The 574,219-nt window shown below is 42.5% G+C and overlaps 33 protein-coding genes and 2 long non-coding RNA genes across 68 annotated transcripts; 13 read left to right on the top strand and 22 right to left on the bottom strand.

The window, feature by feature from the left end:
- Positions 1-22,174: 22,174 nt before the first annotated feature.
- LOC146503758 (ubl carboxyl-terminal hydrolase 18-like) lies at positions 22,175-23,092 on the top strand. Its single transcript, XM_085184380.1, has one exon. The coding sequence runs from the start codon at positions 22,175-22,177 to the stop codon at positions 23,090-23,092; it is 918 nt and encodes a 305-aa protein (XP_085040506.1).
- A 29,494-nt stretch (positions 23,093-52,586) lies between these two features.
- LOC146503757 (uncharacterized) lies at positions 52,587-53,501 on the top strand. Its single transcript, XM_085184379.1, has one exon. The coding sequence runs from the start codon at positions 52,587-52,589 to the stop codon at positions 53,499-53,501; it is 915 nt and encodes a 304-aa protein (XP_085040505.1).
- A 5,422-nt stretch (positions 53,502-58,923) lies between these two features.
- On the bottom strand, positions 58,924-61,180 carry LOC146503756 (myelin-oligodendrocyte glycoprotein-like). The gene is made up of 3 exons (XM_085130919.1): positions 60,417-61,180; positions 60,217-60,303; positions 58,924-60,119 (listed from the first exon to the last, which is right to left on the bottom strand). The coding sequence occupies exons 1-3, from the start codon at positions 60,814-60,816 to the stop codon at positions 59,965-59,967; spliced, it is 642 nt and encodes a 213-aa protein (XP_084987045.1). The 5' UTR covers positions 60,817-61,180; the 3' UTR covers positions 58,924-59,964.
- Positions 61,181-104,934: 43,754 nt separating this feature from the next.
- On the bottom strand, positions 104,935-106,408 carry LOC146503755 (uncharacterized). The gene is made up of 2 exons (XM_085130918.1): positions 105,688-106,408; positions 104,935-105,603 (listed from the first exon to the last, which is right to left on the bottom strand). The coding sequence occupies exons 1-2, from the start codon at positions 105,953-105,955 to the stop codon at positions 105,218-105,220; spliced, it is 654 nt and encodes a 217-aa protein (XP_084987044.1). The 5' UTR covers positions 105,956-106,408; the 3' UTR covers positions 104,935-105,217.
- A 1,231-nt stretch (positions 106,409-107,639) lies between these two features.
- Positions 107,640-109,722, bottom strand: LOC146503754 (BOLA class I histocompatibility antigen, alpha chain BL3-6-like). Its single transcript, XM_085130916.1, has one exon. It carries the CDS (start codon positions 109,511-109,513, stop codon positions 108,500-108,502), a length of 1,014 nt encoding a protein of 337 aa, XP_084987042.1. The 5' UTR covers positions 109,514-109,722; the 3' UTR covers positions 107,640-108,499.
- A 6,571-nt stretch (positions 109,723-116,293) lies between these two features.
- Positions 116,294-121,851, bottom strand: LOC146503753 (cytochrome P450 2F3-like). Its single transcript, XM_085130896.1, has 9 exons — positions 121,225-121,851; positions 119,904-120,066; positions 119,624-119,773; positions 119,029-119,189; positions 118,690-118,866; positions 117,608-117,749; positions 117,299-117,486; positions 117,051-117,192; positions 116,294-116,907 (listed from the first exon to the last, which is right to left on the bottom strand). Exons 1-9 carry the CDS (start codon positions 121,393-121,395, stop codon positions 116,726-116,728), a joined length of 1,476 nt encoding a protein of 491 aa, XP_084987022.1. The 5' UTR covers positions 121,396-121,851; the 3' UTR covers positions 116,294-116,725.
- A 1,182-nt stretch (positions 121,852-123,033) lies between these two features.
- LOC146503752 (uncharacterized) lies at positions 123,034-126,218 on the bottom strand. Its single transcript, XM_085130924.1, has 2 exons — positions 125,275-126,218; positions 123,034-123,657 (listed from the first exon to the last, which is right to left on the bottom strand). The coding sequence occupies exons 1-2, from the start codon at positions 125,324-125,326 to the stop codon at positions 123,371-123,373; spliced, it is 339 nt and encodes a 112-aa protein (XP_084987050.1). The 5' UTR covers positions 125,327-126,218; the 3' UTR covers positions 123,034-123,370.
- Positions 126,219-126,434: 216 nt separating this feature from the next.
- On the bottom strand, positions 126,435-145,174 carry LOC146503751 (cytochrome P450 2F3-like). Its single transcript, XM_085130926.1, has 10 exons — positions 144,763-145,174; positions 144,420-144,582; positions 144,139-144,288; positions 141,491-141,651; positions 141,135-141,311; positions 132,825-132,966; positions 132,664-132,703; positions 128,475-128,622; positions 128,227-128,368; positions 126,435-128,095 (listed from the first exon to the last, which is right to left on the bottom strand). The coding sequence occupies exons 1-10, from the start codon at positions 144,931-144,933 to the stop codon at positions 127,914-127,916; spliced, it is 1,476 nt and encodes a 491-aa protein (XP_084987052.1). The 5' UTR covers positions 144,934-145,174; the 3' UTR covers positions 126,435-127,913.
- A 3,336-nt stretch (positions 145,175-148,510) lies between these two features.
- On the bottom strand, positions 148,511-159,305 carry LOC146503749 (cytochrome P450 2F3-like). Its single transcript, XM_085130898.1, is given in 10 exon segments — positions 148,511-149,262; positions 150,504-150,645; positions 150,752-150,939; positions 151,067-151,208; positions 152,418-152,594; positions 152,749-152,909; positions 158,214-158,363; positions 158,495-158,604; positions 158,606-158,649; positions 158,831-159,305. Coding segments are annotated over 10 exon segments (1,467 nt in total). The 5' UTR covers positions 159,002-159,305; the 3' UTR covers positions 148,511-149,080.
- LOC146503750 (uncharacterized) lies at positions 152,902-155,154 on the top strand. Its single transcript, XR_014868735.1, has 2 exons — positions 152,902-153,714; positions 154,565-155,154. It is a non-coding gene; the product is annotated as an uncharacterized LOC146503750 (long non-coding RNA).
- An 8,341-nt stretch (positions 159,306-167,646) lies between the features above and the next one.
- On the bottom strand, positions 167,647-173,569 carry LOC146503748 (uncharacterized). 4 transcript variants are annotated; one of them, XM_085130915.1, is made up of 6 exons: positions 173,461-173,502; positions 172,963-172,984; positions 171,073-171,331; positions 170,771-170,804; positions 170,440-170,626; positions 167,647-169,763 (listed from the first exon to the last, which is right to left on the bottom strand). In XM_085130915.1, the coding sequence occupies exons 1-6, from the start codon at positions 173,461-173,463 to the stop codon at positions 169,408-169,410; spliced, it is 861 nt and encodes a 286-aa protein (XP_084987041.1). In that variant the 5' UTR covers positions 173,464-173,502; the 3' UTR covers positions 167,647-169,407. The 4 variants fall into 4 exon arrangements, with proteins under 4 accessions (XP_084987041.1, XP_084987040.1, XP_084987039.1 ...); XM_085130914.1 differs by lacking the exon at positions 172,963-172,984 and having other exon boundaries at positions 173,461-173,569; XM_085130913.1 differs by lacking the exon at positions 173,461-173,502 and having other exon boundaries at positions 172,963-173,454.
- A 3,608-nt stretch (positions 173,570-177,177) lies between these two features.
- LOC146503747 (tyrosine-protein kinase receptor UFO-like) lies at positions 177,178-202,461 on the top strand. Its single transcript, XM_085130884.1, is given in 21 exon segments — positions 177,178-177,850; positions 181,038-181,248; positions 181,630-181,730; positions 181,821-182,003; positions 184,783-184,863; positions 184,968-185,057; positions 185,060-185,082; positions 186,830-187,025; positions 191,258-191,397; positions 191,499-191,643; positions 191,809-191,826; positions 192,615-192,744; positions 193,010-193,101; positions 194,870-194,965; positions 195,245-195,322; positions 195,770-195,862; positions 196,301-196,422; positions 196,997-197,106; positions 197,999-198,158; positions 198,812-198,948; positions 199,701-202,461. Coding segments are annotated over 21 exon segments (2,817 nt in total). The 5' UTR covers positions 177,178-177,687; the 3' UTR covers positions 200,149-202,461.
- Positions 202,238-219,673, bottom strand: LOC146503746 (galectin-4-like). Of its 5 annotated transcripts, XM_085130910.1 has the most exons (18): positions 219,331-219,673; positions 217,274-217,362; positions 216,773-216,977; positions 216,465-216,578; positions 205,154-205,177; positions 205,040-205,066; positions 204,889-204,924; positions 204,752-204,781; positions 204,602-204,637; positions 204,465-204,494; positions 204,315-204,350; positions 204,179-204,208; positions 204,033-204,068; positions 203,858-203,884; positions 203,730-203,759; positions 203,210-203,298; positions 202,954-203,119; positions 202,238-202,819 (listed from the first exon to the last, which is right to left on the bottom strand). In XM_085130910.1, the coding sequence occupies exons 1-18, from the start codon at positions 219,370-219,372 to the stop codon at positions 202,673-202,675; spliced, it is 1,194 nt and encodes a 397-aa protein (XP_084987036.1). In that variant the 5' UTR covers positions 219,373-219,673; the 3' UTR covers positions 202,238-202,672. The 5 variants fall into 5 exon arrangements, with proteins under 5 accessions (XP_084987036.1, XP_084987037.1, XP_084987032.1 ...); XM_085130911.1 differs by lacking the exons at positions 204,033-204,068; positions 204,179-204,208 and having other exon boundaries at positions 219,331-219,519; XM_085130906.1 differs by lacking the exons at positions 204,179-204,208; positions 204,315-204,350; positions 204,889-204,924 and having other exon boundaries at positions 219,331-219,519.
- Positions 219,674-224,349: 4,676 nt separating this feature from the next.
- Positions 224,350-230,760, bottom strand: LOC146503745 (galectin-4-like). Its single transcript, XM_085130927.1, is given in 17 exon segments — positions 224,350-224,693; positions 224,828-224,993; positions 225,084-225,172; positions 225,604-225,633; positions 225,732-225,758; positions 225,907-225,942; positions 226,063-226,092; positions 226,188-226,223; positions 226,338-226,367; positions 226,475-226,510; positions 226,626-226,652; positions 226,738-226,761; positions 227,211-227,324; positions 227,546-227,631; positions 227,634-227,747; positions 228,041-228,131; positions 229,666-230,760. Coding segments are annotated over 17 exon segments (1,125 nt in total). The 5' UTR covers positions 229,708-230,760; the 3' UTR covers positions 224,350-224,546.
- Positions 230,761-230,879: 119 nt separating this feature from the next.
- Positions 230,880-303,314, bottom strand: ryr1b (ryanodine receptor 1b (skeletal)). Of its 9 annotated transcripts, XM_085130879.1 has the most exons (109): positions 302,408-303,314; positions 291,239-291,358; positions 291,034-291,135; positions 290,044-290,064; positions 287,782-287,856; positions 287,607-287,685; positions 287,259-287,371; positions 287,073-287,172; positions 286,882-286,978; positions 286,710-286,784; positions 286,398-286,554; positions 286,112-286,276; positions 283,906-284,027; positions 283,619-283,805; positions 283,297-283,432; positions 283,111-283,206; positions 282,587-282,705; positions 281,818-281,951; positions 280,245-280,486; positions 279,967-280,159; positions 279,184-279,400; positions 279,003-279,107; positions 278,668-278,771; positions 278,487-278,570; positions 278,238-278,397; positions 277,948-278,095; positions 277,609-277,814; positions 277,073-277,247; positions 276,722-276,930; positions 276,296-276,642; positions 276,066-276,201; positions 275,746-275,906; positions 274,838-275,000; positions 274,659-274,745; positions 270,774-271,000; positions 269,963-270,407; positions 269,316-269,879; positions 268,972-269,172; positions 268,519-268,627; positions 268,285-268,431; positions 267,891-268,164; positions 267,635-267,752; positions 267,394-267,526; positions 267,086-267,180; positions 266,866-267,001; positions 266,598-266,781; positions 266,347-266,458; positions 266,104-266,224; positions 265,835-266,004; positions 265,432-265,652; positions 265,094-265,184; positions 264,871-265,011; positions 264,617-264,780; positions 260,602-260,680; positions 260,434-260,523; positions 258,939-259,091; positions 258,668-258,745; positions 258,486-258,561; positions 258,278-258,401; positions 258,069-258,184; positions 257,883-257,950; positions 257,564-257,685; positions 257,244-257,293; positions 256,438-256,498; positions 256,200-256,326; positions 255,994-256,102; positions 255,816-255,897; positions 255,501-255,631; positions 255,060-255,380; positions 254,663-254,903; positions 254,273-254,360; positions 254,096-254,188; positions 253,655-253,669; positions 252,151-252,321; positions 251,787-251,846; positions 251,545-251,679; positions 251,272-251,384; positions 251,053-251,149; positions 250,851-250,957; positions 250,710-250,761; positions 250,540-250,620; positions 248,140-248,239; positions 247,664-247,743; positions 247,445-247,521; positions 247,263-247,336; positions 246,837-246,854; positions 244,122-244,202; positions 242,080-242,168; positions 241,693-241,821; positions 240,451-240,555; positions 239,196-239,225; positions 238,406-238,424; positions 238,139-238,231; positions 236,739-238,045; positions 236,573-236,655; positions 236,161-236,362; positions 235,829-235,915; positions 235,331-235,585; positions 235,098-235,228; positions 234,667-234,709; positions 234,441-234,574; positions 234,293-234,353; positions 234,055-234,201; positions 233,816-233,950; positions 233,509-233,665; positions 233,145-233,209; positions 232,957-233,057; positions 232,728-232,779; positions 230,880-232,597 (listed from the first exon to the last, which is right to left on the bottom strand). In XM_085130879.1, the coding sequence occupies exons 1-109, from the start codon at positions 302,453-302,455 to the stop codon at positions 232,502-232,504; spliced, it is 15,327 nt and encodes a 5,108-aa protein (XP_084987005.1). In that variant the 5' UTR covers positions 302,456-303,314; the 3' UTR covers positions 230,880-232,501. The 9 variants fall into 9 exon arrangements, with proteins under 9 accessions (XP_084987005.1, XP_084987000.1, XP_084987002.1 ...); XM_085130874.1 differs by lacking the exons at positions 238,406-238,424; positions 239,196-239,225 and having other exon boundaries at positions 238,139-238,220; positions 302,408-303,312; XM_085130876.1 differs by lacking the exons at positions 238,406-238,424; positions 239,196-239,225 and having other exon boundaries at positions 238,139-238,220; positions 250,558-250,620; positions 302,408-303,312.
- Positions 303,315-306,083: 2,769 nt separating this feature from the next.
- Positions 306,084-323,140, top strand: rasgrp4 (RAS guanyl releasing protein 4). Its single transcript, XM_085130892.1, has 17 exons — positions 306,084-307,398; positions 312,910-313,085; positions 313,693-313,804; positions 314,008-314,070; positions 314,177-314,308; positions 314,469-314,610; positions 315,538-315,711; positions 315,851-315,967; positions 316,550-316,825; positions 316,919-316,999; positions 317,270-317,374; positions 317,504-317,613; positions 317,724-317,874; positions 317,980-318,016; positions 318,353-318,484; positions 318,583-318,776; positions 319,267-323,140. Exons 1-17 carry the CDS (start codon positions 307,382-307,384, stop codon positions 319,372-319,374), a joined length of 2,127 nt encoding a protein of 708 aa, XP_084987018.1. The 5' UTR covers positions 306,084-307,381; the 3' UTR covers positions 319,375-323,140.
- On the bottom strand, positions 320,341-329,663 carry hnrnpul1 (heterogeneous nuclear ribonucleoprotein U-like 1). 2 transcript variants are annotated; one of them, XM_085130886.1, is made up of 16 exons: positions 329,535-329,663; positions 328,769-329,048; positions 328,255-328,548; positions 327,739-327,931; positions 327,566-327,639; positions 327,121-327,260; positions 326,597-326,696; positions 326,398-326,510; positions 325,948-326,214; positions 325,626-325,748; positions 325,383-325,511; positions 323,180-323,348; positions 322,202-322,465; positions 321,835-321,983; positions 321,545-321,745; positions 320,341-321,241 (listed from the first exon to the last, which is right to left on the bottom strand). In XM_085130886.1, exons 2-16 carry the CDS (start codon positions 329,004-329,006, stop codon positions 321,125-321,127), a joined length of 2,571 nt encoding a protein of 856 aa, XP_084987012.1. In that variant the 5' UTR covers positions 329,007-329,048; positions 329,535-329,663; the 3' UTR covers positions 320,341-321,124. The 2 variants fall into 2 exon arrangements, with proteins under 2 accessions (XP_084987012.1, XP_084987011.1); XM_085130885.1 differs by lacking the exon at positions 329,535-329,663 and adding an exon at positions 329,435-329,456.
- Positions 329,664-329,954: 291 nt separating this feature from the next.
- Positions 329,955-332,479, bottom strand: opa3 (outer mitochondrial membrane lipid metabolism regulator OPA3). Its single transcript, XM_085130923.1, has 2 exons — positions 332,284-332,479; positions 329,955-330,895 (listed from the first exon to the last, which is right to left on the bottom strand). Exons 1-2 carry the CDS (start codon positions 332,423-332,425, stop codon positions 330,567-330,569), a joined length of 471 nt encoding a protein of 156 aa, XP_084987049.1. The 5' UTR covers positions 332,426-332,479; the 3' UTR covers positions 329,955-330,566.
- Positions 332,480-332,863: 384 nt separating this feature from the next.
- On the top strand, positions 332,864-347,656 carry ppp1r13l (protein phosphatase 1, regulatory subunit 13 like). Of its 4 annotated transcripts, none has more exons than XM_085130890.1 (13): positions 332,864-333,206; positions 339,313-339,393; positions 339,504-339,625; positions 340,001-340,553; positions 341,049-341,141; positions 341,255-341,343; positions 341,699-342,059; positions 342,149-342,609; positions 342,731-342,868; positions 343,434-343,567; positions 345,555-345,721; positions 346,272-346,465; positions 346,590-347,656. In XM_085130890.1, exons 2-13 carry the CDS (start codon positions 339,357-339,359, stop codon positions 346,623-346,625), a joined length of 2,385 nt encoding a protein of 794 aa, XP_084987016.1. In that variant the 5' UTR covers positions 332,864-333,206; positions 339,313-339,356; the 3' UTR covers positions 346,626-347,656. The 4 variants fall into 4 exon arrangements, with proteins under 4 accessions (XP_084987016.1, XP_084987015.1, XP_084987014.1 ...); XM_085130889.1 differs by having other exon boundaries at positions 332,864-333,272; positions 339,330-339,393; XM_085130888.1 differs by having other exon boundaries at positions 332,864-333,272.
- A 25,991-nt stretch (positions 347,657-373,647) lies between these two features.
- Positions 373,648-391,671, top strand: tmem91 (transmembrane protein 91). 2 transcript variants are annotated; one of them, XM_085130372.1, is made up of 4 exons: positions 373,660-374,209; positions 382,378-383,993; positions 387,476-387,622; positions 389,428-391,671. In XM_085130372.1, the coding sequence occupies exons 2-4, from the start codon at positions 383,559-383,561 to the stop codon at positions 389,581-389,583; spliced, it is 738 nt and encodes a 245-aa protein (XP_084986498.1). In that variant the 5' UTR covers positions 373,660-374,209; positions 382,378-383,558; the 3' UTR covers positions 389,584-391,671. The 2 variants fall into 2 exon arrangements, with proteins under 2 accessions (XP_084986497.1, XP_084986498.1); XM_085130371.1 differs by lacking the exon at positions 389,428-391,671 and having other exon boundaries at positions 373,648-374,209; positions 387,476-388,895.
- On the bottom strand, positions 390,825-398,647 carry exosc5 (exosome component 5). Its single transcript, XM_085130373.1, has 6 exons — positions 398,493-398,647; positions 395,940-396,053; positions 395,598-395,719; positions 395,341-395,481; positions 392,938-393,027; positions 390,825-391,967 (listed from the first exon to the last, which is right to left on the bottom strand). Exons 1-6 carry the CDS (start codon positions 398,626-398,628, stop codon positions 391,872-391,874), a joined length of 699 nt encoding a protein of 232 aa, XP_084986499.1. The 5' UTR covers positions 398,629-398,647; the 3' UTR covers positions 390,825-391,871.
- A 1,564-nt stretch (positions 398,648-400,211) lies between these two features.
- Positions 400,212-407,540, top strand: bckdha (branched chain keto acid dehydrogenase E1 subunit alpha). The gene is made up of 8 exons (XM_085130369.1): positions 400,212-400,532; positions 402,463-402,639; positions 402,747-402,833; positions 403,556-403,664; positions 404,528-404,689; positions 404,785-404,991; positions 405,091-405,232; positions 406,612-407,540. The coding sequence occupies exons 1-8, from the start codon at positions 400,419-400,421 to the stop codon at positions 406,952-406,954; spliced, it is 1,341 nt and encodes a 446-aa protein (XP_084986495.1). The 5' UTR covers positions 400,212-400,418; the 3' UTR covers positions 406,955-407,540.
- A 138-nt stretch (positions 407,541-407,678) lies between these two features.
- On the bottom strand, positions 407,679-410,955 carry b3gnt2l (UDP-GlcNAc:betaGal beta-1,3-N-acetylglucosaminyltransferase 2, like). The gene is made up of 2 exons (XM_085130370.1): positions 410,758-410,955; positions 407,679-409,167 (listed from the first exon to the last, which is right to left on the bottom strand). The coding sequence occupies exon 2, from the start codon at positions 409,078-409,080 to the stop codon at positions 407,815-407,817; it is 1,266 nt and encodes a 421-aa protein (XP_084986496.1). The 5' UTR covers positions 409,081-409,167; positions 410,758-410,955; the 3' UTR covers positions 407,679-407,814.
- A 5,835-nt stretch (positions 410,956-416,790) lies between these two features.
- On the top strand, positions 416,791-422,280 carry LOC146503735 (uncharacterized). The gene is made up of 8 exons (XM_085131219.1): positions 416,791-417,384; positions 418,565-418,777; positions 419,108-419,243; positions 419,716-420,254; positions 420,810-421,134; positions 421,185-421,384; positions 421,673-421,887; positions 422,024-422,280. The coding sequence occupies exons 1-8, from the start codon at positions 417,080-417,082 to the stop codon at positions 422,278-422,280; spliced, it is 2,190 nt and encodes a 729-aa protein (XP_084987345.1). The 5' UTR covers positions 416,791-417,079.
- On the bottom strand, positions 422,269-423,892 carry LOC146503734 (uncharacterized; the record flags this gene model as incomplete). The annotated part of the gene is made up of 1 exon (XM_085131218.1): positions 422,269-423,892. A coding segment is annotated over one exon (792 nt), but the record flags the coding sequence as incomplete, so codon positions are not given.
- An 8,688-nt stretch (positions 423,893-432,580) lies between these two features.
- Positions 432,581-433,831, bottom strand: LOC146503733 (uncharacterized). The gene is made up of 2 exons (XR_014868637.1): positions 433,202-433,831; positions 432,581-433,119 (listed from the first exon to the last, which is right to left on the bottom strand). It is a non-coding gene; the product is annotated as an uncharacterized LOC146503733 (long non-coding RNA).
- Positions 433,832-436,977: 3,146 nt separating this feature from the next.
- On the bottom strand, positions 436,978-445,495 carry napab (N-ethylmaleimide-sensitive factor attachment protein, alpha b). The gene is made up of 11 exons (XM_085130349.1): positions 445,262-445,495; positions 443,805-443,884; positions 443,593-443,709; positions 441,684-441,730; positions 441,449-441,526; positions 441,260-441,315; positions 440,589-440,673; positions 440,375-440,479; positions 440,214-440,282; positions 439,786-439,836; positions 436,978-438,193 (listed from the first exon to the last, which is right to left on the bottom strand). Exons 1-11 carry the CDS (start codon positions 445,357-445,359, stop codon positions 438,092-438,094), a joined length of 888 nt encoding a protein of 295 aa, XP_084986475.1. The 5' UTR covers positions 445,360-445,495; the 3' UTR covers positions 436,978-438,091.
- Positions 445,496-447,750: 2,255 nt separating this feature from the next.
- On the top strand, positions 447,751-463,042 carry bicra (BRD4 interacting chromatin remodeling complex associated protein). Of its 5 annotated transcripts, none has more exons than XM_085130342.1 (15): positions 447,751-447,857; positions 451,527-451,572; positions 451,676-451,721; positions 452,302-452,367; positions 452,630-454,699; positions 454,890-455,060; positions 456,392-456,991; positions 457,419-457,611; positions 457,707-457,804; positions 458,054-458,188; positions 458,290-458,342; positions 458,435-458,583; positions 458,672-458,766; positions 458,865-458,970; positions 459,101-463,042. In XM_085130342.1, exons 2-15 carry the CDS (start codon positions 451,532-451,534, stop codon positions 460,912-460,914), a joined length of 5,637 nt encoding a protein of 1,878 aa, XP_084986468.1. In that variant the 5' UTR covers positions 447,751-447,857; positions 451,527-451,531; the 3' UTR covers positions 460,915-463,042. The 5 variants fall into 5 exon arrangements, with proteins under 5 accessions (XP_084986468.1, XP_084986467.1, XP_084986466.1 ...); XM_085130341.1 differs by having other exon boundaries at positions 454,890-455,069; positions 458,868-458,970; XM_085130340.1 differs by having other exon boundaries at positions 454,890-455,069.
- On the top strand, positions 462,810-469,376 carry ehd2b (EH-domain containing 2b). 2 transcript variants are annotated; one of them, XM_085130347.1, is made up of 7 exons: positions 462,810-463,205; positions 464,324-464,789; positions 464,921-465,097; positions 466,065-466,180; positions 467,246-467,658; positions 467,764-467,928; positions 468,051-469,376. In XM_085130347.1, exons 2-7 carry the CDS (start codon positions 464,569-464,571, stop codon positions 468,597-468,599), a joined length of 1,641 nt encoding a protein of 546 aa, XP_084986473.1. In that variant the 5' UTR covers positions 462,810-463,205; positions 464,324-464,568; the 3' UTR covers positions 468,600-469,376. The 2 variants fall into 2 exon arrangements, with proteins under 2 accessions (XP_084986473.1, XP_084986474.1); XM_085130348.1 differs by having other exon boundaries at positions 462,811-463,205; positions 466,065-466,162.
- Positions 469,377-471,179: 1,803 nt separating this feature from the next.
- nup88 (nucleoporin 88) lies at positions 471,180-473,822 on the bottom strand. Its single transcript, XM_085130345.1, has one exon. The coding sequence runs from the start codon at positions 473,761-473,763 to the stop codon at positions 471,604-471,606; it is 2,160 nt and encodes a 719-aa protein (XP_084986471.1). The 5' UTR covers positions 473,764-473,822; the 3' UTR covers positions 471,180-471,603.
- Positions 473,823-473,864: 42 nt separating this feature from the next.
- Positions 473,865-481,978, top strand: psmd8 (proteasome 26S subunit, non-ATPase 8). Its single transcript, XM_085130350.1, has 7 exons — positions 473,865-473,976; positions 475,277-475,349; positions 475,448-475,550; positions 475,641-475,806; positions 476,270-476,370; positions 480,490-480,601; positions 481,174-481,978. Exons 1-7 carry the CDS (start codon positions 473,872-473,874, stop codon positions 481,309-481,311), a joined length of 798 nt encoding a protein of 265 aa, XP_084986476.1. The 5' UTR covers positions 473,865-473,871; the 3' UTR covers positions 481,312-481,978.
- A 4,307-nt stretch (positions 481,979-486,285) lies between these two features.
- On the top strand, positions 486,286-494,624 carry spred3 (sprouty related EVH1 domain containing 3). The gene is made up of 6 exons (XM_085184376.1): positions 486,286-486,904; positions 488,798-488,963; positions 489,122-489,290; positions 489,371-489,432; positions 489,560-489,718; positions 490,177-494,624. Exons 1-6 carry the CDS (start codon positions 486,894-486,896, stop codon positions 491,179-491,181), a joined length of 1,572 nt encoding a protein of 523 aa, XP_085040502.1. The 5' UTR covers positions 486,286-486,893; the 3' UTR covers positions 491,182-494,624.
- On the bottom strand, positions 494,280-507,473 carry dhx34 (DEAH (Asp-Glu-Ala-His) box polypeptide 34). Its single transcript, XM_085184364.1, has 16 exons — positions 505,062-507,473; positions 503,546-503,857; positions 502,905-503,159; positions 502,721-502,823; positions 502,226-502,443; positions 501,946-502,120; positions 501,483-501,676; positions 501,267-501,368; positions 500,913-501,173; positions 500,537-500,704; positions 500,300-500,405; positions 498,206-498,312; positions 496,749-497,018; positions 496,339-496,530; positions 494,971-495,115; positions 494,280-494,828 (listed from the first exon to the last, which is right to left on the bottom strand). The coding sequence occupies exons 1-16, from the start codon at positions 505,737-505,739 to the stop codon at positions 494,686-494,688; spliced, it is 3,429 nt and encodes a 1,142-aa protein (XP_085040490.1). The 5' UTR covers positions 505,740-507,473; the 3' UTR covers positions 494,280-494,685.
- Positions 507,474-507,589: 116 nt separating this feature from the next.
- Positions 507,590-519,311, bottom strand: st14a (ST14 transmembrane serine protease matriptase a). Its single transcript, XM_085184365.1, has 19 exons — positions 518,811-519,311; positions 515,974-516,133; positions 515,437-515,567; positions 515,281-515,351; positions 515,012-515,166; positions 514,806-514,841; positions 514,137-514,371; positions 512,176-512,315; positions 511,976-512,079; positions 511,731-511,840; positions 511,512-511,648; positions 511,325-511,429; positions 511,091-511,195; positions 510,884-511,009; positions 510,638-510,760; positions 510,306-510,486; positions 509,133-509,404; positions 508,704-508,840; positions 507,590-507,828 (listed from the first exon to the last, which is right to left on the bottom strand). The coding sequence occupies exons 1-19, from the start codon at positions 518,850-518,852 to the stop codon at positions 507,670-507,672; spliced, it is 2,529 nt and encodes an 842-aa protein (XP_085040491.1). The 5' UTR covers positions 518,853-519,311; the 3' UTR covers positions 507,590-507,669.
- Positions 519,312-520,195: 884 nt separating this feature from the next.
- Positions 520,196-571,599, bottom strand: aplp2 (amyloid beta (A4) precursor-like protein 2). Of its 9 annotated transcripts, none has more exons than XM_085184368.1 (18): positions 571,281-571,599; positions 543,775-543,948; positions 541,811-541,940; positions 536,760-536,872; positions 535,252-535,469; positions 534,841-535,037; positions 534,287-534,454; positions 532,540-532,673; positions 532,040-532,114; positions 531,566-531,724; positions 530,352-530,480; positions 527,964-528,063; positions 527,045-527,218; positions 526,314-526,349; positions 525,086-525,153; positions 523,958-524,035; positions 522,529-522,684; positions 520,196-522,265 (listed from the first exon to the last, which is right to left on the bottom strand). In XM_085184368.1, exons 1-18 carry the CDS (start codon positions 571,350-571,352, stop codon positions 522,164-522,166), a joined length of 2,283 nt encoding a protein of 760 aa, XP_085040494.1. In that variant the 5' UTR covers positions 571,353-571,599; the 3' UTR covers positions 520,196-522,163. The 9 variants fall into 9 exon arrangements, with proteins under 9 accessions (XP_085040494.1, XP_085040492.1, XP_085040497.1 ...); XM_085184366.1 differs by having other exon boundaries at positions 525,071-525,153; positions 571,281-571,598; XM_085184371.1 differs by lacking the exon at positions 523,958-524,035 and having other exon boundaries at positions 525,071-525,153.
- Positions 571,600-574,219: the final 2,620 nt, after the last annotated feature.

The raw sequence follows: 574,219 nt of genomic DNA, 5'->3' as shown, positions 1-574,219 counted from the left end.
TCGCCACGGGTCTCATTGTGTCTGCGCTCAGTTTGCCCTTAATGCTACTGTGAAGACCGTACGCTATGTTACCCAGGTACTCGAACTTAGGCCCCGTATTAGCATCGGCCTCATGTCGACTGGCTCGACTGTGATGTTCGGCGAACCAACGGTCTCTGCTTTCTATAGCCATCTTCACGTTTCCCAGTAGCAGGGCCGTGCGACGTACGTAAAGCAGCTGTGTCAGCATCTCGGGCACGTAAAGCTGCACCAGTCTGAAGCGGGTGTGTTCGGCGAGCATGTCCCGAAACACCAAGCGCGTGGCCTTTGAGATTTCCCCACTTCTGTACTCCACCACTGAGTCGGCCGCGTCGGAAATGTCAAACGGGCGACACAGGCACTTGTCGGCGTCGGACCCCGACTGTAACAACTTGCTCCGTAACGTCGGGTGAGCGTATATAGCCGATAGATACACCATGAGATACCAAGCCGTGAAGTATAACAGTCCTCCCGAAGTAACGCAGACCAAGTCGCACGTAAGAGTCGAGGCGACGGCACGGCGAGACCGAGACAGCGCCATGACCCCGCACGCGGCAAAGCTCAGCGCTAAAGTCGAGCTCAAGAGGCGATCGCACGAGCTATCGCCTTGACCTGCAAAGCAGGGCACGAGTCCGCGGTGTAGCGCTTCGACGATCGCACCTCTGTCGCCCTCCGTCATCACACCCAATGACACGAGATTCCCCAGTGGACCTAAGAAGTAATCATCGTAGTGTTTGCGATCCACGTGCCAATACGGGCCTGCTGTCATGGGCAGGAACCGTTGCAGCGTGCGTTCGGGTAGACCTCTCCAGCCCCTGGCCAACAGTTCAAGTAAGTACGCTGGGCTCGGGGCAACCGGAATGGCCAGCGCTCTAAATAACTGGTAACAAGCCCTGGTGGAATTCACAAACACGGGCCACAGCTCCGTCGTGTAGCATTTTCTCCCAGGCGGCTCGAACGTCAGTTGATCTATCGCGTTTTCTGCGACTCTGGGGAAACACAACAGAATAGCTAAAGTCACGTCCTCCGGGTCTTGCGCTCTGGCTTCCATGGCAATCGGAGCCACGTCCATCACATCCACTGCAGTGGATATGCCGGCGTATAACTCTTGCGTTACTTTGTCTGTGCGGCGCGAGAGCTTCTTGCCAGTGGAGTATCTAGCGTTTGCGTGGATTTTACTCTCGAGCTCGTGGTCGGGTTTGTATGTTTGACTGGACTGCGGCGACTGCGGCGGCGGCGATCCGTCGGACTTCTCGCGTGTTGGTGTAGATACGTGGTCATTTGCGAACATAACCACCAGGGCCTCTGCGTCCTGTTGCTCTCGAGGCTTGTACGCGTGGTATTTCACGGGATGCGCCACCGTAGCCAGGGCCCAGTTTACTAAGTTTTCATCATCGGACCCGGGGCGATTTCCTAAGTGTATGCCGTACAGAATCCAACATAATTCTATCACGGCTTGGCAAGCCAATCGCCTTCCCTAGACGCTTCTACGGCGGCACACTCTATTAGAAACGCACAGGAGGCCAGAAGACGAGGTTTGCACTGTCGACACTTTGTGTTCTCTAGAGCAGACTCGGCTACGCGGACAGCATGCACAGCGGACCAAGGCGTGTAACCCGACAGTCTCATTAAGCGGAGCACAAGGCGTGTGATCGCCGCGTGCTCGTTGCCGCATGCGTCTCCGGCTCCACAATCACGCAGATGCGTGAAGATCGGGCATCCTCTGGCGTCTTTGGCAACGCATTTGTAGTCGTAGAATTCTTGAGCCCAACCTAACTTGAGATCGTTGTTAGTGTCCAGTGTATCCTTGCGTTCCTTCACCCAGCCCGATCGCAAGATCACATGCAGCACGGGAGCCAGCATGGCATCGCATGCGAATGCACCGAACAAATCCACGGCCCAGGATAAATTGTCAGTGTCTGCTAAGCATTCGCGAGTCAAGCCTAGTAAACCGTCGTCGTTCTTCTGCTCTATCACCATTCTGTTGAGCTCGGGCAGATTGATGCAGACCAGATATGCGCACCGTAGCCGTAGAATTGAACCCACACATTCCTTGGGCGATGACAACCAGGTTCCGTTGGGTGGTATGTCTTGTAGATGTATGTCCCCTTTCAACGCAACCACGGTGCTGTCCGCCACGTACCACACGGCCGTGGATGACTTCGCCGCGGACTCACCAGAAGCGTGTTCGCTGATCCCCGCATCTACGTAGGGTACCATGGCTCCGGCTGTGGCTTGGTCCAACGATACACATATCGGCCTACCTTTCCATTCGTACAACCCTTGTCGTATCGGTCCTTTGCATAGTTCACAATCCACATCATCATCATCATCCTCATTCTCATCCTCATCCTCATCCTCCTTTGGCCCTTTAGGTATATCCAACACCAAGTAGTCACACTGACTGTCCATGATATCATTGCCTTATACAATCACATATACAACAGGGAGGTTATTAGTACATGACGGTAACGCGATCTCCAATACCACTTGCACTTCCACTGACAGGGTGCGTTTCCACTGCGGCATTTCGGTCAGTGGAACTGAACGCAACCCTGAGTTTTCACCAATTTGCGTATCTGACACACAAGCAAATGCCTCTCGTGTAACAGCGTCTTGGCAGAGAGCGATCCCACACCAACTAACGTGTCTAGTACCGCGAGGTCGCTCCGAACGTCCAAGTACAGGTCAGACATGTGAGAATCCGAGGCGCATCGTTTCGCATCCAGGTCCAATCTCTGTCGCATGTGTTCCAGCAGTACTTCGAGATCCTCTTTGTGAACACCCTGGTCCCGGGGAACGCGAGCCAATTTGAGGTTCAGAGCGTTCAGTTTCTCAGCGCAGTAATCAGCCACAGAGCGCGGCGCCAGGCGCTTCGACCTGTCGATTATGCGGCGTATGTACGCTCTGGCTTCACACCAGGGTTCTCCGTGTTCAACACCGGGTCTTCCCTCGGTGTAATTCAACAGTTCCATCACCGTGATGTCTTTGGACACCTTGGCGCACATTTCGCGCCACACTTGTATGTATCACACATACAGATCAGCGTATCTGTCTAATATCAACCTGAGCGCATCTGCGTCATTGTAGCAGATGTTCAGGGCATCGTGCACCGCGGCGATGTCACCCGTCGTAGACTTGCCGTGGGACGTTGCCGCGCAGGCTGCTCTCGTCGCGGATAAGCGTACCATTTCTCGAACTAGGTTATTGCGACCTAAGGCCGCTTGCACCATGTAGTACAGACGCTCATCGCTGCAGTCTACTTTGAGCTCGGGGTATCGCTCCAACACTTTCTTGAAACCCGCCATCAGTTCTGATACGGTTTTCGTGTAGTTGTCTAACGTCCTCTTGTACTTTTCGGCCGACGACTTGCAGTGAGCATCGTAGGCCTTACACCGCTGACACGGTACTTCGTCGTTTGACTTGCGCTCTCTGTGGTAGCTAGAGGTGTTATGTAAATTGGATGGTGGCCACTTAGCAGGCTGCCACACGATCTCAACGTCCCGATCCACACTTTTGTCCGGCTGATGATGCAGTTCGGATGGCGAAATGGTCATGGTCACGTCGCTGTCGCGGTCATCAAAATTGAGAAACGGTCGTCCACTTACGTTTGGCTGCCCGTGTGATTCAGCTGAACTCATATCATCATCATCATCGTCATCATAATCATAATCATCATCAACATCAACATCATGAACAGACCCTTGGTTGCTAACTGCCATAGACTCTTCGCGTTCCAGCGATTGTCCGTCTGTTATTGACATTGCAGTTTCCTCAACCGCCAATTTGTATTTATGAAACACAGCATCAATTGCATTAGACAGCAAGGGTCGCAGCGACCCGGAGTAGTCGAAATCAGCATGTCGCTTCCAAAGAGAAGCGGAGACGCCGGGTTCGGTCATGATGGTAGCGATAACCTGCCGGACGACAGGAAACACAACCCTGTGATTGTTCACAACGGCAGACCCCACAAACGGCCGCCTCGTATGCATGATAAATACATAACATATGTGTACACGTGCCTAAAGCGAGGCAAGCTTCAGCTTGTCGACAAAGAGTTGTCACATTTGTTTGGACCAAATAACACCGTGTTCCCTAAGCTAGATCCCATCTGGATGGCGAGGTTTCTAACTAGATGCAGAATGTTATACGATGACTATGTGAGCAAACACATGCGCTCGTCTAGCTCCGTGCTCTCTAGCGACGGATTGCTGCTGTACGAAGTGAGAACGTCCCGCAGCACCCGCACCGTGGCGGATGACCGCGGGCGCATTGTGCGACTTCACAACTTTGCGGATCCTTACGAAACCAGAGAATTATCGTGTGAAGAATGCGCTCGTTTTGAGGAGAGCACAGTCCTGTTTGACAACGCGGCGTTTGTGAAGCGTGCCGATCGAGCGGTTCTGTCTCTGGTCCTATGTGACGGCTCGCATCGGTCCCTTCACGAGCCGTCTGTCGGTATCTCGTGGGACGCGTATTTCACAGTGAAGGAAAAAGACATACGTGGATTGGAAATGGATTCTGAGTTTGTATACACCGCAGACGGCGTGTGCCTGTATATGATGGTGGCCTCGTGGAACACGTCGGTGTGTTTGGTGTTTGACAGCTCTTGTCGAACCGATACGATTCGGACATTGTGCGCTTTGGCCCTAGGCGATCCGGAGCTCGGGAGCGCTTTCACGCTGCGGTGCAACATACCAGAAGGAGTACGAGATTTGGACCTGAGAAGCATACAACCGTTGCGGGCTGCCGACAAGACCCTAGTTAAGCCAAACATAGGGCACGTCGATCAATGTCAGCGTGGGGATGCGTCGAGTGTACAGAGAGGCCTTATGTGTTTAGAGGAAATGGTCAGGGTGCCGGCGGGATTCTCGATCGTAGCCGAAAACGAGCTAGTTGTAGTGTTGAGACACATACTAAGAGACGTTGTCATCGTCGTGCCCAAGGACACTTGTTTGGAAACGAACCGGACCGCAGACTGCCCTGATTCCGTCATACCCGAGGGTTGTGTAACGGAATGGTTTTCGTGCAATTACTCTTCGTTTGTGATACGCAGAGGAGTCACGGGCGTGCCTCCGCTTGCTATATCCACCGCGCAGATGAGCGGTGACGCTCCCACGTGTACCAACGGCGCATCGGCTAAAGTGGCAACGTTGCGCGTGTTCCCAGCTACATCTTCCAATCGTGTAGCACCAACAACACGCCGTGGGTTTTGCGGTTATGCGTTTGACCACGCGGTGTGCCTGTTGCCCAGCTCTGTGTCAATTGTAACCCAGAAACGATTGGAGATTCCCAGTTGCATTGCTATCATGTATTCCATTCTTGCGTTCAGAGGCCTGACTCTGAACGACAACACAGAGTTGTCAAACACTCCGACCGGTCTTCTCTTTGCCTGGAATGTAGAGTTAGACGAAGCTAAAGTTATCATGGCGACTTATCTGTCGTTATCCAACTCGTTTGTCCTGCCTACCGACAGTACGTTTGAACTAAGGGTGGAATCGCACGGGAGCTTGATGAAACTACGCAAGATGCTATCCGCTAACCCCAGGCCTTTGGTTTCGACCATGAGACTGCATGTGCCGGGTACCGAAAGACCAATGGCACCTGACATAGAACAAGGTTTACTCGACGCACAAGAAGCACTGTACTTTGAAGGCAAAGAAAACGGAGACGCTGCTGCTGCTACTACTACTACTACTACTACTACTACTACTACTGCTGCTGCTGCTGCTGCTGCTTCTGCCATAACGGCCGAACACGCTCAGGGGGCAACGGATCGCGATGAGGACAGAGCGTCCGATCGCGTTCTCCCTTCGACAACAACAAAGCTGAGATTTGGATCGCACATGATTCCGACGGGACACTGTGTGTTATTTGGTCACGGTGTGGATGACAGCAAGTGCTTTGCACGTGTGACTGTTGGTGTGCGCACATTGGGTCTTTTGAACGTAAAGATATTGAGAGCGTGTGGGGTTTTTCACAAGAAGCATGGCAGCGGGAGAGCTGTGCTCCACATACCTCGGACAAAGGGGGTCGTTCCAAGACCCAAATGGCTGGGTGAAGACACAGTGTTAAGCGACGACCTGTGTGTGATCGAACTCAACGCACCGACGGCCTACCGGCTCCGTTGATGGAGCAAACGGGTTTCTTCTTTCAACTAAATTATTCCCCATCATCCCCTTACGAGCGAGCGCAACGGACCGCATCGGATGACCCGGAGGTGACGATGTCCAGGATAGAACAAGCTATATGCAGCGACACCGCCAGAGGCTACGAGGAACAAAGGCTCGTACGCCTATTCAAGTCTGCGCGCGCGAAATACGAACAATGTCTATTCGATGTAGTGACAGAAGAATGCAACGGTCCGTCGGCGTGTCAACGAGAGACGCTGTCATGGATCGTGGTGGCAAAGAGACAAAAAACCCCGGGGGTGCGCGAGGAGAAAGCTGTCATAGGAGACGGCGTGTTCTTCCCTTTGATCGACGTCGCCGTGGACTCGGACGGCGACAGGATCGAGGAAGAGGAGCTATTATCGTCTCCTCTAGCCGAATACAAACTCCACCTTTCCCGTAAGTCCCAACCGGGACGGCGCGCGATGGCCCGAGCCGACAGATCCGCGGGCGAGTGCGGTTGCGCGTACGAGGCCTGTTTGGACGAGGCCGTGTTACTCGGACACTGCGTCAGGGTGACCGAAACGGCGGGCGCCAAAAGGAACTTCGACGTGAGTGCGTGTTTGACGTGTTTCTACAGATCGGTGCATCCCTGCGTGCCCGATATGAAAGTAGGGGACATCGTGCTCGATTACGAATTCGTGGTGCACGGTAGAGGCCGGCTCCATCCAGTGTATGCGCTTCTTAGTCATTTGGCTCAGAGTTGCAGGGTCAACTGCTTTCCCTCGTATAGACTGATAATCCTGAGTAGACACAGGGGGGCGTCGGTATGGACTAGGGGCACGGACGAGACAAACTCTCGCATGTTGCGAGCCAACACGGTGGGCGCTTTCCTATGCGCCCAAGATCACAGATTGGCCACGCTGCTCGCGAGATGTTGCAACCCGACGCCTTTGCTGTGCTCGGAATTCTACAACGGCTGCGGCCTATTGCCTCGCGGAGACGAAGAAGAGCTGCTTCGGGCAGCGTATTCCAGGACCCTAGGACCGGTGTTTGAATTTGAACGGGTCGACGCTTTCCCAGGGAAAGTCACCACTAGCTTGGGCTCGTGGCGTTTTCTGCGACTGACGACGACGTCCTCAGATGTCAAGCGGTTCCCGGGTATAACTGTTGTGGACGGCCACACCATAGCGTTCGCCTCGGAGTCGCCCTTGTTCTACCTCAGAGGCGAGGGTCCTTTGGTGCAACACTTGGAATCGGTCGCGGTGATAGTGGACAGTAGCTCGCAGTACAGGACGGACGTACTGAGAAACGAGACACCCGACTGGCCAGATCCTACTGTCATACAAGACCCCATAAGACGTAGGCCTAAACACGCCGTCCTCGACGAGATGTTCATGCGGAACGGTTACAGGGACCCGTTGGACGTATCTAGTGTGGAGCGAAGAGCGTGGTCTTCGCTCGTACGCGCGCAATGGACTTTTGTCAAGCGCCGCGGTCACGGCAGCGTTGAACGCGACTGGGAAACCGAGTATCCTGTATCCGAGAGCCTAGTCAGCGTAGGGCCTAAGGACCCGGGTGTCGCTGCTATCAGATGGCTGTGCGGAGCGCCGCCTGAGCGTTTTTCCGATGGAGTGGCGGCGGCGTTGCAATCCGGGGACAGCACGCTGGGTCGCTTCGAGTTGCATTCCGAGATGGCTCGGCTCAAAGACCCGCTCGTTTGGCGAGGCTTCGACATCTTGTGTTCGCGTGTGATGGCCTGTCCTGCCGAAAAGCTGTGGTCTACGGGTCTCTGTAAAGTATCGAACCACGCGCTGGATGCATTCGGCGACAGATCCGCGGTTCCAGCGGCGCACCTCGTAACAATAGTACACTCGAACGAATGGTACGCGCGTCCTTTGGGCACCGGCGACACGGCCGTCGAGTCTAGCCTTCTGTCGTTTTCCGACGCGCAGGTTTGTTCGGGGGCGGAATTTGTTTACGCCTTGGCTCGTGTGATGCTATCCGGGAACGTACACGAAGAACTGGAGATTAGGTGCTTTCGCGAGGGAGTTTACGCGTACATTCAACGGTCTGTGGCTTGGTTCGCCAGAGCCGCGGGGCCGTTTAGGTCCCGTAACGTGACCATGTTTACACCAGAAGCCGAGCGTGACACCAAGCCATGGACGCACACCCTCCCCGCGGGGGTGGATGTTTTGAAGTCCAGCAGAAGCAGTTACATCGTATCTTGTACATCCCAGTGCGCCGAGAGATCGGACGTGAAAGCGACGCTAGCTAACACCGCGGCGACCGAGACGGTGAACAGCTTTGGTAAACTAGTGTTGCACGCGGATCGCAAAAGCATACAGCTCTCACGGCAACAGAGGGAAGCCGGACTGCATGTCGCTGTTGAGACCCTCTACTGTCACGACGCATCGCAAGGCGCCGAAACGGCGAAAGGCGACGACTTGGACCGAGTCTACATTTACTGCGATCGTTCACTGAAGCATTTTTGTGAATTCCACAATGTGCCTAAGGGGATACGGGGACCTGAACTGTGGGCCAGACCAATACCCTGGTCCAAGACCAACCCGTCGGCTTTTTGTTTCAAAGTATCTCAGTTGAAATACAGATGGGAGTCTGGGGTCGACGAGCCCACGCGCGTTCCCGTTCGCGCCGCCGCCGCCACCGTCCATTCTCAGTACGAGACGCAAATTCACAGGTGGCAACGGTGCGCCTCGGACGGAATGCTCGTCCCCAAAAAAGCTAGGTTTTGGTATTCGGTAGATCACAAAAGATCGTTCGCGAGAACGATCGAGCGCTCTTCGGGCAGCGAAGAAGAATCGCGTGAAAGCGAGAACTCCGACGGTCGCCCTCGGGCAGACCCGAGGCCCGAGGACTCGGATTCGGTGACATTGGGCTGCGAGTGGTACGACGAGGCTGCGGCTGGTGTGCTGGTACTCAATTCTCACATTGCCATCGAGTTTGCATATGCTACTCCGGCCACCGAGGGACACGTGTTCTTCGACCCCGTCCACAACAAGGATTACGCCGGAGTAGTGCAGTTGCAGGAGGACGGGAAGTTGATCAAGTTCTACAAGCCGTACAACTACAGATCTCTGACTCGCGACTTGTACACCGTTCTGATGTACGGATGCGGGCTAACGCCGGTGTTTGCGAAGGAGAGTGGGATCGCGCGCTCGGATGCCGCGGCTGACAATGTGCTGAATCTAGCCCTGTGCGCCGTGGCGGTATCACATCACATAACACCAATGGCCCGCACCCCGTGCAGAAGTGTCGCAGTTGTTACGCCGGGAGGTCGCGAGCAAGCCCTAGCAATCGCCAGAGGCATTAACCGTGTCGTGGTGGTGACAACGCCTCGTATTAAGCGAAGGGGAATTGTGGCGTACTCTTTCAAGCGGCTACCCGAAACGCTAGAGACTGAATTCAGAAACGTGGCTCTCCCTAGGGGTAAAACGTCAAGGTTCAGCAACTGTCCGTGCCCCACGGATTTCCTATGCCACGTCGGCGTGTCTCTGTACAGCAAACTGATGCAACATTGGCCGCATCTCGCCAAACGCGGTGACGTGAAACACCCTACGAGTTCGCGGGACCCGAGATGGATGGGCCTGACTTTGTGTCTCGCCGAATGGGAGAGGAAACGGTCGATAGCAGACAAGTTGACTCCGGGGGCGATAGAGTGTGCGCTTCGAACGCTCCGTCGACCACGCTAGAGCTTTACGACGTGGCCTGTCGAGGCAGAATAACGGGAACGATCGACCCCAGGCTGATAGATTTCACCTCGTCCTACAGCGAACCCAAGTCCTCCGCGCGTACTCCGGAGCAACCGACGGATAAACAAGTCGGCGAGTACACGCTGTGGCTGACGATCAAAGCGCTAGAGAGATCTCACTTCATGCTATCGGATCAAGCTCAACCGATCACGTTGTCGGCGGCCGTGGACGTCTACAGAGTGTTATTGCGGGACTTTGTGACTTCCACCCCATTTGTACATACTGTGTGCATGTCTAAGGGTGGAATTGTTGTTCTGTTGTACTGTATAACATGTATTTGAATCTAATGGTGATGACAATAAAGACAACAAAGAAAGTGAAGACACTAGTCTGTGTTCATGGCACGATGCTTTATTATTTTTTTTGCTCACTCGCTCACACATCGGATAAACATCATATCATAACATAACATGACATTACATAACATGTGAGAACGACTGGATGGTTCGAGTAACAGTATAATTTTAGCACTTACAGATCCGACAGTGAGTGGCTCCCGTTACTCATCCAGTCTGAGTAAGCACTGGTTAAAGTGTTTGTGTATTTATTGATTTATTTTAAGTAATTGTGTTTTATATACTTATTTATATATATATATGTCCAACTCAATCTGTGTTGTCCTCGTAGTATCCTCCGTAACACGGGCCTTTTCGTTCGGGGATGTACAATATCACATATAGCACTGCTCTCAGTATAACTGAGTGTGACATGTGCTCACAGGACCGGATCTATGTGTGTCGACGCTGGGCGAAAGTCGGCCGGCAGAACCAATGTTGGTTCTGTAGAATAAAGAACTGTACTGTGGACATGTCACCGTCCTCCCAATATCCGTGCCGGTGCACGCCGCCGAAGTCTACTGTAACACCGATGTCTAGCAAGTCGCCTTCTTTCACAGCTTGCGGTCTGGCGTGGTTGCTGTGCATTACCACCTTAATTATCAACATGTAACGCGACGCATGCTCTGTCTCTGTTGCATTTTACACCACTGGAAACATTTTGTTGTGGACAACCCATGGTTTCGCCAAACAGACCATCCCGCGGACCAGGCCCACAACAGCCACGTTCACATTAGCAGGCACCATCTACCAAGTCGCCTTCCTCCGTGGACGGTACGCTGTGTTACCGTTACCAGTATTAACTATTAATTTGTAACGCATACTGTACTCTCAACATCATTGCCCGTTGCGCGCAGCTGGAACACATTGTCTCTGGACACGCCATGTCGTCAAGAAAAACAACCACTCCGCGACCCAGGACAGCCAAAGGTGCATCAGCCGACACGGCACCGGTCGATATGCCTTCACCGACGCCGGCAAGCCAGGCGAAAGGAGCCGCGGGAGGCAGAGCCGGAAGTCGTCCAGCTCCCCTCATCCCCGAAAGGCTTGCGTATGTCTACGACCAGGCGCTTATGAAGGAGCACTACAACAGGCTGTTGCAGATCTCCAAGGCGCACCGTATGAAGTTCGGACAGAGGCGCAAACCTTCGACCGAGCGAATGAAAAACACCGTGAAGTGGAAAAGGCCAGCGTCGGCTGCCAAAACGCCTAGACGGCCAAAGAAGAGGACCGGCCGATCCGGCCCTTGAGCCCCCACGGATTTGCCGTTTTGCATACCACCCCATTTGTACATATTGTGTGCATGTCTAAGGGTGGAATTGTTGTTTGTTGTACTGTATAACATGTATGTAAATCTAATGGTGATGACAATAAAGACAACAAAGAAAGTGAAGACACTAGTCTGTGTTCATGACACGATGCTTTATTTTTTTTTGCTCACTCGCTCACACATCGGGTAAACATCATAGCATAACATAACATGACATTACATAACATACGGCGTGAACTCTAACACGGCGTGTGTGGGTTGAGCATCCCACGCGTAACTGTCACTTTCTGTCCAACTCGATCTGTGTTGTCCTCGTAGTATCCTCCGTAACACGGGCCTTTTCGTTTTCTCGACGAGAGCCTTTTGGTTTGCCGCTTGGTAGCACGGAGGTTGGAGATGGATCCTTTCTCCGCGGTCTCCTCCGTGGGCTTGGGGTCGTTGCATTGTCTGCCGTCGGCGAGGTCGCTGTCGTCCATCTCTTGCCGTAATACTGCGTTTGAAATGTACGTATCCAAGATCACACTGACCACTGTAGGTAGCCTCTTTTGCTTGTCCGGGTTTGTCAGATGCACTCTCTTGGCGAACGCCGCGTCGTTGGCGTGACGATGCACGTGCGTGGATAAAGTGGACCACTGATTGTGCTTAGTTATAGCTCTGTCAAAGAACATGATCACCAGAGTTCTGTTGTCGAACATAGTACCCAATACGCGATGCTTTAAATATGGGAAAAGGCAGAGGGAGACCATGGCCACCATCGTGTAGAACCCGGTGCGACTTGCGTGCTTCTCATTGTATTTGCCGGCCAGCTTTCTCATGAACCGGTTGATTTTACCCTCTTTGCAATCGAAGAGAGTCGACACGGCCACGGCGTTGCCGAACGCCGCGTCGCGAATAACACTCAGATGTTCCCTCGAGCACCCCAGTGGAAAGGCAGACCTAAACGCTACCTCTTTGGCAAGGGACAGGGTAATGTCCATCCAGGGCGAGCACAACATTCCGATAGAGGCGCTGGTCGACCCTCTATCGTAATGTACACGGCGGTACTCTTCGAAAAAGTCCCGGGTCAATAGCGTGGCGAAAAGCGCCACGGTCACCGGCAACGAAGCCGTCAAAATCATCTGGTTCAGGTCTGTGTTACGAGGCGGTGCTGTGTTCTGTCCGGATATGTACTCCAGGCCTCCGTATCCCAATTCCAGGCTGGGGTCCCTGAATGGCATGTGGTACGAGGCTCTGAATTCCACTTGCGGTTTGCGGAACACCAGCAGTTGTTCGACGGGGCACTCTGGCGGAGGCAACCTCTTACGTTTCGTCCAGTCCACCATGTCGCGCACCAAGGTACACCTCGGGCCGGAGCACACGTGTCTACTGCAGTGATCGCGACACACGTGTCCTAGGGCCTCGCTGCTGCTGAACGTGCATGCGTTTTCGACGCAATAGCTCACCCACTGGGGATCGTCTATTAACCCCACAGGTAGGAGGTTCGCACCCGGGTCCCCCGATCCCATCGCCGTCTTTTGCATGTGTGTGCCCTTCTTTTCCTGTCCTTTCTTTTTTTCTGTCTTGTGTCACGATTCCTCTGTGACCGTTGCATGCACGTTCGCCGCGATTGCGATGACGCGCAGTTGGTTCTGATCGCACTTTGTCCGTGTTTTTGTTTGCTTTTGTTACAGGCGAGTAGGGGCCAGAGCGCCGATCTGATCTTGGTAGACGAGGTGGGATTTGTCAGCTCCAAAGTGCTACTAGCCGTTCTCCCCAACATAGCGTTCAGGGGACATAAACAAGTTCACATCACCGGTCACGTCAATAACACCCCTTGGTTGAATAAAGTAGCAGACATCCGTGGGGACGACGGAGAACCCGCCTATCACGTTGTATCGCAGAGCTTCAAATGTAAACACCACGCCAGGGACCCGGATTCCACCTGCGTTTGCATGGGAATCTACTGTCCCCAGCACATTTCCGTAGACAACCATCTGAAGCAACTGATGAACATAATTGTGCCTAGGGGCTTCGAGAGCGAGGTGACGGGTAGCAGCAGCACGTCCTCTTCGGACACCAAGTGCGACACGACTACTCCGTTCGAGGCTTGCATCATAAACAAGTTCCTATCCAGCAACTGCGTGGAGTTGGAACGCATGGTCCAGAGTAGCGTGGCCAGGGCCTACATATGTATGGACCCGACATTCGGCGGAGGCTCCAAGTCCTGCGCCGGAGTGTGCTGCGCTGTGGAGCTAAGCGGTGGACAAATGGCGGTGAGTGTGGTCGTCTGCTGACAAGCCCGACACGAGCAGTTCGTCGAACGCGTAGTCGTAATCCACCTTAGCCCGTTGTTGTCGTCGCGAGTCTCCCTGTGTGTCACCCTGAGGCAAGTCGTCCGCGTGGAGGTCTAGCAGTGTACAAATGTAAGCGGTCACCCTGGACTCCGATTGTAACGTCAACGAGGTTTCGGTGTCCGCAGTAGAGCACGACACCATGTCCATCACCTGAGCCCACGTTCCGCACGTACACTCCAAACCTGCCAATCTCATCATCCACCCCGTGATGGCGGTGGAAATTATTACGTGCAGATCGCGTCGCCCCCGCTCTCCCTGACTTTGTAACACAGCCATGTATCTCAGAGCACCGCCGCGGATGCCTTCCACGGACGCGAAAGACGCCAACGTCATATTGTCGTAACTGAGAAAATTACATTGGGCTATACAAACGTGCACGAACCGCTTAGGCACTCTGTTGCCCAACGCCAGGGTTATAACGTCCGACAGTGTACAAGGCACGGTGGGCCCGATGAGCTCCGCGGCGTGACGGTGCTGCGCCTTGTACGTAGACGCCAATTTGTCGATCACTAGGATCCTGGCGGGGGAGTACGAGACCAGTTGAGCATACATGGTCTTAAGTTGTCCCAAGTCCATGTTAGAGTAGAACGTCATGTTGCGGCGGTATGCGGTGAACACGATCATGAATTCGTAGTGCGATATCACATAGTCCCACGGAGCAGCAAGCAACTGGCGGATGTCTCTTCTGCACATCTCACACGTATCGCAAAACATTGTGTCCGCAATCTACTCAGACCGACAATGATGTGTGTGTCGGTGTCCTTTTTTTTTTGTCCTTACAGGTGGTGGGCTTAGAGGAGTTGGAAATAGCGGACCTGGATCAAGTGACTCGCGTGTACTCGGCTCTGCTGTGCGCTCACGTCAGGCTATTGAAGGTGCTCATGCCCAGAGTCATGTGGAAGGAAGTTCCTGTGGTTATAGTATTCGAACAAAACACGTACGTCAACGCACTCGTGGACGTGAAGAACCTGATGGAACAATCGCTGTTGGGTTCGGGGTCTTTGATTAAATTCTACAGCAAATGGTCTCACGTCAACAACAAATACATGCTCGGGAAACACGTCAGCGCCAAGATCAAACTCGACATGGTGCTCAGCGTGGTCTCCGGCATATGCAAGGGTGCGCTTTGTTACTGCGACACCGTGATGTCTCCAGGATGGGCCATGCTTTCCGAGGCCACGAAGAAGACCAACGCTGTAGAAATGACTATGGGCTACACCAAGGGTGCTGGTTCCAGCAATCGAATGGGTTCGACTATGAACGTGAGCATGTACAAGCGATCTCGCAGGGGTGGCAATCTCCCCACAGCTATCACCTCGAGCGTGCTGGAGTCGCACGATGTGATATCGTTACCGGATCACAGGTTGACGGACAAAATGCACGCGGAGCAGGGCAAGTTGCTACTGGGTAAACTGAGAGAGGAAATGTCCATGGTCACCATAACAAAATCACAGAAGGGCTTGGATGTCGTGAGCACGGGCGGCAAAAGGTCCGTGGCCGGTCAGTACACCAGAGACGACATGATTTCAGCTTTCCTTTTGTTGTGTCACACCAGAGAAGAGTTACAACAAGGGGGGGAAATGGTCCGGGTGCAGGGCGAAGTGTATTACAGGTGAAACGATAGACTGTGTGAACCTTTTTGTTGTCGTAGAGTATAGGAACTACACTGCCTACTAATTCATATGTTACATCCAAATAAACGCTCGTTGAGCACATCGGGTTGGTCTTGTCGCGTTGTGGTTTGTTGTTTGTGTGTCTGACTGCAGGTCGGGGATCCGGGGAAGTGTTTTATTAAGACTCTTATAGTCCGAATGGCACAGACAGTAATAGGAGCCACAAGTATCACACGTTAATAACGACCACAAGTGTGCTCGGTGAATCGACAGCGAACGATATGACAACATTACGCCTTTCGTGCTTTTGGATGTCGCTGTGTGCCTTGTCCCTAGCTACGGCTCTCAACACAACAGGTATGTAGTCACTCGCAATGTTTAAGTGCAATGGCCTGTATTGCACACTCTCGCCTTTGCTTTGCTTGAACACTGTCCATTGCACGGCCAAAGTAAGGTTGTCACCTTTCGATCGTACCCCCCGCTGTGTGACTACTCAAATGTGTTCTCTTGTCATCAGATCCCAAACACGTAAGCGCGACGAGCGGACAAGATGTCGGTCTTCACTGTGAGAGTCTGAGGCGTACCAATGACAACCTGATCGCATTGTGGACAAAGGAAGGACACACCGATGACGGTTACGTGTTTCTCGTTTGGAATAAGCGTTCTGAGGAGACCAAGCAACACGCAGACTTCCACGGCAGAGTGCAGCTGATCGACCCATCCATGAACAACGGAAACGTTTCTGTGATTGTAAGGAACGTCAGTGTGGCTGACACAGGGTTGTACTCGTGTATGGTTCGGACAGGTGACAGCAGAGACCGTACAGAGCTTGAATGCCTTGTCGCCCTCACAGTCACAGAACACAGCGAGTCCACTATGCACGGAGAAATCACAGTCTCAACAGAGCTCCCGGATCTTTTCGACCCCACAACAGAAGGACACGGCGAGTCCACTATGCACGGAGAAATCACAGTGTCAACAGAGCTCCCGGATCTTTTCGACCCCACAACCGCAGCACACGGCGAGTCCACTATGCACGGAGAAATCACAGTCTCAACAGAGATCCCGGATCATTTCGACCCCACAACAGAAGGACACGGCGAGTCCACTATGCACGGAGAAATCACAGTCTCAACAGAGATCCCGCGCCATGTCGACCCCACAACCGCAGCACACGGCGAGTCCACTATGCACGGAGAAATCACAGTCTCAACAGAGATCCCGCGCCATTTCGACCCCACAACCGCAGCACACGGCGAGTCCACTATGCACGGAGAGCCCACACTCTCAACAGAGATCCTGCGCCATTTCGACCCCACAACTGCAGCACACGGCGAGTCCACTATGCACGGAGAACACACAGTCTCAACAGAGATCCCACGCCATTTCGACCCCACAACCGCAGCACACGGCGAGTCCACTATGCACGGAGAACACACAGCGATCGAGTGCCCTAAGAACCTTACGGTCGCAGGACACACCGATTCCGCAAAGCGCAGAGAACCCACAGAGGTCCCGCGTCATGTCAACCACACAGTCTCAACAGAGATCCCGCGCCATTCCGACCCCACAACCGCAGGACACGGCGAGTCCGCAAAGCGCGGAGAACGCACAGAGATCCCGCGTCATGTCATCCCCACAACCGCAGGACACGGCGAGTCCGCAAAGCGCGGAGATGGTGCGTATTCGCGTTCTACACTATCCACACGAGGCTCCGGTGTGATAGCTTTCCTGAGCGTGTTGGCGTTCATCCTGGCGGTCTAATGTTTTTGCAAATGTAACATAATATAGGCTTGCTACAGGAGCAGCTTATTTGAAAGTATGGCAATTGTGTTATCACCGTTCATTCTGTATCATGTGTTTAACGCATACTATTTGGAAATAAACAGTATTATGTTTTTTGTGCTCCCACGATCACTGTGTTCTGTGTCAGTCGGTCAACGTATTCTCACAATCACACTGGGGGGGGGGGGGAGGGGGGCCTCCGTATCTACATTACCCAGCCGACCCGGCTACATTACTCGGCCGACCTGGCTGCATTACCCAGCCGACCTGGCTGCATTACTCGGCCGACCCGGCTACATTACCCGGCCGACCTGGCTGCATTACCCAGCCGACCTGGCTGCATTACTCGGCCGACCCGGCTACATTACCCGGCCGACCTGGCTGCATTACCCAGCCGACCTGGCTGCATTACCAAGCCAAGTACAAGACAACCCACCCAAGAAACAAAGTCTCATCCAACACAGCTTCTCGAGTTACACCTCGTACGCAAGCTATGGCTGTGCACCATTACCTGACCATCTGGAACCTTGGACATTTGTGCGATCGGTTTAAAGACACGTCTTTCACAACCTTCTTGGGCATGACGCGTCACCACGCTCTGCATCAATACGGTGAAGAATTTGCCGATCGCCATCAAAGATTGTGTAACCAACTTAGAAGCGTGTTGTATTCAAAACGACTTATGGATACAACGCACAAGAACTCTTTGCAAGCGTGGAACAAAGTCCAGGGCCTGACGACTGAGGCTGCCTGTATAGAGACTACGTCTGCACTTGCTCAAGGGACAGGGGGTTATCCCACAGAAGGGGTCGTTTCACCTATGGCGCAGCTTGCCGTGTCGCCAGTGCCACCCAGAGCTCCGGTTAAGAGTCGTCTCGGGCTGAGACGACGAGACCGGTCCGCTTTGAACCGTGCGGGTGGCGAGGACCGTATTCGCAGAAACCTGTCGTATGAGTTTGAAGCCGTGAATATGTACTGTACGCCACGCAGGAGGAATAAGCAGTACACCTCGAAGGGGACTCGGGTTCCCGTCAAAGCCAGACTGGGAGCCCCAGTGAAACTTCGTGAACCAGCGGGCTGTATGTCTCACCGATGCGTGATAAGAAGACTGGACATTACTTGAAAATTGTACAACACAAGACGACTAATGTATGAAGATATTGTAACAAGTGCATATGACAGTTATTTGACTGACAACAAATGTACGACAATATTGTACCAACTGTGGCATGTAATAAAAAAGTTTATTGTCAACATTTAAACAGCAGTGATTCTGTTTGTTAGTGTTTGAATAAACATTGGGTTAAATGATTACAGCTCACATACACACACAAAGGAAAGAACACAGAAGTATTATGAATCACGGTATCTCCAAATAGGACGCTTGCAGTCACTTGCAGGCCGTGTAACACTGTCCACACTCATTTCCCTGTGACGACTGTAACGATTCGCTAGTAAAACAGTGGTCTGTTGGGCGATACTACACTGTGCTTGTAAAAACAGGACGGGCCAAACACACAGTTGCCTTTGAGAAAATATTTGCATGTAATATTGGACAGAATACTCGTCTTGTAGAGGCTGATAATCTCGTTCTTTTCGTCCTCGTCTGTCACCCAGCAGTTAGACGGTATGAAGTAAAAGGACACAATCCGACATTCAGGGCATCCCTTCACCGCATTGTATGACACAACATCTGTCTTTCTTCTCCAGCTTCGTATACAGTGCAGGCAGAAGCAGTGTTTGCAGTTCGGTAAGATGGCAAAGACGCGCTCCGAGGGATACTGTTTGGTGAGTATGACGTCCATACACACACCACATGTTCTGGCCAGGCTTTCGTGTACGTGGTGCTCAGATTTGACATACATTCCTTCCCTGAAATGACCAACCTCAGCCTTGTGTCCTTGCAAAGCCATAGTCGTTTGACATAAGAGCTGTTTCTGTATATTCCACTGGTGTCCAACGCGTCACCTTTCCTCAGTCAATGCAAGATCCTAGTATGCTGTTGGGCCGAGGCGGGTTCGGCATCATCGTGGAAACCTCCACTGTGCAAGTTGCAAAAGTTAACATGTTCCCAGAAATGGCAGACTGGAGCCTGCCATTCATAGAGGATCAGTTTTGCCGATACGCGCACATCGCCACTCAAGTGGAAGAAATCACCATAGGCGTGTCGATGAAGCACCCAAACATACTACGTACCTTCAGAGGATACTGGTGCGACATACCGCAGTATCCGTTAGGCGGCAGGGCCGTGATCGTGATGGAGAGAGCCCTGTTCTCCTTACAGGAATTCATGGCTAAGATGAACAAACTGCAGACGCCTAAATCGAGCACCTCCACCGACAGCGCCGCGTACCTGGCGCTGATACCCATTGTGGAATTGGATACATTGAGAGGACTGGAGTACCTACACGCGAGACACGTTCAACACCGAGACCTGACGTACAGAAATATCCTCGTGTGCCATCAACCCGGTAGAAAACCGGTGGAGCTGTCGTTTAAGATCAGCGACTTCGGCACAGCCTGCAACTACTCGACTCCAGACCAGCAACGGGGCAATCGAGTGCACACGCCCCCCGAGGTGCTTTGGTGCCTAAATTCCACCACGGCCAGCGATGTGTTCAGCTGGTATTGTGTCATGTGGGAACTGTACACAGGATCCCCGTTGATAGAATACAGGCCTGCTCAGACGCCGTCCGAATTCTGTAAGAAGACCTACGGGGATAGCCTCTCTAGACTCGTCGGCGTGTACACGCCTTCAGACCCCACGACTGCATTTCAAAGCAACTACATGAAAGCGTACGACGCCAAGACGCTGTACGGCAAGTACGGACACTCTAGGCCCACCACCGCAGCCATTGGGCGTACGCTGGGTGAAATGGGCCGCAACGTTCGAGACAAAGCTTTTGTTAACATGGGCGTGCTTTGCATCACCTTGTTTCCCCAAGAACGTAGCACGCCCGGCGAGTTGTTGAAATTGAACCGTTACACCGTTACCGTTATCACACACCACCTCGCCGGTTCATGTAATCCCCAGTAATATGCAGGTGGGCCAGTACAGAGCGACGGATGTCATCGTAGCAAACGACTGTGTTCCCGACCACTTGCACGTACTAGTACAACAAAAGAAGCTTGGGGTGCATACACACGCGAGCAAAAGGTACTACGGCATAGACTTGTTACGCTTATCGCCGGATTTGCAACCCGCCGCGTGGGATAGAGAAAAAGAAACAGCGCTGTCCGATCGCGTCAGAAAGGCATGCTCCGAAAAGCGTAGAGCTGGCGAATCGCTGGAATGTACTCTGGAGACGCTCTGCGCTGCAGATGCCGACCGCGTAGGGGCGTTTGTTCCGTGTGCAAAACGAACACAGGCCACCGCGCAGCCGGGCGCGGTGCCCGGCATGCACAATGTCACGGCGGACGCTGCCCATAGAGGCCAACGGCCGAGCGATAAAACGGGGGGCGACCGCTTACGGGTGTTGTTACCGCGGAGGACGCGCTTACCCGCGCACCCTCGGTCCCACAGGTGCCAGCTGCGTACAATGTAGCCGCTGCGGGAAACCATCAGTCGAGAACGCAGCAAGGTCAGATGACTAGCCCGTCTCTCGGTCAACCCAGTCGCGCCAAATGCCTTGTTCGTACTAAGCAGACCAAAGGCGAGTCCAACGTCACCATGGTCATTGTCACGAACCCCACGGAGGACGACGTTGCGTGTTTCGAACGCGACGTCGTGGAAAGAGCATGTCGACTGACAAAAGAACATCCCTCATTGTTTGCTGGACCTAGGGAATCCGTGTACAAGCAAGCTAAGGCTCATGGGCTATACGTGTTTCAATACGGTCAGTTCTTCAGATCCACCAAGATGATCAACTGGGTGTTGCAACAGGGAGAGTCCTTTTATCCGTGTTTGATGCAGGTTCTCTTGACATTGAAAGCTGCCGCCGAGAACAACGTGCTACCTACGAACATGGCAGCTGAGCATCTACTACTCGGCCGAGGGGCTGTGATGATCGACATAGTGGGTTATCTGAGCGCTCACTTTCCCCAGCCGGACCATCAACAGTTGCTAGGTGCCCACAGCCCGAGAATTACATCTGTGTGTTTGGAACTGCTTAGTAAGCACGAGCCGGGATCTTCCGCTGTGCCATTTCTAGAGAAATGGCAGTCTTCCTTTTCAAATAGCCAAGACATAGAGCGTTTGGTCACAGAGTTGAGCCGGCGGAATGTTGCCAGCGCTATCACAAGAGTTCAGCCCGTTGTGTCATCGCTAGCGCACACACACTTTACGTTCAGAGAATATTTGTCCGACGTACCAAATTGGGTAGGCTCGAGGGTCGGCGAGGCCAACTTGAATAAATGTACAGCTAAGGTTCTGGTGTGCGGAAACCCGACCCGTCTTCCGTTCACGCAGTTTTCCAAGACCGCGTGCCGCCCGGACTCGGCCCCCGGCGCGGCCCCCGGCGCGGCCGATGTGACACTTGACCACAGCGGACTCGTCAAAGACCTTGTGCGAAACATTGTCTTGCGAGTAAAGGCTAAGGCGCTACGGGATACCGCGTTCGCAGTTACCACTCTGGACTGCACTCAGGGTCTTACTAAGATCACACTAAGAGCTAGTGCACTTTCAGGAATCCCAAGCGTGGACGAGCTAAAGCAACATATGTTTGAGTCCCTCAATCTACTACGCCTGTACACTCACGACGTGGCAGCGCTGTTGGATTGGGCTCCTGTTTTAAAAATCACAAAACATGTCACGTTGACTCCCCTGTCAAACTTCAGCTCGTATCACTACAAGATAATTATACTACTAGTGTGTATCGATACAAAGGGGACCAACAAAGGAGCAATCAAGACACTGGACGAACTGTTTAGGGGTGTGCCACTTTACTGCACAACGGACTATTGAGCATTGTCTGCCGCGCGCACGCAGGATAATCAACATGAGAGGGCTGATCAACGTTGGGACTCACTGCGCTGTAAACAGCGTATTGCAGTGTCTGTATGTCACAGATGACTTTAGGATCACGCTGACCGGAGGCCTCTGTGGCTTTGATGATGATGATGATGATGATGACGATGACGCCGTCTGCAATAGAGCCAGCTACAACACCGTGGCGAGCGAACTGACGAGTGTCTTACGGGACATGGACCGTAACACTCCGGGAATGCCGCCGTGCGATCCGAATCCACTCGTGGACGCGCTAATTCGATACAGTGGCATGACATACGAGGTTCAACAAGATGCCGATACTGTGTTTAAGTGCGTGCTAAACGCACTGGCGGACGACAGCGATCCTAGATGCAAACAAGCATCTGACCTGTGGACTATACGGAAACGACAATCGGCAAAGTGTTCAACGTGTAACGCGGAATGTGTCTCGCACCATGTGGCGAACAGCGTGATTGTATATATTGGGGAAAACGAGCCGAATAAGCTACAGGACTACATGGACGACTACTCTGAGTCCTTTAGAGTGTCCGACTACCACTGTGGCACCTGTCAAGAGGAGACGGAACTGAACATCAATACGGATATCACAGAGCTACCCGCAGTCCTATGTTTCACCCTTGCCAGAGGGCAGCGGTGTGCGCAACGCGGAGAGCTTATGGTCAACACCAGTGCCATCGACGTACCAGAAGAACTAGACTGTAGCAGGATGTCTGCAACTTCACAGCCTACAAAGTACAAACTGTACGGTATGATAACTCACACAGGCCCCTACGAGTTCGGTCATTACGCAGCCTTTGTGAAAAAGATGTCCAAGTGGTATTTTGTTGTGAAACAGTGCCCCGTATTGCCCCTATCGTACTACAACGTGCCTGCTCATTTGTACATGTTAATGTACAGAAGAATCTAAGCGCACCCCGGCGGGCTGTTGTGTTTGTGATTGTACAGTCTGTACGTGTTCACTTTGACGAGATGTCTGTCATGTATATTGAGAATGTGCTATACGGATGCAAAAATAAACATGCAATAAAACAAGACAGCGTTTGTAATGTTTATTTGCAATTAGACACAATGTCAACATTTCATGGATGCGATCGGTAACAATAGAATTGAGCTGAACAGTCAACGGGCAAAATCCAAATGTATTTATTTTTGTATCCACCACAGTTAGAGGTCAGTCACATGAAAACTCTTACTGTCGGCCCAGTGTTACACGTTGGACAAACCCTGGTAGAACAGCCGCAGGTTGCATGGCCGCATATCATTATGTACACCCTAGGCTTATTGCACTCTACGCAGACAATGTCCGGCTTAACACTGCTCGCGTCCACCACACGACAAAAAGTCCATTTCGCTTTGCACACAAAACATGAGCGCTTCTTCGTCACCCTGACGCCCTGGTCGATGCATGCCGAGCAGCACATGTGTCCGCAGCTCAACATGCACATCGGCTTCCTTTCGTAACAGCAACAACACGCCAGCAGTTCAGCCCCGTGAGACCCTGCAGCCGCATCCGAGTCCAAGCGTTCTCCTAGCGTCTGCGCCAATTACAGCCGGCGGACCACCAGGCACGTTCGCTTGAAAGCGACCTGGATCCTGGGTAACAAATGCCAACCCCCATGCACGTGCGAGGTCTGGCGAGGTGATGCCCTCCCATGGTGATCGATGTGGCTCCCGGACTACAGGTTGCATTCGGCCCACACCCACGCCAGGAGCTGCCCTGCATCGAGCCATCTCTTCTGCCGTTAAGGCGTCAGTGTACTTGGGTTTTGTTTTCATAGAGTCCCACATATACGGTACATGTGCCTCCTCGTACCTTACAATACGTGCACCGAATGTAATCGCGGGGTCACTCAAGAGTTCTCGACGGCTGACAAAATAAGGCCACCTATTGTCAGATACGTCCTGGGCGAAGGCGCTTGCAAGTGATGTCGTTGCGATCGGCTCGTTCAGGGCGTGAGATGTTATCCAGCCTTCAAACCGTGCCTTTAGGCGTAACGAGTATTGCTCGAATTTATCTGCAGGGATCACCGCATGTATTAGAGTTAAAGTCGTTTCAATGTTCCTATGATTCAGGGTAAGCATACGCCATTTGCTCACGCGATAACGTCGCACGTACGAACTCACAGGAGGCGCTTGTCTCATATCAGGCCTCCCTCTGCGGACAACGCCGGCGATTATGTGGATCTCTGCAGACGACATAGCTGTATCTGGGATGTCAGCTTCAGCAATACCTTTTACCAGCAATGTCAAACACCCAAAGCAAGCGTGTCGCCTCTCAGGTTGTGTCGTATAAACCGCGGGACAGTTGTAGGTTTGCGGCCGGTGCTGTAGGTCGGCCGGTGCTGTGGGTCGGCCGGTGCTGTAGGTCAGCCGGTGCTGTAGGTCGGCCGGTGCTGTGGGTCGGCCGGCGCTGTGGGTCGGCGGCCACCATGTTATTTTGGAGTAGGAGTGGGGGTTTTAGGTGTAACATAATAAATAAAATATCACACTGAGCAAAGTGATCGTGTTTTGGCATCTGTTTATTTTTGTCATTGTTTCAAATACACACAAAGAGCAAAGAGCATTGTGACATGGGAACAAACATACACAGTTTCACAGCGTACAATGATCCACGTGTGTTGAATACACCAACATTGCCTACAAACCGAATGTCATTTCTTGTCAAAATATTTCCACAATGTACCGTCACTATTGCTCACACGGGTACGTTTCACGGCGGGCTCGCCATAATCAGAATGTGTTGCGAGGGGTGCTCTGTCAGAGCAAGGTTGCAGTGTTTGGCTGACATCGATTGTTTTTGCCAGCGACTCTAAATATTTGATCATGACACTACTTTGAGGACCAGGGCACAGTTTTTCTTTCCTGTGCACGGCTGACATAGTGGCCACGGCGGTGTCACAGGGGCAATCGGCGTTTGTAGTTACACCCTCAACCTGGCTCACATAGCAACGATGTGTCCACAAAAGTCCACGCTGTCCTCTAGATCACCGTCGTCGGACTCTACAGGTGCCACCGGGTCTTCCACAGGGCGATGCAAATCCACAGCGTGGTCGATGGACTCGTCTTCTTCTGTAGGGGCGTGTACACATCGGGCGACAACATGAGTTGTGTGTTAGGCGTGTGGCAACCCATGGCGATGTGATCCCAGAAGCCCGGAATGTGTGGCATGCAGACAAATCTGTAGGCCATCGCCTCCAGCATGGGCGAGTTCAGCCAGTACTTGAAAGCCATCTCGTCTCACACATTCCACGGACCGAGGTTGACGGTGTATTCTGGAGACTACGCGGGTGTACCGGTTAAGAACATGAGTTCGTTTTGCAAAACTAGGACTACGTATCATCAGGATCAAGTGCTTCTGACGAACGATACAGTGGACAGGGACTACCTCTTTGAACTGGAAGAAGATTGGGAGTGGAAGGATGCGTGTGATGTGTTCAATCGCGTTTTCAAAGATGACATTTTTACGGTCGACATGTTGAAACGAGATTACGCTGTGACCATGATCACAATGATCAGCGATTACCGACGCTCGGGGCCTTGTCGTGGGGAACCAGATGAGGGTAGAACAGCGCTTGCATTGCGGAGACACACACCTCTTACACACCGTGGACGGAGAGATGATTGTAGTGACCTAACCCAGTGCTCGCATGCTGCACCACAGGGGAAACGTTCACAAAAAAGAAAACGGACGCTATCACACCACTCTTCTTCGCAACGGGAGAGATCGCACGGATCGAAACGGAGATCGTCCAAGAAACACCGGGGTTCATCTTGTGATTAAATGTGTCTGTGCACACTACATGTTGTTGTTGTTGTTGTTGTTGTTGTAGTATATACTTTCCACAAAATAAAGCGTCACTGCTTCCTTACTACACGCATCTAGTTTGTTTCTTTGTTGTATGAAATGTAATCACTGTCTGGAAAGCGAAGAGCGGGCCACGGAGTTTCTCCGTATAGTACAGACTAACAACAAGGACTTGTACGAGAGCATGGAAAAGCACGGAGCGAAAGGTCCCCCGGGTACTATAACTCGTAAGATGACACGTTAAACGCTGACTTTCCGTCGATGCTAAGTTGCCCTGTCTGTTGCTTTCCACTAGAGCGAACCAAAGCCACTCACACCTTAACGGACGACGTGCAGTCAGCGCTGGGAAGCGGGCTCGACCAAGTATCGAAAGCCATCGCCGACTACAGCTTCTTACCCAAAGTCACCGAGATCCTGCCAGCTGTGGACCACATGTTCGCAGAACGCGTGATACTGACCGAAGAATACGAAGACTTTCACGTTGTGTTCCGCAAGGGCAATTCACGGCTGGCGGATATACAATTTACATGTTATGAGTCGCAGACAGCTTATCTACATGATAGAGAATACATAATTGTTTCGTGTGAAAATGCAATGCTGGACATGATTCGCAAGCTGCTCCATAATCCAGATATACCAGCGGTTACTAACCACAGCATTAGCCTTATACTGCTCTCACACAACATGCACATATACGGCCTGGATGACTGGGAGGCACGCGCGGTTTGCATGCGGATCGACTGACTGCTGAATGAGTACGGAAAAACGTGAGCGTGAAAGTGTGTGATGTTTGCTGTTATTAGCTGCCTTTGTAAAGCATTTCGAGTGTTGTACGTTGGAATTGATGGTTGTGAAATAAACAGAAATTACAACACACACAAGTCGATAGTCTCAGTTTATTCCTAATTTTATTGGCACACAGATACATACCCCCCCCCCCCCATGTACATAAACACACAAGTTAAAAAACTTAGACCGCACGTATGACAAGGAAACACAAAGAAACAGTATAGAGTTGAATCTGTGTTTTTTTATTTTTTATTTTTAGATACAGGAAAAACAGCGTAAACATTGAAGCGGTGATGAGTATTCCTAATACACAGGCTCTTATTGTTGCCGACACCGGTATCGCATTTCAATATCTCCTATGTTCAAGGACGCGGACGCTTCTTGATGGGACAATGTCTCTTGCTGTGGGGACACTTGATCATTGCGTTTCGGCATATACCGTACTGTGGTTCCACGGACAAAACTGTATCCTCGTACGAGGTGTGCCACATATCCTTTGGGTTGGAGAGCAGGGGCCAGTACTGGTCCATACTGGCGAGGGTGTACTGATACCCCAGCGCTTCAATGGGCGTGGGTATTAGCGTCATGTTGCTCGGCACGTTGCATGTGACTAGCAGGCCCAGTTTCTGGTAGTCTGTTTCCAACCACTTGTGAACAACAGCCACCAGGCCCGGTAGGTGTTCAGTGTGACATAAAGGAAACACATACTCCGTCTCATCGCAGTCCCCGGGTATCATGGTTGTTTTCTCTCCCTCCTCGGTTTGAATGTGCCAGCGACCGGTGGTAAGAAAGAGAGGACCTTTAGGTTGTCTGACTATAGTACAACATACGCCTGGAGCACCGGTGTATCTTAAGTGTTCCTTTGACACTTCGGGGATCTTAGGCCAGTTGTTGTCATTCCCCTCTTCATCCTGAGGCATGCGTATGCGTTCGGCGATGTTGCCGTCGTCCTCATCATCGTCCTCGTCCTCAGCAGGACCATGTATTGCCACCGTGTGGTAACATCCTGCATCTTTACAGTTAGCAGGCATGTCCTTTACAACAACGTCGGGGTCTTGCGTACTAGGAAATGCATTGGTGTACAAGTACAGATATTTGTCTTCATTATGCGTGAGATGCATGTGCAGTAAATCCAGAAAGACCCTGAGCGGGATGACCACTTTATCGGCAAACAGCTGCTCACCAGCGCTGTCAACCGTGAGTAGAACGTTATGGCCAGACTTCACGGTTGGCCATGTACTCATGAACGTCACACAGGGGAGACCTCCTGTGACGTCGTAAGTGATAGTAAAGGCATTTCCAGTGTCCCAATCCCGTCTGCCCTTGTCGCGATGGCAAGTCCTGGCAAAGAGTATCGGGCAAGCTGTGTGCTGACTAAGGCCACTGACGGCAGCATGAGTTGCACCATGCAATTTCCACAACGACGCATTTTCAATCACGAGCAGAGATGGACCGTAGACACGATCCGCGACAACGTCGTTCAAGCCACGGTCGACAACTACAACCCAGCGTGTTACACGAGATTAAATCCGCCTCCTACGCCCCGACCGTGCGTACGTACGGTTACCATTGGCACCCTTACGCATCACGCTGTGTCGCACTTCAAAATCGAAGTGGAGTGGTCGACGGAGCTGCCTCATCCTGGCGACAGGGCGAACACCAAACAGGTCATGTGTACACGAGGTACACTGTGCAAAACAACCATTGGGGATCTTCATCCACGTAAGGCATACAGGGTGAGAACAAGGATGATACCATGGGACAACCCTTCGACGTTGGTCGACCCTGGCGTTTTCACGCAAAAGTTCTGGAGTAACTGGAGCGATTATGCAACTTGGATTCCTATGACAACCAGATGTTGAAGACGATCCAACTGATCCACTTGTGTTTACCTCTACTGTATAACGCTATAATATATAATGCAGCGGTATACATGTGTTGTGTCTACAATAAAAGTGTAAACCTTGATTGTGTTATTCGTGTCATTTATTCCACGCTCACGAAACCCACACCGATAGCTGGTGGACATCACGGTATTATTTAGCATGGGGGGGGGGGGGGTTACAGGTCATGGTGGGGAGGGGATGCCTTTAAATTGAATCGTTTCAGGGTTGGAGGCTACAGCCTTTGTGCTACTACTACTACTACTACTACAAAGGTTGCAATCCAGCACAGCTGTCACACATCCCAGACATACAAGGTGTTAGTGTTAACAAGGAGAGCATGGACAAGCCGCTGCCGTTTGTCGACTATTTTCCAGACATATATCCCCAGCGTAGAAGCGTCGACATCGATCGCGAACCGACAGTAGTCGGAGTGTTACTGAAGTCGATATTTTATCACAAAGAATCATTGCTGTGCAGGGGACTGGTGATTCGGTCGCAATGCGAAACCGTGCCACTGTACACTACTGTCAATTTGGAGGTGACCGAGATGGCACCCGTGGTGGGTTACGACCTAGAGATGGATGCGGATGACAGCGAAAATTGGAACGCGGTGAAAGCTACATGGTCCAGGCATTTTGCAGCAGAGCCGATTTTCATCAGCGTCTCGCACGAAGACATCAAGCGGACAGTGAACGCCGCTGTCTTTCCTTTGAAATCCGTGGCGCGGGCATCTGCGTACATGAAAATTGTACGAGGCGCGCTGACGTTTGGGGATTTCAGTCCCGACAAGGGCTACTACCTAGCCAGGGATGGCAACATGCCGGCGCTTTGCTCAGATGTAATGTTTGGAAGAATGTATTACATTCCGGTCAGCAAACTTAATCGCACCGTGTCCCCGAGAGATCTCATCTACGACCACCGAGCATCAGAGATCGAGGCTAGAGCGTTCGACGCCTCTCACGTGAATCATTTCTACAAAGCGGCGTGTCTGGACATTGAAACCGTGTTCGCCGGGGCTCACCGGGATCCTGAGGTCCGATCGAACTCGTTCGCGTACAAGTTCCCTTACTGCACAGAGGGTACAGTGGACGACATGACTACATGCCGCAATAGGATGGTGTCGAATCTAAAGGAACAGCAAAAACGGTTTCCTCAACACGTTAAACGCGTGTCCATCCCCAGCCTGCCTTCGGACATGCCGGGGCAACAGCACGAGATAACGTGCGTTTCCATTGTGGTCCTAAACTCACACATGCCCAAGGCGTACGGGGGTCACAGGAAAAAGTTACTGGTGGCATACAACAAAAAGAAAGCCACGCTCTGTCCTCACCCCGAACTCGACCTCGACATGGCCAAAACCGCTGGTATAGACGATGTGCGTCGCGTGGAGTTTCACGCTTGCGGAGGGGAACTCGTGCTGTTGGAGAGAATGATATCCATATTGCGAACCCACCGCATCGAACTGTTGTACGTGTACAACGCCGAGTTCGACATACGCGTGCTGAACCAACGCGTGCACTTCTACACGGATCCCTGTTACCTGAAAACGCTAGAGCCAACCGCTAGACAGCGATGTGAGAAACTCAAACGAATGTGGACAGGCCTGTTTGTCACGAGAGCTCTCAGCGCAGACGCGGAGCCTGTGTTCCAGTTTGAAAACGTACGGTTTCTGGACATGTACAGGGAGATGTTGAAAAACGTGGGCTCCGTGCTTTCCAGCGGCGGCACGTTGACCGAATACAAACTGAGACAGATAGCGACGCACGTGGAAACGTTCAACAAAGACAAAGCCAAACTGGGCCACTTCAAAATGAACAGCTTTGGCATGAACGTGATCGACCTGTACAGAATGGCCGGCACGAGGGATATCAAGTACGCGTGTACCAGCATGAAGCTCAACGACGTCGCGCCGTACGTCGTCACGAAAGTCAGAGAGATACACAAGAAACCCGCCAAAGACCCGAGAAAACTGTACAAGGTGGCGGACGTGAGCTACGACAAAATGGACAAGATGATAAGCATGGGCGGCAAAAGCCTGTTTGCGGTGCTTGTGTACAACTTGGTCGATTCGCAGTTGTGCTGTAGATTGGCCAAGGTGCTCAAACCGGTGTCCGCTCTGTTCCATCGATGCAGGACTACGCTCAACATCGACGTTGTAGTTCACGGCAGAGGGGACATGTTTAGCGGTTTCGTACAGAGTATCCATTCGGTGCAAATACCACAACTGAAGTTCACGCTCGACACTCTCAGAGTGAAAGCGGGACCGGTTGGCGGCGAACAGCAAGCGAGACTGAGATGGGACCCTAAATCGCAAGTGTCCGACGGAGACAGCGAGACCTGGAAAGGAGGCGCCGTGTGCGAACCTCTCACCGGTCTACATTACTCGGGTCCGGGTATGGGATTGGAGACTTTGCGGGCATGTACCCTTCCATCATGTGCGCGCTCAACATATCGCCCGAAACGACCATACCGTGGCCCCCGGTCGATTTCCCTCACGATCTATCGGGTTGGATTTGCTACAGCTGGGAAGCCGAAGGGCACGAGTACGCGTCTCTGATTCTCAAGTACGACGAGAGCACCGGCTCGTACGTCAGGGCGCCTGGGGTGTTCGCCTCGTCGGTGGAGTATTACCTGAACCAACGCTCGGCGTTCAAAACAAAGCTTAAGGACCCCGCAGTCCGTTCAGTCGCGCGCTATCTGTCTACGAGGATGAGAATAAACAGGCTGCTCTAAATGTGTTACGATTCATGATGTCGGAGAGTCTTTGGGTCGCGGATAAAGCAAGGGGGGCTTTAGACTTCTTAATGGCCTCGGCTGCTAACGAATTCAACGTGCATTGTGACTTATGTGGTCGCCGAAGCGTAGTGTACACTCAAAACGACTCGGGATCGTCGTTTTCATTTCCAGAGTGCGAAGACACATACGTTTGCATGCCCTCGGCTCGAAATGTACAAGATCGCACGTATCAAGCGTTGTGCGACATCATGACCCTGATCCGATGCGCTTGCGCCGACAATCTGAGCATTCTGACGGAACTAACTAGATCGGACTGCGGACTACCCGACGGTCCGTTCTCGACTGACTTTCCACCTAGAGACCGCTACCAAGGAAGAATTGTGATTCCGCATTCGCTCATGAAATACTTGACGGCTCTGTATCAAGCCATGAGCGACTACGCGGACAGTTTCGCAAAAGTGGACAGCGTGACGCCTAATGTCAAGGTGCTACTGGAGAGCCCCTGTCCAAACATCGGTCTGGTGTCAGGATCTATCGGCGTTACGACAATATACGGCTCCACCGTTCGCGAAGTGTACAACGGACTGTTGACACAGCACCAGTCGGCCGACGTGACAGAAGACGAAGCTCAACATTACGGTCTAGTCAACGGTGCCCCACTCATTCCCCAGCTCATTCCCCAGCTCATTCCCCAGGTGTTGTTGAGACGAGCACCCTTGACGTTCGACATGCGTGGCGACATGGACCTACACACGTGGAGGACTTTCTTTTACAGACGACCCTCTGCATTGTATCGTCAGTGAAACCGAGGACTTTGGTGTTGTTTATGTTGAACGAATCACACACAGTTTACACATTATTATGTTCACGTATGTTTATTGTCGCATGAGAGCGGTTGTGTTGTAGGTATACCAAATAAAACAAATACACATGTCAATGAACAGTGGTCTCTCTCGTGGTCTCTCTCTCTCTCTCTCTCTCTCTCTCTCACACACTGTCAGTCTAGAAACAGCTCGGTCTCGCTCACAAACAATACGTGTTGATATCTGTGCACGTAAGACATAAGGGAGTCCATGGCCCGAAAACACATGCTGGGCCCATCGTTGGTTAGTACATAACCCAGGTGTTGACTGAATGTCACAAACCATGTTCTTTCGGCCGTAACTATGTCAAATAGGTAGCCGGGGATATTCCTGCTTAGGTTATACACAACAACCCCGGCGCGCGGATCGGATTGCCGTAGGCTGCCTACGATGCAGTCTAGCGTAACACAATCTGTCTCTTCTCCGTACGCCAGCCGAAACCATATCGGCGAATCCGTTAGGCTCCTCATGTCTTCGATCATCCTTGTCAGGGAGACGGGTTGATACGGAAGGTCCTCCAGCCAACAGTGGGAGGTCTCGCGGCACGGCGCCCCGAACAACCTGACGGGCAACTTACGGTCAGCTCGGCTGTGTGTAGTCGACACCGCCGACAAGGGTCGGGCGTTGTTAAGGCCATTAGGTCGTGCCAGTATAACGGGGCGGGTTACGGTCGAAACAATGCGATGCACGCACGTTATGGGAGATGAAAATGTTTCATTAGGGACTGTGTCACATTGAAATCTGCAGCCGGAGAGAACGACGTTATGGGTGACCATGGAAGGGAATGCTCGCACGGTCACAGAGCACACGATCGTGATAGCGATGTCACCGTCCGCACCGAGATCCATGCAGGATGCGACAGTGGACAAATAGACATCGCCCCACCAGCCCTCGTCGGCGTATGCTAGGAAGGCATGCCATGTTTCAGCGAGCAATGTCCACGGTCTCACAGTCCTGTCGCGCTGTGGGTCGAGTCGCTCGTCGCCGTCGACGGGCAAGTATTTGTTGTAGTCCGCCTGCGCCTGTTCGTGGTAGACCGAGCTCTCGCCGAGGGCTTCGTCGTCAAACTCAACGGACGGGCGTGCCTGGTAGCGGTCTGTCTGTCCGTGGTAGTCCGGGATATTGCTGGGGGCTTCCTCGACAAACTCGAGGACCGTTTGTTCGCGACCCTCCACGTCCTCCACTTGTTCTCGGTGCGCACAGCGGGGCTCTTTTTCACTGCTGCAGCACACAACGGAGCCAGGTGAACCTGGGTGCTCCAGTAGTTGTGGCACGTCCACGTAAATAGGCGGGCGTACGCCGCGATCACACCTGTTGCAAAAGGCACCGCATGCTGACTTCGTGCATAACACTGGTTCGTAGTGATAGCCGTCGTTATTGAGATAAATACTCCCCTTCCACATTCCCTTGCGGACAGTTCTTAGCCACCGACCACAGTAATAGGTATATATTCTCGTAGATAACATAGCTGCCAATGCTTCTATCTCAACCTCGGTAGCCCACACGCCAACGCGATCCATGCCACTCTCTTGGACATACTCGGCGTTTGTCAGTCGCATCTCTGACACGAGCACCGCTCTAATCGTCTCGTGGTTATCTTCGGTGCCAGAAAGAACTTGACTGATGGCCCGAAAGAAACAATTCCCGTCGCCTTTTATGGCCATACGTTTGCAGGGTTGGCCAAGGGGTAGTACGTCGATGGCCCGTGGTACCGTGGCATGCTTCACGTTAGTGATCCAAAGCCGCTTATTACACATAAACTGCTTAGCAAATGGATGGAGGGGATGGAAAACAAACGGATCTGCAGCTGTAACACTCAAAATTTCGCAATCGTCTTCCGTGCTACATGTAGCACCCGCACCTTCGTACTCGTCGTCCGTGCTATATGTAGTAACACCCACAACTTCACAATCATCGTCCATGGTGATCCTATGAACAGCGTGGGGTTCTTCTACTGTTAATGCTGATAGTAAATACACTGGATTACCGTAGTGTTTTCAGCTTCCATGGCGACAGTCTGATTGTCAGGGCTCTGGTTGGGATTGACGGGGTTCGGTTTCTCGTCTACAACACGTCTGGCGGAGAGCTCTTTAGTCAGTTCCCTCAGTTCGCGGAGCTCACGCAAAACCCCCGCCACGTCGTTGTTGTCCGTCGACTCGGAACTTCGAGTGTGGTTGACACGCTTGTACGGCGTATCCGTTGCCAACATCCTAAGCGTGTCGTATTGTTCGCTCTGGGACTCCGCTGTTGCGGATTTGGAAGTCTGGTCTTGCAGGGCGTCTTTTATGGCGGCTTTGATGGACTCCAACATCCTTTCTTGTTCTTTTTGCACAACGGCCTGTTTCTCCGCTTCCTCTCGATTGTACGCCATGGCTATGTTCCGTCTCTGTTCTTGAGTCAGACTGTCGTAATCCATCGGGCTTTCGGAGCGTGAAACACCAGGCTTGGGGTTTGCGTCGGGCGGCCCAGCATCTCCGCATCGTCGGTGGAACACATTTGTTGGGTTGTGGGGCTGCATAGCTGCGGAACACGGAAGGTAAACTGGATTGGGTTGCGTTTGATTGTGAAACGCATAGGGTTGAGCGTGTTGCATATCTTGCTGTTGAGGCTGTTGTTGACGCTGTTGGTTGTGCAGGAGCCTGAGTATCTCGTCCATCTGACTTTGCGTTGCGGCCATCTCGCCGGCGTTACGAGCATCCGAGGTCTGTTCGTGTTCTCGGTCAAGGGGTTTATCGTCGGTAGTGTCGCCTGCGCAGAGTTTGGTTCCCGTGCCTGTTCGCCTACTGAATTCCCTGGCCCCTCGTAGAGTGAACAAGGCGTCTTCGTCCGGTCCCTTTAGCAAACGAGTAAATAGGTTGTTCTGAACCTTCACGGCCTCTAGCGCGTCTTTCAATAGGCGCATTTCGGCCGTCTGATCCGCCACCATCTTACGCAGAGCCTCTGTGTCTTGATGGCCCACTCGCTCTGCAGATGACAGAGGCTCTGGGGGGGCGCAGGGGGTAGATGAGCCAAGGGGCTTCTCGCCAGCGTCCAGTGTGGCGTCTTTCCCAGAAGAGAACCCCATTCTAGTCATTGTCGACAGCAAGTCCTTTGCCGACACCTCCACGCAAAAACAACCCGGTCTCATGGGCCAAGAGACCAAACTGCACTCTTCCGTGACGGGCCCCTTTGCGTTATCCCCGACTGTACCTAAGCTAAAACCCATACTGGTTTCTGGTTGCACGACGCCCACCGCGTACTCCGTATCGGCCCTCGCCACGCAGCAATATAGAAAGGTTCTGTTTGTCGATCGGCTGTGCACGTGCCAGTAGCATTTGACCGAGCCGATCTCATTCTCGGTCTTGTGCATGAACAAGGCCCTGCCCGGTTGAGGGTGACAAGCTCCGGAGAAAGACAAGTCGTTTGGCACAATGTATTCCAGCCTAGAATCTGGGTATATCTCGCCCGAGGCTACGCCGTACACGCTGCACATGCCCACGATGAACGTGTCCGCGCCAGAAGACTTTATAGCCTGTATCGCGCCGTTGTATTGTGCGTCGTGCGTGCCGTAGCATTCTTTGCAAAAGATAGGAACGAACAGAGATCGGTCGCACCGCACGGGTTCGTCCGGGTATTGTTCCGGAGTTGCGTAGTCCACTAGGGTCATCGTCGATAAGTCGACGACGGCACGCACGCTGTCGTCCTTGCGAACCTTAATGTACGCCCGCCGGTCCTTGGTTGCAAATACGGGACCGAGTCTCGATCCCGTGGCTCCCGCCATGGCTTCATCCATCACGGCGAAGTGCACTGTAAAGTGTGAAGCGCGCTGGCGTCGAAGTCAACCTAGGCGAGCCTTCGTGTTAAACGTCACGTTGTCACCCCAGACAAATTCGTCGTCGAAGGCCAGTAATATCGTAAGAGCCACGCTCGATATATGCCGCACGTCAGTGACCGTACAGTACGGAGGGGTTTCTGTCACGGGGACGTCGCGGAGGTCGAGGGTTACTCCTTGCGTCTTTGTCAACTCCGCGATCAACTCCGTTAATCTAGCGGCTTCCGACACTCTGATCTGAAACAGCCGTCCTAGATACGTACCGGTGTAAAGGCCGCTGCCGAGTCTGTCGCGCGTGCCTTGAACAGAACCGGTTTTGCACCATTTACAATGTTCGCTATGTACTATAGCTATTACGTTCTCGCCGGCCGAATCTCGATGTAAGCAGATGCCGCCGGTCCGAAAGCGATCGCAACAGACCGACAGCAATCCACCCGACACCGTGAGCCTGTCACACTGTATGCGTCCGACCACGCCGCACTCTTCGACTTGCAAAGATGAGCAACCGTCCGCGCGACGATTCACCTCCAGTGACTCAGGCGAGGAGGTCGTGACACTGGACATCCTCCTCCAACCGTGCTCACCAAACACGTTCCATAACCACGACGACAACAACAACAACAATGACCAGTCGCCCCTCGGAACATTTGTCGAGTGCACAACCCTCCATTAGTAGATCTAACTCCTCGACGCAGCGACCTGTTTCCCGTCGAGACAGGTCTCGTGTAACTACGCCGCAAGATCCAGGGTATTCCGTCGCTATGGCTTCGGATCCCGTGTTCAGCTTGTTTCCAGAGCCGTCGGACCAAGGCGTTCTCGAATGTCAGCAAAACGGCGATGTCGATCGCTTCATGCAGAAGCAATATCCGATGTTATATGTCAAGTTAAACGCGGACCAGCAGCCCGGTATCGCGGACGTCGAGCTCTGCCCCCCAAAACAGTGTCGTCTATGCAAACTGGACCAAAACACCGCGGATGCGATCAAGGTACTCAAACCTCACGAAGTCAGATCGCCTTTGTCTAAGTCTACGACGTGCTGGGTTTTACAGAAAAGTCTCAGGTTGCTCTCCTCGCTACCTCTGCTCCGAGAATGCGATTTGGGTTTTACCGCGTGCACCGAAGTGAAAGGGTGAAGCAAGGTGGGTATGCAACTGTAACCTTCCGTCCGCATCCTCGGGTCGCGCGTCAACGAAGAGGTCAATCTCTCCCAACGACCGGTCGTGAAAATGTAAGGTCTGCGGTCGCCGCAGGAAGTGTCGGATTCGGGGCAGAAGCCGTTAAACGCGTCCGCTACCACCACGTCGTACGGACCTTGCGTGTCGATGTGAACGTCTCCTCCTCGCAAGTCTTTCATGTATATGTTAGAAATGTATAACCCCGGGGAGTCCATCGTATCTGGGATGATCGTCGATTCGCAGTACTGGTTCACGGATAGCAGTTGATGAGTGTTATGGCTGGTGGGTTTGCATATTACCCCTGTGCCCAAGGTGTACAGCATGGACTTCTGCGGCATGAGCGATATCCCGCAACCGGTAAATCGCAGACCTCGGAACATCAGATACGACAACCCCGAATAATACCTGGTGTCGTAGTGGTCTTGTATGACCTGGCGAGTCAACAGAGTGCTATAGTGTACTCCCAAGAGGAATTTGGCAAGGTAGTTGGTGACGCCGGTAAGTTTTTGTATCCTGACAGCCCACATGTACGTGACGAGCGACGTGGGGTGAAAGCTCGCGTCGTTGCTCTCCGAGAACCCTGCGGTGGGAACGAAGACATCTGTCACATCGTCGTAGCCTGCGCCCGGTGTCGTCTTTGAAAAGAAACACACACCGGTGATCTGGGGGACCGTGGGCATCTCACTGTTGCTCAGATTCAACTCCCTCTCTAGCCTGACAAGGTCTCCGTCCTGCACTATGGGGACATGTTGGACGTCGGGATCGCAATCCCGTGAACCTGTAGTCCTATACACCCTAGCTCCCATAGCAGGCAACACTATCCAGTACATGATGTTGCAGTAGTCGATGTCGTTGGCGGTGAATCTCGTCGGGTAGCCGCGGTTGTTTTCCCGTCCCTCTGCAGAGTTGAACGCGACCATGTAGGGGAGAACCGAGTTGGTTCTTTCGGCAACGATTGCATGAAATAGGAACAGCACGCCGTTTATGAGATCCTCCAATTGTACCAAGATCGTACGCTCCTGCGGTGTCAATGCAGAGTTCCTTTCTTTAGCCAAAAGCGCTATGTGTAGCGCGATCGTGCAGATGGGATCGGTTAACAGGGACCAGTAGTTTCTAGATGTCGGCCACTCTGCGACGTCAATCACAGCAGTTAGCGTGAAGTTGTCCGCGAACGCCTCCTTTCTGACTGTCAACATGTCCTGGATGCCATCACTACGACGTTCATGATTGCTTGTTTTTCTGTGTAGATCCACTGCGGTACTATACTACACTACACTACGAACGCTCTAGATTTCGCACAGGAAGAGCGACCGATCGCCTTGATCTGTGTCCTGCGCGGTCCAACGGGAAGTCGCTGTAGAGCCCTGGACATTTCATGGGAGCACTCATCGTAGTACATTAGTAAACTCGAATCACCCCCGTGTCGCTTCAGCAGTCTGTCCGCAACGACCGCATCTGTGGTGGCTTCTATCGCGTCTCGCTTGAGTCTAGACAACTTCAACGCTCTCCGCCGAAATTCCTTCTGGTTACTTGAGTCGTCCTCGTCCTCGTCCTCGTCCTCCTTGTCCTCGTCGTCATCTCCGCTGTCCTCGAATTCCTGATAATACTCGCCGCCGCCGCCCATGTAACCGTGCACAGTGTCCCTGTTTTGACACAGGCAGCAAAGCGCTCTGAATAACATCCACACCATCCCGCCGACCCGACAGTAGACGACGGTCACACGCTCGTATTAAAAAGCAGGTGTGATAATAAGTATATTTGAGGATAGAATTGTTAACCGGACTATATACTGGTAAAGATTAGAGGGGTGGTGGGGGGGTGATTAAAGCCATTGTCATGGCGTCGGAACGTGCGCTGGTGGAGAAACAGTTAGCAGAGGTGGCGTTGAGAGACAGGCCGTGTTCGCACGACCTTTACAGGTTTAGAAGGAACGAGCAGCAGTGTAAACGAGATGCGTCCCGCCTCGTCGACTATAGAGATTATGGGTTGATACCGATTCATCACGACGTAGAGTCTTGGATTTACGTGGCCGAGGATCCTCAGTTGGCAGTAGCCGTGGAAGAGATTGTCAACACGTTCAATCCAAATCTGTCCATAGAGTTGTTGTTGTACAACGTCTTGGGGAGCAACAACGAGAGTGCCACCTGCTTAGTTCGGTACTTGGTGAACTATTACTCCTCGAATCGCGTGTGCGAGCACATCAAGAATACGTTGCGCAATATGATCCGTTGGACCGTATTGGCGGGGTTCGTGCCGTGCATTTTTGTCCCGTGGCAAAGGATAAGGAAGATAGGCGTGGGACCGTCGAGCAGAGCGAGTCTGAATGCTTTGGTGTCCTCGGATATGAGGACCCTCAACAGACGTCGGAGATCCGACCGGTACTGTTCCTGTGCTCCACGACTGGACAAGCGGCATTGCAAAAGGTCCCTTTTCACCAGCGTGTATGACACGCTGAGTTCCCGCGAGGCCGTGGCTGAATCCGTCCAAGAGCTCCGTGCGCACGAACGAGCCCTACCTTCCGTTTTACACGTGCCGCTCGACAAACTGACCACCGCCCTCGAGCTGCTAATGAGCAATTGCGTTCCACAGCCCCAAGTGTCGGTGGTGTGTAAAATCGTAGGAGATTGGATAGATTGCGACGCTGGGCTGAGACACAATCCCATAAAGGAAACAGAGCTTAAGATGGCCACCGTCGGGCTGTGGGGTGTGATGAAGACGTTCGAACACGGCAGATGTCCCGTCGTTCCCGAATGCAAGGCCTCGTCGTGCGTGGCTTTCTTCGACGTCGAGACTGGCCTCGTCACAGCTGCGGTGGACGGCATTTTGTATCGGCACATACCGATGTGGGAAAGCTCTTGGACGGCCGGGGTGGCATAAAGAGGACAGTTTACTCCGATGCCGCTTGACGAAGGCGCCCTTGACCGAGGCCCTGTACCTGCTCCAGTGTCTCGGGTGGCTGCGATCCGTCACGTCGACGAAATGCAATTCCGTGAGGTACACCAAACAGAGTTTCTCTTTAGCGGTCAGCATTCCGCGTCGCTCTTGGGTTAGCTCGCAGCACAGCCTGTTGAGATGCACGTGGATCTTGACCAGTTTGGCCACTGTGTCCAGCGCGTGGGGCAGGTCCTCAGTCACATCTTTGACTTTCTGCGAATTGATAGACATGGAGGAAAACAGCTGATGTCTATTTTTCTCGCCGGCCACATTGACGGAGGAGAAGAAGAAAGGCGTGTGAAAATGCGTCTTTGTGTTTTTCATGCGTATCACCACCGTGAGCGGGTTGGCCGTGCCGTATATGTAGCACGTCAGATTCTCGTTGCTGACCGTGAACGGTTTGGTCGACGTGACGCACGTTCCCAGCATCAGCGAAACGGTGTCGAAAACGCCTCGGAAATAGGACTGGAGCAGATACTTTGCGTTAGACGTGTAGTTGGCGCTTCGGCTCGGATTCGACGAAAACTCTATCCTGGTGTTTTTGTACCCGTGTTGAGAAGACAATCGCTTCTTGTCCGAGACAAAGCGCAACCTGCTGAGCCTCCTGGTCTTCGTGGTGTTAGACTGCAATTGTCCGTATCGTCTGTGCCTCTCGGAGAACACCGTGGCATTGAACTTTTGATTGCCCACCGTGTTGACGTGTAACACGTGCAGAAGTACCCCGTTTGCCAATTGTACTACGCAGCTCCCCGTTCTTCTCAGAGTAGCGTTGGCACATTCGTTTAGACTGTCGCCAGCAGAGACGTTTTGCCGTTCACAGTGTTCCTCGAGGGTCGCCGCCAGAGCGCTCGGACTGGGCTCTGTACGGCTCAGGTATGCGAAGCCAGCGGCAAAAGGTCTCGTTGCACTCGAAGTCCAAAAGCCACAGGGCCCCGAGCCAGCAGAGTCGCGATAGTCGGGATTCGTATAAGCTGTTGTTGAGCGTATGTTGTCTGCTGCGCTTACGATGGTGCTCGGTCTGCCGAGGTGACACCGGACACGTCGTCCGTCGCGATACGTGTTCTCTGCGGTATCGGTCATGGCGCTTGGAGATGGGGTCGTGTCGCCCGTGTGCGAATAGAGCGGCGTGCAGTTCCACAGGGCACAGGACGAAAGAGTTTTGCGGTGTGGCGAAGAATCTTCGACGTTGTACAGCAAAAGCCGTCTATTCCCCGAGTACACCAAGACCAAATGAGACCAAAGCAATTCCACCGCTACCTTTGTGTCCACCGAAATGTCGGGCGACCTAGCTACGTCTCCCCATTCTCGAGGCGGGGAAGCCGAAAGATTGTCGATCAAATATTCCGCCGCTCTGAGCTCGTACACCAGCGTGGGGTCCGGTGGGCAACTAGCCACGCGTTGCAGGCGCGATAACAGCGATCGAGCCGTAGAGCCGGCTCGATCGTGACAGTCGGCCGCGAAACACAGCTTACAGTAAAGCGGCAGCAACGCGTCAGTGTACTTCACAACACACGGGCCCTTTGGCACTAGGGCGGAAAAGTGCCCGTGTCTAGATTCTCGGAAAGGAAGGTACGATCGGGCTAGAGGCGACCACACGTATGGACCGTTTGTCAATTCCCTGTGCTTTACCAGACATTCTATTAAGGCTTCGTCACACAGGTGAATTTCGCGCTCGGTCGCACGTTCCAGCTCGTCTACCAAGTATCTCAGAAAGCCGTCGTATTTCAGAATGCTCACGTGTCCCGCGGGCCGACGCCGGCCCGGATCCGACAAAGGTGCGCCCGAACAGTTCTTCGTCGCTACGGCCATTAAAGCTTGCTACGGCAAATTGTCAGATTGCGTGGAGCTCGAACGACCGACCGAACACGAGGCCAAGCGACCTAGGGTCGACACTCTGACCTCGAACGCACAGGCCACGCGCGACGGGAGCACCGCTCTCGACGCAGAATACAGGCGTGTGTATTATGAGCTAAGGACTAGAGCGCTCGGGGATATGCGAACGTTGGTGAGAGAATACGTAGAACGTATGAGCACACCCTCTGCCTCCTACGACTTCATGAACATATACGGTATATGTGCGTTCAATCCGCCCGTCGTGCTTAAACAGAACCCGTCCGAGACGGCCGTGTGTAAGTTCACGCGGGCTCAAGCGGGCCAGCAGCAGCACGACCGGCTCGTCTCCATCACCGGGATACTCAATCCGCTCGTGGCGTCCAGAGTTCAACACGGGGAGTTGAGCCTGAGTCCTTGTCAGGAGGCCGATTACCACAGAGCCTTGGAGGAATACAGCAGAATAACTCCGCGCGCCAAGATGCGACTACCGAGGGTGTCGCACTCGAATCTGGGCAGTACATTGGGCAGCCTGGAACAACAGTTTATCTTTACGACGCGAGAGGACCTGCACACTTTGGGCTGTGCGTATCGTAGGATTGTACTCATGGTAGAATTGTTGCATCTTAACACACTTCATTTCCTTCACGCTTGAGAGAGCGAGCAATGTGAATAAGCACACTCATGTCCAAGAAGTATTGAGTTTATTACATTTAGGTGTACCACAGTCCCCTCAGCTACCTATCCATCGTCGCCCATGAGACAGTTGATGTGCATCAAGTCCAGATTGCGCATAATCTGATTGCGCGCGGGTGTGTGTATGTGCACACCACCTCTTGGATCTATATAAGCAGTTACGTTGTACACTGTCAGTATTAATTCTTTGTGAATCACCTGGAACCTACACGTGTGATCGACCATGGAAACTTTGCTCTCCACCGATCCACAAACGTACACAGAAGAATGCGCCGCTCTAGCGCTCAATCTACCCGGTACTCTCGCAGACGACCCCTGCGCGAGCACTGTGTGGAATCGAACGAGGACCACGTTAACGTTCGCTGCCTGCTATCCACGTTTGCTAGCTTCTACCAATGAGTTTGACAACGCTGCTCGCGATTTGCTAACAACGGCCGGGGTATGGGGCGACTTCAGAGACGCCTGTAAAGCTGCAATATCGTTGGTACACCCGGACAAATTTCTGGATACCGATGTAAAGGTGTGCCGTACGTATGTGTGCGAATGTTTCCCCGAGCGAGCTGAGCGCCAGACGGTAGACTGGCTTACCCGCGAGACGTGTCAGATGAAGGAGATGTACACGTTGTGTCGCACATTCTACTTTGGAACAGAGAATGAGAAAATGCCCGCCGCCTGCAAGATTGTCGATGCTGTCGATGCAATTTCTGTTCACCCATACACAAAGTCTCGGTTGTTGAAGGAACTCGTCCGAGCGATGATGGTATTGGCTCACATACCAATGGCCTTCGGTCGTCTGAAGGGTATTTTCCTCAAAACCGTCGCGATGTGGTCCAAGTTCACTGCAAGATTAGAATATTGTGTGGATGTGACCCTGAAACTGTGCGGTAATGTGAAGCCGTACCTGAGGGTGAAACTCATGGCTTCGCTTCTTAGGGAGGTGTGGACGGCCGGTGGGATTACGCCGAACGAATTCCATCTCAACGATGAAAATCTACTGCTTTTGCAACCCGACCTGAGCTGTGACAATGTTTATTTTGCTCCAGACATAACTTTGGTGTGCAACCTGAAGAAACAATGTGTTGGTGTTGTACACAAACAAAGCCACTCCGACGCCAAAGAAACGGAGATTGGATATTTCAACATGTTGGCGTACGCTGTCATGGAAGCGGCCAGGAGAACAAACGAGCGTAACGATTCCCCCACCGCTTCTTCGAGCAAAGCGACGTCGCAATCGGCATTCAGACTCAAGTACGTGAAAGTGGACGGCGTGCCCTCCGACAAAGATGATGTGTCAGACTACATGGAAATATGCACCTTGAGCGCTACACCGGCTAAACTGTACGGTTTCGCCATGTGGAACGAAACGCTCTGGAACAAAACACGCCAAAGGCTCGAACATTCCGACTAGAGCGGCTATTGACAACAAACACTCGCGGCGGCCACAATGCCACGGATTGCAGCAACATGAGGATAGTGGGATATTGCAACACGCTGTATGTGACATGATGATTGTGTATGTCCTGAATAAAAAGAGAAACTCGATGGAACCTGTTCTTTTTCAATGTGTCTTTATTTATATCACAAGCACAGAACACCGAACATACACAGCAACAACCAAAACATCAAATCAAACACGACACTCCACTAGAACGAGTGTGTGGGTTTGTGCACTCTCAGTCCCCTCTGACTGAGAGCGAGAGTCCCCAATTGACAGTACTTATTCCAAAGATTTGGGATCCAACCCATACACCTCTGGTTGTAGGCAAACTGACTGTACCCTGGTTTTGTTGGTGTGGCAATTGTATGTACTCTCCCTGCGTGAACCCCCCCTCCACCCCCCAATAAACAATCCTCCTTGGATGTATTAGCCGTTGTTGTGTTTTGGTCTGATTTGGTTCTCATTCGTGAAACTAAACGTCGGATTGTATTATTACATAGTGCACACATGCACATGGTAACTTACTCGTCACCACCACGGAACATGATTCCAGTTTTGGCTTGCTATCCTTTTTTTTTTATGCTGGGGTATGGTGCCTTAGGCACAGCAGATCCAACATATCTACCGACAGTCCGCGAACTACGAAGGGTCCGCTGGTGACAAAGTGTCCAAAGAGGGTCATCGTTCTTCACACTCCCCGCAATATAGAGGAGGCGGCCTTGGTGTAATAGCCTCAATGTGCATGCTGGTGATTATGATGGCAGTCTAGATATATATATATATATATATATATATATATATATATATATATATATATATATATATACATACAGTTGATGTCTTGTGTTTTGTGTTATACTGAGTGCGAACTTTATTATTGTGTGTAAGAAACCAATACGCTCTCTTGGGGTGTATAAATCACTTTATTATATTATGCGTGATTAATAGTACATACAAGAATGATTAATATTATATTCAAATCACTTTATTGTATTATGCGTGTGATTAATAGTACATACAAGAATGATTAATAGTACATTCAAGAAGATAAAGGACGATGCGCATATACAAGATATATAAGTTGCGCATATACAAGATATATAAGATGCGCATATACAAGATACACAATCCATGACAGCATGCAAAAGCTACTCTGAAACCCCCAACCCCCCCCTCAAAAAAACCCCAAAACATAAACCAGTACCAAAGAATATAAAATCACTGCATTGTAGTATGCGTAATATAACCACATACAACACATAAACCAACCCAACAAAACAAAAAAAAATACACCATAAATGAAACGTATGTTTTGTTTTCTGGGGTTGGTTTATGGGGGCCATATACCAATACCAAGGAATATAAAAAAAATCACTGCATTGTAGTATGCGTAATATAACAGACCGCATGCAACATAAATGACCATCCATGCATGTGAACAAATATGTAATACAACATCAATGGCATTACACAAAGACTAAACGTCAACATATCCCGTACTGCGGCACGTAAGGCAATAAGCAGCTACAATCTCCTCTGTGGGAGTTGTAGGCACATGGAAAAAAAAAACAAATAAGTACCCACACTGGGAAGTTAGTGGGCACATCAGGTTGAAGTTCGAAGTGGTACACTACGGCAACCGAGGACACATTCGTTTACTGACAAACAGCATTGTTTGGATAGAGCTCAACAGTTAACAATGCCGCCCCGTCACTGCTTGCCAGTTTGCACACAAAAAGGGTAGCCAAATGCTCTTCCTTTACCGGGTTGATTGTTAGCATACTGGCAACACCTACGCCCAATACGGATTTGGCGATTGAGGACGGCACAGTTGTTTCATACAGGGATGAGTCGTCCCGCGGTAAGAACTTTGATTTATCGGAGCCTAACTGTGTCAACCAAAACGCACCTGCCCGTCGCAAAGTATGGCCGTTGGCTCACCAACGCATACGGGCACTCTGACAGTACTACGCTCAAAACGCAACACTGGCCGTATAAACATTGGCTTTGGTGGGTTGATGTAAATGTCATACACCTTCTTTTGACCATCAAGTTCAGTGCCAACGCGGAGTCCAGATGCATCCTCGCCCTCTTGTGTTATAGAACACTTGTAGTCGCACGCCATTCGGGATGGGTTGGTGACTGCATCCGCTGCCAGAATTCCGTTACCAACGAAGAATGGTTCGGGCTACAAAGGTAAATGGTCAAACCCAAACAAAGGAGATAACAAGTGTTACACAAAGCAGTGGAAATACAAACGTCACATTCACTCATCCCTACAAAAAACCAAAGCTGATGCATATGGTGGTATATTACCTTGTAAGCCGTTGTCCAAGTCAAAGGGGTCCATTGTTCCTTGGTGCAGTTGACACCTTCCCACTCAGCTTTATCCGCACAGGGAACCAAACAGAGTGTGCCGTGTCGGCAGTAGTTTATATCACCATCCTTCTGACCAGCCGGAATGTCATCGATGACACTGAGCAGCAGAGCGGCTGTTCTGTTGGAGACTTCACAACGGTACTCCTGTGCAGCGGCACCACCCATGCGAGGAAACACCAACAGACGAGCCGTCATTATGACAGTAGGCTGACCAGAAACCACGGTCCATGTCACAGGAGACCCCTCAATTGGGCACTGTAACTCGACGTACGCATCGCGCTGCACGGTCACTTTCCTAGTTACATCCGCTGACTTCAGAGGTCTTGGGGGCGCAGGGGCAGGAATGGGTCCTGGAGTCGCAGGGGCAACAGTGTCAGGTTTCTGAGCATTCAGGTATTTCTCAGCATTCAGGACATTCTGAGCATTCAGGGTTATGGCTCGCCTTGCTGCCCAGAGGGCCAGTCGCACAACATAGTCGTCGTTAATTCCTCCCTCTAAAGATGGTGGGTCCTCTAGAGCAGCTGATCCCGCTATAGCAGCTCCCTCTATAGCCGAGGTGCACAACATGGCAGTTGCGACCGTGAGAACCCACATGACGTCAGGCATCATGTAAAATCTCAGTGTTGAATGGGTCTCAATCACTAAGACTTCGTGAAAGTCAACCAGTTAACAACACTGTTATTTATGCATATGCACACCAGTTGAGTTCAAGACCAGCGAGTCCCGACCTGCAGGTCGGCGGCTCCCGACCCGCGGGTCGGCTGGGTAATGTAGCCAGGTCGGCGGCTTCCGACCCGCGGGTCGGCTGGGTAATGTAGCCAGGTCGGCGGCTCCCGACCCGCGGGTCGGCCGCTCCCGACCTACAGGTCGGCTGGGTAATGTAGCCAGGTTGGCGGCTCCCGACCCGCGGGTCGGCCGCTCCCGACCTACAGGTCGGGAGCCGCGCGATGTTCGCCTGTCTCCGGATCGGCAGACTCCTGGCGTGTCGCGCGCCGGCCGCAGCACCGATCCCCCAGTGTTTGTGCTCGACTTCTCATCACGGGTTCCTCGGTCGTCATGGCCCTTAAGACTTTAGGCGCGCCCCGGTCGTTTGTTCGGCGGCGGCCCCGCTCGCGCGATAGGTGTCGTACACCAACTTTGTGTGATCGCAAATGCAATCCCAAGATGCGCCCCACTGCAACAATGTCCAAGCTGATGTCTGAAGAAAGGCATTGTATGACATGCCCTGCAAGTGTTCGGCCAGAGCGTTGCACTCGTGTTTGTCTAAGAAGGTTCGGATGAAGTGTGACATTGACTCGGTCGCCATTTTCGATGCGCCTGGTATGAAAAGGTGTAAAGCGTATTTTTATAGCATGGGGTGGATGGTTAGTATGTGAGTGGACACCATCCACTAATACCCTACATGCGTTTGTAATGTAGTAGCAGCTGACTCTCGTCCAGTAACGCGTGACACCTAGTGTCGTCGTCTTCATCGTCCTGCTGTCCCATCCACATGCCTTCTTCCCCTGACGCCTGAGATATAGCGCAATCGGCGTTGTTGTGCGGTGGGTTTGTCGGACTCCTTCCGACTAAAGCGTGACTAGTGTCATCGGCTGAGCTGAAGTACATTTCAATACCTTCGCCGAACGTGTGAGAGAAAATGTCATTGGCGTCGCTGAAGTACATGTTATTAGCTTGGCGTAACACGTAAGGTATAGTGTCATCGTCTTCGTACAGCCGGTCCGTCGCACTCCCTTGCCTTAACTCGTGTGGCATGATGCTGTTAGCCCCCTCATCCTTGTCGTCGGTGTCATCATCATCATCATCATCATCATCATCATCATCACCACCATTATCATGGAGGACACTGTCGTCCTCCTCACCCTTGTTGATTAAGGCCCGTGAGTCCGCATAGTGGTCCAGAATGCAGTTGACAAGGAGCCGATGGCGCCTGGAGAACACATTTCCGTATTTATTTGCTGCACTTTGACTCATCTTGAGAAGTTCACTTAGGCTCACGTTCAAACTTTCTGGAAAATCACCCAACCAACCACTGACCAACTTGTAAACAGTCTGATCGACCACCGGGCGCTCTGTGCGGGCGTTAACCCGCGCCATTCTAGCACAGTCCTCGGTTGCCGTAGTGTACCACTTCAACCTTTAATAGTAGTATGCCTCACCTCGTGCGAAAGCTAACGTCTTGGTCATGGCTATTAGGCAACACGCTGCTATGCAGCGGACAGGCTTATATTTAAGCAGTTCTATGGTCAGGGCTCGTTGTGCGTACAATTTCATGGCTAAAGACCGGATACACGGCTCCGATGTGAATGCATCTGGATTCGCTGTCTCACCCACATGCTCTAGGAGCATGTACTTGCAAAGCACGCTGATCGCAGTCTCTGTGTACGTGGGGAATAGGCTGCCTTTTAGTGTCACTGTTATCTCTTGCAGTTTTCGCCGTACACCGTCCACTGTAGTACATTGTGCGTCGTCCTCGTCACAGTTGGGGTCCGCGGTAACCGCTTTCACAGGCCAGCGATACGCGAGACACACATGCTGTAACCCCACGGTCCTGAAAACGCTGTGCATATGACACGAAAGCATTAAACATGCCGCACGTGTAGATCTAATCTCGTGCAACAGGTCCTGGAGCTCGATCCCGTTTTGCAGTGACGTTACCACATGTCTGTCCAACAGATCGAGTGTGGCCGAAACCACTGTGTGCACATCCACAGATGTGCAGAGCGGTATGATGTATGCAAACCACGACACCGCAGCCAGTCTGTAATTGTTGTACCTCTCCAGGTTTATGCCATGTAGGCCTTGGGTGTGCACAAAAGCCGCTGGTGCGTGGACACGATGTAGACGAACTTGACTCACGACGGCCTTCTTCAGATCTTCCATGTCTGGCGTTGGAATGACAAGTTGCTCATCGTCGTCCTTGTCCGTAGCTGCTTGTTTTGCAGGGGCGCCGGAATCAAGTTTCCTCTTTCTTTGCAGCAGTTTCGCAGACTGCTCTGGAGGCCCTGTGGTGAGATCCATTGTAACAAAGCGTAACAGCATAGGTCAATAGTAATATCAGAACATGCACCACATCAATGTGTGCTACCGGCGCTGAATACAAAACGGTCGCTGCAGGTCGTCGGCTCCAAACCCGTGAGTCGGTGGCTCCAAACCCGTGGGTCGGCGGCTTCAAACCTGCAGGTCGGCGGCTCCGAACCCGCGGGTCGGCGGCTCCAAACCCGCGGGTCGGCGGCTCCGAACCCGTGGGTCGGCGGCTCCAAACCTGCGGGTCGGCAGCTCCGAACCCGTGGGTCGGCGGCTCCAAACCCGTGGGTCGGCGGCTCCGAACCCGTGGGTCGGCGGCTCCAAACCTGCAGGTCGGCGGCTCCAAACCTGCAGGTCGGCGGCTCCAAACCTGCAGGTCGGCGGCTCCAAACCTGCAAGTCGGCGGCTTGACACAAGCTAAAATCTAATACACACAACCTTTGTTGATCATACGGCTTGGGACAAATCATTGACCACCGTATACCATGGCATATTCCGCTCTTGTGGTTATGGTCGCATGTGGAGTTTTAGTTGTCTACACGACTGCAAATGACCATCAGTGTCCATTTCTCCAAATGTGCCCGGAACTGCCATTGGGCTTAAGATGCACAAATGACTTTGACAGCACAATGACCTGCACCATCCCACAAGACCTGGTCTTTCAAACGCCGCGGTCTGAGGCCGGACAAGAGATGGTGATCAATCCCGAGGAAGCATTCGTCAAGGCTACATACGGCAGACATACCAGCAAGTGTCTCTTGAAGAGAAGTGGTTCCGGATTGTCCTGCAGTATGCAATTCAATGGCAACCGCATCTTCGACCAACACCAGAGATGGACAATAGAACTTGTGTACAAAAGTGACATCGTTCAAATGCGATACGGGGCCTACAACCCGATCTGCTTCATGAAGGTAGACCCACCCTAAGCGCTTTCAGCGTCAGGCTCTACCATTACCATAGACCGATGGAGTCACAGGTCAATGTCCAGCATGTACGTGGACGTAGAGTGGCGGAAAGAAAACGCTCTATCTTTCAGAGAGATTCGAAGGTGTTTCAGGAACAAGAGCTGTCAACTAAAGGTTCCTGCCTCGTACGAAGATGGAACCGTGACCGCGAGAGCTAGATGGACACCCGGGATCCCAATGGCAGTTCAGAACTACTGGAGCGACTGGAGTGACACCATCACCTGGTCTCTAGGCTGAAAGTGGCGATGGTTGTCTTTTATTTGAATAATGCAATCAAAGTATTGTGTACATATGAATAACAATAAAGTCTTCAATGTCACAATGAACCCAATGTCGTTTGTATTTCTTTTGTCATATCAGGGTTTCGGTGGACTTGACGTTATTGTTACATTACACACAGACGCAATAAAAAGGCAGTACCACTGCCAATAAGTGTCCAGCAGGCTCCCACCCAGCGCGCTTTATATTGTCGACCTGTGGGGACGGCAGGCAGTAACGTGCTGTGCTGTGCTGTGCTGTGCTGTGGTAAATGGTAAATGGACTGGTTCTTATATAGCGCTTTTCTACTCTGTCCGAGCACTCAAAGCGCTTTATACAGCTAATTCATTCACCCAATCACACCCATTCACACAAGCACTTCTAAGCTTAAGTGCGCAGTATCTAACATTCACACACATTCACACTCCGATGGATGCATCAGAGAGCAACATGGGGTTAGTATCTTGCCCAAGGATATTTGGCATGCAGACTGGAGCAACCTGGGATTGAACCACCGACCTTCCGGTTAGTGGCTGATCCGCTCTGCCACCTGAGCTACAGCCACCCCCCTGTGCTGTGCTGTGCTGTGCTGTGCTGTGTTGCCTTGTGTTTGTTGATCATACATAGGGACGGCATAAGGGTTTCAGCATTACTCTCTACAACGATGAGATACCTAAACCGTTTTAGATTCACTACACCTATATACTCAGAGAGCTTCACAAAGGACTTATTGGAACGCCTCAGGAACAAGACGTTTGCTTTGTATTCCACGGTGATCAGATATACGGGTGACCAAACGCTTAGTGGTTTTGTTTATTTAAGAAGGCAAGGTACTATCAACAGTGTGGACACGTACTTAAATAGCATAGCATCAAACTGCCGAGTAGAGGTAACACCAATTCCTCTGTGTGAGTCCGCCGACACCTTGCTCCGGGAGTACTACTCGCTTGTGCAGCACGGCCGTGGTGTGCTCGAACAGCAACACGGAGAGGAATTCGATATCAGAGTGGTGAAACGGTATACGTTTGCCGCAACAGGCTACACTTCCACGGATCTATCGTGTCTGGTGGCCGACTTGGAGACATCCAACTATGTATCGTACATAGTATTATTACAGGAAGATACCGTGCGTGGGTTCATACATGCAAAAGATGCCAAGTGCTCGCGGCGCATTAGGAAATCATTATGCGGCAACCTGATTATTGAGCCAGTCCACGCAGGCACAACTGACGGGGACGCCATTGACTGCTACAAGTCCATAGTGTCCAATGGAAACGCAGCCGTTCTATGTGTGAAAGACCAAAGAACGGACGACGTGAACAACGTAATCGCTCCGATACACAGCTCTACTTTGACGGGGCAGTCCAAGCTGCTGGTTCGAAGATATACGGTTGAAAACAAACCCAGGTGTTCTGATGTTATTGTTATACGCGATCCACCAACAGGCACACCGATACTCGAGCAACCAGAGTCGCAGTTGCCCGCTGTGATTTCTGAGACTCAGAAACCGGAACCTGTATCGGCGAGTACTCTAGCTCGCCGCGCAACGGCTACAAAAAGAGCTAAACGATCAGCGGTCCGCCACAGTTCCAATTCCAACAGTCGTCGATGGAACAGTGTGTTTCGCAGAGAAATTAACTGGTTGACATGCCGTAAGCATGCCACCGAATCACAGCCCATTACCTCGACCAACATCGACACGTGCGAAACCACCAAGACTCTGTTCAACATCAACACCTGCGAAGTGCTTCTGCAGCTGTACCACCACCATTGCTCATTTGTCACTGTAGCGGATTGACATTACACGCCATGGACAAGTACGAGATTGTTGCACAGGTAGGCGAAGGGGCATATGGTGTTGTGTACCACGTTAAATGTCGCGTTACCGATCAACGCTATGCGTTGAAGTGCCATCGCAATTACAAAGACGGCAGTATGATGGACTCCACCGTCCGGGAACTGTCTTGTCTATCGGCTTTGAGAGGCCATCGTAATATAGTCGAGACGCTGGACTGTTTTCTTCACGATGGCGAGATATCAACGCTCATGCCCTACCTCCCTTTAACGCTGTTTGAGGTGATCTACCAGGGTCGCTATCACTCGGGCCTGTTGCCGATTACGTTTATCAGCTGTTTCTCTCTGGAGATTGCCGACGCTCTGTCTTACATGCACGGGCTTAACATGATACACAGAGATCTGACACCCGCTAATGTGTTGCTCACAGCGGACACGCTAACCGTGAAGGTGGCAGATATGGGCCTTTCTAGGTATGCTGCGAAGTCCATGAGTTCTGGGTTGGTAACAGAGTCCTACAGAGCCCCGGAATTATTTGACACAAAGAAGGAGCGTATCGCGCAGTACACCTGCGCTATCGACATGTGGAGCCTGGGCGTGCTGATAGTAGATGCCATGGAGTCGACGATGACCTTTCACAGTAAAAACTTTCCAACGTATAAAATCATCAAGGAAACTCTCGGCCGCGACGACCATGACGAGGAGAGCATCTGGAATCCCATGCGTGTAATGCCCACCCTGATGCGGTGTACGGCGGTGAAGAGAATCGCGTTGGCATTGCTGCAGTATGACCCGAAACGCAGACTAACTGCGCGGACGTTACTGGATGACAGTAGATGGAAACGGATCGCCGCCGCGATCACCGATGTTGATATTGACCGTGTGAAACGTTACGCTGGCATTCAGCGCACAGCCTGTAAATCCCGCTAGTGTGCATTTATGTTGCGATGTGGGGACGCTCATATGTATGTGTATATGTTTGTGCGTTCATCCAATAAAGCATCTCACTCCCTTTGTCATTGTGCAGTCATGTTTTTTTTTATTTGCGTGGAAGACAAGATTGTTATGCATACAACCAGAGTCCATATAATAACCAAATGTTGACACAGAGCAGACCCCAACAGCATCGTTGTTCATATGTAGAGACGCGCAAACAGTGGCAGGAACAACACTTTTGCGTCGAGTCCTCCGTTGCGGCTGGCGTTGGAACAGCACACGTTGACTTTGTTGATCGTGGCTTCTATGCTGTCAACTGTGAACATATACCATGGTAACTAACACGTAGTTTATATATTACACACACATATACACACACACACACACACACGTGTGGCATTCGGCTGGCTTACGTTTGGCTAATATGTCAATGCGGTAGTCGTCGTCTGTGCACACTAAGGATGAAAAGAGTGCATTGTTTTTCACTTGAAACCAAATCCAACAACCGCGGCGATATCGTGATATCGCAGCGGGGCATATGTGCGTACTACGTACAGCGAGTGGTAGTCTGCGGTGTCATGTGCTCGGGTTCCTCTGCCGTGCTCCCAGTGGCAGGATCATCGATTGAATCAGCGTCGTCCGGATTAGCGTCGAGAGACCGACTGACTTGCGAACAGGACTGATCCGCTTCAGCACTTCGCCGTGTGTACATGAAATACTTGTAGTTTACATTGCCGCGCCCCACAAACGTCGTACTGTTCGGGGTTATAAAACAGCCACCGGTCAGCCTTTGTGTTGGGCTCATAGTGTGGTTCCATATCTCTATTACACGCCAGATGTCGGGAGTCTCAACGTGAAACGTGTAAATTGCGCCGACTCCATCTAGTGGAGTGATAACTGCTGTGCTGTCCGTTACGCTACACGGCGTCCTTCCCGTTCCACAGCGCGCCTTTGACGTGTAATAATATAGGCCTCGATCGATTGGCCTTGCGATGACAGTGAATCTCTCCCCGCCTAACACATATTGCCCTTCGTCGTTGCAAGTAAGAAATCAAATGGTGACCTGGTACCCCAATCCAGTGTGTGTCACTTCATACAGATGGTGGCTAGCTGGCCTGACGACCGTGCAACCCGGTTCACGGCGGGTTTAGTGTTTCTGTTGACAGGAGGCGGTGGCGGCAACACCAAACGTCGTCCGCCGTCGTAGCAAGCAGCCTCTGACGTTACTTGTAAGTCTCCCATCATATCGCAGATCCCTCGAGGAGACGAGGCCTCTCGGTCGGCCGTTTCCAAGCCTCTGATCATGTCGTAGTGATCTTTATCTACCGAGCGCTCGATCGCCTGCTTTCTGCAATACAGCACGAGCGACTCCATGTTCGAAAACACAAAGCGATCGTGGGGTTCGATGCCAGAAGACAAAACATACTCCACACATTTCCCGTCCGGATCTCGAAACACAATCCGATCGGCGGACCCACTGCCAGAAGACAAGACGTACTCTGTGCATGTCTCATCTGGGCCGACCGTGTATTTCCAGATACACCCCTTGCCTTTAGTAAACAACTCGAACGTGGCTAGGTCGCCGTCGGGGCCATGCGTCAGGGCAATGTACCCCAGTCCCCGCTTAGCCATCGCAGAAAAGCATTGGGTTCTGCTTAGGAAGTAGGGAGTCGCACTGGCAACGACGGCACTTCGCCAAGTGGCAAAGACGCACCTGTCACGTTCTCGCATCTTAATCCTCAAGGCTCCTTTTCGGTTAAGCTGCTCTGCCATGGTGTGAAGCTAGATATATATATATGTATGTACCGTGGATACGCTGAGTCGTAGGATGTGCACGACAGGTTGTCCGATGAGTGTTAGTACTGTTTCATCGGTACGTGCGGTTTCGCCTACAAGGCGGCCATTAACATTGTGACTCTGATGCACATTCTTGTGAACCAGTTGTGTTTTACACGCAAGGTGAACAACGTCTCGTTGCGATCGTGTTCCACCAACCATCGAGCCCCGAGCGACTCGACTCGATCCCGTAGGTCAACGGCGTTGTTCTGGTCCATTATAAAGTCAAAGTATTTCTCGTACATCGGACTGAGGTACGCCAACAGCTGATCCCCGTCGCGAATCTCAATGCCGCACACGTCCCTTTCCTCACACGCGTGTAGCTCGCAGCCAGCGAGTTCGTTCGGTTCACCCTGCACGGGCAGCGGGTAGTTGGCATACAGATTATAGAACCTCCCGTTGCTAGAAACGCTAGCGTGTTCGCATATGCGGATGAGGTTAGAATAGGCCGACGCGGACTCCCTCATCGTTTGACCACACAGCTCCGGATTGCTGGTCCACAGCGATAGTGCCACACTGCGGTTTCTAGCTCTGATCGACCGGAATTTCATGTCCTCCGAACTACTTGTCACGTACACCAAATGGCCTTCGCTGGTTAACCAAAAGGCCCTGAGCGCCCTGAGTCGCCGATCGCACCCGCGTTCAAGATCCACGTCGTTGGGCAGCTCGCTCGTCATCATAATTCTGTTACGTTCGACCAAATCTCTATCGGTTAATGCATCCCCTCCGTTGGTGAAAATGTAGCCGTTGTCTGTAGGTGTACCCGAAAATAACCAGCAGTATCTGAAGAATATTTTATTCGGAAGGACAAACTGCATCAGAGAGGCCTTGGTGGGACACCTCAGTTCTTTTTCCGTGTGACACAATGCAGGACTATTTGCGAGAAGTCGAGCGGGACAGAGTTCTGCGCCGTCGTCGTGGACGAAATAATTGTAGCTTCCGTCCGCTGGACACTCTCTGGCCGTGGCGATGTTGCACCGTGGTGCGCTGTCCCCGTGCGCGGAGGATACCCAGTGGCTGTTGACAGAGTTCACCAGGGATCCCATCTTTACATCTCAAGTGGCCCCGATCGGGGTGTCGGTGGACTGTATCCGAATCAGACTGTCCAAGATGACGAGAGACAGCGAGAAGGAGCGGGAACACACCGAAACGATCGCCGAGTACACGCAGTTGCTCACGAATCGCACGGCGCAAGCCCTTTTGATACAGCGGCTCGGCTTAGAAGGAGCTCGGGTGAGAATGCGGACTTTGCAAACGACCAACGCCCTTAGTAAGCAGGACTCGCATTCTGTCATGTGCAGATTCGGCAGCATGATCGACCGAGTGTTTGAATATTTCCGAGTCAAAGACATGAGACTGGAGCCCTTTCAAATTGAACTCCTGCGAGGTGTGGTGTTAGGCGTTACGCTCACTCAACTGGGCGACAATCTCTACAAGTACAAACACGCATTACTGTCCAAACTCGGACTAGCTCCCCTGGGATCCGAGGCGTACGACCACGCGAAACCCACGCAAAGTCACTGGTATCACATAGAGAAGGACTTTGAGCGCTACGCAAATCCGTACACGCTTTGCCTAGCACCGAGGCAGTGCGGCAAGAGTCTGATGATGAGACTGCTCCTAGCGTCTGTGTTGTTGCACTTGGACATCAACGTCATGGTCCAGGCTCAAAATAACCACATGTGCACTACGTTGAGATTGGGTGTAGAATCTGCCATGGAAGAACTGCAGAGGTTGCCGTCATTCAAGGAGGAAGAGAAACCAGTCGGCGTGTACGGCAGTCCCGAGAATAGGATCTACAGATTTCGCGATGGATACAAGGGCTCGGCTTTTATCCACTTCCTAGCTTCTAGTAACGACGTAAGTATCGCTGTGTGGGTTTCGATGCCTTGTCGACTTGCCTTGTCGAAGCTTTCCTTCTTCTTCTTCTTCTTCTTCTTCTTCTTCTTCTTCTTCACACACCCACACGTGCATATATATATAAAAACCGGGTAAGTGGCGTACACACGGTAAGTGCTGTGTTGCTACAGTTGCTACACGAACATAACCTTCCAGCGCACCGATGGACTCGAACGCCGAGCCCGCTGTTACGGATGAGACGACACCTAGTCTACAGGAACACTGCTTCTTGACAAGAGGAGCGGAGGCCAATGTGTGGCACCTGTGGAATTCGTCTAGTTCGGCCTTGGCCTTACGCAAAGACGACACTGCCCGTGTCCACGCGGTGAGGTCGGACATGGAACGTACCACGTTCTGTCAAATACGTATCGTGCGAGACATGGCGGTGCCCGGGTTGAAGAATCGTCAGTGTGTGGCAGGCCACGACATAGAGCTCCAAGAACCTCTCGCCGATGTCTCGCTTGCTGCCGCTGACAGCGAGCTGGTGCGAATGTGTATGTCGAAGGGAATAAAATGTGCTGCGTTCCTGGAGCATTACGTTAAACGCGCTGACACCGAGGAACTTGACCTAGGCGAACGCATGCATTCGCTGTTTGTTTGCGCGACACGAGAAATGCTGACCAGGAAGTACGATATAATGCACCATTACCCACTTTTCAACCGGATGATGAGCATGTACTATGTGGAGAAGGACACCACGGCCCCCCCTTCGCTGCAAGATGTGATCGACCACGGAGGGCTGTTGGACAAGAGTGTTGGTGAACACGAGTCCTTACACGGACTTTCGGTCATGGGCTTGGACCACCTAGCCTTCAAACGTTGGAATTACCCTTACGTGAAAGACAACTCGCTAGACGTGACCTGTGGCGAAGACGAACCAGCTGAATCGACTCAGGTTACACCGGAACTAAAGTTCGAACCGCAGCCCGATCCCAAGTCCGAGTCGCTTACATCCGACTGCACCTTTGTGAACAGAGATTCAGTGGTGGAACGGGAAGTCAAACCGACCGATGGGGTACACCAATGCCCCACAACCCCCGCTTCACCGTTTCCTTCGCAGCAGCAGGTGGAACACAAAGGCACGATACACTGGTTCAATAACCACCCGGGGACTTTGACGGACAGACCCGCGGCGTTCCCTTACAGGTTCGCCATGCACGTGGGACAAGGTGTCACGTTCAACGATCTGATTCACTACTGCGTGACACGAGAACCACAGGCCCAGATTGAATCGCTGCCGCCGCGTAGAGAAAGGGGCTCTGTGAACCCAGTGCTGCTTATGGAGGACAATGTCGATCCTGCTACCGGGAAGACTACGCATTCTTACGTCGTAACATCCAGAGGACACCTCAGCGAGCTGACAACTCGGCCTTGTTACAATGAGGTCTTTCTGCCCGGAAGACCAGTGACTCGGTTGAATCTAGATGTGGACATGAAGTGTTGCGCGTCGTGTCACGCACGGTACACGGTGAAGGCCAACTGCGCGACGAGACGCAAGGTTAGCCGAGCGATGGCGAGTAGTTTGTTGTTGGTGGTAGCTGAGTCGTTACTGTCCATGGCGAACGCAACGCCAACGGCACAAAGGGCCCAACATCCCAATACACCTGATGGCGTAAGCCTGAAGGAGCTCACGAGAGCAATCGGTAAAGTGGCCGTGTACATCAGATCGTCATCCGTGCAATCTAAGTTGGGCCTTAGGATGCTATGGTATCTGCCCGTGGAACTGTGCAGTGTCCGTGGCATAGAGGCGTACAGGCCGTTATTGCAAGAAATGGAGAAGGTCTCTCTGCGCTGCGTGTTACTTTCGTACCCAGAGGAGACACGGGCCTGCAGCCTGTGCGAACTGAGCAAGGCGATATCGCAGAGCGCTTCAAAGAACGACGTTCGCTGTTTGCGACTGAGCGTAGACGCGCCTCGCAAAACGACAAGGCGTTCGGCCATCGACAAGGCTCCGTATTCCTTCAGAAAATCAGTGCGATTGCCCAACTGTTACAAACAGGGCACCGGATTCGAATACGTAGAAACGTTCAACGATCAGATCAATTTCCCCGGGTCCGGGTTCGACCATCATCTTTCTCTTTCTGTGGGACTTTCCTCCAATCCCATCGCCGACGATGTCACGTTTCTGGGTGACCGATTCGTGGACTTACTGAAAGAACGCCAGGGGTTGCCTGCAATCGAATTCGACGCCCAAGACAGCCCCGACGGCGAACGGGTGGAGAATGAGGCTAAACGACTTATGGATTTGTGGGGGGTGCCTGTGACTGTTAGGCAAACTGGAACGGGGTTGTTCTGCGTGCAAGCCACGGAGAAGTCGACGACGTACCCGTGCCCCAAACATAACAGAGTGCACTCTACCTCTAAACTCAGCGCTCTAGTGTTTGCTACACAAACCAAACACAAATGTTTTGTCACTTAACAGTAATAATGTGTTGGGTTTTTTGTTATTTACAACAAATAAAAGAATCCACTGTGGAACTACTCGTGTTTGTTGTTATTGACTACATGTCTGATAGCAATAATAAGTAAGAGAGACACACTGTGATATTACTACAAAATATACAGTTTATTCAATTCAGGAAACACAAAGGTACACGCATACATTGATCACAAAGTACATCATTGACATTAGAAAAAAATATGCTCTCAGCACAGATCATAAAAACAAAATAAGTAACACAGTAAGTGACAGGGCCGATGCTATATCGTTGTAACCGCATACTCATGTAGTACGAGGAAGATGTGGCATTAAAACGCTAATGCGTCTAACGTCGGTGTAACATGAGCAAATGGGACGAAAACGATATACAGCAAAGCCGACAACAGACAAAAGTAGTAGGCCGATGACAGCTACGATCGCGTGGATCCTGGCTCGATCTGCTGATGTAGAAAAAGCAACAAGGTCACCGCAAATACATACACACAAAGGGCCAAACGTAAATTGGACACAGAAAGGTTGGAGTGTTGTTCTCACCGTTTGTTGGAGTAGTGTCTCGATGATCTGCAGTTGTTAGAGTTTGCAGCGGTGTCTCTGTTGTCGAGTTTCTGACAAATGTTGAATCTAAACGCCAAAGCAAAGAGTCAACGCTCGTCACCACACTGTAGCTTGAGTGAGTTTGGCGCCACACAACACCCACAACAACAACAACAACAACAACAAACATTTGCTCTCACCGACTATAAGTTCGACGATCGCAAATTTCACCCGACTCTGTAGCTTTGGTACCAAACATCGGTATCTGCCTGCGTCTCTCTCCGACACATTCATAATCTTGAGGGAAATGTTCCTGTGTTTCATGGAGTCCGCGAACAACTGCGTCCTCCTGAGGTACGACGCGATCTTCATGTCGGGAACCTCCGTCTTGTCTCTGTATAGGTGAACGTACTCCACTCTGCTGAGCCGGTCGGATGGGTCAGGTTTGAGGTCAAGTCTGGACCACTCCACCGTCAAACCCCGGACATCGAACGTGGGCTCCAGGTGACACGGCAACACCACAGTGTCGCCCGGAGCGGCTACGGTGGGAACATTAGAACCAACCACCAGAATCTCACCTGGACAGAGACAGAAAAGCATACACCGTAAACTAACAGCTACACAGCTCCCTGTGTTTAACTCTTCGCAAGGTTACGTTTAGCGACATTGTAGACATAACCGGGGGGGGGGGGGGGTCATCGATGGCTATTCATGTTACTGCGATCCTGATATTATAACACACGCTTTGTGGTTGTCATGTATGAATAGGAATGCCATCGATCAACCAGCATTCGCTTGTTGTCGCTGCTTCACAATAAAGAAGAAGACCACGCTCAATGAGTACAGGTTTCTTTTTATTTAGTTCACATGTGGAAAACACAATATCAAGATGTACTACTACAGCATTCAGATGGAGTGGCACAGAACACCGCGGACACACAACATTAGATCAGGCCCCTCACGATACACATAAACGACCATTATATGAATGAAAACGGCCGCTAGAACTTGTGCATCTTGCCACGCCTGATGGTCTGTGGCGGTCCGGTGAATCGCGCCGGCGGCTGGGACGTTTCACATTCAGTGAGATGGTAAACCCTCTCGGCACAACGTGCCAGAGGTCCGATGGGTAACTCCATCCACGCCGGATCGTCGGAGTTCAACATGGGACTTCTGTATTTTACGTCGATAAGCAGTCCCTTTGTCCCACGCACGTTGCCTGTGGTGCAAATGTAGTTCTGTCCTTTGTGCCCACATCTATTCATATCACGGAGATAGAACGCAGTGAGATTGCCGCCAAGTTTCCGCAGCTGGGTTTCGTCTGACGCAATGACATTCATGATAGCGCAGGCACTTGTTAGGGTGATCACGGGACACAGTCTGGGTTCGTGCTCTGCAGACTTCAACAACGCAGCGTAACGTAAACTGTATACCTCGCCAGCCACGGTAACGCGGGAAGACTCTATGTCGTTTCTACTGTAACTCACAATGGTGCGCGCCGTGTGTTTCACCGGGGCGTCGGGCGTCGGTCTGTCGATTAGATCGACGTGGGACACTGCAGCAGTCTCTGTGTCGTCGCGGCTAGCGTTGTAGCGCGCGATGATATCGCGAAGGCCCTTGCTGACCTCTGCTGTGTCATTGGCAATTGCAACCAAGCTGTTTTCCGTTGCCGTGATGATATCGCGAAGTTCCCTGCCGACTTCTGCTATGTCATTGGCAATTGCAACCAAGTTGGTCTTCGTTCGATTAATTTGCTCTTCCACTTGGGCAACTAAAGTGTGCAAATCTGGACCTAATGTGGACGTTATCATAGCCAAGCCCAGGGAACGTTTCTTCCTATCCGTGCGTTTTGACGGCGCGTCGACCTCAGTGACGTAGTCGTCAGTCTCCGACGGGTCTTGTAGGCTTACGTTGTACCAGGATGCGTGCATGTCCACAATCAGTCTATTGCCCGCAGTCCAAGCGTACCAGGATACGTTGACATCCCTTTGCTTTTCCACTTCTGAGACGTCTATCTCCAAATCCAACGAAAACATGACATCTTTAGAATTTAGGGTAAAGTACAACACGTTGTCGTACCCAGAGGATGCAATCACGCCAGACCCAGAGTACTCCCCGGACATCTGTATGGCTTTCGCTAACCCTAAGCCCACCAGGCTTAGTAGAGTTGACTCTGCTGTGAAAGGTGTCGCCGTGACGTTTCTGCTGAGCGGTGGGGGTTTCTGCGGAAGCACGGTGTTTTCGGGATCGACAATCGTGTAGCCTAAGAGCCACGTTCCGTTTTCCGCTCCTAGGGGGAGAGGGCCATTGCATGTGGTAGTTAAATCTCCTCTGTTGAATACGCAGGGAAATGTACCCGACCAGTGCTGAGTGGTGTACTCCGAGCAGTTGTCCGATTCCATGGAGATCTGAGTCTCGTCCACGGCGTAATCACCTACGATATAGGCTGTCATCCTCCAGTCGCATTTCGGAGGACTAGACCCGAAACGCCACCTAACGATCGACTTTTGTGGATCGTACACTGTCACCTGTCGTATGGTAGGATGTGTGTTCAGACCTGCGAGCATGGCGGCGTGCAGGGATCCTCGGTCGACAATCCCGCCACATGCTCCGGCGATGGCAAGCACAAGAACCGCTACCGTAAAGTGTAACCGCGCCATCTGCGTTCGAGTGGTCCTAATCAAAACCTTGTGCGCTTATCCCCCCTAGGTAGTCTGTGTACGCAGAGCACAATTGACTCTGAAGTGTTTTTCGCCTCGGTTGGGAAGGGTTTATCTCTACCGCAGTTGGGAAGAAATCTACAGTGTGGGGCAGCTAGGTTTGTGCTGCAGGTTGGTGGCTCCGTGCTGCAGGTCGGCGGCTCCAAACCCGTGGGTCGGCGGCTCCAAACCTGTAGGTCGGCGGCTCCACACCCGTGGGTCGGCGGCTCCAAACCTGTAGGTCGGCGGCTCCAAACCCATGGGTCGGCGGCTCCGAACCTGTAGGTCGGCGGCTCCAAACCCGTGGGTCGGCGGCTCCGAACCTGTAGGTCGGCGGCTCCAAACCTGTAGGTCGGCGGCACCAAACCCGTGAGTCGGCGGCTCTGAACCTGCAGGTCGGCCAACCTAACGATTACACCGAAGAGCTGTGTGTATTTACAATATATAAAATATTGTGTGTAGTGTTGCAATAAATCACGCTGTGTAATTGTGGTGTCTTTCAACAAACAAATAAAAATAAAGACAACTTTCACTGACAACGCACCATGCCTCAAAGGTTCTTTATTTGGTGTTTTTTTTAAAAAAAAAACATGCAAATTACACAGCTCAACATCAAATAATAAAAAAAAAACAACGACACACAGACGTATGAGACAAAGGGTTGCATCTATCGTGCATTCACAGTATCCCACTTTGGCTCCGCTTTTGCCTTGTGTACGCCGTCCCTAGTGCGTGAGGGCGAAGAGTCGACGTGTCGGAAAATAACCTCGACCAAATCCGCCGGATAAGCGTGGAGCTGATCGCGAGTATGGTACTGTTTTCCTGGTGCACCAGGCGATGCTTTAGTGTGAGCCCTCGGGCCTCTCTGGGCCACTTCTAAATGTCTTCTTCCCACCATGCTAGCACACCTCCCGTTGCACATCAAGCCCACGAAGGGGTTGTTGGTCATCAGTCTCGTTCGCTTCCTGTACTTGGCCTTGTACTGACAATAATCAAGCCGCATCACATGTTTGTCTCCACGAGACACCTTCGTAACATTAGTTGTCAGCTTCCACTGACTGACTTTCCTGTTCTTGCGGAGCATCGCAGTGGTCACGCTCTTTGGGTGTTTGCCTACGTCATGATACAGCCTGTGAGAGACCCATCGTTTCCACACCATGCTCGAGTCAGGGTTCTCCACAAAGTACTGTAGCGAGGAGTTTCTTTTGTGGAAATAGTCGATTATCTCCGTGGTTTTAGCCACCAGCGAATCGGCCAACGTCAGATTCCGCGGCGTCTTAGCCGTACTTCTGGCCATGCTGTATTGCTCACACGGCGGACCTGCGAATATCACATCGGGAGGTGGTCTGGACCAGTCCTTAGACGGATCCCAGTCCAAGATATCCACAACGATATCAGCGCCGTGTCGACCGTCGACGTCTAGCCTCCGCACCAGCCACCCGTTATCCACGAACGGTTTACATATACTACCGGTGCCATCGAACAGACTCAACAGAGTCCGACGAGGGGAGACGTTAGGCATTGTGGAGAAGACATTTTCTTTTTCACTAATCCGTTTACGTTAACCGAACGGTTTGTCGCGGTGCGTGAAAGTGCACCGCAATGGCTCTGTTCTCGCTCGCGTTCGTCTGCTTGTCCATGTTGGCTGTACTGTCGACGGCCCACGAGAGAGCTGCGTATGTACACACTGCGTCTAATTTGAACACCTGTAAGCATAACGTCGTCGGCGGCTGTCCAAACCTGACGCATGTCATACTCCACTGCGACAACACCAGGAGGCCGATCTGCAGATATCGGTGTCCGCTGGGGCGACCTCATCTGTTTGCCGAATGTGGGGACGTGTGCCCTAATGGTTATCACGTAAGGGCGGCCGACCACCAAGATACCCTCATCCAAACATGTGCCCTGCACAAAACGTGTCCGTCGAATCAGCAAGTCGTCCTTCCCGGTTCCCTTTGGCACGATACAATATGCGGCCACCCAGACGATTACACACCTATGCGCACGTTAGTCGAACCCCCCGCGTCGACGGCATTAGTCGACACCTTGAACGAGCTGACTAAACTCTGGATGGCGGATCTGACCGAGGAAGAGTTTATGAAACTATGCGAGTACTTTTCACGGTCTACGATATCCGACGAGTGCGGCAAGATCGTCGTGGACCGTTTGTTTGCAGATGGGTCGAGGGTCGCCGAAACTTTGTACTATGCCCTAAACGCATTGTCTTTGCTCGACGCGGCAGCTAGAATGCACAAAGACATATTGAAACCGTTTATGTCACCCGGACTGGATCCTACCAGTGTTAAACTCGAACTGACACACGAAGACCCTTTAACGGTAGACGTTTTCGGCGACACGCTAGTCGTGCAGGCCCGCACAACCATACCGCTGGGCGCTGAGCACATTTTCAGACCCACGGACGTCAAGTGGTACAGAGTGCAACATGTCTCGCCTATGAAAACGACATCCCCTCTATTGGTGTCCGCGACCGGCTCGACCGTAAACCGCGTGGATCGCAGATGTGATATCGCCAAGGGTGCCAAGTGGAATAAGGACTACGCACGGGGCTTCTTTGTCTACGTGTTGGACATTTCGTTGATCATCAAGCCTCCGTGTGTCCGTGTATTTAGACACGTGGAAGTGGATTTGGAGTACAACGAGGTTGGCCCTGACGGCAACGTTACAGATAGTACAATCACGCGAGGAATACGTTTGAAATATGTTTGGAAACACAAACGACACGCCGATTGCCATTGCGCGAACACGTTGGACTACACGGACCGCAACGGGCCTTGTTCGCCCGGCTGTGTGCCGTTCTCGCGCGTGATCTCAGGCCTGCCCGGCACCAACAACAATTGGACGCTAGAGGTTTTTTACAATGATGGGGAATCTACGCTGGGACGGAGCAGAGTCGTACACGGATCCGTTAAGCCAAACACCGAGATCTTCTGCATCGTCACACCGGCGGTTTTTTCCTCTTGGCAAGGACCGACCACAGAAGCACCCTCCGCTCCCTTGGACCTGATACGATGCGATGTCACGCTGCTAGAATTTAACATTCTCACAATCGGGGACGCGGCCGTGCTGCCCACGGACCGAGACGACGTTGCGAGGGGATCTAAGTGCACCCGTATACCGGTGAGGTCACTCGAGGGGGCTCTGGCGAACGGCGAGCTGTGTGTTCCTAGCGTGGTTAAGCACGCTATTGCGATCATCGATCGCCAAGGGTGGAGGACTGCAATCGGAGTGAAACTCCGATTTCACAACGGCAGTAACGCTCTGACGAACCCAACCCAGGAGGAACTATCCGGTGTGCTAGACTGGCTGGCGCTCTTGAGGAGCGACGTTCAGATTGTCGTGATCGACGTGAACCTGGAGGAAGGCACACTTCTCGACTTGGATGTCGTCAGCACAACGTACGGATCTAGGTTTGACGTGAAACCGGGATTAACCTCTAGCGCATTGGCAGAGCTAATGCTCGCCAGGGGTATTCACGCCGCACTGCTCGCAGGACTGACGCCCAGGCAGAACCTCGCGGAAAACACGTTACGGACGCTGGGACATGTGGTGTCCCGACACGGTGCGTTTTTAGATCTAACCAACGTGCGCGTCCCATTCCAAAAGGGCTGCGATATGCTCAATCCCCAGATATGGCGAGCCGAAGGGTATTCCGAAGAGCACGAGCTCGTCGTCGACGTGTCGGACGTTAGGCGTCTGCAACTGTCAGGCCTCTATGTTTTCGATGAGCTGAGCAGATGCTCGAACAATCGAGCCGGCATAATAGTATTTCTGCCGTCTTCTGCGTACGAACTGGGACCCGATTGTGTAGGACCGCCTAATCCGACAAACAGATACAACGCACGCTCGGCGAACACATTCATGTACAGCGAACAAGAACTCTCGCTGCTCGCATTAGACATGGCCAGATGGGGTGTCTCTCGGTATGGCGTAGGCTACCTCGACTATACGTTCGCTAGGGCTAGTAGCGTGCCGCTGTTCACCGTGCTGGCCGACGCGGTCGAGGTAGCCGCCACCCGTTTCAGGACCTTACGCTACCGCTACACGAGGGACCTCGCGTTTGGCGACGGGGGGTTTTCGTCCGCAGAAGTTAACGGCGTGTACAAGCTAGAGGCAGGAATGTTTTTTAGATGTGTATTGTACGAAACTCGTCGAGTGAAAAGCTTCGTGTCGATGCCCGGTGTGCCCGGGTTGGAATTCGGGCTGTCTTCCGATATGAACGTAGGCTCCGCTTTGCCTATCAGCAAACTCACAATGGCCAGCGCCATTGTGAAATGAGCTACATACCGTACGGGGCCAAGAAGGTCCGTATGAATCGGAGCGGAGTTGTCGCGTTTGTGGACACAGACAAGGATGTCATATGTTACCACGTTCCACCGACAACACCCGGAGCATCGCTTCGAACCTTGCCCTTTGGCGTCGCCGTCAAACACGCGGAGCACAATCTACTGGGAGACGGGTGCGTTCAAAGCGTACCCGGCGACCGTCGGCACACTAGGCTCGCGGTGACATTACCCGCGCGGACTGAAACGGAGAAAGAGACGCTACTCGAAAACATAAGGGTTATACGCCGATCGATGAGCGAGCCCGTTTTGTCGCTCGAAGACACGATCTGGTTGTCTCACGCGGCCGACATTGAACAGCAGCGCGGGTCTGTCGAGTCAAAGCAAGAAGCTGGTGCGGTCGCAGAAATGCACGCGATTTCCCTCGTCCTTCGGTGTCTGCAGCGCTCCAGCTCGTGCCTCGCACTGGCTAATGCGGTTGAGAACGGTTGGCCTCAAGGTGGAACCGGGTACCCCGTAGACGTTCGGGGGTTTGAGGTGGAAGCGGGAGTGGTGCTAAAAATGATCGTCGTCGCGAACCACGGAGCGCTCACGGTTACTTTGTCCTGCGACCTGAAGCCGTTCGCCTTTGGTTCTCACGACACCAGGGTCAACAGACAAGCGTGCGGATACTACCGACGCGAACGCAGACCGTTGCTCGATCGGGTCACGTCCGAGATCGGAAAGATACAATCGATCAACACCCGTGTTGCACGCGTCATTACAGAACGGTTGTGTCACAATGAGACGTGTGGCGACGATGCCAGAGCTCGTGGGGGTTATGTGATGTGGCCAAAGGACTGTGTTTCTGCAACGGAACAGCTTGTCGCTGAGGCGAACGCCATGGTGGTGGCCTTTGGCACAGTTACGTATGAGGCTGAGGCGCGCTTACGAAGCAACGTGCCTCGTGTGGCTGCCGCCAAGAGTCGCGTCGCAGCGCTCTCTTTGGTCGCTACTGTACTGGCTTTATTAATCAACGTAGTGTGCATCGTGATGCTATATTGTGTGTACTCAGGCCCTCGATCCAGAGAACACCGATATAGAAAATTACAATGAGAGCGAACGATGCAATCGCCTTATTATTATGCTGCTGCGCGCTGTACGTATGCTGCAGTGGCACCGACGGAATCGCACCCAACACCACAACCGATGCTCACACAACTACGGAGGAGGAGCACAGGGTCATATTGACTACCGCTCAGTGGAAGATACGAAGAAGCGACCCGCCTATATGCATAACGTACAACTTCGATTTGGGTCTGGATCTCTCAAAGTCGCGAATCACACATCCTTCGTGTGCACAGATCGCATGCGAAGGACTTGTCGAGTATCACACGGGATGCGACTCGTTGTGTTGGAGTGGAACTTGGAATCAGGTCGACGCGCTTCTCCGGACCGCACTCCTCGGATACAACCATGCGGTAGAGTCCTTGGACGCCAGTTACAATGACCTAGCCGCGATACTGGATACTCACATCGTGAACAGGATGCCGGATCACACGGCCGAGTCGCGGACGCACGACGCCGTAGGCTCGCAGTACAACTCACCGAGAATCATAGATGTCTTGGAATATTACAGGGCCGCGATACAAGGAGGCCTGAGCGAGATCGCCAAAGTTCTACCTGCAAAGCAAACTGACACAGCGTCGCTTTTCAGCAGCAACAACAGTACTCACCTGCCAAATATGTTGGAAACGTGGAAGATCGGAGTGTACACGCTTTCCACACAGCTGACCACCATGGTCACAATCATCCAAGCGGCCGAACAGCGGCTGACACTGTGCGCCGAAGGCGTAGTGCGATCGGATATGACCGGCTGTGAGCCGAACCTGAGCGTAAAGTTTCACACGGACACTCCGGTAGCAAGCAAATCGGTGTCTGCGTCCAAACTGACTTTGGTCACACACCGGGAAACCTGGGAGCCTTTGTCGTTATCCAGGTGGTACATGTCGTTCGTCGACACCTCGCAAAACAACAGAGTGTGTTGGTTGACTAGTTCCGTGATAACAGACGGCGGCAAAAACTACAAAATGCCTTACTGCGATTCGAGGGGATTGTGCGACCCGTTGCAACTTGATGAGACCACAATCCCCTCGTGTGAGGTCTCTGTCGCAGGTACGCTAGATTTGCTGTGTCCGATACAATGCGGAGCACGTTGCAACGGACCGGTGTGTTACAATACGCACACGGAGATGTACAGTCTTCTCACGTCCCAGGAAACATCAGCCTCTGAGCACGGCTTCCGTCGCACCGCAAAGCCCAGATTGCTCACCCGAGCGCACTCCCTTTCGAACGCGGACCTACACCAGACCCTCGCCTACGTCCACAATATAACAGTGGAAATGGCGAGTCTGTGGCAGCGAGCTCAGGATGTGCACGGTCTTATCGAAGACACAAAAACTCAAAGCCTCAAGTATATGGACAACGTGGACCAAGCTATGCGGTCTCACTGCGAACAGCTGACAGTCGATTACCAGCAGTCCTTCGCACGTCTGAACATTATGGCTTCTCTATCTGTTGCATTTTCAATTCTGACGTGTCCGTTGTTGATTCTCCTTTGCACAAAACTGCGATCCTCGGATGAACTTACCATCGCGAGACGCAGGGATATCGCGGAATACCCACTGCTGTAAAGCGCGCACTCCTGCAGGACTTTCTGCAGGACTTTCTGCGGGACTATTGCGTCACACGCAGCACTCTATATATTAGCTTCGCACACCGTTGGACACGTCACAATCTCACGACCAGCGAGGGTTACCATGGCAAGCGTTGTGCTGAACACACTGGCGGTTGTGCTGTTTCTCGACCTCACGCTGTGTCGAGGCTCACCCTCGGAATCACATAGACCTTCGGACAACATAACAGCAAACGCCCTCGAGTCCCATAGACCTTCGGACAACATAACGGCAAACGCCCTCGAGTCCGTCACTTCTGGAGAGGAGCAGCTCGCGCTGACGGCGGGTACACCCCGGCCTGCTAGTGCTAGAGAGGCGCTCGCGGCCGTCGATTACGGACAGCCAACTCAAGGGAGAGACAATGCTACATGGGTACAGCTGGCATGTCCTACCGACAACCCGGACCATTTCACGGCTACGGCTTGGTACACATGCTCGAACAATGAGCTTCATGGGATCTATCGCATTGACAACGGCGGAGACGTGGTTACATACTCCAATGTGTCACATCTTGCGCCAACGGGAATGTACAATATCACATATGGCACTGCTCTCAGTATAACTGAGTGTGACATGTGCTCACAGGACCGGGTCTATGTGTGTCGGCGCTGGGCGAAGGTCGGCCGGCGGAACCAATGTTGGTTCTTTAGAATAAAGAACTGTACTGTGGACATGTCACCGTCCTCCCAATATCCGTGCCGGTGCACGCCGCCGAGGTCTACTGTAACAACGATTGACTCTAGCAAGTCGCCTTCTTTCACAGCTTGTGGTCTGGCGTGGTTAATGTGCATTACCACCTTAATTATCAACATGTGACATGACGCACGCTCTGTCTCTGTTGCATTGTACACCACTGGACAAATTGTATTGTGGACAACCCATGGTTTCGCCAAACCGACCATCCCGCGGCCCAGTTGCACAACAGCCAAATTCACATTAGCAGGCACCATCTACCAAGTCGCCTTCCTCCGTGGACGGCGCGGTGTGTTATCGTCACCAGTATTAACTATTAACGTGTAACGCATACTGTACTCTGAACATCATTGCCCGTTGCGCGCCGCTGGAACACATTGTCTGTGGACACGCCATGTTGTCAAGAAAAACAACCACTCCGCGACCCAGGACAGCCAAAGGTGCAGCAGCCGACACGGCACCGGTCGATATGCCTTCACCGACGCCGGCAAGCCAGGCGAAAGGAGCCGCGCGAGGCAGAGCTGGACGACGTCCAGCTCCCCTCATCCCCGAAAGGCTTGCGTATGTCTACGACCAGGCGCTTATGAAGGAGCACTACAACAAGCTGTTGAAGATCTCCAAGGCGCACTGTATGAAGTTCAAACCTGTCACAGATGAGCGTGGTTACCAAACCGCCAATTTAGTAACCCTCATATGCAGGTTACGCGAGAAGCGCCACGGTGCGGACGAATGCGAAGACGCCGTGAAAGCCTGTCTGCCTATACGAAAACATCATGTGGCGCTCCTAACGCACACCATGTTCGTGACCATGGTCGGAACTATAGTGGCCAGAGCCTTGGAGCAAGCCAGTGTCGGCGTCACTGACAGTCCCTGGTCGGATCTACTGGCCGACAGATACTACGTGAGAGACCTACTGATTCACGACTCCAGTAAGACGAGCGACATAGAATCCGCCGCCTACTCGGGTATGATGGCGTGCTTTATGGAGACGGAAGCGGGTTGTGACCAGCATGCCCACATCGACAAAAAAACGGTTCTCACCAAAATGGCGAACCAGGGATTCTATCACCACTACGCTCACAATCCTCATCACCCAGAGCACAGAGGCGGCGAGGAAATGAACGAGCCAGCTGTTATAGAGGCCGTTGTGGACGGGTTGGCCTGTATACTGGAAAGGGGAAAGCAAGAGGATCTCAACACTGCTGTAGATTGGCTCGGTAGGTACAACACCATCCGTTTTCCCTGTGAGATCAACCGCACGTTCGCAGGGTGCGTGCTCAACGCTCTCAAACAGTACATCACCGATACCGACTTCAAGCTGTTGATGGACTTTCGACACGCCGTCCACGCTCTAACGGGCACATACGTAGCCTGGGCGCCTATTACCATGGATAGGGCTATACTGTCGTGCTGCCCAGACATGAAATCCCTCACAAGAGGCCTTCGTAAGCTTGCAGTGTGAGCCGGTGAACGGCGAACGATAAAGGCCATGTGATTGTAACCAATGTGACGTCCCGCATGATTTTGAGAGTTTTACGCGATCTTGTTGTTGCGTGTAACCCATGATATTATTATTTGGGTTTTTTTTGTTTTTCTTTCATTGTGCCCATCAAGGCTGTATGTTCATTTCTGATTTGTTGTTTTCTTCTATTATGCCTTCAAGGCTGTATTATTATCATTTGAGATGTGAAGGTTTTACGCGATCTTGTTGTGTGTAACCCATGATATTGTTTGTTTTTTTTGCTGTCCTCTATCATGCCGTCAAGGGTATATTATCATTAGAGATGTAAAGGGTTTACGAGATTTTGTTGTGTGTAACCCATGATATTGGTTTGGTAGCATTCACACGATGTGTTGGCTGTGCGTGTGCCATTGTTGCTTTACTCTTGTTACCGTACATTTTTCCGGTTGTACAGTGTGCAGTTGCGCAGTGAATAAAAAGTCTCATTACTTCATATATTTTCATTGTGTGTTGATCTTTTAGTGTCTACAAGCTCAATTGGTTTATTTTTGATTCAAATGTGTCAAAGGCTCTTGTGTGTGGAAACTCGGGTCTCAGCCGACGCCTGTGTATGTATGCAATATCAGAGGTCACTAGCGGTGTGTGTGTGTGTGTGTGTAACAAAAACAACAAAGTGGTGTTAGCTGTTTTTCTGGATACCGATGCCATCGCCGGCATCAACATCACGGCTCGAGCGATCGAAGGTCCTCACTTCTATACTGGCAGCAACTCACTAAACGGCTTTTGGTATCCCAGCGTCGTAAGAACGACAAGGTCTCTAAGTACTAGTTGTTTGGTCGGCGGTTAGGCTGGAGTCACACGCCGTGCTTGGCGAGAGCGGTGCGACTATGGCAATCGCGACTGTACATCAACTGGAAAGGGAAATCCCAGGCCTGGAGGGTTGTCCACACAGGAGATTGCCCGGAAACGGGCCGGAGAGCGCGCATACGCTGCCAACGCTCCACATGCGCCTCACGTTCAAATAATACAAGGGGAACCCGTTGTGGTAACGCACACGGATAATAACCGGCGGTACAAGAGTCCATCGGAGGAACAGATACTGGCGGACGGTACCATAATGACACCGGTGCCCCACAGCTACGACACGTACAAATGTAATGACTGTGATGTGATTCTCGCAGGATACAAGAGTGGCACAGTGAATTTGGAAGAGCACATATGGAAGGGGTCCGCTCGGTGTCGATACATTAAAGCTAAATTCAGAGGTCGAGAGAACCACTTTGTCGCCTTGCACGGAAGTGTGCGATTCAACAAGGGTCTCGTGGCACTGCCGCAATATCTCCTGTGCTCAAACCAGGGCTATGTCACCGTTGCCGGTCGCAGGCACTGTGTAATATGTTCGATGGCCGAAACGACCGAGTATACCTTTGGGAACGGACATTACGTAAATTGCAGCCTCCTGTCCGAGATGATGGCCCAAAAGGCTAAAACTTTAGCTGTCGATGCATCCGGCACCGACGGCCCCGTGTTCCGTCACACGCGAACCGGGGAATTCAAACCCACGGGTGAATCTGCGTCCTGGACGGACCACGTGTTCCAGGCAGACCCCGCCAATATGCATCACGTATCGGGCACCGTGGAAGATCACTGCTGCGATGTGTGCGGCATACGAGTAAAGGACTTTGTCGAAAACGACACGCTGCTAGGCGAGCACATCTACCATGTGTACAACGAGGGCGGTTTTTGTCCTTACATCGAGGATAGATTCCAAGGGAAGTGGGCCAACCTGCGTCTCATTCTAGGCTACGAGCGTTACAGGAGAGGGCGCATCGCGTTCCCTGAGGCACTGGCTAAGAACAGCTACGGTTTCGTCGAACTCAATGGCCGTTATCGCTGTGTCATTTGTGCAGCGTCCGCTTACTACGGGGCACACTACACCTCGAAGCAACACCACAGGATTAATTGCAATGAGATCAAGGATTGTGTATTGCTGAAGCTGCGTTGTTGCAAACTGACCATGTAGAGCTAAATCAAATGTTGTGTATTTATATATATATATATATATATATATATATATATATATATATATATATATATATATATATATATGTGATTACACACGGTGTTTGTATATCCACTTGTGTGTGTACGTGTTATGTGTTCCTGAACTTTATTCATTCGATATTTCATGGACTTTGTGGACACGAAAGGCAGTGTAAACATAACAATACAAGTCGAACCACTTAGTTGCTGGTATAACGCGTAGGTGGTGGGTAGCACAAATAAAAAAAAAAGAACAACAGCGTCGCAGATTGTTTACATTTCCTTTTATTTCAGATACACGAAACACATTTATGGTTGGGGAAGGTACACAGTGTTCACCCAAATCTATAAGCACGCAGCCTACTAAACTTTGGGCCCAGGTCGGCCTACGTTTGTTTGCGAGTCAGTAGGCTTTTGAGGCCAGGTCGGCCAACGTTTGAGCGTGAGAGCACACACACTGTTGGCAGTGCGCTCCTTGTTGAATGTGAGGCAAATGTAAAATGTAATCTTTGTGTCATATCAATGGGCCCAAACGGCTATCGTTCTAACGCCATGTATGTCGCGAGACAGATCACAGAATAAAAATTCAAAAGAACACGACTCCTTTGTGTATTGTTGTTTGCGTGTGTTTATTTGACATAACAACCAGTTGGTTATACAGCATATCGTACAACATGCATTCACAGGTTTATTTCCACAACGCGTGGTGTGGTGGTAGAACTGCAAATAACTAACTACACGTGCTACAACAGTGTACAATGATCTGCACTGTTTACGCATTAGGGCGAAGCCGTAGTAGTCTGTGCGCGCAGACCACATGCACAACAGAATATAGGGAGACATGGCCGTAAAGTCGCTTTGTTTTCTACTGAAAACCCCCGATCTTCATCGCGCGGTGTCGAACAATGACCGAGTCATGAGGACTCCGCAGGACGACTGGCATGACGACGTGATATGTCCGACCGTGAGTTTACGCGGTGGCTGTAACAACTTGGCTATGGGAACCATCCATTTCAAGCACGTCGCCTCCCAGATCATGGACGGCGTTTCCTCGGGGCCAAAGGTTGGAGACGTGTGTGTGAGGTTCATGCCGGTCACACCCGGGGACGGGCAGCACTGCGGTATCGTGGACCTGTACAACAGTAACGTCGCGGAACCCAGCAGCGCGATGGCAAAAAGGTTGATGAGCGGGTACGTCGGTATGGAAGAGCTGTACATTCCTGCTATGCCGATACACTTGCTGGTGTCAGAATGGAACAAATCGTTGAGTCGCTTCCACGAAATGATCAGATGCCACGACGCTTCTTCCCGCTCAGCTCGCTCTCTCGAGACCCGCAGAGCTGCGGTGATGCGTAACGTGATGAGCATGGCATACAAAAACGTTCTGGTGTCAAGCGAACATCTTTGGCTTGCAATACACTGTATTGTAGCTAGGCCGCATCTGGTGAAAGAGGTGCTACAGCTGGTAGGTTCGATCGGATCCGTCCTCGGAGATATGTGTCACACGGGCGAGGTTCAGGCTACGACCGTGCCCCGCGACAAGGGCGCTCCGTCGGCTATAAAATTGTACCTGGTGGCCAAATCGTCTTCTTCGGGGAAGCGCGTTCTTCTAGAAGACCACGCGGGTGTCACCCTCACTCTCGTGTGGGCCGTAGACGAGGACGAACTCCTTTGCGATTACCTTCGGAATAGCGGACGATGCTACTACGTGCACATCGGGACCGAACACGGTCACACCTTCCGATGCAACGGATCTTGCGTGTGGCGTTACTCGGATCACGTCGGATTCCAGACGATGGTCGATGTAGCTGATACTGCAGTATCCCGCTGCCGGGACTCTGAGTTATCCGGCAACACAGCAGATTCCGCTAGACACTTAAGGCACGCCTGTTGATTGTGGTCAACACGGTATTAATTCACGGTGATAACACCCCAAAACGTAGTGTAGTACAACATCGCGAGAACAACCATGCTTCCCAGAGCGCATTTGCCCGATCAGGAGTTTGTGCTATCTGTCATACTGAATAAAAACATGACGACGTCGGCCATTCACCCGTTATACCTCCCTCCTGTGGTATGTTGGATAAATAACACGCACGAACAGGTCCGCTTTTGGAAGCTGAAGTTGTACACGGTCTTACGGTTACTTTCAACATGTCTTATTCTTATCACTATAGTGGCTCACGCTCTGCGTTTGTACAGTTGGGAGTTGCTGAGCGGAGTAGCTGCGATCTGGTCGCTATCGGTGTGCACAACTCTGATTTGGGGTTTGTACATCGGTGCCACGTGCGCCTCGAGACGAAACGACTACGACCACAGTAAAGGGCGCTTGTATCCCGATTTCGGCGTATCTAAAACATCTTCGTTTGCGCTGTGCTTTCAATTGATCGTGGTCTACACGTGCACGTGGCTGTATCGGAGGACCTGCCGCGAAGGCAAACCTACTCCCGCCGACGCAGCGGAGTCGCGCCTGTACGCGTGGACGATTGGCGTATTTGTGTGGATTAACGCGGTTGGATTAGTCCGGCTGTTTAGGCACATATAACGTGCGTTACGCACAGAAAACGGCAAGGGAGCGCGATAATGGGAGTTAAGGTAAAAATGCAAATGTGCGCCATCGGATTATGCAGCCTGCATGCCTTGTGGACACTGACAACCGCTCCGGCATTGGACGACTGGTACTACGGATATAGGATACTATTTCTTCTAGCAGAACTGAAAGCCATGTGGTCCTATTGCACCGTGGAACTTAAGATGCTAAGCGAGACGATCAGGCAATTGCAGTACTCTGCCGTAGCGACAACAGGCAACGCAGAGGTGTTAGCACTTTGCAGAGAAGATCGTGCATTGCACACCACTTTCGACGACCGACGTGAGCGCAAAAAGGAGATACCGATAATAAATCGAGACCAGTACAATCCGGCCCCTGTCGGTTGGGCTATCCTATCGCTGCTCCTACTGCTTTACAATACAGCTCATCTGGCGTTTAATCCAGTGACAGATTCATCTGCCCTGTTGTTTGGCATCCCGGCGATTGCGATGTACGTGGCGCTCATCAGATTCGCGCAGATAGTACTACTGCTACAACAATGAAACCGCCCGGATAACGTGTAATCCGAAGCCTGTGCTCACGAGGAACGCAGAGCAGCTCTTGGATTCCGCTACATTAACTCTACGGGCCCCTGGCGTGGGTGTTGAGTACTTTCTGCGAGTACGTGCTTACAGATCACCATGGCCGGTGACGTTCAAAAGTACAACAAGGAGGCCCTGTTTGATTTCATAGCATTAACTCTGCGTGCCCTGGTATTGGTGAATGCTATGATGTGGTTCGGTAAGTGCTATCTGTACGTACGTGCGTTCAGAGCGACACCAGCATCATGATGACCGGTGACGCACAGAAAGGCAGATGGTCCCTGGGCATCGCTTCCCCCTACCACCACGACTGCGGCACATTCACTGGACTACGACGTAGGCCCACCTCATTCGGCGACAGCGACGAAACCGTACCCCACTGGGACCTAAATCCCTGGTATCCTAAGACCCCAAAGGACAAAGTGCGATTACACCGCCGGGGTTTCGCGACGCAACCGCTGACATCTCGATGGTTACAAGCGTTACATTCAGAGGACACAGAGGGCTGTCGAGGGGATCTGCAGAACAGTAGCAGCAGCAGCAGCAGCAGCAGCAGGGAACCCTCGGAGGATTCCGAACTCGGCAGGCCATTGAGCACAATCGAAGAGAGTACCCACGTCGGCTCGGAGCACCGAGAGCCCACAGAGCAAACGGTGGTGGTGGTGACAAAGGACAGGTCTGTGGAACACCGCCTGAGACAGAAAGCGAAAAGCCATCGCAAAAGCCTACAAGCTGATCGGCCGTCTCACGGCCATCCTTATCCTTATCCTTATCCTCATCCTTATCGACAAGAAGTACTCGCACAGTTCAAATGACTTGCTACTACGCTAAGTGGATGGTGTATCTCGCAATGTGAATAAAGTACACTCAACACATGTGGGTTGTTTTCATGTCGTTTATTCTTGAGATCAAAACACACATACACACACATACATGCACATACATACATTTATATTGGTACCGCACAAATGCGTGTGTCACGAAAGCCAACGGTTTACATTCAGCTGTGCACAGAACCTCTCCCCGGTATGAATAGGACTAGTTGTGTATCCTTTACAAGCTCTAATAACTTGTCCGCAGGCAAACCCCTGGACGCTTTCCACTATGGTCAGGGCATGGCGTATAGTTCTCTCTCGCACAGTTCTCAGATATTGTTTTACGTGACTGTCGTCGATAACCGCTTCAACGTTCGTCTGGTTGAGTTCTCCGTTCGCGGCATCCGCTGCATTCGCACGACACAGGTCTGGTACGCGCTGGTAGCCGCCTCCGTTGGCTACCAGGGTAAGCATCGATAGCGTGCTATTTGGCGTGTAAGGCGACATGAGCTCAAACACATCGAACGCCTCGTCGTCCTTTATAGCACGTAGCAACTCTTCGATGCAGTCTCCTCCGGTTTCGGTGTTCACCCGCCTAGTGGCCAGCAATCCTCCCCATATGCCCTTATTGACGTGTAGATCATACCCGGGGTCCAAGGGCGCTTCTAACTGAGCGGCCACGTCGCGTTTATTTGGTAGCTGTACGGTGAATCGGTCGCCTTGTTGCAATTGCTCGTGGCCCGTGTTGATCAGTTCGACTTCGTACATGTGAGGCGCGTTGAGAAACGGCCTACTGGCCATGGAACTGTTGGCGGAGCACACGGCCACATCCTTTAGAGTTTGAATGTATTCCGCGTTCAGTCCGTGTAGCGTAGGCACATATAGGTCTCCGTCGCGAACAAAGTGGAATAACCCCCCGGGCAAGTCATTGTTTGCTGAATTGTATTTGTAACTGCCGAAAGGAACATCCATGGAGGGGGTTTTCCGCTCGGTGAGACCGTGCGTGTAGATCCTAGGGGTGCAACGATACTCGTATCGATATTGAACCGTTCGATACAGTGCTTTCGGTTCGGTACGCATATGTATCGAACAATACAACATTTTTAATTTATTTTATCAACTTTCCTTCTGATGGTGCTGTCTGTGTTGAGCGCTCAGTGGATCTGCGCTTGACAGTGCAGCCTAGGCAGAGTAGTCGAACACAGATTCACTGAGCGCAGGGCAAGCTAGCGAGACAGAAGTTAAGCTCTCCTTGCAACATGGCAAATTGAACCTCCCCCACCCTCATTCAGATCTGGCGTTTGGAACTATTTTGGTTTTCATGTGATGTATGACCCTGAAGGTAAGCGCGTCATGGACTAAAGTAAAACAGTATGTTGGATGTGCCACGCAATGCTCAATTACATGGGTGGGAACTAGTGTGTTAGCGCAGTTAGCTCGTTAATGTGTTGGCTGTCCAGCCCCACACACGGGGCGATCCGCGGTAGCTCGTTAACGGAGATTTGCCGTGTTGTGGCGTTAACCTCATTTCAGATTAACGAATATGACTGCACATTTACTCCGACATCATCCTAGTGCAAAGACAAGTGGAAGCAGAGAAAAACAACAAGCAGGCATGCTACAAACTTTACCGGAGTCAGCGGTTAGCACATGATTCTCCTTATGGGGACCTGATATGTTTAATATGCTGCTGAGAATATAGCCCAGAAGAAGCGTATATTATAGCTTTTATTTTGGAAAGAGCCATTCCTCTGTAATAAACTCTCTTTTCCAAAGATGAGTGATTCCTCAATCAGATACAGGGCTCGCAAAATCGCTAGCCCGACGTCCCGGGGCTAGCGATTTTTCCAGTCGGGCTGCCCTGCCCTGCCCGTCGGCCTATCGTAGGAAAGAAAAATATATGTCAATGCTTTTGCATTCTTTCGGAAATGTAGCTGGGTAATTATGTCATTGGCATCGCTGAGCCACTGTGAATATGTGACATATTGAAATCGGGTTTGAATTTGCGCTTGTTTTTTGCTTTCACTTTGCAATCCCGCGAACTGTGTATAGAGAGCGACAGCACTGATCGGTGAGTGATGATAATTTGCGCACCAATTCCTCTGACATCATCTTATCGGGGTGGCTGTAGCTCAGGTGGCAGAGCGGATCAGCCACTAACCGGAAGGTCGGTGGTTCAATCCCAGGTTGCTCCAGTCTGCATGCCAAATATCCTTGGGCAAGATACTAACCCCATGTTGCTCTCCGATGCATCCATCGGAGTGTGAATGTGTATGAATGTTAGATACTGCGCACTTAAGCTTAGAAGTGCTTGTGTGAATGGGTGTGATTGGGTGAATGAATTAGCTGTATAAAGCGCTTTGAGTGCTCGGACAGAGTAGAAAAGCGCTATATAAGAACCAGTCCATTTACCATTTACCATTTATCAATTGTTAGCTTACTATGCAAATATGACAAGTGAAATCTCCCGCAGCAAGCTTAAACATGTGAGAGGTTGATCGCGCAGAGAATCGCTGAGCGTTATGTGAGTGCGTGTGTAAAAGCAGCAGGATACATATTTTAGTTCTGCTGAGCCAAATAAGACAGGTCAGGGAAAAGAAATGACAGCCAAAGAAAAGGTTACCACAAAACGGAAACGTTATGACAAATCAGACTATGAGGCAAAAAGAAAGTGCAGCTTTATGGTTTCATGGACAAAATAATTTCTGTGGCTGCAATATGACTAGCTAAATAACCAGGGCTGCACATAAGTGGTCCGCAGGTGCGTATTCGCTGTCAAAATAAAAAACGCGCACAAGATAAGAAGTTGCAACGTGTGTTTGCATACATAAGATTTTCAGGAGGAGGACAGACATTTGTTTAGAACTCTTAAAGATGTCGAAGAAGCTCCTTTAAGCAGTTACTTTGGTGTTCCTCCACCTCCAAAGAAATGTCAGAAGGAGTCCAAACCACAAAAGAAGCGCGTATTCTCGGACAAGTGGTTGCAGGAGGTGAGCTGGCTTCAAACAAATGATGAACGCACAGAGATGTGGTGCAGAATGTGCTGTGAAAATTTAATAAATGACAAATTAATAAAAAGGCATGAACATTTTTTTTGTATCGAAAAAATATCGAACCGTGACACCAAAGTATCGAACCGAACCGAACCGTGAATTTTGTGTGTCGTTGCACCCCTAGTAGATCCGTATGGGTCGATGAACTCGTGTGGACGACATAGCTTGCTAGCTAGCGCTTTCCCTGGACACTTCAATCTTTGAATAGCAATCTCTTAGCCAGAGCGCGATCGCAGCTGTGCGGTCGCTGTGTAAGGTTAGGCCGAGTCAATACGATTGCCACCGCAGTAAGTACTTCTAGTGCAGTTGTACTGGTGCAACACTTTGACGATTTGAGCAATTTGACCGCGAGCGTATTCATGTCACAATCAGACAGAGGTCAAAACGACCGAGAGAACCAAGGGCACCAACGAGCAACTATGTATGTCTCCAAGTCATCTTGTGCCAACCGCTTAGGTGGTGTGTCGTTAGCCGCGAAGAGCCGGTCCGTGTGAACCGTGTTATCGGCGCCAGTGTTTCCCCGCGACGTCCCGGTTGAACATGTCAGGAGTATCATTTCTTCCAACGTCAGTCTGTGCCAACAATCTCCATCCATCTCGGCCTTGTAAACAAAAACAAAAAAAAACCCCACACAAGCACCCTTTCAGCACGAGTAGTTCATCTCCACTCTCTTACGATACATCACCAGTTTGTCGTTGTAAAAATCAACACGTCCGACCTTGTTAGCAAAGTTACAGTTTGTCATCTGTAGGTTTTCTCGGTTCACCACCCTGGTCAACACCACATACACCGAGGGTTTAATAGGCGAGCTCGCAAAGTACTTAGGGGGGTGGTACAGCACCTGACCGTGAACTGTACAGCCTTGACAGTCGTATGTGTTCATGGCCAACAAACACGTCAGCGGGTGGGTGGCCACCACCCAGTTGTGACAGCGCCACTCGGAGGGACTCACTCTGTAGACTGTGCCGCTCTGTGTTCCCCTCACGTGAAACACGTTGAACCCCTGACTCGTTTTTAATTTAATGTCGACTATCACGCCCTCGGTGTCGCTGACTTTTGCCTCGTTCGCCTGCCGCAGAGACTCTTTGGAAGGCAGAAGAGAGCTGGGCCTTCGGCCGCTTGCTATTTGTATCCCGTTCGAATCCATGTGCCATATCAGCCTCACTCTACAGCCGATCCAGAGTCGATCCACGGTGAGATAATCCCTCTCCGTGGGCCGAAACGCCCGGGCGGTACGGCGGTAGCGAGAACAGTTTCGGCAGTGCCTGAGCGGCCTGTTTCAGAACGTCGTACCACGCGTTAGGGCCTTGGCGCGAGGCGCCGCAACGTGTAACCTTGAGAAACCTGTCTCCGGTACGTACGTCTTTCGTGTAACGATTGATGTACGCCGCCGTGTACTCCCTCTGCTGTTTATCCTGATGAAATACACGCAGCCTGTCCGGATGGTACGTGGGGTCCATCGCGTCTCGTTCGCTGACAGTCGCTTGGCTAGTGAATATCCGTCTGGATTGCTCTGTCACAGTGTTGAATTGCAGATATGTCACAGCCTCGGCGTACTCGGGGTCTTGGAACTGCCTTCTGTTGACAAACAGTGGCGTGCAGTGCGCTAACAACGTCTCGAATCGGCAGTCTTCCCATATCCGTGTAGAAGAACCCACCGGCTGTAGCTGCGAAACGCTACCCGAGAAAATAACCAAAGGTCCCTTTCCTGGTCCGTAAAACAACTCCATGCAACGTAACGTACGTTCCAACAGGTCCGCGGTCATCAGGCCGTATTCGTCCACCACGATAACATTGACACCCAGAAACGGAGGGGCGTCTTTCATGGGAGCCTGCTCAGAAGGCTTGGTCGACACCCTTAGTTTTTGAAACAAAGCACTGCAGGTCGCACACGATTCGGGGCTCGCCGTGACGCACGAGTGTCGTTCGTTCAGGCGTTTGTCTTCCATTAGCTTAGAGTGGTACACTTTCGTAAACTTTGCCAGCGCGACGCAGTGCAGTTCCCGGTACGTCTCGGTGAACCGCTCCAGCGACAGGTTGTCATCCAGTAGTCCTTTTCGAAATCCCATGAGCTTGTGTAACGTATACACGTCCTTGATCGAACACATTTCCCCTAGGGTTCCCGCGGCCTTGTTCGTCAGGGCGCTAACGGCCACGCTCACGTTCATCTTGTTCAGCTGCGCGATCAGCAGCGAAATTGCATACGATTTGCCACACCCGGCGTCACCGCTGAGCAACGCCACTGTCAGCGCGCGTCCTCGACGCATGTGCAGGCGTGTCATAGCCCTGACCCACTGTTCTTGGCAATACCTAGAAAGCGCTAACATGGCCGCGCGTCTGTTATCCACATCGCTTTGCTCCGATTCCACGCGCTGTCTTTTCCGAGACAGCTCGCCTGCAGCGTTGCCCGCGGATCGATTGTCAGCCATGACTTTTGTTGCGATTACGGCCACGGCGAATCGAACACCACCCGTTTGTCTGCTCGGGCCGCACTTTCCTGTTGAGACTTATATGCGAGAGCTTGCTGGCTGGTAAATGCAGGGACCTGCCCTGCTTTGCCTCGGTCGTTTACCCGGCTCTTGCGTCTGAGAAAATCCGACAGCGAGTCGCTTACTTTGAAGGGGTCGTCTGCGCGTTTTACACCATCCGCAGGGGGGTTGCTCACATGAGAAGGGGCCTCTATGCCTTCGATGACCGATCGCAAGGCCCTACTACGGACGACCTGCGAGGATGACGACTGCGCTCCGAGATCGCGGCCCAATCCTGCAGTCAGAGACATGTACAACACACCTTGCTCCTTTCGAACCTTGTAAGCCCTGTCTCGCACGCGCTCGAATCGCTCAAAGGCCTTAGACACGGTGTCGCGGAACAAGACGACGTACGCTGTGTACATGGACTTGCCTGTGCACAGAGCCATGGTTGTCACGCCGCCTTTACCTGTGCTGCTTAACACAGTCTGAAGCCCGGCTAACACTTCGACGAGCGGGGCGTGCGCCCCGTACTCAAACAGCAGCCAGGCGAATTCGTCCGCGTCTATCCTGTCCGCGGAGATGTAGTCGTTTCCGTGGGTGCGGGTTCCGGAGCGAAAACCAAAGTGTTTTGCGTACCACTGCGGGTCCGTGTGCGAGAGCATAATGTTTATATTTTCCAGCAGCACAGTGAACCCGGTGGCCAGTCTACTACCCATTCTTATCTCGTACAGTTTGTGCAAGACCCCTGCCGGAGTAACGGGCTCTCCCGGTTTGAACATGTGGTCTTCGGGAAGAGTCACCGCTAGATAATGGCTGCCTACCCAGTCCAAGCGAAGCAGGGCTTCGTCCGCTTTGTTTTCGGCGTCTTCGGTAGCCGATGATGCCGTTTGTCCAACTGTCGACAGTTGGACCCTAAGGGCCTCTCGTTCTTCGCACGCCTCGTCTAAAGCTTGCCTGGTCGCCGCTAGTTCCTTCTTACACAATTCAAGGTCAGCTGCCAGTCGGTGGGATTGGTGCAGCACATTGGGGCTGTTTGACGTTGACTCGGACTCGCGCGCATCTCGCTCCCGGCGTTGCGTACGCTCCAACTCCAAGGTGTTTTGAAGCTCTAACAGTTCACGTTTCAGGCTGTTGATTACCCGCGTGTGACACCGATCGCTCTTCTCGCTCGAGTCTTCCCGCTGTCCTGGCGGCCCACATAAAGCTCGACTTCGCCTTACGGACATGTTGGTGTTGGTGACGAACGGCCTCGAAAACGAGATGCGCTGCGTAAAGCAGCACAATAATGATAATAATACTAATAATACTAATAATAATAATAATAATAATAATAGTAGTTAGAGTTATATGAACAAATAGCACCAACTCCGCAAAAGTCGAAAAAGCCATAACGTTCATTGGGGTCTTTCGTGTCAGACAGACAAGTTGTCATGAAATATTAAAATGTCAAACACACACGCGCACACACTGGAACTCAGGCATAGTTGAACATTTGTCACTGTTGTAAAGTTGTAAAAAACAAAAAGCACCAACACCGCCAAAGTGGAGAAAGCCATAACGTTTATTGGGGTCTTTCATGTCAGACAGACAAGTACTTGGTGAAATATGAAAATGTCACACACACTGGAACTCAGGCATAGCAATTGACAACATCAAGCAATATGTGTGAGTTTATATCTAACACTGCGCACAGAGAAAAGAAAGGACATTAAGATTCATCGCAGCATTATTATTACTATTCAGTGGCACAAAAAGTCACGGTGACACATCAAATCGTTCAAAGAATTATATTCTTAAACCCACTAACCCCTCGCTGTCTGTGTATGCATAGCGTAACAGTTAAAGTGATCCCGATGGCCTTCTTAGTCTTGTCTTCTCACAATGGCAAGCCGTTGTACTTTACATCAGCAGTTCCCTCTGCGTGTATCTCACAGGAATGACGATGAAGGTACAGTTGGTACACGTGTGGTCTTCCGTGTCATTTTGGGTTACCGCTCCGTATTTCTCGTCCAGGATAACAAATGATAGACTCGCAACTCGGGTCCGTGCGACAGGAGAGTAAAGCCACCAAGGCATTCATGTGATGATAATGTGTTAACTTCAAGTCCATTGGCCTCTTGACAACGGTTCCTTTTACTCCCATCATCTCTCCATTTTTAGTTTTTACACTCAACACACGAGCATGCAGTTTGAGTGAGTCCCTTTCGTGCGCCGTAAAAGCCCTGTCTTTCAAATGCACCCCGTCGTACCAATCCATGCCAAGTCCGTATATGCAAGGAGTCTGTAGAGAGGGCTTTTTAGATTTCCGTGCAACTATGTTGCGCGTTGTAATGTACGAAACCCCTTGCAATGTATAAAACCCCTCCCTGGGACTCGAGAATCACAAACGTAGCTGTGTCTCTTGTATCCTTTTTTTTTTTGCCTAACTCTCATCACCACTGATAATCATCATGACAATGTGTGACACAGACTCCCGGCACTGTTAACTTTTAGACTTCTGCCATTTTCTGGGTAAGACACGCGCTTTGCACCGAGATACGCTCGGTGCGCGTGTGTATCTAATACGTGGTGTTTTTTGTTTTTCCCATGTTACGTCCACCATCTAGGTGCTCTGTCCTGGGATGCTGCATGTATCCTCTCTTGAAGAAACATTGTTTCCACGTGCTCTATCGCTCGCCACTGTGTGATGTCTGCTGGTAGTTAAAAAAGATAAAGTGTAACAGACACCTTGTCCTGTACGACCGTTCTACATGTAAACCAACAACAATAAAAAAGAGACTTTGGTACCCTACACAGGCGTGAATTTTTATTGCTGTTTTTTTGCACACTACAACAACAACAACAACAACAACAACAGAATAGCACTACATAACATAACCAGCTGGTGAATTGTACAGGTTTGAACTTCTGGTGACATATTCCCACGGCGCTGCCATGTTGGTCACAACGTCTGTCATATCCGAGGGGTCAGAGTCACTGTGTTCTTTTTCGTGTTTCCCTCGCAGTACGGACGCCGTAAGTATCATGGTGACCACGTACATCGCATATATGATGATGTTGAACACCGCAATAGCACATTCGACGTTATGCGACCTGTGCTCGTTACTGGTGAGGGGACGATATAGCAACTCCATGCACCCGGCGATCACGGCCATAAACAGTTCCACGTTCATCATCACCAAGCACGCGTACACGGTCGTGGTGCTCCGTGCGACAGGGTTGGTAGAAGTGGCGGCCGAAGCGTTGACCTTCCGTTTGCTGTTTGCGGCGAAGTAACTTAGCACTATGCTCACCACCATGGCAAGGCACCCTAGGACGACCAGCGTAATCCCAGCGTGAACGTAAGCGTATCTGTGCTCTTGGTTACTGTCGTAGTCGTACGTCAGCTTGGACGAATGCGTATGGTCGAGGAAATACATGATGTTATTTGGTAGTGTCAGGAAACCCACGATGAGAGATGTTATCACAGCAATCGAGCTTCCGAGGCGGCCTGTGAATCTCGCCATGGACGAGGCTGCGGCGCCCGATACGGGCGCGAGTTTTGCCGCGAACATGTCTTTGCCGTTCGACACGAGCGACTTTAATGCGGGCATTCTCTTGCGGTTCATGGTCGTTGCGTGTAACGTGTCTGGCGACCATGCGGGGATTTTGTATCTACTGACTATTAGTACACCATATCGTCCGATACGCAACGCTTTGCCGAACTGACCGCTGTTAGTTTTTGCTCTACGCGACGATGTTAGGAAACGCGACGATCGAATTCAAGACCGTGTCAGGCTGCCTGCACGCAAAGTCGACAAATGACCATCGGTGGTACAAAGTGCAAGGCATAACGAGAACGCTGGACTCTATGGCTCAGCAGAAAAGGCGAGGAAACCATAACCTGATAAACATGGACGTGTTCACACGAGCGCTGCAAGACCGACACAGCAACCCCGAAAGTAAATTGGACTGGGTCGTCGACTACATCAAACAACTGAACGTCTCCGACTACAAGGCTTCAGAGTTTCAGGCTGGTGTGCTGCGGATATTTACGTATAACAAAGTCCCTAGTGTAGCGGCATGTAGACGGGTGTGGGATAAAACACGTATGTCAACGCACATCGGAGTGGCGGTGGACGCAGATTGCAAAGATGTATTCAACGGGAAAAAAACCAAACCCCAGGTCGGTCCGGTTTCCCAACTTGTCCTCACGCAACTAGAGGCCTTGCACCTGCGTCCGATTTGCGGAGGTTTAAGAGTGGCCGGCATACCTTCGCCCGACCGCTGCTCGGGCACAAAAAGGCGGTACACGTACCATAACCGCTGCGTAGCCGGGTGTAAGGGTATACAGCCAGACTGGGGGTTCTACACCGAAATCAACATGGTTGCGTACGACACGGTCACAAACACAGTGGCGTTGCTAGAGCTCAAGACCAGGCATAGCGACGTTCTAGATAAAGCAACGCTATGGCGTTATAACACCCAGCTGTGGCTGACGTGGGTGATGTTTTCCATCACCTACCCCAGCGCGGCTCAGCGCTCCACCGCCCACTTGGTCATAGTGAGACCCGGGACGAATTTGGTTAGAATACGGAGCTGTACCAAGCCCACCGTATCAAAAAGCATGAGGCATAAATTCCCTTGGCTGACATGTTTCTGCACACAGGTTCTCAACTGTCTAGCTCCTACTTGTGTGCACATGAGGTCATATAACAGAAGCGATACTATGTACACAGAGGACCTTTGCTCACAAGTCAACCCCGGAGATCTAAGCCACAGGAACATATGTTTCAACGAAGAAAAGAGGAAACTCAAACACGACAAAGTGCACGCCGACACAGCAGCCGACACAACGCGTGCCGACACAACGCGTGCCTGATCACTGACATGTGTGTGCGCGCCCGTGTGCGTGAGTGCGGCTGCTATAATAACGCCAGTCAGGCCCGACGAGTTGGATAGGACGTCTGACAATGGGACTGAAGAACCAGGCACTGCACGTCATGCTCGCGAATCCCCATCTGTCGCCGTTCGATGTGATAGAGCGACCCACGGAACGATACGACTGGATGTTAGTCGACCATTTGATAATGAGATTTAAGGTCAAGGTTAGCAACTACGTGGAAGGAGATCGGTTAGCGTCCATCGAAAACATGGCAAGAACACTGGCGGAACATTACAATAGAGACAGATGGATGTCAGAGTGTCTGATTCTGGTAAAGGACGGATGGGGAGCGCAAAAGCCGGCGGTTAGAGAAACCAGAGACCGCTACCCGCTTGCGCCCCACCTGGATTTCTGTAGACGGAACGCGGACGCTATAGACTATCTCACCTTGAAACTGCTACGCGACACCAACGTGGCAAAAAAGGCAGTGTTTCTGGTCACCGGACGGGACTGGGGTTCCCGTGACGTCTCGTGTGAATCCAACAACGAAGACGTGGTGCTTCATCTGAAAGATGAAGTCGACGGCGTCGGAACCGTAGCCAGACCGCCCGGAGTCCACGGGGCGTACGTGGCATCGTTTGCGAACCGACCTCTGGAGGGACACCTTGTGTTTCTGGGCGCTGCGTGCCGGAAGAGCTCGAGCACAGAAGCTGATACTCTGATGGTAGAACTAGCCAACGCTCTTCCGGGCACTGTTCTGGTATCCACGGCTGACTCAGACGTGGTAGCCGTGCTCACGGCTTGCGGGCGCGAAGGGCTCACATTGCGGTTGGCCAACACGAGCTACGAAAGCAATCGACCGATGCACAGCTCCGCGTTTGGCGACCTGCTAGCGGAGGCGCCCAGGGTTGGTGGTTTACGGGCAACTGACGTGGACTTCGAAGCCCGCAAGCCCAGATTCCGTACGCTGTACGACATTGCGGAAGACGACGATCACCTCGGGGGAGAGCTCGAGCTTCTGCACGGAGAGTGGGAAAGTCTCGTGGCGGACAAAGACCAAGACTCCACATTGCCACAAAAATTAGCTAGGTATTTCTATCTGAGTGGAATAAGAGGCTCCGTGTACGGCGAATTTCTCACAAGATTGTTCAAGTTAAATGCAACGGATAAAGCCGAAGTTGCGCGCAAGATACTAGCACGCCTTGCCGTGGGTCCGCGGAGGTCGAAATCGAAATCGGCATTCGTTGACACGTTTGAGTTGTTACCCGCGCGTCACGACGCCCTGGCCTCTGAGGGCTCTGCTGTGAATAACAAACGATGTGGGGGAGAGCTCACTGGGGAGGACGACGCGCACGTCGTAAGGTCAAAGCGACTTACCGAACGCATGAACAAACTTAGCAAGCTGTACATGGAAGGCAAGGTGCCTCGCTTCAGTCACGGCAGGTATCTGCGACTGACCAAAATGGGCTCTCATCTCTACGTTCGCGTCAAGCAAGACGTCGCGAAGTACCAACACCTAAAACATGAACTCCTCGTCCTTCTTATCCTGTTCGGTACAGATTACACTCGCACGTTCCGGGGACTCGGACCCAAGGGGCTTCTGAAGGTCGGTGCGAACGATCGGTTCGCGAGCTGGTGTGACGATCTAAAGGCTGCGTGGGATAACGAAGATCGCGCCGCATCTTTGGAACAGTACCACGTTCTTTATAAGACATTGGCTTTCATGGCTAAGATCCCTGACAAAACACAAGCCGGTTGGACTCCGACGCGATCGTCGCTGACGTTCAGAACCATGAAATATGTGTATGACCTGTGGAGCTTGACGCATCCAAAAGGGAGCGATGCTTATGGTTTCCGTGTAGACGAGAACAATGTTATGACTTTTGCCGAAACGGCGTAAGTTTGGGGTGGCTGCGTTGTGCTGCTACGTATTAAACTTGTGTGTTTATGTACATGGGGGGGGGGGGGGGGGTGTATGTATCTGTGTGCCAATAAAATTAGGAATAAACTGGGACTATCGACTTGTGTGTGTTTCTTTGTGTTTTCTTGTCATACGTGCGGTCTAAGTTTTTATATATATATGTCAAAGCGTTCTTTCTAAAAACACACAGACACACGCACGCAGTCTCACACACACACACACACACACACACACACACACACACACACACACACACACACACACGGATATCTATCTGCACATACAACAGAGAATAACACCAGACCGCACTAGAGGTCCACATGGCGACATTAAAGCGCACCATCGACGATGAGGTTATCGCAGCTCCGAAACGACAGAAAACACAGCAAGATACCCCGGACACCGTCGACCGGCACCCATGGGTATATGTTGATATAGGACCGAGCGGGTGGAAGATCGGACATTCTTTTACCGTTCAGTACATCACACCGACAATTGGTGTGCCGTGTCTGAAATTCACCTCCCTCACAGAGTCCGTCTCAGAGAGCTGGCCTTGCAAAGTGCACGCCGAGGCGCCCCTGGGGTATTTTGCAAAAGTGCTATGCATGCCCCTGAGAGGTGTGTTGGATTTACTACATGTGCTCCTAACAGGGAATATAGAGTTGGTCGACCACGTTGGTTATGACGGCGCTTTCCCTAAACCCGATATGCACAGTGACGGATGTTACTTTAACCTAGCGGCAATTGCCTCTAGGTTAACTGGTATGATGGTCCCGGAGCGCATGAACATCTCGGCGAGACACGGCGATATCCCACGGAGTGTAACCGGATATTGGGGCGTGTACAAGCAACCTAAAGGCCCGGTGTTCATCAGCAGGGACACATGGGTTGACTGGGAAAATGAGCCGCTAGAGTACGGGGAGAATACTGCAATCGAAGATCCAGTGCTAAAACCGCTCACGGGTGACGCTCGGGCCTGCGAAGACTTTGGGTTTGAGGAAGACTGTTGTGAACTAATAGCCGACACCCACCGCGTTGATACAGACTGTGGCATACGGTACGACGAAGAAGACGACAGTGGCATATGGTACGATGAAGAAAAAGAAGAAGAAGAAGAAGACGACGACATCTATGACATTCAGTCCGATTACACAGGGGACGACGATCCCACCGATGAGTCTGTGTTTCCCTTGTGTCACAGCGAGCAACTACCAAGCCTAATAACCGTTATACACAGGTGGTTGGAAGACATGGACCACAAAGCGCAAGGTCTTGTGGTGCACTGTAATGTACCTGAGTGTATAACACTTGTCCCACAGCCCACAAAGGAAGCTGGTGACGAATACACACCGTTCAATTGTGCTGTGCACTGGGTACATTTGACGGACGACGAAGTTGCGGTCATGAATACGGTCACCTACAACGGTATATGACAGAGGCTCACTTGTCAAATGTGATGTTGATGACGACTGTGATGATGATGATGATGATGATGATGATGATTTCAATGTACTTGCTTGGCCATACTAGTGTTCACTTAACAGTGTTTCAGTGTCTTTTTTTGTGTGTAATTGGGTAACCGGATAAATAAAGAGAATGTGTGCAACATCCCATCGTCTCCTATCTCCTGCTTGCTAATAATATCATTCAATGTAATAACTGCTAGAACCACAGACACATAGACAAAAAACTTGGGCAGAAATCAGAGTTGACATTAAGGTTTATTGGGGTTTGCTATTACCGTCGCATACACAATTTTGTAGCATACATTCAGAAAAAGCAGCTGTCACATACAGTCAGACTAGATCACCAGCATCGTACGCCACAGGCGAGATGCGGGCGCTTTGTAACGAGGATCGTTGGTGTCACACCAGAGCATGCATTCTTCGTGCTGTAACTGGGTACGATACACATCGCCCAGAGCGGGTAGTTTGCCCAAATGACCCTCTATGAGATTGTCAAAGTCCTCCGGGTGTTTACGGATCAGTTGCACCCTGCTATCCTCGAACTCCCGGTCCTCGTACAATCGCGTCACATCGTACGCCGCTGTCTTCTTGAACACCGAGCAGGCGCTCGGTGTTCAAGTCGGCCACATCCAAAACGTAGTCAATGTAATGACCTCCTTGGCAAAAGTGTAGCTCCTCAGCCGTGAATTTTTCTCTGATCTCGGTGTGTAGAACGTGTAACGCCATTATATCGTCTGAGCCTTTGTTTGTGAATCGAGATATGGCGTCCACCTTTCCAGGCCGTACGGCCTCCGGGTGGGAGAGTGTAATGTGGTGAGCTGAGGGCATCGTGTGCTGGTGAATCGGGTGGATCTGCGAGTCTCTTTATAAACAGCTTTTAAAGAGCTTTTATATCTGGCAGCCTAGGTGTGTGTCGGTAGCGCGATGTGGACGTTATACGGAAAGAAGTGTTGTGAGGCCTAGGACTGTGAGGAATGCGATGTGTGGTGTTTGCGTTTCTCCCCTTGCGGGCAATGCGATCTCACCGACTGACGTACATCTGTCTCCGACCGAGAGTGAGAGTGTTCGACTGAGACACATCATTTCGACGCGAGGGTTTCTATATTGACACCCAAAGCCTTCATAATATTACGATTGACAATGAAATATACATGCTTTAGGCACTATGAGTGTGCATGTCTCGAATAAACACAGACACTGTATGGGAACTGTTACGGGTTGTCTTTATTTTTATAACAACATGGAATCGTGTAAACTACTTAGACAGTAGCATCACAACACATCATCAGCAACATTATCATTATCATCATCATCATCATCATCATCATAGTAAGAAGGAGTATTCCGGTTAATCAGAGTAGTCGTATCCGCAGTCTGCGTCGCTGTCATCCACCACGGACAATTCTGCAGGCGCACAACGTTCTGTCTCACTGTAGCTATCGCGGGCCACGTTGCCAGCCGAAACGCGTGCAATCTTGCTACTCTTGTTACCACCGGAGAGCGAGTTGGCGGGTTCTTCCTCTTCCCTGTCCTTTCTCTTCAAAGAATAGTCCGCCCGACGGTTGTCGTTTCGATCGGCCTCCTCCCGTGTGTGTGTCGACGTCTGCGATGCAGGCAACGGGCTCGGCGTCTTGGCCGAAGCCGAGGGCAACAAAACCAGACCGGTCACTTGGATGTTTTTCTTCTCAATAGCGCAGATCAAAGACTCAAAGTCCTCCGCTCTCAAATCCACCGCCAACATTCGTACCCGGTTGATGTCTATGCGAGGCACCGTGAAAGACACCTCTTTCGCGATACTTTCCATCACATCGTCCACTGTGCTTTGCGTGGGCCTCATCAAACACTGGAGTTCCGACGAGTCGTCTCGGTGATACAGCTGTGTCTTTATGCAAGTATTGCTAAACACGTTGATCAGGTAGTAGCTGCTCTTGTTGGAAAATTTACAAGCAGCGTAGCTCTTGGTGCTGTTGGTGAACAACCTCATGTTACACATCGCCATCAGAGGGGCATGCACCATACCCTTTTCGTTTTCGTACAACTGCATCATGCTCATCTTACTATTGTTGCTGAGGAACACGACCCTGTTGTACGACATGTTCGTGTCTCTCATGATCTTTTCCACTAGCTGCCTGGTGTCCCCCAACATGTTCAGCGACGTGCGTAAGTATTCGGGCAGCCTGTAGTCTTTGGCGTCAAGCCATTCCAACGCGTTGAGTTCGAGGCGTGCTCTGTTCGAGGAATTGCTGAACATGGGACCTGTCACTTTCAAGAGATCGCCAAAAGGGGTTTTGAGCATGTTGAGCGTTTCCTGGTCGTCGCTCTTAGGCAGCTTGAATTTACAGGACATGCTCAGGGCTGTGATGCTCCTGCATACGGTCATCATGTCGCCGGACTTGGTCCCGTAGATGCACCGCGCTATCTCCGCGCACAGAAAGCCAGTCACCATTATCATCGTCTGTCTGACGGTAAGCGCCAGCGTCAGCCCGCACATGGGCAAGGCGCCGTGCACCGCCGTGACCTTGTACTTGCTGTTTGGTGACAGAGTCGTCTCCGTGACCATAGTGGCCGGGGGGGAATCCTTTGCGGGTTTCACATGTGCAACTTCGGTGAATTCCCCCGAGTTCAGCCTGTGATGATATCTAGCGTACATGTGCACGTCTGTCACGGTGTCGGCGCGGCGAGGCACGGGTTTGTACGGCGAGGCCAACGTAGCACGAGCACCTTTGTTGGCGGGGGGCGGTTGGAGACTGTACGCTGCGAATAGCATGTTACTCATCATTGTTTCTCCCGTTCCTAGGACGACGGAGGTGAATGTCCCGTAGGACCCCTGGGCCTGGATTCTCTTCTCTTCGGATCCGGTGAACACTCGGCCGAAATGAAGGACCGCTAACCCGACGCCCGTGACACAAAGACAGCTCTTGGTGCGCGTTCGCAGTTTGGACCACAGGTTTCTGCTCTGATGTCGTATGGCCTCGGATAACTTGGTCATGGAAAAGTTGACCGCGGTCATGACAGGTTCGTCGAACTCACTGTTGGCGTGACAAGGTAACATATTACGCAAGGTGCCGATGACGCTCGACTGCATGTAGGCCATGACATTGTCGCACACTAGGCATTCTGCTATCTTGACGGCCTTCTCGCTGATTTGTCCCCCCATCAACTGCAAGGCCTCGGTTTTGATCATTGTAACCCTGTCGCCCATCTGCGGCGCCACGAACCACAGTTTCCTGGTGTCACCTTCTTGCAGCTTCCAGCCCTGCACGCGGTTCAGAATGCTGCGCTCCGTCCATTCCAGATCACCAGAAGTCGACACGTCCTCGCCCTTGTCGTTCAACACGTACCCCGTGAACAACCTGTAGCAGGCAACTCTGGGTGTGCCCTCGGCGAGCGGTTTCCCGTCTGCCTTCTTCTTCGGCCTGCCAGATTGCTGCTGGTAGTAAGGGACGAACATAGGCTTCAACAGCGTAGCTGCGCACAGGGGGTGACAGAGGTTCGTCTCGAGAAACACAGACGATGCCACGCTCATAATAGTAGCCAGGTCGGTCTCAGGCATGTGGCTGCTCACGAACACCACCATGAGCTGAATGAGATACAAGAATAGCATGTGTTCGGGTTCGTGTCCGGGAGTGTGAGGTATCTCTTCGATGAGGTCGGCCTTGTTGAACAATGACAAAAGGCCTCGCAGTGGAGCCAGAACGTTTTGTTTTGCTTTACTTTTAGCGAAAGAGGCAAACACACAAGGCGATCCGCCGTCGTCATTTTCGTGTTTCTCCAGTCGTTGGCCGCAAGGCAGATCCTCCGGGTCACAGGGAGGATCCCCTACGGTCTGGGTGTACACCGCAAGGACCCTCTCGCTGGTGAACAGTCGACATAGCCCGCGGAAGAGCGTGCTCTCCAGATCGGCGTTGACTTTGGGTATACTCTGCAAGGCTAAGAAGTGCCCCAAGTGTTCGCCGTGTATCTTCAACACTTCAACACTTCACTATGCAAAAGGGATCTTGCTGCAGGCGTACCTGGAGTGTCTCAGTTTGGCGTGCCATTATAAGCAAAGGGAGACAGGTTCCCCGTCGACGTTAAGATCCGAGCTTGTAAAATGTTTGTCCGCTAAATCCAACGTCCCTCTCGTGGACGAAGTCAAGACCGTTTGCCTGTCTTTGTGGCGTACTCTGTCGTGCAGCCTGGTCGAGTGTACGGGCGAGTCCTCCTTATCAGACGAATCCGCGGTGGTGCAACTGGCCGGGTACGAGGGTGTGCTACGCTTAGCGCTGCTCGCCGATTTCTACAGTTTTCAAACGCAAGTGTTATATTTCAATCGGGATCAAGCTGAACACAAACTCAGGCTTGTGACAGTCGAGGCTTTAAAGTTTCTGGCCAGCCGGGGATGGTGTGGGACTCCGCCTCCTGGACTACATCGGTCGCCTCAGACGGAGCAGTCGGAACGGGCTGTAGGCAATACAGCCCCACCCGCAAACGCCACAAAGGGACACTGTGACGCGCAGGATATTAGCTTTCGTTCAGCGGAGCCCGTTTACCGCGGGGCGGACTACGGAGGCCGAAGAACCAACGAATTGCACGAGGACCACGGCCACGAAGCCAGCCTGATAAAATGGTCCAAGCTCGTGTACTCCGCGACGAGAAAGTCCTATCACACCAAGTTGATAAACGCCTTTCAGGTAGTTAAGACTCTGGGGCATCCAACGCTAACGTTAGCGTCCGAGTGGGAGCTTAGTTGTTATTACAAACTCGCGCTCGCGTACACGACGGACACCCCGTTGGAAACGGCAGCGGGCTGCATACCCAAGCTGCGCGAGAGCGTCAAGGCTTTTCACCTCGAGCAATTTCGACGGCTGAGGCAACTGCCCCCGGAATCGCAGATGCTCCTGTATGCCGTGTTAAACTGCCACATCAATTGGGTCGACCACAACCACAAGCAGATACTCCTCATTCCCGGAGCGCCCACGCCGTCTGTGCAGCCAAGAGTCGAAGGCGATCTCAGGTGTTCCAAGTGTCTGAAAAACCAAACGTTTCATTCCTCCGAAGTGAAAGGCAACCCTAGGAATATAGACGTCGAATACGACTTTGAGTGCATGTTGTTCGGGTCCTCATGTTGCGCGGCTCCAATGTTCAATGTGCCGCTTAGCACCAGAGACGTCAACACGTGCACATTCACTGACATGAAACAAATGTACATAGCCTGCCCCAAATGTACGCAACCGATTTTTTCTGAAGTACTAGTGGATATCGAAACGCTATACCCCCAGTGTGTAAGCTGCCAAACACTCGCTCGCGCCTAAGACATGGCCACAACAATGGAAACTAACCTCGCCGTAATGAAAGCCGTCACAGGCATGCTGTACACCGAGCTTCGAGATGCAATAGGGAGACATTACCCAGACATGTTCGACGTGAGGGCCTGGGAAATGGATTGTACTCTGCGGGGCTTAGGTACACAAAACAATTTGATGTTGTACCTAACCGTTATAAACACCATGGGCGTCAAGGACGAGTTTATCAATGAACTGATGAAAGTAGCATCACAGCAACAGGAAGGATTCGGTTCCTCCGCTGGCACAGTGAGCACCATAGCGCATGTAGATGACTACGACCTAGAATCCGATTCCACGTACGTGATGAGTTTGGCCTGCAACACTACACGGAGCTGCGTATTTGATCTCGAATGCGAGCATGGTGAGGATGTTGGAGACAACAGCAATGTCCCCGCGGTCTCTGATAATAATACAACACAGGACCAATCCAAAGCACACGAGGCGCCGGATGTGTTAGATGTGACAAGCATCTGTAAAAGACAAGGAGATGGACTGTCCCGGGCAGGAATGCCCAGACTCAGCCGAACAGGGCTTAGAGACTCTGACACCCGCATCTATCGCAGAGCAGGCTTCCGAACAGGGCTTAGAGACTCTGACACCCGCATCTAACATAAAGATCGACAGTGAAGAAGGACCAAAGACTGTCATGGATGATGATGATAATGATGATGATGATGATAATCACTGTCATGTGTTTGTTATAGACTGTGTGTAATCCCATTTGCAGGTAGTATATCTCACGTTGTTGGTGTTGCTTTTGTTTCACTGTACATACAATAAACTGTTTTTGTGTGATACCAAGCGCGTGTGATTATTGTACAACTTATGCTTTGTGTATCACGCACAACACGCCACGCTATTCCTTCACACATGGCATTATCAGCGTTGTGTAGTTGCAAACATGGATCTGAGTCAAGTGGACGACTGGAGCGGAGCGTATCATTTGACGGTGCGTTTGGCCCAACACACCTCTAACGTGCAACTCGTAGAATATTTTTGGTCGCACACGGTCAACATCGAGAAAGTGATACCAACAACGGTTATTCTCACAGAGCCGGGTGAGGATGGTCTCTATCGTATCCCACTGACCAAGGCGCAGTCCAGAGTCGGCAACTGTCTAATAATTCGGGTCGCGTACACAGAGAGCAAAAAGGACGATCGCGGTCTTATCACAGCCAAACACCTCACCGGCATGTACACGAACTCTAAGGGCCACGAAGTAAGGACGGTGAGCATCCTAGCAAGAGCACCGTGCGCATGGGTGAAACCGCACGTCCCGTCACACGTAATCGCAAATCCGTTTTTCGGGGACACGGTCGACGGTCATCGCCCGGAGTCGATCGTATCTAGGATATACTCCGCCGCGGACATGGAATTTAGGAACTTGCTATTTCACGTAAATGGCGAGGACAAAGACATGTACATAGCAGAACTTGTCAGAGATACGCTGTCTAGGCTGGCGGCTCCTTTGGCGTTCAAAGTCGTGTACGAGCAAAGCAGACTGAACCTAGAGCAACTGCGTCGCGAAACGTCACGAGTCGCCGACGGTACTTCTTTCATCGAACCCGAAAGGGACCTGTGGGGCACATCCGTATTATGGACACTGTCTAGCGACATAACACCCGTGGCATGTACGACTGTTAACCAACACGACCTACGGCCCATGCGCGCAGCTAGAGAGTCCGCTAAACGATCCGCTCTAGGTTGGGTGGAAGTGGAACTGACACGCACTGGTCTAGCGATATCGAAGCACGTATCGCAAGCCGTCGCCCGGGAGGTCATAGACGCTCCGTACTGGGCCGTGATACTGACGGCTTTGTGCTGCGGAGCGCTCGACGGTTGGTGCAGTGCGACGGAAAAACTGTTGGGTAGCCTTAAGGTCGACATGACAGTACGGTCGCGTTAAAGAGCTCTGTCAATGGTGCGGGCACGACTACCGCGATATGCCAATAGCCTGCCCCGCAGAACCCAAGAGAGTTTTGGCCGTGACGCAGATTGACAAAGTGCTCTTCGGTGACCTGTGTACGTCTCTGTGCGCTAGAGTGTTTTCGACACACTCGTCTTCCGAAAATGGACACGCGTATGCGAGAACCCAAGGACCAGGACGATGCCTTAATCACAAGCGCCCCTACACCACGAGCCTCGAGGAGGAATGGGAAAACGAGCACCGCAGCCGCCGGAGTGCAGCAGAAGAAGAGAGAGGATCAACGGCGCAAAAGCAAGTCGAATGCACGTCGGACCAAGAAGACAATCCAGACCTCCGCTGCGGACACGGCGACGACACGTCAACAACACACAGGGCACACTACAGCGAGCGAGGCGAGTGCCACAACCACGAGCAAACGTACCCGCGTGCGAAAAGACAGAAAAGACAGAACAAGCCGCCGAAGAACGAGCCCGACCCCGGCTGGTGGATGTGGCAAAAACGGTACCGAGACCACGCGCACGGACGAACAGGAGGCGTCCAGTCGCGAAAACACAGAGTCTGGGAACTGTACGGGGAAAGCTGGGAAGCCGCACAGGAGTCGAGTGAAAAATCGACCTCCGTTCAGTGCTGGCGAAGATTCTCGTGTCGCTCTGTTGGATATCATGTCAAGACTCTTCCATTCGGACACCCAGACGGACCCCTCGCCATCTGAGGAGACTGTCGATGACACACAAAGGCCTTCGCCGGCACACGCGATAACGAGTACGCTCAGGGGAATGACAGAGACTTTCGCCGAGTTGACTAGATGGTTAGAGTCATTCGAAACAACCGATGCTCGTGAGATTATAGGCTTCGATTTGGCTATGGAAATATGCGGTTGTTATGACATGACGATCCGCAGATTAGAGAACTGTGTAACAACGGGCTTGTTCTCGGAGTGTAGGCACATGAAGAGCTTAGCTGATATACCCCTGGCGGACAATGTAATAGCTTGTTGCACAAGACTGTGTGCAGAAAATATAGCCATCGAGACCACGGATTTCGACGCCATCACCGAGCATGCCCGCGAGAACGATTGTGGTCTCTGTGAGAAATTGTTGTCCATCGTGCAGCGATTGAAACCCGTCCCGTCACAAAATATACCCGACACCAGTGATAAGTTGACGCGGCGCTTCCAAGCGCTGGTAGAGTTGGTAATCCAGCTCACGACTGTCATCGTAAACACTACCGACGAACTCACACGTACAACGGTGACATGCAAACAACTAGAGGCCGATAAAACAAAGCTAGCCAACGTGTTATCGGCCAAAGAGGAAGATCTCCAGTCACAAGCTGAAGAGCACAAACTGACCTCCGATAGTCGAATTCGAGATCTGGCCGCGGAAGTCGATGAACACAAAGTCATGGTTCGGAAAGTGACGCAGATGCACGAGAAGTACAAGCGAACAAGCGAAGACGGCAGACAGAGGCTTGTGCAGGAATTAGAAAAAACTAAAAAGGACACCCATGACGTTAAGAGAGAGTTCCTTTCACTCGAAAAAGACAGCGACCGAGCTAAAGCTCATCACAAGGCGTCGATAGATAATCTCAGCCACAGGTTAGAGAAACTTGTAGTCGACAACACACAGTCGCTGCAGAAGAGGGAGATTGAAATCCAAACCGTCTCTGAGGAATGTGAGTCGCTGCAGACCAGCCTGAGTTGTCTGAAAAAACAGAACGTTACACTGAACAAAGAGCTAACAGAGAAAGTCAAATACATTTCCAATCTCGAGCGTTCACTCGAGATCGCGAAGGCCGAGGTTGATCACATGGAAGCTAAAGCAACTGAAATGGACACATTGGCATCGTCGATCTGCGTGTTGTCTACCGCACTAGATGTGGACCTAAGACGCATGCAGCCTAATGGCATACTTCCTGTGATCCGCGACAAGACCGAGGCGTCGGCATTGCGGCTACGACAGTTGCTTAAGCAAACTTGTGTGGTCCGCGAAGACACAAGAGACGCAATCACGCATGCGACATATAACACCGACATAGTGTTTGACTTGTATGAGAGTGTGCTAACGGAAGCGATTTGGTCACTTGGTACGGAACAGGCCCCCATGGATGTCAGCGTGGCTAGTAGGCGCCGAATTAAGCGTAAGCATGCCTCTGTCAACATAAAACACGACAAGCAAAGGAAATGTGAATCATGGGCCCAACCACTAAAGCCCAAGATCGAATCGACGAGCGTTGGGTCTGAATTAAAGAATGAAACAACATTCTCTGATCCCACTACGTGTATCGCTGGTAAAGCTGAGAGAAAGAGTGCAGGTTTCACACTGGAAATCAGTGGCCGATTCAAAAAAAAGTACATCGGTATACCGAGTTGTATAGTACAAAAGGTGTTTCGTGTGTATACTAAGGTCATACTTGTGAACTTGGGATCGGAGTCTCCGCTATCGTGTCTTTACGAGATGCTGGCACCTGATGACGACCCACACCGTGACACACCCAGTCAAACCGCATCATGTCATTGTGCACAATTCGCTTCCCTGGCAGAAAGATATCAGGTCAGTGTGCTGGTATGCTGGTCTCCCTGTGGCATCTCCGAACTGTACGGTGTGAATCCCACGAGCGAGGGTGTGTATATAATAGTGGTCGAAAGCGGCAAATCAGGCCTGGATTCAAGCCTCGAACTTGTGAAAAGTTATTACATTATGGCCGGTGGAAACAACATGGACAAATACACTTATAACCTAGTGGACATGGGGTCCCTGACTACAGACTTACCGGCGGACCGGCGCTTTATACATAATAGCAGCATGCTGTGCGTGGGACCGGTGGTCAATGTGCCTATCGAGCGTCATGTCACAAACACAGATGTCATGACGGTTAAAACCTGTAATATTGTGTTGAATGGATCTGAATGAAACTCACACAGACATTTTGTATGTACACATGGTTTATTGATGAATAAAACAATATCTGATACACGTACACCAAGGCTTCTTTACTGTGAGTACTTCCCAATAACCGATCATCCAACATGTACATGCTATATGTACATTCTCAGAACTTTTTTAACACAGTGGGCACAGACTTTACAGGTAGTATCACAAGAAACACAGCACACATGACCGCAATCCGACAGCCAACACTTGTCCTTTCCACATAATGTGCAACTCCTGGAGGTCACGCCTGTGGTTGTGATGCTTTTCTTGCCAACGTGTTGCTTGCAAAGAGGACATGTGATCAGCATGTCCTCTTTGTTTCCCAAAGAGGTTATGCACGCTTGGCAACAAAGGTGGCCACACTCTAGGTAGACATCACTTTCCTCTCGGCAGACCGTGCATTCGTAAGGGTATGTGAACATGTGATCCTCATCAGGTGGGGCCGTTCTCGTACCTACCGAGCATACGAAACAACTGTAAGTAACTATGACACACACACACACACACACACACACACACACACACACACACACACACACACACACACACAGAGAGAGCCTTACCCACAATGCACAGCTGATTGTGCTGCCACTGACAAATGGGTGTCTCGCCCGAAATGGGGACATCTGCTGCATCCAGGATATGGCCGTCATCGTAAGATGCGGAGAGTCGACAATCAATGAGAAACCGACCATCGTTCCTCAGCACATCGGTGACCGTGGACAGCGGGTCGCTGTAATATAGCACGGTGGGTAACGTTGGGTTGGAGTCCTCTTCGGCTAGATCATCGTCCAGGAGCGCCGCGCCTCTCGGTACATTCTGTGTAGATGATGTCCATGTCATGGTCAGTCAAGGCTATACAGGGAGAGTTGGATGACAGTGACATGGTGTCGTTCCACACCGTATCACAATGTATGTCATATCTCTTCAGCAGGTCTCGGATACACATAGGTTCATCGCATCGGATTTGCAGCAACTTAGTATCACCCGACTGGCTTTTGACGAGGAGAGTCACGCTGTGGGGCTCCTGCACAGGGGGATACATTGGAATGATATTATTATTATTATCATCATCATCATCATTATTGTTATTATGTAAACACACATAGCTTACAGTGGGTTAACAGACACCACGAAACAAAAATAAAACCACCTTACATGTTTACAATGCAGCTGAAAGATAGTGTGAGAATCACAGGCGGTTGTTTTGGCATCCTTTGTCCAACCCTTAGCAGTGACAAGGGCGTCGCAGTCATTCACGTGCTTGTAGAACGAGGTGCCAGAGCATGGAGTCGTCAGTATAATGTACCTATGTGACGCTGTTTTGCTTGCGTCTACATAGGAGTCGAGGATCGTATCAAACGAACCCTCCGTCATAACGACACAACTAGCGTCCACCCACAGATTTGTTGCTCGGCGTAGCAGTTGTTTCTTGATGACATCAGCCGACAGGGTGTTGATTTGCATGCACACTATCGATAAATGTTGAGTTGGTAATTGATAGGATTCTGTGTCCCATCTTGTCAGACTCCACTTTCTAACACCTGAATCCTCGGGCGACCACACATTAATGTGAGCTTTAGGTTCCCAGCACCATCGAATGGCTAATGTTATGTACTCCATGGTTGTCAGCCAGCGAAGAGTGGGGGTGGTGGTGGTGGAGAGACAGCCTGTGGTGGTGTTTTCGTTTGTTGCAGTACAAAAGAGTCTAGCTGAAAACACACTGTGTTACCTCTAAACTACGATACTTAAATGTATCTGGGGTTGAGCAGCTGACCCACAGCTCCGAGGCAGCCGACCCACAGCTCCGAGGCAGCCGACCCACAGCTCCGAGGCAGCCGACCCACAGCTCCGAGGCAGCCGACCCACAGCTCCGAGCCAGCCGACCCACAGCTCCGAGCCAGCCGACCTGGCTACTGTCGCTCTCGGTCGGGGGTGTAATCTCATTGTGATGAACGTATAATGATCGCATCGCACATTCTCAGTGGAGCATTGAAAATATGGCCATGTTAAGCTGGTTATCCTTGTGGTTGTTGATGTGCGCTCCAATCCTGTCTTTGTCTCTTGTCTCAAAAGGTTTCTAGTCACTCCTAAAACACCATTGTGTATGTGAATGTCTGTGAAGTCGCTTTAATGTTGTTTGTTTCCTGGCTGAAAAGAATGTAGTGTTATAACCTTTATGTGAATAACTAACCAAATGTGTTTCTCTCCTTTAGCTGACACATACGTAACAGCGATATGTGGACAAGACGTGGTTCTTCGCTGTCAGAATACTACAGCGAGTCCAATTACCCCGATGGAGTGGAAGAAACTGGTCCTATCTGATTATCGCCTGTACTTCTTTAGCCACCAACGTTGTTCCGACAACTATCAATGTGCTACATTTGGAGGGCGTGTGGAGCTGCTCGATCAATCCCTGAGAGACGGGAATGTGTCTGTACTTCTAAGGAACGTTAGTCCAGCCGACACAGGGCTGTATACATGTCTGATGATAACCAGAAATGCAACAATCAATAAAAGTCGCAAAGTGTTTGAGAGACGTATCAACCTCACAGTCTCAGAGTGCACAAAGGCTCCTTCTTCACACTCTCCACAAGCCAGAGGTCGCCCTGGTATAATAGCCTCCCTGATCCTGTTGCTGACCGTCATCGCCATGTTGTGTGGTGTAGTGTGGATCCGCAAAAACAAGAAACATAAGACCCCTGATGGTGAAACGTGTTCCAATGTATGAGTCTGACCACGTAATGAAATGTATCTGTACCAAGGTTTGTGCATAGGTGCTTGTTGGTATCATTTATGGAAAAGGAAAACACTGACAAGGGCAAATAAAGTACTGCAATGTGTAATGGTTGTCTTTTTATTGTCACATACAGTCAAACACCACGCTTTACACCCATGTCTACACGACCGAAGCCCCCGGTTTAGGAGTTACAATCTCCAACATGTCCAACGGAGAATCGTTCTCGCATAAGTGCACTTTTCTATAATAATACAGCAAACCTAGCATGTGCAATGCTATTCCCATGCGGTGCGCCAAGGTTTGCGCCGAGGTACTTGTTGGTATCATGTATCAAAATAAAGACGCTGCGCAGAAATTTATAATGGTGTTTTTGTTTATTGTGAAATACAGGTAATCACACAACACTCTTTATATACCAGTCATAATGGTAAACCTCATGTCTACACAACCGAAGCCCCCACTGAGGGAATAGACACAATCTCCAACAAGTTTTTGGGGTCGTCGGTGAAGATGCCGAAGACGTGCAGGTTGTACACGGCCAGAATCAGCGAGATGCTGGCCTTGGTGTCGTCGGGTACCGTAGGGCATCCAAAGAGGTATCTGAGCGCACGCACCTTCCCCGCGGTGGATTTATATATGTGATATAGCATATATTCTTCATCGGGTAAGATCAGCTGTTCCTGAACCATGATGTCGACTGCGTCATCAACAGTCGTGATTTTGTCCAGGAAGCTGCCTTCTCTGACTGCACGTTGGAAGCTAGGCAGCGTCGAGCCGATCATGCGCTCTGCAGCGTCGGTTAACTTCAATTGTGTCAGTTTTCGTTCTGCGGAGATATACACATGAGTATACAATCAAAAAAGTGTTTGTCGGACACGATGTTAATTACAACGAAAAAGAAGTACAGTACCTGTCTTCCCCCTCGGTCCCCGTTCCACCAACTCCTGGTACAAGTAGGGATTGATGTGACCGACCAATGACAGTAACACTTTGGCTCGGACCTCATCCTCCATGCTGTATTCGACTAGGGCTTGGAGGCGATGCACATAGTTTGGTATATCCGTCATATCTGGTGTGTCTGGGAGCTCACTCGTGTATCTGTCGAAAATACTTTTGGTTAGGTAAACGCACCGCTCTGCAATGTCATGTTGCCACGAGCTCAGTCGTTCCACAGCCATAACGGTACCTTATGTGACGATAGGAGTGTTTATACGTCAGTGGTAAAGTTACAATTACATATATATCAATACCTACTCTCGATTACTCGTACAACTTTAGGACAGCTTTATCCGACAATGAAAGGGGTTATCACCAGATCCACACAGTGGCCGACCCACAGCTCCGAGCCAGCCGACCCACAGCTCCGAGCCAGCCGACCCACAGCTCCGAGCCAGCCGACCTACAGCTCCGAGCCAGCCGACCGAGACGCAGCAGTAGCCATGAGTGTCCAACTGCCAACTGTTCTCCCGTAAGTACACCGCGTAATAATACAGCAAACCTATCATTCTAAAGCGTATCCACATTCGGGTTGATAAGAATGAGCGTGTACAAACTGCAATCGTACAGGCACGACATCATCGAAGGTTGCTGGTGCTATGAACCTGTAATATACAAGGAGTTCATTTATCATTACCCGGACACCGAGTTATCCAGGGCCCTCGAGACCCAGGACGCCGTTGAGGACATGTGGGCAGAAGGCGTGATCCTGACCGAGGAATACGAAGAGCTTGTTCTCGCAACCAATATGTCGTGTCAGGAAAACACAATTCGCAAGATGCTTAGTGATCCAGACATACCAGTTGCTACAAAGCACAGTATTGGCCTGATACTCATGTCACATAACATGGACATATACGGACTGACGGACGAATGGAAAGGCTATAAAGTGTTTCGAGCTACAGACTCGTAGACTGCGCACCGTAACCAGTGAAATGTATATGTGTCGCTCCCGATGTTATTGTGAATGTGAATGTTGACAACAGCAAATAAAATCAAGGTGATACATACAAGGTTTATGTGGTTTCTTTTATTAATGTGGTCCAGATCCAACGTTTATGGTCACAATTCATGTAGGTACACACTGTATGTTACACAAAGAACAATCTTACTAGGTTTAACATTGCTTTCATAAGCACCGTAGCCGGTGTTGTCGTTGTTGTATGTTACACACATCACAGCTCAATTGTGGACACGCTTCACTGAATCCCATTTCATCTCTGGCGTTCTGGATATCAAAACAAAAAGTCTGGATACCATGATAAAAGTGGAAACATACTGTTATCGTGTGGTGTTTTACACTGTTGTATTTGTGTTGAAAACTCAATCATACACTGCAGAGTTCCAACTATAAGTGTGCCCAATAGGGTGACAGTCGTAACAGCATACAAGATGATAGTCACTTGGACCCCCGCTATCTTTCGCTCGCCGATTGTACGCACTTGGTCACAGTTAGTTATGGGTTCTTCACGATTAGGTGTATCGGAGATGACATTGTCGGCATGCGACACAGTAAGCACAATGGTAGTCTGTGTAGCTGGTCTTTTGTTTAGTTGCCTAACTATATATATATATATATATATATATATATATATATATATATATATATATATATATATATATATATATATATATATATATATATTGGGATTATATATATATATATATATCAAGACGGCAAAGATTCGTTCTTGGCAGCCTACGGATTGTACATAGCTTTCTCTGTGGTCGTTATAGTTGGGATAGCCAGCTGCGTGTGCTGTGTGCTATGCTGCAGGATGTGCTTGAAAAAGAAGAAAAGGGTCAACGTGGACTATAACTTGCAGCAGCACAATCCGCAAGAAATGACAGGGCTGTAAGAAATGATAATGCTGAATATTGCGTGTTACAATTGGTTTTGTATTCCATATAAAGCATGCCAATGGTCATGAAGTATATTGTGTGTGCCATGTACTAGTACGCGATGGTACTCTTGTGTTTTCGTATCATGTTTGTATACAACGGAGGGCAATGCGATGAACATTGTAGCCTGGGGAGGAAGATTTAGTCTTATTTGGTTGTATCATACATACAGCCTGACGTATTACATGTAATCACCAGTGTCACTGTTTATATTGTTGTGCATGTACCCCTATGCAATAACGGGTCGAATTTTACACTATATTTTATGCTGTGTTTTTATACTGTTACATTTTGTATTGTTGTCAATGCACTCCCATGCAATCAGCGGTTACGTTGTTATACTGTTGCGGTGAAGAATGTAAAATAAAGCAGAGTCCTATGAAAACAATGTGTTGTATACACAGATGTCATGGTTTACGGTCTATGCTATTTTCTAGAAAATAAAGTGCAGTAACAATCAACGGTGGTCTGTTACCACCACCGTACAACACACGCATGTCGTCCGATGTTGTTAGCCATCCGAGATTCATTCGGTCCTCAGAAAGTCTCGACCACAACCGTTGCAGTTTCTCTGCTAATGTACAAGTTAGAAAAGAAACAAGCCATGGTCAGTTGAAAAAAAAAAGTTTAATGTTTTGTCGTAACACACGCAAACAGAATAACTGATACAACACTCCATCTGGGACACTTGCTGTCGACAGATACACGTAAACACTACAGTAGAGGTTTTATTGAAACATAGATCATTTCTTGAGACATACACGCATACGAGGCACTGTGTATCAAACTCCAGATGTCTCATCTTGTAGCCCGTTGTGTTGTGGTCAACGATCGGTTTGGTTTGCATTTTGTCCAGTCCTCCGTTTTTGTACGATACACGCCACCACCAGACACAAAGCGACAGTGCACAAACACGCCATTGTTGACATTAAGAGCAAAACAGCGTTCGGCCAGCCAAGTACGCGAAGAGTTTGGCGATCCCCCACTCGCCAGTGTTTGACAACGCGATACCCCGTTACTTCCTCCAACACCTCGCAGGTGAAGTTCCCCGTGTCAGATGGTAAGATATCCACAGCGATCCGTCTTTGAAACGTGTCGTCGTTGTTTGGGAGAGTGTCAAACACCTTAAGACCGTCGTCAGTATCGAGAACTCGGCCGTTTCTCATCAGCCTCATCGCAGGCGTGTTTGTGGAGAAACCAGAGGCCAGACATATCAATGTGAGAGTAGTGGCGCTTGCCTTCCGCGTAAACACGTACATGTCAGGGACGGTTGCCCTTTCTCTGAGTTCCTGTGTGCTGTATCCAACAAACCTGGTCAACCAGTCGATACACTCGCCGCGCAAGTACTGGATGTTGTATTCCGTGAATATGGTCGCACCATCGTAAGCGTACTTATCCACCCCGCCGACAAACCGCAGCCTCTCCTCAGTGGGGTTCGTTTCCCCGTAACATCCGTGTAACCACTGTAGAACATGTAGATCCCCCTCGGACACGGAGTGCCCCATCCGAGTCATCATGAGATCTAGTTTAACGCCAAACCATTTCTGCTCGTCGAGTAGACGCTGCGTGCCCTTATCCAAGTAGTCAGTAGTCAAGTGTTGTCTAGCCCAGTTTGTTGTGGGGGTTTTCTGTGGGGTGTCAGTGTCAAAACGGTCAAAGGGTTTACCATCCATTAAACTTATTGCTGTAAACTTGTGTGCACCCGGCAATCCAAGGTCTTTGGACAGCGCTGTACAAATGTAGATCAGCGAATGAGTTGCCGAATTCACTGTCAGTATACGTGTGACAAAGTACAAAAACACATACCGCACGGCCATCGTAAGAGCTACCTCAATCATGTGCGGTGTGCAAATGCAAGTGAGTCCACCAACGCTCCCACTGTTCGGGCAAATAAACTCGCCAACGTTTCGGCCAGCTCACAACAAAGCTCGCTATCCGACCGACAATCCCACACCGGCTGCCCCGTTCCACATCCACCGCATATACCCCAGCTAAGACCTAGCCATCCCCACGTGTGTCGGTCTTTGTGAGAAATGATCGCTGTAACTGAGAGGTATCTTACTTTATAGTTGTACAATGTGTGTGACTGTGTATATAAGTACAGCACGGTAAACGCAGAAGCGGGGTGCGCGTGTTTCGCCACAATGGAGTAAGTCAGTTTGTGGTGTTAGAAGAGCGGACGGCTGGAGTGAAATGAGAGTCCCACACATAACAACAACATGTAACATTTCATGTAGGTTTATTATTACAAGCAGTATGCCGATAACAAGCCGATACAATACAATACAGTTCACACTTTGCCCCCCGTTCTACTGTTCGGGGTACCAGAGCCTAAGAGTTGCGGCCTTTCGCCTCGCATCCGTGTCGTTGGTCTTGCACCACAGAAGACAATCGCTGCCGTTCAGTTCCGTCCGAAAGACCTCTCCCAGACGCGGCATCGCTGCCATCCGCTCGTTGACTAGCCGTCCAAAGTCACCGCGTTCGCCCTCACTTGTGGTAACACATAAAAGTTTGTCCTGCACGACTTCATATTCGCAGTCATCATAGGTGGTCTCGGGGTTGCGCCTGTCACCCCTCAAGCCAGGCTGCTCGACGACCCATCTCGATCCAAAGTAATCCCTGTAAGCAAGCCATAGCTGTCGAGCGAGCGCTTCTGCGTCCGCCGCCGCCTCGCCCTCGTCTTCTAACAGCAGGGTCATACCAGATCCCACCGCGGCCACTCTGTCCACGTACACGTACCAACGAGCCCATCCGACCAGCAAAGCCTTGAGTTTGCAATCAAGCCAAAAGTGCACCATGTGAAATCCGTCGAGGCACAGCACACTCAGGTCTCGTAGGTCCATAAAGTCTACGTAATTGGGCGCCATATCACCCCATTCCTCCGGGTACTTGATCCTCTCTATCATATTGCCAGACAACATGTGTATCTTCATGATGTCGTCGGCCCAAGGGCTATACACCGTCCAAGGCTTCGTCATTTCTCCGCCGGGGAACACCGACCTCGGGTGCGTTAAACGTATGCTGTGCACTTGCGGCATCACTGGCTTTGCTCTGCTGCTGCTGCTGCTGCTGCTGCGTTATACACCGACACTGTCACAGAGTGAGCTTCACTGTCTTGCAATGTTATATTGCTATCAACATTGTGATGCGATCAGAAAAAGACACACATCGTGTCAGGTTTTATTACAGTCGACATTTGGATATGATGAAAAAAAAACACAACAGCAATACAATTAAGCGTGAAGCATAGAGTGTGACACGACGACAGGCTGCTCGGTACAATAGCCGCGGTCCAATCTGTCGATTCTTCTACTGTTTGCGGGTAGTACCACAGCCCAATCGTCGATGCCTTTCGCTTCTCATCAGCGGCGTTGGTGTGACACCGCAGAAGACACTCTCCTTCGTGACGTTCGGTCCGATAAACCTCGCCCATACGCGGCATCACGGTCATCCGATTGTCAACCACTCGTCCAAAGTCACATCCCAGCTTTTCTAGTGCTATTCACGATGAATGCACAAAGAATGCTCAGCCGCTCGATGTCTTTTAGCGAAAGAGAACGATTTTAGAGGAAAACCCATGTACTGACACAATGAAGACCAAGTGTCATAGTCTGACTACTAGCCACTTTCCCCGTGCCCCACATCGACATACGTGGCTCACAATGGACTCGTTCGATCGCAACGACAAGAATAATAATAATAATAATAATAGTAGGATCCGCCTCTCCCAAACAGACCACGGGACGCTCGAAGAGTATGTACAGGAGGAGCGATCGACACGGGCAGCAACACAGCGCCCCGAACCAGTGCAGGGCTCACCCGAGAAGTACTGGGACAGATACAAAAGAAAGGCAGCGGTTCAAGCCGTCGCTCCGTTCGACAAGACGTGCATATGCACCGCGTGTAACGCTGCAAACAGCGCCCGCTACGCCTCCGATGTAGCCCATGAAACACCACAGCGCACAACAAACACAGCGAGACTCGTATTCCAGCACTACGAATGGATTTTCGATCCACCGCAACCAAGGAACCACCATCACGATTAATCGACAGTCGCAGCTATCCCCACCAACAAAGCACCTCGCCAAAGCGGTGGAACGGGACAGCGGACGTCGAGTAAACCACCATCACGACCATGTGTTCTACCATGTGTTTGTTTCGTCTGTCACACAAGTTAGTGTCTATGTCGACCGAGCGCCCCATCGAGAAATGCACAGAAACGGTCGCACACAGCGCACAACATCGGTGCGATCGACAAGCCCGATGGATACCCCAGGTATCCCCCAGGTATCCCCCAGGTATCCCCAGGTATCCCCGCGAGCCCCGCCTTTCCGTCCGCGGCCGTGATCCGCCCAGCTGAAACAGCAGCGTTTTCACGCAGGCTCTATGGCGCGCGGCCAACGGAGGCCGCTGTTAACCCTGATGCACCCGCCAGGGGGAGAGCGTCGGGGTTGGGGGGATGCGGGTCCCCCCCCGCGGAGGGACGGAGGGATGGAATGAGGAGGTCGGGGGATGCGGGTCCCCCCCGCGGAGGGACGGAGGGATGGAATGAGGAGGTCGGGGTCGCGAGATCCCCCCCCCCGAGTGGATGAGAGAGAGAGAGAGAGAGAGAGAGAGAGAGAGAGAGAGAGATCGGTGGTCGAGAAACACCCCGGCGAAAGCACAGCGTGTCGCGTGGCGAGACGATAAGAGCGTGGATGGCGGGTACTAAGTGTGTCGGGGTTTGGTTACGGAGGCGGCATCCAGGCGCGGGCTGTACTACAACAACAGCTCTGGCAACAAGGTGCCAACGTGAAAGAAGAAGACGAAGAAGAAGAAGACAATGTCACGCACCAGACCGTGGGAGCCAAAGAGCACAAAGGTCGGTACAGGTGGACCGCTTTCACCGGCAGTGTCATCATCGTCCTCCTCCTCCTCCTCCTCCCGCTCACCATCACCGTCGCCATCGCCATCGCCATCGCCATCGCCAGCGCGTTTGGCGTACGCGGGGTGGACTGCGGTTGCTCCGTTGTTGCGACCGGCCACGTTTCGTTATCGAGGGCTAGGGGTCGAGGAAGACCAAGAGCAGCAGCAGCAGCAGCAGCAGCAGCAGCAGCAACAAGAGGAGGAGAACTCGGAGGAGGAGGAGGAGCAGGAGGAAGAGGAGCAAGAGGCCGAGGGGGACGACAACGACACGACGGCCCGAACGCTCGCAGACGAGGAGCGCTACCGGGAGGATCGGGAGGAAGAGACCGAGGAAGAGGAGCAAGAGGCCGAGGGGGACGACGACACGACAGCCTGAACGCTCGCAGACGAGGAGCGCTACCGGGAGGATCGGGAGTCGGACGAAAACGATGAGGCGGCGGACCACCAAGGGTACGCGGCCACAGAGGATCAGGGTTGCGAAATGCCGTTGCAACTTTGCCAGGACGGCGGCTCGCAAGGCGAGCCGAAAGGCCGAGACGAAGACGAAGAAGCAGGCGCTGAACCGGGGTGGGGGGCTTCGGAGCTGTGGCAAGAGGACGCCGGCCGTGCTGCAGGTGGCGTTCATGATCTTGGGCGCGATCGCCGCCACGGCGCTGTCGGCGAAACTCGCGATGCAGATGTAGCCGATGATTATGACGAAGAAGAAGAAGAAGAAGAAGAAGAAGAAGAAGACGACAAAGACGAAGAAGACGAAGACGACGAAGACTAAGAAGACAAAGACTGTGGAGGAGGAGGAGAAGAAGAAGAAAAAGAAGAAGAAGAAGAAGAAGAAGAAGACCTCGACCCGCGAGGACGAGGAGGCCCCACCGAAGAGGCCGTGGCGGCGGCGCGAGACGAGGCCTCCTCGTTCATGGCCTACTTCCCGCCGGAGATCGAGGACTCAGTGATCGCCATGACCAACCTGGAAGCGGACAGGCGCAGGCCCGCCATCGACGGATGGAAACCCATGGGCCGCGTCGAGTTCCGAGCCTACGTGGGGCTGCTCGTGCTCGCCGGCGTGTACAGGTCCCGGGGAGAGGCCTACGAGAGCCTGTGGGACGCCGAGAGCGGCAGGTCCGTGTTCAGAGCCACGATGCCGCTCAAGACCTTTCGAGCCTACTCGAGGACGCTGCGCTGCGACGACAGAGAGACCAGACCAGCCAGGCGAGGCGATAGCAGCTACGACAAACTGGCCCCCATCAGAGCCGTGTGGGACGAGTGGTGCGCGAGGTTGCCCGCCATGTACCGCCCGGGACTGGAGGTCACCGTCGACGAGAGGCTGGTGCCGTTCAGAGGTACGTGGTGTGTGTGTGTGTGTGTGTGTGTGTGTGTGTGTGTTGCGTGCGGATGAGAGGAGGAAGAGGAGGGGGGACGACGACAACACTAGCTTTCTGCTATTGTCGTCGTCGGGTTCTGAGTTGCTGCTTTTACATGACTTTATCGTCCACGCTTGCACGTGTGTTCTCTGTCAAACTCACGTCCCCCTTCTCTCTCTCTCTCTCTCTCTCCTCCCTCCATCTCTCTCCATCTCTCCATCTCTCTCTCTCTCTCTCTCCATCTCTCTCTCTCTCTCTCTCTCTCTCTCTCTCTCCCTCCATCTCTCCATCTCTCTCTCTCTCTCCATCTCTCTCTCTCTCTCTCTCTCCATCTCTCCATCTCTCTCTCTCTCTCTCTCTCTCTCTCTCTCCATCTCTCCATCTCTCCATCAGGAAGGTGTCCGTTCAGACAGTACATGCCCAGCAAACCGGCCAGGTACGGGATCAAGATATGGGTGGCGTGCGACGCGCGTTCCAGCTACGCGTGGAAGATGCAAGTCTACACTGGCAAGCCCGACAAGCGCGGCCCTCCCGAAAAGCACCTGGCCACTCGAGTGGTCGTGGACCTCACCGAGGGATTGACGCCGGGATGCAACGTCACCTGCGACAACCTTTTCACCTCGCGCGAGCTCGCCGACAGGCTCTATCGCGAAAGAGGCCACACCGTGCTGGGCACTCTGCGATCGAACAGGCCCGAGATCCCCAGAGAGCTGCGCTGCGTCAAGGGCAGGGCCGTGGGCTCCGTCGAATCCGTAGTACTCGGCGGCTGTTCCGCGGGACGAGGAGGAGGAGGAGGAGGAGGAGGAGGAGGAGGACGAGGGCCCGACACGATTATCCTCTCCTACGTGGCAAAGAAGAACAAGAACGTGCTGCTCCTCACCACCGCTCCTCGCTACCACCGCCACCATCGCTCCGGTCCCGAGCCCCGGCTTTGCCGCCGCATCGGCAACAGCAACAGCATCGGCGTCAGCAGCAGCAGCAACAGAAGCAGTGACAGCAGAAGCGGCGGCGGCGGCAGCGCAAAACTGCCCTTGGTGCTGCATTACAACCGCACCAAGGGAGGCGTCGACAACCTGGACAAGGTCGCGAGCATGTACAGCTGCAGGAGAAAGACCTGCAGGTGGCCCGTGGCCCTTTTCCACAACATGGTCGACGTGGCGGCCTACAACGCGTTTGTGCTCTGGAGGGAAATTCACCCCGACTGGATGGCGGGCAAGCTCAACAAGCGAAGGCTCTTCCTCGAGCGACTGGGCAAAGCGCTCGCGCGCCCCATGCTCGAAGCCAGGGCGTTAGCGCGAGGAGGAGGAGGAGGAGGAGGAGGAGGAAGAAGAGGAAGAGCCGCGGCCCGAGGTGCTGCCGCCGAGGCCGACGCGGATGCTCGTACTACACGTGCCGCCGCTGCCGCCGGCAGCTAATAACGCTACGGTACCACGCGACTCCTCTCCGGTCAAGAGGCGAAGGTGCCGCGTGTGTCCCAGGAGCAAAGACGTCAAGACCAAGATCCTGTGCCACGAGTGCCGAGTGCACGTGTGCACCAACTGCGCCGTCACGTACTGTCCCAACTGCGCCGCTTCTTCTTCCCGCGCCGCCGCCGCCGCTCCCCAGACGCCACCGACGTCGTAATAACACGAGCGCCCCACGGGGGGCCCTGGCGACCCCAACCCCATCTTCATCATCCTCCTCATCCTCATCCTCATCCTTATCCTCATCACCATAACACACATATGCCCCGAGGGGGTCCTAGCGACCCCATCATCATCATCATCATCATCATCCTCCTCATCCTCATCCTCCTCATCCTCCTCATCCTCATCCTTATCCTCATCACCATAACACACATATGCCCCGAGGGGGTCCTAGCGACCCCATCATCATCATCATCATCCTCATCATCCTCATCCTCCTCATCATCCTCATCCTCATCCTCATCCTCATCACCATAACACACATATGCCCCGAGGGGGTCCTAGCGACCCCATCATCATCATCATCCTCATCCTCCTCATCCTCCTCATCAATACCATCCTAATAACAACACACACGCCCCTCGGGGGGGGGTCACCACGACCCACACCCCGAGAACAGGCGGGCGCACAAGGGTTAAAATGTGTTTCTTAAAGCTTTCAGCTTTGAGGTCGGTTTCACAGTGAGCGCTCTGTTTCTATACAGTCTTAAATTTAGCGCAACTAATCCCACAAGTTATCCACTTACTTTTTATAACCTTCTTCCATAAAAATGTAATTATTTAGAGCTGTTAGTTTTGGTGTTCATGAAAAAAACTGAAACAATCAAAGAGTGAATGTCATAAAAGCCAATACTAAGATGTTAGTTTTGAAGCAACGTCTCACACAGGAGAGCAATTTTAAATGAATTTACTTTGAAGTCCGTGTTAGACTTAATTAATTTTTTTTCTGTACAGTTTTAACAACAATGATGAGACCTAGTGTTTACATAAAAGCTTTTACAATTTTTTGATAGATGTGTAGTTTTTTAAAAGTAATTATTGGTTAAAATCAGTAGCAATCTTTATTGGATAGAGAAAAAAAATCAAATTAATACAAGAAAAAATAACTCAATAAAGAAAAGTAATACATGACCGAAAAAACACAAATTGCAATTGTGTTGAGGTAAAATATTTACATGTGATGGTCTTGTGTTCTACATCAGTGAGGTACTAGCAAACTAACTGTAAAATAAACATCTAATCACTGTTTCACAAGAAGCTGATGAAGACATCATTGTTCAAGTCCTTCAACCAGACTATAACTCTGTCTAAACAAATCATCTCTTTTAACGGGGTGCGGCCATGATATGGTATCTGCAGGGCACATTAATAAAACTGCTGTTTTCAGGAATGAGGTTTATACTGTCAGGGCCTCCAGCACAGGAAAAAGTGAAATCCTGCAGCAATGATACTATGAAAATAAAAAGCTCCATACGGGCCAGAGACTCGCCAACACAGTTTCTCTTCCCTGTAGAGATACACAATGGACTCTGATTAAAAATAATTTCTTTTCACTGTAAATATCAAGATATTTGGGAAAAAAATTCTTCTTTTGCATGATTGAACATGCAAAAGAACTGGATGATCAATAACTGTGTGTTGACTCTTTACCTGCAGAGAATGGCATGAATGCAGGACTTTTCTTAAAGTTGCCATTATTGTCCAAGAAGTGCTGGGGATTGAAGGACCTGGGAGTGGCCCATTGCTTTTCCTCTTGTAGCACAGAGTGCAACAGCAGAATAATTACAGTGTCCTATTCAAAACATATATCTTGTTAGTGTTGCTGCTTTCAACATTATTCTCTGACTTGATATACAATAGATTCTGTAATACACATGATATCTTGGAATTGAGAATACCTTTGGGATTGTATAACCCCTGAAGGATATATCATTCAGTGCGTAGTGAGGGAGGCTGAGAGGGAGATTGTCAAGAAAACGCTGCACTTCATGGATGACAGCAAGTGAAAAAGGGAGGGACTTCCTGTCCTCCATCCTGGGACAACGGCCTTTTCCAATAACAGTGTCAATCTCTTGCTGCATTTTCTCTGGACACAGCAAAGCAGAAACTATTACCACTCTGATCTGTTTTTACGCCCACCAAGGGACGTATTCCTAACCATAATGTATTAGTATTGAATGTATTATAAAGTAAATTCACAGTCTTACCTTGTTTTTGGGGGTATTTAATAAGCACGTTAAGAGCATATCTCAGGGCGGAGCTGGTGGTCTGTGTTCCAGCCAGAAACAGAGTCATTATTGTAGAGATCAAATTGTCATAGTGGAACTCAGTTGTGGAAATCTCCTTTTCCTGAGAGAAGAAAGTTGTCATTGTTTTTCTGTGCTTCTCTGTACTTTGATGTGTCTCTCTTTATATTTTTTCTCTTTCTGTCTGTGTGAGAGTATATTTGTGTGTGCATCTAGATCCGTTCTGGCTTCTAGCCCTTTGTTTCTGCACACCTGAGGTGAATAATCTCATCTGTTTGTCATCAGTTATTATCTTACCGTTATATCTTACTTTAATAGACTTTACCCATGTTCAGTGTCAATGTTCCCTCTAAGCTGCGCAAATGCGCACTGCTGGCACGGTCTCTGCGCACAGAAATTCTGCGTTGCGCACAAAAAAATCTAACCTGAATTGAAATTAAAATTAATACTTTAACAATTCTGTTTTGCAGTGTTAGTCAGTAAGTGACTGGCTGCTCTCATATGGGAACGATGCCACCTTATCCCATAGTCCAGCCAATAATGCGTATATGCGCAGCCAATCAACGTCATTGACAGGCTATGACAGCGTCCTTATGTGCCGACCAAAGCGGCGTGGCTGATGTGGAGTTAAGCCCCATTAATGACAACGTGTACAACCATTGGAGATGTGAGTGTGGCAGGATGAATGTTATTCCTCGGTTCAACCCACTTTCAGCCTGGCGCATTAGGGGCGCTAGTATAAATAGTGGCCATTTGTGTTACGGCCCGGGGCCTTGGAGGGAGTGAGACTGCCTTTTTGTTTATGCAAATCCAAGTGTGCTAGGACTCGTGGAGGATTGGCTGCTGGGAGTCCTGTGCCAGCCTTCTTTTATGCAGATCTCAATGTGCCAAGAAGGTGACAATTCACAGAGGAGTGTTTAAAATCATTCATAGCAAGATTAGGAAATTTTTAGCACTTTAGATTATATTAATTGCCCAGATTAATAAACACAGTATTTGTAGTTTTGAGCTTTCTTTGATAAATTATGCTTAAGTTTTCCAACCTGGTTGATTCGAATAAGGAAGGAGTCTATGTAGTCTCGTGGGGAGCTGGGGTCCAATGTGTCTTTGTGTTCTTGGATCTTCATCATGATAAACTTTCTCACTTCTTCATACTCTGCAAAAATCTTTTGATGGGGGCCAGGAAGATGGTCCATGAGTTTCGGAAAGAGGTTGTACATCTGTTGTAAAGAAACATAGCAACATACATTCTTGTGAAGAGACAATGATACATCTTCTGTGTTTGGGTCATTTTTACAGTATGATTTTCTATAGACGTATATACTCTTATACAAAATATGAAAACCAAATTAAAAAGCATTTCTATTTAATTTTTAATTTACCTGACCCACAGGGCTGCTGTTAACCTTTTCTATTTGAAATAATATGTTAAGAAGGCGTAAGAACTGCTTGTCTTCATAGCTGAACCGTTGACCAAAAACCAGGCAGCAGATCACGTTAGACACAGTACAGCTCAATAAGAATGTGGGGTCAAATGGTGCACCTGCAAGAGAAGGGGAATCATCTGTCTAATTAACTAAAGACTTCAGTTTAGTTATGACATGCCCACACTTCCAACTTTCCCACTGTTTAGTCAGTTTTTTAATGAGATTTGAAGAGTATGTTTGTTGGCACATGGCTTTCCCAAATAACAGTTTTCATGCATTTGAATGTGTTTTCTGAGATCAGTTATTGTGCATCCTGTTGTGTTAACAACCTGAAGCTCACAAAAACACTGTTTTAGTAGATCATATTGGGTTTTTTGGGTGGCTGTGGTGGGTGTCAATTCAGTACTGGAAAATAATAGGTTAGTGGCATTAGCCCACTGTGGTATGCTTCTATCTTGCTAAACTTAAGACTGATTATTTTCAATTAGTATAATAGTGTCCTGTAATGTTTAGGGCATGTGAAATGACCTTTCAGCACCTGAAACTATACCTTTTAATTTATGTATGTGAGCCCTCATATGTTCACTCTCTTCTTGGATCCATTCTTCCATCCCCTTGCGTCCCATCCCAAAGTCTCTTAGAGTGGTCAGTGTGAAGCGTCGCAGCTGACGCCAGCGTTCCCCATTACTGCTCCCTAAACCTGAAAGATTAAACCACTTACCAAAGTAATGGAAGAGAAGCCATGCTGATTTATGAAAGAATTAAAGCACTAGGAAACAAAATCACTTGTGCCTTGACAAAGACAACATATTTGAGTGATCATGCTTTACCATATTTCTTGTTAGGGTTGTGTAGTAATGGAGTTGGTGCTCTGCCTGTGAAGTCATCTGCTTGATCCACCAAGGCTTCTTTCACAGCATCATATCCTACCAGAACTACTGTCCGCTGCCAGCCTAGGTATACTGTCATCACTGGCCCATAGGTTTCACTGAACTAAAGATATGTAAAATGATTTATAATAAACTAATAATAATAAACTTTATTTATAAAGCACACTAAAAAACCAAGGGTATACCGAGGTGCTTGACAAAAAATAAAAAAGGAAAAAGGAGATGGGAGGGAAAAGAGAAAGGACATGGCACGTATATATTATAAAACCTTGACAATTGTTACGAACTTGCATGTTCATGTGTTTGTTTTGTGCAGGTGTTATGTCTTTTTATGTTAATTTAGCTGTGCCAGGGCCCTGCTCCGATTGGTGCGTGGATACACTGCATCGACGTGACTGGTTTCAGCTGGAGGACCCGCCCATTAAAAGGAGGCTGGAGTGCTACAGCCAGAGAGGTCCTCGCGTTTCTCCTCATGACCCAGCAGTATTCCTGTGGCAGCCGCTGGCTGCAGTGCGCTTGGAAGTTGTGGAAGTGGACTGGGTAGGAGTGAGCTGCCGTTTCTTTTGATCACCCGTTTTTCTCCTGTTTTGAGTTAGTTAAGGAGGTTAGACTCTGTCTTTATTTTTGACTTTGTTTTGGTAAGGTCAGGGGTGCGGGATTTGTGTAGATTTGTTTCGTTTATTGTTTTGGCCTTGGCTCACCCTGAAGTGTTGACACTCCCGTTTTGGTTCCTTTTTCTCACATTGTAAATAAATCACATTGAATCTAAAGGATTTGTTTCTTGTGGCTGCTTGGGTCTTGGGGGGGAAGCGAGTGCCTCACTCATGTTATTGCCTGGCCCTAGACGGGTCGTAACACAATAATAATATATAAAGTAGTTAACAAGCATAACGGATAAAAATGTACCAACGCACACCAAATGTTAACTAGGTGAAAAAGCAAGATTAAATAAATAAGTCTTCAGCCGTGATTTAAACAGTGGCATAGAGTCAGATGCCTGGATATCAACAGGAAGATTGTTCCATAAGACTGGGGCAGCTACAGCAAACGCACGGTCACCGCGAGATTTATTTGAATCATTTAAATTAAATAAATCATTTATTTAAATGAACATTCATCTTAAGTTTTGTCTAAATGCCAACATGCTGTTAAAGTTAAATTTGGTGTGTTTATAAAAAGTGTGCCAGTCCCCTGAATTTACGAGAAAAAATATTGTACAATTTAAAAAACCACACAAATATTTAAAAAAGTGAACTCTTACCTTAACAAAGCTTTTAAAAGGTGCTTTTTTGTCTATCTGTAGAAGGTTTCCTATGAGAGGAAGTGCAGTGGGTCCTGGAGGCAAATGCCAGTTCCTTTTGTGTTTTATATTAAACATCCACAGCAGAGCTAAGATTAAACCTGCCAAGATGACAGTTGCACAAGATTCCATCCTGCTCTATATAATATAAAAACTATAAAATAACACACAAAAATACAGCAGCAAGTCAAGGAACTAGAAGCAAAAAGAAATTTCAACAAGACTCAGGGTTATGAGAACTATGAAGTTCACACTACAGCTGCACAAAGAAAGCTACAAAGAGCCCTGTTGAAAGAAGAACTGAAAGACAATATAAATTGGGATTAAGACTGCAAAGTCTAACTAAGAGTAAAACTATACTAACAGAACAGGATAAATCAAACTGTAATAAAAACAGAACTTAATATGCCAGCAACCCAAAAGCCTGGCTCCAAGACCCAGGACAGTCACACACACATATATATATAGTCACTGTTCTTTAGGAGATCTGTTTATATTTAACAGGGAGTTTGCGTAAGCATGGAATATGACACTGGTGGGCTTACTGATTAATCACTCTTCTTAGTTAACCTTCAATTTATTATGTTTTTTTTGCTGTGAAACATTTTGTTATTCGGCTTGGACTCGGGCAGGGGGTCTCTATCTGTGATGCAGGGAGTGAGGCTGTGTTGTCTCTGGAGTGTCAGGGGTGACATGACACCCTAGCAAATTGGAAAAAGTAAACATTATTATATAACAGAAATAAACAGTCTACAACTGGAACAGGAATCTAACAAATTAGCAGTGAGAAACATAGAAAACACAATTTGTTTTGATATTGGGGCGACCGTGGCTCAGGGGGTCTGTAACCGGAAAGTCGCCGGTTCGATCCCTGGATCCCTGTCCTGGTCGTTGTGTCCTTGGGCAAGACACTTTACCCTACCGCCTACTGGTGTTGGCCAGAGGGGCCGATGGCGCAATATGGCAGCCTCGCCTCTGTCAGTCTGCCGCAGGGCAGCTGTGGCTACAACCGTAGCTTGCCTCCACCAGTGTGTGAATGCGAGAGTGAATGAATAGTGGCATTGAAAAGCGCTTTGGGTGCCTTGAAAAGCCCTATATAAATCCAATCCATTATTATTAAATGTTTTATTGCGGCTCCAAAACCAACAGCAGCGGCAGGCTAGACGACACACAACAATAAACACATTAAATGCACTTCTGAGCTATTTGTTCTTGCAATCATTTTTGATAGGTCTTTTGAGTTCTTTTGAATTCTTTTGAATTGAGTTCTGTCCTGCTCGGGGTCACAGACTTCTGCAAAAACTGTCTAATAGAGCTCTGGGTTGGTTTAGAGTGGTATACTGCAAGATGCTATAGATGCAGCAGCAGCAAAAGTTACAGTGGACACACTGGTATCTTCATTAATATCACACTCAAGTTACTGCGTTTTATCTTCCCATTGCACTGATGGGTGGACAGTTCTCAGGTGCTTGTGCAAGTTGTTTGTGGAGCCGGTTCTATATGATAACCTTTTCTTGCAGACGCTACACTCTGCCTATGTATTGTCAATAAATTGTGATGATGTTGTCTCTTGTTGTTGCCCCTGGCTCTCTTTCCCTCCCTCTCCCTCTTGCTCTGTTCCTGTGCTACTGCGAGTGTAACTACCGTATGGGCTCAAATTGTGGTCATAAATATTTTGTACTTGCAAATCAAATGCTTATTTGTGTACTGAGTTTTGTAACCTTGTAAACCAAAATATGTGAAAATTTTATGTTTTTTTAAAAAAATATAAAAAAAAAACCCAAAAACAATATATGCAGTGTTATCTTCATTTTAGATGTCAAAAAGTATTTTGAATTTTGAGAGGAAAAAAGTAATAAAAACAGAAACATTAAGGCATTGGCAGAGAGTGACGGTGACGTTACACTGAATTAGCAAACTGATATTACAAAGTTAAACAAAAGTTAATACAAGAGAGTGTGAGTGAAGAAAATAGTGTAGCGGATTGTTATCTGGTGTGCGGTCAATACAGCCACGGAGTGGTGCCGGGGTCGCGGTAGAGCTGTCCGTCCACATAGAGCCAGTCCACGGCGATGACAGCCCGGCAGCCTTTCTGGATAAAGCTACGTCAGACTGGGAACAGGACCTTGCGTCGTTCCAGGATCTCTCTGGGGAACTGGTCGTTCATGCTGAACTCCGTTCCTTTCAGCTCTCTGCCGTGACTCTTCACCTGCTCCTTCTGCTTGAAGTGGCCGAATTTGGCCACAATAGGCCGTGGTCTCCCGCTTCCTGTCTTCGGAGCCCCGATGCGATGCACCCTTTCAAACCCTATGTTTTTCACCGTGTCCTCCGGCAGCTTCAGGTGGGGTTTAATGAAGCTTCTCATGGTTGTTTCCGGGACCTCTCCGGCAGACTCTGGAATACCAGAAAACACAAGATTATCTCTCATGCTATGGGCTTGTAGATCGATAACGGTCTCTTTTATTTTTTTATTTTCTATGTTAACTGGATCACATTATCGGTTAGAGATTTGACCGAGTCCCGTAACATGGCATTTTCCGCAGCAAGTGTTTCCACCTGCTGCTGGCTGAACTCCAGGGATTCCTTCAGAGATTTAAATTCCCGATGTAAGATCTCCACCAGGGACAGCCTCGCATCAAAACTGGGCAATCGCTTATCGATTGACTCCAGGATGTCCATAATGTATTTGCCGGCAGGCGATGTTGTGACGGGGAAGTATGCCGGGCGACATCTTTAATATGACGGCGTCTCAACTTTGGCCGGGGAAGACGCGCTCTGGGCCTTCTTCATTACTAGGTCGTGGAAGCACCGGTCGATGAAATCTTGGAGAGCGTCTAAACTCTCCTCGTTGTCCTCCAGGGTGTTGGAGATCGTTGGACAAATGTGGTTAGTTAAATGACAATTGATTAGTGTATTTGGAATACTTTAAGTTTTAAAGCGTTTTTTATATTCTATGCTACCATTTGCTTTTTTTTCCTCCAAATCTCCGGCGTCTGACGTCACCTACAGCATAATTCGCTTACCTTCTCCCGTCACTTCCATCACTTACCGTCTCACTTCCCTCCTCTCACTTCCCTCCTCTATATTATTTTGAGCACAATGTTTCCTTGTTTATCTAAAAACAAATGAATTAAACTGTGTTTATATTGATATCCAATGAGTTCAACCCTGTGCATTGTGCAACTGAAAGAGACGTAAATACTAATTTAGTTTTTCTAAAGTGGGTTTGACCTGCAGCTCAGTAAAGCACCCCTCCGACAGCCAAACCCATCTGTTCTCTGATTGGATAGTGAAATTTGTGATTGACATGACATTGACTAATCAGCTGAAAGGAAGAAAAGTTAGGTCAAAATTTGTACTCGTAAGTTGAAACTTGAGTGCAGAGTTTCACTCTAATTTTTTTGCTTTGTATCTGTAACCAGACCTTAACAAAGAGAATTTGTAATTTGTGTAAATATTTTTACACACGCAAATCTTCTTTACACACATAAATTCTTATCTACAGATGCACAAACATACACATTCTGATTTACAACAACAACAAGATTAGGGATGGTGTACATGAGAATCCGACATCCACTTGGAGCAACTGCATTTCTGCTTCTGCGCATTATGTGGGTGTTCCACAAATGTGCAACTTGCTGCAGCTCTTCCTGTTAAATATTAACAATTTAAAAAAAAATCTCATTTCTTTTGGCTCAACATGTTGACCAAAAGCACCACACAGTATCAGTCAGAAAAACAAAGTTTATCAAAAATACTCAACAACAAGTATAACAGTATATTGTGGAAAACTGAAAGTAATTATTGAACGTGACTTTTTTTTAAAGTTTCTGGCCAGTGAAATATGCATTTTTTTCATATCCTGAACGTAATGGTAATAAGCCTGGTTTATGTGCATGGTGGGTGTTAAAGCAAACTTTTTCTCTCTGCGTGTCTCTCTTGCTCTCTAACACACAGACACACACACACACACTGACTCAATAAAAGAATATAAATGTGGTTACATACCTCGATGACGTTCAGGCATGTAAACAATATGAGTTGCTTGTCCAAAAAACATCCAGAAAAACAGTCATTGTCTTTTAGTTCCTGGAAACGATTTATCCAGTGCTGACTCTCATAAAGGCTCACCAGCCTTGAATATGCTGTTTGTGATTGCTGGACCCAGTAATAAAACTGTTTCGATCCATAATCCAATGCAAGAATCTTTGCATCTCTGCCATTATGACCCAAAACAGAGCGAATCCTGGCAGGTGTGCCCATCTTCTTTTCTACTTTTGCTATGAAATTTCCAGCAATGACTTTGGGATCATTGTTTGTTGAATAGGCTTGAAGCCAAATTGTAACTCTAGAAAAGCCATTAATGGCTCCATTTATACAGATTCCAAAAGGCTTCAGTTTGTCATAGAAGTCACCATGCCATGAAATTTGGTCCAGGATTAACATACGTGTGTCACATTAGGTGATTTCTGCGTCATTGCTCAACCCCATAAGGGTCAAGATATTTCAGTAAATGTCTCGCAGTACTCTGCGTGACAACATATCCTGTGTAAATGCAGTTCAGCTGGTGTAGTTTGTATCCATGGAGCCTCCCGTGTCCCTCCAGTTGATCAAAAAGAAATCGTGCCACCTCAGTCGGCTCAGACTCATTCTTTCTCCAGTACAGCCACATGTGTTTTAGGTTTCTTCTGAGTGTCTGCATGCTTATTACAATACTGTCCCAACTGCTCAGTAACAGAAAAATCTCCCCATGCCTCAATCCAAGCATAAAATAGAACTTAATTAATTCCGATAAACAAGCCATGTTCTCGCACTCTGATCTGCACTACCATCCACTTCACTATGTTTTAAGGCAAACGAATATATCATGTTCAAACAATAAAAGATATGTTATAACGTGAAAACTTTATTGTTCAAACAATATAATTATCTCGTTCGTACAATATTGTAATATTGTTATAACGTGATAATTATGTATAATGTACTAACATGATAGTATATTGTACAAACATGAAAAGTATATTGTTAGAACAATAAAGTTTTCATGTATAACGTGATATACCTCTATTGTTTTATTGCCTGGGTGTCAGCTCTACGCTTCCATAGCAAATACTTTGATTTAAATTTTAAAGCAAAATTTCACCTTGTTAGGTTTTTTTTGAGGGGGGGGGGGGGGGGGGGGGGGTTGTAAAGTTTTAACTGCAATGATGAGACTATTTACATAAAAACCTTAATGATTTGTTGATAGGTGTAAAGCCATTTACAGTAGTTATTGGTTAATAATAGTAGTAATATTTATTGCCTGTAAAAAAAAAAAACAAAAAAACAATACATGACAAAAAACAGAAAGCACAGTTATGATGAGATGAAAGATTTACATGTAATGGTCTTGTGTTCTACATCAGTGAGGTACTAGCAAAGTAGTGACCCTGAATGCATCAGAAACACACTGTGATCATTTAGGTAGTCTGCATGGAATTGACTTGGCCTCAAGCATGTTAGAGACATAGTTGGTGGTTCCAACAGTCCACTTTCCTTTCCACTTAGCGTTACAAGGTGCTGGGTCCTTACCAGCTGTCAAAGGGAAAGAGAGAGGATAATCTCGGACTCTCTTTGCAGGGTTCATGTGTGTTTACCCCAAAGAATTTTGTGGCGTAGTTAAAAATGTGCTATATTGTCCCAAAAGAGGTCAAAATAAACTCTGCAAAAAACCAGCTGCGTTAACATTGTGCTACACTTGTGGAAACTGAATACATCATTGGAGTGAATGTTATTAAAGCTACTAAGACTAAGATTTAGATACTAAGATACTAAGATTTTAATTTTGAAACAACATTTCAGACAGGAGAGCAATTTTTAATTAATTCACGTTAATCCTTGTATTTTCTTGTTTTCTACAGTTTCAACAGTGATGATGCAATAGGCGTAGGCTGCCGGGGGATTCCCATGATGCATTGAGTTTTTCCTTTCCAGTCACCTTTCTCACTCACTATGTATTAATAGACTTCTCTGCATTGAATCATATCTGTTATTAACCTCTGTCTCTCTTCCACAGTATGTCTTTATCCTGTCTTCCTTCTCTCACCCCAACCGGTCGCAGCAGATGGCCGCCCCTCCCTGAGCCTGGTTCTGCTGGAGGTTTCTTCCTGTTAAAAAGGAGTTTTTCCTTCCCACTGTCGCCAAAGTGTTTGCTCATAGGGGGTCATATGATTGTTGTTCTCTGTATCTATGAAGCGCCTTGAGGCGACTTTTGTTGTGATTTGGCGCTATATAAATAAAATTGAATTGAATTGAATTGAATTGATGAGACTGAGTATTTATATAAAAGTCTTTATGATTTGTTGATAGGTGTAAAGCCATTTATAGTAGTTATTTGTTCAAGATAGTAGTAATATTTATTGCCTGTAGAGAAAAACAGTCCATTAAACAACTCATTAAAAAAAAAGAACAAATGACAAAAAACAGAAAACACAGTTATGATGAGATGAAAGATTTACATGTGATGGTCTTGTGTTCTACATCAGTGAGGTACTAGCAAACTAACTGTAAAACAAACATCTAATCACCGTTTCACAAGAAGCTGATGAAGACATCCTTGTTCGAGTGCTTCAAACAGACTATAACTCTGTCTAAACAAATCATCTCTTTTAACGAAGTGTGGCCATGATATGGTATCTGCAGGGCACATTAAGAAAACTGCTGTTTTCAGGAATGAGGTTTATACTGTCAGGGCCTCCAGCACAGGAAAAAGTGAAATCCTGCAGCAATGATACTATAAAGATAAAAAGCTCCGTACTGGCCAGAGACTCGCCAACACAGTTTCTCTTCCCTGTAGAGATACACAATGGACTCTGATTAAAAATAATTGCTTTTCACTGTAAATATCAAGATATTTGGAAAAAAAATTATGTCAACATGCAAAAAAACTGGATGATCAATAACTGTGTGTTGACTCTTTACCTGCAGAGAATGGCATGAATGCAGGACTTTTCTTAAAGTTGCCATTATTGTCCAAGAAGTGCTGGGGATTGAAGGACCTGGGAGTGGCCCATTGCTTTTCCTCTTGTAGCACAGAGTGCAACAGCGGAATAATTACAGTGTCCTATTCAAAACATATATCTTGTTAGTGTTGCTGCTTTCAACATTATTCTCTGACTTGATATACAATAGATTCTGTAATACACATGAGATCTTGGAATTGAGAATACCTTTGGGATTGTATAACCCTTGAAGGATATGTCATTCAGTGTGTAGTGAGGGAGGCTGAGAGGCCCAATGTCAAGAAAACGCTGCACTTCATGGATGACAGCAAGTGAAAAAGGGAGGGACTTCCTGTCCTCCATCCTGGGACAACGGCCTTTTCCAATTCAATTCAATTCAATTCAATTCAATTTTATTTATATAGCGCCAAATCACAACAAAAGTCGCCTCAAGGCGCTTCATAGATACAGAAAAAAGCCCAACAATCATATGACCCCCTATGAGCAAGCACTTTGGCAACAGTGGGAAGGAAAAACTCCCTTTTAACAGGAAGAAACCTCCGGCAGAACCAGGCTCAGGGAGGGGCAGCCATCTGCTGCGACCGGTTGGGGTGAGAGAAGGAAGACAGGATAAAAGACATGCTGTGGAAGAGAGACAGAGATTAATAACAGGTATGATTCAATACAGAGAGGTCTATTAACACATAGTGAGTGAGAAAGGTGACTGGAAAGGAAAAACTCAATGCATCATGGGTATCCCCCGGCAGCCTACATCTATTGCAGCATAACTAAGGGAGGATTCAGGGTCACCTGGTCCAGCCCTAACTATATGCTTTAGCAAAAAGGAAAGTTTTAAGCCTAATCTTAAAAGTAGAGATAGTGTCTGTCTCCCAAATCCAAACTGGAAGCTGGTTCCACAGAAGGGGGGCCTGAAAACTGAAGGCTCTCCCTCCCATTCTACTTTTAAATACTCTAGGAACAACAAGTAGGCCTGCAGAGCGGGAGCGAAGTGCTCTAATAGGGTGATATGGTACTACAAGGTCATTAAGATAAGATGGGGCCTGATTATTTAAGACGTTGTATGTGAGGAGCAGGATTTTGAATTCAATTCTGGATTTAACAGGAAGCCAATGAAGGGAAGCCAAAACAGGAGAAATATGCTCTCTCTTTCTAGTCCCTGTCAGTACTCTTGCTGCAGCATTTTGGATTAACTGAAGGCTTTTCAGTGAGTTTTTTGGACATCCTGATAATAATGAATTGCAGTAGTTTTTTAGAGATGTTGCGCAAATGGAAGAACGCAGTCTTACATATTTGTTTAATATGTGCGTTGAAGGACATATCCTGGTCAAAAATGACTCCAAGGTTCCTCACAGTGTTACTGGGGGCCAAGGTAATGCCATCCAGAGTAAGAATCTGGTTAGATACCATATTTCTAAGCTTTTCAGCGCCGAGTACAATGACCTCAGTTTTATCTGAGTTAAGAAGCAGAAAGTTAGTGGCCATCCAAGTCTTTATGTCTTTAAGACATTCCTGCAGTTTAACTAATTGGTGTGTGTTATCTGGCTTCATGGACAGATAGAGCTGGGTGTCATCTGCATAGCAGTGAAAATGTATGCTATGTCTTCTAATGATGCTGCCTAGGGGAAGCATGTATAATGTAAACAGAATTGGTCCTAGCACTGAACCCTGTGGAACTCCATAATTAACCTCAGTGTGTGAAGAGGACTCTCCATTTACATGCACAAATTGGAGTCTATTAGATAGATATGATACAAAACCACTGCAGTGCAATACCTGTAATACCCACAGCATGTTCTAATCGCTCTAATAGGATATTATGGTCAACAGTATCGAATGCTGCACTAAGGTCAAGAAGGACAAGCACAGAGATGAGTCCACTGTCAGAGGCCATAAGAAGATCATTTGTAACCTTCACTAAAGCTGTTTCTGTGCTGTGATGAACTCTGAAACCTGACTGAAACTCTTCAAATAAACCATTCCTCTGCAGATGATCTGTTAGCTGTTTGACAACTACTCTTTCAAGGATTTTTGATATGAAAGGAAGGTTGGAGATTGGTCTATAATTAGCTAAGACTGCTGGGTCTAGAGATGGCTTTTTGAGTAAAGGTTTAACTGCAGCCACCTTGAAGGCCTGTGGTACATAGCCGATTATTAGAGATAGGTTGATCATATATAAGATCGAAGAATTAATCAATGGCAGGACTTCTTTGAGCAGTTTTGTAGGAATGGGGTCTAAAAGACACGTTGATGGTTTGGAGGAAGTAATTATTGAAGTTAACTCAGAAAGATCGATTGGAGAAAAAGAGTCTAACTTAACATCAATGGTACTAAGAGTAGCTGTAGATAATATTACATCTGTGGGATGATTATTGGTAATTTTTTCTCTAATGATAAAAATTTTATTTGTGAAGAAGTTCATGAAGTCATCACTAGTTAACGTTAAAGGGATGGTTGGCTCAAAAGAGCTCTGACTTTTTGTCAGCCTGGCTACAGTGCTGAAGAGAAACCTGGGGTTGTTCTTATTTTCTTCAATCAGTGATGAGTAGTAAGCTGTTCTGGCTTTGCGGAGGGCTTTCTTATAAAGCAACAAACTATTTCTCCAGGCTAAATGATGATCCTCTAAATTTGTGACACGCCATTTCCTCTCCAGATTAAGAGTCATCTGCTTTAGGGTACGTGTTTGAGAATTATACCCCGGGGTCAGGTACTTCTGATTAGAGACCTTAGTTTTCACTGGAGCTACAGTATCCAAAGTCGTACGTAGTGAGGAGGTGAAATTATTAACAAGATAATCGACCTCTGTTGGGGTAGCGTTCAGATAGCTGCTCTGCTCTGTGTTGGTACAGGGCATTGACGATGATAACAGTGGCTGGATTATATTCTTAAACTTAGTTACAGCGCTTTCAGAAAGACATCTACTTTGATAAAGTCCACTCTCCACTGCTGCGTAATCAATTATTGTAAATGTAAATGTTATCAAGAAATGATCAGACAGGAGAGGGTTTTCATGAAACACTGTTAAATGTTCAGTTTCTATGCCATATGTTAAAACAAGATCTAGAGTGTGATTAAAGTGGTGGGTGGGTTCTTTTACATTTTGAGAGAAACCAATTGAGTCTAACAACAGATTAAATGCCATGTTGAGGCTGTCATTTTTAGCATCAACATGGATGTTAAAATCACCCACAATAATTATTTTATCTGAGCTCAGAACTAAATCAGATATAAAGTCTGAGAAATCAGACAGAAACTCTGTGTAAGGCCCAGGTGGACGATAGATGATAACAAGTAAGACTGGTTTCTGAGTTTCACAGCTGGGGTGGACAATGTTAAGCATCAGGCTTTCAAATGAATTAAAAGTCTGTCTTGGTCTTTCATTAATTAATAGACTGGTGTGAAAAATTGCTGCCACACCGCCCCCTCGACCTGTGCTTCGAGATTTCTGGTAGTTAGAATGACTCGGGGGTGTTGATTCATTTAAACTAACATAATCATCCTGCTGCAACCAGGTTTCTGTAAGGCAGAGTAAATCAATTTGTTGATCAATTATTAAGTCATGTACTAACAGAGACTTGGAGGAGAGAGACCTAATATTTAATAATCCACATTTCACTGTTTTACTCTTTGGTTCAGATGTAGATACTGTATTATTCTTTCTTTGTAAATGTTTAAGTTGTTTGTTGCTGGTTTTTAGTTTGTTTTTTGTCTTTTTGGAAGCAGACACAGTCTCTATGGAGATGGGTTTTTGGGGGGGGGTAGCAGGAGGAGAGAAGCTGCAGAGAGGCGTGTAAGACTGCAACTCTGCTTCCTGGTCCCAACTCTGGATAGTCATATTTTGAGGGGTTTAATAAATTTGTCAATATTTCTAGAAATGAGAGCTGCTCCATCCAAAGTGGGATGGATGCCATCTCTCCTAACAAGACCAGGTTTCCTCCAGAAGGTTTGCCAATTATCTATGAAGCCCACATCGTTTCTGGGACACCACTCAGACAGCCAGCAATTTAAGGAGAACATGCGGCTAAACATGTCACTCCTGGTCTGATTGGGGAGGGGACCAGAGAAAACTACAGAGTCCGACATTGTTTTGGCAAAGTTGCACACCGATTCAATATTGATTTTAGTGACCTCCGATTGGCGTAACCGGGTGTCATTACTGCCGACGTGAATTATGATTTTACTGAATTTACGTTTACTCTTAGCCAGCAGTTTTAAATTTCCTTCAATGTCGCCTGCTCTGGCCCCTGGAAGACAATTGACTATGGTTACCGGTGTCTCTAGCTTCACATGTCTGAGAACAGAATCACCAATTACCAGAGTTTGACCCCCAGCGGGTGTGTCACCGAGTGGGGAAAAACGGTTAGACAAATGAACGGGTTGGTGGTGTACCTGGGGCTTCTGTTTAGGAATAACAGTGTCAATCTCTTGCTGCATTTTCTCTGGACACAGCAAAGCAGAAACTATTACCACTCTGATCTGTTTTTACGTCTACCAAGGGACGTATTCCTAACCATAATGTATTAGTATTGAATGTATTGTAAAGTAAATTCACAGTCTTACCTTGTTTTTGGGGGTATTTAATTAGCACGCTAAGAGCATATCTCAGGGTGGAGCTGGTGCTTTGTGTTTCAGCTAGAAACAGAGTCATTATTGTAGAGACCAAATTGTCATAGTGGAACTCAGTTGTGGAAATCTCCTTTTCCTGAAAGAAGAAAGTTGTCATTGTTTTTCTGTGCTTCTCTGTACTTTGATGTGTCTCTCTTTATATTTTTTCTCTTTCTGTCTGTGTGAGAGTATATTTGTGTGTGCATCTAGATCCGTTCTGGCTTCTAGCCCTTTGTTTCTGCACACCTGAGGTGAATAATCTCATCTGTTTGTCATCAGTTATTATCTTACCATTATATCTTACTTTAATAGACTCAAATTTGTTCATATAAATGGAGAGACCTCTTCGCACATTAAGGTTAATTATGGAGTTCCACCGGGTTCAGTGCTAGGGCCAACTCTGTTTACATTATACATGCTTCCCTTAGGGAGTATCATCAAAAGGCATTGCATACACTTTCACTGCTATGCAGATGACACCCAGCTTTATCTATCCATGAACCCAGATAACACACACCAATTAGTTAAACTGCTGGAATGTCTTAAAAACATAAAGACCTGGACAACCTCGAATTTTCTGCTTGAAAATTAAGATAAAACTGAGGTTATTGTATTTGGCCCTGAAAATCTTAAGAAATATGGTATCTAACGACATTGTTACTCTGCTTGCATTACCTTGGCCTCCAGTAACACTGTGAAGAACATTGGAGTCATTTTTGACCAGGATATATCCTTCAATACATATATTAAACACATTTGTAGGGCTGCTTTCTTCCATTTGCACAGTATCTCTAAAATTAGAAATATCCTGTCCCAGACTGATGCCTGACTAGAAAGAGAGAACATTTTCTCCTACCATATTATTTATTTGGTGTCCGTTGATGTTGGATAGTTTGTCATTGCTCAACAAACTTTATTAATGTCACTTATTTTTATTTTGTGTTATTGGAACTAATCGTCACTAAAGTGGAGTCAAATTTATAATTGGCCTGCTTGCATGTGGTTTATTGTCATAGAGTCAATTTTAATATGCATTTCAGATCACAATCATCAAAAAGGGAGTATCAATAGTAAGTAACAACAGGAACTCAGGGACCCTTTCAATAGAATGTGGGACGGGTGTTACAAATGAGTACTCTGAGTTTCTCCAAAGTTACCGGATTCCTCCCTCTATCTCAAAAAGGGGAAACCAGCCACCCTTTGAAGAAATGTCATTTTTGGTGCTTGTTTCCACAATGTTTTTTTTTTTTTCAGTCACTACCCAGAGCCCATGACGTCACATGAGCTCTGGGTAGTGGTCTATGGTTAATCTGGTTAATCTATGTCCCTCGCATGATGTGAGGGACATAGATTAACCAGTAAATCAAGTAAATCAAAGGCCTTACTTTTATGCTCAGCTCTCTCTTCACCATCTGGATATCATTTACATTACTGCAACTATCACCAAACCATCTGTCAATCTCCCATGTCCCTCTCCTCTCACTTGGGAATAAAACCCTGAGATACTTAACACTAGGTTTACTATCCTGCGCAAATTTGCGTAACTTCCCTAAACCCAACACCCCCTAAAATTACTGGCTTTTTTATTTTCTGGTGCAAGTGCCGAGGTGTTAATCACCCCTGCTGAGATTTTCACAGGTCGTCAGCTTGTTTCTCCTCCAGCTTTTGTTGTGCAAACCACCCATTATCCTTGAGGCCTGGCACATTTGCATTTGCTCACTCAGAGTTGCTCAGATCCAAGGCAAGCCAAACCTCTCTGTTACAACTTTCAGAAATGCCTGCCGTATACAAAATATCCCACACATTGACTGACCTGTAAATACAAAAGACACACATTCACACCTTCCTTGACTCTCAGCACAGATCTTCCATTGTGCCATTGTCACTGTGTATGTGAGGGAGTGGCATTGCTTGACTACAGCACAGTGCTGTGCATAAAAGCAGACCAACCCAGGCGGGAGAATCATTTCTTGTTCGCATTTCTGAGAACGCACATCAGGATGGCCTCCGTATCACTGCCACGCAAGAAGAACCTCTCCGCGCAACAGGCTTTGGCCTTGCTTCAGGAAATGGACGAAGCAGATTCTGATGGAGGAGAGGTTTCATTTGTCCAGCAGGCCACTGATACCTCCTCAGAAGAATCTGAAAAGGAGACGGAACAAGAACCCAACATGCCTCCACGGAAGAGGCCCCGTGGTACTGGGAAGCCCAGCCAGAGCCACACGGCAAAAGACGGAACTGTGTGGGTTGAAGAGGACATTGGAATGCCCAGTGCAGGAGCAAATCGTTCGTGCTTCACTGCACAAGCTGGACCCACAGAGTCTGCTAAAGTTTGTCACTGCCATAGTAGATATGATATTTATATAAACCCATTTAGAGTGAGGTTCATGTAAATTTACCATTTTCTATTTGTTTATCTTCCGACAGCGCAAGATTACAAGTGTGCTCCAAAGCTTCCTTTGCCTATTAGACGTGGGAATGCTGCAGACCATCAGAGAGTGCACGGTACATCAAGCCCGCAGAACAGAGCCGGACTGGAGTTTGTCAGTTCATGAACTGATGGCATTCATTTCAATCCTGTTTGTAAGAGCAATCATGTGTCCTGTTGGTGCCATTGTGGATTGCTGGTCAGAAAAATTTCTGGTGCCAGTAATCAAAGAGACAATGCCCCGAGATAGATTCATTTCAATTATGCAACACCTTCGATTTGATGACAGGGACACGCGGGCAGAACGGGTGAAAACAGACAAATTTGCAGCGATCTCCGACATCTGGACACGCTTCAACGAGAACTGTGCTACGAGTTTCACTCCAGGAGAACACATGACCATAGATGAACAGCTGTTCCCTACCAAGGTTCGTTGTCCATTCACACAGTATATTGCAACCAAGCCAGACAAATTTGGGATCAAGTTCTGGATGGCCACAGACTTGGACACCAAATATGTCTGCAGTGCATCTCCTTACTTGGGAAAGGACCCCAGTCGTCAGAAGGGAGAGAGGCTGGCAGAGAACGTGGTCATGAAACTGATGGAGCCGTTTTTGGATGATGGGAGAAACGTCACAACGGACAATTTCTTTACTTCACTGTCACTGTCGCACAGACTGCTGCAGCGCAAAACAACGTTACTGGGCACGGTGAATAAAGTCCGGCGTGAACTTCCTCAACTTGCAAAAGATACTGCAAAGCGAGAGGTATTCTCCACTTCAGTGCTTAGAAGTGGCGGTGTCTCCTTGACAATTTATGCACCTAAAAAAAACAAGACTGTGTGTGTTCTAAGTTCCATGCACCAAGACGTGACGATCGGTGACGACAGAAAGAGGAAACCCAACACGATAACAGACTATAACCACATGAAGGTATGTGAATGTGTGTACAATTTTACACCAGTGCTACAATGTTTTCTGATGTGTGCTATACAGGCCTATAGAAAAAAACATATACTCATGACTCTCTCTCTCTGCTTTTACAGTGTGGTGTAGACGTGTTGGACCAAATGGCGCGGATGTATTCCGTAAGAGCAGCAACACGCAGGTGGCCAGTAGCGGCTTTCTACAATATGCTGGACCTGGCGGCGGTGAATGCCTACATTTTGTACAAGGCATGTACAGGGTGGACAGGCAAAAGAAGATTGTTTCTGAGTCTTCTAGCTCAGCAACTTCGTTGCCGATTCATGCAGCACAAGGAAATATTAGCACAGAGGCAGGATGCTGAAGCTGCTGCAGCTGCTGTGCCAGGGACTGTAAAGACAACGCAGTGCCAGGTGCAAGAAAGCTGCAACAGGAATCGCAGCAGGTTTACCTGTGCAACATGCCAGAAATTCACCTGTGCCAAATGCAGGGATGATGGACACTGGGTCTGCAAACGCTGTAAAGTCTGAAACACTTTGAAATAAAACAGACTTGTGTACTCATATATTGTGAATGTGTGTCTTTTGTATGTAGGTTGTAACACAGAGGTTTGGCCTGCCTTTGATCTGAGTAAACAAATGCCAATGTTGCACAAACACACACACACAAACACACACACACACACACAGACACACAGCAAATCTGCAAGTGGAAAATCTGCATTGTCATTGCAAAAAAGTGGACAGTGCGAGACAAAAGCAGCTAAATAAAAACTGTACAAAGAGCACGGTATAGAAAGTGCACTATACAAACAATCTGGAAACAAATATGGACACGTGTATTCAAAAATATTGGTGTGTGTATACACACACACACACACATATATATATATATATATATATGTATGTATATGTGTGTGTGTGTGTATACACACACACACACATATACATACACACGCATATATATATATATATATATATATATATATATGTATGTATGTATATATATATATATATATATATATATATATATATATATATATATATATATATATATATATATATATATATGTATGTATATGTAGGTATATGTGTGTGTGTGTGTATAACTAGACTTTATGCATAATGCATATTATCTAAGGTGTGGCTATATAAAATACAACTGTGTATATGTGTTTATGGACAGGCATGCAATGTAGTGACAAGGATTGACAAGAACTAACATGGTGTATTGTACGCTGCAGGTAAGGAAGGAAAGTAGCCTTGCAGGGAAGGAAAGACCTGAATCTCTCATGGTTGGGGGTTGGGGGAGGGTGTCTTTGCACAACAAAAGCAGGAGAACAATGGAGCTGAAGACCTGTGAAAATCTCAGCGGGGTGCCAAGAGGTGTTAAGGTCGGGGGGAATTTACGCAAATTTGCGCAGGCCCGTAAATCTAGTAGTAGGAACTGCACCAGGGAAAAAAAGGCTCAGTAATTCTAGTGTTAAAGCTAACCACTAGCAGCACTTGGGTGTACTTTTCCAACTGAGAACCTTGACCTTAAACTTGGAAGCGCTAATTCTCATTTCCACCACTTCACACTGGGCTACAAACCATTCCAGTTCAAGTTGAAGGTCACCACTTGATGTAACCAACAGAACCACATGATCTGCAAAAGACACACCTCATGATCCCTAAGCAATTCTCGCAGAATCTACCAAGGGACTTGGCTGAATGTCTTTTCCAAGTCTACAAAGCACTGCTCAGTGGTTGGGCAAAATCACATGCACCCTCAAATATCCTTGGTAGGATAAAGAAGCGGTCCAGTTTTCCATGACGAGGACAAAAGCTGCATCGTTCCTCCTGAATCCAAGGTTCAACCAGTACCTGAAGGAACTCGGGCTGAATTCCTGAGGGGCCTTGCCGAGGAATTGTTGAAATACCCCCTTAAAGCTTCTGTTTCCTCAAGAGAAGACATGTCAGTGAGATTGAGGAGATCCTCAAAGTATGCCTGCCTCAACCACTCAATATTTTTGGTTACCATCTGCAACAATCTACTATGTATACTATATTAGTATAGCACCACTCAGTGTTGCCAACTTAGCGACTTTGTCGCTATATTTAGCGAGTTTTCAGACCCCCTTAGCGACTTATTTTCTAAAAAGCAACTAGCAACAAATCCGGCGACTTTTTGTGGTGTTATTGGAGACTTATGACGACTTTTTGACGTGAAAGCACGTATCGCTCTTGCACTCAACAAGCAGCGGGTGCTGTCGTGGGCACCTCATCCGTGCCAAAATGCTTACAGGCGGCACATAGTCCTCACACAGCAGTCGCCCCCAGCTGATGTCAGAGCGGGCGATATTCACCCCAATGCGTGCAAACTGCAAATGAGCGAAGCAGCTGCTGCACAATGGCTGTGTCCCAATTAAGGGTCTGCATCCTTCGGAGGCCATATTTAAAGGCCGATTACATCACAGTGACGCAACAAAGGCTGTCCCAATTCAAAAGTTGCTCCAAATGCTGCCGACAAATGCATCCTTCATTTTCCCGAATTTGAAGGATGGGTCAGGTGTATCCCTCGTGGCCCAACCTATCCCAGAATTCATAGCGTGTATGTAGGTGTGGATAATTTTTTCGGAAAAAAAAAGAAACAGTGGATGGCTGCAGCGGGGCAGCAGAAGAGTAAACTTTTAAAAGTAAGTACTGAATATTATGTCACTTATTTATGTGCAAATGTTTGATAACAAAGAACATTAAAACATTACTTTTGGCCACATGCAAAGTTCTGTGATATTAGTGATGTTAGTACTTTCAGCGTCAACTTGGTTTTGAAGCCTTTACTTTAAAGCCTTTACTTTGGTGGTGCTTGGGCTCCCTGTAGTGGTACGCGGGAATTAATATAAATAATAATAAATAATATACCATCATGGAGGTATGTAAAGATGACACAAGAGCTCCTGAGGGTATTCTGGGAACCGGAGTCAACCAGAAAACGGCTCCCCAAGCGTGAGTCCTCAATGAAGAACAGCCTTTCCTTATCGCCAGCAGTCACGGCCGCTACAGAGCACTGGTGGGTTCGTTTCCCTGGGCCTTAAAACTGCAAGGTGGCAGACAGCGCCGTGCTACGGGGCCAAACACTGATGGTAAAAACACAGCACTTTACCGTGGTGCCGTGATCCCAGCCACCATCGATGAGTCACAGGCCACCGGGAGAATTGGTGCAGGCGGGGGAGATGCCGTCGGTGAGTTGGGAACTATCTATGTCGAAGCTCCTGGTAGACAGGAGTATGCGATCCACTTCTGCCAGTGAGCAGTAATCCTTCGCAGCCAGCAGTGGAGAGTTGGCAAGGCCAGCTCGCACTGTTGGAGGAAGACGTGAGTGAAGAGGAATCCGCCATCATCTGTTCCTAGCAAGGACAGCGTGCTCTCCGTGAGCTCAAGAGCGGTACCATCACCCAGGCCTGAGAGAGAGAGGAGTTTCTTGGCCCACTCTGCATCGGAGAGGGAGTAGCTCAGCTCAGCACCTTGAGACCGGTGTATTTCCCTAGGGCGGGGGGATCCCGGAGGATGGTCATCACACGGTGGGTGGACAGCAGATCCAGTGAGGTCACCACATGATGGTATTTCGTGTTGTCGGCTGAAACGCCACAAAGAGCAAACTGAGCTTCGACATGCACGAAGCATGAAGGAGGGTCGTGAAGCCAAAAATCTGGCAGCTTAACCACCACAGCAAAAATAAGAACGTACAGCTCTGCTATCACTTCTGACATAAATGAAGACAGAAAACTACACAGCAATGGCGTTTATAGGGTTACTGAAGTTGGACTAGCTGGTATATAATGATGTGCTGTGTGATGGCTAGCTACACAGCTATGGGTAGCATAACATTGAAGCTGGAGGATGAACGCTAACTTTCTTTCCACTCGATAAAAGTTAATGTGAGGGTTAGATGGCAGGATCCTGTAAACGGACCAAACTTCAGTGAGGAGAACAACTGAGATAATCCATCCACAATGCGAGGTTAGTCATTAATATACTGCTGCGTGGGCTGGGTTGTAGTTACATCATAAGGTTTTAAAAACTTAGCTTTAAAATGAATAGTGATGATAAAAACCGAGAGAGGCTGACAGTGGTCACTGACTTTTTGGGAGGTCTTGTTCAGACTAAATAGAACAAGATGCACAAGAATTAAAACATGTTAAAAGCACAAAGCTTTAATAAATGCAGAATATTTTGGACCCGGAAGCAGAATTCACCACGTCATCACTTAAAGACCAGATATCCCACCAGCTGTGAATGTTTTAATGCAGCACAGTTGTTATTATTATGGCTCGTCACATTCTGTTTATGACAGTTAAAATAAATAACATTCATATAAGAATTCAAATTGTCTTGTGTAAACTGTATATGGTGTTAAATAGGCATATACTACTGTACTACGGTACTTCAAGAGCCATATATTTTATGAGATGGTCATTTTTATGGAAAGTTTGAGAACCACTGCTTTAAAATATATGCCATTCAATAGTTGATCTTAATCTTACAGTGAATTTAAAGATTTAATGGATAGTTAAAGTGAGTAATATACCAACAAACACAACAAGCTGAAAGTGAGTGAATGTTCCTCGGTTTTCAGTCCCGAATATCGCAGCACAAGCAGGATTCACTGCTTATTATCTGAATCAGTTTTCATTTGGTCCCTTAGCCAGGACAAGTTTGCCTTAGGAAACCCTGTCACAAACAAATTCCTCCAACAACATGCAAACCTTTCCATCACAAGAAGGTGACAATTCACAGAAGAGTGTTTAAAATCATTCATAGCAAGATAAGAAATGATTTTTAGCACTTTAGATTATATTAATTGCCTACATCAATAAACACAGTATTTGTAGTTTTGAGCTTTCTTTGATAAATTATGCTTAAGTTTTCCAACCTGGTTGATTCGAATAAGGAAGGAGTCTATGTAGTCTCGTGGGGAGCTGGCGTCCAATGTGTCTTTGTGTTTTTGGATCTTCATTTTGATAAACTTTCTCACCTCTTCATACTCTGCAAAAAATTTTTGATGGGGGCCAGGAAGATGGTCCATGAGTTTCGGAAAGAGGTTGTACATCTGTTGTAAAGAAACATAGCAACATACATTCTTGTGAAGAGACAATGATACATCTACTGTGTTTGGATCATTTTTACAGTATGATTTTCAAAAGACGTATATACTCTTATACAAAATATGAAAACCAAATTAAAAAGCATTTCTATTTAATCTTTAATTTTGCTCCCACTTTCAGTTACCTGACACACGGGGCTGCTGTTAGCCTTTTCTATATGAGAAAGTATGGTAAGGAGGCGCAAGAACTGCTTGTCTTCATAGATGAACCGTTGACCAAAAACCAGGCAGCAGATCACGTTAGACACAGTACGGCTCAATAAGAATGTGGGGTCAAATGGTGCACCTGCAAGAGAAGGGGAATCATCTGTCAAATTAACTAAGGACTTCACTTTAGTTATGACATGCCCACACTTCCAACTTTCCCACTGGTAGGTCAGTTTTTTAAAGAGATTTAAAGAGTATGTTTGTTGGCACATGGCTTTCCCAAGTAACAGTTTTCATTAGTGATGCGCGAATCATAAACGAATCATTCAATACTCGAGAATCACTTTACTGACTCGTGAGTCATGATTCACAAGCCCAACTGACTCACTGACTCATCGCTGTTGCTCTTAGCAAACTAATTTCATTAGTAGAAATATATCTAGTTTATAATTAAAATTGTGGGGAAAAACAACAGCCAGCTTCTTAACAAAAACATTTCTGCTCTGAATAGGAAGAAAAAACCCTGAGTAGAAACTCACATCAAGACAATAGGGCTTTGGAGCGTGATGTCACGAGGGTGGGCGTGGAAAGGATTTTGGCCTGATGCGCCAAGCGAAAAAGGAGCGAAGGCACACACAACAGCCATGGTTTGTATTTGCTGTGTGGTCGGCTGCAATGTTCGATCGCACGACCGGCAAGGGAATAAGCTTAAAAAGGGTTTGTCTTTTTATTCTTTCCCAACCTGGAAGCAACATGAGGGAGCTTATATGGCGGACCTTACAAAACGAAGGCGTCTAGCCTGAATAGCAGCCGTGAGTTGAGCTGATATCCAGTTCACTTCCATCTCCAGATATCTGTTGGTGTGCTCCAGACATTTTCACTCCGGTAAGTTTTATATATGTTTATATCACTCTTTATAGCTTAATAATATTATCGTTGGTGTTCTCGGAGGTTATAGAAATTGCGATCAAACATTGAATTGAGTGACTGTGCAGACATGCGTACTATGTAACGATTCGCTAATTCTTTCACACAACTGTGGGGAAGCCTGCCTATGAAATGGATCAAACAAATCCAGACTGGGTGCCAACGTTACACATGGGGCACTCTGAAATCCGAACGTGAGGGTTAGAGTTAGGGTTAACAAGATGCGTGAAGATATCAGGTAAGGACAGTGGTGGTAAGTCGCCTGGGTCTTTTCTCCACTGCTGTATTCCATATGGGTCCACATCTGCGATGCACTCTATTTTTTTCAAGTACCGCTGCTTCGCCTCTGGACGCAATCGGTCTCTATACCGTCCGTTTTCTTTTGAGCTGCTTTTAAGCATGTTTCTTGTCATCGTCGTTCCAACACAGTGTGTCTGTTTTGATTTGTGGACCCGGAAAATGGCGCCGCGCTCCCACAATACATTGCGGCGTGACGTCCGCTCCAAAGCCCTATAGCTCCTGTGTTCACAGTAGCATCGCTCTGCTAACATGCTAACAGCACATTTTAGCTACTCACACCCTCCTTCCTGTGCTGAATTATAGGGCGAACAAATCACTCAGGACTCACTAACCCCCTCCCTCCTGTGCTGAATCGTAGCATAAACGAATCACTCACTCACTTGCCCCCTCCCTCCTGGCTTCACAGCTTCTTCTTCTTGGTTGGCAACCAATGTTAAGGCGCATTATGATTCGCTGGCTCACAGCTCAGTGGACATTTAGATGAGAAAATATATATTTGACACATTTGAGGAAAATACTAATAAAATAAAATAAAAAGAAATAAAATAAATGTTCCCTTTAGAAATTTTTTTTGTTCTTTTTTGCTCCATAAAAATAGTTGTTTTTCTTTTTCAATCACTCATCTTAACAGTAGGATATACATGGAAAGAGAAACAAATTAAGTTTGAGTGTAAATTTTTTGCACTCTCTGGTCAACTGACTCAGTGACTCAAATGACTCATATATCTATGAAGCGCCTTGAGGCGACATTTGTTGTGATTTGGCGCTATATAAATAAAATTGAATTGAATTGAATTGAAATGACTCAAAAAACCCGATTCACTTTGGTGAGTGACTCATTCAAACTCGATTCAGTAGAATCAAATTTACCATCACTAGTTTTCATGCATTTGAATGTGAACCTGAAGCTCACAAAAACACCATTTTAGTAGATCATATTGGGTTTTTTGGGTGGCTGTGGTGGGTGTCAATTCAGTATTGGAAAATAATGGGTTAGTGGGATTAGCCCACTGTGGTGTGCTTCTATCTTGCTAAACTTAAGACTGATTATTTTCCATTAGTGTTATAATGTCCTGTAATGTTCAGGGCACTTGATAGTCTAGGATGATGTGTCAGTGCGTTTCTTTCTTTAGGACATTCTCACGGCAGAGAGTGTGTACATTTGGGGTACCCAGAGTTGCAGTTAAATATAGGTATATGGGTGTGGTCACTAGGGGTGATAGTGCTCCATATAGTGATGTATTTATTTTCACGTATCAGCATTTAAATTTTTTATGTAATATAAATTTAGGTACATAGGCTGTGCATAGTAAACTTATTTTCATTTATCAGCATTTTTTTAATGTTATATAAATATAGGTATACAACTTCATGTGAAATTACTTTTCAGCAACTATACCTTTTAATTTATGCATGTGAGCCCTCATATGTTCACTCTCTTCTTGGATCCATTCTTCCATCCCCTTGCGTCCCATCCCAAAGTCTCTTAGAGTGGTCTGTGTGAAGCGTCGCAGCTGACGCCAGCGTTCCCTGTTACCGCTCCCTATACCTGAAAGGTTAAACCACTTACCACTTAAGTAATGGAAGAGAAGCCATGCTGATTCATGAAAGAATTAAACACTAGGAAACAAAATCACCTCGCCTTGACAAAGACAACATATTTGAGTGATCACGCTTTACCATATTTCTTGTTAGGGTTGTGTAGAAATGGAATTGGTGCTCTGCCTGTTAAGTCATCTGCTTGATCCACCAAGCCTTCTTTCACAGCATCATATCCTACCAGAAGTACTGTCCGCTGCCAGCCTAGGTATACTGTCATCACTGGCCCATAGGTTTCACTGAACTAAAGATATGTGAATTGTTTAAATGATAAACATTCATCTGAAGTTTTGTCTAAATACCAACATGCTGTTAAAGTTAAATTCAGTGTGTTTATTAAAAGTGTGCCGGTCTCCTCAAATTACGAGAAAAATTATTGTACAACTTAAAAACCGCACAAATATTTAAAAAAGTGAACTCTTACCTTAACAAAGCTTTTAAAAGGTGCTTTTTTGTCTATCTGTAGAAGGTTTCCTATGAGAGGAAGTGCAGTGGGTCCTGGAGGCAAATGCCAGTTCCTTTTGTGTTTTATATTAAACATCCACAGCAGAGCTAAGATTAAACCTGCCAAGATGACAGTTGCACAAGATTCCATCCTGCTCTATATAATATAAAAACTATAAAATAATACACAAAAATACAGCAGCAAGTCAAGGAACTAGAAGCAAAAAGAAATTTCAACAAGACTCAGTATTATGAGAACTATGAAGTTCACACTACAGCTACACAAATAAAACTACAGAGAGCCCTGTTGAAAGAAGAACTCAAAGACAATATAATTTGGGATTAAGACTGCAAAGTCTAACTAAGAGTAAAACTATACTAACAGAAAAGGATAAATCAAAATGAAACGGTAATAAAAATAGAAATTAAGATGTCAACAACCCAAAAGCTTGGCTTTAAGACCCAGGACAGTCACATATATATATAGTCACTGTTCTTTAAAAGATGTGTTTTTGTTTAACAGGGAGTTCGCGTAAGCATGGAATATGACACTGGTGGGCTTACTGATTAATCACTCTTCTTAATTAACCTTCAATTTATTATGTTTTTTTTGCTGTGAAACATTTTGTTATTCAGCTTGGACATTATGGACAAAAACATTAAATATAATTTATGTTTTCTGACGGTTGATGTACTTGAACAGCCAAGTGGGTGACCCCTTGCCATTTTAAAACCCCTTCATCTCATACTTCATGACTTTTCTCAAAATGGGCTTATTCATCAAAAACTGAATTTTAGAGTGTGTGGCATCAAAAGAAAAAACTACATTTCATTTCTACCCCATATATATATACAACAAAAATCCCCTCTCACCCTTCCTTCCAGCTTGGGCCTGGGAGCTTCAGGGTCCTGCGCAGTACTTTTGCTGTTCCTGGGAACTGTGCTCTTCCTGACAGAGATCTTGGATGTTCTTCCAATCTTGGGATCTGCTGGAGCCACTCGCTTAGCTTGGGGGTCCCTGCACCGAGTATTCTGATTACCACTGGGACCACTGTTACTTTTACCCTCCATATCTTCTTGAGCTCTTCTCTGAGCCCTTGGTACTTCACCAGCTTCTCGTGTTCCTACTTCCTGATGTTGCTGTCATTCGTTATCACTACATCTATCAATATGGCCATCTTCCTCTGCTTGTCCACCGCTACAATGCCGGGTTGGTTAGCCATCACCGTTTTGCCTGTCTGCATCTGAAAGTCCCACAGAATATTAGTTTGGTCATTCTCGATCGCCCTCGGGGGCATCTCCCATTTTGACCTTGGGAATTCCAGGCTATACTCAGCACAGATGCTCCTCTATACTATGTCAGCCACTTGGCTATGGTTATTGGCTCCTGCTAGCACCTTGCACCCTTCTGTTATGTGCTGATTGCTTCAGGGACATCTTTACACAGCCTGCACCTTGAGTATTGCCTGGTGTGGTAGATCCCACCCTCTTAGAATCTTGTACTTGGAGCTTGTTTATATGCTGATATGATTAGTGCCTCTGTGCTGTCTTTCTGTCCAGCTTTGTCTAGCCACTCGTAGGATTTCTGGATGTTAGCTGATTCCTTCATCTGCCAGTAGTACATAGTAGTCAGGGGTCTGTCCTTCCATGATTGTTCCTCCTCTTGCTCCTCTTGCTGCTCTTTCATGGATTTCTGTTGCCTGAGGAATTCACTGAGCGGTCCCTTGGGGCCATCTTCCTGATACACATGGATATTCATTGTCTCATCCTGGATTGTGGTACTGACACTCACTGGTCCCCGGCCTCCTTCCTTCCACTTAGTGTACAGTGTCAGGGTGCTGGACTTGGGGTGGAACCCACCATGCATGGTCAGGAGCTTCCTCATCTTGATGTCAGTGGCCTCTATCTCCCATTGGGCCAGCTTATTATCCCAGCAGGGTACCTGATCACAGGCAAGCGAAGGTGTTGATATCTCAGATCTTGTTCTTATCATCATAGCGACCTTTGTGTGGTTTCTATTTGCCTATGGGATCCCCAGGTACTTGTAACTGTCCTCGATGTCTGCAATATTGCCTTGTGGTAGTTTGATCGTCCCAGTTCTGACTACCTTCCCTCTCTTCGTTCCCATCGGAGGAGGTGGCTGATAACTGCTCCATTCTGTAATTGGTATCCGTAGCCAGTCTTGTCAATTATCTCATTGAGGGGGTTCAAGACTATGCAGAACAGCAGATGGGGACAGAGCATCTCCTTGGTAGATCCTGCACGTGATGCTGACTTTTGCTATGGGCTTGAAGTTGGCCTCTAGGGTTGTATGTCACATCCCCATTGAGTTCCTGATTAAGGCTCTTAGGGTCCTGTTGATCTTGTACAGTTCTACGCATTCCAGAACATTCCAGAAATGCTCTGATGAGAAGATGAACAATTACTGCTGGTCTGAATTCAGAACAAAGTAAGTGACTTAATGGTAGTGATGTGCGGATCGATCCTGAAATATCGATTCCTCCGATACCAGTCATTTATGTTCTAGAATCGATTCTCACATTAAAATATAGATATTTTAGTAATTTAGGGTAAATTTGTAGTTTATCATTAACAGGAACATAGTGGAAAGGAACTATAACATTCTTATTGTCTACATTCGAAGGAACTACTTCCTCTTCCGCCTTTCATAGTCATGTGCGAAATACGGCTGTATAAATGTCTCGCAGCCCCTTGGCGTGCGCACTCATAACATAACTCATGATTGGAGTCATGTGCGGACGTATTTTACCTCCACAAACAGCTGAGATTTAGTTTGTGATACATGTGGCAAAAAAGTGAGGTTTTGCCGCAACACCACTAACCTTGTCAAACACCTCAGAGTAAATCATATCACAGAATATGACAAACGTATGTTGAGGCAAACTGAAGAGGAGGAGAGGGACAGGTGCTGATAGGGTGAGACAGACGTCTCTCGCGGAGTCCTTTAGTGCTGCGTGCAGGCAACGTGTTCAGTTTTTTATTTCTATATGATGAACTCTGCATTATTAAGTGATAAGAACTAGTAATCTTATGTCCTGTAATAATTATGACGCCATAATTTGCGATACAATAAATAAAATAAGTTTTTGTACAAAGTATCGGTATCGGATCAGTATCGCCGATACCACCCTGAATTTTACTTGGTATCGGATCGGAAAGGAAATCAGTGGTATCGCACATCACTACTTAATGGCTTTTCTGAGTTGCCAGAAAATTATTATTCTGAAAATCAAATAATCTATCACCATAGATTAATGTTTGTTTCACCATGTATTTATAAATGTGTTTATTTCCTTGCATTAGTTATGCATTGTTAATTTTTCTATTTTGTTTTTTCTAACACAATTCTAATTCCCTTTTTCTTCCTGACCCATGTGATACTGTGAATTTCCCCTTTGTGGGTTTGATAAAGTCTATATCTATATCAATGTGTGATCCAGTTCTTTTGTTTGTCTTTAATGTATTTACCCCTGAACGCATCAGAAACACACTGTAATCATTTAGGTAGTCTGCATGGAATTGACTTGGCCTCAAGCACTACTGGAGTTAGATACATAGTTGATGCTTCCAACCGTCCGCTTTCCTTTCCACTTAGTGTTACAAGGTACTGGGTCCATCCCAGCTGTCAAAGGGAAGAGAGAGGATAACCTTGGACTCTCATTGCAGGGTTCATGTGTGTTCACCCCAAAGAATTGTGTAGAGTAGTTAAAAATGTGCTATATTATCCAAATGGGGTCAAAATAATCTCTGCAGAAAACCAGCTGCGTTAACATTATGCTACACCTGTGGAAACTGAATACATCATTGGAGTGAATGTTTTTAAAGCAAATACTAAGATTTTAATTTTGAAACAACATTTCAGACAGGAGAGCAATTTTTAATTAATTCACGTTAATCCTTGTATTTTTTTGTTTTCTACAGTTTCAACAGTGATGATGAGACTGAGTATTTATATAAAAGTTTTTATGATTTGTTGATAGGTGTAAAGCCATTATAGTAGTTATTTGTTCAAGATAGTAGTAATATTTATTGCTTGTAGAGAAAAACAGTCCATTAAACAACTCATAAAAAAAAAAGAATAAATGACAAAAAACAGAAAACACAGTTATGATGAGATGAAAGATTTGCATGTAATGGTTGTGTGTTCTACATCAGTGAGGTACTAGCAAACTAACTGTAAAATAAACATCAAATCACTGTTTCACAAGAAGCTGATGAAGACATCCTTGTTCGAGTGCTTCAAACAGACTATAACTCTGTCTGAACAAATCATCTTTTTAATAAGGTGTGGCCATGATATGGTATCTGCGGGGCACATTAATAAAACTGCTTTTTTCAGGAATGAGGTTTATACTGTCAGGGCCTCCAGCACAGGAAAAAGTGAAATCCTGCAGCAATGATACTATAAAAATAAAAAGTTCCATACGGGCCAGAGACTCGCCAACACAGTTTCTCTTCCCTGTAGAGATACACAAAGGACTCTGATTAAAAATAATTGCAGGGCTCTAGACTAACTTTTTGTCACGGTTGCACTTGTATTCTAAGGTGCGCCAGCACAAAAGTTAGGTGCACCCAAATTTTTCAACCACATTGCTTACCATCACTTTTTTTTTCCGGGGGGGCAGCTATCCATACAGACAATATTGATTTGTAAATGACAATCTTGTCAACACAAAGTTCTTTATTTGGAGCACAGTTCTACAAGAAACATAAGTGACTGAAAAAGTGCTTGTGCTTTAAGTGCTTCACTGAGCGGAAATTGAAACTTAATACATCTCAAGATATATTAAAGAAAAGGAAATCTTAATTAAAAGGACCTCAAAGTGTCTGATAAGGCTTCAAAATGAACATCTCAATATCTGAACATCTAAACAGCTTGATATCTTATAGACTATCCTCCACTGCAGTCACGTGCCCCTCAGATGGCCAACTCCTGTAATTTGGCCTTTTTCCCATTTTTTTCTTCTGTGTTCGGGATGACACCTATAAACTTCACATACACGACATCATCACTGTATGTAGGGTTTACGTTCAAGCCATTTTTCTTGTGAAGAATTATTTCGGACTTAAAATAGGGATATTGTAACATTACATAGGCAATGTTAAACTTAATCATCATCTCGGCCTCCTCTGGTGACCGTATATGGCTCATTATCTTATGCCATCCCCAGACCAGTGTTAGACACAACCTGAGAGCTTGATGGCTCCGTGTCATAGCACTGGCTACGGACGGATCAGGCCTTAAGGAAAAAGTTATGAATCGTTCTTTTCATCTTTTGTCATTACCCACAGCTATATCTACTTGTATTGGGCCTAGGCTACTCACACCTCTCTATTCACCTGCACTTTCAAACGTACACACACGCAGGCCTACAGAAATATGTGGTCCACAGCTAATCAGAGAGGTCTCTAAATGGTTTAGACCATGATATGGGCATAGTGTGTGTCTCTTGTTGACCACACGGAGACTTTCAGAGTTGTAGGGACATTTTCTTTTACTCAAATGGCTGGTCACACCGGTGCGACCTAGGATTTTTTTAGTCACACCATTGAGAAATTAGGTTGCATGTGTGTCCAAACTGGTCACATTCTAGAGCCCTGAATTGCTTTTCACTGTAAATATCAAGATATTTGGGGAAAAAATTTTACGTCAACATGCAAAAGAACTGGATGATCAATAACTGTGTGTTGACTCTTTACCTGCAGAGAATGGCATGAATGCAGGGCTTTTCTTAAAGTTGCCATTATTGTCCAAGAAGTGCTGGGGATTGAAGGACCTGGGAGTGGCCCATTGCTTTTCCTCTTTTAGCACAGAGTGCAACAGCGGAATAATTACAGTGTCCTATTCAAAACATATATCTTGTTAGTGTTGCTGCTTTCAACATTATTCTCTGACTTGATATACAATAGGTTCTGTAATACACATGAAATCTTGGAATTGAGAATACCTTTGGGATTGTATAACCCTTGAAGGATATGTCATTCAGTGTGTAGTGAGGGAGGCTGAGAGGGAGATTGTCAAGAAAACATTGCACTTCATGGATGACAGCAAGTGAAAAATGGAAGGACTTCCTGTCCTCCATCCTGGGACAACGGCCTTTTCCAATAACAGTGTCAATCTCTTGCTGCATTTTCTCTGGACACAGCAAAGCAGAAATGATTACCACTCTGATTTGTTTTATACGTCCACCAAGGGACGTATTCCTAACCATAATGTATTAGGGCTTGTAAAGTAAATTCAAGGTCTTGTTTTGTAAACTTACCCTGTATTTTGGGGTATTTAATCAGCACGCTAAGTGCATATCTCAGGGTGGAGTTGGTGCTTTGTGTTCCAGCCAGAAACAGAGTCATTATTGTAGAGACCAAATTGTCATAGTGGAACTCAGTTGTGGAAATCTCCTTTTCCTGAGAGAAGAAAGTTGCCATTGTTCTCAGAATCAGAGAATCAGAACATCTTTATTGTCATTTTAACAAGTACAACAAAATAAATGCAGTCTCTGCCTTGTCAAGCAAAGTTTAAAATATAATTACAAATGAAATATAAAAATAGAGGCAGACTGTATTCAGTAATAATTAATAGAACCTTATTGCACATAAGCACTGTTGCACAGGATGTCACAGGATGTCATCCATTGCACAGTATTTGTCAGGCTAATTGTAGGTGATTACCTGTAATTCAGTACCCTAACAGCTGCAGGGTAGATGTTGCTATTTAGTCTATTGGGCTTTCTTCTGCTTTTATATCTATTGCCTGATGGGAGCAGTTCAAACAGGTTATGACAACTGAACAACCGAACATCTCACTGGCTAAGCTAGATCCACCCATTCCTGCCAAAGCCTTAAACGATGAAGGTTTTGCCCACATCAATCATTGCACTGCGCCCGTTGCATTACTAATTTACTTGTAATTACATTACAAACCACAAAAACACTCTCAACTTTTTCACATTTCATTCTCCAGATACACCACTCATCCTAGGTTTTCCTTGTTTGGAGGTTCAAAATCCTCTCTTAGATTGGTCCAGCCAATCATTCAGCCATCTTCCTCCCCGATAGGGGCCAGGTTCTTTTTTGTTGACAAAAAGGATGGCTGTCTCCGGCCATGTATTGATTTTTGCAGCTTAAATGACATTACAGTTAAGAATAAATAACATTTACACCTCATCAGCTCCACGGTTAAACCACTCCAAAGCGCCACGGTCTTCACCAAACTCAACCTTCTAAACCCATATCATCTGGTTCAGATCAAACATGGGGACAAGTGGAAGACAGCTTTTGAACACACACCTGGGACACTTCAAATATCTGGTTATGCCATTTGGTTTAACTAATGCTCCAACATTATGTCCCCACAGCATGTTGCTTTGAGGCTGGCTGAAAATCTGCTCCATGGTTTCCCCCAACTCCCGTACGTTTTTTCTTTAGCTACTGCTGGTGCTACACTCTGCTGGTAGCCAAAAGTCCATACAGTTGCTTAGGCAATGTAGGTGCAGGACACAGCTAAATTAAGAATATAATTTTTAGCACTTTCGATTTTATTAATTACCTACATTAATAAACACAGTAGTTGTAGTTTTGTGTATTCTTTTATATATTATGCTTAAGTTTTCCAACCTGGTTGATTCGAATAAGGAAGGAGTCTATGTACTCTCGTGGGGAGCTGGGGTCCAATGTGTCTTTGTGTTCTTGGATCTTCATCTTGATAAACTTTCTCACCTCTTCATACTCTGCAAAAACTTTGTGGTGGGGGCCAGGAAGATGGTCCATGAGTTTCGGAAAGAGGTTGTACATCTGTTGTAAGGAAGCATAGCACCATACATTCTTGTAAAGCATGTACTGTGTTTGGATAATTTTTCCAGTATGATTTTCAAAAGATGCAGGACAGACTCTGATGTATATATTCTTAATTAAACTAATTTTTAATTCTGCTCCCACTTTCAGTTACCTGACCTACAGGGCTGCTATTAAGCTTTCCTATATGAGAAAGTATGGTAAGGAGGCGCAAGATCTGCTTGTCTTCATGGCTGAAACGTTGACCAAAAACCACGCAGCAGATCACGTTAGACACAGTATGGCTCAATAAGAATGTGGGGTCAAATGGTGCACCTGCAAGAGAAGAGGAATCATCTGTCAAATTAACTAAGGACTTCACTTAGTTACGACATGCCCACACGTCTGACTTTCCCACTGTTTAGTCTGCGCTTCTCCGTTTCAAACTATTACAAGTTTGGTCCTGGCTAATCAACTTTTAAAAAGATTCAGAGCGTATGTTTGTTGGCACACGGCTTTCCAGAAAATGGTGTTTTCATGCATTTGACTGTGATTTCTGATATCAGTTGTGCATCCTGATGTGTTAACAACCTGAAGCTCACAAAAACTCTCTGTTTTAGCAGGTCATATTGTTTTTTTGGTGGTGGAGGTGGTAGTGGATGTCAATTCAGTAGTGGAGAATATTGGGTTAGTGGGATTAGCCTACTGTAATATGCTTCTGTTTTTCCAAAGTGAAGACTGATTATTTTGTGTTAGTATTGTAGTGTCCTGTTATGTTCATGGCAGGGGCGATTTTAGCCCAGTTTTGGAGGTGCTTCAGCACCCCCAAAATGAATCAAAGCACCCCCAAAGATCTCTTACTTTTTTTGGAAAATATTTGCTGTTTGTGGGACACACTACTAAAAGTATAAAAAGCATACAGTACTTAATTGAGATGGAACATTTTAACAACAAAAGTATAGATAACCCCTCCCCCCTCCCAAAATGGTTTGTTCCAGCTCGGCTCTCTCCTACTTGCTTTAGCGCCGTTGCTGCCAGAGCAATGGTGGCTGAGACGCAGCGGAGCAGAGGTGGAAGTGCCTTAGTTTAAAACAGGACATATTAGCTGCATTTAACTTTCAGTTACTCTTTATATAGTTAGGTAGGAGTCAGACCATGTTTCTTTTTAACTGAAAAACATTGCACCAGGTAACCTGCTGTGTTGAAAATAGGGCTGCCACGATTAGTCGACTAGTCACGATTACGTCGACTATCAAAATCATCGACGACTGATTTAATAGTCGACGCGTCGTTTGAAGCTTTGTAAGATCACAAAAGACGCAGGAACAAGTAGTAGAATTTAAGAGTGTAATAACGGACTGAAACAGAAGATGGCAGCACTGCATGTACAAGGATGCCAGCTGCCGTTAAACCCCGAAAGAAGAAGGAGTTTATTAAACTTCACCGAAACAATCTGCAAATTTCATTCAAATTTAATAAACTATCATCTTGTCTTTATTTTTAGTTAGCACATACCTTAAACACTTAGAGCTGTAAGCTAATGATAGTTATATGAGAGCAGATGCATGCTGGTGCAATAAGCTGTATGCTGTACATCCAATGGATGCATGATCTGATTAGTCGACTAATTGCAAAAATAATCGGTGACTAGTTGACTATCAAAATAATCGTTTGTGGCAGCCCTAGTTGAAAACGTGTTTTCCGACGATGTTTGCTCTGTAGTAAAATTAGCGATATTTGACTGCCCTGTTGATCTCATTGAAATGTATACAGCCTATTTAAAATCGAAAACTTAACATTGTCCGTAGCCTGCTGTTGTTACCACTGTCCTGTTTGAAATGTAATGAGAGAAACTGGTTATTTTGCCATATGTGCATGTGCCGATATTGAACCCAAGGTACTAACTAACTAACTGACTGGATGCCCATTAACCTTATAACTCCTGTTGTGTGTGTGTGTGTGTGTGTGCGTGGGTGTGTGTGTGTGTACAGATTGTCAGTCCAAAGAGGGAGAGAGGAAAGAGGGGAACATGAGGACAAAGTACAAGATCAGGAAGTACCAGGTAAGAAAACAGACAGGGAGAACTAACAGACAAAACAGTAACTGTTTAACTGGCAGAGAAAAAGAAAGACAAACAACTAATACAAACAACTCATACAATCTGGAAGTTGTGTTCTCCCTATATTAAAGCTGCTATACAGAATCTGCAAAACAAACTGGGTTGTCAGCCCTGGCACTGCATTACCATATTGAGCTTCAGTCAGAGGAAGTCACGGTTGCCAAAGACTTTATAAAGCTCAAGAGTGAGGCTGGTGCCATTCCAGATATGTTAACATTGTACAATCTTCTGGATAATCAGATCTTCCCCAAACTGAAAACTGTTATTCAGATTGCCCTAACAAACCCAGTTAGCAGCTGTAGCTGTGAAAGGTCTTTTAGTGTCTTGAGTCAGCTCCATACCTGGCTGAGAAGGACCATGGGTCAAAGCAGACTCCAGCACCTGGCTGTGATGTCAGTTGAGAAAGAGATGCGTGAGAGACTTGACCACCAAAATGTGATAGACAGATTTACCAACCTCAAGGTGAGGCGACATAGGTTAAAAGAAAAGAAAAAATCTGCAGAGCCATAGTAGTATCTGCAGTAAAGATCTTTTCATATATTGTATACATTGTACCAAAGGCCAAGTGTCTCCATTTTCTAATAATATTTTGTATATTTCAAGGACTCTTCTATTTTTGGAGTGTATTTTTTATGTATCTGTATTGTATTATACATACACTTTAGAAGTGAATCTCTGTCCAAAAAATGCACACAGTTTACTTTTTACTCACTATGAGCATCATTTATCATTTTCCCCAGTAATTAAGGTTAGGATATGTATTTTTTTTTTTTAAATTCCAATCCATTCTTCTTTGGCAGCATTTTAATAACCTTGATCAGATTTGATGGTTTTGTTACAGACTTTTCAAAAAAGTGTTTTGCTATTCTTTCAAAAATGTGGGGATTAAATTGTGTTAAAATGTACAAAACAGTGATGTCATGTTTTGTGACGAGGACCCAGGCACAGAGAGACTTGATGAATTTAAGAAACTTATGATTTAATAAAGAAATTTGCAGACTTGCACAGAGAGGGTAAAATTATGATGACTGATAATGGAGATGAAGACAACAGACGATGAGGACAGGGAGGAACAGGGGTTTAAATGCACCAAGGAGGCAGTCAGACAGAACTCGGGACAACTGGAGGCATTTAGGGATGCAGGGACTGACAGAGACGGGGAAGAAGTCTCATTGTGATGAGTAAAGTTTACCTTGCCTGCATGGGCAGCTCTCTGGGTGCTCAGTAGTGATGGGCAGATGAAGCTTCATGAAGCCCTGAAGCTTTTCATCCAATTGGTTCGCCCCAGCGCAAAGTGTCTTGAAGCTTCATTTGCTCTAGTAGGACACCTACTGGACGTAAAAAAAATATTAGTTGGCATGAATTGTGTGGACTTTTGCACACAGCCTGTAAATGTCAACAACAAAAGGAGTGTGTAAAACATGTATATTGTAGTGATGGCTGTATACTGTGTATATTGATACTGGCAGTATGGAAAATGATTATTTGGAAATGCTTAAAATGGAAATGATCATTTACTGTGAGGTGAGGTGTGGACAGTGGTTGTGCTTTTGTAACGTTGAGGTATGGACAGCTACACAGTCCTGCCTGTTCACATTTTATTCTGTAAAAACTAAATTTCACTGCTTTTATGATCTTTTTATACATAGCTAGGATTTAATGATTTAACAAATCTTTTAAATCCTTTGTCCTCCACAATGCTAAATGGCTGGGAGTCCTCAATCACCATGCGAACCAGGTCTTCATCTATTTGAGATTGTTCCCCTGAGGAAAGACAATAAAGACAAAGCACAAATATAAATATCACACACGTAACTTATTGCATTGTATAATATTGTTATATCATTTAGTAACATTACTGCATGCTATATTATCATGGCATTTGATGGTTCACCTGGTCTTGCTCCACAATCGGTGTTCCCCTTATTCTCATGCAAAGCTCTGTAGTGCCTAAGCATGGATGAGGTGTTGTTGTTATATCCCAGCTCCCTGGCACATAGCAAACACTTCACCTTGTACAAAAGTACAGACAGCTTAACATAAATTGTATTGCACCATCAGTATTATGAAAATACATCTTCTGTAGAAATTTACATACCTTGTTGGGAGGAATAAAATCAAAATGTTCCCATACAGGGGAGGACATCCTCCTCTTTTTAGCTGGCTCCATTCTCTCCGGACTTTCTCTCCTCACTCTCATAAACCTCCAAACTGTCTCTAACTCTCACTAACCACAACTCTCCATCAAACACCCACATTTTGAATGGAGTCTGAGGGGTTTATATCGCTGTCATATCTCGCGGCAAAGTTCGAACCACTTCCTGAACCAGTCACGTGGTACAGCTGGGCAGCGAGGCTTCGGACGTCATCATTTTCAGCTCCTCCCATAAATGAAGCAAGCCTCGATACGCGCATCGCGGAAACGCCCCCTCAATTACTCGACACAAGCTTCGAAGCCTCGATACAGAACGTCACATCACTAGTGCTCAGCACCCCCAAAGCTCTGATCCTAGAATCGCCCCTGGTTCATGGACAGGTTATTGTGTTTCCTTTTTGGTTATCTGGCATGATGTGTCAGTGACTTTAACACTGGTCCTTGTCTCTTTCTTTAGAGCATTCTCACGGCAAAGAGTGTGTACATTTGGGACAGCCAGAGTTGTAGATGAAAATTGGTATATGGGTGTGGTCACTAGGGATGATAGTGTTCCATATAATGTTTTATATATCAAAATATATATGTATTTGTTAGGGGTGCAACGATACACAAAATTCATGGTTCGGTTCGGTTCGATAATTTGGTGTCACGGTTCGATATTTTTTCGATAGAAAAAAATGTTCATGCTTTTTTAATTTGTCATTTATTAAAATTATAAATATATATTTTAACTCAAACGTACAGTTTTTAAATTTAATGTTGTTGAAACAACAAAGGGATAAAATAATAAATCTATCTGATCGAGAAATCACTCAACACATTAATGAGCAAAATGCAGTAGTTCCAACCCATTTAATTGCCCATGTGGCACATCCGACATACTGTTTTACTTTTGTCCATGACGCGCTTACCTTCAGGGTCATACTTCACATGAAGATCAAAATAGTTCCAAAGGCCAGATCTAAATGAGGGTGGGGGAGGTTCAATTTGCCATGTTGCAACGAGCTTAGCTTCTGTCTTGCTAGCTTGCGCTGCGCTCAGTGGATCTGCGCTCGACAGTGCAGCCCAGGCGGAGGGTCGAACGCAGATCCACTGAGCGCTCAACACAGACAGCATCGTCAGAAGAAAGGTTGATAAAATAAATTAAAAATTTTGTATTGTTCGATACATATGCGTACCGAACCGAAAGCACTGTATCGAATGGTTCAATATCGATACAAGTATCGTTGCACCCCTAGTATTTGTTTTCACTTATCAACATTTAAATTTTTTAATATGTTATATAAATATAGGTACTATGCTGTGCATAGTAAACATAGTTTGGCATATTGCACAGTAGCCCTTTTCACATCAGCTGAAACTATACCTTTTAATTTATGTATGTGAGCCCTCATATGTTCACTCTCTTCTTGGATCCATTCTTCCATCCCCTTGCGTCCCATCCCAAACTCTCTTAGAGTGGTCAGTGTGAAGCGTCGCAGCGGACACCAGCGTTCCCCGTTACTGCTCCCTAAACCTGAAAGATTAAACCACTTACTAAAGTAATGGAAGAGTAGCCATGCTGATTCATGGAATAATTAAAGCACTAGGGAAAAAAAATCACGTGTGCCTTGACAAAGACAACATATTTGAGTGATCACCCTTTACCATATTTCTTGTTAGGGTTGTGTAGAAATGGAGTTGGTGCTCTGCCTGTGAAGTCATCTGCTTGATCCACCAAGGCTTCTTTCACAGCATCATATCCTACCAGAAGTACTGTCCGCTAGGTATACTGTCATCACTGGCCCATAGGTTTCACTGAACTAAAGATATGTGAATTGTTCAAATGATAAACATTCATCTGACGTTTTGTCTAAATACCAACATGCTGTTAAAGTTAAATTCAGTGTGTTGATTAAAAGTGTGTCGGCCTCCTCAAATTACGAGAAAAATTATTGTACAACTTAAAAAACTGCACAAATATTTAAAAAAGTGAACTCTTACCTTAACAAAACTTTTAAAAGGTGCTTTTTTGTCTATCTGTAGAAGGTTTCCTATGAGAGGAAGTGCAGTGGGTCCTGGAGGCAAATGCCAGTTCCTTTTGTGTTTTATATTAAACATCCACAGCAGAGCTAAGATTAAACCTGCCAAGATGACAGTTGCACAAGATTCCATCCTGCTCTATATAATCTAAAAACTATAAAATACACAAAAATACAGCAGCAAGTCAAGGAACTAGAAGCAAAAAGAAATTTCAACAAGACTCAGTGTTATGAGAACTATGAAGTTCACACTACAGCTACACAAATAAAACTACAGAGAGCCCTGTTGAAAGAAGAACTCAAAGACAATATAATTTGGGATTAAGACTGCAAAGTCTAACTAAGAGTAAAACTATACTAACAGAAAAGGATAAATCAAAATGAAACGGTAATAAAAATAGAAATTAAGATGTCAACAACCCAAAAGCTTGGCTTTAAGACCCAGGACAGTCACATATATATATATAGTCACTGTTCTTTAAAAGATGTGTTTATGTTTAACAGGGAGTTCGCGTAAGCATGGAATATGACACTGGTGGGCTTACTGATTAATCACTCTTCTTAGTTAACCTTCAATTTATTAGGTTTTTTTTGCTGTGAAACATTTTGTTATTCGGCTTGGACATTATGGACGAAAACATTAAATATACTTGATGTTTTCTGACGGTTGATGTACTAGAACAGCCAAGCCAAGTGGGTGACCCCTTGCCATTTTAAAACCCCTTCATCTCATACTTCATGACTTTTCTCAAAATGGGCTTATTCATCAAAAACTGAATTTTAGAGTGTGTGGCATCAAAAGAAAAAACTACATTTCATTTTTACCCCATATATATACAAAAAAATCCCCTCTCACCCTTCCTTCCAGCTTGGGCCTTGGAGCTTCAGGGTCCTGCGCAGTACTTTTGCTGTTCCTGGGAACTGTGCTCTTCCTGACAGAGATCTTGGATGTTCTTCCAATCTTGGGATCTGCTGGAGCCACTCGCTTAGCTTGGGGGTCACTGCACCGAGTATTCTGATTACCACTGGGACCACTGTTACTTTTACCCTCCATATCTTCTTGAGCTCTTCTCTGAGCCCTTGGTACTTCACCAGCTTATCGTGTTCCTACTTCCTGATGTTGCTGTCATTCGTTATCACTACATCTATCAATATGGCCATCTTCCTCTGCTTGTCCACCGATACAATGTCGGGTTGGTTAGCCATCACCGTTTTGCCTGTCTGCATCTGAAAGTCCCACAGAATCTTAGTTTGGTCATTCTCGACCGCCCTAGGGGGCATCTCCCATTTTGACCGTGGGAATTCCAGGCTATACTCAGCACAGATGCTCCTCTATACTATGTCAGCCACTTGGCTATGGTTATTGGCTCCTGCTAGCACCTTGCACCCTTCTGTTATGTGCTGATTGCTTCAGGGACATCTTTACACAGCCTGCACCTTGAGTCTTGCCTGGTGTGGTAGATCCCACCCTCTTAGAATCTTGTACTTGGAGCTTGTTTATATGCTGATATGATTAGTGCCTCTGTGCTGTCTTTCTGTCCAGCTTTGTCTAGCGACTCGTAGGATTTCTGGATGTTAGCTGATTCCTTCATCTGCCAGTAGTACATAGCAGTCAGGGGTCTGTCCTTCCATGATGGTTTTTTAATATGTTATATAAATATAGGTACTATGCTGTGCATAGTAAATGTAGCTTGGCATATTGCACAGTAGCCCTTTTCACATCAGCTGAAACTATACCTTTTAATTTATGTATGTGAGCCCTCATATGTTCACTCACTTCTTGGATCCATTCTTCCATCCCCTTGCGTCCCATCCCAAACTCTCTTAGAGTGGTCAGTGTGAAGCGTCGCAGCTGACGCCAGCGTTCCCCATTACTGCTCCCTATACCTGAAAGGTTAAACCACTTACCAAAGTAATGGAAGAGAAGCCATGCTGATTCATAAAATAATTAAAGTACTCGGAAACAAAATCACTTGTGCCTTGACAAAGACAACATATTTGAGTGATCACGCTTTACCATATTTCTTGTTAGGGTTGTGTAGAAATGGAGTTGGTACTCTGCCTGTGAAGTCATCTGCTTGATCCACCAAGCCTTCTTTCACAGCATCATATCCTACCAGAAGTACTGTCCGCTGCCAGCCTAGGTATACTGTCATCACTGGCCCATAGGTTTCACTGAACTAATAAAAATTATTTGTTTTAATGATAAGTGTTGCACACTTGGACAAATGACACTTCCAGGCGTGCATGAGTTCAGAATGTTCTCTTTACTTGCTCATTTGCAACTGCAAATACAAAACACAAGCACTTCAGTTCAGCGTAGCTGCACTCTGCAGGCTATCTGTGCAGTAGAACACACAGGACCCCAAAGCTGCCCGATTCAGTGCCTGCGTGAGCGCCACCCGTGGGAATCATCATTGATCAGAATATCCTAGCTGGATTGCCAGTTATCACAGTATGTGTCAGAAATAGTAATAAAGAACTGAACGCATAATGTAACAATGATAAGAATGCATGAAATTATGGAGAGGGGGGGGGGGGGGGCAATATCTATTACAATACTTCCATCTGTGTCCACCCATTACATGAGTCCCACCCTCTCCCCTCCAAAAATGAATGTCATCCCGACAGCAGTAGCTTCACTGGGAGTCAGCCTCTAAAGATACTTTCTGTCCGGTAACAGTCTTTGGCATGACATACATCTCCCCCTTTATGTCATGTACCAGCAACAGACACTACTGGCCAGGCAATGTCTGTAAAGTCTCTCCGCCACTCAGGCGTGTTCTGTATCAGACTGAAGGTGTAGACCTATCACTCTACCATGTAACCTTTTACACAGACACACATTTACTGCTGTATATCTCACATACAAGCCAGTATCTTTCTATGTGTAGCTAGTCTGGTTCTGGTACTCCCTGTTTAACTCATGTGAACTATTAAACCAATACATGCAGTTGTTGCTCTGTCAAATTTGCTCTTTTTAACATTTGCTACTGTGAACACTTCCCTTTATGTTTAAACTGTCACCACAGTAAACTCAACATGTGACAATGAACTTAGTTTTTTTTCTTAGCTGTGGACATCATTTGTGTCTGTTTATGACTGATGGCTGACCTAAGGTGTCATACGTGAGTGTCTTGGGTGGATTTCTGCATCGAAAAGGATACTTTCTTGTGGGAACTGGCTGTGAGTTGGGCTCTCCCTCGTCTTCTTCATCAGATGATGACACCTGTTCTTGACTTCTTCTGTTCTCCTCCATAGACAGCTCACTTCGCCCTGCCTCCTCCTCCTCTGCACTTGACTCCAGTCCACCTTTTCCACCCTCGTCTAGGCACTCGCTGCTGACACCACCACTTGACAGTTCTCCGTTAGCTTCTTCTGGCTGGAACTCCTCTGCCTCTGCCCCAAGCTGACTCCTAATCTGGGTGGGTGATTCCGCAGCTGGTGTGGTGATAATTCCCCAGTCACCCTCATCCTCTGAACTGCTGTCGTGGTCACTCTCCTGCTGCTTTTCTTGGGTCTTTCCTTTTCTTTGTTGTTTGGCATCCTCCTTCCCATTCTTGTTTTTCTCCAGCTTCTCCTCCTGAATGGGGAGAAAGTCACAGGGCAGTAGGAGGTTCCTGTGCAGAACTCTCACTTTCCCTGGTCCTCTCTCTGGCTGTACGGTATAGACAGGGCTATCTTTGTGCTTTCTTTCTAACACAACATGTACTCACTCCTCCCAGTAAGACCTTAGCTTTCCGGGCCCACCCCGGTCTCTGAAGTTCCGTACTAGCACTCGACATCCCGGTTGCAGTTCCACTCCATGAGCCTTCCGATCGTACTGCCTTTTCGCTCTGTTCCTCTCTTTCTGAGCTGTTTCTGATGCCAATCTGTATGCCTCTTGCATCCTACTTCTCCACTTACGGACATAATCACTGCGAGAAGTACTCTGGTCACCTGGAACCAGGCCAAACATGATGTCCACTGGTAGGCGGGGGTTTCTGCCATAGAGGAGATAATATGGGGCATATCCTGTTGCTTCACTGCGTGTGCAGTTATACGCATGCACCACTTTGCTCAAGGAGTTTTTCCAGTCTGCCTTGGCTTCCTCTGCCAGGCTCCTCATCATGGAAAGGAGTGTCCGATTAAATCTCTCCACCTGACCGTTCCCCGCTGCATGGTAAGGTGTTGTGCGTGACCCCTGGATTCCACAGTACCTTTCCAGGGTGGCAAACAGCTGGTTCTCGAACTCCCTTCCCTGATCATGATGTAACTGGGCAGGGAATCCAAATTTGAGCACAAAATCTCCAAAGATCTTTTCTGCTGCTGTTCTTGCTGACTTGTTGGTGCATGCATATGCCTGTGCAAACTGGGTGAAATGATCCATCACGACTAGAATGTACTCATATCCTCCTTTACAACTCTCCAGATGCAGGAAGTCTATTGAGACCATCTCAAAAGGGTATGTGGTGACAATGTTGACCAACGGTGCTCTGGTTGGTTTGCCTGGACGTTTCCGTTTCAAGCAACTGCACACCTTAGTCACATAATGTTCCACATGTCTTTGCATATGTGGCCAATAGAATCGATCACGGACCAAGGCGAGTGTCCGCTCCACTCCGAGATGTCCCATTTCCTCATGGAGCTCCTTGTACACCAGCTGATGGAATTTTGTGGGTAACACTAGCTGAGCTCGAGCAGCTGATTTCCTGTACAGGATGTCGTCTTTGTCGAGGTACAGCTTACTCTTTTCCAGGCTTAGAACTGAAGTGTCTTCACCCCTGTCTCTTCCTCTCCAAGGAAGCCATTGTCCTGTCATAACATATTCTCGCACCCTGCCAATGACTGGATCATCCTCCTGTGCTTTCTTTAGTGTCTCTTTGGAGATCTGTGTCACTGGGGCCATTACTCGTTCATGCTCTACATCAGCACATGCTGTGGTTATGGTAGCTGGACACATCCATGGCTCATGTTCATGGAATTTCAGCTGAAGCGCCTGTGTCGCAGGTGTGATTACCTCTGGTTTCATTTCCTGCGAGCATGTGCGCATGTACTCCTCCATGTCTAGTGGCATCCGTGATAAACCATCAGCATCCCCATTAGCCCTTCCCGGGAGATACTTGATTGAGAAGTTAAAATCGGCTAGCTCAGCAACCCACCGGTGTGTTGTAGCATTTAGCTTCGCTGTAGTCAGGACGTAGGTCAACGGATTGTTATCTGTATACACTGTGAAAGAAGGTGCGTAATACAGATACTCCTGAAACCTCTCACAGATTGCCCACTTCATTGCTAGAAACTCTAGCTTTCCAGAGTGGAGGTGGTAGTTGGTTTCTGGAGCTGTTAGAGTTCTCGACCCATACCCAATGACAACCAGTTGGCCCTGCTGTCTCTGGTACAGGACTGCACCAAGCCCTTCTTGAGAGGCATCGCAGTGCAGCACAAATGGCCTTTCGAAGTCAGGGTATGCCAGGAGTGGTGGACTCAGCAGGTGTTCTATAAGCTGGCATAGCACTGCCTGGTGTTGTTCCATCCATGTGATTGGCTGGCTTGAGTGGAGTTGGTCTGATTTTTTCCGCTGTCCTTTGTGCCTGATTACCATTGATCTTCTGTCAGTAATCACTTGAATCTTTCCGGTCGATAGCAGCTGGTATAGTGGCTTGGCAGTGCATGAGAAGTTTGGAATGTAGGGGCGGTAGTATGACAGGAAACCTAGCATTTTCCTTAGGTCTCCCACAGTCTCAGGTTTGCGGTTTTTGCGGTTTTTTAGTGCTTGCACTGGTGCCAGTTCAGCAGGGTCCATGCAGTAGCCATCTTTGGATACAATCTTTCCCAAGAATTTCACCTTGTCCTTGAACACTTCACACTTTTTGGGGGTTAGCTTCACCCCGTGCTCTTGATAGCGGCGCAGGACCTCCCTCAGATCATGCAGGTGGTTTTCTACAGTCAATGAGTAGAACACACAGGACCCCAAAGCTGCCCGATTCAGTGCCTGCGTGAGCGCCACCTATTACAATACTTCCATCTGTGTCCACCCATTACATGAGTCCCACATAAGCATTGAGCTTTTTATGAGTTTTATACAAAAACACACTGCAGTAATTGCACACCCGTAATAAAGTATTCTGATTCTGAAATGTTAAGATGCTGTTAAATTTAGTCTGTTTGAAGACAGTTATTACTCTCCTCATATTACAAAATATACTATTGTAAACTTACCTTAAAAAGGCTTTTAAAGGGTGTTTTTTTTGTCTATCTGTAGAAGGTTTCCTATGAAAGAAAGTGCAGTGGGTCCTGGAGGTAGACGCCTCTTTGTTTTGTTTTTTACATTAAATATCCACAGTAGAGCTAAGATTAGCCCTGCCAAGATCAAAGTTGTAGAAAATTCCATAATGCTCTATAAACTTTCTTATCTTAACTGTTATTATGTTATCACTTGACAAGAAATAGTTTCAAATGCCAGACTCAAAGGCAAACAACTGAACTAACGCAGAAAATACATCAGTCTAGATGCAAAAGTAAAACAGAAAATGAACACTGACAGGGCAAACACAAGGTAAATAAACAGACACTCTGAGAAAGTTTGTAAAGACAATGACTTTCTTAACAATAATAATACATTTTTGGTTGTATTTGGTTGTGTATATGGGGGTGGGAATGCACGTTTGTGTCCGTGTGCGCCTGTTCGTCTGTGTCTATATGTCAGGTTGGGTCTTAGACTCAACCTCTCTGGGTACATCTCAGGCCCTCCAAAGTACGGAGGCCTATCTCCCCTCACCACACTTCCTGCCGGTGGCTGATGCCCTCAGATGTTGGTGTGTTAGTGGTTCTTGTCGACTGGGGCTGGGCACTCATGTATGTACCGGCTCACTCCTGGTGGCCAATTGGTGGGGCCTGGCGCCTGTGGTCCGGCTAGGCCCCTTCTGGGGGGTGGGGTGCCCTCAGGCCTCTGGCCCCTGGGCCTGAAGCTCGGTCCTCTCTGGCACAGCTGGCTGCCGGCAGAGCCCGCAGGCACGCCACTGCAACCCCCTCTGGCCTCTGCTCCGTAGCTGCTGGGTGACCTCTCGTTTGGGGCTCTACTCAGCTCTTCCCAGGAGGGTGGCACGGTTCCCCTCATTTTGGTGGTCCTCCTCGTGTCCTCGTACTCTGGGGCCTCTGGATATCTGGGGCCTGGATCTCCTCCATACCTGCTTCATGCCCTGGGGGACGGGGCTATGGCTCCCCACACTCCCTAGCAGATCGTTACATGGAGAAACCTTTGGAATACAAGCATGCTGATCCACACAGGTGTGCACACAGGTGTACACACAGGTGTTCATAGACGCGGACTACACCTTTCTTGGCTGCTGCCTCAAAGCACATTGTGCGCTGTCTATCTTGCGTGCTGCACAATATCGTTTAATATTTAGTATCTACTGTTATCTACTGCTAGCTAGTTTATTGTGATGGTGCTGTATTTATTATGTTGCGCTTTTTTGTTTGCTTTCTCTTCTGTTTTTTTTTTCTCCATACAGATGATCCAGGTGTTTTGTTTGTTTTTCCTTCTTTCTTCCCCCCTTTCTCACCGTCTCTTCTCCCTTCTGGTTTTCTTTCTCTCCCTCTCTTTCTTTCATTCTTTCTCCCTGTCCTATCCCCCAGTCATGTCTGTCCCATTTGTAGCAACTGAAAATAAAATAAATACATAATTATAATAAAGGTCAATCAAATGGACCAATATGGCAAGGCCATGATGATCCACTTGGTAAAATAAATCCGCTTGGCATCTTTCTTGGCCTTAAGACAACAATTCTGATGGCTAAAGATCCAAACGGGACACAAAAAAAAATAAAAAACAAAACAATAATAATACATTTTAATTTAAAAAAGCACCTTTCGAAACACTCAAGGACACTGTACACAGCAGAATAGAGACAGGGAAAACAACAACAGGCATAACAATTTACAAAATTATAAACATAAAACGTAGAGCAAATTTAAAATAGCAGAATGGAGAAGCAGGCTCGAGTAGGCTATTGTGAACGGGTGAGTTTTGAGTCTAGATTTAAAAAGAGAGAGGGAGGTGATATTTCTTATATCAGGGGAAAGGGATTTGCAGAGTCGAGGAGCAGAGCAGCAGAAAGCCCTTTGCCCCATGGTGGCTAGCTGGGGGGAAGCTCTGTAATAGGAGACTGTGAGCTATGTGATGTAAGGATTCCCAACTTTCCTCTCTTTTCTGAAGATTGGTATTTTAAAAAAAACTGTTAAGATTAGCTAAATGTCATTTTTTGCTTATTAACATAAATGTTTGTAAACCAGTTTTGCTGAAACTGTTTTTGTGTGAGAACACAATGCAAACCGTATGTAAGGTTCTAGAATGATTATAGGAACAAAATACCTGATCCCTGTGAAGCAAGAGAAGTTGGCAAAGCAAGTTTGCCTAGGAAATAGCAGCTGCCAGGGTGATGTGTAAGTAAGATCAAGAAAACTTTCTGAGAAAACTTGTGGGATTGCTAAAAATGCAAATCTAACACAAATCCCCAAAAAGCCTTCAGTTGATCCAAGATGCTCTTGGAATCATCCCTTAGTTATGCCGCAATACGTATAGTCTAATGGGGGCTTCCCATGATCCACTGAGCATTTCTTCTTCACTCACCTTTTTTACGCACTTTGTGTTTACACACTACTCTGCATTTAATCATTAGTCATTTATAATCCCCGGCTTTCTTCCACAGTGTGTCTTTCATCCTGCCTGCCTCCTTCAACCTCAGCCTTCAACCTGGCTGTTCCTTGATTAGCCTGTTTTTTTTTTTACTGTCAAAAGGTAGTTTTTCCTTCCACTGTCAATTGCTTGCTCATAGAGAATCTTTTGATTGTGGTGGTTTTCTCTGTATTATTGTAGGGTCTTTAGTCTTACAACATAAAGCACCTTGAGGTGATTGTTGTTTTCATATGTCATCCATCCATTCGCTTCCGTTTATCCTTTCCAGGGTCTTAGACTCAACCTCTCTGGGTACATCTCAGGCCCTCCAAAGTACGGAGGCCTATCTCCCCTCACCACGGGGACGCTGGAGCCTATCCCAGCTGTCATAGGGCAAGAGGCGGGGTAAATGAATTGCATTTGTATAGCGCTTTTCTAGTCCCTAAGGACCCTAAAGCTTCACACTACATTCAGTCATTCACCCATTCACACACCGGCGATGGAAAGCTACATTGTAGCCACAGCTGGGGCGCACTGACAGAGGCGAGGCTGCCGGACACTGGCGCCACCGGGCCCTCTGACCACCACCAGGCAAACATGGGGTTGGTATCTTGCCCAAGGATATTTGGCATGCAGCCAGGAGGCAGCCTGGGATCGAACCACCAACCTTCTGATTAGTGGCTGACCTGCTCTGCCACCTCAGCTACAGCCACTCGGGGTACACCCTGGACAGGTTGCCAGTCTGTCGCAGGGCTAACACATAGAGGCACAGACAACCATTCGCACTCACATTCACGCACAGATTCACACCTATGGGCAATTTAGATTAATCAATTAACCTGTCCCCACTAACTGCACGTCTTTGGACTGTGGGGGGAAGCCGGAGTACCCAGAGGGAACTTCAATGATAGAGATGTAATGACATTGCTATTTTAGCTGTTACTCAAACTGTTTTTTGTCTTTTCAGTCAGATTCATATCTACAAGAAATGGTACAACTTGTTCCTTTCAGTGTGGGTAACTCTAACAGGAAGAAGTTGTACTTTACTAATTGTCCTGGCTGTCAAACAGTAAAGTAATGCCAAGCAGTAAGACTGGGTATTTTAAAGCAGTCATAATATAATTTAAAAAAAAGTGATGCTTATGATAAAAAAAAAAATGAATGGATGTCTTGACTATAATAATCTGCTTGATACACACATTAAGCATGTGCATTTTCAGGTTATGCATATCCCCCTCTTGTACAGATTTGCTTCAAAATCCCTCCTCCCCAGACCTTGGCCTATGTCTGCACTGCTGCAGTTTGTTTGTTCTAGAGGGACAGACACAAATTCATGTTGACAAAAGGATTTAATGTGTTAACCTTTAAACTGCATTCCATGTATGATTACACTGTGCACACAGGTGAAAGGGTAATTTCCAAAAGCAGGGCAGAAGACACTAAGAGAAATGTGGACGAGAAAGAAAACATTCAGTGAGATCATCTTTTCTCAAATTTATGACACAAATCCAAATCTGAAAAAAAAGAAAAGAAAAGAAATACCCAATTTCCTTCGGGATCAACCTTCAGGATCAATAAAGTTTTATTGAATTGAATTGAAATCTGAGACTAATATGTTCTTATAAATGTCTGTGTGACTGGAATCAGACTGCTGACCCAGTTAATATCAAGTCATCATGGCATGGAAAAAGTGATACAACACAGACAGTGTTTACAGGGGTCAGGCTTATTTATGATTAACCTGAGGAGCATTGGCATAAAGCCAGGAAGCACACCTTTATTAATTGCTAAATTAGTCCTACAGATTACCCAACAGCTGATTAGTAAATAACAACATACTTATATTACAAACATCAATATAAGGAATTTGAAAGCCCTGTCAACTAAAAAGCAAATCCTCCACAGTCAAATGCATCAAAGTCGGAGTCTCCTTCGAAGTCGAAGCTGTTAAAGTGTGGGGAATCGACATCCTGGCTGCAGGCATGAAAGGAGCCCCCAGCAGAAAGCTCAGAGAAGCCCCCTGGGCTGTGGGCAATTTCTGGGGGTCTTGTGGCAAGGGGAGAGGAAGGGGAGCAGGAATTGAGGTAGCCCAAAGCAGAGGAGGCTGCTGCCCCTCCCATCAGTAAGCATACTGCCCTCACTGCCCGGGCATCACTGCTGTTGCCATGGCGAAGACAGTCGGACACACGGTGTGGTGGTGCCACAGAAACACTACGCAGAGGCTGCCGTGACACATTTGCTGTAAAAGATGTAAATGTTGTTAAATTCACACATTTATGTGTAGTTTGGCTTATTTACCAGCCAGACAGTATATATTATACTAACTGGCTACTATAATACTATTATACTACTACTGGCAACAGTGTATATGTGTGTACTAGACTTAGTATTCATAAACTACTTAAATTAAATGGGACACAGTAGAAATACAATTAAGCTATATTTTTCATTACTCAAAATTAGATCAAAACACGATTAACCCCAACTCTGCCTCTGTGTGCTCTTTGTTATGGCTTTGCAGGTGCTTAAGGACACCATCTGTCATGCTCAAAACAACAGAGCACTAAATTATAAAGGAAAAAAGAGAAACATGAATTGTCCAAATGCATCACATTTAGCAAATTAAATTAGTCAGAGCTTCAGTAATTAAGATGCAGTTGTAACTGTAATAAAGCAACAGGTGTGTAATGTGATAATGTGTAGTTTTAGGCATAAATGCTTCAGAAATGGGTATTGTCAAATTTCTGAATGTGCTTCCCATTTGTTTTATTCACAAATCATTTTATATCCATTAGTTCATTAATTAACCAGATTAGAGTTTTTGTTCATTTGTCTTGTTTTTTCTGTTTTGTGAAATTAATCAGCACCCTTCTTCAATCTACTGTCAAGTAATTACAAATGGCCTAAGAGCTGACCTTGGTTTTGCCCTCTCTCTCTGAAGGAGCCTCCCCGTTCAGTGACCCTAATCAAAGGGGGGGTGCCCTCACCAACCCTTGGTGACCCGGGGTCTTTATCACTGGCAGAGTCGGGCAGGGGGTCTCTATCTGTGATGCAGGGAGTGAGGCTGCGTTGTCTCTGGAGTGTCAGGGGTGACATGACACCCTAGCAAATTGGAAAAAGTAAACATTATTATATGACAGAAATAAACAGTCTACAACTGGAACAGGAATCTAACAAATTAGCAGTGAGAAACATAGAGAACACAAATTTTTTTGATATTAAATAAAACAGTGCTACCTAACTCACCTCTCTCACTTTCCTGATGACCTTCAGCCAGAGCCTGTGAGAGATAATGACATGTCATGATGTTTGAAACAGATCCAAAGTTTTATTTTTTATTTTTTTCAACAGCAGAGGAGAGGGTTTACTGTCAGCCTGATAATCACGTGCAGTAAAATTATTTGGTACCAAGTAGAGCAAAGGAAACCTAAATTTCAGAATGTTTGTGTGTGTAAATATGCCACCATGTGCAAAACAACTGATAGTGAATGGGTAAAGGACATCTGAGCTCCAGAGGGAAGGAGATAAAGAGAGAGCGAGAGACCTACGTGCAGTCGTCTGGGTTGTCTGAGAGCAGCAGCAGGAACTTGTTCTGTGGCAGGATAAGAGCAAAGCAGCAGTCCCTCCTGCCCCCTGGAGGCAACTTGGGCAGGTCAAGTATTTCTCGTCCCTCTGCAATTGACTCACAGCTGCTATGTAGTGCTACCACTTGGTCTGGAGGGGACTCTGCATCCCGACACACCAGCAGGTTACCCTCTATGGTCAGCACAAGGTACTTCTCCTTCCACTGCTTAAACATGAAGCCGCCTCCAGAAAAAAGAAAAAGAAAACAGTACAATAGGCTCATAAATAGGAGATGAATCAAAAAGTGCCAGAACAGCCAAAACAAGCTGAACAGGAGGTCCTTCTGACTAATCAGACAAACAACTCCCAGAAAAACAACTGTAAAAAAAATATAACTGTAGCAAAAGCACAGAGAAAATGTTATGTAACGTTCTGCCATTTATCATATCATCTGATGTTGTTTTTTCTGAGGCTTTTTAGTCTGGTGCTGTTTAGTCAGTAGTCTCATGGGCAATCGTGGCTCAAAGAGTTGGCAGTTCATCTTGTAATCGGAAGGTTGCCGGTTCGAGCCCCGGCTTGGACAGTCTCGGTCGTTGTCCTTGGTGATGGCCAGAGGGGCCGATGGCGCGATATGACAGCCTTGCTTCTGTCAGTCTACAGTGGCTACAACTGTAGCTGCCTCCACCAGTGTGTGAATGTGAGAGTGAATGAATAGTGGAATTGTAAAGCGCTTTGAGGGCTGTGAAAAGTGCTATATAAATGCAATCCATTATCATGGAATGTGATGGGTTTTTTTATGGTGTGACATCTGAGACCGTTTGATCTGATGTCTGACGATGGTTTCCTGAAACCTGAAGATGTCCTAAAATGTACACCATAGCACTGATCAATGACAGTTGATCTGATCTCACTCCCTTTGTTTGTCAGTGTTGTTAGTTTCGGTCATTACTGTTTATAAGGTTAGGGAAACTGGCATTCAGCTGACACTGAAGAAGTCACTTGGATGAGTGACGAAACATTTGTTGCACTGAAAATGTTACATCCAGATGAACAGAATCAACTTTTTGAGAATTCCTTACCTGGATGATTGAACATGAATCAAGATACTTCCGTATTAGTAGTAATATTACTGCTGGCATTGTATGTCCAGAACTATAACGTGTTGTTTGTTTGGTTGTATGCTTGTACTTTCACTAACTTTACTGAAAGTTTCACAAACAAATAACACAATTGTTTAATGAGCAGGTTCTTTGAGAGAAATGTTCTATTTTTGACAGTTTCAGTGATATAATTGGATACTTATTGCAGTGACATAAACACAACTATAACAATGTCCAATAAACTGTTTGGGGGGTTTTAAGAGCACAAACAGCAGCCTCAAAATCACACTGATCAAAAATTACAACAGTCAGAGAAAGTCACAGCATCAACTTATGAAAACAACAACAACAATACCAATAATAATACAAAAATAATGACACCTTGTCCTTGAAACAAGGCAGATCCATAATATCAAAAATCAATAGAAACAGCTTGAGTCAAATGTAATGCTTTTTTGTATTAAAAAGAAACTGAAATATTCTCATTTTTGGAACAATGCAGACAGTAGAAGGTGAGCACATGTTGACAGACAGAATCTGCTTTATTTCTCCATACAGCAAGCGAGCAAGAGAGGGGGGTATAGGAATTTTTGATTGATTGTTTGTTATTATGGCGTCTACTATACCTGGGAATACTAATATGACAACAACTACATTAATTTGACTGCAGATTTCAACCTTTAGATTAATATCCCTAAATTTTATTTGCGCTATTAGTCTGCATAAGTCAAGAGAAGAAGAAAAACATTTGAAGTACCAAAATAGCTACTTAACTGTTATCAACTGTGACGCCACTCTGAAATGAAAACAAGGGCAATAAAAAACAGATGTAATATAAGTAAAGAGAGACGCTGGCCAAGAGCCGGTTCATGACTTGGCTTGAAAATCATACTGGCTGGCTCTTAGGTTGACATTGCTCATGTAAGAGTTGGATTGGTGTTCTGAGACAGTGTTGTTTTCCACCGATTGTGAAGTCAGCAGCCATATAATCTATACTGGCTTTAAAAGAATAAACACTAAGAATTTATTACACCTTGGAGAAAATAAGCATAAGACAATCAGAAAATCTAAATTAAAGACATAGTTGGGTCATATTTGACAGCAAAGCAACTGAGATCTTCAAAAAGCCTATATAGTTACTAACGTTGGCCTAATTTACAGAATGAGCACAAAAGGACGCAGTAAACAAAATCAGACCAAAGCATTCACATCAAACTTTACATGACAACTGCAGAGGTGTTACTGTGGATAAAAAGATAGAAGCAGCCCTACCATATTTTTTGAGGAAGCCTCGATGAACACCTGCTGTGCTCATGTCTGTGGTCATCACAGCAACAGGAACTGAAATGAAAGGCAGAGCACTGATGCTGAAAAATAGGGTAAGAGAAAGAGGGAGAGGGAGAAGCGGGAGAGAGAATAATCCCCACTATTTAGGCCTTCCCTCTTTAAACCCATGCTGTTGTGAGTGGAATTGGAGCCATGCCTGGTTATGCACATATAAACATCACATGAGCATAAGAGGCCCAAATAATCATCGCAGCAAAGCATAAATCCCACCAAAAAGATGATTTATGGTTTATACTGCAACCATTACCAGATGTCATGTTGGACACCCTCCCTGAGCAACATACACACACACGCTTCAATTTCCAGTTCCACACAGAAAATATGAGAGGTGCATAATTGCTTATCATTAAACTGGTAAACCTGTCAAACCTGTATCTTAGCGCATCCCTGCGCCCTTGGATGGCTTCTGAACAAGGGCTCGGATCACCTCCTGCTCAGAGAGATTAAAACAGAGGGATTATTATTCTTGCACAGCTGGAAGCCTGTTGTTGCACTGCTGTGGATAGGCCCAACCAAGATTTTAATCTGTTCAAACCTGGGATATGTGGCCCCATCCAAGTAACCACCTCTAAGATATTACATGTCTTTCATCATCATATATCCAAGTGAGATTAAATGCTATTCACTGTGACATTCTGGGTTTGCTAATCGCTGTTAGAATGACGTTATGTAACAGGAGGGATCTTAGAGAGACGCTCTCATGCTTTGATGAAACCGGTCTTCAATAAATGGGTTGTAAGGTGGTGGTAGTCTGAAAGATGTGGGGGCTAAATACAGGAAGCAGATTTCAGCAAGCAATTTGAAAATAAATGGGCAAAATTATTTACACACCTTCAGTGTACATTGTATATTGTACCTTTAACACCTTGAATACATGAGGCTTAAATCTTTGACCTCTGGTTTAGTGATCTGCCTACAGTAATGTGTAACATGCCACATGGGATCACCAACATGCCAAAGCATTTGTTTGAAGTTGTTACTGCAGCCCTTGATGCGTGTCTTTAGGTTTTTGTTCACAGACATATCTGTCTCTGTTTAAAGTTTATGACAAGCACAGCTATTGAGGAGTTAGTCAAAGCCAGGAGATGACATAAAATCAGATAATCCCACTGGAAATTTTATTTTCCCATCAGACAGATCAGTCCTCCCTTTGAACTCTATGTGTGACAGAAAAACAGGATCTTACACTGTAGCACATAGATATCATTTGCTTTGCTGTCTGTTGCTATTTCAGTGTTCCTATTACTAGCTAATTTCACCAGTGAGCTGAAAATAAAACAGCAGAAAGCTCTCATTGCAAGGTTTAATCTTGTTGCGCACCTCTCCAAGCAAAGAACAAACATGAAGTAATAATATCTTGTGTTTTTGGCCTGGTTTAGTCAACTTTAAAATAAAAACTGACATCAGTACTGATAGAAGAATGTTAATTAAATTGTGCTTTCAAATTATTTGGCAGTGTAGAAAAAAATCAGCATATTAAGTATTGAGTATAAAATCTTTTACACTCTATGGCTGAAGTAAACTTTCACCGTCTGCTTTTTGTTGAGTCCGTCTGTCTTCAGTCTGATGGAATGCAGCTCAATTTGATTTAAATCAGGGGATTGACTCTACTATTTGAGGACATCGCCTTTTCACCCTGTTAAGCTTTTGTGTTGTTTTTGCACTATGTTAGGCATTGCTGCTCTGCTCAAATTAAATGTTTTCCCAGTAGGTTTTGTACATTTGGCTGAATCTGAGCTCACACTCTTGTATAGCTCAGATTTATCAGCAAATGCCAGTGTTAGATCCACTGACAGCTATACTCAAGTCATAACAAAAACACCAACGTGTTCGACCGATGAAGAGGTCAGTTTGGGTCAGGAGCCTAAGCTGACCGCCTTTAAATGATCTTCAGTTAGGTTTGTTCAGAGAGTTTCTCAGGACTGATTGTTCTTCCATGAATTCAGTTTGCAGTTGAACAAAATCACCAGCAGGGGGCATAAGAGCATTCAATTTCAGGCAGTCAGTCAGTCACTACAGTCTATTTTAATGAATCATCAGGGTTGAGTGGAGCAGTTTGGCTGTCAAGTCTGCAGTAAGGAGAAGGAAAAAGAAGAGGCCCTCAGCTCATTATCCGCACCACCGGGGGGATGTGTAGCTGGGAGAGTAGCAGGAAGGTGTTTCTCATGTCTTCCAGCCAATAGACACTCTTCTTCGAGACAGGTTGTTTTGTTAATAAGCATTTGAGATTATCAGGGATATGAGCTCAGCACTAGCCTACTACTCTGTGAGTAGCTGGGGGCCCATATAGTTGTTTTGCCGGTTAAAGTGTTTTCATAACCTAGACCATTTGCTTTTAATTCTTGTTAATCCACTTGAGCTTCGTTGTAAAGGTCTTTAAATCTTTGGGTCTTGGTGTGTGATGAATCAGAATTTTAGCGTGACTTGAACCTAAACACTCCTTGAGTCCTAGACTTGATGCCCCCTCCCCCTTTATATCCAAACATTCACTCCTTCCAGGTCCAACTAGCCACGAAACTTTTGTGTTTTGGAGTTGAACACCCCGCTTTCTTATGCAGGACCACCCTCTGCGACCCTCTTCCCTCCCTCCACTCTGTGCTTCTATCAGGGAGCAGTGAGAGCACCCATTGCTCAGGGCCCCGATTGAAAGGAGAGCAATATACAATGGGGTCTTTCTCAGTGGCCTCTCTGTCTCCATTAAAAACCCTGGGAACACAACACTGTCCGCAGAGCTACTCTTAAAGGGGCAGTCGGACTGAGTTCTTCGCAACCTGAGTGCAGCCCCTCTCATGTTTTCAGAGAAGAAGAAAAAAACTGAAATATACACAGCAGATCCAATTCATTCATGAATGATATGAGAACCCTGCAGGGACTTCTCTCACGCACCGAGAAGAATTTCCTCACGCACACACAGAACACACTTCAGACATCGCGATCTACAACAGTAAACTTAGATGTAAATCAAGGAAAGCCGCAGTTATTTAGACTACAGCTGAAAGTGCTTCAAATTGTATGACTGAATCCGGATTTTCAAACAAATTCCCAGACATCGATGGTGACTCTGTTTGTGTAGATGGAGTAAATGCAAACAAAAATAGTTTGAATATTTTTTCTGTAATGCGTTTAATGCATTTTTGCTGACATCCCGTTTGCTTTTGACTGGTTGGAATAACAAATCGACATGTTCAAATGCTTTAAACAGCAGCAAGATAATGAAGAATTAATTAAAATAAACCTGCTAAACCTGGATATGGTATTTTAATAGTAGTACTTTTAAACATTTATATGTTTAAATTATTATAAAACAGTATACAGAAAAACAATAGATGTGGATAAGTAATTTACTTAGACAGCGCGATTAAAAAAAAAATTTCTTAGGAAAAGAAGAAAAGTTTATTATTAAAAATGCAGGTCTGTAACATTATGTTTTCTTATTATATGTACATGATGCTGTCATGTTGCACACACTGAAATGCACATGCTTGTGTTTTAAACAGTGTTTCAAGCGCGAAACTTTTGATTTACGGAGACATTTACAACTTCTGGGCTTCCCTGTGTAATTAAAAAGCGAATGGGAGATTGGGCAGAGACAATCAGCATGCCGCAGTTTCTCACATCCTTTGAGAAAAGGAGGGAGACTGTGGAGAAGGAGGAGGAGGACGAGGAGGAGGGTGGAAAGAACTTGAGTTGAGGAATTTGAATCGTGTTTGAAAGGGGGAGAGGGATAAGAAAGCCAGGGGAATGTCTGGAGTCGCAGGGAACCTGTAGGCAGGATAGAGACTTTGGACAACCGGCTGCAGGAAAGACTGGTTTAAAAATACGCTCTTGGTCGCTAGAAATAGACTCTCGTTTGGACAGGAAAAGTTTAGAGCGTTTTTTCATGGTAGATGAAAGTTTTTGATGGAGACAGCCCTGCTCCGTTTGAAACCAACCAAAGCAACAGGATAAGGGAAACTCAAGAGTTTGTGGCAATTCAGAGACTTTTTAACCGCATGTTTCATAAAATGGGGAACTGAAACGCGAGGATTCGCTTTGTTTGGGTCTTGATTTGTGGATACTCAACATTTTCAGCACCTGCCAAGTCAGAGAAATTTTTTCTTTTTCTTTAGAGCAAAACGTAACTTTGAATCTCTGAGCTGCTGCGATGCGGTAATGGAGTCTGGTGATGTTTCCAGGATGACTCTTCTCCTCATGAAGCTCTTTTTCCGAGGTCATTTGTTTTCGAGAGAAAGTATGAATTTGTCTAAATGGTCGTTTGTGATTCTCACCGTCATGTTTTCGGTTTGGATACCAACATCTGCAGAATCGCTGACAGGTAAGGTTTAACTGAAACGGGGCGCTTTTTTATTTACCCAATATGCCTGTTAGTTGTGTGCAGGGGGAAACATCGTAAAGAGCAATTAGCACAGTCAGATCTCTGTCTCGTTAACTCAATTTGTTTTTGGCTAACCACAGCTGCAGGGGCGTTCAACATCTGGCCAACATAAAAAAGCGTTATCAAAAGCAATAAGGGATTGATATTAATTGTATACTATTATTATATTATATATACAATCAAAGTAAGTGAGGGGGAGTTTTACCTGACAGGTAACAACCAGTAACACTAACTGCTCAAGGGTAATGTTTCTGAAATCAGGTGATCAATGTTTATTCATGCTGGGAGTTCAAGCGAAGAAGATTTGGAATTTGATAGATGTACTGAAACAAGTGAAAGGTGGGCATTTAATGTAAATATCTTGAGACATGGGTGAATCATAATCACCAAAGAGAATGTTTGCTGAACGCCAAAGATGAAAGATGAAGAGCCAAATTTCTGCTTTCTTAAGAAATAGTCTTTCTACACTATACAGAATCGTTTCAAAAGTATGTTAATTATCTTTTAAAACAAACTTTACTGACTGTTTGGGAACTTTCAACTGCACCCAGTCGATGAAAACAGTATCCCTACAGGGACGTCCACCTGTCAGCTTATGTTTTGACAATTGCAGTCACTCTGTCTCTTGGGCACCTGCCCTCAGTATATGTATGACTAGCAGGCAGGGAGATTACTAGACACCGATGTGAAGAATGGAGAATTTTATTCGGGTGTCTCAGTTCCTATTTGGATGTGAGGATGTGAAGGATGAGGAGGGGTTCAGGGGGCCAAATGCTTTGGTTTGTGAGTCAGAGCTTGTCTGACTCAGACTCCAATCCAATGATGGATGGGGTAAGAGGGCAAGAGTAGAGATTTGGAGGGGAGGTGGCAAAATGTGTAGGATGAATCCAATGAATGGCATGAAAAGGAGAAAGGGCAAAGGTGCGCAGTGAATGGATTCCACACTGTTAAAATGCAGGAGGAGTAAAGCAGGGAGTGAGAGGAGGATAAATGTTTAAGACTGTGTCAGACATTTTGGTATGTGCACAACCAATGACATTTAACATCTGAGCATTCTCACAGAGTGGAGAGTAGGAGTAGAGGCAGGGTGGAAAGAAAAGATCAGGGAAAAAGTGGGGGACCTGAAGGGAATTCGGGGAACAATAGGGAGGCGATGAAGTAGTTAGGCACCAATGAATCAGTGGAGACAGGCCACACACAAACAGAGACACACAGTTTGTCTGTAGCTCCTCTCTCTGTCCCTGTACCTGCAATCTTGTAAAATGTTTACAAGGTTATTATTATATGAATTCAGCAAAAAAAGATACAGAGAGAGAAAATGAGGCTTCAATGGTTCAATGCACTGGAGGGGGAGGGGGCAAAGCCAGGGTCATGTAGAATATTGAAAGAGCTCAGCCAAGCTTAAAAAATAAAGGGATGAATGACTTTTAATGCCAGAAAACACACAGAGACAAAGAGGTGGGGAAGCACACACTCTGTCAAGACATGTTATAGTTAAGAGTAAAGTAAGTACTGCAAAAAGGTGCATTTTAAATCTGTTTTTGGTTGTTGAATTATGGGCATTTATGTGTTATAGTGAAATGGGTCTTTGGGGTCTTTGTAAAGGGTCAAAGGTTGAAAGGTGACCATGAAATAGACGAGGAGGGCGTGTTGACAAGCTTGAGAAAATCTTGCTTTTTCATTCTTGCTCTGAAAACCAAGTTTGCTCATCCTCAAATGATTTATGTTTTCTTTATCTACAAGGAGTTGCCTTGGCTTGGTTGGTTGAGTGGATGCTTTGCATTTTTATGTGATGCTGCGAAAGAAAGAAAAGAATTCTTGTATCACAAATCTGTGCACATCTTATGTGCACTTGCCAGTTTGATGGTTTAAAGAAAATCTGGGTTTTTAAGTTACGTATTCTAATTCATTATCATTGAAAGTTTCAGAAGGTAAAAAGAAAGAATGATCCTCCGTTTTCAACGTTTTTCTGACATCAGACATCTATAGGCTGCAGGTCTGTGAATACTGTTATGAAGAAGCTGTGATTATAATTACGTTTAGTTTGTGTTGGGCTCTCAGTTCTCAGATTTTGTTTAAGCAACATAGGCAACCTTCCTCTAACAAGAAGCCTTTATCTCAGTATCAGTGCTGACCTTCTCAGGTCAGCCTCACTATCAGTAAGAGCACGAGATAACCAGAGTCTTTCAAAAGCTCGGGTTATCATATCCTGGCAACTGCAAAAGTAAGCCTGTCACAAGCAATAAATATTTATCAGACAGAACCAAATGAAGACTTTAGTGCTGGACATATTAGCTGATTGATTAATAGGACAACAGCAATTCTGTTTATGATTTAATGTTCCAGACATTTATTAAACCAAAATTTGCTACTTGCTGTTTGTGGTGATTTACTACTTTTCTGTGTTTTGTGTCACTGTAATTTAAATATCTTTGGGTTTTGAATTGTTGTTTGGACTATTTCACCTTAATCTATTGGAGTTTGTCTTAGGCATTTTCTTTATTTTTGTTTTATATTGGATAGATGACATGATTAATGTAGTTAATCTAATTATGTGAATTAAACTACTGAAAGGTGTCATGCGCATGCATGCAGAACAATCACAGTTGAGTCAGGACCACTTTAGCCCAAAAAAAGAGTGAACCTTTCATTTCTAGCAATGACTGTTTGTGATAGAAAAATTATGTCCTATGAAAGAAACAGCAAGACAAACATGTACAGCTCAAAGCAAGCATCAACAAAGTGACAACATACATCACATTAAGGTCAAGCAAAAGATGAAATGAAGGCACTGGGGGTTACGGTGGGTTGCAAAGCAGCTTGCAGGAGCAGTACATGGTGTTGCCTGTATGATATCTGCCTGAAGAATGCACAGAAGGGTACCATCTGAGCCAGCAGTAGGTTTTTTGGGCTGGACTGAGATCAGCTGTTGATGTAACAAGACTGCAGACAAAGCTAAACATTGTCTGAAGTAATGCTACGCTCAGTTTGTAGCTGCACAGATTCTATAGAAAAGAGAAGAGCGGGAAATCTTGTTCTTTGAAGATACGTTTTCAGTTTTTGGACTGCAAAAAATTTGCATTTGAAAAATGCTAACCTGTTCTTCTGCTTCTTTCCTCTCTCAAAGATTTGGAGTTTGTAAAGAGTCCCACTACTGTCATCTCTTCACTGGGCAAACCTGTTACATTGCAGTGCAAATTGAATGGTAAAGGGAGTGAGGACGTGGAGTCCCCTGATGTGATCTGGCTGAAAGATGGTGTGCCACTGGAGCATGCAGAAAATAATCAATACCAAGTTCTCACTGGCAGCAACAGTAGGACTATCATAAGCACACTCAGGTAGGATGCAGTTTTGACTGCTAACATGTGGAAGTTTCTTATGTATTGTGAAGCAGTCACACCTGGTCTAAAAATGTGTTTATTTCCTGTTCTTCCACCCCGTCTTGTTTCTAGCTCAAACAGGGCTGTTGCTGGATTATGTCACCATGTTGACTTCCACTCTCAGTAGAGAACCAGAGAAATCAATTCTCAAAGAAATTATGCAATCCAAGGAAAATCACATTTGTCTAATCTGCTGTAACTTGAAATATTTTATTCAGGCATGACTGAATGTTAAATTTAGAAAGAAAGTAAACATCAGCTCCCTGTATTACCAGTTTTCTTTGACATTTTCTGCTCTTACAAAACCTTTGAAAATATTCCTCTTTATATACATAACAGAATTGAGAAAGTCCAGCTCCCTGACATGGGCTACTACAAATGCGCTGTTCTATCAGGAAGCAATGAGACCTTTTCTGATGAGGGTGGTATTCAGCTGGAAGGTGAGTTATTAAACAACCACAGCTACAGAAGTCTATAGATTTGGATTGTTTAAAGGAGTGGAGACCCTGACTCAGCTAAGTGTTTCTCAGGCCTTCCTCATTTTTCTTTGGAGCCCTACCACATGACTGTCATGGCGAATGTCTCCTTCAGCCTTCACTGTGCAGCCCACGGGCCTCCTGAACCAGTCAGGGTCATCTGGCTACAGGATGGGCATCCTCTGAATTCTTTGACGGATCCAGTGGCCCTCTCACCCTCAACCCTCAACCTCACAGGTATCATGTTTTACTCAGTCAAGCACAACAGCCTAGTTAGTCCAGTTTAAACAAACAGATCTCTCAAATCCTCATTTTGCACTGACAGTGAAATGGACAGGAGAAAATAAAAACAATAACAAACGATCAAGTTAAAATAAAGTTTTTAAAAAAAGAAAGAAAAACATTCTCCCCAAACTTGACATGTTGGCAAGAGAAGTGGGTCCTCATATTTTAAAAACTGAGAAGATTAATTACTTAAATGATTAATGAGTTACAAATGTTAATTTCTGCAGGTAAAAAATAATTAATATGGGAATTAAATATTAGACGAGTAAAAAGTCCTCCTTCAAGAGGTTGTGGTTCAGAGTTGAGTTTTTGAATCTAATCTATTTAGACTGGTTATAATGACCCGCTTCAAAAACTGCATAGCAACTATCTCCTGTGTTTGAAATACTTTCAAATCCTCCTTTCATGGCCAAAACAATACTACCGAATAACCACCCTCCCCAGAGAGAGCCAGGCTGGCACATTGCCAGTGAATCCATTGAGGACATGCCTTGTGGTTTTGTGGGTAAAAAGGAGCAGCAAGCACAGAAAGGACAATTGGGAAATTGGGAGATGGAAAATTGATGTGCAGAGGACATAAGGAGATAAAAGAAAGAAGGAAATAAAGGAGGGGGGTTCTGTTGCTGCTTGAATGCAAACTACAGATGCCTGCCAGCTAGCCTACCAGTGGTAGGCTGAAAAACAGAGGAGGCTGAGTCAGAAGGAAAAAGGGAGGAGTAAGCAGCGGTGTTCAGTTGAAGGCTCTGGTTTGACTCATCGGAGCAGGCTGCATGGTGTTGACTAGGACCCGATTGATGGTAACCTACACTCACAACTCTGGTATGGACAGCTGGCCTGGCAGACCACAGATCCAAACCAAGGCAAACACAAATAATCTTTCAAGGAGCCCATAAAGAGAAATGGAATGAAGTGCATTCCAACCAGCAAGAAACCAAGAGCCATACACGTGTGGCTTCATGATTTGAGAAGTCCTCTATAAACTGTTCTTCTTTTTTTCTTTTTCTTTTTTATTGTGTCTTGGGCAAAAAAAAATCTATTCATCAAAATAAATTTATGTGCATATTTGGTTTACTCCCCTGCTAAAGTCAACGCTTTCAACTTCATTATCAGTTTCATTTCTCCTTCAGTTCTAAACCATTTTGGTTATTCATGAACCATTAAAGTATTCACAATCCCAGTTCCTTTTAAGAAAGTTGAGAAATCTAATACTATTACTTTGTTCACAGAAAATGTTAGTCAAGCAAAAAAAAAAAGTACCAAAGCCACGCACTGCCTTTCCCAGCTGACACTGTTGGTCAATACTGCACAGATCATGAGGTTCCTCCTAGTAACAGATTATGACATTTCCAGCTGTTAAAGGATGTTGTTTTGTGGTTTTCTGATGAGGAAGGAAGGAGACACGAGCAAGTGGCACAATCTGGCTTGATGAGCAGTTCACTGTCGCACACAGCCAGTGGTCAGCCCACGCTGCCCTCCCTCCTTTCCCCCTCTCACAACCCCTCACTACAGCCAGCGAGGATCGTACCCCCTGTTCTTTTTCCGGCCACGGCACAATGGGGGCATGGTGCCGTCGGCGCAGGACAAACACACTGCATGATTCTGTCACTCTCAGCTTGTGGCTTATTGACAATGTTGGGGTGTTAGATAACAGTGATAAACTTGAATGTCACATGTTTCACTGTCTGTCTGTGTGTGTAGGCCTGTGTTGCATTACAAAATGCTCAATGTGTGAGCACGCTGTGAGTCACTTTGTCAGAGGACTCATTCTCTGCTGAATGTCAGTGTGTCATACTTATTTTCCCCCTTCACGGGAGCCCCAGCTCCTCTTGAAGGCAGCAGCTCAGCATATTACACCTAGACTTCAGCTAGGCTGCACTCGTTGTTCTCCAGCCTACAAAGCAAAAAGCATTTGCAACTCTTGAAACTTTTGCTTTATCATGAAGCTGCAGTTTTGAAAAACCAAACCTCAAATTACGTCAAATAGCAGTTAAAACCAGAATGTTTTTTTGTTTTTTTTGATGATCTTGTGGAAAATAATATTGGTTATAGTAGCTAATTGAGAAAAAAAATTTAATCAAAACTACATCCAAGTCCTAAAATTATTATGATTTATACCAGAATAAGCATATTTTTGATGTCTTTCAACCTGAATATCAGCAAATCTCCACCTGTGCTTTATATGGCTTTTTATTGGCTTGATCAAACTTAATATTATAGTAATTGATATTCTATCATTGAAATTCATACTACACTTTTTTTATCCTGCTCTTTCTTCCTCTATTTTATTTGTGTTAGTACACAGCTTTGGTCAGCTCTCGTTGCTTAAACATGTGCAACAAGTAAACCTGATTTCTGTATGTATTTACTCACATTAAGATTCATTGTTCACAATGGAATAAAGTTATTTCTTGAAATGTTTAGATAAGGTATAAAAGTTTAACACTGTCTTGTCTTGCCAAAGCTGAAGCAGCTGCACATCTTTTCACTTTTTTACACCACAAATCAAAATGTAAAATCTGTAAGTCTTTCCTGGATTAACGACCATTACACTCTCAGGAAGAAGCACCCTACTACCTAATACTACTGACAAACAGAGGATGTTACTGAATGGAAACTTTTACCCCCATGCTATTCTCACTCTAGTTATATTTTTCTCACATTGACATCACATGCAACTCAGCATACTGAAGTGTTTCCTCCTCACACCTGTGTGTTTCACTTCTCTGTCCAGGCCTGAACAGGACCAGCACCTTCTCTTGTGAGGCCCAGAACCGTAAGGGTGTGGCCAGCTCCCGATCTGGTACCATCACTGGTAGGTGTCAGCCCATGCAAGCAGTGTCACTTCAGCCATTGCTAGTTTATCTGCATATAATTATGTTTACATCTTTAATTTTGGGGGTTGTTTTTGTTGTTTAGTTCTCCCCAACAAACCTCAGGATGTGAGAGCTGTAGAGATCACTCAGTCTGCACTTCATTTATCGTGGGAACCTGGTTTCGGAGGTATCTACAGATAGTCAACTGTTCTGTTCAGGTGAGAAAAACTAGATGTAAATGTGGGAGATGTGAATAGCACAACTAGCTGGAATAACCACAGAAGCTGTTTGTTGTTTCTACCTGTTAACAATTGATCGTTGACTCCTCTGTTTGCTAAATCTCTAGTTCAGAGCCTTTTGCTAGCCTAGTTTTAAAGAAAAGAGATTTTGCTTTTCTTTTCTTGCCATAACTCATCCTCTACCCCTCCCAGCTTTATTCATGTACCAGTGGGTCATGTTTCACTCTGGGAAAGTGGCCTCTTGGACTTATGTAGGGCCGCTCCCTCCCTCTCTTTCTTTCTGTAAGTGTCTCTCTGCCACTATCATGCTTTGAGGCTGTTATAGCTCATAGCTGAGAGGAGGAAAATTTTCTCCTGGAGAAGGGAACACTGCAGCACCACCCCTAAACGTCTGGTTCTAATAAAGCTGCCCCTCATACCTCTTGATACTATTGCCCCCTCCCTTCCTCCATCTCTCTCTAACCCCTTTACCCTTGTAAGGGGAAAAGAAAAGGGGCCTACTTCAGGAGAATGGGGCAAAAAGCTGAATTTAACGATAGTTTGTGTAGTGAAGAGAAACATGAAAAGGCAATGGTTTAGAGAGGTGAAAGAAGGGAAGAAAGAAGGAAAGAAAGGCGTGGAGAAAGTTGTTAAAAGAAAACAGGAAAAGTCAGTGACAGCCGGTATTGTGGGTCTGAGCCATACAAGGGGGAATGCATGCTGGAGTGTGACTCAGGGCTGAGTTGTACTATTAGATTAAACACTTGTTTTGCAGGCTGGACGGTGATTCATCGAGCTTTCACAAACCCACACACATTCATACAGTTCTCCTCATTCATGCAACTGAAGACATCCTCAGATCCTCATGCCATAAGGAAAAAGACTTAAGCTTCCTATAGCACGTGACCTCTGACTGCTCATGTTTTTTTTGCTAATTCTCTAGTTCAGAACCTTTTGCTAGCCTAGTTTTAAATGAAAGAGATTTTGCTTTTCTTTTCTTGCCATAACTCATCCTCTACCCCTCCCTGCTTTATATGGTAAAACAGTACACATCAGCACCTGCTACAAACATCTGTTTGTGTGGCTGCTCATTTTTAGACATATTATTTATAATGTTTTTAACTCTACCTGTGAACTGCACCCATTTCAAACAAGTTTGTTGCTAATGAACAATGCTGCAGAATAATGGCCTACACCAGCAACTTTAATGTGGTTATAAAATTGCTGCAGAGAAGCTTTTGTTTTCTAGTGTTCCTCTTTAAATGTGTTTACCATAAAGACTTTGCAGAGACAGCAGGTTTCTGCCTGTGATGTCTGGTTGGTGGGTTCTGCTTTTAGTCTACCTTGCTGAGTTTGGCTTTTGTTCAGAGCAGCAAAGGAGCATTTTACAGCATTGTTAAAAAATAACACTTAATGACCCCACCACCAGCAGCAGCAACAAATAATAGCTTAAGAAACTGCAGACAAGAATTCAATTTTTTCCATTTTGTCTGCACAACCAATTCGCCTGTCTGTGAAGAATTTAAATAAACAAAGCAAAGCACAGAGATGCATACAAAAATTCCTTGATTTGTTAAAGAGATTGGCATGGCTCAAAGGGATTTTCTATTTTCTCCTTATATCGTTTTCAGTCATTGTTTGGACTCAAAAACAGCACATCATCTTCTTGTTTGCACATAAACCAGTAAATCAGATTAATAGGAACCGCTGATTACAAAGTATAATGTTTATCATCTTAATGTTCCAGGCCAAACATTCAGGAGAGTCCATCATAGCAGGCCCACATCAGCTGATCCATAATCAGACTGTGTCCATGCCACGATCCTCACACATCATCAAAGACCTGGAGCCTCACACCCTCTATGCTGTCAGAGTGGCATGCCATAGCAGCCAAGGCCCATCTGATTGGTCTCCCTGGGTGGAGCTATGTACCAAAGAAGGAGGTTAGTTTTGCAGAGTTGTTTGTTTTCACCAAGGATGTCTTGTCCGGATGTGCGCATCTTTTTATGTCGCTGTGTGTGAGATTATTTCAAGGTCAAGGCTCTGTGAACTGTAACCAGACCAGGACAGAATCTACACAGTAACAAAAACACCACTGTTTTATGTTTTATGGTGTTCTTGTTCTGTAGTAAGGGTCATTTTTCTATAAGTGCATTTCAAACAAATGGCAGCAGGATACTTTTACTGCTAAATGTGCAAGTATATGCTAACAGAATGATGTCCTCAGTCACACTGAACATGTGTTAGTGTTGTTTTCTCAGCTACGCCTATTCAATGGGACTAAAACAGTAATAATAAAGATGATGGCTTCATAGGGCCTAGCTGTTCTGTTCCAGGGTGACAAAGTAGATTAAAGCCCAATTCATAGGTCTGGAACTCTGACTTAAGTCTAATTCACTTATTAGGTCTGCATATCTGATACTATGTTATGTTTAAGATGTAGTTAATATACTCCAGCTGTGTTTCATTGCTGTCTTATGCTTTGGGCATGAGTCACTTTGACTGTTTTCTGTCTTGTCTAGAATTCAAGCTGGCAAAAGTTCCTCAGCAGCACTGCACTTACATTTTTACTGACTAAGTGTTTTAGCCCCACGACCCCTTTTTTCTGGATCTATTTTAAGGTGGATGTAATTCCCTGCAGAGTCTTTTGAATTATTTTCAACTTGGATCATTATAAGTCAAGACTTATTCTGAACTCTGATAATATGGAGTTAGGGAATTAGTTTACAGTGCACCATTAGTCATAATATTCCTTACTGTGCCCCTTTTCCTTAGTCTGTGTTCATGAAGGTCACCAGATGTGAGTGACTGTGAACCCAGCTTTAAATATAAACTCTTGAAGTAGAAGGCTGACTGGCGCTGAAGGGACAGAAAAGGCTGTGATGGGAAAAGGAAGGTAGATGCTAAATTCTCCTGAAAGGCTTCAGTTAGGATTGCAGCACTCTGTCCAAACTCTAATGCTAGCCTGTGTTTGAGTTTAGACTGAGGTGGGATTTTCCATGCCAGCTCATGCTTTCTGTATCCCTGGATAAATAGGAATGGAGAGTGGAGACGTGCCACAGGAGCAGTGATTGGGGGTTTCCATGAGGGAAGCTGCTTGTAATCTGTAAACACAGTATTTCTCATTTTCTCATAAATGGAAGACGCAAAAGGGAAGCAGTCCTCGAACAAGCAGAATTTTCAGTTCTTTTTTTTGAGCTAAAGCAATCTTCATTTCGTTTCACAGGAAAAAAAAATGACAACATATGAAACATAACATTTAGCTTTTGAGAAAAATAGTTCAAGAGGCATTAAGGGTAAACTGAGTTAGAGAATAATAGAGAGAGTTTGGCTGATTACAGCACAGCAATATTTTCCACATTTTCCATGTGCTTCATTGCTGAAGTCTCTGACAAACTCCCACAAGGTTTTTTTCTTGAGCCTGAAGTCTTCTGTAGCTTTCTGCCTCCTTAAATCATTCATAAATTGTGCATATCTGCTGAACTCTCTCTCCCTTTATGTCTCGTGTCCTTCATCTGGTTCCTCCAGAAGAACTGGGCTTGCTTTTACTCATTTATCTTTCAGCCAGTGTTTTCTACCTCATCCAACAAACATTGCTGAGGATGTGATTTCCTGCACCCCCGAACAAGCTGAACAAGTTTTTCTGAATCCAGTTTTTCAGCTTGACTCCTTCATCTTTCACCCCCCCCCCTTTTTTTAACCTCAGTTGACTTATGATTTTCCTTTCCAGAACACAGAGCGAGGCACTGTGGGAAAAAGGGAAAAAAGTGGTGGTGGTGGTGAGAGTAGGGAAGGACTGGATGGAAGAGCAGAAAAAAAAATGGGAGAAGGGGGTGCTTTGAGAAAACACTCATCTAGCTATTTTCCCAGTCTACTTTTTTCCCAGGAGGACGAGGGGGTAGGGCTGGTCAGAGGGAGAGGAAGCGAGTCGACCCATGTCACCCCGCTAATCCTAACGCTGCGATGAGATGAGATTTTACATTTATTGCATTTCTTTACATACCACAAGTCTATTTTATTTGTCTGAAAAGAACCCCAGAATATAAAATAAAAAAAAATCACAAACACACAGACAGAATAAACAAAGAATCAGTTACTAAGAAACTAAATGGTTGTTAATGGAGTCCTGACTCTCTGCACACACCTTGCATAACGTCAGTCTGTACCCCCAAAGAGATGTAATAAACAGTCACAGAACAGCCCGATTCACTGTCCCAATGGAAGTGAGTCATGATGACATACCCCAATGTGCACACGTGTCACGTTTAATCCTGCTTAATACTATTGCCAACAAAAAAAGCATTCTCAAGCATCAAGTGACTCTTTTTCCCAGACAGACAGCAGTCGGTTGTGCTGTTAAATTGAAAGAAGGTGGATGGCCTTAAAAGTTAAGGCATTTTTGATGACACTAACATTTGTGTTGCACATGTTTCCTGTGTAGAGCTTTCCTAGTTCTCATGCATGGGAACCAGTCAGTTTCTGGCTTAAGGATGACCTTTTTCCATACACAGGGCGTACAGCCTGTAAGAATGGAAAAAAGAATAAAGAATAAGGAAAGAGTCAAATCCCTGCTTTCAAACAACTTTTCAAAATCTTCCAAATCTGATCATTTGACACTTTCTTCACCCCAACAGGATGTGAAACAGTAAGTCTGCTGTGGATTCAAATCTGAACCTTTGCTGTAGTGAACTAATTGTGGCTCAAGAGTTTCTTTCTCAATCTCTTGCCAAGTAAGGGCTTGCTTTCCATTCTTTCAGAAGAATAAAAAACATGAGGCATTTTTGAAAAAGCACAAATAAACATCTCATTTCATTTTTTGAAGTTTGCAAATCTAATTATTTTTGTCCAAGGGAAACTCTTTTTTTTTTTCTTTTTTTTTAATCCTACATTTTACATCAACATGTCTGTTCACTTGAACTCGCCACTCCATGAACAAAGAACGGCATTAAAACAGGGCAAGCAATGAAGGAGAAGAAAACTTGGAAAGAAGACGATGGAATTGTGTTGGATAGAAGTCAGTTAAAGAGAGAAAATGAGAAGGAGAGTAAAAGAGTATGGGCAACAAAGAGGTGGAGAATGCAGAGAGAGAAAGTCCGACAGATGATTAAGCAAATGCGGAGCCGAACTGCTGGAACAAACTTGACTTAGAGTTTGCTTTTGTTGCCGCTGGCAGGAAGAATAAGGACCACATGTGGAAACAATCACCCGCCAAACACTTCCTGATAACATCATCCATAGGGCTGGGCTGTGTTTCCCAAACGCACGGTGACTTAGCTCATGCGTGGGTGTGTGTGGGTGTCCAGCTTGTTTGTGTGACTTTGGGAGCATACCAAAAGTGAGAAGCAAACACAAAGTAAGCTTTAAACACTAACACAGGAAATAAGCCTTCACTTCTTCTTATTGAAAGTTTTCTTGGTTTTCTGTCCTAAACAGTGCATCAGTCACATATGCGCGCACACACACACACACACACACACACTAGACACACAGTGCATAAATTCCTCACACTATTTCTAGCATGTTATTCAGCTAGATTTTCTCTCCAGTGGGTATTTTGGTAGCCAGATGCCTTTTTTCCCCTCTCCTCTCCCGAATGCCAAAAACAAAGCCAGACAAGAATGAATAAAACAATAACAGGAATGGCCAACAGAAAAGGAACTGCATGAAGACTGCAAGTAGACACAGGACTTTACTGAACCATGATGACAAAGAAAGACCCGAACAGCTTCTGAACTCGACTAATCACCCCTGTCTGCGGTGCCCTCAGATGCCTTTTTGTCCTAATAAAGCCAAATTCTCCACATTCTTTGACATCTTCTCCCTCCAGCTGCTAGAGTTATCCACACCCTAGAGGCTCTAAGCTGTCAAAACAACACATGCCTGGCTAACTCCAGTCCGCCGGACACAGGCCACTTAGCACACAGTTAAAGTACTGATGGTACACTTACAATAATTATAAATAAAAATGGCTGTGATTGTTTCCATGAGTCTTTACAAGTTGTGTGAAAGACACAAGTTAAGTGGACAGGTGCTCCCAGATGCACTGATTAATTCCACCTACCAGTGGGCAAGGTAACACAGAGGGATAAACAGGAAAACTGAGCAATCCTAGTCTGCAGGAGGGAGAGAGAAAACTGAGATGCTTCAGAGCTTCGCTGTTGTTTTTCTTTTTCAGTGCCTGAAAATCCACCAGCTAATGTGACTGCTAAGTTAAATGGGACGGAGGTACTAGTAATGTGGGAGGAGCCACCAGGAAAACTAAATGGGCAGCTGCAAGGTTACATGGTGGAGTACAGCACACCTGCTACTCAGCAGGTGAGGAACACATTCACAGTCAGCAAAGTTGCTAAATTTACAAATGCATAGAGAAAATGTCCATTTTTCTTAATAATGACAGACCAATTTTTTTCTTTCAGGTTGTCGTCAATACTGGATTGGGCACTGAGTTTGCAATCAATCTGTCTGTCCCCCTGTCCAATGTCTCTTTCCGAGTGTGTGCCTATACAGGGGCGGGTCAAGGACCCTGGGCACCCATTCAGACTCTGACACTCAACGTTCCTGGTGAGTAACAAAATCGTCATTTATTGCAACAGGTGTGATTAACGTATTATTCTTATAAAGCAATGATTTCATTTGATGAAATTGTGGTTGCTAAAATATACTTGATATGATCTGTTTTAAAAAGTCAAATTATTAACACGTGCTCTCTATTTTTTACACCAGCAGAAATGGGTGAATTTAGAGGTGAGCAATGACTGGATTTATGTACACATACAAACATTCTTCTGTCACCTCTCTGAGTAGCACACAATGACAGTGATAGTGGAAGTGAGCTCATGTTTTTTTTTCTCCATGACTGGTCTACTTCTTCTTAGTCTGTTTCACTGTGTATTTTGAGACAAAAGGGAAGGAAGAGAAAAAAAAGAGAAGATGATCTCACAGAGAAGGGAAAGGGGAAGAGGGGTATGGGGCTGAATGAGGAGAAGAATCATAAATATTTATAACTGGCAGGAGCAGTGAGCATCTCTGTTTGCTTTGTCTAACAGAGCTAGACAGACAGTTCAAACAACAAAATGGAAAATGAAAGGAGAAAAACAAGCAAGAAAAGTCGTCTAGGATGAGTATGAAAAGAAAGAGAAGTTGTAAACACTGGGTAGAGTTTGTGAGTGTTCAGCAGTAGATTGTGGCAGTGACTGGAGAGTAAATTTCAGTGTGGGAAAGGGCACAGCAAAGTATTTCTAGAGTGAAGAAAATGACTATATTTTTAGGAAAAGAAGGACTTTTTGATTTAGCTTAAAGAGTTTGCTTTGTCACTTTCTTCACTTGATTCATACCATTATTCCCAACAATTCAGCATGTATATTTCAGCATGCTTTTTGTCGTCTAGCTAATATAACTTACACAAATCATGTCTTCTTTCTTCTTTGATAAAATAACTTAATTACTGCTTTAAACTCCTAAATCCCCACTCCAAATTACAAGACCTACGCTACTAAACGCTCATCTGTCTCCATCCACACCCTTTCCTTCAGGTCCATCATCGCCCCCAGCCTTTTCCTGGCACTGGTTTTATGTGGTGATGGCCATTACCGGTGCTGTGTCCATAGCTGTGTTCCTGGCTGTTTACGTGGCCAAGCTGCGGCGCAAGGAGACGCGCTTTGGGTGCGTAGGGTGTTACTGCTCCTTGTGGTTGGAAGGGAGGGACTCAGTGACTGCGCCAAACCAAAAAGTTTCAATTTTTTCTGGGTCTCAGCCCGCTTGCCTGACTTGCACACTTCTAAAGCATTTATATAAAGCAATAACATTTGTTTTGAAAGACTAAAAATAGCTTCATGAAATGTAGCCCAAGTCCATCTTTTCACTTTTGTTCACTGGTGTGACCTGACTTTGTGTTTTGCTCTGTTTCTTGTGATGTATCCTTTCACAGAGAGGCGTTTGAACCCATGATGGAGAGTGGAGAGCTGGTGGTCAGGTACCGTGCTCGCCGCTCGTACAGCCGTAGGACTACAGAAGCAACATGTGAGTTCCTCTGTAGTCTGCCATGTTTGGCAGAAAGCTGATACTCTGTATTTGCATCCAACTGTCCTTTTGGCAGAAATAGGTACTCTTTATTAACAGCATGCCCAAACATGCCCTTAAAGAAAGAGACGTAACAGGAACCAGCAGTTCTGTGGAAGAAAAGTGTCACACAATTACAGCTCTATTCTCATTATTTCAAAGCAAGAAAAACATCTTTAGTTTGTTTTGGTTGATCAAAGCCAGAAATGCACTGACAGTTAATTCATTTCCCACAGTAATAATAGCCCTGGAGAGTTCAGTCAGCTGACATACACCATAGCAACAGTGAGCATTTTATATTACATAAGACAGTCTTTTAATAGGCCTATTAATTAGATGTGCAGTAAATGTAGTAATGAAGTTATGGCCTGTGTATTGAAGCATGAACATCAAAATTAAACTAGACTCTTCAGATAAGCAAATTAAAGTTAAATTTAACGTGATACTGGAGATGTTAAAAACAAGTTAAAATATCCGCTCCACATTTCCAAATTGGGAAAAGGCATGTGGTGTTGGGAAATAAAGTAACAGTGCCATTTAACTCAAACTGGTAGCATCATAGAAGCAGTAGTTTGTGTACTTTCCCCAGCCAGCAGTCCCTGCGAGTCCTCATGATTTGATATACCTGTCTTGCCACTGTAACCAGTACACACAGTATTTTAGTCCTCGTGGTCAAGTCTCAGCTTGCAATAGCCGCAAAGAGGCCAGGAGTAAGATAAAACTGCAGGGAAAAGAGAGAAAAAAAACTATTCAGTGAGTAAAATAAGAGGGGCCAAGATACAGAGATGGAGAGATATTATAGACTCAGAGTGAATGAAGAAAGTTGCACTGGGTAAAAGGGAAAGGATCAGATTGGAGAGATTTGGACAGAATTAAAGCTGTGGACACTGAGCCAGTTCTAAGAGTGGAGTCAAACCCCGAAGCTCTAGATGTTAGAAGCCTTGGCTAATAGCTGGTCACGCCAGCATGTGTTGGAACATGCCTGAAGACCGAGTAGATTGTTGTCCAACGCATGACAGATTGATGGTGTAGCAGCAGCTGGAGGGGATCTCTGAGCATGTTGTAGCCTTGTCACATCCTGGCCCAGATGTGAAAACAGAGCTAAAATGTGTAGCGTAGTCAGCCTACCACTATTGCTCAATGACAGCCAGCTGTGGAGTGAGTATTTAAACCAGCCTAATCCTCTGACCTCGTGTCCCTCAACCCAAACTGGTCTCTGCAGGATCACATAGACTTATAGAAAAGGGTAATAAACAAAACTGGGGTCACATATTCCCAACAGAGCTTTTAATAAAGTTTTTTTTTTTAAAGAATATTGCACTTTTTTTGCATTGCAATTGAAGCACTTTTACTTTCAGTATGTTATATTATTTATTAGGTCCTGGTAACATTTTCATTCACTTTTAATGGTTTTGTTTTGTCTTTTAGACATAAAACTATGTTCGACTTGCAACAAACACATGTACCTGAAAAAGTGCATAAAAAAGATAATGTATTATCTGAATGCAACTTCAAATATCGTTACTAACATACTGATTAAAATTGGAAAGACTAATGCTCATTTTGGGGAGTTTTACAAGTAAACACTTTGTTTTTGGCTTGCGGTTTTGGGAAAGCTAGCGAGGCTGTTTGGCAAAATCAGGCTGTTATTCTCTCATTTCTGTGTTGTTAATTAAATTGCTTCAGGCAGCTAAGCAACATTAAAATTCTTTTTCTCCCCTTTCTTCAGTGAACAGCTTGGGCATCAGCGACGAGCTGAAGCAGAAGCTCCAAGATGTGATGGTGGACAGACATAAATTAACCCTGGGAAAGACCTTGGGAGAAGGTAGTGCTCAGTGTTTTGTTATTTTTATATATATATATATATATATATATTTAATCACAGGCTTTGTTAACACTTCTTTATCAAAATTGGTACATGTTCATAGACTTGTCTGCCATAGCACCAATGCAGGTTTCTACTTATCTCCTGTCAGACAAATATGTTATATATTTGTATAGTAAAACGTTCTGCTGTTTAATAGCCGTATAAACTGTTTACAGTTGAGAAATTAATGAGTGGTGATTTTCAATTGCTTTTTAAACTACGTTTTTCTGTCTTCAGGGGAGTTTGGCTCTGTGATGGAAGGGCTGCTGACTCAAGAAGAGTTTGTTCTCAAAGTCGCTGTCAAGACTATGAAAAGTGAGTAGACAGTAAAAGTACTCAGCAATCACTACAATGAATCCCTTCATCTCTGGAACACAGGGCATTTGATAAGCAGCCTCCTGGGTCAAAAATTTACAAGTGTTCAGGGCAAAAATCTCAGTTTTCATCAGAAAACGGACAAAGTCAGCTTTTAGAAAATATTGGCAGAAGAGAAAGTTTTACCCCATATGATTTTTTTAATATATTTTTTTCAAAACTAAATTATGGAGGGACTCTAGTTGAGAAATTTAAACAACCTCAGTGGTTAAAAATGCTGACATGCATGAACTCACAGTTAAATAAATCCAGGGAGTCAAAAGGCCTTCTCAAATAGTTTATTTCTTATTCTTGCAAACTGTCAACCTTTTGGTTTTAGTGCCATGCATTACCTACTGAGTAACATATGGGTGATGTGGCTTCACCTCTGTACCTTCTTCTCCCCAGTTGCTATATGCACACGCTCAGAGATGGAAGATTTTCTTCGAGAGGCTGCCTGCATGAAAGAGTTCGACCACCCCAATGTCATGAGGCTCCTTGGTGAGTTGGCAATTTTGCTGCTTGGCATGTCAAAAGTTGGCAATTTTGAACTGCAAAAGGTTGTGTTTTTTCTAATTTACACTTAATGATACATAGCCATTTAGGTTTTGAAATTTCTGTCTGCATCCAACTGAAAACGCTGGAGGCATTTGTTGCTCAATGCAGCTGTTTTTTAAGGACGATCCACAAAACTCACAAAGAAATGTTAGCGATATACTGTGTATTCTGTGTAAGAGCCAAAGAAAACAGAGCCATAGAATAAATCCTTTGTGTTGCAGTTATTGTGTGTTGTTTCTTCATAGATGAAGACACTTATTTAAATACACAGTCAAGACTTTGGGGATTAAAAGTAAAATGGCGTTAATTTCTGAATAGACAGAACAGGCATGAAGTCTCTGTGCATACTAAGCTCTTTTTGTGTTTTGTTTGTTTTAATAGGTGTGTGTCTACAGACTGTGGAGAGTGAAGGATATCCCTCCCCTGTGGTCATCCTGCCGTATATGAAACATGGAGATCTGCACAGTTATCTGCTATACTCAAGGCTGGGAGACTGTCCTGTGGTTAGTCTGATTACAGCAAACAAATGCACAAAATCAGCAACAGACATGCACACTCACAGTCACCTATGCATATGCACACGTACAGTCCCACACAACTTAACAGCTTAATAAGTTCACATCTCTGTCAGCTAAATGGGTTCCAAAGTTCAACAGAGATTCAAAGATCTCTTAAACAAGTCTCCACCCATACTTTTTCCGGCAACACGTAGAGTCAGAGATTATGGAAACACAAGTCTTTATTTGAAGTGTTACGTATTAATACTTATTTTGTTTTTTTGTTTTGGTTTTTTAAACTGACTTACGCAGTAAGTCCCTGAAGAGCGAAGTTGGGTAACACAAGCCTAATCAAAACAAGATCCATACACAGTATTGAAACACCCATGCACAGTTTCCAAGAACACAGTGGAGCTGAACTCTATTGTTTCCACATGAGGAGTATCTGGAGCAAAGGAGTGCTCCATTCAGACTTGAAACACGATGGGCTCTGGTGCCCTCTATTGCACAGAAAATACACGTCAGCTTTGTTAGACAAAGAACAAAAACAAAACTTATTTCTCTCTGTATTATCCTGCAGTACCTCCCATCTCAAATGCTGGTTAAGTTCATGACCGATATTGCCAGGGGAATGGAATACCTCAGCAAGAAGAACTTCATCCACAGAGACCTCGCTGCCCGCAACTGCATGTAAGCACAATCTCTGCTTCTGCATTTTGCTCTTTCACTTCCTGTGGGTGTTCTCATTTGCTCTTTCGCTTTCCTTTTTTTTTCATCCAACATACAATGGTTGGAGAAGATCTCGGTAAAGAAGTAAAGCAAGAACTACAGACTTTGCTTAATATTAAACATGACTATTAGATGTCAGTTTTAGGCATTAGTCTCTTTTTTGCTAGAATAAAAGACTAATGATGCAAGCAAGCCTTGCCATCCACACTTTTAAGCTTAAATTTCAAAACTTATATTTTAACTACTGATTTTATGTACTGTTCTGATTTCATCTACTGTTTTTTTAATCAATTTTAAATCATGTTTTTTATTGTTTTTGTTTTTTAATGTCTCTGTAAAGCACTTTGAATCACCTTGTTGTTGAATTGTGCTATATAAATAAACTTGCCTTGCCTTGCCAGTTTATGAGTGGTATAAAACAGCGGTCCCCACCCCCGGGCCTCAGACTGGTACCGGTCCGTGAGTCGTTTGCTACTGGGCCGCGAGAGTTGAGGCTCAGGTGTGAAATGTAGGGTTTTTATCGGTTTTCAGCGTTATTTTGTTATTGTTTTTATCGTTAACTTGGTTTTCCTGGGTCTTTTCACGTGTGTTATGACTCAATCTTCTTTTTTTCGGTACCGATACTAGTTTTATTTTGTTGTATCTATCCGCGACACCTTAAAGGCCGGTCCGTAAAAATATTGTCGGGCATAAACCGGTCCGTGGTACAAAAAAGGTTGGGGACCGCTGGTATAAAACAAATGTTTTGGATGTTAAACCTAAATAAGACTGTCGATATGTAGATACTGTTCAATATATATAGGACCAACACAAGTGTAATAACTCTAGCTCATGTCTAAATGCCCTTTCGCAGGCTGAATGAGAATATGAATGTATGTGTGGCTGACTTTGGCCTCTCCAAGAAGATCTACAATGGAGACTACTACAGACAGGGCAGGATCTCCAAGATGCCTGTAAAATGGATCGCCATTGAAAGCTTAGCTGACCGTGTCTACACCACAAAGAGTGATGTGGTAAGTTCATCTTCTGTGTGTTTGTTACTGTGTGCCCTACAGTACAGAGCAAAGGCTTTCAGTATTAGAGAGTCTTGGGAACAAAAATACACCTTCTCAAAAAGTTAACAATGTGTTTGGGGAATTAAAGCCGTATAGTCAAATTTTTTTAGAAGACCTGAAGTACTCAGAAACAAGTGCTTTATACATTACTTAAGCATACCAGCTGGTCATGAAGACAAAATTATTTACCAAAATATCTGTAAATGTCAGTATATGCATAAATATGTCCTGACCAACATCTGTGAGTGATATCAACTTTAGCAGCTGGTAAGCTAATGACATATACAGTATTTTTAAGGGCCTAAGTGTCCATGCACATGTGCAGTTGTGTTTATACAGTGCAGCACTTAAAATGATCTGCATTCTTTAGTGCTTGTTCATATCACAGTCATGTTTGTCTTGGATTTTTGGACATCCCGCTTGTCCAAAAATCCAAGACAAACATGACTGTGATATTTTTCCATAGCCAGTGTTTGACCAGTGTAGACTCATGTTTCACTAATGTGTGACAAGGTGTGTAAAGTCTACAGGAATTGATGCTAAACCCTTCCTCACCCTCTCTCTCTTTATTTCCCTGTACGCCTCTCCATCTTTCTCTTGCTCCCTCTTAGTGGTCATTTGGAGTCACCATGTGGGAAATCGCCACTCGGGGTCAGACGCCATACCCTGGGGTCGAAAATAGTGAGATTTATGATTATTTGAGACAAGGAAACCGTCTCAAGCAGCCACCAGACTGTCTGGACAGCATGTGAGTATCCTTGACAAAAAACACTTTGCTGATAATGAAATCTTTTCCCTTTTCATTTCACTAGCTGGGCCCACGTCCTCATTTTAAGTTTGACAGCGTTTTAGTAGGTAAAAGTGAATGTTTTGACATGAATTGAGCTGCGGTTTGGGGAAGGCCTCGAAGGGGCCTGGCAGATCCCCATGCACTAAATAGAAATGAAGAAGTTAAAGAATTGAGAACAAGGAGGGAGAGAGGGTGGGGCACGTGAACAAGAATGAACAGCTTGCAGAACTGGGGGAACCTATATAGATGACAACTGGAAGGAGCGTGTTTGGAGGCGCGGTCCCACTCCTGAAATTCCGATACATAAGCTCCAATAGAAGTACCCTGTTTCCATAAAGGCTACACGCTTAAAGACTTCTCCAGTCTTTCTGCTTTTACAGCAGTCACACTGACATTATACATAACTGCACAGAAAGCTGAGGAAAAAAGAGGATTTTAAACACAGAATGTATTAAAATATAAACCAAAATTTAACATGAGCCAAACGGACCTTTTAAGATCAAGGGAGAAATATAGAGCTAATTATTAGAAATTATCCGATATTTAAAAGTATTGAATGCATACTCTTGTCCAGGAAAATAAATTACATAGAAATGCAGAATTGTTTATTTCTATAAAAACATTTGGTCACCATGAGATATTAAATGTCACTGTTCACTGTTATCATGCTAACAGTACATTCTCCACTAACATTCTTTTGTCTCCTCCAGCTATTCCCTGATGTTCTCCTGCTGGTTGCTGAGCCCAAAAGATCGTCCATCATTCGAGTCACTGCGCTGTGAGCTCGAAAAAGCCCTTGAGGATCTGCCAGACCCGCAAGATCCAGATGAGATTCTATACGTGAACATGGACGAGTCCTCCATGGAGCTCGGAGCCGTTGGTGGTCGTGACCCCACTGGACGCTCATCCCCTCTCTGCTTGAAAGGCCTGGAGTCTGTGACCACAGTGGAGGTCCACCACCCCAACCGTTATGTCCTCTGTCCACAGCACGAAACCAACCGAACCCTTTCTGACTCCATGGAGAGCCTGGACATGCCAGTATCATCTTCCACAGCCACATTGCCTCTACAGTCATCATGCCACTCCACTCCCAATCGCACTCCAACTGTTGAGCTGCTTGAGGACAGGAATGGATCCAAGAAAATGCCCTGGCAGTGACAGACTCACTGCCAAAAAATGACAAGACTGGTCACTGCCAAAGGGTGCTATCCCAGTACAAGTACAAAGAACAAAATCCAGCCCGTCGCTGATTCTTTCTAACAGGAAGAAGAAACCTTATGTGGCTCTCTATATATAGTTTGCACAGACATACTCATAAACAAGCAGCCAAATTCATTCCAAGGACATGAAGGACTGATATTTTATTTTCAACCCCTTTCTTATAAGATGACGGGTTGAAAAAAACCTTATAAGCCAACCTTGTCTTATGAAGTTTTATTACACTATCCAGAGCCAAGTGAGTGTAAAATTTCATTTGCTGTAGCAGCTGGGTACACCCTTACCAATAAGAGGGTGAAGAGGTCTACATTACATGTTACAATGCCACACACACTGCAGCAGAATCAGTGAAATGAATTCCCTTTTGCTTTAGCTGTAACACACCATTTCTGTTTAACTACCTGAATGCAAAAGAGTAATTAAGCTAAAAATAAATAAATAAATAAACCTCTTTGTAAAACCAGCTCAGACACTGCCAGACTAAACCCAGAAGCTTGAACTTTACAGTGAGTCAGCACTTGTATGGAGGACCTGTCACACCCAAGGAAACATTTTTTGAAGCAGAAACTCCACTCATTCATGGAACAAAGAACCAGCAGAGCCTGTTTTACACAAGGTGAATTATCTGATCAGAAAACTGGTTGTTTTTAAGGTTATGTTAATACCTACAATAAGAGAGTTTATGAAGAGGTTCAGAATGCCTTGCTTGATTGCCTTAACTTGACCCTATTTTTCATTATCTTACAAATTGTCAAAAGTGTCAAAATATGAACTCCATGGAGGAGGTTGTGCATGATGCTCACCCTCCTCTATGGAGTGCAGCCAACAGTTGCACAGTGTTGGCTGTACTCCATCTAAGGATTTATTCCCAATATACATCTTAAAAATAAATAAATAAATAAATTGCAAATAAAAGTAAAGGTACTTCATTAAAAAACATAGTAATAATACAGGATTTGCATTCATAGTGTGCCGCTGTAACAAAGTCTTGTATCTTCCCCAGGGTTTTTACTGTTGGTTGTGCATCAAGTACACTGAGCGATTTATAGTGTGAACAAAGCAAGTCTTTCCTCACTGACAGTTGTTACATGTGCATGTCCTGATTCACGTATGTATATATCTTTGCTATAACTCAGGAATCTGAGGATTTTCTAGAGGGACAGACGTACTAGTCAAATCAGGAGGACAGAGATGATTCAAGGTACAGGTGGATGGATGTGGGAAACGAATCCATTATCCATGACAATTGATGGGATAAACTCTTTACCTTTACTTTTTTATGTCAAGCACAGTGTTATTACACTTTTTTTTAAATGCTGATTTTTGTATTTCTACAACTTGCACTAATGTTTCTGTATCTGTGTGTGTTTATAATGTGTGTATCTTTTTGTTTCGGGGTTTTTTGTTGTATTTCAGTTATTTCCTATTCTTAGTAGCAGAAAACAAACCTGAGAGAACATGACACATTTGCAGTATTTTCTGTTGATGGGAAGAGTCTGGGAGACTGGAAAACATCACTAACCTTGTCATGTGACATCATCCTGCCACTTGTTTGGCACTGTAAATAGCAGAATCCAAGAGAAAGACACAGCAGTATGAACTTATTTTTTATGTATTTGCATTAGTTTATAATTTTGTCATTGGAATGGCCTTGACAATAATCTGGCACACATTTCAGGATGAGAAAAAATGTCAGTGAGGCGCTGTGTTTCTTAGTTGTATACATCAAAGGTACTTGTATATAAAATAGTATGTTATACTAGTAGCATTATGGAAATTTCCTCTTAAAAGGAAGTGTACATTTCTTGTAATAGCTTTGGTACTGTAGACTCAGTGGGAGTACCACATTGTTTCTGAACCACAAACAGTGGTGCTGAGGCTGAGGTACTGGTTTAAATTTCCATGTTCAGATGCTATACCACTTTGAATGCACATATGTCTCCTATTTTATATCTGTGTCTTTGGAGTATTTTGGTCCAAAAATGAGCTTCCAACTGTATTCCAGCAAAAACTGAAACTCCATCTTACATTCAAAGCCTTAAATTTTATGATTTTACCAAGTGCCTTCACAGAGCCAGTATTTTGCATTACAGTGCATGTGTGTGTCGACTGCGATTTTTCCTGTTGTGTTTTCTTGAATTGGGAGAAAATTGTACTATAACTGCCTTATATTGTCACTGTAATGATTTGTAAACAAATTTTATACAGTATATACACTATTTTGCATAAGAAATAAATCAGTTAATTCATGAATGATTCATGATTTATTAATTCAGTTAACATGGTATAAACAATACAGCAGATACTGAGTTGACATTTGATCTTATTGAGATATCTGATCTCAAAGCAGGTAAGAAACTGAGATAAGCAACTCTGTGGATGAGATATTTTTGAAATATGTTATTTAAAAAAATAACATTTTTTGAAAGATGCACAAAATTATTTATTTCTTTAGTGTGTGGTATCAGAAGTGGATGTAGGAGATCTGCACATCGCCTTCTATCTCCAGCATGTCGATCTCATTGAAGGACTGCCAGCGATGGAAAAAGTCAAACAGGTGCTGCCCGTTCACAAACACCTTAAACCTCTGGTTTCCACAACGGATTGACATCTGAGGGACAGAGAGAAAACTTTTGAATGCTGACACACAAAGTTGTCTAGAATTTGCCAAAATCACATTAAAATTTGCTTCTAAAATTCATCATAAGGACTTGATATTACGACTGCATGACTGATGTTACTTACATCAAAGTACTGGCCCTCCATAAATGGATTCATGCTCATTTCTCTCTCCTCCTGGCCCCAGTTTCCTCCAATCATACTGTTTCTTACAACAATTCCTTCCCTGAATCTCGGATAGATGTGGAAAGCGACATCTCGAGATCTGCTCACCAAAAACTTGATGCTTAATCTGAAACACACATCCATGAGCGTTAAACATTCATGTTAGCACTTTAGTACTGCACTAGAGATTTCGGCAAGTAGTCTTAAAATCACACACTTGTGTGCTCCATAGGGAACCATGCCTCTGATGACGATGGTCCTCTTAGGGAACATCCCTCCTGGGATGATGTTGGAGTAGGGCACAGGCTTAAATGCAAAATGAGATATCTTATATGAGTATTATAGTATTACACAGTAACACAGGTGGCCTCATAAGAGGTGTACAAAACCTGTTGATGGTGTCCTAAAGGTTACAGTCTGGTGTCTAATGGGATTGAAGTCTTGTTTGACAAATTCAGTAATTGTCAAACTTTCTTTGTTATGCATCATTTCAGAAACCAATAAAAGTTCAAGCTTCACAACCCACATGCTTTTCTTAGTCATAATAATAGAAAAGGTAAAATTGAACATTTTCATTAAACAAAATTCAGCATGTGAGCTCATCTTGTTTATGTTCTCTAAACAATCTATCTTCATTTGACTAAATTCACCTCATATTTTCAGATTTAATCTTTCAATATAATACCGTGGAGTCAGTGACTGGACTGAAAGTTGAGTGTTATGCAAATTTTACTTACAGGGTTGTAGACTGGCTGCCCACTCATACCCTGATTAGTAGATAGAAAATATGAGTAGGTTTAGCAAATGTAAATATATATAAACTGTGTATAAAAAGAACATGTCGATTTTTGTGCATTGTTCTCACCGGCAGATTTGAGCCTGGAAAGGTGCCCTTAAATAATAATAATAATGATATTAATAATAATAAAAAGAAATACAAAAACAAAATGAAAATGAAAGATAAATAAAACTTAAATTAAGATTTTTGTCATAAAAATTCAGCTTGCACAGATTATTTAAGTTATAGCATAATTTGATACCCCCATTCCATCTCCCATGCATCCTGGATATCCATCCTGCAAGGAATCAATCAGAAGTTTTAAAATTACTTTACTCTGTTACATATGTGTGACCTACATTTTATAATATAGCAAATGTAAATCTGAGGATTTTTTTTTTTTTTTACCCCCATGTCACCTCTTGGATATCCTCCTGGCTGAAATGTTCAAACATGTTTGTTTAATGATGTGTGTACTAGCATGTTATTTGAAAACCTACAGTGGCCTTGTCAAAAGCAAATATACAATATTCAGTATACTTACTCCCATTCCTCCTCCCATGCCACCTGGGTAACCTCCCTGGAAGTCAAAAGAAACACAGTGCAGTTCAAATGTGCAGACTTCCTCTCACTACAGCTCCAGTAATATTTAAAGAAACTGAATGTAAAACATGCTTCAGTAAAAGTAGCATACCCCCATGCCACCTCCTGGATATCCTCCTGGCTGAAAAGTTCAAATATGTATGTTTTACCATTTGCGTACTAACGTGGCACTTGAACAATTACAGTGATCTTATCAAAATCAAATGTTCAGTTACTCAGTACACTTACTCCCATTCCTCCTCCCATGCCACCTGGGTAACCTCCCTGGAAGTCAAAAGAAACACAGTGCAGTTCAAGTGTGCAGACTTCCTCTCACTACAGATCCAGTAATATTTAAAGAATCTGAATGCAAAACATGCTTCAGTAAAAGTAACATACCCCCATGCCACCTCCTGGATATCCTCCTGGCTGAAAGGTTGAAATATGAATGTTGAATAATATGAATTCTAACGTGGCAATTGAAAAATTACAGTGATCTTATCAAAAGCGAATGTACAATTACTCAGTACACTTACTCCCATCCCTCCTCCCATACCACCTGGGTAACCTCCCTGGATGTCAAAAGAAGCACGGTGCAGTTCAAATTAAATATATGCACACTTTATCTCACTACAGTAATATTTAAAGAAACAGAGTGCAAAACATATCTCAGTCAAAGTAACATACCCCCATGCCACCTCCTGGATATCCTCCCTGTTGAAAAGCAGGGAATGACTGTAATCATGAAAAAGCTGTGGTAAATTAATTTGGATCATTTTGATATTACATATATATACTCACTCCCATTCCTCCTCCCATTCCACCCTAAAAAGATCAAATAGGGAAAAAATGAATTAAAAACAAAATCTTCACAAAGTAAGTGCTATTGACCATAATAATGATTAAACACAGAAGATTGTGTTGTTTGAAATACAAGGAGAAATCTGGCATATTGATAGAAACATACTTATTCATTCATTCATACAAACATATTTATTCATCTGCTAATTTCACATTTGTAAAGAGATGACTTTTAAACCCAGCAAAACATGAAAGAAAAAAAGATTTTTCTGAATATGATGCAACATGTTCTGTTTTAATTATTCCCATTCCTTCATGATACTTATGCATGCCCTATTGGGTGTAACAGTGTTTACGTGGTATTATTCCACTTGCCACAAATGTCAGTGTAATGGGGAAACAGCGCCCCCTCTCGGTGTGGCTGGTTAGGTGAGGCTGGCTGCAGTAATCGTAGTAGTCTAGCCATACGTAAATTGTAGTAGTGATGTGCGATACCACTGATTTCCTTTCCGATCCGATACCAAGTAATATTCAGGGTGGTATCGACGATACTCATCCGATACCGATACTTTGTACAAAAACGTATTTTATTTATTGTATCTCAAATTATAGCGTAATATCAGATTACTTGTTCTCATCACTTAATAACGCAGAGTTAATCATATAGAAATGAAAATATAGAAATAGAAATAAATAAAACTGAAGTTATGCGCTATTTGAACACGTTGCCTGCCTGCAGCACTAAAGGACTCTGTCTCGCCCTAGCAGCACCTGTCCCTCTCCTCCTCTTCAGTTTGCCTCAATTAGTGATGGGTCGTTCGCGAACGAAATGGCTCTTAGAGCCGACTCTTTATCGCGAGCCGTCACCTGGGTTTTTTTTTTTTTCTTTCTCTCGCACTTTTTTCATTCCGCACGCGAGCCTTGTGCTTTACGCTGGGCAGAGGGGGGAGGGGCGGTAGTTACACTCAGTAGCACAGGAACAGAGCTGGAGGGAGAGAGAGAGAGAAAGAGAGCCAGGGACAACAACGTCACATTAGAAAGGTATAGTAATCATCCACAACTATTTTCGGTTGCAGATGATAAAGGATTCAGAAAGTTTATTCATGCGGGCCCATATTGTTGTGTTGGGCTCTTGAATAAAACTCCCCGCTCAAGCGATAACGTGGAGCAACAACCATCTTTATTCTAGCTTACTCTCGTGCTAATTACATACCACCATTTCCTGACTAGATGGTAAGTACTGCCGCCTAGTGGCGCATGATGTACATCAATATAGATTACACCACATCCCCCTTACTGAAGTTAGGCTGGTACATTCTTTTGCTCTTCAAACAAAACATAACTGCATAATATTTTTTTTTCAATACAGACATACCCCAGCATTTCAGGAAACATAAACTTGGTATTTTCATAAACACTTTCTTTTCTCTTGTAACATATGTCCAACCATTTTACCTTTTAAACATGCTATTCTCAAAACCACAACTTAGCATTTGAAATACAACTTTCCCCTTTCCAAACAATTAGCTTCACAGATCAAGTCTTTTCGGTTTAATCACTTCCCTACCAGACCGGGTTCTAACCACACCTGGTGTATGTGGTGCGCTTGGCTCAGAAACAGTCTCTGTAGGAGTGGACTGGATCTGTTTTGCTTCGGTTTGAGTCTCTGTTTGCGGGATCGGCACAAGATGACTGCGGTTCCTTCTGATTGTCCCTTGGGGTCCACTGATGATGTATGATCGTGGAGTTGGGTGGACTGATGTCACTGTGCCCTGTGCTTTTGCATCCGTGATCCAGACTGGTTGCCCTGGCAACAATTTATCCAGTTCTCTTGTTCTATGTCTTTTGTTAAAACATTCGGTTTGTCTCAGCCTTTTCTCTCTCTCTGCACGACAAATCTGCTGAAAATCAGGCAGACAGGGCTGTAAGGTTTCAGGAAGCATTGGCAAGGTAGTACGAAGCCTGCGCCCCATGAGAAGTTGAGCCGGGCTGTAGCCATTCGCCAGTGCTGTTGTTCTGTATGCCAGCAATGCCTTGTATGGATCGCTAGCTTTTTTGAGGAGATTCTTGATGGTCTGGACGCCCCTCTCCGCCTCGCCGTTGCTCTGCGGGTACCTGGGACTACTGGTGACATGCTCAAAACAGTAGTCCTTTGCAAAGTCTCTCATTTCTTGACATGCAAATTGTGGGCCATTATCGGTAATCAGTGCTTCAGGTATTCCATGGCGTGCAAACATTGACTTTAAATGCACAATCACATTGGCTGAACGAGTTGGGCTGAGCTGAGCAATCTCGACATATCTCGAGAAATAATCTATTACCAACAGATAGTTTTTGTCTTTTAGTGTGAACAAATCAGCTCCTAAATTCTGCCATGGCCTCTCAGGTAAACGTGTGGGCATAAGAGGTTCCCTCACGTTAACTCTCTCCTGTATGCACAGCCTGCACTTAAGGACAAGTTCACTGATCTGATTACTTAAGCCTGGCCACCACACTGCTTGTCGGGCACGTTCTCTACACTTAACTACCCCTTGGTGTCCCTCGTGTATTTTGTCCAAAACTGCATTTCGCATGTTTGCAGGTATGACCAACCTCGTGCCTCGCAGTAGTAGTCCATTGTGTACACTCAGAACTGCTCTTTCGGACCAGTAGTGTTTTACCACTCCCTGCAGCTGGTTCCTGTCCGGCCAGCCCTCTGCACAGAACTTCATGACTTGGGAACAGACGCTGTCAGACTGTAGCTGTTCACGGAGATCTGTAAGGTATTTGCTGCTAGTAGGAAGGCCCTCCAGCACCGCGTCAACGTAAATATCGGTGTCCTCCATAAGATCATTGTCTCTGGGCATCACGCTGCCTGCCAGCGGTAACCGTGACAGCGTGTCGGCTGTGGTGAGGCTTTTGCCTGGAATGTGCCTTATAGTGTAAGAATACCTCATTAGGCGCATGCGGAATCTCTGTATCCGCGGTGGAAGCAAATCCAAGGCTTGTCCTCCAAGTAGGCTCACAAGTGGCTTATGGTCAGTCTCAAGCTCAAAGTGTAGCCCTAGAATAAAGTCACTGAATCTTTCACAGGCCCAGGTGAGCGCCAGTGCTTCTTTTTCCAGCTGAGCATAGCGCTGCTCTGTGGCTGTCAATGATCGTGAGGCATACGCGACTGGTGACCACATGTCATTGTCTTTCTGTAGTAAAACTGCCCCCAACCCGTATGAAGAGGCATCTGCTGAGATCTTTTGTGGTTTGTTTGGGTCGTAAAGCTGCAGTACTGGAGCGGATGACAGTTCTTCTTTTAAACTGCTAAACGCGTTTTGTTGCTCATGCCCCCAGTACCACATGTTTTTAGTTGAAAGCAAGTCTCTCAGTGGTTTGTCTTTTTCGGAGAGGTTTGGGATGAATTTCCCCAGCTGATTCACCATTCCTAAGAAGCTCCTAAGCTCACTCACGGTGCTTGGCTCTTTCATATTCTGCACCGCACTAGTTTTGTCAGGGTCAGGACTCATGCCTTCAGATGACACAATGAATCCTAAGAATTTCACTGCCCTTTTGCCAAACTCACATTTTGACATGTTCAGGGTGACGCCCGCCTTCTCTGCACGGTCGAGGACAGCGTGGAGTCTCATGTCGTGCTCCTCTCTCGTGGATCCCCAGACCAGGATGTCGTCCATGTGGCACACGACTCCCGCGAGGCCGGCTGTCACTTCCGTCACCATCATGTTTTGGAAATGCTCTGGTGCACTGGAAATACCAAATGGCAAACGATTGAAATGGTACCTACCAAATGGCGTAATAAATGTGGTGAGGAGAGCAGATTCTTTGGACAGCGGTATTTGCCAAAAGCCCATGTTAGCATCGAGCTTGGAGAAATACTGCGCACCTGTGAGCATGCCTAGTGTTTGGTCTACAGAGGGAAGGATATATCTTTCACGACACACTGACTCATTTAATGGTGTCATGTCCACACAGATACGGACTTTCTCTTTGTCCTTTTTGGGGGCTACGACCATGCCGCAACACCAGTCTGTGGGCTCTTCCACACGACTGATTACTCCCAACTGTTCCATCCTCTCCAGCTCTGTTTTGACTTTGCCCAGTAGTGGCAGTGGAACACGCCTTGGCACTTTCAGTGAATAAGGTTTAGCGTCAGGCTTCAGCTTAATCGTGTATGGTTTTTGAACAAGCCCAAGCCCATCACATAGTTTGGGGTACACTTTCTTCACTGTCTCAAGGTCAACATTGTCCATTCGGGCAATTAGTTTCAGTCTCACAGAAGCTGTCCTGCTTAAGAGAGCTACACGCAGATTTCTGACTACATAGATTGTCTCTGTAGTGCTCCTGTCACTGTAGGAAATGTCTTCCTTTGTGGACCCAAGTACGGTCAGTGCTGCACCTCCTGGTCCATACAGTGGCTTTTCAGCTTTTTGCAAATGTTCATTTGGCTGCTTAATGTCTTTGAATGTCTCCTCTGAGATAGCTGTGACATCTGCCCCCGAGTCTAATTTAAATGTCATACTTTTGCCTCTCACGCAGATGTTAGCAAGCCACGGGTCTTCTCCTGAATCCAGTTCACCTAGGAAAAGTCCATCTGCACTGTCTGCCACCTCATGCACAGTTGTAGACCTACAAACTCTCCCGTAGTGTCCACGTTTCCCACAGTTGTGGCATTCTGCATTTTTAGCTGGGCACTGTGCTGCTGGGTGCATCGGTGCTTTTCCACATTTAGAACATGTTTTTTTCTCTTGTTTTGTCATTTGTGGTTTTTGTGGCTTGAACTGCTTTTGCTCTCTGCTTCTGAATTTATTTGGCTGTGATTTTCTGACATGCACGGCATCCACGGCTGTTTTGCCAGTGCTGCTTTCACCTCTTAGGTCAGTTTGCTGTCTTTTTATTTCCTCAGATTGTCTCGCCATTGTGATAGCTTTGGTTAGGGTCAAATCTTTGTTGAGCTGCATTCTCTCTGACAGTGATAAATCTTTAAGACCCACAACGAGCCTATCCCTCAAAAGTTCATCGTGAAGTTCCCCATATTCAGTTTTCAGCGAGAGCATATAGAGCTGTTATGAAGGAGTCAACTGTTTCTGATGGCTGTTGTACTCGCTTATTAAACTTTGCTCTTTCATAAATCACATTCTTTCTGGGGACAAAATGTCTATCAAATGCGTTTCTGACCGCATCGTACTGCTGGCGCTGCCCGTCTGTTAGGTCAAGTCCCCTTAGCACGTCGTCAGCCTCGTCTCCCATGCAGTAAACTAATGTGTTCACTTGGTTAGCATCCGTTGAACTGTTCAGATTACTTGCCATTCTAAAACGCTCGAAACGTCTGATCCACTTCTCCCATTCCTGGGGCTTAGCGAAGTCGAACGGTTCCGGTGGCTTGATGGTGAAAGTAGCCGCTGGTGGAGCTGCCATAACCGGGCCAGTTGCCGCCGGCAGAGCTGCTGCTTGCTCCGTCATGTTTGTCGCTAGCCGATCGCCAAGCTGACTTTCTTTTAAATTTTTCTCAGTTCACCGCTTAGAGCGAGTGCACTTCTGACACCATGTTGTGTTGGGCTCTTGAATAAAACTCCCCGCTCAAGCGATAACGTGGAGCAACAACCATCTTTATTCTAGCTTACTCTCGTGCTAATTACATACCACCATTTCCTGACTAGATGGTAAGTACTGCCGCCTAGTGGCGCATGATGTACATCAATATAGATTACACCACACATATGACAGCGAATATGCATGTTATTTTTGTTTTCATATTTTAATTTATATTTAATTGTGTTGTGGTTTGCAGTGTTTTGTGTTGTTTCACTTCAAATTTGTAAAAGGAAAAAGCTGAAAATTTAAATAGTTAAAATTTGAAATGTGAATAGTTGATTTTTGTATTATATGATTTATTTATTACATTTTATGTGGAGTGAATAAATAAAAGTATATTTACGGTGGCCCCTAGAGACAAAGCACATACAAACTTCAAATCACGTACAAACACGTACAAACTCCGAAGCACGTAAAAACACATACAAACTCCGAAGCACGTACAAACTCCGAAGCACGTAAAAACACATACAAACTCCGAAGCACGTAAAAACACGTACAAACTCCGAAGCACGTAAAAACTCAAAACACGTACAAAAGACAACAGACGTGCTCCAGGATGCTGGGCGCAGTGTTGAGCTTTTGTTACCTAGTGGCTACACAAGCCAGCAAGTACCAACGACCGGATTTGGTGTGTGGTAGTAACAGGTAAATGAACTTTTTTTTAAAACTATTTGAATATATATGAGTGCCTGTGTATAAATACACAAACAATACACACATGCTTTCAATTGTGTAATTTAAGTAATCTAGTAACTCTGCTTTGGAAGTTCAGTTCATGCTAGAAATGTGTTTTGGAGTTTGTACGTGTTTTGTCTCTAGGGGCCACCGCATATATTTATATATAAACATATGTAAATAAAACCACTTTTTTTTTACGTTAGTAATTCCTTTTGTGCATAATTTTATATTATTGTTAATAATAAATTAATTAAAGCAACAAAACAACCTGAAGAGCCGGTTCGGAGCCGAAAGAGGCGAACCGAAAGAGCCGGATCTCTAAAAAGAGCCGGAAATCCCATCACTAGCCTCAATATAGGCTTGTCATATTCTGTGATATGATTTACTCTGAGGTGTTTGACAAGGTTAGTGATGTTGCCACAACCATACATGCCAACCCTCCCGATTTTTCCGGGAGAATCCCGAATTTTAATATATTTTTTCATAACCAATTTTAACATATTTTCAGGTGAGAATGTAGCTGTGTAAACTTCAAATATCTGAGCCGACCGACACATTGTTTTCAAACCCCCGCGGTCTTTCGTTACTCGGGTTAAACATGATATACAAGTCACTTTGATAACTTAAAAATGTTGTTGTTTGGCTTTTCCAGTTTTTTATTTGTTCGTGAGGAAATCGGTTTGGCTGAGATTAAAGTTATTAAATTAAATTAAATTAAATTAAACTTTATTAATCCCTTGGGTGGGTTCCTCTGGGGTTTTCACACAGCTGAATAAACATCAAACAGAAAACTGATTAAACAGAAGTGTGAGACGGTAGAGAGTTCACGCCAGCGCCAGGTTATATTTTAGATAGCAAGGAACAGACGGCAGCGTTTCACTCCACCAAGGGAGCTCGTGACGTAATACCCGGCTTTCCGGGTCATCAGGTGGAAGCAGCCTCTGAATTTGGACACCCCCGCTGTTTCCGGGCTGGCCAATAATAACGGTGACATTTAACGTATTTTATCCAATAAATAAACACTGTAAAATGAATTTATCCCCCCCCCCCCCCTCCCAACAGCCTTTTTGGATGTCTCCCTAGTATGTCCACAACACCTCACTTGTATCGCAAACCACGTCTCAGCTGTTTGTGGAGGTAAAATAAGTCCACATATGACTCCAATTATGCTCAGCCATTGTTGTGAGTGTGCACGCCAGCGGCTGCGAGACATTTATACAGCCGTAATTTCTCAAATGACTATGAAAGGCGGAAGAGGAAGTAGTTCCTTTGAATGTAGACAATCTGAATGATATAGTTTCTTTCCACTGTGTTCCTGTTAATGATAAACTACAAATTTACCCTAAATTACTAAAATATCGATATTTTAATGTGAGAATCGATTCTAGAACATAAATGATTGGTATCGGAGGAATCGATATTTCAGAATCGATCCGCACATCACTAAATTGTAGGTGTATTGTTTCGGACACAATGTAGCTAAGTAGTACAGACACACAAAACATGTTTGATTAACTGATGGGCACTAGTGATGGGTCGTTCGCGAACGAAATGGCTCTTAGAGCCGACTCTTTGAAGTGAACAACGCGAGCGTGAAGTGTTTTTTTTCTTTCTCTCACCCTCTCTCTCGCCCTTTTTTCCGGTAAACTCCGCACACGCGGCCTGTACTTTGCGCTGGGCAGAGAGGGGAGGGGTGTTAGTTACACTCGCAGCAGCACAGGAACAGAGCCAGAGAGAAAGAGAGCGAGGGACAACAACGTCACATTAGAAAGGTATAGTAATCATCCACTATTTTCAGTTGCAGATGATAAAGGATTCAGAAATCATGCAGGCCCATATGACAGAGAATGTGCATCTTCTTTTTGTTTTAATATTTTAATTTATATTTAATTGTGTTGTGGTTTGCATTGTTTTGTGTTGTTTCACGTTAAATTTGTTTAAAAGGAAAAAGCTGAAAATTTAAATAGTTAAAAGTTTAAAATGTAAATAGATGTTTTTTGTATTATATGATTTATTTATTACATTTTATGTGGAGTGAATAAATAAAGTATATTTGTGGTGGCCCTTAGAGACAAAGCACGTACAAACTCCAAAACACGTACAAACTCAGACGCACGTACAAACTCCAAAACACGTAAAAACTAAGAAGCACGTACAAACTCAGAATCACGTACAAAAGATAACAGAAGTGCTCCAGGATGCTAGGGCGCAGTGTTGAGCGTTTGTTACCTAGTGGCTACACAAGCCAGGAAGTATCAACAACCGGATTTGGTGTGTGATAGTAACAGGTAAATGAATTTTTTTTTAAATTATTTGAATAAATATGAGTGCTTGTCTATAAATACACAAACAATACACACATGCTTTCATTTGTGTAATTTAAGTGATCTAGGTAGCTCTGTTTTGGAAGTTCAGTTAACACTAGAAATGTGTTTTGGAGTTTGTACGTGCTTTTTGGAGTTTGTATATGCTTTAGAGTTTGTACGTGTTTTGTCTCTAGGGGCCACCACATATATTTATATATAAACATATATAAATAAAACCACTTTTTTTTTACATTAGTAATTCCTTTTCTGCATAATTTTATATTATTGTTAATGATTAAATAATTAAAGCAACAAAACAACCTGAAGAGCCGGTTCGGAGCCAAAAGAGCCGGCTCTTTTTAGTGAGCCGAGCTGAAAGAGCCGGATCTCTAAAAAGAGCCGGAAATCCCATCACTAATGGGCACCGAGTGTAATAAGTGCTTAGTGGACACATGTCCAACACCAGTTTTATGTACTTTTCATTTGTTTATTATTGTGTAAAACTGTATGCTAAAGCGGAATGCTAATGGGATGTTCTGCCGTAGTGTGCTGTGCGGAGTGGTGTGTGGCGAGTAGTGATGTTCGATTCGTGAACGAATCGTTCAGTACTCGAGAATCACTTTGCTGACTCGTGAATCATGATTCACAAGCCCAACTGACTCACTGACTCATCCCTGTTTCTGTTAGCAAACTAATTCGCTTAGTAGAAATATATCTAGCTTATAATTAAAATTGTGGGGGAAAAAAACAACAGCCAGTTTCTTAACAAAAGCATTTCTGCTCTGAACTGGAAGAAAAAACCCTGAGTAGAAGCTCACATCAAGAAAATAGCTCCTCGGTTCACAGTAGCATCGCTCTGCTAACATGCTAACAGCACATTTGAGCTACTCGCTCCCTCCCTTCCTGTGCTGAATCGTAAGCGTAAGCAAATCACTCAGGACTCGCTCACCCCCTCCCTCCTGTGCTGAATCATAGAGAGAACGAATCACTCACTCACTCACCCCCTCCCTCCTGTGCTGAATCATAGAGCGAACGAACGAATCACTCACTCGCTCACCCCCTCCCTCCTGTGCTGAATCATAGAGCGAGCGAAAGAATCACTCACTCACCCCTGTCACTACCCGATCCGTACCGGAAACCCGATCGGTACCCCGCATGCGCAAATCTTACGTCACTTCCTCTCTTTGCCAACATTGCGACATTCAATATATTTGAATGATACGGTTAGCGCCCAGTTAGCTCCTAGCATTTCTCAACAGCTCTGCCTCCTTTTCGACTGCCCGGGACATTTAAACAATGGATAATCCGTATACAAACAAATCATGCTTTTCTCCTCAACAGAGAGCGTTCCCCGATTGAACAACAGCGCCGTAAAATAAGAAGAATGGCGCCTAATTACAGACTTAATAATATTGACTTAGCAATGTGTCACGTGAAGATTCAGCAGCCAGATTAAGTGTTTACTGACAATTGACAGTGATAGCGGACATCATCATCACTATTCCAGTCAATCCTCTCCACACAGACAAGCATAAACACACTTGATTATCACTAAATCAAATTTAACACACGTTTGTAATGACGCCAATTCAGTTTACAATAGGGTTCATTCGCTCGGTCAGCAGGTGGCAGTATCCTCGTACACTGGGGAGTAAACTGCCATTAAACGAACAGAAGAAGAAGAAAACCCCTGCACATGCGCGGTACGGATCAGGTAGACCCGATTTGTACGATCCGACTTTGCACATGCGCAGTAAGGATCAGGGAGTCCCGATCCGTAACTGTCTTTTTATTTTTTGTTTTTGTCTACATTGTACTAAAATGCTTCATTATTGCAAACATTTTAAGATATACTTAATATTCTTAACATTTTAACAGATACTCTGACCCATAACTATCGTAAAACGCTACGACCGGAAGTAGACACCATTCGCGCATGCGGGGTACCGATCGGGTTTCCGGTACGGATCGGGTATCCGGTACGGATCGGGTAGTGACAACCCCCTCCCTCCTGGCTCACAGCTTCTTCTTCTTCTTGGTTGGCAACCAATGTTAAGGCGCATTACCGCCCCCTGGCTCACAGCTCAGTGGACATTTAGATGAGAAAATATATATTTAACACATTTAAGGAAAATACTAATAAAATACAAATAAACAAAATAATTGTTTATTAAGCAATTTTGATAGGAAATTGCTTAATTTTAGAAATGTTTTTGCTCTTTTTTGCTCTATAAAATAGTTGTTTGTTTGTTTGTTTTTAGAATCATTCATCTTAGCAGTGGGATTTACATGAAAAGTTAAGTTTGAGTGAAAATGTAAATTTTTTGCACTCTCTGGTCAACTGACTCAGTGAATCAAATTACTCAAAAATCCGATTCACTTTGGTGAGTGACTCATTAAAACTCGATTCAGTAAAAAGAATCAAATTTACCATCACTAGTGGCGAGCCCTTTGCACTGATACAACACCGATGTTTCCATTCAGGAAATAAAGCGGCAACGATCGATCAGAGACTCTTTGTCTTCTTAAAAACACAACACAACGCAGAGTCGAGGAGTCTGTTTGGGCCGAACTGTTGCAGCGGGGTGAAGCAGAAACCGGTTACATGGGCACATTAGCAGAAATCGTTAGCCAACAGCTGCCACACTTGTTAAATGTAAGCTTTTGATAATTTTGGCTTAATTTATTTTCCCCAGCAAAGCCCGAAGCATCAATGCAGAAGATTCACAGAGCTGAGGACTCACCCCAATAAAATTAATCATCTGGATGGAAACATCTCCTGCAATCTGCAGCCCACGAACTTGCTCCATAGGGATGCGGTGTTGAAAAGTATGGAAATCAAACCCATTTACTTTAATCTGCAACAGAATAATGTCATATTGGTGTTACATTAAAGTAAAAGAAGCATAAATGGTAATAATATAACTGACTGACTATAACTAATACCTTATAATTACATTATAGTGAGTATAAACCATTTATTGAGTCTTTACTTACAGGATAAAATAAACGAGAAATGGTTTGCATTGTCTGTACAACAGTTTTACCTGACCTGATAGCCCTGAAAATTAACAATGACGACCATTTCAAAATGCTCTCCTTTTCGAAAAGGCATCCTGTGAATCTTCTCCTCTAATCCCCAGGATCCATTCTGACAGGTGTTGAAGACCACCTTGTCCCAGCCATCAAATCGAGGGTTGAAGTGTAGGGCAATGTCGCTGGATTCATATTCTCCGCAAATCAGGTTGATAAAGAACCTGCCAATGAAAAGAAAGAAAGAAAAAATAAATAAAATTAGTGCTGTCAGCGTTAATCTCGTTAAAATGATGTTCACTTCATAACTGCATTAAATCTCCTTTAACGAGTTACTGCAGATCGCCTCTGCCTGGGGCTGGATGGTTTCACCGTATTAGCGCGGTTAGCACGTTAATGCGTTGACTCTGTCCAGCCCCTTATAACTAATGATAACCACCTTGAGAATGGACTAAATATATTTAACAGCTATTAACTCTTGCAAAGTGCACAGTGTCACAAGTTTATGTCTTCCACTCACCTGGTAATGTGCTTAGGAATGGTCCCCTGGATATAGATGGACATCCCTTCCCTCAGCCCTCCATAAATAGGCCCTAGATAGGGTATGTTCTGTGCCATGGACAAAATATTAAGTAACTATAACACAGCAACACTGTGTGTTGTATGCAAGTCTATGAAGTACACTTACAAATGTCAGTCGTGTTATGATTAGATCAGCTAAATCAAATTACTTTGCAGTGCTTAATTACAGTACTCTAGTAAATATTAATCAGGCATTTCCAAACTATTTGGTTTGTACCAAATGTTGTTTTATTTGTTTCAGTGAAATCATTTTTGAAGCCAACAGAGGCCCAGCATTTCAATATTTAATACAAAAGCCTGGGCAGTACGGACAGCATTGTGAATCTATCTAGTGTTTATCTAATTTCGCAACAGTTCTTACACTCCCAGTTTGGCCTCTCTCTGTGTGTGTTACTGGGCATGACAAAACACATTCAGTTTATACATTATATACACTGTCCTCAGTAAGGGGACGAATACACAATTTTTGTATTTTTGACTGTATACACCACAGTGGACAAGTCTTAAATATGATCAGCCTGTCTCTGTTAAGATGCCATGTACACAGGTCTTTAAGGTGGCCGTGATTAAACCATTACTTAAAAAGACATTACCTTACCTAGCACGTGTCCAAATCACAGACAAACAGTATCCCAAATTCTTCATTTTTAGTTCACAAACACTTCTTATAATGACTCCTAAAATGTTGGAGCTTTTAGCTCTTTATACAGTAAAGTTACAGGAGCATACAAATAATAATCGGTCAGTTATCTGCCAGTTTATTGAAATAATCCCATTCGATAACACGTGAGAACAATAAATATATAATTTTCTGTCGTAACATTCAAACTGAACAGTAATGTAATGACACTCTTCAAGTTTTCACTAAAAAAGCTCATTTCTTCCATGTCTAGTTGGTTCTAATTCGGGCATAATCAATTGGATCCACTCTCCCTGCCCAGTGAATCCTCCCAATGCAGCGGAAACAAATTCTGTCGGCCATATCTACCTTGGCACAACACTTGTCTCCACAAACGAGGGCCTTGAAATACCCTAGAAATCACAAGTAAGTCTGCCATCTGAGAGCAAAGGGCTCTATTGGGTTTATATGGTACCTTGTATGTGAGTAGAAGGATTTTAAATTGCTACTATCAGAGAAATATGGTCTCTCTTTCCAGTCCCTCTCAGCAACGAATATTTCCATACTGCTTAAATAAAAGCAAGGATTACTATTCATCTCTGATTCACTTTGAGTGACTGTTTCGCCCCATCTATATCCACCTGTGCCTGTCCCTGAGCCTGGTTCTGCTGGAAGTTTATCCCTGTTAAAAAGAAGTTTATCCTCCCCAAGTGCTTGATCACAGAGGGCTATCTGATTGTTGAGGCCTGGCTGGGCGACAGCTGTCATGATTTGGCACTATAATAAATACAACTGAATTGAATTTAGCTATATATCCAGACCTACACTTCATTATCTGTCAGATTGTTAGTCTATCCTTCTACTAGTAACCGTGACCAGTACTATGGTCAAATAGAACTTTGTTTACTTATCCTGTTCTAAGCATTGTAACCTTTCCTAATCTCGTGCCTTCATTAATGTCCCCCACTTTAAATGTGTCCTTCTTTGGGAACCACTGGAGAAAACTGAATAACTAAAAAGAAGATCCAACTGAAAATACTAAGTAATTTTTGATTCCTCTGAACTGCTTTGTGGTGTCACTATTTTGGTTTCTCCTTACAAAAACAGCCGACCTTCCATTGTGATATTATCTTAATTCTTTAACAAAGTATCTTCAGTGATTGCAGTTTTCAGTTCATAAATTTGCAAAATCCTGTAATGGTAATGGAACTATGAGAACCTAAGGACAATTTATTACATCTTCTCAGCATAAAATTCACACAGTGCCACAGGCTCAAATATTATCATTGTTATTAACAGAACAAAAACAATGACGCTTGTTTAAGACCTAATGGAAAATCATATTTCAATGGGTATCAGTGCGTGCAGATACTTACCGGGCTATAGATTGGCTGATAGCCAGGAGGAGAAACAAACATGGCTGCAGTCAGTAAGATGGTTGAGCAGAACAAAGCAGGAGAATAACTCCCTGTGATCAAGCACTAATACCACCCAGACGCCTTATTTTATACAAGCAGTGAGGGAGGAGTAGATCAGGGTACTACACCCAGCCCTGCATCACTGTGTTTGTTTTGGAAGAACCTGATTCAAATAACCTTTGCCCCAGCAGAGGAGTGGCACTTGAGTGAAAAAAAACAAAAAACGAGAATGCGTATGTGTGTAGCTGTGCAAGGAAAAACCAAAATGATTGAGCAATGAGTATCCATTCTACAGGATGGTGATTCATTCTATTTTTCAAGTCTTCGTGGTAGATCTGATTAAATTCATACTCAATACATAACGTAGAATGATTTTTTTATAGAGTGCTTTTATGTGTGCAAAAAGTCTTTTTAAATAAAGTAGAGATCTATGTAGGAAGAAATTACCTCTGCTACATGCAGAAACCAGCTATTCCCTGATGTTCTCCTGCTGGCTGCTGAGCCCAAAAGATCGTCCATCATTCGAGTCACTGCGCTGTGAGCTCGAAAAAGCCCTTGAGGATCTGCCAGACCCACAAGATCCAGATGAGATTCTATACGTGAACATGGACAAGTCCTCCATGGAGCTCGGAGCCGTTGGTGGTCGTGACCCCACTGGACGCTCATCCCCTCTCTGCTTGAAAGGCCTGGAGTCTGTGACCACAGTGGAGGTCCACCACCCCAACCATTATGTCCTCTGTCCACAGCACGAAACCAGCCGAACCCTTTCTGACTCCATGGAGAGCCTGGACATGCCAGTATCATCCTCCACAGCCACATTGCCTCTACAGTCATCATGCCACTCCACTCCCAATCGCACTCCAACTGTTGAGCTGCTCGAGGACAGGAATGGATACAAGAAAATGCCCTGGCAGTGACAGACTCACTCTTAAAAATGACAATACTGGTCATTGCCAAAGTGTGCTATCCCAGTACAAGTACAAAGAACAAAATCCAGCCCATTGCTGATTCTTTCTAACAGCAAGAAGAAACCTTATGTGGCTCTCTATATATAGTTTGTACAGACATACTCATAAACAAGCAGCCAAATTCATTCCAAGGACGTGAAGGACTGATATTTTATTTTCAACCCCTTTCTTATAAGATGACGGGTTGAAAAAACACCTTATAAGCCAACCTTGTCTTATGAAGTTTTATTACACTACCCAGAGCCAAGTGAGTGTAAAATTACATTTGCTGTAGCAGTTGGGGACACTCTTATCAATAAGAGGATGAAGAGGTCTAGATTCCATGCTACATGCCCACACACACTGCACACACAAGCCATTTTGGCAATATAGTAAAAAACCAGTCTGTCACATTGATTGGATTTTTCTGTAGTCACAAATGTTATGTAAATATTCTTAATATTGCATTATAGATGTAACACAATGAATTCCTAACAAACACACCATTTCTGTTTAACTACTTGAATGCAAAAGAGTAATTAAGCTAAAAAATAAAAAAATAAATAAAAACAGCTCAGACCCTGCCAGACTAAATCCGAAAGCTTGAACTTTACAGTGAGTCAGCACTTGTATGGAGGACCTGTTACACACAAGGAAACAATTATATAAGAATAAACTTCATTCATTCTTGGAAGAAAGAAGCAGCAGAGCCTGTTTTACACAAAGTGAATTATCTGATCAGAAAACTTGTCGTTTTTAAGGTTGTATTAATACCTACAATAAGAAAGTTTATGAAGAGGTTAAGAATGCCTAGCTTGGTTGCCTTAACTTGACCCTATTTTTCGTTAGCCTTAAAATTATCAGAAGTGTCAAAACACGAACTTCATGGAGGAGGTTGTGCATCTGTTGGCTTTCCATCTAAAGACGTATTCCCAATATACATCTTTAAAAATAAATAAATAAATTGCAGTTCAAGTACACTGAGCGAGTCATAGTGTTAAGAAAGCAAGTCTTTCCTCACTGACAGTTGTTACATGTGCATGTCCTGATTCACGTAATGTATACATCTTTGCTATAACTTAGGAGTCTGAGAATTTTCTACATGGACAGCGTTTGGCGCTGTACATAGCAGAATCCAAGAGAAAGACACAACAGTATGCACTTATTTTTTATGTATTTACTTTAATTTATCATTTTGTCATTGGAATGGCCTTGACAATAATCTGGCACACATTTCAAGATAACAAAAAATGTCAGTGAGTCGCTGTGTTTCTTAGTTGTATACATCAAAGGTACTTGTATATAAAACTATATAAAATAGTATGTTATATGTAACCCACATAAAATGATTTCATACCGCTTTAAGAAATGATAGAGGTGAGGAAAGATGGACAGCCTACCAAACCAATCAGAATACAAAGCTTTCAGTTTGTTTCGACCAATAGGAAAGCAGGCTGCCGCTGTGTGTCCCGCCCTTCTCCCTGTGTCCACCTCTAGGCGTGTGTAGTCGTGTGCTGGGGGGAAGAAAAGAGTGATGTGCTGCAGTGTTTTGTTTGCTGAGACACTTAAGTTTTTGAGTTGGAAAAATTACTAGATATAAGTTTGCAACAAATTCTGCTGCACATAAGTTCACTGGTTATCAGCAATGTTCCATATTGAAAATAGTGGCAGTGAGTAAACAGTCGGATGCTACAGTTTTCTGGTGTTTTTATAGATCACTGTGTGGAGCTAAACTGTTAGCCTTGTTAACTCTAATTTGTTATCAACTGCCTGAAAGTTCATCTCATTCTGCTTCCAGGAGTGAGGTAACACTTAAAGTACAACTTATGTTTATTTGTATTCACGTTGAGACATCATATTACTGTCATTAAAGAGTAAAAAACGTGCCCTGCTACGTCATTTAGAGCCCCGCATGTTTGAGTAGCTCAAATGTGCTGTTAACATGTTAGCACAGCAATGCTACTGTGAACTGATGAGCTATTGTCTTGATGTGAGGTTTCTACTCATGGTTTTTTCGTCCAGTCCAGAGCAGAAATGTTTTTGTTAAGAAACTGGTTGCTGTTGTTGTTTTTTCCACAATTTTAATTATAAGCTAGATATATTTCTACTAATGAAATTAGTTTGCTTCTGTAACTGGGATGAGTCAGTCAACGAGTCAGTTGGGCTTGTGAATCATGATTCACGAGTCAGTAAAGTGATTCTCGAGTATTGAACGATTCGTTCATGATTCGCACATCACTATGAGAGACACCATACGTGTCTTCTATCGGTGAACACATATTGTGTATGCCTCAGTTAATTTTTGTCTGTTTGTTCAAATCAAAAGTTATTTGAACAACTTATTGTATAACTGAATTCATCTGAATTATTTTGATTAGTAATTGTTGCATATGCAATAACTTTATTTAATTTGCTTGGTAAGTTTTAATGTTTTCCTATTGTTTTTGGAAAAGTGCTTATTTTGCAATTTACAAAAAAGTGTTTTGACAATACATTGCGGTAATGGATAGGTTGTATAAGAGAAATTGGGGTTTTTTTTGCAAATTTGAGTATTTTAATTGCAAATTGATGTCTAATATGATCTCAACCCAAGCCTAAGTTGTGGATTATAGCTAGAACAGCATAATTAGTATTTGAGTTCCTCTTCTGAGACTGAGATTTCCTTCTTTTCCACCTGATGATCTGCTGCACCTTGCGGTGTAATGGTAAATGGTCTGTATTTGTATAGCGTTTTCTAGTCCCTAAGGACCCCAAAGCGCTTTACACAACCAGTCATCCACCCATTCACACACACATTGACACACTGGTGATGGCAAGCTACATTGTAGCCACAGCCAACCTGGGGCGCACTGACAGAGGCGAGGCTGCTGGACACTGGCGCCACCGGGCCCTCTGACCACCACCAGTAGGCAACAGCTGAAGTGTCTTGCCCAAGGACACAACAACCAAGACTGTCCGAGCCGGGGCTCGAACAGGGAACCTTCCGATTACAAGGCGAACTCCCACCTCTTGAGCCACGATCGCCCCACGTGTGGGTGTGGTAGGCCTGTATCACTCACACTTTCACACTCAGGTGGTTATATGTAAGACCACTGACTGAAATTTTCTCATCCCTAATTTCTTTCGTACCCTGGGAATTTTTGGACTATACCCCTTGGACAAGTTTTATTTAGGACTCTGAATAATAAGCTGCTGTGTAGAACATTTTCCACATGTGAATGGTGTGTAAGATCTTCATTTGAATGGACATTGAATTTGAGTCATCTGTTTTCTGTAAAAGTTAAGGAGTCAGTTACCAGGGTGCACCCAACATTGAGAGCTAAAAGCTAACACTTGGCCAGGGTGCTATATTAGTAGTTTTATGTGGTTTTACTTTTCTTTAATTTTTTGTAGTTTTCTTTTCCACAATTCTGTAAAGTGCCTTTACCCTGTGGTTGTCAGAACTTATGGTTTGGTTCACTAAAGCCGACTGGTTCTTTCCAGTCACGTTCCTGTCTGTGTCTCATTTAAACACACCCCGTGCTCCTATAGTCGAACCTATTGGCCCATTAATATAAACTATTCAGACTTGGTGGTCCATCTGCATCTAAAGGACAAAGGTCACTCTTTTGAGGATGCCAATGTTCACATTTTGGTCAGAGAGGTTGGTTTGAAAGAGGAGTAACAGAAGCCATTTATGTCCACTGTGAGCGACCATCTTTGAACAGAGGCGGTGGTTTACGACACCAACAGTCTGCCATCTATAATCCAGTTTTGAGATCCCTTCCCAGACGCCTTAATGCCCACTCACATCCTGGGCCATCTGACCTCAGGAAATCACATGATAGGGTGGGGCTAGGTTTCACAATGAGCTCACCTGAAACCTTGGCTGATTGGGACCCACACCCATTTTCACACCTTGGCTCATGTGATTAGTTAGAGGATCATTGTCAATGGGGTCCATTGTCCCTCTCGGTGGGTTACTCCCACAGAGCTTAAATCTGGGACTCTCCACCATTTGACTTTGAACTGAAGAAGCTTTGCATAAGAAATAAATCAATTAATTCATGAATCATTAATGATTTATTAATTCAGTTAACTGGATATAAACAATACAGCAGATACTGAGGTGACATTTGATCTTATTGAGATATCTGATCTCGAAGCAAGTAAGAAACTGAGATAAGCAACTCTGTGGATGACAAAGTTGCACAAAATTATTTATTTTTGGGGGAGGGAGGGGGGGTATCAGAAATGGATGTAGGAGATCTGCACATCGCCTTCTATGTCCAGCATGTCGATCTCATTGAAGGACTGCCAGCGATGGGAAAAGTCAAACAGGTGCTGCCCGTTCACAAACACCTTAAACCTCTGGTTTCCACAACGGATTGACATCTGAGGGACAGAGAGAAAACTTTTGAATGCTGACACACAAAGTTGTCTAGAATTTGCCGAAATCACATTAAAATTTGCTTCTAAAATTTATCATAAGGACTTGATATTACGACTGCGTGACTGATGTTACTTACATCAAAGTACTGGCCCTCCATAAATGGATTTATGCTCATTTCTCTCTCCTCCTGGCCCCAGTTTCCTCCAATCATACTGTTTCTTACAACAATTCCTTCCCTCACTCTGGGATTCATGTGGAAAGCAATGTCTCGAGATCTGCTCACCAAAAAGTTGATCCTTAATCTGAAACACACATCCATGAGCGTTAAACATTCATGTTAGCACTTTAGTACTGCACTAGAGATTTCGGCAAGTAGTCTTAAAATCACACACTTGTGTGCTCCATAGGGAACCATGCCTCTGATGACGATGGTCCTCTTAGGGAACATCCCTCCTGGGATGATGTTGGAGTAGGGCACAGGCTTAAATGCAAAATGAGATATCTTATATGAGTATTACAGTATTACACAGTAACACAGGTGGCCTCATAAGAGGTGTACAAAACCTGTTGATGGTGTCCTAAAGGTTACAGTCTGGTGTCTAATGGGATTGAAGTCTTGTTTGACAAATTCAGTAATTGTCAAACTTTCTTTGTTATGCATCATTTCAGAAACCAATAAAAGTTCAAGCTTCACAACCCACATGCTTTTCTTAGTCATAATAATAGAAAAGGTAAAATTGAACATTTTCATTAAACAAAATTCAGCATGTGAGCTCATCTTGTTTATGTTCTCTAAACAATCTATCTTCATTTGACTAAATTCACCTCATATTTTCAGATTTAATCTTTCAATATAATACCGTGGAGTCAGTGACTGGACTGAAAGTTGAGTGTTATGCAAATTTTACTTACAGGGTTGTAGACTGGCTGCCCACTCATACCCTGATTAGTAGATAGAAAATATGAGTAGGTTTAGCAAATGTAAATATATATAAACTGTGTATAAAAAGAACATGTCGATTTTTGTGCATTGTTCTCACCGGCAGATTTGAGCCTGGAAAGGTGCCCTTAAATAATAATAATAATGATATTAATAATAATAAAAAGAAATACAAAAACAAAATGAAAATGAAAGATAAATAAAACTTAAATTAAGATTTTTGTCATAAAAATTCAGCTTGCACAGATTATTTAAGTTATAGCATAATTTGATACCCCCATTCCACCTCCCATGCATCCTGGATATCCATCCTCCAAGGAATCATATATCGATCAGAAATTTTAAAATTACTTTATTCTGTTACATATGTGTGACCTACATTTTATAATATAGCAAATGTAAATCTGAGGAATTTTTTTTTTTTTTTTTACCCCCATGTCACCTCTTGGATATCCTCCTGGCTGAAATGTTCAAACATGTTTGTTTAATGATGTGTGTACTAGCATGTTATTTGAAAACTTGTCAAAAGCAAATATACAATATTCAGTATACTTACTCCCATTCCTCCTCCCATGCCACCTGGGTAACCTCCCTGGAAGTCAAAAGAAACACAGTGCAGTTCAAATGTGCAGACTTCCTCTCACTACAGATCCAGTAATATTTAAAGAAACTGAATGTAAAACATGCTTCAGTAAAAGTAGCATACCCCCATGCCACCTCCTGGATATCCTCCTGGCTGAAAAGTTCAAATATGTATGTTTTACCATTTGCGTACTAACGTGGCACTTGAAAAATTACAGTGATCTTATCAAAAGCGAATGTACAATTACTCAGTACACTTACTCCCATCCCTCCTCCCATGCCACCTGGGTAACCTCCCTGGATGTCAAAAGAAGCACGGTGCAGTTCAAATTAAATATATGCACACTTTATCTCACTACAGTAATATTTAAAGAAACAGAATGCAAAACATATCTCAGCCAAAGTAACATACCCCCATGCCACCTCCTGGATATCCTCCCTGTTGAAAAGCAGGGAATGACTAATCATGAAAAAGCTGTGGTAAATTAATTTGTATCATTTTGATATTACATATATATACTCACTCCCATTCCTCCTCCCATTCCACCCTAAAAAGATCAAATAGGGAAAAAATGAATTAAAAACAAAATCTTCACAAAGTAAGTGCTGTTGACCATAATAATGATTAAACACAGAAGATTGTGTTGTTTGAAATACAAGGAGAAATCTGGCATATTGATAGAAACATACTTATTCATTCATTCATACAAACATATTTATTCATCTGCTAATTTCACATTTGTAAAGAGATGACTTTTAAACCCAGCAAAACATGAAAGAAAAAAGATTTTTCTGATATGATGCAACATGTTCTGTTTTAATTATTCCCATTCCTTCATGATACCTATGCATGCCCTATTGGGCACATAAGCAGAAATCGTTAGCCAACAGCTGCCAGACTTGTTAAATGTAAGCTTTTGATAATTTTGACTTAATTTATTTTCCCCAGCAAAGCCCGAAGCATCAATGCGGAAGATTCACAGAGCTGAGGACTCACCCCAATAAAATTAATCGTCTGGATGGAAACATCTCCTGCAATCTGCAGCCCACGAACTTGCTCCATAGGGATGCGGTGTTGAAAAGTATGGAGATCATTCCCATTTACTTTAATCTGCAACAGAATAATGTCATATTTGTGTTGGATTAAATCAATAAAAGAAGCATAAATGGTAATAATATACATGACTGACTATAACTTATACCTTACAATTATATTATAGTGAGAATAAACTATTTATTGAGTCTTCAGTTACAACTTTTACATGAATAGGTTTTTACATTTTTACATACATAGAATTTGTTTTCATTGTCTGTACAACAGTTTGTCCTGACCTGGTAGCCCTGCAAAGTAACGATGATGACCATTTCAAAATGCTCTCCCTTTCTAAAAGGCATTTTGTGAATCTTGTCCTCTGACCCCAGGATCCATTCTGACAGGTGTTGAAGACCACCTTGTCCCTGCCATCAAATCGAGGGTTGAAGTGTAGGGCAATGTCGCTGGATTCAGATTCTCCACAAATCAGGTTGATAAGAACCTGCCAATGAAAAGAAAGAAAGAAAGAAAGCAGATAAGATCAGGAAACTTGCTGTAACTGTTGTAAAAAAAAAAAAAAAGAGCTTAATATGTTGACACAGTGAGGTATGTGCAGTTTTTACTCTGCCCGTTAATGGACTATGATCCTGAATCACTGCTGCCTCTTGGATATAAATGATAAATCATAACTAAAAGATAAACCACCTTGGGAACAGACAAAACAGTTTAACAGCTATTGACTATAACAAATTTTCTGTAAAGTGTATAGAGTCACGAGTTTATTTCTTCCCCTCACCTGGTGATGTGCTTGGGAATGGTCCCCTGGATATAGATGGATGTTCCTTCCTTCAGCCCTCCATAAATAGGCCCTAGATAGGGTATGTCCTGTGCCAGGGACAAAATATTAAGTAACCGTAACACAGCAACACTGTGGAATATACGCACTTCATAGCCCTGCATGTCCAAATGTCAGTCATATTATGATTAAATCAAGTTACAAATTACTCTGCAGTGATTAATTACAGTACTCTAGTGTTATTTTGAACTATCATAATAGTGTATATATTATTAGTGTAGTTACTAGTTAAATGTCAAATTAGGATTTAATGTAGAATAATATTTGATGCATGTAAAATATTAATCAGGCTTTTCTATTTGGTTTGTACCAAATCTGTAAATGTATTATTTGTTTCAATGAAGCCAAAAGAGGCCCAGCATTTCAATATTTATACAAAGGCCTGGGCAGTATGGGACAGCATTGTGAATCTATCTAGTGTTTATCTTATTTCACAACAGTTCTTAGTCTCTCAGTTTGGCCTCTCTCTCTGTTACTGGGCATGGCAAAGCACACACAGTTCATGTATTATATACTGTCTTCCATAATACTTTGGAAAAATACATAATTTTTGTATTTTTACCTCAGTATACACCACAGTGGACAAGTCTTAAATATGATTAATCAATCTATTAAAAAGCCATGTTCAACAAAAGGGCTGAAACAGGTGACCCTGAACTCTCCCTTAGTTATGGTGCAATAGGCCTATTCTGCTGGGGACTTTCCATAATGCACTGCGCGTTTCTTTCTTTGTGTGTTTATGCACAACTTTGAATGTTATCGTTAGTCATTATTAATCTATGACTCACTTCCAGTTAATGTTCTGCCCTGTCTTTGTCCCCTCACCCATAAACAGTCATGGTGGATGGGTGCCCGTCCCTGAGCCTGGTTCTGCTGGAGGTTTATTCCTCTTAAAAGGGAGTTTTTCCTCCCCAAGTGCTTGATCACAGGGGGCTATCTGATTATTGGGGCCTGGCTGGGTCTTGAAGTGACAGCTGTCGTGATTTAGAACTATAATAAATACAAATGAATTGAATTTAGCTGTATATCCTGACCTACACTCCCTTATCGGTCAGATTGTTTAGTCTATTCTTCTACTAAGAACCGTGACCAGTACTATGGTCAATTAGAACGTTGTTTACTTACTCCTGTTCTAAGTGTTATAAACTTTCCTAATCTCATGCCTTCATTAATGTCCCTCACTTAAAACGTGTCATTCTTTGGGAACCACTGGAAAAAACTGAATAACTAAAAAGAAGACCCAACTAAAAATACGAAGTCTTTGCTATCATTTTGTGGTGTCACTTTTTTGGTTTCTCCTTACAAAAACGGCTGACCTTCCACTGTGATATTATCTGAATTCTCTAACAAAGTATGTGATTGCACTTTTGAGTTAATACATTTGCAAAATCCTGTAATGGTAATGGAACTATGAGAACCTAAGGACATCTTCTCAGCATAAAATTCACACAGTGCCACAGGCTCAAATATTATTGTTATTAACAGAACAAAAACAATGACGCTTGTTTAAGACCTAATAGAAAAAACATATTTTTGTGGGTATCAGTGCGTGCAGATACTTACCGGGCTATAGATTGGCTGATAGCCAGGAGGAGCAACAAACATGGCTGCAGTCAGTAAGATGGGCGAGCAGAACAAAGCAGGAGAACTTCACCGAACACTAATACCACCCAGATGCCTTATTTTATACAAGCAGTGAGGGAGGGGTAGAACAGGGTACCACACCCAGCCCTGCATCACTGTGTTTACTTTGGAGTAACGTGCTGCAAATAACCTTTGCCCCAGCAGAGGAGTGGCACTTGAAAGAAAAAGACTGAGAATGCATTTGTGTGCAGCTGTGCAAGGAAAAACCAAAATGATGAAGCAATGAGTATCCATTCTACAGGGTGGTGATTCATTCTGTTTTTCAACTCTATATGATAGACCTGATTAAATTCATACTCAATACATGATGTACAATGATGTTTTTTATAGAGCATTTTGTAGTTATGTGTGCAACATAACTCTTTTGAAATAGAGCTGTATGTATGAATAAATTACCTCTGGTACACACAGAAACCTGATATCATAAAACAGAACTGTAGAGGTGTGTACTGTAAGTATGATTCATTAAATATCCAAACAAGCCTATCTGCTAAAGGCAAACAGAAGCACAAGTAATCCTTATCTCCCACTCAGGTAACCTCATAAATGTACGCATACATACTACATGGAGGCGTTAGCTTAATCCAGCAAGTGCTTTGTAAAGTAAACACACTGAATGGTTGTGTGGTTGAATGTAGACCCACACAAATTCATTCAGAGAACAAAACCGTCACAGTAATTCATGGGTGTGTCCTGCTTAACTAAGGACTTTTCATATCAGAATCAGAATTGTGTTTATTGGCCAAGTATATGTGCAGACACATACAAGGAATTCGGTTCCGGTAGATGGTGCCTCTCAAGCACAGCAATGTAAATCACACACACACACACTTATTTGGTTAAGTTAAAGTTTTTAAAGACACCATCAAACCTAAAAAATCTTTCATTTAATAAAATATAAACTCTAGCTTTTGCCACTTCAATGTGTAATTGCAAAATGAAAATCAGTGTTATCGCCCAAATGAAATGCATGAAGACTGCCTGGCTCATCTTACTGGAGAACAACCTTGTGAGACCAAATATGAATGAAATTTGTAACTTCTAAATACAAGGTAACATGAAGAACAAATCTGGGGAGATGTACATCCAGAAACACACCAAAGCTTGCACGGAAATAAGGAGACATCTTCACGTTCTCCTTAAAATAGTCTGTTTATTCTGTATTGAAACACAGGGTTCAGTCAGAGGACACTCAGTCAAGTGGAAAGTAGTGATCTCTATTCAGTTCCATAACATCAAATGCTTCTGATAGGGCTACAGTGGCAAATGCACACTTCAGAGTCATCAGCAACCAAAATACTGCTCTGTATTTGACATATAATAACATTAAATACAAGATGGAGAGTAAATGAGTTTTTATGTGTTCAGGAGGAGGCATAGTGAGACAGAACGGTCTGAGATCAATGCATCACACATGACTTTTTTAAATTGAGAAAATAATTCATATGTTGAATTCCTAAAAATACTGATCATAAAAACCTAACTAGCAAAAACAAAAGCTAACTTTCTCTTCTGACTGCAAACTGGGCATATAAACCTGTGTAAGACCATTTCTCTTCACCACTGAGGATGTCACAAACAGGACACACATGTCCAACAAAGTAGCAAGGGTCATTTAAATCCCTCAAAGCCCCAAATAAAAATAAATATATGTATCTATGGTTTAAGTAAAATATGTCTTTTCATCAAAAAGCGTCCAGGCAGCCTAGTCATTCCTCAGTTATACAGATGACACTTTGGCCAAGGTGTATACTTTGTTAGATACATTCATTACTTATTTTAATGCACTGACAAAAACTTATTTGTGCATAAAGTGTCATAAAACAGACTGTTGGCCAGAAATACAGACGGGCTAAAACGGTCGTCTTCAGCAGATCTGATCTGCATATAAAGAATAAATAACCTTGGCATCCTTATAGTGTATGTGTGTGTACATCATCGATATCTTATATGGCACGGAAACACCAGCAGAGATTGGGCACCACATACATTCAGGGATGCACTGTAAGACTTAAGAGTGCCAAGTAGGTTTGTCTGTACAGCTGATTCACACCGGTACATGCCACGTACTGATGTCAGTACGTTTTGTTATTTTGGCAAGTCAGTTCAGAAGTTTCTATTCACGATTGCTTCTCCGAAGACAAGCTTTGAGAGAAAAAGAGTGAGAGGCGGACAAATATCTTTACTGCCCTCTCAAGGATCTCAGAAAAATGACTGCGAGCTGCTTTTATTGCAGAAACACCAACAGTCAGACATGTAATACCAGTCAGCAGCAGCCATGTACAAAAAAAATCCTAATTTTACAAATAATATAAATAAAATATCTCAAAGAAAAGTGTTGAAACTGAAAATCTAAACGAGATTGCTGAAGCAGTGGCTTTGCTATAGGCACTAAAACGTTTACAGCAGTAGCGACGAAAAAGCCCCATTTGAAAAGACACAACTGATATGCAAGGCAAACTATGTATATTTCACAAAAAGGCCATGTAGTGTAGTCATAGCAGAATAAAAAGGCCCCTGGCTTCTTGCATCTTCTTATGCCTCTCGGTTATTACTCTCCCTTTCTTAAATAAGCTCCAACAACATTCTGCTGCAGGTGGTACAACAGTGCAGTCAAAGTGTGCATAGCTTTAACAGAGGAGATAACTGTGCAGGCAAAGGACAAAACTAAGACATAGATATGTTTGATCTTAAAATTTCATATCTTTCTCTCTCCTCTCTTTCTCCATTGGATGCAGAGTAAAGATGCATGACTTTATCCAAGCTGGTCCTCATACTGCTTCCTGAAGCAGTCTCCAGCAGGGAAGAAGTCCCAGCATCGTTCCTGGTACATCTTCCACACATATGACTCCTGAAAAATGGTGCAACGTTGGTGTATACCGACTTTCAAAATTAACGATTCCAAAAAATACTAAGGAAGCCTGCACCTTTGTTTTTGAAACATCAATATTTGTCTCAAATCAATCCCTATATTTACTCACCTGTCCTGTGTGTTCTGTTTCATCTTTATTGATTAAATACATCAAGAAGAACCTGAAACAGAAAGACAAATTAGACTTGACAGAAGTCAAAACCATTAGCATTAAGGGGTTAAACATGATTTTCAAATTAATACAATTAGCACAAATATCTGCTGATTTTCTATTTTAAATAACAGAGTATTATGTTTAATGGTGTGAAAGTCACATCTGTGTTTGTAATGCCACTCACATGTAATTGGCTAAGTTATGCTCTTCTAAAGTGTGTGTCTCAAAGCCATGCGGCGTCGTATCAAAGTAGTCACTCCCTATTCCACAGATGAAACACTTTGTCTAAAGGGAGAAAGGAAACTTTATGAGAAACAAAATCATGTCTAGTAGTTGAAAGAGAGATGTAGGTTGTTTAAAATTAAGCCTTACCTCCATGTCCTCTCTGACTTGCTCCTGCTGGTCTCTCAGCTCTCCAAATGCATCAATGATCAAACCTGAGAGACAGACACAGGATTTCTTACTGAAGACCAAAGTGTTAGAAATGAAGTCCCTTAGACCCTTAAAAATACCCTTTTTACCCTTTTCTAATTTTTGTAAAACAGAAATATCTTCTTCACTTGTGATACTGCACAAATAGCTTTTAACACTTTTTCAGTGTTAAAACTGGCTGTAAATGCCATTTTCTGTTTAGACTTATGCTTACAGCCATTTGTATACAGTTTGCAGTGAAATTGCAGTGCCCTGTGTCATGATGCGGTGGTTCAGTAAGTGTCCACAAACAACACAAAATTACCCTGGATGATAGCCAGCAGGATGACAATAACGAAGAAGAAGAATGTAATGTCAAAGACAACGCGGTAAAGCTCGTATTCATCACCAGCTGGGTCCTCAATTTCATCTCCTATGCCACCGCCAGCTCGCACACCAACGTACATGTGGAACAGATAACACTGCAGGAGGGGGTAAAGTCAGAGGTCAGTTTAGATAGCATCACAACTCATAGTAAAGCCGACCTCCAAAAAATCATGCTGGGTGTGTCCTGAAGTGGGTTTTTTTTTTTGCTTTGTTGTTTTTTTGTGTGGGGGTTGCCCTTCACTCACAGTCATCATGTCATCACACTTCATGTCCGGCTCATCCTCGTCTTCACTCATGTTGTAGAACTTGCGGAAGAAGTTAAAGGCCACCACAGTGTACAGGTACACCACCACGGCCAGCAAACCCACTGTCATCACCAGCTGCAGCGAAAGAAAGGAAAACAAAGGATCTAATGTAAAAAAAAACAAAAAAACAAAACAGGTCAACTGAAAGCCTGATTACGTATCTTTAGCAAAAGTGTAACCTGTTTGCCGTTGTGGGTGACGGAGGACAAAATCGTGCGCAGGGTTTTCACGCCCATTGCAATGTCAACAAGATGAGCAGCAAAGAAGAAGTTGTTGTAGTGCCCAAGCAGAGACATCAACATGTACCAAACCAGGTAGAGGAAAGTCTAAAAGATATTTAAAAAATGCATCAGGAAGACCGCATTCAAAGCAGATTCACTTAATGTTTTAATTACATAAAAACCTTCTTTTACTCACATTATCAGTGAAGACCACACCATTCTTCCAGATCTGGTATTTGATGTCAATAGATGTTATCCTGCACAACAACAGCCACATTTGCCCTTATGCCCTTTTTAAATATAACTCTGTAAATGATATTGATTCATGTAATGCGTGAGCTTACCAGCTGAACATTGAGGTGTCAGGTTCAGGCTTTTTTCCATGGTTCATGGCGCTGACATCAAGAGAAGCCAAGTCCATACCAAGCAGCTCCGCAATTCTCTCTCTGCCATAAATGTCCCCATATTTATCCAGAACCTGGACATCACATACAGATGTTGAGTTGACCGTCGTACTTCAATATATAACTGCAAAAATGTGGCTGACAAAAAAAGACAAAAAACTCTTACCTTTCTTTTCACAAACTTGTCCCAGTAATTGTTGGGGAAGGTTCTGCACAATGATACAAACATTAGCTATAGTGTGCTCAGTTTATCTTTAGAAGCCTCACACATTTCCTTTCCAGTTTTGCACAGATAAATATCTTCCTGACCTAAAAACCTGTTTGTTCTCTTTTTCTTTCCTTATTTTCTCATTGCCCAATCGTCTTTCACTCTTTATCAGCTCATCATCTCTCCTTGCTCTCTGTCTTCTATCAGTGATACTGTGATTTTACTGCACAACCATCTCTAGTGTTTAAACAGGATGCTTTGAAAAAGAGAAAATACCCAGTGAGTGACAGTTCTCTGGGCAAGAGTGCCTTGTTGTACCAACCTGGTACTAGCAGGTTCTACGTAATAAAGTATCACGAATGTATCTGATACTGAAACATGGGTCTTACGGAGTATTGAGCACCAGTCTATCCCACTGGCCCTTGATGTCATCGTCCTCAGGCTGCTCAGTGACATAGAGGCCATCGAACTCCAGCTTTCTGGCCAGTTCTTTCTCTCTTTTGAAGATAACCAGAGGGACCTTGCAAAGGTGGAGATGGAGCAGAAGATATACCGCATGAAACCAATGAAAACACACCTCTAAAACTTTTTTGGACTAAAGAAAAGCAAATCTCTCACACACCTTCAGGCAGTTGTAGCCAATGATACAGAGGAAGGAGATGATGGTGTGAACAATACCAAAGAAAGCCATTGCTGGTTCCATGTAGCCAGTGCTCTCTTCCAAAAAGTAGTACAAAGGGCCTTCTTCATCATCATCTTCCCCTCCGTCATCTAATCCTGATCCGTCTTCCTCAGCACCGGAGCCTTCAAAAATCCCAGAACCCTCAAAGAGACCAGAACCCTCAAACTCCTCCTCACCTGGTGGCGTGTCAGACACCTAGATAGTCATAAAAAACAGCAGTCCTCAGGGTCTCGCTAAAGCTTCTAAGAATAGTTTTACTAAAAATCTGAAAAAAATATTTAAGATCACAAATATTAGTTGGCGCTGATGTATAAATGTGAATATGCTTATTTTTATGCATGTAAGACTCCAGAACTAACAGATTCTAATAACTGAATTTGTAATGCACAGTGCCACGTCCCAGGTGTCATGACATCAAATTATTTAGTCAAAACAGACCTTGTAGAAGAGCAGGATGAAATTGAGAGCGAAGGCAATGAACAGGGCCAAGAAACGTAAATTGTAGAAGTTACGAGAAAGGTAGTTCTGGAAAGAAATAAAGAAATTAGCAATGCTGCTAATGCTGTGATAAATGCTGATAAATGCACATGCTGATAAGGTGTCCTCCATGAGTTACTAATCACAAAAGTATACTAGGAGTCATTTTAAAAATGTTCTATGTATGAAACTAATCTCTAGTACACTAGCTGAACATATCAGACTCATTTTCTAGTACTCATCATAGCAGTTAAAATACATTCAACAACGTGCTGAAAGAAAAAGCTGCTCACCATGAATTTAATCCTCTGAACCTCCAGCTCATTCCACAGTTTAAAGCCCTCCTTATCAGATTTCTTGTCCTTCTTCACTTTGGTCTTCACACTTATCTCTTCTTGTTCCTCAGGCTCTTCCTCCTTTACCTCGGGTTCAGGCTCTGCCTTCTCTGCTTTCTCTGCTTTCTCTGCTTTCTCTGCTTTCTCACCATTCTCGGTGCTTGGAAAGACACAAAGAAATTTAAGTTTTGGGAAAACAAAAATAGCTTTAGACTGTTTTTAACTGTTTTTTAATCAATAACATCTGGAAATTGTTTATAATTGCACACATGATAGTGAATTCAAAATATATTATGTTTAATCTCAAGGACACATTTTAAGCAGATCCTGCTTATTTTTGACATCAGACTACAACAGGCAAACGTCTTACTCTGCTTTCTCGGTCTCCTGAGGAGCCTCTTCTTCGTGTTCAACCTTTTCTTCATCTCCTTGTCCTCCTACTGCAGCAGCCAGCTGTTTAAATTAGTTGACAATTAATTAACCAGTTATTAAAGAGTGTACATATTAATAAACAACTGCGAGAGAGAACAACCCACCAGTTTCCTCTTCAACAGTGGAGTGCCCTCTGGAGTCGGAGGTTCTTCTGGTGTTGTCTCTCCCATGTCTCCAAGTCCCCCAGGAGTATTAAAGCCAGGCAACCGTCCACCTTCTCTGTCCTCACCATCCTCTTCTTCCTCCTCTCCACCCACGGCATCTATGAGGTCTGCCACTCCATCTGCATCTTGGACTTCCCTAGCACCCGGTTCAGGCGGTAGGTCCCCATGAACTTCATCTTGGGTGGGATCGGGCATACTGGCCAGGATCTCTGTGACTGTTATCTTCTTGGCACCCTCTACTAAGCCTCCACCAAACAGTGCCTTCCATATTAGTGTGAAGAAACCCTTGCATATACTATAGACAAAAATCAGGATGCCCATCAAAACAGTGTAGACGAATGTAACCAGGCCGATAATCATGTCCTTTACCGTCATTTTCCGAAGTTTGCGGTATCGACGCCGGAGGTTACGGAAGGTGAACATGTTAAAGAAGTTAACCACGCTCTTCAGAAACTCTGCAAAGGCAGAAGACTCTGGAGCTTCACCCTCACCATTTCCTTCATCTCCTTCTCCGGATTCTCCTTCATCTCCTCCGCCTTCCTCTTCTTCATCATCATCTTCTTCTTCTGCACCATCTCCCTCTGGCTCAGAGATAGATGCAGCAATGTTCATCTCAAAAATGGTGTCCTCACAGAAGTTCACAAACATTTCCATTTTCTCACTCTCACCACCCTCGTTGACCACATCAAAGATGAACTGCCGCTTGGACTCTCTGACTTGAGGCATCTCCCACTGATTGCGGTTCTCCTCACTGATTTCAAAGTAAATGCGTTCGATTTTCCTGCTGGCTCCCATGATCTCGATACGGCCAAGGAAAGGGCGGAAATAGTTGAGCACGCTCTCTGCTTGTTCCAGGAAGTTCTGAAGGCGAGTGTCATGGGGTACATGCTCCGACAGGTTTGTGAGCAGAACAGCAATATTGAAACCGATGTCTTTGGCTGGCTCCTGGAAACGATCAGCAAACTCCTCAAAGTTGATCATTTCATTCTCATCAGCCTCTGAGCACGAGAGGAGGAACTGGATTTCAGAGGGAGAGTATTGCTTCTGACTGTCCATGGCCTTGGAGAAGTCCTTCTTTGAAATAAGACCACGTGGATCAGTCACATAATCACGGAACGCATCGGATGCCACTATATCTTTGAGCTTGAGGAACATGTCGAAGAACTTAAGGATCATCTCCACATTGCTGGAGGACTCCACCAACATGTCAACCATTTGCCTGGCAATGGTACCATTCACCACATTGCCTGATAGCAGTACAAGCAGAGATGAGATAAGCACAATATAGAATGTATCTGAGAGAAAGAAGCAGACACGAATGATAGTGAGGAGTATCTTACCTTCAAGCAGTGACAGAAGCATCACTACCATGTCCTTCTGCAGATCTAAAAGCTCCTTCAAGAGACCAATTTGACTGGAGTCCTTCGATGGAGCCAAAACGTATATACCAGAACGCAAAGACACAGCAGAGAGACAAGCTTTTTAAAGTGTATTGACTAAAAAAAAAGCACATTTTTGTATACAATTACAGTTAAACTGAACATAATTTGCTTTTTTTTTTTCTTTTTTTTTTAAACGTAAGTGAAAGGCACTACCTCAGAGTGTGATTCTACTCCAAAAATGATCCTGGGGGTGCATTTTTGAATAAAGAATATGCAGTTTTTATATAATAAATTGTACACTGAATGTGATAGGGACGTGAGACAGAAACACAGGAAAGGGGGAGGGAAGAAAATGGCTCTTCTAACAACCTTAATTTGAAAAAGAGACTGCAGGATGGAAGACAGCCATATTTGCAGACGCTAATCTTATCACTCCTGAAGGCCTGCACCAGCTGATATGACAAACTTCAAATGTTTATCATAGGTCATAGTGGCTGTCAGGCTGGTGGAGATCTAGAGGGAAAGGATGTCATGCAAGCCAGCAAAAACTGCTTGCGAAATCAGAGTTGTACCGTTTTAAACAGCTTATCATCTACAGCAAATGAAACAGCTAAATGAAGAGAGACAATACAACACGTTAAGGCTTTAAAGAATAAAGTGAAATGAATCCCTCAAAGAAGAAATAATTAATTCAATCACAATACATCCGGAGACACTTACCTTACAAAGTGTAATTACAGTTTGGTGTGTAATAATCATCGAGGTCTAAATCTAGCACAACTAAGTGAATAACTGTAACTTTGGCTTGTTTAACAGTTGAGACCTAAAATCTACATCATTACAATAAACGCAAAGACAAAATATGAAGTGCTGCAGAGAAAATACACAAAGAGGCATATGTAGATGGTGCAGGCTATTAAGCAACTTATTAAAGAAAGTATTAAGCATGAGGGCTTTAAAAAAGCATGAGGGGCTTTAAATGAGATGGATTTGGTGTGAAAACACAGATTCTTACGCCGTTTCGCTGTCCAGGATCGGGGTGCATCTAACAGAGTTACACATGAAAATAAAACTGTTTTACATTAACATTTTTACTTTGTTTTTGGATTGTCTCAGCATGAATACTATCTAATGTTTTGTCAGGCAACAGCCTCCATTTCAATAACCAAGACAGCATATATTGTTCTGGAAGTTTTTTTGGCATAGAACTTCAGAACAATATCAGAATAATTTGTTTTATCTAAACCTGCCTAAACAAAGTACTTGTACAAAAGTAATTTTCAGGAGAGTCATATGACATAAAAAATGCCTTTTAATCAGTGGTGTCAGTAGCAATAAAACAGCCACATAAAATTAGATTAGTAAACACTGCAGCTTCTTGTAAACCCAAACAAATGAATGACAGTAGACACGTGTTATTGAAAGCAAACACCCAAAGCACAATCAAATAGCACTGTAGTTTAACTTTATCGTACAAAAATGTAAAGTAGGAAAATAGAAGTAATAGAAAGGAATAAGTGTATATTTTTTTCAAGTTGTTTCTGCCAACTTTAATGAAGTTCATATTATTCATCAGGTTAGCTGATTTATTTGGGGAATTCTAATTCCACATTAGACTGAGTGAGAATAATTAGCTTTGCTAATGTAGTAGCCATCATTTCTACAACTCTAAAAATGTTTTCATATTTCTCTGGGTGGAAATCTAAAATGTCAAACAAAGTTGTTGAATCGATGAACATAGCTAAAAAACGTGTAGGCACAAGACAAATACTGTATGCATGAAGGAAGATGATCTTGCATTTATAATTTAAATTTGGTTACAATCTAACTAAAACATAAAGACAGTTAGACTTAATATATAGACAGATTACTTTACCAGGGACAAAATTTGCAAAGGTTTAAATATCCTTTGATATTTATCAGACAGTTAAATATCAAAAGACTCATCAAAGTGGCAGAAACAATATGACTATAAAGGGAGGAAATGGTTAAGATTTTTTCTAAAGTTAAACCTGAGAGTAATCAAACAAATACATACTTTTCTCTGTAGGAACCATGAGAGAGACAGTTTATATAATTAGCATAACAAAACAGACAAATTGACAACTATTTTTATAAACAAGTACGTTTAGATTATTATAGAAAATAGTTGGGGGCGGGGGGGAGGGGGGGGGGTTGGATTCTAAATGGAAATTATTCCTGACACCGGGAAATAAAAACTAAAAAAGAAAAAGATTGAAAATTAATGAATTCAATGGCATGTTCCTTACCTGAGCAAGTTTCATCATCATGTGAGCAAAGACATGTAGAAAGCCCACAACAGCGTCCCACAATCTGCTGTGGGCCAGAGATTGTTGGTTCCCAGTACAGGGACCCTGAAAGTTAACACACACATTGGCAAATAAAGATAATATTCATGTGCGCTTACAAATTTGGAAGACATATTTTTTTCTTTGTAACCAAACCAAATATTTCAAAAAAATACTAAAAAGTCTGGAACACAACTGTGTTTTGAAAAATGCATATCCTAAGCAGGAATACAAAACCTGAATTTCTTCTAAAAAGTCAATTTACTCTGTAATGTACAAAGTTTAGATCCAGTGTTGGTCAAGTTACTTGAAAAAAGTAATCAGTAACTAATTACCGATTACTTCCCAAAAAAAGTAATCCCGTTACTTTACTGATTACTTATCTTCAAAAGTAATTAATTACTTAGTTACTTAGTTACTTTTTAAAAACACGATTTACAACCTGAATAGGTGATAAAGCGATAGATCTGTCAGCCCAATTCTACTTTTTCTGCATAATTCATCATACAAAATGTAATCAAATGGAAAAGTCTTTTTTTTAAACTTGTTTTATTACTTTTAATCTTTTAACTTTATGCATCAAGCAAAAATTAAATTATATGCAGCATTCTCTGACTGGAAGAAATTTGTTTAACATTTAAACCTATTTTCTGCACATTCCAGCACATAAAATAAAATATTTTTTTGTGTTTACACTCACTCTTTCAAATAGATGCAAGTAAAACACAGCAGAAAATAAATAAAGTCAAAGACTAGCGGTCCTGTTGCTCTATTTTCACCTGTAAAGCAGGAGCAGGGTAGGCGGAGGTTTACCCTGGTGCAGGTGTGCCACAGCGGTCAGTGGAAGAATCTGTGAGTTTCTCTGTGAGTTTCCCATTACGTCGTTGTGCACTCGGAGCTTGTTTACGGTTTTTTTCGGTGTAAAAATAAGTTTTCTTCCCACGCACAGCGGACACTAATGTTTTTGTCACTTTTTATGGAATCAAACTTAAAGTAAGGTCAGTACTTCCACGCTTTAAACGCTGCACACTCACTCAATCAGATTACAGTAACGCGTTACTGCCCATCTCTGTTTAGATCTGAAGGGGCTCTCCACTTAACCACTTTCTGGAGGGCCATGGCAGTAGACCCATATTTGGAATATCCCCTCGAAATCTTATCTTCCACTAAGATTTCTTATCATTCATGCAGCAAGATTTTTACCTGGATGTACTCAGTCAGGCTGTTGAAGACCTGCTTGGCCACAGTCATTGCTTTGGAGAAATTCCTCTTGCCAGGCTCATCAATTATGTCTTTTCCTGAGTAGTACCAGTAAAAGTCACTAATGGACTCCTGCATGCAGGAACAGGAGGAAGAACATGATGTTAGCAAGGGTTCTGGATGACTTGTTTAACTCTCAAAAACCTTAAAAATATCAGAAGCTAACTGTAATATCTAATTTTTATGATATACTGGACTCATATTAAGACTCTTGTCTTTTTGAGCTCCCAGAAGTCATTAATAAGAAACATTTCAAAAGCTTTATTGTATATAAGGTGCTCAATCCTCAGTCTTACCAAAATCAGGGTAAGTACTGTATATCTGACTGACCTGGAGTCGAAGAAGGTAGTCCACAGTGCAGATGATGACATTTATAGTAGTTGTGCTGCCTGTCTGAGTTCTTAAGTAGTTCTGAAAATCTGAGGATAAAAGGAAAAGAAAATTAACTGAATTGTCAAAATTAAAGAAGTCTACTTTTAAAAATTCAGGCAGACGATAATGCACCAGGTGCATCAAGTGCTGACTTTCAGCTTTAATTCAAGAAGTTTTATAAAAATTTAGCATTAACTGTTTAGGAATTACACAGTTCTATATACAGTGTCCCGTGGGGAGACCCAAACAGACGTGAAGAAGATCTGTCTAGAGCAAAATAAAGGCCGCCAGAATGATGTGGACCCAGCTGAAGAGAACAGCCCAAAACAGAGTTCGTTGGCGTGGTGTTGTTGTGGCCCTATGCTCCACCAGGAGTCTACAGGCTTGATTGTCACGGGTTGCCGGGGCAAGCCGTGTGTGAATTATTAACGGACCCAAGATGCAGACTGCTTAAGTTGTGAGCGAGCTTTATTAACAAAAGGGTGAAACAAACAGGGACGAGGTGGACGAAAACCAAAACTTAAGCGTAACCTAAACTGGGAAAAGCTAAGCAAAAACAAACCTGAAACCTTGAGACATGAACCAGAGATGCAGGGAGAATGCACAGGAAAATGGAGGGGAACAACACAAACGAACCAGCAACTACTAAGACAGAAGACACGACTTAAATACACTCAGAGAAACACAGGGAGATTACACACAGGTGGGGGACACAGCTGGGAGTGATTAACGTGACGAGACCAGGGAGGCAAACTGAAAACACTCACATAAGACGCAGACCTTCACAATAAAACAGGAAACACATACACGTTATGACACAACACACAAACTTAACACGGACTGGGGGTCACACAACATAGGAACATGAAAAGTGAAAACAGGAGAGTACAAAAACCCAGAATAAACAAAACCACAGAATAATAATAAACTAAAACGTAAACACGGAGTCACAGACTCCGGACCATGACATTGATGATGATGATATACAGTGTCCCATTTTCAGAGCCTCAATCAAAATTAATTTAAGGAAAATGAAGTAAAAACAATATCTCAAATTGATTTAAAGCTTTGAAGCTTTTCACTGTAATTTATATAAGAGGCCCAGTGAGATGTTAGTGCAAGTGATGGAGGCTATCATAAAGTTTAAAAACCAAAATAAACACATCAGAGAGATGACAAAAAAACTTTAGGAGTGTCCAAATTAGTCTTAAAAAGAATGAATGCAAAAGTGCACAATGAAACAATTATATCAGTGGTTAATAAAAACTGCTTCACAACTTCTAACCAATCTTTGACATATATATGGAGAGAGAGAGACAGGGGGAAACTCAACAAACTGGTCAGGAGGGCCAGCTCTGTCCTGGACTGTCCCCTGAAGTCCATCGAGCAGGTTGGGGAGGAGAGTCTAAGCTAACATCCATCATGGACAACACCTCCCACCCCCTGCGTGAGACTGTACAAGCACTGAGCAGCTCGTTCAGTAGTAGACTTTTAAACCCGCAGTGTAGGAAGGAGCGCTACCGCAGGTTATTCTTACCAGCAGCTGTCAGACTCTATAATGCAGCTTAACATCCTGTTGGTCATCTTACTCACCAGCTTGTTTGTTTACTGTACATTTTATACATAACTCTGTAGATTTGATACATATCCCTGTCCATTTTATAGATATCTCCGTTCAATGTTCACCTTGTGTCTTCCTTTTATATTTTATTTTTCCTTGCTGTAAGAGCTCTGTAACACCGAAATGTCTCCTCCATGGGATAATAAAGGTTTATTCTATATTCCCCGCTCATATTCAGCCAAAGGCAACCAGACCGTGCTTCACAATGCACATGTATAATGATGCTGAAAATTTCATTTATGAAATACAAAACTTAATGCAGAAAGTCTAAAAACAAGTACAACGGAAGGTGGCATCACTCTGTCTCATGGAAGATCACTAAATACAGCCGTGGTGTTTGGTGAATAGACTTGTTTTATTTAGTTCAGCCATGACTTACCATTATTGTGGCCCTCACAAAGAAGTTGAAGGAAGCGGAAGAGGTCACATGTAAATTCATCGTCTGCCATCACTTTCTCATCTAAGATGAATAACAAAAGGCATACTAATTAATCTGTGCGAAAGCAGGTTTCCACAGTCCCAGGACAGAGTCCCAGGACTGCTTTTATTCTGTTAGAATATAGTGGTAAACACAAGATTATGTATATTAGGAGTAAAGGTTAACGCTATAGAGGAAGTAAAAGAAAATGCTAGGGTACCTTTAGCTCACGTTTCTTTAACATTTTAATGTTCTTTTGCAAAACTTGAATTGTATCCTTTTTGACTTGATCTATTTGACTTCACCTTACAGAAGTTGTAGATAAAGATTCAGACCAGTTTTCTTTCTATATAGTTTATATATGTATATATATATATATTGTGGTTACATTTCACTGTGTGTTATACTTGTATAATTATGCATGTGACAAATAAAGAACCTTGAACCTTTAACCTTGAACCTATATATATATATATATATATATATATATATATATATATATATATATATATATATATATATATATATATATATATATATATATAAATATATATATACATATAACAAATTATAAACAAAGAAAAGGGAAAAATGCACCATTAGATCAAAATATCCAATCATTTTGTCTTCGTACAAGAAAATATAAAAACAAATAATTATTTAATTGGAAATTGTAATTTTTAAACACTTTGGAATTTTGGAAACAATAAATTGCCCATATGCGTAAATGCAGGAGTGAACGTGAGTGCGATTGGTTGTCTCTGTCTTAGCCCTGTGACAGACTGGCGACCTGTCCAGGGTTCTACCCTGCCTCTCACCCTAAGACAGCTGGGACAGGCTCCAGCACCCCCTGCAACCCTGAAAAGGATAAGCGGAAGCGAATAGATGGATGGATGGAAATGATTTTTTCAAATGACCAGTTATAGAAAGATTATAGAATTTAGTATTCAGGTCAGTTTACCTTCATTAAGCGCACTCATCAAATAGTTAAATATTGTAAACCAACTTTATATTGTTTATCTACACATTTAACACTGCTGGATTTAGATTTTATTAGCATTAAAAGTTAAACAGTAAGCACAAATGTTATTTATAGGAATAGTTCATGAGTGGACATCATTTAAAATGACATTATTATTATTGAGATTCATGTTTGAACTTGAAGAGCCTGTGACTGTGATGGAAGGTGAACAAATGTGTATTGCAAACCAGCTCAACATTTTTTAACACAAAATATCTGCACAACTCAGATGAACAAGAAGTGTCAGCCACATCACACTGTAGTGGACAATGAAAGTACACATAAAAATCACAAAATAACAGAAAAATACAGCTGAAAAAACAGGACATGGATACTGATGGTAAACACATAAACACAGATATAACTTCCACGGCACACCATCATGCAGTACAGATCTACTGAACTCTGTAAACTCCTGTTAGCTATCAGCTTGGATGTTGGGGGAAAATCAGGGGGGAATGCAGGAAAATGCACTTTAATAACCACTTTTTTCAATATTTTTGAAGGAACTGAGAAGACTTTCATAATTTCTTTGCAATAGAATCTAACCTAAACATTGCACTTTGCTACATATACTGCAAAAATATCAATTTCACAGTTCTCTAATAGCATGCTATCAGGTAAAAACAGCTTATTTCCAAAAGATGCACAAGCATGCTTCGATTTAATCATGAATGAACAACAACAAATCATAACAAAGCCATGAGGGGGATGCCAGGTTTTTCTTAAAACAACAGTCATGGACACATGCCTTGGGAGAAATATGTTATCATTGTGACTCATGTTAAATATTCCCATAGGTATACCAAGCAAAGAGGTAGCAATAAAGTCCGAAGGCTACCAGAACCAAATACATTAAAGGTATATGATGCAGCAACAGCTGGAACTTTAAAAAGACTTCATTACTTGTTTCTTACCAAATTAAACTATCACATCATATCATATGCTGTGCACAAGCAGAGAAGAAATGATGTACAAAAATATGTACAAATAGACGCTATAACAGGGAGATACTCAAGGACTGAGATTCTACTGAGCTGCCTTTGGACTGCCTCGTTGAGCTTTTTTTAACAACAAGCACAGTAAAACATTATGACCTGATATTTCATAAACAATACTACGATACCGATGAAGTACAGCAAATCAAAATGAAAATGATCAGAGGTTAGCCTGGCCATTTACGAAGTTTGTGAAGACCAGCCCGGAACGGGAGACGCAAACAAACTACATTTAAACTATGGAAATAAGAGCGACGCAGAGCATAAAAAGTTCCTACACTTTAGCTTCTAGCACAATTTGTGAATGAAATACAAAGAAATAGGAAGATAAGACGATCACATTTCATTCCCATTGATCTATACTGAGACAGAGATTGATGGAGTTACAGTAGATCTGTCATAAAACACTCAAGAAGGAAAATTAAACTTCACAGCCACTTGGATACAATGAATAAATATATCAACATATTCTAATCTACCACTGACCAAATGACTCTAAAGCTTAATTTTACTGGGCTCTTGAGTGTGAAATGAAATGCATATTAAGTTCACAGCAAGGAAAAGGCTAGTCAAAAGAAGAAGAGCTACAAGGGACAGAAAGGACAGAAAGAAGGGGGAGAAAGAAAGAAAAATATATGACAGCAAAGTTTCATTTACCACGTTCTAGCTTCTTATCTTTGAACCGCGAGAGCAGCAAATTGATGCGTAGGAAGGACATAGGCATGAGGAGTAAAGAGTTGAAACAGGCAAAGTGAACAAGATGTAGGGAAGAGAAAAACAAAGAGTCGGAGTGAGTCCAGAATTCTCATGACTGTCAGCGAATGACAAACATTTTCATACATTAACAGTCAAAATGCTGCGACTAACACACATGTGTCATGACTCCTTGACTCTGGACACATGAAAAGATATCTGTACCAGGCATACACATACAGGCACACACAAATGCACAGAATAAAGACTGACACTAAGAAAATATTATATTATATCACAAAACAAAGGAGGAGAACAAAGATGCAGATGTTTGTATGCATTGCATGTTGAGTTTGTGAGTGACCATTAAAAGCTGTCGAGCATACTCACTGGTGCCTTCTTCTGAAACCATCCCAAGTCCCTCAGCCTTGTTCTGTCTCTCAAAAGCGTTCAAGTCCAAAACACTGTTAACAGCAAACATTTAATCAGCTTAAAAAGTACAAAAACTTGCATATCCCCTCCAACGGCAAGCAGAAGTATAACATCGACGTAACCATAAATGTATTACAGACCTGCAGGTCTGCATCAGAGACTGAATGCTAAGGAAGAACCCCACATCCTTTTTATCCTTCAGATAGTCCAGCATCCTCTGTACACAGATGACAAGAGCATGATGACAACAACGCTCTAATGAAGATGTCAAGATGTAGATAGGCAGTAAAATAAATTTTGTTTCTTAAATCTTTTTAGCCTATAGACATAAATATATCATACTCATGAAGGCTCTTTACCTGCTGTACATCACTGTTGCCTCCATTGAGGATGGAGATTCCCAGTTTGAGTGTAGAAGAAACCATGGCTCCAGGTTCACCTGAAACAAGCAGATACCGCTCGTACAACAACTTGACCCAACCATGAATAGCGAAGCTGGATTCTCTTTGCCAAGATAACAACAGATAAAATGGTAGGAAAGGTTGCCTACAGTTTTTTTATAGCAGGGGAGTCGAATAAGTCTGAGGGAGAATGAGCTGTGCTGCCTCTACAGCATAAAATGAAGTGGGTGCGATGGGTTGTCCATGACGGACAGCAGTTTGAGCTGTTATCCCCCAAAATTTACACTTCCTACTCCCACTACTTTTTTATAAACAGGTTCATCTAAAACAGATAACGCTTGGTTCATAATTTTCAGACAAGTGTTTGTGTGTGTGTGTGTGTGTAAGAGTGTGCTACTATGTGTCTGTGTGCAGATCTAATGTGCAGCAGCTACCTTTACAGGCGCTGATCATTTGCAGCACCATCTCTGCAGCACCACGGTTGTGCAGACGGGACTGCTGGTACAAGAGCCTCTGTTTCTCCATCTCCTTTTCCTGTGCAGCAGAGTAGCAAGAAAATAGCTGTAACCCTGTCAACAGAGACTGCACTGCCCCCCGCACTTACACACACACACACACACATGTACAGGCACACATACACTAAAAACACACACATCCTGATAATCTTATTCTAATTATAATTTGCTATTGTATTTGCTATACCATTGGTCCTGATGTCATCCAGAGTTGCTGGTTAATAATTCGTGTTATGTAAGTAACACAACTTTTTACACTTTCATTTATTTTATCACCTATGAAACAGCTTCTCTTAATCTTTCTTTGTGTTAAGCTCAGTTAAGTGAGCAGATTCTCACTGTTTCCATCAGATAGTGGCCAATTTGTTTCAGTAAATGCTAAGCTAAACTATTCTTTTCAAGTGTTGAATGAACTTGTAAAAAAAAAAACCAAGCTGTTTTAGTGTTAATACTCAGGACTCTTAAAGACACATACAATTCTCTTCCAATGTATTAGTGTTGGAGACAGTTATTCCAGTTTATGATATCTAACACAGGTGCAAACATTCAATTGCAGCAATCATTTCATCCCAGATTGTAACACACACTTCACATATTCTTCTTAGGAAGCAACATCAGTTGCTGGAGTAAAACAACATGCAACCCCTGCTTCCAACAGAACAGCTTAGGGTTGTTCTACTTCACAGCCTAAACTTATATTTTATGCTACCTGGAGTAGCCTGTCTGTATGTGATGCTTGTCTGCTTTTTAGATAAACTATAAGACCCTAAACTGAAACTGAGAAAAAGTTGCTTGCTTGACTAAATATTTTCGAAATTTAGAGTTTTGACTTGTCACGATATGAAAATAAAAAAGACTGTTCGATTCAAGAACTTTGAAATATTTACTCTGAAAAAGGCTGATTGGTTATAAACACAATTTAGTTATACAGCAGCAGTCTTTGTCAAATTGTCAAATCACTCATCACCCTTCAGATTTATTTGAATTAGATTAATAAAGGTATGTGATGATATTTTAAAACTACTGAACACTAGACAAACAAATGAGTCTGCACATCTGCAGACACTGCATACTGTTTAATATAACATATTAAGATTAAAGTGAATAAAAAAAACACACAAACTTTAATGCTGCATGACGCAGTATTCTAACTCACACTATTCGGACTATACTTCTCTTTTTTATATTATTCTGTGGTACAGTACAAATACTATAATAATAGCAGGTAATGAACAACCATCCTGTTGACAAAAGAGGTTACATTTGACCCACCCACTGCACATCATGCACAGACCCCCACCCAAAGCACCCAAACCTCTACCTAACCCTCCCTCCGCCCCCCTCCCTCCCTCGTGAGCCTGAAGTGTTTTAAAAACATGAATGCACTTTTCTCTGGTTACAGAGATTCCGCTCAGCATAAGAGTATGAATAGAAAGAATGGAAAGAAACTGTGTGAGTATGAATGAATGTCTCTGTGAATGTAGCTGTTGTAGCGTATGCTCGCATGAGTGTGTTTGGGCTTGGGGCGGTATATGTACGGCTGACTGTGCAGGCTTTTACTGTATTCTTGGTGAGCACAGAGAGGGAAACTTGTTAGCGCTGTCCAATTCAAAGGAAAGACAAACAAAAATCAATTAGTTATCAGATGTTAGAACTCAGGTGAGTCTATATGGGTGAACACAGTCAAATTAGCAGGTGATTACATGAGTTGTGAGTCAGAAAAGGGTGGTGCATGTCTAGAAGACACTGACCACAAACTCTGAGACTTGCACAGGGGACCTGTTAGGGATCCTGTGCTATGGCTTAATTAATCGCCATTATCTGTTTCTTACTAAATTAAGTCTAAAAGGGGCAACATCACAATTTATGTATCAGGTTCCAAAAGGAATCACCATAGCTGCAACATCACAGTGTCGAAAGACCTTAGGCTTGGAAACTGTGATTCTGAAATTTTAATAGCTAGTACAGACTCACTTGTCTGTCTTCACCTGGGTTTTATTTTGAATTCTTTAGCTGCCGTCATCTCTACACTCGAGTCATGCAATTTAGAAAAAAAAAAAAAACATTCTTTCAGAATATTGATCCCGACTGGTGTGCAGAGTCCAGGAAAGGCATGCACAGGTCAGTCCACCACAACAGGAAATAGACACGTGGTGTGAGTTTACGAAAGGAAGACAGAAAGGGAAAAAAAGAGAAATGTAGCAAGAGTGGGGTGGGGGGGATGTGCCGAGTGTGATGTCATGGTGTAGTCACTCAGTGCGTGGGGAGCTGCTTCTCCGCTGACTCCCCTCTGCCTCCCTTCCCCTGGTCCCCCCATACCATCTCTGTCTGTCGCACCTCAAAGGATGGCTCCTCCCCCTCCTGTTCTCCCCCTTCGTCCTCCTCACCAATGTGGCAGCTCTGAATGCAACAGACAGAATGTCAGTGAATTATTCTCTTCTGAAGTTCAGCTTCAAGATCTATTCCCATTGGTGTTTTACAGGTCTTACCTTTGCCATAATATCAGCATATGACATATAGAGATGGTCAACATCAAGTTTACTGTAAAGAAATACCACAAAGCAGGAATCAGTAAGTGTCACTGAGGAACAGGTCAGAGAACTGAGGCAGAGGAAGAAAGACGCTCTTACAGCTTTTCTGTAAGAGCTGTGCGGCTGAAATGAAGAATCAGCTGATGAAGGGGGTCAGGCTTCGTCTCAGTCTCCTCTTCCTCTTCCTCCTCTTCTTCCATGGCTTTCTAATCGTTAATAGATAGGATAAAACATGACAGACCCTTTGTGTAAAGAATAGACAATATGCCAGTAATGAAACCTTAATGAAAGTGTAACTTACTGATAAGTCATCAATCATCTTGTCTTCAAACGAGTAACCCTCGGTTTCTAACCAGTTGCGTTTGTATGCATCCAAGAACATGTTGGTTACCCTGTGCCTGCAAACAATGAAAGATCACTGACAATTAGGGATAATTAAGATAATTAGGTATAATGCCTCATAAAGCCTTTTGATTTTATTGTCGATCATGTTTTGAATAAGTATGTTGTTAATCATTACGTGGTGATGTTGTACAGAGGCGTCATCCTGAAACAGGCCACCACAGCTCTGCGACGCTGTTTAGACAGCAGCTTGTGCCAAACCATTTTCTTTGACTTGAAGGGATGTTCAGTCTAATGTACAAAAAATAAATAATTAACTTGGAAAATGTCTCTCTTTTCTTAAGCTCTGCATTGCCTGCTGGGTTATAGTCATAGGATCAGAGATAAGGACTTTTTAAACGGAGAGCCAGTTCCAGACCTTCTTTTATTGAGGATGCCTGGTTGTACTCACCACTTCAATGTGGTAAAGGACAGCAGACACCTCTTGTACTCTCTTCACCACCTTCTCCGGATCCTCGGCATCTTCTGCTTTTCCAGACATCTCTTTATAAAGAGACATCTGCCAGCGCATTGCTGGGTCCTCCACCTAAAATATAACACGTCAATGTGTATAATGAACAGAATGAATAGATTTATACAGGAATGTGTTTATTATCTTCTTTCGGTTAGTAAAGAAATAAAAAGTCTGCCTACCTTGCCTTGCAGATGCAGGTTGTTGTGCAAGAATTCCCTCACCTCTTCATCTGTGTCTTTCTACGAGTTAAAGAAACCGAGATTTGGAGGACATTTACAATCCTATAGTTTAGTAATTAACAGCACGCAGCCTCTAAACAAATTTGGGAAGGAAAAAAGTAACAGAGATATATGACTGTGGAAAAAATATTATTATTATATATATAGAGAGAGAGATAAAATCATTTCTACCCATTTTGTGTCAAAATATATGCTAACAAAGAAGCAACGCTTTTGCACTATAGCGCTCAATTCAACAAATTAATCTATGAAGCTTAATCTATGAAGTTTTTCCCAAAGAAATCACATTAATAAGCACAAGTACCAGTGAGTATCTGATCTTGGCAAGGTTGATGAGTTCCTGGTCTGCAGGAGAGCACATATTGAGGCCGATGGGAAGCATCTTCTTTAGCGCTGCTACAATTAGGGAGGTCTGCACAGAGTAGCGGTCCCCCCGTCGCTTCTTCTTGGTACGCTCCTGCTCTGAGCTGCCAGACTACAGAGAGATTAAACTGATTGAACACTTTCTATTCCATGAAGCAACTATATGGCACCAATATAAAATCCCTTTTCAGAAAATGGTTTGGGGCATTTAAGGCTTTGGAGAATATTTAACACCTAAACAACATATTTTCTTCTATCAACTTTTCATGTCATATCATGTGCTTCATTGCTGCACCAGCAACAGGTGTTACACACAATGCAGCTTCACTGTTAGTACTGCAGTGACCGGACAGGGCACATCCTGTCCATTGGACATCACAGAGAACAGCACATGGGGTCAGCTCCATCGCCGTGGAGCTCTTCTCACACACTCCTATCCAGAGGCTGACAATGCTCATTACTGTCTGTTGTCTGGCCTCACAGCACCCTCTCTGCCCTTATTGTGCATGCTTGGTGTTGGTGTGTGTGGGTGGAAAACACTCTATGGGCTTTGAGAGTCATTGTGATGATCAGGAAACAGAATCTCACTACAGTAATGCCCATCTGATAGCCCAGGAGAAGAGGTTCTACTTGCACCAACCACGTAAAACATCAAACAGTGATTAGGTTTATTTAACAATTTAATGGTGTCAATGAACATGACATAATGTAACGAGTCCAGTTAGTAAATATGATGACAGTATTCTGGTGATGTAGCGAGAGCTAGCTTAATTTCCTGCAAAAGATCCAGCGACTGACATTTGCTGCTGGTGGACCGAGCAACAGCAGGGAATGGACTTTTGGTTTAAACAGCTACTGAAAAGAGAAGAGTCCCCCAGCGCAGGAATCTCTGACACAAAAGCTGAAAAAAAAAACAAGCATCAGTGACACAAGTAACATCACAGTAGCACGGGCTCCATAACTGTATCCAACAAGGATCATCGAAAGGCAAACTATTTACTGGTCAAAGAGAAACAAGGTGATGGTACTCGGCTACAGGAGTGCACACACCAAATTATATACGCTACTGCTCTGCCGAGCACCATGAAACCTTTCACACTACTGTGATCTACAGCAAAGAGCTTTCATCAAGCTGCTCCGGACCCCTACTCACACATATACAGACACACATAAAAGCATATGTTTGCGACACATTCACACTCACATTCTTTACTCCTAAAAAACATCCCTAATATATTTGTGTATAATATAATCTCACACTTTATTCATTCACTCATAGATGTGTAGTGAAGTCTCTCCTAAGAGGAAAAACCCTGTATGTGTGTGTTTGTGTGTCTGTATACGTGTGAATATTGGGATCTGTCTATTAGCAGTTGATGAAATGCCTCCGCAAACTCAGGGTGCCATGCGATCAGCACAGCTCTCGTGCACAAACACGGTCTAACCTCTCCATCTCCGGCCTAGTGGCCCAGCGTCCAACCCCGACACAGGATATATATGGAGAAAAAACAGTTAGCAACAATCTTACTACTACACTATATAATGCCACTTACACAGACGTGGAAAAAAAGGATATTAATATTTATGTAACAGCCCATCAGTCTTCTTGTAGAAACTTATTTGTGAAATGACTGAAATGAACACTTACAGAATAATCATAAAGCTACAGCAGCTTAAAGAAAAACAATGAAATAACAGCTGAGAAAACACCAAGAAGGGCTTCCTGTTACTTTTCTCTGCTTGTAATGGGTGGTGTTAGTGAAACATTAATTATTAGAGTTTAGTTTCTTAATGTGTTATGACTCAAGATATGGAAGTAGGTGAATCAAACATCTAGAGAACAGGCAATGTTTTACTTTTACATTTCCTTTGCTCTCAGACAGTACCTTGCTCATCTTGCTCTTACTGTCAGCAGTCAGGAAGGACATGTTGTTGATCTCATTCATCACCACGAAGTTCTGCTCCTCCCTCTTGAAGTTCTGCAATATATAACACAATAAAGATGCTAAACGAGAGACGGAATAAATGCATACATATATGATGTCAGAAAACAGAAGACTTACGTGGGATTTGGACCAGAAAATGAAGACCTCACCCACCATCCTGAAAAGCTCCTCTGCATCTGGGTCTGGACAAGTCAGCCACCTTGCCCTACAGACACAGGCAGCAATAGATAGTTCTTAAAAGTGAATCATGACCAGCAAACAAAAGGGTGAAATGAAAGTGAAGATTGTTCCTGTTGAGTTTCCTGTTCTAGTGTTCAGATTTTGAATTTATTATTTCTTGTAGGTTTAGTTCCCTGGTTCCATCCCTCTGCCTCAATAACAACATTGTGCCTCATTGCAAGACAAAAAAGCGTCATATTATGCTCCCCTAAATTTCAAATTTCAATAAAAAAAAGAAAACTGAAGCAGAAATGTGTTTCATATAAAGGTGCTGCTAATCTCAGCTACCTGTTGTTGTCCACGTAGCGAATGAGCAAAGGGTAGAGAGCGTACAAGTCCCGACAGAGTACAGCAAACTCATCTCGAATGGTCCCGTTTTCACTGTCCACCTCTGTTTTGCCCTCCATGCGCAGATGATCCTCCTCTGCCACCACCTTTGCTGCACGCTTCTTCAGCTTTTCCATGGTTGGGATAAAGTGGGATTTAAGCATCTCTGGTTTAGCCCTGCTGACAATTGGCTGAGCGAACACTGGACAAGGCACAAAACATTTGCCAGTCATCTCCAAATAATAGTTGTGTAACATGTGAAAATGTAGTTGTTTACACATTATGATATGCTGCAATACTATAGCTGTGTGTCACGTGACATTGTTTTGGCTCTCTGGTAAATCCTCTGGTCACTAACCTGCTAATCTTTTCATCCAAGAGGCTTCATCTATACCCAGGTTGTTAACCACAATCTTCATGATGCTACCCAGCAGCTGGTTGAGTTGCTCGGAGGTGACAGCGGTGCAGAGCTGGCCGTCCTGCTCGGGGAAGTTCTCTGGGCCTCTCTCCCACCAGCGCGGGAGATAGTTACACAGCATGGGCAAGGTGATCTCAATCACATGGGGCATTTCTGTGTAGCGAGCTCCAGACTCAGCCAGGTCATGGATCTCTTTCATCAGAATCTCCAGTTCTGGGATGTCAGGACACAGCTCTTCTACTTGATTGGGAAGACCAAGAACTAAGCGGGGAGAGAAAAGACGAGTGAAATCACATGAAAAATAACTCAGCATGAACACTATCTAATAGTTTGAAGCATGTAAAATGAATCATAAAGGTAAAAGAAGACAGCAAAACTCACTCGCTCTCTCTCTAGGAGTCTTGGTCGTGTAAACAGAAAATGAGTTGAATTCATTTAGCACTGGTTCAAGAAAGGCTACCGGCATAGCAGCTGCTAAGTGGGCCAAACACTCGCCAAGAGCTGGTCGCTGTCTGCAAAGGAAGGAAAAAACACGCATACTCATTAGATGTCTGTATGAAATAACACATGCAAAATCAACCTTTGAAAGAATACATGCACATAAAGAAAAATAAGTGTTACTTGTTATGATATCTGAAGTATAATGAAAAAAGTAAAACTAGTTCCAGGCTTTTTTTAGACCATGTCTCTACTCACTTCTCCACATGTGGAGTCTTCACAGTGCCCAAAGAGTAGATGCTGCACATTAGACGATAGCAGGATATCTGCAAGTCGTCCACTGAGAATGTCGAGAAGAGACTTCATTAGCTCTGAGTTAGGTCCAGAGTAACAAGTCATTAATGGTTAATTTAAAGGACAAAAGCATTCTACTTACTCATGACATCATCACCAAACTGGTGTTGGGCAATGTGGTCAAACAGTGAAGTGAGGACTGGCAGCAGGGCAGTGGTGGTGTAGTTGATATTCTGTGCGACACCCTTAACCTGTAAACAACACACAAATACAGATTTCAGTTCACAAGAAAAACATGAACACATTTGTTCAGTGAGCAAAAAAAAAGAAAAGAAAACCCTCTCTGACCTGGTTTCGACTGGACACCTTGCCCAGTTTCAGATTTTCAACCATCTTCTCAATGTCATCCGCAGCACTCTCAAAGAACTGACGCAGGCCGGCTTTCACAATCTCAGGGCCTGATTTCATAACAGTCCTTAAAGAATACACAGAGAAAAAGTTTTTCTAAAAATCTCAGACAGTTTGTTTCTATTTTCTCTTTGCTTGTGGACCAATAGGGATGTTTTATGGGTATATTGTGATCTACCTGGCATCCAGTGATCGTGAGAGAATGTGCAGGCAGTTTACCACTGCAGGGGCATCCGTTCCTGAAAACATAACAAAAAAGGTGCATTGTCAGTGCAATCCTTCAGCTCTACAAGAGCCCAAATTACTGCAAATGCCACAATTAGCTGTAAACCTGGTATACAGTTTGTTGGGAAACACTGAGCAAACTCACAATTACATTACAACGGTAAAGTCTGAATCTTCTGAATCACAAATGTTAAATACATAGCTGAAACAACAATAATTATTATTTAAGAAAAGAGCATAAAAAGTTGTTAAAAAACAATTTCTTAAGTGCAATGCCACCATCACAGTTTTATTTAGGCACGTTTAAAGTGGAAGATCATATTGTGCTGGTGAGACAAGCTCACCTGTCCACTGGCCATGTAACAATGACAGTCTGCTTAAGACATATGGTGGTGAAGGGGAGTAAAATGACAACAAAGCATTCATTGTCTCATATAAGCCAGGATGATAACACACGACAAAGCTGCAGTACAGTACCACTGGATATCTGACGCCGTCACAGACATTCATGCTAACTTTATGGATACCTTTTAAATCAAAGAAACTACAGCAAACATTAAAGCCAAGCAAAAGCTGAGCTAAAGACAGAGAAGAGAAGAACTGGTAAGTTAGGAGGAGGTAACGATGATTTATTAGTTTGATTAGTATGTAAAGTAAAAGTAGGGAGGAGGAAGAAGCAAAAAAATAAAATTAGAGAAATTACACAGGAAAAAAAATACAGAGATGGTGACAGGGCATGACATCGTGCAATTTCCTTACCAAAAAGAGATACTCTGTGCCTCACCAAAGCAGCCAACTTACAGAAGATACTGAGGTAGGAGGAGAAAAGAGGAAGGGAGAGAGGAAGGGAGTATAGTAAGGGGAAACAAGGCAGGAAAAATGTTTGAAGTACACATAAAGCAAAAGGAAAGTAAAGGAGATCGTGGATATCACACAACAGGAGAAAGATGGAGGGACACGGAAGGAGAGGACAGATACTATCACACTGTCCTAGAGGGAAAGGAAATGGCAATTTTTTCAGGGCACATAATTCAAGGTAAGATTGATTTTTTAAAAATATATGGTTTTATGGCACATACCTTGCAATCATCTCCTTCTCTTTATTTGAGGAATGTCCTCCACTGCCCAATACTTTGGCAGGAGTGGAGAGAAAGTACAGGCAGTGGTTCTTGAAGTACTGATTTACCAGCGGCAAGAGGATCTATAAAAAATAACCCAGCATAAAATATCCAATCATAAATAGTATCTGCTTAGTAAAGCTACAGAATAAAAGGCGTTTCTTAAAATCACAAATTGTGGCAATTTTTTCAGTCCCTACAAGCTTCAGCACAGGATTCTGTTACAACTATCATCCTCTGACATCCACGGAAAAAAAGTACGACGAATAAAGAAGCTCACCTTGGCAAAGAATTTGATTTCTTGTTCGTGTGGTGACTTTTCCACTCTACCACTGCTAACTACAGCCTCTGTTAGAAAAAATAAAAATAATAATAATAATTAAACCACTTCTGACTTTATTTCTGGTCTAAACAGCAGTGCACACAGTATAAGTACAAAAATCATCTATGTGTTCAATCACAGTACCAAGATGAGCGATGAATTCCTGGGCAATGTCCATCCATTTAAGAAGCTTCTGAAGGAAGCCATAAGCAAAACGCTTTTCAATGGAGGAGATGTCCTGTTCCATATCCTTTAGACCTCTAGGAGTGGAAAAAAAGATGGAGGAAATATGAATGGAATTGAAAGAGAAAAACGGATAGCTCTAATCTTAAACTCTGAGAGCTCTAGCTTACCTCGTCACAGCGTATCCATTAAGCTGGAGGAACTTGAGCAGGTCCTGGGCTTTCTCCCTGTCTCTGGCCTTCTCCTTAGCCGTCAATGTGTCATAAGGCACGAGCAAAGGATGAGTGCCACCACCTAGAAAGGGCACAAGTCATTTTTTAAATCAACATATCATTAAAAAGAAAACTCCCAGTTTACTGTAATAAAAACTACTCTTGCCTTTGGACTGTAGCTCCAACTTCTTCTTCCTGCCCCAGGTGTTGTGATAGTTTTCTGCTAGCTGTTCAGCCATAGACTATGCGGAAAGAAAAAAAAAAAAATTCTACCTAGTTCTTTAAAGGTATGTGAGCAACTTGTGTGACCTATAAATGCTGGGGAAAATCTGACCAGAAGAGACATACTTGCAGCTCTCTGGAGAGGGCCATTCCTGAGATGTCTACTGGCTGAGGGCTGTATCCGTGACTTGGATCATAAGTGGCCTGAAGACAATTTAAAAAAAGATCTTGTGTGTAACAGTGTCCATGTGAAGTTTTTACTCAGTTTCTCAGTAAAAGAGAAACTCCATTGTTTCCACAATTTAATTAGGCCAAGAGAAAATTCATTTAGCATGATCCACGAATGTTCTGTTTATACACTTGTGTAAAAACCTTGCATTCCTATATGGACTTTTACCTGAGCAGTTTGAGAGATTTTGCGCGTGGCGGTGGTGGCGGCGGCCTTTTTCTCGACTTCTCCTTCTCCATCCCTTGCTTTCTCTATGGTCCACTCCCATGCTAGCATAGCTTTGATGGATTCTTTAATGGGCCAACGATAAATCTCCTTGTCCTGAGAAAAGAAGGTAGAGGGCTTTACAATTAACAACTAAGCTATACTATGAATGTCCATAACAATAGAGATTGAAAATGTGACGTCATTCAAGGGTAAAACCGCAAAGAATTCTGGGAACTCGTGGCAAGAGGTACTAGCGCACGCAGGCTTTCAATTGAAATCAGTTACACAGCGATAAAAAGACACACAAAAAACTGTCAAGAAGCGGTTGTATTATTAACTGCAATAGCCGGTCGCATGACAGCCATGAAGCCGACGGGTAAAGAGATCGTTTTTTTTTATCGATTACGTCGTTGAAGAGAAATTATTCGAGCCATGTTTCTGAAGTAAAAAGAGGCGACAGGTGGTCTGGATTACAGCCATTCAAAGACCAAATATAACGTCCCAGAACATCCAGCTCACAGGTTAGTCTGCTCCAAACATTTCCACAAAGGTCAGTGTTTTGTAGTAGTTAATACGTCATTTTTCTTAACATAATTGGTGATATAGGTTACAAGCAAGTCTGGCGCTGAACAGAAATTGTGTGCTATGCTATCACTAATTGCCCAGTACGATTACAGCGTACAATATTATTGTCACTGCTATATTTCTGTAATGCGAACCAGAAATTATTTCCACTACTAATTAATTACCGTTGAGCTCAAAGGTCCTATTAGTAAACGGTTAATGAATGTGTATTTATGAAGACGATTTGTGAGACTCGTAAACTTATGATACGTACGATGGTCTTTCGTTCTACACGGTGCATTTCAAGGTCCTGTACCCATCCGTCGGTAAACTGTACCTGGGCTTGATGCAGTGACCTGAAGTTACTGAACTTCATGAGTGTCTGCACTCACTCCAAGAACCGTATCATTATAAATATGAGCGTGGTGAAAGTTGGGCAGCACGCTAACGTATTTTGTCCACTCTGTGTGCTCGTGAGGGTCTAACCCTTTCACTCCTTTGATTTTTTCCTCGTATCTTTTCTTTGCCTTTTCATCAAGTCTGTCTTTGTACGGTCCGGCATTGTTCTCCTTCGTTTTGTACATAACTTTTTTGGGGGGCAAAGAAAAAGCAAGAAGGTATTGGAACCGGAGAATGAACGTTTTGCGGTGCTGCAAATGCTTGCATTTGATGCGGTACTTGGATTGTTTTGCCACGAGTTACCGGCATGCAATGCGCGAAAGTCACGTGGTCTGTCAATCTCTATAATCATACAAAAATAGTCAAAAGGTCCATGGGTAATGAATACTAATTAAGAAGACCTGGCATCCTCATATTTAATGGAACACAAGGTTACTACAAAAGGTTAGATACGATTTCAAGCTTCAGACTACAACAAGTGAAAAATCATTACCTTTTCAGAGAATGTTTTGTATGGCCGGAGCATCGGGTGAGTCTTAGCATTCTCATCTAGCACCTCTCCATACGTCCAGTTGTTCTGAATCTGAAAAATGATTTAAGCAATTATTACAAGCAACACTTTAAAAAACATTATTGCTTACATTATTCCCTTATTACTGACCTTTTCAAAAGCCCATTTATCATGAGTGTGTTCTGCATACTTGTTGATGAAAGGATCCAGTCTCTCTGGGATGATAGTGCTGAAAATTTAGTCATATTTACTGTTATTCAAATAATCTAATATCTAAACTTAACTTCAGAATGTCACTATGACTTTATAGAAATTACAGTGTAGTTTCATGTAAGATGTTTATATGTGCCTTTTCAGTTACATTCATAACTGCACTTGAAGATTTGAGCAACACTTAAACACACACACCACACTCCACAGAATGCACAAGCTGTCCTATATATTAGGGGTGCAACGATACACAAAATTCACGGTTCGGTTCGGTTCGATACTTTGGTGTCACGGTTCGATATTTTTTCGATACAAAAAAAATGTTCATGCCTTTTTATTAATTTGTCATTTATTAAATTTTCACGGCACATTCTGCACCACATCTCTGTGCGTTCATCATTTGTTTGAAGCCAGCTCACCTCCTGCAACCACTTTTCCGAGAATACGTGCTTCTTTTGTGGTTCGGACTCCTTCTGACATTTCTTTGGAGGTGGAGGAACATCACAGTAATTGCTTAAAGGAGCTTCTTCGAGATCTTTAAGAGTTCTAAACAAATGTCTGTCCTCCTCCTGAAAATCTTATCTTGTGCAGGTTTTTATTTTGACAGCTAATGCGCACCTGCGGACCACTTATGTGCAGCCCTGGTTATTTAGCTCGTCATATTGCAGCCACAGAAATTCTTTTGTCCATGAAACCATAAAGCTGCACTTTCTTTTTGCCTTATAGTCTGATTTGTCATAACTTTTCCGTTTTGTCACTTCTTCACCCTGACCTGTCTTATTTGGCTCAGCAGAACTAAAATATATATCCTGCTGCTTTTACACACGCACTAACATAACGCTCAGCGATTCTCTGCGCGATCAACCTCTCACATGTTTAAGCTGCGGGAGATTTCACTTGTCATGTTTGCATAGTAAGCTAACGATTGATAAGACGATGTCAGAGGAATTGGTGCGCAAATTATCATCACTCACCAATCGGTACTGTCGCTCTCTATACACAGTTCACGCGATTGCAAAGTGAAAGCAAAAAACAAGCGCAAATTCAAACGCGATTTCAGTATGTCACATATTGACAGTGGCCGATGCCAATGACATAATTACCCAGCTACATTTCCGAAAGAATGCAAAAGCATTGACATATATTTTTCCTTCCTACGATAGGCCGACGGGCAGGGCAGAGATAGATTTTGGTAGCCCGACTGGAAAAAAGCCCCAGGAGTAGGACGTCGGGCTAGCGATTTTGCGAGCCCTGTATCTGATTGAGGAATCACTCATCTTTGGAAAAGAGAGTTTATTATGGAGAAATGTCTCTTTCCAAAATAAAAGCTATACTATACGCTTCTTCTGGGCTATATTCTCAGCAGCATATTAAACATATCAGGTCCCCATAAGGAGAATCATGTGCTAACGGCTGTCTAAATGACTCGGGTAAAGCTTGTAGCATGCGTGCTTGTTTTTGTCTGCTTCCACTTGTCTTTGCACTAGGATGATGTCGGAGTAAATGTGCAGTCATATTGGTTGTGTTCCCACTAGTGCTGTCAGCGTTAATCTGAAATGACGTTAACGTCACAACACGGCAAATCTCCGTTAACGAGCTACCGCGGATCGCCTCATGAGTGGGGCTGGAAGACGTCAACACATTAACGAGCTAACTGCGCTAACACACTAGTTCCCACCAATTGAGCATTGCTGGCACATCCAACATACTGTTTTACTTTTGTCCATGACACGCTTACCTTCAGGGTCATACGTCACATGAAAACCAAAATAGTTCCAAACGCCAGATCTGAATGAGGGTGGGGGAGGTTCAATTTGCCATGTTGCAACTAGCCTAGCTTCTGTCTCGCTAGCTTGCCCTGTGCTCAGTGAATCTGTGTTCGATTACTCCGCCTAGGCTGCACTGTCGAGCGCGCTCAACACAGACAGCATCGTCAGAAGGAAAGTTGATAAAATAAATTAAAAATGTTGTATTGTTCATACATATGCATACCGAACCGGAAGCACTGTATCCAACGGTTCGATATCGATACGAGTATCGTTGCACCCCTACTATATATATATATATATATATATATATATATATATGTGTGTGTGTGTATATGTATATATATGTGTATATATATATATATATATATATATATATATATATAATATATATATATATATATATATATATATATATATATATATATATATATATATATCCTATATATATATCCTATATTTCCACCAAGTACCTGCAGAGGGTCAGGCAAGTCCTGAGGAGTCAGTTGAACGGTAAGAGCAAGATCCGGGCCATCAACACAAACGCCCTGCCCGTGATCAGGTACCCTGCTGGGGTAGTAGGCTGGCCAAAGGAGGAGATGGAAGCCACTGACATAAAGACAAGAAAGCTCCTTACCATGCATGGAGGGTTTCACCCCAAGTCCAGCACCCTGAGGCTGTACGCTAAGCGGAAGGAAGGGGGCCGGGGACTGGTGAGTGTCAGCACCACAATCCAGGATGAGACAACGAACATCCAAGAATACATCACGAAGATGGCCCCAACTGACAGCGTGCTCAGTGAATACCTCAGGCAGCAGAAACCCAAGAAAGAAGAGGGAGACGAGGAACCATCATGGAAGGACAGGCCCCTGCACGGTATGTACCACCGGCAGATAGAGGAGGTGGCTGATATCCAGAAATCCTACCAGTGGCTGGACAAAGCTGGACTGAAAGATAGCACAGAGGCACTAATCATGGCAGCACAAGAACAAGCTCTGAGTACAAGATCCATAGAGGCTGGGGTCTATCACACCAGGCAAGACCCCAGGTGCAGGCTGTGTAAAGATGCCCCAGAGACAATCCAGCACATAACAGCAGGGTGCAAGATGCTAGCAGGCAAGGCATACATGGAACGCCATAACCAAGTGGCCGGCATAGTGTACAGGAACATCTGTGCTGAGTATAACCTGGAAGTCCCGAGGTCAAAATGGGAAATGCCCCCAAGGGTGGTGGAGAATGACCGAGCTAAGATCCTGTGGGACTTCCAGATACAGACGGACAAAATGGTGGTGGCTAACCAACCGGACATAGTGGAAGTAGACAAACAGAAGAAGACGGCCGTAGTGATCGATGTAGCGGTTCCGAATGACAGCAATATCAGGAAGAAGGAACACGAGAAGCTGGAGAAATACCAAGGGCTCAGAGAAGAGCTCGAGAGGATGTGGAGGGTGAAGGTAACGGTGGTCCCCGTGGTAATCGGAGCACTAGGTGCGGTGACTCCCAAGCTAGGCGAGTGGCTCCAGCAGATCCCGGGACTAACATCGGAGATCTCTGTCCAGAAGAGCGCATTCCTGGGAACAGCTAAGATACTGCGCAGGACCCTCAAGCTCCCAGGCCTCTGGTAGAGGACCCGAGCTTGAAGGATAAACCGCCCGCAAGGGCGTGCTGGGTGTTTATATATATATATATATATATATATATATATATATATATTACTGCTGAGTGACTGTCTGCTGCTCGTCAAATACATTATATTGCAATGTTGACCCTTATGGAGTGCCAGGACTGACATAATGAATTAATTAAATACACCATTAAAAATTTTATTAATTGTGGCAATAATTGATTAAAATTGGAAATAAATAAATAATTAATTAAATGTGTCAAAAATATTTATTTAATCAATTATTTCCCATTTTAATGAATTATTTAAAATTATTGACACATTTAATTAATTATTTAATGGTGTATTTAATTCATTAATTAATTCATTATGGCAGTCCTGGCGTTCCATAGACCCTGTGCTAGCTTGCATATGACAAATAAAACTGAAACTGGAAACAATCTTTAAAAAATCTGTTCAAATATGTAATTATAACTATCCGTCACTGACAAGCTACACGTTGACTCTCTTCCAAAAGCAATAATGCACTAAAATAACATCAAACAGTCTTTCTTTCAGTTCTCACTTGGTGGTCTCTACTGGTTTTGGATCAAAGTTGCCTTCAGCATCCACAGAGGCCTTTTTCTCAGTGTGAGAGGAGTAGCTGGCATCCACATAGTCAGGGGGGATGGCTCCAGCTATAGCACAGAGGCAGGGCATGGCAATCTTGAAGAGCTCTGCATCGAATTTCTAGAATTTAAATTCATATTAGAGAAGCCAAGTTAGTAATTCCTCAACTTAAACGATGTGCACTTATGGAAGGTTAACAACATCTCCCACCTTGTGTGCCAACGATTCGAAGATTCCCCAAAAGAGTTTTCGAGAAAGATGCAGCTCCTCCTCAGAAGTCACCCCAAAGTTCGCCCATCCATTTGGCAAGCAGTAGTACTTCCAACAGCGCTCATAGTGATTGGTCAGCAGCTGAAGCAATTCAATTAATATGTGATATAAAAATTAGATTATATAAACAAACAAACAGAACACTGTTACACAGAAGACTCACCTTGAGAGGCATCTTTGCATATTCATTGAGGATGGGTACGTCAAACACCAGCCGTCTAAGCAAATGCTGCAGCATAGAGGGTCGAAGGTATCTGTGGAAATCACCGTAAGTTTAAAACTATTTGAAAAGGCGCATTTCAGCATTCACTTCAAAGTTTGTAATTTGTTGTGAATTTGCTGTTATCATTAGATCTTTCTTGTAAAAGAGATAATGTCTCGAAAACCTCCCCAGGCTGAATAAAGGTTAAACAAATAGAAAATAAAGGCTTCCTTTTCGGAGTTATTCAGCTTGCTTATTTAGCATTTGCTATACAGAGAGGGTTTTTTTAAAATACTGACTTGCAGAGGGACATAAGACACTCCTCTATAACATCCCTCTGAGCCTTGGTAAGGGCTCGGCCACGAGACAGGCGATAAATTGTGTGGAGCATGGAGTCGATCATGATGGCCCGGTGGTCTGTTCCAGCAAACAATGGAGCACACTTTGTAAGAAGAGGCAGTACAGCCGAACAGAGGTAGCGGTTCAGAGCCAAGGCCATTTCAGTTGTGCTGAATGCCACCTAAAATCAGAGAAGACAAAAAACTGCTTATACTCACTGCATTACCTTAAGGACAGACCGATACATTATCTATATCAAAGGGAATCTATAGCAAATTACATCAATATGCAGACTTTGTACTGAAGTCTAGAATTTACAGAAGGAAATTTTATCTGTTAGGTCTGTGCCTTTTTTTTTCTCACCGTATCGAGAGAAGCTGCAGCTCTCATGTCAGGCAAGAAGCCAACCTCAAGCACATGAAGCAGGAAGTCCTGGTTATCAATACCGTACACTCTGTCGAGGAAGAGCACCATGGAGGCCTTGTGGTCTGGCACAAAACTGGCAGACATCTTGGGCTCAATAATCTGGCCATCTGTGGTTAGATAGAAAAAAAAACCCTTTATGAAGTAGGGCACCACATTTTGTAAATTATTACAAAACATCCATATATCAGCACAACTTTTTATCCAACCTTTGCCATATGCTGGAATCTGCACAGGTAAGCTGATTACTCCAACCAGGTCCTCTATAGGCACCAGAGACCTCAGGATGGCCCTGATTCTTAGAGCTTCACCCTTACCCGCTTGGATCAGCTACAAATAAAAAAAATGTAAGTTGTGCTATATGAAACTAACTCCTACAAATCAAACACCCACAGATCCACTCTTCCTGGAGGTTTGAGGGATAGAAATATGTTAAAAGCTGCTCTACTTACATGCATCTCTGGGGCACAGCGACCCAGCAGATCAATGAGAGCCGAGTAAAAGGACATGATGGCATTTCCCAGATGCACACGGTTCTCCTCGTGCTGTTCCTCGCCACCAAACCTGCCAATCCAGATAATGTTATTTTCTATAAGAAAATTTGTTGTGCTGCTGTGAAACTACACAGTGATTTGTCTAAGCTGTTATTTGGTGTTACTTTGTCAACAAAAATCTAATTCACTGCCACTGCACCAGCCCGTACATGAAGCGCCTGTCTTTCTTAACAGTGGGCCCATCTCTTGCCGGATCCTCTGATATCTTGATGGCCTCCTCCATTGCAGCCAGCAGGCCATTACCACCCTCTCCTCTCAGGGCTGGGCCAAAGCACTCAGGGCGACGGATGAGCAGACGCACCACAACGGTGGCATTCTCTTCCACACTTTCTCCTAAGGGGAGTAGGTTGTAGGAGGAGGTAAATATTAGTGGCGACTACTTACAAATCTCATCATTATATAATAAACAAAGCCAACCATTAACGAAGACAGCAAAGCGGAGGAAATCCAGGTATCTCTCTCCGCCACAAGGATTCCAGCCGATGTCAGGGTAGCCCTTAGACAAGAGCATTGGACACATCTGCAGTCCACAGCCTGCCAAGTATGTCACCACCTACCTCGTGTGAGTACCAAAAGGAGAGATTATCAGATAACAGTTCCACTACAGCCTTTTTTAAAAACATTTTTTCTCTCTAACCATTTCCAGTTCCTGCTCTTGTAAAGCCAAGGCCAGCTCGTTATTGTCAATACAGGAGGCTGCAGCCACATCCAGGGGTGTGGATCCACGCATGCCTACATAGGGATATAATCAGTGAGTTTATTCATTCATCACCTGGTATAAAGATCCCAGCACATTAAAACTCATTTAGAAACTTCTTACCTGCATGCTTCAGTGAGTTAAATTTTATTGTAATTGTTTCATGATTATTCAAAATAAAAAAGATTTAAAAATAAAATCTGTCCATAATAAGCCATACACAGTAAACAGTGTAACAGGGGACTCACCCAAGCCGATGCCGCTGTTCTGCAACAGGTAGCTCAGATGGTCAAACATAGAACGCTGGTTCTGTCGGCTGATACGGCAGAAGTAACACAGGAAACGACAGCAGCTGGTCACCATTTGGGGGAATCGAATCTCCTGGGCAAGAAAAAAACAAACATTTTTCTCAGATGCATAATGTCTGATGTGTGCTGTGTTATAAATGGCAGTCCTGGAAAGTAAAAGAGTTGAAGAAATCACAGTTACCTTCGAATCTCCTCCTCCACCTAACACGTTGACCATCACTTCCATCACAGTCTCATGCATACCCAGAGCTCTCATCAGATTGGGGTGTTGGTAGAACACCTTGTTATTCATGATATTTCTGAAAATAAAAAAACAGAAGCCATGCATCAGTGTTACATTACTTAATAAAATAACATCACATGTTCTATTTATAACTCAAAATGTAACAAACTAACTCTAAATTCCAAAGTATACACTATTTATCCCCCACACTAACCCAATGCTCTGGATCATAAGCCGCTCCTCTTCAGGACCCATCTGGACGATGAGCAGTGATCGGATCTGTCCCAAACACTCAAGTAGTTCCATGGTGTCCTGAACGGACACGGCATTGATGGCATATGCTTTGGGCAGTGCTCGGATCAGCTCGCCAAGACCATCGTACAGTCGGTGTAGAAGGCTGAACATCAGTCGCACCAGCTCAGGGTTCTGAACAAAAGACTCCTGAGCCCAGTGGATCATGGTGTGGGAGATCAGCTCCTGAAGGGTGCCTGGGTGAAATGAAGGAAGAGCGTGTTATAAACTCAATTTAACTCTTACCCTAAAGCTAAAAAGAAAATGCAGATCGGGTCCTTCAACTGTTTCACAGGTAATCTAAGTGTTAATCTTACTGGGTTTTGCTTCTTCCTCCACCTCTGGCTGTTCCTCCTCCTCCTTCTTCTTACGGAGGCTTTTAACCTTGTCTACCAGACTAACAAGTCTGCCCCTCAGTGAAGTGTCCACCTCCTCCTCCTCTGGTTCCTCCTCAATATGTATACCTATGGTAAAAATGTGACTACAGCATTAAACACCCATAAACAGCTTTTCACACCTGAAGAAATTCATAATTACACAAAAATGCTCACCACAGTGAAGCAAGAGGTCATTGTGGAATTCTGCCAGTGTTTCCCGCACGTCCTCGGGAACTGGAGAATCTTCATCCTCCAAGTGTTTGAAGTTCGTTAGCATAAGAACCTTAACAGAGAGCACATTATAGCAGCTATATCCGGATATTTTGTGTGTCTTTTGCTATAAATATGGTTTGTTTTGTTGTCGTCTGAACAGCACATGGGAAACTTAACAGTTTATCATCAGATCTCAAGAACTAATAATTAATTCATCAAGTACATGGTTTGTACTTAATCATTAGAATTAATCTTTAAATCCTTAAATCTGATGATAAACTGTTAAGTTACACTGTTCTCAGTGTAAGTTCTTACTTTCCAAAGATGAATATCAACTAAGAAATACCATCTAAATTAATTCAAACCTGGAGCCTATGAGACACATTCGTTTAGTGTGATAATATTAGTTATTACCTGGTCCTGTGGAGGCGAGCGGAACTCCCGGGTCTTGCGTGCAGTCTCAGCAGCTGACATGGTGAAGGCTCTCATTAGCTGGTTGTAACGGACACGTTGATTGCTCTTAACATCATGGACAAACTTGTCTGAGAATGCTACAATGGCTTCCACCCTGTGTCTCAGCTCGCAATCGCAGAAGTACTGCAGGAGTGTGCACATCTGAAAGAGCAAGGTGAGACAGGAACATAAGTTCTAATGCTTATAATTTAAAAAAAACAATTTATGATATGAGATCCTCTGACACAATTATCCACATCGGTTGTAAAACTGTAAAGCAGTCAGAGTTTAAACATCACAATGACCTGCAGTTTGACAGACTCTGGCAGCGTCATCTGTAGCAGTCCTTCCTCCAGACCCTCGTCTTCCTCCTGTGCTTCTGCTTCCACTGCCTCTGACTCCTTCTCTTCCTCTGCTTTCTCTCCATCTACTTTTTCTCTCTTAGTCTCTTCTTTGTCCTTTTCCTCCTCTTCTCCTTCTTCCTTGGGCTCAGCCTCTTCCTCCTCACCCTCTCGTTTCTCCAGCTCTTTTAGCTCCTCCTCTTCCTCATCCCCAACCCCTTCATCCTCAAGCTCGTCTTCGGCTGCTTCTTCCGATTCCTCCTCCTTCTTTTCCTCAATTTCTCCTTCAGCAGCTCCACCCTCTTCAGCTTCCTCCTCTTCCTTTCCACTGAAAACATTGGGATCGATCATCTTGAGAATGTGCTTGGTGTCATCATTATTGAAGATGCCCATAATAAGCAGTGTACTGATTAGCTTCAAGATTGGGACAAAGTGGAACTCTACACTGCCTCCTACTGGATCCCGCATGGCCTGGCTACCATCCAGCACAGCCTCTCGTAACATGTTAATCGCCTTTGTTTTCAGCTCCTATAGAAGCAAAATAACAAGTAAGTAAAGGCAGAAAACATTTACGATTTTTGGTTTAATGTACCTTGTCTCCTGTTTCTTACCTGTAGAGGAAAGACAGGACTAATGGTGTACAAATCAGGGTCTGTGCCAACAAAGTTGATGGATGAGAAATGCAGCTTTGGCCGTAAGCAGGTAGTGAGACCAACGCCAGGTAAGGAGTGGGCTTTTATTGCATCAGGATAGAGCTTGATGCTGAGGGTCTCTTCGGTCATGGGAACGATGAATTCCCTGTTGGTTCCCAAGCGTGCCCGTTTTGCTGATTCCAGATGAATGCTGATAAGCAGATCATAGAAGCCGCTGCGAAGAGGTCCAGGTAGGTAGGTGTTCTCAATAGCATAGAAAAGCTGGGATTCATCCACATGACTGCATAATGCATGAGCCACTCGGTTGTTCCCAAGTGCGCACACAGCACAGTAGAGCATGAGTGTATGATAGTGGAACTTCATCAGATCCTGACGCTCTGACAGCTCCAGGATATCAATACATCTGTGGAAAAAAAGTCAACTTCATTGCATTGCATGCATTATATGATCATGACAAATCTTTTGTAATAACTATATGTTAATCGCTCTATATATTTACCTTCCCTTTCTTAAATCACACTCTCATGATTAAAAAATGTATTTTTTGGTTTTCAGCTCTCTTAATGCGGAAAAAAAGAAAATAGCTTCTTCCTATGACATCTCTACATACATCGGGTATAACAAGTAACTGACATTTGCAATGATAAAGTTAAAAGATGTAAGGATTGCTGATCTGCTGCTATCTCAATTATTTATAGCAGGAATGTCATAAATGCTATATGAAAACTCTAAACTTAAGAGTTTTCTGCATCGACATTCTGTTTCTGACCTGTTCTCCTCTGGGATGTGCAGTGCCATCATGATGAGAGGTTCAACACACTCCACCATCCAGCCTAACCGCTCATTTACTTTGCCCACCTCTGGTTTGAGGAAGTGATTTGGCATACGACTCCAGATAACTGGAGTCAGCATCTGGACATCCAGCCTCGGGGGGCACTGAGGGACTGGATTGTTACGTTCACTGCGGAACATCGCAGCTGAGATAGGCATGATGTTCTGATATGAGAGATACAGTAGAGGTGAGTTTACTGTCATTTGAAGGAAAAAATTAATTCAACTAGATTTGAAAAATACAGAAATTCAGATGTGAAGGTACAGGTAAAAAAAAAAATAGTGGTTCATTTTATTAAAAACACCAAACATCATCATTAACACTAGGTTTACTATCCTGCGCAAATTTGCGTAACTTCCCTAAACCCAACACCCCCTAAAATTACTGGCTTTTTTATTTTCTGGTGCAAGTGCCGAGGTGTTAATCACCCCTGCTGAGATTTTCACAGGTCGTCAGCTTGTTTCTCCTCCAGCTTTTGTTGTGCAAACCACCCATTATCCTTGAGGCCTGGCACATTTGCATTTGCTCACTCAGAGTTGCTCAGATCCAAGGCAAGCCAAACCTCTCTGTTACAACTTTCAGAAATGCCTGCCGTATACAAAATATCCCACACATTGACTGACCTGTAAATACAAAAGACACACATTCACACCTTCCTTGACTCTCAGCACAGATCTTCCATTGTGCCATTGTCACTGTGTATGTGAGGGAGTGGCATTGCTTGACTACAGCACAGTGCTGTGCATAAAAGCAGACCAACCCAGGCGGGAGAATCATTTCTTGTTCGCATTTCTGAGAACGCACATCAGGATGGCCTCCGTATCACTGCCACGCAAGAAGAACCTCTCCGCGCAACAGGCTTTGGCCTTGCTTCAGGAAATGGACGAAGCAGATTCTGATGGAGGAGAGGTTTCATTTGTCCAGCAGGCCACTGATACCTCCTCAGAAGAATCTGAAAAGGAGACGGAACAAGAACCCAACATGCCTCCACGGAAGAGGCCCCGTGGTACTGGGAAGCCCAGCCAGAGCCACACGGCAAAAGACGGAACTGTGTGGGTTGAAGAGGACATTGGAATGCCCAGTGCAGGAGCAAATCGTTCGTGCTTCACTGCACAAGCTGGACCCACAGAGTCTGCTAAGGTTTGTCACTGCCATAGTAGATATGATATTTATATAAACCCATTTAGAGTGAGGTTCATGTAAATTTACCATTTTCTATTTGTTTATCTTCCGACAGCGCAAGATTACAAGTGTGCTCCAAAGCTTCCTTTGCCTATTAGACGTGGGAATGCTGCAGACCATCAGAGAGTGCACGGTACATCAAGCCCGCAGAACAGAGCCGGACTGGAGTTTGTCAGTTCATGAACTGATGGCATTCATTTCAATCCTCTTTGTAAGAGCAATCATGTGTCCTGTTGGTGCCATTGTGGATTGCTGGTCAGAAAAATTTCTGGTGCCAGTAATCAAAGAGACAATGCCCCGAGATAGATTCATTTCAATTATGCAACACCTTCGATTTGATGACAGGGACACGCGGGCAGAACGGGTGAAAACAGACAAATTTGCAGCGATCTCCGACATCTGGACACGCTTCAACGAGAACTGTGCTACGAGTTTCACTCCAGGAGAACACATGACCATAGATGAACAGCTGTTCCCTACCAAGGTTCGTTGTCCATTCACACAGTATATTGCAACCAAGCCAGACAAATTTGGGATCAAGTTCTGGATGGCCACAGACTTGGACACCAAATATGTCTGCAGTGCATCTCCTTACTTGGGAAAGGACCCCAGTCGTCAGAAGGGAGAGAGGCTGGCAGAGAACGTGGTCATGAAACTGATGGAGCCGTTTTTGGATGATGGGAGAAACGTCACAACGGACAATTTCTTTACTTCACTGTCACTGTCGCACAGACTGCTGCAGCGCAAAACAACGTTACTGGGCACGGTGAATAAAGTCCGGCGTGAACTTCCTCAACTTGCAAAAGATACTGCAAAGCGAGAGGTATTCTCCACTTCAGTGCTTAGAAGTGGCGGTGTCTCCTTGACAATTTATGCACCTAAAAAAAACAAGACTGTGTGTGTTCTAAGTTCCATGCACCAAGACGTGACGATCGGTGACGACAGAAAGAGGAAACCCAACACGATAACAGACTATAACCACATGAAGGTATGTGAATGTGTGTACAATTTTACACCAGTGCTACAATGTTTTCTGATGTGTGCTATACAGGCCTATAGAAAAAAAACATATACTCATGACTCTCTCTCTCTGCTTTTACAGTGTGGTGTAGACGTGTTGGACCAAATGGCGCGGATGTATTCCGTAAGAGCAGCAACACGCAGGTGGCCAGTAGCGGCTTTCTACAATATGCTGGACCTGGCGGCGGTGAATGCCTACATTTTGTACAAGGCATGTACAGGGTGGACAGGCAAAAGAAGATTGTTTCTGAGTCTTCTAGCTCAGCAACTTCGTTGCCGATTCATGCAGCACAAGGAAATATTAGCACAGAGGCAGGATGCTGAAGCTGCTGCAGCTGCTGTGCCAGGGACTGTAAAGACAACGCAGTGCCAGGTGCAAGAAAGCTGCAACAGGAATCGCAGCAGGTTTACCTGTGCAACATGCCAGAAATTCACCTGTGCCAAATGCAGGGATGATGGACACTGGGTCTGCAAACGCTGTAAAGTCTGAAACACTTTGAAATAAAATAGACTTGTGTACTCATATATTGTGAATGTGTGTCTTTTGTATGTAGGTTGTAACACAGAGGTTTGGCCTGCCTTTGATCTGAGTAAACAAATGCCAATGTTGCACAAACACACACACACAAACACACACACACACACACACAGACACACAGCAAATCTGCAAGTGGAAAATCTGCATTGTCATTGCAAAAAAGTGGACAGTGCGAGACAAAAGCAGCTAAATAAAAACTGTACAAAGAGCACGGTATAGAAAGTGCACTATACAAACAATCTGGAAACAAATATGGACACGTGTATTCAAAAATATTGGTGTGTGTATACACACACACACACACATATATATATATATATATATATATGTATGTATATGTGTGTGTGTGTGTATACACACACACACACATATACATACACACGCATATATATATATATATATATATATATATATATATATATATATGTATATATATATGTATGTATATATATATATATATATATATATATATATATATGTATGTATATGTAGGTATATGTGTGTGTGTGTGTATAACTAGACTTTATGCATAATGCATATTATCTAAGGTGTGGCTATATAAAATACAACTGTGTATATGTGTTTATGGACAGGCATGCAATGTAGTGACAAGGATTGACAAGAACTAACATGGTGTATTGTACGCTGCAGGTAAGGAAGGAAAGTAGCCTTGCAGGGAAGGAAAGACCTGAATCTCTCATGGTTGGGGGTTGGGGGAGGGTGTCTTTGCACAACAAAAGCAGGAGAACAATGGAGCTGAAGACCTGTGAAAATCTCAGCGGGGTGCCAAGAGGTGTTAAGGTCGGGGGGAATTTACGCAAATTTGCGCAGGCCCGTAAATCTAGTAGTAGGAACTGCACCAGGGAAAAAAAGGCTCAGTAATTCTAGTGTTAATAAATGATGGACAACATCTGGTCCAATATTAAAAGAGATAAGTAGGAGAATTACAATGCAAGATTGGACCGTGCTCCACTCCCAAAGACCACCAACGTGGGTCTGACTTACATTACCATACCTTTATAAATTGGTGACACTTTAAGAAAAGGCAGCTGCAAAAAAGAGTGATAATCGTTCCATCTGACCTTGAGTTTGCCCAACTCTAGCTGCACCATGTTCTGACTGAACGGCTGAACAAAAACGGCAGGGAAGAGTTTGGTGTTCGGCTCCACCTGACAGAACGTAGCGTTGTCACATAGCTCATCAGGATACATTTAAAGCAAAGAATAAAAAACACAGATAAATCTATTGGACTTTCCCTTACCTGGTAGAAAGTATTAATCTCCTTTCCATTTGCCGTAAAAGTCATTAGACCTGTTGCCAGATCAACAAGGCAGCCAATCACCATGTCCTCCTGGCTAAAGCGGGTCTGCTGATTGCTGACCAGGTCCCCTCCCCACACCATGTAACAATTACTGTGCTTCATGCTGCAAAGAATGAGCAAGAAATACAGTTGCAATGAAACTCACTCCAGTTAAACTCATCTGTCTCAATTGAAATACTGCAGCTGATCCAAATTCTTTACAGTAACTAACAAACCAAATAAAAGAAGTAGATGTAAGCAAAATAGACCCTAACTAACTTTGAATTGTATTTTCTTTATTTTATTTTCGGTCATACACTGTGAATATGAATAGAGCTTCAAATAATGAGTTCAGCATATGTAAAAGTAACCTCATGATTGTATTTTGTATAAAATATGAGTTTTTTAAGAATAAGAAATTGACTTTTTGCAGCAGCCTGGCGAGGAACAGCAAGTCATGCAAAAGTGGGCAATTAGCATGAGGGGGTCTTAAATAGACACGAGCTTAAACAGATAATGAACTGAGAGGCTGCATCTCAAAGTAAGATCCATAATTTTTTTTTTCACTGTAAATCATGTAAAGCTGCTCTAATGAAGTCCCAGAACAAAAATATGGAGCTGGAAATAAGCTTGATGGGTCCCTTTATTAATTTAGGTGCAATGGCAAATTAATATGAAGGCATATTTAATTTGTAATTTCTTAGTGTTGTTTGTCTTTACTTCTATAGCATTTAAATAAACAAATCTAGCCTAAATGTCATTATATTAAATTAAGATTAAATAAATAATACATAAAAAAAAATATATTTATAAGTTTTCCTCAATGCTTGGCCAGCAATAATCAAAATTTACGCACGAAAAAAACTAACCTGTCATGTATGTTGCCTCTGTCATCTCCCACTGTGACAGTGACACTGCGGACCTTGGAGAGGTCAAAGTTTTGATCATACATGTGGTAATCAGGAGTGACCCAGCCAACCCAAACACCAGACGGCTCCTGCCCAGCAAAGATCCTCACAGAGTAGTAATACTAAAGACGGGGTGGGGGGTGGGGGTTGTGGGGTGGGAAGAAGAAATCATATTATTTTATTATCTACTGATTACATGAAAACTTAAAGCCATCATTCAAATTGACAAAATCTCAGGTAATAATATGTGTAACTGTAGCAAATAATAATGTGAATCTCACAGTAGTGGTATTTTGGATGATCTCAGGATCATCTCTGTCATCAGGGACCACGTCTTCCACCAAACGTGGCACCGTTGGAGGAGCAGGAGGAGGGGCAAGAGGTGTCATGGCTGCCTTCTTGGCTTTGGAAAAAAATCTGTTGTCCACGGAAGATAAATAACATTTAAACCAGCAACCATAACAGTCCAGAAGATTTTCATTATTTTGCAGTGACAAACTGACAAACTTACCCTCTTTTCTTTCCCTTTTCTGACATTGTGTCCTTCTCATTTTCCACGGAGATCTCCTTAGGCACAGAGGGGTCCTTCTTGTCCTCTTCCTGCTCCTTGCGACTGGCAGACTTTTTCAAAACTTCAAACTCTGAGTCAGGTTCTACCACTGCGACTTCCTCCTCAGGTATAGTAAGGGCACGGGTGAGAGGGGTGGTACCTGCCGGGATCTTAAAGGTCTCATGGAACTGCACAGGCATGCTGAGTCTAAGGAACATCATATCAGTGTTGGCATTCTGCGACCCAAACGTCTTGTGCGTCAGCTTCAGACAGGGGGCGCTGTCCACGGTCCCGTCAACACGGGAGACCTAGGAGACAAAAATAAAGAAATCACTCATTTTGAAGTTCTAACTTTATTAAACTTTACACATGTCTCTGAATAGTTACCTCAATATGGTTGTGATCAGCAGGCACAGGCCCAAACTGGGGCAAACTTTTACTGAACCACATGGTGATGTCTCGCTTCATATTGATGGCAAAAGGTTCAAATCCTTCCTGCAGGCCACAAATGGCAAAATAGCGCAGGCTGCTGACATTTTGACCCAGATTAATCCTTCCAACCTGAGATAGACCCAGGGTACACACTGGTATAAAACCTAATGGGTAGTATGAAAGGGAAGAAATCAGTTAATAGTTTTTTCAAGCTGCTGCTTATAATGCAAACTGGCAAAAAATAAAGCACCGGTAACTTTTAGTTATTGGTGCTAATGCTGGCACTATAAAAAAAACAGTTCTCACCATCCCCAATTTCAATATCTTTGAAAGCCATCTCTGAGCCTGAGTCACTGATCAACATTTCTCCATTGAGTGTGAACATGATGTTCATCTCAGTCAGGTCTATCATACAGCCAACGACATCACCAGACTGCCACTGGCGGCCAAATGGTTCATTGCCAATATGCCATCGCTGGGCCTGCAAAAGGTTCCAAAAAATAAAATATTACTTATTTCCACAAAAACAGAGACATCATTTCCACCAGCTACAGTGTGCTACAGTAACCTTTTTTAGCTACTGACTAATACATCTTGCCTCAGGTTTACGAAACCTTGACCTTCTCCTAGCTATACAAAAATAATAAAGACAGTGCGATATTTTCTATTCCTACAACTTAAAGAACTTTCCTCCTCAAAGTTCAATATTTCTAATAGTTTGAGATCCACGTCACCCATTCAAAAAGATGTGAATGATTTAGAAAACATTTACACAATATAATTTTTTATAGACCAAGTTAACTGGTCTAAATTCAATTTGTAATTTTACCCTAGTGACTAACCTTATTGCCATTAAAGACGTAGGCCAATTCATCTGCTCCCAGTTCAGTGTCAGAGTGGACATTAGGACGTGCCCAGCCCACTCTCATCTCCCCCGTTGAGACTGCCTCAAACTCAAAGTACCACTTTCCTTGGGTGACAGCATACGACCTCTCTGCCCTGAAGATTCGCACCTTGTCCCCACGGGTGTTCTCAAGGCCATGGCCAGCTGCAGTGAAAGAGGGAAAACATGACAGATAAGAATAAGAAAGACAAAAATGCTAAAAAAAAAAAAAAAAAAAAGTGGTGTAAAAAAGATACTGTGCATTTAATCAGCGAACACATGAGGAAAGATGACTTACTGCTCTCCTGATCTGGAGGCTCAATGTTGTAGCCATAGCCAATGAGTGTACGGACAGCGTTGTTAACACTGTCTCGGTTGGTTTTCTTAGTTCTCTCATCCAGCAGGTTGTAAGGTACCAGACGAGGGTTACGCTTATTAACAATGTCCTGAAAAGTGTACAAAATGCAGCTTTATATAGAAAAGAAAAAAAATATGCAATGCGTGTGATTGTAAGTGATTGATTGTGTACTTTAAGACAGACAATCCACCAATAAATAAAAGATCCACTAAGGATTGGGAAATCATCACCTGGACAATGCTGTAGGTCCATCCTTGCCGTACTCGGTCCCTCGCCCAAACATTATGCCCATTTTCTGCCAGTTTTTCTACAAGCTGATTCTGGTTTGGTGTCAGCTTGACATGGCTGAGATCAAGCGGGGCAGGCTTGTATCCGTTGCTCATCACATAGCTAACAGAAAGATATGGTTACATTTAGATCTGCATAGTTAAAGTATAAAATTATGACGAAACAATAAGAAATATCTTTTGTTTTCATACGTCTTGGGAAGCTTGATTTTCTTTAGATTCTCCTCCGCTTTCTCATCACCCATACCAACATGGCAACCCAGTGCTAGGAGAGTCCTGTGGGATAATAAAGTAAAGACACAAGTTCACCAATAATGGGACATAAACATTTTCCTATGACCTTTAAATCTCTCAAATCTAACCTGCTACTCACTTGAGAGTCTCACCAGACATCTGCAGATTGTAGTTCTTCTCTGGGTCAGGCAGACTTTGGAAGTCCACCAGACAGGGGTGGAGTTTCTTGTTGTCATCCCTAAACTGGAGGGAAAAATCATAGTTTTTTACCCACAGTTTATAAATGTGTGTAAATTTATATATGTATATGTTAGTTCATGCTTTTTTTTTTGCTTGTGTAAAGCATTTTGAAGCATTTCTAACAGTCATATTAACTTTTAACAGTTAAAAGCTCTAAACCACTTAAAGCTGATGTTGTCAAACCACTAATCTCGTATTGTTGCATCTGTTCTGCAGTGCTGACACCATACTCACAATCCCATAGGTCCAGCCCTGCTCAATACGAGTGATAGCCCAGAGTTCGTGAATATTCTCTGCCAGTTTTTCTCGGATACGTTCCAAGTGGGGTGGCAAGACAATCTATAAAGCAAAGGAAAGTCAGAAAACAAAAAGAAACAAAGCCATCGAATACTGATTTTAGCTGAGGGGATTTTACCTGAATTGTGTCCACAGGGCAGGGGGTGAAAGATGTGTGAGTGAGGGACAGAGTAGGACCCAGAAGATTGCGCACACCATTAAAGTCATGCTTGTACTCCTTGATATGTTCAATACGCATCCTCTCTCTAGGCAACAAAGCCTCGTAGCATGGCGCATAACCAGGCGGGGGCATGAATTTAAAGTCCCCATGGCGACCACCGAGGAGGAACCAAGCCCTAAGGGGACAAAAACAAAGTGAGTCCAAGTTTTTATCTATACGACAGAGGTTTATATACTACTAAACTCCTTTATGACAATGGTTCATTGATCTTTAGAAAACTCAGTTCCTGAGCCTGTGTTTCCCTTCTTGTACTCATCAGTCAATGATGCATAAGCCCCATCTCAGCACTCTAAAGATTTATTACAGACAAATCCTGTAAGAGCTTTTATGTGACAGGACTCTGAAGATTTTACAGCTATTATTTGGAAGATTAGACAATAATCTAAAGAAATAAAAGAAAAATAATAATTATTAAAAATATAAAACTGGAGAAAGTCTGAAATATAATGCAATAATAATTCTTTTGTTACTTCCCCATTGTATATTATTACACCAATAGTCCAATAACTGAAATTAAGTTACAATTTAAAAAGTGACAAACTCATGAAAAACCATTAAATTAGCTTCTGCTTGCATTGCATCAACATGTATCACATGAATTTGCTGGTGTACTAGACCATTAACAAAACACAAGTAAATAGTGAAACAGAGGATTACGCTTTATTTGTATGTTAAACTTACTTGACCCCAGCAGAAAAGCTAATGACGGGAAAGAAGAGGCCATCAACATTAAAGTTTTCAAACATTCCCTGAACTGGGTGGCCATTAATACGGAAGGAGATACTGGGCACACTGAGATCCAGGCAGCAGCTTACAACATCATCGGCAGCCAGTGTATGTGCACTGGGCGAAGCCACCTGGCGGGCCACAGTACCTGAATAGTAGAGCAGGTAGTGAAGAGGTTGTATTGGTTACAAGAGATTGTAAATCTTCTTTTAAAGAATTTAAGGAAATCTTACCTGACCACAGATGCAGTCCATCAAAGCCATATGAGTAAAGGTCATCTCCCACACCATTACCACCCCAGCCTTCTCCTCCTCCAGGATAGGGGCTATAACCTTCAGTCAAAGCCCAGCCTACCCGCAGGTGACTCGCCTGTGCTGTCACAAAGGCTTCCACATGGTCTACCATCACCTCATAGTACCACTTCTTATACTGTGTTGACCCCTCACATGTACCCAAGAAGATGTTGGGCCTTACACTGAGTACAGAGGAGAAAGTACATTAGCATTAACTTTTATAGACAACAAGGGAAAATAACTAAAAACTAACAACGTGGAAATATTGCAAAGCAATGTATATTTGGAGACTTGTGCACCTTTAATTTCTGCAATATCCCAGAAACATTAGTGTTAATTAGTGATGCACCGATACCGATACTGGTATCGGGGCGATACTGTAGAATGTGTGTGTACTCATACTCGTAAAAGTTAACCGATACCATGAACCGATACTTGTCATTTCTGTTGTAGTTTTTTAGATTGGCCACTAGGGGGACATCCCAAGCTAAACAGGCACAGGGTTAGGTGAGTGAGAAAAGAGAAACTGGAGGCTGTTGTAGCTAGGGTAAGCAAAATGTCAGCAGTGTGGACCGGAACAGCCAACTTTAACTCAGGTTTTGGAAAAGCGATGAAAAATGTCAAGAGAAAATCCACGGGCAGTTAAAATAACAGAGGTTCTGACTCATTTTATCGCTCTGGATGACCAGCCAATGCCGGCCGTGGAAAACATAGGATTGCACCGTCTTCTCAGCATACTCGAGCTGCTATATGAAATTCCCAACCGCCCATACATCAGGGAGATAATGGTGCCAAAACTTTCTGAAGAGGTAAAGACAAGCAGTGTATGCGCGATGTCAGTCCTTGGTTTAACGGCACAGTGGACTGATGATCCACGGGCAGATGAGGAGTTCGTTTGTCAATGCCAAATACTTTCGTTATTTTGTTTGTTTGTTTACAATATGGACACTCTGCAATAATTTAAAAGTTAATTTTATTCTCAAACCTAATTTGTATTTATTTTATTCCAAACAGAAGTGTTTATTTATTATTCTGAAAGCCTGAGACAGTGACAATAGTTGGTATTTTGTTAAATTACAATGTGGACACTCTGCAATAATTTAACAGAAGTGCTTATTTTTCACTTGAAATTTTTTTGTGGTCATTTTTATTAAGATTTTATTTTTTATCGGCAGAGAATAAAATAAAACCTGTCTTCCAATTCATTGCATTTGTGTGTGTGTGTGTGTGGTAGAAGTATCGGTTTTTGTACTCTGTATTGGCAAGTACTCAGATCCAAGTATCAGTATCGTATCGGTTTGAAAAAATTGGTATCGTTGCATCCCTAGTGTTAATACTTGTGTCCTTTTATATTTATATTTATCTAATTGTATCTCTATTTCTACACTCCTTTTTATGCTATTCCTTTGTTGTCTGTTGTATTTATGCTGCTATGATAACTCAGTTTCCCTCTGGGATTAATGAAGTTTCCCTGATTCTGATTTTGAAAACAACTTAACAGTAGTTCAAGTACCTGGTGACATAGTTTACAATGCTGGTCTGTAGCAAGAGGTCACGACCTGGAAGTAGATTTTCAGTGATGAGGTTCTGGTTGGACCTCACAGCTACACCATTACACACACAAAGAGAGCGCAAGACATCCAGCACCTAAAGGTAGAAGCATAAACACTTTTATTAACTTAATTATCACTGGATTATCCGCTGGTTAAGATTACTAAAAACAGAACAGCACGAACAAAAAGGATTTTTATGAGTCAGATACATTCAGACATTCAGGACTGTCTTTACATTATGAGATAAACAGAAGAACTGCTGCCCATGACAGGAGAGAGACAGACACCAGCTAGCTACCACCAACAGGTAAAAATATATTTGCCTGGATTTTGTCTTTGCTTTCTCTTCTACTTTTTTTTCTTTACCAGTTTATAGATCTACTAACTGATGTGATGGCCCACCAATACCTCCTCCACAGGAGATACTGGTAAGAGGAGATAAACTAGTGTCTCCAAAGCACTTTAGCACTGATGTAAAACCAAGCAAACAGGCAGTCCTTCATGCACACACTAATTTCAAAAAGTGCACAGTGAGAAAGGATGTCGTGTCTGTGTGCCTACAGACATGCATCTAAATCTTGCATATTTTGATTACATCTGCAAATCCTGACAAGAAACAACAGCAAAACAGAGTTACCGTGTTAATGGGAAAATATTCAAATATGAGTGCATATCATATGGAGCTAATTTATTTTCCCTTTCAGTTCCTGGCAGTGAAATATAGCCTACCTTATGGTTCCTTCCATGTTTGTCCAAGAGAGAGATGATGGATTTGATGTGGTTCTCCTGGATGATGTTCAGAACCTCGGGGCTTTCAATTAAGACACAGTACAGCACCTCAAGAATACCTAAAAAAAAGGAAAAGGGTTCACATACTGGTAATATTTAAATAATATACAGTCTTCAGGCTAGCTGCTGGCTGGCAGAGATTTGCGTCTTCAAAACTGCTGGGTTTTTATCTTGCAGTATAAAGCAACTTGATGCAACTGTTGTTGTGAATGTTTAACCAACTCCTGATCTAGACTGGATGTACTGAATGTAAGGAGACTTGTGTATTTCAGTTATATTGTACTGTATCGAAGGTGTTATTAATCTGAGGATTTTCTAAGTGGAAATAACAAACAACACCCTAGGGCTTAATGCATTAAGCTGTGCCAATTATAAACAGTAGATCCTGCCAAGCCAATTAGTCAAAACACTTGTAATTTGTGGGTGGTGGATGTATGACTGAATGAGTAAGGTGCATTCCAAACCTGAGGAGGCCTCCAGACGATCCAGCTTGCTGACCAACCAGTCGAGATTGTCACAGAACAATGCACAATTTGATCGGTTACCCCTGATCAGAGAAGCTGTGCAGTGGAGACACAGAGACAAATCATTTTTTCTTTATTCAGCAGAGACCACGTGTAATTTGCGGTTTGTGTTTTCAGAGGTCGTACCCAGCAGCTCATAAAGGAGGTTGACAATCTCCTTCCAGGACTCAGCAGCCTCCTCTCCCGCAAATTCAGAAAAGTGGGCAGCAGTGTTGTATACGTTCAGGCGGTCAATGCACTCCAGCACAATGGTTATCATTCCCTGGGGTTGAAAACAAAAACAAAAGGATCAGGATTCATAATAATAACCTGAGAGTTTAGGTCATGTTTACATCCATTTAAACATATTTTGTATAAAAAAGAATATTCCCCTTTATTCTGAATATAACACTGAAATTATTTCTTGCACTCATAGTGCAAGAGGTTTTGATGGCAGCATGCTGATTACCTCCTCCTGGAAGAGGTTCTGCCGGTTGCGGAGAGAGCGGAGCTTGGTCTGTTTCTCTTCGTGTTCCAGTTCCTCCTCAGGTGGGCGAAAGTAGAAGATGAGATCCTGAAGAGAGAGGATGACCGACTCCAGAGGAAGTGATCCTGTCCCTGGTGACTTGTTCTTCCCACTGAGGGAGTCCAAGCCGCTGAAAGAACAAATACAATTTAATAATATGTTTATATGACTGCATCCTGCTGCAAAAAAGAGTTTCCACTCATCCACATTTTGAAAACATATAAACTTACTTGATGAACTGCCTGAAGAGGCCTGTGGTGCTGTAAATCATTCGAGCAGCCTGTGACTCTTCAGTCTGAGAGCGGGACACAGTCAAGGCATCGTCCATATGGCCCTCTTGGTGCAGAATAACCTGGAAACAGACAACAAATTACCACATGACACTGCTATTATTTTCCATTGGTGGTACTTATGTAGGAAAAAAGATTTAAGAACCTTAAAAAGGTTTGCCATTATCAATATCTACTTATTTTCACATTAAACATTAAAGCACAGATGCAGGTAAACAATACTAAAATCTGACAAATGTCTGGACTGCAGGCAAGCCAGCACCCGGACTCTTCCGCATTGATGGTGCTTTTCCAGATTACAAGCTGTGAATATGCAGTAAAGTAGCTCCATATCATCAAAGATCCAGCCTTTCTAACTGTGTGGTGATAACAAGAAAGATCTTCCACAAGCCAAATTAATCCAGATGTGGAATCCAGGTTTTACAAGAATTTTCAATTTTGATTCGTCCACAGAATAGTCTACCACTTTACCCCAGTCCATTTTAAATGGCCCAGAGAAGATGGCAGTGTTTTTGGATCATGTTCACATGTGGCTTCTTCTTCGTATAATAGATCTTTAACCTGATTTCTGGAAATGTTCCTGAGCTGAGCCTATGCACTGATTTCTATGGCAGAATCGTGTCTGTTTTTAATGCTGTGCTGCCTAAGGGCCCAAACATAACAGTCATCCAATACTGATTTTTGGTTTTATCCAGTGTGCACAGATTTCTCCAAATTCTTGGGATCTTTTGATGATATCATGTACTGGGTGTTTGGTATGCACGACCACAACTGAGAACAGGAAGGCAGCTCAGGGGGTAATTAGCACTGCCCAAAATGTCATTGGCTGCCCTCTCCCACCCCTGGAGGCCATTGCTAGATCCTCTGTCATGGTCCCCGCACCTCACCAGCTGACAGCAGTCAGGCGCTATGTTTTGTTTTGTTTATTCTCCTCTCTTGCCTCTGCTCTCTTTCTCTCTCGTCCTCTCTCTTTCTCTGCCGGGGCGGTGCTCATTACGGGCTCCCGCCCCTGGCCCACGCACCTGTGCTCACCGTCACACCTGCAGCCGATCCCAGCTGATTTGGAGCACTATTTATGACAGCGGACCTGTGTCATCTTTCGCTGGATCGTTGAGCCATCAGCGTCAGTCGTCCTGCACTCTGCAAAGTTTTGGTCGTGAGTACGTCTGAACCTGGAGACTAACTGTTTCTCTGTCTGTGTATAGATTCCCCCCGGACCCGTTTCCCTGTGCACTGTGACTGTGACTGAGCGTGAGCAAGAGTGGTAGAGGAAAGAAGAGGAGCTGTGTGTGTTTGCGAGAACTGTATGGGTATCTCCCCTCCCTGGACTCCTGCCCCTTTCACTCCCGGACCCTGGAACCCCGGCCCCTTTTCCCCAGACACCGTTGTGTGTGTGTGTGTGTGTGTGTGTGTATATATATATATATATATATATATATATATATATATATCACTGTGGAGAACACTGTAAATAAATTCACTTTTGATTTGAAGGAACTTGTGGTCTGCGCCTGAGTCCGCTCCGCTAACCGTGACATCCTCCTGTCTCAGGAAACCCAGGGCCATCACAGTGACCCCTTGCACCCCGCACTCCACCTGTTTGACATCACTGCCCTCTTGTTGATGCCTCAGGTCAATCAGGTCCCACACCTCTAGGCTCACAACAGTTGGTGTGGAGGATCCACAATTTCATTGCACATTTACAATGACAATAAATGGCTATTCTTTACATTCTATTCTGTGCTGACGATGATGAAACATTCAATATATTCACAATTTTAAGTTTAGGAACATGTTTTTGCAGATTGGTTATTCTGTATCTCTCTAAGATGCTCTTTGACCTGTTGTCAGTTAACATCAGTTGCAAAATATTAATTGAGCTGTTTCTTTTTCAAAGTAATTACTTTTCCAACCTTTTGTTTTCCACCTGCCAAATCTTTTGAGGCGTGCTGTTATCATCAAATTCAAAATGAGCTCATATTGTTCTTAAAATAACTAGACATTTGACATGTTTTCTGTGTTGTACTGTGAATTAAATATTTTTAAATTTGCTAATTATCATGTTTTTATTTATCTTTTACACAGTGTGACAACATTTTCAGAATTGGGTTTGTATCTCACTTTTATTCCCAGGATAGATCATTACCTTCCTTTTCATCATTCCCAAACGAGCAGCTTTAGCATCCAGGGCAGCATATGTGAGCCACAGGCCTGTAGACACATGTTGGACAAAGCACATGGACTCTCCATACTTAATCTCTGGAATGCCCATCCCCTCAACATCGCGCTTCTGAGCCACCTCCACCTTCTCCTGCTCGGGGGGAGAAAAGGAGAGTACGTGAGAAAAAAACTGAAGTCAATGAGAGAATAAATCACAGTATATTAACTATGACTATCCAAATGCACTGAGAAATTCAAATTAAAATGTTGACCTTTGAAGCACGGAAGCAGAAAGCAGACAGTTTGGTGTTCGCCTTCTCTGGATCGACCACCAAGAGGCCCTTTTCCTCATCAAGACACAGGTACCGGCCCGTCGTGATGTGGCGAATACGAAAAGACTGTCCCCACTTCATGTGGCTACCACTCCAACTGCACAAAGTTAAAGAAAAAAACTATAAAGAAGCCAACTAAACTGTTTCATTCACTCCTATATTTTGATTTTTGTTGCTCTTTCTTATTCTTACCTTACCCAGCAATTCAACCAACTAATGTGTGTCACATGACTCCCTTGAGGAGATAATCACCTGATTCTGAGGGGTTCCAGCCTCCACAGGGATCGAGCCTGACTGCACACAGTACCGCCTTCATAATGAGCCATCCTGTGGCAGAGTGGGCGCACACATACAGTATGTACATGGTATCACACTAACAAGAAGTTATTCTACTAAGAGCAACTTAGCGTTCCTATATTCTCACCTGCGCTTTTCTTCTCCTTCCTCTGGTGTAGCGATGGCCAGACATTCGTCCATGTGGCCATGGAAAAGCCTGAGAACATGACCTCCTGTTAAATAACCTGTGTAAAGGAACAAACATCCAAAGCGATTCTGTGTTATGTTTATTTTTACAGGAACAGGGAAGAGACAGAGTTTTTTAAAGCAGGTTTGTACCCTCAGCTAGTTCACAGCCTGAACTAATTGGATTCATGTTCCAAAGAGTCTGCATGAAGGAAGCGTCCACCATGAGATCTCCACTGGCGTAGGACAGATGCTGGGGACAGAACAGAAGAAGACGATTTAAAAAAGACATACTGTGCATATGTCTCCATCATTGTGCAAAACAAGGAGCAGTCGTACCAGGTATCTCTCAGAGGACACACTGACAAGGATGAGGTCGTCACCCACCCTGACCTTTTCACCTTCTGACCTTTGTTTAGAAGCTGGATGAATAGTCCACCAACATGCCTCACCTTCAACAAGAGTAAGAAAAAAACAGCTATTTCCAAAAATATAACAGATAACTTGTGTTTGGTAACAACATGCTGATACTGCACAATCACTGCTTATATCCTGTAGCCCAACAACAAAGTGGGTATAAACTGCTGACTATTTTTGTCAATAGCTTTCATGTTGGCAATAACAATAGCACCAGAGAATAATGAGCTAATACCAGGCCTAAAATGTATTCTGCTGCATTTCCCTTACCGGTGGAATCCTCTTGTAAGCCTACATCGAAGGCCAGCTTGTCCGTGAGGGACCGAGATGTAGTCAAACAGCTCAGGTACTGGAGAGATTTTTATAGAGGACATGACTCCAACTAGAGCATTTGACGACATCTTATACAGGTTTACATTTATTTCTTGCTCATTTCTAGCCTTACCATGCCTGAGTGGTGGTGTCTCAAAAGGATGGCATGACCATACAGTAAAGTGCGATGACCTCCACCCTGGGACGACTGAGGTGAGAAATTATAAAAAAAAAATACTTAACAGGCCAAATCAACACAAGTGACTGTATACTTGAACAAACACAGTGACCTGATGGGGGAAACAACGACACATTTTTAAAGGTTCAAAGGTCAGAAGAAACGATTAGAGGCTGGTTGAAACTTTCAATAACTGAAAATGAATGTACTAAAGATCTTTAAGCTCTATTCAGTTAAGCCTGTCCTTCATATTGTCATATGTAGCAATTTTTGTTGAATTCATTGATCCTGTATATGGTGCATAAACTTTTCAGTGAAAGTACACACCCTATTAGGATCAATAATATGTATCTTTTCTTTCAGATGTGTTCAATTTATGTAAACAATATATCTAGTTTAGTCACAAGTTTATATTAACCAATAGTGACCTGCCCAATTTATTTATTTAAACCCTAATGTCAGTCACCATAGGTTATAGTCTCAAACACAAGCGCAACATTTAATATTTAGGGGTGTTGACAGGAAGATAAGACTAAACCTTTATTAAGGGTTTAGCACCCATAATCCACTGAGATGAGTTAGGGGCCGGTATGTCAAGTGTTAGGATGCTAACAGCTCTAAACTGCATTAGCATTAGCACGAGGCTTGGTTAGGACAGGTCTTGTGTTGGCGATTGTGTTGTGGGCCTTATCCCCAAGTGCGTGTGTTAAGAAGGAGCTAGGCCTGTCCGCAGCTCTGGAGTGTCCAATTTCTCCATCCATCCCTGACATGTGTTGGTGGGAACCTCTGCTGGGCTACATGCCATTCTATTCTCATCCTCTTGTTCATCAGTAGGGAAGCCTGGCTCTTCCACATCTTTCAACTCCTGTGAAGCAGGAGCTGTCTAGACTAGTCTTAATGCAGCTAATAAAAGGCTTGAAATAGTTTCTCTTAAAGCTAGCTTAACTTCATTGCCTCAGCCGTATCAGCTTTCATTCACCTGTCTTATGAAAGATTCAACACTGGGTTTTTTTTCTTGATGTTCTAACTGATATTTTGATTGTATACTAATCAAAATGGCACATTGTAGTTAAATTGTGACAAGCATACTTAACTGGTAATCATCTAGAAATGAAAAAAATACCAAAAACAACCAAAGGTTTCTCTTACAAAAACCTTCAAGGATCAGAATGCCTTAATAGTAAACCCAAGTGTGTATGTTTATAGTGAATGAATCTTTTTCATCAATATGATAACATGTTGTGAATCAAAGGAGAACTGGGATGTGTTATAAAAATGGACCTGTTATGCTCATTTCCAGCTCTTCATTTTTATTGTTTGACTGCTAGAGTGGCCTCACACAGGGCTTTGGTTCAGCCCCTTTTCACCCACTGTTGTAGCTCCTCCACCTTTAAAGCCGCGCTCCCTTTAAGGCAGCTTTCTTCAGATTGTCTGGGTGGTTTTAACAGCATGTGGATGAGGCTTATGTGCTCTTTGCGAGAAGTGTCTGTTTGACATGACCATATTAAGGACATCTCCTCTTGCATCATACACATCTAAGTGTAGAAAAAACTCTGACAGACCAGATCCTGAGAATCCTGAGTGTTCTGTTTCCGGGGATTGTCTTTACATACGAGCTTATTATTTGAATGTTTGGCCATGTTTAGTATGAGCATCCACAACTGAAGTATATGAGGAAAAAAAAGAAAAGCATAACAGGTCAATTTTTAAGACTCACAAAGAACAATGATCTAAAACAAATGAGCAACATCAAGCAAGGTAAAATAATAATTATGATGAATGGGCTGCATTTTGCACAAAATGCAAATGACTGATGCATTGTGACGCCTTGTAACTATGTCTCATATTGTGGGATAGATTGAAGTTTAATTATTAGAAAAAATGCTGTGCTCTATTCTTGCTTCAAAACTGTGGAAAAAAAATCTAATCTTTCCCTTAAATGTTACTTTTTTATACTTAACAGTGCTGTTTTTAATAGCTCAGCACAGAGACAGTGGACTTGAACTCCACCAGTTGCTAAAAGCTATACACAGGTGTTCATGACAATCACCTACTTATGGTGAGGGCTTAACTGACACAAACCGAGATGTGTAAATGATACAGCACTACGTATTTCATTCACTAGGACACCCACTTGCCAACATGACAGGAACAAGGACAGTTGCCAGGTTGGTTGGGACACACATTACAGGAAATAACACACGTTAACAGACATACCCATTTGTCCAAATCGACTGCCTGCTTTGCAAAGAGCAAGAAGGGAAGGGGAGCGGGTATCAGATGGCAAGTAACAAAATCATAATAAAATAAACACCAAAAATAAGTCCATTGATGGTGGTTATGTAGGCTGAAGGAATTTGGTTCATAATATCTCCAACTGTGAACTTTTTAAATTCATTTTGAAAGCTCCATCTGTGATGGAGCAGAAAAATACCACCTACATATTAAGACAGGACTGGCACGCGCTACTAAACAGTCTGACCCACATAAACTGCAAATTTATTTCTCTCTGTCTAAAACAGAGACGTGTCGAGGATCTCTCAGTCTCAGACTGGAAACAAAGTGTTCCGAACCAGGATGTTTTTAAGTACACACAGAACGATGTAGTCAACGTATGTAGTTTCTTAATTCATATACTGTTAGAAACAGCCAACTTTGCAATAAGATATGAGGTAAAAAATAATTTATCCGTATTAATGTTAGCTGTTGTGCATCAAGTAAAACAGACTGGAAATTGTTAGAGGGTTGCTGCACCTATTTTTGTTGTTAAACTTGGCTGGGTACTTCTTGTTGACATGGTGGAAATAGAGTCAATTTCATATGCAGACTTTCAAAAGTGTTGTCGTTTTTCTTGCCATATAGGTTTGGCGGTAGTGGGAGACGACACAGAAAAGTTATGCTCAACAACTGCACACAACAAATTGCAAACACAATGACTTTAGCAATTCCAGCTGAATGTAACAACTTTTGTCTGGTGACAGTAAGATGGACAGTGACAGAGGCAGTAAAATTGCATACAGAATATACATATTTTTGCATTCAGAGAGACCTTGAAAATCTTCATAATAAAGTATATTTCTTTAGTGTGACTTTCATAAGTCGCATTTCTTTTAACACTCCATGAATCTCTTACATTTATGAATCACCCTCTCAATATATTTCTATATATCTTCTACTAGTTTCATTATTCCTGGTTATGACCCCCACCTCGGTCATCTCCACGGTGTTGGCCAGCATCTCCTGCAGAGCACGGACTGAGAGAGACTGCTCCAGAATGAAGGAACATATGGCCAGGTCTGGGGGCACATTCTGCAAATGCATAAACAATAGAGAGGTAAATTAAAGTTGTTTAAAAAACAAACAAACAAGTGGATGTACAAGGGAAAGGGAGGAATGGGTAGCAGAATCTCACCTGAGCGTTGGATGTGGTTTCTAGGAAGCAGAGACGGTTGCCGAAGCCCTCGCAGGAGAGACACAGTTTAATCTGTTCCTTCAGGACGGAGGCAGTGCACTGCAGAACTACCTGGTCATCCTGCACTCAGTAAACAAACAAACAAACTGTTATCAATATTTCTTGTTCACTGTTCTTTCAATTTTAGGATGCATCATTTTACGTGACTTATTCAACTACAGTTTTCTCTTACATGTTTGTTGCAGTTGTGCTTGCCAGGTTGTATTTCTTTTTTATTAAAAAAATGTTTTCACTTGATATTGCAGGCATTCTGTTGTACAATACTGACCTTTTATTGACTGAACTGAAATTCTCTGCAAGAAGTGCAAAAAAGGAAAACTTGCCTACAGCACATTTCAAATAGACACTTGCTATAGAGTACACAGTGACTGAAGTAAAAATGGCTAGTACACTTAGAGAAAAAACCTCTGATTTAGTATGTTTATAACTTTACCACTAATTAATCTATTGCTTTAAGTAGATAATCTATCACAGCAAATGCTAAACCTGCAATAATTGAAGTGCACTTTGAAGCTATGAAACTATTGCATGAATAAATAACAACTTTTCAAATTAATCTTAGTTTAAATCCATCACCACAACAATAACATGACTAAAATAGGTAGATCTTATGTACACGTTGAGAAATTTGAATTGTGAATGTGTAAAGGATTAATTGGATATGAGCTTTCAGCAGAATTTAAACAGCCCCTTTTAGTGAGGTATGGCACAATATTTAGATGTGCCTCTATTCCATGGGCAGAATGCTAACAGTGAGTAATTTGTTTGCTCCTCGTCAATGCCTGGACTCTCCAGAGACTGTTGTAAATACAGCAATAAACACCCCCTCGCATGTGAACCTCACACTTGACACTCAAAATTCTCAGCTGTTTCTTCTACTCAGTCATTATGTAAGTGGCTCCATCATTTAACCTGAATACTATCCCATCTACAGCTCTGGACGGATCCATGACTTTTCTCCCCTCTCGTCTAACAAGTAATGTATCATTCTGTCTTCTCATTTCTTGAAGTGCTCGCTGTCTCACCCTGGTGATTCTGCAGCTGTAATATGTCATGGCTTGCTGTTAGAAAAATAGCAGGGCCTTCGAAGCGAGGTCAAAGGCAGGAAAGGATTTTGCATATCTATGTTTATAGCTTAGCATATAACAGGAAAATGGAAAACGATGCAGAGCTGTGACCTCATAACATCTACTCATCTCTTATGCCCAGAGGCCTCGAGTGTTTCTTTGGCTGAAAAGTGACCCCTCTTCCTTTGGCTGAGCTATCATCTATCTCTCCCTCCTCAGCCTAGAAATGTCTTCTCTGTCCTTTCCTTGCTTTGCCTGCTCTGCACTTCAGAAAAGTGGAGCAATGTGTCCTCTCTCTTTCACTGCAGACATGAGCAACAGCACTCAATGCAAGTCAAGAGTTACTAAAACTGCACAGGGCTCGCACAGTTTTTTTTAACCTGACTTTTAAACCTCAGGAGTATCAGGAAACAAAATTGGATTTGGAAGATTTTTTTTGTCTCCCTTGTGCAACAACAATATCTACCTACACAGCACCAAGCTGAGATTCAGACCAGTACCTGCACGCACTACAATGACATGCATCTTTATCGACTCAGTATACCTGTTCTAAAGCCAGAATTACAGAACGAGAATAAGGCTACAAGGCCTAAACAGCCTGTCAGGGTTAAACTGTCTAAAGCCATCATGTTTTGAGGCCAGTGCACAAATACTCAAACCTCATTAAGATAGGGCTGACCGAATAAGACTCTGAAAGACTAAAGTTACCAAGTGGTTTACTGTTGAGTGATCAGGTGACAACCATACACACTGTATGTCCTACAATTATACAGCAGGCCTGCTCATTGGCTTCTAATCTATTTCAACAGCCGCTGCCCTCATGGTAGACAAACACAGCTTCTACCTCTGCAGTCATGATCTAAAAAAAAAAAAACAGGATTTTCTAGAGGACAGCAAGTTTGTATAGAAAGAATACTTTTTTTGTTTTCTTTATCAGTTTTTCAATTTGTGTTTTTTGTGTTAGTATTTTGTGAACGTGGTTGATGATGATTATTAGCTAATATTTGGGACTTTGGAACAGAATAAACACCAAAGCCCCGCCACAATGTGGAAAAGTCATTTGTGACACAGTGAAGATAAGAAACCAACTTTCCCCAACAAACCAATAGAAATGCTTCTTTAATGTATTTCACAGCTTTAAACAAAGAACCAACTGCACGAAGCACAAGACAGCTACCTGTCAAACTGGCTGGTGGAATGGAAAAACAGTCCTTGTGAGACCTTTGCTGGCACATGTTTAAACCAGTCATGCTGAATAACTAGTTTAAACCCTCCAATACACATTTATAATACTCCTAAGTCAAATGTATCAGCAGCTACAGGGCAGTGTCCTTCCAGAAGTCACACTGTGTGAATCACTTCCAATTTGACCACGTGAAAAGCTGACACACAAACCCACAGGCTTAGCTCACACAGTTATTAATAGAGGCAGCTTTAAGGATTTGGAAGATGTGCACCTGACAGTTAATTGTACACCAACCACAACTTCTGATTATTTGTTAATCTGTTGTGACCATATCTGATGGGACCAAGACAGCTAGGACTCACTGAGTGGAAGTCAGGATGTCATGATTATTACTCATCTGACCCACTGAACTTATACCTGAGCCACGTAAAAACATAAAACACATTTAATGCCTCGTGCAAATGCTGCTTGTAAGGCTACAGCCAAACCATGTTTGGACTTGGCAGCTGAAGTATCAGGATATGCGGATATTTGGGGTTAAAAGGGGAAGTTAAGACAAATGGAACGAAAATAGTAGACAGACAAACAAACAAACCAACTAGTGAGCATTAATAGCACCAACAGAAGTATGTATTGCACCAGAGATTTACAGCCACAAGCACAGATAGTGAAAGCAGACACCTTTATTCTCTAGGGCCCTCTAATGGTGCACATGCAGACAGAGGGTAGCCAAGGATTCCCCAGAAAAGCAGGCATGGTGCCCGCGGCAGACAGGAAGCAAACAAGCAAACAGATGCAAAATGGTGAGTGATATTTGTTCCCTCTAATCCTTTCATGATCTCCTAAACTAAGAGATTAGCCATAATCAGGGAACCAGGTGTAATAGAACAGCTGTGAACAAAGCTGGGAAAAATATTGCTGTGGCCGCGGCGGTGTGTCACTGTTTGGTTTGTTTGTTTGCGGACAGTGACTGTTTATAGAGGATGTTCTTAAATTACAGCTGGGGCAACAGCATCTTTGACACACCGCAGGTCCCCAAGTGAACGATATAGGCCTAGTTTATCTGGGATTTAACAGTTTATGGGTTATTTGGGACATCTTTACGTCCGATACAATGATGTCAATACTAGCAACAAAGTTATGTTACACTTCCAACTGCTGGTAAATTGACCATTTTCCACTAGCAGGTAATCAGCTTTAATTTAAGCTTTAGTTCTGCCTTTTATGCTACACTGCTACATCCATGCTACTGAAAACCTGTCCTTTAATCAAATCATTAGCAAACAGATAACATATTCATTCTTTCTTTATGGCTCTAGAGTTCTGTCCAATGCTCCCATTTAACGGTGCTGATGCAGGCCACCCCAGGCTATTGATTATATTCCTGTAGACATAAAAAGAGTGAGGGACAGCACATTACTCAATATGTGGGTGGAGGAGAGGAACAGTTCAATAAGCCAGAGGGGAGAATAGTGATGGGGTTTCCCTTTGAATACTGGGAGAGACCATGCAGGTGCACGATCAGCATCCTTCGTCACAGAGCGCTGTCTAACAGAGGGGTAGTAGAACTCACAGGGTTTTAAATTAAATTAAAGCTTCCAAACATCCTTCTCCCTGACTTTTATTGCACATTTCACTCAAAGTTTAAACTTTCACTCTTTATTCTCATTCTTTTATACAAAGTTTCATACTTTGTACAATACTACAATGAAATTGTAGTAGTATTTTTACACATCGGTGCTAAAGAAACACATATAAAACACAATAAATGACTGCCATGAATAGAGAATAATATATATATACTGTATGTGAGGAAAATCAAATATTCAATATGTATATTTATATTCTGATGTATAAGCATTTATGTCTTGAAACTCTTTAATTTAGACTTAAAAAAGCACGAAATCTTTATTTTTCCAATATCTTCTCAGGTCTGTGAAATCAATCATCGAGTCTGACAGCTGTGTTAGGCTGTACTCACCAGATAAAAAACCCTATAATTTACCATAACACCTCTGAAACCATGTCATAGCATCAGTTGCACTTTTCTTCTGGAATTAACTGTAAGTGGGTTAAAAAAAAAAATGTAAGTGCATTTTTTGGAAGTATCTGGATTTATGGGATTCTTCTCCACAGCATAATATCATTAGGAGGTATCTGACCTCAATTCAATCTGCAGCATGTGAAACTGCAGCCCCAGACCTGCAAGCAGATTAATTAAGAACTTTCTTCAGCAGCAAGAATAAAAAAACACTCTATTAACAGATGGTATAGCCCCCACAGAGCCCTGATCTGAGTCATTGTGCACTTACATGAAGACACAGAACCAAATGAGAGTGGCCAAATCTACAGAAGAGCTGTGGCAAGTAATCCATTATGGTTTGGCTCATCCTACTTTGTACCTTCTTTGAAAAACTGTGTGAATTTTTGAAAAATGTTAAGCAGCATCTCAGCTTGTCGTTAAACACTTCAACGAAAGTTTCTTTTCTTTTTCTCTTACTGCTAATGGTACATATAACTGCTCTAACTATATTACGGTGTTAATACTTGTATGACACTCAATAGTGAAACGTCATAAACGTCATTCAACACTGATTGAAAAGATTCAGAGAAAGTCATGCACACATTACAATATCTACTTAAATGCAAAGCTTCTTTTCCTTTCAGTTAGCACCACATTAGAGCAAATTTAAATCCTCCCTAGGTGAATTGGAAATACCAAAGAATATTTCCATCTGCTAAAGTGAGAGGCTTCCTCCTCTGAGCTGTTTTTTGTATTTGCAGCATTGGAGAAAAGCATATTGGCTGACAGGAGGATACTAAGCATTAAACCCATTTTTATACACCTGCAGAGTAAATATTAAAGGTCAGAAGAGAAATGACAGGAAAAATAAGAAATTGCCTATTGATGCAGTGATCTAAGGAGTAATTACAATGCTGTAAATGTATGTGTCTGCTTTAGGTGAGATATCTAATGTGGAATGATGACTTGGTTTTGCAGATAGCTCATAAAGAATGAAAGTTAGCTGAGATAGGCAAAGAACACAGGCAGGGAAGCTGTTATGCTACATTAAACTATTGCAGATAAATCTTTCAATTGCACATAATAGACGGGATGCAATGTTGTGAACATTAAGAGCTTTTTTCTTTTATTCTTACTAATTTTCTCTAAGCTATTTGTTTCAATGTGCACTTCTCACCCATTTTATTCTCTCTGTACTTTCATCTTTCCTTCTTTCTCCGTTACCTCTACCAACCCTGCTCTGGGCCTTCCCCTTCCACTCCACTCCTATTTTAGTTGGCTGCACCTGTCACTATCCCATTCCCTCCTTCTGCTGACCAGCAGATACTTGGAGGTCTTACTTGAAGAAAGAGCCAAAAGAGATTCTCTTGCTCACAGGCAAGATACTGAACACATAGGAAACTAGCAGACATCTTCGGCTACTGAAGAACATAAAGAAGAAGGAAAACAAACCTAAACTAATGTTACAAAAAAGCAGTTTATATTAGAGCTACTGGCAGTAATTAATCATTGCAAATTCTCTAAATGTTTAGTGGGTTGCACATTTAGAAAACACAACTAAGCTAAAGCTGTGTTAACTCTCAAATCCAGTGCTCAGGAAGATCTAAGTTGAATTTTAAATAAAAGTTTTGAAAGCCCACAGACACAGGCTTTATTTTCATCCAGGTTAGAAAAACAGCTACAAACTACCAGAAATGACACTAAACTGCCTCTGCCCTTTGAAAGATGATAATCCTGGCAGACATGCAAATGAATGGAAAGCAATTTTATATAAATCAGTTATTTTAGCTGGCCTAAAGCCATGTTCCATTCTTCAAAAAAGTTCATTTGCTTTAAGTCTATGCAAAATATTTTGCTGATCAGCAAGCCAATGTAAGACAGATGTGAAATTTTGAAGTTACATGCAGCATTAAGAGTCACGGCACAGCAAGATGACATGACAAGTGTTACATGTTAAAAATGAACATACAGCAAAATACCCCAAAATACAACTGAAAAGACAAAAACACTAAACATTTGCACACCATGCTTCTAAGTTCCATTCATTTCTATAAGATATTCAATTACAGAATTAATGTAATCTATCACAATGACACTGGTTCTACAATGTTCTCATGTTAAAATGGGTTATATTGCTAAACTGTGATACAGTGCTAGACAATGATGACGTAACAACTCATAAATGTAGATTCAGGTTTGATGTGTGCGTTATGAATACAGTCTCTAACAGCATGTGTCTGATTATTGAGTTTTATACCATGAACTAGAATACATCCATGACTGTATATGAATTATTAGGAGTGTTCGGTTTATTTGTGTACCAGCTACAGAACAGTAGAAGACATTATTTTAGTTTTTTGGTTAAATACAGGCTGTGTGATAACAACTGGAATGAGGCATAGCAATGCCAAAACAAGTTGTGTTTGCCTTAAGTTTGTAAGTATTTAACTCTTTACAGTTTCCCTCACTTCACTTTGTTTGGACTATTTAAGTGTAAACAAACACACAAGCATAACAAGACAGTTGTGTCACTTTGCAACGCTTGTGCACAACCCCCCACCACCCCTATGTCTGTCTCGTGCCCAAGAGCAAAGCGGACCACCTGTTTATTGTGTAATCTGCTGTGACCAAAGCAGGCAGACTGACAGGTGCTGGGTGTGTGTGTTTGTGTGTTTGTGTGTGTGTGAGAGAGAGAGCAGCTTTATATGTGTTGCTATTCCAATGTGGATGTGGTTATCTCCTAGGCTCAGCACTTCTAAAGCGGTGTTTTGCTTGCACTCTCCCTATTCCCATTACCCCGTCTGTCATCTGCTGTCAGTACAATATCTGCTGCTACTGTAGCTCGCAGATGTGCTCAGTGTATGTGTGTGTTAAAAAAGAGAGAGAGAGATATCAAAGGAGAAGGGACAAAGTCGTTCAGGGTGAAATATGGAGACTCCGTATCTCAGTACAGTTATACAGGAACACCATCAAACAAAATATGTATCAACAGTTTTGGCCTTCCTCAGTCAGCCTCATCTCATCTGCCGATGAGTAAACCCCCCCACCCCACCCCCCACCCCCATGACAGCTGTAATAGGCTCCAAACATGACCCTGACTTGGATAAGCTGTAGAAAATAGATGGATGGATAAAAATGAAAAGACATCATTACAAACACTGGAGATGAAAATTATAAAAATAAAAACAAAGGACAAAGGAAACAAAGATTTTATAGTTACAATCTATTGTTTTAGAGGATTTCTTAACTCTCCCCTTTTACCCAGCAAAATACCAGTGTTCACTGCAAACAAAATTCAACAGCCCATAGTGTTCTGGTTTAAAGGCAATATTCAGGCCCGTATTGACCGTAAATGTCATAACTGGCAAAACAATGTACAGTGTCTCTGTTCGCTCGATGCACAGAGAAAGACACCCATGTCTACACACGTACACATACCACTTCTCCCAAAGGATGCTGGCAAATAGGACACTGGCTCCTCTGGTTTCTCCCTCCTGAACGTGTGCACTTATAGTGGCACACTATAAAAAGAAACTGCTGTTATAGACTGGAACTCGACTGCCCCTTAAACTCGCTTGCTTGTGTGCTTTAAATGGCAAATGTGGCATCGTGAAACAGTGACACAGCTTTTAGTTTCACCAACAGAGAAACAGCACCGCTGTCTGGGATCTTTCACATTTACGTGAGACATCAGTGCAGGCTGTGGCTACCACTGAAGAGAAAAGAAAAGTCTGCTAGTTACTGCAAGTACAGACAGTCTGTGCTCTGACAGTAAATGCGGGGGCTGAAGTGCTTGCACATTTTTTTAGGGGGCAGGCTGAGTACGAGATACCTGTAGTTCAACGAAGGGCATCCACTTTGTTTGAGTGGAGACCGATTTTAAATAACCTGCTACTGCAGAGCAGGTGGAAAGGCTAAGCTCACTTCTGAATGTACAACTATTCAAGCCACACTGCGATCAGTCACCGCTGTATGAGTCACAGGCCAGGGCTGTATTACAAGAACACCATAAACCAGAACCAAATAGAGAAGGACTGCTGAGTAATCTATAAGTGGCTTTTCGTGATGTAAAAACAGTCACTGGAGATGTGCTGAAGTGTTCCCCGTGTGCCACACTGAACAGCATTTACAATTTAACAGATCACATCTTGTCTTCTTTTCCTCCCTCACTATTAAACATCCCCCACCCCTAACCCCCAAATCACTAAATGCAGCACTAAATGCATTGCCTTACGCTAAAACTCCCACGGCTTTTCTTGTGACTTGGAGGATTCCCAGCAGGGGTGAAAAACAATAGAGTAACAGAGAAAATGATAAAAACAAAGGGACCAATGAGATTACAATGCTTTTTCTTTCAGCTGCTTTAATAAACAAACAACAAAAGGTTTCAGTGATTTCCACAGGGGAGTAGGGAAGTCCAAATTATGACTTGTAGTCCCGATGATGGACATGAGGGGGTATTTGAACTTTATAAAATTAGGACCTTGAATAAAAGAGAAAAAAAACACAGACTGAAAGCGGCAGTCAAGTTAACCGTAACTGCATATAACACATTACTTGTGAGTCCCAAAATTTTACTTCTATGACCTACAGGCGTTAGTAAGATATAACTTGTGCTTTACTTGAACTAATATCTTAAACAGCTAGCTCATAACAAAAATAATTACCTGCATTTCTCTTAACTTTAAAGGTTGACTTTGCTCATTCGCCTGAAATTGTTTTACAGAAGTATTTTCTAGGTATGAACCAAAACCCTGAGCTCAAAAGAAAGCCTTGACGTGCAGGCCATGAACCTTCATGTCTCATTACATAACGGCATAAAGATTATATTGGACATAGCTACAATCTGCTGCCCAGCTGGTCCAGGTGAGTTAAAAACTCCTCTGTGCTCTCTCTTCATTTTCTTCACACCTCCCACTTCCAACATAACCAAGGAAACTACCCCAACAGAGTGAGACAGCTGACTCACACAATGCCTCCCATGTAATTAAAAGAGTAATAACCAGAAACATTTGGTGGATGCTTTAATCCAAAGGCCTAACAGCACCATAAGCACCAACATTTTTAGTACTGTATTCCTGCAAAAAATGTCGACAGAACCTCTGACCCTGACACTGTTAGTGTCAAAGATAAACCCATTGAAGTCCACAAGACATTAATAATTCAAAGAGAGCTTCACTATTTTATTTCTTTTGAAGTGTTGATGTTCTGTAGTTTCATCCTAACTGATCCTCTTGGACCAAATGACAAACCTGCTGAAGGCATTCAAAGTGTGGCTCACAATTCATTTGTACGTTTCTTAAGAAAGAAAAAAAACATTTTTTTGAGGTAGCAACAGCTGTGTTACTCTGTAATTCTTGTGGTTATTGTGAGCTGGCTTCACAAGCTTGAAATGAATCCTATCCTGTTTGCTTTTGGTTGTTCTGTATGCCTCTGTCTAGGTTCTTTTATACTTGCACTTTTGTATTCACATCGAAACAGATTCAGTGTCAGTCAGGTAAACATTTCAGCAACGATAGCAATTACACAAACTAGCAGAAACACATTTCACTGCAGTGTTTTTGTTAAAGCTGTTTGCTATGGCAAACTAAGTGAAACACTTTGATAGCTCACACAAGCGTCTGGAAACAGTCTGCTCAAAAGTCAGTATTACTTTTCACTGACACATAATATATGTGTCAGTGAAAATAATATACGATATCTAAATGAAATTTTCGACGGAATTATTACGTTTCACACAGGCAAAGACCAATGCTTGATATAACGAGAAGAATTAACAATAGGTTCCCTGCACTGAGCATTAATTGGGAGTTCAGGAAACATATTTTATCTAATTTATGATTGCAGGGGTTGGAGTTTATCCCAGCTGACATAAAGTAAAAGGAAAGGGGTTGGGAAACATTTTGCCCAGATCTCTTGTAGGTCCTAATATAAGTTGGTAAGTTTTAGGTTGCAGTGATAGAAGCAGTGTGGATTCAAATAAAAAACAGTGATCAATACAGACATCTAGAGCAGTTTCATTGAGTGTTTTCTCACATACTGTGGTTATAAAGACCTATTTTGCTGTGAAGTGGCTATCGCAACACACTGTCTGTTTGCGTCACTAAGGAAGATGTATAGCTTTTGGGCAGCTGTCCCCTGCAAACTCTGGCTAGCTTGTTGCTCTGCCTTCTCACCCCACTCTGACAGGCTCTACTTTCCTTAGATATAAATAGATAACGATGCTAACAGATGCACCAGCCCCTGTCTATCTATCTGTGCTCACACACACACATATGCACACATACTCTGTTACCACCTATTCTTAAATCTAGAAGATTATGAAGATAATTTAAAAGACAAGCCAATATGCGGTGCATTGTGGAAAGATCTAAATATGACTGAGGAATGTATTTCTGAGCTCTTACGAAACTGAAATAATCAATTATTAGGTTTAAAGAGATCAACTAATAAGCAGGTCATTGCACAATGAGGGCGGCGTAAAAATAGTCAACTATATACAGAAGCGGGACTTGGCTCTGCGAACTGCAACTACAAAATCTGAGTTTTAAAAAAATCAGATGCCAGGAGAGCAAAAGGGATACAAGTGAAGAAACCATTAGTCCAGGAAACACTGAAGGCGCCATGAAACTGATGATGGAAAATGAGGACTGAGCTTCAGGTTGAAAGTTAAAACAAATGATTTTCCTACATAAAAAAATAGTTTTGTTTCTCGTCTCACTTCTTTTCTTTAATAACTCATGACTTCACTCTCCATCCACAAATCTCTAGAACTCGTCTACAAACAGATGGGCAGGTTAGTCCTTCACAATAGGAAAGTAAGTAGGACTTACCGTTCGCAGGAACTGAATCTCCTCCTCTCCCTCTCCCCCTTCTGCCATCTTTCACCGAGGGTTATTCGCAGCTCCTCAGGAGAAAACAGAAAACCCTTCAGTTTTCTCCCGTCAGGATTTGGCTTTGCTATGTCCCTCCCTCTTTTAGTTTCCTCGTTCTTGTACCCCTCTTTCTCTTTCGCACTCTGCCTCAATGTCTCTCACTCTCCGTGCTTGTGTGTGTGGGTGTACTGGAGGACAGCATGCGTCCTGTGCTCTCGCAGTGTTGTGAGAGAGTGACAAGGAGGCAAGGCTCTCCCCGGCTTCTCTCTCCTCTTTGGATCGTATCCCCAACAGCAGATGAGAGTAGGAGGGATGGAGGGTGGATGAGGGAGGGGCAGGCACCTTGTTACACATTTACACTGTTCACATCCAGCCGTGGCGCCATGTTTGTAGAAGTGGGCCACTCCTTCACACAGGCTGCTCCCCTCCATCACCCTCCCCTTCTTCCACATGTCTGAGGCTATAAAAGGAAAGAGGGGTGAGGACTAGCCTTTGGGGAGCGTGCAATAAGAGCACACACCTCAGCTCTTCAAAGTGAGTAAGTTACTGTAGCTGCTCTTCACAAGAAAACCCTTTGGGATAAATAGTGTATAGTGTATCAGTATATTAACATCATACTAGATCTTCTGGGCCCAACATGAGCTATTTGGAAATTCAGATATCTGCATCACTTGACGAGCAGGTTGCATTAGTTCTTTGTTTTATGTTTGAAGTATTGCAAGTCACACTTACAAGAAATTTACTATATAATTTACCATATATGGCTCATTATTCGTTTTAGTGCTGATTCATCTTTTAATCAAAATGAACTTATATACAACAACAGCTAAGTTAGACACCAAACATCTTTAGTCATAAAGCTCATCTGTGTGTTTTGATCAGACATTATTTGGTTGCAATGATGATGATGCAATGTAAATGGCAAATGGCCTGTATTTGTGTAGCTTTACTAGTCCCTAAGGACCCCAAAGCGCTTTACACATCCAGTCATCCACCCATTCACACACTGGTGATGGCAAGCTACATTGTAGCCACAGCCACCCTGGGGTGCACTGACAGAGGCGAGGCTGCAGGATACTGGCGCCACCGGGCCCTCTGACCACCACCAGTAGGCAACCACCAACCACCACCACCAAGGACACAACGACCGAGACTGTCCAAGCCGGGGCTCGAACTGGCAATCTCCCGATTACAAGGCGACCTCCCAACTCTTGAGCCACGATCGCCCCAAGAGCCACAATTGTGGCTCAAGAGGTCGCCCCAGAGGTTAGCACTGCATGTTTGATCTGGCAGATTTTTATGCCAGATGATCTTCCTGACACAACCCTAAAGGACTTTGTAGCTCTACTCAAAATATTTAACTTGTTAGACAAATAACTAAACCACTACGGTTCATAACTTTCCCAACACAGTCCAACTTTGACTATACAAAAAAAACCTCTGACAAGACGCAATGTTTTCATTTCATTTTTTTAAAATGTGGCCTTGAAATGAAATGGCAGAAAACATAATATATACTTCATAACCCACATTTATGCTGAGAAGTTGTGTCATCACATCGCTTGTGTTCTTTGAACAATAGTTGAAGAGAGAAAACTGATCTGTTACAAAGAACTGGTTTAGATTCTTGCCTGACATGCACCTGACATGCAGGTGTTGTTGAGTGACTCGTTGTTGATTCAGGATTATTATTTTCACCACTATACTACAGGGATTGCATATTATATAACTCTCATCCTTGTCTAAGTAATCAAGTAATCTGTTGGATCAAAGTGCAGCTCAACTTACAGCTTGGCACTTTCAGTGTGGTGGACACCACAGAAGCTTTCTTACAGCCCAATCGATAACTGAACGAGACACTCTGCACAGATATTTTGTCTGGCTTTTAATTAGCTCTTTGATCTTTTACACTCTTCCATAAAATTACAGTTTTATGCTTCAGTGGTAAAGTAGCAACCTTCCTACTTCCCCTAAGAATAGTGATTCATTACCAGCCTATTATTTTGAGTTTCCCTGTCAGTTATCTAAAGCAATACCTCTATCAACAGCCTCTAGATGGTTTTAGTGCTGCCTGGGTTTAACATTTAAAGAGATGAACTCAGCAGTGACTGGGGAAGAATCCAGCAAGTAAAATCATAATGATATTCACTCAGTGATGAACAACACATTCATTTCCACCGTAAATTAATCTAATATTCATTTACTCTGTAAAAAATTGGCAACGTATAAGAAATTTCCAAAAACGTTGGTCATGAAATATAAGAATTTGTTGCTTTTTATGTTTAATATCACTTCATTATCATTGGGTCCTGAACTGTTGGCTTATCAGACTGGTTGAATTTAACAAGCAGTGTGAACAGTACTATAGGTGTAAGGACAATTGATATTTTTTATTTGTTTTAATTTTTATATCTTATTTCAGGGATCTTATAATTCATTTAAAAGCAAAGAAATAGCAGTTTAGCTTGGAAAAAAATGCATTACATCTAGACACAATGTTGTCAGCTGGCTCTACGGTGAATCAACTATGTAGGCCTCCCAAAAATATTTTTTGCATGACACAAACTTGCCCTGAAAAAGCCATCTTTTCAGAAAATCAACAGTTGCTTTTGATTGAAACAGTGGATCTGCAGGAGCGTGTCACACCCCTCCTGACAGGCAGCAGGGATGCACCAGACAATAAATCTGGAAGTCTGAGTGCTGGGGGGGGAGAAAAGCGCATCACACATCTCACAGCAACGGTGACCAGCCTTCAGACACTGTGCTCATGCACACATCCCTACCTCCCCTGTCTCCATCTGGCATCCTTGAGCATGCTTTCTTTCTCATCCATCTCCCACTGCAACCGCAGCTGGCAGCGGAAAAGGTGTTTCAGGACGCTGCTCGCCGGGACACAACTCCTTTCAGCGGATAACGGAGAGCAGGAGGAAAAGAGGCGGTGAAGAAGGCGATACGCCACTGAGGCGGAACTAACATGAATTCTGGGAATATGAGTCTCGATTCAGAAGTAACCTGCTGACTCCCGTTTTCTGCCAACTCACGAATCGTGCTGGCTTTATGTGCAGTTGCTGCAGTACGCCTGAAGGAGGCAATATAATACAGAGAACTGATGGGAAAAGGCTTTACAGGTGTCTCTCAAGCTAAATAATTAATTAACGATATATATTAGAGGTCATGACAGTATTACAGTCAAAATAAGGTATGTGTTGTTTAAAGGAATTGATTAATTAACTCAGATGGAGTTATTTTACTGTTTTATTGAAACCTGGTTCAAGGAGGAGGAATCCCCTGCAAACATGTGAAGTAATGAAACTTTTAGCTCTTCCACGTAACAGGACGGCTGCTCCGTAGACTGTAAGCATCACGTTTGGTGGTTTTGCTGTATATTTTCAAAATATGTACTTTGCATACATAATAGATACAAAAAAAAACATATAGAAATATACGCAGTGGTTACGACAAAAGTCTTATGGGGGCTTTCAAACTCGCACTGGTTGTGCTGCAGGTAACGTGGGCGTGCCAGCGTGTTGAGTTATAGTAAAATGGCACTAGCTGTTCTTTTGTCCAATGTTCTTCACCAGCTGAGTGGCGCTTCCTGTTTTAAAGAAGCATTGCTTAAGATTACAGTAAGTTTACCACATTGTCCGGAAATGGCGTGTTGTGTCTTTCTGCAACATGTGCATGTACTCCCCTGGAGCTCTTCAATAATCTAACTTCTCAGCGAAATCCAAGTGCATGTTAGGTGTTTTTGACTTGGCATGCAAGGTCTGCGGGAGCCCTGTGCATCTCTCTTTGCTTTTGAATGCCGTGTCGCCCACTCACTGTCTCTGCCAGCCACTCAGCTTCCTGCAGCAAAGAAGCCACCTCTGCAGACTTGGGGACATTAATGTCCCCTGTTTGGTTGCCTCTTCCTCTTGGGGTGTTAAAACAAGGATTCCTTTGAGCCTCCCTGTCCAGCTGCACAGCGACATTCACAAGCACAAACACTACCTCCCTGTGTAATCACTTGCTACCCTGAGAAATGACAGCGGCAGTTTAAAAAAAGAAGAAAAGGAGAAATCAGGAAGATAGACGTGATGGAGATCCAGTGGGGAGACACGTGTCCGGTTTCAACAGTGTCACCAGGCCCTTGATGCTTCCTCCTTAGTAACTTAATTCTTTTGCCATGATTTGACAGTGACACAGAAAACTGTATCAGAAAGAGGCTTTAAGGTGTGGCCTATTTTTTTTTTCCTGTGTTGACACTTAAAAAGAACCCGAGAGTTCCCCTCTTGAAGTACACTGATGCTCATATGATTGCTCATCACTATCTCTCTCTAACTCTCCTCCTCCTTCCTCTATTGGTACTCCATTTGTGTTCACAATTCTAACTCTCTCTCTCTCACTCGCTCTCCCCTCCCCCTTGCACACGGCCACACACACACACAAACACACACAAACACACACACACAGAAACTGATGTGAGTTCCCCTATCTATCAGAGCCAGTTCCTCCATTTAAGATGCTGACTTGTTTATGTTGAGGGGACGAGTGAATGACTGTTGCGAGTTTTTTCACTCTACTTCGAGGCTTCTTTGGGGCATTTTGTCGTGGCATGTCTGCTTTGTTGCAGGAAACGGAGGCATGAGGTCTGCTTTGTTACTGATTTGTGGTTGACAGATAAAGCGAGAAGGAGGTTAACTCACTCATAGAGTCGTTTGATAAGCAGGACTTAGGCGCGGAGTTTAGTCGATGAGTGTAGGTGAGCAGCCTTCGACCTCGAGCAGCCCTCCCTGCTGTGCCTGCTCTTGCTGTCCAGTGCACAGTAACACATAGAGGACACAGAGGAGATAAAGGAGGAGCAAGGCCAACCATGGAGCTGTAGAGACGTGCTCAAATGCCTGTACGGATCACCAGTGGAGGAGGAGTGTTGCTGAGGAGAAGAACTCTGCCATGAACAAGAACAAAAGGTAATTAAATAAGAAAAAAAGAGACAGGGCGTTAAAACTGAGAGTTCGCTGCTCGCAGAACCATTTGCACCTCAGTTTCTTAACAAGTGTAAGTCTAAGTATGTGTCAGCAGCAAGTGTTTTGAGTGCAGCAGTGATGTGTGAACATTGAGGTTGTAACTGAGATGTGGTGTGGTTTGTGCAAAGGTTCTTGACAAAGTCAAAGAGAAACAAGGACATTTATTTCTGCATCTAGTGTATGCCTCTTCTGCCATTTATTGTCATATTCAACACTGTGCACATGGAGGCTTTGGGTTAAAATAAAGGCTGCAGCTAATGTTTTGACCTGCATATCAGTGAAGACTATCAACTTCTCAAATTATTTGTGTGTACTGCACACAAGTGAGAGCCAACATTCAACAGTTGTGCGTGCCTGTGGAGAGCTGCCTGCTTGCCTTTCCATGGAAATGTGTTCTGCTTTTCTGTTCTATCCAGTAATCTCCTTTTTCACGTCAGTGCAGTGACGTTTTTTGCATTCGATTTTAGATACAGCAGAGAACCTATATGTTTGTGTTTTCAGAGGCATTTTTTACTGCTGCAGTTGTGACCACAGATCTTATCTGATTACTTGGAATGAAAGGGTTGTATGTTAAATGTTGAGGTAGTCAAATGTGAGTTTTGTCCAATTAGTTACCTGAGTTTGAGGGTATGGTTTCCCCTTCAGTGGCAAGACTGTCTAGAACTATCACATAAGGTCAGCATTGTATTTTTTATCAGTTATGCATATGAGTTTAACAATATGTAAGAAAATAAATAACACATTCCTGAAATGTAGAAATCTTTGTAAAATCTCTAAAAAAAAAAAAACCCAAAGAGAAGCATGGAACAAACTCAACGTGGAACTAAATTGTAATAGTGGAAATTAGGGAAGTAAGTCACATTAGAATTATTGTTATAGATTAAACATACATGTGTGTATACCAGAGAGAGAATTTCCAAAAATTGGAGAGAACATAGTGGAGTGTTTAGTTGAACAGGTACAGTACTGAGTAAAAGTCTTGAGCCACTCCTCATTTCTTGATAGTTTGCTTCCAAGCAGCCAGACTTTCTTGTAATTGTAAAGTGCTCTTGAGCAGTGTCCTAAGGGTCTTTCAGTTTTTTGGGGGGGATATTGGCTGTCTTTTACCTGAACATTTTCAAGGGAATATTTTGTTCTGTTTTTTGTTATTGTTATTTCATCATTAAGCCACTTAACAACAACCTATGAATCATTCAAGTATGAAAAAGGCACATAACCTAAGGAATGAATCCATTTTAATTTGTATATTTAGGCATTTTGCTATTAGCAGTCTGTCACCAAAAAAAGCACATCATTTATTCCCGTTTCTTTAGTTGAACTTTGACACACATAATATAGTATTTGTGCTTGATTCCCAAAGATCTAGTTAAAAATGGCATGGATTGCAATGTGTGCTTAGAAATTATGGCAAATGAAGGGCAAAACACAAAGTATCAGGACTAGCAAACTATCTATAGCAGATAAACATTATCTAAATGTCAAGTCTGTAAGAAATAGGAAGAAGAATTTTCAAAGATGTGATACAGGACATGAGAAACACATCTGACCCTTCAGTCGATCAAGCTACTATCTGCTAAAGGTTCACCAGAAATGGTCTCAGTGGAGGATTGTCCTCAGTATTCACAGAGAAGGTCAGGAGAGAGGTACAACAGTCAGTGTCTATAGCCATCTGTAAAACACAGTGGCAGCTCTGTCATGGTGTGACGCTGCCTTTCTGGTAGTGTTGTTGGAGGTCTTGCCATTAATTACTTTTGAATACACAAAGGTACTGTCAGATTTTGATTGAGCATCCAAAGCATCTGAATATCCGGTTTTTCATTTTTCAATGTGACAATGATCCCAAACACACTGCCAATTCATTAAAAACATACCTGGATTGAAAGCACATAACAGAACACTATAGGTCATGGATTGGCCTCCCCAGAGCTCAGAGCTCAACATTATTGAGGGAGCACTGGAAGATCTTGACAGAGAACAGAACAAAGGGTAGCCAGCATCCAAAAATGAACTTTGAATGCTCTTGAAGAGGCAACGTGACCTATTCCTGAGGACTATTTAAAGAAATTACAGGAAAGCTTGACTACTCATTATAATTGAAAAAACAGTGTTTCTATACTGTATCTCGATGCACACTTGAATGTTTTAATGAATGGCTGCCCCTAGCTCCCATTTTCCTAGCAAAATATAAAGAATTTGGGGATTTCTCAAGACTTTTGCACAGGACTATATGATTGCACTATTTACAGTACTGAGGAGGGGAGGGGTCAATAGCTCCTTGCAGAAGATGCATCCTCTTGATGCAGAGGGAAACAAGAATATGGGTTGGGAGAGGGGAGAGCAGGGGAAAAGAGCAGTACACAAACAAGGCCTTCAAAGGGCCTGGGCTTCAATTAATCAATTAAGGAAAGAAAGAGAGGAATTTGCATATCCCCCCGCCAGTGTGAGAGCAGGAGCAAGGGGAGGGGGTTACTGGATCTTTAGCCAGGAGTCTCAACACAGATGGGAAAGAGAGTGAGGGGGATTTCCAGAGAGAAAAGGAGAAGCTGTTTCCTGAATGGAATGAATAGAACAAGGATGAAGGAAGAGGAAAAAAGTGAGCAAAGTAGGAGTTAGTGAGGAAAATGAGGAATGGAAGGTCTTCCTAAAAAAAGAGTCAGTGATGCAATGGAGCAGGATACAAATTAATAAGTATGTCATGTCATGTCATGCGCACAAGGATTTTTTTTTTCAACACAAAGGTTGTTCCTATAGATGACATGCTAAATAAAGGGAGTGCTTTTTATGCAAGTTGCCCTATGCTTTGGAAAAAAGTCAATGCAAATTCCCAAACAGTAACTGTGTTCTAATTTGCATCCATATCCACTACACTCTATTTTCAAATAGCTCCCTGTCATTGAAGGTGGTCAGTGTCACTACACAGAAAACATACCTTTGACTGATGTTTTGTGTGTTACCTACTCAGCACTCGGGGGAAATTCCCTGAATAACGTTATGACATCAACAACATTTCCCCGTCAGCATTTCTGTTTGTAGTTGCCGTGTCTCACGTATGTGCAAGTGCTTTGACAGCAGGTGAATTCACTGAGAAAGGTGATATGTTGCAAAGGACATTGAGATTAGAAAACCACTCAGTTTTGTTTTTAAATGTACAAAATTAGTGTACATACTTCAATCCAAACACGTAAAAGAAATAACGGACTTGGAAACACTTGAGAACATAGAACATAGAGATTCTCATAATTTATCGAGACTGTTAACGAATAAGGTGATTATTGGTTCATTTTCAATCTGGATCAGGTAATATGTTGTTCATACTTTTAAGTCAGTGTTATCTGCATAGTCAAAATCATAAATTGCATTGTTTTTTTAATCGATGGAATTCACAGTCTCTACAGAATGTAACAGCTTAACTTAAAGCAAAGACTTTACCCAGCATGAGATTTAAGTTTCACAGTACACTTTTGCAGAAACCTAAAAGGCAGCTAAGTATAGATAAAATGACAGAGGCATCTTGATTTCACAAGCTTTCCTCTCCTTAAAATATATTTGTTGAAAATGGTGCATGCTGTGCTGTTAATGTTAGTGTTTTGAATTCAGTAGCCAGACTGTGTAATGAGGCAGAGGGGAGGAGCACAAGAGGCAGATCTTTGTTGCCCAGCAGGTTTCCAAACCAGTCACCTGGAGCCTGAGTACGAGGAAGAAGAGTGATGGAGTCTGGTTCATCACTGACATCCCCCTAATGTCTGAGAGTGAAATATGTTGCATGATGACTAGATGGAACAGCACGTACAGGCAGCTTGTGGTATAAATAGATAAGTGAATGTCCCACATGTTCCTGTGTATCTATAAGTGTTCTGCCATTTTATATGTTTTTGAGTGTCTGGACAGTGGGTGCAGGTGTATGTTTAGTAATGCATAAACTATATGAGAATGTACCAATGTGGTGAGTGGGTTGGGGAAATAAGCTGAGTGCTTAGGTTAAAAGAAGGGGATGTAGGTCTGGTCATTCAGGGAACTTGTCACCAGTTCTCTGAACTCACAGTTGTTTCCTGGCAATTTCATCACATTATCTGCAGTATAGACTGACAGTTTCATATTGGTTACAAACTACTCAGTGTTTGCTCAGATGCACAAATACAAAATGTCTTAAGTGCAACACAAAGCTTCACCACCTTTTAAAAAAAATGACAGACACTCTTAATGGGCAGGTTTGTTGCAAAATGTAGTTTCATTAATGTTTGGTAATTGTGGATCTAGACTTCTCTTAAGTCTCTTGCAAAACTGAGGTAACTATACCAGTTAAAATGTAGATGAAAAAGCAAAGAATAGAAACCAATAAAAAAGTTAAGAATTTCACTGGTTATTGTGAAACACGGTCAGATATTGCACAACTGAGCCACTGATCTGAAGAGGAAGCATCAACATAATCATGAAACAGAAAACTGTTGCATTTAAGCATAAAATGTAGTATCTCTCCCTTATCTTTGTTGTCTAAAAAGTTGTTTTTGTAACTCTACTCGCACTTAGCATCAGTCCAGCTTCAGCGTAAAGTATGCACAAAGGGATGGCCTATATGCTATGACTAGGATGGATTCTCCTCATTTGCAAACTTCCATTGAAGTCCAAAAAAGGGAAAATTTGCATCAGCGTTCTGCCACATCAGTAGCAGGACACCAGTCACCAGTGTATGATTACTAAAACAAATGGGTCTTGTGGTTACATACTGTATCTATAGGCTGCGAGGTGAATCAAAGAGAGATCTTCCGCTCTTGCCTAGTTTACTTGTGAGATGTGGTAAATCTATTTTGTTTTCGACAACAAGAAAGCATAATTTCAGTGTCTTATAAACACTGATGGGTGATGTATTTTTATACTAACAGCATCCAAATATGTTTTGATGTTTTACTTTTTTAGACTTATAGATTTTTTTGTAACTTCAGTACCACTTATCAAAAACAAAAGGACTTATAGCAGTCACTATGCCTTCTCTCATATTGTCTGTTCCAGATTTTCCATGACATTAATAGGAGTTTAAAAATAAAAGTTGCGGTTAAAGAAAAAAAAAATCCCCATCAAAACTAATTATAAAGTTTCTAAAAGCACAGGAGTGAAAATACAGTACAACATTTAAATGTGTGACACAACTGGCCACCTATCTAATGTCAGTAATGAAAAGTCCCCCACTACTTCAAGTCTTTTACTTATTTGACAAATTTAGAGAAACGTCTGAGCTGTTGCGTGCAGTTAGTCTGCTTGTGCATGATGGCTCAGACAGCAGCAGAGCTGTAGCAGAGCTTATCAGATGTGGGGAGCTGTGTTTCCTCTAATGCTGGCTCGAACTATCTCGTCACACATTGTTCTACTTTTTTAGGCTACTTATGCTCCCCTTTTCTCTCCCTCTCTCACTCTCGCTTTCACTCTCTATCTGCCTTTCTGTCTGTCTCATTTTCTTAGGAAGTCCAATGTGGAGAGTCCTGGTGTGCTAAAGGGCAAAAAGCTGGTCCACCGGAGGAGGAATACATGTCCCAGTCCTCAGGACATCACCCGGGCCCTGCAGAGCCCCAGTTCTGCTCCCAGTGCCAGTGCTGCCAGCCTGGATGACCTCATACAGCGCTGCCTAAACTGCTTTGGTCAGTCTCTGTTGCCATGTGGTTTTACACTTTAACAACAACAAGGTTATATAATTGAGGGATGAGGGAAAGTGTGGGGGGTGGGGGGTGAGAGAAACTGACAGGGTGGGATGGAGAGAGACAAAGAGCAGTCTCATACAATCAAGCTTTGTTCTGTTGGGTTACAGAAGCCAGCCAGTCATTCCCATGCAATGTTAAACTATACAAATCTCTCTATCTCTATCTCTATCGCCTCCTCTGTTGGTGTATCAGTCAGTTCATTAAAATTACACAAATACATGTTTTGGATATCATCTGTTAAAGGTCCTGAAATGTGACAGTAGAAAAACTCAAAATAATGATGTAGTTAACTGGCATAATATAAAGCTTTCCTAGGGAAATGTTAAATGTAAAATAAAACTAGGTAGTTTGGTTGTACTGAACCTTTAACTTATAATTAATATATATTTCTGTTGATAAAAACAGGCATACCTAGAGAAAGTCTGAAATCTCCACTCTACCTGAGCTGCTTGGTGTGACATAAACTCGTTGCCTATTGCACTGTTTGTTGTTTTTAAAATCACATTAATCCGCCTCCTGTGAATCCACTGCTCCGTTTTGCTTGCAGATTCAGAGGGCAAGACTTCCAGCCCAAGAGGGACCCAGTTGGTCCACATGACCCTGATGATGCACAGCTGGGTTGTGCCATCTGAGGCATTTGCCCAGAAACTTCTCACTCTATATCCTCCACTGCCACTCAGTGTAATACTCTGGTTCCACTGGTGCACTGCTCCCAATCACATGGCCATGTTAATTAATCAGATCAGGAAACAAGCATGGCTTTGTTTTGCACTCCATGTTTGCAAAGCAGATTTCAAGTATATATCCCTACTGTTTGGTATAATTTGCACAGTGTGTTTAGAGCCTTGACTATTATTCTTACTTATAAGGACTGTCCCTCCGACAAGAGAGGACTCAGGCGGACACAGATCCGCCACCTTGCCAGGTGAGTAAGGACACTCGAGACCTTTGAATGATGGAGTACGACGGAACTGGTTATCCTGCTCTATTTGCGAGTAGTAAACATGTTTTCTGTTTTGCTTTGTGGCAAGGCAGTGGATCAGCCAGTTCCCAGCGGTATTTGAGGTGGACCCCCACCTTGAACAGACCATGGGGGACCTGTGGGCACTGGTCCGGTCAGATGGAGAGGAGAAACACTCGCAGCTCATCGAGAACTCCTGCTTGTGAGTCATGTTTTTGTTTGATTTACCGTTGTACCCTGAAAAAACTGCATATATATAAATATGTCTAAAAACAGTTAAAAAATATATATATATATATATATATAAACAATCAACAATTCTATAAATAGAATGACGATTTTTGTCCTGTTGCTTTTCCTAGAAGCCCTCACCTGAACATATCACAGGCACCCTCACCTTCTGTGAAGAAGAGGAAGGTGTCTTTAATATTCGATCACATGGAGCCAGACGAGATGGCTGAGCATCTCAGCTACCTTGAGTTTAAGAACTTCTGTAATGTATCAGTAAGTTCACCAAACAACTTCTCACTATTTCTTAGGTTTTTCACACAATGAGACAACATGATGTTGCCATGACTCACATGGCAACATGATGTTGCCATGTTAGTCCTGAAATAAGCACTCAGAGTTGATGAATATGCATAGTCAAGTTTTACTTTTGGTATCATTATTAGTAGCAGTACATTATGTGGTTATGATAATTAGTCCTCTAGTAAAAATGTTATTATAGCCTAGTAGCAAAATTAATGGATAAAACATAAAATCATCTAAGATTCAAGCTAAAGGTCTTTAGTTAATCATTCTTTGTCAGCGTTTGAGGGTTTTTTTGTTAAACAGTGTAGTTTAATGGCATCTTCATTCATTCTACACACCGCTGAGCATGAAGTATGTTAAAGTAAAAATATTATACTGTAAAAATGTTAAAGGTTCACTGTATTTTTGACAGTTTAAATGGTGACACTTTCCATGAACATTGGTCATTTTGTTTTGATCACACTATCAGTAATATGTTATTTGTAAGAACAGGTTTTTCTGCCACATTGTGAGAAATCCTGTTGCGTAACTTGCATTGTAGTTGATGGCATTTCTAACTTTCAATAGGAAGTGTGAACACTTTATGGGAAATGGTTTCAGTGTATCAATTTGCCTAATAGTACCTACATCTATAGTCTCAGTCCCTTTACAAAGTATTAATAAATGGTGCCATACAGCTGATAGTGGTTACCGTATCTTTTGGTTTTACTGACAGTCAGGCTCCTTCCAGATGTTCCAGATGGTTTGTGAAATTGCAAAGTTGTGCCACAACTTTTTCTTTTACTCTGAAGCCACAATCAGAAGATAAAATATTGCTTTATTTTTTATGAGAAAATGATTCAAAATGTTAAAATTACGAATAACCTTTATTGCTTGAACTCTTTTCTAATCGGACAGTTCTTGGATTACCGCAGCTATGTAGTACGGGGTTCAGTCCGGGACAATCCTGCTTTGGAACGTTCAGTGATGATGTGTAATGGGGTCTCCCAGTGGGTCCAGCTGATGATTCTTAGCAGACACACAGCCCAGCAGAGAGCCCAGGTCTTCACCAAGTTCATTCATGTGGCTCAGGTAAAGTACCTGGGGAGGCAACATCACAAAAACTGGAGTAAAGAACTAAGACACATTTTGGTTTGGCTGCCAGGAGGTCTACTGTTTCAGGTGCACTTTTTCTAATTGACATTTATTTCTTATGCTCTTTTCCATTTAGAAACTTCGATCTCTGCAAAACTTTAACACTCTCATGGCCGTAACTGGAGGCCTCTGTCACAGTTCAATCTCCCGCCTCAAAGACACTTCTAACCTGCTGCCTCCTGATGTCACTAAGGTATTTTAAATATTGCGTGTAATCATGAGTCAGTGTTAGTGCCTGTCACGCCACAAGGGTGTAAACGTTTAGACATTGCTTTGCTTAATCATTGTAATGTCTGTTTCTTCACCTGCTAAGCCAGTAAGTGGTGTTTCTGGTAATTCTTTATCTTTTGTTAGATATGGTGGCATTCAAAAACTGATTTTTGCATGTCATACACATCAACTAAACTTACTGTACGTATGAGAAAGAATGTTTTGGGGCGTAACATTAACTCAGAGAAGTGTTTGGTACACATCGCATTTTTACCTCTTGTTTTTCCTGTGTGGGACAACACCTTCAACTGCCCTCTTGGGGTTGCTTTGTGATATCCTGACAAGATTTTTATAGATTTTTACATTTTTAGCTGTATGGTCTCATCACAGCTAGACAGCTGTTTCTAGACAAACTGGACAAACGTGTGCAAAGGTTTGCCATATCTTAGATTACTCTTAGACGATTCACTGTTTTCCATTTAAACAAAAAAAAAATGGCTTAATTAAATATTTTAAAAATATATATTTTTTAAATCACTATTTGTTAATCTTTATTTTCTGTCAGGCTCTCAGTGAAATGACAGAGCTGCTCTCGTCGCGGAGTAATTACAGCAACTACCGTCGGGTTTACAATGAGTGCACCAGCTTCAAGGTTCCCATTTTGGGTGTCCATCTAAAGGATCTGATCTCGCTGAATGAGGCCTTGCCGGACTACATAGATGAGGAAAAAATCAACCTGAGCAAGCTGCAGCACCTCTATAGCAACATTAATGACCTGCTGGCCCTCCACAGCTGTACACCACCCTTTGAGGCCAACAAAGACCTGCTGCATCTGCTCACGGTACTAGAACAAGAAACAAGAAGGGGATTTTTACAAAGTTAGATAGCACGAAGTCACAAACATCTGAAATTCTGTTCTGTGTTAATGTTTCAGCTCTCCCTAGATTTATACTACACTGAGGATGAGATATATGAACTCTCATATGCCAAGGAACCCAAGAACCCCAAGGTTCAGGTCAGTAGAGCTGAAGTGAACTAAGCTCTTTGTAACAGTACACAGGTTCACACTTACTTTAACCTCTTCTTATAAGCGGGTGGACATTTGCGCACTTTCTGTGGGTGTAACGTGTTCTTCAAAACAAAAGCAGAGACGCAGTGCTTAAATACATCAAAGTTAGCCACATCAAAGCGCTGTACGTTAGAGAAGTGTATTATGTGGTGGGTGTGTGCTTTCTTGCTTGTCTGACAGTCTTCGTGTCTCATTGTTGCATCTGTTTGTCCACAGCCTGTAGCTCCAGTTAAACCCCCAGTAGTGGCAGAGTGGGGTTCAGGAGTCACCCCCAGGCTCGACCCTGACACCATATCTAAACACGTCAAACAGATGGTGGATGTGAGTATGTGACTTTGCAACAACCTGATGTCTCTCACTTCCTTATTACTTGGCAGCCTAAAGCAGAACTAGCAAACTGTTCCTTGACAAGTGGAACTGAATATCTGATCGTTCTGTTGCCCCCTGCAGTCCATAATGAAGAATTATGACCACAATCAGGATGGCTACATTTCGCTGGAGGAATTTGAAAAAATAGCAGCCAACTTCCCCTTCTCCTTCTGTACTCAAGAAACTGACAGGTGAGGAAGCTGCAGCTTACACACCGGCCTCTCGTCATGACCTAAATGCAAATCAGAGAAAGGACAACTTACTTACATCTATGTTGCACTTTGGAAAATTTTCTGCCTAGGGAGGGACAAATCAGCCGTGAAGAAATCACCTCTTACTTCATGAGGGGAATGTCCGTATGTGCCAAGTTGGGGTACAACTTCAATGACGCGCATAACTTCCATGAAACCACATACAAACGACCAACATTCTGTGATATATGTAGAGGCTTTGTGAGTGTCATTAGCTTTGTTTGTTGTTTTTTGTTTGTTTCTTTTTTCTTGTTGTTTTGGGTTTTGTAGAAATTTAGTCAAATTGTAATTTGTCATATCTTGCAGCTATGGGGTGTCACCAAACAGGGCTACCACTGTAAAGGTAGGCTCAGAAACACAAAAATAAACCTCTACGATCAGAGATCTTAACCTTTTAATCAACTGTCAAGAGTAATCAGCTTGATCTGAGCAAGAATTTGCCCAATAGAATAAGACAGAGTTTAAGAGGACAATTCTCTTAAACTCTTAAATTGAAGTAATTTAGTTTGTAGTGCTAAAAGCATTACAAAATTACACGTCAACACTGAAATAGGCTATGTTGTTCCAAAAACAATGGTCTGATTACTCTGGATAATCCACAAAACGTTTTCTTAATCTGAGTGAATGAATCCTTAAAGTGGTAGTGCTTCAAAAGCTTAACATTTTCTCTGTCTTCCAGACTGTGGGATAAACTGCCACAGACACTGTAGAGATCTGGTGGGAATTGAGTGCTTGAAGAAACACAAAAACACGACCGGGTCCTGTCCATGCACCCCTGCACCTGATTTAAGAACCAAGGGCAACAGCTGGAGTGCGTCCTTTCTTCTTCATATACAGTCCGCAAAGCACACACTGTTTTCTGTCAGTAAAAAGTCTCTAAAATTATTATTATTATTTTTTCCTGGTCAGGTTCGGAAGAGGAGACCTTTGTTTTTCCCCCGAGTAATGAAACAGAGCACCATAAGGGTACATCTGACTGGAAAAGTAACACCAGTGAATCAGTACTGTCCGACCGCTCCACTCAGACGGATCCTGGAGTTTGGACACCTGAGAAGAAGGACAAAAAGGGAAACCACCTTCACTCTCGTCCATCACTGAGAAAGGTGAGAAATGGTGCAAGTTCCTGCAAAGTGATCATTCAGAAAGGAAGTGTTTGTTAACCTTTTCTTCTCTGTGATCCTGTTTATGTGTGAAAAATGCCATGATTACATAAAATAAGCAAATATCAATATCCCTCTGCATAATGAAATATTCCAGCAAGGATTCATTTAAGATTAAAAACTTTGAGTTGCTACCAGACACAGTACAAAATGATAACTCCGTTAAGAATACTGTGAGCTTGGACTCCATATGTACATCTTTAAATGACTCCCTCTACTGTCGTTTTCATGCATGCTGTTATAAAACAGCAAAAGAATCCTTTTTTGTGTCCAGCTTGTCCATCTGACTGCTGAGACTTTACTACCTCATATTTTAGGCACTACTTTCAGAGTTAAAGCATTACAAGTGCAGGTTAAAACACTTTGCAAGACTTTGTGAAATGAGAAAAAACAAACAGTGACTAGTATGATTAATTTGATATTTGTTTTCCAGGTCAGCACTCTACCACACAGAACCCGCTGCTCCATGCCTGTTTCCTTCCTGCAGGAGAAGATGGAGGAGCTGCATCTGTACAAAGACAAAAGCAGGGAGCCAGACTGAGCACTCATTTCCCCACATGGACAAAGCACAGACACAAACACATTTTTTGGACAAAGCTGTGTCTGACTCGTGTTGAACTGATACTATTTACTGGCTACTTATTTTAGAAGGCCAGCAAAGGACTCATTTGTGTTTCAAGCATGGTTGTGTGATGTTTTTCATTTGATCTTTGTCACTGCTATTTTATTGGTTATCCGGCTCAGAAACATGGATTTTCCTACTGAGGAACACCTCATATTGTTTTGAACTGGTGCCTTGGTTTTCTGGTGCTAAACCACCTTACTTCCTAATTTATGCCAACCTATAGGCAGGCTTTTCCTGATCATACAATATATACACATGCAGGGTAGGAAATTAACACTAACCTCAACAAAACTGTGGTTAATTGTAACACTGGCAGCTATATGACAACTCGTCAATTTGGAAAGAATGGAAAACTATTTTAACTGTTATTTATTTGGCTGTTGATTGGATATTTGATATACAAACAGCTAATATATCAATTTATCGCGTGTCAAAAAGTTATATTATTGAGTTTTACCTTAGCATCTGTTAGCCCAGTTGGTAGTAGAGTTTTGCACATCAAATTCTAAATGGCAATATTGGATTTCATGTTTTTTACTCAATTGAGCTGTCAGAAAAAGTTAGTGAAAAAAATCACAAAGTATTTGTTATTGAAACTTCATCATCTATATTGCCCACTTGAATAGCAAAAGGAGCTTGTTAAGCCTAATCGGCCATCATGACAACAGTTTAAAATGTTCATTTCCTTCCCAATGTTTTTGACTGCACATGCATATGGTCCAAACTTGGCATATGATTTTTAGCTAAACGCTTCCTTTTGTTTTGTCCATGATTTACAAATGTTGGGGAAAAAAAGGTCGAAAAACATATCAATGATTAATCAGACAGTATGTGTTGTGTCTGACTTCGCTGAAGGGGAACAAAAGGACATTAACAAGTACAGGCATATACAACTGCATTTATTGTATAAAGACAAGACAGTTTGCGTAACTGATCAAAATCTGATTTTCATTTTCAGGTAGAAAACAAATGGTTTGAAAAGAATAGGATTAAACTACGAGACAAAATGCGCAATCACAAAGGGATGAAAAAAAAAACAAAAAAAACAAAACAACCCTGCACATAGAACTAGTCAACAAGAGTGGCAAAATATTTTTCTCAATCAAAGACTGGATTAAATACTACAGCATCAACACCTATTTAAAAAACGTGTTTCATAATGCTTGGTGTCTATTGCAGTAAATAAAATGTAAAATTGGTAACTGAAAATTAAAAAGCAAGACAGGACAGGGTCATGGATGTAAAAAGCATGCATTTTGTTCTTCTCAAAGCAAGCAAAAGTATTCAGGGTTTGCTGTACTTTTCCTGCCTTCTTCACACTATGAAATGTACAATTACCTCTTCAATCTGTAGTAAATGTGGATTTCATACATCCACACTGAATGCATTATCAATAACATTCATTAAATGTCTTGATACCTATCATCTACCACTTCACGGTCACTGCTTAGAATAAGACTTAATTCAGTAAAAATAATGAGAAGACATTAAACTGTATGTAATTTAGGTGTACACTGATTGATGGCAAATGAAGGCTACTGTGTTAAATCAGATGGAGGGTGTTATGGTTGGAGACACAATGTGGGACTGTACAAAAATCAATCTTCTGCAGTTATCAGAGGTGTTCAGGACACAGGTGGATGCAGGTACAGAAGCAGGAAGGAAGCTACTGGGAACCAGAAGATGAGCCTTGGCTGCCTTGTCCAGGGTAGCTGCCATACTGGCTGTAATATTGATTCCACTGGTTCTGATTCTGGTAGTACTGCTGCCACTGCTGAGCATACTGTAAATCAAAGCAAGAAGCATTTAGAGTTAAAAGTATGTTTACAAGTTTGAGATACTTCATCATCATTAAACCCTTCCCAAAGCCTTAAAGGTGGAGAAAGAAAGAAAGAAAAAAAAGGCTGAACACCGTTTTAAAGTGGTGAACTTTGTGATTCAGTTTTTCTACAGTGAAAACTTTGGATAAAACTTGGCCACCATCAGATCTATTACTACTAAAGTGAATTCATTAGGATTTCTGCCACTGGGCTCTATTAAAGTAACGGCTTGACTTCATAGGGCAAAAAATGGACGTTAGTGATACCTGCTGATACTGCTGGTTGTAGTTCTGCTGTGGCTGCTGTGGTTGCTGTTGTGGTTGCTGCTGCTGGTGGTTGTACGTCTGACCAGTGGCAGGTGTCTGGCTGTAGCTCTGACTGTATCCTGGGTACTGACTGTAGTTGCTATAGTAATTCTGGTTGTAGCTGCCCTGGTTGTACCCTTGATTGTAGCTCTGGCTGTAGCCCTGAGGGTGAAGAAGAATACAATGATATAATTTTTTCCTCCATTTTATAATTTATGGTGTTTTATCCATAAATGAATCATATTAAGTACCTGGTTGTATCCTCCTTTGTTGTAAGAGGGTGCGGTTCTGTAGCTTCCCCCTGACTGCTGACTGCGGTTATATCCACTTCGTGCATCAGAGCCTCCGTCACGGTAGCTGTTGCCCCACCTGTTCTGGTTATAGCTACCACGATTGTAGCCTGTAAAACACAACAAAAAGATGAAATATCTACAGACATTTATTGAACAATTTTATTTTACAAAAATGCTGTGCCAATGTAAAAGTCAAAGGAAGAAAGCAGGTGCAACATTTGTTAAACTGAGATCATTAAGTGTTCAGGAAAAATATGTTAACCTGAAAGTTCCAACTTTCTAGTTTGAAATTATCAAAAAATTAATAATATTTAAGAGTTCTTACCTCCTCTGTATCCACTGCCTCCGTCCCCACTGCGGTTCTGGTAGCCACCACGAGCTCCATCACGGTTGTCATACCGCTGGAAGCTACCACCTCCGCGGCCACGGAACCCACCAGACCTGTTATCGAAGCGTTTCTCAGGGGGTGGGCCAGCTTTGCGGCCCTCCTCATTGTACTGCTTCATCAACTTTTCAGCCTCGTCGCACTGCAGCTCAACGTACGTCACTGCCTCCAGGAAGTCGCAAGGCTCAGGGAGAGTAAAGTTGGCTTCAAGAGTGGCAGTGATGACCACAGGAAAGAGACAGCCCATCCAGCAAAAAAAGGATGGGAGAGAGAGAAAGAGGGGTAGGGGGTTGTAGTGAAGACCAAAGCAGCCACACCACCGGAAGACAAAATGAAAACTAATTACTATTGTACAGGGGAAAAGTACATCAGAGAAACTAAGAGCAGATAATGAAGCAGATGGTAGGGTAAAGGGAACAAAAATTACCTCCAAGGGAACATGGAGGAAACATTTGTTTAAAACAGACACAGGAGAGGAGGGAGACTTCAGTAAAGGTGGGGAGGGGGGCAAAGGACAACTAAAAAGTTGGTGAGAAGAGGAAACAGCTCTGCAAACCAAGGACAGCTGATGTGAGAGTGTTACAAATTAACTTACAAAAACATATGCATGTAAATGTGTCATTTGGAAACATTTGTTTCATGGAAGCCAATTGTGCAGTATTGGTTCTACTATTACAAAGCCGAAATCTCAGTTTGCAGGGCATCAGAAGTAAGCTGAATGGCAAGTGGTAGATACAGGGCAAAAAATAAGAATCAGATTCGTGTTGACTTTTTAAAAAAATATCCAGGTCTGATATCTGGCCAAAGGCTATGATGAGGGAAGGGGGGAGGGGGCATCTTCCAAGTTTGATTTTAGAGACAACACATAGAAAAAAAGTAGATCTGGTGTTTTATTTATTGTTTCCACAGCGTTCCTACCTTTCATTTCTAACACAGCATGATCGGGCACATCCTTCCCCTGCTCATTGGTTTGCTTTAATGTTCGTTCTTTTAAATCCTCGTCCGTGGGACAAATTACAATAGCCTTGCGTTGAAAACCTTCAAAAGGACGCATTTTTCGTCTCCTTGCTGATCCATAAACATTTGTCTAGCAATGGTGACAAGAAAGAAGTAGAAGCTTGTTTGTTATTGTTTATTTGTAATGGCTTTCCACTGGAAGGAAGCTGGAACCCTGCAATAATGAAGTGAGAGAGGTTTGGCTTGGACGTCAAGTCTACGTTTTTACTCAGGTACTATTGGCCTCTCGTCACTCCACAGACTTACCTCACGGTCTGTGCGTCCAGGTACCCAGTGACTGCTAAAGAAAGTTATTGTAAATAGAGGGACCCGGCGCTGACTAAACTTTCTGCTTTGTCAGACAACGCCAAGATGCGCGCACTCAATTATGAGTTAATTCAATGACTATGTGCTGATTGTAAATATGCTTCAAAAGCACTGCTACAATTACACAGAGCAGCAACTGAGAGAAGATGTGAGTATTTTGTATTTACCTCAAACATTAAAGAACTTAAATATGCCCTAGATGAACAGTTACAATGACAATACCGAAGGGCAATAATATTACAGTTACCATTTCGATTGAATTGATTTTCAATTCAGTTAATTCTTCTTCTATTGCGATGTAGCGATTATAAATGTAGAAATAGTCACCAGGTGTAATAGAAAATACATAAATATTTCATATCTTGCTCTGAACAACCTAATTTCATTATTATAAACTAAAATGTTAGATTTTTATCCCATAATATTCCATAACACTGATCAGCAGAAACGACTCATGGTTACATTTTGCTTTGATGACAGTGCCAACTGTCAAATGTAGCCACACTATAAATCACATTTTTTTCATAATCCTTGCAGCCTGTGTAAGAACTCAAAACCGAATTAAAATGCTTCAAAAATCCTCGTTTCAAATCAGGACTACAGCTCAATAACAAACACTTAATAATTACGCTTTATCTAAATTAGGCTTATAGGTGACATTAAAACTGCCAAAGCACAACTACCAAACTGCGCCATGCTATGACATTGAAATAGAAGACTTGCGGTTAGGACACTTTAAACAGCAAACAGCTCACAGTATTAACTTCAAACAATCTCTCTCTTCATCTAGCAGAACTCAGTGGGGTCTCCACTGACCAACAAACAACAAAGCAATGCCAATGTCAGTTAAATTTGTAATGAATATGATCTCACAATTTAACAGTGAGAAGCTTATACAAGCTCTTATTAGTAACCAATTTAGCTTTAAATATATGCAAAAAGGTAAAAAAAAAAAAAAAAAAAAAAAAAGGATTTCAGTTCCTTAATTTTTAAAGAAATCACATACCTGAAAGAAAACATTGTGTCTAAAGTGCCAACTTTACAACTTTTATCGAGTATAAACATGTCAGAAACGCACCATTTACCACAACATGCTGCTTCAAAAACAGCTTGCTAGTCTCATGGGTCCCTCAGACTTACCTTTACTCACCTTTTCTTCATACGAGCTCTTGTCCCATTCCAGACAACACATATATAACCTACCTGCAAATACTCACAGTTTCCACAGAAAAGCCACAGTCCACCATCAGACCCACCTACCTTTTTCCCACATTTCCTGAGCTCAAAGATCTGAAAATCTAAAAGGCTGTTAGTCAGTACTTACCTTAGGGGTCAATTTATTAAAAAACACACTCAAAAGTTCCATATATCTCACTTAAAAAATAGCTTTTAAAAAGCTATCAACTCTGTCTTATTAAATTAGCAACAGAAGGTGTTTTTCTTACTCACCAGTCAGAGCTTACTTGTTTCTCAACATCTTTACAAAGTCATGGTTTACTTGTACATTGTTGAAATTCACAAGACAAACAATACTGTATTATGACAGGGAATAGCAAGTGCAATATACTGCGGGATGAAAACATAACATATTCTGTCACTTATGAGAGCCATTAATCATTTTCGTTTACAATGCATGACAAGCAAGTGACAAGAGGGAGATCAATGCTTCTTCTACTCTATTATACACAGAGACCCCCTGAAAGATAAATAAATAGTCCATTAGAGAGAGAGTGATCATCAGGGCACATTGACTGACTGTGGTGAGTATTAAAGCAGAGTGTAACTGGAGGGGCAGTACCTGATCAAGGATGTAGTTGCGTCTCTTGCGGGCGGCGATCTCAATCAGCCGGTTCAGACACTGGGTGGCCTGCTGTATCAGAACATCCCAGCGCCCGGCGTAGTTCTTCTGGCGGCGCAGACCCATGACCTGGAGAAAAAGGAATACATTTTAAAATCTTTGTTTGAAAATAAATACAGACTTTGAACAGAACCAACATTCACAATGTAATGAAGAAAAACCCCCACAACAAACAAAACCAACCTTCATCTTGTCCATGATAGCATTTGTGCCCAGGATGTTGTACTTCTTGTCCGGGTTACTCTCTGCATGCTTTGAGGCCCAAGTGGTTTTTCCACAGGCAGGGAGGCCAACCATCATCAAAATCTGGGGGGGGGGGACGACCCCAAAACAAAACAAAACCTCTGATCAGTGCTGCATCAAATTTTTTATTTTGCGTACAATTAAATTTACAAATTGTGACTAACTTCCAATTAACAGTCAAGCATTTAGTCTCCCCAAAAAGACAACAGATTTGGGGCAAAAACCTCATGTACTGTATAGTCCAATTTCACTGCTAACTTACCTCACAATCAGACTTGCTGGCAGGTCCCTTAGTACCTCTGATCTTGTCCTCCATCTCCAGATTGTGGATGAAGGTGTATCCCTCTTGTGGGGGGAAGTAAGGCTCTCGCTTCTGTCCAAAGTTGAACTCAACCGCACAATTCTTAACCAGGACGTGAGGGAACAGGGCACGGCCTGCCAAGGCTTCTTTGGTTGTCCGGAAAGCCACACCCAAATGCACTCCATTCTTAGAGAAGCCCATCTCCACCTCGTCACCACTGTCAAAGTCCTTAAAGTGACAAAGCAAAGAAAATGTCTCAACTTGTAAAATATGCAAAATGCCAGCATTATGATAAATTACTACCATAATTACTGAATAAAAACACAATAACTAAAATAAAGAATACATTATTAAAGAAATGTGTGAAATTCTTATGTGATAAGCTTTAGAGAAAATGAATCAATTACTTACAATGTAACAACCGATGACATCATTTTCGCCAAACTTCTCACCAAAGTCTGAAAATTTACAGTCAACGGATTTTTTTCCTGTTCCTCCATATCCAAAGGAAAATGGCTCCTCGCCTAAAACATTGCAGGATAAAAACAATTGTTTTATTAGTTGACCGAGCAAACATCATGTTGAGTATTGTGACAGATGCTTCACTCACCAAGCTGAGTGCTGCAGTGGTTGAGAGACCACCCAATTCTGACCACATGGGGATCAGGCTCACTGCTGGGGAGGTGCTTCACAGGAATTTCTTCATTGATCTTAAAAACAAAAAACAAAAAGTCAAACACAATCAGAGTAAGATTTTTGCTTGCCTAATACATATATGCGTGTGTCTGTGTGTGTGTGTGTGTGAACCAGAAGGATTACTTTACATTAGTTCAAAAACAAACAAAACAAAAACAAAAGAAAAGTTAACCAGAGCTTCTATAAAAATGGCGTTTTCAACTACATTGGTTTAAAGGCCAACAGGATAATGCTATTCTTACATTTGACAATAATGCTTGTTAATAGTAAAGTTTCCCCATCCACTATATCAATAATTAACACAAAGTTTTCATGTATCAGTAACCATTACACAATACCAAATTGGTAGCATTTCATAAAATAGGTCTGACCTCATCAGCATGAATCATCTGTCTAGCTTTAAAACTACTAAGCCTTTAGACAAACGCATCCATTTACCTTCATCTCATAGCACACGCGTCCCTGGCTGACTCCATGAGTTGCTCGTGCCCCAGCCCAAAGGTAAGCAAAGCCTTCAATGGTCAGTGGATAACCACTGTAGCGGTCACGGGAAACTTTGAAGTGCAAATCACAATTGTCTGAAAACCAAAGAGTTAAGCACAAAGCATCAAACACTTCATATATATCAGTCATAAGATGGTAGTCTACATCTCTGCAGCAATAGTGGGCGCTCATTATCACTGTAGATTAGAGCAGAGCATACATATATTTAAAATGTTACACGTAATCCATTAACAAAAGCATGTCGTGAATAAATGATTGTATCTGCTACAACAGTCCAACTTCCCATAGTCTCTGATATTTATAAACAACCATAGACAGCACACTGACACTAGTTTGTTTGTTTGTTTTTTTCACACACTATTTAATGTACCATACTTACATGTATCAATTGTAACAAGAGTGTCATCTATGTTCTCCTCTTCATCTTCAGCAGGAGGCTGTGGTGTTCGGGATCTGTACAATAACACCAGAGTATTTATTGTCATACACTTTGCCTTATCCATTCTGAGTGTAGACAGTTGTGTTAACTTAGAAAACCATGTAGAAGCCCACCTCTTCTCCTCACGGTGCTCATAATAGCTGTAGCCCCTGTTCTCCTCATACGGCCTCTTACGTCCATAGTGTCCACCTCTCTCACCTTCAGTTTTGACTTGCTCTGGCTGGCCCGCGGTATCTTGCTGATTATCTTGTTGCCTTTCACCTGCACCCTCAGATTCATCTTCCATTTTGACCTCTACTTTAACATCTATAATTAGACATGAACAAACATAACACATTTTAGCATGAAAACAAGTTGTTGAATTTTTTCTACTAGGTATGAGAGCAGTTTGAGTGTTGGGTTTACATGTCTTTACTGTATTGCCAAAGTCCATGAGGAAAATTTTACACTACCTTTACCATCATTTAGTTTAAGCAGATCACTGGGTCATTGTGCCACCTCTGCATGTCAGCAGTAAGTAGCAGTAAAACTTGAATCTCTGAAAAGCGTTTCTATTCTCAACCAGTGCCATCAGAGATTAATACAAGACTATAAAAATCAACTGAGTAATAAAAGTAATGAAAAATTACCTTGTCTATTCTTTTCATTCTCCTCCTCTTCATTCTCTTCCTCCTCCTCCACTTCCTCCTTTGTTGCAGGCTTGGTCTCTTCCTCAGACATCATGTCAGTTTTCTGAATATCCTCATCTGCTGTGAAGTCGGGCACATTGTGACCCGAGTCTGAAGGAGTCTGACTTTCGTAGGGGTTACCTTCTGCCTCCTCTTCTTCATAGTAACCACCTGAATCTCGGCCCTCATCTTCATCTTGAGGGGCATCACCTTCAGCTTCATCACCACCACCATAGTCCTCAGCTGCTTCTGAATCTGGAAATGTAAAATTTTTAAACTTAGTTTAGGTGTTCTAAAGGTTGTAAAGTTAAAAGTTTGGTGACATTTCCCAACTTTGAAACTTTAATTTATACTTAAGTACAGTGAAGTGCTTAAAATGTAATATCAGCAAAGGGCAGAAACTGGATCAAAGTCCAAAACAACGTAATAAAACTAGTTTCATGGAAGTGACATGCTTAATGAAATAATACTTTACCTTGCTGCTCTTGTGCATCCGTGTCATCTTCATTGTCTTGGTAGTCATCCCCGTATTCCTCTTCCTGCTGCTGATCCCCTTTATCCTCTTGCTCACCAGCATCAGCCTGAGCTTCAGCCTCCAGAGCGGCTTTCAGCCTCTCTACGAGGTCTGCCTTCAGGCCTCTGGTGTCCAGGCCACGGCGCTGGAGCTCTTCTTTTAACTCATTGACTTTCAGTTTCTTCACGTCAACACTCATTGTGATTTTGGATGTCTGCTCGGTGCTTCTTGTCTTTATTTGCTACAAAAAATTGGGATGAAATGTTCAGGTACTGCTAAAAACACTGCCTATAACTTTCAAATGTTATCTGCTGCGCGGCACCGTGCCCACAACCAAATAGGCTGCGTTAGCCGTTTAGCTAAGCTAGCAACGCTGGACAGATTCTGTAAGAATATACAGTGTTCCACTACACGTCTGTGAACCATTAAACTCGTGTTTTATTGCAGCCGTTACCAATATAACCCTTTGCAAGACAAAACTATTCCTAAAATAGATGCTATTGCTATTACTCATCTAAATATCTCGCTGAGCGCCTAACCTTCTTAGCCTAGCATTAGCTAACGCACCGACAGCCGCTGCAAGGGAAGAAACTTTAACTCAGACAATAAGCAAGCTGCGACCCATACTTTATGTCTGCATGCAAGTCCAGGAGAAAATGAACTGTGCATTCCGCTTATAGTTTAGTACTAAAGCGGAATATGTTAACAAAACAAGGTTGAGGCCTACCTCCTTTCACCCAAGTTGCGCGGGCAAGTCGTGTTAGAAGACTGAAAGAGTTGCTACCGCCCCCTGGCGCCACAAAGCGGACCAAACTCAGAACCGGAAGTTAACCAGAGCCGGTTGGTTGAATTTATTATTCTACTGCAAATGTAAAACACTAGGGTGCACTTCTTTGAGCTACCAAATAGCGCGAGTTTACCATTAGCTAATTTGTACCATATAATCTTAGATTAAATCAAAGAGAACAATGTTCTGTATGTTACGCGTTAAGCACTTGGAGCGTTTCAAAGCAGGAAGTGTTTAAGTTGACGTCATCTTGGGTACTGTAGTTTTACAGTAATGTGAAGACATGCGGGACATCATCCACTCTGGAGGTGCTTTCAGTTTTTGTTCTCTTGTTTCGTATTAAACATGACAAAAACGCTATCAACAGTCAACATATCATTTTATTTCAAATGTTTTTTTTAAATTGTCACCATATATCCAATTAAAAACCAGCAATTACAACATGGATTTTTATGGACAGTACAGGGGCAGATTCTCTCAAAAACTATCCAGTGATATGAGCTGGTTATGTTTTTTGGTTTTTTATATATTTTTTCCATTAATAGTAACTCATAATTAGTATTAAAAAAAATCATAATTCAGTATTTCCAAAGTGATTAAGGTCTACGAGGAGCACTGAATTACAAAGAAAGGAATATGCTGAAGCTGTTAAAAATATATATGTATATATCAACTTTAAGGTCACCACTTTATTGTACTGTAAGTTTTTATATACACTCAGTCAACTTTACAATGAACATACAAGGTCAGCCAGTGAAATTCACTATGAATATCATAGCAATTCCTTTTTTTACAACTAGTTGCTCAGAACACGAGCAAACAATAGCACCCAAATCCGCATTGCAGTGATATACTTATATCAACCTCTTCCACCCAGCTCAAAGCTATGAGGCTGTACATATACACCTGCACTCACTCCTTCATCCCACAACCAGACATTGTGCCTTGCTGTATAGCAAACAACTAAATTTGTTACTTTTTGGTGGGAACAGGAAATGACAGCATTTGCCTGTTGACCTCTCTCAGCTGTGCACTTAGAGTCTCTGTCGTTAGGGATAATTCTGCTAGTTGCGTCTGTAGGCTTATGAGGGTCTCGTTCAGCTCTTCCTCTTTACGGCGAGAGTTAGCCGCCTGCCTGCTGTACTCTAACACCATGCATCCACCACCAATGAGGAAGATGATTGACTCCCCCAGTAACTCGGCGCCCAGCTCTGCTGCCGCTTCCTCGTTCAGCGGCTTAATGGTGGCTCCCCTGAAGCCCATGATCCGCATCTTTGTTCTCATCTCAATCCAGTGATAAACTGTTGGAACAAGGAGCATACAGTATATAAGGAAAGAGCTGTTAGACTTTGAATATGTTCGGGTCCTGTTCAATTTTTCATCAAAAGGATCAGCTAATCTGGTCAAAGGTTGTGAATACAGGAGAAACTGCATTTATAGTTAAAGATGCATGTCATCATTGCACTATCATTTATTATAATCTTCTACCCAGCTGAGAAAGTAGCCTTAATACCATACTGAAATTGGATTGAAATTGTTTTGGTTTTTTGGAATAAAACATGAAAACAGGACAACACTGCCCAAAACCACCGAATCAGTGGTGCTCTTGGTACATTACACAGAAATTAGGCAACCAGGTTCATTAAAACTGAAACATTCTTCTGCATATCTGTGGTCACCACATGACTTAGGATCCACATTTACTAGTTAATAATTCAAGAGACTCTCCAAGATTCAGCAGTCCATCAAGGAGACAAATTATCTTGATGTCAGTTATAAGTGGGAAAAGGATAAAGCCCCCTGCAAAGTGAGAAGTCTCTTAAACAGAATGCAAGAAGGCTGCCACGTAAAGATGAATCCCTTCACAGTCACTGGTGTCCTGTATAACAACTGAGAAGCCAAATCCCTCAGATCCTTAGCTTAATACATAATATTTCTTGTCCATAACAAATTTTGTGTGTTGTCATTTTGCCCCTGCTCAGACTCCTCTAAAGCTGGTGTGTCCTCCATTTATACTTCCACCTTCTTGCTTCTGGCCCTCCTCCACCCCCTGACAGCTCTAAGTATGACTACACCTTCACAGTTCGGAGTAAATTCCTTTCTGCTTCACTCAGCCATCATATATGAAGATAAGACCACCTTTAAATCTAATCAAACTTTAATTGCATTTTATCTACTCAGTCAACAAATAATACCTTGCCCTTTTTTCTGCAGAGCCTTTTCATAAAAGCTCGATTTGATGCATTAATTTACTTAAATTTGCTATCTTTAAAGAAAAACTGTGACTTTTTTTTATTTGCACACAGTAACAAACACAACATGATATACACAGTAATCTTTACTTGGGAGGTATTTTGAATGACTAAACAATAGAGCTAAGTGTCCACTTAGCATATTTCTGTCTAATTAAAGTCAGTGTCACATTCTGAATAGGGCGTTAGGACAACAGTTGTCCTGCCGTGCCCTCATAGCAAAGGCTAATACAATCTGTTTCAATGATAGACAAGACCCGCCCTTTACACCTTGCCTGCCTGCTATTGGTCGAAGAAATATATCTTGAAAGATGATTGGATAACAGTCATTTCAGGTTCATTATCATTGGTTGTTGCGCCTCCCCATGCTTATCAACCGTCAGAGGTGACTGGACTGAACTCTAAGCCTTTAGCAGCCGTTAGCTCAAATTACTCACTCTGGGCCGGTGGCAGGCAAATGTAAGTTTTAAAGAACTCGCTCCTCCGGGCTCCAGCTTTTATCCGGTTAGCCACAGGCTTGCTCATCTGCCTCACTCCGAGGTAGAGGAGCTTGGCGATAGGGAAGGCACCAACAACCATCTTGGCGGAAACGCTTCTCAATGGGGCGGAGTGCGTAGAGATTACGTGATGACGTTAATGATTGACAAGCCCAGTCACAAATCCGACCACGTGTCCAAGTCTCGTGAACTGAAACGCCCTGATTTCCTTACTTATTTGGTCCCATCTTTCCCAATTTAAATAACATTATTGATGTTTGACATTAATTTTCTCTTTAAAAATGAACTGAATATGTAATTAATTAAATTCATAAAATGAAAAACATTTTTTTTTGCGTGGCATCATATTGCATTGGTGCATGTTAGATTATTTCAATGCACAAGCATTATAAACTATAAACAAAAGTAAGGTACTATTTTATGGTTTTATTTTTTCTTAAAATGAGAGAGACTTGTGCATCGGAAGTATATAGGCCCAACAAATTAAGGCAGTTATATGTTTTTAAAAATACATAATTGTGTAAAACAATAGTCTATTATTATGCATGTAACACTGAACTGTACAGTTCATAAACTAAAAATAAACTAAAATCTATTCAAAAGTGAGGGTGTGAATTAAAAAATCGACAATTACCTGTCCGCAATTTACTAAATAATATGCAACTCCTCCCTCACGGATTATATACTTCACCTGGAACAGCTGTGGCAGGAACACCTGGCTCGGGTTACAGCAGTGAAGAAAGCCGAGGGGCTGGACTATCAGCCAAAATAACTCAACTCGGTACGCAGCTATGACTGCATGTCTGGAGCCGCCGCCACAAGAGAGCGACTCAGGCTAATCCCAACTTCAGGAAGACAAGAAGGTTTGGACGCAACGCATTCTCTTCTCTTCAGTTTAGGACAAAAGGACAGGCTCTGATTTTTTTGAGGTATGAACTTTTAATTTGTTCCGTAACGCAAGTTTGCCCGTCTTCATGGTCGAAAACTTTAAGTTGCGGTTTAAGATGGTGCCTGCATTACGGTTTTGTGCAACGTCGGATTAGTTTAGTTTTAACGTCTGTTCGCAGCTCAACTGAGGTTGTGAAAACTCTTTTTCACAGCGTATCTCCTTTCATTTCTAGTTGACTGTGAGGTTTCTTATATTTGAGGAAGAGCGTGTACTGTAATGAAAATCAGATGTTACCAACCGTGCCTGGCATGCCACTCTGTCCAAAACCACAAAGAAAAGCTGAAGTGCAAAAGCGAGCTGCTGGCTGGACATTGATGTGCAACCAGTAAAACAATCGTTTATTTACAGTTATGTATACATATAGTCTAATACAGCCATACAGCTATGTAGAAACACAATATCCAGGGTGGCTTTTCTATCAGGACCTGTGAACTTTTGTGCTTTTATTCTTTTTATTTTTTGATGTGCATTATTATTGGATTGTTACTACACTGGGTCCTGGATGAAATGTATTAATTGCTGTTTTTAGTGTTAGGATAAGCAAGAAATTCATTCATAACATTTGGTGTTAGTATAACCACTGTTTCAGTCAATTTTACATCACAAATTCAAATGTGCCCATTTTTTGCTTATTTGAACTGCATGTTGGATCTATACACAACTCTAATTTACAAGCAAAGCAAACCTTCCTGTTGGAACAGGGACGGAATGGCATTTATCCAGCATGTGTGCTTTACATGGTTTCTCTATCAAAACAAGTTTGGCTGCATTTGTTGCACTTGCTGCAACCTGTTGCAAAAAAATTGTTAAAACCAAGCAGAATTCAGCAATTAAAAAAAAAAATTGTGGTCGAATTCATGTACCTACGCATATACCAGCTGATATTTACTTCTTGGTAGTGGCCCTGCTTTGCACCACAGCTTGAGAATGTTACAAAGCAGACATTGGATGAATGGATCTGGCATGTAACTTCCCAGAAATGTCATATAGCACTGAGAGATTCCTGTGTCATATGCTGTGGAGAACAGTATTATGCTAGAAGTGAAGTGAATTACCACCACAGAGACATGAGGCTATGCTAAAAAACAATTATCCACATTATGGGACAAAAGGAAGGAAAGTTATACTCTTGTTCTGGATTAGTAATTATCACCTCAGCATGTCTCTGGTCTATCCATAGTTTATGTGCTCCTGTGTCTGCAGTGACTGGCTTTTATCCCAAGCTTGAGAAGTATAATAGTCATGTATTGTATAAAGTCTTTGGAAGTGACAGTTGTTATCGTGAATAGAGCGTATTAGTGTGAACTCTTGTTTGTGTAATTATGTAGGTTTGGCTTTCAGTGACTAACTAGGTCCGCTGTGCAGGTGAAAGCACTGTAAAAAAACAAAACAGAGTTCTTTGGGTGGGGTTTTTCCAACTCGTTATCTCACCGTTGTCCAAGTACATGCCATGTTTTAATCAGTGAGCCCTTTACGATTAGTCTAATGTCAGCATGGGTTCATAGTCAAATTTAACTAAACTTCTCATGTAACTACGTCAGCACAACGTCATAGCGGTTTTTGAAATTAGTTTTACAAGCCTTGACATGACCTTGCACATAAACAGCTCAAGTGTTGCCGGTATCTGTTGAGGCAATAATACTGATACTAACGGTAGAGCCTATCAGTGCATGAAGATCTCAGAATTCTGCAACACAGATTCCTGGTCATTCTCACAGTAATTACACAGCACCTCCCACATGTATCTGCATAATTATCCTTGGGTTTATTCTCCTTTCTCGCCATGTTTTCAAACATTCTTGCTACATGAAACAGTGATGAGCCAGTGTAAACATTATGCTGGATGTTGGACTTTGGACTCTTGGTATTTAAAATCTTACTATGCAAGAGCAATTGAAAAAGCTTGAGTTGTTTTCCACTGGAAGCTGGCAAAGAAATCCTGTAGAGTAGTTCTGGAATATTGGCAGAAAGTTTTTATTTAGTTTGTGTTGCCTGTATGATGACTTACAGGCAATGTTTGCTTTAGGACTTTATGATAAACAAAAATGAAAAGCAGGCCACAAAGGGAAGTTGTATAAAGGGAATGCTTTATCATGCTGTTGCAAGTCTTCTGCCAGCACAAAGCCAAAGTTCTGGAGGAAGGATATGAAGGAGGGACCGACAATTGTGAAAGAGAACAGGCAGGAAATTAGTACCTAGATAGAAATATGTAGTTAGGATAAAACTAAAGAATTGGATGTGTAATCATGAACTTCTAGCGAAAGACTTAAAAGGAGTGGGAAAGGGAGAGACTGCTTGTAGTCTTGGTTAGACACACCCTAGCATTTTGCAAAGCTAATGATTATTGTCTTTAATCTCTAAATTTCCATTGTGCTTCCCATAGTTTCTCTCTGTTTTTCAGGGTGTCCTAACAGAATTTTAACATTTTGCACTGCCAGTAGTTTTGTCAAGTGCCATTTTATATTTTATTCCTGTGGCTTTTATGTTGGCTTCACCACTTAAAAGAGCTAATTGTTGCTGTATTGTACTAAATTCTAGTCTAAGCACTGGCAAGAAAATCAAAATGTGGTTTTCCAAGAAACTAACCATGACACAAAACCAGAAATAGATGACAGCACAGCTGCAGTAGCCACAAGCTGTCAGTTCACTTTAAACGTCTAGATGATGGATTTTTTTTCGCTTCCATATTTGCATATGCTTCTATCTTTATTTACTGTAGCACGTGTCTATTAAAATGTGGAACAGTTGCCTCAAGAGATACTATATGTGATAACTGAAAGGATATTGGCTGTTCTAGACAACACAGAGTTGTCTAGATTTTTTATTATTTTTTTTAGATTCATACACTTCCATAAGATAAAAGTGTTAAGTAAACAAAGGAAACACCTATTGTGATTAAAAAGAAACAAACAAGGAGAAATAAATGAAAGAGATTATCTCAAGATAAACACTCAAATAGCACAAAAACAAAGGCAAATCCAGAATCTAAATGTTATTATGATAGGTATGTCATGGAAGATGATAGAACACAAAATAAAAGTAAAGTGAAAGGAGAGAAATAATTCAATATTGTCATTATATTAACTGCAGTAATGTGCTTTATTAGTTTGCAATAAACTAAGTTATAAGAAAAGTTAACGTCATAAACACACCCAAAAGAGTAATTTAAATCAGCGGTCCCCAACCTTTTTTGCACCGGTTTATGCCCGACAATATTTTCACGGACCGGCCTTTAAGGTGTCGCGGATAAATACAACAAAATAAAACTAGTACCGGTACTGAAAAAAAAAGAAGATTTATTCATAACACACGTGAAAAGACCCAGGAAAACCGAGTTAACGATAAAAACGATAACAAAATAACGCTGAAAACCGATAAAAACCCTGAAAACCATATTTTTCACACCTGAGCCTCAACTAGAAGGTACAAAACGGCTCACGGACCGATACCGGTCCGAGGCCCGGGGGTTGGGGGCCGCTGATTTGAATCATTTTAAAACACTGTTTAAAAAAACTGCTTATCTTTGCTTGTTTTCACTTCTAGTTGAGCAGCGTAGCCTGGCTTTTCTATGCAAATACAGTCTTGTTTACTTTGTCTTACTTGATCATTTTCAGTGTATATTTGTTGTTGATTTAGTGATGGATTTGTCCAGTGTATATTTTCTGTAACCTTGTACAGCACTTAGGTCAGCAAAGGTTGTTCTATGTGGGCTAGAGAAATAAACTTTAACTTGACTTGACTTCTTACATGCATCTAAAAATAAATTACGTAACATCTAATTTTGATTCCGTTCTAGTTTAGCCGGTTCCGGCAACACAAAGCCAAAATTGTCGGAATCAAGAGAAAATAGCAAAGGTGCCAAACGGCATGCAGAGTTTCACAGGAAGAAAAAGGGTGGGGTGAATAAAATCGTGGGCAGTAAAGCGAGAGTTCAGTGAATGAGTGATCAGCCTGACCTTTGTGAGAGTGCAATCTCTTTTTGTGTGAGCTGCTGTTGACAGTGGTAAGCATGTGTGAGAATGTCTCACTGGGAGGAGTAAGGAATGTGAGCCTGCACCCAGGCCTGACTGAGACGTGACAAGTTCTTGCTACAAAGCATGACAAATAGCATGAATAACACTTATCTGATTCTGCTGTAAATTTAGTATTGATTACTTCATATAACCCTTGTTTGCTCTGGCCAGGGCTAATTTTCAGTTGGTATTCTAATTAATCAGAATTATGTAGAGCAGGGTGTGCATAACCAATGCTGGTTGAGATTGGTCCAGACAAGGTTTCTTTATGTACAAACACAACAATATTAAACAACCGGGGGCTACGAAGCCCAATCTCACATCTCTCTTCATGACTAGTTGAAGTGGCTTGGCTCCTTTAAACCACTAAAAGTGAACCGAGGAACATTTCCAAAAATGTTTTATATTTTTTCCTAGACATTATGCGTATTAAATTCATTTTCATCGTCATGTACATGTGTAATCTGTGTCTAGTCTAACACAATAAAAATCAAAGTATCAGGAAACAGCATCTGAGTGAAAGTGAGGAGGTTCAATAAATCTGTCCTCTGTCACAACTGTTCCCCCCACCCCCCACCCCCCCCACCCCCATTATGCCTAAACTAGGGATGTCGCAATAAACTGAATATAGGATGGTAAGGACACGTAAAACTGGGTGGTTTGCAGTATAGTGTTACAGTCTACAGTGCTGTTGCACTGCCTGCAGGGCAAACTGGGTTCCATGGTCATAACTCTTGTAGGTCCTGGATAGCAGGAGAGAGTTTTGCAACAGCAAAGATGTTGGTAGAAGTGTATTGAGCATTGAAATAAAAGCTGATTTTTATAATACTTCAAAAATAAATGTCCAAACAAGTGCCCAGATGTTCTTTGGTAGGCTGCTGACTGACAGGACTTGCTTCTTGAAGGTGTCACTAATTTGGCACCTTACTACTGTAAACTAGTTTGAACAATGTTCTTTAGTAACATCAAATTTCTCCTTCATTCTAGTTTTATACTAGCTATGGGTTGGAAAGCAGCCATTGCGGCTTATGTAACATCTACTTGCCTACTGCAGAATGTAGTTGGCTAACTATACGAAGAACCGTAAACCACAAAGGAAATCTGCTGGAACTCACAATAGAAATTATTAGATAAGGGTGATAAGTTAAGCTTTCAACATGACAGAGTTACTTTTAGAAATGTCATGAACTAAAGGGTCTTCATAAGATTTCTACTGCATGAACAATATTTACTGGACCTAAAGGCTGAAGATGCACTATAAATGAATGTTTACTGAGAAATGTGCAGTGGTGACTCTCAGCCTTTGTAGTGCATCCAAATGTATACACAAAAAAGCCTTTGCAAAGGCTTCTATGCAAAGTGGTTATTACTGCGCAGCTCATTGTTCGTATTTTTTTATTGGCTTAAACTCATTAACAGAATAGCCCAGCCTGCATCGGCGTCTCTCTGGAGTGTTAGCATTACTATCATTTGTCACGCACTTGAAGCTGTGCTGCACCTGTCTGTCTGGCCTGTCTGTCTGAAACTGACACTCCAACATAAGTCATAAGTGATGTTAAGCTTGAGCACCTGGTATCTCAGATAACTTGGTTGAGTCAGTAGGTATGATGAACACCTGCAACCAGCACTTAAAAGGGCGCTCAAATGTCTATAACGTCATTATAAATGTTTGCAGTTGTGCACTATGTCATATTTCTGTTTTTGCACTTTCAGTAATCAGGAAATTGTGGCTTGTTTAGACATGACAGGCATTCGGCTTATTTGGAAATTGCCTGAAGGCAATTTCAGCTTGTAGCTGAAAGGGAAGAGCTAAGCAAAGTAAATCTTGCATGAAACCTAACTTTCAAGGTTGATTTAAAGTGAAAAAAGGGTTCGAGGAAGTCTGTGTGTAGTTCAGTATTAGGAGAAACATTTCCTGTAAAATGTTAATTCTTCTAAAAAGATGATAAAAAGCTTGTGAGCTGATGGAAGTGTTTTGTTTTTTGGATTTTTTTTCTGTCCAAACAGGTGGCGTTTGTTTTCAGGAGCAAGTTATTGCTATCTGATGAGTCATGAGTTCTCAAACAAGCTTTGGGAGCAGCATGCTGTGTGAGTTTCCACTAATGTTTAACTTTTCCACTTGGCTCAGTGTATATTTGTACATGTGGGAATAATATCCTCTGCTAATTGAGTTTTGTACATTTGCGGTTTATATTCAGTCCAGACCATGAATGATGATCTGAGCGCATCACTCGCTACAGCAGACGAGTTATCCAAAGAGTTTAACTCCTTGCTACAGGACGCCTCCTCCAGCAATAACAACACAGAGTCTAAGTCACAGGTACTCACTCATACACACACATGTAGTACTAGTTTCCCTCTTTTAGCTGTTAATTTGCACTAGTTTATAATAGTTACATTTTGTAGTCCTTCAAAGTGTGCAACATGGGTGGAAATATCAAGGCAGTGGTTGATTTATTTGTTTTTTCCTTTCCTCTGTTTCTAAATTAAATTTGCCAGTGAGGGGGTTTCCTTGTCCTGATTTTTTGTAAATGTGTGAACACAAACCAAAATAAAAACTTTCATTCAAATTCCCTTGCACTCTTTCAAACACACCCTTGTTCAGATGTAGTTGAATGCCAACAAAAACATGTTGACGTGTTTGTGTTTAAAACAAAACAAAACGCAGTGATATCCATATCTCTTTTTTCTGTAGGCCACCTCCAGTATCTCCAGAGAGCAGCCTCAGTCCAGTTGGTCTTCCAGCACTTCCACTACTAAACAGGCATCCGGTGGCAGCAGTAATGGATCCTCCAGCTCTTCAGCTTACTCCACAAGCTCAGCATCCTTCCATCCCATTGACTCTGTCAGTTCTAACAATAATAATACCAGATCCTCCCCTGTATTCCCATCAAGCCCACTATCATCCCCAAAGCTCCAAAGAAGTGCACATGCTCCAGTCCGAGCTGGATCTGACATCTTCCACCATAGTTACAGCCATTCAGCTCAAAACATGAAGTATAATTCTTTGCCTCATTATCACAAGAGCCCACGAAGCTCAGTTAGCTCCACTGATAGAAGCCCTGCTCCAAACTCAAAGGTTACTTTGGAACCATCTGCTTCAGCCCATTCCAATTTGCTCAGACCTTATGACAACAGCCAGATGCGTCCAAGGTCTCCTCGATTCGACAGAAGCCCTTCTCCATTGTCTGTCAATTATCCAATGTCCAGCACGCTTCCCAGAAATTTTAGCAGTTCCAGGCAACAAGGTAAAGTTTTCATTTTCAGGACATTTAAACTTAATTATCATGAAATTCATTTTACTTTATTACCTTTGTAGTAATTTTAATATATTTTATTAAGAAACTAGGTGATCAACTACCCAACAAGTCAAATTAAATTACATCAACATATCTGGATATAAGTCAGGATTTGAGATTTAACAATTCAAATATTGTCTGATTAAATAAAGGGGTGTGTTGGGTCGAGATGTCATTAAAGTGTGGCTGAAAAAGTGCTTCTTAGTGAACAAGATAAAAAAAAAAAAAAAGATAAATAGATAAAAAACAGACTCACTTTCTGAACATGAAAGCAAATCTAAAAGTAGACGTGTCACAGTGTTCTTTCAGTTATAAAAAACAAACTCATGAAAATGTTATAAAAAATAATATTGGTCCGTAAGCTTATTAACTTTCTAGCACACTTGCTCTATTTTTGTCTTTCCTTTGCTCATATTTTTGTTGCTTTATCTCCCACAATCTCAGACGAGGCTGTGCAATGGCAGAAGAGTCCTGGCAAGTGGAATGAGACAGATCTGGACATGTCTTATGAAAGGAAGCCTCACCACACTTATGACAGTTAGTGGTTTTATGACCATTTAAAGTGAATTTCTGGAATGAGTCTCTGCAAGTAATCTAAACAAGTTTTTTTTTGTTGTTGTTCTTTTTGTTTTTTAACCTTCCTGTTGCAGAGACAGAGTGGCTGCGGTCAACTATGCCAAATCCAAATTGGAAAGAATCCAACCTCGATGGCCCTTCTCCAGCTTCAAGCCCCATAAAAGTAAATAGTAATACTAGATGATACTTGTTTGTATGGCTTTTGTGTATCTCAACGCTTTAATTACAATGAATCTGCTTCCAGACTCCCTGCAGTTCATGAGAAACTTCAGATATGCAAATTACTCTATTTCCTTGTTTTTTCAAGTTGATCACAACAGTGAACAGGATGCACCTTTCCTAAAAATCTTGATCTCAATTCAGAGCATGTTTTTTGTAATACTGCATTTTTTGTCTTTTGTGGGACAGAAAAATGTCCAGTTTAATGAAAAAGAAATGCAACACGAAAACCCCTAAATTACTTCTTACATTGAAATAAAAAGAAAAAAAGTGTCCCTTTTTTGTTTCTTCTGTTACAGGATCATCTCTCTAATACTCTTCAGTTTTCCAGTGGATCCCTCCCCCGTAATGCACGTATTGCAGTACCACCATCTCAGTCTCACTCCCCTTACCAGTCTCAGCCCATCTCCCGTATTTCTATTCCTCCCAATTCAACTCAGTCCCGCCAGCATAAACCCATTCCTCTTTCTGTCATCATGCGCCTTCAAAATCCTTATTGGGGAGCAATGATAGCCCCCCAACCCAGAGTGGTTGGAGGACAAAGTGACATGTCACCTTACCAACCTGCTGTTCCCGTCCCAAAGGAATTCTTCCAGCCTCCTGCAGTTCAGCCACAACTGAAGCCACCTGAGCTGTGGCAGCCAGCTCTATACAGTGACGGTAAAACACATTTTACATTAGCAAACACTTCCTCACTATGGTTTATGAGTCTCTGTCTTATAAATTGTGGTTTTTATCCATGTTTGTAGTGCTAAACCCAGCGGATATAGATGCAGAGTTGGAGCGGTTGGTATCTGCTCAGCAGAACCCTGTAAATTTGGAGAATCCTGCCATATCAGAGGGTAGTGTGGAGACCGAGGACACCAATCAGCAACCTCCTCGGCCCCTAAGCCCCACCACGCTGCAACCAGTGGTGGCGCCTGATGCCCAGAGCCATGTGACGCCTGTCATAGAGGAGGTCCTGCGCATCAGGGCAGAAATTCCCAGAGCCCTGAAGAGGAGGGGCTCTGAGAACCTTTCAAAGCCCCTGAAGAAGCCCTCGCATTACCAACCAAACCAGTACAAACATCTTATCAACAAGCTCTTTCGCAAGGAATACCATAACAAGGCGGACAAAGGTAGTGAGAGTAGCAGCTCATCAGATGGGGAGGACAGTGCTTTACCCCCTCCCCCTCCACCTAAGACACCCACTTTCTTTAAAAATGACAAAGTAAGTATTTAACAACAATAACAATTATAACAATAGCGTCTAATGTTTTAAAAGGTGGAATGCAATCTTCTGCAGCCAAGTGTTTGGCTTTATACAAACTGATATTCTGTTTTTTGTGCAGAATTACCGTTCAATTTTGCGCCTGCCTAATCGAAAGCGCAAAAATTCTGGCAGGCGGGCTCGGCTTAGCCCGCTGGTGCTTGTACTTGATGGAGCTTTAGCTGGAGACCTGGACACAGTGCAGAAAGCTGTCCAGGAGGTATGTATACTAGCTCTATCTCTCTATCGCTAGCTTAATTATGTTAAGAATTTAAAGAGAACTTCAGTTAGCAAAGTCCAGTCATAAACTGTGCAGGCAGCAAGGTTTGGATGTATTTCAAGAAAATAGCATGATCTCCGAGGACTGCCCATAATAGTTATATTATTTTTTCCCACTTCTTAAGCTTACATCAGCAGCCTTTATAAATACAGTTTATTGGACTGCAACAGTGAAGTGACAAACTTCCTGCTCCAGTGCCGTATTTAGACATTAAGAAGTACTGAAAATTGTGAAAAAATGTTTTATGTTTAACTTTATTTTTCTGAAGGAACACATGCTGAGTATGTGTTCTGTTTTTCAGCTCATCTCTGAGTCTTCCAGTCAGCACAATAACTTCAACTCCTATTTTAGAAAGTAATGCTGACAGTCATGCTAAACGAATGTCAAACTGGTTACAACAGATGCAAATCTTATTTGTTTTATGTCTGCAATTTGTTTAAATGGGGGGTGGAAATGAATCACATTTTATCTGACAAATCTACTGTGTGTAAAATGCTTTTCCAAGATGAGTGATCCCAGCCAACCAAATGAAGAAGGCATCACTGCCCTTCATAATGCCGTCTGCTTTAGGCATCACGATATCGTGGACTTCCTGGTTCGGATTGGAGTTAATGTCAGTGCACCTGACAGCCATGGCTGGTAAATATTTGTTTACTGTTGTATACATCCTCTTTCTCTTATTTCCTCTTATGTTTGCCTCCTGTAAAAGCCTTTGTGTAACTAGTTCATATAACTTATTTCAGAACACAACATTACTCCTTGTTTGCACAGCCATGTGGACAAAAGGTACAACCTATTTCAGTTCAAAAGATTTACATATCAAGCCATAAAATTGGTCTTACATTCTGATAGATGAACATTACATGGCATAGTGTTTTTTGTTTTTTTTTAACCAAAACTCAACCAAAATGCAGAAGGAAAAATTAAATACAGCCTTAATATTTCCATAGGGCTTAAGAGGGTAAGTAGCACACAGGAGCTGCTGATCAAATACACTTGATTAACTGATCATCAATAAGTGTGACCACCTCTATAAAAGCAGAGGTTTTGGCAGTTTGTAGGTCTGGTGCATTCAGGTGCGTGCAAGCCAACTCCCCTGTGTGCACCAATGATCTCAGAGAAGCAATTATTGTTTCCTACTGTTCTGGAAAGGGTTATGAAGCTATTTCCAAACAAGATGAAATCCATCATTCTACTAGGAGAAAGATTATTCGCAAAAGGAAAACATTGAAGACAGCTGCCAGTAAATGTTCCAGTACATTCACCCCAACGTCAACGTTAAGACAAATTAAAATTGAGATATAAAAAAAGCACCATTCAAAATACACCAGTCCTCAGCCTGTTAAATGTTACAGTTCATGGCAGCACAATTGGACAAAGACTGAACAAGTATGATTGTTTTGAAGGGTTGCCAGGAGAAAGCCTGTTCTCTCTAAAAATAACTTGGCAGCATGGCTTAGGTTTGAAAACCTGCATCTGAACAAATCACAAGGCCTCTGGAACAAAGGTTCTCATTTAGTAAGAATGCCTGCACACAAATTCATTCAAACATATCATGCCAAATCAGTCTTTTATACCAAATTGGTTCATAATTTATGAACACAGTTAGAACAAAGTGATGAAGGCCTAACTTTGGAAAGCTTCAACTTTTCTGGCTTTGTCTTTGGGTGCAATTGTTTCCATTTTCAGTTGGCCCTGCTTTCTTGCCAAAGATGCGTAGACTTCTGTCTCACAACATCGACCACTTTTCTCATGTTTAATAAATTCTATATTAATTTTGTGTATACACATAACTTTTGCATGAAAGAAATGGATACTTGAACATTTCCATGCACATATTAGTAAATAGCTCTCTAAAGAATATCTTTAATATCTAAAGAATGTCTTTTTGGGCAGACATGCCCGAAGTGGAGATGCAATGCCTCACATTTGGTGAAAACCAAACACAAACACCTCATACAAACTGTCAAATACAGTGATGGAGAGGTAATGTCTGAACTGGTTTTGCAGCTACACACCAGTGCAACATGTAGTTTTTGAGTATACTGTAAACTTCTTTATATACAAAAGTATTCTAGAATCAGATGTGAAGTCTTTTTGACCAAACTTGGTCATCCGTCCTACAGGGCAAAGATTCTAAGCATACTGGTAAATCGACAACAGACTGGTTGAAAAAGAAAAGAATTAAGGCCTTGCACTGGCCACAGCCTCACTGAAATGCTGTGGTGGAACCGTAAGTGAACTGTGCATAAATGAATGCCTGCAAAGCTCAATGAACTCAAGCAACGTTGCTAAAAAAAAAGTGGGCCATAGTTCGACCATAATGACATGAGAGTCTGATAAAGTCATACAGAAAATGTTAACATGTAGTGTGCTTAACTTTTCTTTTTTTGCATTTTGGTTTTGTTCTTATTAAATAAATATTTCCCTTTGGCTGTGCTGACAAGGATAAAGGTTTTTCAGTCTAAGTTCTCATTTGATGAAGTTGATCTGAAGGAGTAGATGTTTTATTTTTTTAATATAATGTTATATCCTGGTATGCAAAGCCCTGGAACTGGAAGACAGTGTACGAATATATCTATATCTATAAATACAACATAATAAAAGCTCTTTATGTGGCCCACAGGACTCCTCTTCATTGTGCAGCCTCTTGTAATGACCGTCCTCTTTGTGAGTTTTTGGTGAGGAGTGGGGCTGCTGTCATGGCCGTTACAGAAAGAGACAGAGCTACTGCCTCCCAGAAGTGTGACCCTTATGCTCCTGGATATGAGGAGTGTGAAACCTTCCTGAGGGGTGAGACAACAACTCCCACACGTAAACTGTACTATGAACTGTTTAATTAGTCAAATAGTACTTATAACGTATCATATGATATTTTCTACTGATGTAATCTGCTGCATGTTTAACCTCAGTGTCAATTGTTTTGTTAAATAGCATTCAGCCATTCAGACATGTACAGAATATGTATATATATTGTATGTTGTAATATAAATAATAGTAAGAAAAATAATAATCATAATTAAATAGTTTTGTTCGATTCTACTCCCAAAGAAATGTTAGGAGAACATATAAATGTTGTTCTTGTTACACAAGAGGGCACTATGATTACAAGTTTTCTTTCTTTCTTTCTTTCTTTTTTAAAAATGTATTTTAAGAATACAGCGTAGGAACACTTTAAGGAGGCATTTTAAAATAAAGCTAAAGTGAACTACAATTTCTTTAATTATTATGAAATCAAAAGCAAATATAGTGACCTCTAGCCTCTCAATGAACACTATTCCAAACTACTGCTTTCTGGTACAGCGGTCTTTATATTTATATGTATCCTGTTTTCTATCTTCAGCTGCAGAGGAGGCCATGGGGGTGGACAACAGCGGAGTGCTTTATGCACTGTGGAGCTACCCAGCTCAGGCAGCAGATGAACTGAGCTTTAAAGATGGAGACATGGTCACCATCCTCCAGAAACCTGACGGGTCAGACTGGTGGTGGGCCTCACTGTGTGGCAGGGAAGGCTTTGTTCCAAACAACTACTTTGGGGTAACACACCACTTTCTAAATAAAGAAAACATCAATTCAGTCCTTTTCTCCTGATTTCATGATTTTCATTTTGCAACAAAACATGACTTTTAATTGTTTTCATGTTTGTTTTTTCTTTTTCTAGCTTTTCCCGAAGGTTCGGCCGAAATCTCTGTGTTAAGTGGCATCCTGATTATCAGGTCTGGTCAAACTGATGCAGGGAATATTCTCAGATGCTTTATAGCTTCAGACTTTTAGTTGCACATTCTGTGTCTGTACAGCCATAAAAAGACTGCAGACCTAAAAGATTTTTTGTGATCTGTCAGGGAAGGAGATGCAAAGGTGAAGTCTCTATACTCCTTTTGGCTGTACTGACAAGGATAAATCTTTTTACGTTTGTAGAATACGGCTGTAGAATAATTATCTATGTTACAACTCTATAACAGATAGTCAAGTTTTGTTGTCTATCCAAATGTTACAAAGGGGTGAAGGTCCATGTTGTTCGGATTACTTAGGCTTCAGTCAAGGGTTGACCATACAATGAGTAAAAAGTTGGTTAGTTACTAATCAGAATGCAAACACTGGCTTTTGATGTTCAGTCAACTTATCAGCAAAGTCATGGCAGGTGTGTGAAATCTTGTGACTGCTCAGTTTAGAAATGCTTTGCTTCAATCAAAGTAAAATCCAAGTTTCCATTCCTGGAAAGGTTTGCAGAAAGGAAGCACCACAGTAAAAGAGAGCAGTTAGCAGGGAATGTTTTACTTTACATAATATTTCAGAAATGTACTCAGATATCACAGTCTTTGCAAATAGTTTCTCAGATATTAGTACTAATATTTAACTGTAACTTTTTCTGGCTGTTAAATCCTAATAACAACAATATTCTTGAAATATGTGTGATTTTTGAATGTCAGGAGTTGTGTTCTCCTATCAGTACGGCGGTAGTAGGTTTACCATAGTATTTTCAACCTCAGTATTTTCTTTTTGCCTTCAGGTTTGTGTTGTATGTTTATGCTCACTAAATAAGTGTGTCTTTTTTGAAAGTGTTTTCTGGGTGAATGTGTTTGTGTGTGTACTCACAGTGGTGTAGTGCATGTGGTGACAAAAACAAGTTTCACTTGTTACTAGGGCCCTCTGTGCATCTAACCTTTAGGTTTCTATGGAGCACATAGTGATCAAATTTTTGAATACTGAATAAAAAGATGAATATCGTGTTTTTGTTTTTGCCTTTTCTTTGAAATGTGCTGTATTTGGAGTTTTGTTACTTGAAAATACCATTTTGAAATGTCCCTTACTGACCAACAGATGGCATTGTATTATTAAGTATTTCAACAGCTGCATGTTTTGCAAGCAAAAACTGTATATAGTAATATATGACAAAGCACCATTCAAGGCTGGTCTGCAGCATTATCCCACACTGTAAATTATACATGGAAAAAGATCTGCTAATTTCTTCTTATTTGAAGTTGCATTCATTTCCCTGATCTTTTTCAGTCTTTTTGCTTTTACACCACAGAGCACCCACAGGACTGCTGTGATATTTAATGAGTCAGTTAACTGTATTCTTATGAATAAGTGTAATTACCGAAAAAGCTACACGCATGATGAACAGGGTTTTTTTTTAAATTAACTCTGATTTGCATCTTTTGATCTACAGACTATCTGCACTGATATTAACACCAACGCTTGTATTCTTCAACACAATCCCTGAGGACAATTACTGCCAACACTGATTGAAGCTGACTGCTGTTCTCTTTAAATGTTTCATGTTGTGCAGATTATACAAACATGATAATAATGACATACAGTTAGTGGATATACAGCATCACTGTTAACTCTCACACACACACACACTGGTGTGATGAACTAATGCTGTGTGTCTGGTGAATAATTCAGGTGATTTAAGTGAACTGAAATGTCCAGTGGCCTGTGGCAGAATACATAATGTTTCACTGAAATAGATCTTCAACTCAGCTAGAAGGCCATGGTATAGAGCAGGAACACACGATGCAGTGAAAAATCATTTCGTCTTAAATTAAAAAACAAGAAGCTGTTTAAATCAGCAACTCAATGAGGTAAGATGTTGTTGTAAGTCGTTTCACTCTTTTGGTTTCTAGAAAGATAAAATTGCAGTAAGCTGATGAGCAAGGTGAGCCATTTCATCAGTTTTCATAATCACGGTTTTGTTTTGTTCTTTACATTTAAAATTGATACTGCTATTTTATAAATAATGAGTTCTTGTCACATAAACTAATAGTCCCCATCATTGTTAAACCCAGCACAGTTCAGTGTAGTAATTATAATCTGAAAGTTTGAACCTAATGGTTAAACACTGCCTTCCTCTGCAGCCAATGCTTTGGTTTACAAAGGACAACATTTTCTGCAGTAATTTCTGTTTCTGAAAAGTCTAAACCCCCTTTTTTTTTTGCATATAATCACAAGTCTTCAGTCAAACCCATATCTCTTTGCAAGACCTGCACTGGTAAAAGAACTGCGTCTGACGTTGTGAAGACTTCTTTGCAGAACAGTAATTCTCTTCAAGCAGAACTCATTTGCTGCCTCATTTAAACCCCATTATAACCACGATGGACCAAAATGAACTGTTAGTGCCGTGGCCTGCTGTCGGAGGAGTGTGGCACACCTGCATACACACATATAATGGTTTCAGACAAGCTGGCTTTCTCAGAGAGCATATTTCCCAATCGGTGTCTGGCAACACTACTTGACACAGCAGGCTGGCCCTTTACTGCTGCAGACATATAAGAATGTAATCACACAGAGAAAGTGAGCTTTACTGTCACAAAGTGAAGTAGAAAGCTGAAGGAAATCTACTAAAAGTAGGGAAAATAAATGTTAGAACTGGATGAGAAAATTAAATGAGGCATAAAAGGTGTAAAACGACACAGCAGGAAGTTTTCTGTTTGCGGAGAAATGTAGCGATTATCTATAAACCAACTAGCCATGAAAAATGTGATTCATACCCTGAGTGATTGAGAGTATGTTGAATCAACAGATATAATCTAAAATCTGTTCCGATAATGTCCAAAAGAGAAATAATATATAGAGTAAATTACTTTTACTTGTGAAAAAAGTATAAAATCATTTATAAGAACACACATACCCACAAACACACAGTTTTCAACCAGAGCAACCAGTTGACCCAAAGGGCATCAATATTATATGTTTTTACCTTTTATTAGGTATTAATCAGATGCCCTTCTTTGTTAGTCTTTTGTGTGACTTAGGGCAGGAAAGCATCTTCAGCGTGAACTTGGGGAACGCTTTGCTTCATTATTTAAGAACAACAAACGAGTATACATTTGCTTTTCTAGCACTACAGTGCAGCAACAAATATGCATATCTGTTTTTCAGCTATCAGAACTGTGCTGATGTCTTCTCGTATTCTGTGAATATTATGTGTGACAGCCAGCAAACTGCCTTCAAGGGACATCATGTTAGTGTCTGTTGGCATGTGGACTTGTTTGCATGCATGCACATGTGCCTGTATTTCTGCATTCTTTCTCAATCAGACACTGAGGTGAGCAGACAGATCCATGCAAATATGTCCACTCCGCCTTTTTCTTTCATTCTTTCCCTACCACATCCATTCTTCCTGTGTTCCCACTCTGTGCTCCTGTGGAGTAATGAATAATAGAGGAGTGCTTGTCCTCCCTTGCTCCCCTAGTTAATCAGAGCTCGCCTGGCTGCCCTCTTCTCTGCCACTCCTCACTTTAATAAATCATTCAGGCCTTCAGGACGACAAGTACGTCAGAGGAGGCTATAAGCAAGGGTTGCAGTGGTAAGAACCCTCTCTTACAACAACCTATATCTCCTTTGCTCCAAACCAGGAACAACCCTCGCTCACTATCGTATCTCTTACCTATGTGTGTCCTTTATTTTATTTTATTTTTTTTTATTTACAAGACAAGCAAGTCCTCTTTTCACTTTCTCTCTCCCACGGGGAAGCATTTCACTTAAGCTCTCACTCCAGCGAGGTCCAACCTAACACATATTGTTCTCATTCCTCATCTCTTTCCTCCTCCTTCTTCCTCCGTTCCCTTTGTCTGCCCTCACTGCCTGAGCAGAAATTCCTTACTGGCATGACGTCACATAAATATGAAGTGGTAATGCTGCATAAAGGGTCATAAATGGAATGGATAAAAAACATCAATAAACAACAAGACAATCATGAATTGCAGGATGTGCAGTGAAAGTGTAATATCCCTTTTCATAGATGATGCAGTTGAGAAAACCTGATTTGGGAAGGTGCCTGTTGAACTCCATTATAGGAAGAAGTTGAGTTAGTGAATATTTTCAGCCGCATTAGATCCTCAAATGTATTTTGATAAAAGAGTTGTTGGGACTCTTTATCAAAAAGACGGAAGGAAGGTGATGATCAGCTAGCAGTAGTGCGACTTAATGCTGAGAAAGAGCATTACAGATCTGATGTCTGCTTTGAGAGTGTTGATGGAGAAGTATAGAGAAGGTCACAGTTGCACTGTGTCTTTATGGATCTAGAGAAAACATATAATAGGGTGCCAAGAGAGGAACCGTGGTACTGTATGAGGGAGTGAGGAGTGGCAGAGAAGTAACTGAGGGTGATACAGAACATGTATGAGGGCAGCAAGACAGTGGTGGCGTGTGTACAAGTAACATATGGGTTCAAAGTGGGAGTGGAATTACATCAGGGATCAGCTCTGAGACCCTTGTTGGTTGCAGTGGTGATGAGCAGACTGACAGGTGAGGTCAGTCAGAGAGGTAAGGCTGTGAGTGTTCGGACATGTGTAGAGGAGGGATAGTAGATTAACTGGATAGAGGATGTTAAAGATGGAGCTGCTAGGGAAGAGAAAAAAAGACAGAATGCAGAGAAAATTCATGGATGTAATGAAAGAAGACATGCAGAAGGTAGATGTGACAGAGGAGAATGCTGGGGATAGGATGAGATGGAGGCAGATGATTTTCTGTGGCCTCCCTAAGGAGACAAGCATGAAAGAAGAAGAGGAATCAGGGTAACATCACCAACTAGCCTGGAGCACACTCAGATTACATCCATTAATCCACTGGGATTGATTCTGCTATGAATACAACAAATAAAACTAAGATGCTGCGTCAGTCAAACCTTAAGGCCTCTCCACTGCTTACCACCTTTCTGTAATGTATAGATGGAAATATAATAAAAACAAAACTGGAAAAGAAGTGGAGAGGTTGACTGTTATCGCTGTAAATAACACTACTGAGTGTATTTTGTTAGCCTGATGCTTTGACAAGAAGGTGCACTCAGGTGTTGGATCTGGTGCTCATTCAGGGGCATCAAGAACAAATGCCAGAATGGATTTGTGAGGGGAAAAAACATAAACTTCCACAAAAGCTTCTGTTTGCCCCTTATATTTATCATTGTTCTGTCATTTTATATTTCTCAGTTTTCCTCTTCCATCAGGATACACACAGAGCTTCTAGGTATCATGACTTTATGTGAACAATCTTTGCTTCTAACCCTGTCTCTTCTGGGTGTTCTCAGCCTCTTTTAGTCCTTTACAGACAGACTGTCTGAGCAACAATTATTCTTAATCTGACTCCATTAACCAAACACCCCCCATTCCCATCACTTCCTCGGCAGGAGGATATTAATCACTTTAATTGCCAGAAGACCTCAGACCTGAGGCTCCTGTCCAATCCCCCATCTTTCATCTTGTCTGTTTGGATGTTTCTGTCTTTGTATGCTTTTATCTTTATTTGCTCTTCCTCTGTATTAACCCCACACCCACCACAACACACACACACACCTCCCCCTTTCCCATCATGTCACGTGCATAAAAATGACAAAACAAAAAAGAAAAAGCTTTTTCTTTATTCAGCCTCCCCTCTCAAGTAAACCAATTACTCTTGAATTGGCACTTAAGATTTATTTCATTACTTACCACAATTTCATTACACTAATAGAAATCCAGCCAAAATTCCCCAAAAGTTGTGTATATGTGCAAATGTGCGCCCATGCAGGGATGAGTGTGTACTGAACATTTCTTGGCATGTGTGCATGCTCTGGTATTTATTTGCTGTCTGATCTGATTAGTGGCTCTTACACTGGCCCTTTCAAATGTTCATAATGAGGTGCTGTTTCAGTTCACCGCTAGGTTAATGAATAAAAGGAGGAAGATGTGGGAAAATTTGCTGCATCTGGGAAAATATATCACAGTGCACCACAGAAGATGAGAAACAGAGAAAGAGAGAGAGAGAGCGCCAAGTAGAGTTGTGTAATATCATTTTGTGTGGTGACCTCTGTTAAATAGTGCAGGCTTCCGTATTGCTGTGAAGCACTCTTCGGAGAGCTCTGCCCATGGCTGCCCACTGAGCCTTCAGATGAAGTATGTGTTAATGACACATTTTGATATATTTGTAATTTTGTTCAACAAAGCACGATTGCTGTAGACTCGTCACAGAAATAGAAAGTGTGAGGGATTAGAAATATATTTTGCTGCTATTGCTGTCTCTGCAAACAGAGGAACAGTTTGGTTTTCCAGACGGGAAGTGAAAGTCAGAAGGCTGACAGGAAGCATCTGCTGTGGAGACAGAGACAATGTTATTTTTAAACTGTGTGAAGTCATTGTGGTTTTGAAACATGTATGAACTGTATCTGAGTGACGTTTAGGGGCGTCAGTAAATTTAAGCCCTGAAAGGTATAAAACACCTGCTTATGCTCTGTAAGTTGGGGATTGGCGCTGTCTGCGTACAGTGGCGGTCTTCCCACGCGTGTCATTAAAATCATCGTTTGACTCCACCCGGCCGGATCAGTGTTGTTATTATGGAAGTAGATTACCTCCTCTATCCCTCCTCAATATTTGAACCAACAAAGCCACAGGAATAATACTGTAAGGCACTAGGCATGGTGGAGCTTCAGGTACACGTTCATATGTGTCTTTAATTGACAATGATCTTTTACCCTGGAGCAGCAGCCGATTGCACGGATACTGCAATTTTGTTTTTCCAAAATCTGTCCACAGATAGTCCAGCTGTCAGGCAAACACCCACAAAAGTGCTCAAAACCACCTTTGATATATTTCCCACTACAACTGCTAGATGTCTCTAAGACCACATTTTGCTGTGATGACACATGGACACACAAGCACACATACAGAGACTCAAAAGGTGAACAATACCACCTATATTGGGAAACTCTATATCTAATACTGAAAAAACATAAAGAAACTTGTACACATATTTGGTCATAAAAATTGGGCTATGTACACTATTGCATACTGTTAACATTCATAAATCACTTCTGGGTCTTAATGAAATGAGATATCAGACACAATAAAAGGTAGTCCACAGCTTTAGTTTTGTCCCACGTGTCTTTAAATAAACAGCTACTTCAGGGTTAGTTTTATGGCTTAATAAGGGATTTAAAAAATGTCCTATTCTACCTAATTGTTTGCATTACTCTATATTTTTCAGATACATTTGGGACATAGAATCTAAGTCATCGTTTCCACTAAATATCTAATCATTCTGGTCTTAGACTGGTTTTGTTTATTGCATTTATTACATTTTGGTTACAGTAACACTGTTGAAAAAACTGGCAAAAAACTTGACATGCAAATAACTGTTATTCTCTGAGGGGATTTTAGCATATTCAGGCTGCAGTGCCTGCATTTTCTCCTGAATAAAGGAGGAGTTCAAATTTTTTAAAAAAAATTTTTTGGGAAGCTGAGTGATGCACTGTAACAGTTAATGTTCCACTTGGCAGGATTTTATTGTTAATATGATAATTTTTACTTTTAAACTAGATCTTTTATATAACATTGACCTGTATTAAAATGACTTTCTGATATAAGACTGTTTTACGGTGGCCCTGAGAGGCCAAACGGACTGCAACTTCAGAAAACACTTGCAAAAAGAAAAATGCTGCAAAAAGAAAAATGCTGCAAAAAGAAAAACACCTGCAAAAAGAAAAACGCTGCAAAAAGAAAAACACTTGCAAAAAGAAAAATGCTGCAAAAAGAAAAACGCTGCAAAAAGAAAAATGCTGCAAAAAGAAAAACACTTGCAAAAAGAAAAGCGCTGCAAAAAGTAAAACACTTGCAAAAAGAAAAGCGCTGTAAAAAGAAAAACACTTGCAAAAAGAAAAGCGCTGCAAAAAGAAAAATACTTGCAAAAAGAAAAGCGCTGCAAAAAGAAAAGCGCTGCAAAAGCACACACAACACAACGGAAATAGGAAAAAACACAACGGAAATGTTTCTGGGGAGACAATAACCAGACGGACCAGTTGACCAAAACATGCTAACAAGTAGTGATGGGCAGATGAAGCTTCATGAAGCACTGAAGCTTTTCATCCAATTGGTTCACCCGAGCGCAAAGCTTCTTGAAGCTTCATTTGCTCTAGTAGGACACCTACTGGACGTAAAAATATTAGTTGGCATGAATTTGAAGAGTGTGGCCTTTTGCACACAGCCTGTAAATGTCAACAACAAAAGGAGTGTGTAAAACATGTATATTGTAGTGATGGCAGCATACTGTGTATATTTATACTGGCAGTATGGAAAATGATTATTTGGAAATGCTTAAAATGGAAATGATCATTTACTGTGAGGTGAGGTGTGGTTGGGGTGTGGACAGTGGTTGTGCTTTTGTAACGTTAAGGTATGGACAGCTACAGACTGAGCCCTCAGTCCTGCTTGTTCACATTTTATTCTGTAAAAACTACATTTTCACTGCTTTTATGACCTTTTTAATGGGGAGAACATAGCTAGGATTTAACGATTTAACAAATCTTTTAAATCCTTTGTCCTCCACAATGCTAAATGGCTGGGAGTCCTCGATCACCATGCTAACCAGGTCTTCATCTATTTGAGATTGTTCTCCTGAGGAAAGACAACAAAAACAAAGCACAAATATAAATATCACACACGTCACTTATTGCATTGTATAATATTGTTATATCATTTAGTAACATTACTGCATGCTATATTATCATGACATTTGATGGCTCACCTGGTCTTGCTCCACAATCGGTGTTCCCCTTATTCTCATGCAAAGCTCTGTAGTGCCTAAGCATGGATGAGGTGTTGTTGTTATATCCCAGCTCCCTGGCACATAGCAAACACTTCTCCTTGTACAAAAGTAAAGCCGCTTAACATATGTTTTATTGCACCATCAGTATTATGAAAATACATCTTCTGTAGAAATTTATATACCTTGTTGGGAGGAATAAAATCAAAATGTTCCCACACAGGGGAGGACATCCTCCTCTTCTTAGCTGGCTCCATACTCTCCTGACTTTCTCTCCTCACTCTCATAAACCTCCAAACTGTCTCCAAACTGTCTCTAACTCTCACTAACCGCAACTCTCCATCAAACACCTACATTTTGAATGAAGTCTGAGGGGTTTATATCGCTGTCATATCTCGCGGCAAAGTTCGAACCGCTTCATGAACCAGTCACGTGGTACAGCCGGGCAGCGAGGCTTCGGACGTCATCATTTTCAGCTCCTCCCATAAATGAAGCAAGCCTCGATACGCGCTTCGCGGAAACGTCCCCTCCATTACTCGACACACGCTTCGAAGCCTCGATACAGAACGTCACATCACTACTAACAAGTGCACTGGGACTGGGAGACACTTCAACGAAGTGGAAGCAGAGCGGCCAAAGAGTAAACTTTCAAAAGTAAGTTCTGAATATTATGTCACTTATTTATGTGCAAATGTTTAATAACGAGGAACATTAAAACATTACTGTTGGCCACATGCCGGCAAAGTTATGTGACATTAGCGATGTTTGTACTTTCAGCGTTTACTTTGTTTTAAAGTCTTTACTTTATACGCCACTCGATAGTCGACCTTAATCTTACAGAGAATGTGATGATTTTGTGGATAATTAAAGTCAGTCATATATCCACAAACACAACAGGCTGAAAGTCAGTGATGCTGCTCGGTTTGCAGTCCTGAATATCACGGCACAAGCAGGATTCACTGCACTGTTAATGTTAGCTATGTTATATTGCTGCCTCTTCGGTGGTGTTGAGCCAAATGGACTTTAACGTGTGTTTGAACGAGCTGACGGTTCACTCATTGTAGCGACTTCCACAGTCGCTAGAGGCCGGGGATGGAGCCCGCCTATTTGCCTGACGCGCTGTCAACTTTAGCAATAATGCGAGAGGTGGAATTATTTGCTTGTTTATTAAAGTGTTTACAGAGTAATGTCATTTCGAGATTTGGACTCTTACAACGTCACAGGCTCTAATGTAACAAGAGGAAACATGTTGTGCAGCGGTCAACAAAAACTACGGCTACCCATCCCTCCTCTCTGTCAAAATCAAAACCAGTGAATGACAGACTGACAACGCCCTCTTAATGTCGCCGCTAGCATCCACGTGACTCCCATTACACATCACCATAGCAACCAAACAAATGAAAACCCAGTGATCATCAAAAAATTCAATACATTTAATTATGGTTCCTACACTCATTAAGCTGAAAGAAAGATGCTTTAATCACAGCAGTCACACATGTGTCCACTGTACCAGCTGGGAACTCTTCTTGTTTAGCACTCATAATAACACTAAATCCTCCTGTTTGTAGCAGTGTATACACCTGAGACTGTCACCTGTGTGTCTGTCCTGCAGTCTCTCTCTGTTTCTTTCTCTCTGATTGTGGAATAAAAGTATGAACATGTATTTATAAGTTACACTTGTGTTTGAATCCTGCAGCTTATCACACATTTGATTTCCATGTGTGACGACTGCAAGTGTCCAGAGTGAGGACAGACTGAGGGACCCACTGCTGCACATCATCTGTGAGGCTTTGCACCCCCAATGATCCACCAGGAGAAACTCAGCAGTGTGTGAGGAAGAGGAGGAGGAAGAGCCAGCAGCAGCTGACAGATGGAGAGAATAGACAGACTGTTCCCTGTTTGTGAAGGACTGCTAGGAAAGTTTAAAATCACTAATTGTCTGTCCTGAATCAGTCTTATTAGGCAATGTTCAAATAATTTTATCATCCCAGTGTTTTCAGTGTGGGAGAAAGTACTCAGGGCCTTCAAGTTACACACTATGAAAGGCAGCAACAAGTTTAATATTCAGAAACCTAAAGTATGTATCAGCAGCTGAATGGAGCTAAAAATAAATGTTTGTTTCAGTTTTATGAAGCTTTGAGTATTTTGGATCAGTAGTACTGCTGTGTTTGTTGCATCATATTGCTGTAATTGTTTATATGCTTTATATATTCTGAGGTAAGTTGATCTATAGTGTTACATCATATTCTATAAGGATGTTATGTGTTTGTATACTTTCTGCCCAGTTTGACCCATTTAGCAGAAGTCAGCCAGTTTAAGGCTCTGATATCTATTCTGTATGACTTAAAGCAGTTATGACATGGTCTGATTTTCTCACCCAATAAAGGAATATTTCATATATCAGTCTACTCTTCATTCTATCAGAAACAGTTATCACAGCTCGTACATTTGCTTCTTCCACACATATATGTAAGCATTGAGCCAAATTTACTAATGCCAACATATTAAAAGAACAATATTTGTCTCTTATATATAATACATCTATATATACACTGTCACAGATACTTGTCTTTAAGTGAAGATTTAAGGTGATAGGAAATATAAATAAATGCAACTTTAATCTTTACTGAAGCTCAGTGTTTGACACAGAGTTCACTCACATGTGCTGTACCAGTGTACCTGCACATGTGATGTGACAATAGAAGTGATTTGATTTGAGAGTTCAAGCTCACTGCTGTAATAACTTATAATGATTAATATAATAACTATAATATTGGCCATCTCATATTTACACTGACTTTAGTCTCATGAACAACATTAGCTAATTGTTATTTACTAGCTAATCTTATATGACTGTTCAGTACAGATATGAAGCCCAACAATCATGTTTTACAGTCCTGTGGTCTCAGCCTCAGATACTTATCAAATCACACAAAGCTCGTGTAGAAACAAACAAATGTACAAAATATGTTATCCTTCATTTCTGTCAACCACACGTTTCCCGCTATCATGGTTGCTAGGAAACCTGGGCAACGCGACGGAGGCTAGACCGTCCCATTTCACAAGCCTCACACTTCCGGCCTTAGCGGTCTTTGAGTACGCGGCCCTTGAGGACCGTTGAGGCTGCGTACTTTAAGGCTGCAGACCCTGAATTGGGATACAGCAATTCAGGGACTGTTTCCCAATTCAGGGTCTGAAATGGGGCGGTCTAGCCTCCGACCCGCGCTGCCCAGGTTGCCTAGCAACCATGATACTAACAGCTGGAAACGTTTCATACAGCTTTGTTTGTTTCCTGGTGGATCATTGGGGGTGCAAAGCCTCACAGATGATGTGCAGCAGTGGGTCCCTCAGTCTGTCCTCACTCTGGACACTTGCAGTCGTCACACATGGAAATCAAATGTGTGATAAGCTGCAGGATTCAAACACAAGTGTAACTTATAAATACATGTTCATACTTTTATTCCACAATCAGAGAGAAAGAAACAGAGAGAGAGTGCAGGACAGACACACAGGTGACAGTCTCAGGTGTATACACTGCTACAAACAGGAGGATTTAGTGTTATTACGAGTGCTAAACAAGAAGAGTTCCCAGCTGGTACAGTGGACACATGTGTGACTGCTGTGATTAAAGCATCTTTCTTTCAGCTTAATGAGTGTAGGAACCATAATTAAATGTATTGAATTTTTTGATGATCACTGGGTTTTCATTTGTTTGGTTGCTATGGTGATGTGTAATGGGAGTCACGTGGGTGCTAGCGGTGACATTAAGAGGGCGTTGTCAGTCTGTCATTCACTGGTTTTGATTTTGACAGAGAGGAGGGATGGGTAGCCGTAGTTTTTGTTGACCGCTGCACAACATGTTTCGTCTTGTTACATTAGAGCCTGTGACGTTGTTGTTTCATCTTGTTCTCTCTATAAATTCCACAAGATGCTCGGTTGAACTTTCCCTCCTCCGAGGTAAACTTTTATTAAACTCTTAACAAGCAGTCACGAGTCTCTACTTCTCACCTTCCGGTGTTACACTCTCAAGACTCCGGGCGGAACACACGGGTAAATGCAATTCCCATTGCTACATCCCTTTTCTTTTACAAAGACAATGAACTATTCATACGTTGAGAACTCAGTTTGCAACTGGAACAAAACTTACACATGACATTTCTTTGTTGGACACCATTTTCTTCAAAAATAAAAATTCTTTCTTCCACTTCCTTTTTTAGCTTTCTTTCTATTTTCCTTTAGTGTTACTTTTATTCATTTTTTCCATTTTGTTTCTATTTTCCTTTTTTCTTCCAAACAGGTAAACAGATTACAAAGCCATAACTCAAAATATTATCACAGATGTTTTGGTCTGTTCTCTAACCAGTAAACAAATCACAACATATAACTCACAGATTACCCCTTAATTGCATACATAGTCCTTCAGATATCCAGGTTGTTGTACTACCCGTCCTGACCTGGTAGTGCTGTTTTGTGTGTTCTCTTTGCTCTGTGTCGGCACAGTAATGTTCTGCCCCTCAGGCTGGAGATGTGCTGACATGTCTTTTTTGACCTCCACAGCTCGCCTCAGATGGCGACGATTCCTTCTGAGGACTCTGCCGTTGTCCAACTCCACATCATAGGATCTGTTTCCCAGAGTGTTACACACTCTAGCCTTGGTCCATAAGTTGTGTGGTTCAAAAGGTTGGACTCGCACCAAGTCCCCTGGGTTTAATGTGTCCATGTCCTTCGCCGTCTTGTTGTAGTACTTTGTTTGTCTCTCTCTGTTTTTCATCAGTGCTAACTTGTTGTCAGTCACTTTGGGTTGCAACAATCTGTCTCCTATCGGGAGGAGTGCCCTCGTTCTCCTGCTTAACAGACTCTGTGCAGGGCTGGTAGTCAAACCTTGTGTTGGGGTGTTTCTGTGGTCCAATAAGGCCAAATATGGATCCTGTCCAGCCAATTTAGCCTTTTTCATGAGTCGTTTGGCAGTTTTAACGGCAGACTCAGCTTTGCCGTTGCTCTGCGGATAGCCAGGTGATGAGGTATGGTGTCAAAATTCCCATTTCCGGCTGAAGTTGGCAAACTCTGTCGAACTGTACTGGGGCCCGTTGTCAGAAAAAACAATATTTGGGATTCCCTGACGTGCGAAATGAGCCTTTAGTTTCCTAATCACAGTAATCGACTTGGTATCAGGTAGATAATCTATCTCCCAAAAGTTGGAGTAATAATCAACGGTTATTAGGTAGTCCCTACCCTCAAAGTTGAATAAATCTGTCCCAACTTTGGTCCATGGTCTCGTGGTCGGCTCGTGTGGTTTTAGTGTCTCTTTCTGTTGTTTTGCATCCACAGACCGACATATGTCACATGTAGCGATGTACTTTTTGATGTGGTCGTTCATACCGTGCCAGTAGACGCAGTCTCTAGCTCTCCTGAGGCACCCTTCTGTGCCGATGTGTGTTGAGTGAATTCGCTGGGTTATATCTGCCTGGAGTGCTTCTGGAATCACCACTCTCTCTCCCTTGAAGACCAATCCCTCCTGTGTGCTCAATTCATCCTGCAAAGATTGGAACTGGGTTATTTCAACAGGTACATCTTTCTTACAGGCTGGCCACCCCTTTTGTATCGTTTTTATCAGCGTTTGTAGTGTGTGGTCGGTTCTTGTCCCTGCTCGTATTCTGTCCATGCTTTCTGTTGAAACAGGTACATAGTCCACCATGTTGACACATTCTGTCTCCAACTCCGTCTGGCTTTTGATGCTGTCCTGCAGGTAGGCCCTACTCAGCGTATCAGCGAGTAGCATGTCGCGGCCTGGAACATATGTTATGGTTAGGGATGGGTACCGGTATCCGGTGCCATGATGGCACCGGTTCTGACATAAACGGTAGTAACCAGACCGAAAAGCAGCGCACATTTCGGTGCTTTATTTCGGTGCTTTTTTTTCCTGAGATGTGATACACTTTGAATTCTAGCCAATCATTTTACGTTTCCGGGGATAGTAGGCGGGTCCAGGTACGTACGTTCTTTTAGAGCAGAGCTACAGATTAAAAATGCCCAAGGCGAAGCGGTCAAAAGTCTTGCTGTACTTCACAGCAAAAGATGCAAACTCAGCAGCCTGCAACAAGTGCTTTAAGGTGATACTGTGGAAAGGAGGTAACACCTGAAATCCGATGAAACACCTGGCGACGCATAGCGTTTTTTTTTAAAAGCCGAAAAATGCGCCGTATTTGATAGCTTGCTGCAAGACCTCACACCGAGCGCATCTACTGCAGGTGTGGTGCCTGTTATCGGACGAAGAGTTAGCAACATCCCCCAAAAAGCTGAAGAGTAGAGTCCTGGCCCCTAGCCCTGCCAGTGTAGCAGAAATGATGAGGATGATGATGGCAGCAGCAGCCGTTCTTCTCTGCGTGAGTAGCTTAATGTTGTTCGTGTATAATTTACGTTGAGTAGGCTAACCACGTTATTACATTAATGTATGTAAGGTGAACTAGCAAACACCATCATAGCTACATGCGGCTGTCTTCTTGTTTGATGGCAGATACTCCCTTCACCCTGGCCAAAAAGGCAAAAATGACCAAATAAAAAGTGGGAAACAGTTAAACATGAGAGGTTTTTGGATAAAGTTTTTGTTTTTTCCATTGTTAAAGCACTGCTTCCAGCCAAGAGTGATACCATATATGCCCTATAGCTGCAGAAAAGGCTAACATTGTTATCTTTTTACAAAAAAAACAGCTGAACATGAGAGGTTTTTGGACCAATTTTGTGTTCTCCATTCTTTAAGCACCGGTTCGAGCACCGTTTAAGCACCGGCACCGTTTCAAAAGTACCGGTTTGGCACCGGTATCAGATAAAACCTAAACGATACCCATCCCTAGTTATGGTTATATCGTATTTTTGCAGCCTTAATAACATCCTTTGCAGTCTCTTAGGTGCATGTAACAGTGGCTTTTTAATAATGTTCTCGAGTGGCTTGTGGTCTGATTGCACTCTCACAAGACGACCATATGTATATTGGTGGAATTTTTCCATCCCAAACACAATAGCTAAACATTCCTTTTCAATTTGTGCATAACCTCTTTCAGTGAGCGTCAGTGCACGACTTGCAAATGCCACTGGTTTTCCATGTTGAGTCAGAGCTGCTCCCAGTCCTGTCTCGCTGGCATCACACTGCAGCGTCAGCTCTTCTTCAGGGCTGTAATATTTCAAAACTGGGACTTGTGTTAGTTTTTCTTTCAGTCTTTTAAATGCATCTTCCTGCACGTCTGTCCACTCCCATAGGCTGTCTCTGTGCGTCAGTTGTCTGAGAGGCTCACAGTCGTCTGACAGATGCTTGTAGAACTTTGATAAATAGTTGACCATTCCAACTAGTCTCTGCACCCCTTTTATGTCAGTTGGTGCTGGCATCTGTGTGATGGCCCGTACCTTCTCTGGGTCAGCTCTCAGCCCCTCTGCGGTGAGTAGATGTCCGATGTATGGTACTTCCTGTCTTCTAAGCTTGAGTTTTTCCACATTTAATTTGAGGTTTCTCTCTCTGCAGCGTTCCAAGAAAAGTCTCAGGTTTCTGTCATGATCCATTTCTGCCAACTCCATTGTCTCTCCTTTTCCAGTGATCAGGATGTCATCAGCAATGATGTATGTGCCTGGCAGGTTCTCCAACGCTTGTATCAGTTTGCGCTGAAAGACCTCTGGCGCTGGGCTGATCCCCATCGGCATTCTCAGCCAACGAAAGCGACCAAATGGTGTTGCGAATGTTGTGAGATGGCTTGACTCTTCTGTAAGCTTCACATGCCAAAAGCCATGTTTCACGTCACAAACTGTGAAAACTTTCGCTTTTGACACATCTGGCAAGATGTCATCTATTGTTGGTAACGGGAAGTGACTACGCTTCAAAGCTTTGTTGAGCGGTCTCGGGTCAATACATATCCTGGGTTTGCCATTTGGCTTCTGCACTGTCACCATCCCACTGATCCAATCAGTACTACAATCCACTGGTGCTATTATTTGTCTGTCTGCAAGGCTCATCAGTTCCTCTTTCAGTGGTTTCATCATCGACACTGGGACTCTGCGTTTTGGCAGTTTGACGGGCTGCACTGTTGTGTCGATTTCCAGCTCATATTCACCTTGCAAAAATCCATCTCCTGTAAACACATCCTGAAACTCAGTCTTTATCTCTTCCAACAACCATGTGTTTTTCCCTGATGGAGCTGTTGTCACTGAGCTGTCCAAAGCACAGATGTTATCATATTTAACTTGTATTAGCTTCATCGCTTCACTAGCTGTTCTCCCAAGTAGAGGTGTTTTACAATCCTCCTCTACCACTTGGAACTCGACTCTGTACTTTTTGTTGTTTCTTGGGTTTGTCAGCTTGACCTTACACTTTCCTAATGGACACAGCCTTGACTTATTGTACATCACAAGAACCTTGTCTGTGTGCTCCATTTTGATGTTCGGGTTTAACAAGTTGATGGGAATAACGTTGCAAGTTGCACCACAGTCAACTTGAAACTTGACCAGGCTGTTGCCAATTATCATGCCTGCAAACAGCTGCTCTCGTTTTTTCATGTCCGATTCTTTGATCTGGTTCACTTCTACTGCAGTCTGTGTCATAGCTGTGACAGTCATTTGCTGTGTCCCAATTCGGGGTATGCACGCTTGAAGTACGCATTTTAAGTGCGGTTACGTCACCGCCACGCGACGACGGCTGTCCCAATTCGAAGTGTACTTGAAATGCATACTCCAAATGCGCCGTCGATTTCCCCAAATATCAAGCGTGGTCTGGTGCACGCTTCGTGGTCCCATATATCCCACAATTCATAGCGCGGCGGTGGGTGTGGATAATTTTGCCGCAAAATACGGCAGAAGGGAGCGGCCGAAAAGTGAACTGTCAAAAGTAAGTACTGAATATGACGTCACTTATTCATGTGCGAATGTTTAATAACGAAGAACATTAAAACATTGCTGTTGGCCACATGTCGGCAAAGTTGTGTGACACTAGTGATGTTTGTACTTTCAGCATTAACTTGGTTTTAAAGCCTCTACTTGTAAATATACATATAGTCGACCTTAATCTTACAGAGAATCTGATGATTTTATGGATAATTAAAGTCAGTCATATATCCACAAACACAACAAGCTGAAAGTCAGTGATATATATATATATATATATATATATATATATATATCACTGACTTTCAGCTTGTCATATATATATATATATACACATGTATATATATATATATATATATATATATATATATATCACTGACTTTCAGCTTGTCATATATATATATACATGTATATATATATATATATATATATATATATATATATATATATATATATATATATATATAATCTGACAATACTATAATATTGGCCATATTATATTTACATTACCATTGTGAGATGACTTTAGTCTCATGAACAACATTAACTAATTATTATTTACTAGCTACTCTTAAATGACTGTTCAGTACAGAAATGAAGCCCAACAATCATGTTTTACAGTCCTGTGGTCTCAGCCTCAGATACTCAACTAATCAAAGTGATGTCATGACAAAAATGAATGACCAACAAAACAATTTTCTCCTTCATTTCTGTCACACAAAGCTGTATGTAACGTGTCTCACGGTTAGTATCATGGTTGCTAGGCAACCTGAACAGCGCGACGAAGCATATACCGTCCCATTTCACAAGCCTCTCACTTCTGCACTTCCCGTACTTATAGTACGCACCGTCCGTAGTACGCGTAGTGCGCGTACTTCAAGCGTGCATACCCCGAATTGGGACACAGCAATTATGTCCTCACAGGAATCCGAGTCCTGCTCCGTCACTGTGTGGACCTTATTTCCGTTTTCACTCTGTCTGCTTTTACTCCTGCATGCTATAGCAAAATGATTTTCTTTGCCACATTTTTTGCATTTTCTTCCATATGCTGGGCATTTTAATTTGAGTCTTTCATGCGCTCTTCCACAAAATCTGCATGATATCTCTTTATCCAGTCTTTTTCTCTCTTTTTGTTTTATTGCATGCAGTTCTTCTACAGCCTGTCCCGCTATTGTTTTGTTGTATTCTCTTGAAATCTCCATTGCTCTACAAATATCTAGACATCTGTCTAATGTGAGGTTCTCTTCTCTGAGCAACCTTTCCCTCCAACTGGAGCTGATCGTGCCACAGACAATCCTGTCTCTGATCAGTGAGTCTTTAATTGTCCAAAGTTGCAGGTGCTCGCCAGCATTCTCAGGTCCGTAACATATTTATCAATATTTTCTCCAGGAGCCTGATTGCGTGCAAAAAATCTGTATCTCTCAACAGTCTCGTTAACTTTGGGATTACAGTGTTCATCGATTTTTCTCATCAGCTCACTTACTGTTACTCTTGACTCAGCTCCGATCAGCGTTCCACAGAGCTCCCTGCCCCGTTCCCCGATCAGATAGTAAAACAGCTTCACTCTCGCCTTTTCCTCAGCATCCGGCAGAGCTAGTTCCGTGTAGAGTGTAAACTCTTCTTTCCATGTTTTCCACGCTTTAGACAGGTTCACTGAATCCATACTCCACTGTGCGGGTGGCTTCAATCCATCCATTGTAGACGCCGCTGCGCTCTTCTCGTCAGCGTCTCACCTGCTGTCCTGAGCCATTAGCACCTCCGAGGCTAACTAGCCTAGCTGGACGCGTCGATACCGTCCGCTCAATCTGTTGTCATCAAAGCGCGGTGTGGATCACTCTAGACCCCGCTGCCACCATGTTTCATCTTGTTCTCTCTATAAATTCCACAAGATGCTCGGTTGAACTTTCCCTCCTCCGAGGTAAACTTTTATTAAACTCTTAACAAGCAGTCACGAGTAGGGCTGGGTATCGTCACTGATTTCTGGAATCGATTCAATTCCGATTCACAAGGTCCCGAATCGATTCGATCCACGATTCGATTTAATTCGATTCGATTCGATTCACTTCGATTTGAATCTGGGAAATTTTGACAGTCAGAAATATTATAATTCAGATCAGTACATTTACATATTTTTGTATCTATAAAAAGGAAGCTGACACACGCAAGACTTTATCAAAGGTGTGAGCATCACAGCAGATGCCTTTGTGTCAAAGTAGCTGAAGATAAAACACAGAAAAACATGAAGGCGATTTTCCTGGCCTGGGATTTTATAAAAATATTCTGCAGTACATCAAAAACGAAAGAAAACCATTAATCAACACATGAAAATTACCTCTGAAGTTACAGCGGTAAGCGTTTTGCATTTTGCATAATTTTAAAAAAGTTTAAATTTGTTCAGTATTGAACGGCAGAAATTAGGTTTTCTTTTCGGAAGTATATAAAACGGGAAAAAAAACATCGGCTGACAGCGCTGTAAACAACGGTAGTCTTGTGCGTAACAAGCAACCGAATAATGCAGAAAACAGTACAGAGAGAGAGAGAGAGAGAGAGAGAGAGAGCTGTGGTCGAAGCAAAACAGTAAAAGTAAGAGTGAATACATGACGATGTTTATGTGAAGCGTAGTTTGGATCTTCTTTTGCTGCTGGTTCGGTCAATATTGTTTGGAGAGACATCAAACTAACAGCTTCAGAATCAGCACATTAAGGGCGTGAACACAAAGCGCTGAACCGCCGACAGATCAGAATCAGCGAGCTGTCGGCTTTCAGCCCCGACCGTGAGAAAGGCGACATCTAACTGATTCTGATCCGCGGGTCGCGCTGTGTGTTTAAGTGCAGAATCTGTGTTCCTGCTCTCATTTACTGTCTTAGCTGTTTGGTGGTTGTTGAAATTTTGTGAGATTTCACCAGAGATTCTGGCATTTCGGGCAAAATAAATTTATATTAAAAAATCGATTCAGGATTTTAATGAATCGATTTTACGTTATCCAAGCCAGAATCGATTTTAATCGATAAATCGATTATAAAAACCCACCCCTAGTCACGAGTCTCTACTTCTCACCTTCGGTGTTACACTCTCAAGACTCCGGGCGGAACACACGGGTAAATGCAATTCCCATTGCTACAGTTGTAAGAGTCCAAATCTCGAGATGACATTACTCTGTAAACACTTTAATAAACAAGCAAACAATTCCGCCTCTGGCATTATTGCGTAAAGTTGACAGCGCGTCAGGCAAATAGGCGGGCTCCATCCCCGGCCTCTAGCGACTTCGCTACAATGAGTGAACCGTCAGCTCGTTCAAACACACGTTAAAGTCTGTTTGGCTCAACACCACCGAACAGAGGCAGCAATATAACATAGCTAACATTAACAGTGCAGTGAATCCTGCTTGTGCCGTGATATTCAGGACTGCAAACCGAGCAGCATCACTGACTTTCAGCCTGTTGTGTTTGTGGATATATGACTGACTTTAATTATCCACAAAATCATCACATTCTCTGTAAGATTAAGGTCGACTATCGAGTGGCGTATAAAGTAAAGACTTTAAAACAAAGTAAACGCTGAAAGTACAAACATCGCTAATGTCACATAACTTTGCCGGCATGTGGCCAACAGTAATGTTTTAATGTTCCTCGTTATTAAACATTTGCACATAAATAAGTGACATAATATTCAGAACTTACTTTTGAAAGTTTACTCTTTGGCCGCTCTGCTTCCACTTCGTTGAAGTGTCTGTCGTCTCCCAGTCCCAGTGCACTTGTTAGCATGTTTTGGTCAACTTGTCCGTCTGGTTATTGTCTCCCCAGAAACATTTCCGTTGTGTTTTTTCCTATTTCCGTTGTGTTGTGTGTGCTTTTGCAGCGCTTTTCTTTTTGCAGCGCTTTTCTTTTTGCAAGTGTTTTTCTTTTTGCAGCGCTTTTCTTTTTGCAAGTGTTTTTCTTTTTGCAGCATTTTTCTTTTTGCAGCGTTTTTGTTTTTGCAGCATTTTTCTTTTTGCAAGTATTTTTTCTTTTTGCAGCATTTTTCTTTTTGCAAGTGTTTTTTCTTTTTGCAGTGTTTTTGTTTTTGCAAGTGTTTTTCTTTTTGCAAGTGTTTTTGTTTTTGCAGCATTTTTCTTTTTGCAAGTGTTTTTCTTTTTGCAGCATTTTTCTTTTTGCAAGTGTTTTTTCTTTTTGCAGCATTTTTCTTTTTGCAAGTGTTTTTGTTTTTGCAGGTGTTTTTGTTTTTGCAGCATTTTTTTTTTTTTGCAGCATTTTTCTTTTTGCAAGTGTTTTCTGAAGTTGCAGTCCGTTTGGCCTCTCAGGGCCACCGTACTGTTTTGATAATAGACCTAAACCCATAAGGTCATGTTGCTAAGGTTTCAATAAGATTAAAAAGTGTAAAGTTGGACGATTTTTTCTTAAGATCTCACTGATACCAGAAATTCTAACTGTAATAAAATGTGCTTTTTAATGTGTCAAAGGGGACAAAGAACTGGAGTGCACTGGCTTGACTTGAAAAACATGGAAATTGGGATGTATGCACATGTAGGCAGGGAGTTTAAATTTAACTGGCATAGGACTGATGATGACTTCGATCTCATATGGTCCAATGTAGCGTGGAGTGGGCTTGCAGAAGAGTGATTTGAGAAGGATGCCAGCAAGCCATACCTTTTGTCCTGGTACATACTTGGGAGCGGGTGTCTGAGGCCTCTACCTCTACAACGAATGGTTTCGTGGTATCGGGGTGGACCAGAACGGGTGAAGAGGTGAATTGTTGTTTTGATTTAAGGAAGGCTGCTTTGGCTTCTGGGGACCAGATGAGTAGAATCTTAGTGGAGGTGAGGTGAGTGGCGCAGCTACCTGGCTGTAACTCCGAATAAAATGTTGGTAGAAGTTTGCGAAACCGAGAAACAGGTGGAGGTGTTTCCGTGATGTGGGAGTTGGCCCATGTCTTTCACCTACTAGGGAAGAGGATGGACGGATGATGCCGGCTGCCAATGACTTAAGAATATAGTTTTCCACTGCCTTCCTCTTGGGCCTAGACAGGTTGTAAATTCTGCTAGAGGGTAATGGGGCGCTAGGAAGGAGCTCAATGGCGCTGTCATAAGGCCTGTGAAATCTAAGAAACAACACCTTGTCCTTACTAAAGATCTCCTGGAGGTCCTGATATTTGTTGGGAACTGAGGAAACCACAGTGAGCCGCCGAACGCTAGAGAACCCTGCAATAGAAAACCCCCGAACCGACTGAGTTCCCCTTAGAAGGGAGACTGCATTGAAAAATACCAGCATGATTTTCAGAGAAGCGGCAGTGGAAAATTCAGAATGAATCCCTCGGGAGCAGGGAGAGGAGTTGGCAATAAAAAACGAGGTGACCAATTGGAACCAGGAGCAAAATCAGACCTGAGCTCCAATACAGTAGCCGGAACATCCCCTTGTTTATCACTAATGGTTTTACATTGTTAGAAATTGTAAAGTCTGTTTGTGTTCGCCAAGAATCACCTCAGACTGAGGTAACTGAAGGCACCGGCAAATCATGGCAAATACAAAGAATAAACATGAAGACAAGAAGCAATGAGGCTTGGTTACCGCCATGAGGTAGCTGATGAACGCCGATTGCCGTCGATGGATAGCAGGTGAGCAGAACAGGTGAGAAACCAGAACTCTACTCACAAGACGGACGCAGGAAAACACAGGATGCCAGCGGAAAAAAATCAGACGCTCACCAGGATCATGACAAAATGCATCATGAGTGATGAAACGTCCATCCCATTAGAACAGTTTACATCACAAGCTGCTATGTTAAACTATTGATCACCAAGCTCTCTTCAATGCAAAGCAACACTGCATCACCTTTTGCCCCTCTCAAAGCTCAACATGAAACATTAATCTGTGTTCCTGAGAATTCACTCACTCATCCAGTCAAAATACCTACAATTATGAGCATGATAATACTTAATACTATCGCTAAAGCATGTGTCCATATTCAAATTGTGTTTATCATAAACATCCTTGCATTTGTGTGAGTGTGTTTGTGCCACATGCTGAGTGCCATTTTGATTGTTGTTGTATCCCTAAGCAATTCTTTCCTTATGTAACATAAATAATTTAGCTCTCCAGAGGCAGAGAGTGGAGCCCGAACATTCATGGATAGAAATGAGAGTCATGAGTGCCAACTTTCTTCATGTATTGTCTTGAATGGAGGGATGGATGTACAAGGGCTGCATTTCCCCTCTGCTGGTGTGTAAAACCCAGCAGTACTGCAGCGCATGCACACACAAATCATCCCTCATCAGCTGTGTGCAGCCCTGATGGAAGATTGAGCTGCTGCATTTGCATTTCGCCCAAAGTGCTTGGCACACAAACAGCATCTCTTGTTAGCCTTTTTTCTGTAACAAGAATAATAGATTACATCTTGCTAAAACATCAATATGTCCCCTAGAGCTCTTTCAAAGCAAAAATAACAGCAGGCTTGAGCGAAGATCATCCTGATCACTCCTTCTCATGTTTTTTGCCCTTTATATTGGAAAAGGCCATCTAATGCTGTAAGCCACCTGTGCAGACAAAACATGTTCCGTCAATAATTATGTTTTTGAAATCTAGAGTGATGTGGTTTTCCCTCCTTGGGGAGTATTAGTTTTGCTGTGTTTTCCCTATTGTGCTACTTACCACCTCAGGCTCTCTGCTAATACTACACTCCCCCTTCTCTGCCTCCTTTATTCTCCCTTACAGGTTTTGCTGAGGTGGCTAACTCTGTAGCGCTGTTGCTGCCACAGCGCTTCTAAAGGAGAAAAACAAACTTATTTAAAATACCAAGCCTAGCTCTATGTGTTTGCATCTTTTTTATTCTTATTACAAAATGTAGTAATTGAACTGCATTCCTGAAAACACTGCTGTATGTGTAAATATGCTGCTGCTGTGGTCATCGCCTTCTCATCTGGAAGTTGTCTTAATCCACTGTTAGCTCATTATTTGCAAAGCTGCTTGTTAAAAGTGACAGGCTTGGTGATAAGGGCTTTATCATCAACAGCGGATATTGGTATGCAACTGACACATACAAAACCAGTCGGGGTGAATTGTAGTGCAGTGCAGAGAAGCTGATATCATTTTTTAAATGCTTAAATATTTGTGGGGCAGCACAGTGGTGTTGTGGTTAGCTCCACTGCTTCAGAAAAAGAAGATCTTTGGTTTGAATCCACCAGCCACATCAGGCCTTTCTTTGGAGTTTGCAGGATCTCTCTGTGTCTGTGTGGGGTCTTTCTGGGTACTCCAGCTTCCTCCCACAGTCCAAAGCCATGTACACTAGGTTAATTGGTGACTCTAAATCCATGATGTACCCTGCCTCTCGCCCTATGATAGCTGGAATAGGCTTCAGGATGGATGGATGGATGGATGGATGGGTGGATAATTACTGGCACCTTAGCCTAGGTGTACTCCACCTCATTGCTTATGAGAGCTGGAATGGGCTCCAGCCCAAGTGTGACTCTGAATTGGATATGCAAAAGAAAATAGATGTACAGATAAATATTTGTAAGAAGAAATAGTAAAGAATTGTGTGTGGTGTTGTTTCTTTTTGTCTTTCTTTGGTTTCTTTTGGTTAAAACTGAATTATTTAAATAGGCTGATGCCATTATTTATTCAAGTGCTTCCACATTCTTATATGGGCTGCAACTATGTAGTACTTTTGCAATCTTTTCTTTACTTCCACTGGTAAAAAGAATTTGTCTCTTTGGCGTAAGACATGAGTGCAGAAATAATATCACTTCAGGCTAAAGACACTGATATCTGATATTTTAAGCCAAAATTTAAAATCCCATTAATTTTACTGAACATTGTGGGTATTCAGTGAGGACAGGATCCAAGTCCAAATCTAAGTCTTTAATCCACAAGCTTGGGGTCATGCATGGGAAACCAGTCTGTAAAGCAAACAAATGCATTAAGGGGGGAGTCAAAATACACTGCACATAGAGGCCAAACAGAATCATGAGAAACTTGAAAAACAAAATGCACAATTATAGAAAAATGAAGGACCTTCTTCTTCTCCTCCTTCTGCTTCTTCTTCTTTTTAGGAAGTTAGCATCCAAATGGATTTGTTGTGTAGCTGTTTTCAAACTGTCATATTAAAGGTTATAAGCTTATTATCAATTAACATGATCAAAAGACACACTGGTTTCCAGTAGTAACTGTATGTATCTCCTTGCCTACCTTGCCTATCCTTAATCCTTATCTCTGCATATTTCAGCTAAAATAGAGCAGAAGACGGAGAAAGATGATGAGAGAAAACTAAAGCAGGAAGAGAGAAGGAATGGTGGAATAAAGGAAAAGCAGGAAAATAGAGTGATTGTGCGAGGATGTGCTCAGACTAAGGAGAGCATATTGATCTCTATTTCATGATGGACTGGACTGAGAGGATGCTTGTCACACTGACAGGCAAAGATAAACGAAGCATCAGATAGGCAGCATTGTGGCTATGCTGACTGCCTGGAAAGAACCAAAAAGCAAAAACAACTAAAAGGTTAAACCGTTTCAGGGGGAGGGGGATTCGAGCTAAGAGCAGCGTACCTCATTAAATACTCAGCTTAAGCCCTGTGGATTTCATTGACTGCTGGTGTCCAGAAATGCATGAGCTTCATCCTGCATGGCCTCCCCTGAAAAAGGCAAAATAGGCAAAAAGGCAAAATAAGCATGGCCCAAAGCAGGAATGTCTGTTTTTGCATCTTGAGACTATTTCTGACTGGAGATCTTAATGTGAGCTGGCCTGGGTGACTAAAGTGGGTCACAGGGTGAAGCCGACATTAAAGGACTGACACAAAGTGGAGTCATCCTTGCCGGAGGGCATCTCACTGCCTCCACTCTGGAATAGCACATATATACATAGGCCTAAAGAAAGCAACTGCATAATAATCAACCGCCCTCTGGCTCCCCCTCCCTCAGTTTTTGTTCCCTCTCCGTTTTGATTGCTGCCTGTGTCCACTTTTGTGTTTGCTACATGCAGCAGCATAAATGAGATTTTTCATCTCATACTTGCACCTTGCCTGCGGGTATTGTATTTTCAGCCTGTCCAGAATGCTCAAATCAAATGGCATCCCAAAGGACACATACATTTGTTTTGCTAAGGCTAACCTTAAACCTCCCCGCTAGATCCCTGGTCTTAACCCAAATCCTAATTCCAACCCAAAATCAAGTCTTGACCCTGGTAATCCTCTTAAAGAAGTAAGAAAAGGCAAATGTCCTCACTTTGCATGTGCACGTTTCTCTTACTAAGCTTAAGAGGTTCTGAGAGTAATTGAAACACATCAAATACAGGGTGAGGACCAACAGGCTTTAGGACCCAGTTTTTCCGCCATAATATGGTAGCAGAAGCGCTGAGAAAAGACAATAAGGAGAGGGAGAAGACAGAGGGGGTGGAGGAGCAGAAGAGAGAGAGAGAGAGAGATGCTTCAACGTGGAAAGTCAGAGAAAAGCTGAGTGTGGCAGAAGAAAGTTGACGTGGTGTAACTACAGCAAGGCCCTTCTTTTCTCCGTGAGAGGGGAGAGACTGAGCGGGATACGATAGGAAATGTTGTATTGGGGAAACGGGAGCTTTTGACTAAGCATGCACGTTTACTGCTGCCAGGTTGCACAGGTGTATTAACGGCTACATCCAAATGCATTCACAGCCGCATAGGAACCGCTGATGGGATACTGACAAGTTTGACTGTAACTCCGCGCACACGTCCCACTCCCACACAAACACGAGTGCTCGTATTTAGCTATACGCTGAAATGTACACGCTTTCTGCACCCTCCCACGTGAAAAGGCGAGCAGAACAGCGCAGGATCCCTGTGTAACAGCATCCAGCCCTGTGGACTTGTTAAAACTGGGACACTGGATTCCACCGGGACTCACCTCGAGGACAGGACGGATCAGAGTTTCCGACGTTAAGGTGAGGAAATATTCAAAGAAAATTCCGGTGTTACTTACACTCAGCCCCCCTTTTTTTAAAAGTCAGAGGATGAAAAGACAGAAAGCTGGATAGATAAAAACGGTCGAACCAGTAATAATATTATTTAATATTTATTATTAATTTATTAAGACGGTTTATGTTTGTCATGTTAACCGTATGTATGTAATTCTCTGAAGAACAGGCTGATAGTATTTCAACCACAGTGGGAGCTCGTTATATATATATATATATATATATATATATATATATATATATATATATATATATATACATATATATATATACATATATATATATATATATATATATATATATACATATATACATATATATATATATATACACACACACACACACACACACATATATATATATATATATATATATATATATATATATACATATATACATATATACATATATATGCTCCATTGTTAACGTTTCTTTAGCTATTTATTGCTGTATAGTAAGCCTACTGTGCAGTATTGAGCACCGTAGCACAGTCACAGAGACCACCTGATAAAAGCCACTTCCTTTTTGTTTTTTGTTTTTAATTTAGGTAGTACATCTAAAGCTATTTCAGCCTTCAGCCAGCATCTGAATTGGCAGATCAGTTTAAGTGTTAAATGTAAAATGTCCGGTGGGAAACTGCTTAAAAAACCTAGCCCAAGTGCTTTCAAAAGACATGCAGGGTGTTTTGGTTTTTTGGGTTGTTTTTTTTGCTTGCCAGCAGTCCTAATTAAGAGCAGGTCTTTTCTCTGCGGGGGGTGGGTGGTGCACACACCATGCCCTCGGTCTGTGATGATGATGATAATGAAACTATGTAAGAAACAGTGCTGCTCATCTGCAAGAAACTAATTTTCTAATCAAGTCATTATTGCATTGCAACACACTGATTTATATTTGTTCCTCAAAGGCTTACATTAGCGCTTAATCATAAACATTCCAGCAAGTACAGCATGACAAGCCAAGTCCTGAAAGCTTTACTTTTTGTGAACCAGCTTTTTCTCTAAAGTTTTAAGGTGGATCCTGACAGAATTTTGTGACCACATTGAGATTAACCCTAGGACACATACACACGCCACAGATAAAAATACAGGTGTACAGGTCATTACACTGAAGGACAGTTGATGTAAACACAGTATGAATGACATCTGTGCAGCCTTGTTTAGTACACACATTTGCGCAGCATAGCTAAAATGAAACTTGCTTTTCTGAACAAAAAACGGTCAGATAATATTTCAGGGGGTTTAGGAATTCAAGAAAACAGAAATACTATTTTGGAGCGTAAAAATTACTTTTATGCTAGTCTTACTGGCTGTCAGGTGTATACTTTAATTGTTGTCTATTACTACAATGTTTTGAGGTCCTTTATTGTATAAATGAAGACATTTTTAACATTAATTTAAAGCACAGGAATCTTAAATTAATGTGTTGGATTACATTTTTGTTATTTTGCATCTTTAATAATAATAATAATAATGGATTGGATTTATATAGCGCTTTACAATACCACTATTCATTCACTCTCACATTCACACACTTTAGTAAGTGGTTTACAGTTGAAACTGCAGATTTGTTTAAAAATGTCTCTAATCGTCTCCCTGTAGTGCAGCGTTTCACTGTGTGTGTTTTCTAATGCTCTTTCATCAGATTTTCACATTTTATTTTACATGACAAGTACCAAAATTACTGCAAATTACTAGCACACACTGTTTGATATGTAACTGCTCGGCAAGCACAAACAAGTAACATTATCTTAAATGGTGAAATGTTATTACACAGTAACATTAACATAAACCGTTGTTCATTCATTCATGTAGAAAGCATTCCCACAAACAACACAAACGATATACACATTTACCACAAATAGCAGAACATTGAGAAATATAGCGCATCACTGTGGAATGTGTCCTATGATGCGTTCAGATTCATATTGCAGACGACTGACTACAACATACTACATATTCCGCAGAGATGCTGGAGCAATGTGCAACGTAGTACAGATGGGTAACTTCTCATTTCTTGGGCCTCACTGCACATGAGCACCAGCTGTGCGAGCAGTGCGTATATGTGTGTGAAAAGAGACAATCTGACTATGGTGCAGCTGTGTACATGAACATGTGGGCTGGTTGGCGTGGATTGCTTCAAAGGGTTTGTTTTTGTGTGTCTAAAAGGGCAAGGTGATGCAAGGCTGCAACGGACTGCAAAGTGTGTTTGTGAATGCATGTATTGTGAGGCAAACTAAATGACTGTGTGTGTCCGTGTGTGTGTTAGAGCAGGACATGCCATGGACCGATTAATGAGCTCACACTGTCATACACACATTCTGCGCAGGGGGTTTAAGTATTCCCAGTGTCTGGCATGACTGCACTCATTTGTTATTACAGAGTGATTCTGTGGAAATTATCTATCTTTTGCACTCTGAAATGACAGTTACATTTTTACTGGAAGGCACAGTAATGCTGGAATTATCCCATCCAGTTATTATCAAGCCAAGCAGAGGAACAGTACTGAAATGGCAAATTAGCCTCTGCTTCATTTATCCTGCAGTGAGCACTCCACTCCATGGTGAATGTGTTTCCATAGGAACATGGTGTTACTTTGAGCTTCATGTGCTGTGCGACGCTCTTGACGATCCTGCCTGTTTTTTGCTTATCTTTTCTGTTCAGCTTCCTCTCCTCTCCTCAGTCATTCTGTACAGATCAAGGAAGAGCAAAAGGGAGAAAAAGAGTTTGGAAATGAAATCAATAGGGCCATTTAACCACCGCTTGCGTTTTCAGAATTTCATTTGGCGTATCTCAGAGCCTGCTCTGGCCTTATCAGCCTGACATCGCTGTTCTTCAGGATGCCTTTTTATTACAGTCTGCAAGCGTTTACAGCTCCAATTTCCTACAGCCACTATGCTATTTCTTTCCCATGAGTGTGTTCACTGTATCTGCATCTTGATCTGTATCGGATGAAATATTGCAGCCGTTACTTCCAGTGAGAATGTGAATGTATGCTGAGAGACAGCGAGTCAGTGTGTGTCAAAAAGACTGCAGAGTTGCTGAAAATCTGTGTAAGAGTCAGCAGCAACAGTTCTCTACTTTCACGACAGGGGTTTAAGGCAATATTTCACTTTAGTTGCATATTTCGATGTCTTAAGAACAAGCTGTCTTTTCATGTAGTAAGTGGAAACGCTACTCAAAGAGACAAGTTTTAAGTTTAGTACAGTGGCTTTGCCAAAAGTATTGGCTGGATTAAAAAAAAGGAACAGAGTCAGATCAAAGAAAAGGAAGAGGGATATGGAGGGAGCTGAGAAGATGCGTGCTTGTATATGTGTATGACAAAACACCAGACTAAAAGGACAGAGATAGGGAGAGAGAGAAGAGGGTCTCTTGTAAAAGTGGTGCCGGTGATATACAGCAGCGTCCTTGCAACCTTCCTTCTACCTGACTGGATGTTTTATGAGTGTTGCAGAATCAGAAAAGGAGGCAGGCTTATAATACAGCTGACAGAAGTCTTTTTATGGTGGACAGGCAGAGGTGGAGGAGGGAGGGAGAGGGTGTAATAAAGCTGAGTGCATCTCTCCTGGAATGAAGCTGCAGCAATTGGGAGGGGGCAGAAGGGAGAGGGGAGGCTGGTGAAGTGCTACAAATATTAGTGTTACATGAGCGTGTGTGCAAAATGCACCATATGTCCAGATGTGTGCGTATGTGTTAGGAGAGGAAGGCAGTTTGCACAGAGCTTTTGCTGACGTCACTCTGTTGAACAATCACTCAGCCTCCATAAGGCAAGCAGAAAATGGAGCCCTCAGCATACGCCAGCCCAAAGACACCCAATTAATCCATTTTTCCCCCCTGTGTGGTGCGGTGAAGCGTGCAGTGAGTCACAGAATTGATCTTAAGCCTGTGAAGTAATATACCATGCAGAGTAAATACTTACTGATGAGATATTATGTTGTTTGTTGAAATGACACTTTGTTATTTTGCCGGGAATGAAAAGACTTTTTTTTCATCGCTTCCTGCTTGTCACCTGACAGTAGCAAATCTTTACCACTCAATTATGATTGATTAATTTGAGATATTCTTACTTTAGAAAATGCAAAGTCAGTTTTACATGAGCTTAATTTCTTCATTTCAGATAACTAAACTAACAGTTTACATATTACATATTAACTGATGATGATGTAGGGATATCAGATCATGCATTACAGGCCACTGGATAAAGATCTCCAATGTCGCTAAAATGTGTGAACAGTTGAAAAATTTCAGAATCGCTTCTATTTCATCCAATTTCTCTTGGAGAAAAACAAGCTTACCTTAAGCCAAGGAATGCGACAGCTCTGAGCTTGTGATTTCCCACAAAATATAGTCAGCAGTAACTTAAAATATATGTTATTATTAGGGGTGCAACGATACACAAAATTCACGGTTCGGTTCGGTTCGGTTCGATACTTTGGTGTCACGGTTCGATATTTTTTCGATACACAAAAATGTTCATGCCTTTTTATTAATTTGTCATTTATTAAATTTTCACGGCACATTCTGCACCACCTCTCTGTGCGTTCATCATTTGTTTGAAGCCAGCTCACCTCCTGCAACCACTTTTCCGAGAATACCCGCTTCTTTTGTGGTTCGGACTCCTGACATTTCTTTGGAGGTGGAGGAACACCAAAGTAATTGCTTAAAGGAGCTTCTTCGACATCTTTAAGAGTTCTAAACAAATGTCTGTCCTCCTCCAGAAAATCTTATGTATGCAAACACGCGTTGCAACTTCATATCTTGTGCACGTTTTTTATTTTGACAGCGAATGCGCACCTGCGGACCACTTATGTGCAGCCCTGGTTATTTAGCTCGTCATATTGCAGCCACAGAAATTCTTTTGTCCATGAAACCATAAAGCTGCACTTTCTTTTTGCCTTATAGTCTGATTTGTCATAACTTTTCCGTTTTGTGGTAAGCTTTTCTTTGGCTGTCACGTCTTCACCCTGACCTGTCTTATTTGGCTCAGCAGAACTAAAATATATATCCTGCTACTTTTACACACGCATTCACATAACGCTCAGCGATTCTCTGCGCGATCAACCTCTCACATGTTTAAGCTGCGGGAGATTTCACTTGTCATGTTTGCATAGTAAGCTAACGATTGATAAGACGATGTCAGAGGAATTGGTGCGCAAATTATCATCACTCACCAATCAGTGCTGTCGCTCTCTATACACAGTTCGCGCTTGCAAAGTGAAAGCAAAAAACAAGCGCAAATTCAAACGCGATTTCAATATGTCACATATTGACAGTGGCTCATCGATGCCAATGACATAATTACCCAGCTACATTTCCGAAAGAATGCAAAAGCATTGACATATATTTTTCCTTCCTATGATAGGCCGACGAGCAGAGCAGGGCAGCCCGACTGGAAAAATCGCTAGCCCCGGGACGTCGGGCTAGCGATTTTGCGAGCCCTGTATCTGATTGAGGAATCACTCATCTTTGGAAAAGAGAGTTTATTACAGAGAAATGGCTCTTTCCAAAATAAAAGCTATACTATACGCTTCTTCTGGGCTATATTCTCAGCAGCATAGTAAACATATCAGGTCCCCATAAGGAGAATCATGTGCTAACGGCTGTCTAAATGACTCGGGTAAAGTTTGTATGCGTGCTTGTTGTTTTTGTCTGCTTCCACTTGTCTTTGCACTAGGATGCTATCGGGTAAATGTACAGTCATATTCGTTGTGTTCCCACTAGTGCTGTCAGCCTTAATCTGAAATGAGGTTAACGCCACAACACGGCAAATCTCCGTTAACGAGCTACCGCGGATTGCCCCGTGTGTGGGGCTGGACAGCGTCAACACATTAACGAGCTAACTGCGCTAACACACTAGTTCCCACTCATGTAATTGAGCATTGCGTGGCACATCTGACATACTGTTTTACTTTAGTCCATGACAGCTTACCTTCAGGGTCATACGTCACATGAAGACCAAAATAGTTCCAAACGCCAGATCTGAATGAGGGTGGGGGAGGTTCAATTTGCCATGTTGCAACAAGCTTAACTTCTCTCTCGCTAGCTTGCCCTGCGCTCAGTGAATCTGTGTTCGACTACTCCGCCTAGGCTGCACTGTCGAGCGCAGATCCACTGAGCGCTCAACACAGACAGCACCGTCAGAAGGAAAGCTGATAAAATAAATTAAAAATGTTGTATTGTTCGATACATATGCGTACCGAACCGAAAGCACTGTATCGAACGGTTCAATATCGATACGAGTATCGTTGCACCCCTAGTTATTATATGTTATTTAAACCTGATTAACTGCTTGCTAATGCAAATATATAATCAGCCAGTCACATGGAAGCAGCTCAGTGCATTTAACCATATAATGTCTGTGAAGGTTCTTAACCATGTAACCACTTTCAAGAGTTCAAGTGTTATTGCCAAAAGTTCAAACTGGGAATTAGAACAAGTGACATGAATGTGGCATGGTTGCTGGTTTCAGATGGCTGGTCTGATTGTTTCCAAAACTGCTAATCTAGTGTGATTTTCCCATACAACTTCCTCAGTTTACAGATAATGGTCCAAAAAAAGTAAAGAAAATGCCCAATGAGCAGCAGTTCTCAGGGTGACAATACCTTGTTTATGCCAGGGGTCAAAGGAGAGTGGCCACTTGGCTGGTGGTGATGGTGTAATGGTGTGGGGGATATTTTCTTTGCCCATTATGGGCCCATAGTACCAACTGAACGTTGTTTTAATTGCACAACCTACCTGAGTTGTTGCTGACCATGTCCATCCCTTTATGCCTACAACGTGCCCATCTTCTGCTGGCTGCTTCCAGTAGGATAAATTCCCATAGCACAAAATATCATCATCTCAAACCAACTCACTGGTTTCTTGAACATGACAATAACCTCACTGAACTCAAATGGCCTCTTCCCTGGGGGCTCCAGTTATCAGATCTCATTGCGATAAAGCACGTTTGGCATGTGGTGAAAAGGGAGATTCCCTTCATGGATGTGCAGCTTACAGATCTGAATCAGCAACTGTTTGATGTTATCATCTCAATACTGACTAAAATCTCTGATATTATTTCCAAAAAATAAAAAAATAAAAAAATATTTCCAGCACCTTGTGACTTTATGCCAAGAAGATTTAAGACAGTTCTGAAGGCAAAGGTGTTTCCGCCCAGTAATAGCAACTGAATGTAAGACACAGATAGAAAATGGGGAATAATAAACAATCATTTCTCTGGAAATAGATGTTGAGAGGGTGGAGATTTCAAAAGCATGCAATGACATGTTAAAGAGGAATACTGGAAAGTTTGCAGTTTAAATAGACCAACATATTGGGACATGTTGTGTGTGAATGACGCAACACAGCTTGAGTTGTCTACCTGAACAAGCGCATAGGCTTTGTTACATCATTATCCACACTGCTACAATTTTTACATTGTGTAGCTGTATCAAAATACATAAATACAGTGACAGCAGCTGTGCCCCTCCATCAACAACAGTTGAAAGTGTCTAACTGATGTTTACATATTTATAATATTGACTAAATCTTTGGAAAAGTACTGGAAAGTTACCAGCTCAGGCTCCACAATGGGCCAGAATGGAGCAGAAAAGAAGTACTTTCACTCCTCGCTATTTTACTCACAATTTAACCATAAGGAATTTTTAGCTTTTTGGACTGAGAGTTTATATATGGCTGAAACTGGTATAAAACTGGTTCATGTAAGAGTAAAAATCCTATAAGAAAGACAACATTTCCTCAGCCATACCTGCTACAATTCATAAAAATATGGATATATACACAATATAAAAAATCCCTATGTAACCAACAGAAAGACTCTTTTTTTTAGTGCATAAAAAGTGCATAAGGGAAAGGTTCATTTTCATAGGCAACCTTTCAAATCACGCTAATCCTCTGCTCTACTGGGAGCTTATTAGGTAAATCGATCAAGATGCACAGTCTCACAGTAAGATTCTTTTTTACTGGAGTAAAAAAAAGGGTTGATATATAATAAGAGTGCAGCTTTTTTTCTGTATGAAGTTATCTACGCGCATGTGAATCAGGAGTTTAAGTAGCTTGAGCCCACAACCCTCGCAAACTAAATATGAGTAAAAGTGTAGAGTATAAATATTTTGTGTGACCTTGTTCTTCTCTTAACAGACATCAGCGTCGTCACTGGCGATCTGGATAGAGAGATTCCTCGTCCTCATCTATCCTGAATGAAACCCTCTTAAGGTGGATGCTAAGCATTAAAATTGCATGTCCCAGTGGAGAGCTGCCATACCAAGTAGCCAACCCGCAGCAATAAATCAACACTAGAGGACTTTTATTTCTTCATTATCGCTTCCTGCAGCAACAACAAAGGAACAGGCATGTTCACAGGCCTGTTGACCTGCGGATGTGCTCCATAGGATTCTATTTTTGGAGCCTCATTGCTTTTACAGATTAACTGCCCTCAAATATGGCCCCAATCCGTTTGTTGCTCCACTAGTTTGACTGCTGCCGGAGGTTGTGTATATTCATGCTTCAGAACGCCCCACTGTGTGACAGTTTTGTCATCTGAAGGGGCACTGCTTCTTTTTGAAAGCAGTTTGAGTCCACTTTTTTCACACTCTTGCAGAGGAACAAACACTTTGCTGTATGTAATGACAGCTGGAAAGACTTTTAAGTTATTCTTGTCAACTCCTAACTAATTGCCCTCTTTCATTGTGTAACTGGGGAAGGATTGACATCTGAAGCTTTTACACCATTGCCAAGTCAGTGTGCTTAGATTAGTGTGTATTATTTTATTGAAAGAGTTTTTCAGTCACACTACAGTCAGACTGAATTTCCATTGCACGTTGTTTTTATTAAACTGTCTAGGACTAATCGAGATCTTTCATCGTCAGATTTGAGATTTTCATAGTGCGTGAAAGCAAAAGTAGCTACCATTAGCAAATACGAACTGACTCAGCCATGTGAAATGGAAGACACAGGCCAAACCCTGAACCATCAAGTCCTTAAAGAATTGTTTATGACATGTGAAGAGAGGACATTTTTGAATTATCCAACGTCACTCCAGCTGAACATTTCACAGGACAAAGCTACCGCTGCTTGTTTCACTCTGACATAAATCTGGCATGCTTTGTTGACCCCAGGGCCAAGCCCTATAACAAGAGAAAAATTAAAGAATAGGATTAAAGATGGATTATCACTGAAATACTAAAGCCAGCAAAGCAGCTGCCTTCGCATACTGTAAGCCCATTGGACTCTTCAGGGAGAAGCTCTGTTGACCGATTTGTAGATTGCATTTGGTTGTTGATGTGGTCACCTATTGGGTGGCTGGTATTAAAAAGGAAAGGATGGAGAATCTAGATGAGCTGGAGCACCCTCTTCTGGGAGAAAGTGCCAATAACAACTGGGGACCAGGGCCGGGGCTGGGACCTGGAACTGGACAGGCCCCAGGTGGGCTGTTCAAGGGAATCTTGGTTAAGTGTGAGGAGGACAGGGCTTACCCTCCATTAACATGGAGGGGCTATTGTGGACATCCCCCTGAGCTTCAGCAACAGCAGCTACTGGATCCTTGCTCCTTACCACGCACATTGGAGTCCTTTTACCCAGCAGCCCCCATTTGGGGCCATACAGATGCCCTGCTCAACAAAGACTACTTGGAGACCACGTTTGTGGACATTCGGCCAGGTTCAACACTGGAGAGGAAGCTGCTGGCTGAGACGCAAGACTTCCACAGTGCATCCTACAGCATGGACGATGAGGATGACCTGCTCCCTGAATCTGATGTAAGCAGTGTTGGACAAGTTACTTTGAAAAAGTAATTAATTATAGTTACTAGTTACTTTTTCAAAAAAGTAACTGAGTTAGTAACTGAGTTACAAGATTCTAAAAGTAATTAATTACTTGAAAAGTAACTATTGCGTTACTTAAAAAAAATGTTCAACCCTCTGGGGTCCAGGGTATACTTGGCCATTTTTAACCACATTTCACCTTTAAAAACTGTTTACTTTGCCTTGTTTGGTATCATCCTTTTCAGCACAACCTCACGTGTCTGAATTTACAGTTGTGTTTTCATTTTGACATACTGTATTAACACAATTGCTCTAAAATCAGACAAAAAAACATAAAATCCGAGTAGAAAAAGTTATATTTTTTACTGTAACAACCACAAACATGTTTATGGATCATATTTCATAACTTTAAATACAAATATAAATGGTCAATTTTAAAATCATATGCACAAGTTTTGCAAACAACACAGTTATTTGAAACCATTTATCTTTTAGCATTTTTTATAACCATTTCAAACTATTTACAGAACAATCAGCTGTTCTGCATTCAGTAAGATGCCACACAAATGATTTGTGCCACTCCAAATATTTCTGTCCACTATAAAGGAGAACATCACAGCCTGATACCTGCAGGTGTATCACTCCTACTGTTTTCATTGAGCATTGTTCTGACACATAACACAAAACTATCCACAACACTACACACTACAAGACGACACATTAACTACACACTCCAAACACGCTAAACGTCACAAATCTCTCACATCTCAAAACTCTCTCTCTCTCTGTCACCCTCACTCCTAAAACTTCCCCCTCTCCCTAAACAACAAAATGTCATGTTGCCATATCATTTTTGATTGGTCGGCATGGTGCATTTTTCCACCAACACGAAAGGGCAGGTTTTTTTTGTTTTAGTTTTTCTTTGTCATAAGCAGAGAGTGCTCGCTGCGCTGTCCTTAGACAGTAAACGTGACGAAACTATTGAGGAAAAAACGCTGTGTATATGTTTATCATGACTCTGGTTTTACGTGGCCTATCAACACAATTTGAAAACTGGTATATATCACCCTGTTGCTTTGTCATCTTGAAGTGGTCATGTGATTGGCTTAGCACGACTACTTTATTCTTCTTCAGTCAAATAGCTGCTTAAAGCTGTAGCGTCCAGATTACTTACAGCTACTTCCGTGGAACTGATATAAAATGCGGTAAGCTGAAGACAGCTTCAACCGTCTGTTTGTTGAAAAATAGTAACGCGACCGCATTTTCTTGTTAGTAACGGTAACGACGTTATAACGATAGAAATAGTAATTAGTTAGATTACTCATTACTGAAAAAAGTAACGCCGTTACTTGTAATGCCGTTATTCCCATCACTGGATGTAAGACACTTAAAAATGTCTTCTCTTTCTTCTTTTGTACCGACAACAGAGCTTGTGCAACCGTACAGGAAATAAAAGCAGGTCAACAAATTTTCCTGCTATTGTTCAAACAGACGATTCGGGAATATTTAGATAGGTCTGAAATTAAGCATTCGTTTCTCAAGTAGTCCTTTGTTTGTCTGTTAAGTTTCAAAAGTAACAAACCTGAAAGTTTGCATGTAGATGCCCATATTAGTTTTATAAAATAATTCTCCTCAGCTCAACCAGATCCTCTTCGTTCCTGAAACATGCTACAGAAAAAGCAATGGAGCCTCATACTGTCAGTGCAGGTTCTGGAAACCAAAGAGGAACTTAAAATAGACATGCGAGCAAAGCAGCAATTGAATGCTTACTGTCAAAAAGACAGATTACATAAAGCTGCTCTCCTGCTGCATAACAGGTAATGACACCATAGTGCCAGTTCTATATCATAGACCACCGAGCAAAGCCCATCATGAAGTAAAATATAAATTAGCTACGAGATGCCAACAGCAGTCAACAAAATAATACATACTCTAAATGTCACCAATAAATAACGTTAGTGTTTGTACTGTTTAGTCTCACATCAAGGTCAAGTAAAAGCTTTTTAAATAACTAGAACTAAAAGGCTAAGGGATGTTTAATGATTATTACTTTGATTAAGAATGCAAGTAAAAACACAAATACACAGTAGCACTACACACCGTTAAAATCGACAGCAGCTGGCTGCCACAAAGTTTAGGTAAGAGTTTGTTCCCCAAGGACAAAAGGAGAGCTTGTGTAAAATATTTTTTAAGCTCATTCTGAATGCTGGCAGTAGTGCAGTGATGCAGAGTCCTGGGCCTGTGGGAATAAAACCTTGCAGTGACCTCAAATCTGCACAAGACAACATCTTCTACTTTGCTTCACTTCAAATTTTTTTTTATAAAAGAACTTAAACTGACACATGAAACTCACTGATTGCTCCATGATCAACATTATGGAAAAATAAGTGTCCCATCCTGATTGATTTTACATGTGAGCACAGGCTATAACTGACTTTTGCTTAAATTGATTTCCCTGCTTCTCATCAACACAAAAAGGATTTTATGTCTATAAAAATACTTCCCAACTATAGAAAGATTTTTTTTGACCAGTAGAACAGGCATAATAGAAATAGCCCTGTGATCCAAGCTTTAAATTAATTATCTTGTTTAGTAAAAACAAAAAAACACTTTATGTCTATGTTTGCTGCTGGTTTACAGAACAGTTACTAAAATATAACAAAAGCCTTTTTTGGAATTGTACAACTATTTCTTACACAAAGTAAAATGACCAAAGTGGCATGACAGGGTCATTGTGAGAGAGCAAGTCAGACTCAATATGCAGCTGTTTCAAAAAAGATGCATGAGTCATAAAGTGCCCCGCGGTCAGCAGAGCTAGTGCATATCCAGACTAACCCCATTCAATCACATTATCTTTCAGACACTAGCAAAGTTTTTAGTTGTTGTGGATGACTTGAATATAAGAGAAACAGCGTGTTTCACTTAATGTTGGAGTAGATCATCTTTGTATGTTTAAGACAACAAGAGGTATCTTTGTTAGATGGACACAAAGAGGTAGATTACAGAAATGACAAAAAAGCAAGGTTGGTTTTTACTTATGCACCTGTGCACTGGCACCTTGAGGAAATAAACTGAAGGAAGTTGACAGGGCTGCAGCAGTACTGATCCATGAAATGGATCTTCAGAAATATGTATTCCTCTCTAGAAACAAAGTCTCAGTTTTTCTCTTAACCCACAAATTTTATTGAGACTCATTTTGAAACAAACGTCTTTGAGTCAAAATGGTTTTTTTATTCACTTTACAAACCGTCCTTGCACAGTACCTTACATTTGAAAAGTTTCAGTGTAATTTTCATTTGCAGGAAAATGAAATTAATGTAATACCTACTGCATTTTTGTGAAGGCTGAAATCTCACAGACAAATATCTGAAAATGTGCCCAAACAAAAACAAATCACCCTAAAAGTATTTCTTTATAATGTATGTTATCGCTTTCTATCCTGAACTCAACCTAAACGCACTCTGTTTGAATCCCAGGACTCATCCATCGATGATTTTAGTGATACAGACAGTGAGAACAACTTCCCTCTGATGATCCCTCAGGACTACCTGGGTCTGGCCTTTTTCTCCATGCTCTGCTGCTTCTGGCCCCTGGGCATCGCTGCCTTCTATCTTTCACAGAAGGTATACGAACACACACACACACAAACACACACAGACACACCCTCAGTCCTGAGCAGACAAGATACAACTTGGCTCTATCGTTCACAGCTGAGGGTGAGTTTTTACCCTCTGCAGTATGTGTGGACGATCAACGAGTCCAGTTCTTTAGTGTTGCGCAAGTGAAGGATTTATGGAGGAGAGCTGTGACAAGGAGATTACACCTGCAGAATCACACTTCTGAAATAGTACAAAGCTGAGAACTTTAGATAAAACACTTAGATTGCATCCGAATTACAGGTGTCTATAATATGGTCTCTGTTGGTATCATAACTCAGATTTCTTCACATTGATTTCTTGAAGACATAAGCTTGAAAAACCCACTGACCTCTGTTTTTATGTATCTTTTTCATTATGTGTTGCTTAATTTAATGGGCATGCATATGTCAGTATTGTGACAGGATGTATTTACAACCTTTGCATCAAGGAATACATAGAGCCATGACAAAACTAAGAAGAAGAAATAATAGTATTCCTGTACTTTTGTCTTTAAATCAATATTTACATAAATATTTCATTGCAGCGCATAAAAACTGCTCGTTGGAGCTCACTGGTTTAAACAACATGCTAAGGGGCATGTACTGTGTTTTGCCTACATTTATTGAATAATAAAGTCACTCTTTCTACCATATGTATACTATAATATGTATAATGTCTGCCTTTTAGCATGGATATATCCAGTCCAGCTGAAATCTAACAGGATACCACATTAAAAAATGAATAAACTTAAAGTTAATATAACTACAAATGTGCTGTTCTAAGCAAACTATACTATTCATACACAACTTTGTCCTATAAGTGTTCAGCATCTGCACACCACATATTTAATGAAAATTTAATTAACAGATACAAAATGTAAACAGAAAAAAATTGAATCAAAAAGGACTGGCAATCTGTCCGGGGTCTACCCTCCCTTCGAAGGCTATTTCCAGGATTAAATGTGCTTATTATGTTAAATGGCACTTTTTAGAATCACATACATGCTCAATCATAATTTCTGACTCATTGTTGTGCATATCACTTTAATTTTGCTCTTATTGATTGATGTTAATGTGGAAATATTTAAATAAAGTACTGTGCGTTATTAAAGCGCTTAAGTAAATGTACAAGGCTGTCTTTCTACTCGTCCTATCCATGCGCTCATCTGGCCAACACCTCTGGCCCCTCACCACAGAAGAAACAGGATAAAATTATTAAATGTGATTATTCAGAAGTCAGATGACTGGTCACCCAAAAGTCAGAATTGCTAGAAAAAAAGAACTTATTAGCCACAATTATCTATGGTAGTATTAAAATACCCCTTACACAAATATCTCTAGACTCCCTTATTTTATAAACTCATCCCTCCAGCAGTGCAGGGGAGAAAGAAATCCCATTAACACTTTTGCAAAGCTAACTGGCAGCATGCTGCAAAGGCCTTTTGATCAGATCAATGGCCTTCGTTAAGGTTTAATTAGAGTCATAACAAGAAACCTCAAGGTGATAGATTTCCAATATTGTTGAGTGCTGCCTAAAACAGGGGTCAGAGTCAAAGGCAAGGACTAGAGGGAGAGAGGAAGGAAGGAAGGAGGAGAAAATGATGAATGAGCTGCAATCGCTGGGTGTGATTTGGAGATGGAACATAATATGGGCTTAGCGTGAGATTGGAATGAGTGGAAGAGGAAAGTGTAGGCCAGGGAGGACATTGACAAATGATGATAAATGCTGTTCTCTCCTATTTTTTTTCACTCTAATCTTTATCTCAGTGTCTCGTCTCCTCTTTTACTCAGACCAACAAGGCATCGGCTCAGGGGGATTTTCAGGGGGCCAACGCTGCGTCTCGCCAGGCTCTCTGGCTCTCGGTGCTCTCCATCGTGTTTGGAATCATAACGTACATCTGTGCCATCACTGCGTTGATTTCTTACCTGTCCGCAAAACCACCATAAAAGCAACTCTTTCAAACGGACACGCATACAAAAGACTGACCTCTCACATATTTCATGAAGATCAACACATGCCAACATATCACCGTTAAATGTCAAATAATCACAGTGTTTGTCTGTCGACTTGTCTGAAGTCACGTTTCATCTACACCAAGCTGAAAAGCTGCGACACTGAAAACGGAAGCTGGGAGCTGGCGTCTCGTTTATAATCGCTTCGGGATTATAAAAAGAAAAATCAGCTCAAAGGATGTTCTGAGCACATGAAGAAAAATCATTGAAAAAGCAGTCTGTTACTTGTTTAGTGATTTGAAGACTTAAGTTACCTTCTGTTAAATCTGTGCTGTAGTTGTCATCATATGTGAAGCATTACTGAAGTAAAAAAAAAAAGAAAGAAGAAAAACAGAAATTCACATTTTTCCACAGCACTGTAGATATCAGCATTACAAACAATGGATGAATAATAAGAAGCAGTGGGGATATGTGTCATTGTCTGCCTGGGAGGAGCTAAGTGGAGGGCAGTGTACGATTAGATGGAGTCTGCAGATTTATGAGAGGTCACAGCAAGGACGTGGCAGCAGATAAATCCCGATGGACTTCACTGTGGGAGGGCCTGAGCCAGCACTGTCACTTGAGGGGTGAAAGCTGGTGATGATGTTTTAAAACATACGATGAGCCAGAAGCAATAGTCCTTTGGAGAGCCCAGAGTTCCTTGCTGACGGGAGGGACCCCGAGGGAAATGCTGCACGTGAACATCGATAAGCTCATCCTGGTTTCACACTGCTTCAGTCACTGTTTACTGACAGAAAGGACTGCCTCTGCTTTGTTTATACCAACTGAATCATTATCTTCATGTTGAAAAACACAAAACACTAAATAACTAACGCACAGAGTGTAGTTGCTGGTATAAGAAAATACGTTCACGACTTTTAAAATTAAATGCAAAACTCGGAGGTAGAAAATGGACTCAAGATATAGACATTAAATGTTATCCTCTATATATACACAGGGTTAAGAAATCATAACATATACAGCGGAGGAAAGAGCTGGAAAAAGTGCCAAAAATACAGAAGAAACTCTGAGGATGATCCTTTTATCAGCTATTCCATTATTAGAAGCAGCCAGGCTGTTCACACCCTGCTCCTTAAATATAGATTCTGCTATTTTCTCCACCAAAAATAGAACTGACATCTTCAGGAGCTTGCTTCTTGCAGTATGACTGACTTAAAAAAAAGTCTACTGAAAACTTCTGTTCAAAAACACACAAATGCTTTATTTAAATGGGCCAAGAAAAGTTGCAAAAATTGTGATGCATGTTTCAATAACATCCCAGGTTTGGTCATAAGAAAACCCTGCATGGTGAGCTTGTTGGTTTCCTGCTGCAAACTTTGATTGTTTCCTTCAATTGGACCAACATTGTTGCAGAATTGACTGGAAAAAGCTCTGAGCCTTTAACTACATAGTAAATGGGGGGTATCCAAGTAAATATAAAGAATTGACTAAGGTGGAAGCTGACATTTTCTATTTAGATAAATAGTTTTATAGAGCACACAGCTCAAGTACATATAAAATACTATGTTTGCTGCAATCCCAGTGTTGTTTCAAAGCTGGTAATAGATCACTTTTAACAGATTTTAGTAGACAAACCTCTGGTATCTCCGTGTCTTGCCCTTGTCAGCTCTCTCATTGTCGACGCGCTGTGATTCAGCCTCACACTGACAATCCTGAACTACCGTCTGTCTCCACTGTACTTTCATTTTAATAGAAGAAAAACAAATCACACTTTGTTGTTACAGTTGAGTTACATCAATTATTGATTTATGTGGAGGCATTTCACGTGGATTGCTCCGAACGATGAGGCTGTCCTGCGACAGGCTCTGCTCAGGTTCGTCTCGCTTTGTGTCACTCGTACAGACAACAAGCGGACACTGAACGTGTGAGTCAGTAAAGTTCAAAGGTTGCAGCAAATGGGATTTATTACTACAAAAAATATTCAGGGCTTTTCTTTTCCCCAGGTCACATCCTTGTATTAAATGTATATATTAAAGTGAAAGAAAATCAGCAAATCCCAATAAATGCACTTGTTTGACATTCACCTTTCCTCCTTTAATTTCTGATCTCTCACAAATGTACTCATACAAGCCTTCCCACCATGAAGCACAGCTGTCTACAACTGAACTGAAGAAATTGTAGCCCATAGGGGTTTCCTAAATATTTTATTACAACATCAGTGTTTGCATGCATTGTTAAAATAAAAGTAAAAAAAGACTAGGCAAAAGAAAGCTCCGTGTTTCTCATAGGCTTTTGGAGTATCGCCGCTTGACAGAGTCTCTGTAGAACTGGAAGATCTTCTCTGATGCTTTCTGGCTGACTGCTATGCACTGCTGCAGCTGTGAGAGAAGAAAAACAACAACTGACGATCAGACAAAATATGAAATGCAACAACAACTGATTTAAGTCACATCAGACCTGAGGCAGACAGGGAGAAAGCAAAAATAAGAACCGTTTTCCAAAAAGTCACACATGAAGCAGAATCACAAATCTAAACTTAACAACGTTGTAGTGTTTCTTTTTAAATTTTGGCAGGGAGTGTGTTATTCCGATGGGACAGTAGAGAGCAGCCAGGAAAGTAAGGAGACTATGACCCCTCCAGTCAGTACCCAGTCAGCATACTGGTTCCCTGTAGGTGGGCCAGAGTAAACCTCATATTATAGTGTTTTTGGAATAATACTTGTTATTCAGTCAAAAAAAAGGGAATCCCATTTGATTTTTCCATTCAATTCCCTTTTAAAGTGTCCTTAAAGAGGTCATGTTTCGATCCATGGGATCGTCTCCAGGAAAAAGAAGCAAAAGAGTAGATATTTCTTATAGAGGCAACATTTATTATCATTCCTGTCATCCGCTGATCAAAAGGGAATCCAGGAACCCATGGGACAGTTTCATCTGAGTCCAGTCTTCCTGTCTAACCACATCAGCTGATAATTTATAGCTTGCATTTAGATAAATGCTGTCCCTCTTTTAGTCTCCATGTAGATAGCTGCATGCAACCAAAGGCTGCTCAACATGATTGATCAATAGCAATATAAAATAAACCCCCTGAAATTTCCAGAAACTATGATCCTTTCGGGTAACAGGAGAAAAAAAATACTCCATGATATTGTTATCAAGACTGCAGAAACTCCAAAATGGTTTTTAGGATGTATTCTTGGTTTGGCAACATCTACAAACAGCCTCTACAAGGGATGCCCAGTCTTTTCTCTTTGAAGCACGCTTTAGAGAAGTCTTTTTTGGCTTGGCATTCACAGTTTTGTTTATTTGAAATGGTGCACACTCTTTTTTTCCTGTCATTAATCCACTGACCTCATGCACTGAAAACGATCCTTTGGTCGACGACATCAAAACGCTGCGTTTTGCGCTGTCGATCGCAAAAGTCATCAAAGCTCGACTTTCCTTTTGAGAGAGAAAACAAGACACGGGCGCTCCATGAAATTCAGCAAGGAAATTAAGAAGATGTCAATCTGTCCCGTTAGAAGCAAAACCATTACCACTGATACAAATGGAAGTGACAACAGATGCGCTGGACAGACAACAGTAAGATATTCCAAAAAAGGGAATACTTTAGCTGGTGGTGACTATGGATCGCTGTGCTTGCCTGACTGATTTTTCTCTAGAAAAATCTTTTTGTTTTTCTTTGTCATTTAACTGAATTCAATTTATTTTTATTTATACAATTTCCTCCACAGTTGCCTCAAGTAGTGCAGTATTCAGGAGAACATCCCAACAATTACATGACAGCGATGTCAAACATATGGGCCAGGGGCCAGAGTTGGCCCAGGAAAGACTCCGATGTGGCCCCCACTGGACAGCACTGGAAAATATGAAAGATGGTGTAAATGGACTGTTCATAAGTTTTACAGTTTTATCTTCACTGATAAAGACGTATAACATGGCTAATCAAGCTAAACCAAAGTAATTAGGTCAGTTTTTCCCAACCTTTTGGAGTCACGCACTTATTTCAGATTAGAAAAAAAATAAAATAAAAAAATCACACTGCACACAACCTAACAAAAATGTCACAAAAAGCATGTTGATCATTTTTCCCCACACACCAGGTATAGAGGAATTGGCTTGGTTTGTTGGCAGTATGCCTTTTTTTGCTTTCTTCTGAGCACTACTCGTGCTCGGGCCTTTGTCTGGGTCAGAATTTCCTCCAGGACCCAGGTCAGACTGACTACTTTTTCTTTTCAAATATTTATTGATTGCTATTACGGGCTGCATCATCTCGCAGCATGACTATTATGTAATAGTCATGCTTTCTTCTTCATCGTCTTCTGTATTACTGGCAGTTGGCCACCAATTTAATTAGAGCAGGTGATTGTACTGCCCTCTAGTGGAAGAGAATATAATGGTTCTGCCCATTACTCATGCCGATCGTACTAATCAGGTGGAACCAGATAATCTTCCACGCACAGCGGTTGGAAACACTGAATTAAGTAATGTGTAATTATAAACATTTATTTGTTACAATTTAAGCCCTTACAGTTTATTTCTATTTAAGAATCCTATTGAAGAGTCTTTCAGTAACTACAACAGCTTTTCTTTATTATCCTTTTATGTAGAAAAACTGAAACGTACTGTTCAAACTAGGGATGCAACGATACCAATTTTTTCAAACCGATACAATACAGATACTTGGATCTGAGTACTTGCCGATACAGAGTACAAAAACCGATACTTCTACCACACACACACACACAAACTCAATGAATTGGAAGACAGGTTTTATTTTATTCTTTGCCGATAATAAATAATATCTTAATAAAAATGACCACAAAAAAATTTCAAGTTAAAAATAAGCACTTCTGTTACATTATTGCAGAGTCTCCACATTGTAATTTAACAAAATATCACTGAACTATTGGCACTGTATCAAGCTTTCAGAATAATAAATAAACACTTCTGTTTGGAATAAAATAAATACAAATTAGGTTTGAGAATAAAATAAACTTTTAAATTATTGCAGAGTGTCCATATTGTAAACAAACAAACAAAATAACGAAAGTATTTGGCATTGATGAACGAACTCCCCATCTGCCCGTGGATCATCAGTCCACTGTGCCGTTAAAGCAAGGACTGACATCCCGCACACACTGCTTGTCTTTACCTCTTTAGAAAGTTTTGGCACCATTATCTCCCTGATGTGTGGGCGGCTGGGAATTTCATATCGCAGCTCGAGTATGCTGAGAAGAATCCCATGTTTTCCACGACTGGCATTGGCTGGTCATCCATAGCGATAAAATGAGTCAGAGCCTCTGTTATTTTAACTGCCCGTTGTTTTTCTCTTGACATTTTTCATGGCTTTTCCAAAACCTGAGTTAAAGTTGAGTTCCGGTCCACACTGCTGACATTTTGTTTAGCCTAGCTACAGCAGCCTCCAGTTTCTCTTTTTTTTATCTGGAGCTGCCAGTCTGACTCGTCTAACCCTGTGCCTGTTTAGCGTGGGGTGTCCCCCTAGTGGCCAATCTAAAAAACTACAACAGAAATGACAAGCCACCCTCTGATTAATGAAATAAGTTAGTATCGGTTCATGGTATCGGTTAGCTTTTACGAGTATGAGTACACACACATTTTACAGTATCAGCCCCGATACCCGATACCAGTATCGGTATCGGTGCATCCCTAGTTCAAACTTTGACAAAAGCCACCATCAGAGTGTTTTGGGAAGATTTTTGTCACCCAACATTCTAAAAGTCTTAAATTTACCTTTTCCTGAGCTGCAGTGGGGTCTGTGATGATTTGCCCATCTGTGCTGATGGCACAAGTCACTCCGCAGAAGAGGCAACTCATGGGCAATCCTGCATCCATAAGAGCCATACATGCAGCATTCAAACAGCAAGACAGCAGCTGAGGAACAGGTAAGGAAGAACACTCACAGAAAACATCTCAATTTTAGAGCCCTACTTGCAGATTGGATATAAACCTCAAAGCCTGCAGCGGCACAGAGTTTTACAGAAGGATACTGAACCATCATCATGCAGGACCTGAAGGATGAGAGTGAGCGAGGAGCGTGGATGGAGCGTCAGGAGCAGAGAAGCCTCACAGGTTTCTCGCACACACTGCTCTTGTGATCGTTCCCTTACACCTAGGAAACAAACAAATCTCGGTATAAAAAAATGAATGCGAGCAGAAAGCTCACGTACACCACCCTGTGGTCAGCTGTGGCATAGCAACTTTTCCACAGCAGAAACCTCAGAGACATTCTTGTAGATATCAGGATGCAAAAGGTCTATTTCACATTAGCTTCCCCAAAATAAAAGAAGCAATGCTGCATAATGAAAATTTTTACCCCCAAAAAAACTCACTTGGCAGCCCTACTTTGGGCTGTACCAGCACCTCCAGGGTCGCCCGGTCATAGATCTCCTTGCTGACTTTGACCTCAGCTGGTCCGTACACTCCAGCCATCACACTCGTGTCTCCTTCAGACAAGAACAAAAAGGAGCATTATTCAATAAATAACACTGGATGATGTCTTTCCCCACATAAACAGACATCTAGGAGGGGAAAAGTAGTAACATCAAATCATTTAAAGCAGTACGACACCCAGTAAATGTGCTCACAGCACATGTATTTTTTAAAGGGGGGACTTAAGCGCAGACACCCTATTTAGAACAAGCTTTTAATAAGAGAACTAAAGCTGATGTGATACTTCTAAATGACACAAAGTCTCATTGTGTAAATTTCACATTTATTCTTCCTCTTGCACCACAATATTTTTTTTCACGACACTGAACCAACCCATCCATCCATTTCCGCTTATCATTATCAGCTACCATAGGGCGAGAGGCGGGGTACACTCTGGATGGGGTTCTGGTCTGTCACAGGGCTCATCTCTGAATCATTCTGGAGTAATAATCTTGCTATCACATCAAATGGTTGATTAAAGTGTGTGAAATATACGCTAATAAATTAAAGTTTGCATATAGATTTCTACCATTAAAATGAACCATCGTTATATTCTTACCTCGCTCTATGTTCCTATTAAATTGTTCCATTGTATAATAATTACAGTCCTTTAACATTTTGGTAAGAAATTACAGTCAGTATCTATATTGCTATCATACCCCAGTGTCCCACTTTCCATTTGATTTGTTACTTGAAATGTGTCAAACATCTGACTTTATTTTACATCTTATCCCCACATCATTACCTTTAACAATACTTTGTCTCAGACAAGCACCAACCAATTTGACAGTGCATTGAAAGTGCCATTGACCATCCCAATGCTTTGCCTTACATTTTATCAGCTGTATTTTTCTCATTGTCTCAGCTCTTTAATGACTAAGACCTTTGCCTGCTCCGGTGTTCCATTTCACTTAATGAACACCTTACAATCTGTTGTCCAGTTTGACTGTATTTTCTTCTGTTTTCTTAATAATCTTGCTTATCTTGCAATATCTGCATTTTCTTGATTAGCTGTTCATTAACATACACATTTGTTCCCTTCAACTTTCTTCAGTAGCTCTTTCTTCTGCTTCCTATTAATAAATCTTATAATAATGGCAGGTTTTTGATTCTTGTTTTTCCTTGGAAGAGCATGGCACTCCTCAGTGTCCTTACTATCCATTTCAATGCCTTTACTTTTGAAAAAGCCCATTGCCTGTTCTTCCAGGGAGCGCAACTCTTGCTCAGGCAGCTCCCCACTCTCTTCTGCTGCTGCCCATGCATATGGCTTGGTTTCCAGACCCGTTACTATCACATCTGTTATTCTCAAATATTGTTCTGCCACTCGTACTTCCAACATAGCAATCTTCTTGTCCTTTTCCTCACTTTGCCTTCTTAATTCTTTAATATCCTCAATTAAGTTGATTATTATTTGTTGTTGTTTTGCAATGGTTGTTATTTCTTCTGACATAAAGTTCAAAGATTTCTTTATGTCCTCCAGTTCCTCCTCATTGACATTACGTCTTTTAGGCAGCATCTTCTCAATACTTGTGCCCCTTTTTTACTGCAGCCCCAATCAATCCTGAGGCTTGCTAACCTGCGCCTGCCTTTTCCTGTAGCTTCACTAGCTCTTGATGGAGCCTGGTTGTGGCCTGGTGGCTGATGATGGACCCTGATCATGGCCTTATTTTGACACATAAAAACAAAACAAAGAACTACACAACACACTAACTATACATTAACTACACACTCCAAACACGCCAAATGTCACAAACCTCTCACATCCAATGACTGTGGAATTGCTCACATCTCACAGTTGATCTCTCTCTCTCTCTTGTTGCCTTGCCATATCATTTTTTGATTGGTCAACATGGTACATTTTTCCACCAATAGGAAAGTGGTGGCTTGTTTTTTCGGGCTGTCATTAGAAAATCCAGTTTTTACCTTTTCTTGGTATATAGTTTTAACTTTCAACACAAATAAAAATGTAATGGAGACTCAGTGGGAAGGCATCTTGTTGCATGTCATATTAAATTGGTCATGTGATTTGGAAGCCTCAGAGGGTTAATAAGAAGTTCAACAATAAACCACCTGTGTTGAAATCTGAAATGCCCATGTTGTTGATTCAAAATGTGCACAGTAGATCCGCCCCTGGAGGGAGGTTAACACTATGCAATAAATATATTTATTTTATTAATTAGTTGTAGCTAGGCTCAAAGTTAATGCTACCTTATTTTAATAAACAACATTGTCATATGCAAAAGTAAGCTGGCACATGCCACCCCATACCACCCACGCCAGCATAAAAGATGCACCCCTGATTCTCATTATTATATTATTTTGGGTATAAGGGTAAAGAAATTCATGTCACTAACTGAAGTGGCAGGTTAACTTCCCTAACATTTCTCAGTCCTTTACGTCCAGTTTAGAGGCAAATAAACGCCCAGATAAATGATTTCTAAAATTAGTGTTACCTTGGACGAAAGAAGCAGAGCCATCAGTTCGAGACAGCAAGCTCTGTTCACAACCAAACTCTCTCAAAGAAACAGTCAGAGATCCGCAGACCTCCATCGTGGAGAAAGCAGGTTTGTCGCAGGCGGATGGCGTCATCTGTTTTCCCTCTAGTTTAGGCTCCTTACTGATGACATCAGAATGAGAAAGAAATGTTGGCTCTAATAAATAGTTAATTCACAAGAAATGTGGATCTGTAATATATTTCTATGACAACGAAGAAGAAATAATATTTTTCATCATAATTCACGTTTTCCTGACGCAATCTGAAGCCCTATTTTGCGTTAATATGGTTAATGTATTTTGAAAGTACCGGAAGTGCAGCATCTGTATATTAGTGTAGTTAATCACAATGACCGCTAGAGGGCAGACAGCAGCCGCATTTAAACACAACGGGTCCAACCTTTTATTTTCTCCCCTTATTGGTCATAACCACCCACCAGAATTTTATTTACATCAGTTTATTTACTCATTTTCATGGTCTGAATTGCAACCACCATGTTGCAGTCTCCGCTATTACCACTGGATGGCGATAAACACTCGTGGCTGCAAAAATTGGTTTATCTGCCGTCTGTATTTACGTCATCAGTTAGCTGTGAACTGAGACGAAGACATTTTTAGATTTTGACAAATAGTTAAAATACTTTATTTTAATATGTCAACGGCTATAGCTGCGATATTACTTGGTTTATCATCGGAACTGGAACTAACAATATTCTTTATTTTTCCACTGACGCTGCTTTTACTATTAATGCAGTACCGCAATGTGACCACAAGATGGCAGCAGAGTAGGCTTTAATTTTTGGTAGGGTTGAAAGGACGTAGAAATCGTATTTTTATGACTGAATTTGAGAACAGCTGTCCGACTTTATTCATCGGTTCTTCCGTACTGCTTACGGCTCTCTCCTCCCTGGCTGTGTCTTCTCTCTTTTTCTTTCTTTCCTGTGGCATAGTTGCCCCGTGTCTCTTTAATACCAGTTATCGTCAGACGTATAGGTATACCTGACATCTCAGGTAGAGTTCGTCCAGAGAAGCGCTGTTTTATTACAAACTGTTTCACGTGTGTTACAACTGATCTGTATGTGCAAAAGACAAATGCGTAAATGCCGACGCAAAGCATTTTTTCTTTTACTTTTACTTCTTTCTGTAAGATGTCTTACATATCATATTGCAATAACTGTCAAATTTTGTTAATGTGACTGCGTTAGTGTGTCTGAATCTTAAAATAGGCAATATTGATTTTGATAAGTTAAAATCGCTCAAAAAGACCATAGGAAAACGACCAGGGCACGTCGTTACGCATAGTGACAGTATTTTAATTAACAGGTCAGCATCACACAATGGACTTTCATCAGGTTAATCCCCCGATGAGCGGGGGCTTTATTCATAAAACTGACACTCTGCCTTCCTGGGAATCCCACGCATTTTTCATTTATTTATTATTATTGTTATTCTAACACAAAAGAGTGTTAAATCTCGACAGCTATAATCAATCATTTCTTCAACTTATGAAATACGTAAAAAGTGACAACTAAATTTCTTCCCGTTAAACGATTTTTTAAATCCTCACCTGTGGGGGGAAAGGGTGAAGGAGCGTAGTTAATTCCGGCAGAACTACACCTACAGATTAAATGCTACGTAGCATTTCTTGCTTCACATTTGGGGGTTTTATTTTGAAGGCCTAAGCGGATGTTGAGGATACTGTAGCCGACTTTAATGTTGCAATCAGTTTGCGGCTCTCGGCCTGTAAACTGGGGATGAAAAGAGGAAGGACAGCGAGTGGTGGTTATTAGCAGTTCCGTTGGCTGGATTTTTAAATATCCACCAGTGTAACTTCTCCTTACCTGGTCTACGGCGGCGGTTAAATCAAACAACTACTGAGTGTGCAGATGGCAGCTGTGAGCAGCATGAGCAAAATGTATGGGCTCTGTTTCCACGCTGTCCGTCAGACAGCAGGACTGAAGGCATATCGACTGCTTCAGCGCAGAGGCTTCAGGGTAACTGTAAGTGAAAACTCTCATTCACAGTTTGGATTGAGCAATGAATAAATTATGGGAGGCTGGACTGGCGATACCACTGTCATTAAGAGCCCGGGATACAGCAAGGCTCACGAAAGAGTATCGTCTAACTCAATCAAGTAGAAATACTGTTTAAAATAAACTGAATCTTTTAATAAGTTTTGGGGTTAGGTCTTGTTTGCACAAAGATTCTGGTTAGCTACGGAGCCGCTAACTTGGCTAACAACCTTGCTGAACCGATTCTCCAGTGTATCCGTGAAAAGTCAGACTAACTCTCACATAATTAGTGAATACATGTTTGATATTTACTAAACAACTTTTGCTTATATTGTTGCAATAAATACTAATTTTATTTTTTGTTGTTTTGACTCACACTGGACTAGTTAGCCAGCCGGCTAAAGGCTTAGCTAGCTTCTTTTCCATTGGTCGAACCAAGGGGCGTGAAGGAAGGAATCCGATGTCCTCGAATGCACCATTTTTTCAAAACAACTTTATTTAATTGCTGTTGCTGCTGTATGTCCTTCAATGCTATTTTATTTACTTCGATCGCTCCAGCACTTAAATCTGGATGTAACTCTTTAAAAATAATCTCATGTGGAGTTTCTAAAATCTGTATGGGAAAGAGATTTGGGAATTGTTACAGTGGAACAATGAAACTGCACTGGAGGAGTACATACTTAATCACTTCCTCATTTATAAGAACCTAGACTTACGAAATTAATTCGTTCCCGAGGGTCTTTCGCAAGTCGAAAATTTGCATTTTGCCAAAACACGGGCAGAAATATTGCTGTTAAGTGCCTTCATAACTTGAATTTTTTTATTAAATGGGGTACTCGTAAGTCAGGGTTCCACTGTATTGTATTGTCTTCATTTTTCTGAAATTAAGCTTTCTAAAATCTCTAAAGGTTCAACCAGTGTTATTATAGTTAACTAAAACAAAACTAAAAACTTAAACTAGATGTTAAAAAAGTTACCTAAAATAAAAACTAGCCTTTTGAAAAATAAAATAAATAATAAAACTAAGAATCAGTCACCAAACTTTAATTTATAATTAAATTTTATGCATTTCATTAATGCAGTTCAAAGTCCTGGTGGACAAGCCTGTGGGGGAAAAAGGGCAAAATGAAAGGAAGCTATATATATATATATATATATATATATATATATATATATATATCTCAGGAAGAAGGAACACGAGAAGCTGGAGAAATACCAAGGGCTCAGAGACGAGCTCGAGAGGATGTGGAGGGTGAAGGTATCGGTGGTCCCCGTGGTAATCGGAGCACTAGGTGCGGTGACTCCCAAGCTAGGCGAGTGGCTCCAGCAGATCCCGGGAATAACATCGGAGATCTCTGTCCAGAAGAGCGCAGTCCTGGGAACAGCTAAGATACTGCGCAGGACCCTCAAGCTCCCAGGCCTCTGGTAGAGGACCCGAGCTTGAAGGATAAACCGCTCGCAGGGGCGTGCTGGGTGTTTTATATATATATATATATATATATATATATATATATATAAAATACACAATAGAAATTCAGGTAAGTTGTTTGTGCACAGGTCTCTTAAGGACCTACCACAGCATTTCAGTCAGGTTAAAGGTTGTGACTTTACTGGGCCATTGGAACACCTTGAATTTTTTATTTTTCTGCTGTAGATTTGCTGCTTATTATCCAGTTGCATGACCCCGTGGTTGTCAGAGAGATGGCTTCACATTTGACTCTAGAATACTTTGGGATACAGAAGAGTTCACGATTGTGTGGCTGCAAAACAAGTTCAAATCATCACCCCTCCACCACGTGCTTGACAGTTTGCATTAGTTGTGTGACCTGATATGCTGTGTTTGCTTTTCCTAGGGCCTTTCTTTGCCACAGCCACAATGAGATTGTTAATAAATAATGCTTGTATTCAATCCTTTCAGGTTCTTCAGCTGCAGCAGACCTTTGACTCTTCGCTGGAAAAGCCCCAGTTTCCAGGAGCCTCGGCCGAGTTTGTGGATCAGCTCGAGTTCATCCAGCCCAATGTCATCTCTGGGATCCCAGTGTACCGAGTGATGGACAGGCAGGGAAATATCATCAACCCCTCTCAAGACCCTCAGGTACAATCAGCCTGCCTGTGCTCCTGGTTCCCAAATGTGCCCCTAAGACCCCTGCAGTCTGTTAAGCCAAAGTTAATTTTTCAGTTATGTGTTTCTCTCCTACGCAGCTCTCCAAAGAGACAGTTTTGAACTTTTATCAGAAGATGACCATGCTGAACACAATGGACCGCATTCTTTATGAGTCTCAAAGACAGGTATGTTTCCTCCTGCATTTCCTGGCTCAACCTGATTATTTAAAACACAACACCAGCGGTTTTTGAACTTAAAAATAAGTGTTTCAAAGGGTATTTTCTTTATCTATCCATCCATCCATCCATCCATCCATCCATCCATCCATCCATCCATCCATCCATCCATCCATCCATCTATCTCCACTTATCTGCTGTCTTAGGGCGAGAGGCAGGGTACACCCTGGACAGGTCGCCAGTCTGCTGCAGGGCTTCTTTATGTTAATTATAATTTAAAATTAAAAATGAATGCATAAAGATTAGATAGGGGTTCTCGAGGACACAGGTCCATCTCATAGGGAAGTTGGGCACTGACTAGGGAGTGTTTTTGACTAAAAGGCCAGCTGTTGCTGATTACTGAAAGAAATCCAGTGAGAGCTCTTGAGTGATCCTGTGACACAAGCAGATATTCACTAAACCATAAGAGTTTATTCCATACAAGTCTTTAGTCATTTTGGCTCGAGCTGAACTAAACAGCAAATGAATTTTAGTTTTTATGAAGGGAGGACACTGAATAGCTGTAAAAGAAAGAGGTGCACTTGATTTATAACAGCAAAACACAACGATTTCAGGTAAAATTAATGCAAAAGTCATTATTTTTTCCCAGTTTTATTTTCGTAATTGCTTTAAAAAAAAAAATCATACTTGAGATTACAGTCTGATTAACCGTCCAGCCCTGTCCGTTACAGGGTCGGATCTCCTTCTACATGACTAACTATGGTGAGGAGGGGACACACATCGGCAGTGCTGCTGCTCTGGATCCAAACGATCTGGTTTTTGGGCAATACAGAGAAGCTGGTAAGAATGAAATGTGGTTTCCTTTGGGCTTTCCCCCCAACTAATATAGTTCCATTTTTTTGGGCCATTGTTCATATGAACATTTTAATTGTAATCAAAACAGTTGACCACTTCAGTGTTCATTTCTACATCTCCTTTTGTTGTTGTTATCACAAATGTTTTCCAGACAACATTTGAAACTGAACAAATTACTTTGCAGTGTGGTCAAATAATTACTACAGAAAAAAACTTGTTTAAATGAGAATTTAACAAGAAAATTTATTGCTTACAAACTGAGTTCATCTGGTTTCCAAAAATTAGTAAAATTAATAAAATCCAGTGAGTAAAAAACAATTTGCCTCAGTGCCACACAGTAATACCAGCTGTAGGCTAACTGGCATCAGCAGTGCTCCCTCTCATAGTTTAAGGTTTTACCAAAGTAATAAGACTCTTGCCTACCTTATAAAAAGATCATTCCAAGCATGTTAGATAGATTAGCTAAAGGGATGTGGTGCACAATAATCACATTCCTCCTGTGCTCTTCTGACTATTCTATTCACCGTGATTTTTGTATTTATCAGTGAGAGAATAACAATCATCACTTCAGTATAAGGAATAATAATCATAGCATCAATATAAGGATTCAGACGTGAGCAAATTCTGAGAGGAAGATTGCTGAAATTATCAGAATGGACACATTTGAATGTAAAACACGTCTCACGTCTTGCTCACGTCTGAATGTTTTACATTCAAAAAAACTGACCACAACAAAAGAAGGGTTCCCAAGTCTCCAGTCCTTATTTTAATATTTCCACTGTTTGCTCCTTCAGTCGGTCTGGTTCTCTTGTCTTGTGAGAAATCGTGCGACACATCTTCTATTACAGGAGTGCTGTTGTACCGAGGATTTCCTCTGGATCACTTCATGGCTCAGTGTTATGCCAATGCTGATGACCTCGGAAAGGGCCGGCAGATGCCCGTCCACTATGGCTGCAAAGATCTGAACTTTGTCACTATCTCATCTCCTCTGGCCACACAGATTCCTCAGGGTGAGCTCCACGCCTGTGTATTTACCTCTGCTGCCTGAAGCAGGATAGACAAACACACAGCTGTAAATATGTTTGTGGCTCTGTGTCTCTTTCAGCGGCTGGATCTGCGTATGCAGTCAAGAGAGAGAACACAAACCGTGCTGTCATTTGCTATTTTGGGGAAGGAGCAGCTAGCGAAGGGGATGCACACGCCGGCTTCAACTTCTCTGCCACCCTTGAGTGCCCACTGATATTTTTTTGCCGCAACAATGGCTACGCCATCTCTACCCCTACAAACGAACAGTACAGAGGTGATGGCATCGGTAAGGCTGAATGTGATTTTTCTGCCACTTTTCTACTGCTGTCTGATTGATGTTCCAGCTGCTCTTATCCACACACCTCTGGTTCTTTTTCTCTAACAGCTGCTCGTGGTCCTGGTTATGGCATGTTGTCCATTCGTGTTGATGGTAATGATGTGTTTGCTGTGTACAACGCTACAAAGGAAGCGAGGCGCAGGGCTGTGGCTGAGAACCAGCCATTCCTCATTGAGGCAATGACCTACAGGTTTGTTAATGTTTGAGTGATTTTGTATTTGTCTACGTTTGAAAGGACACGTGGAACAGTGTTTAGGCTGACAGTTCATCACTAACATTTTCTTCATTCTTTATAAATGTTTCATTTTACTACTGAAATATAACACTTGAATGGACAGCATCGAATAAATAAGTAAATACACTCAACAGAATTTGGTTAGGTACACCTTGCCTAGTAATGGGTTGGAGATTTTGTTCCATATTGACATGATGGCATCATGCAGTTTCTGCAGATTTGTCTGCTGCACCTCCATGATTTGAATTTTCACCACATGTCAACGGTGCGCTGTTGGACTGAGATCTGGTGATTGTGGAGGGATGTTTGAGTCATGTTTGAAAAAACGGTTTGAGGTTATTTGACCTTTGTGACATAACACATTATCCTGCTGGAAGCAGTCATAAAGGAGCTTGGTCAGCGATAATATTCAATCCTCAGTTAATACTAAGTGAAAATTTCCCCCACACCACGAAAGCACCACCACCAGCCTGAAACGTTCATGTAAAGCAGGATGGATGGAGGTTTTCATGTTCATCTCAAATTCTGATACTCCCGTCTGGAAAATAAACTGTTTCCTGTTCTTGGCTGACAGGAGTGGCTCCCAGTGTAGTCTTTGGTGCTGAAGCTCATCTACTTCAAAGTTTGAACAGGTTCATGTGCTCTGGCCATTCTTCTCATACCCCGGGAATCAACAAGATGTTTTGTTCACTCACTTTTGGCGGACAGACCAACAACAGCACGAGACATACTTAACAGACCAGTTTGTACACTGCCTTCATCTAATATAGCTGGAGCAGGCAGCGAACCTCTGCTGGACTACAAAACCAACTTTAACCTTGTAGACTGACAGCCGAGTCAGAAGTTTAAAGCCAGAATCTAACAAAAATGTGATTATGTAGTTAAAATAGTCAATTTTCTTTGTGTAAACTAAAGCCAGCTGCTAATGAAGACTCTGAACTGTGCAGTTCATCGAGTAAATATGGCACTTTACAAAAGTCAGGTGGCTTTCTTTAGCTGTAATCATTTTTTAATTTTGCTGTTGTTTTAAGATTATCGATATGCACCTTTACCAGAATGCAAGGGTTTTACCCCTAAGCCATAAAAGGCTCATTAGATATTGGCAGTAAAGTGAAAATATATTTGATCATCTAAATATTATTAAAGGTTTATAGTTAGAAACGCTTAATATTTTATGTTGCTATATTGAAAATTGTTGTGATTTGGTGTAGAATTTTAAAAGTACATTTTTGGGTTGTAATTGAAGAGTGCTGTACACAACAGATGTACTCATCCTGAAACAGCGAAAGTATGAAAAGTCATGTTAAGAAAAATGTATTTTGTTGATTCTTCAGAATTGGCCACCACAGCACCAGCGATGACAGCTCGGCGTACCGTTCGGTGGATGAAGTGAACTATTGGGACAAACAGGACCATCCCATTTCCAGGCTGAGACATTACATGACAGCCCGCGGATGGTGGAGCGAAGATGACGAGAGGAGCTGGCGAAAACAATCACGCAAGACGGTGATGGAGGCGTTTGAGAGGGCTGAAAGGCGGCTCAAACCCAATCCTGAACTGTTGTTCACCGACGTGTACCAGGAGATGATACCCAGCCTGAACAAGCAGAGAGAGTCCCTGTGGAGACATGTGCAGCAGTACAAAGAGCACTACCCACTAGACTTGTATGAAAAATAACTTTTTTGCTACGGGGCAAAACAAATTGAAATTTGGTTGATAAATAGACTGTTGCACAGTTTTAGCTGTATTCATAAAAGGTAGTTTTGATACTTGTCATTTCTTTCTGCATGACAGTGGGGAGAAAGATTGTGCTTGCAAAACAAAACTCCAAGCTCTTCATGTCTCTGGGATTGGTGCCTTAAGTTAATAAGATTTACTATCGGTAGTAAAGCTTCTCAAATTTAAATTCACACCTTTATTTCACATTAATTCCAGGTTCTGCAAGTACAGAATCACCTGCTGCAGTGTGAATGCATTACTCTCAATATAGACACAACAGCGGGCAAAAAAAATGGAACTTGACTTTGTGCTTCTTCTCTTCTTACTCTCCTGTTCAGTGACGTCTAACAGGTTTTATTGTGTATCACTGAAGTGACCGCTTTAACGTATGTCAAAGAACTATTAAAAGGCTTCTTAGTATACACACTCAAATTTTAGATGGGATGGTATGCTGTGGTGATGTTACATACTGTTCTAAATCCCAGAACTGTACACTTACCTAGCTCGTGATTGGTGTTTTGTGGAAAATAAACTGAGGAACATTCTTGTTTTGTTTTTATTTCATTTCAGTTGTATGGCAGGTTTGTTTCACCTGCATGTGATTTGATGCCTGAATGGGCAATCACATGTCTTTCCATGATGACACCCAGTCTGGTAACAAAATCAAGCTGCTTTACGGAAACTTAATTTTGTTCACAATACATTTCTTTTTTTGCTGGCAAGATTTTCTATAGAAAATCAACTCTGCAAAACCATGAATAGTACATTAGTGGAGAAACAAGTCTTTAATATGCAAGTGCAGTCATAACCAGTCCAGTTCAACAAGCCAACAGGGAGCTGTTAATCCCCTTCCACAACTTTTTTATCTCCTGTGGGGACCTCTGGTGAACCAGAATAAGGTTTTTATATGCACAGAGATCCTCACGATCTTCTGCTCTGATATCAAATGTCTGAAATCCTGAGTGTGCCTCAGGAGAAATCCCTAAAGCCATGAAACACATCCCAACGTAGACATCATCAATGGGGAAGAAAGGAATGATGTGTAAAAGTGAATAGAGGGATTCCAGCAAAGCTCCAGAGATAAGATAGCCACCTCCACCAGCATAAGGAGGGTATGGGCCATTGTAGAAGCTCATGGGGATGTAGTATTTGCTATTTGAGTCCCTGAGGGGACTTCCAACACTTATAACATGACCAGCATACAAACTAGATACTTTAGAAGCCTCGAGAGACTCGATGAACGTGACCAGTGCTGGGGTGTTGACAAATACATCATCATCCCCACTAAAGACAAAGGAGACATGAGGACAGCTTTTCAATGTCCAGTCGAGCAACATGTTCATTTTGAGCGTCAGGTTTAGAAATGTTTCATGGAAGTCCCACTGCAGGATATCCCCATAGAGTTTTGCTTCAAATGACAGCAGTGGGGTCAGGTCAGGATCTTGTGGTGGGGAGCTCCCCAGAAGGAACACCATACGCACTTTGAGTCCATTTGGATACGTCATCTCTCGGCCCCACGTCTCTCGCACTGCCTGCCTCTGCTCAAAGTTTCTGGGAGATGACTTGATGGCAAAAAGCAACAAGGTGTGGCTCTCCGTCTTCCTTTTATTGAAAGCACATTTGTTGGGCTGATCAATCAGAATTGGGGCAGTCCTGCAGTTCATCCCCTCCAGAAAATTCCGAAATCGGACAGGGTAGGAGCTGAAGTCATGCACGTTGGTTTGCAGAAACTCTTGATTTGTCAGCCTGCAGTTAGACCAGTTAGAGTTTCGATTGAATGGGTTTCCTCCCTTGTCCAGATTCACCAGGGTTGAGTACAGTAAACGGTTCCAGTAAGCTCTGCTTCCAGGGATGGTCTGTCTGAAGCCAGCTGAAACTGATACATTGTGTAAATGAACATGCCTGGTAATGCCCTTCTGTTGGGGAAATTGTGTTTTTACACTCCGTAAACTGTGGGTGGTCTCCACCTGGACAGTCACGTAGAAAACGATTGAAATTAAAGAGAAGAAAAGAACCATAACACTGAATGTCTGAATACGCGTCATTGACTTGAGGTAAGTAAGCAAAGCTGCTACTTGTGCCATTCTAGATACGAGTCATCTTTCATGGAGACTGGACAATATGCTGTATTCCAGGTTACACCAACTCAGTAGGTTACAAACGGGAAGTACCTGTCAACAGGGGGCAAAAAAAGCAACATTACATCAGAAACTGAAAAGAGCCCTACCTCAAAAGAAATACAGTCACTCTTTAAAAATAGAAATGTATATAGGGCAGCTTATTTGAATTTTTTAAAAGGCAGAATTTGAAGAAAAGAAAAATGTTAAGCTAGAAATAGAGTAGAAGACTATGATGGAGTCCTGGTCTAATCTTGATAACATTTTAAATGCTGAGGTGACACAACAGGATCGTTAGGCTCAGTGACATAATTACTAATTACACTTCTGTCAGCAACTTATTACCTATTAGAGTTAAAGATCACAGCATCATGATGTAGTTTTACTAAATTAAAAATCCGTTACTTATACGGCACAGATTCACAAAAACAGTCTCCTCCATGTTTGTTTGTTTTTTTGTTTTTCCATAGGCCTAACTTCTATAGGGCTATCAAAAAGTATGATAGGCTAGAGGCTGGGGCCATAAGATCATCAGTAATCTAATGCAGTTTCTGTAATACGATGAACTCTTAATCCTGGATAAAACACTTCAATGTAAGCAGATTATCCCAAATTATGCATTCGTGAGTTGAAATTTACATTTCCCAGCTGGAATTTGAATGTGACCCCCCCAGTCTCGGATTTGCTACTCTGAAGGTCAACCCCGAGTTAATGATTAAAGTAGCGACAGTGAACGTGGACAATAGAAAAGCTGTAAACGTTTAATGTGTACTGCTACCGTTGTGGATTTATGACTACACTGAACAGCCTGGCCATCGCTGTTTTAAAGTGCAAAACTCAAGTATTGTGCTGTGTTGCCAGTGATGCGTGAATGGCTCTTGCTCGCTAATCCTGCGCGCGGGAGTGACGTCCCTCCCGAGTTTCGATGAATCCAACGCGGAAAGTTGAATTTGCAAACATTTCGTAGGAATTTTTCAACCATTTTACAAGGAAGGGTGAAAAGCGGCTTTTAATTAGTCAAGGCAGAACATTATATAACACATCTGCTGTTTTCCCCTGAATCAATCTATCTATAAATACAAATACACACACATTTATTTATTTTATTAAAGTACTTATTTAGTTCTACTTCCTAATCGACTTACCAGTGTAGGTAATTCAACACAGTTGGATAACCAATTAAACGGCAGTTAAATTAAGAACACCTCTCCAATCCACGTATAATATCAGTGCAATTGTGTACTGTTAAAACAGATATTTCTAAGGAGTTATCCAACTGACAAAGATGGAAAAAAGTAGCTTGTAGCCGAATCTGCTAAAAATGCACCTGCGAACATGTTTGCTCACCGGTTTTTAATTAGAGGCGAGCAGAGAAATAAAAGAGAAACGTCTCGATGGCTGAGGAGAGGGGAAACCTAACAATTAAAAATACCTTAAAGGACTTCCTCTCTTTTTCTTTCAAGCGAGAGTCTTTGTTTTGTAAGCACAAGACTAACTTTGAACGTTTGACATTTTTAATTTTAATTTATGCATGATTTGGTTCAATTGTTATATAACTGCGCAAACTTTACACCTAAGCGGAAGACAACCCCTTAAATAAAAAAAAGTGAAACCAATGATAAATGAGTTGCGGAAAATACTTACTGATAGGATTACTGTAAAGCAAGGGGCAAAAATCAAATTAGTTTCCAAGTGTCCTCAGGTACCGCAAACAAATCCGCAGGAGCGCAAAACCTGATCATTTAGCTTTGCAATCCTGTTTTCTGTTCAGCAGGCGAGGGAGAAATCCCACTTAATGCAGGTGCAGGACTGTATGAGCTCAAGTGTTCCCTTTCCACGTGTTGAAACCACGCCCACGATGCGCTATTGAGACAGGTTTATTCAAACGTTTGACCGGAAACATCACAAATAATTTAAGACCAGTTGTTCACTGACAAAATCATCTGGATACATGAGCACTAGAGCTCTTTTTTTCTTTAATATATTGCATCTCTGCAGGCGTTAAAACCGTTTGTTTATTTTTGTTGTTGTTTTGTTTTTCCTTTTCAGCCTAAGCCTAAGACAGAAAAACACAACTCAAACATTAAGAAGAAAAAAACATACACTCTTATACTCCTACACGGATGGAAACCATGCAAATGTTCACAGAGTTGAAGGACATCCATCACCTTCTTTAATGGAAATTTTGTTAAAATTGCTGTTAATGGATATGAAAATAATTAGCAAATTAATTACTTGTGCTTATAAAAGCATGTTTTATAGATCTTCATCAAATCAAGTCCAAATACACAGATGGAAAACAGCTGTTTTACATTTCTCATGTATTCCAAACCATGCAAATGTTCACAGAGGTGAAGGGCATCTATCACCTTTTATGGAATAAAAGCACTTTTAATGGAAGTGATAACAACAATTGGCAAATTAATTACTTGTGCTTATAAAAGCATGTTTTATAAATCTTCATCAAATCAAGTCCAAATCCTGAGAAATTTGCATCATAAGGCAGAGGGGGTATATATTCAATGGAAAAACCTCAGACAGACACTCTTGGCCTCTGCAGCTGAGATCAAGCACTGTTTAATTAGAGGCGCTCTCCTTTGTCAAAAAGTACACATATGCATTCAAAATCACCAAAGCAAATTTGAGTGCCGTTATCAATATTGGCATTTTGGTTTTGGTTGTGCGTGGTATTGGTATTGCAGCCCCATTATGAATAACTGAACTATACCTGATTCATAATAATATACAACTTACATGCTGTGTGAAGCCTGCACTCAGAAAGGTAGTGTTCAGCGGATAGAATTTGAGAGAATACTGCAGGAAAGAAATGGTATCTGTGAATACAAAGGGTAATGGTCAAACAATTATGAAGGTTGCTAGTATGGAAGTGAGAGGTCAAGGCAAAAAGAAGAATGCAAGTTATTTGTTTAGGGCTTGTAAGCAGGATAGGCAAGTCAGCGAAGGTCACTCTCCTCATCCTCTGTATGGTTTTCTTGATACAGAGAAGCATGGTGGTGAGCCACTGGGCCAACTGAGAAATGGTGTCAAATTCTATTTTGTATAGTATGTTATTGTATTTTATCTTTTCCTATTCTATAGTGTTTTTCTTAATTTTTACTGCTCTTAACTTGTACTTTTGTTTTTAACTTAGCTTTTGAAACAAATTAGTTTGACTTTCATTCGGCCTGCACTACACCACATAAATGCAATTTTAAGTATAATTGTACTATTATTTCTTTGTTCTGCCCGCAATGCAGTTTTATTGTAAAGCACTTTGATGTACAGTAGTCTTTTAAATGTGCTATATAAATAAACTTTGACTTGACTTGACTGGCTACCTCCCTGGACTTTTTTAGGGGGTAGGTAACAATGTTTAAAACAATAACAATAATAATATTTAACAAGGTGCAATAATAATGAATGTGCAATAATAACAGTGTGCAATACACATACTCTTCTTCTTCTTCTTTTTTTTTTTACTAAGTTAATATACTGTGTTGTGTTGTTTGTGTTGCGTTGTGATGTGTCATATCGTGTTGTGTTATATGTAGTGCTGACGTAGGACAGTTTTACAATCTCATTGTACTATTGTACTATGTATGACTGTGCAATGACAATAAAGAGTTATCTTATCTTTCTGCTGTGACCAAAACATTTCTCACTTGTGGGACTAATAAAGGTTGATCTTATCTTGTCTTATTGGTGTGGATGCTGATAAAGCATCCATAGTATTGTTCTTCAAATCTTTATTATTTATTCATTTGTTTTTTTATATCATTTATTCGATCTATTTGCAAAGGCAAATTAAACTCCCACAAAAACAACTTATTTTTGTAGACATTTTAGATAAAAATAGGTTTGTTTCTCCGAGGACCGGTTTGATAACCTTTCATATGATCACTATGTAGTGACATCAGGGTACTGATTCAAATACACATTTCAGTCAAGATACACTCACAGACAAATCTGACCCACTGTACTCATTGCCGTTCCAATAATATTGCTTACTGTATGTGCTACTAGACAAAAACACGTATAAGTAAGAAACAGAAATCTTCTCAGAGAAATCCTCTTTTTACCCTTCCTTAGGTCCTCAATGTGTCACAACCTTGATTGTGCCCCTCCAGTTTCTACACCTGCTCAGCCTCCACCTTCATACAACAGTTTATGTAGCAGTGATTGATAATCCTGGAAGGCAGCTTTTATAGCCTCTACTACCATACAACAGAGTTGGACAGCATGTGGCATAGGTGGATTGTTGTAGCAACTCAGTAACAACCAGAACATTTTTACCACCGGGGGTTTCACATCAACAAGTTTTTCTCCCATGGTCAACCACACCTGACAACAATGTGCAGACCCTCCAGCTGACCCCTCGAATGTTAATGGCTCAGGTGGCAGTGGCTACTGAACAGCCCATCCTGGTTTTTAGACTTATTCATTTGCCGCACCCAAGGGACTCAAGCAAGACACTGTTACCTGCAGAGAATTTAACCCTACTGTGGCTACTGGCTGCTGGTGCTAAATGCAGGGAGCAGCAAACTGGATTTTCTCTCTTGTTGTGCACACAAAAAGAACTGTTCAGTTGGTAGCGCTATCAATAATAGCACCTTTAGTTCTATCACAGGAGGAAGCTGCAGCTATTCCAGCCCTTCAAGAAGTCCTTAAGACACTGCAGGCTCAAGGTAAATATGATATAGACCTCATAGACCTCAGGATTGATCGTTCCACGATCAATCCTGCTTCAACAACTCTCTTGTTGTATTTTGAGAATTTAATCTGCAGCCCAAATAAAAAAAAGAATGTGATGTTGACATTGTGATGTTACAGATGAGACACAAAGTCTGTCTTTCTAGAGTAAAGCAACAGAACAACCTTTTGGGTCATGTGATCACAGCTAAGGGCAACTCCCTTTCACCCAATTGTGTTGAAATGATTCATAAAACAGCAAAACCTGTAACGAAGAAGCAAGTGTCTTTTCTAGGAATGTGCTTCTACTCTCTCACATTTATCCCCAACTATGTTGTTTTGGAAACACCACTTTGCACACTATTGTGCATGGGAAACTGAGCAAGCTTTTTTTTTGTTTAATTTAAAACTTGCTCTGCAGTCTGCAACCACCTTGGGTCTGGCTGACCCCACCAGGTCTTTCACACAGACAGTTAATGTGGTTGTATGTCTTCTGTTTTGTTACAGCATCATGGAGACTGACAACGATCTTTGACCTATTTTTCAGCAAATCTAGATCCTGTTGCAGCAGGACTGCCTCACTGTATACAAGCTGTCATTGCAGATAAGAAGGCTGTGAAGAACCTAATGTGATATTGCTGATTACTCTGATCTGACCTGTCTTGTTCTCCATTCAGCTTCTCTTATTCTTTCAGAACAGAAGTCCACAATGTTGCCTGCTGTTGGAGAAGGGAAGTAGCATAATTGTGTTTCTGTGCTAAATGAAGTATGTTCCCCTCATGCAGTTCTCCCTTAGACACCTATTGCCTTTACACCTGATTTTGTTATTATTGTAGATTGTTCACCATCTCGACATCCAGCCACTGGTCAGAATCCAGTGAGCTATGCAGTTTTCACACAGTATGGAGTTTTTAAATCTGGTTCTCTGCCTTCTCATGTAACCCTTGCACACTGCCGAGTTGGTTGCCCTCACTGAACCATGAAAACTGGCTAAAGTTAAAACAGCATCAACACCACTACAAAGCGGCTTCCCTGCTAGATCCTGTCCTTCTGCCAAAGGCTGTTGCTGTGTGGCAAGCTCACACTAGCAACCCTAACCCAGTTTCTACAGGGCGGATGTAGTTCCTCGAGCAGGAGCTGAGCAGGAGGTGACACGTACACACACACACACACACACACACACACACACACACACACACACACACACTCCTTGAAGAGTGACATACCTCCCTCCCTCACTGCTATGCAACAGGTTTCCACTGATGCAGAGAAACAGCTTTGGAAGAAAAAACATGGCTGCGCTTTTCAGGATGGTATCTGGCAATGGCCTAATAACAAACCATCTCTGCCTACACATTTTTTCTCCATAATGCTGAATTGGCCAGAATGTTTGATTTGATTTAACAAAACTGATTCATTACAGGCTTCACTACTTACACACCAACGTTTTAGCAGTCTTTGTGCCTTTGTTTGTGCAACGTATAATTCTAGGCGAGGCACACCACTACCCTAATCGGCACACCCAATTCTGATAAACCATTTTGATATGTGATGATTGATCACTTAAATGTTTCTGTACAGATCAATTTAGAATTAGTTAGTCTGAAAATGTTAAAAGTTTTTTTTTTAAGTATTAATATGTGGAAAGCACATCCCATAGGAGAGATTTAAGAAATAAATTCAATTTTGTGAAATCAGTTGACTCAAAGTCTTCTAGACATCCAAAGTTTCAGCAAACGTGTGCATCCAAACTTAAAAAAGTACTAAAACTAAGAATATTTTAATTTTAGCTAGTTTTCCAGATTCACAAAATCATTTTAGCTAGTTCTTAGATTTGTTCTACTTAACTATAACTATCCTGGTGCTGCAGTTTCCTCTTCACAATGCCCAGTGTAATGTAAATAAAGAGCAGCAGGAGTATGAGTCCAGCTTTCTGACAAATGAAGAAACGAAATGAAATGTAGAGAATATATTGTTAGTGCCCACACTGTGTGGTGTTGTATAAGATGCATTGCTTATCCTGGCAGAGTATGGGGATCAGTACAAAGTGGTGCAAAGGGTCATATTGTCACACCATACTGCTTTCAAACATCTTTGATCTTGGATCATTGATGTGTTGGTCAAACAGTGGTCATAACAATAACAAAACAGGCAGTATAATGAGGAGGCAGGTGCTCTACATTGCACTTGAGGCTTGCGTGCTAATTTGTTTTTTTACCATGTTGTGCAAAAAGGAATGACCAGAAGAACAATGCATATATTTTCCTGTAATATAATCAGGAGGAAGAATCAACCGATGAGGAGGATCCAGGGTTAGAAGATAAGGAAAATATAGCCAATATTTAGACGACATGCTAGTTCTTTCTCTGCAGAAGTGGAAGAAAGGTATAAAGTGAAGGAAATTGATGAAGATGATGATGAGGAAGAATCTGAAATATGTTCAAGTAGGCTCTCAGGCATCCAGACATAGTAGTTGAGGGAGCTTGGAAAGATAAATGCTGGGCTTCTTGAAGTTTCTTCACTTTTCAGGATGTGAAACTGAAATAGAAGATGTGTCAGAAGACTACACATCTTTCATTTCAATTATGATGAAGATGAAGAATCAATGAAGAAAGAGGAGTCAGCTGAGGCATGAGGGGCCGTACAAGCCAAAATTCATTCTTTCACTCTCACACACATACATTCTTCTTTCATGCACATGTATTGTCACTCTCACATACATATATTTTCACTCTCACATACATACTTTCCTCTCAATTTCACTCTCACATAATACTTTTCACTCTTCACACACATATATTTTCACTCTCACATACATATATTTTCACTCTCACATACATACGTTCTTCACTTTCACCCACATATATTTTCACTCTCACATACATATATTTTCACTCTCACATACATATATTTTCACTTTCACACACATATATTTTCACTCTCACACACATATATTTTCACTCTCACATACATATATCTTCACTCTCACACACATATATTTTCACTCTCACATACATATATTTTCATTTATACATTCCTACATTTTGCTCTCATTTACATGCATTCAATATGCATTTTAATCTTACAAATAATATATGTATGTAAGAAGAGAATGCATACATGTCTGAAGAAAATATATGTATGCAAGAGAATAATGTATGTGAATGAAAGAGTATAGTGGAAACGGAAGGAGTTTAATGGAAACGGAAGGCTGGGTGTCCGTACCGCTGTGATTGGCTGAGAAGCACGCGCGGGTCACTTTCAAGTGTCTGACAGCATGGAGGGGGTAGAAGAAACTCGAGTTCTTCAGCAAGCTGTCGGGTTGTTAAGAAATATTTTATCATCTCCTGAAACGGTCACATCGTTGTCCTCGTCACTTGATCGAGATGGGACGGGCTCAACTGCACCCAGTGTTACCCACAGCACGGTGGAAAGTGAGATGAGGGAACTTTTTAGACCAGCTAACACCCGGGTAGCTTCAACGAGCCAAGTAGCTACACGGAGTTCGACTGGAGTGGGGCAGTCTTTGCGATATCACACCCAGAAATACTTTGGCAACTGGAACTGCAGATCAAGGAAAAGGTAAGAACAAAACAGTTTGCCACTTAACTATACAACTGCGAAATACAAAATACGAAATGTGCTTTGCTGATTTAGCAACGCACTTTGTTACCCTTATAAAATTTTAGCCCTAGCTAATTTATTCAGCAGCATCCACATTAAAAACAGTAAAGACCGTCGCATTTATTTCAATATTAGTGGCTGTTTGTACTTGTGACCCGAGTGTAAGTTGATGAGATTTTTAAGATTACTTTATATTAAATCTTCTTTATTAATGTGGGAGGTGGTAGCTACATTAGCCTGCTAAATAAAAGGTTGGGTTAATTTTCTTGTTATTTTTGTTTAGTTTTGTATTTATTTATTTATTTATTTTTTGGGGTAGAATTTTAATCTTGCTAGAAGACATCAATCCAACTCTGTGTTGTGAGTGGATCAATAGCTGTACCACTGTAGAGGTAGATAAACATGGATGCCAAGTCATGCCTTCAGTCCAGTTTCTACAGTGTATGAAATAAGAAAAAAAGAAATGTGATTGGTGTCTTTTTTGTTCTTTACTCAAAGTAAAAAGTAATAGCAAATGTTTCTTTGTATGCCTCTTTGTAGGCGTATTTCATTTTAAAGAGCAGTAAAAAAAAATCCTTATGCAGTTTATTTTTTGAGCTTTTGTGATTGAGGGGGCCGCACTGTAGTTGAATTTAGATTTAGAATTTAGATTTTCTTTCATTGTACTATATATATATATATATATATATATATATATATATATATATATATATATATATATATATATTAATTCAAGCTTCAGTGAATTAAAATGGTCAAACCCCAAAACATCTTCTATTTTACGTCCATTTTCCATTTTTTTCAAAGGCAATTTATAAGCATGCTATTACTTTATGCATTTTTTTTCTTTCAAATTATGTTTCTGTTATTTGCGTTTGCTATTATACTCAACTCTTACATACACGAGCAACTTTAAACATATTCAAGTGGGCTAAATGGCTAGCTGTGATACTGTTTTTTTTATATGAACTGTGTAACATTTTATTTTATTTATAAAAGCTTAGCAACAGTTTAACGTGTAAGCTGGTCACTACCAAGTGACATTAGCAACTTTCTTAAGGAACTGATAGTGTCTAAGTATAGGTAAATAAAACAAAGGATACATAAATCTGAATATAGTTTCTGTTTTGTTTTATAGGGCCAAGACACATTATCATGATACTTTCAACAAAGATGTCATCCTTCTTCCACGGCCATCAAGCAGTGTTGTTGTCAAGCATCGCACAAAACAACATTTACATGAACAAGGGCATATATTGAATGGATTTGAATTCCAAAAATCCTGGGACCAGAAAACTGTCTCTGAACAAATAAGGGACGCCTTTGGAGATAAACTTTCTATTGATGTAAGGTAGGTTGTGCTGGCAGTCGAAACCTAATGTGACACAGCTTTTGTCAGTAGTCTTTTCGATATCTAGGCATTTCAATGCTTTACATAACGATTTAAGTCAGAGAACAGGTAGACATGAATCAGTAAACTAAACTAAAAGAACCAAATCAGTTATCCTTTCTTGAACACTCCATTTTTGGCATACTTTTTTGACATTTGTATAAAGTTTACTTCTGTTACTACTGGTTTAAGTCTGACTCAAAGAGGAAAACAAGATTAGCTCTAAAAAAGTTATTGGAACATTTTTGCTGTTTTGGATTTTAAACATTTTACAACTTAACTGTTTTCCAGCCTGGAGTTTCTGATGGCTTGTGGCAACAGACTGATTGCGCCCAAACTGCGAGCAGGACAGGAGCTGGATGCAAATCTCATACATAAAATTTATAAATCGAAAGCCCTATACATCAGACCATCAAAACCAATTTTGGTACGTTATTTGACTTTTGAATGAATCTACATAGCACTGTACAGTAATAATATTAAGACCAAAAATTGGTGCATAAACAACCTTTGAACTTTCTCATCGCTGTTCTTTTTAAACTTGCCTTTCACCTTTTGTAGTTGGATAGAATAGTACCAAGTTAATGTTCCTTTTTTAAAATGTTAATCCTAAGCTCTGGTATTGACTAAATTTACAGCTGCTCTGTTGGACTGTTTGTGAATTATAGAACGTAAGACTACTGCTGTTCAGGAGATGTGTTACAATTTTGTCTGCCTAGTATGTAAAAGTAATTGTGAGAAAGATCTATTAACTCTTGAAATTTCTCACCCTATGGTAGCAGGGATAGGCTCCAACCACCCCACCTCTGATAAGAATAAGCAGAAGAGGTTGGATAGATGGTATTTAATGTTCAAATTCAATATATGTGAATTATTATAATTATTATTTTATTTCTAAGGATGATATTACAAGCTACAGCAGTGAGGAAAACTGTGAAGAAAACCCTGTTTCATCAAGGCAGCTGCGCTCATCATCTTCAGACAGTTTTGCCAGTTCAACAGCTGCCTTCCAACCAATCTCTGCTCCGACGCAATCTCCTGCCTCATCAGTTTGTAATGGAACATTATTAACGGAAACTCCTGCCTTGACCCATGAAAGCAGTATCTCACACAAGTACAGCAGCGCTTCAACAAACATTTCCTTCAGCCAGTTACCAGTGTCTTCATTGGAAATCTACCCTTCCACTAGTCAGCCTTCTACCTCATCATCTGCATCTTTAAGTGATCCAGTTCTGGTCCTGACGTGCCAAAATACCTCAAGCTCACCCTACCAGACCAGGAATCCAGAGAATCATTGTTCAGCATTACCCTCTACATCAACACACAGTCAATCTGTAAACTACGATAACTACCTTTCAATCATGACTCCACTATCTGACATGTCTTCTGATGATGAGGAACTTAACCAGGCTATACTAGCAAGCCTGCAGAGCGAAAGGTTAGTTTCAAATACAAATGTTTTACAGTAGCCAATTAAACACACCATATTTGTTGCAATCCAATTCTGTAACCAGTGTTGTGAAGGAGTGTAATCCATCCTCAGATATTTATATGCATATATGATATTTATATTTGCTGTTAACAAAACAGTTTTTTGAATAATGTCTACAGAGTCAAATGATAATGCTGTAATGCTGGCAAATTTTATTTTATTTGAAATAGGCAGCGAATTTTTAACAGAGCCTATCTGACAATGAAATGAAATTTACTTATTGTTATTTACTTATTGTGCATTGAAACTATTTTTCTTTGCTCTAGTGCTTTCTAGTTCTCCAAAACATATAAACAATATAAAAAGCCACTGACCAATATACTCCTTTGTACATTTTGCTTATGATTATGATAATTTCCTTTAGGGATTAATAAAGTATGCTGATTCTGATTTTGACAAAATTTTGTATGTCCTTGTAGCCCTTGTATGTGAATGTTTTTACTGATGTTCTTTTCAATATTTTTTCTTTTTTTTTTCTTTTCTTTTTTTTTAATCCTACAGGACTTCAAGTTGTTTGGTATCAGCAAAAGATATTTTGGAGGAACTTTCTGCAAAAGTAAACCAACAGAAGAAATGCAAGTTCAACATTAATAGATCAACAGTCCTGGATGGAGCAATTAGAGGTTTTAAACGAGCGACATATGATCCATGCCACACAATTTATGTCAGGTTTTCTGACGATATGGGAGTACCTGAAGAGGCTGTTGACTTGGGTGGACCAAGAAGAGAATTTCTAAGACTTCTGATCGAAGCTTTGCCCCTGTCTCCAATGTTTGAGGGTGAAGAAGGCAAAATGAACTTGGCACTTGATAGTGCTGGTATGTATTGATTTTAGGCTGATATCCCTGGAGTAATGCAATAAAAAAAATCATTTTTATGAAGTTCTTGTCAAGTGCTTTCATGCATAAAGAGTGTAAATCCTTTGAAGATCTGATAGTAGCAACTGAGCCACTTCAGGAATACTTAGTCAATGCTGGCTGCCTGAGGCCGCTGCGGAGGCTGGAAGACAAGGATCTGCTTATACATGACATTCTCATGTTCCAAGTAATACACAGAGTCCGTGGTCCATTTGAAAGGTATGTATGTATTTATTATTGTCCAATAAGTAGCTCAAACCCTTGCTGATTGCCTTGTATTCTGGGAATTTTGTGTGACATTTCTTTATGTGTAGGTATACCATGCCTCCAAGGTGACAGCATCACATGAAAAATGCAGATTTGGGATATACACTTTTGATGATGTGAATAATCTGAAGTAAAAACTATTGTGTATATATAAATTCATATGTTTTAGGTTATAGTTCTTGGATCCATTCATTTTTGATGTGATTTGTGATTTTAAAGGTAATTCTGATTATCATTTAGATTTCAGGATGGACTACGGACACTTGAGGTGCTGGACAAAATCCAAGCTCACCCAGAGAGTTTTCGCACCCTTCTCTGCTGGTCACCTTCAGTGCTTACAGCTGACCTTCTTGACAGCCTCTTTACCATCCGCCTTTCTCCAGCTGGGAGCAATAAAAGGCAAGCTGAAGCAGTTGTCATTAGTTTCTGGAGAGACTACCTAACAGATGCAGAAGGTAAATTTAGCGTTTTAAGCATTGTGCGTTCAATTTATAATGCGGTGCATCTTTTCATTGAATCGGTTAAAAGTAGAAATGCTTGCTGTGTTTTTTGTCTTTAATGCCATTTTTGACAGTATTGCTTTTCCTTTAGATCAAGACGGAACACAGAAGCTGGCGACAATTCTTGCCTTTGCCACTGGAGCCAACACTGTTCCACCAATTGGCTTCTCTCCACAACCGTCCATTGAATTTCTTCACCAAGAGCCTGATGCACAAACCATGTCTAAACTACCCATTGCAAACACGTGCATCAATTGTTTAAAGTTACCACTTCATACCTCTTACAAAGACTTTCAGGAGAATATGGACTTTGCATTAGGTAATACACATGGTTTTGGAATAGCTTAATTCCTGGTCAGGTTAGTATGCTAATCTGAGCTTTGCACTCAGTTAAATTAATGAGTGTCAATCATTAAGTAATTCTAAGGGGGGGTTCAAAATGTTCCACCTAAAAGACCAATTAACACACTTGAGACAAAGCTGAATTTACTTTATGTTGCCATATTTCATATTTCACCCACCTATTTTGTGATTGGAGGCTCTGTTTTTGCATTGACCTTTTAACAAATGTTCATTTGCTTCAAGTCTTTTTGCTTGTCAGGGTACCGTTCTACAAGTATACAATAGTTATATATACTAACATAATTCAATTCAGTTTTTTTTTCATTGCATTGTGATTATTTTTGTTTTCTAGATTTGTACTTGTTTGTTGCTTTTATTCTCTGGTGTTCTTCAATATTGTTTATCTGACACTTCTATTCTATTTGATCAGTGATCCATGTTTGATGTATTTACTGACTGTATTAATGTTAATGTTATCAGTTTGAGTCATCTTGTTCCAAGACAATACATCTGGTGATTGTGATGACCAAAAACCTCAATAAAATGTGGTTGCACAAATTTATTTTTTCTTTTAACAAGGTGTTTTAAAACAAAATATGGTTGTAAAATCTCAACACACTCACATAATACAACTCATAAATTCTTTAAAATTGTATACAAACCGTCAACATGCATGTAAAGGTTGATAGTAGCATTCTTGAAATTTAAAGCTGTGACTAAACTTCTGATAATACTCAACTAACAACAGTCTTGGCACTGTATTCTTTTTAAGCTGCACAACCACAATTACAGTAAATGAAATTTCTCCAGAGGCCTTATTGATATTTTAGGATTGTCTCTCAAGAAAACGAACAAGGTTGCAAAATAAATCTATACCATTATTGCCATCATCTTCAAATGGATCAAAGGTCTGTTGAAGTGTAACCATCATGGTGTCACTGATGGAAATGTTAGTTGATGGAACAATGACATTATTGTTTGTCTCCAGCTCTGGCAGTGGTATGCATTCATCAATACCAAAGTCATTTTCACAAATACCATTCATATTTGGGTTATGTATTCCTGCATTGTTGATAATGCCCCTTTGCCACAGCTGAAGAGGGGTTTGCCCTCCTTGTGTTGAAAGTCCATGGTTATTCCACTGGTTCTGAAATTCTGTGGCAGCTCTTTGAATACGTGGCAAATATATATAATGAAGACAAAATAAATGGACCTCATTAAGTGAATCTAATACACCATGCTCCTCCATAAAATTGAAAAGATTAACAAAATGATATGAGACCACTCGATTTAATTCTGCCCATAATCGCTCAATTCTTTGATTATGCACAGACCTGCCAGTGATAACACTATGCCTGTTCAGTCCTTGCCTGTAAAGCATGAAACGGGCAACACCAGTGTTTTCTAGTCCATGATCACATCTCACTCTGGATGGCATTCCAAAGTTCTGAACACCAACCATGAACAGTGACAAAACACTTGATGCCCTGTTGTTATCTAAACACGCGAGGTAGATGATGGTTCTACTGAAACCATCCACACAGCCATGGAACACCATCCTCCATCTCACAAGTTTGTGGTTTCCATCTATATGCCTATAGAAAAATGAAATAAGTATAAGTTATGTATGGGGAAACTATGACATGGTCAAGGATATGCACAAGTTTGAGTAAATAAACAATGAGTTATTTTGCTTTAGATAATCCATTTCGCTATAGACTTAGAATCAGGACTGTTTTTCTGTTAGAATTTTCTCACCATAACTGATTGGGGAAAGGAACACTGTACAGTCGTCGACGTATTGCATTGCGTCTTCTGAGGGAACGTCCAAAGGGGTCAATTTCTTGTAGACTTTGTCTTACACGCCACCTTTGGATGCGTAACCCACGTGATCTCAAGCTGCCATGCACATATCGTTCACCTGCATTTGTGGTATACTGAAGAATTTCCCTAACAACCCTGTTCAGGTTTTCATCGGATAATGTTGCATAAGTCAGTGGCTCAATGCCAAGGTCCTCTCTGTGCCTGTACAGAGTACGGGAGCTAACCCCTAAGCATGTTGCAATGCTTTGCCAGTTCATTCCAAGAGATACTAAATGAGATATTTGCTCTCTTGAAATGCTGTATCGCGGTCGACCTTGAGAGCAAGTCATGAGAGGTGGAGGTAGCAAGACAAGTCTGTTCTCAGACGTAGTTCCTTGTCTGGTTTCATAAGCAGTCAGTAAAAAAATTAGCCATCCATTTAAGGACCGTAATGTATTCACTGCTTCTCTATTTCTTGCATCGTCAACAAATCTTGAGATGGACAAAATTCCAGATAAGGTTTGAATGTGATCACCAAGTTCTCTATGGAGCCTCTGACGAACAAAAGAATCTGTAGCTTCTCTTTGAATTTGTTCCAAACATTCTAATACATTATTTAAAAAAGTTCTAATGTCATTTTCATTACTACTTACTCGACAAATTAACTGCAATACTAGCAAAGAAAGCAGGATGACTTTGAACAGCTTCATTGCTTGGTTCTTCTGGTTTAGGTCTGGGTATGTCAAGTAAGTTCTCCAAGTGTATTACATTTCCTGGTTTAAGAATAACTTCCTGCTTAAAGGATGAACTTCCTGTGTTAGGAAATGCAGATGTGAATGTCAGAGTGTATGTATGCAAGGGTAAAGGATAAACACTGGGATTGTATGTATATATGAGTATAGGAGTACAAATATATATGTGTTGAAAGGTAAAGGGTATGTATATATATATGACTAGAAAGGGCTGCACCTGCAAGGAGAATAAATATATGTCAGCATAAAAATATGTAGCATTAAGAAAAATAGAATACATGTGTGTGAAAGGAAGATTAATGGATTTATGTGAGAGTGAATATACATGGATATGAAATAAGAATAAAGGTGTGCGAGATGACAATATATGTGTGTGAAAGAAGAATATATGTATGTGAGAGTGACAATACATGTGCATGAAAGAAGAATATATGTATGTGAGAGTGAAAGTATATGTGTGTGAAAGAAGAATGTATGTATGTGAGAGTGAAAGAATGAATTTTGGCTTGTACGGCCCCTCTTCTATCGTTCCCAGTGACAGACGATGCGTGACTGTCTCATGTGCCGTCTTTCACTGTCACAGAGAGAGACAATCTACCATGGCCCAAATACATACTCTATGCCAGGTCTCGTATTGATGACTTGAAATCATCTTCAGTGCTCACTCAAGCACTCAAAGCATTATACACCATGTATCATGCTTTCTAACATTTACATGCCAATGGATGCGTCAGAGACCAAGTTGGGGTTCAGTAAGTTGCCCAAGGACACCTTGGTAAGAACTCCAGACTGGAGCACATAGAGGTTGAACCAACAACCATCCAATTAGTAGATGACCTGCTCTACAGCCAACTCAATAACAAACAAGGCGGGACAACAAGAGATGAAGAAAGATGGATCAAATGCAACTTCAGGCATTCCAAGTAAACCGGGGAACTATGAGATACAAATATGGGCAGTATGTGATGCCAGGTCCAGCTGTACATGGAACATGCTAGACTATGATGGCACATTGCTGGCCTGCAGTCAGGGCACGCAAGTTGCCCTTATTATTAGAGAAGGTCTCCAAAAGAAAATGACCACCTGTGACAACTTGTTTACTTCATATGCCCTTGGCCTGGAACTGCTGAAAAGAAAGCTGTACATGGTGGGACCAGTACAGTGGAATAAACCTGAGCTTCCTCCTGCACTTGTGTCAAATTTGGACATGGCTTGGTTCTTATGAAAGTTTGCCTTCACTAAGACCCATGCCCTGGTGTCCTACCATGCCAAAACACAGAACTTGTCAGGTAATGAGTTGGAATAAAGTTGAATAAAACCTTAAAACACAGAGATGGATGATATTTTGTACTTTATGCTTTATCAATAGTCAAACCAGATAGAGTCATTTTTGACTCCAGAGGACAACAGATGTGATTATTTGCTGCCAGTAAAAAACTTGAAGTGGTTTTAAAATAGCTTCCTAAATTAACTTTGACATACCCGTCTGTGATAATCTGCCAAAGCAACCGACTCTGGTTGTTAACTAATCTCAATAACTGATGACTTGATTTTTCTTTTTTACCAGACTGCTGTTTTATCAGACTTAAATTTGAAATAGAATAAAGAAATAGTGTCAAAATGTTTGAATTAAGCTTTAATTAAAAGTGGGTGAAATATCCGCTGCATATTATTTAAGTATCAGTCAAACCAGATTGGGTCCTTTTTGACCCCAGAGGACAGCAGGTGTGATTATTCTCATTAAAGTTCAACATATAGCACTCTGTGGTTAGTCAAATAGTCAAAATAATCTAAATTTTTTTATATTTTATTGTCTCATTTTATTTTCACTCAAAAATAGGGTATACTTTTATGGAAACAAGGTCTGGTGGCCCTAAATTGCAAAATGAAGGGAAATTTTGTGGTTGTGCTGGTTTTAAGTAAAACTAAGGTGTAAGACAGAATTGATTAAGATTTTATACTATGTACTTTATAATAATAATGGATTGGATTTATATAGCGCTTTTCAAGGCACCCAAAGTGCTTTACAATGCCACTATTCATTCACTCTCACATTCACACACTGGTGGAGGCAAGCTACAGTTGTAGCCACAGCTGCCCTGGGGCAGACTGACAGAAGCGAGGCTGCCATATCGTGCCATCGGCCCCTCTGGCCAACACCAGTAGGCGGTAGGGTAAACTGTCTTGCCCAAGGACACAACGACCAGGACAGAGAGCCCAGGGATCGAACCGGTGACCTTCCAGTTACAGATGCGCTTCCCAACCCCGTGAGCCATGGTCGCCCCACTCTCAAATGAGGTGGGGTCATTTTTGACCCTAGAGGACAAAAGGAGTATGGCAAGGAGGACATTAACCGATCATTACTAATCTGGGAGTTAAAATGGATAGCAGATCTTAAACTTGAAAGCCAGGTTAGAGCTGTTGTAAGATCTAGCTTTCTTTATTTGAGACGGTAAGCCAAAATAAAGCCTATTTTATCAAGGCAGCTATTTGAGACCTTAATCTATGCCTTTATTACATCTAGGCTGGAACATGCTTTACTGTGGGGTTAGTCATGCATCCATCAGGCATCTGCAGGTTGTGCAAAATGCTACTGGCACATAAAAAGTCTGAGCACATTACCTCCATTGTAATTTCACTCCACTATACATCCTGTACAATTTAGGAATCTTTTTTAAAGTTCTTGTATTTGTTTTTAAATGTCTTAATGGCATGAGACATGAGTCTGCATATTATCAGCAGGTAAAAGTTCCATATTCAGAAGCGTACTGTCCATTGCATGGGTTCCAACCTAAAAATCAAGAACCTTTAGTTCTGATTTGCAGTTCCATACTTTATTTATACTGGACTTGGACTCCACTAGAGTAACTTTACACGATTCACAGTTCAAATTCCTTCTTGGGTTACCTTATACTGGGCACTGGTGCTTCCCCACATTTAATTGTCAACAATGACCAGTTTCAGGCCAACTTCCTTTTGATGGATTGCCACGCCTGAACAGAAAGTTGGAAGAGCTGGTGGGTGCAGCTGCGTGCCAAATATGACCAGATTAAAAATGTTTGCTCACGTTGATGTCACACAGAGCCAAATTTGTCTGAAACAGAGTATTTAGAGCAGTCTGATGCATGAGCTACTTGCTATATAGATGTAATAGGGATTATTTTTACACATGCAAATGAGCAGCAATCATAGTGTCCTTATACATTTACATTTACATACAACTTCCCTAAAAGCAAGAGATAACAGTGCTTATTTAAAACAGTTGCCTTGTGGATTCTTCACCTCTGTAGTTATCTGCTGGCTGTGCATAATGAGCAATGGCCTGGAAAAGAAAGAAACACAAACGTATACATGAATTGTAAACAGAGCTTATTATACTGTCATTTGACAGTGAATACATTATCCTTACACACATCCTTATATGGTTGGCTGAACTTTTTTATTCACTACTTTTGGAACCAGACAAGAACCACATCTCAGACCAGATCTGTCTTGCTGCTTCCACTTCTCATGACTGGACATTGAGGTCAACTGTGATACAGCAGATGTCTTATGTAATAATTCTTGGAATGCAAGAAATTGCAACATACTTACATCAGCGGTCCCCAACCCCCGGGCCTCGAACCGGTACCGGTCCGTGAGTCATTTGGTAGCGGGCCGCGAGAGTTGAGGCTCAGGTGTGAAAAGGATGGTTTTCAGGGTTTTTATCGGTTTTCAGCGTTATTTTGTTATAGTTTTTATCGTTAACTCGGTTTTCCTGGGTCTTTTCACGTGTGTTATGAATAAATCTTCTGGGTTTTTTTGGTACCGGTACTAGTTTTTATTTTGTTGTATTAATCCGCGACACCTTAAAGGCCGTCCTTTGAAAATAATGTCGGGCATAAACCGGTCCGTGGCGCAAAAAAGGTTGGGGACCGCTGCTCTACAGGCACAGACAAAACGTTGATACTGAACCACTGACTTGTGCAACATTGAACAACTTGAACAAAGTTGTAGGATATGAATAGAAGCTTGTCGTCATGTTGGTTACGCATCCAAAGATAGCATGTAAGGAATTGGAATTATGCAAGGAAATGACCCTATTAATGATCCTTCAGAAGACATAATGCAAGACGTCAGCGATCATACGGTGTTCCATTGCCCAATCAGTTAGAATGAGAAAAGTTTAAAAGACCAACTTAGAATTGTCACGGTCCTGGGTCGGTGACCCAGTGTTCTGTATCTTGAATTATTAATAGTCTGGGATTTCTTTGTTGTTATTTATAGTTTCAAGTTTATTGGTTTCTGTTCTGTTTTTGTCCCTCCCCTGTGTTCCTGGTGTCATGTCCTTAGTGTCACTGTCCTGGGTCATTGACCCAGTGTTTTGAGTTTGTGTTATTTATTGAACTTTGAGTTTGTCAGTATTGATCATTCCTAGTCTTTTGGTTTCAGTGTTAGTGTTCTTAGTATTCTGGTTTTTGTCTCCATGGTAGTTCTGTCTCCCCTGTCAGCTGTATCCCCTTGTCAAGTCCGTGTCTATGTGTTATATTTCCTGTTTTACTTTGTAGTCTGTGTCTCATGTCAGTGTGTCTAGTTGGATTTCCCCTGGTCTTGTTGTGTTTGATTACTCTCAGGCGTGCTCTCCTTCTGTGTCCCATTCCCTTGTTATCCCTTCGTGTATTTTAGCCCAGAAGAACAATGCATATATTAGTTCTAGTTTCTGTCCATCTACGAGTCCTGCATTTGGGTCCTCCATCCTGTCTGCCACACAGCGCATTATGATAAAAATAAATAAAATAGCACAAAGTCAGTAGAGAGTGTATCACAACTATTTGGAAAAAGTACTTAAATTCTTTATTTCTTCAAAGGTACATTTAAAGAAATTAAAAAGTATAAGTCCTGATTCCCAACTTTAAGTCTACAACAAAATGGATTATCTAAAGCAAAAGAGCTCATCCTTTCATTTACACTAAATGGTGCATAACCTTGGCTTTGTTATAGTTTTCCCTCAAAGATTACACTTATTTCCTTTTTCTAAAGGCATGTAGTTGGAATCCACATAGTTGTGAGATGGAGGGTTGTGTTCCATGGCTGCTTTCAGTAGGACTATCAACTACCTTGCTTATGTAGACAAGGCAACATCCTGGTTGGTTGTTCTCATCAGTTTCATGCTTTACAGGTGAGGATTAAACATGCCTAGTGTTATCACTGGCAGATCAGTGGATAATCAAAGAACTGAGGTGATATGGGCATAGTTAAATCAAGTGGTTTAATTTCTTTTTTCACTATTATTGTGTAACACACCCAAAGAAAGATTCTAGGTCTGACCACCTGTCTCAGTCGTGGGCAAAAAGATGACAGTCAATAAAATTCTAAAAGAATTTATTGACAAAAATAAAAAAAAAAGAGAAAAGATAAAACAGTCCAGTGTCCCATTTATGAATCAAATAAAAACACACAGTCCCAAGGCCAGAGCCAGCTATGCCACACTGCCAGTTGCACTCCACGTGTTGCCTTTAACAGGGTTAGAAGTTGTCCTCTGAGACCCACCACCCTACAAGCATATAGCCAGTGGTCACTCCAGCCTCTGCAACTCTGCTGCCTTTAGGCTGTGGCATATAATAGGCCCTGGCCTGCACAGAGAGACAAAACGACACTTTCACTATAGAATTCATAGCACAAAACCCATCCATCCCAAACATATGTGATTTCATCACATTACATACCTGCACAGAGAGACAAAACGACACAGCAGTGTTTGTAGTGTGGGCTATAAGTAGACCAGTGTATCAGTGCAATCAAGTACACCTGCCTCTAATTAGTCCAACCCCATTCCAGCCATTGGCTCACCAAAAATGTGACACACACACACACACAACCACTCCCAACCCAGTGCAACTTCACACAATAATATGGAGCTGAATTAACACAGGCACATTAGTCTACCATGTTACACCTGCTTTTTCAATTTTATGGAGAGACATTGCTTATTAGATTCATTTAATGAGCTCTGTGTATTCTGTCATCATTATATCTTTTTGCCCTGGATTTAAATAGCTGCGAAAGAATTTTGGAACCAGTGGAATAACCAGACTTTCAACAGAAGGAGGGCAAAACCTTCTTCAGCTGTGACAAATAGACATACTCAACATACAACCTAAATATGATTGGTATTTGTTAGTGTATGAAGGTAACTGAGGGTTACAAAAGGTTACACACCAATTGCATTTGAACAATCTCTCTAAAGTTAGAAACTTCCTTTCTGGGCTCGACATTTTGTAATTCATTATTATTTCAATTCAATTCAATTCAATTCAATTTTATTTATATAGCGCCAAATCACAACAACAGTCACCTCAAGGTGCTTTATATTGTAAGGTACACCCTACAATAATACATACAGAGAAAAAAAACCCCAACAATCATATGACCCCCTATGAGCAAGCACTTTAGTGACAGTGGGAAGGAAAAACTCCCTTTAAACAGGAAGAAACCTCCGGCAGAACCAGAACCACTGAAATGGAAATACACAGTGCATCATGGGAATTCCCCAGCAGTCTACATCTATTGCAGCATAACTAAGGGAGGATTCAGGGTCACCTGGTCCAGCCCTAACTTTATGCTTTAGCAAAAAGAAAAGTTTTAAGCCTAATCTTAAAAGTAGAGATAGTGTCTTTCTCCTGAATCCAAACTGGAAGCTGGTTCCATATAAGAGGGGCCTGGAAACTGAAGGCTCTCCCTCCCATTCTACATTTCAATACTCCCCTCCTTTCTGTGTGCATGTTCTCCCCTGTGTTTGTGTGAGATTGCTCTGGGTACTCCAGCTTCCTCCCACAGTCCAAAGATATGCAATTAGTGTGGTTAGGTTAATTTGTTATTCTATATTGCCCATAGGAGTAAATGTGAGTGCAAATGTTTGTTACCCTGGTGACCTCTCCAGGGTGCACCCTGCCTCTCACCCTATGGCAGCTGCAATAGGCTCCTTAGGCTCATATTATTTAAAACGTGCAGCGTTTAGCATTCAGCTCTCTTGAATATACTGAAGGTTGCTAAGCAAACAAATCCACAAAAACAAAAGCAGATCACATTTCTTTTTTCAGACATGCACTGAAGAAACTGGAACTGAAGACAGGGGTTTCTTTCAAATTTAAAATAAGGAAGATCCTCAGATCATCCATCCTTTTCTCCTCCACAGTGTTAAAGACAAAATCCAAAACTTGGATTTTTATTTATTCTTAAGAGCTTGAGAAGAAGGCGACTGGACTTCTTCAGTAAAACATCTTTATAAAAACAAAAAACAAAACAGCCCATTCACATTCTTTTCAAGTCTAAGACGACTATGACCTGGATGACTGAGAATTAAACAGGTTACGCTGCCACCACCTTTGTTAAACCGATCTGGTGTTCAGAGGACAAGAATTTATGAGCAACATTAGCTTTTAAAACAAAATCTTTATTTGAAATCAAGTGCATCAAGTTATTATTTAAAAAAAAAAAAATGAACCTTGCCTTTAGTAAGAAATCCACAATTTACAGGTCAGGTGAACAGAACCCTTAGTGAGCGCTTCTTTGTCCCTCCCCACACAGGTAACAACAACCCTCAGCCCAAAGTGTAGCTTTGTGGACTACATTTTGTCCACTCCTGCCATCACCATTCACCACAGTGTGATTGGCATCTCCAAGCGAGATCAAATTTCATCCCCAAAATACGGAACAATTAAATTTGATGTCATCTTGAAAAGAACTCCTCCTGCAGAAAAGCATGACTTAGAAACACCCATACAGTTCCTGTAAAACAGTCAAAATCTTTTCGTGATCGTCTTTCTCCTGTGGAAGCCAATATTTAATCTCTTCTCTGGGCTCGCATTCTAGATGATCATAGATGAAAAGGGCTTGGTGAAAGATGTCGTACCCTCAAACAGGCCTGCACCTCTTCCACCCACTCGGCAATGCCTATAACAGTCTTACCATTGAACCATGGGCATTTCCTCTCCCAAGGAAGATAAATCAGTCTCTCAGTCACAGGAGCTGAAACAGCAGAATACCCATGGGTGGATGAACCTGGGGAATTCCACCTTACGTGCCTAGCCCCATGACAAGCGGCCGCACCTCCACTAAAGCAACAACACAAATCGGTAAAAGAGATAAATGAAACAAATATACCCTAAGGTACAGTTCTTTACAAAAAGCATGATTAAAATATATCAAACAATTCAGAGTAAAAGACCATAAAACCAGGAGTCAGTCAAGGCCAGTGCATACATGTTTGTAAAATGACAACTGTACAAGACAGCAGCAGTGTGGCACAATCCTGTAATAAAACAGAGGGAAGCAGTCGTCAAAGTCCACCCTACTATATGCCACATAATAACAAACGCAACAGTCCCACTTACTACTCTCTAAAGGGCAATACTAAAATGAGCAGATTGCCTGAAGAAATCAAACCGCTCTGCAGTGCTTAGCCGCTTAACGCTCTTGGCCACCTTGGATGGGAAAAGAATGCCAAATGCATCCCTGTGGTAATGAAGCACAACTGTTTCTTATAAGACCTCTAATTATCAGCTGGGAAGGTGTGGATGTTAGTGCTGCATTCATGGACATCATGTAAAATCCTACCCACTACAATCTATCCCCGGGATTTGAATCATTGCCCCGACGATTGACACTCACTGCCAAAGTCTAAACAGGGTAGCTGTATTAGGCACAGGTGCCTGGGAGTTCACAGCCCCTATTGCTCTACTTCCTGCTGTCTGGGGCAAATGATGCATATTCGAGTGAGTCCCAGCATTAGCATGAGTAGTCCTACGTAAAGGGGCTATATTATTATGAACACCGGCTGTAACTGGCAGCTGATCAGTGCAAACCTGCACCACAGAGGACGTTGAGGGTTCTGGCTCACAGGGGCTAGGGGGTCTCCTGTCTTTGTTGGGAATTGCTTGGGGCCGGAGTAGGCTCAGAAACCAATAAAAGCTACTCACCACCTTGCATAGGTTCTTCTACAAGTGCAGTTTCCAATATTTGGATTGGAGCACTGGGAGGACAGGTAGTCACCCCTTCCACCTTGCTGTCTGCTATCTTCTCAATACCATACATTTGCCAAAGCTCCTGAACCAAATTGGTCTCAAAGTTTCTACCTTTATCGGAATGGATATGCCCCGGCACACCAAATCTGCAGAACCACTCCTTCACCAACACCTCTGCCAGTGCCCATTGATCATGGGTTGGAATGGCCTGGGTATATTTGGAAAACACATCTGTCATAACAAGAACATTTTCAACCCATTGCATAATGGCTCCAGTACAGTAAAGTCAACTGCAAGGATCTGATTGGGTCGGGATGCAAGCAAATGGCCCATATAATCGTTAGGATAGATTTGGACATCTTTAGCTAGCTGGCATTGCTCACACTCCTGGCACCACTGTTGGATGTTGTGGTACATCCCCAGCCAGTAGCACAGCTGAGAAACCAGGTCTACGGTTCTCTTAACACCCTGGTGTCCATGCTCCTGGTGCAACTGATGCAAAACCTGGCCCTGCAGTGACTTGGGCAACAGCACCTGCAGCATCTCTTCTCCCCTAGGATGAGAGACCTTACGATATAACATGCCAGAACTTCAGAAACTCCTGAATAATAGGGTCAGCCTCCTGCAAAACGCAATGGTCAGATGGCGCATGTCCTGGAAAGACTGAGATAGTGGCTTGAACAACCCCAGTTAGTGATTTCATACCAAAAACCTGTTGCAAAGGGGCAGGGAGAGACGTACCAGAGCCTGCCTAGTTCATCAACTGAAGTAACTGTAGCAGGAGGTTGCCATGAGAGAGCATCTGCATTCTTATTACTTCGACCAGGTCTATACTTGATAGTGAAATCAAAGGCGGCAAGCTGTGCAGCCCAGCGCTGTTCTGTATCGCCCAGCTTGGCTGTGGACAAATGACTGAGGGGATTATTATCTGTATATACTGTGCATTTCTGCCCCTACAAATAATCTCTGAACTTTTCAGTCATGGCCCACTTCACGGCCAGAAACTCCAATTTCATAGAGCTATAAATATTCGTATTACGCTCTGTAGGATGAAGGCCGCGGCTAGCATACGCTATAGGTCGGATCTTCCCTGACTGTTCTTGGGAGAGCACTGCACCTAGACCCTGATAGCTAGCACCCACCTCTAAGATAAATGGCAGAGAACAATGTCGGGGCATTACACAACCCAAAGGGCATCCTATTCCACTCAAACAACCCAAATGGAGTACAGAATGCAGTCTTCATTGTCTCTTTCTGTAACAGGGACTTGATTACAACCTGCTGCAAGGTCCAGAGCAGAAAACCAGAGGCACCGGATAAAGCGTCGAGTGACTTGTCAATACGTGGCAAGGGGAAGGCATCCTTGCGGGTCTTACTGTTTAAAGCCCAGTAGTCCACACACAAGCAAAGGCTGCCATCTTTTTTCCTTACCAACACAATGGGTGAAGCAAAGGGGCTACTACTTTCCCTGATTACCTTCTACCAAGTCCTTGAGCTGTGCGAGCTCTTCCTCCATAATAAAGACTATTTAAATATCATTTTATAAAACCAGAAGTCTAGCCCGACGCTTCCGCTGTCTTGTTGTTACACTAAAATAACCAGACCAAACTCACTGATTTAACCCACAAAGGAGAAAAAAAAAAAAAAAAAAAACAAAACACAAAAACAAACAACAACCAGAAAGCATAGAACTGTAAAATCAGAGATGTTCTGAAGGTAGCAGGGCTGAGAATGCAGGACTGTTAATTAAAAACACAAAGTAACAAAAATAATAAAACGTATGAAACAAATCAGTAAAAGAGATAAATGAAACAAATACACCCTAAGGTACAGTTCTTTATAAAAGCATGATTAAAATATATCAAACAATTTAGAGTAAACGACCATAAAACCAGGAGTCAGTCAAGGCCAGCCCATACACGTTTGTAAAATGACAACAACGGTACAAGACAGCAGCAGTGTGGCACAATCCTGTAATAAAACAGAGGGAAGCAGTCGTCAAAGTCCACCCTACTATATGCCACATAATAACAAACGCAACAGTCCCACTTACTACTCTCTAAAGGGCAATACTAAAATGAGCAGCTATCCTGAAGAAATCAAACTGCTCTTGGCCACCTTGGATGGGAAAAGAATGCCAAATGCCTCCGTGTGGTAGTGAAGCACAGCTGTTTCTTATAAGGCCTCCAATTATCAGCTGGGAAGGTGTGGATGTTAGTGCTGCATTCATGGACATCACGTAAAATCCTACCCAAATCTACTTCACTACATCTCCAAAAGTTGATTCTGTTTATCTGGACGTAGCGTTTGTCCAGATGAACATAATCAACTTTTGGAGATTTACTTACCTGGATGATTGAGCATGCATCAAGACTACTTCACTACAGTAACACTGGATGCAGATGAGCCGTCCTAGCTCCCCCAAGCGACGAAGATATGAGAGTTTCAGGAGATGATGAAAAATAGTTTTCATAACCCCACTAGGCTCATGATTGTAATAAAAATATTTGTATAAGAGACGGAACATATATATAAATGTGTACATTAAAATACATGTATATGTGATCTTAATATAACAATGTTTGTCTGAATGTATTAAAAAATACTGTATATAATATACTATATATAGTACTTTTATTGTCGCAAAATATGTATTTGAAAGAAGAATGTACATAAAAGAATTAATTTGAGCTTGCACGGCTATTCACGTGCAGCTGTAGCCTGCTGAGATACACCTGGGAACACCGTTCTCTGGTGTTTAATTAGAAGCCAAAAAACAAATAACGGAGAAACGTCTCGAGGGGTTGGAGGGAGGACGCAAACAAATCAAAATCAGGTGGACTTCTTTTTATTCTTACTTTCTCGATAGTGTTTGCACTGACTTTTTACACCTGAGCGGAAGATAAAATAAAAATTTTTTTTAAAAAGTCAAACCGATAACAAATGAGTTACATCTAAAGTGAAGAAAATAATAATAACCCGATTACTGTAAAGCAAGAGGAAAATTCAAAAATAGTTTCCAAGTGTCCTCGGGTATCGAAAACTAATCCGGAGCGCAAAAGCTTATTTCGCGTTTCAACAGAAAGCGAGAAATGCCACTTCACACAAGTGCAGCCTTCCCAAAGGTGGAAACCACGCCCACGATGCGCTATTGAGACAGGTTTATTTAAACGTTTGACAGGAAACATCACAAATTATTTAAGACTAATTGTTCACTGACAAAATCATCAGGGTACATGAGCACAGTGTTCAGATCAGTAAAGCTCTTTTTTTTCCTCCCAATTATGTATTGCATCTCTGCAGGCGTTAAAAACTTATTTTTTCAGCCTGGTTACTTAAGACAAGAAAACACAAATCAAAGATTAAGAAAGGAAAAGAAAAGAAAAGAAAACACACACACACACTTACACTCCTACACAGATGGAAAACAGCTGTTTTACATTTCTCATGTATTCCAAACCATGCAAATGTTCACAGAGGTGAAGGGCATCTATCACCTTTTATGGAATAAAAGCACTTTTAATGGAAGTGATGACAACAATTAGCAAATTAATTACTTATGCTTATAAAAGCATGTTTTATAAATCTTCATCAAATCAAGTCCAAATCCTGAGAAATTTGCATCATAAGGCAGAGAGGGTATATATTCAATGGAAAAACCTCAGACAGACACTCTTGGCCTCTGCAGCTGAGCTCAAGCACTGTTTAATTAGAGGCGCTCTCCTTTGTCAAAATAGTACACATATGCATTCAAAAATCACAAAAGCAAATTTGAGGGCCTTTATCAATATTGGCATTTTGGTTAGTTTATTCTAAAGCACATTTTAGAAATATATATAGATATATATAGTTGCTTGAAGTGTTAGTGAGTTTGTGTCCTCTCATTTGTTCTCATTGAAATGAAGATAAAAATAAAACCTTTATTATACAATTGTGCTGGTATGAGTTTTTGGTATTGCAGCCCAATTATGAACAGCTGAACTATTTCTGGGCCAATACCTGATTCATAATAATATACAATTTACATACTGTGTGAAGCCTGCACTCAGAAGGGTAGTGTTCATACCTAAAAGGACCATCATTTTTGGAGTACTGTATTGAATTTGAGAGAATACTGCAGGAAAGAAATGGTATCTGTGAATACAAGGGCTAATGGTCAAACAATTAACAATGCTGCTAAATGGAAGTGAGAGGCTCAAGGCAAAAAAACAAGGATGCAAGTCATTTTTTTAGGGCTTAAAGAATAGCAGGAGAGGCAAGTCAGCGAAGGTCACTCTCCTCATCCTGTATGGTTTTCTTGATACGGAGAAGCATGGTGGTGAGCCACTGGTCCAACCGAGAAATGGTGTCAAATTCCTTCACCTGAGAAAGTAAGTATTAACACTTTTAATGCAGTTGCTATTAAACAATACTAAAATGAAGTATTTTTTTTCAACTGCATAAATGTACCTGTTGAGGCTTCAACAGTTTGGATTAAGAAAGCAATCTTTCAGATACAGACATCTGAAAAGTTTTCACAGCGTTTGACTTCTTCCACAATTCATCTAGTTTCAACCTTACTGCAAATGGATTCAATTCATTTTCACCTCCAATTCTATACATAACAGCCCATAATAACAAAGAAGGGAAAAAAAAAAAAAAGCTAAGTAGAGCTACCACTCCTCAGAAAAGAACAAAACAGCCCATCTGGAGTTTGTCAAAATCCACTGAAGGATTCTCAGATCTCAAGAAATTAAGCAAAGAATGTGAATACTTATGAACATGTTCTATTTTTGTTTTGCTTTTATTTTTAATGCATTTAAAAGTATTTTAATGAAACCTTTTCCCCACTTTGTCATTTTGGGAGATTGTGTGTAGAATTGAGGTAAAAATTAATTTAATACATTTTGAAAAAAAACAAAAAGGCTTAAAAAAGGTAAGCTCTGTAAATATATTTCAGATGTTGGTACAAGAAAGAAGAAACTGACACAGCAACTATTTACTGTCAGAGGACTGTTCTAATAACACTTGATTTGATCACTATGTAGTGATATTGTAAGGTACTGATGCAAATCGATATGTCAGTCATGGGACACATACAGAAAAATCTGACCTACTATTCTCATTTTCATCGCTATAATATTACTGCCAAACTCCAGTAGATTTTTTTGGGGGAAATGGCTTCAATGAATGCACAAACCACTCTCATTATACTAGGGCTGCTCGATTATGGCAAAAATGATAATCACGATTATTTTCACTGAAATTGAGATCTCGATTATTTGATGATATTTATTTAACAATAACAATGTATTGAATAATGACTTTAAAGATTGTCAAAAAATAATATAAAATAGTGTGCAAATACTGATAACAGTGCAAATGTTTGCAATATAAAAAAAAGAAAAGAAAAATGTAAACATCTATGTTTAGTGAACTTTGCAGTGTTGCTCTGTGGTGCAGCTACGACACCGTAGCAAAGTTTACACACTATGTCTACTTGATCCACGTCTGACTCCGCCAACCCATAATGTTTCCACACCACTGAAGTTTTTTTTACCTCTCTTTTCAACCAACGGCAGTCACTCTCCTCTCCAAATAACTTCTGCTTAGCTTTCCGAGCTTCCCTCGGGTTCTCTTAATTGTTGTGACACGTGTTCGAAATGCAGAGAGGTGCGCTCGATTTGCCAAACGGAGCAGAGCGAGAGTAAAGCACGAGGGAGGGGCTAATAATCGGCTCAGTCATTTTTAATGATCGTTGAAAGCCCAATCGAGATTAAAATTCGATTAATTGAGCAGCCCTTCTTTCAACTTGGAAACAGAAGCTACAGTCTGCAAAGTCTTTCACTGAACTGGTGTCAGGTTAGAATTACAAAAAAAAAAAGAAAAAAAAAAAAGAAATAAAAGACAGAAGTAAATTCTACATTTTTGCTACTTCCTCTATTCTGCTAAAAAAAAACCAACTGTTTACTCACTGCATCAGTATAGGCATCCACATTCTGCTCTTCCCAGGCATCTAGAAGTTTCTAATTTAGGAAAAAGGAAAAAGAATCAACCCACTTGAAAACACTTTTCAAGCACAGACAGGGCTTACTTTACTTATTCAACCCAGATGACTAAAAACAAGATTTAACTGAATTTAACCAAACCAAATAGGTTTCAATTCAATTTCAAGGTTATAGTCCAGTTATGTTTTCAACATTAGCATGTATATTAAACCCAGGTCAATCACATGTGATTAACACGAGTGTAATAGAGAGAAAGAGAACGGGAAAACAAAAACAAGCACAATAGTGGAAATAGATGGAAAACAGTCTCTTATGTTAAACGGCACTCCAAGTCTTCATGATTACTGGATGTGTCTTGATGAGTGATTTAGTCCCAAAATTACATCAAAGCCTACCTTCAACAGCTTGCACTCTCTCGAGTCTGAAAAGGCGGGAAACATTTCTTCATACTTCTGCACAGCAAGCTGGGAAAAGGCAGGGAGATTATTAAAATCAAAGGCTTGTATTACAGTGTCTGCATATTATCAGCAGATAAGAGTTGTATGTAATGGCTTACTTTTGCATTAAGATGGTCTACGCAAAAGTGACAAAGCGCAGCTTTGAAAAAGTGATCCTTGGCACTGTATTTCAGGAGCGTACTGTCCATTGCATGGGTTCCAACCTAAAAATAAATGAATAAATCAAAAAGCACAATTTAGCTTTACTTTCCAACTAAAGCTCCTGGAGGGATAAAACGTTGAAATAAAAGCTGCTGGGTGGCATTAACTCACCTGTTCGTAGATCTCAATAGCTTTTTGGTACTGCTCCAGCTGAGCTGCGTAGGTTGCTACTTTCAGAAGGCACTTGTTTGCTGAACTTTAAAAGGAAAAATCCAGCAATATGTCAGACCACACATTAACTGAAATCGAGGGTCCTAAATTGAAAAGTAACGCTACAGCTGTAAAACAAGACATAATATTAATGTATCAGAAATTTTAGATAGCACCTCATGTGCTCATTTGCAGTTCCATACTTTAATTCTTGGACTCCATTAGAATAGCTTCATACGATTCATAGTTCATTCTTAATTATCTTATACTGGGCACTAGTGCTTTTTTTTAATCGTCTACAATGAGCAGTTTTAGACCAACTTCCTTTTGATGGATTGCCATTCCTGAACGGAAAGTTTGACGAACGGGTGGGTGGATAGAGCTGTGTGTCAAATATGACCAGATTAAAAATGTTTGCTCTTGTTGACGTCACACAGAGCCAAATATTGGAAAAAAACTAAAGTCTGAAACAGAGTATTTAGAGCAGTCTGATGCATGAGCTACTTGCTATATGAAAGTAATAGGGAATTTTAGTACAGATGCACATGAGCAGCCAGCATAGTGTCTTTACACATTTACATTCTTTACTTCCCCAAAGGCTAAAGATAACAGTGCTTATTTAAAATAGTTACCTGGTGGATTCTTCACCTCTGTAGTAATCTGCTGCCTGCTCATAATGAGCAATGGCCTGGAAAAGAAATTACACAAACGTATGCATGAATTGTAAACAGAGCTTATTATACTGTTCTTTGACAATTAATAAAAAGTAAACGTAATAAGGATTTAAATAAAAGGCAAGAAGAAACAGTTTTTAACCCAACCTTGTCAACGTCCACAAGCTCTGTTTCATATATTTCAGCAATGCTGATATGGTGTTTGGCTGCAATGGTGAAACGCCCCTAAAATATGATTTTTTTTTTTTTTTTTTGGAAAAAGTAAAAAAAAAAGAAAAAAGAGAGGGAGTGAGAGAAAGCGAGAAATATGAGCTACCCTTTATGTTTTGCATCTGATTTCCTTAAAGATGCTCTTTAGAAATGAAACTGAAAAGAAACTCACCATATCCGTGTAAATCTCAATAGCTCGGTTTAGGCAGTTAATTGCCTCTGTTGAGAAATATATTCAAACAATTATTTTCAGAAATGTTTTTACAATTATTCAGTGAACCAATGTTAGCAAAAAAAACCCCCAAAAATATATACTACATAATAAAATACAACAAAATTCAACAAATTAATAGCTAGATAAAGGTTAAAGGTGTGAGTAAATATAGAAGGATCCCACTGTAAAATGAAATTTTTTATTTCGACTCTTCTCCAGTGTATTTGTTCATTCCCAATTAATAACTATAATGTACAGGTTCATTACAAGACCGATATACTTTAATTTGTGGCCTTTACTAGGATCAATCAGGATGCCCTTAGTGGTCTTTGTTGAGTACCACAGAAAACATTTAGGGTTTTTTTTTTTCTCAGATCCTTATCCATCACCCAATACTATCAGGAAGTTGTCTGATTCTGCCCAAATTCATTCTACCCAATGACAACAATCCCACACAGGAACAAGATGGGCTATGAAATGTGTACTGTGATGCCAGACCGAAACGATTCATCGGGTAATTCGAATAACTTGATTGGGGGAAAAAAAAAAATCCTTAGTACAAATTCAACAATTTCAACACCTCATTTAATGTACAGCTCTATTCGTCACCATGTAAACGTGAACACGAGTGTTTCACCCACATTTGCGACTAAAAACAGACGTGCAATACAAATGTATTTAGGGGCAGAGTGAATATGAAATTTAACACTAAACGTACGCAGTCCCCAGTTTTATGACAAAAAGACTGACAACACAACAGCAGCACTGATGCTAGCATAGTTTAACGTGGAGCCGGAGTCTGTTCACACACTGCGAAAAAAAAAAGAGGCAGCATCATTACAGAGATGATGAGCTCTCAGGTGGAGTCAAAGAAAATGTGTTTCTAGTATCCAAAACAGAAGCACTGTTCCAGTAATCGACATTAAAACCTTTACTGGAAAATGTCTGGAAAGAGTCCTTAATCAGAGCATCTGATTAACAAACTGTGACATGAAGAAAAGCAAACTTTGTAGCTGCTCCATCCACTGCCGTTTGTTTTACATGGTGAAAAATCTGGAGTAACAGGGAGAGTCTAAACAGGGGAATGGGGTGTACTAGACCATATTTATTTCATGGCTTTTGTAACATTTTTCAGACTTAAAAGTGAAATAATATACAATACTGTGTTAATGAAACTGCATTAATAGTTAAAAATAAAAAAAATTTCATTAAACTCTTAGCCACTGCCCTGTGGGTTGTTAGATAGGACACTGAATTATTATTATTAATATTAATTAATGTCTGCACCTTTTTTTTTTTTTTTTTTTTTTTAAATGTCTGCACTTTCATAACGCCTTGTTTTCAGCAGTACAAAACTTTGCATAAAAGCACAAGGAAAACTTTAGAATGCAGATATTTAAGTCTCATTAAAAGGCTTACAGACAAACTCACTGCACTACTCACAACTATCGTACGTCAGGTTTTTAATGCCACATGATGGCACTCTTTTAATATCTATAAATCGCAGCAGCTAAAATGAAATAATGAGACTACAATTAACTTTAAAAAACAAACAAACAAACAAACAAGAAAATTTGTTTACTCAAATTCTTTTCTGCTTTTCTTTTATTGATGCAGAGCTTATGTGCAGCTGTCACATGATAAAAGAGTACTTGAAACAGGGTCAACGCATGCTCTCACTAATCAGGAATTTGACTGTTTATAGCATTTGTATGAAGTTAAAGATTTAATAAAGTAAATAAAAGATTTAATAACATTTTTAAACCACTTTCACTTTTATTACTGAAAGCTTTTATATGAAAAGATGTAAAACTTACAAGTGTACTTAATCTATATTATATACCCCAAAGTAATGTATAAAGTTTACCTTGTGGATCTGCTTTTTTGAAGGCATTTCCAGCATCTATGAAGTTGGTTGCTGCATCGTGTTTGCTCTGCATCTGCAGGTGAAGGTGAGCAGCTTGGGAGAATGCATTTCCTGCAGCTATTAAGAAGATAAATTGTTGCATTTTAAAATCACTGAAAAAAGAAAGAGGCATTCAATACATTTGTTGTGTTGAAATGCGACAATCATCTTACCACACCAATTCTTGGCCATTTTGTACATGTTAGCTGCCCTCACCAACATGTCACAGGCTTCTTCCAGCTTTGAGGAGCCACTGTGTGACAAAACATGTTTGTTTTTTTTAATAAGACACCCATCCATTGCAGATTATCACAGGATGATATAAACACTTTACTCAGTAAAATCCCTTTGGAAAGATGTATAATAAGCAGATTTTTCTTCTTTTTAGTATACTTACATGCAAAATTTTAGCACCATAATATGAATATTTTAAAAGCAATAGGTCAAAACTTTATTCATTTTATTATTATTTTTTCCTCATTACTTCACGTGTACAGAAGACTGCCTTCTGAAATTTTCAGGGCTGACAAATATATTTAAGCTCCGTTTCAAAACAGCGACCAAATCGATTTTGAAATCCACTCTCACACCCAAGTCTCACAATCTAAAGCCAAAATCTAATTTTTGCCCATAAGGATCATGGGATATGTTATAATTTAAATAGTACAATTGCACCAACTGAATGCCTATGACATAGAAGAAGAGGAACAACGATTGGCATGCGAAATATTTGATCTACTTTTTTTTTTATAAGTCACTGGTCGAAACAAGTTATAGCGGTCCTTTTCCCAGTCGGCACTCACTGATTTTTCATTCAGTGTGCAATCCTTTAAAATTTAAGTTACTATTTAATAGTGAGTAAAGGTTTGTAAAACCGTATACAAGTACAAATATACAAGTGTTGACATTGCTTGTGATTTCAGTCCCATTACCCACACACAACTATCTTGACAATTAAATTTTCAAGTTTCGCCACAAACCCCTCGCGGATTTTACAGCCTCATACATAACACGTAGCCTTTAACCTTGCACGTGAGCTCCTGCTACAATAATTTAAAAAAAAAAAATCCAACCTGAAAAATTAACCTGCATTTAGGTTGTTATATGCAAAGCCGGTTGTCCAGGTTAGTGAGAGCTAGTCTTACATGCACTTTCGCTACATCACAAGCGCGTTTTCTTCTTTTGCTGTAAACAAATGTGAATGACACGTGATTTGGACTGAGTGACCTTCCGAAAATTGCCCAACAGACGGCGCTATAGGGGAAGCGCTGCCTTTACAATTAAGTGAAATTATCTTGAATTTTCAAACAATTCAGCTTTGGGTTCAACTGAAGCTATTTCTAGCATGAAAGCTGCCTTAAAGCAGAGTATAAAATGAGCAATTACCGACTATTTCCAGCTATCTTTCACACCAAACGCTTTCCAGATATACGACGAGCCGAGATAAGCTAGATATGCTAAACGACAGCCTTGAAAATAACCGCAAAACACTAACTACAATTTATAAAAGCAACCGACAATTATTTAAAATCGTTTTGTCCTGGCTTTTAACCCTTGTGGTCAGCTCCCAACCTTCCGCATAGCTGTCTCCTTTAGCCAAACGTTAACGTTAGCTAGCTGACAGACTCACCCAAACAACGCTCCAAAAAATGACTGAGACGATTTCATTTTCTTTTCAGCCTCGGCCATCAAAGCATTTGCTTCCTTTTCTTTTCCGCTGTTATCCATTTTCAGGCAATCGGTCTGTTTCTGAGAAAGAACGAATAAATGTAAAAGTCAACAAACTCGCTAACCACTGCTAGTGGCTGCAGGCTTGCCTTGTCACATCACCAGCCGCAAAGTAACCATCACCTCTGTCACGTGACACCGGAGCACCGACGCACTACTGTTTCTGCTGCTGGTGCATTCAAGTACTCTTTTGCTATCCAGTATACTAGTCATATCTGGTAACCGTTAAAAGTTAAAACAAAAACAAAAAAGTAACATTTTAATCTTCGTATGGTTTTAGTGTAGTTATTGACTTTGTTTCAGTAAACTGAGATGTCCTTTTTCTAACTTTGCTAATAAGTCATTCTAATTTTGTATTTAAACTTTTATGCGTCTTTGTGATTCGAGTCTATTTTTGTATGGAGTTGTAGTTTTGTGTCCGATATGGAACTCTTTGTACTTGATGTGTTTCTTTTTACAGTAATTATTGCTTCTTGTTTTTGTTTGTTTGTTTGTTTTTGCCAATAGTGGTTCTGGAATATCTGTTTATTGTCTGGTATGTGCTGGTATGAAAATCTAGAACTGGATTATCCCATAGTCTATCCAGCTAACCAGCTAACAACTACGTCTAGTATTTCTAATCACCAGTAATGTAAAGGAGAACACATCCCAGCTGTACAGAGACTGCTGTAAAGTTAAGTGGTGTCATAACAGTAAATTTCTATTCATAAAACACAACCCTAAAAATGTATTAAACAGCCTCCTTCCTTTTCTCTTTTGACTATAACTCAAACATACAGTATGAATACAAAATATGCATATGTAATCACAAATAGTTACATCCACAAGCTATAATATCCAGCACAATGGTTCTTGGTTTGTGATCAGCCTAAGAATAAATCGATGGATGGATAGTCAGTTCATGAGAACTGCATGTAACATTACATGTTAATGTTTATTAACACAGTAAAGTGTTAAAGTGATATCACGTGGTACTTCTCATGGTTTGCATATACCACTGATTTCTTAAATATGTTTTTAAAAAGTTTTAACAAAGAACAATCAAATAGTTCAACATATACAAAGCAACACCCCCCCCCCCCACACACACACACACACCTGACAGTTTTACTACACAGCAAGACAATCAAGGCTTATTTAGAAAAATAAACAAATACATGAATAAAAAGAAACATAATTATAATGGTGGTAATGAGTAATTAAGTAAAACAAGGAAAAATAAAAACAGTTAACTGTTCCCCACAAATTCAAGTGCACTGCATGCATGTCTTTTCAGTGTAATCAGTCAGCAACTGCCATCAAGTTGTAACAGAGTTGAGGTTATTTTCCGAGTCTAGGGGCATACAATCTGAAAAGAAGTGACCACACACTCAAGAATAACTCTTCCTTTCCCTTTATTTTCCTTCATTTCCATGCAAAAAATGGGTGATAAAAAATAGTGATAGTTGTAATTTTATTTGTAGCAATTTCTGACAAATTCTCCTGACATGATTAGTCATATGATTTGTGTCTTTTTGTGTTTTTGAAATTATTTTTGGCTCTGTTTAGCAGTGCTCAAACAATATTATTGATATGGACCATATAGAAACGTTTGCACATTATAATGCTGAACAGCATACTTCAGGGTCACCACATTGTCCAGGTGAGCAAACCTGATGATGTTTGTAACATTCAGCAGGTGTTGGCAGAACACTAAACATTGTTTGGAAAGTTAACATGCTACAATATGGCCTATCGCCTTTCAGTATAACTGCAGTATGTGTATATGAATATTGATTATCAGACAAATAATTCATATCAGATTTGCTGTTTAAACTGGTACACTATTTCTGCTTGCTTTGTGAGCTGTACTAGGCTACTTTGACTGATAAACACTTTATAGCATAATCCGTGACTAAGGGTGTAATCCCCCTGTAGCAAAAATGTAATTTTAATGTATTTTATTTGAAATTATAATCCAATTATACTTACCCACAAATACCTAAATGGAGGAACATTAGAATAAGGGAGTTACAAGACGAAGTTTTATAGGACACAAATAATTAGTAGTTAAAAGTAGTGCATAACTTCAGTTATTTTATATTAAAGTATGCACAAATTAGTAATTTTTAGTAGTGCACTGCAACTGTATCAGGGATGTGTCTTATCAGGCCTAGACGTTTCCAAGTATGTGCTATTTACTTCGTTTTTAAACATCAAGGGTTAGCTTTTCACGCGATATCAGCTGTAAATCTCCAGTCCTTTTTCCTAAATTTCAGACTTCAGCTTTACGAACAAAAACAGCCCCACAAATTTACTGAGAAATGTGTTTAAATGTACGAAAAAACTTTGCCAAGCACGTCGAAAGAAAAGTTCTGCCACGGTTTACGCAGGAGGATAAGATTTCAATCAGGCAAACCGGAAGTCTCCTGTTTCCTGCCTTGTAGTTGGGTCCTGTACAGCAGCCCGTGCGAGGCTGTCCTGGAGACCCCGCGCTGCCTGCACCTCTATCGTCTCGGGTGAGTTTGTTACAATGTAGCAATTTGTCTATTAATCCAAAAAACTGTTACAAAGCTGCAATATTCGCGAACTGCACGCGAGCCGCAAACTGCACAGCTACCGCAATCGAAGCGCCACGCTGCCGCACGAACCGGCGAACATGCTCATTTTCCACCGAATTCCCAAGCATACCCCCCTCATCCAAGAGTATTCCAACATTAACTCATATTTTGCTTACAAGGAGAGATAGCTAGCTACGCAATTGCGTTTACGCTTCAAAGCAGACAATACTGCCTTGTCTTTGTCAAATCGAGGCATCGTTGTGCAGTAGGAGTGTTAAAATTGTGTCACTCGCTGGTTTGTTTTGAATGTCAAAGCCTCAAGCTAGCTGTACGTCTCAATATTGTTGATAGCTTGTTGGCTTAGCTGGTTAGCTAGCTAGGCTAACGAAAGTCAACCCAGATGCGTTAAAATGACTGAAAATAGAGGCAAAACAGTGGTTTAAAATTAAACGTTTTGTTAAATTAGAGTTTTAATTCAGCAGTGTGGCTACGAAATACTCCGTGTTGTGAGTAATAAGCGAAATATACATGCAAAGCTCTTTGAAAACACTAGCTAGCATGTAGCAAGTCGCTTGCAGTGACTCCATTCATATCCTGCGTACTAGCTGCGCTCTAACCGAGCAATGGCTACGATCTGCTGCTGCTTCAGAGCGGCAACTGGGTGTACGGTCGCTTTATAGGTCTCGGTGAACTCGTGGAAGCTGATTTGAGATGGTATTTTCGTGTTGTTGGAAACGAAAGGCACAGCTGGTGTTTTGAGTTGTGGTAAATTCAGCGGGAGGCGAGAGCCCGTTCTCGAAATCTTTGCAGGCGGAGCGAAAACCGCGCGTTTTCAGTTTGTTGTCTATTGCCATCCGCTGTTTTTTCGGATTTTAACAAATATGAGTTCTGCTTGGTCTCTCGATGGGTTCGTTACCACATGGGGATTTCTGTTGTTGATAAGTGTAGGTGTTAAAAGACGTTGGATTTTTTGAAAATCAGTTTCTGTATTTAACTGTAAACTTTATTATTATTTTATCGTTTAAGGACCTCATATTTTATTTATCACGTCATGCTTGCTTTATCCTAACAAGACACCGAAATATCTGACAGTGATAGGTGATGTAATGATTTGAGTCATTACTCATAATTTGAATTTTAAAAACACACAGGGGAAAATCAAGGACTTTGAAATTAATGTGATGGACTTCATAAATGTTTATTAATATGGTTATTAACTAACTAACTATATAGCCCATACTACCTAAGAGTAATTAGAGTGAGTTTATGTTATTCGGAAACTATAAGAAAAACATTAACATTGAAATTTGTGTTGATAATGTATATCTAGAAAGGGTTAATACCATAATATTTCTTGGTGTGATCATTGATCATAAGGCCTGTTGGAAATCACACATCACTTATGTGAGGGGAAAGTTAGCACAGGGCATTGTTGTCTTGGGGAAAGTAAAACAATTTCTGGATAGGAAAACATTGTATATGTTATATTGTGCTTTACTATTACCATACATGAGTTATTGTGTAGAGGTTTGGGGAAATACATATAAAAGCAATATTCAGACTATAATCATAATGCAGAAAAGGGCTATTAGACTAATAAATCAGGAGGGGTATAGGGCTCATACAAACACACTCTTTATTAAGACGCAAGCTATAAAATTCCAGGATCTGGTGAAGTTTAAAACAGTGCATTTAATATATAAGGCTAGGAAAGGAATGCTCCCAATCGAAATAAGTAAATGGTTCTTAGAAAGAGAAGGGAGGTACAATTTTAGAGGGAAGTGGAATTTAAAATTACAAAGAGTAAGAACAACATTGAAAATGATGTCTATTTCAATAGCGGGAGTTAAATTCTGGAATGAGTTAGAAGAAGAAATAAAGGTCAGTAGTGATATAAACCAGTTTAAAATAAAACTCAAAAAAGAAATTTTAAATAAGTATAAGAAGGAAGAAAATGCAATTAACCCAAGACAGCAGTTAAACTGATGTTTATTTTCTTCTGCAAATTAGCAAATCTAAATATAGTTTTAGTTGAACATGAGAAAATATTTTTTTTGTGATGTTATGTTCTAAGTTGAAGGCATTGTATACGTTTTTTGTTGTTCAAATTTAGATGATGAGGATGTAAACCTGAGGGGGTAGGGCTAAATAAGTATATACTTCTGCCTACTCCTTTTCAAACAACTGCATGGAAAGATTTTATGAAATGTTGGTGACTGTATATGTTTGAAATAAAAATGAACTGAAATGAACTGAGTGTTTAAATATAACTTAGTCTTTTTGGATGCCAAATGACCATGATGGTTAGTACAGCTTACTGGATAGCTTTGGAAGCAAGAAAAATGTTTAGATTTTAATGTTTGTGATTTTTCAATAAAATGCATTTCTAGACCTGGTAAAGTGATGCCATTTTTACATTACAGCTTAATCCATACACTAAACTATATTGGAATTGAAAGTATTTCTGTATCTTGACAAATTTGTAGTCATAAAGAGTAAAATAATACATTAGTTCAGTTTAAAAACACTCAGAATTAGAAGGTTTTGTGCTTTTAGAGAGATACTGCTAGTATAGGCTGTTCTTCATCAGTGTTGCACATCGATAGGTAATTAAATGTTAAATGTTTAGTTGTACTCTAATAAATTAAAAGGAACGTATCTTATTGTGAAATTGTTTTACTGGTGTGGCTCACTAGAGATCAAATTCAGTTGTATGTGGCTCATTAACTGAATATAGTTTGAACCCCCTCCTTGTCTAAACTAACGATCTGAGAACATAATATTAAGATCTGTGGTTTCTTTTTGTAGTTCTTCTAAGGAGTGAGCAGCTAACTCAAATCTATGTTCAATTACAATTATGACTTCCAACAGTTATGAAAACAAGATAAATGAGGTAATAGAAATATTTTTGCTTTCTTTTTTTCTTTAGTTTCTTTTTGCAGCAGTACGCTTATTTTGCCTTTAGTTTTTTAATTGAGTGTACTTGTTTTCTTTACAGTGGTGTTTATTTGCCTCTCACTAAAACCCCCAAGTCACGCCCCCAGATGCTGTGACAGTTTAAATTTGGTTAACAAGCAAACAAATTAATCTGTTTGGAAACCGACTGATAACCAGGAGTCCAACGGGGAGCAACAAATATATTATTTCATTATTTTTTAAGTTAATTAGGAACAAAGTAATAGTGATTATGATATTTGCAGCAATAGAGTAATTTTGATGTTTTCTCATGATGACAAGCTGTGCTGAAAATATGTTTTATTGCTACTTTGCTGTGCTTTACAAAAAAAAAATCAACAAAAAATTGTTACTTCTAAGGATTAGTAATATTAAATAATCATATGAAATTAATTCCTGTCATGCTGAAGAAGCATAGGACTTGAAAAACATCACTGTCCTGTAGTTCACTATCAAGTGTGGCAAGCCATAAATCAGCTTCTGTGTAAACACAGAGACAAAAATGGCTGGGTTCGAGTCCATTCTGGACATTTCTTGTGTATCATTCCCCTTACTCTCACTGTTCTTTTGCATTGCTCCCTACTGCCCTATCAAAATAATAATAATTAAAGTGTGCACTGACAATGAAATAAATCAAAAGTAGTCATAAAAACAATTTCTCATCTTTAACAGTTGTCATGGATGATGAAGACGGCAGGTGCCTTCTAGATGTAATTTGGTAAGTTAATGATGACTCGATGAAAATCGGCTAAATCTCATCACAAACTGGTCAACCATTTCTTCCCTTGTACTGTGAAGATTCACTTTGTTTTCTCTTGCAGTGACCCAGAAGCTCTCAATGACTTTCTTCATGGATCTGAGACCCATGTGAGTATGAGTGGGGGAGGGGTTTTTTTTAAAAAGAAAAGAAAGAAAGATGTCTCATTTTTTTAAGTTTATGATTTCTATTTACAAAAAGTGAGTTTGTAATTGATGTGATGAGGAGTCATAATTATGCATATTTTTGTTAGTGTTGGCATCAGTTAGTGAAGTGTGACTCTGTACTTAAGTCACTTTAGATTGCACGTTAATGCACTCTGAAACCTGCTTCCCTCACTGCTTTCATGTAATTTTCTTATTGCTGTATCTGCTTAATGGTTTTCTTTGCTTTTGATTTGCACTATTTGTAGTTCCAGCCTCCCTTCCCTTTTTATTTGGCCTATTCACAAAATGAGAAATGATAATACTAACGCTTCCCAACTCTGTATTACACCTATCATTTTGCCCTTTTGTCACTTATCCTTTAACTGGTTCTTTTACAATCTGGGTTTCCTGGACTGTATTCTGTCCTTTCCTTGCCCTTCCCCTGGCTGATGGTTTGTATATTTATCTGTCCTGGTGACTTTTGCCTGCTGGTTTGGGTGCCTTTGGTTTCCATCTTTCCTATCCTTTGTGGGTGTGTCTGTAGTTGGACACTGACGACCTTTTGGATGGTTCAAGTGACCCCTCCAGCTCATTCTTCTCTGCCACTGGGGTGAGTAAAATCCCCCAATGCTCTTCCTTCTGTTTTCTATTTATATATGTCGCATGCTTCACCTATTACTCCTCTCCCATCTACTAACAAACCTACACTTGACAGGCTTTGTTTTGCTGCATTCTGACAAGATATTTTTGTGGGGTTTTTATATTTGCATTACTTTGTTCATTTCCACCCCTTACCATCATATCTAGTGATGAAAGTTTACGTGTTACCTGATTTCACTTATTTCCTCTTCGTTTTCCTCCTTTCCTTGAAGGGCCACGTTCCAGAGGTCCAGCCTACAGCCCAGCTGTCGGCCAATGAGTCAACAGGCCTTCCTAGAGTCAGTGTTGACTTGGACTTCTTGGAGGATGATGACATCTTGGGAGGGTCCCCAGGTGGAGAAGGTGGGAGCAATGGCATTGGGACAAATCATGAGCCATGTGACATCTTGCAGCAAAGTTTGGCTGAAGCCAACATCACAGAGCAAAGCTTACAAGAGGCAGAAGCTGAGCTGGACCTGGGCTCCTTTGGAATTCCAGGCCTTACACAGGTGGTTCAGACACTGCCTGATGCCAGCCTTGCTGGGGCTGGAAACAGTGCTGTTGGTGTAGGCATTGGTGTTGGGGGAGCAGCAACGATTTTTCCCGGGTCAGCCACGAGCACCACTGCTACTCCCCCCAACGCCACAACTGACATGCTAGGGTCAGTCCTTGCTCAACAGGGCCTTCAACTCCAATCCCAGGTCATGAACAAGGCAATCAGTGTTCAGCCATTTATGCAGCAAGTGGGCCTAGGAAATGTGACGCTTCAACCCATTTCAAGTCTTCAGGCTCTTTCTAATGGGAGTCAATCTGGACATTTGGGTATTGGACAGATTCAGGTTGTGGGTCAGCCTACCGTCATGACTATCAATCAGTCTGGCCAGCCAATCCTGGCTAAAGCCATGAGTGGTTACCAGTTGCACCAGTCTGGGCCAGAGGTATCAGGTGCTGGTCCTCAGCCAGGGCTTGGAGGCTCAGGAGGTGGACTTCTGATCCAAAGTAATAAAGCTACTCTCGGATCTCCAGCTTTAAATGGACCGGCTGTTTGTGTCAGCAGCACAAACAGCAGCAGTGGTGGTACAATGACTGCTCCTGCTGGGCTTGTGGGATTTGGCAACACCCTTCTAAGTTCAGGAATAGGATCCCAGACACAACCTCAAGGCCAAATCATGCAGAACGTGATCATCCAGCGCACACCACCACCTATTCAGCCTAAACCCCCACAGGGGGGAGCCATCCAACCGAAACTCTTCAAACAACAACAGCAGCAGCCACAGCCAGCACCCCAAGTCTTGCAAAATGATGCCCACAAGGCCCTAGGGCTGCAGCAACTTCCAGTTTCTGCTGCTCAGAATGTAGCCTTCCTGACAGGAAAGCCAGGCTCCAATGTTGTCCTGAGTACTCAAGCCACAACTCAAGGCGCTCAGTTTCAGCAAACCCTCTTCAAGCCACAAGCAGCACAACCATCTGGCAAGCCCCTGAGTGTACACTTGTTAAACCAATCTAGCAGCATTGTTATTCCTTCTCAGACAGTTCTGCAAGGTCAGAACCACCAGTTTCTCTTGCCACAGCTACAAGCAGGTGGGCAGATCCTGACCCAGCACCCCGGGGGCCACATCATCACAAGCCAGGGTCCTGGTGGACAAATCATTGCAAACCAGATTTTAACTGCAAACCAGAATATCAACTTGGGTCAGGTGTTGACGTCGCAGAGCCATCCTGGGGCAGCCCACATCCTCTCTGCACCCATTCAGCTCCAGCCTGGCCAGATGGGCACGCCTACCCTCTTTCAGATGCCTGTCACATTGGCTCAGAGCCAAAATCAGACACAGACCCAGACTGTCTCAGGTCATGCCCAAACAGTCATACAGGGCATGCCAATTCAGAACCCCCTGACCATGCTGAGCCAGGTGGAAGGACTGAGCCCCGCTGTCAGCCTTCAGCCAGCCTTGCAGCCACAGCCAGGTGGAGTCCCTAGCAGCACAGTAGCAGCAACTATGGCTCAAGGACAGCCTGGAGAGTGTGTAACTGTGCTGGGAAGCTCCACAGACCAGGCTACTCATCCCACTCAGCAGCTTGTACCACAGCCATCTATCCTTGCCATGCAGCCGGCTTCTACTGTGTCCACGGTTACCACCGCATCTTCCTCCTCTCCGTCCATGTCAGTTTCCACCTCTTCCTCTGTCACAGCAGTGGGGCTGGTCCCCCCTCAGGCTCAGCAAAGTCCAGGGAGGTTACTGTTCACCAACCAGGGCTCCAGCATGATCCTGAGCCAAGAGTCTCTGCAAATGTTTCTTCAACAGGTCAGTGTTCAAACCTAAAACTTTTGCTTACCTTGTGTTCAGTTAACATTGTCTAAAAAGATGAATAACATGCATGGAGTGATATCTTGGTTTGACCTCTTTGGTTTACTATTTTACTCCCCCTTCCCTCCAAACCCCTTCCTCCTTCCTTCCCTCCCCCATCCTGAAATGGTAAATGTACTCCAATCAGGAGCAGCACCACCAAACAGAGAATGAGTCAACCCCCTCTGTGGGCGTACCTGCATCTGTAATCGTCAGCAGCAACAGCATCACTACTCCGGCCCCTGCTGTCCATGACAGCCAATTAACTGACTCTTGGGTGGGCCAGAGCCACAGCCCTTCCCCTGGCCCTTCCCACATGGTAAAGCAGGTAGAAATGCCCCTTTATGTTGAGCCCCACCCCCTTGTTGCTGCTGCTGCCTCCACAACAATGTTAGGATATCTTATCTTTTCTCGTTACTATTCTGTACCTCCCTTCTGCATTAGTCATTGCTTCTATGGCGCTCACCCTTGCTCTGCATTTCCAAAGAACAAATATGATTGTTGGCTTGCGGCTTCTGTGTGTTTCTTATGTTGCTTAATTACATGCAAAGGCATGATCATCCAGTTGTCCATACCTATTGCGTGCTAACTACTCTGAATTTAGGACTGGCAAACAATATTCAAAGGAATAACTTTTTCTTTTCTTTTTTTAAATTAATTTGATATTTTTAATCAGTTCTAACATCCTTGACTCAAAGCTGAAATCGGCAAAAGTTATGGTATTACTATACCATACTAGTTACTATATATTTTAGCATGCTGAAATATACGAGATCTAATCTTTTTTGGTCTTTTCTAGATTTCTGCCTACAGCAGCAAGGCTAGAATAATCTCTTCACTAACACTGCTTAGTCACAGTAAATGAACTCATCTTCATCTGCTGCATTACTGATTAAGGACTGATGAATTGATTCACTCCACAATATCTTCCACCTCTCACCCCTCTGACCCCTAGTGTGACCAGGGTAATGAGCCCCCCCAAAACCAAAATGACATGTTCACCTATCCCTCGTCCCTCAAGTCTGCAGATCACCTCCTAATTTACCACCACAGACCCACAGATCTTGATTTCTTGCTTTTGTCTACAGTTTTTCTTTTGGCTCGCTAAATAATAATTGCCCTCTTCTTATGTGTAAATGCTAGAAATAAAATCTGTGAGCTTCTACTACTTTTACTTTAAAATCTATTAGTTTTTAATTCTAACACTTTGCTTTTGTGTTTGTTTGGTCGTTATTTACTTGTGTATGTGTACGTCGGGATTGGGTGATAAATCTGTATTATTATCTATTAGTTTGATTGTTTCTTTTTTCATTTTAAAGTGTGTGAGTGTATTATGATATTTGCAATTAGGAGTTTTAACCTAGGTGTAAGTATTAAACTCAGTATTATGATGCATAAATATCATATATATATATATATATATAAAACATCATAATAAATATTGATGTCAAAAACGTGAAAAGCCATATCGCCCAACCCTACTTTGTGTCAAATCTCAGATCGTGTGCTGGAAACTTATTCGCTATAGACTTTTTGTATGTGATTTTTCTTCTTTTTTTTATGTGCTTAATATCCTGATTTCATTCTTCCTTAAAATGTTTGCTCCCTTGAATCAGATAAGCATACTGTATTTTGATTCCACTTCTTCAGGTACCCTCCAGTGGACATCAGCAGCCTCTGAAGATCCATAGAATGTCTCCTTGTCCACCTGCCACAGCACCACCAGTGGCAGAAAGTCCCCAGCCTTCCCAGTCTCCTCTTACTCTGAGCCAGCAGATCCAGTCACCACACCACCAACAGCAGTCACGCCCTCCCTCTCAGCCTCAGCCACAGTCGCAAACTCCTTCTCGCTCATGCACACCCTCATCTCACCCTCCACTCTTTATTGTCCATAACCAAATTGCAGAGTCCCCCAAACCAGCTCTACAAGGCCAGCCACAGCAAACGCCACCCCAACAGACACACATTCAAGTTCAACTTCAGCCTCAGCCGGCCTCTCAGTCTGTCCCTTACCAACAAGACATGCCTCCTATGTCACAGTCACCGAAGCCTCCACCTGCACAACATCAGTTCACTGCAGCTCCTGTCAGCGCTTGTGCCACCACTGTGGTTAAAACTCATGTTCCCATCCAGGGCCTGACATCAGATCAGCAACATAATCTGCAGTTAGTAGGAGCACAAATTCAGACTCTTTCAGCCATCTCTCAACCCTCACCTAAGCAGAAACAGCTGCTGGAAAGGCTTCACCAGGTATCATTACAATGTTACACATTTCTTCTTACTGAAAACTTGTAACGTAATTAGCATGCAATTAGGGATCTTGACTGTAAAATCACTGTGTGTATTTTTGACTTATTCTTTTTTCTGAGGTTCAGCAACATGTTAAGTTGCTTTCACTAGTACAGTTTGTATTGTCGTGGAAAAATAATATATGTGATTTCTGCATATATACTTAGTTGTTATTTTCCCCTTGTTCAGTTTAGTTCCATTTATGAATTTTTTTTTCTGTTATCAGTTGGGTTAAATACATTGTGAACATTACCAATAAATCTACCAGTACAATATCAGCATAACTAAATTAGGAGCCTAAGCATGCTCCAAAATATTTTGAATGTAGGTACAAATATATCTGTCCTGATGGTATTTGGTATGGTACCAATACTTATGGTATTTCCAGGTCCAGCAGAACATCATGCTACAAGCTAAGCAGCCTACTCAGCCTCAGCCTCAAATCACCACTCAGTTTAGTTCCCAGCAAGATGTGCCTCTTGATAAAGTGGTGATTGCATCATCATCAGCCAGCACTGGTACACCTGCTCAGCTACCCTCAATGCTGCAGCCGACATCAGTGCTTGTCAAAACTCCTACAGGTTAGACATTAATTATTGTCAGTGATGCAAAACAGTAGGATCCAACACACGTTGAAGTGTTTCCTTTTGTAATTATCTTTATTCTTTATTGCTAGCATCAAGTGACTTACAGGTATTCTCAGGAGCCCAAGGGCAAGCTGGAGCAATGGTGAATCAGACTGTCACTCCTGCCAGCCTTACCCAGCCTGCACAGGTATGTAATATAACCCAATTCCCAGTAAGAACATATGTGTGGTATTTGCCTGGCGTTATTTTGTGCTACTCTAACACCTTTGTCAGTGAATGTAAAATTTATTCAATTCAATTCAGTTTTATTTATATAGCGCCAAATCACAACAAAAGTCGCCTCAAATTTAACAGGGATAGTATTTTCCCCAATACATTCCTTTTGTATGTGTTGTCACTTTCTGCTTTAAATTTCCCTCTTCTTTTCCTTTCTCAGGTTCAGCCAAAGCCAGGAGTGATAAGCTCTGTTGGAGGGGTGACTCTGGGGAAAGGTGGCATGCAGATACAGGTGTTGGGAGCTAGTCTGACTCAAATGCCTGCTCCACAGCCCCCAGCTTCAATACAAACTCAGGTAAATGAGTGTTGCTACATGTTTGTACTGCCTCTGGTATTTAAGTTTTAGTATGAAGGGTTTTAACCCTTACACTTTATATTTGTTTGTTCCTGTTACAGACAACAACAATAATGAAAATGCCTTTCAGCGCAGAGCCCAGTAAAGAAGCCAGGTATGTTCCATGGTAATTTTCCAGGGCTTCTTTTAATTGATTCTTAAAAGCCATATTTGTGAACAGTATTAATTTTACACACTTCACTGCAGGATGCTAGAACAGCTAAGGAAACATCAGGGTTCAGTGCTTCACCCAAACTACAGTGCCCCTTTCTGCTCATTTGAGGACACACTGCACAGACTCCTGCCTTACCATCTCTACCAGGGAACTGCCAACTCTTCTCAAGATTATGAAAGAGGTAACAAATTGCCTCTTTTGTAAAGCTACCAATGTATTGCTTGATTTATAGTGGAGAATTTTCAACAATTTGGTTCTCTTTTACACAGTGGATGATGAATTTGAGAAGGTCTCCAGCCAGCTGCTGAAAAGAACTCAGGCCATGCTGGATAAATATCGTTACCTGCTCTTTGCAGAGTCAAAAGTAAGTTTATAAATCAGCATGTTCACTGCAAGCATTCTTAGTGCGTTTTTGTCCTGAATTGATTTTAAAAGTGATGCTGTTTGGCATATGAACATGAGCAGAGACTGGGCCCCTCGGCAGAGATGGTGATGATCGACCGGATGTTCATTCAAGAGGAGAAGGTTGCATTAAACCAGGACAAGATTTTGGCAAAGGAGAGGCCAGGTATTTTACCACTGTCTGTGGTTGTTAAATTATTAATAAATAATTAATAAAATTATTAATACAATTTTGTAGGTATTCAAAAATAAAGAAGGTGTATTTTAATTATACATTTCTGTTTATTTATTTGCAGAAGAGTTTGTGGCAAATGTGCGAATGTTGGAGAGTGTTTCATCCCAGCAGAAATTATCATCTGCTGAACCCACCCCAGTAAGCGGAGGGGTATCTGCTGCTGTCCCTGCTCCAGCGCCTGCTGTTGCTGTTGCTGCTGCTCCTGCTCCCGCTGCCATCCCATCCCCTGTTCCAATCATTGCCCCAAACCCTCCGCCTGCACCCACACCAGTTTCTGCTCCTGCTCCTTCTCCTGTCTCAGTTCCTTCTGCGGCCCCTTCTCTTTCCCCTTTCCCTCCTACCAAGCTCGTGATAAAGCAGGGTGGAGGCAGTGCATCTGTGTCCTGGTCCAGTAGCTGTCCTCCTCCTCCAATTCCACCAGTCAAGCCAGTGGCTGAACCCACTAGCCAGATCTCTACAGTTCGTACTCCAGCATCATCATCCTCATTTTCATCCTCGACATCAAACTCTCAAGCAGCTGATGACGATGATGCTCTTCCACAGCGAACGAGCAAACCGCCTATCAAGACCTATGAGGCTCGCAGGAGAATTGGTTTGAAGCTAAAGATCAAGCAGGATCAAACGGGGTTCAGTAAGGTGGTCCACAACACTGCCTTAGACCCAGTGCACACACCTCAACCTCAGCTGAGCAGCCAGTCTATGTCCCAGACTCAGCCGCAGTCTGAAGCTGCTGTATCACAAGCGAAGGTTCACCCTTTATCAACCCTTTCGGCCACGGTTATCAGAACTCAGTCCCCTGTATGCACTACTTCGTCTGGCTTGTCAGTCACAATATCAACCTCTCAGTGTAACCCATCACTGAGAGGAAGTGTTCCTACCATTTCAGCCTCATCTTCCTCCACCTCTTCATCCCATACTTGGTCTTCATCCACCTCTTCATCTTCCATTCAAATGAATGGGACTTTGGATCACCACGACAGAGGTGGGGTCAAACACAACCCTGCCTCTACTGCCACTTCCTCACAGACAACTTGCCGTCTTCCCCTTCGAAAAACTTACCGGGAAAACATTAGTCCTCGGGTCAGACCTGGTGTGCCAGGTGGAGGAGATGAAAATTTGTCCTACACCAGAACCACACCATCACCCCCCAGACACGAGGCCTCAAATCCTCCCTCAGAGCGGACAGTGATAGCAAGTGTGAAAGTAGAGAAGAGAGACAGGGAGGCCTTACTCACTCACACAGATTCAAGCCACGAAACTGGCCGTTTGGGGAGTGCAGTGCAGGGGCTGGACGAAATGGATGTGTTTAGTCGTGGTATCAAAACCACGCAACACCATCATCTCCCACAGCTTCTAGACAGAGAAGGGGCAAAGGAGAGAGGGGAAGAGCACACAGACCAAGAGACAGATGTAAGTAAATACAAGAGGTTGAGTGGAAAAAATCGACATAAGGCAGGAGGAACATTCAGAATGGACCAGCATGCCCCTGGGCCTCCGTCGCCAGAGTCTTCCTTCACACGAGACTCTTTGCTTCCTGCCAAACGCTGCAAGTCAGACTCTCCTGACATGGATAACGCCAGCTTCTCCAGCGGCAGCCCTCCAGATGACTCACTGAATGAGCATCTGCAGTGCGCCATTGACAGCATCCTTAATCTGCAGCAGGAACCCTCTACCCGCGGACACCATATTAAAGGGGGCAACAGCAGACCCCACCAACACCAAAGTCAGCGCCCTGGGGGCTCAGTGCCCTCATCACACAGACCTTCAGTCCCATCCTCTTCCTCTGCTTCTTCGTCCTCTTCCTTGGGCCAGCACCCTCAGGTTGGTGGCCGCGGCCACAACGGCAGCCTGGTGCCCCAGACTCAAAGTAGATAACAGCCCCTCAGCCTCGGACTCACAAGGGGAACTATGAAACAGTTTAATGAGGCAGGGGAAAGGGGCACTGTGAAAACAGTATCACTGTAGTACTCTGCCAGGCTGTGTTGGCTTTGTTTGTTTATTTGAATTGTCCAAACATTTCTTTGTCATTTACAGTCTAAAGTTGCCCCACGATGGAAATACAAACATAGTCAAAAATGGTGAATTGCAGACTTGAACATGCTCGACAGATGTGCTCCCTCAGCCAAAATCGAGTAACAAGATGAAATTGTCAGTGACTATTGTTCTCTAATTCTGTCTTTCTTTTTCACTTTGGTCTTTTTTTCTCATTCACTTGTTCATACATTCCTTTCATGTGGTCTGAACACCAGTCTCTGTCCACAGCGGTTCATCTTCTGGTTTAATCAGTGTCGTAATGAGCATCAGGCATCTTATTCAAACAGTTTAAAAGGTAACAGCTTTTCACTAAGAGAGCTGCAGAAGAAAGGCCAAAGAGGTTACAGCAGTGTAGTACTGTAAACAGTCATAATACATCCAGTGTGCTGCCGGACCTACCATATTTGATTCTCTTATCGCAAAGATAGTGCTGCTCCAGAGATGCAAACAACAAATGCTAAAATGAAGCAGTCCAACTCTTTATCAAGACCACGCTTCTTTATGTAGTATATTAACCCTAAATATCAGTTGATTTGGTCTTAAGGTAAACTCCTCTTGAATTGAAAAAACTGAGTACCATCAACCTCTGTGTGTCTCCATTTTAAACAGATATCATGTCTTTTTTTTCTTTTCTTTTTTTTAAGTAAATGTTGAGGGGAAAAAATTGAACGTTTGTAAAATTGGTTTGAAATTGACTGCTCAGATGCTGTTGTACTGTCAGGATGTAAATGAACTTGTAAGAAATGCATTTTTTCTGCTTCTATTGTCAGATGATTTTCCAGTTTCTTGTTTTTAGACTGCACCTCCACTCACCCCCTGTTGCCTGTGATGCCAGGTTAGGACTTTATGCATTTCAGTCAGCAGGGGTCAGGCAAGGTTTCTGTGTTTTCTGTCTTTTGGATCTTCCTGTCACTGTATGCCTGCCTCACTTGAGTTTTTGTTTTTGTTTGTTTGTTTGTTTTATTTTCCCCCGTTTGTATAAGCCTGGTGGACAATTCAAACACAAACACAGCACAAGCATTGAAATTGAAAAAAAGGAACAATAATAATGTACAAAAAAGACCGTAAGAGAATTTGAAGTATAGTATTACAGATTAATTTTGTATTGTATTTATTGTGTATAATGACACTTTTTAAAAAGAAAATGTACATTTAGTAAAACTGTAAATTAAACCTTGCTTCTTTTATGAAATATTGCAGTGTCCTGTCCTCTACTCTTTTATTCCTCAACTCTGTTCCACCACTTGAGGCTGCATTCCTTTCGTTTACTAACGCTGACTGAGAAGGACTGTATGATAGTCAGGAGGAGGAGATGGTGGTAATGGTTTCAGCACTGGGGTGTGTTCTCTATCAGACAGTCAGCAGGTGGTGCATAGAAGTGAAATCATAGAGCTGGTTTGTATGCGTCATTGCTTGGAGCATCTGCAGAATTTGGAAAGAATAAGTCATTTTTACATGGGGGGTGGGGGACTGGCATGTCTAAATCTAAGGCATGTGATAATACTGAAATACAATTATTGTAAAACAAGGAGTTTCCAAGGTATAGTCAAAAGATTGCAGAGTGAAGTTGTATATATTTAAAATGTGCATAAGGACTGTGGGAGGTTTTGTCCTTTTTTTTTTTTTTTTAAAAAAAGCAACTCCACCCAAATTATTTATTCGCAACCCCCTCCTCCAGTCCACGCCCTCTAGCCACGACTTAGCTCATCCTTGCCCTGAGTAGAGTGTTAGTGCTGCCCACATATTGCCAGGCATCCCTGGAAGAGGAGGTGTATTAAACTTAGAGAAGCAAGCAAGGAGAGAGAGAAAAAAAATTATCCTCGGTGTGGTGCGCCTGTGTGTCTGAGTGTTTGCCTTGGGTTTTTTCAGCAAACAGATTTTGGGAACCCTTTCCAGATGATCTGAAGCTCATCTGAAATACATTAAACCCAGGAGAAGAACGATCCTCTAATTCAGCTGCGTTGACGCTCCACTGAGGGTTCCTATTTGCTGTTAGAGGTACACCCATACATGTAGCTGCAGCTCCCCAAGAGACTGTTTTCATCTCCTTAAGCCAAAATATTTTCCAGGCTCCAGAGGGCAAGATTGGAGAGCTAGAGGGAACTCCCTGAAGAAGCCTGCATAATAACTTGGTAAATACTCCTTTTAAACTTTAAATGTGGCAGTAATGATTGGCTTGCATTTTAACTGAAAATATGTAGCTGTAATTGTAAAGTAGAGAGAAAACTAAGCTTTGATTTGGTATATAATGAGTGCAACAATTTAAAAAGTAGCTAAATAATTAATGCACTGGGAAACTTTCTGTATAGGCTTCTGATATTTTTCACTCCCCTGATACTTGCTGCTCTTGCACGTTTCAATGTTACTTTCCATGTTCCAAGTCCAAAACTTTGTTGCAATTCCGGTGTGCAAACCCACGAGGCATTTTCCTTCATCCTTAAACATTATAAACTGATCCCAAAGCCTAAACCAGCTTTTTGATTTTCACAGTGAGACCATAAATCCACGTTTACTCATACAGCTTGACTGCAGCAGAAGTTTTGTATATAATGGCTACATTTAATGCCTCTCCATTAGATCTCCAGGGTTCGCCATTTTGACAAGAGGGCTTTCCACACTGGTCTTATGACATGTCAGGACTGTGATTACTGTTTTCCTCGGGGGGAGATTTTTTAATATCCTAGTTTAAATTGGATTTGCAAGAGAAGCTCTTCACAGATGAGCTAACATCTGTTGACATGTGTCTTGCCTATCTTCCTTAACGTCAGTCTCTTTCTATAATGAGTTATGCCTTTGACTCTTAATCCAGGGTTTCTGTTTATATAGACTGCTGTAAAAAGATAATTACTCAAGGGTTACATTTGTTTTTCCATGAGAACACTATCTCCCGAGATGTCTCCTTGTATGAGCAGTCTGTGCACGAATTACATGTTCCACTTAGGGAAACTGCAGCGGATAAAAGAATGTCTTACTCATTTCACTGTAAAGGCATGAGCTGTGCCTGAGCAAATCCTGATGCAGGGCTGGGTTTGAGGGTTTTCCAACATGAACACCAACTTTTTCCAGGCATCCACTGAAAATGCTTGGCAGACTGAGGGTGGGCTGAAGTTTGCTTTAGATTCCACATTGTTACTCTAGAATGTGGCAGACTTTGATCAAGCACACACGGGTTTCTTTTGGGATGTGGAGTAATCTCTTTTTTTTTGTTTGATTAAACCTCTACCTGCCTCATTTTCTCTCTGCATTTCAGGATCTAAAGGTTTCAGTGTGTTGACTCAAAGGAGAAACTCCCAACTTTAAACTAAACACCAGCCCTATCGTTTCTCTAAGTGTGTGCAGAGAAGTGCTCAAGGACAAGTGAGCAGCATTCGTATAAATACAGGAAACACCTGAAGGTTTTTCCGAGGCTTGGCCACAGGAAATATAACTCCAAGCAACTGATATAACTCTGACACCGATTTTTGCAAGAAGCTCTCTATCCTCTTGTCAATCAATATGTCACGCTGGGGGAGAAAGAATGTGAAGAAGGCACCTGAGGTGATCCACACTGTGACAGAGGGACTGAAGTCCCTGTACCGCGAGAAACTGCTGCCTCTGGAGCAGTACTATGGATTCCATGACTTCCATTCTCCTAGTTTGGAGGATGCAGATTTTGACAATAAGCCTATGGTGCTAGTTGTTGGACAGTACTCCACTGGAAAAACAACATTCATCAAGTAAGACACTACAATGCTATGGTATACATTTGCCCATTCTTATATCTCCTGAGTATTTCTACTTTATTTAAGTGACAGCAAATATAAACAAACAAACAAAACAAACTACAAGCTTTTTGTCTGATTTACAGGTATCTGCTGGAGCAGGATATTCCTGGGAGCAGGATAGGTCCTGAACCCACCACTGACTGCTTCACTGCCATCATGCATGGGGACGTGGAGTCAGTCATCCCGGGGAATGCCCTTATTGTAGACCCTAACAAGCCTTTCCGCAAACTCAATCCATTTGGAAACACCTTTCTCAACAGGTGAGAATCTGGCTTTTATTCACAGTGCGTTGTGATTTTTTTTCCACTAAGCAAGACAGTTACATTTTAGCATGAAATAGGCAGAACATGTGAGAGAACTCATGGAGGGAAAACAGAGAAGGAGATACTAAGATTACAGAGAGTGTTTTAGCTCTGGAATTTCAAGGGCTTGTGCCAAATTTCAGAGGAGGAGGCAGTTGCCTTATTTGTGGAAAAATGGTGAAACAGAGCGATATCACCCAAGAGGGTGATGAAAGTTCATGTACTCAGGCAGGAACTGCAATGTATTAAAGTTCAAAACTGAGGTTAGTGGGGTCTACAGCCTCTTAGGGTAAAGAGAAACACAGAAGTCACAGACTGTGGAGGGACTGGGGAAACTGTAGGACAAATGTGACGTTTATTCCTGCCATGTTTACTGCCCAAGCTGATGTTTTTCCACTGTTGTTAGCCAAGGAAGACGTTACGTCTTACAGTGAAGTGAGGTACTAGAGGCATAGCCACACAGGCCAGAAGTGACAGGAACTTAGAGTGCTTCTGTTAATGGGCTCCATCATGACATTCTGGTGCAAGTTTTCCAAGCATGCGTTCCTGTCTCCCTCAGCAGGGTATGTTTGAGAATGTATTTGCGTCTCTCCTTTTGCGTTGACTTCCTGTTTTAGGAACCAGTGGGCTCGTTAAGCCCATAAGCTGCAGGAAGCAGTGGTGTTGTTCTAAGCCACACATCGTTAGCAGGCCTTATTGTTTGATTCTGGCAGTAATGGTCATTTTCCTTCAGGAAGCCCAGAGCAAAAGAGGCCTGCTTGCACACAATGGCCTTCAGTGGGAGGGACAGGGTGTGTGGACAGAGTGGCTTTCAATCTGCTCCTGAGATTGCACTGGCTTTTTTTGATAAGAATTGACTATTTCCACATAATTTAGACTCTTAAACAATGTTATGTCATTCTTTGTTTGCTGATGAATATGCTAGATTCCAGTGTGCCCAAATGCCTAACCAGGTTCTGGAGAGCATCAGCATTATTGACACACCAGGGATCCTGTCTGGTGCCAAACAGAGAGTGAGCCGAGGTGAGAGAAGTGGCAAAGGTGAGGAGAGGGCATAGGGGGCCTGCAGAGACACACGTCCTTGAACATCAGCTCACAAACTCATCTCCTTGGCACGCCTGGCTAACTCATGGGACCAGTTTGCTCTGTTGCAATGACATTTGGCAGCAGAGATAAAAAACATCTCTGCAGTACACAGCAGCCATAAAACCATAATAAGGAACAGAAACAGTGCAGTCAATTCTGCGAGCACATCTGGAAGAATGTACTGTTGAGCATTAACTATCACAATCACCTCACACCATTTTGTTTTTTTCTAATTTAATATTCACTCATGCTCCAAGCAAACCATTATTCCAATCAATCTGCATGAGCAACTAACAAGTTTAAAGTGTCAGTATACCCAAATTATGAAAACATATTTCCTTGCTTACCGCTGGTGGTATCTAGCCATGTAAACAGTTTTGGTTTGATCACTAGAATTTTTAAAATATTCATCTGCAAGATTTGCTTCTATATCCTAAGAGGATGGAAGTAAATAAGATGTTAAAAGAGAAGTCTCAGTTTCTCACTCAACAAAAAATGGACTGGATTATTCAGAGATACTGAGATGCTCTTTCAAAAGTAGGCTACTACTTTTTTTTTTTTTTTTAGCATTTCTTCTGCTGTGTGTACCACAGTTCAGTTATCAAAAATTTAGAGATGCTTTCTTAAAACCAAAAAAGATAAAAACCAAAACTATTTATGTGGCCATCCCACAAAAAGTATGTGGAATCTGTTTTCTTTGGGGGGGGGGGATTTTGATAAACTTATGGTTTAGTAGAATCATGTTGGTACAGATCAACCAGTGCCTGAAAAAATATTAACTAATTTATTAGACTTTCACTTTCATACATTAAGTCAAAGAATTGTTTTTTTTATTATGTCTTGCACAAAAATGAAGCCTCTGTGACTGGGAATTCAGCCTTTGGGATTTTACAGATTATAATCTTTAGGGTTTGTGTCTGTGTTGACCTTCTTCCCTCTCCTGACCCTTGTTTGTTCAATGCATACTCCACATTTAGGTCTACGGATGAATCAGTGATTGCATCTTTTTTGTTTAAACAGGGTATGACTTCCCAGCTGTACTGCGCTGGTTTGCAGAACGTGTGGACCGCATCGTCCTGCTGTTTGATGCTCACAAGCTAGAGATATCCGATGAGTTCTCCGAGGCCATCGGTGCCCTGAAAGGCAATGAAGACAAACTGCGTGTGGTGCTAAACAAAGCAGACATGGTGGGCACCCAGCAGCTGATGCGAGTGTATGGTGCCCTGATGTGGTCCCTGGGGAAGGTATTTGGCACTCCAGAGGTTCTACGTGTCTATATTGGTTCCTTCTGGGCAGAGCCATTGCTGGTAAACGACAACCGTAAGTTGTTTGAGCTGGAGGAGGAGGATCTCTTTGCTGATATTCAAAACCTTCCTCGAAATGCAGCCATACGCAAACTCAATGATCTGGTCAAGAGAGCCCGTCTGGTTAGGGTGAGCGAGTTGCATATTTGTTCACGTCTCAGCATGTTTTCATTAAATGATTATTCAGAAAGTCATATTGGTGCACTTTGTGTGTTTTATTTCTCTAAATCCTAGGTCCACGCCCACATCATCAGCCACCTGAAGCAGGAGATGCGTTCTGTCTTCAGGAAGGATAATAAAAAGAAGAATCTGATCTATCAGCTACCAGTTATTTTCTCCAAGATCCAGCTTCAGCACAACATTTCTGCTGGAGACTTTCCAGACTGTGCTAAGATGCAGGTTTGTTTGAAACACTGGCTTTGTTTACAAGCAACTTCTGTTAATTTGTGGTTACAACAGGAAAGTTTATTCTGATGTAACTATTAAATCTAAGGACTAACACATTATTCTCATTTTTAAAGGAACAACTGATGGTTCATGATTTTACCAAGTTCAAATCCTTGAAGCCTAATCTGATGGCATCCTTGGATGAGTTGCTCTCCAGTGACATTGCCAAACTGATGCCCCTCCTGAGGCAAGAGGAGCTGGAAGCAGGTGATCAACCAGGTGTGCAGGGTGGTGCCTTCTTGGGGACCCGTGCTGGACCTTTCTCAGAAGGTGACCCCTTTGTTGAGGAAAATGGAGAGGGTTGTGAGGAGGAGGAAGATTGGGTGGTGACCAAAGACAAGCCCAAATATGATGAAATCTTCTACAACCTTGCTCCCAATGAGGGGAAACTAAGCGGCACCAAGGCAAAGGACTGGATGGTGAGCTCCCGCCTGCCCAACTCTGTTCTGGGTCGCATCTGGAAGCTCTCAGATGTCGATCGTGATGGCATGTTGGATGATGAAGAATTTGCCCTGGCCAGCCACCTAATTGAGGTCAAGCTGGAGGGTCATGGTCTTCCCCCTGAGCTTCCCACCCGTCTGATCCCACCCTCCAAACGCAGGCAGAAAGGCTCTGATGCATAGACCATCTACTGGCTGTCACACCTATGCTACTGTTGTATTTGCTCTTATTTTCCTGCAGACCCAAATCTAAATGTTGCATGTTAGGTATGCAACGTTTCCTCTGAGAATGATTATAATCTTGCACAATGAACATGCTGTATTTAAATATAAGTCGACAAACAAGGGCTTTCAGAAAAGGATTGTGTATAAGTCAAAGGATCTGTTTGCTTCTTCCCTTTGACTCCTCAAAGTTGGCTTTTTTTTATGATGAATATATATTTGCTGAGCAGAAATGAAAGGCTGAGTCTAAGTGAGCAAAAATCTGCATGTACTTTTAAAAACTCCAGAGCAATTTTATTCTTAAAAAAAAACCCACCTTTTTTGACATTTTAACATTCCTTCAGTGTCTAGATATTAGAGATTATTTGTAGGAATATGCCTTTTTTCACATGTGATCAGTCCAGCGAAGCATCATTTAGAAATTTATTTTCAACTTATTTTGTTGTGTTTTCAACATTTTCTTCTCCATGTAACAGAACAATCATGTACAAATCTAATAATCTGAATGCATTTCACTCTGATGCTTTATATGTCACATTTTTGTGCTGAATTTATACATTATTTTGTAAATTGTCGCCGTTTACGTTGTATGTGCAGGATCAGGATCTGCGTTGAATAAAAGAACATTACATTCTCAACTAGACTGAATGAATGCCATGTTACTGACTACTGTACACAGCTCTGCCAACTGTTCTTATGTTAACAACCATTGTAACCAAATAAAACTACCTGACTGTGTCTAGTGTCTTTGGTTATTCTTTCATACAAGCAAAAACTTTTGTACAACTTGAAAAGGTTTTTAAACTCAGTTATCAAAATGCCTACAATCTGAAAATAAATAACCTAAAATAGAAGTAATAGCTATGGGGGTTTGATTTGACTCTTTTTCAACAAAATTTTGTGTTTTATCAAGCTCACTTGGTCTCTCAGTGACAGACCACATAAACAGTGACTCACAGTCTCCTCTGCCAAGTCCCCATACCACCATTTTCCAAGGCTCTTTCCCTTGTCGTTCCCACCATCTGAAGCCTTTTTTCTGCCTCTCGTTCTCTCGCACATACACATGCAGTCTATTTGTACCCCTTCATCCCAGTTTAGTTCTATGTTCACATTCACATTAGCCTCCCAGCACACGGTGTTTGGCTTTGGTGTAAACTATGTGGTATGAGCGTGAATGTGTCCTGTGTAGAGCTGCGTATTTCACATAAGAGTTTCAAGCTTTCCTAAAGAAGGAGTGGCCTCCCCGCCTTCTTTTTCCACTCCTCCATGGAAAGAAACACAAATGAGAAACAGAAGCAATGCAGCCCTTTCCTTGCAGCTCTCCAGCTTACAGTGACTCACATGTGAAGAATGTGGTGGGCTGGACTGGGAGTTATTAATATCTCCTTTCCTAGGGTCTGCTAAGTTTCCTCAGGATCTAAACATTGTACCTTTATGAAAGAACTTAAAATTCCCCTTTTGGACTGTTCCCGAGTGAGCCCTGCTGTTTACCACACCCTCTTCTATGTATCTGAGAGAAAAAGTGTGAGGTAATGTGTGTGGAAAAAACAGCTAAATCATCATAAAGACATGCAGTTTCTTGACTACAAATGCTCTCCTTGTATATTATTAAGTCACAGCTACCAACACCTTCTTAGAGAGTAAAGAAAAAAAATCCCAAAAGCAGTTTGAACAGTGCTTGTCTGTTACGTAAATAGTTATTCTGGGTCATAAACCATCTCAAATATTTGGTATTCAAATCAAGCTACCAAAGCAACCCTGCAAGCAGCCTAAATTACAGTTGATGACCCCAGCGACGACAAAGATCCCCTTACTCAACAAAACTGGGGTCTCCTTATACGTCACTGATTGTTTATGTGGGGAATTCCTCACTAGGAAACCTGTGGTGGAAGAAAAACTGAGGCCGTCAGCTCTGGAGATGGGGTGACACCTGGTGGATACAGGATTCCTGGCAATCTGAAATTGTTCACTGGAGCTCCCAGCTGTAGATGGCAGACTGGAGGCATGCAGCTGTGCACATTGAAGGACATGTTCAGACACGGGAGAAAAAGTGAATCCTTAGTGTGTAGAAAGCCCTACTTGAATTTTAACATTGTTTACAATTTTGGCTTACAATGTTTATTAAGACAATAACCAAGATAAAACATATAATTTCCTGCCTTCTGTTTAGGAGTTATGCTCTTGCTGTGTCTCTTACTGGGGGCATGCTATGTATTGCATCTATGCTAAACATCCATATCAAACCAAACACTCACATGATTTTAGCCTCCTTTAAAAGTTCAAACATCTTGCCAGGACGTGGAATATTTAGTTCAGTTCACATTTGTTTGTTTTTTCGCAGTTAAATTATTAACTGGGACTTTCTGTGTGGTGTTTGCATCTTCCCCGTTTACACAGGTTTTCTCCAAGTACTCTGGCAAATGCAGCAACCAGCAGCTGTGAACGTGTCCGTTAATGCATGTTAATATAAAACTGTTAACTTGGATTTGTCTCTTAATATTTCTGCTTTTTGTAGCTATCCTACATTGAGACACAAACAAGTTTAATAATTTCAAGTTTATTTTTTTTATGCAAAAAGGTGAGCAAACAAAATTGAAAACAGCTGTATAAGGTTAGTTTAGCACAAATTATTTTTAATTTTTCCTGCCTATACACGGGACATTAAACTTAGTATGTCAGTGACTCAATCATTAACATGTCAAAAATATTGATGTAGAAATATACAACTTTTTGTAAGAGAAAATCCAACCTTTTGTATTTCTGTATTGTGTATTAAGGAAAAACATTTAGTATGAAAGGTAAAGTTACACTAGCACATATAAGATATAGCATATAAGAAGATAAGAACTCATTACAGCTTCTTATCAAATGTCAGAAAAATGCAAATGTAATAACAGTGTATTTCATGGAAAATTTGAAATATTTTCCCAACTATACAGAAAAAACTAGCATTTTTCTGCAGTGCTTAGAAACTAAAATGATTTTTGATGTCTTTGATCTGCTTCATCATGTCACCAATTTGCTGTCCTTGTTCTTTGAGGACATCCTGAACAACCTTCTTCTGGGGAGCGTTGAGGGAAACTGTTGCCCTAGTTCCGGGCATATCCTTGTCCACTTGTGTCTTCTGGTACTCCATCTTCATGTTCACCTGTCTGATGCAGTTTTCCAGGTGTTTCAGTTGATCATTGATGGTCTGCAGCTCCTTCTTCATTTCCTTTTCACTGTTTGACAGTATGGGTAGCTGGCTTTGCAGGCTACACAACACTTTCTTAACCCTGTTCATAATGGTTTCTTGGCGATACTTTGCATCTTCGTATTTATCAGCCAACCTTTCTGCTGCTTCTCTCAAACTCTTCCTCTCCTCCCTGCACAGAGACAACTCCTCCAGCTGCTTGTTCTTCTGGCCTGTCAGGAGTTTCACCCTCCTCTGCATCTCTTCACGAGCCATGTCCTGCTTGAGAATGTACTCCTCACGGAACACCTGTGTGGCTCTGCTGAGGAGTTCCAGACACTCTGGAGGTGGTGGCGATGTGTCCTTGTCTCCAGCTTTAAGTATAAGAGGATTGGTGGAGCTCCGTGCCAGGATGTTGCGAATGTGCTGCTCAAAGGAGTCTTCGGCCAGCCCACGCAGAGGGGAGCTGGCAGAGCCCAGACCTGGGTGGGAGCAAAGCAGGGGAGGGGAGGGAGGACGAATGGAGCTCAGAAGGGGTAACAGAATGCACTCGTAAGTGCTGGTGATGCAGATCATGGTGGCGCCCAAGGCAAGGTCAGACACAATCAAAAAACCACGAATTGGAGCCGACTGACTGGTCAGGAGCGGTCTGGTGCAAAGAATGTGCTCTACAATGCAGCGCTTCTCAGCAGCCAGCTCCTGGAGACTGTCCTTATCCTCCTCATCTGATTTAAGGAACCTCTGCAGCTTGTTGACCCAGATTAGCCCCACGCTGTGCACTCCTGCTTCATGGGTGCAATGATACCGGTGCTGACAGAGAGGGTCTCTGTGCAGTTTGATTGGACAGGTGAAATCAAACTCTTGCGGCTCCTCGTCCTCTCCTGTTGCCACTTTAAGTATGAGCTCTAGCTCAACACACTCAAACACATAAAGAGCTGGCACTGTCTCTGTGCCTCGGATCCACTTTTCCACTGCCCCCGTGTCGTCCTCTTCTTCAGACTCCAGCACGACACAGTGATACAGTGTGCCCGTTTCTGTGGCGATGACCAAGATACTCGGAACACATGGCAGGCACAGAATGGCACAAGCATCATAGCCATAGTTATCCTCTGCTGCTGGATACATGGGGAGAGGTCCAACGGGTTTACTCAGACTTATACCGTTTACCTGGCTCGTGTAGTTCACATAGGTCTCCCCATTTTCGTAAAGAATATAGAGAGGGTAGACCAGCTGGTCTTTGGAGACCTGTCCTGGCAGCTGCCGAGGAGGGGATGAAATCGGCCCAAAGTCAAACGCCACTGCTATCTCTCCCAGAGAAGCTGCGTACGAACGCACCGGAGGGTGGAGGCTGCTCTCATCTTCTGACTGCGACACTGGCAGGATTTTGGCCGGTGTCTGCGGAGACTTCAAGCCGTAAAATCTGATCGTGTTGTCTGAAGTGAGTAGCACCATATGTGGCTCGTCAGTCTCGCTAGGGTACCAAGCAGCCTGTCGCAGACTGACCGACGTTGAGCTGGTGAAGAAGCGCTCCGCCACCGGGATTGTCTTGCAGTTGATTTTGCTGCGTCCGCCTTCAAACTCGGACCTCTTGCCCCACCGCAGAGGAAGCTCCAGGACCGAGACGCCTCGTTGACCGACCAGCGCGACATGGTGCTGTGTCGGGCTCACCAGCACCTGGCACACTTCAAAGAGCGGCGGGTTGATGCACAGCAAGGTCTGATACTTCCCGCTACCGGAGCTCTCCTCTGAGTTTAACTGCCGCAGGTTGGTTGTGTAAAACACGCGGTCTGAATCGTCCCACACGAAAAAATCCGCTCCTAAACAAAACGTGAGGTTCTTAGCGATCCCTCTTTCACTCGAGGTGCACTCCAAATCCAACTTCTCGCGTATTATTTTGAATATCGTGTGATTCGGTAAGTCATTCAGCCACCGTTCTGAATTGAGTGCCGCCATCTTGATCAACTGTCTGATTTCTGAAGGAAGCAGTAAAGTGTTGTTTTTTTTCACGACAGTCATTTAACGTGTTACGGTGGCCGGTGTCGTATATTTTGCAGAATCACCATGGCGCTGAAGGAGACCGCTGGGCTGTATGAGACACTTAAAGCGGAGTGGAACAAGAAAAATCCAAACCTAAACAAATGTGGAGACCTTCTGAGCAAGCTTAAGGTAAAGTCGCACATTTGCTTGACCAGGGTTGATTGTAGGAAGGAAGTCTTTCTATTTGTAAACGTTAGCACTGTTAGCAAACAGATTGCTAACTTACGCTAGCCCAGCTAACGCTGTACGTTAACGTCAGTAACTGGATAAACACCGATAGTTAAATTAATTTTGGTTGAATAGTGTAGAGTTTTCACTTGCTAACTACAAACCAATGTTTGGAGAGGGATCGAAGAATATCATCATTTTAGGATAATGATGAAACAAATGATTAACTTAGTCAATGAAAGCTAACGTCACTGTACCTTTCGTTAGCTCAGTTTTCTGTTTGGCAAGTTTAAGCCGAGTTGAAGGAGGTATCACTAAAAAGAAGTGCCCCATTAAATAGATTAGAACCTTTTTTTAAGTGACTCGTGATAAGGACATCGGCAAATATGTTTTTCGTATTCAAAAATTGTTCGTATATACAACCGGTTTTGCAAGGCAAAGTCAGTCAAATCTATTATATTTCCATTAAGAAGCAACCGTTATGAAAGTTATATTAACCTATATATAAAATACACCTATTCAGTTCAATCAATTCCACGTTTGGTACAGACACTTGGAGATAAAGAGCTCATTGCAGCTTCTTGTTAAATGACAAAAAATACAAATGTAATAACCAAGTGCATTCCAAGGGGAATCTGAAACGTTCCCCCTAACTATACACAACTAGCATTCTCTTCAATGCTTAAAAACAAAAAGGGTTCTTGATATCATGTCACCAGTTTGCTGTCCTTGTTTACTAAGGACATCTTATTGGACAACTGCCTTCTGGTGGGTATAAAGGATAATGTTGAGGAAATTTCACATTCACAAAACAAGATGGACCATCTCCAAGTCAAGCTTTAGTCATTTTTTAAATTAGGAACTATTACTATTACAACACGGCACTATAGTTAAGATCTTGAAAAGGGAAAAAAAACCTGTTACAATAAAATATAACTTTGATAAATTAGATTGTTAATGCTTGTTACCGCTTTTTCCTCTGTATCTTGTGTTCTTCCTTGTTTCTTCCCTTTTTCTTGTGATATAACCCTGGCATTGAGATGCTCTGTATATGTAATTGTTATTTTTTTTAAAACAGAGTTTGACTGAGAAACGAAGGGGAAAAGTTTCAACAGGAGTCTGACATCAAAATAAATGTTTTATAAGGTTGTCTAGGTTGTTAGAACTCAATGAAAACCAACTTTGGGGTTTTTTCTGTTACAAATGATATGTGGTGTAATTTAGAGTTACATTGTTACATTTATCTTTTCTTTTTAAACAGATTTCATTATTGGATCTGAACTTTTTACCTACCGGTGGATCCTCTCTCACCAAGCAGCAGCTCATTTTAGCTCGTGAGTACCTGCAAATCAAGCTGCCATAAGTTAACACAACAGCTTTTTAAGTTACTTGCAAAATAATTTCTAAGTACAAGTTTATGTTTGTATTTTAGGTGATGTACTTGAAATAGGAGCCTTATGGAGCATCCTCAAGAAGGACATCCCATCCTTTGAGCGATACATGGCCCAGCTAAAATGTTACTACTTTGATTACAAGTAAATGCCACTTTCTCTTAGAGAATTTGTTGCCCAAGATTGAGATCTTTTTGTAACTGAAGTAATTATTTACATCTTTTTCTTTTTTAGGGAAGAGCTGCCTGAAGCTGCTTACATGCATCAGTTACTTGGACTGAACCTGCTCTTCCTTCTTTCGCAGAATCGCGTGTCTGAGTTTCACACAGAACTCGAACGATTGAGTGCTAGAGATATTCAGACCAACGTGTACATCAGACACCCAGTGTCTCTAGAGCAGGTGCTATAGCTTACTCATGGACAATGCCTGATTTTGATTTGGATGATTTTTATTGTGTAATATCAGGTGTTAAAGAAAAAAAAAAAACAATTTGTGTGTCCAATTGGAAATTTGTACCCTTAAATTGCTCAAAATTAGTGATGTAAGGTTCCAGATTACTTTTTTTTTTTTTTTTTTTTAAACCAGTCAGCTGGGATGAAGCACTAATATCATTAGTGGCAGGCTATAGTGTTGCCTTGAAATTATAGAAGCTACATTTGTAAAATAGTTTTGATCCTCCAACAATATTTTATACCCATTATGTATTTAAAGGTATATATATTAATTTACACAAACTAAATATTTATTTGGACAAATGCTTGGCTTATTGGAGTTTTACTTATACACAATAATTTAAGTCCTGTTATAGTAACTTTGATGTAAATGCAATCTTAATATTTTATTCTCTCTCTGCTAATTTCAGTACTTGATGGAGGGAAGCTACAACAAAGTATTCCTAGCCAAAGGCAACATCCCTGCTGAGAGCTACACCTTTTTTATAGATATTCTTCTGGACACAATTCGGTAAGGACCATAATGATTTCAATGCCTTTTATACATTCTGTATTCGTTGTAAATTTTAAAATATTTATCAGTAGCCTACAACCACATCACAACAGTTAGGTGTGCAAAAGCTATTTTAATCCATTTTACATAGTTACAGCAAATAGTGTAAAGACAACTCAACACAACAAACACAAGGATTTATTTTACTCTCATAGTTGTACCAATACTTTTATGGAACGCCAGGACTGCCATAATGAATTAATTAAATACACCATTAAATAATTAATTAAATGTGTCAATAATTAATTAAAATGGGAAATAATTAATTAAATAAATAGTTATGACACATGTAATTAATTAATTATTGACACATTTAATTAATTATTTATGTATTTCACATTTTAATTAATTATTGACACATTTAATTAATTATTGACACATTTAATTAATTATTTATTGACACATTTAATTAATTATTTATGTATTTCACATTTTAATTAATTATTGACACATTTAATTAATTATTTAATGATATATTTATTTATTTCATTTTGGCAGTCCTGGCGCCTGGCTCTCATCATGAAATAATTTTATCTGTCAACCTCACCCGTCAAACGCAGGGGGCGGGGTTAACGCTGCCCATGCAGCTTCTCTAACATTTGATTGGTTGCCGTGCAAAGTAAGTCAAAACAGGTCGATCCTAGATAATCGATTGCTTGTGTAGACTTGGGGCAGCCAGGTATCCCAGAATGCATTTCAAATCACAGGCAGCAATGTTGGTGGTGTAGTTTTAAAATACCCCGTTTTTCTGTCACCAACTACACTTTTAACTGTGTTTTAGCTGCGAATGTCGCGCTGTAATCTTCACATGGGTCAGGTTGTCAACATAGAACATGTTTGCAAAGGTGCTCAGATGTTTTCAGAGATTTCAGTAGCTCTGCTAACAGTCAGCATGCAGAGTGCACCGAGGGGGTTACGTTAACCGGTTTGTTTACATATTCCACTCTCCGTGTTCCATGTGTTGCATTCGCAGATTCTCATTTTCACCGAACGATCGTCTCTTTCCGCCTGGTCTTGTGTCTCTGTGCTTCTGTAACATAAAGGACGAGCTGACATTTTTCTCACGAAACCAGCGATCAGCTCAACAGGCCCTCAGTTTACCTGCATGCATCCTCCTCCTCACCTGTCAGCTGTTTAACACCTGCTGCTAATTCAAGAAACACGCCCACGTTACCTGGTGATAGTCACAGTTTAACTGGGCAGCCGGTGCTAGATATTACGCAACCTCAGCACATTTTTCTGGACAAGATAAGTAAATATAGTTTTTCCCGAGCGCAGAGCTGCTGGAGCTTGTTTCCCAACAGAGCACGAACCCACTTTATCAGCGGCTGATGTCCAATCACCGGCACAGCTTTGAAACCTGAGCTGAGTTTTAGCTCTCAGTGTTAAACGCTGGACTTAATTCACTCAGGTTTTGTCTGTCGGGTCACGTTTACTTCGCTGTTTTATTTACAACTGAGCAAATCGGTTTGGCTGAGGTTAAAGTTACGTTTCAGAACTGCACAGTTTTACAGACGTTTAATGGTTCACTGTGTTAGACTGAACCATTCGCTTTTCTTTATCTGGTGTGTTTTGGATTTAACAGTAAATTTTGAGATTAAACTGACTTTTAAAATGTTTTTATACAAAGAGGAAAGAGAAGGCGCATTTCCACCGAGAGGAGCAGAGTTTCCAACTACATGTTCATAATGCAGACTGCAACCTGGACAGAAATATTATATCATCTGTTTTTTAATAGGTTTTCTAAGCACCAGCGATCTGTTAGAATTTTTAGAGTTTACTTAACTAAAAATAAATGAGGTTAACATATAATTTGTGTGATTTTTCTCTCTCTCTCTCTCTTTTTATTCATTTTTTTGCTTTTTCGGTCATGTTATGTTTAACTGTCAAAGGTTTGTTACAAACTATGAAACACATGGTGCAGACTTCTGGATGTTAGAAGAAAACTAATACTGCTAATAAGGCAGGAAGGTGTCCTTTAAAACTAAACATGTTAGTAGGACTTTACATCATAGTTTATGAAATAGCACGTGTATTTCAGTAATAGCCTACTGATTTCAGTGTAGTAGTGAACAGTCACACAGCTCACGTGGGTGTTATCTGTGATACTCCTTAACTATAATTTATCCAGGTTAACTTCAGTTAACTCTGAGCGGCTGGATCGACGGAGGTCAGACAACAATTTTACATGTATGATCTTAAAACAGGACACAGCCATTATCCGTCCTGGCCTCATATCAAATGTGAACGCAGACTGAGTCTATGTTTGACGATTGCTTTATATCTAATCTTCCTCTCAAACATTTAAACAGTCTGCAGCTGAGGGAACACAAACTCAAATTGTCGGAACAGGGTTGCTCGTTTCTTGCGTTCATTTGGTAATTTATTAAATGTATAACTGTTATTCTAATCTGCTGCTGAGTCTCTTACGCTGATGAAAATGCAGAAAACACAGATCACGAACACCTGTTCAACCAATCGCTTTCATTCCACTTTGACAAACTGACGGTTCATCTACAGTGTTGCGTTAGACTGCTATATTTTTGTGTTCTTTATGCTGTAGATTTTCACGTCTCTGGAATAGTTGGCAGTATTAAGGATGCTTTTCTGTAAAATCATATTGATATGACCCGTGAATTATTCGTAGATGACAGTTAGATTAGTCAGCTGGGAAACTCTGTGTTACCTCAGAGAGCTGAAGATATCGTGGATATGCTGACCTCGCTCTGTGGTGTACAGGTCCGTTTACCCTCATGATTAATATTCACAATAAAAATATTAGCCGAACATCATGAAGTCTGTATGTGTGTCATAGTTTCGAACAACCTTTGTACAGTTAAAGCCAGCAGTTACTACATGAGGAAACACCAACGTTATCTCTTTTATGCGTTTATACGCAGGTCACGCTGATTACTGAACAAAAACCCAAAGATCAGCTGTTAATCGAATTTATTTGCTCTCTCTCCTCCTTAAACATGTTTTTAATGTTAGTTATAATTCAGAATTGGCGACTGAAACACGTAGGACACATAAGAACATCAGGAAATAAAACCCTGATAAATATAACCTCAGTAAAAGAAGTCCGTGTCAGCGGGGGTTATTACAGCTGTGTACCGGGGCCTGAGCCTTTTCGGTGGTAATAACAGCTCGATTGCTTGCGAGGCGAGCGGGTCTATCCACGCTTTGCCGTGAGACTGGGCAGACATCTCCGAAATCATCGAAGCACTTTTGCAAAGAGGCTGTATCTTGAGAAACCGACCAGACACATGAAGATTAAACCACTACATTCTCGGCTAAAAAAATATTAAAACTGTATTTGGTGACACACACAAACAGGGTTTTTCAAAGTTCAGTTCTGTTAGTTTCCACATGCTGGTTGTTGTGTTCTAAAAACAATGGCCACCAGGCCAAAGCAATGGTTTTGAGTCGATCAGCGTTAACCCCGCCCCCTGAGTTTGATGGGTGAGGTTGACAGATAAAATTATTTCATGATGAGAGCCAGGCGCCAGGACTGCCAAAATGAAATAAATAAATATATCATTAAATAATTAATTAAATGTGTCAATAATTAATTAAAATGTGAAATACATAAATAATTAATTAAATGTGTCAATAAATAATTAATTAAATGTGTCAATAATTAATTAAATGTGTCAATAATTAATTAAAATGTGAAATACATAAATAATTAATTAAATGTGTCAATAATTAATTAATTACATGTGTCATAACTATTTATTTAATTAATTATTTCCCATTTTAATTAATTATTGACACATTTAATTAATTATTTAATGGTGTATTTAATTAATTCATTATGGCAGTCCTGGCGTTCCATATACTTTAACCTGAGCAAATGTGAAATAGATGGCAGTTTAAACACCTTTTTAAACAACATCTTTCCTGTCTTTGTCTAATTTTTAATGTTTCTTGATTTGTACTGTGAACTCTGGAAAAAAAACAACTTCATTTCACTGTGTTGTGCCATAATAATGTAGAAGTGTATAAAACGTCATTAAAAATACAACTCTGTCCTTTGAAGATGACTTTAACTAAAGCTGACCTTTTCAATTGCAGCGATGAGATTGCAGGTTGCATAGAGAAGGCGTATGAGCAGATCCAGTTCAGTGAAGCTACTCGTGTGCTTTTCTTCAGTTCCCCCAAAAAGATGACAGAGTATGCCAAGAAGGTAAGTCTGTTTTCATTTGGGAATCAAGCCTGTAGTCAAATCCAGATATTATGAGGAGGAGACATTAGATTCCTGCTGTGATAACATGATTTAAAGAAATTAAGTTCCTGCTTAACTCTGTTGCTTCTGCTTATGCAAATGCTTATTAAGATTTATTAGGTAAACACTGACTGTCAGGTGGCCTTGGTGCCTGAAATATTTATGTAAAGTCTAAGTTAGTTCTTAATCAACGTGTTATGTTGTAGATGTCATTATGATTGGATATAGGAAGGGGAGTTGTCAGAAACTGGCTTGTTAATATACAGAAAATGTCCCTCCAGATGTTAGATAAAATATGTGCATAGGCAGAACCTGAAAAATAACTAATATCCATAACGATTAACATCAGATGGAAAAGATAAATTTTACTGTTTGTTTTCAGATGTTCCTTAACAAGTTGTCTATAATTAAAATAAAAATCCTTCCTAGATTATTGCATATAATAAGTCAAATAACTACATAAGCAATCTGTAACTGTTGATTTTCATTTTATTTTTTATTTGTTTAAATTAATAAATTTTCCCCTATTTCAGAGAGGATGGAATTTGAGTGCAGATGGCTATTACTCTTTCACCAATCAGCAACAGCGGACAGAGGAGGTGAACATCCCTTCTACTGAGCTGGCACAACAGGTCATCGAATACGCACGACAGCTGGAAATGATTGTGTAATCCGCCCCCAGGAACACACTCAACCATGTACAGATGCACTCAGACAAACACGCCACTGGTCCAGTATACATCCAGTCAGCTCAAACAGTTTCACTAAGGGATATGACTTCCTTTATTGCCAGAGTGGTTTATGTTTCCTATGCCTCACAAATCAACTGGCATCCATTATTCCTGTTTTCCCAAATCTACCTGGAAGTCTGGCAGATTGGTTTTTATTTTAATACAAAAAACCCCCACTGAAAATATCACTTTGGGCTAATTAGCAGTTGCTATATAAATGTCTATATTGCAGACATGTGAGGGTCTGAGTGTTTAAAGCTGGTTCTTTTATTCAAAATACCATCTGTCCAACATTAAACTTTGGTTTTCTTTAGTTATTCCCAGATATTTTTTTAAACACTGGGTCTCTTCTTTTTCAACTGTAAGAAAGTTTAAAGTCATCACCCTAATTTTGGTATTCAGTGTCAAACAACTGTCAACAATCTCACTATTTTTTTCCTGAACTTCAAATTCTTTTTGTATCAAAGTTTTCTCTCCTGGGTAGAACAAAAATAAATGTATTGCCCTTGCCTTGTATCTAAAATTGCCACTGAAGTTTGTGTTTGACTCTTCCTCACTAGACATTTTGTAAACACATTGATCTACAATAAATGATTCATAAAACAAACTTTTTGCATGTTAGTGTTGTGTTCTTTATACATGTCTAACTTTCCCCAGAATTAAGCCACTGATAGCAGCTCAATAGTTATGCCTTCTTTCATTGGTCAGTGTCTTTCCTAGTCTCTTTCAATGTTGAGTAAGCTGAATGCAGCTGGTGCATTTGGAAGTGGAATCAAAAAATAGAATTACTGATTATTAACCAATGGTACAAAGGAAAATATAAGGAAGGGTAAAACGCTTGAACTTTCATCTCAAGGGTAAGATTGTGTCCTAGTTACTATCACATAGTTATTCAGATTTTATTAATGATAGCCAGATTCCTTATGTTGAATGTATGCTATACCATACCACATGTCTCCTGTGCACGTCTTTTTCTTTGGGTGCTAAGCATGTTTTGGTTATTCTGACATGCCAGAGGTGGTGTTGGATATCTGACTTCAGAGCACCCAGCAACTGGTGATGATGCAATTGATCAAAATATCCATTCAGTTATTCATTATCCCTTTCAGCAATTATGAGAAAAGATTTTAAAAAAGACTATTTTTCTTTTATTTTTGGTATGTTGTTTTTGTTTCATTGTACGACTCCTTTAATCCACGATTGTTGGGGGGTTTTTTTGTGGGGGGGGGGGGGGGGGGGGTTGGTTGCTTGTTTTTAAGAGATGTGAATTGCACTAGAAGCTGATGCAGCTTGTGTGATTTGTGTTACTGGGTCAGCGTTTTGTGGTCACAGCCTTGTGAATCTTTTCATTGCTTCAGAGGGGCAAACTACAGGAATTGAGTCCAATCTGTGTATTGTTTCACTGCCATTGCTGGGTTTCATTTGATGTATACTTATTTTTCCTGATTGTATTAATTTGTAGGCCATTTAAGCAAATTAAGGTGTTATGCGGCCAGGTAGAGGTTTGGAAGAGCATTGTGAATAAGATATGTAAGTTTTGAATCATTAGTAACATTTCGTGTATGCAAATAACCTTAAAATGACAGATTAACCAAAAAACAAAACAAAAATAAACTGTGGTTTCACAGTGGAAGTTTAGTTTTTTGAGTACTTGGATGTGTAATGACGGTTCCATGTTTTGTCATTGCCTTACTGTACACTTACCGGCCACTTTTTAAGTTACACCGGTTTGAATGATTCGACATTTGTATTAACAATCAATCTGTTCAATCCTTTAGGCATGGTTAAGATGACTTGCTGAAGTTCAAAATGAGCATCAGTATGGGGAGGAAAGGTGATTTAACTCACCTTTAATTAACTTGAGTGGTTAGGTATGGTTCTTGCTGTTGGTGAGTGTCTTAGAAACTGCTGATCTACTGGGAAATTCTCACATCCATCTACTGGTCACAGGAAAATGGCAAGACTCCTTCAAACTGTGAAGAAAGGAAATATTTTTTAAGAAAGGAAACAGTAACTAAAATAACCAATAACCAGTTACAACCAAGGTATGCGAAACAGCAAATGGGCTACAGCAGTAGAAGACCACACAGGGTACCACTTCGGTCAGCTAAGAACGAAACGGTTCTAATTCCACAAGCCACCAATAGGATAATCCAAGAGTCAAAAAATGTTTTGTGGTCTGATGAGTCTCCATTTCTGCTGCAACATTTGGGGTCAGAATTTAGCATAAAGGACATGAAGTGTGGATTCATCCTGCATTGAATCAGTAGCTTAGACTGCTTCTAGTGGTTTAATAGCGTGGGTGATATCTTCTTGACACACCTTGGCCCCTTTAGTACCAACTGAACATCTTTCAAACACTATAGTCGGTCTTAATATTGTTGCTGTCCACCTCTTTGTTACTAAAGTGTGCCCATCTTAGCTGCTTTCACGAGCTTAAAATATATCACATTGGTTTGCTGACCATATCAATGTCAGGTTCACTGTATTGAAATGAACTCCACAGTCACCTGACCTCAATCCAACAGAGAATCTTTGAGAAGTGGTGGAAAAGGGAGATCTACGTGATGCATATTGCAACTGATAAAACTGCAATGCTATTGCATGAAGGAATTGAAGTGAAATTGTGGTGTGCCTCTAAACACATAGAGATCATGACATGGTGCTGGACGTCATTTGGAAAAATGCACTATGTGATATAGCATATAGTTAGGGCTGGATCAGGTAACCCTGAATCCTCCCTTAGTTATGCTGCAATAGACGTAGGCTGCCGGGGGATTCCCATGATGCATTGAGTTTTTCCTTTCCAGTCACCTTTCTCACTCACTATGTGTTAATAGACCTCTCTGCATTGAATTGTACCTGCTATTAATCTCTGTCTCTCTTCCACAGCATGTCTTTATCCTGTTTTCCTTCTCTCACCCCAACCGGTTGCAGCAGATGGCCCTGCCCCTCCCTGATCCTGGTTCTGCCGGAAGTTTCTTCCTGTTAAAATGGAGTTTTTCCTCCCTACTGTCGCCATAGTGCTTGCTCATAGGAGGTCATATGATTGTTGGTTTTTTCTCTGTATTTATTATTGTAGGATCTACTTTACAATATAAAGCGCCTTGAGGCGACTGTTGTTGTGATTTGGTGCTGTATAAATTAAATTGATTTGAATTGAATTGAATTGATCCACCCCCCAAAATTATAATATCTTAAATATCTGTCTCTGCACTGTTAATACCTCACATTTTTGGCGAATAACGAGCTCATATTGTTGTTGTTGTTAGTAGTAGGTTATTGTTACTGAAATGAGTAAATTATGTCAATGTTTAACATTAAATATGTTTTGGGTTAGCCTATTATCATGGAATATTTTTTCTAAACTAACTTAAAAGTGATGAAGACACATAAAACATAGATTAGTTTGTGATTGCGTCTGAGTCGTTTATTAAGGGACTGTCCGTGGTGCTGAAAACTAACCTTGGGTATTTAAACACAACATCTTCTACAGAACTACAAGAGCGAGACAGACCACTATCACCAAGAGAGTTGGCTTAAAGGGATTAGTTTGGTTACTCTATGGGCTATAATAGTGTAAGTCCTTTATCTTGTAAAGTGCCGTGAGATTGTGTTTTTTGCATTTAAAAGAATTGTACATGTTAAAGTTGTGAGAACCTGTGTGTTTAAATCAGGTTATTTTGCTGATGTAACATAACTGAGCTTCAGGGATGAATGAAAGAGTAATCTCTTTCTCAACTTAAGAAAATGTTTCTTTTCACCCTTAATTTCCAAGAATCTGCATTGCAGGAAGCCACTGAGCAGCACCAAGACCTGGATCTGACATTTGTCTGGTATGTTGTTGTTAATTCACATTACTTTTTTTTAAATCAAAATGATAAATGGATTAGAGGGACTGAACGGACAGTAGAAAGTTAATTTATAATAAGTGAATTTGATGGACATGGAATAGGCTCATGCTATAATTTTCATTAAAGAGACATTAAAAACACGTGACATCAATGCCTATCATTGCCGCTTTACATTACAGTTCTCATTGTGGTATTTCTGCTTTAACTCAAAGCAGTCCAAGGACATTGTGAAGAATTGCAGGAATTTTAACGGAATGAGACAAAACATAGCTGGGCTACTTTTTTCAAACGTCGTGAGAAAGCACTCTTTGTGAATAGCTACAGTGCAGCATAGTTTTTACAAGTGCATTTGGTGTATTTATGGCCTTAGAGTTGAAAACTAAAACGATTAGTGGTCAGAGTGTCATCTATTCACATGGGGTAAATTGTACATTAAAAAATATGCATATTATGTAACTTATAGAAACATCCATAGTGCTATATATTTTTTCCAAGTTCAAACAGTAGGCTGGTATATTTATGGCAGAAGAAAGTAATAAATAACCACAAAATAAAAGGTTGTCACAGTGCCATTGATACACAGTGTTAAGTGCCAGTAGCAAAGTTTTTTCGGCCCTGTAGTAAGCAGTGACACACATATATATGTATATATATATATACACTGGCTTATACTAAAATAGTAAATATGCATTCTAATTTTATTTTACCTGCATTTATTTCTCTTAGAAAACACTAGCGGTAAATATACGGCCTATATGAATAGCCACAGTGAGGTAGTATACAGTATATTTGTTGTTTAAAAAGTAACAAAAATGGTCATAAAGTAAAAAGTCACCAGAGTGTATTGAAACACAGCGTTTAACCCCAAATGCCTTCACATTGGGGATGTACCATTTCATTACGCTAAGGTGAATTGCTGTCCATGGTGCTGAAACCTTTGTGGATTCGCCTTGTAGTTGACTAAACAGTATTTTTTGCCCTGCTTTTGGTTACATATAAACTGTATATATAAACAGTTAAAATGTAATTAATACAGACGCATATTACTGTGCCGGGCTTATACTTTAAAGGAACTATGCAGTCGGATTTTATTTTACCTGCATTTCATAGAATTTCATAGAATTTAGTTTTCTCCACAGTTATCACGGATCAACCAGAGGTCATTGATGGTTTTACCGAGCTTTTCATTCACCATCCACGTCACTACATGTATCAGCAACTCGGTATCATTATCAGCCATTTAAAATCACATGGTGAAAAACCCTATAGGCTAGCTAAAGCCGCGATGCTGTCAATGATTAGTGTGGATGTGCTGGCACAGGGCAGGTAGAGTGAGAAAAGGAATAAGAGAGGGAGTGATTTGGAGCGAGAGAGAGAGAGAGAGAATGAGGGAGGGAGGGAGAGAGAGAAAGAGAGAGAGGGAGGATGCTGCCAGCGGAAAATGGCTGCTGCAACCTCAAGCCTATCCTGATACACCGAAACGACATCAAGGTGGAGAGAGAGAGCGAGAGCAAGAGAGAGAAAGATTAGGAAAATGAGAGCAGATGGAGAGAGAATGTGAGCGAGCCTGAGTGTTTCCTGAAAGGAGGATAAAAAGAGAGAGAGAGAGAGAGAGAGAGAGAGGAGACCCTGGGGTGGGCTGCTGCAAGCGGCGGGCAACACCGAGCCATGGAGGGCGAGTAAGTCCTTACATTTTCATTTTTAACATTGCACATATATATTCAATCGTCCGCCAAAAAAAAACAAAAAAAAACCGGATAGGAAAGAACGCCACCACCCTCAGTGTTACACCAGTATCATGCACTGTTATCACATTCGGTGCTCTACAGTTTAGCAGGCTGCCGAGAATAAAAACACCATTACGTAGTTTTGAATCAACAGCATACACCCCATTTCCGATATATCCACGCCAAATTGTGATAAATGTCAAGCCACCTACATGTGGACCTGTGCTTTTTGGATGACTGGCACACGGCATGCACGCACAAAATTAACGAAATAACAACAATTATTGTACTGAGCAAACATCGGGTGCTATGCAGCAATTCAAAAACGAAATGCGTGGTTAGTGATTGGTAAAAACAAGCACGAAATCAGTCAGTGTGTAAAATGTATGGAGGGGGGAGGCGAAATATGGCGAGTTTGGGGCCAGCATCGCGTCATTCAAGACATGGCTACAGTAAAACGAGGGAGGGATGGAGGCGTTGTGATTTTTATCAACGTGTCTCGGGGTTTCATTATGATTTTTTAAAGCCAAACTTTATGAATGAAATGTGATTTTTCTCTCTCCCTCGCTCTCCCTCATTCTCACCCCTCCTCTCCTTCTTCCCTTTTCTAATCGGGCCCCCTCCCCCATCTCTCGTTTCCTCTCCATCCTCTCACCCACTCGTTCGTTTTTTCCTTCTTCTTCTTCTTCTTCTTCTTCTCCTCCATTCTTCCCTTTTCACACGCGATTGCATTGTATTTGGGCTAAAACGTTTTTTGCGGCGAAATGTATAACGCGCAGTGCAGTGTCAAATCCAGTCTCGCTCCATCCCATTCATAAAAAAATATAACATAATATCGGGGTGTGTTAATGAGTGCGTGCAGCAGGGGCGGAATGGAGACAAGGAGCGTCTTAAGAAAAATAATTGCAACAATTAAAATTCAGTGTGCTTTGAAAAATGACAAAAAGATGCAGCTGTGCATGCATTACAAACACATGTCGAACTGCAGTGCTGAATTATTCAGCCGATTTGGCGAGAGCAGCTTCTTCTTCTTCTTTTTGTAAGAACGCCGGGCCTCTGATGGCGATGGGTGCGTTCATTGATACGTCTGTCTTGGAAACACTCATTCTTCCTCCCTCCTCCCATTTGGCCATTTCTCTCCTCCTCAACCTTGGCGTTCTTTCTATCAATTTGCTCCATAGTCCCTTAATTTTGAGCCCATATAGCTCACACTATAGCTTAACATTCTAGCTTTAATTTTCAAACACTCCTAGCAGCAGAAAGGCTTAGATAACACCAAGCCAGACTGATACTTAAAATTAAATTTACCGGTCACATGAGTAATTGCCTTAGCTATGAGTTACTGTATGATATACCTTTGAGTGGTCATGTTGCAAAGCCACGACTCATAGTCCAACTAAGCTGTCAGTTTTGTGGTTTTTGTGTGAATTTCTTTATGGAAACATGTGTGCTGGCATCAATCCGGACCCTGAAATCCTCACTCTGTACTGAATTGTTGTGTTCTGAAAGTTGATCTGGCTTTACCTGTTTTCACTTGAATGACTGTGCATATCAGTTGCTGCAAGTATTTGTGCTCATGTGTGTGCCAGTGTGCGTTTATTATTATAGTACATACCAATAAGTTTATTCTGTTCATCTGGACGTAGAGCTTTTTAGTCTCAGAGTGAAGAGAAAAAGTCACTTGGATGAGTGACAAAGTCTTTCTCCCACTGAAAAGGCTACAGGCAGTTGAACAGAATAGACATTTTGGGATTTCCTAACCTGGATGATTGAGCATGCATCAAGACATTAGGGTACACTGGTTAATCAGCCATGGCCTCGGCTCACTCTTGGTTTCCCTGACAGTGTGCGTGTTCGTGCGGTGGTGATGACACGTGATGACTCCAGTGGCGGTTGGGTGCCCCTTGGAGGTGGTGGCCTCAGTCATGTGGTCATATGTAAGGGGCGGAGTCATGATGGCAGGGGACGGAGGGAGTACATCATACGTGGAGAACGGCTGCGAGATCGAGCAGTGAGTGTGTGCGTGTGTCATGCCTGTCTTTGGTGACACGTTGCTTGTCAACACCATCCAAAGACTGTAGATATATGCTGTCTTAAAACTTAAGGAAGGACTAGATATTAATTGGTTAACTAACTTCTTAAATTGTCTGGAATGATGTTTCTGTCTAGCCGGTGCTGGAGTGTGCAGTGCAAAAAGGGTTAGTGTACAACAAGGTGAACCCCATCTTCCATCACTGGCGAGTAGAGGATCGAAAGTTTGGTCTTACATTCCAGAGCCCTGCCGATGCCATCTCCTTTGAGAAAGGGCTTCAGACTGTCATAGACAAGCTCGACAGAGGTAGACATGAGCTGCGTATAAAATATGATTCATAGAAAATATGTAGGAAAACCTAAGTCATCTCTTTTTACGTTTTCAAGGCTCTGACTCGCCCTCATCCTCCACGCCAGAAGAGGCCGACACTGAGGATGACGGACAAGCTGTGAGTAACCGAACAGGTCATTGTTTGACCACATATTGACTAAAATGGGTTTGTGTATTCTGTCACCTGACCCAAATGCAGTCATTGTTGATTTTTGATTTGCGGGGTGGCATGCAACCTCTATCAGTCTCATACAGGAAGTGAGTCGTCATCCAACAGCAGAAAGGAGATGCTTCCCAAACCCATCACCATAGTGACAAGCGAGTCATCGTCTACTTGCTTCGTGCGGTCGGAAGAGTTTAGTTTTGGATCCAGCCATTCTGTAACCACGCAAACACCTGCTCAGGTAGCACACCACCTCCTGCTCTAGCTGTAGTTTACTGACTAGACCATACCACTGCACTGAGAATAATGTGCACATCTTGATATGTGCATTTGTAACTGATTTTATTTGCACATCTTCTCATCAATAAACACTTTAAAAGCTGAGTAATAATTTCTGCAGACAACCTAGAAAGAGGTTTGTGAGCTGTTTTAGATCCCCCTCCCCTCCAAAAAAAACAAACAAACAAACAAAAAAACAACTGTTTTGGTTGATTTTTTCCCCCTCTGTCCCCACTGTTAAGTCCATGCAAGTTTATTTGTTCTACATTGAGAATGCATAAAGTGAGATTTTAACAGGTGTGGCCTTTTCTATTTCTTGTGTATGAATGTGGGATATCTGAGAAATGAAAACCTTCTATAACCACTGCCATAGTACACAATGTTCCTGACTCACTCTGTAATCCTACACCCTCTCCACAGATCCACACCAGGTCGGGCCAGCACCAACTCTCACAAATGACGGCTGTGTTGAATCCCCCGGCGCCCCCGCCCCCACCTCCTGCTCCACCCACTCCTCCTGTAGGTCCCCCAGCCTCATCTCCCCTGTCCCCCCTCTCACCCACTATTTCATTGCTGGAGGAGGGAGACCTGCACAGTGTGGACCCTTGCAAAGACCTGTGGGGTTCTCGAGGTTATGAGGATTACAGACGGGCAGGGGCCACAAGGACTATGGTTGGGGGGCTGACTGGCGGTGTGGTTGTTGGTGGTGGAGGAAGCCTGCAGGACAAGTCAGAGCTGTGCGTGGTTCGCTTTGAGAAGGAGCTGGCGGGAGTGGGTTCGGCAGGCTGTGATGTGACTGTGAGCCTGGACAGTAAAGCCTCCCAGCGTTTATCCTCATCCTCACCCATCTGTATGTCCATGCCCAATGCTGTATCCGGCGTGTCCTCAGGTGCCGGTTCACCCCAGGAGACGGGTAAAGGCTCGCCGTCGCCCTGCTGCATCCACACATCGCTGGCCACTCCCCGGTCGCGGACTCGTAAGAGAGGAGGAGGGGCCAGTAGTAGTGGTGACCCAGGAGCAATCTCTCCCGATGATGACAGCCCGTGCCCTCAGGCTTCATCGTCATGCTCGTCTCGCTGTGTGTACTGCCGCTCTGTTTTCAGTGCTTCAGAGAATGGGCGGGGCCGATGCAGAGATGCCCCAGACCCGGCCCTGCACTGCCTGCGCCAGTGGACCTGTGTGTGGTGCGCAGAGAGTCTGCTCTACCACTGCATGTCGGACTCTGAGGGAGAGTTCTGGGAGCCTTGTTCATGTGATGACTCAATGGGGGGCCACCCACATCCCCTCTGCTGTGCCCGCTGGTTGGCCCTCCTGGCCCTGTCTCTCTTTGTGCCCTGCATGTGCTGCTACCTGCCTTTGCGCGCCTGCCTGCGATGTGGGGAGAGGTGTGGCTGCTGTGGGGGAAAGCACAAGGCAGTCCGATGAAGCCAGGCTTTTGGGAGGGAGGGGTTTCCTGGACCGAGGGGGTTTGGGTATTGAGAGAAGAGAGCATCCGTTAGGAAGCAGAAGGTTGGCCCTAAATAGGAACAGTGCTCTCAGTAGACCCAGACCTCTGGCCTGCCAAAGCCCCACAGCCTTCCGCTGCATTCGGCTCTTTCTCTTTTCAACCTGGGGCCTTCCTCACTGGTCCATGCCTGCTGTAGGTGCATTGCACTCAGACCAGGCTCTGTGGGAGTTATAGTGGATTTATTGAGGAGTGGCTGATCTAGAGTTAGCTGTCAGTGACTTTATCACAGAAAGAAGGTGGCAGAGGCAACAGTGAAGTGTACACTGTTTCAAATGTCCGTTTTTTTTATTTAGAAAGGAAAAAAACTCAAAAAACAAAAGATGTTTATATATATGATTGTTATAATTTTAATTGGTATATTTTATTAAATGTAAAACATATTGACAGAATCCCCAAATGGCACACACATTCACGTACTCACAAACATGAGATCTTGGGGAAGTTATTTGTTCCATGTTGGCCTGTTTATCAGTCAGATGAACAGATGTCACCCTTTACCTCTAATTTTACCTCAGATGTTACTAAAAACAAAGGAAAGAAAAAAAAGGAGAGATGTTTGGTGTGAATGAGCACATGGTGCATGCAGTCTTCAAGAGAGTACAAGCATCTGAGACCACTAGTGTTGTCCTTTGATTATACCGCATTATACCACAATGGGAGAAAGGTTATCAAATGCAAAGAGACAATTATTGTTAAGGGAAGTTGCAATGATGACCACCAAGACTTAAAAGTCATAACATGATTCATAATGATCCTTTGTAACCAAACACATGGTTACTTTTTTGTTTCCAAAAAGAAAAAAGGAGAATATGTGTCTAGCATTCAGCACCCTCACATTTGCACATACATGTATTTTTCCCATATTCCCAAGTATTTTCAATATATATCATAGAAATCTTCATATCCCACCACTGTACTTGTTGAATCAGTCAAGGTGCTTACAACTGAGGCCTCTGAGCGAGTCTATTCTACCTAATGTACACAGTGACTGCACTGTCCCCAAAGAAAAACAAAACAGGACCCCATGGTAACCAATCTGTTGATGTGTCTCGGCCTCTGTGTGAGACACCACCAAAAATTTAAGTGCAATGAACAATGTTTCAAAATTTATTTTTGTACTGGTTAGTCATGTTAGTATACACTAAGCAGTAATGGAAAAGTGTTGAAACTGAATACTGTAGTGTGTTGCTGTGCTCGACATCAAGCATAACAGAAAAACGTGAACACAAAGTTGTCTTTGAGCAGCAGCACGTAGCTCGCAGGTGCGACATTTGAACGCGTCTGCTGCAGACTGTTGACGCTGTGATTAGAAAAACACACATTGACTTGAAAACGCTGAATGAAACAGGCGATGCGGTTTTTATATTGCTTTAAGTGGAAGGTCAAAAAAGCTGCTATTTTTACGCTATTCTATTCAAACGTTCCCACTGCCTGTTGTCAACTGGAGTGGTTGCGTGATTTAGAAACAAAGCTCCAAGTTTCTGTTCCACCCAGGGTGCGGAAGATTTTGTAAATTTAAAGCTGGCATTAAAGATGAATTTGCCCCGAGACCTTTTTAAAAATGTTGCTGGTGATGTACCTTGCATTTCTATGTTTTATTTTGCTGATTGGCAGGATACATTTCTACTTCCAGTTAATAACCAGTTAAAGGTGCATTAATAGTTCATTTAGACCAAGAAATGGATTACTGGGACAAAAAAAAATCCTTTCATTTTGTAGAAATTCCTTAGAATACAGGTACAGGGATATTTGTTTACAGTATGTCTTTTTGTTTCACCTTACAAATTGCCACATTGCATAAAAGCACACCAGTTCCACTATAGAAAGGTGCATCACTTCCAAAATTAAATACTAACAAGAAAATTTGTGCTTTTTCTGTTAAGTGAAAAAACTTAAATAAGGCCATAATGGTTATATAATAATGTATTAAATGCAATAAGCTTTTAAGTCATCAAAAATCATCACAAAGTAAAAAAGATGTTGATTTTGCAGCTTTAAAAAAAAACAAAAGTCAACAAATTTAAATAACACATGGAATGTACTGAGAATCCCAGAAAGGTAATACAAGTGTAAGTGATGGATATACCTTTTTTTGAGTTTCATTGGCTCAAATGCAACATCACCTGGGTGGACTTTAAATTATGGCAGAATGAACCTTTCAGAAGCTTCACCATATTATTTACATTTTAAGTTTAGCCAAGAATTTTTATCCAAAGTGACTTAAAGTGAGTGAAGAGACAGTAGGGTTCAGAGTCAGGACATGCAATTGCTGATGAACACAAGCCTCGATCTCCTGGTTATGGGACATTGTCTTTACTACTAGGCCAGCCTGCCAACATTGTTGGTCCTCTTAATTTTTTAATTTTTTTTAAAGACGCCCTGTCACAATGGCAGGAAATCCAAACCCAGTCACACGACTGCCATCCCCTGATTCAAAACCTTTGTCTTTCTCTCTCACACACACACTCTCTCCACAAATCTGATAGATCCTCACACACAGACACACGTGTTCACTCGATGGTGCAGAACTAGTAAAGCCATTGCACACAGTTTGCTGCTTCTGGTTCAGAAATGGTGTTAGAGTACAGTACTGACAGTCATGCGATCACAATTGCAGGCCCCATTCTTACATCTTAATAAATGTGCCTTTTGATTTGAGTAATCAATAACTTATGATTTCTAAGTAACTCTGTATTAAGTACTATTTCCTTTTTTGATTATTAATTTCTGCCAATGTGCATATTTTCAAATGTACGTATTTATTAGTTTCAAAGTAATTAATGAGATATTACCTGTTTATTTATTTATTGAGATATTTATTCTGATTCTTTATTTTTTTGAGACAGGTTTTTATCTTCTGTGCTGTCTTACTTCTGACTTTGTGCCAATGTGCTGCTTTGAGGTGTTACATATCGTGGGTTTGTATCATTATTAAACCCTCACTCTATATTTTAAAAGCGTTTTCTTCTTTCTTATGTGTGCATGTATAAAACTCACTGTGCCGTTTCCCAAACACTGGTTCAAATTGCTTTATAACTGTTCCATAGAGCTGTGGAAGGAATCTTTTTTTTTTTTGAAAGAAAAAAGCCTATAAATGTATTATTTTGTTAAACAGACATTTATTTCTTGCCTTTGATTATTACTCAAATATTTATATTATATTTTGTTAAAAAAAAAAATTAAGGAGACTAGTTTTATAAATCTGCATCTCTCCTACAGGAACAGGACTTTACAGTAAGCTACAACAGAATATAACAAGTGACCACTAGAGGGCAGGAACATTGCCTTAAAAAAAGATCCACAAGTATTAAAAAGGGGAGGAAGAAGACACAAATTTTCCATTAAAATAAAAACAAAACAACACCCCCCACAACCACCACCAAAACTGTGATTATCTGTTATCCTTTGGATGCAGGGGTCCATTACTTTGCAGAATACATGTGCTGCCTTTTATGTTTGAGGATCTCAGTGGAGGTGAGGGTCAGGTCTTGATTGCACACATCACAGTGATAAACTCTGGTAAGGCTTGACACTGATGAAGAGCTTGCTTTTCCACCCTCTGGCTCTGAAATAAAATACAAAATAAAAACACACAGTTGGCAAACACACTCACACTTTGTATCAAATTCTTTAGCTCTTCTAAAATAAAGTATGTGGCCTAACGCTTAATGTGTTAAACCAATCAGAGTACAAAAGAAATTCCTGACCTTCCTCAGGCTGCTGCTGTTCTCCAGCCGGCCTGCAGGAAGCTTCATGATGCATTCTTTCCAGTGGAGTTAGAGGCATGTACAGGTCACAGTTGGGACAGCTCCAGAAAGTACGTAAGCACTCACTGTAGAGGTCTTTTGAATCCTGCGAATCATAATTTAGAAATGCTAAAAAAATGCGTAGATTTAATAAGACAAGCTGCGCGGTTTCACTGCAAAATGATCTGTTTTCATGCATGAACAAAATACTCGAGACATTAAACCTAGAACTGACCATCTATCGTTTTAATTTGTAATTGTATTTTTTCATTATAACTTGGTTGAGGAAATGGCACGTTATAATTCATATACAGCCAAACTGCAGCTCTTTAACTATTTTTTGTCTGATGTCTCTGTTGATGCAGTTAGGTTAAAATCTTGGTTCTGACGTACACTCTGCATCTATATGAATAACACTGAAAGGGACAGTCTAGTATATAACAGTAAGGGTCATTGAGGGTCATTGTCTAAAAAGTTATGGATTCCTCGTACAAGGTAAAAGTATTTCAAAAAAATGCATTTTGTCACTTGTATTACTTTGGAAGAGATTAAATTTCTGGCATAGCTTTTGATTTTGGAGGTTGATAAGTGAAACAATATATAAAGATCTCTCAAATAACTTTTTAAAAACCCCAGACAAACCTACAGTCATGAAAAAGAAATTTACAATGTCTTTCATTTCTGTGGTTTAAAATATCAGGACATATTAAAAAAAAAATCACCTGGTCCTAACTAGATTCTTTCTCATGAGAGGTTTAAGCATAGCCCTCTTAAGGTCCTGCCGGCATTTCAAGAGGGCTGAGGTCTGAACTTTGGCAGGGCTATTCCAGCACCTTGATTCTTTTCTAATTCAGCCAGTCTGCTGTAGATGATCAGTTAGCCAAGCTTTAGCTGTCAGATAGATGGCGTCACATCTGACTCCAGTATACTTTGTTATACACAGGAAGACTCCAGACCAGCAAACATCCAAACCTACTTTAACACAGCTGGTTACACTTGCAGATGTTCAATTAATCAAGTGCATTTGATTAACAACTGGCTGCTACTTTCCATTTTACTTCACATGGAAGCAATTTGGGTAATTATTACTTTTATTATATTTATATATATGTTTTATTTTCTTAATTTTGGGATGTTTTTAGGATGTTTTAGAGACCAGATGTTTTTTTTTTAATTATGTTCTGATATGTAAAATTGTCCTTCTTTCAACTTCCATTGCTATATAGGGAATGTAATATGTAAATACAGCCCTAAGAGCTGAAACAATAATTTCTTTGAAACTTTAACTCAATGCATTTCTGAATTGCTGCTATTTTTAGACAAACTCACAGCCAGACAGTTGTAGGTGAAAAAGTTGGTGACACGTAGGCCTCCTTTAATGGGGTCTGGCTTGGCCTCGGCTCCTGGAAACAGCGGGTTTAAATCTCCAGCTTTAGTGTTCGACGACACAGACTCAGACTGAGGACCAATGTACAGGTTCTGGGTCTGGAAAGCTGAGAGTCGCCGAAGGCTATAACTGACCTGTCAGGGAAAGTAAAAAATACACAAAGAAACATTTTGATTATTAACGTATTGATCTTATGTACATTGTTTACATTTTATCAGCTGTTTTGTGATGTGTTAAATTGTTTCTGGAACAAATGGGCGATTCTTCTAACTTTATTGTTCTGCTTCTCTGTGTTCTAGGATCATCAAGTGAAGGCCATTATACAGTAACAACCAAGCTGGCACATCAGTACCTCAGTGTAGAGCAGAAAGCGGACCAGGCTTTCACTCAGCTTTTGCACAACTCTGCGGGACACCCCCTGCGCGGCTGCTGCTCCCCCGGTTGAGTTCTGTCCCAGCTGGGCCTGCAGCAGGCGCTCCCATTCAGCCCTGAGAGTAAGCGCTGTGGACAGCACCTTCAGAGCCTCCTCTGGCTCCTTCAGCTCCAACTCCAGCCAGCCGTCCACCACTAGTCGCATACAGTCAGCGTTAGTGTCCACTGAGTTTGCTACCAGCAGCAGCGCCTGGTGAACAAATTAGAAATGATTAATACATCATATATGAACTGGCAAAAACTGGAAGTAATGGAAGAGACGATGAAATAAAACCATAACCTGACACAGAATCCCCCATAAAGTTTTCCTTTCCACAGCCATTATTCATCCCTATATTCTGATGTTCCTCTCTTTATTAAACCTGCACACTGACAACATTGTGCCACAGTTCTTGCTACTTAATATGTTACTAAGTGAAAAAAATAAAAGAAACTGGAAGAAAGGTATACACCATCCAGTTTAATTTACTGTCCTATGTGTGGTGCGTACCCAAATAGCACATCGTAATACAAAGAGAATTCCATGTAATCCAGTTTAGTTTAATTTAAAAGCATGCAACTTGGTGCAACACTGGAGCGAGTGCATTAATGGATTTCAAGAAAATATTACTATGTTAAGTATTTGTCCCCACTTCTGACAACACATTTCTTGCAAGCAAATGTTTACATATTTTCCTTAGGGATTAATGAAGTATTCTGATTCTGATTGCTTCCATTAGGAGTTAAGAGACTAAATAACGTCTAAAATAGACTTTATTAACAAATCATCAGCAAGTGTGAGCATCTCTGTAAAAGACCAAGTATTGTCAGTTTGCTGGTCTGGAGCATTCAGGTGTGTGTCATCACAATGCCACAGTCTTCCTGACAGTGGAGGTCTCAGCAAATTCACCCCAAGATCAGACTGAGCAATGCTCAGAGAAACTGTAAAAACCCCATAAGCTACATCTCAGACTCTACAGACCTCAGTTAGCATGTTAAAAATTAAAGTTCAAGTACAATTAGAAAAGAATGGAACAAGTGTAGATTATTTGGAAGGACTGCCAGGAGAAAACCTCTTCTCTCTGAAAGAGCACTTAGCATGGTGTGGTTTTGTAACGTTATGTTGCATGATATATAAAAATATGAATGTCACAGAACATTAGGGTGTAATTTAATTTGAGCCATTCAATAAAGTGCCTTTTTTTGGTAAAAGTAAAAAAAAAAAAAAAAAATTGTCCTACTCTGAATTGGTAATAGCATCAAACTGGATTAGTTTTGTTTACATTCACAATATCAGGTGTCTTTAAGATAATACAGAGCGTTATTATCCAACATGTTTTTTTGTTTAAATGTAGTGGTTTGTGGAGGAAATGGGGATGTCCCACATCAGGTACTAACTTGCAGCGCTGGAACCCGCACACAGTTTGACAAATAGGGTTTGTTGGTCTCCAACAGAGTGACGAAGGCTAACAGCTGGTGTTTGGTGCTGTCTCTCCTATCAGGCCCTGCAGGCAGGAAATACAGATGACATGTGAGATATTCAATAGAAGATCAAAGGTAAACTCAGTGATCAGAGGGCAGAAAAAGAGAGATTTTGTTTAACTGGAAACAAATGAAAGCACTGCTGACCCTTTATTGCCTTGAGCAGGTTACGGTTTGTCTTTGTCATATAAAGTTGGACTTTATATGTATATTACACATAAAAGTCTGTATATATATATATATATATATATATATATATATATATATATATATATATATATATATATATATATATATATATATATATATATATATATAAAAATAAAGTTGGACTTTACATGACAGGAAATGTGGTTTCATATAATAAATCAGATTAGTGAAGATGTTGTTTTTGCTAGTTTCAAAGTAACTTTGAAAAAGAAATGCTCCTCCTTGGTATCTGATTGAGAATTTAGACTGTGAAATGTAAAATTGTTTAGGAAAATCTGTGAAATGCTAATGCTTTAAATATCTTAAAATATAATTCTGACCAGATTAACCCACCAAGGTAAAAGCGTTATCTAATTACAAGCCAAATTTGTACAAATATCAAAAATACTTTTATTTACAATCCAATGTAATTCGTCAAAGAAAAATTCAAAATATAGTGGGATTCAGAATCAACCAACCATCTAAGGGTGAACTGATGGTCAAAGAGAATCAAACAAATACAAATACAGTGACTCATTTTATGAGGGACAGATTAAGATTTTTACAAATTAGACATCACATAGAGATGGTAACTATTTGGATAAGAAGTCTGTTGTTCTGAGGATCTTTATAAAAGCTTATAAATCAGTGCCAAGGTTTAGATGTTTTCCTAAATGATACAGTGGATTAACAGAATGAAAGAAGAAGGCATAATACGCATAAAAGAAAATTAGAAAAAGAGGGAATTTCATACTGTAGTTGGAAACATGGGGAAAATTAAATACATAACAATGAAAAAGTATATTAACTCGGTGTTGGAGAGAGTTTCGATGAAAGAACGTGATGAGATTCTTCAGGACACCTGCACAAAGCAGTTTTTGAACTTTTTCGAGGAATATGTTGCTGGAGGGGTTTTGAGGGGTTTTATTCCCCCATTTTTTTGGTGTTGTACACTACAACAGCAATACTGATGTAAATCAAAATCAAATCAAATCAAAATTTATTTATATAGCACACATTAAAACAACAGTGTTGACCATAGTGCTTCACAGTCAGTAAAAGCATGAGACAATTAAAACAAACAATAAAAGAGGACAACAAACAATAGGTAACAACACAACAAGCTAGAACAGCCAACTAGACAGAATCAAAAGCCAAAGTAAAAAGATAAGTTTTAAGACGTGATTTAAAAGACTGGATCGACTCGGCAGTACGAATATGAACAGGGAGGTTATTCCAGAGTCTAGGTGCCACGGATGCAAAGGCCTGGTCACCTCTCAACTTCATTCGAGACCTAGGTTGTGCTAGGAGCATGTGATTGGACGATCTAAGTGCTCTGTTGGGATTGTATGAGTGGCGTAGTTCAGAAAGATAGCTGGGCGCTAAATTATTCAGAATATTAAAAGTGAAAAAAAGAATTTTAAAATCTATACGATATTTAACAGGGAGCCAGTGTAATTTGGCTAAAATTGGAGTTATGTGTTCATGGATTCTCGGACCTGTTATGGTGTAAGGTGTAAGACGAGCATGGAATAAATATCCAATGTAAAAGTGCCCCTTTCTGTTAAGGTTTGAGACTAGATATATTAGAAGAATGAAATAAAAATAAATATTTGTTCAGTATTTTCTGATAGCCAGTAAGAAAGCTCCTATAAGAAAAAGGTTAGCATCAGTCTCAACAGAGAAAAGAAGGTGAAAGTTTGTACACTGTTGGGAACTTTGGACTAGAGGTATCATCAGATCAACTGTGTAACGGCTTTTATTTTACATCTGCTGTACAAAAAAATAAAATAAAAATAAGAATGTGAAGGTAGGTTGTACCCATTTCTCCAGTGTCACCCTCAGGCACCTGTAACACTTCTGGGTCACTGGCAAACACACTGGTTGGGTGAATCACCACTCCTTGCTTATTCCTTGTGTGAAACACCTACACAACATAAGATCACAAAATGGAAGTTTCATTTTTCTCCTTAATTTTTTTCAGTCACCATAGAAATAATCAGATTACTGTATATTCATATGTTATAAAAGGAAATTCAGTGTAGAAGGAAGCCTGACCTGGTCAGAGTCTTTGCGGGTGGAGTTGTGTTCATCGGGCAGTGCCAGCTGAGGGTACAGGCCTCTGCAAAGCAGAAGCTTGAGCAAAGCCTGCTGGTGTGAGGACAAGTCCTGACTGACAGCCTCCTGCAGCTCTGACACATTATGCCGTAACTTGAACTTCACCTCCTATTGCAAACCAAACAGCACCATGGGAAAAAAATATTAATAATAACAAAACTGACTTCAGCTTTTCACCAGAGCCTGCTATACTTCTTACTGCTTTATTTGAAAGCTGAACTTGAAAAACTAGGCAAAACAAAACTTGGGATGGGATGTGATAAAATTAAGAACAAGTTTATAGTGATATTTTTTTCTGTTACACCTTCTAAGATACCTGTATGTCCAAGTTCTGTCCAGACCCCTCCTTGTTCGTCTTAGACCTTCCTGTTTCCTCTGTGTCTGATCCTGAAGAGTCTCCTTCCTGACCCTCCTCCAGCCTCAGGACTTTACGTTTGCTTCCCTCCTGCTGTTCATGATCTCTCTTCAGCTGATGCAGCTTTCTCCTCTCAGTTAGCCTCTCCCTGCGTTGCACACGGTCACCACAAGGGGGAGTGCCATCTTCTGATTCCAGCAGGCTGTGGCTCCTCAGCAAGTCCTAATAATGAGAGGGATTTCAATACTCGTTCTCAATCGCTAAAAAGCCTGAAAATGTTTTATGAATGTATGAAATGCTTTGTGAGGAGCCTGCCTTGAACTGTCTGCGTAGGTTCACCATCTCATACAGCCGCTGCTCCTCCAAGCCTCTCCTTCTGCACCATTTTCTTGATCCACCACCTCTCTCCCCTTTTACCTGTTTTTAAAATCAGTTTTGTGTCCAGTGAAGACCATTTTATGACCTAACTGCTCCAGTGTTGATTCTCATAATATTAAACATCCAACACAACATGATGCTTGTTTTACTGACCTCCACCCAGGCATTGAAAGTGTTGAGGAGGGTAAAGGGGTCTCCTTGGTTGCTATGCAGGGGCTGCCGGGCAGTGGCACAATCTGGATTGTGCTGTGAACTACGCAGGAAAGGTGACTGAACGCTGAGGGCTGCTGCCACTGTCAGCACGGGCTCCACCAAGTTAAACAAACAGCCCAGCACCAGCATCTTCCCTAAACAGACACAAACGTGCTTAACCTGAATCCAGCTGATGGATGATCACAATGTGTCACTGTCAATCCATGTGAAACTTTATATAATTACTTTTTATGAAAGAAAAGCCTTAAATTATGTATATTACATATTTTAACATGTTAAAAACTTTCTTGTTATTTCTTCCACTTTATTTCACTCTCTTGCAAGCATCCTAAAAGTGACTTAGGAAAAAACAAAACAAAAAAACAAACAAACTCCAACATGGTTCTGCTGTATGAAATCTTACCTATGACCACATCAACGGGAAGCTGTGCCAGCAAACTACCAATAGACGTCAGTTCACCACGACTGTCTAGCGCCCCCTGTTCCTTTAGATAAAAAACAGCATTCTGGATACTTGCAGCCGGGGGTGGATCAATGAAAACAAAGGAGAGTGGATCTCCAAGAGACATGCTCTTCATCTGCAAGAACAGAAATGAATAGATGAAGTTAAAACTTATGCAGAAGAGTTAAATAAATAAATAAATTACTATTCTACTAACCTGCTATTCACAGAATCTTATTACCTGAAGAATGAGGGAGTCCAGAGCAACTCTGTGGATTTCAGGCACAGGATAAGGTGCGAAAGCATTGTAGTCAGACTCTGAGTAGAGCCGGTAGCAAACGCCTGGACCCGTACGACCAGCTCGACCTTTTCTCTGCTCAGAGCTGGCTCGGCTGATCCAGAACTCTTGTAGGCGTTGCATCTTGGCTTTAGGGTCAAAACTCATTTCTTTCACCTTTCCTATAAAGCAAGTTAAAAAAAACAACAACAATTTTTATAGTTGCTGTTCTACTTTTAAGTAGTGCGTTATTTTGCTGTCGTTAACACTATAGCATTCTCTATTTTACAAGCTAAACAAGAAAATGTAGCTTTGCACATTCAACTTCTCTGAAGCCTTTTACGTCCTGATTTAATTACGTTTTGTCATTTAAAACAAAGCTTTGCTGCAAAATTTAAATTTCAAGGATGTACCATCAAACTCTAGGGGGTGAGAATAAATGTACCACTCGTCCCATACCTGAATCAACAACAAAGCGCACTCCATCTATTGTGACTGATGTCTCCGCAATATTGGTAGAGATGATGCACTTTCTCACCCCAGGAGGAGCAATGTCAAACACCTGAAGAGTAACACAGTGACAGAGGCACAATTAGAATTAGAAAATCGTAACTCTAAATAACAGCTTCAAAGCTGACTGTACCTTATCCTGCTGAGCAATTGAGAGGGTGCTGTGCAGTGTTAAGATTATCCAGCGACGTGTGTGTGTGGCATAAATCTGACAGGCCTCCTGGATGGTGGAGATCTCTGCCACACCGCTAAGAAAGAGCAGCAGGTCACCACGCTCCTCTGGGGGGTAACGCTGATCGATGCCCTGCAGGATGCGCAGATACGGTCTAGGATCCAGTTTCTCAGACTTTGAGGACTGCTCCTCAGGAGGAATGGGCTGGTAAATAACCTAAGTACCATCCCACAGGGGAAAAACAGGACATTAAACAAAAACAACTCTCAGACATGTCTGCTACTTTGATACAAAATTTTACCATTTAAATTTGTAAATAGAAACCAACACCTAGACTACCAAAATTTGAGGACTTAAAACAAATACAGCAAGTACAATATTTTTTTAAAAAGTGGCTTTTTTAAAAACTGCAATCATTTGACTTGTTGTTTGCGTTTTATCCTAAATTAAAAAAAACTAATCAAGAATAAAAATGTTTTGGCCCAGTATCTTTTCAGTGCATGTTTTTTGCCTACTAGATGCAAGAGGCAAAGTTTTAAAAATCACATCATCTTGAGTAAAATGCATATTTACACCTGTGTTTAGGGTTTGCCTCTGGTTACCTGAATAGGAAACAGCCTGCCTGGGACCTGCAGTACAGGAGCACCGCTGAAATAGTTAGAGAACAGTTTGATGTTGATGGTGGCTGACATGAGGATGAGACGTAGGTCTGGGCGGTCAGCCAGCAGAGAACGCAGGACCCCGAGAAGAAAGTCACAATGGAGGTGTCTCTCATGGACCTCGTCAACAATCACAACCTGGTACCGGGCCAGCGTACTGTCCTGCTGGATCTGTCGAAGCAGCAGCCCCTCTGTAAGGAACAGCAGCTTGGTTGCTGCGGTTCGACTTGTCTCAAAGCGGATCTGGTACCCCACCTGAAAAAGACCAATAACATTTGTGAGCTCCAAGAAACTGAAAAGTATCATATATTTAATGCAGTTATAATAAAGTCAGTGTTTTAAGCAAATTTCTATAATATATTTCACTAAATTAAATATGGATTTTATTCTACTTGCTGTAGTCATCCTCATCTAGACGGAAAATAATACAGTTGGGTGAATAAGTATTTGATCCTCATCTGAATTTGTCAGTTTGCTCACTTATAAAGAAGCAAACAGTCTCTAACTTTTATGGTAGTTTCATTTTAATAGAGTAAAACAGAATATCAACCAATAATCCAGAACAAAAAACATTCCATAAAAATTTGAAATTCATTTGCATGTTACTGAGCGAAATAATAATTTGATTCCCTACAAAGCCGGAAAAATTCTGGCTTCCACAGATTGGCTGTGTATCCACGTAACAAACAATTTACAATCAATAAATCAATTACAGATACTTCTGATTTCTGAGTTATGTATATAAAGCATACCTGTCCACAGAATCAGTTTCTTTCATTTCAACCTCTATCAAAGGATGTCAGGGAATCAGTTTTGAGATGCCAAGCAGCAGCCAAGAAACTTGAAGAATTTAGAGATTGATGTAAAGACAAGAGGGCCAAAATCCCCCCTGAGATGTGTACAAACCTGGCGACCAACTACAATGTCTTACCATCATGCGTGCCCACAAGGGTCAGGGTACTAAGTCATGTTTTACTTGGGGATCAAATACTTATTTCACTCAGTGGCATGCAAATCAATTTATAACTTTTATCTAAAATGGAGGAGGGTTTTTTAGTCTGTTTTTAAGATTTTTGGTTAATATTATGTGTATCTCCATTAAAATAAAACTGGCGGTAGTATAAAAATGAGAGACCATTCATTTCTTTGGACGTAGGCAAACTTAAAAACTCAGCAAGGGATCAAATAACTATTTACTCCACCATATGTTAAAATTGTATTTATTCTGCTCAAATATTGATTATATTCTTTTTCTATTTCCTTTTTTCCCCCCTTTTAGTTAACCGATGAGCAAAATTCTAGCTGATATTTTTTCAGTCAACAGATGGACCCGAATTATAAAGTAAGTTTTTAGAGTTCCCTAAAGTTTCCGTAAAGTCATTTTACTTTGTACTTTTAAGTGTTTTGGATGAAAGGTTGGGATTGAATTCAACAAATGTAACAATCTGTCCTGACAAACCTTTGATCCATACTGATTGAGGCTCTCAAAGCTGACTCTCTTTGCGAGGGATATACAGGCAATGCGCCGAGGCTGGGTGCAGGCGATGTTATTGAAGCCAGCAGAGAGAAGGTACTGAGGGACTTGGGTTGATTTTCCACAGCCCGTGTCCCCTGCCACTACAACCACTGGGTGAAGTCGCACCAGCTCCACTATCCGATCCCGGTACTGGAAGATGGGCAGGTTCTTCTGCTCCCGGCGAAGTTTGGCAAGTTTGCCAAAACTCTGTTTCTGGCTGAAATCCAGGAAATGCAGGAGCGCCAAGCGGCAGTCGGAGACCTGTTGAGCCCCTGGTCCGGAGGACCTCTGTCTGCTTCTATGCTCTGATTTTCCCATGCGCTCCTCGATGTCCCTGGTGCACACAGATACGTTAATCCGGTAGCGAGCATCGTACTCTTTGGGAAGGCCAAGATCCACCTTGCCCCTGTCCCTCCCTTTGTCTTTGTCCTCCTTTCTGATTTCAGCGCCTGTGTTGTCTCTCTTCGTTTTAAACCTCTGAAAACGCTCAAAGAAAGCCCAGAACTCTTTATGTTCAGAGCTGCCAGCCTGGATGTAGTCATACTCCCGGAAAAAGATTTCGTCCAGCTGGGCTCGGCATTGCGAGCTGCCCCAGTCCCAACTCCTCTTCTCTGAAGCCATAGCGTTACTAGCAAAAAAATAGCGTTACTTACCTCCACCAGAATTAAGCGGGAGTCGGGTTAACCCCCTCATATAATACTTAACTTCCACATGTATTCGCCTTTCCAGGCTCGTAGCAGCCTAATGTTACATCTACACTAGATAAACTAGAGAGCGCATTTCAAACGCTAAAGATTTACATTTGCCTGAATGACACAAATCTTTAATACTGCTTTAAAATGCTAAATACAGACAACGGTATATTACAAAAATAAAAACCGGTGGGAAAACTGGAAACTCTAAATAGGGGACAATAATACGGGTGGACAACTTCCGTTCCATCCTTTAAAATCTTCCGATCTTCCGGTGAAAGCCAGCGTTTAAAAAGAAAGTGGTGATTTGTAGAGATGTCACGCCCTAAACCTGCTCCTCATTTTGACAGCGTAAAATGTTGTTAATGATTTATTTGAACTTGCCTTTGTCCAAGGTAGAATGATCGTATAGTATATCTTTAATTACTAAAAAAAAAAAAAAGGGACAAGAATTGGGTGGACAATTATTTGAGATTTTGGCAAATCCACAAAGGGTCAAATATATACTTACACCCCCACTATTAGTTGTAAACATGTTCCTTTGCAAGTTGCACCTCAACCAGATAATTTTGGTACCCATCAACAAACTTCTAGTATCATTCTGGCACCCTTATGCTACAAAATTTGGTGTTCTTATGTTTGAAAGCTTCACCTTTACTCCACCTCTTGTCAATGCGGCTTAATAATTCAATCTCTGTAAAACCTTTCTCCTGAAAGCATTTGGCTTGTGTCAATTTTGGAGCAGGAGCTTCTTTCTTGGTTGGAACCCTCTCAGTTCATGGCAAAGTAAAACTCGCTCCACTGTGAAAAGTGACACTGATGGCAGGGTTTAGTCTTGGTGGTTCCTGAACATCTTAAACATTTTTCTCTTTCTTGAGGGCGACAGTTGAGATCCTCCTTCAGACCTTGGTAAACTGGTGATGTAACCAAACAACATGTACTTGCATACAGTTGTTTTAACCAATGATACTGAAAAATTTCATCAACTCTCGTTTGAAGATTAGAATGGAATAGAGCTTTATTGTCATTGTACATGTACAATAAAAGTATGGGTGCTCCACACCAACTGTGCCAGAGGAAAAAAAAAAGAAGAAAAGGAAAAAAAAGAAAAAAAAAAAATCAGGCATGTATGTTGAGGGTCAAGCTCGATGCAATACATAAGCGTCCTGAAACAAAGAGTAGGTGAATGACTGTGCAGGAGATAAGAAATATTTTTATTTAAAAATATCTGCAATAAAATACACATTTACAAATATTTGGAAACAATTTAACTTTGCAGCTAGTACTAATATTGTGGAGAATTGAAGCGTGGTCACATGTTACAGCAGAAGAGAAAATTTAAACTAAACCTGTGTTTGACCATTTTGTGTTTAGAGAAGGGAAATACGTTTTTTTTTTCCAGAGATTTCAGCTGAACTTGTGAACTGATCCATAGGAGGTAAGCTGCAATGAGCTTGCTGCCTCAGAGCTTTCAATTCAGAAGTCGGGGAGGAAAAATATAAAAAAACAAAACAAAAAAAATCCAAACAGTGTTGGGAATTTCTTAAGATATAGAGTTACATGTATGAAATAGGTAACAATCACACTGGAATCTACTGTGCAGGAAATAACATTATTCTCCATTAAAACATGATAAAAATACACAAAAATAAAACATTTATTTACATTCAAAAATATTTCATAAAGCCCCAAATCACAGTGCATCTAAATTGTGTTGTAACTGCTCTTAAAGCATGTTCCTCACTGCAGCTACAATTGAGAGTAAAAGTGTTTTGGGTGTTTGTTTTTTTTTTAAACTGTGGCACTCCTCCTCAGTCCTCATTTATGTCCATGCCTTTGGCCTTATTTGACAATACAAACTAAACTCCTGTCTTTTCTTTGATCCAGCCACGGAATTTGGTAACTGTTGTATAGATTCCTGGTTTGTTTCTGCGAGCACAGCCATCACCCCAACTGACCACTCCAGCCAGGAACATACGATTGCCGGAAGGACTGGACAAAGGACCCCCAGAATCTCCCTAAAGCAGAAAAATGCACAGGAACACAGGTAGACATGTTAGCATAGAGGCAATGGTGGGATGGGAGACAGAAGGACTCTGGCTAAAATAACATCTCTGATGGACAGAGTCTCCCACCCCATGCATGTAAATATTGCTGAACTGCAGAGCTCCTTCAGTGAGAGACTGCTGCATCCTAGATGCATGAAGGAGCATTTCCGCAGGTCCTTCCTCCCTGCAGCTGTCAGACTGTACAATCAGAACTGCTCCCGACAAACATAGATGTTTACATCTGCGCTGTAACTGCAATAATTGAATCAAACAATTTGCACTACAACCTGGTTTGCCTCTTATCTGTAGTTATTTTTATTTAATTTAATAACTGTACAGTACTCCGTTTATAGTAACCATTGTCCATATGTAAATATGTAAGAAAAATTGTGTATGTTTCTGTTCTGTGTCCTGTTTGTTTGTGTCTTTCTGGCTGCTGTTACAACCAAATTTCCCCTTGTGGGACAATTAAGGGATTATTCTATTCTATTCTAATACATGGGGATGGTGTGGGGATATTATGAATATCCAATTATCCTCTTAAATTCTGCAGTGGGCCAAAAAAGAAAATCAAAATAAACACATTAATTCTACTTTCTAAGGTGAAATTCCTCTGCTTACACCATTGTATGAGTGCATGTTACATTCTATTCATATACTATTCATCAATATATCCAAGACGACCTAAAACTGTACATGTTCTCTCATGACATTTACAGATTTAGTTCAATCAATTAATTCCTCCATCTACATCATGCCACTGTCTGCAGCACAAGCAGGGTTTTTTGTGTTTTTCCCCAAAAAACAAGAACGAAGAAAAAAAAAAAAGGAGAATATCAAAGTACCTGACAAGCATCAACTCCTCCACTTAGAACACCAGCACAAAACATCCGAGATGTGATCTGGCCCCCCATCAAATCGTCGCACACAGCTTGGTTTATGATTCTGACTGAAGCCTTTTGGAGCACTACTGCAGCAGATCCTGAAACAAACACACACAAAGAGGAAGTCACATCACTGGGCATCTTTAAAAAGTTTTACATGCTTGTATTACAAGTAGTGTTTATATAAAGACATATAGTAGTTTACATTGGCTGATTTACAAGGTGTGTACAAACCCAAAGAATAATTACTAAAACTAAATCTTAAACACAGAAAAACAAGAGAAATTATTTCATTTTATGCTGATTTAATGTTGAGCTCAAGTTCAGGCTTTTATATTTTTAGTTTTGGTGGCTACAAATATTTGTTAAAGTGACAAATCATTTACTCACCTCCTTCTCGTGTGGCACCCCACCCAGTGATCCACACATCCTGGCCAGGTGGAAACTCATGTTGCGGAGCTGGCAAGCAGATGGGTTTTATGTAGTCACTGTAGGTGACAGGACTGTCCAGCTCCATCAGGGCAATGTCATTGTCAAAGGTGAATTGGTTGTAGTTAGGGTGAGGTATGACCTGCTTCAGATTCCTCTTTTGAACTGGACTTCCTAACATTTTCTGTGTATGAACGCCAAGGTAAATTTCCCAAGAGCCAGGCTGGGAGAGTCTGAGGAAGTAAGTAACAAAACGGATGAAGGATTTTATTCACGGTCTCAATTATTAATGAACTTATAATAATTAGCATATTATGTGGCACTATATATAATTCCCATTATATGGTATTTTTAAAATATACTTTAAGTCTGATTTCTCAGCGCTTGTTGAATATAATAAGATGTGAGTGTGGCTGTGATAACTGTTTGCAAAATAAAATTAATTGCCATTTAACTAACACTAAAGACAAAATATTAGACAGACTGAAAAAAAAAAAAAAATAATAAAATGCGATTTTAGAGAAAAAAAATATCAGGACCTTATTTTTGATAACTTGTGTTTTAACACTGTGTTTATACTGAGTTAAAGTTTCATTAAACTTTCACTGATGACCTGGCAAAGGCCGAATTATTTTTCACCACATTCAAGGATTTTGTTGCTATTAAAAAAACGTTCAATTTACATCTTTACTATTAAATTCATGATTTTCTTATTTTAGCTTTATTATTTAAATAATTTAAGCAGTACCTGAGGCTTTTCTTAGTTTTATTAAAGTGTATAACAGAGTTGTTGTTATACTGACTGCGTACCATACTCTACTCTATGTAAAGACATTTAAAGTATTGAAAAAAGGATAAATTAACTGAAGTCACACAGAATTTGTAAACAACTTTGATTTTTCTAAAGTAGACTTAAAAATAACGTACTGAGGACAAATATTAACTCTGTTATACTCCAAAGGTACTCATTTTCATTCATTTGGATTATAAGATCTTCAAAATATGTAAAATATGAAAAATAAACAAACAGAGACAAATAGCTTTCATTTTACACGGAGAGAATATAAGATCATATTTTTCAGAAAAATCAATGTACTGTGTCAAAGAGGAACAAAGAATAGGGTAAGAAGTTACTTTAAAGAGCCTTCATCTTGCACACAATGGGCAGCAGTGACCAGCCATTTCGGACTGATGAGGGACGCGCCACAGACGTGACCGAGAGTTTTGGCATGGAGGCTGACCTGCCAAGGAAACTCCCCTTGTTCTGCATTCTGACCACCTACAATACGTTGGGTCCTCCCACGTGTCCCACAGTCTGCAAAGTAAACAACAAATCAGTCAAAGGGCTGGTGTACTGCAGCTTATTGTGAACTGGGTGGAGCTCCACACCTGTTTGGATAAGACAACCTAAACTGCACAGGTGAAGGATGAAGGATTAATTTAAATGTGATTTTTTTGTGACATACCGCAGTTCTCCTCATCAGATCCATCTCCACAGTCCGGCGTCCCGTCGCATTCTGGATTCACTTTACTGATGCATTTATTGTCTTTACATTTGTATGTAAAATCTGTGCAGCCTACAGTTAAACCTAAGGAGAGAAGAAAAGGAGAAAAATCAATACAAAGCTAATTGTCAGTCAATCCATCTCTAGCCATTTCTCTCTCCCACCATCTATCTATATGTATAGCAAAGTTGGGCTTATCTGTTGTACCTCCTGTGGCTTTTGTACAGTCTTGTTCATCTGTTCCATCCCCACAGTCGTCCTTTCCATCACATTTCAGCTTCTCGGAAACACATTTGCCATTCTTACACGTTATTTGCCCAGATTGACACCCACCTAATACAAAAAGTAATAGGCATGTTTAAGCAGTTCCAGTGCTGATATGAAACACACTCCATCAATGTTACAAGGCCTTACAATCCATCTCATCTGTGTTGTCTCCACAGTCATTGACGCCATCACATTTCCAGAACTTGGGCTTACAGAATCCATTTCTACAACTAATATCAGTTGAACTGCAGCCTGGGAAGGGGGGATAATGAACATCAAACATTAAAATGATTCTCAGGATGTGACAAATCCTCTCATAAGAATAAAGAGAGCAATTAAAAAAAATGTGTAGTCTTAGCATCACGAGTAAATGGTACTTACTGCATTCCACCTCATCACTCATGTCTCCACAATCATTCCAACCATCACATCTTAGTGCCGGCTTAATGCAGTTGTTATTTCTGCACTGGAACCTATCTGGACAAGCTGTGAATGGTATGGTTAACATGAGAAACACTGTCCTAATGTCAAGGAATACTCATTATTTGAAAGAAACTAAATTGCTTACGATTTTGGATGTCAATGGCCTCATATTGTGCAAGAAAGCCGTGGTCCACACGAGACTCATCAGAATAAAACTCCACAGTCATTTTGTTGGTGCTGCTGGTTTCTGTCACTGACCCATCAGGTTTTTCTCCACACCATCTGAAAAAATGAAATGTACAAGCAATGACACACCTGCTTTGTTCTGGCATTCCCGTTTTTTTAAAGCACAACAAGGACTCACTTCTTTCCGTTGACCTGCACATAGTCTTTGTCACAGTTTGTGTTTTTCTTTCCCAGCTGGGACAAGAGTAACCTTTTGAATACGAGCTTCACTACCTTGTCAGTAGGGACCTTAATGAATATAAAAAAAGATTAAAACTACATCCCACAATGGGATGTGATCTTCAGGGGTGGTACAGAGCAGAAATATGCACGAAACACATCATATTGTTGAGTAGTACACCATTTAAGGGACTGACCACTCACCTCAATTAACCACTCACATTTAGTATTAGGAGGGTAGTAATTTGGGTAGTTGGGAGAAGAAAAGTTGCCTTTTGAACCTATCAGCTTCTCACCACATGCTATAGCTGTTCAAAAAAAAGAAAAAGAAAAAGATGCATCAGCACAAATGTCAAACACTTAAGTGTTTCCTTAAAAAACTGCAGGTAAACTTTAACTCCTACCTCTATTTCCTGTTTGAACTTGTGAGACTTGTGCTCTAAAACCTGGGAAGGACTGGTCATGAGTGGCCATTGTCACCAACATTACATTGCCAGAGGACAGAAAGCTCAAACGTTTACTAGGCAAATATTTGCCACACAACCTGTAGAAAGCAAAGAGAAAACAATAACGCTCTGAACGCACTGCTAACAGACTGATACACAAAGAAGATTTGGTCCTTTAAAAAGCACATCATATTTCACCCTTTCGTGACATGGATTCATCCCCTGCCTTCCTTCACGTGTGGTTAAATTACTTTTCACTATCGTTCAAAGTTACGTATAAAACGCTTAAAAATCAGCTTCTTGGCAGAATTTCTTTTCACATAATAAGAAAATGTAACAGTGCATTACCTCTGAAAGTGACTCATTTTACAGCAGAGGTTATATTTAGCTTCCCTACAGAAAAATGTTTACAGAAAAGTGTTTCGCTTATTGCACTTATCTCATTAGGGCAGAAAAACCACTACCCACACACTCGTAAGTCTTTCCTGTGGAAAGCTTTCCGTTTTCTGATTACATGTAGTCTCGGGTATAACTAACAGTTAAATTTACAGCTTCAGTCAAAGTGCTCAACAAATTCTGAACAAATTATTTGCAAGTGCTATTAATCTAAAATGAGGTTTAACCAACATAACTGCACCATTATGTACAGTTCGACGAGAGAGTTTCTTAATAAGTGAATCCTCCAAACTTAAAAGCAAAATATGCGCCACTTAATATTGTACCAAAAAAACTAAACATGTTTTCAGCAAACAGGAAACTGAGTGAAAAGTGTCTGCTGCTACAGATTGTGATAAAGGGGTTGCTTGATCTCACAACACTGCACATATGGAGAACAGGAAGGGCAGTTAGGAGATTTAATACCTAAGAAAAACAGCACATCGGTAATTTGTGAGTATTTGGGGTTTGAGACTGGAGATGCACCAGAAACAGGTACTGCAAAACCTGTCGCACTAAAGTTGTAACATCTAGCAGAAACGCAACCAACTTATACCGGCACTTGAAAAATCACCACAGGCTTTTGCATGAAGAGTGCATGACAAAAAAGTCTGGCGAAGAGTCAAGTGAAAGTGGTGCTCAAGGCTCATTGTCGCAAACAGCCTGCAATTACTGCATCTTTTGCCAGTTTAACTCCGTTAGACATGAGCAGCAAAAGACATTGGGAGATGACTAATGCCATAAAACACTACTTTCAAACTGGTTTCTGATGAGTGATGGACTCCGCCAGAGCCGACCTTTGTCACCGATTCTGTTCAGAATTTTATGGACAGAATTTCTAGGTGTAGCCAAGTGGCTTTTACTCGGGTGGTCTCAGAATCTCATCTCTGCTTTTCGCAGATGAGAGGTTTCTGTTGGCTTCATCTTTATTTCCTTAAGTTTCATTTTGTTACCGTTACTTTTCAATTTTACTTAAAAAGATGATTGTCATTTTCTAACATCTTCATAAATATTACTGTACATTTTGAATTTTGTGCTGAAGCTTAATTTGAAGAAACACATGAATCGAATTGGAAACGAAATATCTGCCAGAAAAATCACAATTAGATCATTTCCTAAAATCTTTAAGCTGCACTCCAGAGTTTACTAGCAGATTGTTAGCAGTCAAAAAGTACCAAATTTACACTTTAGTAAAAAAAAATGTCAATGCAAAAGCATCAGTAGGGACATGCTTTCATATTTTACTGTAATCCTTCAGTGACATCAGTAGTATTTCATTGTTTTAGAGAAAAAAAGAGCTCAATGAAGCGCAATAAAAAAAAAAAAACATGTAAAAAAATTGGTGTGATGATCACGATGATAAATATTATTAACATAATAATAAAAATGATAATAATAATAATAATAATGATAATAATAATACCAGATGTAGCAACGTTTTTTTATCTGAATCTTGAAACTGATGTTTTAAAGGGCTAACTCACTCTTCCATAACCAGACTCTCGATGGGCACCAGGGAATCGTAGATTTTGATAAAATCATTCTCGCAGCTCTCTTCCAGTTCAAATGTTTCAAATACCAGCTTGACTACATAGCCGTGGTCAGCTCTCAGCTGCCACTGGATGAAGGTGTTAGGAGGATACGGACTGTTGGGAAAACCCGGCGACTCGATCTGTCCTATATAATCAACCTTGGCATGCTGTGCAAACTGCAGATTATCTGAAAGAGAAACATTAAGATTTAGAATTTAAGCTTGTGAATCACTGTCACACATTTTAAGACAGATATATTAATATTACTATTACTAAAAGTATGCAAATGAAATGTAGTTTCGTTAGTGGTCGTGACCATTCTGCAGTAAGCTTTTTCCATTTTTTGATGTAAGTGAAACTGAATAAAAAAATGGTTATTTATTAAAAAAAAAATTGGGTATGGAAAGAAGAAGTAAACAAGCGCCCTTTTGATAGCGTCCATGGCAGAAAAATGTTCTACTCTAAAAAGAGACTAACAATAGTGAAGAAAGGTGTCGTCCCTGGTAACATGTTCTATAGTGTAAGGTATATGTGGTTTACTATTTTCAGTCTATGTAGAGGATTTGTTAGTAGCACTTCTAGTGAAATGTTAAAAACAAAAAACAAAACTTGAACACTTACCCTTAAAGGATCTTGAAAACATGCGATCGTCCAGAACTGTAAAATTGTTAAAAAAAAAAAAAAAAAAAAAAAAAAAGGAAGTAAAAAGACATAAGGTTAGGACTGACTGAAAAACAAAAACAACCAGATACAACGTGACAACTGACAATATAACAAACAAAAGTGTATGTTTGATATAGAATGACAAGCAGTTGCTTTCACTGTACCTGAAGTGACCACATTTTCAAAAGTCAATTCACTGATAGACATGCGCATTTTTTTCACTAGCTTATCTACTGAAGTCATTTCGTTGTCAACTGCTCTTTCTTGCCCCACGGGGATGTTGAACTCAGACAGGTAGTAGGCAATGACGCTGCCCTCACTAAGAGCAATGACAGCAGGGTTAGAAACAACAAACACATTACCATTACACACACATATACATACATACATGGCAAGTTTGAAGGATTTATTCCTTCACACTTCATGAGCTTACCTGAAGGCCTGAACTGTAGACTCGCGGTAGTATTTTGACAATTGAGGACTTTTGGAATAGACGACTTTAAGCTGAAAAGAGATTGAAGCAAAATCATAAAAAATGAAATGGAATGAAAAAATAGTGTTGACACACAGATGTTGGTGGCATTCTTACCTGTGAAATCACCTGCTTTGCTAAAGCCTTAAACTCTGGAGTGCTGGAGTTCTCATAGTTGTTGATAAATGCCTGGTTGGTGATCCGCATGGACCCGCTGTACATCCTCTTGACCCGCTGGTGTTTACGGACTTTAGGATAACAAAAGACTCAATGTGAACCACAGCACAAGAAACACGCTTAGTATTCACTACTGCTTCTTCTCCTATGCCAAGTATTACTGCTGTTACTTCTTGTGGCTTTCAAATGTTTCTTTCTCTCCTTGAGATTTAACTATCCCTTCAGTAAACCCTCGATTCTAGCTCTTTTAAATCATGAGCTTTAAAACTGTCTAAAGTTGTGTAGATAGGAATGATCTAGTTACTTAATCTTTAGCAATAAGCTACCTTGTGTTTTTTTACTGTAAATTTAATTTTGTTTTTATGACATTTATTCGTTGTTTATCTGTAGCAGAGTGTGTACCATTCGTTCAATGCTGCAGGTTTTGAACAAAATGTACGTGCAGTACATTTGCCTATTAAACAGAGATGCACTTACAGTGGAAATGCCAGACTAGTATTCCAGCCATAAGAGCTACAAGAGCGGCCAAGATCACCACGCCAATCACAACCCCAGCTTTCCCTGGGTGCTTTTTCTTCTCAAGCCTTTTGGTGTCCGATGCTTGTAAGTGGAAATCATTATCATCCCAGTCTTTGTCCTTGATGAAAGACAGACAGTTAAACAGATGAGAGACAGATCAACATGTAAAACTCAGGTGCATTAATATCAGCCAGCTCTAAATATTAATCAAAATTACAAAGGTTTAGACTTGTGTAGATAAAGGTGCAAAGGAGAGCAAAGCAAAGCATCTCACGCCCTCATGAAAAGATGATCATAAAGATAAGCAACAGCAGCAGACAGCAAGCCAACACTTGCATATTTAAGGAATGTCCCTGCTATTGGTGACCTACATAACTCTGTTCTCAGATACAAGAAGTGTGACACATTGAAGCTTGAAATGTTATAATAGTTTTCTTTTGAAATAGATTTTTCCAACTGAAAGAGACATATTAAAAAAAATCTGTGAGCAAAAAATTGGCTCGTGAGCAACAGAAAAGAGAGATTCACTGTCTTGTGCTGTTAATGAATGAAACGAGAACTTCATGCCATGACTCATGCTCTGCTGTTACCTTTCAGAGGTGAGACTGGGGGGGGAGGGAGTACAAAGGTTTCAGCATGTAAAATCCTGTCAAACCTGCTTGGCGGCAACTACTCACAAACAACATGTTTCTGTAAGTGCTTTGTGTAGCGTAGCATTAATAAAAGAAATAAAAGACTACGACATGCTTTTGCCTTTTTTTTTGCTTTATAAACCACTGGAAATGCTTTCTTTCTGCCTGTTTAAACTTGGAGCTCATTATATAATTAAATAATATATTATTTTCCACTGATGAGGTCATGACTCAAGCATATAAATGTGCTGCTTTGGCAGAATAGTTATTTGTAAAGAGCAAGCTTTATATTTGTCACAATTAATCATAATGTTAAATGCTAACTGAAGAGTTTATGCAATCTATATCCACTTCATTGTTCTCATGTGTGGATTCACTGATCAAGTTGCAACATAAAGGGTCTAGGTTGATAAAAGGCAGAATATATCTCATAGAGCCCCATCTCCCTACTACTACTGTGGTTGCCTTTGCAACAAAAGATATAGCACTAAGATCCATTCATATATGTAAAAACAGTGTTTTTAAACTCTTCGTGAAGCTCAAAATGTAAGTCTTAGTGTTAGGTTAAACTGTTAAAGAAAATTTCTTTAAACTACCCAACATCTAAAATGTCAGGTTTTAACAGAAAATTGCTAATTCTACTTGAAGAACACATACAATCAGAACAGTCCCAGCCCCTCTATCAACAACCACGACATGCACGGTACAGCAAAGCAACATAGAAGTCAAATACCATTCACACCTGCTCCACTGTGCAAAATCTTGACACTATAAGGGACTAATCACACAATAACACGTTTTATTTATCGACACAATATTACGATGTAGAGTATTCTTAGATAGATAATAATCTACAAAGGAGAATGACTAGAGTGAACAAGTTCAAACAAGGTGGAGGAATTCAGACCGCAACCTTGGGAGGGCCAGCTGCTCTGGGAACTGTGAAGGTTTCTGGATGTTTTTATGTCCAAACCCCTCAAAAATATATGCCGAAGTTACTTGATGAAAAGAAGGTTATCTAGAGTTTTGAGTACTTTTTGTCGACAGGTTCTGAAACATTAATTTCTGGCATTCTGCAGATTGGAAGATCCCATAGCTCATTTTGTTGAGTGTAATTAATGAGCTTTGGGAATGCAGCCACATAAGCAGAATTATTAGAGTTTTCCATACATCCAACCATCCTCTTCCACTTATTTAATTCATGGGTTGCAGGGGGGCTGGACCCTATCCCAGCTGCTGCCATAAGGCGAGAGGTGGGGTACGCCCTGAGAGACAGACACGGTCACATTCACCCCTACGGGCTATTTAGAATCACTAACTAACCTAACCCCGCAAAGTGCCATTCTTTGGATTGCGGGAGGAAGCCGGAGTACCTGGAACAAACCCACACAGACCCAGTGAGAACATGCAAACTTCACACAGAAAGTCCCTGACCAGACGAACTCGGGATCTTCTTGCTGTTAGGGAGCAGTGCAAACCACCACCAGCTTTTATTAGTTTCCTTGTAAAGGTTTGTTTTTGGTCATTATGATACGATATTATGATATACTGATTACATTTGTAAGACTTTAGAAGTATAGCACATGCATGTTACTATATTAGAATACAATTTACACAAACACTGAGTAACTTGTTATTGAGTCTCAATAAACAGATGCACAAATAACTGTGTGGCTATGTGGCACTGATTGTCTCAGTGTGAGCATTAATCGATGTCTAGATGCTCATTAAATACTCTTTAGCAATTAATTACTAATTTTGGTGATTTAAAAAGGTGAAAAGCTGAAAAGGGAGTGTGGGTTGCTCAATCAACTGCTCTCGTCTGTACATGAAACTGTAGTTCTTTTCCACTCACTAACTTGTTTGTCTGTAGGCAAACCAGTTTTTGCTGAGTGAGTCAGTCAAGATAGCACAGCTTAATACACTGACATCAAGTAAGTGTGTGTGTGTGTGTGTGTGTGTGTGTGTGTGTGTGTGTGTGTGTGTATAACACAAACACAAGTAGCCTTACACTTTAAGTCTGAAAAATTTGCTGAGTGGAGATGTTTCTACCCACACGTCTTTCACTGTGTTTCTACGGCAATTTGGTTGACTTCTGATACAGGAAATAAGTGAAAGCAATATGAAGCCCCATCACGGAACAAAAAGAAACAAGTGACTTACCGACGCCGGGGTGTATCGCGGCCCACTGCTTAAGTGATCCATCTTGGGGTCACTAATCAAATGGAAAACGACTTCAAACGTCTGAATTTCTCCTCCTCCTCTTCGCCCTACCACTCCTTCAAGCCGATTTCCGTGGTGAACCTGCAGGCCTTGTTTTTTTTTTTTTTTTCTTTGTTTTTAAATGTGTTAATTCGACAAATAAAAACAAAAAACAAAAGAAAAATGTGATTTTTGTCCTTAAAAAGGCTCCTCTCAGTCGAGGGGTTCGCAAATGTCTCCCTGACGAGAACGCGTCGCCTACCTGCGTGACAACAGGTGACTACCAGACCAAACAACCTAGAGAAAAAAGCTTTTCCGGCAGCTTCAGGTTTCTGTCTCCACCCCACACACCTGTAACGACTTCCTGTTTACTTGACACGGGCGAAACATATTAAATAAAATAATGGGAAATCTATTAGATTAGATATAGATAGCGCGAAAACTGTCTTTTCTTTAATGGTGGCTGTTTTAGGTTTCACTGTAAAGGAGAGGATACACCTGTTTACGAGGTGGGGCTAGAGTTCAGGTATTCATTCAGGTGAACTGCGCTTCCAGTTCTTGGAAAAACGCTTTATTGTGATCTTATATTTGGGATTTCTACAAATATCAGCATAATTAAAGTAGGACAATGATTTAATTGTGTGATTTTTATAATTATGTTAAAGCGTCACTTATAGTTAGTATCAGTCATGTGATTGCGTGGGCTTATTCGTGAAACAGTGATGAATCACTTCTGAATCACTTGCGTTTTTTTTTTCTTATAGTGAAACGGTTTTGTTATGCCGCCAAACAGAAACAAGTCCGCGAGACGTATTTCATTCAACCAGAGTATCAAACCGCAGAACATGGCGGATTGATATAAGATGATGAATCCGTCTGATACAGAAAATGAATGAGAACTCTTTGAACTAGTTTAAGTACGGAAGAGGATTAGGGCCACTGCGGGGAAAAAAGTAGGCACGTCTTTTTTTTTTCTTCTTTTCTTGAATTCTGAGAAAAAAGTCAGAATTCTGAGATTAAAGTCAGAATTCTGACTTTTTTCTCAGATTTTTTTTCCAGTGGCCCTAATCCTCTTCCGTATTGAAGTGATTATTTTAGTGCAATGAAAAATAAATAGACTGTTCCGTTTTCTTAAACGCTTATATTTTTTGGTTTTCATTAAACTAAACATGATTACATTTTGGACAGCCGATCAAACACAAATCAGTGTTATTATTATTTCTACCTTGAGCTTTTATGTGTAGATTACTTTGAAAGTCCAATTAAAGCACTTCTTAAGTATTAATTTGCTCCCACTACAAAAAAAATATATATATATTTATGAAACAAAAAACAACACACCCATATGTAAGTTGTGAGTTTATTGATGTGTATCCCCCTTGTAACCACAAATCTGTTTCCACTGGTGTCAATCAAAATGTTTTAAATCACTAATATGCATAATATATTAGTTCCCAGTCCCCTCCACAATCAAGCAGGCTATTACAAGATTGAAGCCGTTTGGGTGCATAGTGAGACAGTCACATACAGAGATACTGTCACAGGAAGAGAAAGAAAAATAGAAGACAAGAAAAAAAAAAAACCCTCAAATATATATATATATATATATATTTTTTTTTTCATATAAGAACAATGCACACCACATGGAATTCTCTGGAAAAAAGCCATGATTGCAACATCAACTATACAGGCATACAAAGACAATACTAAGATAAAGAGAGAGAAAAGAGGATCCTAGGATTCAGTTTACTTGTTTGTGTCGATCTCTAAGCTGTAAAATTACACAAGTTGCTTTTTTAAAATCTTTCTTCCAGAAACCAGTTCTCCAAGCTTCAACTTTCTGTGTGTCTCTGTCTGCCTGCACAGCCCTCCAGCTCCAAACTGTTTTCAGGTAGCTTTGATGTATGGCCGGCCCAAGCATGTCCCAGTGCCAAAATCCTAAAATCAACACTGCAAAATTTGTTACACATCCCAATAAAAAAAGCAAAAATTTTATTACCAGCCAAAATGTATACCTTTTTTCACAAAAAGGTAGACTGAGTCATTTCCTAGATTTCTTGTTCCATACTACGCATATTGTTTTATTTGTGCCTCTGGACTAGCACTGCTATAAGTTTCCATACTATTCTTTACTTTATGACCAGCAAACTAGCTAGAATATGAATGCACATCATTCCTAAATTTGTATTCAGAGTAGCCTCACTTATACTGTGTTTTTACTTCAGATGAGGTGTGCAACACTTCAGAACCCCCTTTAAAAACAAAGCATTGTCTGTTTGTGGCATGTCTTTGCACACCTCAGTCTATGTGACACTACACTGAAATTAAAACCTAAAGGGCGTCTGTGAAATACATAGCATGGAAATGGCTTCCATAATACATTCAACTATGTAACACATGTCAGTAAGTCTTTTTATTTACTGAACTTCCCTAATGATAAAATATTTGTGTGGGTAGAAGGGAATACATCATCACATTCACTTAGTAAGGGGTTTGGAGCAGGGTTTGTGAGATGTATTTGAGCTGGGGGCCTGTGCACACCTTTCCCGAAGCTTTCTTATTGTGTGCCTGCAAACATTCACGACCACAAAGCTAAGAACCCTAAACCAACTCATAACGTCTCCCCTGGGGGAAAAAAGGTGGAATAAAAACATCTATTCTTATATATATATTTCAGTTGTATATGTATACAGCATTTTGTTATCATAACAAAGAACAGAAAGTAAATAATTCATGATTTCACTTTTTTCTCAGTTGTTGTTTCACTAAACGTTTTAATTGGTACAAAGAACCTTCATATACAAGCAATCTATCGAGAGGAAAAAGAACAAAACGTCAATTAGTTTTGAGAATACCATCAGAAACTGCATGAATGACACTTTGCATGATGGGGAAACAAAAGCATAGTGTCTAGTAAGCAGGTTTATTGATGGCTGCTCAAAAATAATGAAATTTAATATGATTCGCCTTTAAAAAAATAATAAAAGAAATGTCCGGAAAAAAAATGTTATACATCTTGATCTGAGATAGCTGTATGATAATTACAGATAAATCTGCAGAATCACATTTTCCATTATGCAAACTGGCAAATACATCACCTTTTAAAAAGAAACGTGATCAAAAAGAGCACTATAGTACAATAGTAGCAGTAGTAGAAGTAGTAGCATTACTTAAGGATTGTTTTGAACAAACCAGTAAATGGAGTTTGGATGTATGCAAATGATTTTAACAATAGCATCGTGTTGGTCAGTAGTATGCTCCCCCTCGGTTGCCATCCTCTTATCAGACTCTACAGCACCCCATGTAGGCTCTGGTTAGATTTGCATCTGCTCTAGGTATTTGTAGGTGGGATTTTCATAGCCGTGGTTCTGCATCTTGTTCAGGTGTCGTTCCTCTGGTGTCAGCATGGGGTCAACCTGCAAGATAGAGAGATAGATAGACAGATGCACTTTTTTAAAAATAAGACTACTACAAAGGCCTACATATGACAACTCGTCATGCTGTGGCATACATAAATGCTGCAGGGGGACAATAATCTAATTTGCATTTCCATATCCAGCTCTATTCATATACGTCCTGATAATTTAATAGCTAGCTGATACTTGCAATAAGAAGAGCCACAGTTCATTAGAGAGCTCTGCTGTGTGGTTATGTGCCCTCCAAATAACAGGTGGCTTACCTCCACAATGCCATGACTGATTGTGCCATATTGCCTTTTCCTCAAAAGCACCAGGCTGGTCACAATCACAGTTGCTATGGCCACCGCGATCACCAGCAAGCCAATCAGTGCACTGCTACCGAAGCTGAAGTCTTCTCCCAGAGGGCGGTAGGACTCCTAACAGGGAGAATGAGTCAGGGAAAGACAGGGAGAGCAGTTAGGAGACAACAAATGCAAACACAGCAGACCACTGAAGCAATGAAAAGAAACAGCGAAGTTGTTTTTCTGCAATAATGAAGACACTGCATGTACGTACTAGCTACCTCATCCTACCTCGTTCTATTTAGCCATTCTGAACACAAGATTCCCCTGGACCTTTTTATGTTTAGGGTACAGAGGAATCTTGTAGTAGCTTCTACTTCTGTGATATGCATATAATGAGTGGAAACATGAATATAAACGTGTCATTTGAAAGTAGATCTGCTATGCTGTGCAATTTGCCTCCAAAGCTGCACAGATTGCCAAGGTGCTACTGCCTTTGCTTACTCTGTCCCTTTAAAGAGAACTGCTGGCAGCGATCGTTTTTTGGGTAAGTTTTGTAGGTGGTTCACTGCTAAATCAATAAAATCAGATCAATTGCAACTGTGACATGAGGTGTGATTTGTTATCACAATCAATAGTCATAATGTAATTCATGTAAGAATTTCCCTTTAAAACCCGAGACAGTAAATTATTAACAAGAGTGAACTGAAATGAGATTTCAGCCATCTTTCAAAGTTGCTTTAAAATTAGAAAATAAATTGAGTGGGAAAGAGCCGACTCTTTAAGCTACGTTACGAAACCATAGAGACAAAATCTTTTTTTTTTTTGTTCTTTGGGACACGATTGACTCGTGAATAGTGTGTGCACATGCATGCCAGGTATCTTTGTGGAGGATTGTGTAGTATCTTGGCTAGTTCGATATATGCACACAATCGCAGTCACCTCCGCTCATCTTCACAATTTAACCTGACACATATGACACAAACTAATCATATGTGGACAGCCACTGGGGTCAGGGGGGGAGGGGAGGGGATTTCACCGCTCGGTCTCACACATAAGCTGAGCACGCCCAGTTTGTGTGGATTCACATCCATCATATGAACTGAGATTTTCAATGTGTACATTCAAATACAGTCACATAACAAGCATGCACCCATGCAGAAATAACCAAAACAAGTTAGCCTCAACAAAATATGGTGATAAAAGTGAGGGGTTCAGGGGTCTGTTTCAGTGCAGTTGTTGTTTTTTAAAAAAAAAAAAAAAAATTCTGTTCTTTTTATTTACACAACCATCAGCTGCAGAACTGGTGTCTTTGCACACTCCCACACTCCCTCCTTCTTTCATCTTCTCCCACTACTGATAACTACAGTTCCCCAGAGAGCCCTTTGGAGGGTGCTGCTGTACTCACCAGCTCATCATCATGCATAACGCTGACTCTCTCTGCACTGTAAACCACTTCTTTAACATCCAGTGACTCATCAATCACCTGTCAACACAGACAGGGGAGCCCAGGTTACACTCACCACAACGTGTGTGTGAGATCGTGCATGTACGACAGAGAGAAATAGGAAGAGAGAGGCGGGGGAGAGTGAGAGGGTGTGAATGTGCAACGCAGGAAACTGTTCAGGATTATCTGTGTTTGGGTGATGATACATTTGGAGCTGTCTTGTTCAAACTGGAAGGAGAGAGGGAGGGGGGTTGCAAGCATCAATAACAGACTTTCTTCTAGGAACACAGTTAACAAGTCTTTCTAAGCAGACTGTCAGCCTCTCATTACTGAGAGCCCCGGTCTGAAGAATAAGCACTATGAGTGGAGTGGGTGTGTTCAGGAGGCAGAAACTAAATCTGCTGTTTGTAGAGACAGAGCACTCCAGAGTCTGTTTGTCACAGAACATAACCACGACGAACATTTTAGCTGTCACCACCGTTTTTACATTTTTTTCCCAGATTGCTTCGCTTTCAAAAAAACAACCCACTAGCATTTCCAAAAAAATACATGCATGCACTCCAAAAACTTGCATAACTCACATTAACACAGACACGTAAAAGTACACGCAGCTTTACAGTTGATGTTGGATTAGCATGCGAAACAGCAAACATAACACTCGCGCACACAGCTGCCAAGCATAATTTGAAATCCATGAAGAAGACTGCTGCGCTTGGCAAAGGAAAGTAACATGCAATGACTGCTGAACAAAGTGTAGAGTTGATCTGAATGAGGGTCGGTTGGCAGAAGCCAAACGCCAACACGCAAATAGCTCAGTGTTAGTTAGCTGTAACTATGACAACATAGTTACTGGAATAATCTGTCTCATTAAAATGCTGAACTTAAGACCTATGTGAAAGCACAGTGTACTCATTAATCTGTCTCATCAGCACAACTGTATCGAATTGGGGTTGCTGGAATGATATCTAACTGTTCGTGTCCTGTGTTTTGCTTTAACAATGCTTCTCTCAAGTCAGAAAGAAAAATATGTTTTGAGGCACGAACGCAATCACAAACTGACAATAGAGCTCTTACCACATTCTCGCTGACCTTTGGTTTGCTGTTGATGATTCTCTCCTCAGCACCAATTAAACCATCTAAGCCAGACATGGCAGACCCTGGAGGAGGTAAATGAGCACAGTCAATAACAGCAAGTTAGCACAAGCAAACAACCAAACTGGGATGGCGGTATCGGTGGTGGATAGCTGCACATAGATATCCAGCTACTGTCCTTGCACCCGTTGCATCAGTCTCCTTAGTTCACTGGTAACAACAAAGACCTTTCTTCCCTTCAGCACAGAGCGAGCACTGTGAGCATGACACTGACCTTCTACAAAGGCCCCCTCGAAGTGGTGCTTTGCATTTATCTGCAATTTCTCTGTAAACATGCAGTGAGTCACTGAACGAGACCCCACTAAACGACTGTGAATATCCTGGTATTTTGTATCCCTCACATAACCGTCTCACTGTAGTTCAACTCATACAAATCTTCAAAAATATATGCCACACTTACAGTTTCATACCAGGGACAAACACATCAGAAAAGGTAACGAGAGTAACATTCAGTATCAGCTTATTGCCTTAAGTATGCACGTTTGCAAGCCTCGTTGAGCAGTGGTGCCAATCACTCTGGCAGGGCAGGTTATCAGATTGTACTGCATGCTGCGTATAATCTTATATCCAGCTATAACAGTCACAGCACCATGGGAACAATGGGACCACTCATGTGTATAGATTTGATAAGTCCTGAAGCAGTTTTCCTATTTTGCTAAAAAAGAAGAAGAATTTAAGTCATTTATCAACAGATTAAACAGTGTATTTCAGGCTGTGGGTCAGCAGAGGAAACACTGAGCCTCAAACAGGGACACTAAATCTACCAACTTCTATCAGGAAGTAGGAAACTGAGGAGGGAAATGAGTTTGTGGGAGGTGAAATAATTACGGTATTTTGACAAATGCACTGAGAACAGGATGACAACGAACACACAACAGTGTCTCTGACGCGGGGCTCATTGTGACCTAGCTCTACCTGATTTCAAAGCCACTGAATATGTTATTTACCATGAAGTGATAATCCTAGTATGACAAAAAGCACAAAACGTAGCTGGGGGCCAACAGAAACAAAAAGTAGAAAACAACCAGACGGCTTCTGATAAAACAGAAACAGTAAGAATACCGAAAGGAAGAGGAGAAGGAGCAGAGTGAAACAAAATAGTAGATGGGAATGGCTCGGGGAGATGAGTGGGGGCAGAAAAACAAGATGCAACAGAGGCACCAACCTTTCTTGAAGGCACGTGGGGAGTCTGATAGATCGCCTTGGCATTTGAAATGAGCAACAGAAAAAAAGAAGGTCAGAAAAGGGAAAGGAGAGAAGAGAAAAGAACTCAGGTGAGAAGAGAAAAGGCAGGATTATCAAGCTGTGTTAATTGATTAGGAAGAATTCAGCAGGGAAGAATCCAAAAATAAATGATAAAGATGACTAAACTCCAGAAAGTGAGCCATTTTAGAATTGGCTAGCTCTGTCTAAGCCCTCTGGGCTGTTGGTTTGGATATTAAATGTTGCTTGGGGCTTTACTAGTAATTTGCCTTCCTTCTCGCTGGAAGCGTTCCATCCATCATTTTTTCTCTCCTTGAGGATTCAATTTTTTGATTGGCGCAGATGTAAAAAAGAATAGAACCATAACTGCTTGTTTCTTTCCCTCTTGCTTTTGGCTCAAGCTTAGTAGCAAACCCTGAGGCTTTGTGACTTTTAAAAAAAAATCTTAGCAGTTCTGTGTTGAAGGCTAAGCCAGTGAGAAATATGCAGGCGCAGATAAGTCTCAACCGTGGACTACAGTGCACATTTGCTTGGCTCAAAACACAATGTAAACTTATTCTCTTTCACTGTGCAACATGCTTCGTCACCACTGCCCTTCAGAAAGACTTATGCGTAAGGCCTATTGTTCTCCTCACAGCCACAGCGTTGTTCACGATGTTGCTCGTGACTGTGTCTGAGGCTGGAGCTGCTCACCCTCTGGATCTGGACGGGACCCCAAGGATGTGACCTGGATGGGCCGGTAGGGTTTGCCCTCAGACAAAGGGACTTCCACGCTCTCCTCTGATGAGACGGTGACATCTGGCTGTGATTCTGAGATGGATGACAGGAACTGGTCCATGTCAGCTTTCTGCTCTTGGAGTAGCTCATCTGCAGAAAAGGGCAAATGACAGAGTATAAACCTGGGGCATGCCGACACCTGTAAACCGGGGACATGGCAGCAGCAGCGGTTTCTAAAATAAGCTTCATTGATTACTGTTAGCATATTTTCCCCCAGCAGTCAGAACTGCTGCAAGAAACGTCTGTTCCCATTTCTGCTAACTACCAATTATTATTTTTCTGAGAGCTATTTTCCGTGTAAATCTGCACAACTCCCAACAGAACACTGCACGGCGAAAGCTGTGACCCAGTTCTGTCACTGCACCCACTCCACTCCCACTCCGTGTGCTGCATCACTATATTATGGTTCCTTTAACAGAGCAAAGGAAACAAAAGAAAAAATATTTTAATGAGTGGACACTGTCTGCTTTAAATTGCACCACTACGTCCCGACAGGTCTAATTGGAAAAATGAGGGGTTGTGAGCAGAGGCGCCTTAAAAACAGAGTAATAGCTGTATATACAGCTGCATAGCTGTATTAAATTTTCCACAACTCAGCCTTTTCTCTGTTTTTAATAATTGGAGTGCTAAAACCTTCCATCTGGTTTCTTTTAGTGTTTGTATTTCCTTCTGCACAAAGAGACTAATGGCAAAGGATACAAGTAAAAGGTCCCAATGAGCCAGAGAAAATGTGAGGTACTGACTTCTTTCTGGCACATTTCCATTGCTGTTTTTAATCTGATTTCATTTTGACTTCCTCAAGTTGCCCAGGGATCTTTCACTGAACAGGACTCACCAATTTCATCCTGAATCTCTTCGGCCACATATGGCACTTTGTAGAGCAGTGACAGACTCTGGTTCATCCTCTCCTCAATCACTCGCAGGTGAGTCATCACCTGAATTAAAACAAACAAACAGGGTATCACGTGACAAAAGAAATTAGCACATGATTCTATTTAGCTTAATTAAAACCAATCCACTAATTGGAGACAAGAGCTTTGATAATTCAAATTCAGCATCAGTTCCCAAAGACCCCCAAAAGAGTTTCCCATTTAAGACACATAATTTAATTCAATTCATAATTTTATAGGAAACCTAAAAATCCTTAATAATGATCAAGAAGGATTATGTTTCTGGATCATGAAACATTAGTTTAAATGGCCAATTTTATGGTATTTAACACATTTCAATTACTGTAACATTAAACCAGTGAATATATCTGTGAATATATACCAGTTAAAATAAAATAAAACATCAAAACAAAAAAAACATGATTATCCCAGAAAATCCCTGTTTTTTGCCACTGGTTACCTTTTGTCACCTAATAATATCTCAGATCACGGCATTGACTTTTCATGTTTGGAAATTTGCACAGTGAAGCTGTTGACAGTGACACGAGGTCACTGTGTGTGAAAAGATTAAAATTAATCTTCAGATATGGAGGTAGAATCTAACTGAAATCTGAAGGAAAATAATGACAAAAAAGAAAAGGGAAAAGTTGGGAAAAGGCACTTCAGAAAGGATAAGACCTAATGCCCCATGTGAAGTGAAAATGCTATTTATCAGTGTTACTGAAACTGACTTAAAATGTTCCCCAAATGTAATGAATCACTATACAGTACAAACTTGAGGGCAGACAGCTCTCTGTTCTCCAACTAGTATATTTATGTACTAAACTAAAGAGAGCTTTTCACATTTAAACAGAGCCGCCTCAGAGAAGAATTGCGCTTTCAGGAAGTGTGCATATTCCCTGAGATGAATCCAGACTAGCTCACAACCAGCTGACTTCCAAACATAAAACAAGTTGCTGCGTGTAATATTCAAATTAGTCTTGAAGCTCTGAGCCGCTCTGACAGGATCTGCAGCCTGTCTGCCCCAATGATCACCACCATATCACAGTGTTGCAAAAATAAAAGCAACTCGTTTGATGGAAAAGATTTTTTAAAAAAATGTGGCGTGTCCAAAAACATTTCCAGTCACTACCACTATTTCTATAAACAACATGATGTTTGAAGAGGAGAAATATTTCAGTATTCTTGCTGCCAAAATGGTTGGCAGGAAATAAAAAGCCCCTACAGACAAAGCTGACCAGCTTTTGGCAGGTAACCGGTGTTTATTTCCAACTATGATGATTGACTGCTTTAATCTTCCAGCACATGGCTGCAGTGCACCAGCGCCAGCAACAGATGGCAATGATGCACCTTTCCCTATTAAAGGTGCTCTGCAGCCCGCTGGCACCTTCCTGTCTGTGTCTAAGAAGCATTTCTGATTAAGGAGACAACATTGTCCCCATGTTGGAAAAAGCAATTTTGATGCATCAAGCAACCTTACTAAAGTCAGACAGGTGAGGGTAAAACTGAAAATAAGTCTAGGAAGACAGGCTCTAGGCTTGGCAAAAAAAATAAATAAATACATAAATTGTCAGGGCACAACAGCATAGATCGTTTTTTCTTCACCATCTCCCAGATCCACCTATTTATCTTAAAAGAAACTCTTCTGTTCCTCTGTTGTCTGTGTTTTTCATCCATCTGCTGCATGATCAGTAATGGTGGAGGATAAATGGTGTCGAAGGGCACTGACACGCACACACAAACACACACGGAGACGAGTACATCTAATAGAGGAGCTTCTAGCCAAATCCCCGTGCAGCCGCTCAGAGTCCAGCATTACACAAGACCTGCGCAATGTTAATCTTCGGCTGAGGCTTAACTGAATGAAGCACTCGCCCTCCCTCCATCAGGCAAGCCTACTCACTCCTCCTGGGCTTCAGCTAAGAGCAACAGACACTCTTTCTACCTCCTACACACTTACAAACAGGCCAGAAAGGAGCAGGAGACATCATTATCCCTGCCTTGTCTGAGCTGGAATAGGAGTATATGATCTTAGATTGGCTCGGCATGAGGTTTCAGATTTATTGAGACGGTGTCCAATACATTACATCTTCATTGTCAAAACCAGCTGCAGGGACCAATTAAGAAAATTGAACTGTGCAAACGCAAAATATTACGCATTGATAAATGATTAGCTGTTTTAATCTAATTAATTCTAACAAAAAAAGATAAACATTTCCTGAATCACACGTTCATAATGTGGGGATTTTATGTCATTACCTCTGGGCCCTGACAATTCTAAACCTAAATCAAATGAGGTATTAGTGATAATTATCAGGAACAAACCCACTGACCTGTGACTTCATCTGAGCAGCCTTCTCAGGATCAACAGCCAGAACATGCTGGTAGTGGCGGATGGTGTGCTGGCGGTCCTTGTTTTCAGCACGGACGTACCTTCTCAGGGCTTGCAGGATGCGGTGGGGCTGCGGAAAAATGGGGCAGGGTGATCAGTTGGGTCGAATGGTACAATATGGCCTTGGAAACATTTCTGTATAACACTGGCTGTTGCATGATTGAATATTCCTGTTTCGTGAGAGTATAATTGACATGCATTGTAATGCATTTCCCTTTTAAGTTTTAATTATCAACCAAAAAGTGATATTCATTGTTTTCATTCAGCCAAATGTTTCATTCATAGGATTCAAATTTAATCAGATTTAAGTTTATTTAAGAAGCCAATCCTCAAAATGACAAGCCCTTTTGTTGTTATGTCCCTCTCATTAAAAAGTCTGTGAAGGTTCTCAGTCATCCAGGTCATCGTAGTCTAAGGAGCGAGTCCAGACGCTTTTCTTTCCAAGCTCCTTAGACTCTCATTAAAAATGACCCATTTAGCTTTATGTTAGACATAAAATAAGTGAAAATTGTTTTTCTCTTGCTTGTCATATATCCGAGGAGAAGAACAATGAGAATGCTGGCTTGAAATGCAAAATGATTAACTTCACATAAAACATAACATAAAATCTTCTGCAGCACTTACAGAAATAGCATCAGACTACAGATGACGCAATTAACAGTTTTGGAGGTGTAACGAAAGCTGTGCTCTTAAATCTGGCAACGTCATTAAACTTGAAATGAGAACAAATGAAGGCATGAAATCATTCCCTTTTTGCTGATAAACCTAACATTAGTGGTATTGGAAAGGTGACCAGCACCTTCTAACAGAGTGCCTAACTGTGTGCTGGGAAAAAGCATCAAAAGTCTATTAGATAAAAGGAATTAAAAATAACTTGACACAAGGATTATAGCTGTAGGGTGAAATGTGATTGACTTTGTGCTTTGGGGGATTTGGGGATATGTGTTTTTATGGGTGCAGTAATCCATTCTCTTCATGATAGACTGCAAGTTGTCAGAGGCTCTTTTTAGCAGGATATGAGATTAGCTGCAATTGGTGGTAAATGTGGCCTGACAGAAATATACGCGCAGATTTATTTTCAAATTGACTACGGAAAGGAAAAAAGAAACATCCAGATGTCAAAGTTGCTCTGAGAGGCAGGTGTGTGCCATTTACCCTGGGGGGGTCAGCCTGCAGGGCAGCCAGGTAGTTCTCCAAGGCCAGACGGCGCCGGTCATTCAGCATGGCCTCTACCCGGGCGAGGTGAGTCTCCACCAGCTGTTGCTTCTCGCTGGCTGCTTCCTCCTCCAGGGACTCCACCATAGCTTGGAAGTGCTGTAAACCAGTTCAAAATCTTACATATGCACACTAAACTGCATGGCACTTTTTCATTTTCTAACAGTAAAACACAAGTCTCAATTTCATTCATGTCGCCTTCCAGGCTTGTTAAGGGACTTGGGGACTCATTTAGAAGGTTTCCCGTTCAAACAATGTCCTCATTTAGCCTTAGAGTGATAAAGATGGAACAGCCAGGGAAACGGGATCTTTAATGGTACAGGGAGTGAGGGACCCAAGCCATCATCCCTCATTCAAACAAAGGGACAAACAGAGGGGAGGGGCGACTCCCATGGGAAAGGATCAGTGTCTTACCTGGATCAATGTCTGCCGTTCAGCCTTGGGCAGGTTCTTAGCCTGGCGATCAGCTTCTTCCCACTCTTTTCTTACCTGGAGAGAGAAGTGCATAGAGAGGGAAGGAAGTGAAATGGAGATAAAAGGCAGTCCTACTATGACTCAGAAAACTGCTATTTTGCTGGGAAAACAATACCAGGTAGGTAAGAAACTGATAAAGTATGACTTTGTTTCTTGTTGTTATCTCAAATTCAAATGTTCTGATTTATGTGACATCTAACTTTTTTTTTTTTTTTTTAAAAACAACATAGATAATAAATGTTACACTTGCTCCTTTTCCTCCTACAAATATCTATTTGACTGCCAATGATGCAACAAAAAAGCTACCAGCTTTACTGAAATAAATCTCTTCAAAGCATCTGCGATCATGTACAATACGGTCACACAGTGCATCTGAGTGGAAAGATCCTTACATATTGCCTCTCAGGAATCAGCGTCCTGATTCTTGCTGGTAAACTCACCCTCTCCATGCGGTTACGGTGTCTGATCTCCAGCTGCTCCTTGGCTCTCTGGAAACGACTGTGCTCCTTGTCATCGGCGGGGGTTTCAAAGTAGATGTCGACATCGTCGGTGGGCTGAGGAGTTGGGGGCATGGCTGCAAAGTCAGACACAGATGGCGAGAGGTCAGGGCAGCAAACTGACAACCGGACAGACTGACACACATAGAGAGACGGGCTAGCAGACCAGCTAATCCTGGCAGAAACAGGTAAGCAGCAAGACAGACACACAGGCAGACAACTGGGCACAGAGAGAAAGAGCTGAAAGGCGAAAGGAGATTGACGCCGGACCTAAATCCTCACAGATGCACTCCTCTCATTGGCGTTCTTCCACCCTCAGTAAGTCTGATAAATGTAAGAGAATCTGACAGTCTTTCCATTTCAGTTCTTTTCATCTTCCAATCGGCTTTCTGCTGACAGGTCGCATCTCCGACACTAATAGAAATATCTCCGTATTTGACAACTGGGTCACAGGGGGTGAAGCCAGAGGGCTCTGTTCTATACAGTCACGCACCGCTCCCTCCTCATATCCCTGCAACTTGCAAAAACAGTCCTGCTTCAGGCTGGCAAATAGAAAGACACCTCAAGCACTTTGGCCCCATCATCTTTTAAAAAGAGGAATGGGTTAAAAATAAGAACCTTTATTTTCCTAAATTTAGCCGCTTCAGTCCCTAAAAATGGAGAAAAAAAATCCAGTTGGTTACAACTCTGAACTATGTCTAACCTGATGGGAAGTAAATCACTGCAGGCGCAAAAAAAGGGGCTACTGACTGACATATGCTGGTGGTTTCTAACAAAAATAGTTGCAGTGCTCTGTGATCAGAAGAGACAGGTTGCTGATAGACAGACAGAAACAAACTCATGCCGGGAGCAAACATTGACCGTCAAAGAAGAAGAAAGAAGAACACTACTGAGGGGAAAGTATGAGTGTTTTTTTAAATTGAAATTTAGTTTAAATTTTAAATGTGTTTTACAGTTTTCTCTTTTACTGCTACAAAGAGCTCCGATTTGACAGTCAGGCAGAAGACTGGAAGAAAATAAAATTTCCAGTATTTAATCTTTTATTCAAGTAATTTTACATTCAAATGAAACCTAATGAAAATGTGATTTCTTTCTACTAGATAATACTAATATGGAAAATGTCTGCAGTTCAAAATTAGTAGAGCGTTTCACTAAAGTAATGAACCTGCTATGTCTTGTCTTTACAAATAGACTATTTCATAAAAAAAGTAAATGAAAAATGTCATGTGTAGTGATGCAAGGATGAAATCTGATGGATTAAGAAGTAGCAAATCAATGGTAATTTGAAGAATTGGTTTACATTATCATTTAAATATCAAAAAAAATCTGACTCGCATTTAAACAGATTTCAACTAATTTAACTAATTATAAAAAATACCTTCTTTGCACCAAGAAGATTCTGTCACTTTTGATATTATTTTTTTAAACTGAAATAATTAATAAAAAATAATTGTTTGGAAAAATAAAGCAAAAGAGAACAGCTTAGAGTATATTCAGGAGACGTGGCTGTGAAGTAACGTGGAAAGAACGGCTATAGTGATTGGAGCAGTGAGAGACTGCAGAACAGGTGTTCTGTTTACTACATCTATAATTTCCTTGAAGGCTTTCAGTGGGAAGTCTGCAGCAAAGACACAAACAGATAAAGAGAGCGGAGGGTTTGTTAAAGCGGCCTCTGTCACGTGAGACTTACTCAGACGTTTGCAAACGGCCATGCAGTACTCCTCTGAGTCGAAATTGTTGCGGTTGCCGGCACAGCCACCGTAAATGAAGCGCACACACTTCCTCTGGCTCATGTCGAAGTGCCAGCGGGGCATGGAGGCACGACAGGGGCCGGTCTCAGCCTCCAGGGTGCACACCGCTGCCAGAGGACAGCTTGTTAGATCAACCAGCCATTTTGGGCAGCAGTCTCAATTACAAACACTCAGAAAACTACAGAAACTAGATAATAACATGATTCTTAACCTCCTTTCTGTTCAGCCTGAGCTGGACTTATCTAAGAATGAGAAAGGGTGATATGTCCCTTCAGTCTGATACAAGAAGAACAGTTCATCACAGTATCTGGTGCGAGCTCAGCTTATCTAATTACAGACCGGTGGGGATTTAGGTATAACTGGATCTAGCTGAAAGGTTGAAAAGGTTTGATTATATTTAAGATGTAGGTAGTGGCAAGTGCCTATAAAGGGAGAGTTAGAGGGAGGGGGGCTGAGTGGATGATATGAAAGCATCTAACAGCACATTACAAACCTTTCACTTCTTGTAGAATCTTGTCCTCATCCTGGTTGTCAGACATTTTGCTTTCTTTCTTCTCATCCTCATCCTCCTTGTCAGCCTCCTCGTCCTCATAGACATAGTGGTACTCCTCCTCGTCCTCCACCTCATCATCTTCATCCTCATCAACCAATTCCTCCTTCTGTGTGGGCTGCTCGTCAGCTGGTGTCTCGCTGATGAGGGAAAGAGTCGGTTAAGTGAAGGGGTGTAAGCGATTGAAAGGAGTGATTTATCAAGAGAGACAGAGCAGCTGCCATGGATCAATGTCACAAAACTTTAATTCATCCAGATGGCCAGTTACATCCGCCCCCAGCGCATATTTTGCTTGCACTATTTCATGAACACAACCAGATGCAGACTCTGCCTTCCACCTTCGCAATTGCTCACCTGTCCTCGACAGCCTCCTCTTCATCCAGGTCCATCTCGTCAATCTCCTCATCCTCTACCTCTTCATCTTCGTCATCCTCCTGGGAGGGGAGGGAAGGTTGGGTGGACTCTGTGCGAGAGGCGGGGCAGCACACATATTCTGTTCCTTGGAACTTATCGATGCCACAGGGCAGCAGCATGCCATAGCTGTGCAGCACCATGGAGCTCTTGCTGCAGGCCTGGGGGGTAAAAGAAAAGGGCACGTGGCACGGGATCGGTCACTCTCCAATTTTCACTTTAACTTTGACAAAGTGATATTTGTTGAACTTTTATTAATCGAGACAATTTTAAAAGACCTCAGCATCAACGAAAGCCTGGCCTGATAAAGGAGTATCTGAGTTATGGAACAGTGGTGAACGTTCCCAGGTGTGGCTAACCTACCAAAATTACTCCAAGACCAGGAGGTCACAGAAATATCTTAAGAACTGTAGGCCTCACTCGCCTCAGTTAAGCTCAGTGTTCTCAATTCAACAATAAGTAAGAGCCTAGGCAACAATGGCATTCGTAGGAGAGCTCCAGTGTAAACATTGCTGGTGACTAAGAAGAACAAAAAGGCTCGTCACACATTTGCTAAATATGTCTGAGGAATCTGAAATATACAAGTGTGGCAAATATGCAAAGAAAGAGAAAGCAATTCAGAAAAGGGGGAAATACTTTTTCCCAGCACTGTAAGAACTGTAAGAACATTTATATGTAAGCTGAATTTTATTGTTTATTCTAACTTCAAGAATAGTGCTGCGTAGAGGAGGTGTCTCCACCAGCAGGACAGAGCTCGTTCTTCAGCCACATACTGACTGGTACGATAAAAAGTCAGGTAGTCCTTCAACTGCCAAGCTATTTTTCAGCAATGCTGATGCAAGCACTGAGTGCAAACTCGCTCTAATTGATGGCGGCTGAGAAACTCCACTGCTTAAGAACATCCCAGTGGCAGGTGGTGAGGGAGTGAGATTGTTTTTGAAGCATTTTTCTTACTCACTTATTCCCTCTGCCAAGATTTATCCGTGCTTAGGTGTAACATATTTGTTATCGACTACAGGTTGTTTTGGATGCCCCACAAACTAAGGCTGAAGATGATACTCAGTCTTTGGCCTATTTTTTTTTTTTTTGACTGTAGGACTGAGGGAGCATGAGGCAGGGAGTGACATGATTGGCTCTGTGAGCCGTGGTCATACTGGCCCCAAAGGGGTGGCTCTGGAGCCGCCCTATGGGATTAGCTGCATTACAGCCACAACACTAATCTGATTAACAGCTGAAATGTGAGGACTCCCCATCCGCCTATGATCAGAGGACCTCAGAGACTCTCAGAGACAGGTGGAAAGACATTAGAGTGGAAATACGGGCAAGTAATATAAGAACAATCCGTATGACAGGAAGAAGAGACTTGTTTAATCTGCGAGTTAAAGCTAACAACGTCTTCCCACAGGATACACAGCCTCCCACCATTTCCTGTGAGGTAATTCCTTCCTTACCTCTTTGGCCACACTGTGCCATTGCTGGTGGCTGACGCACATGTCCATACGCTCCTTGTGAAAGAACTTGCACTTTTCGGGAACCAGAAGGACGTCACTCACAAACTCGCCCACTGTAACAGCAAAACAGAAAATGGACCAATATGCCTGTTATTCACACCACCAATCTGTCCAAAAAAAGCCTAATCACTGCCTAACAGCACTGCCAGGGTTTATAAAAATATCTCATAGTCAGACTAAAAAGGAATAGATGAAGAGCAAAAAAGGGGGCCAAGATTCAATAATTCATAGCTGCCTGGTCCTAGATACTTCATTCCAGCGGTATAACAGAGAGGGCATTTGGCACTTGTAGCTGCCTCAGAACCTGAGAGGGATTCATCTCCCTTCTATAGCTGCATCTGTTACCCATCTGCAATCAAAATGGCAGTGGAGAAAATCAGGTTTCACATTGTGACTCTTTTAAGGTAGTCCAGGCTCTTCCTGCAAGAAAATGACATCATTTGCTTGATGAATTCAATTCAGCGATGTTTTATTCATAGAGCGAGCTGACAGAAAGAGGATCTGGAAGAAATAAATGGCTTGAAAGGTTTCCTGTGAGTTCCTATGAATAGATTTAAGATGAAAAAAGAAAAACATGCACGTCTGAGAAAATGGTGCAGGGGTCATAAGAAAGATTAAAAAGGACAGTGACTGCTCATATGCTGGCAGTGAGACAAGTTGCTCAGGTAGAGCCATGGCCACCAGAAACAGATGGAAAGCCAGGCAGCCAGGCAGGGAAAGAAAAAGAGGGCCCAATGAATAGAAGGTTTAGAGGGCGGGCTGAAAGCACACAAATCAGGGTCTAGAGGTTTCACGATGAGGGCTGGGAGCTGTCCTATAACTGCTCATTTAGTGGTTCGCCCTAAACTCGGCCTCAGGCAGGGCTGCTGGAGCACAGGCGAGGCGAGGCAGGCGGGTAGAGGGCGAAAAAGCAGTGTTTTGGAAAATGAGAGGGTAGGATAGGAAGAGAAGAGAGCCTGAAATAGTAGAGGACTCAGCAGCTGCTTCTCACCACCCCCGCCTTCAGACCCCCGTCTGCTTTATACCCACCAATGGTTAAGGTTAGCCACATTAAGCAGATTTATCCAGGTTCTCTACTTAGACACATCAATTGCATCTAAGTAATTGTGCAATTGCTGGTTGGCACAAAATTATTCAACAGAGTACTGAATGCATCTGATTTAACATTTTATCTGTCTTCTGGCTTTCAATGAAGATATGATTCGTGGCTTTGTTTGACACTTCTGTCACTGAACATTTTATACCCTTTATTCTCATTACTTGTTCTTGCACTGCTTCTATTTCACCACATTTTATAGCTCAATTTCTGTCCCATATATCTGCAATTCTATATATTGTTAAGGGGTAAAAATGAGCTCTGTCATGACTCCACAGGGCATTACAGTAGAATAATAGAACAGCCAAGCCCAATAATATAACACAATTATTATAAAATAAACACTTGAAGTGGTCCATTCTGCATGATTACTCCCTTCATTTTTATGGACTTGCTGCTGATATTTCTGTCCTCCACTTTTAAGCAAGTAGAGCTCTAACCATGACATTTGCTCACTTTGTAGGAGAACAACTTTTATTTTATTTCATTGGTGCTGATGATTTAAATTGCCTTCCGCTTTACTAACTCTGGCCTCCTTTCCAGAGAAACGGAGAAGCTCAAGGACGAATATGACTCCCTGTAACCCCCAGCTCCATATATTCTCCACCGGATGCTAAGCGATTCATTTACTTGTGCTTTCATTTCGTCCACTCACTCTCAGAGGCTTCTCTGGTTGTGAGGTGGAGTGGGTTTCAAGCAGATGCCGTATGCAGTCACACTGCAGTGGGTGATGGATGATGGTGTTCGGGGAGCAGCTGTGCCTTGCTCACTGCAAGAAACCCAGCACCGTGTGTTTTCTGTGCATTATCAGTTTGTGTAGTTGCAAGTGTGAGCATAAGAGCATATACTCTTCTATTTCTGTGACCTCCTCTCCAAATACTCTATTCATCCACTTTTCCTTTAACCTGCCATCTATCAGATGCCCTTGCTAACACTGTCAAATTCCTGGTCTGGCTGCACTGAATGAATATAAGGCATGTACTGAAGATCCTCTCAGTGCTGCAGGGTGCTAAATCATAGCACATAGCCTTTGTGTTTCAAGGACTCTCAAGGTGAAACCTGCTGTCATTAATTTCAGTGATTATTTCTACACCCTAAATTCAAATAGAAATATGGATGGAAAAAAATGAGTGTTTCCTGGACAAAAATAGTTTGAAATACATAGTTTTTCTTCATCAACAGATGTTAAAATAAATTAGCACCCGTTGCTTTGTCTGATTTTAAGCCATATAGCTCGTTTAATGTGAAGTTCTTTTTGATTTCTTGGCTAACCTGTCATTTACATTTGGATTGTGCTTTTTTAAAGCAGAGGGAACCAGACATTTCTAAAATCAGGAAGTAGCTGGAGTTTGATGATACATAATGGGAAGAACACTTCATTTAACTACTGGTTTTAGACCCTAGAAAATGTTTTGTGATGGCCTGAAGACTTATTTCTGACTCTGCAAGACATTTTTCAAGCCATAATGGAATACTAACAGATAGCGCACCAAGCTTTTTTTGTACACATTTTCAGTGTATTCACAATAGCACGACTCAGCATCTGTTACGACAACTGAACTTGTCACTGTGTATCCTGCCCTTTGTTCCACCAACAGACTTAGTCAACAGGAAAAGCAAAGAATGTGCCATGTGCATAAATGCTATGCAATTATGTACATTTCCCACCCACCTAAACATGGCTTTAAAATGCCTCCTGAAAAGTCTACAAAGTATCTTAAAAGGGCTTTAATATGCCTCAAATAAATGATGCCATATTGGAGACAGCTACCAGGGGCAGCAGAATTTAAGCCCCTAGTTCTATAAAACCAAAATGCAAATGTAAAGTTGTCTCAATAAATCAGTGTTTGCAAATACAAAGAGTGCACCTATATTTTTCTCCAACAACATGCAGTCTGCAGTCAATTTAATCACTATGTAAGAGACACGCCAACAAACACCAGAGTCACACATGTGCAATAACCGTTTTTACCATTCTAGACATAATAATAAAAAAGTCTCTAAAATAATCCTGACCCGTCTGACAAAGACATCATGCTGCAGGGATTAAAGCACCATGGAACAAAAATCACATTCATTTGCAGAGCCATTGTTTGAGGACAGGAAACATGGAGGGATTGTTGCTCTGAGCCTTTGCATGGAGAGAGATGGACTACAGCACAACCCATCTCTCTCCTTTTACACTGAGCTTCTTCCTTAGCACTTGCATTATTCATATAAACCTATTAATTTGACATGGGTGCAGGTCTAGCCCTTTTAATCAAATCCTTCCAGCTAAAGCCCATCTCCCTTTGGAGTATTTCATTTCTTTTTGAATCTAGTATAATTAAAGTACACTGACAAACAAAAGGCGGAACCTCTGATGTCCATTTCTCTGAAACATTATGCAGACATTGCAAACAATGAATAATTTAAAAGCACTTGTTACTGCATTTGATATGATAGAGAGGCCTGACAAGTAATGGACTGCAGAGAGGAGCCACGGTGAAGTGGCAAAAGCATGGCATGTCATGAAGCGTATGATCAGAGCCCTCCAACTAATCCCCCTAACATGCTCCATTACATAATTAAGCAGTAACCCTCTGAACAGCCTTCTTCTCACCAACACCTTATGTTTATCTCTCCTTCTCCATCTGTCCTCTGCTTTCTCAGTTGAGGCTCCTCGTTTGGAGCTCAGCAGAGCAGCAGAGAGGGCTCTGTAAATTGATAGGGCGTGAGTGTCACACCTTTAACAATGATGATGAAAAATGTGCAAGAGTGAATCCTTAATTATTCTAGAAGAGGTAATGAAATTGGCCTAATCAAATGGCAGTCGTTTCACTGCTGTTGAACTATACTTAAAGAGTTCAGGTGCAACAGTCAGCTGTAGTGAAAGTACAGTCCTATTAAGTATTGTAGCCTCTGGATGTCAGTTGAGAGGAAGCCATAGTGAAATTTTGGAAAATGATTCCGCCTCTAAATCTCTCATCTGTATTCATGTCTCAGCCACCAAGTAGCCGCTCTGGATGTGTGTTTGCTGTCCCATGGAGTACCCCAAAACCACCTCTCTGCGTTTGCCAAAAATACTCTTGAATGGTAGCCTATTTCACAGTCCAGTGCAAGTGCTAATGGCTTTTTCATCCTGGAAAGCGGCACAACTCAATCAGCAAGAGGCTTTTGGACAGAGGAAGGATGCCAGAAAGTGTTAGCAGCATGAAGGAAGATGTTTTTTCCTCCTGACATGGCTGGACAAATACAGGGAGGAGTTTCAAGACTCCATTTCTGTCTTATTGCAATCCTCAGCGGTAGCAGGAGTGTACTGTGTCAGGACTGTAGTCAGGGGCCACAGAGGCATGTGGCCTGCATAGTCTGGGGCTATATCTGACATTTAATAAACCAGAATATAGCCATGTTGCCACTGCTGATTACAGAAATTCTGCAGGAGACAGAGGAGAGAGAGCATTGTCTATGACAGTGCAGGCGAATGGCGAAATGGGGAGTAATAAAGTAGGCCTCCTCACAGGCCCCTCTCTTGCTGACCCTGTGTGTCTGTGTGAGTTTATGGCCACTGTCTGAGGAAGGGGGGATAAGATTGCGGTTTATTGCTCAACAAGCCTCCCCAGCAATAAAAGGCTCATGGCCCTAAGCCATCCATTCTGAAACACATTAGCTCCCATCCAGCCTGGATCTGCTCAATCTGCAGCTCAAGGCCAGAATTAGTCAACTGAATCAGACTCCAATATTGCTCTATGTCACCTCTGCCTGTGGCTAAGATGTATCATACTCTAATCTTTCTCCACCCTGATGGATAATACAGACAAAGGGGGAAAATGAAGAACATCTAGATTTGAAGGGTCATTTACCACCTAAGTGATTTCTCCCAACCCTTGAACCACTCATAAGTGCACACGCTTACCTAAGCATTTGTAAGGCACTACAACATGGGCGTGCCCTTTGCACACTTTCTTCTCTTTCTTGCACCAGTTCTCAATGCGAATGGGCTGGTTGGCTTCCACCACATTTGTAATCTGGAGCTCTGGATACATCTGCAGGAAGAAGAAGACCCCAATTAATATTAAGCACTGAGTGAACGTACATTTGTGTACGTGTGTGTTCGTGTGTAGATGTGTGTGAAAGAGAGAGAGAAGGTGAGATAAGTGGAGCTTCAGTAGGATCCTTTAATCCACACTTTATACTCTCTAGATGCCATCTGTTCATCCGTGAAAGAGCATATGATTTACACTTTCCCCAAATGCCAACAAAATGTCATTGGTAAATGCAACTGAAGCTTTTGAGATGCTTGAAAATGTACAGCCCTGTTTCCTCCTCCTCCTCCTCCTCCCCCCCCCCCCCCCTGGATGGCTGCATAATAAACCATAACAGCATTTCCAGCAGCCTCCTGGGTTAGCAGGTATAGTAGGAGTACTGAGTAAATAAGAGTGAGGATATCCATGTTGTGTAAAACTTAGTTTTAGAGGCAGCTTGAGAAAATGACAGTCACAAGATCTGGTAATTTAAAAGCCACCCACCATAGTGTAAATAACACCTTAAAGCCTCTCTAGTGACAAATCACAGAGATGAAAATTGACTTTTCCCCTCACTACAGTAGCTAATTTCCCTCAGTACACATCAATTTAGTCTTCAATGCCACCCACCTAACCTAAAATGTCCTCAACAAATAATTTATACTTAATAACCTAAAGTTGTGCAAAAGTTTGTTATTTTATTGTGAACCTACTGTGAAGCAAACCCAGCTGTTTTGAACAGACACCATTTTCATTTGCCACGAGCAGGTTATCTTAGTTTAGCAAGCAGGCTCAAAAAAGAAAATAGCCTGAAAGCCTGAAAGCAGCTCTAAAGTTCACTTATTAAACCGGATATCTTGTTTGTTTTTTTTCCAATTCACTGCTTTTTTATTTTTGTAGAGACATGAGATCGGTTTGATCCTCTCATCTAACTCCCCACCAGACAGAAAACAGGCGTGTATCCAAAAATGTCAAAGTATTCTTCTCAGTTAACTCTCAGTAAATGACATTTAATATATTTCCTGACAGCAGCACCAATAAGCTGCTAAATGGAGCAAGAAAAATGAATAACAGCACACAGTAGACTGCAGGTTTAGCCATCACACATGTGCCACCCGAAAGCTCTTAAAATCAACCAGACATGATGATATTATTATTTTATTATTTAGGTGTAAAAGTATAAAGAAAATGTGACAAAATATATGTTCAAAAATACATGAATTTAAGCAAATTTCCTTGTTTCTATGGCACAAAGGGGGGATAAATGGCAACGTAATGTCATGCTCAGTTATCAAAAAAGTCATCATCACATTTGTTTTGGTCAGTGTTGAGACCAGGATTGTTTAACGCAACTACTCAAAGACTTTACTTAACGGATAAAGCTTAATTTGTTAAACTTCTCTGAACTTTAATTATAATTCAAATTAAACAACTAAATAACTACTAGAAATAAATAAAGAAACCAAATATGCCACGGTCTGGCACATTAATTGAGAGGTAAATGGAAAGGAAAGCAAAACAATTACTGCAAAACAGAACGCAGCAAAATAATTCCTTTATCTCAATTATCTAGCTTTAATAATCATTCAAAGCCGAACGTGGTTCTGAAATTAAATTTGATTAATTGTACAGTCATATAAAAATAACTATCCAAAAAAAATAAAAAATAAAATACAAATCTTTGCAATTTTTACTTCAAACACGTTTCTTTCACTTTCACACAGTTGCATCCCTAGTCATCTAATTTAATGAACTGACAACCCATGAAGCTACTGAGCATTCTAAGTAGTAAATGAGTTTCATCAAGTCTGTGAGACTGACAGGATAAAGACGTGTCTGTGTCACAATGTCTTACCTCCTGGCAGTACTGCAGTATACCTTCTTTGGTTCTTACACAGCTCTTAGTCCCAGATGGGTCTGGTTCCCAGCGGCCGGTTTGAATGTTGATGTGCATGTTGAGCTTTCCACAGAACATCGCCACCTGTGGCTCGGCCACGGCAAACCCTGTGCCTGCGTTTGCTGCCAGTGCCTGCAGAAGGACAAGGGCAAAGAGAGAAATAAGGGTTAAAACACTCAGTCATCATAAAGCCCATGAAAGCTGGGGAATAAGCTGGTTGACAGACTTGAGAAGCTGTCTGCCCCACTCCCATCTCTCATAAACACCATTCTGCATTGTGGAGTCTGATCGGATAAACCAGATTCGGATTATGTGCTGTAATACAGAACTTATAAGACATGAAGTATTGCATGTCTCGGCTGCTGCCAACTCTCTGCTGCAGTGCTGAGAGAGCAGAGGGATTCAGACAGGAGACAAATTAATTGCACCTGGGTAATATTTGGCAGGGTGGATGGTTAAACAAGTGGAGGTTTGATTGGATTTGTGCACAACGTTTTTAGCTCTGATGTGCACTGAGTAACTAAGAGGCTTCACACAGAGAGCCGGAGATCAGACGGGAAAAAAAAAAAAAAAAAACTGCAGTCCGTCACGCCTCACAAACCAGGACATTCCTAGTTGAAGGTGGAGCTTTGATTGTCTAGACCTCCCGGGACCAAAGTCTTTCTACAAAGTAGAGATCATTTATTCTTCAGAGTAAACAATCCACACACTCTGCATCATCAGGTCAGCTGTGCAGACATATTAGAACAAGATAAGCAGGTTTTTCAAGATATTCTGGAAATATATCCATAATATTTCTTTCTTCTAACGCTATTTCCCATCTTTGTTTACTTCCACACCCTTTGATCTTAACTGTTTGCTTCCGCTATCTTTGTATGCTCTTCTCTGTTATGATTTCCTAAACAATATACTGTAAATCCTCTTTAAGCAAGCAGGAAGCACAAACACCCACATGCATGTCCTTCATTTGATAACTAAACAGGTGTTATGATATCAAATGGACACATTCAAAGCTACTGTGCAGTCATCTGTTGCACAATTAGCTTTCATGTGGCTCGGTGTGTGTTTAGCATCAGTCGTGTCATCGGCTCCTCATTGAAACAGTAAGTCACATCCTGCTAATGTTCACGTGATGCTAGTGGTGCTACTGCACAGGCATCTCATATTAATCAGTGAAGCGATGTAGGTCTGCATGCCAAACTGTCCCAAAGCAGACACTAGGGAGTCTCCAGACAGGGAGTGGAACAGAACTAATGGCCTCTTGATTGTCATAATATCATCAGACTGAATAAACACGCTTCAGCCCCAGAGAGAGATCAAGGCAATGAGCGGCGACACATTTCTGACCATTTGCTGGGTTCTCAACACGGAGAAGATGTGGGCAGATGTGTCGCCGCTGTAGCACTGAGCCAAGGACAAAACAGCTGAAGAGCAACGCTTGAGTAACAGCGTGTTAGACAAAGCTCTCTGTTTAATTCTGTGCAGGCTCCCAGGCTGACAATGGATGCAGAACAGAGTAGAGTGAGGACAAAACAAGTGCTGTGTAATCAGCAGTTGGCTGTGCTGTGTGATGAGCTGCAGACTTAACCAGAGCTGAGTCTGCTTGCACACAGACATACACACATAAACTGAATAAAGCTCCCGCCCAACACATACCTACATATGTATACATGTGCACATTTAGCAACAACAAATTCTTCTATTTAAAAATTTTTGTAGACTTTGCATGGTGAACTATGTATATTTTTACGCTGTTAAATCCGACACTAACTGTTAATTGTTGAAAAGACAGTAACTAGCGAGGATTCACCTGAACAAAAAATTAAAGCCTGTTTGCGCTCCACCTGCTTTCTCAGATATTCTCAGAGTGCCTCAGGAGCAGAGAGGTGTAGAGGGGATAGTGACAGCCTGACTACAACTACAAGGTTGCCGTTGAAAAACAAGTGTTGGGTGTGTCTCAACACCCCTTTGACTTCTGCTTTATATTTAATTCTTCAAGGACAACAATAGCACTGTAGGAAGAGTGGAGGCAGTTAATACCACTGTGGTAAATCTGCAGTCACATGCCTGTTTAGGAGCCAGACTTGCACAAAGAGCAGTGCAATGGAGGGCGTCTGAGAGCTCGAGAAGTGACACACAGAAAACTAGCTCCTTTGTGGTTCCTGTCTTATCCGTGTCACCTTTAGAAAACACACGGCGAAATGCACACTGCTACAGGAGACGTAGATTCCTTTGTTCTTGATTCAACATGTCGCACATTTTGGTCCAACTTTGAAACAGACAATTTTTGTTTGGTTGCGACTCAGCCTTGGACAGTCGCTCATCTGAATGTCATTTCCAGAGCAGTCAAGCACACAACTGGAGTGTCATTGTTCCAGTTCTTTATGTCATTCAAGAACGATGTGCTCCGTCAACCCACGAGGGCCAGCGAAATGGAGGTTATATGCAATAATATTTAATTACGTTCTTCAATCTTGATGTGATTCAACATGAAATAGAAGTTCAGGCCACTATTTAATTTTTTTTTTAATTTTTAAAAAAAATTTATTTATTTATTTTTTTAAGTACAGCAGCCCTTTGACTATCAATTATTTTTGCTAATATTTATGATCATGGTGTAAAAAATCCTCATGTAATGTTATTGCTAATTCAGCTCGCTAGACCTGAAGGCTTTATGCAAACAGAAAAAACAGACTAGATTGCCTGAAGACATGAAATAATAGATTAATAAGTGGGATTAAAAAAAACTGAGCCTTCAGCATATTATGAAGAGCAAACGGGAGAGTTGGAGTGCATTGAAAATCATGCTGTCTTTTGAGATTTTGTTGGCATACAGAAATATTTTATTTTATTTGTCATGCGTTACCACCATTGTGTGTGTGTATCTCTATGCTACTAAAAAACAAAAATAACAATCTGAATGTAATTTTAACTGCTGAGGCACACACAAATAAGCCACCGCGCCTAAAAAGTCATCGAGCCCTCTCATCTCTCATTACTGACTCACTGTGAGATGTTATATTGTGTAAGTGTGAACACCTGCTCCTATGCGCAAGCTCAGCGAGAGGGAAGACAAAAGACGGAGAGAGGGAGTGGAAGCTGGAAAAAGGGAGAGGCGGTGAGACAGAGGAAAGCTCAGGCAAATTGGGTAAACAGCAGCAGGAAACATGCGCCGATTGGCTTATATCCCAGTTTCAAATATTATTCTCAAGTCAACGCAGACTGTAATGCAATAAAGAAGGTGGCGTGAACGCAGGAGAGACAGGCGCTTGTCAAAAGCTGTGTGGGTTGAGGATCATTCAGCTCGTTTTCACTCTTTACTCCAAACACACACCAGTGTGTGTGCCACCGCTTTCCCAGTCCGCCTCCTACACACAAACATGTTTTATTGGTCTGCTCTGAGAGCCGAGCCAAGTTCCACATAAAACAAGCTAAGACATGGCAGGGCATGTTGTGCTGCAACGCATGAAACACTGAATGAACACACAAACAATGCTTCTTTTTATTCCCGTAACAGAAAAATATACCACAGATATTAGAGCCTGGCCCTCTAAGAACCAAGCTACACAAACAGAGTGTTTGTCGTTTGAAGGGTAAAACATGAGCGAGTTGAAGCATCTATATCTAGTCTACATTAAACCACTGTTTGCTATACATGGCGTACACATTTGACTTATTTATTGCTGTATTGTTACATAAATATAAAGAAACAGAGAAACGCTTCTAATTCTCTTTTTGCTTCAAAATAATATATTTACAAGGTAAATGCGGAACCTAAGTGCAGTGAAATCTCTGTAAAAGATGAATCAACATAAATATGCAAGGGACAAGATTTTGGGACCGGAAACTTTTCATTTGTAGTATTTACCAGTTGTGTTTAAGCATGCTCTCTACAGGGACTGTGGAGAACAAAATAAGGATGATCGGGTGTTTTCTGATAATGATGCATGATGTAGCATTTTAAAATGTATCTAATTCATAAGCACTTACTTGTGGCATATGGGAAAAGACATAAAGACATCCACTGTCTTCGCTGAAAGCCCTGAAAAACTGTCCTCCAGAGGATAAGTCATTAGAAGATAATTGATGGTGATTTTCTTTGCTCTGTGTCATTTCCCTTCTCTTTTTTACCAACATTTCCTGTTTCGCCCCACTATTTCTATCATGTAATGACAAGAAATGCTGAAAATAATCGACATGACATGAAATGAAATAACAACAAGTCACAGAAATGGTCTAAATGGATTAACGCTTTACATTTACTGAGATGATTATTTAAGTTCAGGCCATTATCAAGTCTGTGGAAGACATTTTCCCACTGTTTGATATGAAAGGGAGAAAATGATTTTCCATGCAAGCTCTGAAAAGGACTAAATAAAGCCCGATATCAGTAACAATGCAGATTGTGTGCAGAAATAAGAGAATAAAGAAGGTGTAGCTAAGACAGCTGGCACAAAAACATCCCCCCCAAAAAAGAAAAGAGAAATAAACATTCCTTAATGAGGCTTCAGTAAGCCCCTGCATGACCAGTGCGGGTCAATTATTACATGACCTACCACACAGCATCTGGGCAAAATCCAGAAGAAGCTAATCCAATCTGTGTGTATGTGTGTGTGTGTGTGTGTGTGTGTGTGTGTGTGTGTGTGTGTGTGTGTGTATATACACACAGGTGGTTGTGTGGTCTCAGGTTGACCTGTCAGGCCAGTATGCATGAAAAGCGTGTGAGCTCGGGACACACACTGAGAGAACAGTGGGAAAGGGGAGATGAATACATAAGAGTCATAATCTTCAAAACAGCAGGGTTCGCACCTCAGAGGTGATCCACCAAAGCAGTCGCAGAGGTGCAAACTCTGAATGTGCCAAAACAAACTGTACACAAATTTCCTCCGTGACCAGACAGTCGAATAAACGGTGGAGCCTGGCTCCTCTCATAAACAGTTTCTGGTAATCTGCCCATGTTGTGCATAAAAACAGCTACACTGCAGTCAGCTCCAGTGTCAACTGTTCTATAAACTTTTCAGGCTTCACTGAGCGGTGGCAACCGGTCTAATTTTGGCAGAGGTATGGTGAAGCCATTCTCACAGTCTGGCCCCCTTTTAAAAGCAGCTCCAGTACGAGGCACCAGTCAGGATTTCTCATGTTCACAGAATGCTTAGCGTCCATGTGACTCTGCAGAGAAATGCCTGGCATCGTTAATCCACATAATCCTTCCCTCTGGTGACTTAATACTTAAACAAGATATGCAGTAGTGAGAAAGCTGCACTCACATGTACAGGAGGAAAACCTACATGGACAATATACAGGAACATAATAAATCTAATATTGATTTGAGATGTGTTGATTGCTTGCAGTAAAATGTGTGACTGAGCAGCCATTGTTTCATTGTGCTAATATGTGTGGGGGAGCAATTAAAGCACGTTTCTGTATTAGTTTCTATAACAGCCGTTAGTATGGCTTTTTTATTGTTTCTTTAGTTTGTTGCTTCCGTAACTGCATTTTCCTTGAAGGGCAAACATAATTAATTTCCCGTTAAACAATATGCAGTGGTTTGAGTCACTGATCAATAAATACTTTGCTCGGTGTCCAGATTTAGACATGAAAACACCCCCATGAACACGACTAATGAAAAGAAAACATTTTCAGAGAATTTCACTCGTACAGATGGATCTGTGGATAATGTTAGCTCGAAGAAAAGAGGAAGGAGACAGACTTTGGCATTTTTATCTCATTTAAGTATCGACGGAGCAACTTATGCTGCACAGATCGAAATTTCAGCGGTGACATAAACGCAGATATTTTTCCAAACAAAGCACTTCATTCGATTCACTTTGGGTGCCGCTGTGGACCGAGACAAGAATCAATGTAACGGACAGAGGAGTCGGTTCATGCCGACAGTGATTTGAAGTATGGAGGAGCATTCAGCCTCTGCTTACGTTTTGCCTATTTAGATTATGAGCTTAATGTGTGCAAAGAAAAGGGGGTTAAGCTGTTTACCTGAGCCCACTGTGTTGGAGTAAGGTGACTATCACAATAAAAAAGCAATAATGACATGTGTTATAGGAATTACTGTTGGCAGCTTAGAGGAAACTGAATACATGAGGAGTAAGTCTGAGATTAGGAAAACATTATTAAAATGGATATGACAACTTAACAGGAAGTGGGTGACAGTTCAGGGATTAAAAACAAATGACAAAACTTTGATTTATTATCTGGAATTTACTGATTATTTATACCGAAAAGCTGGCAACTATTTCCCCTCGGTCTTATGGTCATGTTTTGCCAAAAGTTTAATTCAATAAGAAACACAGGAAATTGTTTTTTATGAGAAGTGTAAACCATGGAATCAAAATCAATATATATAAGCTAACTTCTTTCATTAAGAACGTAACATTTCTATTTCCTACACACACACGGATACAAATGTAGCTGTGATTCCTGCCAGTCGTGAAGCCCATGGGAAGGCTGGGCGTGAGCCACTGGCACAATCACTACACAAACAACTCACCAGCAACAGATAACAGATGAGGGGGGGGGGGGGGGGGGGGGGGGGGGGGGGAGAGACTTTCAGCAGCACTGCGACAGTGACATTTTCCTACTGACCAAACACCTCAGCCACCTCCCACCCTCAAAAGGGTAGACAGTAAAAGCTGAATAATAAAAGGAAAAAGGTGTCATGTTTGTAGAATTGGAATCCAAAGGGCAACCCCTCACTGCAATGCAAATGAGCTCCTCTGAGCAAAATGGCATTTTGTCTTCACCATCTAAAGTGTCCTGAGACTACCCTAGAAGGAAATGCCCTATGAGTCACTGCCCCAAACCAACAGTGCAAAAAAATGCATTTACATTTCAGGGAACAGTTGATTCCAGTTAATGACATTCTCCCCTCTAAAGTCAAAACCTAAACATGTGAAAGTTGCACTTCCACCTAAATTCTGAGTACGTTTCTGCTTCCTCCTCCTTACATAGAAACATTACTCACTGTGATCTTCCTCTATGAGTGTCCTTTTTGTCCAACTACAAAGTCTGCACGTGTTTGAGCGAGTGAAAAAAAAGAACAATTTTTGTGAAAAATATTTCAATTTGTTCTTCTTCAACAGTGAAAAAGTCAAAAATACTTTGAAAACAAAAAAAAGTACAACTGTTTTCAAAAAAAGTTTTTTGCTCTTGAGTGTGTCTTTCGGTGTTTGTTAGAGTAACTTGGGTTAGAAAAGCCTTTGTTAGAGTAACTTGGGTTAGAAAAGCCTGGGACTTCCAGTGTTAAGGTGACAGGGAGATGCTTCACAGAGGACCGAACATAATGCTTCTAATCACTAGCGGTCACCTCTGTATGGTTCATTAACCTCCCATCATTCACAGCCAGACTGAACCGGACATGAGAGAAAAGTCTCTTCCTTCTCCTTCAAACTGTCACATGGGAGCGGAAAAATACTCTCACCACACCCCTGAATTATCCATGACACACCAACCCCAGCCTCAGATAAGACAGTCAGCTTATTAGTAATTCTCTATGCTCCACCTGTGCTTGATTGAACATGCCATTGATAATGAGACTGTGTGGAACTGCTTCAAAGTCTGAAAGAGTAAAAATACAGTCGTGTAACCATATGCATTTCATGTCTCGAGCCAGGAAAATGATTCAAATTTGACAATGAGTTGATTAATTAAGGAGAGTTCAAAGGATGATTGATCTCAGTGAGACATTTTTACCTTTCTGACTCAAGATGTATCATCAATCCAATTTCCTAACAGCTTGTCCAACTATGACTGAGCCTTTTCGCCCGGATATGAGACAGACTCACATCTACAGTCAGTTTAAAATCACTACTTAACCCAGTGTTTTTTTTTTAAACTGTGAGGCAGGAGTAAAAGTAGGTTGAAGAAATGTGGTTCATGTGCATTGAGATAAAAAGAAGAGGGGGAAAAAAAGGCCTAGATGACGCTTTTGTGTTTGCTGACCTTTATCTTGCTGAAATTCGAATTGGATCCTTTATAAAAAAAAAAAAGCAAAAACAAAACTTGGTTATTCCCACAAAAAGCCACCGAATACCATAACATTCATGTCTTTGGACTGTGGGAGGAAAGTGGAACACAGGAAAAAACCCACACAGGGAACGGGACAACATGCAAACTCTACACAAAACCCCCAGGTGATCAGCAGGTTCAAACTCACAACCTTCTGGTCACCTGATAGTTGTTAGGTTCTGATTTTGAGCATTCTGACCCACTGCTAGCTTTGCATCTGGGATGTGTATGTTTTCATATTTGAGTGTGCATGTGTGGATCTTCTGAGAACTCTGGTTTAGTCCCACAGACCAAAGACATCCATGCTAGGTTTACTGGAGGTTTTAAATTGGCTTTTAGCTCTGCAATGGACTGAGGACCAAAGCGTACCCTTCCTTTTGACCACCATGAGCGATTTTGTCCAGAAGGCGATGCTCTCCAAAATATGAAATATTACCAAAAATAGGGGGTTACTACACATTTGTTACATTAATAAAAAGAAAATAAATATGGGTGTGAAAACCAGCTCATTTTTCTGGGTCCTTCTGCAACACTGCTCTACTATATAAATTATTGGTAGGTGGCTACCAGGCATAATGATCATAATATATCCTGTCATAATATTCAAGTTTTCTGGATATAAATCTTTTATTGGGAAATTAAATTTAATTATTGGGAAATTAAAATAATATGTTGCTACAAATGTGTCATTTTAATGACACATTTGTAGCAACATGTGTCAAGCCGTGACTTGGAAACATGATGACATCATCATATTTTATACTGATAAGAACTCTGAGGGGTCTAAGATGTACTCAACTTCCAATTTTGCGTGGACTATAGTAAAACACTTTAAAGTTATTTTTTAACCGCAAAGTAAAGTGTTCACTGAAGTTAATCTTCTACATGTTCTACGTTAAAACAAAGTTAACAGTTCCTGAAACAAGCCAGATTTGAGCTGAAACTCGGATCTCTTGCTCTGTAAGGCTGATATGCTTGATTAACGTAGATAAACATCAATGAGACGCTTTTGTAATTAAACTCCAGCTAAAGCACGCGCACTTCGCTGGTTACAGGCTAACAGTTGTGGTGATTGAGCTGCGCGGGTCTGCCTGTATGTCAGGGGGAGATAACATGGCCTCTCTCCAGCTTACAGCAAACGGACGTGAATAACGACTTGTTCAAATGGCTCGTCACTATGGAAACGATCTACAAAAGCATCCCAGCTATTCACGCAGATGAACATTGGGTCTGCAAGAGGAAAGAGAGAAGAAAAGAAGGAGAGAGAGAAAGAGGGGAGAAAATGATGGGGTGAAAGATTGGAGAAGTGGAGCAGGGGAGAGCGAGGAGAAGAAAGCAGGGAGACAGATCATTAGAAGCGACAGAACGACAGGACAGAGACAAAAGAGGGTGGTTCAGGAAAAAAAAGAGAAAAAAAATAATGGATAAAGAGGGAATGAGGCCACAGTTGCAAGAGACTGGCATATGAGCCAGTGTGGCAGAGAGGGAGAAGAGCTGCGAAGGCTGAGTGAGTGGCACTGGGGATAACACAACAATAACAGCTGCTCTGCCCCGTTTGGTGCATTCAGCAACACTCTGTCCTTGTGTGCAAACATGAAAATGACCCTCAGCTCTATAGGATTTTGCGCATTTTCCCTGCCGTTCACACATATACAGAGCAGACGTACAGTAAACAAAGCTATGTCTGTGCTCGGGACTCTCCTGAACAAAACAAAAAAAAAGTGCACTCATTGCCATGGCAGTGTGCGTCAGTCTGTTCAGCAATGCCACAAGCAGATACTGCACCAACTGCTGCTGGTTTCTTCTAAAATACTTACCAGACAGTGAGTCACGGCTTGACTTATGGGAGGAATCCTGATCAGGGGAGATAAATACTAAACAGTGCTAGAGTTTCAGGACAACTGCATGCCACATACACTGTGACTTCAAGAGGTAAAAAAAACACACATGAAGTGATTGATCTTAGCTGAGTTATTAGTTATTATTAGTAATGTTCAAGTGGCAACATCAGGGGCTTAAAAAAGCCAGGGTGGAAGTGCAAAAAACTCCAAGCCTTAAAAGCAATTGGTGACATCATAGCAACCACATCGATCTTCTACATTTAGCATATGGTAGCGCTAGAGGGACAAAGATCAATTTGTCAAGACAAATGAATTCCAAACTATCCTGACTCGAATAAAAGCAGTTTATAAATTAGAGTTGTCACAATATGTTGCCCATGATAGCACTGTTTCGAGATACAGTGATGCCGCAACAACAGATAAATTACTAAACACTCATATCAACACCATCTGGGTAACTGAAGAAGAAGAATAAATCACCCAAAACAGGCAAAAGGTAGGAATTTAGTTTTTTTTTTAGTGTTTTCATTATAGTTCTAGCATGAGAGGTCATGATGTTGAGATACTGCAAGTCAAACTGTGAGGAGAGCCCATTTAGAGCACAAGTAGATGTAAATACAAATGGATTTGATAATCCAAGCACTTCAAAATGAAGCGAGACAACAGCTGTATAGAATTTTCTCAGGTGCTGAATATACTGCACTGCTATTTACCACATAAAAAGAAATTTCTAGGTAAAACAGCAGCATCAGTGGGAAAGTCAGTGTTTATCCACGTTTACAGTGTGGTTGTACTATTTCTGCAATATGTGAAACGATTTAGAGGTGAAGGATTATGGGAAATAAGGCTGCAAAACAGGGCTGAGTTTGACTACATTCACATACATTAGCAAACATCCACCCACCTTTTGCTTATCCAATTCAGGATCGTGGGGGGACTGGGATGTATTTTAAATTAAATGGCTGTTGCAAATACAAATAAGGAAGAATAACTAGCTCATCAACTTTACCAAAAACATCATTACCACCACCTGTCAAACCTCCAAGCTGCCCACAAATGTAGTGATTTAACTGGAAAAACATATTTGGATGCAAATAAAGATCTGACTTTTACCAGATGTTCATTCCAGTGAATGTTTTTAAATCTTTCCATGCTGATGTACGATTCCCTGACAGGAATGAAACTAAATTAGTCTGGACGAACATGTGTGAAAGTGGAGGACCTGCAAGTCAGAGTATTTGTCTGTTGGCTTTTTGTGGTGAAAAGCCGATGACTGCAAAATCGCTTCAGCCGTCAAAGTGAGAGCAAATTCAAATTCACATTGTGTCTGAATGCAGTCTGCTTTAAACCTTTCACAGAGTTAAAAAGATCCCAGGCGGGCTGACTTTCATAAAAGCATCACCACATTGCTTCACCCAGACTCTGTATGCTTAGCAGCCAATTTTAAGATTTAGCTGGTACTCTGACCATTTTTGCAGCTTCCTAATATATACAGTCACTCAATATCATTTCCAAATGTAGCACTGTCAAGCAGCTGGGACCCTATTAGTGGGCCTTCATAGTCACTTCACATTTTCAGCCTGAAAATGCATCTCTTCAAGATGAACTTCATGGCAGCCTCTCACTGCTCAATCCTACAAATGCCATCTCTCTTTTTTCCCTCCTTTGCTTGCTATAAACTGCTCTAACAAAAAAAGAAGGCTGACATCTACTTCACTCATGTTTGTTTTCCTCTCCTCTGCTCTCTTAAAGGATCACCGTATTGTCACAAGAATATTGCCTGCTTGCTGTCACTCTCATCTCTGCACTCCTAACTGTATGCTCCTTGTTATCATTACCTTGTAATTGTGCTACGTCTCATTTTAAGAGGTTGTGGACACAAGAGCCGACTAAAAGGCTGCCATGTAAATGTAAATGTAGGGAAGTGGAGAGATACTAGGCCAAGAGGAAAGAAAAAAAAAACACTGTTAATTAGAGCAAAGTACTTTTTTCCTTCCAGTCTTTTCACTGGGGAGAAGGTGCGTCTGGGCTATTTATATGCAGCTCCAGTTGGTGGGCCTGTGGGGTCTTGTCTTGCAGGCTCGCCCTGACCAATGGAGCTTATTCAGAGAAAAAAAATAAACACTCACAAACTTGATGAGAGTCGGTTGTTTTGTCAAGAGAAACGATCCTCATTAGGACTGCATTTCATTCGATGAAGTGTTACAACTGTGAGCTCAGAGTGGGATTACAACGGTGAAATAGATTTAAAGGTTCATTCGCTTGATAAAGAATTCTACCAGAAAGCTGATTAAAACAGGTAAACAAGCTGCTTCTGTGACATTTACATTGCAAATAAGGTATTCAAAGTGATTCCAGTCTGCAATGGCATGTTTACAGGACAAGCAGGTAACGTGGGTTTATATAGTGAGTTAGCTGATGTTATTGTAGGTAGTGTAAGAGCCATGTGATATTTACATTATCATTTCATCAATAAATATAGGGAGTAGGCAGCATGGTGGCATAGTGGTTAGCCTCACAGCAAGAAGGTCCTGGGTTTGAATGCACCAACTGGTTGGGTGAAGGATTATGGGAAATAAGGGTGCAAAACAGTCAGGGTTTTTCCCGTGTCTGTGTCCATTTTCCTCAGGTCTATGGTAGCTGGGGTAAGCTCCACCCTCCTGTAACCCTTAACTGGATATGGGGAGGTGGATGGATGGAAATATAAGCAGCGTCAAACTCTGTGGTGTTATCCTGCCAGTTATCTAAAGCTAATTATGTGGTTCAAGAAGACAGGATATGTGTTGCCTCCTGCATGCTCTTTCCAGGGAGCCCTCTCAACTAAATCAAAGTAATTCCAGTAGTGAAAATCTATTTGAAGATTGAAGATCTATCTTCTGCTCTGTGCTACAGGTGAGAAAGGACAACTTCAGACAAAGTGCTGACTTCATTCCCCTGATATTGTCTGTGTTCATGTGGGAAAATGGCTAAAGAAACAGATCTAAGACTTTGAGTGCCTCTGAGATTAGAAAATACTACCAAGGGTTTGTAGAAGTTCTCACAGCTGTGAGGATTTTATCCTATCACTGCATTAATTTGGGACTAGGTGGTGAAAGGCCTTCCGAATGCAGAATGGCTTTGTGGGTTTTTTAATTTTTATCGCCAACACCCACAGTGTTAGTACCCCCAGCTGTGCTGGCAAACTGAAATTGATAACAGGGCTGCATTGTGCATTGCTGCAAATCAACCTGTTTCTTTACTGTAAATGGCCTGTATTTGGGTGATGGCAAGCTACATTGTAGCCACAGCCACCCTGGGGCGCACTGACAGAGGCGAGGATGCCAGACACTGGCGCCACCGGGCCCTCTGACCACCACCAGTAGGCAACTCCCAACTCTTGAGCCACAATCGCCCCCATACACATGAACATGATCGATACATTCATGGAAATGCTGAGTCTGACTCTCTACACCATACATGAGTTGAGATTTCTTGACCTTAGTGGTCAAGAAATCTAATAACCAATACAAAGGTAGAATTTGCCTTTAGACAATATGGTTAGATGGTCCAAGTGTATCAGAGACAAAAACATGAGTCCATGCAAAGTGTGCATCATGTATCCATAACCTGAGTCCAATAGGTTAACCAAAGGGACAAAAAAAAAAAGTCCACGGATACGATTAACGTGTCCACTCTCTGACATCACAGGAAAAAGGTTTTCACTCCTCTCCATTTAAATCTTCACGCAGGCTTTCCCTGTAATACATTTTCTCACATGAATGCTGTCAGTGCTGTGTGGTCACACCATCTCTCTCTCAGCTGTTATCTGTGGCACGTCAGACACACTGAGCTGCTGTTCAGATGCCCGTTTGTTCAGTTACTGATGGCTGACATGAGGATGCCTGCTGCATCCTGTGTTTTATTATTCTTTCATTGTGAGGGCAGGAGCTGCTGCTGAAGCGAGGCGAGCAGAGCAGAGCAGGAGGGAAATGAAGAGCCATTTCCACCACAGCCCCTCTTGACATAGATTTCAGACGGCATTCATCTCCCTGGAATATTTCTCCAACCCGTTCACCTCTCCAGCCCTATCAAACATTGCCTGAGGACCATCCACAGCCATCATAATATTGCATTTGGTCTTCCCTCCTACCTGGTTAGATTAGCTACATACAGAGCAGATTGGTTTTTCTCTGGTTGATGAGCACGAGGCAGCGAGCACAGTGAATGGAGCAGTAGATGGAGGAAGGAAGCAAATTTCTTTTGATTCTGCTTGGGGAGTAGAATTTGCAGTGCATGCTGCCAAATTTGGGAAGAAACACCGTCAAGTGATTGCAAGGGGCTGACTACAGCTGCCTTGTTAGTCCAATCACTGTCAAGAGAAGTCGGGGAGGGCATACAGCAACAAAGAGGTGCTGAAGGCCAGAGGCAGGGCTGAAGAATGCTACTATTAGAGAATAAAACAGAGTCTGCCATCTATCGCAAAACCATCTCAATAATTATCCATCATGAAAAATTGATCTGTGTCTCTCCTGGGCTGGCTCGTAAAGCACAGCAATGAGCTGTCACAATAGCTTTAAAATGGGAAATAAAGAGAGCGCAAGACTATAAATTGGTGATTGCTACTTAAGAGTCACAATTCTTACTTTTAATAGGTAATTGAATTTAAGAATTTATCATTTTGTGAAAAACAACAAAACATGCTGAAATTTCAGAGTCTAAGATCCTTGATGTTCTGTGCACAGAAGGTTGGCATATGGATTAAAATAAGTTAGAGAAATTACTGGAAATAAGTCTGGTGCTGCAACGATCAAGTGATAATTACACCGAGGGCTTTACCCACAGCACCCAAACAGGTGCATGATTGCATAAGTAATGTACCAGAGTTTAAACCATTTCTTCCAGGAAGAAGATAATTGCTTTTCATTTTTGCGCTAATGACTCAAGGACTGTGATGATTGAGGTCCATTTTCAGGTGAATTTATTGCAGCATCTTCACAGCTGCGCGGTATGCTGAGCATGCGTGTCTCTTCCGCAGAGCTCCTGTCACCACAATCACCCATTCTTCTCTTCTGCCCACTAAAAGCTCTCAGCATGAGCAATCCCTTCAATTCTTCATCCCCCTCCTTTCATCTCTTTTCACTTTGAGTGCTCTGGACAACTCTCTGCTAGCTTATCTCCTCTTCCCTCAGCCATCGCTATACATTTACCTCTCGGCCTGTTTTTCCCCCGCTCTGTCCGTATGTCTCACTCCCTCTTTGAGCCATGTGAGCTGACGACCCTCTCAGCCCTCTCTATCCCAGCTTACGATCCACGTGTCCTGGAGCGGATTACATTCTTGACATCACTATGCCAGATGTTTATGACTAAAATAGACATAACATCTAACCTCACCACTAAGTCAAAAGAATGCATATATACTTGGCTTGACAGGAGGCTCCTCTGTTGTAATAATAACAACATTAATAATACGATTTATACTAAAAAAAAATGTTGCCCTACTCTTTCCTCACAACTGCTTCCTTCTTGTTACTTACTGCTAAATTTACCATTTTCTCATGTTTTTCCTTCCCTTCAGATTCTTCCTCCCCTGTATATTCTTCTCCCAGCTCTTTCTCGTGAACCAGTTGAGATCAAATAGCCGACACGCTGTCCGGTGTAACATACACATTAGCATGATTAAACTGGCCACCGGCTGCGCATTTATTAAAAGCCCCTGTGTGGGAAGCGCTTTTTAGTCAGTGAGTTGAGTAAACATGGATGGGCTGTGTGCTTGCGAGTGTCATGTGTGCGGTCAGCCTAGTGGCACCAAGGCAGACAAGTTAATGAGTTAATGCAGGCTTTTTGTGAGGGATTTGAAGTCATGTTATGAAGCGATAGCTCAGTTAAAAGTGATAACCAGGCACGGAAAAGCAGGTGGTGGGGAGGACTCCAGAAGTGGCTTCACGGGAGATTTGGAGCTTAGGCAACTGTTAGACGTGGCTCAGCTTGTTTTGAACTATGTGCCTGTGTTTTCCACAGGCCACTTTATGTGGATGCAGACTCTTCCCCTACTTTGTACTGCACTCTCAGCAGTTTAAAAAGGGAGGATTAGACACAGGAGTGTGCCTCTTTCTCGTCTGCTAGAGCATAGTCACCTAATCTCTCATGCTGAGGAGAGGGGATTTTGGAAAAATGACCTGTGCTCCTTCACTTTCTTTAGCTTCTCTTCTTTTCATGTCCTCCAAGTTGAGTGAAAACACAACTGGATCTTTCCTTCCTACCTTGCATCATTCCTTCCTTTCGTCACTCCCACTCTTGCCTTTTCATTTTTCTGCTGGATGACTTCATGCTCATCAGCATGCAGCACCACACCGCTGCTCCTCAGAACCAGGGAGGCTGGCAGACAGGCAGGCAGACTTGTCAATAAAGGAACCAGTAACAGGGTACCTCAGCAAGGCCTCCAGCCCTGTCACTGATGTCTCTCTCAGCTGCCTGAACTCCCTCAATTAATGAGCATGTAATTGTTAAGCAAGCAGAAGAGAAACTGGGGAAGTGAGGAGGAAAAAGCAGCTATGAGGTGAGAGGTGCAATTGACGAGTAGTATATTGAGAGGAGAGCCGGGTGAAGGAAGCACAAGGACGGACTGTTCTAGTGAACAAAGTAAGACATAAAATAGCCAATTTGTCCAAAATGTGCGGTGCAGTAGAGAAGAGAGCAGAGGAAGAACATAGTGTAGTGTCTAAATCAGAGGGCTGGCGGGGGGAATGGTGCTCAGCGTGAGCCGACCTTGACAGCAAGCAGCTTCAAGGGCAACATGGAAATATCACATTCGCTCGCTATCATGCAGCCATGAGTTGCGGTGAGGCCATCCTGGGGCAGGAGTGCAGCCAGAAAACTGCTGGAGAAAGGAGGAGATCAAGGGCATGTAGCAATGTTTCCAAAATGTGTGACAACAGGAAATGATAGCAGCTTACAGATTCACGGTGTATGAGGAGAAGGCTGTTGACCTGTCCAGTGATACCAGGGATTTAACATTGTGGGGTTCAGTATTAAGAAACCAAATGAAAAATGCAAATGTCAAGTAGCCTGTTTTACTCTGACATCCAGTAAATAGCAAATGGTAGCATTTTGACTACAGGAGCTCCCCCACAGGAGAAGAGACCTTTCCAGCTGACAAACCTGGTTATAAATAAAGTCTAAATGATTAACCACCCCAAAACATCCATGCTTTCTAAAGGATTAGAAAAGTTCAGGGAGAGGTCGGCTATGCTAAATGTCACTGATTAGTCAAGCGCAGTGGTGCTGAAAGCGGTTGTGTTGCTGGTCAATAACAATGAAACAGCCCAAGAGGTTTTACAACCAACAAAATTCCAGCACTTTCCCTGAAGACACCCAGAAGATATTTGAAGACTGACCAGCTTAATGTTTGTGACTTTTAGCACTGCTGTTCAAACGCAAATCTCAGATCTGAGTTAATTGGACTCCTCTCTATCACTTTGTCACAAAAGTTAGAGAACAAAATACAACTTTTCAAATGAAGTCATTTTATCATACAAAATATCAAATGTTCATTTTCCCAAATGTGGAGCACTGACAGACCAGCAGTCTGAATCTTACTCACAGGAACATTATCATCAATGAACTGCGAGACAGCCTTCATCATTCTCATATTACAATTTTACATGTACCATAAGCCCTGAGGATTTCATGTTAAAATGGATTTTCAAGAGAAAGAAAATATTAAAAGTCCTACATTTTGTATTAAATTAATTTTTCATCTCTTACTGAAGTTGTATTATCTTTCTCTCTAACTCTGATTGCTACTTGGAGGCATGCTATGGATGGCGACTGAGTTTGACTTTGGCCGCGGCATGCAGTGTCGCTCTCCTATGACCACCCAAGCTGACTTTAAATGACTCTGTGCTCTGATTGCAGAGCTCCCTGCCTCTCCTACTCCCCTGCAGATCCTGAGCAGTGGAGCAGAGACACAGCCCACACGTCTGTATTAGCCTGCGCAGCTCCAGGCAATGCAAGGGAGGCCATCTTTACCAGGGGAACATGATGGATGTAATATAGATATGCTTATCTGTCATTAAGCTCTGCTCTGCCCTCCCTCGGCCTCTCAGCAGGGGGAGGGCAAAGGGATTTCAATCAGACTAGTGAAGATTATAACTCTAGTGAGACGTGCTGAGGCCAAAAGCTAATCAGTCACGTCCCTATAGAGAAGGCACATACTTCACAGCAGGAGCATCCATCTCCAAGCCTGTCTACTACTGGCTTTTTGTCAACTGTCTGACCTTGCTTTGCCACCTCCTGTTCCTTTCCCTGCAGTGTACGGCCCGTCAAACCCTGCTGCGGTATCCTGCTACTTGTCTGGGTGAGATCCCAAATCTAAATAAGCACAATGACAAATAGTATGAGGCTGACAAATCCCTTTGCCCTCATATGACTGGGCCGCAGAGCCTGCCTGTCAGCTCCAAGCACCTCAATAATAGCGCACTGATTCTAAATATGAAACATAAGGATGGGATGTGATGAACACTGAGGGGAGTGGTTGGAGGGAAGGTGGGGAATGGAGGAGGTGGAGTTTGCTGAAGGCAGCTAGCAGCTCACAAGGCTCTATAATTAGCTGCAGAAGATCAAATGACTTTTAATGGGTTTGTCTGAAAACAGCAGACTATTTCAGATTCCTGCTCGGAGCCATATTCATATCTCAAACTAATGGAATTCTCTAGAGTGCTTGATTGGGATTTATCTCAGATCAAAATGGCTGATTGAGGTGTGCAACAGAAGCATTCATTAACTGCAGTTTTGTAATGAAAAAGAAAAGAAGTCCCATTTCAGGCCAGAAATGCATAAAATTGAAATGGCTCCAACAAAAAAATTAATTTACACATAATGTCAAACAAAAGTCCTCCAACTTGTGATCTGACAGCACTTCTAAATTCACGGCTTGATGCGCAGTCATTGTTGCTTCAAGAGTCATTTCGCAGTGGGCTGATAGTAACTCTTGTAACAGGTAATGGAAACCTATACTGGTCATTGGTTGGAGAATTAAAAAGACAAATACTACCAGGATAATAAGAGGGTCAAAGCTTGGCTAATATCAGATCTGGCTGGATGAAAGTCGGGTACCGAATGCTAAGTATACTTCCTAAAAATCAGGCCCAGAGCATGCAGCAATACCCAGTAACACACACTGTAAGCAGCAATGAATAGGCTCAGGGGACTTTTCAGTGCAGGAACAATTTGCTGATTAATTGAGTAGCTTACCAACAGAATATGAACTGCAAATTTTAGTTTAAAAAGGCCAGCTTCACCAACATGAGGATCTGCTGCTTTTCTGTGTTTAATTATAAATAAACTAGAATACTGCTTGACAGAACAGGCATCTTATTAGGGCAGGGGTCAGCAACCTTTAACACCCAAAGAGCCATTTGGACCCGGCTTCCACGCAAAAGAAAACACTGGGAGCCGCAAATACTTTTTGACATCTAAAATGAAGATAATACTGTATATATTGTTTTTTACCTTTATGCTTTGTGTGAACAACTAAGGTATGTTGCTTATGAAATCCATGAAGTGCTACAGAGAAAATTACATTTCATTTATGTAATTAACACATTTTGAACTCTTAAAGAACAAAAGGAAAGACATCCAGCTGAACTAAAATGATCCTTGTAGCAAACAAAAACTGTTGTGGCGGGGCGTGGTCTGCAGCGCCGCTGCAGGGGAGACGGACGCACCTGAGCGGCACCCGCAACCACGCCTCGCCGCCTTAACGTCTGTGCTATCCGTGCTGTTTTGTTGGTATGTGTCGGGCTGTGAGCTGCAAAGCTACAGCCGGCTGTATGCGTACACCAACCGTGTGTGAAAAGTGGTCAATAAAGAGATACTGTAAAGCATGTTCATGCAAACATCGTCGGGTCTGCCGCGATATGTTTACAATGGGACTTCTCCTCCTGAACCTCTGCGCACAACGTCTGCAAATCGGGGCTGTACGAAGTCATTTTCATCTTCACGCAGGACTGTAAGCTGTCATCTGTGAGGCGTGAGCGGTGTTTGTTTTTAACATAGTTCACGGTGGAGAATAGCTGCTGACATAATGTGGATCCGAAGAGCCATAATTGGCCTACCTGGGGTTGAAAGTCTCGATAAATGCACGGCGTTTCGCCGGGTATACAGGTGTCGTGCCAAACTAGGTATCCCCGACAGAATTTGTTTCCCCTGCGTCGGAAGCACACGCTGGACTGTCCAAATCACGGACAAATAGTATCCCACATTGTTGATTTTTAGTTTACAAACACTTCTTATAATGACTAACTACTCCTGACATTTTTGAGATGTTAGCTCTTTATACAACGAAGTTATAGTGGGATACAAATAATATCAGGCTGACCCTGCCACAATATGTTCCCCCTGTGTAAATCACGGACAAACAGTATCCCACATTGCTGATTTTTTGTTCACAAACACTTCTTATTATGACGCATTACTCCTGAAACTTTGGAGGATTTAGCTCTTTATATAGTAAAGTTACAGGAGAATAAAAATAGTTATCAGCCAAAATGTTAATGGTTTATTAAAATAATCCCACCTGACACCCGTGAGCAATAAATATATAATTTTCTGTTGTAACCCTCAAACTGAATGGTAATGTAACGATACAAATTTTTCACAAAATGAAAACATCAGTACTTCTTGCGTGCTCCCAGCACAGGGGAAACAAATTCTGTCGGGGATACCTACTTTGGCACAACACCGGCTTCCGCGAGTGTGACGCTTATTTTGAGCGATGAAAAAAAATAATAGAATATAATTTTATTTTTATATTTCAATATCACAATAATCTTCCAATTTAGAACTACAAGTTAAAAATGAACTAACATAAATAAAATACACTTCAGATTTATTTTCCCAAACCACGCGGAGCCGCAGTATAAGGACTAAAGAGCCGCAGGTTGCCGACCTCTGTATTAGGGCATTGTGAAAGAAATATGATTTGTAAAGACAAGTTCAATTCCTTCAAAAAGAAAATTGAAAAATAATCCCCATTCACAAGTCTGTCCTTTTGCCTACCTGACCCTGTAAAATAAACATATATTCCTAAAAATATTTAAATGTAAATATCCTGAAATACCCCCTTATTTCCAAACTACACTACATTCCCATGTTTTAGCCTCTCCTTAATCTATACAACACACAAAAATCTATCATTTATTCCCATTGTGAGGGCAGGGAGGGGATCGGCAGCCTGTAGCTCTCCACCATGCTTGAAGTAGTATTACTGAATTAATTGCAGTGCATGAATATAGGAGCAGAACAGATAATTATGGGGGCGCAAAACTCAAAGGAAAAATGTTTTTCTGTATTCGATCAAAGGAAAAAATACATCTCATGCTTCAATGCCAGGTTTTCCCTTTTCACCTTCTCTCTTTTATGGGTACAATCTTCCCTTGTTATGTCTTAGTCCCCAGGGAAGCATCCTACAGGGCTGCTGTTTGTCCTTGGCCACGTTCTCCTTGAGAAAGTGCTGTATCAGACTGGTTGCTAACAGGGCCGTCACATAGCTCGAGTACCAGCGATGGCGACGGCAGCAGGAGAAGCAGTAGCACCCGAAGCAGGCCTCTCTCTGGGGGTATATAGTTACACTGCAATGCTTCTATCTCTAACTGTTCTGACATTTTCATCTCTTTACACACACACAGACACACACACAGGAGGAGGGGGAGGGGACAAAAAGAGGATAAAAGAAAAGGATGAAGTCTGTGCTGTCCTTGGTTTCAATTTGGATGATAGCATTTCTACTACAGGCACAGAAGCAAAGTGGGAAGAGATATGTAAGAAGCCCAGTAAGCAGGAAGACGGACAGGGAGGGAGCTGGAACTAGCATGCTCTGTTTTCCCTGGCAGTGGGTGGAGCATTTGTGCAGTGCTCTCAGCAAAACAGAGCACTATGGCAGCAAAATAGCTTGCCAGTCATTCAGCCTGCTTATCAAGACAAGACTACCACCTTTCACGCATTAACCAATCAAAAAAGGGCACTCTGTGCTTATACCTGTGCATGCAGTTTAAGTTAAGAGAAAAACCTAATCAAATGGGACCTAAGCCATCCCAAAACAACAACAGAGCAGTCACTGTGTCTGTGATCATCCCCATCACGCCCCAAAGCACGCTCAATGCGACACCAAGACACAACACACCAAAAGATATGACCTCCCAGCATGCTGCAAGCACACACCGTGGAAAATAATGACAGAGACACAAATATAGCCACACAAAAAAAGAAAAACAGACCAGCCCACAAGCTCTCTCACACACACAAATAAAGAAACGAAAAATGGCATCCAAGAAAAGACATCCATTATGATTGAAGTTTGGAAAACTAGGTCTGATTTCACTCCTCTTGTTTGTCAAGAGACAAAATTCAGTTGAAGATGGGTTCAAACAGATTGAGGGGGGAAAAAAAACACCCCTTGAGTAATTTTTGCTTTTACATGTTGTGATGCAAATGAACATGCAAACAGCAGGAAACAATGCCTGGCACACAGTTAAACTGGCTCTTTGATTCTTTGCTGCCTGCCTCCGTTTTATCCCACTGTGTGCAAGGAAAAAAAGAAAAGAAAAGAAAAGAAAAGAGGAAAAAAAAAAAACACAGACAAATCAGTGCAAAGGCCTCGCTCGCGCCTGCACATGACTCACTGATCTGCACACCTGAATAAGACCAGGAGCGAGGGGAGGGGACAGTAGACAAAGTCCTCCTCTCATATGGACAAGCAGGGACTAAGGGTGAGACAGGTGGGGCCATAAGCACAGACACGAGTGCACTGTAACTCATAGATAGCACACCAGATATTTTATTCATGGGAAGAAAATTGCAAGCAGCAAGAGTGACTCACTGAGCTGTGGGGACAAACAAACACACACAAACCCACGTTCAAACCGAGTAGGGGGTTGACAGGGTTTATCCAGCCTACACTGACTGACTTCTCTTTGTCAAACAGAAACTACATTAAAAAATAAAGTCCGAAATGGCAGGGCTCCTTTAAAACGGATTAAAAGGCATGTGTTTGTCTGCTGAACTCGCCACAGTGTATAGTTACTTTCAGTGCTATCACAGGAACAGAGCTGCTCACAGCACAATAAAGTGAGGCCTTTGGACTTCAGGCTATGCATTCCTGAGCACTGTGGCATACAAACTGACATCTTGGCATCTGTGCTGAGCCAGGCTATTGTTGAGAATACACAGACACAGGTGTAGTGCCGTTCACCTTGGCTGCATATACATGGGGTAGATTGTTATGGCTGTGCAGATTGTCCTACATATGGCAGAGGGCCTGATGCAACTTAAGTGATGTGCAGCCATGGGTGTCTTCATTTGAACCCACTGACTCCAAGCCAAGTCCCCATCGCCCTGGATCTCTCATCGAGAAAAACTGACTAAATATGTGATGAGCAGAGCTGCAAGAGGACTCAGGTGCACAAACACACACCCACACGCAGACACATTTCCAGTTGCAAAAAAGAAAAAAAGACAACTCTGCTCACTTTGGATAATTAGGGCACACGCAGAGCCTCGGAGACAAAGCCTGGCATCGTGAGAACAAGGCTCGCCTGATGAGGCCTCTCTATTTAAATCCTCGGGATGAGCCGCGAGTGTGTCTGTCGATGGAATCGCTCCAGGAGACATGCACAAGCTTGGAGGAAGAATCAGCCAAGAATCAGGCAGTGAAAAGAAAGACGGAGAGACAGACGGAGACAGAAAAGTCTAGATGAACCGAGTGGCAGGAAGGTATCTTTGAGGAAATGAAAGGACAGAGATTAAGGGCTTAGATTCAATCAGACATACCTTCCTACTGTTAGCCATAGAGCAGACTTCAGTGTTGAGCGAACGCCTCTGATATTACACACAGGTGACTCACTGTTTTCTGTGCCACTTTGAAGTCAGTTTGCCTCTGCAGGGTGTGGAAATGAGGGTCTCACTGTGTGGGCGAGTGAAATCGGTGAGTGTATGAGTGTGTGTTGGGGCAGGGTTTCTGGGATTAGTACCATTCCCTTTGCAGATCTATAAGCACCCAGTGTTTCTTGTCACTAAGAGGATTCATGGGATACGGAGCTGTCCCAACAATTGAAAGCAAGGTTTTAGGTGCTAATCTACAAATTCAAGGGCGGGTGAGGCTGATGCTCTGCTGATGGAGCACATGTCACCGCCTTCACCTTGACTGACATGGCTGAACGTGGAGGTCAAAAAGGCAATCTTTACAGCTTACAGAGCAAAGAAAAGCACCAGCCTATGGAAGGCTTTAACTGTGCTCCACCACCCACTATGTTATATTGACAGATCATTATCAAATGCAAATGCTCCCAGATAAAACATCGCCAGCAGTCTTTGTCCTTATTTCTGCTGGGCATCGAGATCCCCTCCGTATGGTAAGGACACCCTGGGTTGTCTCAGGCTATTCAAGGACACACAAAAGGCCTTCATAGGAAATCATTCAAGCCTGCTAACCGACAGCTCCATAGCTCCCGCCCCAACAATCACAACCAAGTGGGGGCAGTCATTCACATGCAATTGTTCACTATCAGCCCATATTCAGAGCAAATACACTTGAAAGCACACTTTAATATCAGCTTGCCTATAAGCTCGCACACAGGCTTTGGCTGATGAGAAGACATTGCTGAAAGAGGAATAACCTCAGCCCTCCAAACATTTTTTTTTTTTTTGCAGAGGGGGTATATTGGAAAAAAAAATCTTCTCTCGATTACCTCTGCTTGTCCATTCCTCTAAGGCTATTCTGACAATGCATGTTTATAAACAGAGTTTTGCCAAAGTCACTCTACTAACATGAGTTAGCACTGCTGTCTCTTCCATACAAGTTCTGTCTTGCCTTGAGCTTAGAAACATGATGATGTATCTGATGCTACAGGCCAGCTGGAAGGAAAACACTAACATTTTTTTAATGACAGGCACAAAAATGTGATGTGGTGTTGCATAACACTACATTTTACACTGTGTGCGTTGTGATAATCACTGTTTGCTAAGTAAGTAGAGAATAAAATGTACTGAATGTAATAGCTGTTCCTGATATTCTATATTCTATTAATCCAGTGGGAGCCATATTGGCGAATGCCTGTGTGTGACGTAATTCTCTGGGTAAACCTGCTTCTCATTTCCAAATTATCTCCAGAAAAGATGCAGCTGTTCACTCATGATTCTCCACATGTGAGTGAAATTAAAATAAAAACCCTGATTCTTGTTTTTTGGATCTGAAATGAAACGGTCAAAAAAGTAAACAAAACACACACACACAAAAAAAACAAACCTCTCTGCAGTAAACCCTGCAATACAGAGATGGCCAGATGAGAAAGCTAACCTACAGCTGAAGAAACAAAAGCTCACAATCTGCCACTCTCACAGGTATTCGACAAAACTAAACTGTTTGCACAGCTGAAGTCAGCAGGCTACTCCCGAAACACGAAAAAGGCGGAATTACAAAATGAGAGAGCAGTTTGGCAATCACAGCAGAAACAAAATGAGGAACAACGGAAGGTGAATACTGGATAAGAGGGGGAAACCATGCCTGACAAATGGTCAGTGTGATTCTTAGAAGCTTGACAATCACAACTGAAAAGAAATGAGGAGCAATGGAAGGTGAGTATTGGATGAGAGGGGCAACAACCATGTCTGAGCAACAGTGAGTGATTCTTAGAAGCTCTCAGTGGCTTCAGCTACCTTAGCTGTGCGTCCACAACCTCATTAGCATTGCCCAATCTCCACACACCAGCGACTCCACTAGCAAACAAAAGCAGCAGTGAAAAGGAGGAAGATGACTGCTTGGTTCAAACTACTGATATTTATATTGAAAGGGCAAAACTTCATTATTGTGTCTGTTTAGATACACCTCAGTGTTCAACTCAATTCTTAGAAAAAAGCCAACCTTTGTGAATATGTATTTTACCTTAATAAATTAAGCTGTGAACTGATGTTGATCCAGAATATTCAGATCATAAATTGAATAAATACATTGTAAAATATTTATCCCTTGGGGTTTGTCATCTTATTTCTTCAGCTCTAAGGCATTTTTATTTCTGTTTTACCTTACAGCAGTATAGTTTGGTTCAATATCAAATCTTTTTCTTTGTGAAGAAAGTGTATTTGCAAAGAAGGCAGGTGCAAAAACAAATATGAATATCCATATTCTGTCCATGCAGTGTTTTACTGCAATAATCCAACAAAGAAAAAAGGCCCGTCCTCCAGGACACCCATCGATTAAACCACAGGAATCCTCAGCATGTGCATTACAGTCAAGATGCAGAGCAGCTTCCATAAATTTCTGAATTTAATCTGGGTGACTGATCAGGAAATTCATTGATTTCATCCATTAATCATCTCAGGAGAGTCTGTCCTGTATCGATCAGCACATCCGTGTGGTTAGTAAGGCTGACTGAGGAGGCAATCATTGCAGAGGGGAGAGATCTTTGTAGAGTGTGCAGCAGCATAGATTTTGTTGGGGACATAATAACCATTATTTCCCCACACACAATGCCAGCCAATACTGCCTCAAAATGGCCGAGGTTTTTTTTTTTTGGGGTCGCAAATACAGGAGAGAGAAACATTCCCTGCTAAATACAAGTGCCAGGAAAAGATAACTCGTTAAAATGTTTTGTCATGGTTGCTTCAACAGTAAGCAGCAATACTTATGCTTAACCTCTGAGGGGGAGGAGGGTGGTGGGGATGTTTGCTGTGAAAATGGGTGCATTGTTATCCACTGACACACACACGTCTGACACTGCAGGCATCACAGTTTTGGTGAGCCAGCAGGAAAATAGGACATCACGTAGATAAGTGTGCAAGTGTGAGAGCGTGAGTGCTTGAACAAGGAGACCAACAATTGGACCATTTATGTCAAACATATCAACTACTGAGAGGTAATTCAGTGCTTCTAAATATATTATCCACTCTATAGAGCAGGAACTCAAGTCTGCTATAAAAGGTGGACATCCTGTTGACACAGGAAAAGCTACAATTAAAATAGACTGCAAAGGCAAAAGATACCCTTTTCTGTAATATTGTCTATACATTCATGACGTACAGCAGGCTGCATGACTGTGTGTGATCCAGTGCAGAGGTTCTATGTTTCCCTAAATGCCTGACTAAGCACCAATTGTCTTTCGTTTGATCTCTGCACCAAATCCTGCTATAGTTCTCGTTATAGGACATTTGAGCCCCGCACTGGTCAAGTCGCCAATAAACTGCAATCAGTGCATCAGAATGAAGTAAAGGAAGTAAACTGAGTAATATTTAAGTAGTTTTAATATGTATGAACACAAGGCGAAGCATTTGCAACTATAAAAAAAAGCAGGTAACAAACATTTCATAAACCCTTTCCTCCCTGCTGAATTCATTCCGCTACCTGTGGGAATCCGAGTGTGGAAGAGAAAAAGTCTTATCAGTATATTTCACATCAACCAAGGTAACATAGTGTATTCATTAGAAGATCGGCAAAGCTTAGCCGTAAGTACCTCATGTGAGGACAGGGCAAAAATAATCAGCTTTTGCTTGAGGCTACCACATTGGTCTTTGGATCTTAGACTAACCTGGTAGGCCTACACAGTAAATCAGGAAACATTTCTTCTCACATACCTCAATGTAGCCGGCCAACGTTGGAACCACAATGCCCAAAATAAGGACAGATATCGCTGGGACCGAACCCATCTTCCAGGATCTCGGATAATGCTACTGTAAATAACTTATATCCTGTGAGCTATTTCTGTAAGGTGACCTCCGAGAGAATAAAGACCAAATCAAGTCCAGGGAACAATCTGATGATCAGACCCCGACGAGCGAGACGAGTCCTGCTTCGCTTGTTTTGTTACCCGAGCTCGACAGAAACGTTGGAGGGGGGGCTGACTGTCGCTCTCCTCTGGAAATGTGGATTGTGTGTCTGTGGCGCGGCTGCTCTGCCTCTGCTGCCTCCTCCCTCCCCTGGTTCCTCTGATCCGGAGCAGTGCGCACTGCGCCATCAGGCGGCTAGCGCGCAATCACCATCCACCCAAAATATAAAGCACATTAGAATTAACAGCTGACGCAAAATATTGGGACACTTATTGGAGGAATAATGTCATTTACTAAAGGAAATATACCTAACTATATGTATCTGCAATAAGCTGTGGGCTATAAGACTTCTTCACTTAAAGACGAACTTATTTTCAGACAGTGAGCTTTTGTGCCAACGTTTCCGGAAACGAGGAATATGGGCGAGTTTCTTTTTCATGTGTCACTTAAAGTCAGTACCGCTGCATTTTTATAATAATAAATGTATACATAAAATGTATGAACACAACATGAAAGGTAGCAGCATTACTGGTCACAACCATTTGGCTTGTACTTTATTCATCTTAAAAGCTTGAGCAGAATCCCGAAGCATAATTTTAACCCATCTGAATCTTCAGGTTTGCATTACTGCACCACAAATGTGGAGTACAGTTGGCTTTAAAAATGTTTACATAATAATAATAATAATAATAATAATAATAATAATAATAATAATAATAATATTTTGACATAATCTCTACACACATTCTTTTACACACATTTACTGACATACTGATGCCAATGATTTAATATTTTTAACAGATTAGTGGAATAAGCTTTTACATACTTAACTAAAAGAAAACAATGCAACAATACTACACATACATACAGTGTATAAAATGCATATATAATTTGCAAACCTTTGAAACAGGTAAAATGAATAACTCTTAGGACCTAAGACCTCCCACACATTTTGATGAATGTAAGTCTATAAATAAGATGGGAGCAAACCAACAATAACCTTATAGATAAGAATATCCCAGTGGTTGAATCCACCCAACCCATGCATACAATGTTCAGCGGTGAATAAGAGTTTTAAAACTTGTAATGAATCTCAGTGTGCTTGATAGATGGAAACTAGCATACGTAGGTCTTCCCTGGACACATGCATATAAGTAACATCACTGTAATCAAGTCCAATAATAAAAGTAGAAACTACAACGCTCTGTCTTGCCTCAAATGAGAAACAGGACTTTCTTCTAAAGTAAAACCCAAGTTTCAGTTTATATTTCTTGACCAGCTGCTTAATGTGAGGTGTGAACAATAGTGAGTCATCAATTGTAATTTCAAAGTACTTGTACTGAGATACTAACTCAATCTCAGAACCTTGAACTGTAGTAATACATGAAAGGTTCAGTTTTCTAGTTAGATTTCTAATTTAAGAACATCACTTTAGTTTGTTTAGCTTTCTCTTTTAGCTTTTTAAATCAGAAAGGTTATGCTGTAATATTGTGAATGGGACTGAAGCTGAAAGAAAGCATGGCTAGGAGTACATCATCATGTGGCAAACAAATAAACAGTCTTGTACATGTGGAGGTCTGGATGCCAGGTCTATGGAGACGTTCCACCTGAAAGCTCTGAAGAAGCTTTCAGGATTCTTTTGGGCATCTCTGTCTTTCTACAATGGTCCATTTGGCAAAATTTACTCATTTTGGCTGTTAGCTAAACAGAATATGTTCACTAAAACGATACCCGTTGATACTTGTCTTGTTCATAGTATTTGTATACAAACATAGTGAATAGACTTTGACTATTTTACAAGACTGCAAATCATGTGAGCAGCATGCCTCAGTTTTGAACATAACATCACAGAAGAAAATTAGATTTTCTTTGTTTAAATAAGGTAATTATAAACACACGGTCACACACACATGCAGCTTGGGTGTTTTGTGACTTGAGTTTGTTTTACTAGAGTGTCAGTTCTATTTCTCTCTGATGGTTTATTGAAAAAAGCCTCATGTAAATTTGATTTTTGCTCCAGGCAGCATGCACGGATCGGTTATTCATTTTTATAACATCAGTTGTTAGACGTGTCAGAGCCATTTCTAATTTGCATATGTTTAGACTAATTTTGGTATGTGTCAGTTTGATCCCCAGATACCTGAGTAAAAATACATCCAGAAAAAAAAGAGAGATAATTAATTTCCTGTTTCGGCTTGCCAGCTAATATAGTCCAATGAGAATGCAGCAAATGACATGTTTACTTTGTTGTTGTTGTTTTAAAATTATTTATTTAATAAAAAATTGCTTTGGCTGTATAAAATAAGTTCACTTGAATGTAATGCTACCTGTTAATTACTTAGTTATCTGAAGGCATTCAAAATCCAACGTGAATTGTGGAGTTACATTTCAGAGGTTTAAGGAATTGTCTCAGTATGAAGTAACCAAACTCACAACGTGTCAGTTTCCCCCAGTTAAGTATTTAGTACTCATTCATTACATGAAATCAGCAGGATCTAGTGGGTTTGTGTAAATCTCTCTGCGTGACTCTTTGGGATTAAATTGTATAAAATTAGATAAAAAGTTCTTGGAGCCCAGAGTGCCCTCTAACAATAAAACAGAAAGTTTTATTATATATTTTAATTTAGAGAAAATGCCCCTTTTTACATGTTAAAAAAAAGTAGACCAGCAGAAAATAATAGATGTGAAAAAACAGGAACATTTCTGTGATTTCCCTGTTTATATATTACTTATTTACTTTGGGATAG

This window comes from Neolamprologus multifasciatus, chromosome 14 (genome assembly GCF_963576455.1).
Source record: "Neolamprologus multifasciatus chromosome 14, fNeoMul1.2, whole genome shotgun sequence".
Lineage (NCBI taxonomy): Eukaryota > Metazoa > Chordata > Actinopteri > Cichliformes > Cichlidae > Neolamprologus > Neolamprologus multifasciatus.
Note: the sequence above shows the minus strand (reverse complement) of the source record. Positions and strands in the feature narration are given on the sequence as shown.

Bases quoted from the DNA above. Each gene is read 5' to 3' on its own strand.
- LOC146503758 (XM_085184380.1), top strand. From the start codon at position 22,175: ATGAGAGGGCTGATCAACGTTGGGACTCACTGCGCTGTAAACAGCGTA.
- LOC146503757 (XM_085184379.1), top strand. From the start codon at position 52,587: ATGGACAAGTACGAGATTGTTGCACAGGTAGGCGAAGGGGCATATGGT.
- LOC146503756 (XM_085130919.1), bottom strand. From the start codon at position 60,816: ATGCTTTTCTGTCTCTGTCCAGGTGAGATTCTGGTGGTTGGTTCTAAT. The intron at 60,304-60,416 runs GTGAGAGCAAAT...TTTGGCGTTTAG, and splicing joins GATCGTCGAACTTATAGTCG to ATTCAACATTTGTCAGAAAC. The intron at 60,120-60,216 runs GTGAGAACAACA...CTACATCAGCAG, and splicing joins AGACACTACTCCAACAAACG to ATCGAGCCAGGATCCACGCG.
- LOC146503755 (XM_085130918.1), bottom strand. From the start codon at position 105,955: ATGGCTGTGGAACGACTGAGCTCGTGGCAACATGACATTGCAGAGCGG. The intron at 105,604-105,687 runs GTACTGTACTTC...ATATCTCCGCAG, and splicing joins GGGACCGAGGGGGAAGACAG to AACGAAAACTGACACAATTG.
- LOC146503754 (XM_085130916.1), bottom strand. From the start codon at position 109,513: ATGATTGAGGTAGCTCTTACGATGGCCGTGCGGTATGTGTTTTTGTAC.
- LOC146503753 (XM_085130896.1), bottom strand. From the start codon at position 121,395: ATGGAATCTTGTGCAACTGTCATCTTGGCAGGTTTAATCTTAGCTCTG. The intron at 117,487-117,607 runs GTAAGACTGTGA...TGCTGTGTCCAG, and splicing joins TAAATACCCCCAAAAACAAG to AGAAAATGCAGCAAGAGATT. The intron at 117,193-117,298 runs GTATTCTCAATT...TGTTTTGAATAG, and splicing joins GGGGTTATACAATCCCAAAG to GACACTGTAATTATTCTGCT.
- LOC146503752 (XM_085130924.1), bottom strand. From the start codon at position 125,326: ATGTTTTTTGGACAAGCAACTCATATTGTTTACATGCCTGAACGTCAT. The intron at 123,658-125,274 runs GTATGTAACCAC...CTGGTATTCCAG, and splicing joins CATGCCTGAACGTCATCGAG to AGTCTGCCGGAGAGGTCCCG.
- LOC146503751 (XM_085130926.1), bottom strand. From the start codon at position 144,933: ATGGAATCTTGTGCAACTGTCATCTTGGCAGGTTTAATCTTAGCTCTG. The intron at 132,967-141,134 runs GTTGGAAAACTT...TTCTTCTTTCAG, and splicing joins TCCTTATTCGAATCAACCAG to GAAAAGGAGATTTCCACAAC. The intron at 128,369-128,474 runs GTATTCTCAATT...TGTTTTGAATAG, and splicing joins AGGGTTATACAATCCCAAAG to GACACTGTAATTATTCCGCT.
- LOC146503748 (XM_085130912.1), bottom strand. From the start codon at position 171,527: ATGGCAGAACGTTACATAACATTTTCTCTGTGCTTTTGCTACAGTTAT. The intron at 170,805-171,072 runs GTAGGTCTCTCG...TATCTCTCACAG, and splicing joins GACAACCCAGACGACTGCAC to GCTCTGGCTGAAGGTCATCA. The intron at 170,627-170,770 runs GTGAGTTAGGTA...CCAATTTGCTAG, and splicing joins TCATCAGGAAAGTGAGAGAG to GGTGTCATGTCACCCCTGAC.
- LOC146503746 (XM_085130910.1), bottom strand. From the start codon at position 219,372: ATGTTTGTTTCTCCTCCTGGCTATCAGCCAATCTATAGCCCG. The intron at 205,067-205,153 runs GTGAGTATATAT...GCTTTTCAACAG, and splicing joins GAATGGGAGGAGGAATGGGA to GGAGGATATCCAGGAGGTGG. The intron at 202,820-202,953 runs GTAAGTAACATC...TCTGTCCCTCAG, and splicing joins TGGAGGGCCAGTACTTTGAT to ATGTCAATCCGTTGTGGAAA.
- ryr1b (XM_085130879.1), bottom strand. From the start codon at position 302,455: ATGGCAGAAGGGGGAGAGGGAGAGGAGGAGATTCAGTTCCTGCGAACG. The intron at 278,772-279,002 runs GTGAGTATGGTG...TTTTCCCTCCAG, and splicing joins AGGGCTGGACCTATGGGATT to TTTAGGGATGACAACAAGAA. The intron at 267,181-267,393 runs GTGAGTCCCCTG...ATCCCTATGTAG, and splicing joins GAACAGCGGCATCGGCTTGG to GCATGCGTGGATCCACACCC.
- rasgrp4 (XM_085130892.1), top strand. The intron at 313,805-314,007 runs ATATCCTCCACT...TATTATTCTTAC, and splicing joins GCCCAGAAACTTCTCACTCT to TTATAAGGACTGTCCCTCCG. The intron at 315,712-315,850 runs GTAAAGTACCTG...TTTTCCATTTAG, and splicing joins AGTTCATTCATGTGGCTCAG to AAACTTCGATCTCTGCAAAA.
- hnrnpul1 (XM_085130886.1), bottom strand. From the start codon at position 329,006: ATGAGTGTTGACGTGAAGAAACTGAAAGTCAATGAGTTAAAAGAAGAG. The intron at 327,932-328,254 runs GTAATTTTTCAT...GTCTAATTATAG, and splicing joins GAATGAAAAGAATAGACAAG to ATGTTAAAGTAGAGGTCAAA. The intron at 325,749-325,947 runs GTAAGTTAGCAG...CCCCCCCCCCAG, and splicing joins CCAGCAAGTCTGATTGTGAG to ATTTTGATGATGGTTGGCCT.
- opa3 (XM_085130923.1), bottom strand. From the start codon at position 332,425: ATGGTTGTTGGTGCCTTCCCTATCGCCAAGCTCCTCTACCTCGGAGTG. The intron at 330,896-332,283 runs GTGAGTAATTTG...TTGTTCCAACAG, and splicing joins TTGCCTGCCACCGGCCCAGA to TTTATCACTGGATTGAGATG.
- ppp1r13l (XM_085130890.1), top strand. From the start codon at position 339,357: ATGAGTTCTCAAACAAGCTTTGGGAGCAGCATGCTGT. The intron at 339,626-340,000 runs GTACTCACTCAT...TTTTTTCTGTAG, and splicing joins ACACAGAGTCTAAGTCACAG to GCCACCTCCAGTATCTCCAG. The intron at 346,466-346,589 runs GTAACACACCAC...TTCTTTTTCTAG, and splicing joins TTCCAAACAACTACTTTGGG to CTTTTCCCGAAGGTTCGGCC.
- tmem91 (XM_085130371.1), top strand. From the start codon at position 383,559: ATGGAGAATCTAGATGAGCTGGAGCACCCTCTTCTGGGAGAAAGTGCC. The intron at 383,994-387,475 runs GTAAGCAGTGTT...TTTGAATCCCAG, and splicing joins ACCTGCTCCCTGAATCTGAT to GACTCATCCATCGATGATTT.
- exosc5 (XM_085130373.1), bottom strand. From the start codon at position 398,628: ATGACGCCATCCGCCTGCGACAAACCTGCTTTCTCCACGATGGAGGTC. The intron at 395,482-395,597 runs GTATCCTTCTGT...CCTGTTCCTCAG, and splicing joins TCCTGCATGATGATGGTTCA to CTGCTGTCTTGCTGTTTGAA. The intron at 391,968-392,937 runs GTCAGTGGATTA...CTTCTCTCACAG, and splicing joins GATCGTTTTCAGTGCATGAG to CTGCAGCAGTGCATAGCAGT.
- bckdha (XM_085130369.1), top strand. From the start codon at position 400,419: ATGGCAGCTGTGAGCAGCATGAGCAAAATGTATGGGCTCTGTTTCCAC. The intron at 402,834-403,555 runs GTATGTTTCCTC...TGTCCGTTACAG, and splicing joins TTTATGAGTCTCAAAGACAG to GGTCGGATCTCCTTCTACAT. The intron at 403,665-404,527 runs GTAAGAATGAAA...CTTCTATTACAG, and splicing joins TGGGCAATACAGAGAAGCTG to GAGTGCTGTTGTACCGAGGA.
- b3gnt2l (XM_085130370.1), bottom strand. From the start codon at position 409,080: ATGGCACAAGTAGCAGCTTTGCTTACTTACCTCAAGTCAATGACGCGT.
- LOC146503735 (XM_085131219.1), top strand. From the start codon at position 417,080: ATGGAGGGGGTAGAAGAAACTCGAGTTCTTCAGCAAGCTGTCGGGTTG. The intron at 419,244-419,715 runs GTACGTTATTTG...TTTATTTCTAAG, and splicing joins GACCATCAAAACCAATTTTG to GATGATATTACAAGCTACAG. The intron at 421,135-421,184 runs TGATTTTAGGCT...AAAATCATTTTT, and splicing joins TTGATAGTGCTGGTATGTAT to ATGAAGTTCTTGTCAAGTGC.
- napab (XM_085130349.1), bottom strand. From the start codon at position 445,359: ATGGATAACAGCGGAAAAGAAAAGGAAGCAAATGCTTTGATGGCCGAG. The intron at 443,710-443,804 runs GTAAGATGATTG...TCTTCTTAATAG, and splicing joins AATGGCCAAGAATTGGTGTG to CTGCAGGAAATGCATTCTCC. The intron at 438,194-439,785 runs GTGAGTAAACAG...TTACTTTCTCAG, and splicing joins TGGATGCCTATACTGATGCA to GTGAAGGAATTTGACACCAT.
- bicra (XM_085130340.1), top strand. From the start codon at position 451,532: ATGGATGATGAAGACGGCAGGTGCCTTCTAGATGTAATTTG. The intron at 458,343-458,434 runs GTATGTTCCATG...ACTTCACTGCAG, and splicing joins GAGCCCAGTAAAGAAGCCAG to GATGCTAGAACAGCTAAGGA. The intron at 458,584-458,671 runs GTAACAAATTGC...TCTTTTACACAG, and splicing joins TTCTCAAGATTATGAAAGAG to TGGATGATGAATTTGAGAAG.
- ehd2b (XM_085130347.1), top strand. From the start codon at position 464,569: ATGTCACGCTGGGGGAGAAAGAATGTGAAGAAGGCACCTGAGGTGATC. The intron at 466,181-467,245 runs GTGAGGAGAGGG...TTGTTTAAACAG, and splicing joins AGGTGAGAGAAGTGGCAAAG to GGTATGACTTCCCAGCTGTA. The intron at 467,659-467,763 runs GTGAGCGAGTTG...TCTAAATCCTAG, and splicing joins AGAGAGCCCGTCTGGTTAGG to GTCCACGCCCACATCATCAG.
- nup88 (XM_085130345.1), bottom strand. From the start codon at position 473,763: ATGGCGGCACTCAATTCAGAACGGTGGCTGAATGACTTACCGAATCAC.
- psmd8 (XM_085130350.1), top strand. From the start codon at position 473,872: ATGGCGCTGAAGGAGACCGCTGGGCTGTATGAGACACTTAAAGCGGAG. The intron at 475,807-476,269 runs GTGCTATAGCTT...TGCTAATTTCAG, and splicing joins ACCCAGTGTCTCTAGAGCAG to TACTTGATGGAGGGAAGCTA. The intron at 476,371-480,489 runs GTAAGGACCATA...TTTCAATTGCAG, and splicing joins ATTCTTCTGGACACAATTCG to CGATGAGATTGCAGGTTGCA.
- spred3 (XM_085184376.1), top strand. The intron at 488,964-489,121 runs GTGAGTGTGTGC...GTTTCTGTCTAG, and splicing joins AACGGCTGCGAGATCGAGCA to CCGGTGCTGGAGTGTGCAGT. The intron at 489,433-489,559 runs GTGAGTAACCGA...AACCTCTATCAG, and splicing joins CTGAGGATGACGGACAAGCT to TCTCATACAGGAAGTGAGTC.
- dhx34 (XM_085184364.1), bottom strand. From the start codon at position 505,739: ATGGCTTCAGAGAAGAGGAGTTGGGACTGGGGCAGCTCGCAATGCCGA. The intron at 500,705-500,912 runs GTATCTTAGAAG...GGTTTGCAATAG, and splicing joins GACAGAACTTGGACATACAG to GAGGTGAAGTTCAAGTTACG. The intron at 496,531-496,748 runs GTACTGATGTGC...TTTCCCTGACAG, and splicing joins GCTTTCTGCTCTACACTGAG to GTCAGTTATAGCCTTCGGCG.
- st14a (XM_085184365.1), bottom strand. From the start codon at position 518,852: ATGGATCACTTAAGCAGTGGGCCGCGATACACCCCGGCGTCG. The intron at 512,316-514,136 runs GTGAGTTAGCCC...TGCTTTCTACAG, and splicing joins GAGAGTCTGGTTATGGAAGA to GTTGTGTGGCAAATATTTGC. The intron at 511,649-511,730 runs GTGAGTCCTTGT...TCATTTTTTCAG, and splicing joins GTGCAGGTCAACGGAAAGAA to ATGGTGTGGAGAAAAACCTG.
- aplp2 (XM_085184366.1), bottom strand. From the start codon at position 571,352: ATGGGTTCGGTCCCAGCGATATCTGTCCTTATTTTGGGCATTGTGGTT. The intron at 527,219-527,963 runs GTGAGTCCTGTT...CCTTTTCTGCAG, and splicing joins AGAGATTCAGGATGAAATTG to ATGAGCTACTCCAAGAGCAG. The intron at 524,036-525,070 runs GTAAGAGCTCTA...CTGTGTTGACAG, and splicing joins CAAAGGTCAGCGAGAATGTG to GTGATTGATGAGTCACTGGA.